Genomic DNA, 570,334 nt, shown 5'->3' on the forward strand with positions numbered 1-570,334 from the left:
AAAGTAAGCTGCCCCGCTTCTGGATGGCAGATTGCAGGAACAACTTGGTACTATCAAACCAGCCCGACTTGGCACTGGTGCCACCTCTGGTCTGGGAACCATCCTGCGTATCGTGGTTCTAAGGAGCCATCCGTCCACTCCCAGCCACAGGCCCCCAAACACAAACAACGGCGCTTTTCCCTGGAAAACAAAACTCGCCTGCCAACATTTTGATGGCAGATTGCAGGAGCCACTTGGTACTATCAAACCAGCCCAACTTGGCACTGGTGCCACCATGGATCTGGTCACCATCCTGCCTTTCGTAGCTTTTCAGGACCTAGCCGGTCACTCCAAGCCATAGGCGCCCAGACAAAAAGCTCGGCCCGTTTCCCTGGCAAACAAAGTAAGCTGCCCCGCTTCTGGATGGCAGATTGCAGGAACCACTTGGTACTATCAAACCAGCCCGACTTGGCACTGGTGCCACCTTGGGTCTGGGAACCATCCTGCGTATCGTGGATTCTAAGGAGCCAGCCGGTCACTCCCAGCCACAGGCCCCCAAACACAAACAACGGCGCTTTTCCCTGGAAAACAAAACTCGCCTGCCAATATTTTGATGGCAGATTGCAGGAGCCACTTGCTACTATCAAATCAGCCCAACTTGGCACTGGTGCCACCATGGGTCTGGTCACCATCCTGCCTATCGTAGCTTTTCAGGAGCCAGCCGGTCACTCACAGCCATAGGCCCCCAGAGAAAAACCTCGGCCCGTTTCCCTGGCAAACAAAAGTAAGCTACCCCGCTTCTGGATGGCAGATTGCAGGAGCCACTTTGCACCATCAAACTAGCCCGACTTGGCACTGGTGCCACCTCAGGTCTGGGAACCATCCTGCGTATCGTTCATTCTAAGGAGCCAGCCGGCCACTCCAGCCACAGGCCCCCAGACACAAACAACGGCGCTTTTCCCTGGAAAACAAAACTCGCCTGCCAACTTTTAGATGGCAGATTGCAGGAACCACTTGGTACTGTCAAATCAGCCCAACTTGGCACTGGTGCCACCATGGGTCTGGTCACCATCCTGCCTATCGTAGCTTTTCAGGACCTAGCAGGTCACTCCCAGCCATAGGCGCCCAGACACAAAGCTCGGCCCGTTTCCCTGGCAAACAAAAGTAAGCTCCCCCGCTTCTGGATGGCAGATTTCCGGAGCCACTTGGTACTATCAAACCAGCCCGACTTGGCACTGGTGCCACCTCTGGTCTGGGAACCATGCTGCGTATCGTGGATTCTAAGGAGCCATCCGTCCACTCCCAGCCACAGGCCCCCAAACACAAACAACGGCGCTTTTCCCTGGAAAACAAAACTCGCCTGCCAACATTTTGATGGCAGATTGCAGGAGCCGCTTGCTACTATCAAATCAGCCCATCTTGGCACTGGTGCCACCATGGGTCTGGTCACAATCCTGCCTATCGTAGGTGTTCAGGCGCCAGCCGGTCACTCCCAACCATAGGCCCCCAGAGAAAAACCTCGGCCCGTTTCCCTGGCAAACAAAAGTAAGCTGCCCCGCTTCTGGATGGCAGATTGCAGGAGCCACTTTGCACCATCAAACCAGCCCAACTTGGCACTGGTGCCACCTCTGGTCTGGGAACCATGCTGTGTATCGTGGATTCCAATTAGCAAGCCGGCCACTCCCAGCCACAGGCCTCCAAACACAAACAACGGCGCTTTTCCCTGGAAAACAAAACTCGCCTGCCAACTTTTTGATGGCAGATTGCAGGAGCCACTTGGTACTATCAAACCAGCCCAACTTGGCACTGGTGCCACCATGGGTCTGGTCACCATCCTGCCTATCGTAGCTTTTCAGGACCTAGACGGTCACTCCCTGCCATAGGCCCCGTGACACAAAGCTCGGCCCGTTTCCCTGGCAAACAAAAGTAAGCTGTCCCGCTTCTGGATGGCAGATTGCAGGATCCACTAGGTATTATCAAACCAGCCCGACTTGGCACTGGTGCCACCTCTGGTCTGGGAACCATCCTGCGTATCGTGGATTCTAAGCAGCCAGCCGGCCACTCCCAGCCACAGGCCCCCAAACACAAACAACGGCGCTTTTCCCTGGAAAACAAAACTCGCCTGCCAACATTTTGATGGCAGATTGCAGGAGCCACTTGGTACTATCAAACCAGCCCAACTTGGCACTGGTGCCACCATGGGTCTGGTCACCATCCTGCCTATCGTAGCTTTTCAGGAGCCAGCCGGTCACTCCCAGCCATAGGCCCCCAGACAAAAACCTCGGCCCGTTTCCCTGGCAAACAAAAGTAAGTTATCCCGCTTCTGGATGGCAGATTGCAGGAGCCACTTTTCACCATCAAACCAGCCCGACTTGGCACTGGTGCCACCTCTGGTCTGGGAACCATCCTGCGTATCGTGGATTCTAAGGAGCCATCCGTCCACTCCCAGCCACAGGCCCCCAAACACAAACAACGGCGCTTTTCCCTGGATAACAAACTCGCCTGCCAACTTTTTGATGGCAGATTGCAGGAGCCACTTGGTACTATCAAACCAGCCCAACTTGGCACTGGTGCCACCATGGGTCTGGTCACCATCCTGCCTATCGTAGCTTTTCAGGAGCCAGGCGGTCACTCCCAGCCATAGGCCCTGAGACACAAACCTCGGCCCGTATCCCTGGCAAACAAAAGTAAGCTGCCCCGCTTCTGGATGGCAGATTGCAGGACGCACTTGGTACTATCAAACCAGCCCAACTTGGCACTGGTGCCACCTCTGGTCTGGGAACCATGCCGCGTATCGTGGATTCTAAGGAGCCAGCCGGCCACTCCCAGCCACAGGCCCCCAAACAGAAACAACGGCGCTTTTCCCTGGAAAACAAAACTCGCCTGCCAACTTTTTCATGGCAGATTGCAGGAGCCACTTGGTACTATCAAATCAGCCCAACTTGGCACTGGTGCCACCATGGGTCTGGTCACCATCCTGCCTATCGTAGCTTTTCAGGAGCCAGCCGGTCACTCCCAGCCATAGGCCCCCAGACACAAACCTCGGCCCGTTTCCCTGGCAAACAAAAGTAAGCTACCCCGCTTCTGGATGGCAGATTGCAGGAGCCACTTTGCACCATCAAACTAGCCCGACTTGGCACTGGTGCCACCTCTGGTCTGGGAACCATGCTGCGTATCGTGGATTCTAAGGAGCCATCCGTCCACTCCCAGACACAGGCCCCCAAACACAAACAACGGCGCTTTTCCCTGGAAAGCAAAACTGGCCTACCAACTTTTGGATGGCAGATTGCAGGAGCCACTTGGTACTATCAAACCAGCCCAACTTGGCACTGGTGCCACCATGGGTCTGGTCACCATCCTGCCTATCGTAGCTTTTCAGGAGCCAGCCGGTCACTCGCAGCCATAGGCCCCCAGACACAAACCTCGCCCCGTTTCCCTGGCAAACAAAAGTAAGCTGCCCCGCTTCTGGATGGCAGATTGCAGGACGCACTTGGTAGTATCAAACCAGCCCGACTTGGCACTGGTGCCACCTCTGGTCTGGGAACCATCCTGCGTATCGTGGATTCTAAGGAGCCAGCCGGCCACTCCCAGCCACAGGCCCCCAAACACAAACAACGGCGCTTTTCCCTGGAAAACAAAACTCGCCTGCCAACATTTTGATGGCAGATTGCAGGAGCCCCTTGGTACTATCAAATCAGCCCAACTTGGCACTGGTGCCACCATGCGTTTGGTCACCATCATGCCTATCGTAGCTTTTCAGGAGCCAGACGGTCACTCCCAGCTATAGGCCCCCAGACAAAAACCTCGGCCCGTTTCCCTGGCATACAAAAGTAAGCTGCCCCGCTTCTGGATGGCAGATTGCAGGAACAACTTGGTACTATCAAACCAGCCCGACTTGGCACTGGTGCCACCTCTGGTCTGGGAACCATCCTGCGTATCGTGGTTCTAAGGAGCCATCCGTCCACTCCCAGCCACAGGCCCCCAAACACAAACAACGGCGCTTTTCCCTGGAAAACAAAACTCGCCTGCCAACATTTTGATGGCAGATTGCAGGAGCCACTTGGTACTATCAAACCAGCCCAACTTGGCACTGGTGCCACCATGGATCTGGTCACCATCCTGCCTTTCGTAGCTTTTCAGGACCTAGCCGGTCACTCCAAGCCATAGGCGCCCAGACAAAAAGCTCGGCCCGTTTCCCTGGCAAACAAAGTAAGCTGCCCCGCTTCTGGATGGCAGATTGCAGGAACCACTTGGTACTATCAAACCAGCCCGACTTGGCACTGGTGCCACCTTGGGTCTGGGAACCATCCTGCGTATCGTGGATTCTAAGGAGCCAGCCGGTCACTCCCAGCCACAGGCCCCCAAACACAAACAACGGCGCTTTTCCCTGGAAAACAAAACTCGCCTGCCAATATTTTGATGGCAGATTGCAGGAGCCACTTGCTACTATCAAATCAGCCCAACTTGGCACTGGTGCCACCATGGGTCTGGTCACCATCCTGCCTATCGTAGCTTTTCAGGAGCCAGCCGGTCACTCACAGCCATAGGCCCCCAGAGAAAAACCTCGGCCCGTTTCCCTGGCAAACAAAAGTAAGCTACCCCGCTTCTGGATGGCAGATTGCAGGAGCCACTTTGCACCATCAAACTAGCCCGACTTGGCACTGGTGCCACCTCAGGTCTGGGAACCATCCTGCGTATCGTTCATTCTAAGGAGCCAGCCGGCCACTCCAGCCACAGGCCCCCAGACACAAACAACGGCGCTTTTCCCTGGAAAACAAAACTCGCCTGCCAACTTTTAGATGGCAGATTGCAGGAACCACTTGGTACTGTCAAATCAGCCCAACTTGGCACTGGTGCCACCATGGGTCTGGTCACCATCCTGCCTATCGTAGCTTTTCAGGACCTAGCAGGTCACTCCCAGCCATAGGCGCCCAGACACAAAGCTCGGCCCGTTTCCCTGGCAAACAAAAGTAAGCTCCCCCGCTTCTGGATGGCAGATTTCCGGAGCCACTTGGTACTATCAAACCAGCCCGACTTGGCACTGGTGCCACCTCTGGTCTGGGAACCATGCTGCGTATCGTGGATTCTAAGGAGCCATCCGTCCACTCCCAGCCACAGGCCCCCAAACACAAACAACGGCGCTTTTCCCTGGAAAACAAAACTCGCCTGCCAACATTTTGATGGCAGATTGCAGGAGCCGCTTGCTACTATCAAATCAGCCCATCTTGGCACTGGTGCCACCATGGGTCTGGTCACAATCCTGCCTATCGTAGGTGTTCAGGCGCCAGCCGGTCACTCCCAACCATAGGCCCCCAGAGAAAAACCTCGGCCCGTTTCCCTGGCAAACAAAAGTAAGCTGCCCCGCTTCTGGATGGCAGATTGCAGGAGCCACTTTGCACCATCAAACCAGCCCAACTTGGCACTGGTGCCACCTCTGGTCTGGGAACCATGCTGTGTATCGTGGATTCCAATTAGCAAGCCGGCCACTCCCAGCCACAGGCCTCCAAACACAAACAACGGCGCTTTTCCCTGGAAAACAAAACTCGCCTGCCAACTTTTTGATGGCAGATTGCAGGAGCCACTTGGTACTATCAAACCAGCCCAACTTGGCACTGGTGCCACCATGGGTCTGGTCACCATCCTGCCTATCGTAGCTTTTCAGGACCTAGACGGTCACTCCCTGCCATAGGCCCCGTGACACAAAGCTCGGCCCGTTTCCCTGGCAAACAAAAGTAAGCTGTCCCGCTTCTGGATGGCAGATTGCAGGATCCACTAGGTATTATCAAACCAGCCCGACTTGGCACTGGTGCCACCTCTGGTCTGGGAACCATCCTGCGTATCGTGGATTCTAAGCAGCCAGCCGGCCACTCCCAGCCACAGGCCCCCAAACACAAACAACGGCGCTTTTCCCTGGAAAACAAAACTCGCCTGCCAACATTTTGATGGCAGATTGCAGGAGCCACTTGGTACTATCAAACCAGCCCAACTTGGCACTGGTGCCACCATGGGTCTGGTCACCATCCTGCCTATCGTAGCTTTTCAGGAGCCAGCCGGTCACTCCCAGCTATAGGCCCCCAGACAAAAACCTCGGCCCGTTTCCCTGGCAAAGAAAAATAAGCTACCCCGCTTCTGGATGGCACATTGCAGGAGCCACTTTGCACCATCAAACCAGCCCGACTTGGCACTGGTGCCACCTCTGGTCTGGGAACCATCCTGCGTATCGTGGATTCTAATTAGCCATCCGTCCACTCCCAGCCACAGGCCCCCAAACAAAATCAACGGCGCTTTTCCCTGGAAAACAAAACTCGCCTGCCAAATTTTGATGGCAGATTGCCGGAGCCACTGGGTACTATCAAACCAGCCCAACTTGACACTGGTGCCACCATGGGTCTGGTCACCATCCTGCCTATCGTAGCTTTTCAGGAGCCAGCCGGTCACTCCCAGCCATAGGCCCCCAGACAAAAAGCTCGGACCGTTTCCCTGGCAAACAAAAGTAAGTTATTCCGCTACTGGATGGCAGATTGCAGGAGCCACTTTTCACCATCAAACCAGCCCGACTTGGCACTGGTGCCACCTCTGGTCTGGGAACCATGCTGCGTATCGCGGATTCTAAGGAGCCAGCCGGCCACTCCCAGCCACAGGCCCCCAAACAGAAACAACGGCGCATTTCCCTGGATAATAAACTCGCCTGCCAACTTTTTGATGGCAGATTGCAGGAGCCACTTGGTACTATCAAACCAGCCCAACTTGGCACTGGTGCCACCATGGGTCTGGTCACCATCCTGCCTATCGTAGCTTTTCAGGAGCCAGCCGGTCACTCCCAGCCATAGGCCCCCAGACACAAAACTCGGCCCGTTTCCCTGGCAAACAAAAGTAAGCTACCCCGCTTCTGGATGGCAGATTGCAGGACGCACTTGGTACTATCAAACCAGCCCAACTTGGCACTGGTGCCACCTCTGGTCTGGGAACCATGCTGCGTATCGAGGATTCTAAGGAGCCAGCCGGCCACTCCCAGCCACAGGCCCCCAAACAAAAACAACGGCGCTTTTCCCTGGAAAACAAAACTCGCCTGCCAACTTTTTGATGGCAGATTGCAGGAGCCACTTGGTACTATCAAATCAGCCCAACTTGGCACTGGTGCCACCATGGGTCTGGTCACCATCCTGCCTATCTTAGCTTTTCAGGAGCCAGCCGGTCACTCCCAGCCATAGGCCCCCAGACACAAACCTCGGCCCGTTTCCCTGGCAAACAAAAGTAAGCTGCCCCGCTTCTGGATGGCAGATTGCAGGAGCCACTTGGTACTATCAAACCAGCCCAACTTGGCACTGGTGCCACCTTGGGTCTGGGAACCATCCTGCGTATCGTGGATTCTAAGGAGCCAGCCGGTCACTCCCAGCCACAGGCCCCCAAACACAAACCACAGCGCTTTTCCCTGGAAAACAAAACCCGCCTGCCGACATTTTGATGGCAGATTGCAGGAGCCAGTTGCTACTATCAAACCAGCCCAACTTGGCACTGGTGCCACCATGGATCTGGTCACCATCCTGCCTATCGTAGCTTTTCAGGACCTAGCCGGTCACTCCAAGCCATAGGCGCCCAGACAAAAAGCTCGGCCCTTTTCCCTGGCAAACAAAGTAAGCTGCCCCGCTTCTGGATGGCAGATTGCAGGAACCACTTGGTACTATCAAACCAGCCCGACTTGGCACTGGTGCCACCTTGGGTCTGGGAACCATCCTGCGTATCGTGGATTCTAAGGAGCCAGCCGGTCACTCCCAGCCACAGGCCCCCAAACACAAACAACGGCGCTTTTCCCTGGAAAACAAAACTCGCCTGCCAATATTTTGATGGCAGATTGCAGGAGCCACTTGCTACTATCAAATCAGCCCAACTTGGCACTGGTGCCACCATGGGTCTGGTCACCATCCTGCCTATCGTAGCTTTTCAGGAGCCAGCCGGTCACTCACAGCCATAGGCCCCCAGAGAAAAACCTCGGCCCGTTTCCCTGGCAAACAAAAGTAAGCTACCCCGCTTCTGGATGGCAGATTGCAGGAGCCACTTTGCACCATCAAACTAGCCCGACTTGGCACTGGTGCCACCTCAGGTCTGGGAACCATCCTGCGTATCGTTCATTCTAAGGAGCCAGCCGGCCACTCCAGCCACAGGCCCCCAGACACAAACAACGGCGCTTTTCCCTGGAAAACAAAACTCGCCTGTCAACTTTTAGATGGCAGATTGCAGGAGCCACTTGGTACTGTCAAATCAGCCCAACTTGGCACTGGTGCCACCATGGGTCTGGTCACCATCCTGCCTATCGTAGCTTTTCAGGACCTAGCAGGTCACTCCCAGCCATAGGCGCCCAGACACAAAGCTCGGCCCGTTTCCCTGGCAAACAAAAGTAAGCTGCCCCGCTTCTGGATGGCAGATTTCCGGAGCCACTTGGTACTATCAAACCAGCCCGACTTGGCACTGGTGCCACCTCTGGTCTGGGAACCATGCTGCGTATCGTGGATTCTAAGGAGCCATCCGTCCACTCCCAGCCACAGGCCCCCAAACACAAACAACGGCGCTTTTCCCTGGAAAACAAAACTCGCCTGCCAACATTTTGATGGCAGATTGCAGGAGCCGCTTGCTACTATCAAATCAGCCCATCTTGGCACTGGTGCCACCATGGGTCTGGTCACAATCCTGCCTATCGTAGGTGTTCAGGCGCCAGCCGGTCACTCCCAGCCATAGGCCCCCAGAGAAAAACCTCGGCCCGTTTCCCTGGCAAACAAAATAAGCTGCCCCGCTTCTGGATGGCAGATTGCAGGAGCCACTTTGCACCATCAAACCAGCCCAACTTGGCACTGGTGCCACCTCTGGTCTGGGAACCATGCTGTGTATCGTGGATTCCAATTAGCAAGCCGGCCACTCCCAGCCACAGGCCTCCAAACACAAACAACGGCGCTTTTCCCTGGAAAACAAAACTCGCCTGCCAACTTTTTGATGGCAGATTGCAGGAGCCACTTGGTACTATCAAACCAGCCCAACTTGGCACTGGTGCCACCATGGGTCTGGTCACCATCCTGCCTATCGTAGCTTTTCAGGACCTAGACGGTCACTCCCTGCCATAGGCCCCGTGACACAAAGCTCGGCCCGTTTCCCTGGCAAACAAAAGTAAGCTGTCCCGCTTCTGGATGGCAGATTGCAGGATCCACTAGGTATTATCAAACCAGCCCGACTTGGCACTGGTGCCACCTCTGGTCTGGGAACCATCCTGCGTATCGTGGATTCTAAGCAGCCAGCCGGCCACTCCCAGCCACAGGCCCCCAAACACAAACAACGGCGCTTTTCCCTGGAAAACAAAACTCGCCTGCCAACATTTTGATGGCAGATTGCAGGAGCCACTTGGTACTATCAAACCAGCCCAACTTGGCACTGGTGCCACCATGGGTCTGGTCACCATCCTGCCTATCGTAGCTTTTCAGGAGCCAGCCGGTCACTCCAAGCCATAGGCCCCCAGACAAAAACCTCGGCCCGTTTCCCTGGCAAAGAAAAATAAGCTACCCCGCTTCTGGATGGCACATTGCAGGAGCCACTTTGCACCATCAAACCAGCCCGACTTGGCACTGGTGCCACCTCTGGTCTGGGAACCATCCTGCGTATCGTGGATTCTAATTAGCCATCCGTCCACTCCCAGCCACAGGCCCCCAAACAAAATCAACGGCGCTTTTCCCTGGAAAACAAAACTCGCCTGCCAAATTTTGATGGCAGATTGCCGGAGCCACTGGGTACTATCAAACCAGCCCAACTTGACACTGGTGCCACCATGGGTCTGGTCACCATCCTGCCTATCGTAGCTTTTCAGGAGCCAGCCGGTCACTCCCAGCCATAGGCCCCCAGACAAAAAGCTCGGACCGTTTCCCTGGCAAACAAAAGTAAGTTATTCCGCTACTGGATGGCAGATTGCAGGAGCCACTTTTCACCATCAAACCAGCCCGACTTGGCACTGGTGCCACCTCTGGTCTGGGAACCATGCTGCGTATCGTGGATTCTAAGGAGCCAGCCGGCCACTCCCAGCCACAGGCCCCCAAACACAAACAACGGCGCATTTCCCTGGATAACAAACTCGCCTGCCAACTTTTTGATGGCAGATTGCAGGAGCCACTTGGTACTATCAAACCAGCCCAACTTGGCACTGGTGCCACCATGGGTCTGGTCACCATCCTGCCTATCGTAGCTTTTCAGGAGCCAGCCGGTCACTCCCAGCCATAGGCCCCCAGACACAAAACTCGGCCCGTTTCCCTGGCAAACAAAAGTAAGCTACCCCGCTTCTGGATGGCAGATTGCAGGACGCACTTGGTACTATCAAACCAGCCCAACTTGGCACTGGTGCCACCTCTGGTCTGGGAACCATGCTGCGTATCGAGGATTCTAAGGAGCCAGCCGGCCACTCCCAGCCACAGGCCCCCAAACAAAAACAACGGCGCTTTTCCCTGGAAAACAAAACTCGCCTGCCAAATTTTGATGGCAGATTGCAGGAGCCACTTGGTACTATCAAATCAGCCCAACTTGGCACTGGTGCCACCATGGGTCTGGTCACCATCCTGCCTATCTTAGCTTTTCAGGAGCCAGCCGGTCACTCCCAGCCATAGGCCCCCAGACACAAACCTCGGCCCGTTTCCCTGGCAAACAAAAGTAAGCTGCCCCGCTTCTGGATGGCAGATTGCAGGAGCCACTTGGTACTATCAAACCAGCCCAACTTGGCACTGGTGCCACCTTGGGTCTGGGAACCATCCTGCGTATCGTGGATTCTAAGGAGCCAGCCGGTCACTCCCAGCCACAGGCCCCCAAACACAAACCACAGCGCTTTTCCCTGGAAAACAAAACCCGCCTGCCGACATTTTGATGGCAGATTGCAGGAGCCACTTGCTACTATCAAATCAGCCCAACTTGGCACTGGTGCCACCATGGGTCTGGTCACCATCCTGCCTATCGTAGCTTTTCAGGAGCCAGCCGGTCACTCCCAGCCATAGGCCCCCAGACACAAAGCTCGGCCCGTTTCCCTGGCAAACAAAAGTAAGCTGCCCCGCTTCTGGATGGCAGATTGTAGGACCCACTTGGTACTATCAAACCAGCCCGACTTGGCACTGGTGCCACCTCTGGTCTGGGAACCATGGTGCGTATCGTGAATTCTAAGGAGCCAGCCGGCCACTCCCAGCCATAGGCACCCAAACACAAACAACGGCGCTTTTCCCTGGAAAACAAAACTCGCCTGCCAACTTTTTGATGGCAGATTGCAGGAGCCACTTGGTACTATCAAACCAGCTCAACTTGGCACTGGTGCCACCATGGGTCTGCTCACCATCCTGCCTATCGTAGCTTTTCAGGAGCCAGACGGTCACTCGCAGCCATAGGCCCCCAGACACAAACCTCGGCCCGTTTCCCTGGCAAACAAAAGTAAGCTGCCCCGCTTCTGCATGGCAGATTGCAGGAGCTATTTAGTACTATCAAACCAGCCCGACTTGGCACTGGTGCCACCTCTGGTCTGGGAACCATCCTGCGTATCGTGGATTCTAAGGAGCCAGCCGGCCACTCCCAGCCACAGGTGCCCAAACACAAACAACGGCACTTTTCCCTGGAAAACAAAACTCGCCTGCCAAAGTTTGACGGTAGATTGCAGGAGCCACTTGGTACTATCAAATCAGCCCAACTTGGGACTGGTGCCACCATGGGTCTGGTCACCATCCTGCCTATCGTAGCTTTTCAGGAGCCAGCCGGTCACTCCCAGCCATAGGCCCCCAGACAAAAACCTCGGCCCGTTTCCCTGGCATACAAAAGTAAGCTGCCCTGCTTCTGGATGGCAGATTGCAGGAACCACTTGGTACTATCAAACCAGCAAAACTTGGCACTGGTGCCACCTCTGGTCTGGGAACCATCCTGCCTATCGTGGATTCTAATTAGCCATCCGTCCACTCCTAGCCACAGGCCCCCAAACAAAAACAACGGCGCTTTTCCCTGGAAAACAAAACTCGTCTGCCAACTTTTTGATGGCAGATTGCCAGAGCCACTTGGTACTATCAAACCAGCCCAACTTGGCACTGGTGCCACCTTGGGTCTGGGAACCATGCTGCGTATCGTGGATTATAAGGAGCCAGCCGGCCACTCCCAGCCACAGGCCCCCAAACACAAACCACAGCGCTTTTCCCTGGAAAACAAAATTCGCCGGCCAACTTTTTGATGGCAGATTGAAGGAGCCACTTGGTACTATCAAATCAGCCCAACTTGGCACTAGTGCCACCATGGGTCTGGTCACCATCCTGCTTATCGTAGCTTTCAGGAGCCAGCCGGTCACTCCCAGCCATAGGCGCCCAGACACAATGCTCTGCCCTTTTCCCTGGCAAACCAAAGTAAGCTGCCCCGCTTCTGGATGGCAGATTGCAGGAACCACTTGGTACTATAAAACCAGCCCGACTTGGCACTGGTGCCACCTCTGGTCTGGGAACCATGCTGCGTATCGTGGATTCTAAGGAGCCAGCCGGCCACTCCCAGCCACAGGCCCCCAAACAAAAACAACGGCGCTTTTCCCTGGAAAACAAAACTCGCCTGCCAAATTTTTGATGGCAGATTGCAGGAGCCACTTGGTACTATCAAACCAGCCCAACTTGACACTGGTGCCACCATGGGTCTGGTCACCATCCTGCCTATCGTAGGTGTTCAGGCGCCAGCCGGTCACTCCCAGCCATAGGCCCCCAGACACAAAGCTCGGCCCGTTTCCTTGGCAAACAAAAGTAAGCTGCCCCGCTTCTGGATGGCAGATTGCAGGAGCCACTTGGTACTATCAAACCAGCCCAACTTGGCACTGGTGCCACCTTGGGTCTGGGAACCATCCTGCGTATCGTGGATTCTAAGGAGCCAGCCGGTCACTCCAAGCCACAGGCCCCCAAACAAAAACCACAGCGCTTTTCCCTGGAAAACAAACCCGCCTGCCGACATTTTGATGGCAGATTGCAGGAGCCACTTGCTGCTATCAAATCAGCCCAACTTGGCACTGGTGCCACCATGGGTCTGGTCACCATCCTGCCTATCGTAGCTTTTCAGGAGCCAGCCGTTCACTCCCAGTCATAGGCCCCCAGACACAAAGCTCGGCCCGTTTCCCTGGCAAACAAAAGTAAGCTGCCCCGCTTCTGGATGGCAGATTGTAGGACGCACTTGGTACTATCAAACCAGCCCGACTTGGCACTGGTGCCACCTCAGGTCTGGGAACCATCCTGCGTATCGTGGATTCTAAGGAGCCAGCCGGCCACTCCCAGCCACAGGCCCCCAAACACAAACAACGGCGCTTTTCCCTGGAAAACAAAACTCGCCTGCCAAATTTTGACGGCAGATTGCAGGAGCCACTTGGTACTATCAAATCAGCCCAACTTGGGACTGGTGCCACCATGGGTCTGGTCACCATCCTGCCTATCGTAGCTTTTCAGGAGCCAGCCGGTCACTCCCAGCCATAGGCCCCCAGACAAAAACCTCGTCCCGTTTCCCTGGCATACAAAAGTAAGCTGCCCTGCTTCTGGATGGCAGATTGCAGGAACCACTTGGTACTATCAAACCAGCAAAACTTGGCACTGGTGCCACCTTGGGTCTGGATACCATGCTGCGTATCGTGGATTCTAAGGAGCCAGCCGGCCACTCCCAGCCACAGGCCCCCAAACACAAACAACGGCGCTTTTCCCTGGGAAACAAAACTCTCCTGCCAACTTTTTGATGGGAGATTGCAGAAGCCACTTGATTTTATCAAATCAGACCAACTTGGCACTGGTGCCACCATGGGTCTGGTCACCATCCTGCCTATCGTGGATTCTAATTAGCCATCCGTCCACTCCCAGCCACAGGCCCCCAAAAAAAAACAACGGCGCTTTTCCCTGGAAAACAAAACTCGTCTGCCAACTTTTTGATGGCAGATTGCCAGAGCCACTTGGTACTATCAAACCAGCCCAACTTGGCACTGGTGCCACCTTGGGTCTGGGAACCATGCTGCGTATCGTGGATTATAAGGAGCCAGCCGGCCACTCCCAGCCACAGGCCCCCAAACACAAACCACAGCGCTTTTCCCTGGAAAACAAAATTCGCCGGCCAACTTTTTGATGGCAGATTGCAGGAGCCACTTGGTACTATCAAATCAGCCCAACTTGGCACTAGTGCCACCATGGGTCTGGTCACCATCCTGCTTATCGTAGCTTTTCAGGAGCCAGCCGGTCACTCCCAGCCATAGGCGCCCAGACACAATGCTCTGCCCTTTTCCCTGGCAAACCAAAGTAAGCTGCCCCGCTTCTGGATGGCAGATTGCAGGAACCACTTGGTACTATAAAACCAGCCCGACTTGGCACTGGTGCCACCTCTGGTCTGGGAACCATGCTGCGTATCGTGGATTCTAAGGAGCCAGCCGGTCACTCCCACCCAGAGGCCCCCAAACACAAACAACGGCACTTTTCCCTGGAAAACAAAACTCGCCTGCCAACATTTTGATGGCAGATTGCAGGAGCCACTTGGTACTATCAAACCAGCCCAACTTGGCACTGGTGCCACCATGGGTCTGGTCACCATCCTGCCTATCTTAGCTTTTCAGGAGCCAGCCGGTCACTCCCAGCCATAGGCCCCCAGACAAAAACCTCGGCCCGTTTCCCTGGCAAACAAAAGTAAGTTATCCCGCTTCTGGATGGCAGATTGCAGGAGCCACTTTTCACCATCAAACCAGCCCGACTTGGCACTGGTGCCACCTCTGGTCTGGGAACCATGCTGCGTATCGTGGATTCTAAGGAGCCAGCCGGCCACTCCCTGCCACAGGCCCCCAAACACAAACAACGGCGCTTTTCCCTGGATAACAAACTCGCCTGCCAACTTTTGATGGCAGATTGCAGGAGCCACTTGGTACTATCAAACCAGCCCAACTTGGCACTGGTGCCACCATGGGTCTGGTCACCATCCTGCCTATCGTAGCTTTTCAGGAGCCAGGCGGTCACTCCCAGCCATAGGCCCTGAGACACAAACCTCGGCCCGTATCCCTGGCAAACAAAAGTAAGCTGCCCCGCTTCTGGATGGCAGATTGCAGGACGCACTTGGTACTATCAAACCAGCCCAACTTGGCACTGGTGCCACCTCTGGTCTGGGAACCATGCCGCGTCTCGTGGATTCTAAGGAGCCCGCTGGCCACTCCCAGCCACAGGCCCCCAAACAGAAACAACGGCGCTTTTCCCTGGAAAACAAAACTCGCCTGCCAACTTTTTCATGGCAGATTGCAGGAGCCACTTGGTACTATCAAATCAGCCCAACTTGGCACTGGTGCCACCATGGGTCTGGTCACCATCCTGCCTATCGTAGCTTTTCAGGAGCCAGCCGGTCACTCCCAGCCATAGGCCCCCAGACACAAACCTCGGCCGGTTTCCCTGGCAAACAAAAGTAAGCTACCCCGCTTCTGGATGGCAGATTGCAGGAGCCACTTTGCACCATCAAACTAGCCCGACTTGGCACTGGTGCCACCTCTGGTCTGGGAACCATGCTGCGTATCGTGGATTCTAAGGAGCCATCCGTCCACTCCCAGACACAGGCCCCCAAACACAAACAACGGCGCTTTTCCCTGGAAAACAAAACTCGCCTGCCAACTTTTTGATGGCAGATTGCAGGAGCCACTTGGTACTATCAAACCAGCCCAACTTGGCACTGGTGCCACCATGGGTCTGGTCACCATCCTGCCTATCGTAGCTTTTCAGGAGCCAGCCGGTCACTCGCAGGCATAGGCCCCCAGACACAAACCTCGCCCCGTTTCCCTGGCAAAGAAAAGTAAGCTGCCCCGCTTCTGGATGGCAGATTGCAGGACGCACTTGGTAGTATCAAACCAGCCCGACTTGGCACTGGTGCCACCTCTGGTCTGGGAACCATCCTGCGTATCGTGGATTCTAAGGAGCCAGCCGGCCACTCCCAGCCACAGGCCCCCAAACACAAACAACGGCGCTTTTCCCGGGAAAACAAAACTCACCTGCCAACATTTTGATGGCAGATTGCAGGAGCCACTTGCTACTATCAAATCAGCCCAACTTGGCACTGGTGCCACCATGCGTTTGGTCACCATCCTGCCTATCGTAGCTTTTCAGGAGCCAGACGGTAACTCCCAGCTATAGGCCCCCAGACAAAAACCTCGGCCCGTTTCCCTGGCATACAAAAGTAAGCTGCCCCGCTTCTGGATGGCAGATTGCAGGAACAACTTGGTACTATCAAACCAGCCCGACTTGGCACTGGTGCCACCTCTGGTCTGGGAACCATCCTGCGTATCGTGGTTCTAAGGAGCCATCCGTCCACTCCCAGCCACAGGCCCCCAAACACAAACAACGGCGCTTTTCCCTGGAAAACAAAACTCGCCTGCCAACATTTTGATGGCAGATTGCAGGAGCCACTTGGTACTATCAAACCAGCCCAACTTGGCACTGGTGCCACCATGGATCTGGTCACCATCCTGCCTATCGTAGCTTTTCAGGAGCCAGCCGGTCCCTCCCTGCCATAGGCCCCCAGAGAAAAACCTCGTCCCGTTTCCCTGGCAAACAAAAGTAAGCTACCCCGCTTCTGGATGGCAGATTGCAGGAGCCACTTTGCACCATCAATCTAGCCCGACTTGGCACTGGTGCCACCTCAGGTCTGGGAACCATCCTGCGTATCGTTCATTCTAAGGAGCCAGCCGGCCACTCCAGCCACAGGCCCCCAGACACAAACAACGGCGCTTTTCCCTGGAAAACAAAACTCGCCTGCCAACTTTTAGATGGCAGATTGCAGGAGCCACTTGGTACTGTCAAATCAGCCCAACTTGGCACTGGTGCCACCATGGGTCTGGTCACCATCCTGCCTATCGTAGCTTTTCAGGACCTAGCAGGTCACTCCCAGCCATAGGCGCCCAGACACAAAGCTCGGCCCGTTTCCCTGGCAAACAAAAGTAAGCTGCCCCGCTTCTGGATGGCAGATTTCCGGAGCCACTTGGTACTATCAAACCAGCCCGACTTGGCACTGGTGCCACCTCTGGTCTGGGAACCATGCTGCGTATCGTGGATTCTAAGGAGCCATCCGTCCACTCCCAGCCACAGGCCCCCAAACACAAACAACGGCGCTTTTCCCTGGAAAACAAAACTCGCCTGCCAACATTTTGATGGCAGATTGCAGGAGCCGCTTGCTACTATCAAATCAGCCCATCTTGGCACTGGTGCCACCATGGGTCTGGTCACCATCCTGCCTATCGTAGGTGTTCAGGCGCCAGCCGGTCACTCCCAGCCATAGGCCCCCAGAGAAAAACCTCGGCCCGTTTCCCTGGCAAACAAAAGTAAGCTGCCCCGCTTCTGGATGGCAGATTGCAGGAGCCACTTTGCACCATCAAACCAGCCCAACTTGGCACTGGTGCCACCTCTGGTCTGGGAACCATGCTGTGTATCGTGGATTCCAATTAGCAAGCCGGCCACTCCCAGCCACAGGCCTCCAAACACAAACAACGGCGCTTTTCCCTGGAAAACAAAACTCGCCTGCCAACTTTTTGATGGCAGATTGCAGGAGCCACTTGCTACTATCAAACCAGCCCAACTTGGCACTGGTGCCACCATGGGTCTGGTCACCATCCTGCCTATCGTAGCTTTTCAGGACCTAGACGGTCACTCCCAGCCATAGGCCCCGTGACACAAAGCTCGGCCCGTTTCCCTGGCAAACAAAAGTAAGCTGTCCCGCTTCTGGATGGCAGATTGCAGGATCCACTAGGTATTATCAAACCAGCCCGACTTGGCACTGGTGCCACCTCTGGTCTGGGAACCATCCTGCGTATCGTGGATTCTAAGCAGCCAGCCGGCCACTCCCAGCCACAGGCCCCCAAACACAAACAACGGCGCTTTTCCCTGGAAAACAAAACTCGCCTGCCAACATTTTGATGGCAGATTGCAGGAGCCACTTGGTACTATCAAACCAGCCCAACTTGGCACTGGTGCCACCATGGGTCTGGTCACCATCCTGCCTATCGTAGCTTTTCAGGAGCCAGCCGGTCACTCCAAGCCATAGGCCCCCAGACAAAAACCTCGGCCCGTTTCCCTGGCAAAGAAAAATAAGCTACCCCGCTTCTGGATGGCACATTGCAGGAGCCACTTTGCACCATCAAACCAGCCCGACTTGGCACTGGTGCCACCTCTGGTCTGGGAACCATCCTGCGTATCGTGGATTCTAATTAGCCATCCGTCCACTCCCAGCCACAGGCCCCCAAACAAAATCAACGGCGCTTTTCCCTGGAAAACAAAACTCGCCTGCCAAATTTTGATGGCAGATTGCCGGAGCCACTGGGTACTATCAAACCAGCCCAACTTGACACTGGTGCCACCATGGGTCTGGTCACCATCCTGCCTATCGTAGCTTTTCAGGAGCCAGCCGGTCACTCCCAGCCATAGGCGCCCAGACACAAAGCTCGGCCCGTTTCCCTGGCAAACAAAAGTAAGCTGCCCCGCTTCTGGATGGCAGATTTCCGGAGCACTTGGTACTATCAAACCAGCCCGACTTGGCACTGGTGCCACCTCTGGTCTGGGAACCATGCTGCGTATCGTGGATTCTAAGGAGCCATCCGTCCACTCCCAGCCACAGGCCCCCAAACACAAACAACGGCGCTTTTCCCTGGAAAACAAAACTCGCCTGCCAACATTTTGATGGCAGATTGCAGGAGCCGCTTGCTACTATCAAATCAGCCCATCTTGGCACTGGTGCCACCATGGGTCTGGTCACCATCCTGCCTATCGTAGGTGTTCAGGCGCCAGCCGGTCACTCCCAGCCATAGGCCCCCAGAGAAAAACCTCGGCCCGTTTCCCTGGCAAACAAAAGTAAGCTGCCCCGCTTCTGGATGGCAGATTGCAGGAGCCACTTTGCACCATCAAACCAGCCCAACTTGGCACTGGTGCCACCTCTGGTCTGGGAACCATGCTGTGTATCGTGGATTCCAATTAGCAAGCCGGCCACTCCCAGCCACAGGCCTCCAAACACAAACAACGGCGCTTTTCCCTGGAAAACAAAACTCGCCTGCCAACTTTTTGATGGCAGATTGCAGGAGCCACTTGGTACTATCAAACCAGCCCAACTTGGCACTGGTGCCACCATGGGTCTGGTCACCATCCTGCCTATCGTAGCTTTTCAGGACCTAGACGGTCACTCCCAGCCATAGGCCCCGTGACACAAAGCTCGGCCCGTTTCCCTGGCAAACAAAAGTAAGCTGTCCCGCTTCTGGATGGCAGATTGCAGGATCCACTAGGTATTATCAAACCAGCCCGACTTGGCACTGGTGCCACCTCTGGTCTGGGAACCATCCTGCGTATCGTGGATTCTAAGGAGCCAGCCGGCCACTCCCAGCCACAGGCCCCCAAACACAAACAACGGCGCTTTTCCCTGGAAAACAAAACTCGCCTGCCAACATTTTGATGGCAGATTGCAGGAGCCACTTGGTACTATCAAACCAGCCCAACTTGGCACTGGTGCCACCATGGGTCTGGTCACCATCCTGCCTATCGTAGCTTTTCAGGAGCCAGCCGGTCACTCCCAGCCATAGGCCCCCAGACAAAAACCTCGGCCCGTTTCCCTGGCAAAGAAAAATAAGCTACCCCGCTTCTGGATGGCACATTGCAGGAGCCACTTTGCACCATCAAACCAGCCCGACTTGGCACTGGTGCCACCTCTGGTCTGGGAACCATCCTGCGTATCGTGGATTCTAATTAGCCATCCGTCCACTCCCAGCCACAGGCCCCCAAACAAAATCAACGGCGCTTTTCCCTGGAAAACAAAACTCGCCTGCCAAATTTTGATGGCAGATTGCCGGAGCCACTGGGTACTATCAAACCAGCCCAACTTGACACTGGTGCCACCATGGGTCTGGTCACCATCCTGCCTATCGTAGCTTTTCAGGAGCCAGCCGGTCACTCCCAGCCATAGGCCCCCAGACAAAAAGCTCGGCCCGTTTCCCTGGCAAACAAAAGTAAGTTATTCCGCTATTGGATGGCAGATTGCAGGAGCCACTTTTCACCATCAAACCAGCCCGACTTGGCACTGGTGCCACCTCTGGTCTGGGAACCATGCTGCGTATCGTGGATTCTAAGGAGCCAGCCGGCCACTCCCAGCCACAGGCCCCCAAACACAAACAACGGCGCATTTCCCTGGATAACAAACTCGCCTGCCAACTTTTTGATGGCAGATTGCAGGAGCCACTTGGTACTATCAAACCAGCCCAACTTGGCACTGGTGCCACCATGGGTCTGGTCACCATCCTGCCTATCGTAGCTTTTCAGGAGCCAGCCGGTCACTCCCAGCCATAGGCCCCCAGACACAAACCTCGGCCCGTTTCCCTGGCAAACAAAAGTAAGCTACCCCGCTTCTGGATGGCAGATTGCAGGACGCACTTGGTACTATCAAACCAGCCCAACTTGGCACTGGTGCCACCTCTGGTCTGGGAACCATGCTGCGTATCGTGGATTCTAAGGAGCCAGCCGGCCACTCCCAGCCACAGGCCCCCAAACAAAAACAACGGCGCTTTTCCCTGGAAAACAAAACTCGCCTGCCAACATTTTGATGGCAGATTGCAGGAGCCACTTGGTACTATCAAATCAGCCCAACTTGGCACTGGTGCCACCATGGGTCTGGTCACCATCCTGCCTATCTTAGCTTTTCCGGAGCCAGCCGGTCACTCCCAGCCATAGGCCCCCAGACACAAACCTCGGCCCGTTTCCCTGGCAAACAAAAGTAAGCTGCCCCGCTTCTGGATGGCAGATTGCAGGAGCCACTTGGTACTATCAAACCAGCCCAACTTGGCACTGGTGCCACCTTGGGTCTGGGAACCATCCTGCGTATCGTGGATTTTAAGGAGCCAGCCGGTCACTCCCAGCCACAGGCCCCCGAACACAAACCACAGCGCTTTTCCCTGGAAAACAAAACCCGCCTGCCGACATTTTGATGGCAGATTGCAGGAGCCACTTGCTACTATCAAATCAGCCCAACTTGGCACTGGTGCCACCATGGGTCTGGTCACCATCCTGCCTATCGTAGCTTTTCAGGAGCCAGCCGGTCACTCTCAGCCATAGGCCCCCAGACACAAAGCTCGGCCCGTTTCCCTGGCAAACAAAAGTAAGCTGCCCCGCATCTGGATGGCAGATTGTAGGACGCACTTGGTACTATCAAACCAGCCCAACTTGGCACTGGTGCCACCTCTGGTCTGGGAACCATGGTGCGTATCGTGAATTCTAAGGAGCCAGCCGGCCACTCCCAGCCATAGGCACCCAAACACAAACAACGGCGCTTTTCCCTGGAAAACAAAACTCGCCTGCCAACTTTTTGATGGCAGATTGCAGGAGCCACTTGGTACTATCAAACCAGCTCAACTTGGCACTGGTGCCACCATGGGTCTGCTCACCATCCTGCCTATCGTAGCTTTTCAGGAGCCAGACGGTCACTCGCAGCCATAGGCCCCCAGACACAAACCTCGGCCCGTTTCCCTGGCAAACAAAAGTAAGCTGCCCCGCTTCTGCATGGCAGATTGCAGGAGCTATTTAGTACTATCAAACCAGCCCGACTTGGCACTGGTGCCACCTCAGGTCTGGGAACCATCCTGCGTATCGTGGATTCTAAGGAGCCAGCCGGCCACTCCCAGCCACAGGCGCCCAAACACAAACAACGGCGCTTTTCCCTGGAAAACAAAACTCGCCTGCCAAATTTTGACGGCAGATTGCAGGAGCCACTTGGTACTATCAAATCAGACCAACTTGGGACTGGCGCCACCATGGGTCTGGTCACCATCCTGCCTATCGTAGCTTTTCAGGAGCCAGCCGGTCACTCCCAGCCATAGGCCCCCAGACAAAAACCTCGGCCCGTTTCCCTGGCATACAAAAGTAAGCTGCCCTGCTTCTGGATGGCAGATTGCAGGAACCACTTGGTACTATCAAACCAGCAAAACTTGGCACTGGTGCCACCTTGGGTCTGGATACCATGCTGCGTATCGTGGATTCTAAGGAGCCAGCCGGCCACTCCCAGCCACAGGCCCCCAAACACAAACAACGGCGCTTTTCCCTGGGAAACAAAACTCTCCTGCCAAATTTTTGATGGGAGATTGCAGGAGCCACTTGGTACTATCTAATCAGACCAACTTGGCACTGGTGCCACCATGGGTCTGGTCACCATCCTGCCTATCGTAGCTTTTCAGGAGCCAGCCGGTCACTCCCAGCCATAGGCCCCCAGACACAAACCTCGGCCCGTTTCCCTGACAAACAAAAGTAAGTTATCCCGCTTCTGGATGGCAGATTGCCGGAGCCACTTGGTACTATCAAACCAGCCCAACTTGGCACTGGTGCCACCATGGGTCTGGTCACCATCCTGCCTATCGTGGATTCTAATTAGCCATCCGTCCACTCCTAGCCACAGGCCCCCAAACAAAAACAACGGCGCTTTTCCCTGGAAAACAAAACTCGTCTGCCAACTTTTTGATGGCAGATTGCCAGAGCCACTGGGTACTATCAAACCAGCCCAACTTGGCACTGGTGCCACCTTGGGTCTGGGAACCATGCTGCGTATCGTGGATTATAAGGAGCCAGCCGGCCACTCCCAGCCACAGGCCCCCAAACACAAACCACAGCGCTTTTCCCTGGAAAACAAAATTCGCCGGCCAACTTTTTGATGGCAGATTGCAGGAGCCACTTGGTACTATCAAATCAGCCCAACTTGGCACTAGTGCCACCATGGGTCTGGTCACCATCCTGCTTATCGTAGCTTTTCAGGAGCCAGCCGGTCACTGCCAGCCATAGGCGCCCAGACACAATGCTCTGCCCTTTTCCCTGGCAAACCAAAGTAAGCTGCCCCGCTTCTGGATGGCAGATTGCAGGAACCACTTGGTACTATAAAACCAGCCCGACTTGGCACTGGTGCCACCTCTGGTCTGGGAACCATGCTGCGTATCGTGGATTCTAAGGAGCCAGCCGGCCACTCCCAGCCACAGGCCCCCAAGCAAAAACAACGGCGCTTTTCCCTGGAAAACAAAACTCGCCTGCCAAATATTTGATGGCAGATTGCAGGAGCCACTTGGTACTATCAAACCAGCCCAACTTGACACTGGTGCCACCATGGGTCTGGTCACCATCCTGCCTATCTTAGCTTTTCAGGAGCCAGCCGGTCACTCCCAGCCATAGGCCCCCAGACACAAAGCTCGGCCCGTTTCCCTGGCAAACAAAAGTAAGCTGCCCCGCTTCTGGATGGCAGATTGCAGGAGCCACTTGGTACTATCAAACCAGCCCAACTTGGCACTGGTGCCACCTTGGGTCTGGGAACCATCCTGCGTATCGTGGATTCTAAGGAGCCAGCCGGTCACTCCCAGCCACAGGCCCCCAAACACAAACCACAGCGCTTTTCCCTGGAAAACAAACCCGCCTGCCGACATTTTGATGGCAGATTGCAGGAGCCACTTGCTGCTATCAAATCAGCCCAACTTGGCACTGGTGCCACCATGGGTCTGGTCACCATCCTGCCTATCGTAGCTTTTCAGGAGCCAGCCGGTCACTCCCAGCCATAGGCCCCCAGACACAAACCTCGGCCCGTTTCCCTGGCAAACAAAAGTAAGCTACCCCGCTTCTGGATGGCAGATTGCAGGAGCCACTTTGCACCATCAAACTAGCCCGACTTGGCACTGGTGCCACCTCTGGTCTGGGAACCATGCTGCGTATCGTGGATTCTAAGGAGCCATCCGTCCACTCCCAGACACAGGCCCCCAAACACAAACAACGGCGCTTTTCCCTGGAAAACAAAACTCGCCTGCCAACTTTTTGATGGCAGATTGCAGGAGCCACTTGGTACTATCAAACCAGCCCAACTTGGCACTGGTGCCACCATGGGTCTGGTCACCATCCTGCCTATCGTAGCTTTTCAGGAGCCAGCCGGTCACTCGCAGGCATAGGCCCCCAGACACAAACCTCGCCCCGTTTCCCTGGCAAACAAAAGTAAGCTGCCCCGCTTCTGGATGGCAGATTGCAGGACGCACTTGGTAGTATCAAACCAGCCCGACTTGGCACTGGTGCCACCTCTGGTCTGGGAACCATCCTGCGTATCGTGGATTCTAAGGAGCCAGCCGGCCACTCCCAGCCACAGGCCCCCAAACACAAACAACGGCGCTTTTCCCTGGAAAACAAAACTCACCTGCCAACATTTTGATGGCAGATTGCAGGAGCCACTTGGTACTATCAAATCAGCCCAACTTGGCACTGGTGCCACCATGCGTTTGGTCACCATCCTGCCTATCGTAGCTTTTCAGGAGCCAGACGGTAACTCCCAGCTATAGGCCCCCAGACAAAAACCTCGGCCCGTTTCCCTGGCATACAAAAGTAAGCTGCCCCGCTTCTGGATGGCAGATTGCAGGAACAACTTGGTACTATCAAACCAGCCCGACTTGGCACTGGTGCCACCTCTGGTCTGGGAACCATCCTGCGTATCGTGGTTCTAAGGAGCCATCCGTCCACTCCCAGCCACAGGCCCCCAAACACAAACAACGGCGCTTTTCCCTGGAAAACAAAACTCGCCTGCCAACATTTTGATGGCAGATTGCAGGAGCCACTTGGTACTATCAAACCAGCCCAACTTGGCACTGGTGCCACCATGGATCTGGTCACCATCCTGCCTATCGTAGCTTTTCAGGAGCCAGCCGGTCCCTCCCTGCCATAGGCCCCCAGAGAAAAACCTCGGCCCGTTTCCCTGGCAAACAAAAGTAAGCTACCCCGCTTCTGGATGGCAGATTGCAGGAGCCACTTTGCACCATCAATCTAGCCCGACTTGGCACTGGTGCCACCTCAGGTCTGGGAACCATCCTGCGTATCGTTCATTCTAAGGAGCCAGCCGGCCACTCCAGCCACAGGCCCCCAGACACAAACAACGGCGCTTTTCCCTGGAAAACAAAACTCGCCTGCCAACTTTTAGATGGCAGATTGCAGGAGCCACTTGGTACTGTCAAATCAGCCCAACTTGGCACTGGTGCCACCATGGGTCTGGTCACCATCCTGCCTATCGTAGCTTTTCAGGACCTAGCAGGTCACTCCCAGCCATAGGCGCCCAGACACAAAGCTCGGCCCGTTTCCCTGGCAAACAAAAGTAAGCTGCCCCGCTTCTGGATGGCAGATTTCCGGAGCCACTTGGTACTATCAAACCAGCCCGACTTGGCACTGGTGCCACCTCTGGTCTGGGAACCATGCTGCGTATCGTGGATTCTAAGGAGCCATCCGTCCACTCCCAGCCACAGGCCCCCAAACACAAACAACGGCGCTTTTCCCTGGAAAACAAAACTCGCCTGCCAACATTTTGATGGCAGATTGCAGGAGCCGCTTGCTACTATCAAATCAGCCCATCTTGGCACTGGTGCCACCATGGGTCTGGTCACCATCCTGCCTATCGTAGGTGTTCAGGCGCCAGCCGGTCACTCCCAGCCATAGGCCCCCAGAGAAAAACCTCGGCCCGTTTCCCTGGCAAACAAAAGTAAGCTGCCCCGCTTCTGGATGGCAGATTGCAGGAGCCACTTTGCACCATCAAACCAGCCCAACTTGGCACTGGTGCCACCTCTGGTCTGGGAACCATGCTGTGTATCGTGGATTCCAATTAGCAAGCCGGCCACTCCCAGCCACAGGCCTCCAAACACAAACAACGGCGCTTTTCCCTGGAAAACAAAACTCGCCTGCCAACTTTTTGATGGCAGATTGCAGGAGCCACTTGGTACTATCAAACCAGCCCAACTTGGCACTGGTGCCACCATGGGTCTGGTCACCATCCTGCCTATCGTAGCTTTTCAGGACCTAGACGGTCACTCCCAGCCATAGGCCCCGTGACACAAAGCTCGGCCCGTTTCCCTGGCAAACAAAAGTAAGCTGTCCCGCTTCTGGATGGCAGATTGCAGGATCCACTAGGTATTATCAAACCAGCCCGACTTGGCACTGGTGCCACCTCTGGTCTGGGAACCATCCTGCGTATCGTGGATTCTAAGCAGCCAGCCGGCCACTCCCAGCCACAGGCCCCCAAACACAAACAACGGCGCTTTTCCCTGGAAAACAAAACTCGCCTGCCAACATTTTGATGGCAGATTGCAGGAGCCACTTGGTACTATCAAACCAGCCCAACTTGGCACTGGTGCCACCATGGGTCTGGTCACCATCCTGCCTATCGTAGCTTTTCAGGAGCCAGCCGGTCACTCCAAGCCATAGGCCCCCAGACAAAAACCTCGGCCCGTTTCCCTGGCAAAGAAAAATAAGCTACCCCGCTTCTGGATGGCACATTGCAGGAGCCACTTTGCACCATCAAACCAGCCCGACTTGGCACTGGTGCCACCTCTGGTCTGGGAACCATCCTGCGTATCGTGGATTCTAATTAGCCATCCGTCCACTCCCAGCCACAGGCCCCCAAACAAAATCAACGGCGCTTTTCCCTGGAAAACAAAACTCGCCTGCCAAATTTTGATGGCAGATTGCCGGAGCCACTGGGTACTATCAAACCAGCCCAACTTGACACTGGTGCCACCATGGGTCTGGTCACCATCCTGCCTATCGTAGCTTTTCAGGAGCCAGCCGGTCACTCCCAGCCATAGGCCACCAGACAAAAAGCTCGGACCGTTTCCCTGGCAAACAAAAGTAAGTTATTCCGCTACTGGATGGCAGATTGCAGGAGCCACTTTTCACCATCAAACCAGCCCGACTTGGCACTGGTGCCACCTCTGGTCTGGGAACCATCCTGCGTATCGTGGATTCTAAGGAGCCAGCCGGCCACTCCCAGCCACAGGCCCCCAAACACAAACAACGGCGCATTTCCCTGGATAACAAACTCGCCTGCCAACTTTTTGATGGCAGATTGCAGGAGCCACTTGGTACTATCAAACCAGCCCAACTTGGCACTGGTGCCACCATGGGTCTGGTCACCATCCTGCCTATCGTAGCTTTTCAGGAGCCAGCCGGTCACTCCCAGCCATAGGCCCCGAGACACAAACCTCGGCCCGTTTCCCTGGCAAACAAAAGTAAGCTACCCCGCTTCTGGATGGCAGATTGCAGGACGCACTTGGTACTATCAAACCAGCCCAACTTGGCACTGGTGCCACCTCTGGTCTGGGAACCATGCTGCATATCGTGGATTCTAAGGAGCCAGCCGGCCACTCCCAGCCACAGGCCCCCAAACAAAAACAACGGCGCTTTTCCCTGGAAAACAAAACTCGCCTGCCAACATTTTGATGGCAGATTGCAGGAGCCACTTGGTACTATCAAATCAGCCCAACTTGGCACTGGTGCCACCATGGGTCTGGTCACCATCCTGCCTATCTTAGCTTTTCCGGAGCCAGCCGGTCACTCCCAGCCATAGGCCCCCAGACACAAACCTCGGCCCGTTTCCCTGGCAAACAAAAGTAAGCTGCCCCGCTTCTGGATGGCAGATTGCAGGAGCCACTTGGTACTATCAAACCAGCCCAACTTGGCACTGGTGCCACCTTGGGTCTGGGAACCATCCTGCGTATCGTGGATTCTAAGGAGCCAGCCGGTCACTCCCAGCCACAGGCCCCCGAACACAAACCACAGCGCTTTTCCCTGGAAAACAAAACCCGCCTGCCGACATTTTGATGGCAGATTGCAGGAGCCACTTGCTACTATCAAATCAGCCCAACTTGGCACTGGTGCCACCATGGGTCTGGTCACCATCCTGCCTATCGTAGCTTTTCAGGAGCCAGCCGGTCACTCTCAGCCATAGGCAACCAGACACAAATCTCGGCCCGTTTCCCTGGCAAACAAAAGTAAGCTGCCCCGCTTCTGGATGGCAGATTGTAGGACGCACTTGGTACTATCAAACCAGCCCAACTTGGCACTGGTGCCACCTCTGGTCTGGGAACCATGGTGCGTATCGTGAATTCTAAGGAGCCAGCCGGCCACTCCCAGCCATAGGCACCCAAACACAAACAACGGCGCTTTTCCCTGGAAAACAAAACTCGCCTGCCAACTTTTTGATGGCAGATTGCAGGAGCCACTTGGTACTATCAAACCAGCTCAACTTGGCACTGGTGCCACCATGGGTCTGCTCACCATCCTGCCTATCGTAGCTTTTCAGGAGCCAGACGGTCACTCGCAGCCATAGGCCCCCAGACACAAACCTCGGCCCGTTTCCCTGGCAAACAAAAGTAAGCTGCCCCGCTTCTGCATGGCAGATTGCAGGAGCTATTTAGTACTATCAAACCAGCCCGACTTGGCACTGGTGCCACCTCAGGTCTGGGAACCATCCTGAGTATCGTGGATTCTAAGGAGCCAGCCGGCCACTCCCAGCCACAGGCGCCCAAACACAAACAACGGCGCTTTTCCCTGGAAAACAAAACTCGCCTGCCAAATTTTGACGGCAGATTGCAGGAGCCACTTGGTACTATCAAATCAGCCCAACTTGGGACTGGCGCCACCATGGGTCTGGTCACCATCCTGCCTATCGTAGCTTTTCAGGAGCCAGCCGGTCACTCCCAGCCATAGGCCCCCAGACAAAAACCTCGGCCCGTTTCCCTGGCATACAAAAGTAAGCTGCCCTGCTTCTGGATGGCAGATTGCAGGAACCACTTGGTACTATCAAACCAGCAAAACTTGGCACTGGTGCCACCTTGGGTCTGGATACCATGCTGCGTATCGTGGATTCTAAGGAGCCAGCCGGCCACTCCCAGCCACAGGCCCCCAAACACAAACAACGGCGCTTTTCCCTGGGAAACAAAACTCTCCTGCCAAATTTTTGATGGGAGATTGCAGGAGCCACTTGGTACTATCTAATCAGACCAACTTGGCACTGGTGCCACCATGGGTCTGGTCACCATCCTGCCTATCGTAGCTTTTCAGGAGCCAGCCGGTCACTCCCAGCCATAGGCCCCCAGACACAAACCTCGGCCCGTTTCCCTGACAAACAAAAGTAAGTTATCCCGCTTCTTGATGGCAGATTGCCGGAGCCACTTGGTACTATCAAACCAGCCCAACTTGGCACTGGTGCCACCATGGGTCTGGTCACCATCCTGCCTATCGTGGATTCTAATTAGCCATCCGTCCACTCCTAGCCACAGGCCCCCAAACAAAAACAACGGCGCTTTTCCCTGGAAAACAAAACTCGTCTGCCAACTTTTTGATGGCAGATTGCCAGAGCCACTGGGTACTATCAAACCAGCCCAACTTGGCACTGGTGCCACCTTGGGTCTGTGAACCATGCTGCGTATCGTGGATTATAAGGAGCCAGCCGGCCACTCCCAGCCACAGGCCCCCAAACACAAACCACAGCGCTTTTCCCTGGAAAACAAAATTCGCCGGCCAACTTTTTGATGGCAGATTGCAGGAGCCACTTGGTACTATCAAATCAGCCCAACTTGGCACTAGTGCCACCATGGGTCTGGTCACCATCCTGCTTATCGTAGCTTTTCAGGAGCCAGCCGGTCACTCCCAGCCATAGGCGCCCAGACACAATGCTCTGCCCTTTTCCCTGGCAAACCAAAGTAAGCTGCCCCGCTTCTGGATGGCAGATTGCAGGAACCACTTGGTACTATAAAACCAGCCCGACTTGGCACTGGTGCCACCTCTGGTCTGGGAACCATGCTGCGTATCGTGGATTCTAAGGAGCCAGCCGGCCACTCCCAGCCACAGGCCCCCAAACAAAAACAACGGCGCTTTTCCCTGGAAAACAAAACTCGCCTGCCAAATATTTGATGGCAGATTGCAGGAGCCACTTGGTACTATCAAACCAGCCCAACTTGACACTGGTGCCACCATGGGTCTGGTCACCATCCTGCCTATCTTAGCTTTTCAGGAGCCAGCCGGTCACTCCCAGCCATAGGCCCCCAGACACAAAGCTCGGCCCGTTTCCCTGGCAAACAAAAGTAAGCTGCCCCGCTTCTGGATGGCAGATTGCAGGAGCCACTTGGTACTATCAAACCAGCCCAACTTGGCACTGGTGCCACCTTGGGTCTGGGAACCATCCTGCGTATCGTGGATTCTAAGGAGCCAGCCGGTCACTCCCAGCCACAGGCCCCCAAACACAAACCACAGCGCTTTTCCCTGGAAAACAAACCCGCCTGCCGACATTTTGATGGCAGATTGCAGGAGCCACTTGCTGCTATCAAATCAGCCCAACTTGGCACTGGTGCCACCATGGGTCTGGTCACCATCCTGCCTATCGTATCTTTTCAGGAGCCAGCCGGTCACTCCCAGTCATAGGCCCCCAGACACAAACCTCGGCCCGTTTCCCTGACAAACAAAAGTAAGTTATCCCGCTTCTGGATGGCAGATTGCCGGAGCCACTTGGTACTATCAAACCAGCCCGACTTGGCACTGGTGCCACCATGGGTCTGGTCACCATCCTGCCTATCGTGGATTCTAATTAGCCATCCGTCCACTCCTAGCCACAGGCCCCCAAACAAAAACAACGGCGCTTTTCCCTGGAAAACAAAACTCGTCTGCCAACTTTTTGATGGCAGATTGCCAGAGCCACTGGGTACTATCAAACCAGCCCAACTTGGCACTGGTGCCACCTTGGGTCTGGGAACCATGCTGCGTATCGTGGATTATAAGGAGCCAGCCGGCCACTCCCAGCCACAGGCCCCCAAACACAAACCACAGCGCTTTTCCCTGGAAAACAAAATTCGCCGGCCAACTTTTTGATGGCAGATTGCAGGAGCCACTTGGTACTATCAAATCAGCCCAACTTGGCACTAGTGCCACCATGGGTCTGGTCACCATCCTGCTTATCGTAGCTTTTCAGGAGCCAGCCGGTCACTCCCAGCCATAGGCGCCCAGACACAATGCTCTGCCCTTTTCCCTGGCAAACCAAAGTAAGCTGCCCCGCTTCTGGATGGCAGATTGCAGGAACCACTTGGTACTATAAAACCAGCCCGACTTGGCACTGGTGCCACCTCTGGTCTGGGAACCATGCTGCGTATCGTGGATTCTAAGGAGCCAGCCGGCCACTCCCAGCCACAGGCCCCCAAACAAAAACAACGGCGCTTTTCCCTGGAAAACAAAACTCGCCTGCCAAATTTTTGATGGCAGATTGCAGGAGCCACTTGGTACTATCAAACCAGCCCAACTTGACACTGGTGCCACCATGGGTCTGGTCACCATCCTGCCTATCTTAGCTTTTCAGGAGCCAGCCGGTCACTCCCAGCCATAGGCCCCCAGACACAAAGCTCGGCCCGTTTCCCTGGCAAACAAAAGTAAGCTGCCCCGCTTCTGGATGGCAGATTGCAGGAGCCACTTGGTACTATCAAACCAGCCCAACTTGGCACTGGTGCCACCTTGGGTCTGGGAACCATCCTGCGTATCGTGGATTCTAAGGAGCCAGCCGGTCACTCCCAGCCACAGGCCCCCAAACACAAACCACAGCGCTTTTCCCTGGAAAACAAACCCGCCTGCCGACATTTTGATGGCAGATTGCAGGAGCCACTTGCTGCTATCAAATCAGCCCAACTTGGCACTGGTGCCACCATGGGTCTGGTCACCATCCTGCCTATCGTATCTTTTCAGGAGCCAGCCGGTCACTCCCAGTCATAGGCCCCCAGACACAAAGCTCGGCCCGTTTCCCTGGCAAACAAAAGTAAGCTGCCCCGCTTCTGGATGGCAGATTGTAGGACGCACTTGGTACTATCAAACCAGCCCGACTTGGCACTGGTGCCACCTCTGGTCTGGGAACTATGGTGCGTATCGTGGATTCTAAGGAGCCAGCCGGCCACTCCCAGCCATAGGCACCCAAACACAAACAACGGCGCTTTTCCCTGGAAAACAAAACTCGCCTGACAACTTTTTGATGGCAGATTGCAGGAGCCACTTGGTACTATCAAACCAGCTCAACTTGGCACTGGTGCCACCATGGGTCTGCTCACCATCCTGCCTATCGTAGCTTTTCAGGAGCCAGACGGTCACTGGCAGCCATAGGCCCCCAGACAAAAACCTCGGCCCGTTTCCCTGGCAAACAAAAGTAAGCTGCCCCGCTTCTGGATGGCAGATTGCAGGAGCTATTTAGTACTATCAAACCAGCCCGACTTGGCACTGGTGCCACCTCAGGTCTGGGAACCATCCTGCGTATCGTGGATTCTAAGGAGCCAGCCGGCCACTCCCAGCCACAGGCCCCCAAACACAAACAACGGCGCTTTTCCCTGGAAAACAAAACTCGCCTGCCAAATTTTGACGGCAGATTGCAGGAGCCACTTGGTACTATCAAATCAGCCCAACTTGGGACTGGTGCCACCATGGGTCTGGTCACCATCCTGCCTATCGTAACTTTTCAGGAGCCAGCCGGTCACTCCCAGCCATAGGCCCCCAGACAAAAACCTCGGCCCGTTTCCCTGGCATACAAAAGTAAGCTGCCCTGCTTCTGGATGGCAGATTGCAGGAACCACTTGGTACTATCAAACCAGCAAAACTTGGCACTGGTGCCACCTTGGGTCTGGATACCATGCTGCGTATCGTGGATTCTAAGGAGCCAGCCGGCCACTCCCAGCCACAGGCCCCCAAACACAAACAACGGCGCTTTTCCCTGGGAAACAAAACTCTCCTGCCAACTTTTTGATGGGAGATTGCAGGAGCCACTTGGTTTTATCAAATCAGACCAACTTGGCACTGGTGCCACCATGGGTCTGGTCACCATCCTGCCTATCGTGGATTCTAATTAGCCATCCGTCCACTCCCAGCCACAGGCCCCCAAAAAAGAACAACGGCGCTTTTCCCTGGAAAACAAAACTCGTCTGCCAACTTTTTGATGGCAGATTGCCAGAGCCACTTGGTACTATCAAACCAGCCCAACTTGGCACTGGTGCCACCTTGGGTCTGGGAACCATGCTGCGTATCGTGGACTATAAGGAGCCAGCCGGCCACTCCCAGCCACAGGCCCCCAAACACAAACCACAGCGCTTTTCCCTGGAAAACAAAATTCGCCGGCCAACTTTTTGATGGCAGATTGCAGGAGCCACTTGGTACTATCAAATCAGCCCAACTTGGCACTAGTGCCACCATGGGTCTGGTCACCATCCTGCTTATCGTAGCTTTTCAGGAGCCAGCCGGTCACTCCCAGCCATAGGCGCCCAGACACAATGCTCTGCCCTTTTCCCTGGCAAACCAAAGTAAGCTGCCCCGCTTCTGGATGGCAGATTGCAGGAACCACTTGGTACTATAAAACCAGCCCGACTTGGCACTGGTGCCACCTCTGGTCTGGGAACCATGCTGCGTATCGTGGATTCTAAGGAGCCAGCCGGCCACTCCCAGCCACAGGCCCCCAAACAAAAACAACGGCGCTTTTCCCTGGAAAACAAAACTCGCCTGCCAAATTTTTGATGGCAGATTGCAGGAGCCACTTGGTACTATCAAACCAGCCCAACTTGACACTGGTGCCACCATGGGTCTGGTCACCATCCTGCCTATCTTAGCTTTTCAGGAGCCAGCCGGTCACTCCCAGCCATAGGCCCCCAGACACAAAGCTCGGCCCGTTTCCCTGGCAAACAAAAGTAAGCTGCCCCGCTTCTGGATGGCAGATTGCAGGAGCCACTTGGTACTATCAAACCAGCCCAACTTGGCACTGGTGCCACCTTGGGTCTGGGAACCATCCTGCGTATCGTGGATTCTAAGGAGCCAGCCGGTCACTCCCAGCCACAGGCCCCCAAACACAAACCACAGCGCTTTTCCCTGGAAAACAAACCCGCCTGCCGATATTTTGATGGCAGATTGCAGGAGCCACTTGCTGCTATCAAATCAGCCCAACTTGGCACTGGTGCCACCATGGGTCTGGTCACCATCCTGCCTATCGTAGCTTTTCAGGAGCCAGCCGGTCACTCCCAGCCATAGGCCCCCAGACACAAAGCTCGGCCCGTTTCCCTGGCAAACAAAAGTAAGCTGCCCCGCTTCTGGATGGCAGATTGTAGGACGCACTTGGTACTATCAAACCAGCCCGACTTGGCACTGGTGCCACCTCTGGTCTGGGAACTATGGTGCGTATCGTGGATTCTAAGGAGCCAGCCGGCCACTCCCAGCCATAGGCACCCAAACACAAACAACGGCGCTTTTCCCTGGAAAACAAAACTCGCCTGCCAACTTTTTGATGGCAGATTGCAGGAGCCACTTGGTACTATCAAACCAGCTCAACTTGGCACTGGTGCCACCATGGGTCTGCTCACCATCCTGCCTATCGTAGCTTTTCAGGAGCCAGACGGTCACTCGCAGCCATAGGCCCCCAGACAAAAACCTCGGCCCGTTTCCCTGGCAAACAAAAGTAAGCTGCCCCGCTTCTGGATGGCAGATTGCAGGAGCTATTTAGTACTATCAAACCAGCCCGACTTGGCACTGGTGCCACCTCAGGTCTGGGAACCATCCTGCGTATCGTGGATTCTAAGGAGCCAGCCGGCCACTCCCAGCCACAGGCCCCCAAACACAAACAACGGCGCTTTTCCCTGGAAAACAAAACTCGCCTGCCAAATTTTGACGGCAGATTGCAGGAGCCACTTGGTACTATCAAATCAGCCCCACTTGGGACTGGTGCCACCATGGGTCTGGTCACCATCCTGCCTATCGTAGCTTTTCAGGAGCCAGCCGGTCCCTCCTTGCCGTAGGCCCCCAGAGAAAAACCTCAGACCGTTTCCCTGACAAAGAAAAGTAAGCTACCCCGCTTCTGGATGGCAGATTGCAGGAGCCACTTTGCACCATCAAACTAGCCCGACTTGGCACTGGTGCCACCTCAGGTCTGGGAACCATCCTGCGTATCGTTCATTGTAAGGATCCAGCCGGCCACTCCAGCCCCAGGCCCCCAGACACAAACAACGGCGCTTTTCCCTGGAAAACAAAACTCGCCTGCCAACTTTTTGATGGCAGATTGCAGGAGCCACTTGCTGCTATCAAATCAGCCCAACTTGGGACTGGTGCCACCATGGGTCTGGTCACCATCCTGCCTATCGTAGCTTTTCAGGAGCCAGCCGGTCACTCCCAGCCATAGGCCCCCAGACACAAAACTCGGCCCGTTTCCCTGGCAAACAAAAGTAAGCTACCCCGCTTCTGGATGGCAGATTGCAGGAGCCACTTTGCACCATCAAACTAGCCCGACTTGGCACTGGTGCCACCTCAGGTCTGGTCACCATCCTGCCTATCGTGGATTCTAATTAGCCATCCGTCCACTCCCAGCCACAGGCCCCCAAACAAAAACAACGGCGCTTTTCCCTGGAAAACAAAACTCGTCTGCCAACTTTTTGATGGCAGAATGCCAGAGCCACTTGGTACTATCAAACCAGCCCAACTTGGCACTGGTGCCACCTTGGGTCTGGGAACCATGCTGCGTATCGTGGATTATAAGGATCCAGCCGGCCACTCCCAGCCACAGGCCCCCAAACACAATCCACAGCGCTTTTCCCTGGAAAACAAAATTCGCCGGCCAACTTTTTGATGGCAGATTGCAGGAGCCACTTGGTACTATCAAATCAGCCCAACTTGGCACTGGTGCCACCATGGGTCTGGTCACCATCCTGCTTATCGTAGCTTTTCAGGAGCCAGCCGGTCACTCCCAGCCATAGGCGCCCAGACACAATGCTCTGCCCTTTTCCCTGGCAAACCAAAGTAAGCTGCCCCGCTTCTGGATGGCAGATTGCAGGAACCAATTTTCACCATCAAATAGCCCGACTTGGAACTGGAGCCATCTCTGGTCTGGGAACCATGCTGCGTATCGTGGATTCTAAGGAGCCAGCCGGCCACTCCCAGCCACAGGCCCCCAAACACAAACAACGGCGCTTTTCCCTGGAAAACAAAACTCGCCTGACAACTTTTTGATGGCAGATTGCAGGAGCCACTTGCTACTATCTAATCAGCCCAACTTGGCACTGGTGCCACCATGGGTCTGGTCACCATCCTGCCTATCGTAGCTTTTCAGGAGCCAGGCGGTCACTCCCAGCCATAGGCTCCCAGACAAAAACCTCGGCCCGTTTCACTGGCAAACAAAAGTAAGCTGCCCCGCTTCTGGATGGCAGATTGCAGGAACCACTTGGTACTATAAAACCAGCCCGACTTGGCACTGGTGCCACCTCTGGTCTGGGAACCATGCTGCGTATCGTGGATTCTAAGGAGCCAGCCGGCCACTCCCAGCCAAAGGCCCCCAAACACAAACAACGGCGCTTTTCCCTGGAAAACAAAACTCGCCTGCCAACTTTTTGATGGCAGATTGCAGGAGCCACTTGGTACTATCAAACCAGCCCAACTTGGCACTGGTGCCACCATGGGTCTGGTCACCATCCTGCCTACCTTAGCTTTTCAGGACCTAGCCGGTCACTCCCAGCCATAGGCCCCCAGACACAAATCTCGACCCGTTTCCCTGGCAAACAAAAGCAAGCTGTCCCGCTTCTGGATGGCAGATTGTAGGACGCACTCGGTACTATCAAACCAGCCCGACTTGGCACTGGTGCCACCTCTGGTCTGGGAACTATGGTGCGTATCGTGGATTCTAAGGAGCCAGCCGGCCACTCCCAGACATAGGCCCCCAAACAGAAACAACGGCGCTTTTCCCTGGAAAACAAAACTCGCCTGCCAACTTTTTGATGGCAGATTGCAGGAGCCACTTGGTGCTATCAAACCAGCCCAACTTGGCACTTGTGCCACCATGGGTCTGCTCACCATTCTGCCTATCGTAGCTTTTCAGGAGCCAGCCGCTCACTCCCAGCCATAGGCCCCCAGACAAAAAGCTCGGCCCGTTTCCCTGGCAAACAAAAGTAAGCTGCCCCGCTTCTGGATGGCAGATTGCAGGACGCACTTGGTACTATCAAACCAGCCCGACTTGGCACTGGTGCCACCTCAGGTCTGGGAACCATCCTGCGTATCGTGGATTCTAAGGAGCCAGCCGGCCACTCCCACCCACAGGCCCCCAAACACAAACAACGGCGCTTTTCCCTGGAAAACAAAACTCGCCTGCCAACATTTTGATGGCAGATTGCAGGAGCCACTTGGTACTATCAAACCAGCCCAACTTGGCACTGGTGCCACCATGGGTCTGGTCACCATCCTGCCTATCGTAGCTTTTCAGGAGCCAGCCGGTCACTCGCAGCCATAGGCCCCCAGACACAAAGCTCGGCCCTTTTCCCTGGCAAACAAAAGTAATCTGCCCCGCTTCTGGATGGCAGATTGCAGGAGCCACTTTGCACCATCATACTAGCCCGACTTGGCACTGGTGCCACCTTGGGTCTGGGAACCATCCTGCGTATTGTGGATTCTAAGGAGCCAGCCGGCCACTCCCAGCCACAGGCCCCCAAACACAAACAACGGCGCTTTTCCCTGGAAAACAAAACTCGCCTGCCAAATTTTGACGGCAGATTGCAGGAGCCACTTGGTACTATCAAATCAGCCCAACTTGGGAATGGTGCCAGCATGGGTCTGGTCACCATCCTGCCTATCGTAGCTTTTCAGGAGCCAGCCGGTCACTCCCAGCCATAGGCCACCAGACAAAACCTCGGACCGTTTCCCTGGCAAACAAAAGTAAGCTGCCCTGCTTCTGGATGGCAGATTGCAGGAACCACTTGGTACTATCAAACCAGCAAAACTTGGCACTGGTGCCACCTTGGGTCTGGATACCATGCTGCGTATCGTGGATTCTAAGGAGCCAGCCGGCCACTCCCAGCCACAGGCCCCCAAACACAAACAACGGCGCTTTTCCCTGGAAAACAAAACTCTCCTGCCAACTTTTTGATGGCAGATTGCAGGAGCCACTTGGTTTTATCAAATCAGCCCAACTTGGCATTGGTGCCACCATGGGTCTGGTCACCATCCTGCCTATCGTAGCTTTTCAGGAGCCAGCCGGTCACTCGCAGCCATAGGCCCCCAGACAAAAAGCTCGGCCCGTTTCCCTGGCAAACAAAAGTAAGCTACCCCGCTTCTGGATGGCAGATTGCAGGAGCCACTTTGCACCATCAAACTAGCCCGTCTTGGCACTGGTGCCACCTCTGGTCTGGGAACCATCCTGCGTATCGTGGATTTTAAGGAGCCAGTCGGCCACTCCCAGCCATACGCCTCCAAACACAAACAACGGTCCGTTTCCCTGGCAAAGAAAAGTAAGCTGCCCCGCTTCTGGATGTCAGATTGCAGGAACCACTTGTTGCCAAGTTGGGGTGGTTTGATAGTACCAAGTGGCTCCTGCAATCTTCCATCAAAAAGGTGGCAAGCGAGTTTTGTTTTCCAGGGAAAAGCGCCGTTGTTTGTGTTTGGGCGCCTGTGGCACGGAGTGGCCGGGTGGCTGCTTAGAATCCACGATACGCAGGATGGTTCCCAGACCCAAGGTGGCACCAGTGCCAAGTCGGGCTGTTTTGACACTACCAAGTGGCTCCTGCAATCTGCCATCCAGAATCGGGGCAGCTTAATTTTGTTTGCCAGGGAAACGGTCCGAGGTTTGTGATGGGGGCCTATGGCTGGGAGTGACCGGCTGGCTCCTGAAATGGTACAATTGGCAGGATGGTTCCCAGACCCATAGTGGCACCAGTGCCAAGTTGGGATGATTTGATAGTACCAAGTGGCTCCTGCAATCTGCCATCAAAAAGCTGGCAGGCGAGTTTTGTTTTCCAGGGAAAAGCGCCGTTGATTTTATTTGGGGGCCTGTGGCTGGGAGTGGCCGCCTGGCGCCTTAGAATCTACGTTACGCAGCATGGTTCCCAGACCCAAAGTGGCACCAGTGTCAAGTTGGGCTGGTTTGATAGTACCAAGTGGCTCCTGCAATCTGCCATCCAGAAGCGGGGTAGCTTAATTTTGTTTGCCAGGGAAACGGGCAGAGCTTTCTGTCTGGGGGCCTATGGTTGGGAGTAACCGGCTGGCTCCTGAAAAGCTACGATAGGCAGGATGGTTCCCAGATCCAAGATGGCACCAGTGCCAAGTCGGGGTGGTTTGATGGTGCAACGTGGCTCCTGCAATCTGCCATCCTGACGCGGGGCAGCGGATTTTTGTTTCCAAGAGAAATGGTCCGTGGTTTGTTTTTGGGGCTATATGGCTGGGCGTGGCCTGCTGGCTCCTTAAAAAGCTACGATAGGCAGGATGGTTCCCTGACCCGAGGTGGCACCAGTGCCAAGTCGGGCGGTTTTCGTAGTACAAAGTGCGTCCTAAAATTTGCCATCCAGAAGAGGGGCAGTTGAGTTTTGTTTGCCAGAGAAAAGGGCCGTGGTTTGTTTTTGGGGGCATATGGCTGAGAGTGGCCGGCTGGCGCCTGAAAATCCACGATAGGCAGGATGGTTCCCAGACCAGAGGTGGCACCAGTGCCAAGTCGGGCTGGTTTGATAGTACTAAATAGCACCTGCAATCTGCCATGCAGAAGCGGGGCAGCTTACTTTTGTTTGCCAGGGAAACGGGCCGAGGTTTGTGTCTGGGGGCCTATGGCTGAGAGTGACCGCCTGGCTCCTGAAAAGCTACGATAGGCAGGATGGTTACCAGACCCATGGTGGCACCAGTGCCAAGTTGGGCTGGTTTGATAGTACCAAGTGGCTCCTGCAATCTGCCATCAAAAAGTTGTCAGGCGAGTTTTGTTTTCCAGGGAAAAGCGCCGTTGTTTGTGTTTGGGGGACTGTTGGTGGGAGTGGCCGGCTGGCTCCTTAGAACACACGATACGCAGGATGGTTCCCAGACCCAAGGTGGCACCAGTGCCACGTCGGGCTGGTTTGATGGTGAAAAGTGGCTCCTGCAATCTGCCATCCTGAAGCGGGGTAGCTTACTTTTGTGTGCCAGGGAAACGGGCCGAGGTTTATGACTGGGGGCCTAGGGCTAGGAGTGACCGGCTGGCTCCTGAAAAGCAACAATAGGCAGGATGGTTCCCAGACCCAAGGTGGCACCAGTGCCAAGTTGGGCTGGTTTGATGGTACCAACTGGCTCCTGCAATCTGCCATCTAAAAGTTGTCAGGCGAGTTTTGTTTTCCAGGGAAAAGCGCCGTTGATTTTGTTTGGAGGCCTGTGGCTGGCAGTGGCTGCCTGTCGTCTTAGAATCCGGGTTACGCAGCATGGTTCCCAGAGCCAAGGTGGCACCAGTGCCAAGTTGGGCTGGTTTATGGTGCAAAGTGGCTCCTGCAATCTGCCATCCAGAAGTGCGGTAGCTTACTTTTGTGTGCCAGGGAAACAGGCTGAGCTTTGTGTCTGGGGGCCTATGGCTGGGAGTGACCGGCTGGCTCCTGAAAAGCTACGATAGGCAGGATGGTGACCAGACCCATGGTGGCACCAGTGCCAAGTTGGGCTGGTTTGATAGTACCAAGTGGCTCCTGCAATCTGCCATCAAAAAGTTGGCAGGCGAGTTTTGTTTTCCAGGGAAAAGCGCCGTTGTGTGTGTTTTGGGGCCTGTGGCTGGGAGTGGCCAGCTGGCTCCTTAGAATCCACGATACGCAGGATGGTTCCCAGACCCAAGGTGGCACCAGTGCCAAGTCGGGCTGGTTTGTTAGTACCAAGTGGTTCCTGCAATCTGCCATCCAGAAGCGGGGCAGCTGAATTTTGTTTGCCAGAGAAAAAGGCTGTTGTTTGTGTTTCGGGGCCTGTGGCTGGCAGTGGACGGCTGGCTCCTGAAAATCCATGATACGCAGGATGGTTCCCAGACCCAAGGTGGCACCAGTTCCAAGTAGGGCTGGTTTCATAGTACCCAGTGGCTCCTGCAATCTGCCATCCAGAAGAGGGGCAGTTGAGTTTTGTTTTCCAGAGAAAAGGGCCGTGGTTTGTGTTTGGGGCCTATGGCTGAGAGTGACCGGCTGGCTCCTGAAAAGCTACGATAGGCAGGATGGTGACCAGACCCATGGTGGCACCAGTGCCAAGTTGGGCTGGTTTGATAGCACCAAGTGGCTCCTGCAAACTGCCATCCAGAAGCGGGGTAGCTTACTTTTGTTTGCCAGGGAAACGGGCAGAGCTTTCTGTCTGGGGGCCTATGGTTGGGAGTAACCGGCTGGCTCCTGAAAAGCTACGATAGGCAGGATGGTTCCCAGATCCAAGATGGCACCAGTGCCAAGTCGGGGTGGTTTGATGGTGCAAAGTGGCTCCTGCAATCTGCCATCCTGACGCGGGGCAGCGGATTTTTGTTTCCAAGAGAAATGGTCCGTGGTTTGTTTTTGGGGCTATATGGCTGGGCGTGGCCTGCTGGCTCCTTAAAAAGCTACGATAGGCAGGATGGTTCCCTGACCCAAGGTGGCACCAGTGCCAAGTCGGGCGGTATTCGTAGTACAAAGTGCGTCCTAAAATTTGCCATCCAGAAGAGGGGCAGTTGAGTTTTGTTTACCAGAGAAAAGGTCCGTGGTTTGTTTTTGGGGGCATATGGCTGATAGTGGCCGTCTGGCCCCTGAAAATCCACGATAGGCAGGATGGTTCCCAGACCAGAGGTGGCACCAGTGCCAAGTCGGGCTGGTTTGATAGTACTAAATAGCACCTGCAATCTGCCATGCAGAAGCGGGGCAGCTTACTTTTGTTTGCCAGGGAAACGGGCCGAGGTTTGTGTCTGGGGGCCTATGGCTGGGAGTGACCGGCTGGCTCCTGAAAAGCTACGATAGGCAGGATGGTTACCAGACCCATGGTGGCACCAGTGCCAAGTTGGGCTGGTTTGATAGTACCAAGTGGCTCCTGCAATCTGCCATCAAAAAGTTGGCAGGCCAGTTTTGTTTTCCAGGGAAAAGCGCCGTTGTTTGTGTTTGGGGGACTGTGGGTGGGAGTGGCCGGCTGGCTCCTTAGAACACACGATACGCAGGATGGTTCCCAGACCCAAGGTGGCACCAGTGCCACGTCGGGCTGGTTTGATGGTGAAAAGTGGCTCCTGCAATCTGCCATCCTGAAGCGGGGTAGCTTACATTTGTGTGCCAGGGAAACGGGCCGAGGTTTATGACTGGGGGCCTAGGGCTAGAAGTGACCGGCTGGCTCCTGAAAAGCAACAATAGGCAGGATGGTTCCCAGACCCAAGGTGGCACCAGTGCCAAGTTGGGCTGGTTTGATGGTACCAACTGGCTCCTGCAATCTGCCATCTAAAAGTTGTCAGGCGAGTTTTGTTTTCCAGGGAAAAGCGCCGTTGACTTTGTTTGGAGGCCTGTGGCTGGCAGTGGCTGCCTGTCGTCTTAGAATCCGGGTTACGCAGCATGGTTCCCAGAGCCAAGGTGGCACCAGTGTCAAGTTGGGCTGGTTTGATAGTACCAAGTGGCTCCTGCAATCTGCCATCCAGAAGCGGGGCAGCTTACTTTTGTTTGCCAGGGAAACGGGCCGAGGTATTTGTCTGGGGACCTATGGCTGGGAGTGACCGGCTGGCTCCTGAAAAGCTACGATAGGCAGGATAGTTCCCTGACCCAAGGTGGCACCAGTGCCAAGTCGGGCGGTTTTCGTAGTACAAAGTGCGTCCTAAAATTTGCCATCCAGAAGAGGGGCAGTTGAGTTTTGTTTACCAGAGAAAAGGGCCGTGGTTTGTTTTTGGGGGCATATGGCTGATAGTGGCCGTCTGGCCCCTGAAAATCCACGATAGGCAGGATGGTTCCCAGACCAGAGGTGGCACCAGTGCCAGGTCGGGCTGGTTTGATAGTACTAAATAGCACCTGCAATCTGCCATGAAGAAGCGGGGCAGCTTACTTTTGTTTTCCAGGGAAACGGGCCGAGGTTTGTGTCTGGGGGCCTATGGCTGGGAGTGACCGCCTGGCTCCTGAAAAACTACGATAGGCAGGATGGTGACCAGACCCATGGTGGCACCAGTGCCAAGTTGGGCTGGTTTGATAGTACCAAGTGGCTCCTGCAATCTGCCATCAAAAAGTTGGCAGGCCAGTTTTGTTTTCCAGGGAAAAGCGCCGTTGTTTGTGTTTGGGGGACTGTGGCTGGGAGTGGCCGGCTGGCTCCTTAGAACACACGATACGCAGGATGGTTCCCAGACCCAAGGTGGCACCAGTGCCAAGTCCGGCTGGTTTGTTAGTACCAAGTGGTTCCTGCAATCTGCCATCCAGAAGCGGGGCAGCTGAATTTTGTTTGCCAGAGAAAGAGGCTGTTGTTTGTGTTTCGGGGCCTGTGGCTGGCAGTGGACGGCTGGCTCCTGAAAATCCATGATACGCAGCATGGTTCCCAGACCCAAGGTGGCACCAGTGCCAAGTAGGGCTAGTTTCATAGTACCCAGTGGCTCCTGCAATCTGCCATCCAGAAGAGGGGCAGTTGAGTTTTGTTTTCCAGAGAAAAGGGCCGTGGTTTGTGTTTGGGGCCTATGGCTGAGAGTGACTGGCTGGCCCCTGAAAATCCACGATAGGAAGGATGGTTCCCAGATCCAAGGTGGCAGCAGTGCCATGTTGTGCTGGTGTGATAGTCCCAAGTGGCTCCTGCAATCTGCCATCCAGAAGTGGGGCAGCTGAATTTTGTTTGCCAGAGAAAAAGGCTGTGGTTTTTGTTTGGGGGCCTATGGCTGGGAGTGGCCGGCTGGCTCCTGAAAATCCATGATACGCAGCATGGTTCCCAGACCCAAGGTGGCACCAGTGCCAAGTGGGGCTGGTTTCACAGTGTCAAGTGCCTCCTGCAATCTCCCATCCAGAAGCGGGGCAGCTGAGTTTTGTTTGCCTGTGAAACGGGCCGATGTTTTTGATTGGGGTCTGTGGCCGAGAATGTTCAGCTGGCTCCTGACAATCCACAATACGCAGGATGGTTCCCAGACCCAAGGTCGCACCAGTGCCAAGTCTTGCTGGTTTGATAGTACCAAGTGGCTCCTGCAATCTGCCATCCAGAAGCGGTGCAGCTGAGTTTTGTTTGCCAGAGGAAAGGGCCGTGGGTTGTGTTTGGGGGCATATGGCTGGGAGTGGCCGGCTGTCTCATTAAAAAATCGATACGCAGGATGGTTCCCAGACCCAAGGTGGCACCAGTGCCAAGTCGGGCTGTTTATATAGTACCAAGTGCGTCCTGAAATTTGCCATCCAGAAGAGGGGCAGTGGAGTTTTGTTTGCCAGAGAATAGCGCCGTTGTTTGTGTTTGGGGGCTTGTGGCTGGGAGTGGCCAACTGGCGCCTTAGAATCTGCGTTACGCAGCATGGTTCCCAGACCAGAGGTGGCACCAGTGCCATGTTGGCCTGGTTTGATAGTACCAAGTGGCTCCTGCAATCTGCCATCCAGAAGCGGGGCAGCTTACTTTTGTTTGCCAGGGAAACGGGCCGAGGTTTGTGTCTGGGGGCCTATGGCTGGGAGTGACCGGCTGGCTCCTGAAAAGCTACGATAGGCAGGATGGTTACCAGACCCATGGTGGCACCAGTGCCAAGTTGGGCTGGTTTGATAGTACCAAGTGGCTCCTGCAATCTGCCATCAAAAAGTTGGCAGGCCAGTTTTGTTTTCCAGGGAAAAGCGCCGTTGTTTGTGTTTGGGGGACTGTGGGTGGGAGTGGCCGGCTGGCTCCTTAGAACACACGATACGCAGGATGGTTCCCAGACCCAAGGTGGCACCAGTGCCACGTCGGGCTGGTTTGATGGTGAAAAGTGGCTCCTGCAATCTGCCATCCTGAAGCGGGGTAGCTTACATTTGTGTGCCAGGGAAACGGGCCGAGGTTTATGACTGGGGGCCTAGGGCTAGAAGTGACCGGCTGGCTCCTGAAAAGCAACAATAGGCAGGATGGTTCCCAGACCCAAGGTGGCACCAGTGCCAAGTTGGGCTGGTTTGATGGTACCAACTGGCTCCTGCAATCTGCCATCTAAAAGTTGTCAGGCGAGTTTTGTTTTCCAGGGAAAAGCGCCGTTGACTTTGTTTGGAGGCCTGTGGCTGGCAGTGGCTGCCTGTCGTCTTAGAATCCGGGTTACGCAGCATGGTTCCCAGAGCCAAGGTGGCACCAGTGTCAAGTTGGGCTGGTTTGATAGTACCAAGTGGCTCCTGCAATCTGCCATCCAGAAGCGGGGCAGCTTACTTTTGTTTGCCAGGGAAACGGGCCGAGGTATTTGTCTGGGGACCTATGGCTGGGAGTGACCGGCTGGCTCCTGAAAAGCTACGATAGGCAGGATAGTTCCCTGACCCAAGGTGGCACCAGTGCCAAGTCGGGCGGTTTTCGTAGTACAAAGTGCGTCCTAAAATTTGCCATCCAGAAGAGGGGCAGTTGAGTTTTGTTTACCAGAGAAAAGGGCCGTGGTTTGTTTTTGGGGGCATATGGCTGAGAGTGGCCGTCTGGCCCCTGAAAATCCACGATAGGCAGGATGGTTCCCAGACCAGAGGTGGCACCAGTGCCAAGTCGGGCTGGTTTGATAGTACTAAATAGCACCTGCAATCTGCCATGAAGAAGCGGGGCAGCTTACTTTTGTTTTCCAGGGAAACGGGCCGAGGTTTGTGTCTGGGGGCCTATGGCTGGGAGTGACCGCCTGGCTCCTGAAAAACTACGATAGGCAGGATGGTGACCAGACCCATGGTGGCACCAGTGCCAAGTTGGGCTGGTTTGATAGTACCAAGTGGCTCCTGCAATCTGCCATCAAAAAGTTGGCAGGCCAGTTTTCTTTTCCAGGGAAAAGCGCCGTTGTTTGTGTTTGGGGGACTGTGGCTGGGAGTGGCCGGCTGGCTCCTTAGAACACACGATACGCAGGATGGTTCCCAGACCCAAGGTGGCACCAGTGCCAAGTCCGTCTGGTTTGTTAGTACCAAGTGGTTCCTGCAATCTGCCATCCAGAAGCGGGGCAGCTGAATTTTGTTTGCCAGAGAAAGAGGCTGTTGTTTGTGTTTCGGGGCCTGTGGCTGGCAGTGGACGGCTGGCTCCTGAAAATCCATGATACGCAGCATGGTTCCCAGACCCAAGGTGGCACCAGTGCCAAGTAGGGCTAGTTTCATAGTACCCAGTGGCTCCTGCAATCTGCCATCCAGAAGAGGGGCAGTTGAGTTTTGTTTTCCAGAGAAAAGGGCCGTGGTTTGTGTTTGGGGCCTATGGCTGAGAGTGACTGGCTGGCCCCTGAAAATCCACGATAGGAAGGATGGTTCCCAGATCCAAGGTGGCAGCAGTGCCATGTTGTGCTGGTGTGATAGTCCCAAGTGGCTCCTGCAATCTGCCATCCAGAAGTGGGGCAGCTGAATTTTGTTTGCCAGAGAAAAAGGCTGTGGTTTTTGTTTGGGGGCCTATGGCTGGGAGTGGCCGGCTGGCTCCTGAAAATCCATGATACGCAGCATGGTTCCCAGACCCAAGGTGGCACCAGTGCCAAGTGGGGCTGGTTTCACAGTGTCAAGTGCCTCCTGCAATCTCCCATCCAGAAGCGGGGCAGCTGAGTTTTGTTTGCCTGTGAAACGGGCCGATGTTTTTGATTGGGGTCTGTGGCCGAGAATGTTCAGCTGGCTCCTGACAATCCACAATACGCAGGATGGTTCCCAGACCCAAGGTCGCACCAGTGCCAAGTCTTGCTGGTTTGATAGTACCAAGTGGCTCCTGCAATCTGCCATCCAGAAGCGGTGCAGCTGAGTTTTGTTTGCCAGAGGAAAGGGCCTTGGGTTGTGTTTGGGGGCATATGGCTGGGAGTGGCCGGCTGTCTCATTAAAAAATCGATACGCAGGATGGTTCCCAGACCCAAGGTGGCACCAGTGCCAAGTCGGGCTGTTTATATAGTACCAAGTGCGTCCTGAAATTTGCCATCCAGAAGAGGGGCAGTGGAGTTTTGTTTGCCAGAGAATAGCGCCGTTGTTTGTGTTTGGGGGCTTGTGGCTGGGAGTGGCCAACTGGCGCCTTAGAATCTGCGTTACGCAGCATGGTTCCCAGACCAGAGGTGGCACCAGTGCCATGTTGGCCTGGTTTGATAGTACCAAGTGGCTCCTGCAATCTGCCATCCAGAAGCGGGGCAGCTTACTTTTGTTTGCCAGGGAAACGGGCCGAGGTTTGTGTCTGGGGGCCTATGGCTGAGAGTGACCGCCTGGCTCCTGAAAAGCTACGATAGGCAGGATGGTTACCAGACCCATGGTGGCACCAGTGCCAAGTTGGGCTGGTTTGATAGTACCAAGTGGCTCCTGCAATCTGCCATCAAAAAGTTGTCAGGCGAGTTTTGTTTTCCAGGGAAAAGCGCCGTTGTTTGTGTTTGGGGGACTGTTGGTGGGAGTGGCCGGCTGGCTCCTTAGAACACACGATACGCAGGATGGTTCCCAGACCCAAGGTGGCACCAGTGCCACGTCGGGCTGGTTTGATGGTGAAAAGTGGCTCCTGCAATCTGCCATCCTGAAGCGGGGTAGCTTACTTTTGTGTGCCAGGGAAACGGGCCGAGGTTTATGACTGGGGGCCTAGGGCTAGGAGTGACCGGCTGGCTCCTGAAAAGCAACAATAGGCAGGATGGTTCCCAGACCCAAGGTGGCACCAGTGCCAAGTTGGGCTGGTTTGATGGTACCAACTGGCTCCTGCAATCTGCCATCTAAAAGTTGTCAGGCGAGTTTTGTTTTCCAGGGAAAAGCGCCGTTGATTTTGTTTGGAGGCCTGTGGCTGGCAGTGGCTGCCTGTCGTCTTAGAATCCGGGTTACGCAGCATGGTTCCCAGAGCCAAGGTGGCACCAGTGTCAAGTTGGGCTGGTTTGATAGTACCAAGTGGCTCCTGCAATCTGCCATCCAGAAGCGGGGCAGCTTACTTTTGTTTGCCAGGGAAACGGGCCGAGGTATTTGTCTGGGGACCTATGGCTGGGAGTGACCGGCTGGCTCCTGAAAAGCTACGATAGGCAGGATAGTTCCCTGACCCAAGGTGGCACCAGTGCCAAGTCGGGCGGTTTTCGTAGTACAAAGTGCGTCCTAAAATTTGCCATCCAGAAGAGGGGCAGTTGAGTTTTGTTTACCAGAGAAAAGGGCCGTGGTTTGTTTTTGGGGGCATATGGCTGAGAGTGGCCGTCTGGCCCCTGAAAATCCACGATAGGCAGGATGGTTCCCAGACCAGAGGTGGCACCAGTGCCAAGTCGGGCTGGTTTGATAGTACTAAATAGCACCTGCAATCTGCCATGAAGAAGCGGGGCAGCTTACTTTTGTTTTCCAGGGAAACGGGCCGAGGTTTGTGTCTGGGGGCCTATGGCTGGGAGTGACCGCCTGGCTCCTGAAAAACTACGATAGGCAGGATGGTGACCAGACCCATGGTGGCACCAGTGCCAAGTTGGGCTGGTTTGATAGTACCAAGTGGCTCCTGCAATCTGCCATCAAAAAGTTGGCAGGCCAGTTTTCTTTTCCAGGGAAAAGCGCCGTTGTTTGTGTTTGGGGGACTGTGGCTGGGAGTGGCCGGCTGGCTCCTTAGAACACACGATACGCAGGATGGTTCCCAGACCCAAGGTGGCACCAGTGCCAAGTCCGTCTGGTTTGTTAGTACCAAGTGGTTCCTGCAATCTGCCATCCAGAAGCGGGGCAGCTGAATTTTGTTTGCCAGAGAAAGAGGCTGTTGTTTGTGTTTCGGGGCCTGTGGCTGGCAGTGGACGGCTGGCTCCTGAAAATCCATGATACGCAGCATGGTTCCCAGACCCAAGGTGGCACCAGTGCCAAGTAGGGCTAGTTTCATAGTACCCAGTGGCTCCTGCAATCTGCCATCCAGAAGAGGGGCAGTTGAGTTTTGTTTTCCAGAGAAAAGGGCCGTGGTTTGTGTTTGGGGCCTATGGCTGAGAGTGACTGGCTGGCCCCTGAAAATCCACGATAGGAAGGATGGTTCCCAGATCCAAGGTGGCAGCAGTGCCATGTTGTGCTGGTGTGATAGTCCCAAGTGGCTCCTGCAATCTGCCATCCAGAAGTGGGGCAGCTGAATTTTGTTTGCCAGAGAAAAAGGCTGTGGTTTTTGTTTGGGGGCCTATGGCTGGGAGTGGCCGGCTGGCTCCTGAAAATCCATGATACGCAGCATGGTTCCCAGACCCAAGGTGGCACCAGTGCCAAGTGGGGCTGGTTTCACAGTGTCAAGTGCCTCCTGCAATCTCCCATCCAGAAGCGGGGCAGCTGAGTTTTGTTTGCCTGTGAAACGGGCCGATGTTTTTGATTGGGGTCTGTGGCCGAGAATGTTCAGCTGGCTCCTGACAATCCACAATACGCAGGATGGTTCCCAGACCCAAGGTCGCACCAGTGCCAAGTCTTGCTGGTTTGATAGTACCAAGTGGCTCCTGCAATCTGCCATCCAGAAGCGGTGCAGCTGAGTTTTGTTTGCCAGAGGAAAGGGCCTTGGGTTGTGTTTGGGGGCATATGGCTGGGAGTGGCCGGCTGTCTCATTAAAAAATCGATACGCAGGATGGTTCCCAGACCCAAGGTGGCACCAGTGCCAAGTCGGGCTGTTTATATAGTACCAAGTGCGTCCTGAAATTTGCCATCCAGAAGAGGGGCAGTGGAGTTTTGTTTGCCAGAGAATAGCGCCGTTGTTTGTGTTTGGGGGCTTGTGGCTGGGAGTGGCCAACTGGCGCCTTAGAATCTGCGTTACGCAGCATGGTTCCCAGACCAGAGGTGGCACCAGTGCCATGTTGGCCTGGTTTGATAGTACCAAGTGGCTCCTGCAATCTGCCATCCAGAAGCGGGGCAGCTTACTTTTGTTTGCCAGGGAAACGGGCCGAGGTTTGTGTCTGGGGGCCTATGGCTGAGAGTGACCGCCTGGCTCCTGAAAAGCTACGATAGGCAGGATGGTTACCAGACCCATGGTGGCACCAGTGCCAAGTTGGGCTGGTTTGATAGTACCAAGTGGCTCCTGCAATCTGCCATCAAAAAGTTGTCAGGCGAGTTTTGTTTTCCAGGGAAAAGCGCCGTTGTTTGTGTTTGGGGGACTGTTGGTGGGAGTGGCCGGCTGGCTCCTTAGAACACACGATACGCAGGATGGTTCCCAGACCCAAGGTGGCACCAGTGCCACGTCGGGCTGGTTTGATGGTGAAAAGTGGCTCCTGCAATCTGCCATCCTGAAGCGGGGTAGCTTACTTTTGTGTGCCAGGGAAACGGGCCGAGGTTTATGACTGGGGGCCTAGGGCTAGGAGTGACCGGCTGGCTCCTGAAAAGCAACAATAGGCAGGATGGTTCCCAGACCCAAGGTGGCACCAGTGCCAAGTTGGGCTGGTTTGATGGTACCAACTGGCTCCTGCAATCTGCCATCTAAAAGTTGTCAGGCGAGTTTTGTTTTCCAGGGAAAAGCGCCGTTGATTTTGTTTGGAGGCCTGTGGCTGGCAGTGGCTGCCTGTCGTCTTAGAATCCGGGTTACGCAGCATGGTTCCCAGAGCCAAGGTGGCACCAGTGCCAAGTTGGGCTGGTTTATGGTGCAAAGTGGCTCCTGCAATCTGCCATCCAGAAGTGCGGTAGCTTACTTTTGTGTGCCAGGGAAACAGGCTGAGCTTTGTGTCTGGGGGCCTATGGCTGGGAGTGACCGGCTGGCTCCTGAAAAGCTACGATAGGCAGGATGGTGACCAGACCCATGGTGGCACCAGTGCCAAGTTGGGCTGGTTTGATAGTACCAAGTGGCTCCTGCAATCTGCCATCAAAAAATTGGCAGGCGAGTTTTGTTTTCCAGGGAAAAGCGCCGTTGTGTGTGTTTTGGGGCCTGTGGCTGGGAGTGGCCAGCTGGCTCCTTAGAATCCACGATACGCAGGATGGTTCCCAGACCCAAGGTGGCACCAGTGCCAAGTCGGGCTGGTTTGTTAGTACCAAGTGGTTCCTGCAATCTGCCATCCAGAAGCGGGGCAGCTGAATTTTGTTTGCCAGAGAAAAAGGCTGTTGTTTGTGTTTCGGGGCCTGTGGCTGGCAGTGGACGGCTGGCTCCTGAAAATCCATGATACGCAGGATGGTTCCCAGACCCAAGGTGGCACCAGTTCCAAGTAGGGCTGGTTTCATAGTACCCAGTGGCTCCTGCAATCTGCCATCCAGAAGAGGGGCAGTTGAGTTTTGTTTTCCAGAGAAAAGGGCCGTGGTTTGTGTTTGTGGCCTATGGCTGAGAGTGACCGGCTGGCTCCTGAAAAGCTACGATAGGCAGGATGGTGACCAGACCCATGGTGGCACCAGTGCCAAGTCGGGCTGGTTTGATAATACTAAATAGCTCCTGCAATCTGCCATCCAGACGCGGGGCAGCGGATTTTTGCTTGCTGGAGAAAAGTTCCGTGGGTTTTTTTTGGGGGTATATGGCTGGACGTTGCCGGCTGACTCCTTAAAAACATCGATACGCAGGATGGTTCCCTGACCCAAGGTGGCATCACTGCCAAGTCGGGCTGTTTTCGTAGTACCAAGTGGCTCCTGCAATTTGCCATCCAGAAGAGGGGCAGTTGAGTTTTGTTTACCAGAGAATAGGGCCGTGGTTTGTGTTTGGGGGCATATGGCTGAGAGTGGCCGGCTGGCGCCTGAAAATCCACGATAGGCAGGATGGTTCCCAGAGCCAAGGTGGCACCAGTGCCATGTTGGCCTGGTTTGATAGTACCATGTGGCTCCTGCAATCTGCCATCCAGAAGCGGGGCAGCTTACATTTGTTTGCCAGGGAAACGGGCCGAGGTATTTGTCTGGGGGCCTATGGCTGGGAGTGACCGCCTGGCTCCTGAAAAGCTACGATAGGCAGGATGGTGACCAGACCCATGGTGGCACCAGTGCCAAGTTGGGCTGGTTTGATAGTACCAAGTGGCTCCTGCAAACTGCCATCCAGAAGCGGGGTAGCTTACTTTTGTTTGCCAGGGAAACGGGCAGAGCTTTCTGTCTGGGGGCCTATGGTTGGGAGTAACCGGCTGGCTCCTGAAAAGCTACGATACGCAGGATTGTTCCCAGACCCAAGGTGGCACCAGTGCCAAGTCGGGGTGGTTTGATGGTGCAAAGTGGCTCCTGCAATCTGCCATCCTGACGCGGGGCAGCGGATTTTTGTTTCCAAGAGAAATGGTCCGTGGTTTGTTTTTGGGGCTATATGGCTGGGCGTGGCCTGCTGGCTCCTTAAAAAGCTACGATAGGCAGGATGGTTCCCTGACCCAAGGTGGCACCAGTGCCAAGTCGGGCGGTATTCGTAGTACAAAGTGCGTCCTAAAATTTGCCATCCAGAAGAGGGGCAGTTGAGTTTTGTTTACCAGAGAAAAGGTCCGTGGTTTGTTTTTGGGGGCATATGGCTGATAGTGGCTGTCTGGCCCCTGAAAATCCACGATAGGCAGGATGGTTCCCAGACCAGAGGTGGCACCAGTGCCAAGTCGGGCTGGTTTGATAGTACTAAATAGCACCTGCAATCTGCCATGCAGAAGCGGGGCAGCTTACTTTTGTTTGCCAGGGAAACGGGCCGAGGTTTGTGTCTGGGGGCCTATGGCTGGGAGTGACCGGCTGGCTCCTGAAAAGCTACGATAGGCAGGATGGTTACCAGACCCATGGTGGCACCAGTGCCAAGTTGGGCTGGTTTGATAGTACCAAGTGGCTCCTGCAATCTGCCATCAAAAAGTTGGCAGGCCAGTTTTGTTTTCCAGGGAAAAGCGCCGTTGTTTGTGTTTGGGGGACTGTGGGTGGGAGTGGCCGGCTGGCTCCTTAGAACACACGATACGCAGGATGGTTCCCAGACCCAAGGTGGAACCAGTGCCACGTCGGGCTGGTTTGATGGTGAAAAGTGGCTCCTGCAATCTGCCATCCTGAAGCGGGGTAGCTTACATTTGTGTGCCAGGGAAACGGGCCGAGGTTTATGACTGGGGGCCTAGGGCTAGAAGTGACCGGCTGGCTCCTGAAAAGTAACAATAGGCAGGATGGTTCCCAGACCCAAGGTGGCACCAGTGCCAAGTTGGGCTGGTTTGATGGTACCAACTGGCTCCTGCAATCTGCCATCTAAATGTTGTCAGGCGAGTTTTGTTTTCCAGGGAAAAGCGCCGTTGATTTTGTTTGGAGGCCTGTGGCTGGCAGTGGCTGCCTGTCGTCTTAGAATCCGGGTTACGCAGCATGGTTCCCAGAGCCAAGGTGGCACCAGTGTCAAGTTGGGCTGGTTTGATAGTACCAAGTGGCTCCTGCAATCTGCCATCCAGAAGCGGGGCAGCTTACTTTTGTTTGCCAGGGAAACGGGCCGAGGTATTTGTCTGGGGACCTATGGCTGGGAGTGACCGGCTGGCTCCTGAAAAGCTACGATAGGCAGGATAGTTCCCTGACCCAAGGTGGCACCAGTGCCAAGTCGGGCGGTTTTCGTAGTACAAAGTGCGTCCTAAAATTTGCCATCCAGAAGAGGGGCAGTTGAGTTTTGTTTACCAGAGAAAAGGGCCGTGGTTTGTTTTTGGGGGCATATGGCTGATAGTGGCCGTCTGGCCCCTGAAAATCCACGATAGGCAGGATGGTTCCCAGACCAGAGGTGGCACCAGTGCCAAGTCGGGCTGGTTTGATAGTACTAAATAGCACCTGCAATCTGCCATGAAGAAGCGGGGCAGCTTACTTTTGTTTTCCAGGGAAACGGGCCGAGGTTTGTGTCTGGGGGCCTATGGCTGGGAGTGACCGCCTGGCTCCTGAAAAACTACGATAGGCAGGATGGTGACCAGACCCATGGTGGCACCAGTGCCAAGTTGGGCTGGTTTGATAGTACCAAGTGGCTCCTGCAATCTGCCATCAAAAAGTTGGCAGGCGAGTTTTGTTTTCCAGGGAAAAGCGCCGTTGTTTGTGTTTGGGGGACTGTGGCTGGGAGTGGCCGGCTGGCTCCTTAGAACACACGATACGCAGGATGGTTCCCAGACCCAAGGTGGCACCAGTGCCAAGTCCGGCTGGTTTGTTAGTACCAAGTGGTTCCTGCAATCTGCCATCCAGAAGCGGGGCAGCTGAATTTTGTTTGCCAGAGAAAGAGGCTGTTGTTTGTGTTTCGGGGCCTGTGGCTGGCAGTGGACGGCTGGCTCCTGAAAATCCATGATACGCAGCATGGTTCCCAGACCCAAGGTGGCACCAGTGCCAAGTAGGGCTAGTTTCATAGTACCCAGTGGCTCCTGCAATCTGCCATCAAAAAGTTGGCAGGCCAGTTTTGTTTTCCAGGGAAAAGCGCCGTTGTTTGTGTTTGGGGGACTGTGGCTGGGAGTGGCCGGCTGGCTCCTTAGAACACACGATACGCAGGATGGTTCCCAGACCCAAGGTGGCACCAGTGCCAAGTCCGGCTGGTTTGTTAGTACCAAGTGGTTCCTGCAATCTGCCATCCAGAAGCGGGGCAGCTGAATTTTGTTTGCCAGAGAAAGAGGCTGTTGTTTGTGTTTCGGGGCCTGTGGCTGGCAGTGGACGGCTGGCTCCTGAAAATCCATGATACGCAGCATGGTTCCCAGACCCAAGGTGGCACCAGTGCCAAGTAGGGCTAGTTTCATAGTACCCAGTGGCTCCTGCAATCTGCCATCCAGAAGAGGGGCAGTTGAGTTTTGTTTTCCAGAGAAAAGGGCCGTGGTTTGTGTTTGGGGCCTATGGCTGAGAGTGACCGGCTGGCCCCTGAAAATCCACGATAGGAAGGATGGTTCCCAGATCCAAGGTGGCAGCAGTGCCATGTTGTGCTGGTGTGATAGTCCCAAGTGGCTCCTGCAATCTGCCATCCAGAAGTGGGGCAGCTGAATTTTGTTTGCCAGAGAAAAAGGCTGTGGTTTTTGTTTGGGGGCCTATGGCTGGGAGTGGCCGGCTGGCTCCTGAAAATCCATGATACGCAGCATGGTTCCCAGACCCAAGGTGGCACCAGTGCCAAGTGGGGCTGGTTTCACAGTGTCAAGTGCCTCCTGCAATCTCCCATCCAGAAGCGGGGCAGCTGAGTTTTGTTTGCCTGTGAAACGGGCCGATGTTTTTGATTGGGGTCTGTGGCCGAGAATGTTCAGCTGGCTCCTGACAATCCACAATACGCAGGATGGTTCCCAGACCCAAGGTCGCACCAGTGCCAAGTCTTGCTGGTTTGATAGTACCAAGTGGCTCCTGCAATCTGCCATCCAGAAGCGGTGCAGCTGAGTTTTGTTTGCCAGAGGAAAGGGCCGTGGGTTGTGTTTGGGGGCATATGGCTGGGAGTGGCCGGCTGTCTCATTAAAAAGATCGATACGCAGGATGGTTCCCAGACCCAAGGTGGCACCAGTGCCAAGTCGGGCTGTTTATATAGTACCAAGTGCGTCCTGAAATTTGCCATCCAGAAGAGGGGCAGTGGAGTTTTGTTTGCCAGAGAATAGCGCCGTTGTTTGTGTTTGGGGGCTTGTGGCTGGGAGTGGCCGACTGGCGCCTTAGAATCTGCGTTACGCAGCATGGTTCCCAGACCAGAGGTGGCACCAGTGCCATGTTGGCCTGGTTTGATAGTACCAAGTGGCTCCTGCAATCTGCCATCCAGAAGCGGGGCAGCTTACTTTTGTTTGCCAGGGAAACGGGCCGAGGTTTGTGTCTGGGGGCCTATGGCTGGGAGTGACCGGCTGGCTCCTGAAAAGCTACGATAGGCAGGATGGTGACCAGACCCATGGTGGCACCAGTGCCAAGTTGGGCTGATTTGATAGTACCAAGTGGCTCCTGCAATCTGCCATGAAAAAGTTGGCAGGCGAGTTTTGTTTTCCAGGGAAAAGCGCCATTGTTTCTGTTTGGGGGCCTGTGGCTGGGAGTGGCCGGCTGGCTCCTTAGAATCCACGATACGCGGCATGGTTCCCAGACCAGAGGTGGCACCAGTGCCAAGTTGGGCTGGTTTGATAGTACCAAGTGCGTCCTGCAATCTGCCATCCAGAAGCGGGGCAGCTTACTTTTGTCTGCCAGGGAAACGGGCCGAGGTTTGTGTCTCAGGGCCTATGGCTGGGAGTGACCGCCTGGCTCCTGAAAAGCTACGATAGGCAGGATGGTGACCAGACCCATGGTGGCACCAGTGCCAAGTTGGGCTGGTTTGATAGTACCAAGTGGCTCCTGCAATCTGCCATCAAAAAGTTGGCAGGCGAGTTTGTTATCCAGGGAAAAGCGCCGTTGTTTGTGTTTGGGGGCCTGTGGGTGGGAGTGGCCGGCTGGCTCCTTAGAATCCACGATACGCAGGATGGTTCCCAGACCAGAGGTGGCACCAGTGCCAAGTCGGGCTGGTTTGATGGTGAAAAGTGGCTCCTGCAATCTGCCATCCAGAAGCGGGATAACTTACTTTTGTTTGCCAGGGAAACGGGCCGAGGTTTTTGTCTGGGGGCCTATGGCTGGGAGTGACCGGCTGGCTCCTGAAAAGCTAGGATAGGCAGGATGGTGACCAGACCCATGGTGGCACCAGTGCCAAGTTGGGCTGGTTTGATAGTACCAAGTGGCTCCTGCAATCTGCCATCAAAATGTTGGCAGGCGAGTTTTGTTTTCCAGGGAAAAGTGCCGTTGTTTGTGTTTGGGGGCCTGTGGCTGGGAGTGGCCGGCTGGCTCCTTAGAATCCACGATACGCAGGATGGTTCCCAGACCAGAGGTCGCACCAGTGCCAAGTCGGGCTAGTTTGATGGTGCAAAGTGGCTCCTGCAATCTGCCATCCAGAAGCGGGGTAGCTTACTTTTGTTTACCAGGGAAACGGGCCGAGTTTTGTGTCTGGGGGCATATGGCTGCGAGTGACCGGCTGGCTCCTGAAAAGCTACGATAGGCAGGATGGTGACCAGACCCATGGTGGTACCAGTGCCAAGTTGGGCTGGTTTGATAGTACCAAGTGGCTCCTGCAATCTGCCATCAAAAAGTTGGCAGGCGAGTTTTGTTTTCCAGGGAAAAGCGCCGTTGTTTGTGTCTGGGGGCCTGTGGCTGGGAGTGGCCGGCTGGCTCCTTACAAGGAACGATACGCAGGATGGTTCCCAGACCTGAGGTGGCACCAGTGCCAAGTCGGGCTAGTTTGATGGTGCAAAGTGGCTCCTGCAATCTGCCATCCAGAAGCGGGGCAGCTTACTTTTGTTTGCCAGGGAAACGGGCCGAGGTTTTTCTCTGGGGGCCTATGGCAGGGAGGGACCGGCTGGCTCCTGAAAAGCTACGATAGGCAGGATGGTGACCAGACCCATGGTGGCACCAGTGCCAAGTTGGGCTGATTTGATAGTAGCAAGTGGCTCCTGCAATCTGCCATCAAAATGTTGGCAGGCGAGTTTTGTTTTCCAGGGAAAAGCGCCGTTGTTTGTGTTTGGTGGCCTGTGGCTGGGAGTGACCGGCTGGCTCCTTAGAATCCACGATACGCAGGATGGTTCCCAGACCCAAGGTGGCACCAGTGCCAAGTTGGGCTGGTTTGATAGTACCAAGTGGTTCCTGCAATCTGCCATCCAGAAGCGGGGCAGCTTACTTTTGTTTGCCAGGGAAACGGGCCGAGGTTTTTCTCTGGGGGCCTATGGCTTGGAGTGACCGGCTAGGTCCTGAAAAGCTACGATAGGCAGGATGGTGACCAGATCCATGGTGGCACCAGTGCCAAGTTGGGCTGGTTTGATAGTACCAAGTGGCTCCTGCAATCTGCCATCAAAAAGTTGGCAGGCGAGTTTTGTTTTCCAGGGAAAAGCGCTGTGGTTTGTGTTTGGGGGCCTGTGGCTGGGAGTGGCCGGCTGGCTCCTTAGAATCCACGATACGCAGGATGGTTCCCAGACCAGAGGTGGCACCAGTGCCAAGTCGGGCTGGTTTGATGGTGAAAAGTGGCTCCTGCAATCTGCCATCCAGAAGCGGGATAACTTACCTTTGTTTGCCAGGGAAACGGGCCAAGGTTTTTGTCTGGGGGCCTATGGCTGGGAGTGACCGGCTGGCTCCTGAAAAGCTACGATAGGCAGGATGGTGACCAGACCCATGGTGGCACCAGTGTCAAGTTGGGCTGGTTTGATAGTACCAAGTGGCTCCGGCAATCTGCCATCAAAATTTGGCAGGCGAGGTTTGTTTTCCAGGGAAAAGCGCCGTTGTTTTTGTTTGGGGGCCTGTGGGTGGGAGTGGCCAGATGGCTAATTAGAATCCACGATACGCAGCATGGTTCCCAGACCTGAGGTGGCACCAGTGCCAAGTCGGGCTGGTTTGATACTATCAAGTGCGTCCTGCAATCTGCCATCCAGAAGCGGGGTAGCTTACTTTTGTTTGCCAGGGAAACGGGCCGAGGTTTGTGTCTGGGGGCCTATGGCTGCGAGTGACCGGCTGGCTCCTGAAAAGCTACGATAGGCAGGATGGTGACCAGACCCATGGTGGCACCAGTGCCAAGTTGGGCTGGTTTGATAGTACCAAGTGGCTCCTGCAATCTGCCATCAAAAAATTGGCAGGCGAGTTTTGTTTTCCAGGGAAAAGCGCCGTTGTTTTTGTTTGGAGGCCTGTGGGTGGGAGTGACCGGCTGGCTCCTTAGAATCCACGATACGCAGGATGGTTCCCAGACCAGAGGTGGCACCAGTGCCAAGTCGGGCTAGTTTGATGGTGCAAAGTGGCTCCTGCAATCTGCCATCCAGAAGCGGGGCAGCTTACTTTTGTTTGCCAGGGAAACGGGCCGAGTATTGTTTCTGGGGCCTATGGCTGCGAGTGACCGGCTGGCTCCTGAAAAGCTACGATAGGCAGGATGGTGACCAGACCCATGGTGGCACCAGTGCCAAGTTGGGCTGATTAGATAGTACCAAGTGGCTCCTGCAATCTGCCATCAAAAAGTTGGCAGGCGAGTTTTGTTTTCCAGGGAAAAGCGCCGTTGTTTGTGTTTGGGGGCCTGTGGCTGGGAGTGGACGGATGGCTCCTCAGAACCACGATACGCAGCATGGTTCCCAGACCAGAGGTGGCACCAGTGCCCAGTCGGGCTGGTTTGATAGTACCAAGTGGTTCCTGCAATCTGCCATCCAGAAGAGGGGCAGCTTACTTTTGTATGCCAGGGAAACGGGCCGAGGTTTTTGTCTGGGGGCCTATGGCTGGGAGTGACCGTCTGGCTCCTGAAAAGCTACGATAGGCAGGATGGTGACCAAACGCATCGTGGCACCAGTGCCAAGTTGGGCTGATTTGATAGTACCAAGTGGCTCCTGCAATCTGCCATCAAAATGTTGGCAGGCGAGTTTTGTTTTCCAGGGAAAAGCGCCGTTGATTGTGTTTGGGGGCCTGTGGCTGGGAGTGGCCGGCTGGCTGCTTAGAATCCACGATACGCAGGATGGTTCCCAGACCAGAGGTGGCACCAGTGCCAAGTCGGGCTGGTTTGATACTACCAAGTGCGTCCTGCAATCTGCCATCCAGAAGCGGGGCAGCTTACTTTTGTTTGCCAGGGAAACGGGCCGAGGTTTTTGTCTGGGGGCCTATGGCTGGGAGTGACCGGCTGGCTCCTGAAAAGCTACGATAGGCAGGATGGTGACCAGACCCATGGTGGCACCAGTGCCAAGTTGGGCTGGTTTGATAGTACCAAGTGGCTCCTGCAATCTGCCATCAAAAAGTTGGCAGGCGAGTTTTGTTTTCCAGGGAAAAGTGCTGTTGTTTTTGTTTGGGGGCCTGTGGGTGGGAGTGACCGGCTGGCTCCATAGAATCCACGATACGCAGGATGGTTCCCAGACCAGAGGTGGCACCAGTGCCAAGTCGGGCTAGTTTGATGGTGCAAAGTGGCTCCTGCAATCTGCCATCCAGAAGCGGGGTAGCTTACTTTTGTTTGCCAGGGAAACGGGCCGAGTTTTGTGTCTGGGGGCCTATGGCTGCGAGTGACCGGCTGGCTCCTGAAAAGCTACGATAGGCAGGATGGTGACCAGACCCATGGTGGCACCAGTGCCAAGTTGGGCTGATTTGATAGTAGCAAGTGGCTCCTGCAATCTGCCATCAAAAAGTTGGCAGGCGAGTTTTGTTTTCCAGGGAAAAGCGCCGTTGTTTGTGTCTGGGGGCCGGTGGCTGGGGTGGCCGGCTGGCTCCTTACAATGAACGATACGCAGGATGGTTCCCAGAGCTGAGGTGGCACCAGTGCCAAGTCGGGCTAGTTTGATGGTGCAAAGTGGCTCCTGCAATCTGCCATCCAGAAGCGGGGTAGCTTACTTTTGTTTGCCAGGGAAACGGGCCGAAATATTTGTCTAGGGGCCTCTGGCTGGGGGTGGCTGGCTGGCTCCTGAAAAGCTACGATAGGCAGGATGGTGACCAGACCCATGGTGGCACCAGTGCCAAGTCGGGCTGGTTTGATAGTACCAAGTGGCTCCTCCAATCTGCCATCAAAAAGTTGTCAGGCGAGTTTTGTTTTCCAGGGAAAAGCGCCGTTGTTTTTATTTGGGGGCCTGTGGCTGGGAGTGGCCGGCTGGCTCCTTTGAACCCACGATACGCAGGATGGTTCCCAGACCCAAGGTGGCACCAGTGCCAAGTCGGTCTGGTTTGATACTACCAAGTGCGTCCTGCAATCTGCCATCCAGAAGCGGGGCAGCTTAATTTTGTTTGCCAGGGAAACGGGCCATGGGTTTTGTTTGGGGGCCTATGGCTGAGAGTGGCCGGCTGGCTCCTGAAAATCCACGCTAGGCAGCATGGTTCCCAGATGCAAGGTGGCACCAGTGCCAAGTCGGGCTGGTTTGATGGTGCAAAGTGGCTCCTGCAATCTGCCATCCAGAAGCGGGGCAGCTGATTTTTGTTTGCCAGAGAAAAATTCCGTGGATTGTTTTTGGGGGCATATTGCTGGGAGTGGCCGGCTGGCTCCTTAAAATGCTCGATACGCATGATGGTTCCCAGGTCCAAGGTGTCACCACTACCAAGTCGGCCTGCGGTTTTAGTATCAAGTTCATCCTGCAATTTGCCATCCAGAAGAGGGGCGGTTGAGTTTTGTTTGCCAGAGAAACGGGCCGAGGTTTCTGTTTGGGGACATATGGCTGAGAGTGGCCGGCTGGCCCCTGAATATCCACGATACACAGCATGGTTCCCAGATCCAAGGTGGCACCAGTGCCAAGTTGGGCTGGTTTGATAGTACCAAGTGTCTCCTGCAATCTGCCATCCAGAAGCGGGGCAGCTTACTTTTGTTTGCCAGAGAAATAGGCCTAGGTTTTTGTCTGGGGGCCTGTGGCTAGGAGTGGCCGGCTGGCTCCTAAGAATCCACGATACGCAGGATGTTTCCCAGACCCAAGGTGGCACCAGTGCCAAGTCGGGCTGGTTTGATAGTACCAAGTGGCTCCTGCAAACTCCATCAAAAAGTTGGCAGGCGTGTTTTGTTTTCCAGGGAACAGCGCCGTTGATTTTGTTTGGGGGCCTGTGGCTGGGAGTGGCCGGCTGGCTCCTTAGAATCCACGATACGCAGGATGGTTCCCAGACCCAAGGTGGCACCAGTGCCAAGTTGGGCTGGTTTGATTACACCAAGTGGCTCCTGCAATCTGCCATCCAGAAGTGAGGCAGCTAAGTTTTGTTTGCCAGAAAAAAGGGCCGTGGTTTTTGTTGGGGGCCTGTGGCTGGGAGTGGCCGGCTGGCTCCTTAGAATCCACCATACGCAGGATGGTTCCCAGACCCAAGGTGGCACCAGTGCCAAGTCGGGCTGGTTTGATAGTACCAAGTGGCTCCTGCAATCTGCCATCCAGAAGCGGTGCAGTTGAGTTTTGTTTGCCAGAGAAAAGGGCCGTGGGTTGTGTTTGGGGGCATATGGCTGGGAGTGGCTGGCTGTCTCATTAAAAAGATCGATACGCAGCATGGTTCCCAGACCCAAGGTGGCACCAGTGCCAAGTAGGGCTGTTTTTATAGTACCAAGTGCGTCCTGCAATTTGCCATCCAGAAGAGGGGCAGTGGAGTTTTGTTTGCCAGAGAATAGCGCCGTTGTTTGTGTTTGGGGGCTTGTGGCTGGGAGTGGCCGACTGGCGCCTTAGAATCTGTGTTACGCAGCATGGTTCCCAGACCAGAGGTGGCACCAGTGCCAAGTTGGGCTGGTTTGATAGTACCAAGTGGCTCCTGCAATCTGCCATCAAAAAGTTGTCAGGCGAGTTTTGTTTTCCAGGGAAAAGCGCCGTTGTTTGTATTTGGGGGCCTGTGGCTGGGAGTGGCCGGCTGGCTCCTTTGAACCCACGATACGCAGGATGGTTCCCAGACCCAAGGTGGCACCAGTGCCAAGTCGGGCTGGTTTGATACTACCAAGTGTGTCCTGCAATCTGCCATCCAGAAGCGGGGCAGCTTAATTTTGTTTGCCAGGGAAACGGGCCGTGGGTTTTGTTTGGGGGCCTATGGCTGAGAGTGGCCGGCTGGCTCCTGAAAATCCACGCTAGGCAGCATGGTTCCCAGATGCAAGGTGGCACCAGTGCCAAGTCGGGCTGGTTTGATGGTGCAAAGTGGCTCCTGCAATCTGCCATCCAGAAGCGGGGCAGCTGATTTTTGTTTGCCAGAGAAAAATTCCGTGGATTGTTTTTGGGGGCATATTGCTGGGAGTGGCCGGCTGGCTCCTTAAAATGCTCGATACGCATGATGGTTCCCAGGTCCAAGGTGTCACCACTACCAAGTCGGCCTGCGGTTTTAGTATCAAGTTCATCCTGCAATTTGCCATCCAGAAGAGGGGCAGTTGAGTTTTGTTTGCCAGAGAAACGGGCCGAGGTTTCTGTTTGGGGACATATGGCTGAGAGTGGCCGGCTGGCCCCTGAATATCCACGATACACAGCATGGTTCCCAGATCCAAGGTGGCACCAGTGCCAAGTTGGGCTGGTTTGATAGTACCAAGTGTCTCCTGCAATCTGCCATCCAGAAGCGGGGCAGCTTACTTTTGTTTGCCAGAGAAATAGGCCTAGGTTTTTGTCTGGGGGCCTGTGGCTAGGAGTGGCCGGCTGGCTCCTAAGAATCCACGATACGCAGGATGTTTCCCAGACCCAAGGTGGCACCAGTGCCAAGTCAGGCTGGTTTGATAGTACCAAGTGGCTCCTGCAAACTCCATCAAAAAGTTGGCAGGCGTGTTTTGTTTTCCAGGGAACAGCGCCGTTGATTTTGTTTGGGGGCCTGTGGCTGGGAGTGGCCGGCTGGCTCCTTAGAATCCACGATACGCAGGATGGTTCCCAGACCCAAGGTGGCACCAGTGCCAAGTCGGTCTGGTTTGATTACACCAAGTGGCTCCTGCAATCTGCCATCCAGAAGTGAGGCAGCTAAGTTTTGTTTGCCAGAAAAAAGGGCCGTGGTTTTTGTTGGGGGCCTGTGGCTGGGAGTGGCCGGCTGGCTCCTTAGAATCCACCATACGCAGGATGGTTCCCAGACCCAAGGTGGCACCAGTGCCAAGTCGGGCTGGTTTGATAGTCCCAAGTGGCTCCTGCAAACTGCCATCCAGAAGCGGGGTAGCTGAGTTTTGTTTGCCAGGGAAATGGGCCGTTGTTTGTGTTTGGGGGCCTGTGGCTGGGAGTGTTCGGCTGGTTCCTGAATATGTACGATACGCAGGATTGTTCCCAGACCCAAGGTGGCACCAGTGCCAAGTCGGGCTGGTTTGATGGTGCAAAGTGGCTCCTGCAATCTGCCATCCAGACGCGGGGCAGCGGATTTTTGTTTCCATGAGAAATGGTCCGTGGTTTGTTTTTGGGGGTATATGGCTGGGCCTGGCCGGCTGGCTCCTTAAAAAGCTCGATATGCAGGATGGTTCCCTGACACAAGGTGGCACCAGTGCCACAACGGGCGGTTTTCGTAGTACAAAGTGCGTCCTAAAATTTGCCATCCAGAAGAGGGGCAGTTGAGTTTTGTTTGCCAGAGAAAAGGTCCGTGGTTTGTTTTTGGGGGCATATGGCTGAGAGTGGCTGGCTGGCCCCTGAAAATCCACGATACACAGGATGGTTCCCAGATCCAAGGTGGCACCTGTGCCAAGTCGGGCTGATTTGATAGTACTAAGTAGCTCCTGCAATCTGCCATCCAGAAGCGGGGCAGCTTACTTTTGTTTGCCAGGGAAACGGGCCGAGGTTTGTGTTTGGGGGCCTATGGCTGAGAGTGACCGGCTGGCTCCTGAAAAGCTACAATAGGCAGGATGGTGACCAGACCCATGGTGGCACCAGTGCCAAGTTGGGCTGGTTTGATAGTACCAAGTGGTTCCTGCAATCTGCCATCCAGAAGCAGGGCAGCTGAGTTTTGTTTGCCAGAGAAAAGGGCCTTGGTTTGTGTTTGGGGGCATATGGCTGGGTGTGGCCAGCTGGCTCCTTAAAATGCACGATATGCAACATGGCTCCCAGACCCAAGGTGGCACCAGTGCCAAGTTGGGCTGGTTTGATAGTACCAAGTGGCTCCTGCAATCTTCCATGATCACGTGGAGAAATACTTTCTGGTTTCAGCCTCATGCTCTTTCTTCTCTCCCTCAACTTCTCTATCACCTCTCATCTGGTTCACATGCGCTGTCTTCAAGGTCCACAGGCTACTTTTCACAGAATCTTCTGGCCTGATGAAGTAAGAATGATGAATAGAACAGAGCTGGGATCTATTTTCCAGTTTGGATAAAATGCATTCTGCACACAAATCCAAGGAGAACGTGCTGCCCCAATGCCCAGAAAATCTTTCACTCCTGCTAGTGTTCTACGTCAACCGCAACTTAGTCTGAAAGAAAAGCTTTTTCTCTGAGAGCATCTGAGAGGTTTGCATGAAGCACTGATATCTGACATATGCAATTTTGAATAGGAGAGGAAAAAGAAAATGGCAAGGAGTTTTTAATTTTAGTGGTTTCAATTTTAATTTCCGTGCACTTTTTCAAAACTTGTCAGCTCAAATGCCCATCAACATCTTTTAGTCATCTGTAAGTCAGTATTCATATAAAATGTGCTTCAAATCCAAAGAATTTCAAATTTGCACTCCAAGCTTCTATGCCTAGATTTATGATTTCCTACACATATTAGATGAAAGGAAGGCCTTTTTTACTGTGGGAGTGCTGGAACACTGGAACAGGTTGCCCAGAGAAGTTGTGGGTGTCCCATCCCTGAAAGTATTCAAGGTCACCTTGGACGGGGCTTGGAGCAGCAACAAAGGAGAAGCTTGATGGTAGAGAAACAAAGTTGGACTATAGAAGAAACTCGGATTGAAGTATAGGATCAAGTTTTCTCTCAGCTCTTGGGGTAAATTCAAAGTTGTACAAAATGACATTTATCTGTGCTATTCACTACTGTAACAGAAAGTTTCATGAAAACTGTACAGAAGATAGTAAATTTTAAAAGAGATAAGAATTACAGCATAAAATCCATGGGATAGGTTACAACATGAGACACTCTCTAAGAGAAAATCTCTTTGTTTCAGCACTTCATCGGGGTAAGATTTCATGAAGTGCCAAAGAAGGCGGCAAAATATCATTCGGGACATTATTTACTGGAATTCAGCCTGGCCATTAGTAGGAACTGCCTTTGAACATATCATGTAGATATACCACACACACTTTCCCTTCACTGAAAAATTACTGTTTACAACAAATAAGCAATTGACGATCAAAATTGATTGAAAGCATCTTAAACATGTCAAGTATTTCATTGTAGATGATCTGTGATCCAAATGCTTCTTCCACCTTCGAGAGGGACAGAAGAATTCTTCCATATCATGATGGTTTAAAATTGTATCAACCAATGTTTTCTGCTGAAAAGATATCATCTATTTTTTTCTATTTTTGGAAGAAAATATTCCTAGACATACAACAGGTGAGAACTAAGTAATTTTAAAGAAACAAATGAAATGAAAATATTCTGTAAATAGAATGAAATGAAAAGCTGTGTTTTAAATAGGAGCTAAATATTAAACAGAATTTTTGTACCAGGCATTTGAATTACTGCACCAGCTCTTTTGCCCATCAAGAGAGGCATTTAGCATTTCAGTCTTTTCCAAGGTGTTCATGATCTGCTATGCTGATCTCTGTGTGTGCCTAGGTGTGTGTGGAGGGGGGGGCATATGAAGGGGAGTGTGTATGTTTGCTTTACAATTGTTGTGGCAGATTCATGCCTCAGCTCCACATTTTGTTTTAAAAAGGTCACACCGAGTGGATATGAAGTTTACTATCAACAAGAGATCGATTCCCAAATCATCCATTTGACTCTCCCTTATAAATCATGTGCTTTGTTGCATATTTTATCAAATATACTTTCAAGCCAGATGGAGGAAGGAGGATGTGGGAATCCCTCCACCATCTTGCAACTTTTATGTAAGTAGGTTTTCAAGAAAATCATCATTTCTCTTTTAAATATGTCTGGAACAGGTATGATGGTAGTGTCAACCTGTTGGAGTTTTTGTTGCTGGAAGAAGTTGTACAAAAGGATTGGTTTTTACATTGACCAGTTACTGAATCAAGCGCAGGAATACATTGGAAATTTAGCTGGGGGTTCCTTTTCCCAGCAGACTACTTCTAGAACGAGCTTGTACACTGAAGCTGACTCTTTTGCTCTCTTTTTGTTTCTTTCCTATTTTCTTGGCTTCTTTGCCACTATCTAGACAATTTTGGAACTTTGTTCCCAACTAAAATGGTTTCAATAGTCTGATTGTGATCATACATTTTTACAAGGAATTTTTAAAATCTTTCCTCGAGTCCAGAAAGTCAAGGACTTCGATCTTTTTCTTCCCTTATCAATATTGCCATGAAATTGATAAATAAAGACCAACTCTTTATTTTTGTTTTTAACCCACGTAGATAATTCCCATCCATTAATCCATTTTGTGGACCAATAGCTGCCATTCTGATGGAAGCTGTCACTTCTTAACAATAGGCATTCTGTGACTATGTTGACTGCACTTTGGGTGAAGATCCTAACTGGTCTTAGATATACATAGGGAGAAATTTGCTCAGCCAGTGTCAGTCTTAAGCATGCGTATCAGAAGATCTTTCTAGAGCTGGGAATTTTCCCATGAAAGGGATTCAGTTAGGGAAGAGACACTTGTGCCAGAGTTTTACATTCTTCTTGAACACTGCTTAAGGAACTTAGATGCCATGTCCATTTGGATCTCTGTCTGCACAGAACTTTGTCATGCCAGCGCTTTGAAATGCATCTTGAAGAGAATTCACTAGCACAGAATGAAAGAGAGTGGAAGGGGTTGGTGGGGCTAACCAGGCCCAACCCCCCTGCCTAAACCAGGATACCTAGAGCCTCTTGCCCAGGATTCTATCTGGGTGTACTTTTAATGTCTTCAAAGATCCAGGCTCCACAATCTTTCTGGGCAGTCTGTGCCGTGGTTCAGTCACCCTGACAGTAAAGAAACATTTACTGATGTTCAAAGGCAATCTCCTGTATTTCAGTGTGTGCCCACTGCCTCTTGTCTTTTCCCTCAGCATCACTGAAAAGACACTGATTCCCTCCCCTTTGCACTATTGCTTCCATATGTATGTGTGATGCCATGTAGAGGTATGTCAAAAACCTCCCTGAAGCCCAGGCAGATAATATTCCCTTCATCTACCAGTCAAGTTGATTCATCAGAGGAGTTTAAAGTGATGTTCAGCATGAAATTCCCCTGAAAAATCATGCTAACTACATTATTTGGTCATCTGTCATGTGCCTGGCAAGGATTTCCAGGAAGAGCTGCTTCATCAACTTCCTGGGGATAAAAAAGAGGCTGGCTGGTTTGTACTATGGCGAGTCCTCTTAATTGCCTTTTTTGAAGATGGGTGTCATTTGCTAACATCCACTCTTTAGCTCCTCTTCTCATCTACACCTCGGCAAAAAGCTTTTCCACTATGTCTGGCTAGGAAAAACTGTGCCAGCACAGAAAACATCTCCCATCGTGTTCTAGAAGTTGCACGGATGTCTGCCAAGTGTTTGGCAGGAAGAAAAGAAAAGTTGTCCAAAACAGCTTCCAATCGAATGTTCCTGTGATTGGAAAAGTCAGGAGAGTGCAAAGGTACTGTTTTCTATCAGTTGGCAAGGTGCGCACACAATCCCAGTGTTGTACAGCTTGCTTCTTCACCTTCCCGAAGCTGCCGCTCTCGCCGGCTGCCGGAGCCCAAGAAGCGGCTTCGCGCAAAGACGATTGTGCCGCTCACAGTGCTCTCCTTAGCGCGGCTTCTGCCGAAAGACGCCCGGCAGCGGCTCTTACCTCCGGAGAGCATCCTACCTTCGTCTTTCGCGTCTTTTGTAGTCTACATCTTAGCAAAACGCTTTTCCACTATGTCTGGCTAGGAAAAACTGTGCCAGCACAGAAAACATCTCCCATCGTGTTCTAGAAGTTGCACGGATGTCTGCCAAGTGTTTGGCAGGAAGAAAAGAAAAGTTGTCCAAAACAGCTTCCAATCGAATGTTCCTGTGATTGGAAAAGTCAGGAGAGTGCAAAGGTACTGTTTTCTATCAGTTGGCAAGGTGCGCACACAATCCCAGTGTTGTACAGCTTGCTTCTTCACCTTCCCGAAGCTGCCGCTCTCGCCGGCTGCCGGAGCCCAAGAAGCGGCTTCTTCGCGCAAAGACGATTGTGCCGCTCACAGTGCTCTCCTTAGCGCGGCTTCTGCCGAAAGACGCCCGGCAGCGGCTCTTACCTCCGGAGAGCATCCTACCTTCGTCTTTCACGTCTTTTGTAGTCTACATCTTAGCAAAACGCTTTTCCACTATGTCTGGCTAGGAAAAACTGTGCCAGCACAGAAAACATCTCCCATCGTGTTCTAGAAGTTGCACGGATGTCTGCCAAGTGTTTGGCAGGAAGAAAAGAAAAGTTGTCCAAAACAGCTTCCAATCGAATGTTCCTGTGATTGGAAAAGTCAGGAGAGTGCAAAGGTACTGTTTTCTATCAGTTGGCAAGGTGCGCACACAATCCCAGTGTTGTACAGCTTGCTTCTTCACCTTCCCGAAGCTGCCGCTCTCGCCGGCTGCCGGAGCCCAAGAAGCGGCTTCTTCGCGCAAAGACGATTGTGCCGCTCACAGTGCTCTCCTTAGCGCGGCTTCTGCCGAAAGACGCCCGGCAGCGGCTCTTACCTCCGGAGAGCATCCTACCTTCGTCTTTCGCGTCTTATGTAGTCTACATCTTAGCAAACCGCTTTTCCACTATGTCTGGCTAGGAAAAACCGTGCCAGCCCAGAAAACATCTCCCATCGTTTTCTAGAAGTTGCAGATATGTCTGCCAAGTGTTTGGGAGGAAGAAAAGAAAAGTTGTCCAAAACAGCTTCCAATCGAATGTTCCTGTGATTGGAAAAGTCAGGAGAGTGCAAAGGTACTGTTTTCTATCAGTTGGCAAGGTGCGCACACAATCCCAGTGTTGTACAGCTTGTTTCTTCACCTTCCCGAAGCTGCCGCTCTCGCCGGCTGCCGGGGCCCAAGAAGCGGCTTCTTCGCGCAAAGACGATTGTGCCGCTCACAGTGCTCCCCTTAGCGCGGCTTCTGCCGAAAGACGCCCGGCAGCGGCTCTTACCTCCTGAGAGTGGCAGCTTCGGGAAGGTGAAGAAGCAAGCTGTACAACACTGGGATTGTGTGCGCACCTTGCCAACTGATAGAAAACAGTACCTTTGCACTCTCCTGACTTTTCCAATCACAGGAACATTCGATTGGAAGCTGTTTTGGACAACTTTTCTTTTCTTCCTGCCAAACACTTGGCAGACATCCGTGCAACTTCTAGAACACGATGGGAGATGTTTTCTGTGCTGGCACAGTTTTTCCTAGCCAGACATAGTGGAAAAGCGTTTTGCTAAGATGTAGACTACAAAAGACGCGAAAGACGAAGGTAGGATGCTCTCCGGAGGTAAGAGCCGCTGCCGGGCGTCTTTCGGCAGAAGCCGCGCTAAGGAGAGCACTGTGAGCGGCACAATCGTCTTTGCGCGAAGAAGCCGCTTCTTGGGCTCCGGCAGCCGGCGAGAGCGGCAGCTTCGGGAAGGTGAAGAAGCAAGCTGTACAACACTGGGATTGTGTGCGCACCTTGCCAACTGATAGAAAACAGTACCTTTGCACTCTCCTGACTTTTCCAATCACAGGAACATTCGATTGGAAGCTGTTTTGGACAACTTTTCTTTTCTTCCTGCCAAACACTTGGCAGACATCCGTGCAACTTCTAGAACACGATGGGAGATGTTTTCTGTGCTGGCACAGTTTTTCCTAGCCAGACATAGTGGAAAAGCGTTTTGCTAAGATGTAGACTACATAAGACGCGAAAGACGAAGGTAGGATGCTCTCCGGAGGTAAGAGCCGCTGCCGGGCGTCTTTCGGCAGAAGCCGCGCTAAGGAGAGCACTGTGAGCGGCACAATCGTCTTTGCGCGAAGAAGCCGCTTCTTGGGCTCCGGCAGCCGGCGAGAGCGGCAGCTTCGGGAAGGTGAAGAAGCAAGCTGTACAACACTGGGATTGTGTGCGCACCTTGCCAACTGATAGAAAACAGTACCTTTGCACTCTCCTGACTTTTCCAATCACAGGAACATTCGATTGGAAGCTGTTTTGGACAACTTTTCTTTTCTTCCTGCCAAACACTTGGCAGACATCCGTGCAACTTCTAGAACACGATGGGAGATGTTTTCTGTGCTGGCACAGTTTTTCCTAGCCAGACATAGTGGAAAAGCGTTTTGCTAAGATGTAGACGACAAGAGAGGCTAAAGAGTGGATGTTAGCAAATGACACCCATCTTCAAAAAAGGCAATTAAGAGGACTCGCCATAGTACAAACCAGCCAGCCTCTTTTTTATCCCCAGGAAGTTGATGAAGCAGCTCTTCCTGGAAATCCTTGCCAGGCACATGACAGATGACCAAATAATGTAGTTAGCATGATTTTTCAGGGGAATTTCATGCTGAACATCACTTTAAACTCCTCTGATGAATCAACTTGACTGGTAGATGAAGGGAATATTATCTGCCTGGGCTTCAGGGAGGTTTTTGACATACCTCTACATGGCATCACACATACATATGGAAGCAATAGTGCAAAGGGGAGGGAATCAGTGTCTTTTCAGTGATGCTGAGGGAAAAGACAAGAGGCAGTGGGCACACACTGAAATACAGGAGATTGCCTTTGAACATCAGTAAATGTTTCTTTACTGTCAGGGTGACTGAACCACGGCACAGACTGCCCAGAAAGATTGTGGAGCCTGGATCTTTGAAGACATTAAAAGTACACCCAGATAGAATCCTGGGCAAGAGGCTCTAGGTATCCTGGTTTAGGCAGGGGGGTTGGGCCTGGTTAGCCCCACCAACCCCTTCCACTCTCTTTCATTCTGTGCTAGTGAATTCTCTTCAAGATGCATTTCAAAGCGCTGGCATGACAAAGTTCTGTGCAGACAGAGATCCAAATGGACATGGCATCTAAGTTCCTTAAGCAGTGTTCAAGAAGAATGTAAAACTCTGGCACAAGTGTCTCTTCCCTAACTGAATCCCTTTCATGGGAAAATTCCCAGCTCTAGAAAGATCTTCTGATACGCATGCTTAAGACTGACACTGGCTGAGCAAATTTCTCCCTATGTATATCTAAGACCAGTTAGGATCTTCACCCAAAGTGCAGTCAACATAGTCACAGAATGCCTATTGTTAAGAAGTGACAGCTTCCATCAGAATGGCAGCTATTGGTCCACAAAATGGATTAATGGATGGGAATTATCTACATGGGTTAAAAACAAAAATAAAGAGTTGGTCTTTATTTATCAATTTCATGGCAATATTGATAAGGGAAGAAAAAGATCTAAGTCCTTGACTTTCTGGACTCGAGGAAAGATTTTAAAAATTCCTTGTAAAAATGTATGATCACAATCAGACTATTGAAACCATTTTAGTTGGGAACAAAGTTCCAAAATTGTCTAGATAGTGGCAAAGAAGCCAAGAAAATAGGAAAGAAACAAAAAGAGAGCAAAAGAGTCAGCTTCAGTGTACAAGCTCGTTCTAGAAGTAGTCTGCTGGGAAAAGGAACCCCCAGCTAAATTTCCAATGTATTCCTGCGCTTGATTCAGTAACTGGTCAATGTAAAAACCAATCCTTTTGTACAACTTCTTCCAGCAACAAAAACTCCAACAGGTTGACACTACCATCATGCCTGTTCCAGACATATTTAAAAGAGAAATGATGATTTTCTTGAAAACCTACTTACATAAAAGTTGCAAGATGGTGGAGGGATTCCCACATCCTCCTTCCTCCATCTGGCTTGAAAGTATATTTGATAAAATATGCAACAAAGCACATGATTTATAAGGGAGAGTCAAATGGATGATTTGGGAATCGATCTCTTGTTGATAGTAAACTTCATATCCACTCGGTGTGACCTTTTTAAAACAAAATGTGGAGCTGAGGCATGAATCTGCCACAACAATTGTAAAGCAAACATACACACTCCCCTTCATATGCCCCCCCCTCCACACACACCTAGGCACACACAGAGATCAGCATAGCAGATCATGAACACCTTGGAAAAGACTGAAATGCTAAATGCCTCTCTTGATGGGCAAAAGAGCTGGTGCAGTAATTCAAATGCCTGGTACAAAAATTCTGTTTAATATTTAGCTCCTATTTAAAACACAGCTTTTCATTTCATTCTATTTACAGAATATTTTCATTTCATTTGTTTCTTTAAAATTACTTAGTTCTCACCTGTTGTATGTCTAGGAATATTTTCTTCCAAAAATAGAAAAAAATAGATGATATCTTTTCAGCAGAAAACATTGGTTGATACAATTTTAAACCATCATGATATGGAAGAATTCTTCTGTCCCTCTCGAAGGTGGAAGAAGCATTTGGATCACAGATCATCTACAATGAAATACTTGACATGTTTAAGATGCTTTCAATCAATTTTGATCGTCAATTGCTTATTTGTTGTAAACAGTAATTTTTCAGTGAAGGGAAAGTGTGTGTGGTATATCTACATGATATGTTCAAAGGCAGTTCCTACTAATGGCCAGGCTGAATTCCAGTAAATAATGTCCCGAATGATATTTTGCCGCCTTCTTTGGCACTTCATGAAATCTTACCCCGATGAAGTGCTGAAACAAAGAGATTTTCTCTTAGAGAGTGTCTCATGTTGTAACCTATCCCATGGATTTTATGCTGTAATTCTTATCTCTTTTAAAATTTACTATCTTCTGTACAGTTTTCATGAAACTTTCTGTTACAGTAGTGAATAGCACAGATAAATGTCATTTTGTACAACTTTGAATTTACCCCAAGAGCTGAGAGAAAACTTGATCCTATACTTCAATCCGAGTTTCTTCTATAGTCCGACTTTGTTTCTCTACCATCAAGCTTCTCCTTTGTTGCTGCTCCAAGCCCCGTCCAAGGTGACCTTGAATACTTTCAGGGATGGGACACCCACAACTTCTCTGGGCAACCTGTTCCAGTGTTCCAGCACTCCCACAGTAAAAAAGGCCTTCCTTTCATCTAATATGTGTAGGAAATCATAAATCTAGGCATAGAAGCTTGGAGTGCAAATTTGAAATTCTTTGGATTTGAAGCACATTTTATATGAATACTGACTTACAGATGACTAAAAGATGTTGATGGGCATTTGAGCTGACAAGTTTTGAAAAAGTGCACGGAAATTAAAATTGAAACCACTAAAATTAAAAACTCCTTGCCATTTTCTTTTTCCTCTCCTATTCAAAATTGCATATGTCAGATATCAGTGCTTCATGCAAACCTCTCAGATGCTCTCAGAGAAAAAGCTTTTCTTTCAGACTAAGTTGCGGTTGACGTAGAACACTAGCAGGAGTGAAAGATTTTCTGGGCATCGGGGCAGCCCGTTCTCCTTGGATTTGTGTGCAGAATGCATTTTATCCAAACTGGAAAATAGATCCCAGCTCTGTTCTATTCATCATTCTTACTTCATCAGGCCAGAAGATTCTGTGAAAAGTAGCCTGTGGACCTTGAAGACAGCGCATGTGAACCAGATGAGAGGTGATAGAGAAGTTGAGGGAGAAAAGAAAGAGCATGAGGCTGAAACCAGAAAGTATTTCTCCACGTGATCATGGAAGATTGCAGGAGCCACTTGATACTATCAAACCAGCCCAACTTGGCACTGGTGCCACCTTGGGTCTGGGAGCCATGTTGCATATCGTGCATTTTAAGGAGCCAGCTGGCCACACCCAGCCATATGCCCCCAAACACAAACCAAGGCCCTTTTCTCTGGCAAACAAAACTCAGCTGCCCTGCTTCTGGATGGCAGATTGCAGGAACCACTTGGTACTATCAAACCAGCCCAACTTGGCACTGGTGCCACCATGGGTCTGGTCACCATCCTGCCTATTGTAGCTTTTCAGGAGCCAGCCGGTCACTCTCAGCCATAGGCCCCCAAACACAAACCTCGGCCCGTTTACCTGGCAAACAAAAGTAAGCTGCCCCGCTTCTGGATGGCAGATTGCAGGAGCTACTTAGTACTATCAAATCAGCCCGACTTGGCACAGGTGCCACCTTGGATCTGGGAACCATCCTGTGTATCGTGGATTTTCAGGGGCCAGCCAGCCACTCTCAGCCATATGCCCCCAAAAACAAACCACGGACCTTTTCTCTGGCAAACAAAACTCAACTGCCCCTCTTCTGGATGGCAAATTTTAGGACGCACTTTGTACTACGAAAACCGCCCGTTGTGGCACTGGTGCCACCTTGTGTCAGGGAACCATCCTGCATATCGAGCTTTTTAAGGAGCCAGCCGGCCAGGCCCAGCCATATACCCCCAAAAACAAACCACGGACCATTTCTCATGGAAACAAAAATCCGCTGCCCCGCGTCTGGATGGCAGATTGCAGGAGCCACTTTGCACCATCAAACCAGCCCGACTTGGCACTGGTGCCACCTTGGGTCTGGGAACAATCCTGCGTATCGTACATATTCAGGAACCAGCCGAACACTCCCAGCCACAGGCCCCCAAACACAAACAACGGCCCATTTCCCTGGCAAACAAAACTCAGCGGCCCCGCTTCTGGATGGCAGTTTGCAGGAGCCACTTGGGACTATCAAACCAGCCCGACTTGGCACTGGTGCCACCTTGGGTCTGGGAAACATCCTGCGTCTCGTGGATTCTTAGGAGCCAGCCGGCCACTCCTAGCCACAGGCCCCCAAACAAAAACCTAGGCCTATTTCTCTGGCAAACAAAAGTAAGCTGCCCCGCTTCTGGATGGCAGATTGCAGGAGACACTTGGGACTATCAAACCAGCCCAACTTGGCACTGGTGCCACCTTGGATCTGGGAACCATGCTGTGTATCGTGGATATTCAGGGGCCAGCCGGCCACTCTCAGCCATATATCCCCAAACAGAAACCTCGGCCCTGTTCTCTGGCAAACAAAACTCAACTGCCCCTCTTCTGGATGGCAAATTGCAGGATGAACTTGATACTAAAACCGCAGGCCGACTTGGTAGTGGTGACACCTTGGACCTGGGAACCATCATGCGTATCGAGCATTTTAAGGAGCCAGCCGGCCACTCCCAGCAATATGCCCCCAAAAACAATCCACGGAATTTTTCTCTGGCAAACAAAAATCAGCTGCCCCGCTTCTGGATGGCAGATTGCAGGAGCCACTTTGCACCATCAAACCAGCCCGACTTGGCACTGGTGCCACCTTGCATCTGGGAAGCATGCTGCCTAGCGTGGATTTTCAGGAGCCAGCCGGCCACTCTCAGCCATAGGCCCCCAAACAAAACCCACGGCCCGTTTCCCTGGCAAACAAAATTAAGCTGCCCCGCTTCTGGATGGCAGATTGCAGGACGCACTTGGTAGTATCAAACCAGCCCGACTTGGCACTGGTGCCACCTTGGGTCTGGGAACCATCCTGCGTATCGTGGGTTCAAAGGAGCCAGCCGGCCACTCCCAGCCACAGGCCCCCAAATACAAACAACGGCGCTTTTCCCTGGAAAACAAAACTCGCCTGCCAACTTTTTGATGGCAGATTGCAGGAGCCACTTGGTACTATCAAACCAGCCCAACTTGGCACTGGTGCCACCTCTGGTCTGGGAACCATGCTGCGTAACACAGATTCTAAGGCGCCAGTCGGCCACTCCCAGTCACAAGCCCCCAAACACAAACAACGGCGCTATTCTCTGGCAAACAAAACTCCACTGCCCCTCTTCTGGATGGCAAATTGCAGGACGCACTTGGTACTATAAAAACAGCCCTACTTGGCACTGGTGCCACCTTGGGTCTGGGAACCATCCTGCGTATCGGTCTTTTTAATGAGACAGCCGGCCACTCCCAGCCATATGCCCCCAAACACAACCCACGGCCCTTTTCTCTGGCAAACAAAACTCAACTGCACCGCTTCTGGATGGCAGATTGCAGGAGCCACTTGGTACTATCAAACCAGCCCGACTTGGCACTGGTGCCACCTTGGGTCTGGGAACCATCCAGCCTATCGTGGATTTTAAGGAGCCAGCCGGCTACTCCCAGCCACAGGCCCCCAACAAAAACCACGGCCCTTTTTTCTGGCAAACAAAACTTAGCTGCCTCACTTCTGGATGGCAGATTGCAGGAGCCATTTGGTGTAATCAAACCAGCCCGACTTGGCACTGGTGCCACCTTGGGTCTGGGAACCATCCTGCGTATCGTGGAGTCTAAGGAGCCAGCCGGCCACTCCCAGCCACAGGCCCCCAAACAAAATCAACGGCGCTGTTCCCTGGAAAACAAAACACGTCTGCCAACATTTTGATGGAGTTTGCAGGAGCCACTTGGTACTATCAAACCAGCCCGACTTGGCACTGGTGCCACCTTGGGTCTGGGAAACATCCTGCGTATCGTGGATTCTTAGGAGCCAGCCGGCCACTCCTAGCCACAGGCCCCCAGACAAAAACCTAGGCCTATTTCTCTGGCAAACAAAAGTAAGCTGCCCCGCTTCTGGATGGCAGATTGCAGGAGACACTTGGTACTATCAAACCAGCCCAACTTGGCACTGGTGCCACCTTGGATCTGGGAACCATGCTGTGTATCGTGGATATTCAGGGGCCACCCGGCCACTCTCAGCCATATGTCCCCAAACAGAAACCTCGGCCCGTTTCTCTGGCCAACAAAACTCAACTGCCCCTCTTCTGGATGGCAAATTGCAGGATGAACTTGATACTAAAACCGCAGGCCGACTTGGTAGTGGTGACACCTTGGGCCTGGGAACCATCATGCGTATCGAGCATTTTAAGGAGCCAGCCGGCCACTCCCAGCAATATGCCCCCAAAAACAATCCACGGAATTTTTCTCTGGCAAACAAAAATCAGCTGCCCCGCTTCTGGATGGCAGGAGCCACTTGGTACTATCAAATCAGCCCAACTTGGCACTGGTGCCAGCTTGCATCTGGGAACCATGCTGCCTAGCGTGGATTTTCAGGAGCCAGCCGGCCACTCTCAGCCATAGGCCCCCATACAAAACCCACGGCCCGATTCCCTGGCAAGCAAAATTAAGCTGCCCCGCTTCTGGATGGCAGATTGCAGGACGCACTTGGTAGTATCAAACCAGCCCGACTTGGCACTGGTGCCACCTTGGGTCTGGGAACCATCCTGCGTATCGTGGGTTCAAAGGAGCCAGACGGCCACTCCCAGCCATAGGTCCCAAGTCACAAACCTCGGCCCGTTTCACTGGCAAACAAAAGTAAGCTGCCCCGCTTCTGGATGGCAGATTGCAGGAGCCACATGGTACTATCAAACCAGCCCAACTTGGCACTGGTGCCACCTCTGGTCTGGGAACCATGCTGCGTAACACAGATTCTAAGGCGCCAGTCGGCCACTCCCAGCCACAAGCCCCCAAACACAAACAACGGCGCTATTCTCTGGCAAACAAAACTCAACTGCCCCTCTTCTGGATGGCAAATTGCAGGACGCACTTGGTACTATAAAAACAGCCCTACTTGGCACTGGTGCCACCTTGGGTCTGGGAACCATCCTGCGTATCGATCTTTATAATGAGACAGCCGGCCACTCCCAGCCATATGCCCCCAAACAAAACCCACGGCCCTTTTCTCTGACAAACAACACTCAACTGCACCGCTTCTGGATGGCAGATTGCAGGAGCCACTTGGTACTATCAAACCAGCCCGACTTGGCACTGGTGCCACCTTGGGTCTGGGAAACATCCTGCGTATTGTGGGTTGTCAGGAGCCAGCCGAACACTCTCGGCCACAGACCCCAATCAAAAACAACGGCCCGTTTCACAGGCAAACAAAACTCAGCTGCCCCGCTTCTGGATGGGAGATTGCAGGAGGCACTTGACACTGTGAAACCAGCCCCACTTGGCACTGGTGCCACCTTGGGTCTGGGAACCATGCTGCGTATCATGGATTTTCAGGAGCCAGCCGGCCACTCCCAGCCACAGGCCCCCAAACACAAACCACAGCATTTTTCTCTGGCAAACAAAATTCAGCTGCCCCGCTTCTGGATGGCAGATTGCAGGAGCCACTTGGGACTATCACACCAGCACAACATGGCACTGCTGCCACCTTGGATCTGGGAACCATCCTTCCTATCGTGGATTTTCAGGGGCCAGCCGGTCACTCTCAGCCATAGGCCCCAAACACAAACCACGGCCCTTTTCTCTGGAAAACAAAACTCAACTGCCCCTCTTCCTGATGGGAGATTGCAGGAGACACTGGGTACTATGAAACCAGCCCTACTTGGCACTGGTGCCACCTTGGGTCTGGGAACCATGCTGCGTATCATGGATTTTCAGGAGCCAGCCGGCCACTGCCAGCCACAGGCCCCGAAACACAAACAACAGCGTTTTTCTCTGGCAAACAAAATTCAGCTGCCCCGCTTCTGGATGGCAGATTGCAGGACGCACTTGGTACTATCAAACCAGCCCGACTTGGCACTGGTGCCACCTTGGGTCTGGGAACCATCCTGCGTATCGTGGATTCTAAGGAGCCAGCTGGCCACTCCAGCCACAGGCCCCAAAACACACACAACGGTGCTTTTCCCTGGAAAACAAAACTCGCCTGCCAAACATTTGATAGCAGATTGCAGGAGCCACTTGGTTTTATCAAATCAGCCGAACTTGGCACTGGTGCCACCATGGGTCTGGTCACCATCCTGCCTATCGTAGCTTTTCAGGTGCCACACAGTCACCACCAGCCAGAGGCCCCTAGACAAATATTTCGGCCCGTTTCCCTGGCAAACAAAAGTAAGCTACCCCGCTTCTGGATGGCAGATTGCAGGAGCCACTTTGCACCATCAAACCAGCCCAACTTGGCACTGGTGCCACCTCTGGTCTGGGAACCATCCTGCGTATCGTGGGTTCTAAGGAGCCAGTTAGCCACTCCCAGCCACAGGCCCCCAAACACAAACAACGGCGCTTTTCCCTGGAAAACAAAACTCGCCTGCCAACTTTTTGATGGCAGATTGCCGGAGCCACTTGGTACTATCAAACCAGCCCAACTTGGCACTGGTGCCACCATGGGTCTGGTCACCATCCTGCCTATCGTAGCTTTTCAGGAGCCAGCCGGTCACTCGCAGGCATAGGCCCCCAGACACAAACCTCGGCCCGTTTCCCTGGGAAACAAAAGTAAGCTGCCCCGCTTCTGCATGGCAGATTGCAGGAGCTATTTAGTACTATCAAACCACCCCGACTTGGCACTGGTGACACCTCTGGTGTGGGAACCATCCTGCTTATTGTGGATTTTCAGGGGCCAGCCGGCCACTATCAGCCATATGCCCCCAAAAACAAACCACGGCCCTTATCTCTGGCAAACAAAACTCAACTGCCCCTCTTCTGGATGGCAAATTTTAGGACGCACTTTGTACTACGAAAACCGCCCAACGTGGCACTGGTGCCACCTTGTGTCAGGGAACCATCCTGCATATCGAGCTTTTTAAGGAGCCAGCCGGCCAGGCCCAGCCATATACCCCCAAAAACAAACCACGGACCATTTCTCATGGAAACAAAAATCCGCTGCCCCGCGTCTGGATGGCAGATTGCAGGAGCCACTTTGCACCATCAAACCAGCCCGACTTGGCACTGGTGCCACCTTGGGTCTGGGAACAATCCTGCATATCGTGGATTCTAAGGAGCCAGCCGGCCACTCCCAGCCACAGGCCCCCAAACACAAACAACGGCGCTTTTCCCTGGAAAACAAAACTCGCCTGCCAGCTTTTTGATGGCAGATTGCAGGAGCCACTTGGTACTATCAAATCATCCCAACTTGGCACTGGTGCCACTATGGGTCTGGGAACCATCCTGCCTATTGTAGCATTTCAGGAGCCAGCCGGTCACTCCCAGCCATAGGCCCCCAGACACAAACCTCGGCCCGTTTCCCTGGCAAACAAAATTAAGCTGCCCCGATTCTGGATGGCAGATTGCAGGAGCCACGTGGTAGTGTCAAACCAGCCCGACTTGGCACTGGTGCCGACTTGGGTCTGGGAACCATCCGGCGTATCGTGGATTCTAAGCAGCCACCCGGCCACTCTGAGCCACAGGCGCCCAAACACAAACAACGGCGCTTTTCCCTGGAAAACAAAAATCGCCTGCCAACATTTTGATGGCAGATTGCAGGAGCCACTTGGTGCTATCAAACCAGCCCAACTTGGCACTGGTGCCACCATGGGTCTGGTCACCATCCTGCCTATCGTAGCTTTTCAGGAGCCAGCCGGTCACTCCCAGCCATAGACCCCCAGACACAAACCTCGGCCCGTTTCCCTGGAAAACAAAAGTAAGCTGCCCCGATTCTGGATGGCAGATTGCAGGAGCCACTTGGTACTATCAAATCAGCCCAACTTGGCACTGGTGCCACCATGGGTCTGGTAAACATCCTGCCTATCGTAGCTTTTCAGGAGCCAGACGGTCACTCCCTGCCATAGGCCCCCAGACAAAAACCTCGGCCCGTTTCCCTGGCAAACAAAAGTAAACTGCCCCGCTTTTGGATGGCAGATTGCAGGATGCATTTGGTACTATCAAACCTGCCCGACTTGGCCCTGGTGCCACCTTGGCTCTGGGAACCATGCTGCGTAACGTAGATTCTACGAGGACAGGCGGCCACTCCCAGCCACAGGCCTCTAAACAACGGCGCTTCTCCCTGGAAAACAAAACTCGCCTGCCAAATTTTTGATGGCAGATTGCAGGAGCCACTTGGTACTATCAAACCAGCCCAACTTGGTACTGGTTCCACTTTGGGTCTGGTCACCATCCTGCCTATCGTAGCTTTTCAGGAGCCAGCCGGTCACTCCCAGCCATAGGCCCCCAGACAAATATCTCGGCCCGTTTCCCTGGCAAACAAAAGTAAGCTGCCCCGCTTCTGGATGGCAGATTGCAGGAGCCACATGGTACTATCAAACCAGGCCAACATGGCACTGGTGCTACCTTGGCTCTGGGAACCATCCTGCCTATCGTGGATTTTCAGGGGCCAGCCGGCCACTCTCAGCCATATGCCCCCAAACACATACCACGGCCCTTTGCTCTGGCAAACAAAACTCAACTGCCCCTCTTCTGGATGGTAAATTGCAGGACGCACTTGGTACTACGAAAACAGCCCGACTTGGCAGTGATGCCACCTTGGGTCAGGGAACAATCCTGCGTATCGATCTTTTTAAGGAGCCAGCCGGCCACGTCCAGCCATATACCCCCAAAAAAAAACCACGGAACTTTTCTCCAGCAAAAAAAATCCGCTGCCCCGCGTCTGAATGGCAGATTTCAGGAGCTATTTAGTATTATCAAACCAGCCCGACTTGGCACTGGTGCCACCATGAGTCTGGTAACCATCCTGCCTATCGTGGCTTTTCAGTAGCCAACTGGTCACTCCCAGCCATAGGCCCCCAGACAAATACCTCGGCCCGTTTCCCTGGGAAACAAAGGTAAGCTGTCCCGCTTCTGGATGGCAGATTGCAGGAGCCACTTGGTACTATCAAACCAGCCCAACTTGGCACTGGTGCCACCTTGGGTCTGGGAACCATCCTGCGTATCCTGGGTTGAAAGGAGGCAGCCGGCCACTCCCAGCCACAGGCCTCTAAACAAGAACAACGGCGCTTTTCCCTGGAAAACAAAAGTCGCCTGACAACTTTTTGATGGCAGATTGCAGGAGCCACTTGGTACTATCAAACCAGCCCAACTTGGCACTGGTGCCACCATGGGTCTGGTCACCATCCTGCCTATCGTAGCTTTTCAGGAGCCAGCCGCTCACTCCCAGCCATAGGCCCCCAGACAAATATCTCGGCCCGTTTCCCTGGCAAACAAAAGTAAGCAGCCCCGCTTCTGGATGGCAGATTGCAGGAGCCACATGGTACTATCAAACCAGGCCAACATGGCACTGGTGCCACCTTGGTTCTGGGAACCATCCTGCCTATCGTGGATTTTCAGGGGCCAGCCGGCCACTCTCAACCATATGCCCCCAAACATATACCACGGCCCTTTTCTCTGGCAAACAAAATTCAACTGCCCCTCTTCTGGATGGCAAATTGCAGGACGCACTTGGTACTACGAAAACAGCCCGACTTGGCACTGATGCCACCTTGGGTCAGGGAACAATCCTGCGTATCGATCTTTTAAGGAGCCAGCCGGCCGCGTCCAGCCATATTCCCCCAAAAAAAAACCACGGAACTTTTCTGCAGCAAACAAAAATCCGCTGCCCCCCGTCTGGATGGCAGATTGCAGGAGCCACTTGGTACTATCAAATCAGCCCAACTTGGCACTGGTGCCACCATGGGTCTGGTCACCATCCTGCCGATCGTAGCTTTTCAGTAGCCAGCCAGTCACTCCCAGCCATAGGCCCCCAGACAAATACCTCGGCCCGTTTCCCTGGGAAACAAAAGTAAGCAGCCCCGCTTCTGGATGGCAGATTGCAGGAGCCGCTTGGTACTATCAAACCAGCCCAACTTGGCACTGGCGCCACCTTGGCTCTGGGAACCATCCTGCGTATCCTGGGTTCAAAGGAGGCAGCCGGCCACTCCCAGCCACAGGCCTCCAAACACAAACAACGGCGCTTTTCCCTGGAAAACAAAACTGGCCTGCCAACTTTTTGATGGCAGATTGCAGGAGCCACTTGGTACTATCAAACCAGCCCAACTTGACACTGGTGCCACCATGGGTCTGGTCACCATCCTGCCTATCGTAGCTTTTCAGGCGCCAGCCGGTCACTCCCAGCCATAGGCCCCCAGTCACAAACCTCGGCCCGTTTCCCTGGCAAACAAAAGTAAGCTACCCCGCTTCTGGATGGCAGATTGCAGGAGCCACTTTGTACCATCAAACCAGCCCGACTTGGCACTGGTGCCACCTCTGGTCTGGGAACCATCCTGCGTATCGTGGATTCTAAGGAGCCAGCTGGCCACTCCCAGCCACAGGCCCCCAAACACAAACAACGGCGCTTTTCCCTCGAAAACAAAACTCACCTGCGAACTTTTTGATGGCAGATTGCAGGAGCCACTTGGTACTATCAAACCAGCCCAACTTGGCACTGGTGCCACCATGGGTCTGGTCACCATCCTGCCTATCGTAGCTTTTCAGGAGGCAGCCGGTCACTCCCAGCCATAGGCCCCCAGACACAAAGCTCTGCCCGTTTCCCTGGCAAACAAAAGTAAGCTACCCCGCTTCTGGATGGCAGATTGCAGGAGTCACTTTGCACCATCAAACCAGCCCGACTTGGCACTGGTGCCACCTCTGGTCTGGGACCCATCCTGCGTATCGTGGATTCTAAGGAGACAGCTGGCCACTCCCAGCCACAGGCCCCCAAACACAAACAACGGCGCTTTTCCCTGGAAAACAAAACTCGCTTGCCAACTTTTTGATGGAAGATTGCAGGAGCCACTTGGTACTATCAAACCACCCCAACTTGGCAACAAGTGGTTCCTGCAATCTGACATCCAGAAGCGGGGCAGCTTACTTTTCTTTGCCAGGGAAACGGACCGTTGTTTGTGTTTGGAGGCGTATGGCTGGGAGTGGCCGACTGGCTCCTTAAAATCCACGATACGCAGGATGGTTCCCTGACCAGAGGTGGCACCACTGCCAAGACGGGCTAGTTTGATGGTGCAAAGTGGCTCCTGCAATCTGCCATCCAGAAGCGGGGTAGCTTACTTTTGTTTGCCAGGGAAACGGGCCGAGCTTTTTGTCTGGGGCCCTATGGCTGCGAGTGACCGTCTGGCTCCTGAAAAGCTACGATAGGCAGGATGGTGACCAGACCCATGGTGGCACCAGTGCCAAGTTGGGCTGATTTGATAAAACCAAGTGGCTCCTGCAATCTGCCATCAAAAAGTTGGCAGGAGAGTTTTGTTTTCCAGGGAAAAGCGCCGTTGTTTGTGTTTGGGGGCCTGTGGCTGGGAGTGGCCGGCTGGCTCCTTAGAATCCACGATACGCAGCATGGTATCCAGACCCAAGGTGGCACCAGTGCCAAGTTTTGCTGGTTTGATAGTACAAAGTGGTTCCTGCAATCTGCCATCCAGAGGCGGGGCAGCTTACTTTTGTTTGCCAGGGAAACGGGCCGAGGTTTGTGTCTGGGGGCCTATGGCTGGGAGTGACCGTCTAGGTCCTGAAAAGCTACGATAGGCAGGATGGTGACCAGACCCATGGTGGCACCAGTCCCAAGTTGGGCTGATTTGATAGTACCAAGTGGCTCCTGCAATCTGTCGTCAAAATTTGGCAGGCGAGTTTTGTTTTCCAGGGAAAAGCGCCGTTGTTTGTGTTTGGGGGCCTGTGGCTGGGAGTGGCCGGCTGGCTCCTTAGAATCCACGATACGCAGGATGGTTCCCAGACCCAAGGTGGCACCAGTGCCAAGTCGGGCTAGTATGATGGTGCAAAGTGGCTCCTGCAATCTGCCATCCAGAAGCGGGGCAGATTACTTTTGTTTGCCAGGGAAAAGGGCCGAGGCTTGTGTCTCGGGGCCTATGGCTGGGAGTGACCGGCTGGCTCCTGAAAAGCTACGATAGGCAGGATGGTGACCAGACCCATGGTGGCACCAGTGCCAAGTTGGGCTGGTTTGATAGTACCAAGTGGCTCCTGCAATCTGCCATCAAAATGTCGGCAGGCGAGTTTTGTTTTCCAGGGAAAAGCGCCGTTGTTTGTGTTTGGGGGCCTGTGGCTGGGAGTGGCCGGCTGGCTCCTTAGAATCCACGATACGCAGGATGGTTCCCAGACCTGAGGTGGCACCAGTGCCAAGTCGGGCTGGTTTGATAGTACCAAGTGCGTCCTGCAATCTGCCATCCAGAAGCGGGGCAGCTTACTTTTGTTTGCCAGGGAAACGGGCCGAGCTTTTTGTCTGGGGGCCTATGGCTGGGAGTGAGCGGCTGGCTCCTGAAAAGCTACGATAGGCAGAATGGTGAGCAGACCCATGGTGGCACAAGTGCCAAGTTGGGCTGGTTTGATAGCACCAAGTGGCTCCTGCAATCTGCCATCAAAATGTTGGCAGGCGAGTTTTGTTTTCCAGGGAAAAGCGCCGTTGTTTGTGTTTGGGTGCCTATGTCTGGGAGTGGCCGGCTGGCTCCTTAGAATCCACGATACGCAGGATGGTTCCCAGACCAGAGGTGGCACCAGTGCCAAGTCGGGCTGGTTTGATAGTACCGAGTGCGTCCTACAATCTGCCATCCAGAAGCGGGACAGCTTGCTTTTGTTTGCCAGGGAAACGGGTCGAGATTTGTGTCTGGGGGCCTATGGCTGGGAGTGACCGGCTAGGTCCTGAAAAGCTAAGGTAGGCAGGATGGTGACCAGACCCATGGTGGCACCAGTGCCAAGTTGGGCTGGTTTGATAGTACCAAGTGGCTCCTGCAATCTGCCATCAAAAAGTTGGCAGGCGAGTTTTGTTTTCCAGGGAAAAGCGCCGTTGTTTGTGTTTGGGGGCCTTTGGCTGGGAGTGGCCGGCTGGCTCCTTAGAATCCACGATACGCAGCATGGTTCCCAGACCAGAGGTGGCACCAGTGCCAAGTCGGTCTGGTTTGATAGTACCAAGTGGTTCCTGCAATCTGCCATCCAGAAGCGGGGCAGCTTACTTTTGTTTGCCAGGGAAACGGGCCGAGGTTTTTGTCTGGGAGCCTATGGCTGGGAGTGACCGGCTGGCTCCTGAAAAGCTACGATAGGCAGGATGGTGACCAGACCCATGGTGGCACCAGTGCCAAGTTGGGCTGATTTGATAGTAGCAAGTGGCTCCTGCAATCTGCCATCAAAAAGTTGTCAGGCGAGTTTTGTTTTCCAGGGAAAAGCGCCGTTGTTTGTGTTTGGGGGCCTGTGGCTGGGAGTGGCCGGCTGGCTCCTTAGAATCCACGATACGCGGCATGGTTCCCAGACCAGAGGTGGCTCCAGTTCCAAGTCGGGCTATTTGATGGTGAAAAGTGGTTCCTGCAATCTGCCATCCAGAAGCGGGGCAGCTTACTTTGGTTTGCCAGGGAAAAGGGCAGAGCATTGTGTCTGGGCGCCTATGGCTGGGAGTGACCGGCTGGCTCCTGAAAAGCTACGATAAGCAGGATGGTGACCAGACCCATGGTGGCACCAGTGCCAAGTTGGGCTGATTTGATAGTACCAAGTGGCTCCTGCAATCTGCCATCAAAAAGTTGGCCGGCGAATTTTGTTTTCCAGGGAAAAGCGCTGTGGTTTGTGTTTGGGGGCCTGTGGCTGGGAGTGGCCGGCTGGATCCTTATAATCCACGATACGCAGCATGGTTCCCAGACCCAAGGTGGCACCAGTGCCAAGTTGGGCTGGTTTGATAGTACCAAGTGGCTCTGGCAATCTGCCATCAAAAAGTTGGCAGACGAGTTTTGTTTTCCAGGGAAAAGCGCCGTTGTTTTTGTTTGGGGGCCTGTGGCTGGGAGTGGACGGATGGCTAATTAGAATCCACGATACGCAGGATGGTGACCAGACCCATGGTGGCACCAGTGCCAAGTCGGGCTGGTTTGATAGTCCCAAGTGGCTCCTGGAATCTGCCATCCAGAAGCGGGATAACTTACTTTTGTTTGTCAGGGAAACGGGCCGAGGTTTGTGTCTGGGGGCCTATGGCTGGGAGTGACCGGCTGGCTCCTGAAAAGCTACGATAGGCAGGATGGTGACCAGACCCATGGTGGCACCAGTGCCAAGTTGGTCTGATTTGATAAAACCAAGTGGCTCCTGCAATCTCCCATCAAAAATTGGCAGGAGAGTTTTGTTTTCCAGGGAAAAGCGCCGTTGTTTGTGTTTGGGGGCCTGTGGCTGGGAGTGGCCAGCTGGCTCCTTAGAATCCACGATACGCAGCATGGTATCCAGACCCAAGGTGGCACCAGTGCCAAGTTTTGCTGGTTTGATAGTACCAAGTGGTTCCTGCAATCTGCCATCCAGAAGCAGGGCAGCTTACTTTTGTTTGCCAGGGAAACGGGCCGAGGTTTTTGTCTGGGGGCCTATGGCTGGGAGTGACCGGCTGGCTCCTGAAAAGCTACGATAGGCAGGATGGTGACCAGACCCATGGTGGCACCAGTGCCAAGTTGGGCTGATTTGATAGTACCAAGTGGCTCCTGCAATCTGCCGTCAAAATTTGGCAGGCGAGTTTTGTTTTCCAGGGAAAAGCGCCGTTGTTTGTGTTTGGGGGCCTGTGGCTGGGAGTGGCCGGCTGGCTCCTTAGAATCCACGATACGCAGGATGGTTCCCAGACCTGAGGTGGCACCAGTGCCAAGTCGGGCTGGTTTGATAGTACTAAATAGCTCCTGCAATCTGCCATGCAGAAGCGGGGCAGCTTACTTTTGTTTGCCAGGGAAACGGGCCGAGGTTTTTGTCTGGGGGCCTACGGCTGCGAGTGACCGTCTGGCTCCTGAAAAGCTACGATAGGCAGGATGGTGAGCAGACCCATGGTGGCACCAGTGCCAAGTTGAGCTGGTTTGATAGTACCAAGTGGCTCCTGCAATCTGCCATCAAAAAGTTGGCAGGCGAGTTTTGTTTTCCAGGGAAAAGCGCCGTTGTTTGTGTTTGGGTGCCTATGGCTGGGAGTGGCCGGCTGGCTCCTTAGAATCCACGATACGCACCATAGTTCCCAGACCAGAGGTTGCACCAGTGCCAAGTCGGGCTGGTTTGATAGTACCAAGTGCGTCCTACAATCTGCCATCCAGAAGCGGGGCAGCTTACTTTTGTTTGCCAGGGAAACGGGCCGAGCTTTGTGTCTGGGGACCTATGGCTGGGAGTGACCGGCTGGCTCCTGAAAAGCTACGATAGGCAGGATGGTGACCAGACCCATGGTGGCACCAGTGCCAAGTTGGGCTGATTTGATAGCAGCAAGTGGCTCCTGCAATCTGCCATCAAAATGTCGGCAGGCGGGTTTGTTTTCCAGGGCAAAGCGCTGTGGTTTGTGTTTGGGGGCCTGTGGCTGGGAGTGACCGGCTGGCTCCTTAGAATCCACGATACGCAGGATGGTTCCCAGACCCAAGGTGGCACCAGTGCCAAGTTGGGCTGGTTTGATAGTACCAAGTGGCTCCTGCAATCTGCCATCCAGAAGCGGGGCAGCTTACTTTTGTTTGCCACGGAAACGGGCCGAGCTTTGTGTCTGGGGGCCTATGGCTGGGAGTGACCGGCTGGCTCCTGAAAAGCTAAGATAGGCAGGATGGTGACCAGACCCATGGTGGCACCAGTGTCAAGTTGGGCTGGTTTGATAGTACCAAGTGGCTCCTGCAATCTGCCATCAAAAATTTGGCAGGCGAGTTTTGTTTTCCAGGCAAAAGCGCCGTTGTTTTTGTTTGGGGGCCTGTGGCTGGGAGTGGCCGGCTGGCTCCTTAGAATCCACGATACGCAGCATGGTTCCCAGACCAGAGGTGGCACCAGTGCCAAGTCGGGCTGGTTTTATAGTACCAAGTGGTTCCTGCAATCTGCCATCCAGAAGCGGGGCAGCTTACTTTGGTTTGCCAGGGAAAAGGGCAGAGCATTGTGTATGGGCGCCTATGGCTGGGAGTGACCGGCTGGCTCCTGAAAAGCTACGATAAGCAGGATGGTGACAAGACCCATGGTGGCACCAGTGCCAAGTTGGGCTGATTTGATAGTAACAAGTGGCTCCTGCAATCTGCCATCAAAAAGTTGGCCGGCGAATTTTGTTTTCCAGGGAAAAGCGCTGTGGTTTTTGTTTGGGGGCCTGTGGCTGGGAGTGGCCGGCTGGCTCCTTATAATCCACGATATGCAGCATGGTTCCCAGACCCAAGGTGGCACCAGTGCCAAGTTGGGCTGGTTTGATAGTACCAAGTGGCTCTGGCAATCTGCCATCAAAAAGTTGGCAGACGAGTTTTGTTTTCCAGGGAAAAGCGCCGTTGTTTTTGTTTGGGGGCCTGTGGCTGGGAGTGGACGGATGGCTAATTAGAATCCACGATAGGCAGGATGGTGACCAGACCCATGGTGGCACCAGTGCCAAGTCGGGCTGGTTTGATAGTACCAAGTGGCTCCGGCAATCTGCCATCCAGAAGCGGGATAACTTACTTTTGTTTGTCAGGGAAACGGGCCGAGGTTTGTGTCTGGGGGCCTATGGCTGGGAGTGACCGGCTGGCTCCTGAAAAGCTACGATAGGCAGGATGGTGACCAGACCCATGGTGGCACCAGTGCCAAGTTGGTCTGATTTGATAAAACCAAGTGGCTCCTGCAATCTCCCATCAAAAAGTTGGCAGGAGAGTTTTGTTTCCCAGGGAAAAGCGCCGTTGTTTGTGTTTGGAGGCCTGTGGCTGGGAGTGGCCGGCTGGCTCCTTAGAATCCACGATACGCAGCATGGTATCCAGACCCAAGGTGGCACCAGTGCCAAGTTTTGCTGGTTTGATAGTACCAAGTGGTTCCTGCAATCTGCCATCCAGAAGCAGGGCAGCTTACTTTTGTATGCCAGGGAAACGGGCCGAGGTTTTTGTCTGGGGGCCTATGGCTGGGAGTGACCGGCTGGCTCCTGAAAAGCTACGATAGGCAGGATGGTGACCAGACCCATGGTGGCACCAGTCCCAAGTTGGGCTGATTTGATAGTACCAAGTGGCTCCTGCAATCTGCCGTCAAAATTTGGCAGGCGAGATTTGTTTTCCAGGGAAAAGCGCCGTTGTTTGTGTTTGGGGGCCTGTGGCTGGGAGTGGCCGGCTGGCTCCTTAGAATCCACGATACGCAGGATGGTTCCCAGACCTGAGGTGGCACCAGTGCCAAGTCGGGCTGGTTTGATAGTACTAAATAGCTCCTGCAATCTGCCATGCAGAAGCGGGGCAGCTTACTTTTGTTTGCCAGGGAAACGGGCCGAGGTTTTTGTCTGGGGGCCTATGGCTGCGAGTGACCGTCTGGCTCCTGAAAAGCTACGATAGGCAGGATGGTGAGCAGACCCATGGTGGCACCAGTGCCAAGTTGAGCTGGTTTAATAGTACCAAGTGGCTCCTGCAATCTGCCATCAAAAAGTTGGCAGGCGAGTTTTGTTTTCCAGGGAAAAGCGCCGTTGTTTGTGTTTGGGTGCCTATGGCTGGGAGTGGCCGGCTGGCTCCTTAGAATCCACGATACGCACCATAGTTCCCAGACCAGAGGTGGCACCAGTGCCAAGTCGGGCTGGTTTGATAGTACCAAGTGCGTCCTACAATCTGCCATCCAGAAGCGGGGCAGCTTACTTTTGTTTGCCAGGGAAACGGGCCGAGGTTTGTGTCTGGGGGCCTATGACTGGGAGTGAGCGGCTGGCTCCTGAAAAGCTACGATAGGCAGGATGGTGACCAGACCCATGGTGGCACCAGTGCCAAGTTGGGCTGATTTGATAGCAGCAAGTGGCTCCTGCAATCTGCCATCAAAATGTCGGCAGGCGGGTTTGTTTTCCAGGGAAAACCCTGTGGTTTGTGTTTGGGGGCCTGTGGCTGGGAGTGACCGGCTGGCTCCTTAGAATCCACGATACGCAGGATGGTTCCCAGACCCAAGGTGGCACCAGTGCCAAGTTGGGCTGGTTTGATAGTACCAAGTGGCTCCTGCAATCTGCCATCCAGAAGCGGGGCAGCTTACTTTTGTTTGCCAGGGAAACGGGCCGAGCTTTGTGTCTGGGCGCCTATGGCTGGGAGTGACCGGCTGGCTCCTGAAAAGCTAAGATAGGCAGGATGGTGACCAGACCCATGGTGGCACCAGTGTCAAGTTGGGCTGGTTTGATAGTACCAAGTGGCTCCTGCAATCTACCATCAAAAATTTGGCAGGCGAGTTTTGTTTTCCAGGGAAAAGCGCCGTTGTTTTTGTTTGGGGGCCTGTGGCTGGGAGTGGCCGGCTGGCTCCTTAGAATCCACGATACGCAGCATGGTTCCCAGACCAGAGGTGGCACCAGTGCCAAGTCGGGCTGGTTTTATAGTACCAAGTGGTTCCTGCAATCTGCCATCCAGAAGCGGGGCAGCTTACTTTTGTTTGCCAGGGAAAAGGGCAGAGCATTGTGTCTGGGCGCCTATGGCTGGGAGTGACCGTCTGGCTCCTGAAAAGCTACGATAAGCAGGATGGTGACCAGACCCATGGTGGCACCAGTGCCAAGTTGGGCTGATTTGATAGTACCAAGTGGCTCCTGCAATCTGCCATCAAAAAGTTGGCCGGCGAATTTTGTTTTCCAGGGAAAAGCGCTGTGGTTTGTGTTTGGGGGCCTGTGGCTGGGAGTGGCCGGCTGGCTCCTTATAATCCACGATACGCAGGATGGTTCCCAGACCCAAGGTGGCACCAGTGCCAAGTTGGGCTGGTTTGATAGTACCAAGTGGCTCTGGCAATCTGCCATCAAAAAGTTGGCAGACGAGTTTTGTTTTCCAGGGAAAAGCGCCGTTGTTTTTGTTTGGGGGCCTGTGGCTGGGAGGGGACGGATGGCTAATTAGAATCCACGAGAGGCAGGATGGTGACCAGACCCATGGTGGCACCAGTGCCAAGTCGGGCTGGTTTGATAGTACCAAGTGGCTCCGGCAATCTGCCATCCAGAAGCGGGATAACTTACTTTTGTTTGTCAGGGAAACGGGCCGAGGTTTGTGTCTGGGGGCCTATGGCTGGGAGTGACCGGCTGGCTCCTGAAAAGCTACGATAGGCAGGATGGTGACCAGACCCATGGTGGCACCAGTGCCAAGTTGGTCTGATTTGATAAAACCAAGTGGCTCCTGCAATCTCCCATCAAAAAGTTGGCAGGAGAGTTTTGTTTTCCAGGGAAAAGCGCCGTTGTTTGTGTTTGGGGGCCTGTGGCTGGGAGTGGCCGGCTGGCTCCTTAGAATCCACGATACGCAGCATGGTATCCAGACCCAAGGTGGCACCAGTGCCAAGTTTTGCTGGTTTGATAGTACCAAGTGGTTCCTGCAATCTGCCATCCAGAAGCAGGGCAGCTTACTTTTGTATGCCAGGGAAACGGGCCGAGGTTTTTGTCTGGGGGCCTATGGCTGGGAGTGACCGGCTGGCTCCTGAAAAGCTACGATAGGCAGGATGGTGACCAGACCCATGGTGGCACCAGTCCCAAGTTGGGCTGATTTGATAGTACCAAGTGGCTCCTGCAATCTGCCATCAAAATTTGGCAGGCGAGTTTTGTTTTCCAGGGAAAAGCGCCATGGTTTGTGTTTGGGCGCCTGTGGCTGGGAATGGCCGGCTGGCTCCTTAGAATCCACGATACGCAGGATGGTTCCCAGACCTGAGGTGGCACCAGTGCCAAGTCGGGCTCGTTTGATAGTACTAAATAGCTCCTATAATCTGCCATGCAGAAGCGGGGCAGCTTACTTTTGTTTGCCAGGGAAACGGGCCGAGGTTTGTGTCTCGGGGCCTATGGCTGGGAGTGACCGGCTGGCTCCTGAAAAGCTACGATAGGCAGGATGGTGACCAGACCCATGGTGGCACCAGTGCCAAGTTGGGCTGGTTTGATAGTACCAAGTGGCTCCTGCAATCTGCCATCAAAAAGTTGGCAGGCGAGTTTGTTATCCAGGGAAATGCGCCGTTGTTTTTGTTTGGGGGCCTGTGGCTGGGAGTGGCCGGCTGGCTCCTTAGAATCCACGATACGCAGCATGGTTCCCAGACCAGAGGTGGCACCAGTGCCAAGTTGGGCTGGTTTCATGGTGAAAAGTGGCTCCTGCAATCTGCCATCCAGTAGCGGAATAACTTACTTTTGTTTGCCAGGGAAACGTTCCGAGCTTTTTGTCTGGGGGCCTATGGCTGGGAGTGACCGGCTGGCTCCTGAAAAGCTACGATAGGCAGGATGGTGACCAGACCCATGGTGGCACCAGTGTCAAGTTGGGCTGGTTTGATAGTACCCAGGGGCTCCGGCAATCTGCCATCAAAATTTGGCAGGCGAGTTTTGTTTTCCAGGGAAAAGCGCCGTTGTTTTTGTTTGGGGGCCTGTGGCTGGGAGTGGACGGATGGCTAATTAGAATCCACGATACGCAGGATGGTTCCCAGACCAGAGGTGGCACCAGTGCCAAGTCGGGCTGGTTTGATAGTACCAAGTGGTTCCTGCAATCTGCCATCCAGAAGCGGGGCAGCTTACTTTGTTTGCCAGGGAAACGGGCCGAGCTTTTTGTCTGGGCGCCTATGGCTTGGAGTGACCGGCTAGGTTCTGAAAAGCTACGATAGGCAGGATGGTGACCAGATCCATGGTGGCACCAGTGCCAAGTTGGGCTGGTTTGATAGTACCAAGTGGCTCCTGCAATCTGCCATCAAAATGTTGGCAGGCGAGTTTTGTTTTCCAGGGAAAAGCGCCGTTGTTTGTGTTTGGGGGCCTGTGGCTGGGAGTGGACGGCTGGCTCCTTAGAACCACGATACGCAGGATGGTTCCCAGACCAGAGGTGGCACCAGTGCCAAGTCGGGCTGGTTTGATAGTACCAAGTTGTTCCTGCAATCTGCCATCCAGAAGCGGGGCAGCTTACTTTTGTATGCCAGGGAAACGGGCCGAGGTTTTTGTCTGGGGGCCTATAGCTGGGAGTGACCGTCTGGCTCCTGAAAAGCTACGATAGGCATGATGGTGACCAAACGCATGGTGGCACCAGTGCCAAGTTGGGCTGATTTGATAGTACCAAGTGGCTCCTGCAATCTGCCATCAAAATGTTGGCAGGCGAGTTTTGTTTTCCAGGGAAAAGCGCCGTTGTTTGTGTTTGGGGGCCTGTGGCTGGGAGTGGCCGGCTGGCTGCTAGGAATCCACGATACGCAGGATGGTTCCCAGACCAGAGGTGGCACCAGTGCCAAGTCGGGCTGGTTTGATACTACCAAGTGCGTCCTGCAATCTGCCATCCAGAAGCGGGGCAGCTTACTTTTGTTTGCCAGGGAAACGGGCCGAGGTTTGTGTCTGGGGGCCTATGGCTGCGAGTGACCGGCTGGCTCCTGAAAAGCTACGATAGGCAGGATGGTGACCAGACCCATGGTGGCACCAGTGCCAAGTTGGGCTGATTTGATAGTACCAAGTGGCTCCTGCAATCTGCCATGAAAAAGTTGGCAGGCGAGTTTTGTTTTCCAGGGAAAAGCGCCGTTGTTTCTGTTTGGGGGCCTTTGGCTGGGAGTGGCCGGCTGGCTCCTTAGAATCCACGATACGCGGCATGGTTCCCAGACCAGAGGTGGCACCAGTGCCAAGTTGGGCTGGTTTGATAGTACCAAGTGGCTCCTGCAATCTGCCATCCAGAAGCGGGGCAGCTTACTTTTGTTTGCCAGGGATACGGGCCGAGGTTTGTGTCTCAGGGCCTATGGCTGGGAGTGACCACCTGGCTCCTGAAAAGCTACGATAGGCAGGATGGTGACCAGACCCATGGTGGCACCAGTGCCAAGTTGGGCTGGTTTGATAGTACCAAGTGGCTCCTGCAATCTGCCATCAAAATGTTGGCAGGCGAGTTTGTTATCCAGGGAAAAGCGCCGTTGTTTGTGTTTGGGGGCCTGTGGCAGGGAGTGGCCGGCTGGCTCCTTAGAATCCACGATACGCAGGATGGTTCCCAGACCAGAGGTGGCACCAGTGCCAAGTTGGGCTGGTTTGATGGTGAAAAGTGGCTCCTGCAATCTGCCATCCAGAAGCGGGATAACTTACTTTTGTTTGCCAGGGAAACGGGCCGAGGTTTTTGTCTGGGGGCCTATGGCTGGGAGTGACCGGCTGGCTCCTGAAAAGCTACGATAGGCAGGATGGTGACCAGACCCATGGTGGCACCAGTGCCAAGTCGGGCTGGTTTGATAGTACCAAGTGGCTCCTGCAATCTGCCATGCTGAAGCGGGGCAGCTTACTTTTGTTTGCCAGGGAAACGGGCCGAGGTTTTTGTCTGGGGGCCTATGGCTTGGAGTGACCGGCTGGCTCCTGAAAAGCTACGATAGGCAGGATGGTGAGCAGACCCATGGTGGCACCAGTGCCAAGTTGAGCTGGTTTGATAGTACCAAGTGGCTCCTGCAATCTGCCATCAAAAAGTTGGCAAGCGAGTTTTGTTTTCCAGGGAAAAGCGCCGTTGTTTGTGTTTGGGTGCCTATGGCTGGGAGTGGCCGGCTGGCTCCTTAGAATCCACGATACGCACCATAGTTCCCAGACCAGAGGTGGCACCAGTGCCAAGTCGGGCTGGTTTGATAGTACCAAGTGCGTCCTACAATCTGCCATCCAGAAGCGGGGCAGCTTACTTTTGTTTGCCAGGGAAACGGGCCGAGCTTTGTGTCTGGGGGCCTATGACTGGGAGTGACCGGCTGGCTCCTGAAGAGCTACGATAGGCAGGATGGTGACCAGACCCATGGTGGCACCAGTGCCAAGTTGGGCTGATTTGATAGCAGCAAGTGGCTCCTGCAATCTGCCATCAAAATGTCGGCAGGCGGGTTTGTTTTCCAGGGAAACGCGCTGTGGTTTGTGTTTGGGGGCCTGTGGCTGGGAGTGACCGGCTGGCTCCTTAGAATCCACGATACGCAGGATGGTTCCCAGACCCAAGGTGGCACCAGTGCCAAGTTGGGCTGGTTTGATAGTACCAAGTGGCTCCTGCAATCTGCCATCCAGAAGCGGGGCAGCTTACTTTTGTTTGCCAGGGAAACGGGCCGAGCTTTGTGTCTGGGGGCCTACGGCTGCGAGTGACCGGCTGGCTCCTGAAAAGCTAAGATAGGCAGGATGGTGACCAGACCCATGGTGGCACCAGTGTCAAGTTGGGCTGGTTTGATAGTACCAAGTGTCTCCTGCAATCTGCCATCAAAATGTTGGCAGGCGAGTTTTGTTTTCCAGGGAAAAGCGCCGTTGATTTTGTTTGGGGGCCTGTGGCTGGGAGTGGCCGGCTGGCTCCTTAGAATCCACGATACGCAGCATGGTTCCCAGACCAGAGGTGGCACCAGTGCCAAGTCGGGCTGGTTTTATAGTACCAAGTGGCTCCTGCAATCTGCCATCCAGAAGCGGGGCAGCTTACTTTGGTTTGCCAGGGAAAAGGGCAGAGCATTGTGTCTGGGCGCCTATGGCTGGGAGTGACCGGCTGGCTCCTGAAAAGCTACGATAAGCAGGATGGTGACCAGACCCATGGTGGCACCAGTGCCAAGTTGGGCTGATTTGATAGTACCAAGTGGCTCCTGCAATCTGCCATCAAAAAGTTGGCCGGCGAATTTTGTTTTCCAGGGAAAAGCGCTGTGGTTTGTGTTTGGGGGCCTGTGGCTGGGAGTGGCCGGCTGGCTCCTTAGAATCCACGATACGCAGCATGGTTCCCAGACCCAAGGTGGCACCAGTGCCAAGTTGGGCTGGTTTGATAGTACCAAGTGGCTCCTGCAATCTGCCATCAAAAAGTTGGCAGACGAGTTTTGTTTTCCAGGGAACAGCGCCGTTGTTTTTGTTTGGGGGCCTGTGGCTGGGAGTGGACAGATGGCTAATTAGAATCCACGATAGGCAGGATGGTGACCAGACCCATGGTGGCACCAGTGCCAAGTCGGGCTGGTTTGATAGTACCAAGTGGCTCCTGCAATCTGCCATCAAAAAGTTGGCAGGCGAGTTTTGTTTTCCAGGGAAAAGCGCCGTTGTTTCTGTTTGGGGGCCTGTGGCTGGGAGTGGCCGGCTGGCTCCTTAGAATCCACGATACGCGGCATGGTTCCCAGACCAGAGGTGGCACCAGTGCCAAGTTGGGCTGGTTTGATAGTACCAAGTGGCTCCTGCAATCTGCCATCCAGAAGCGGGGCAGCTTACTTTTGTTTGCCAGGGATACGGGCCGAGGTTTGTGTCTCAGGGCCTATGGCTGGGAGTGACCGCCTGGCTCCTGAAAAGCTACGATAGGCAGGATGGTGACCAGACCCATGGTGGCACCAGTGCCAAGTTGGGCTGGTTTGATAGTACCAAGTGGCTCCTGCAATCTGCCATCAAAAAGTTGGCAGGCGAGTTTGTTATCCAGGGAAAAGCGCCGTTGTTTGTGTTTGGGGGCCTGTGGCAGGGAGTGGCCGGCTGGCTCCTTAGAATCCACGATACGCAGGATGGTTCCCAGACCAGAGGTGGCACCAGTGCCAAGTTGGGCTGGTTTGATGGTGAAAAGTGGCTCCTGCAATCTGCCATCCAGAAGCGGGATAACTTACTTTTGTTTGCCAGGGAAACGGACCGAGGTTTTTGTCTGGGGGCCTATGGCTGGGAGTGACCGGCTGGCTCCTGAAAAGCTACGATAGGCAGGATGGTGACCAGACCCATGGTGGCACCAGTGCCAAGTCGGGCTGGTTTGATAGTACTAAATAGCTCCTGCAATCTGCCATGCAGAAGCGGGGCAGCTTACTTTTGTTTGCCAGGGAAACGGGCCGAGGTTTTTGTCTGGGGGCCTATGGCTGCGAGTGACCGTCTGGCTCCTGAAAAGCTACGATAGGCAGGATGGTGAGCAGACCCATGGTGGCACCAGTGCCAAGTTGAGCTGGTTTGATAGTACCAAGTGGCTCCTGCAATCTGCCATCAAAAAGTTGGCAGGCGAGTTTTGTTTTCCAGGGAAAAGCGCCGTTGTTTGTGTTTGGGTGCCTATGGCTGGGAGTGGCCGGCTGGCTCCTTAGAATCCACGATACGCACCATAGTTCCCAGACCAGAGGTGGCACCAGTGCCAAGTTGGGATGGTTTGATAGTACCAAGTGCGTCCTACAATCTGCCATCCAGAAGCGGGGCAGCTTACTTTTGTTTGCCAGGGAAACGGGCAGAGGTTTGTGTCTGGGGGCCTATGACTGGGAGTGACCGGCTGGCTCCTGAAAAGCTACGATAGGCAGGATGGTGACCAGACCCATGGTGGCACCAGTGCCAAGTTGGGCTGATTTGATAGCAGCAAGTGGCTCCTGCAATCTGCCATCAAAATGTCGGCAGGCGGGTTTGTTTTCCAGAGAAAAGCGCTGTGGTTTGTGTTTGGGGGCCTGTGGCTGGGAGTGACCGGCTGGCTCCTTAGAATCCACGATACGCAGGATGGTTCCCAGACCCAAGGTGGCACCAGTGCCAAGTCGGGCTGGTTTGATAGTACCAAGTGGCTCCTGCAATCTGCCATCCAGAAGCGGGGCAGCTTACTTTTGTTTGCCAGGGAAACGGGCCGAGGTTTGTGTCTGGGGGCCTATGGCTGCGAGTGACCGGCTGGCTCCTGAAAAGCTAAGATAGGCAGGATGGTGACCAGACCCATGGTGGCACCAGTGTCAAGTTGGGCTGGTTTGATAGTACCAAGTGGCTCCTGCAATCTGCCATCAAAAATTTGGCAGGCGAGTTTTGTTTTCCAGGGAAAAGCGCCGTTGTCTTTGTTTGGGGGCCTGTGGCTGGGAGTGGCCGGCTGGCTCCTTAGAATCCACGATACGCAGCATGGTTCCCAGACCAGAGGTGGCACCAGTGCCAAGTCGGGCTGGTTTTATAGTACCAAGTGGTTCCTGCAATCTGCCATCCAGAAGCGGGGCAGCTTACTTTGGTTTGCCAGGGAAAAGGGCAGAGCATTGTGTCTGGGCGCCTATGGCTGGGAGTGACCGGCTGGCTCCTGAAAAGCTACGATAAGCAGGATGGTGACCAGACCCATGGTGGCACCAGTGCCAAGTTGGGCTGATTTGATAGTACCAAGTGGCTCCTGCAATCTGCCATCAAAAATTTGGCCGGCGAATTTTGTTTTCGAAGGAAAAGCGCTGTGGTTTGTGTTTGGGTGCCTATGGCTGGGAGTGGCCGGCTGGCTCCTTATAATCCACGATACGCAGCATGGTTCCCAGACCCAAGGTGGCACCAGTGCCAAGTTGGGCTGGTTTGATAGTACCAAGTGACTCTGGCAATCTGCCATCAAAAAGTTGGCAGACGAGTTTTGTTTTCCAGGGAAAAGCGCCGTTGTTTTTGTTTGAGGGCCTGTGGCTGGGAGTGGACAGAGGGCTAATTAGAATCCACGATAGGCAGGATGGTGACCAGACCCATGGTGGCACCAGTGCCAAGTCGGGCTGGTTTGATAGCACCAAGTGGCTCCGGCAATCTGCCATCCAGAAGCGGGATAACTTACTTTTGTTTGTCAGGGAAACGGGCCGAGGTTTGTGTCTGGGGGCCTATGGCTGGGAGTGACCGGCTGGCTCCTGAAAAGCTACGATAGGCAGGATGGTGACCAGACCCATGGTGGCACCAGTGCCAAGTTGGTCTGATTTGATAAAACCAAGTGGCTCCTGCAATCTCCCATCAAAAAGTTGGCAGGAGAGTTTTGTTTTCCAGGGAAAAGCGCCGTTGTTTGTGTTTGGGGGCCTGTGGCTGGGAGTGGCCGGCTGGCTCCTTAGAATCCACGATACGCAGCATGGTATCCAGACCCAAGGTGGCACCAGTGCCAAGTTTTGCTGGTTTGATAGTACCAAGTGGTTCCTGCAATCTGCCATCCAGAAGCAGGGCAGCTTACTTTTGTATGCCAGGGAAACGGGCCGAGGTTTTTGTCTGGGGGCCTATGGCTGGGAGTGACCGGCTGGCTCCTGAAAAGCTACGATAGGCAGGATGGTGACCAGACCCATGGTGGCACCAGTCCCAAGTTGGGCTGATTTGATAGTACCAAGTGGCTCCTGCAATCTGCCGTCAAAATTTGGCAGGCGAGATTTGTTTTCCAGGGAAAAGCGCCGTTGTTTGTGTTTGGGGGCCTGTGGCTGGGAGTGGCCGGCTGGCTCCTTAGAATCCACGATAGGCAGGATGGTTCCCAGACCTGAGGTGGCACCAGTGCCAAGTCGGGCTGGTTTGATAGTACTAAATAGCTCCTGCAATCTGCCATGCAGAAGCGGGGCAGCTTACTTTTGTTTGCCAGGGAAACGGGCCGAGGTTTGTGTCTGGGGGCCTATGGCTGTGAGTGACCGTCTGGCTCCTGAAAAGCTACGATAGGCAGGATGGTGAGCAGACCCATGGTGGCACCAGTGCCAAGTTGAGCTGGTTTGATAGTACCAAGTGGCTCCTGCAATCTGCCATCAAAAAGTTGGCAGGCGAGTTTTGTTTTCCAGGGAAAAGCGCCGTTGTTTGTGTTTGGGTGCCTATGGCTGGGAGTGGCCGGCTGGCTCCTTAGAATTCACGATACGCACCATGGTTCCCAGACCAGAGGTGGCACCAGTGCCAAGTCGGGCTGGTTTGATAGTACCAAGTGCGTCCTACAATCTGCCATCCAGAAGCGGGGCAGCTTACTTTTGTTTGCCAGGGAAACGGGCCGAGCTTTGTGTCTGGGGGCCTATGGCTGGGAGTGACCGGCTGGCTCCTGAAAAGCTACGATAGGCAGGATGGTGACCAGACCCATGGTGGCACCAGTGCCAAGTTGGGCTGATTTGATAGTAGCAAGTGGCTCCTGCAATCTGCCATCAAAATGTCGGCAGGCGGGTTTTGTTTTCCAGGGAAAAGCGCTGTGGTTTGTGTTTGGGGGCCTGTGGCTGGGAGTGACCGGCTGGCTCCTTAGAATCCACGATACGCAGGATGGTTCCCAGACCCAAGGTGGCACCAGTGCCAAGTTGGGCTGGTTTGATAGTACCAAGTGGCTCCTGCAATCTGCCATCCAGAAGCGGGGCAGCTTACTTTTGTTTGCCAGGGAAACGGGCCGAGGTTTGTGTCTGGGGGCCTATGGCTGGGAGTGACCGGCTGGCTCCTGAAAAGCTAAGATAGGCAGGATGGTGACCAGACCCATGGTGGCACCAGTGCCAAGTTGGGCTGGTTTGATAGTACCAAGTGGCTCCTGCAATCTGCCATCAAAATGTTGGCAGGCGAGTTTTGTTTTCCAGGGAAAAGCGCCGTTGTTTTTGTTTGGGGGCCTGTGGCTGGGAGTGGCCGGCTGGCTCCTTAGAATCCACGATACGCAGCATGGTTCCCAGACCAGAGGTGGCACCAGTGCCAAGTTGGGCTGGTTTGATAGTACCAAGTGCGTCCTGCAATCTGCCATCCAGAAGCGGGGTAGCTTACATTTGTTTGCCAGGGAAACGTGCCGAGGTTTGTGTCTCGGGGCCTATGGCTGGGAGTGACCGGCTGGCTCCTGAAAAGCTACGATAGGCAGGATGGTGACCAGACCCATGGTGGCACCAGTGCCAAGTTGGGCTGGTTTGATAGTACCAAGTGGCTCCTGCAATCTGCCATAAAAAAAGTTGGCAGGCGAGTTTGTTATCCAGGGAAATGCGCCGTTGTTTGTGTTTGGGGGCCTGTGGCTGGGAGTGGCCGGCTGGCTCCTTAGAATCCACGATACGCAGCATGGTTCCCAGACCAGAGGTGGCACCAGTGCCAAGTCGGGCTGGTTTGATGGTGAAAAGTGGCTCCTGCAATCTGCCATCCAGTAGCGGAATAACTTACTTTTGTTTGCCAGGGAAACGGTCCGAGCTTTTTGTCTGGGGGCCTATGGCTGGGAGTGACCGGCTGGCTCCTGAAAAGCTACGATAGGCAGGATGGTGACCAGACCCATGGTGGCACCAGTGTCAAGTTGGGCTGGTTTGATAGTACCAAGTGGCTCCGGCAATCTGCCATCAAAATTTGGCAGGCGAGTTTTGTTTTCCAGGGAAAAGCGCCGTTGTTTTTGTTTGGGGGCCTGTGGCTGGGAGTGGACGGATGGCTAATTAGAATCCACGATACGCAGGATGGTTCCCAGACCAGAGGTGGCACCAGTGCCAAGTCGGGCTGGTTTGATGGTGCAAAGTGGCTCCTGCAATGTGCCATCCAGAAGCGGGGTAGCTTATTTTTCTTTGCCAGGGAAACGGGCCGAGGTTTTTGTCTGGGGGCCTATGGCTTGGAGTGACCGGCTGGCTCCTGAAAAGCTACGATAGGCAGGATGGTGACCAGACCCATGGTGGCACCAGTGCCAAGTTGGGCTGGTTTGATAGTACCAAGTGGCTCCTGCAATCTGCCATCAAAATGTTGGCAGGCGAGTTTTGTTTTCCAGGGAAAAGCGCCGTTGTTTGTGTTTGGGGGCCTGTGGCTGGGAGTGGCCGGCTGGCTGCTTAGAATCCACGATACGCAGGATGGTTCCCAGACCAGAGGTGGCACCAGTGCCAAGTCGGGCTGGTTTGATAATACCTAGTGGATCCTGCAATCTGCCATCCAGAAGCGGGACAGCTTACTTTTGTTTGCCAGGGAAACGGGCCGAGCTTTGTGTCACGGGGCCTATGGCTGGGAGTGACCGTCTAGGTCCTGAAAAGCTACGATAGGCAGGATGGTGACCAGACCCATGGTGGCACCAGTGCCAAGTTGGGCTGGTTTGATAGTACCAAGTGGCTCCTGCAATCTGCCATCAAAAAGTTGGCAGGCGAGTTTTGTTTTCCAGGGAAAAGCGCCGTTGTTTGTGTTTGGAGGCCTGTGGCTGGGAGTGGCCGGCTTCCTAATTGGAATCCACGATACACAGCATGGTTCCCAGACCAGAGGTGGCACCAGTGCCAAGTTGGGCTGGTTTGATGGTGCAAAGTGGTTCCTGCAATCTGCCATCCAGAAGCGGGGCAGCTTACTTTTGTTTGCCAGGGAAACGGGCCGAGGTTTTTCTCTGGGGGCCTATGGCTGCGAGTGACCGGCTGGCGCCTTAACACCTACGATAGGCAGGATGGTGACCAGACCCATGGTGGCACCAGTGCCAAGATGGGCTGATTTGATAGTAGCAAGTGGCTCCTGCAATCTGCCATCAAAATGTTGGCAGGCGAGTTTTGTTTTCCAGGGAAAAGCGCCGTTGTTTGTGTTTGGGGGCCTGTGGTTGGGAGTGGACGGATGGCTCCTTAGAATCCACGATACGCAGCATGGTTCCCAGACCAGAGGTGGCACCAGTGCCAAGTCGGGCTGGTTTGATAGTACCAAGTGGCTCCGGAAATCTGCCATCCAGAAGCGGGGCAGCTTACTTTTGTTTGCCAGGGAAACGGGCCGAGCTTTGTGTCTGGGCGCCTATGGCGGGGAGTGACCTGCTAGGTCCTGAAAAGCTACGATAGGCAGGATGGTGACCAGACCCATGGTGGCACCAGTGCCAAGTTGGGCTGATTTGACAGTACCAAGTGGCTCCTGCAATCTGCCATCTAAAAGTTGGCAGGCGAGTTTTGTTTTCCAGGGAAAAGCGCCGTTGTTTGTGTCTGGGGGCCTGTGGCTGGAGTGGCCGGCTGGCTCCTTAGAATCCACGATACGCAGGATGGTTCCCAGACCTGAGGTGGCACCAGTGCCAAGTCGGGCTAGTTTGATGGTGCAAAGTGGCTCCTGCAATCTGCCATCCAGAAGCGGGGTAGCTTACTTTTGTTTGCCAGGGAAACGGGCCGAGGTTTTTCTCTGGGGGCCTATGGCAGGGAGGGACCGGCTGGCTCCTGAAAAGCTACGATAGGCAGGATGGTGACCAGACCCATGGTGGCACCAGTGCCAAGTTGGGCTGATTTGATAGTAGCAAGTGGCTCCTGCAATCTGCCATCAAAATATTGGCAGGCGAGTTTTGTTTTCCAGGGAAAAGCGCCATTGTTTGTGTTTGGGGGCCTGTGGCTGGGAGTGACCGGCTGGCTCCTTAGAATCCACGATACGCAGGATGGTTCCCAGACCCAAGGTGGCACCAGTGCCAAGTCGGGCTGGTTTGATAGTACCAAGTGGTTCCTGCAATCTGCCATCCAGAAGCGAGGCAGCTTACTTTGTTTGCCAGGGAAACGGGCCGAGCTTTTTGTCTGGGCGCCTATGGCTTGGAGTGACCGGCTAGGTCCTGAAAAGCTACGATAGGCAGGATGGTGACCAGATCCATGGTGGCACCAGTGCCAAGTTGGGCTGGTTTGATAGTACCAAGTGGCTCCTGCAATCTGCCATCAAAATGTTGGCAGGCGAGTTTTGTTTTCCAGGGAAAAGCGCCGTTGTTTGTGTTTGGGGGCCTGTGGCTGGGAGTGGCCGGCTGGCTCCTTAGAATCCACGATACGCAGGATGGTTCCCAGACCAGAGGTGGCACCAGTGCCAAGTCGGGCTGGTTTGATAGTACCAAGTTGTTCCTGCAATCTGCCATCCAGAAGCGGGGCAGCTTACTTTTGTATGCCAGGGAAACGGGCCGAGGTTTTTGTCTGGGGGCCTATAGCTGGGAGTGACCGTCTGGCTCCTGAAAAGCTACGATAGGCAGGATGGTGACCAAACGCATGGTGGCACCAGTGCCAAGTTGGGCTGATTTGATAGTACCAAGTGGCTCCTGCAATCTGCCATCAAAATGTTGGAAGGCGAGTTTTGTTTTCCAGGGAAAAGCGCCGTTGTTTGTGTTTGGGGGCCTGTGGCTGGGAGTGGCCGGCTGGCTGCTTAGAATCCACGATACGCAGGATGGTTCCCAGACCAGAGGTGGCACCAGTGCCAAGTCGGGCTGGTTTGATACTGCCAAATGCGTCCTGCAATCTGCCATCCAGAAGCGGGGCAGCTTACTTTTGTTTGCCAGGGAAACGGGCCGAGGTCTGTGTCTGGGGGCCTATGGCTGGGAGTGACCGGCTTGCTCCTGAAAAGCTACGATAGGCAGGATGGTGACCAGACCCATGGTGGCACCAGTGCCAAGTTGGGCTGGTTTGATAGTACCAAGTGGCTCCTGCAATCTGCCATCAAAAAGTTGGCAGGCGAGTTTTGTTTTCCAGGGAAAAGCGCCGTTGTTTGTGTTTGGGGGCCTGTGTCTGGGAGTGGCCGGATGGCTCCTTAGAATCCACGATACGCAGCATGGTTCCCAGACCAGAGGTGGCACCAGTGCCAAGTCGGGCTAGTTTGATGGTGCAAAGTGGTTCCTGCAATCTGCCATCCAGAAGCGGGGTAGCTTACTTTTGTTTGCCAGGGAAACGGGCCGAGGTTTGTGTCTGGGGGCCTATGGCTGGGAGTGACCGGCTGGCTCCTGAAAAGCTACGATAGGCAGGATGGTGACCAGACCCATGGTGGCACCAGTGCCAAGTTGGGCTGATTTGATAGTACCAAGTGGCTCCTGCAATCAGCCATGAAAAAGTTGGCAGGCGAGTTTTGTTTTCCAGGGAAAAGCGCCGTTGTTTCTGTTTGGGGGCCTGTGGCTGGGAGTGGCCGGCTGGCTCCTTAGAATCCACGATACGCGGCATGGTTCCCAGACCAGAGGTGGCACCAGTGCCAAGTTGGGCTGGTTTGATAGTACCAAGTGCGTCCTGCAATCTGCCATCCAGAAGCGGGGCAGCTTACTTTTGTTTGCCAGGGATACGGGCCGAGGTTTGTGTCTCAGGGCCTATGGCTGGGAGTGACCGCCTGGCTCCTGAAAAGCTACGATAGGCAGGATGGTGACCAGACCCATGGTGGCACCAGTGCCAAGTTGGGCTGGTTTGATAGTACCAAGTGGCTCCTGCAATCTGCCATCAAAAAGTTGGCAGGCGAGTTTGTTATCCAGGGAAAAGCGCCGTTGTTTGTGTTTGGGGGCCTGTGGCAGGGAGTGGCCGGCTGGCTCCTTAGAATCCACGATACGCAGGATGGTTCCCAGACCACAGGTGGCACCAGTGCCAAGTTGGGCTGGTTTGATGGTGAAAAGTGGCTCCTGCAATCTGCCATCCAGAAGCGGGATAACTTACTTTTGTTTGCCAGGGAAACGGGCCGAGGTTTTTGTCTGGGGGCCTATGGCTGGGAGTGGCCAGATGGCTAATTAGAATCCACGATACGCAGCATGGTTCCCAGACCTGAGGTGGCACCAGTGCCAAGTCGGGCTGGTTTGATACTATCAAGTGCGTCCTGCAATCTGCCATCCAGAAGCGGGGTAGCTTACTTTTGTTTGCCAGGGAAACGGGCCGAGTTTTGTGTCTGGGGGCCTATGGCTGGGAGTGACCGGCTGGCTCCTGAAAAGCTACGATAGGCAGGATGGTGACCAGACCCATGGTGGCACCAGTGCCAAGTTGGTCTGATTTGATAGTACCAAGTGGCTCCTGCAATCTGCCATCAAAAAGTTGGCAGGCGAGTTTTGTTTTCCAGGGAAAAGCGCCGTTGTTTGTGTCTGGGGGCCTGTGGCTGGGAGTGGCCGGCTGGCTCCTTACAATGAACGATACGCAGGATGGTTCCCAGACCTGAGGTGGCACCAGTGCCAAGTCGGGCTAGTTTGATGGTGCAAAGTGGCTCCTGCAATCTGCCATCCAGAAGCGGGGTAGCTTACTTTTGTTTGCCAGGGAAACGGGCCGAGGTTTTTCTCTGGGGGCCTATGGCAGGGAGGGACCGGCTGGCTCCTGAAAAGCTACGATAGGCAGGATGGTGACCAGACCCATGGTGGCACCAGTGCCAAGTTGGGCTGATTTGATAGTAGCAAGTGGCTCCTGCAATCTGCCATCAAAATGTTGGCAGGCGAGTTTTGTTTTCCAGGGAAAAGCGCCGTTGTTTGTGTTTGGGGGCCTGTGGCTGGGAGTGACCGGCTGGCTCCTTAGAATCCACGATACGCAGGATGGTTCCCAGACCCAAGGTGGCACCAGTGCCAAGTAGGGCTGGTTTGATAGTACCAAGTGGTTCCTGCAATCTGCCATCCAGAAGCGGGGCAGCTTACTTTTGTTTGCCAGGGAAACGGGCCGAGGTTTTTCTCTGGGGGCCTATGGCTGCGAGTGACCGGCTAGGTCCTGAAAAGCTACGATAGGCAGGATGGTGACCAGATCCATGGTGGCACCAGTGCCAAGTTGGGCTGGTTTGATAGTACCAAGTGGCTCCTGCAATCTGCCATCAAAAAGTTGGCAGGCGAGTTTTGTTTTCCAGGGAAAAGCGCTGTGGTTTGTGTTTGGGGGCCTGTGGCTGGGAGTGGCCGGCTGGCTCCTTAGAATCCACGATACGCAGGATGGTTCCCAGACCAGAGGTGGCACCAGTGCCAAGTCGGGCTGGTTTGATGGTGAAAAGTGGCTCCTGCAATCTGCCATCCAGAAGCGGGATAACTTACTTTTATTTGGCAGGGAAACGGGCCAAGGTTTTTGTCTGGGGGCCTATGGCTGGGAGTGACCGGCTGGCTCCTGAAAAGCTACGATAGGCAGGATGGTGACCAGACCCATGGTGGCACCAGTGTCAAGTTGGGCTGGTTTGATAGTACCAAGTGGCTCCGGAAATCTGCCATCAAAATTTGGCAGGCGAGTTTTGTTTTCCAGGGAAAAGCGCCGTTGTTTTTGTTTGGGGGCCTGTGGGTGGGAGTGGCCAGATGGCTAATTAGAATCCACGATACGCAGCATGGTTCCCAGACCAGAGGTGGCACCAGTGCCAAGTTGGGCTGGTTTGATAGTACCAAGTGCGTCCTGCAATCTGCCATCCAGAAGCGGGGTAGCTTACTTTTGTTTGCCAGGGAAACGGGCCGAGGTTTGTGTCTGGGGGCCTATGGCTGGGAGTGACCGGCTGGCTCCTGAAAAGCTACGATAGGCAGGATGGTGACCAGACCCATGGTGGCACCAGTCCCAAGTTGGGCTGGTTTGATAGTACCAAGTGGCTCCGGCAATCTGCCATCAAAAAGTTGGCAGGCGAGTTTGTTATCCAGGGAAATGCGCCGTTGTTTTTGTTTGAGGGCCTGTGGCTGGGAGTGGCCGGCTGGCTCCTTAGAATCCACGATACGCAGCATGGTTCCCAGACCAGAGGTGGCACCAGTGCCAAGTCAGGCTGGTTTGATGGTGAAAAGTGGCTCCTGCAATCTGCCATCCAGTAGCGGAATAACTTACTTTTGTTTGCCAGGGAAACGGTCCGAGCTTTTTGTCTGGGGGCCTATGGCTGGGAGTGACCGGCTGGCTCCTGAAAAGCTACGATAGGCAGGATGGTGACCAGACCCATGGTGGCACCAGTGTCAAGTTGGGCTGGTTTGATAGTACCCAGTGGCTCCGGCAATCTGCCATCAAAATTTGGCAGGCGAGTTTTGTTTTCCAGGGAAAAGCGCCGTTGTTTTTGTTTGGGGGCCTGTGGCTGGGAGTGGACGGATGGCTAATTAGAATCCACGATACGCAGGATGGTTCCCAGACCAGAGGTGGCACCAGTGCCAAGTCGGGCTGGTTTGATGGTGCAAAGTGGCTCCTGCAATGTGCCATCATGAAGCGGGGTAGGTTATTTTTCTTTGCCAGGGAAACGGGCCGAGGTTTTTGTCTGGGGGCCTATGGCTTGGAGTGACCGGCTGGCTCCTGAAAAGCTACGATAGGCAGGATGGTGACCAGACCCATGGTGGCACCAGTGCCAAGTTGGGCTGGTTTGATAGTACCAAGAGGCTCCTGCAATCTGCCATCAAAATGTTGGCAGGCGAGTTTTGTTTTCCAGGGAAAAGCGCCGTTGTTTGTGTTTGGGGGCCTGTGGCTGGGAGTGGCCGGCTGGCTGCTTAGAATCCACGATACGCAGGATGGTTCCCAGACCAGAGGTGGCACCAGTGCCAAGTCGGGCTGGTTTGATAATACCTAGTGGATCCTGCAATCTGCCATCCAGAAGCGGGACAGCTTACTTTTGTTTGCCAGGGAAACGGGCCGCGCTTTGTGTCAACGGGCCTATGGCTGGGAGTGACCGTCTAGGTCCTGAAAAGCTACGATAGGCAGGATGGTGACCAGACCCATGGTGGCACCAGTGCCAAGTTGGGCTGGTTTGATAGTACCAAGTGGCTCCTGCAATCTGCCATCAAAAAGTTGGAAGGCGAGTTTTGTTTTCCAGGGAAAAGCGCCGTTGTTTGTGTTTGGAGGCCTGTGGCTGGGAGTGGCCGGCTTGATAATTGGAATCCACGATACACAGCATGGTTCCCAGACCAGAGGTGGCACCAGTGCCAAGTTGGGCTGGTTTGATGGTGCAAAGTGGCTCCTGCAATCTGCCATCCAGAAGCGGGGCAGCTTACTTTTGTTTGCCAGGGAAACGGGCCGAGGTTTTTCTCTGGGGGCCTATGGCTGGGAGTGACCGGCAGGCGCCTGAACACCTACGATAGGCAGGATGGTGACCAGACCCATGGTGGCACCAGTGCCAAGATGGGCTGGTTTGATAGTAGCAAGTGGCTCCTGCAATCTGCCATCAAAATGTTGGCAGGCGAGTTTTGTTTTCCAGGGAAAAGCGCCGTTGTTTGTGTTTGGGGGCCTGTGGCTGGGAGTGACCGGCTGGCTCCTTTGAACCCACGATACGCAGCATGGTTCCCAGACCCAAGGTGGCACCAGTGCCAAGTCGGGCTGGTTTGATAGTACCAAGTGGTTCCTGCAATCTGCCATCCAGAAGCGGGGCAGCTTACTTTGTTTGCCAGGGAAACGGGCCGAGCTTTTTGTCTGGGCGCCTATGGCTTGGAGTGACCGGCTAGGTCCTGAAAAGCTACGATAGGCAGGATGGTGACCAGATCCATGGTGGCACCAGTGCCAAGTTGGGCTGGTTTGATAGTACCAAGTGGCTCCTGCAATCTGCCATCAAAATGTTGGCAGGCGAGTTTTGTTTTCCAGGGAAAAGCGCCGTTGTTTGTGTTTGGGGGCCTGTGGCTGGGAGTGGACGGATGGCTCCTTAGAATCCACGATACGCAGGATGGTTCCCAGACCAGAGGTGGCACCAGTGCCAAGTCGGGCTGGTTTGATAGTACCAAGTTGTTCCTGCAATCTGCCATCCAGAAGCGGGGCAGCTTACTTTTGTATGCCAGGGAAACGGGCCGAGGTTTTTGTCTGGGGGCCTATAGCTGGGAGTGACCGTCTGGCTCCTGAAAAGCTACGATAGGCAGGATGGTGACCAAACGCATGGTGGCACCAGTGCCAAGTTGGGCTGATTTGATAGTACCAAGTGGCTCCTGCAATCTGCCATCAAAATGTTGGCAGGCGAGTTTTGTTTTCCAGGGAAAAGCGCCGTTGTTTGTGTTTGGGGGCCTGTGGCTGGGAGTGGCCGGCTGGCTGCTTAGAATCCACGATACGCAGGATGGTTCCCAGACCAGAGGTGGCACCAGTGCCAAGTCGGGCTGGTTTGATACTACCAAGTGCGTCCTGCAATCTGCCATCCAGAAGCGGGGCAGCTTACTTTTGTTTGCCAGGGAAACGGGCCGAGGTTTGTGTCTCGGGGCCTATGACTGGGAGTGACCGGCTGGCTCCTGAAAAGCTACGATAGGCAGGATGGTGACCAGACCCATGGTGGCACCAGTGCCAAGTTGGGCTGGTTTGATAGTACCAAGTGGCTCCTGCAATCTGCCATCAAAAAGTTGGCAGGCGAGTTTTGTTTTCCAGGGAAAAGCGCCGTTGTTTGTGTTTGGGGGCCTGTGTCTGGGAGTGGACGGATGGCTCCTTAGAATCCACGATACGCAGCATGGTTCCCAGACCAGAGGTGGCACCAGTGCCAAGTCGGGCTAGTTTGATGGTGCAAAGTGGTTCCTGCAATCTGCCATCCAGAAGCGGGGTAGCTTACTTTTGTTTGCCAGGGAAACGGGCCGAGGTTTGTGTCTGGGGGCATATGGCTGGGAGTGACCGGCTGGCTCCTGAAAAGCTACGATAGGCAGGATGGTGACCAGACCCATGGTGGCACCAGTGCCAAGTTGGGCTGATTTGATAGTACCAAGTGGCTCCTGCAATCAGCCATGAAAAAGTTGGCAGGCGAGTTTTGTTTTCCAGGGAAAAGCGCCGTTGTTTCTGTTTGGGGGCCTGTGGCTGGGAGTGGCCTGCTGGCTCCTTAGAATCCACGATACGCGGCATGGTTCCCAGACCAGAGGTGGCACCAGTGCCAAGTCGGGCTGGTTTGATAGTACCAAGTGCGTCCTGCAATCTGCCATCCAGAAGCGGGGCAGCTTACTTTTGTTTGCCAGGGATACGGGCCGAGGTTTGTGTCTCAGGGCCTATGGCTGGGAGTGACCGGCTGGCTCCTGAAAAGCTACGATAGGCAGGCTGGTGACCAGACCCATGGTGGCACCAGTGCCAAGTTGGGCTGGTTTGATAGTACCAAGTGGCTCCTGCAATCTGCCATCAAAAAGTTGGCAGGCGAGTTTGTTATCCAGGGAAAAGCGCCGTTGTTTGTGTTTGGGGGCCTGTGGCAGGGAGTGGCCGGCTGGCTCCTTAGAATCCACGATACGCAGGATGGTTCCCAGACCAGAGGTGGCACCAGTGCCAAGTTGGGCTGGTTTGATGGTGAAAAGTGGCTCCTGCAATCTGCCATCCAGAAGCGGGATAACTTACTTTTGTTTGCCAGGGAAACGGGCCGAGGTTTTTGTCTGGGGGCCTATGGCTGGGAGTGGCCAGATGGCTAATTAGAATCCACGATACGCAGCATGGTTCCCAGACCTGAGGTGGCACCAGTGCCAAGTCGGGCTGGTTTGATACTATCAAGTGCGTCCTGCAATCTGCCATCCAGAAGCGGGGTAGCTTACTTTTGTTTGCCAGGGAAACGGGCCGAGTTTTGTGTCTGGGGGCCTATGGCTGCGAGTGACCGGCTGGCTCCTGAAAAGCTACGATAGGCAGGATGGTGACCAGACCCATGGTGGCACCAGTGCCAAGTTGGTCTGATTTGATAGTACCAAGTGGCTCCTGCAATCTGCCATCAAAAAGTTGGCAGGCGAGTTTTGTTTTCCAGGGAAAAGCGCCGTTGTTTGTGTCTGGGGGCCTGTGGCTGGGAGTGGCCGGCTGGCTCCTTACAATGAACGATACGCAGGATGGTTCCCAGACCTGAGGTGGCACCAGGGCCAAGTCGGGCTAGTTTGATGGTGCAAAGTGGCTCCTGCAATCTGCCATCCAGAAGCGGGGTAGCTTACTTTTGTTTGCCAGGGAAACGGGCCGAGGTTTTTCTCTGGGGGCCTATGGCAGGGAGGGACCGGCTGGCTCCTGAAAAGCTACGATAGGCAGGATGGTGACCAGACCCATGGTGGCACCAGTGCCAAGTTGGGCTGATTTGATAGTAGCAAGTGGCTCCTGCAATCTGCCATCAAAATGTTGGCAGGCGAGTTTTGTTTTCCAGGGAAAAGTGCCGTTGTTTGTGTCTGGGGGCCTGTGGCTGGGAGTGACCGGCTGGCTCCTTAGAATCCACGATACGCAGGATGGTTCCCAGACCAGAGGTGGCACCAGTGCCAAGTCGGGCTGGTTTGATGGTGAAAAGTGGCTCCTGCAATCTGCCATCCAGAAGCGGGATAACTTACTTTTGTTTGCCAGGGAAACGGGCCAAGGTTTTTGTCTGGGGGCCTATGGCTGGGAGTGACCGGCTGGCTCCTGAAAAGCTACGATAGGCAGGATGGTGACCAGACCCATGGTGGCACCAGTGTCAAGTTGGGCTGGTTTGATAGTACCAAGTGGCTCCGGCAATCTGCCATCAAAATTTGGCAGGCGAGGTTTGTTTTCCAGGGAAAAGCGCCGTTGTTTTTGTTTGGGGGCCTGTGGCTGGGAGTGGCCGGCTGGCTCCTTAGAATCCACGATACGCAGGATGGTTCCCAGACCAGAGGTGGCACCAGTGCCAAGTCGGGCTGGTTTGATGGTGAAAAGTGGCTCCTGCAATCTGCCATCCAGAAGCGGGATAACTTACTTTTGTTTGCCAGGGAAACGGGCCGAGCTTTTTGTCTGGGGGCCTATGGCTGGGAGTGACCGGCTGGCTCCTGAAAAGCTACGATAGGCAGGATGGTGACCAGACCCATGGTGGCACCAGTGCCAAGTTGGGCTGGTTTGATAGTACCAAGTGGCTCCTGCAATCTGCCATCAAAATGTTGGCAGGCGAGTTTTGTTTTCCAGGGAAAAGTGCCGTTGTTTTTGTCTGGGGGCCTGTGGGTGGGAGTGACCGGCTGGCTCCTTAGAATCCACGATACGCAGGATGGTTCCCAGACCAGAGGTCGCACCAGTGCCAAGTCGGGCCAGTTTGATGGTGCAAAGTGGCTCCTGCAATCTGCCATCCAGAAGCGGGGTAGCTTACTTTTGTTTGCCAGGGAAACGGGCCGAGGTTTTTCTCTGGGGGCCTATGGCAGGGAGGGACCGGCTGGCTCCTGAAAAGCTACGATAGGCAGGATGGTGACCAGACCCATGGTGGCACCAGTGCCAAGTTGGGCTGATTTGATAGTAGCAAGTGGCTCCTGCAATCTGCCATCGAAATGTTGGCAGGCGAGTTTTGTTTTCCAGGGAAAAGCGCCGTTGTTTGTGTTTGGTGGCCTGTGGCTGGGAGTGACCGTCTGGCTCCTTAGAATCCACGATACGCAGGATGGTTCCCAGACCCAAGGTGGCACCAGTGCCAAGTTGGGCTGGTTTGATAGTACCAAGTGGTTCCTGCAATCTGCCATCCAGAAGCGGGGCAGCTTACTTTTGTTTGCCAGGGAAACGGGCCGAGGTTTTTCTCTGGGGGCCTATGGCTTGGAGTGACCGGCTAGGTCCTGAAAAGCTACGATAGGCAGGATGGTGACCAGATCCATGGTGGCACCAGTGCCAAGTTGGGCTGGTTTGATAGTACCAAGTGGCTCCTGCAATCTGCCATCAAAAAGTTGGCAGGCGAGTTTTGTTTTCCAGGGAAAAGCGCTGTGGTTTGTGTTTGGGGGCCTGTGGCTGGGAGTGGCCGGCTGGCTCCTTAGAATCCACGATACGCAGGATGGTTCCCAGACCAGAGGTGGCACCAGTGCCAAGTCGGGCTGGTTTGATGGTGAAAAGTGGCTCCTGCAATCTGCCATCCAGAAGCGGGATAACTTACTTTTGTTTGCCAGGGAAACGGGCCAAGGTTTTTGTCTGGGGGCCTATGGCTGGGAGTGACCGGCTGGCTCCTGAAAAGCTACGATAGGCAGGATGGTGACCAGACCCATGGTGGCACCAGTGTCAAGTTGGGCTGGTTTGATAGTACCAAGTGGCTCCGGCAATCTGCCATCAAAATTTGGCAGGCGAGGTTTGTTTTCCAGGGAAAAGCGCCGTTGTTTTTGTTTGGGGGCCTGTGGGTGGGAGTGGCCAGATGGCTAATTAGAATCCATGATACGCAGCATGGTTCCCAGACCTGAGGTGGCACCAGTGCCAAGTCGGGCTGGTTTGATACTATCAAGTGCGTCCTGCAATCTGCCATCCAGAAGCGGGGTAGCTTACTTTTGTTTGCCAGGGAAACGGGCCGAGGTTTGTGTCTGGGGGCCTATGGCTGGGAGTGACCGGCTGGCTCCTGAAAAGCTACGATAGGCAGGATGGTGACCAGACCCATGGTGGCACCAGTCCCAAGTTGGGCTGGTTTGATAGTACCAAGTAGCTCCTGCAATCTGCCATCAAAAAATTGGCAGGCGAGTTTTGTTTTCCAGGGAAAAGCGCCGTTGTTTTTGTTTGGGGGCCTGTGGCTGGGAGTGGCCGGCTGGCTCCTTAGAATCCACGATACGCAGGATGGTTCCCAGACCAGAGGTGGCACCAGTGCCAAGTCGGGCTAGTTTGATGGTGCAAAGTGGCTCCTGCAATCTGCCATCCAGAAGCGGGGCAGCTTACTTTTGTTTGCCAGGGAAACGGGCCGAGTATTGTTTCTGGGGGCCTACAGCTGCGAGTGACCGGCTGGCTCCTGAAAAGCTACGATAGGCAGGATGGTGACCAGACCCATGGTGGCACCAGTGCCAAGTTGGGCTGATTTGATAGTACCAAGTGGCTCCTGCAATCTGCCATCAAAAAGTTGGCAGGCGAGTTTTGTTTTCCAGGGAAAAGCGCCGTTGTTTGTGTTTGGGGGCCTGTGGCTGGGAGTGGACGGATGGCTCCTTAGAACCACGATACGCAGGATGGTTCCCAGACCAGAGGTGGCACCAGTGCCAAGTCGGGCTGGTTTGATAGTACCAAGTGGTTCCTGCAATCTGCCATCCAGAAGCGGGGCAGCTTACTTTTGTATGCCAGGGAAACGGGCCGAGGTTTTTTTCTGGGGGCCTATAGCTGGGAGTGACCGGCTGGCTCCTGAAAAGCTACGATAGGCAGGATGGTGACCAGACCCATGGTGGCACCACTGCCAAGTTGGGCTGATTTGATAGTACCAAGTGGCTCCTTCAATCTGCCATCAAAATATTGGCAGGCGAGTTTTGTTTTCCAGGGAAAAGCGCCGTTGTTTGTGTTTGGGGGCCTGTGGCTGGGAGTGGCCGGCTGGCTCCTTAGAATCCACGATACGCAGGATGGTTCCCAGACCAGAGGTGGCACCAGTGCCAAGTCGGGCTGGTTTGATACTACCAAGTGCGTCCTGCAATCTGCCATCCAGAAGCGGGGCAGCTTACTTTTGTTTGCCAGGGAAACGGGCCGAGGTTTGTGTCTGGGGGCCTATGGCTGGGAGTGACCGGCTGGCTCCTGAAAAGCTACGATAGGCAGGATGGTGACCAGACCCATGGTGGCACCAGTGCCAAGTTGGGCTGGTTTGATAGTACCAAGTGGCTCCTGCAATCTGCCATCAAAATGTTGGCAGGCGAGTTTTGTTTTCCAGGGAAAAGCGCCGTTGTTTGTGTTTGGGGGCCTGTGGCTGGGAGTGGACGGATGGCTCCTTAGAATCCACGATACACAGCATGGTTCCCAGACCTGAGGTGGCACCAGTGCCAAGTCGGGCTGGTTTGATACTATCAAGTGCGTCCTGCAATCTGCCATCCAGAAGCGGGGTAGCTTACTTTTGTTTGCCAGGGAAACGGGCCGAGGTTTGTGTCTGGGGGCCTATGGCTGCGAGTGACCGGCTGGCTCCTGAAAAGCTACGATAGGCAGGATGGTGAGCAGACCCATGGTGGCACCAGTGCGAAGTTGGGCTGATTTGATAGTACCAAGTGGCTCCTGCAATCTGCCATCAAAAAGTTGTCAGGCGAGTTTTGTTTTCCAGGGAAAAGCGCCGTTGTTTGTGTTTGGGGGCCTGTGGCTGGGAGTGGACGGCTGGCTCCTTAGAATCCACGATACGCAGGATGGTTCCCAGACCAGAGGTGGCACCAGTGCCAAGTCGGGCTGGTTTGATACTACCAAGTGCGTCCTGCAATCTGCCATCCAGAAGCGGGGCAGCTTACTTTTGTTTGCCAGGGAAACGGGCCGAGGTTTGTGTCTCAGGGCCTATGGCTGGGAGTGACCGGCTGGCTCCTGAAAAGCTACGATAGGCAGGATGGTGACCAGACCCATGGTGGCACCAGTGCCAAGTTGGGCTGATTTGATAGTAGCAAGTGGCTCCTGCAATCTGCCATCTAAATGTTGGCAGGCGAGTTTTGTTTTCCAGGGAAAAGCGCCGTTGTTTGTGTTTGGTGGCCTGTGGCTGGGAGTGACCGGCTGGCTCCTAAGAATCCACGATACGCAGGATGGTTCCCAGACCCAAGGTGGCACCAGTGCCAAGTTGGGCTGGTTTGATACTACCAAGTGGTTCCTGCAATCTGCCATCCAGAAGCGGGGCAGCTTACTTTTGTTTGCCAGGGAAACGGGCCGAGGTTTTTCTCTGGGGGCCTATGGCTTGGAGTGACCGGCTAGGTCCTGAAAAGCTACGATAGGCAGGATGGTGACCAGATCCATGGTGGCACCAGTGCCAAGTTGGGCTGGTTTGATAGTACCAAGTGGCTCCTGCAATCTGCCATCAAAATGTTGGCAGGCGAGTTTTGTTTTCCAGGGAAAAGCGCCGTTGTTTGTGTTTGGGGGCCTGTGGCTGGGAGTGGCCGGCTGGCTCCTTAGAATCCACGATACGCAGGATGGTTCCCAGACCTGAGGTGGCACCAGTGCCAAGTCGGGCTGGTTTGATGGTGAAAAGTGGCTCCTGCAATCTGCCATCCAGAAGCGGGATAACTTACTTTTGTTTGCCAGGGAAACGGGCCAAGGTTTTTGTCTGGGGGCCTATGGCTGGGAGTGACCGCCTGGCTCCTGAAAAGCTACGATAGGCAGGATGGTGACCAGACCCATGGTGGCACCAGTGCCAAGTTGGGCTGGTTTGATAGTACCAAGTGGCTCCGGCAATCTGCCATCAAAATTTCGCAGGGGAGGTTTGTTTTCCAGGGAAAAGCGCCGTTGTTTTTGTTTGGGGGCCTGTGGGTGGGAGTGGCCAGATGGCTAATTAGAATCCACGATACGCAGCATGGTTCCCAGACCTGAGGTGGCACCAGTGCCAAGTCGGGCTGGTTTGATACTATCAAGTGCGTCCTGCAATCTGCCATCCAGAAGCGGGGTAGCTTACTTTTGTTTGCCAGGGAAACGGGCCGAGGTTTGTGTCTGGGGGCCTATGGCTGCGAGTGACCGGCTGGCTCCTGAAAAGCTACGATAGGCAGGATGGTGACCAGACCCATGGTGGCACCAGTGCCAAGTTGGGCTGGTTTGATAGTACCAAGTGGCTCCTGCAATCTGCCATCAAAAAATTGGCAGGCGAGTTTTGTTTTCCAGGGAAAAGCGCCGTTGTTTGTGTTTGGGGGCCTGTGGCTGGGAGTGGCCGGCTGGCTCCTTAGAATCCACGATACACAGCATGATTCCCAGACCAGAGGTGGCACCAGTGCCAAGTCGGGTTAGTTTGATGGTGCAAAGTGGCTCCTGCAATCTGCCATCCAGAAGCGGGGCAGCTTACTTTTGTTTGCCAGGGAAACGGGCCGAGTATTGTTTCTGGGGGCCTATGGCTGCGAGTGACCGGCTGGCTCCTGAAAAGCTACGATAGGCAGGATGGTGACCAGACCCATGGTGGCACCAGTGCCAAGTAGGGCTGGTTTGATAGTACCAAGTGGCTCCTGCAATCTGCCATCAAAAAGTTGGCAGGCGAGTTTTGTTATCCAGGGAAAAGCGCCGTTGTTTGTGTTTGGGGGCCTGTGGCTGGGAGTGGACGGATGGCTCCTTAGAACCACGATACGCAGGATGGTTCCCAGACCAGAGGTGGCACCAGTGCCAAGTTGGGCTGGTTTGATAGTACCAAGTGGTTCCTGCAATCTGCCATCCAGAAGCGGGGCAGCTTACTTTTGTATGCCAGGGAAACGGGCCGAGGTTTTTGTCTGGGGGCCTATAGCTGGGAGTGACCGGCTGGCTCCTGAAAAGCTACGATAGGCAGGATGGTGACCAAACGCATGGTGGCACCAGTGCCAAGTTGGGCTGATTTGATAGTACCAAGTGGCTCCTGCAATCTGCCATCAAAATGTTGGCAGGCGAGTTTTGTTTTCCAGGGAAAAGCGCCGTTGTTTGTGTTTGGGGGCCTGTGGCTGGGAGTGGCCGGCTGGCTGCTTAGAATCCACGATACGCAGGATGGTTCCCAGACCAGAGGTGGCACCAGTGCCAAGTCGGGCTAGTTTGATGGTGCAAAGTGGCTCCTGCAATCTGCCATCCAGAAGCGGGGTAGCTTACTTTTGTTTGCCAGGGAAACGGGCCGAGTTTTGTGTCTGGGGGCCTATGGCTGCGAGTGACCGGCTGGCTCCTGAAAAGCTACGATAGGCAGGATGGTGACCAGACCCATGGTGGCACCAGTGCCAAGTTGGGCTGATTTGATAGTACCAAGTGGCTCCTGCAATCTGCCATCAAAAAGTTGGCAGGCGAGTTTTGTTTTCCAGGGAAAAGCGCCGTTGTTTGTGTCTGGGGGCCTGTGGCTGGAGTGGCCGGCTGGCTCCTTACAATGAACGATACGCAGGATGGTTCCCAGAGCTGAGGTGGCACCAGTGCCAAGTCGGGCTAGTTTGATGGTGCAAAGTGGCTCCTGCAATCTGCCATCCAGAAGCGGGGTAGCTTACTTTTGTTTGCCAGGGAAACGGGCCGAAATATTTGTCTAGGGGCCTCTGGCTGGGGGTGGCTGGCTGGCTCCTGAAAAGCTACGATAGGCAGGATGGTGACCAGACCCATGGTGGCACCAGTGCCAAGTTGGGCTGGTTTGATAGTACCAAGTGGCTCCTGCAATCTGCCATCAAAAAGTTGTCAGGCGAGTTTTGTTTTCCAGGGAAAAGCGCCGTTGTTTGTATTTGGGGGCCTGTGGCTGGGAGTGGCCGGCTGGCTCCTTTGAACCCACGATACGCAGGATGGTTCCCAGACCCAAGGTGGCACCAGTGCCAAGTCGGGCTGGTTTGATACTACCAAGTGCGTCCTGCAATCTGCCATCCAGAAGCGGGGCAGCTTAATTTTGTTTGCCAGGGAAACGGGCCGTGGGTTTTGTTTGGGGGCCTATGGCTGAGAGTGGCCGGCTGGCTCCTGAAAATCCACGCTAGGCAGCATGGTTCCCAGATGCAAGGTGGCACCAGTGCCAAGTCGGGCTGGTTTGATGGTGCAAAGTGGCTCCTGCAATCTGCCATCCAGAAGCGGGGCAGCTGATTTTTGTTTGCCAGAGAAAAATTCCGTGGATTGTTTTTGGGGGCATATTGCTGGGAGTGGCCGGCTGGCTCCTTAAAATGCTCGATACGCATGATGGTTCCCAGGTCCAAGGTGTCACCACTACCAAGTCGGCCTGCGGTTTTAGTATCAAGTTCATCCTGCAATTTGCCATCCAGAAGAGGGGCAGTTGAGTTTTGTTTGCCAGAGAAACGGGCCGAGGTTTCTGTTTGGGGACATATGGCTGAGAGTGGCCGGCTGGCCCCTGAATATCCACGATACACAGCATGGTTCCCAGATCCAAGGTGGCACCAGTGCCAAGTTGGGCTGGTTTGATAGTACCAAGTGTCTCCTGCAATCTGCCATCCAGAAGCGGGGCAGCTTACTTTTGTTTGCCAGAGAAATAGGCCTAGGTTTTTGTTTGGGGGCCTGTGGCTAGGAGTGGCCGGCTGGCTCCTAAGAATCCACGATACGCAGGATGTTTCCCAGACCCAAGGTGGCACCAGTGCCAAGTCGGGCTGGTTTGATAGTACCAAGTGGCTCCTGCAAACTCCATCAAAAAGTTGGCAGGCGTGTTTTGTTTTCCAGGGAACAGCGCCGTTGATTTTGTTTGGGGGCCTGTGGCTGGGAGTGGCCGGCTGGCTCCTTAGAATCCACGATACGCAGGATGGTTCCCAGACCCAAGGTGGCACCAGTGCCAAGTCGGGCTGGTTTGATTACACCAAGTGGCTCCTGCAATCTGCCATCCAGAAGTGAGGCAGCTAAGTTTTGTTTGCCAGAAAAAAGGGCCGTGGTTTTTGTTGGGGGCCTGTGGCTGGGAGTGGCCGGCTGGCTCCTTAGAATCCACCATACGCAGGATGGTTCCCAGACCCAAGGTGGCACCAGTGCCAAGTCGGGCTGGTTTGATAGTACCAAGTGGCTCCTGCAATCTGCCATCCAGAAGCGGTGCAGTTGAGTTTTGTTTGCCAGAGAAAAGGGCCGTGGGTTGTGTTTGGGGGCATATGGCTGGGAGTGGCCGGCTGTCTCATTAAAAAGATCGATACGCAGGATGGTTCCCAGACCCAAGGTGGCACCAGTGCCAAGTCGGGCTGTTTTTATAGTACCAAGTGCGTCCTGCAATTTGCCATCCAGAAGAGGGGCAGTGGAGTTTTGTTTGCCAGAGAATAGCGCCGTTGTTTGTGTTTGGGGGCTTGTGGCTGGGAGTGGCCGACTGGCGCCTTAGAATCTGTGTTACGCAGCATGGTTCCCAGACCAGAGGTGGCACCAGTGCCAAGTTGGGCTGGTTTGATAGTACCAAGTGGCTCCTGCAATCTGCCATCCAGAAGCGGGGCAGCTTACTTTTGTTTGCCAGGGAAACGGGCCGAGGTTTGTGTCTGGGGGCCTATGGCTGGGAGTGACCGGCTGGCTCCTGAAAAGCTACGATAGGCAGGATGGTGACCAGACCCATGGTGGCACCAGTGCCAAGTTGGGCTGATTTGATAGTACCAAGTGGCTCCTGCAATCTGCCATCTAAAAGTTGGCAGGCGAGTTTTGTTTTCCAGGGAAAAGCGCCGTTGTTTGTATTTGGGGGCCTGTGGCTGGGAGTGGCCGGCTGGCTCCTTAGAATCCACGATACGCGGCATGGTTCCCAGACCAGAGGTGGCACCAGTGCCAAGTTGGGCTGGTTTGATAGTACCAAGTACGTCCTGCAATCTGCCATCCAGAAGCGGGGCAGCTTACTTTTGTTTGCCAGGGAAACGGGCCGAGGTTTGTGTCTCAGGGCCTATGGCTGGGAGTGACCGCCTGGCTCCTGAAAAGCTACGATAGGCAGGATGGTGACCAGACCCATGGTGGCACCAGTGCCAAGTTGGGCTGGTTTGATAGGACCAAGTGGCTCCTGCAATCTGCCATCAAAAAGTTGGCAGGCGAGTTTGTTATCCAGGGAAAAGCGCCGTTGTTTGTGTTTGGGGGCCTGTGGCTGGGAGTGGCCGGCTGGCTCCTTAGAATCCACGATACGCAGGATGGTTCCCAGACCAGAGGTGGCACCAGTGCCAAGTCGGGCTAGTTTGATGGTGAAAAGTGGCTCCTGCAATCTGCCATCCAGAAGCGGGATAACTTACTTTTGTTTGCCAGGGAAACGGGCCGAGGTTTTTGTCTGGGGGCCTATGGCTGGGAGTGACCGGCTGGCTCCTGAAAAGCTACGATAGGCAGGATGGTGACCAGACCCATGGTGGCACCAGTGCCAAGTTGGGCTGGTTTGATAGTACCAAGTGGCTCCTGCAATCTGCCATCAAAATGTTGGCAGGCGAGTTTTGTTTTCCAGGGAAAAGTGCCGTTGTTTGTGTTTGGGGGCCTGTGGGTGGGAGTGACCGGCTGGCTCCTTAGAATCCACGATACGCAGGATGGTTCCCAGACCAGAGGTCGCACCAGTGCCAAGTCGGGCCAGTTTGATGGTGCAAAGTGGCTCCTGCAATCTGCCATCCAGAAGCTTGGTAGCTTACATTTGTTTGCCAGGGAAACGGGCCGAGTTTTGTGTCTGGGGGCCTATGGCTGCGAGTGACCGGCTGGCTCCTGAAAAGCTACGATAGGCAGGATGGTGACCAGACCCATGGTGGTACCAGTGCCAAGTTGGGCTGATTTGATAGTACCAAGTGGCTCCTGCAATCTGCCATCAAAAAGTTGGCAGGCGAGTTTTGTTTTCCAGGGAAAAGCGCCGTTGTTTGTGTTTGGGGGCCTGTGGCTGGGAGTGGCCGGCTGGCTCCTTACAATGAACGATACGCAGGATGGTTCCCAGACCTGAGGTGGCACCAGTGCCAAGTCGGGCTAGTTTGATGGTGCAAAGTGGCTCCTGCAATCTGCCATCCAGAAGCGGGGTAGCTTACTTTTGTTTGCCAGGGAAAAGGGCCGAGGTTTTTCTCTGGGGGCCTATGGCAGGGAGGGACCGGCTGGCTCCTGAAAAGCTACGATAGGCAGGATGGTGACCAGACCCATGGTGGCACCAGTGCCAAGTTGGGCTGATTTGATAGTAGCAAGTGGCTCCTGCAATCTGCCATCGAAATGTTGGCAGGCGAGTTTTGTTTTCCAGGGAAAAGCGCCGTTGTTTGTGTTTGGTGGCCTGTGGCTGGGAGTGACCGGCTGGCTCCTTAGAATCCACGATACGCAGGATGGTTCCCAGACCAGAGGTGGCACCAGTGCCAAGTCGGGCTGGTTTGATGGTGAAAAGTGGCTCCTGCAATCTGTCATCAAAATTTGGCAGGCGAGGTTTGTTTTCCAGGGAAAAGCGCCGTTGTTTTTGTTTGGGGGCCTGTGGGTGGGAGTGGCCAGATGGCTAATTAGAATCCACGATACGCAGCATGGTTCCCAGACCTGAGGTGGCACCAGTGCCAAGTCGGGCTGGTTTGATACTATCAAGTGCGTCCTGCAATCTGCCATCCAGAAGCGGGGTAGCTTACTTTTGTTTGCCAGGGAAACGGGCCGAGGTTTGTGTCTGGAGGCCTATGGCTGGGAGTGACCGGCTGGCTCCTGAAAAGCTACGATAGGCAGGATGGTGACCAGACCCATGGTGGCACCAGTGCCAAGTTGGGCTGGTTTGATAGTACCAAGTGGCTCCTGCAATCTGCCATCAAAAAATTGGCAGGCGAGTTTTGTTTTCCAGGGAAAAGCGCCGTTGTTTTTGTTTGCGGGCCTGTGGGTGGGAGTGGCCGGCTGGCTCCTTAGAATCCACGATACGCAGGATGGTTCCCAGACCTGAGGTGGCACCAGTGCCAAGTCGGGCTAGTTTGATGGTGCAAAGTGGCTCCTGCAATCTGCCATCCAGAAGCGGGGCAGCTTACTTTTGTTTGCCAGGGAAACGGGCCGAGTTTTGTGTCTGGGGGCCTATGGCTGCGAGTGACCGGCTGGCTCCTGAAAAGCTACGATAGGCAGGATGGTGACCAGACCCATGGTGGCACCAGTGCCAAGTTGGGCTGATTTGATAGTACCAAGTGGCTCCTGCAATCTGCCATCAAAAAGTTGGCAGGCGAGTTTTGTTTTCATGGGAAAAGCGCCGTTGTTTGTGTTTGGGGGCCTGTGGCTGGGAGTGGACGGATGGCTCCTTAGAACCACGATACGCAGGATGGTTCCCAGACCAGAGGTGGCACCAGTGCCAAGTTGGGCTGGTTTGATGGTGAAAAGTGGCTCCTGCAATCTGCCATCCAGAAGCGGGATAACTTACTTTTGTTTGCCAGGGAAACGGGCCGAGCTTTTTGTCTGGGGGCCTATGGCTGGGAGTGACCGGCTGGCTCCTGAAAAGCTACGATAGGCAGGATGGTGACCAGACCCATGGTGGCACCAGTGCCAAGTTGGGCTGGTTTCATAGTACCAAGTGGCTCCTGCAATCTGCCATAAAAAGTTGGCAGGCGAGTTTGTTATCCAGGGAAAAGCGCCGTTGTTTGTGTTTGGGGGCCTGTGGCTGGGAGTGGCCGGCTGGCTCCTTAGAATCCACGATACGCAGCATGGTTCCCAGACCAGAGGTGGCACCAGTGCCAAGTCGGGCTGGTTTGATGGTGAAAAGTGGCTCCTGCAATCTGCCATCCAGAAGCGGGATAACTTACTTTTGTTTGCCAGGGAAACGGGCCGAGCTTTTTGTCTGGGGGCCTATGGCTGGGAGTGACCGGCTGGCTCCTGAAAAGCTACGATAGGCAGGATGGTTACCAGACCCATGGTGGCACCAGTGCCAAGTTGGGCTGATTTGATAGTACCAAGTGGCTCCTGCAATCTGCCATCCAGAATCGGGGGTGCTTACTTTTGTTTGCCAGGGAAACGGGCCGAGGTTTGTGTCTGGGGGCCTATGGCTGGGAGTGACCGGCTGGCTCCTGAAAAGCTACGATCGGCAGGATGGTGACCAGACCCATGGTGGCACCAGTGCCAAGTTGGGCTGATTTGATAGTACCAAGTGGCTCCTGCAATCTGCCATCAAAAAGTTGGCAGGCGAGTTTGGTTTTCCAGGGAAAAGCGCCGTTGTTTGTGTTTGGGGGCCTGTGGCTGGGAGTGGCCGGCTGGCTCCTTAGAATCCACCATACGCAGGATGGTTCCCAGACCAGAGGTGGCACCAGTGCCAAGTTGGGCTGGTTTGATAGTACCAAGTGCGTCCTGCAATCTACCATCCAGAAGCGGGGCAGCTTACTTTTGTTTGCCAGGGAAACGGGCCGAGGTTTGTGTCTCAGGGCCTATGGCTGGGAGTGACCGGCTGGCTCCTGAAAAGCTACGATAGGCAGGATGGTGACCAGATCCATGGTGGCACCAGTGCCAAGTTGGGCTGGTTTGATAGTACCAAGTGGCTCCTGCAATCTGCCATCAAAAAGTTGGCAGGCGAGTTTTTTATCCAGGGAAAAGCGCCGTTGTTTGTGTTTGGGGGCCTCTGGCTGGGAGTGGCCGGCTGGCTCCTTAGAATCCACGATACGCAGGATGGTTCCCAGACCAGAGGTGGCACCAGTGCCAAGTCGGGCTAGTTTGATGGTGCAAAGTGGCTCCTGCAATCTGCCATCCAGAAGCGGGGCAGCTTACTTTTGTTTGCCAGGGAAACGGGCCGAGGTTTGTGTCTGGGGGCATATGGCTGGGAGTGACCGGCTGGCTCCTGAAAAGCTACGATAGGCAGGATGGTGACCAGACCCATGGTGGCACCAGTGCCAAGTTGGGCTGATTTGATAGTAGCAAGTGGCTCCTGCAATCTGCCATCAAAAAGTTGGCAGGCGAGTTTTGTTTTCCAGGGAAAAGCGCCGTTGTTTGTGTCTGGGGGCCTGTGGCTGGAGTGGCCGGCTGGCTCCTTACAATGAACGATACGCAGGATGGTTCCCAGAGCTGAGGTGGCACCAGTGCCAAGTCGGGCTAGTTTGATGGTGCAAAGTGGCTCCTGCAATCTGCCATCCAGAAGCGGGGTAGCTTACTTTTGTTTGCCAGGGAAACGGGCCGAGTTTTGTGTCTGGGGGCATATGGCTGCGAGTGACCGGCTGGCTCCTGAAAAGCTACGATAGGCAGGATGGTGACCAGACCCATGGTGGCACCAGTGCCAAGTTGGGCTGATTTGATAGTAGCAAGTGGCTCCTGCAATCTGCCATCAAAAAGTTGGCAGGCGAGTTTTGTTTTCCAGGGAAAAGCGCCGTTGTTTGTGTCTGGGGGCCTGTGGCTGGAGTGGCCGGCTGGCTCCTTACAATGAACGATACGCAGGATGGTTCCCAGAGCTGAGGTGGCACCAGTGCCAAGTCGGGCTAGTTTGATGGTGCAAAGTGGCTCCTGCAATCTGCCATCCAGAAGCGGGGTAGCTTACTTTTGTTTGCCAGGGAAACGGGCCGAAATATTTGTCTAGGGGCCTCTGGCTGGGGGTGGCTGGCTGGCTCCTGAAAAGCTACGATCGGCAGGATGGTGACCAGACCCATGGTGGCACCAGTGGCAAGTTGGGCTGGTTTGATAGTACCAAGTGGCTCCTGCAATCTGCCATCAAAAAGTTGGCAGGCGAGTTTTGTTTTCCAGGGAAAAGCGCCGTTGTTTGTATTTGGGGGCCTGTGGCTGGGAGTGGCCGGCTGGCTCCTTTGAACCCACGATACGCAGGATGGTTCCCAGACCCAAGGTGGCACCAGTGCCAAGTCGGGCTGGTTTGATACTACCAAGTGCGTCCTGCAATCTGCCATCCAGAAGCGGGGCAGCTTAATTTTGTTTGCCAGGGAAACGGGCCGTGGGTTTTGTTTGGGGGCCTATGGCTGAGAGTGGCCGGCTGGCTCCTGAAAATCCACGCTAGGCAGCATGGTTCCCAGATGCAAGGTGGCACCAGTGCCAAGTCGGGCTGGTTTGATGGTGCAAAGTGGCTCCTGCAATCTGCCATCCAGAAGCGGGGCAGCTGATTTTTGTTTGCCAGAGAAAAATTCCGTGGATTGTTTTTGGGGGCATATTGCTGGGAGTGGCCGGCTTGCTCCTTAAAATGCTCGATACGCATGATGGTTCCCAGGTCCAAGGTGTCACCACTACCAAGTCGGACTGCGGTTTTAGTATCAAGTTCATCCTGCAATTTGCCATCCAGAAGAGGGGCAGTTGAGTTTTGTTTGCCAGGGAAACGGGCCGAGGTTTCTGTTTGGGGACATATGGCTGAGAGTGGCCGGCTGGCCCCTGAATATCCACGATACACAGCATGGTTCCCAGATCCAAGGTGGCACCAGTGCCAAGTTGGGCTGGTTTGATAGTACCAAGTGTCTCCTGCAATCTGCCATCCAGAAGCGGGGCAGCTTACTTTTGTTTGCCAGAGAAATAGGCCTAGGTTTTTGTCTGGGGGCCTGTGGCTAGGAGTGGCCGGCTGGCTCCTAAGAATCCACGATACGCAGGATGTTTCCCAGACCCAAGGTGGCACCAGTGCCAAGTCGGGCTGGTTTGATAGTACCAAGTGGCTCCTGCAAACTCCATCAAAAAGTTGGCAGGCGTGTTTTGTTTTCCGGGGAACAGCGCCGTTGATTTTGTTTGGGGGCCTGTGGCTGGGAGTGGCCGGCTGGCTCCTTAGAATCCACGATACGCAGGATGGTTCCCAGACCCAAGGTGGCACCAGTGCCAAGTCGGGCTGGTTTGATTACACCAAGTGGCTCCTGCAATCTGCCATCCAGAAGTGAGGCAGCTAAGTTTTGTTTGCCAGAAAAAAGGGCCGTGGTTTTTGTTGGGGGCCTGTGGCTGGGAGTGGCCGGCTGGCTCCTTAGAATCCACCATACGCAGGATGGTTCCCAGACCCAAGGTGGCACCAGTGCCAAGTCGGGCTGGTTTGATAGTACCAAGTGGCTCCTGCAATCTGCCATCCAGAAGCGGTGCAGTTGAGTTTTGTTTGCCAGAGAAAAGGGCCGTGGGTTGTGTTTGGGGGCATATGGCTGGGAGTGGCCGGCTGTCTCATTAAAAAGATCGATACGCAGGATGGTTCCCAGACCCAAGGTGGCACCAGTGCCAAGTCGGGCTGTTTTTATAGTACCAAGTGCGTCCTGCAATTTGCCATCCAGAAGAGGGGCAGTGGAGTTTTGTTTGCCAGAGAATAGCGCCGTTGTTTGTGTTTGGGGGCTTGTGGCTGGGAGTGGCCGACTGGCGCCTTAGAATCTGTGTTACGCAGCATGGTTCCCAGACCAGAGGTGGCACCAGTGCCAAGTTGGGCTGGTTTGATAGTACCAAGTGGCTCCTGCAATCTGCCATCCAGAAGCGGGGCAGCTTACTTTTGTTTGCCAGGGAAACGGGCCGAGGTTTTTCTCTGGGGGCCTATGGCTTGGAGTGACCGGCTAGGTCCTGAAAAGCTACGATAGGCAGGATGGTGACCAGATCCATGGTGGCACCAGTGCCAAGTTGGGCTGGTTTGATAGTACCAAGTGGCTCCTGCAATCTGCCATCAAAATGTTGGCAGGCGAGTTTTGTTTTCCAGGGAAAAGCGCCGTTGTTTGTGTTTGGGGGCCTGTGGCTGGGAGTGGCCGGCTGGCTCCTTAGAATCCACGATACGCAGGATGGTTCCCAGACCTGAGGTGGCACCAGTGCCAAGTCGGGCTGGTTTGATGGTGAAAAGTGGCTCCTGCAATCTGCCATCCAGAAGCGGGATAACTTACTTTTGTTTGCCAGGGAAACGGGCCAAGGTTTTTGTCTGGGGGCCTATGGCTGGGAGTGACCGCCTGGCTCCTGAAAAGCTACGATAGGCAGGATGGTGACCAGACCCATGGTGGCACCAGTGCCAAGTTGGGCTGGTTTGATAGTACCAAGTGGCTCCGGCAATCTGCCATCAAAATTTCGCAGGGGAGGTTTGTTTTCCAGGGAAAAGCGCCGTTGTTTTTGTTTGGGGGCCTGTGGGTGGGAGTGGCCAGATGGCTAATTAGAATCCACGATACGCAGCATGGTTCCCAGACCTGAGGTGGCACCAGTGCCAAGTCGGGCTGGTTTGATACTATCAAGTGCGTCCTGCAATCTGCCATCCAGAAGCGGGGTAGCTTACTTTTGTTTGCCAGGGAAACGGGCCGAGGTTTGTGTCTGGGGGCCTATGGCTGCGAGTGACCGGCTGGCTCCTGAAAAGCTACGATAGGCAGGATGGTGACCAGACCCATGGTGGCACCAGTGCCAAGTTGGGCTGGTTTGATAGTACCAAGTGGCTCCTGCAATCTGCCATCAAAAAATTGGCAGGCGAGTTTTGTTTTCCAGGGAAAAGCGCCGTTGTTTGTGTTTGGGGGCCTGTGGCTGGGAGTGGCCGGCTGGCTCCTTAGAATCCACGATACACAGCATGATTCCCAGACCAGAGGTGGCACCAGTGCCAAGTCGGGTTAGTTTGATGGTGCAAAGTGGCTCCTGCAATCTGCCATCCAGAAGCGGGGCAGCTTACTTTTGTTTGCCAGGGAAACGGGCCGAGTATTGTTTCTGGGGGCCTATGGCTGCGAGTGACCGGCTGGCTCCTGAAAAGCTACGATAGGCAGGATGGTGACCAGACCCATGGTGGCACCAGTGCCAAGTAGGGCTGGTTTGATAGTACCAAGTGGCTCCTGCAATCTGCCATCAAAAAGTTGGCAGGCGAGTTTTGTTATCCAGGGAAAAGCGCCGTTGTTTGTGTTTGGGGGCCTGTGGCTGGGAGTGGACGGATGGCTCCTTAGAACCACGATACGCAGGATGGTTCCCAGACCAGAGGTGGCACCAGTGCCAAGTTGGGCTGGTTTGATAGTACCAAGTGGTTCCTGCAATCTGCCATCCAGAAGCGGGGCAGCTTACTTTTGTATGCCAGGGAAACGGGCCGAGGTTTTTGTCTGGGGGCCTATAGCTGGGAGTGACCGGCTGGCTCCTGAAAAGCTACGATAGGCAGGATGGTGACCAAACGCATGGTGGCACCAGTGCCAAGTTGGGCTGATTTGATAGTACCAAGTGGCTCCTGCAATCTGCCATCAAAAAGTTGGCAGGCGAGTTTTGTTTTCCAGGGAAAAGCGCCGTTGTTTGTGTTTGGGGGCCTGTGGCTGGGAGTGGCCGGCTGGCTGCTTAGAATCCACGATACGCAGGATGGTTCCCAGACCAGAGGTGGCACCAGTGCCAAGTCGGGCTAGTTTGATGGTGCAAAGTGGCTCCTGCAATCTGCCATCCAGAAGCGGGGTAGCTTACTTTTGTTTGCCAGGGAAACGGGCCGAGTTTTGTGTCTGGGGGCCTATGGCTGCGAGTGACCGGCTGGCTCCTGAAAAGCTACGATAGGCAGGATGGTGACCAGACCCATGGTGGCACCAGTGCCAAGTTGGGCTGATTTGATAGTACCAAGTGGCTCCTGCAATCTGCCATCAAAAAGTTGGCAGGCGAGTTTTGTTTTCCAGGGAAAAGCGCCGTTGTTTGTGTCTGGGGGCCTGTGGCTGGAGTGGCCGGCTGGCTCCTTACAATGAACGATACGCAGGATGGTTCCCAGAGCTGAGGTGGCACCAGTGCCAAGTCGGGCTAGTTTGATGGTGCAAAGTGGCTCCTGCAATCTGCCATCCAGAAGCGGGGTAGCTTACTTTTGTTTGCCAGGGAAACGGGCCGAAATATTTGTCTAGGGGCCTCTGGCTGGGGGTGGCTGGCTGGCTCCTGAAAAGCTACGATAGGCAGGATGGTGACCAGACCCATGGTGGCACCAGTGCCAAGTTGGGCTGGTTTGATAGTACCAAGTGGCTCCTGCAATCTGCCATCAAAAAGTTGTCAGGCGAGTTTTGTTTTCCAGGGAAAAGCGCCGTTGTTTGTATTTGGGGGCCTGTGGCTGGGAGTGGCCGGCTGGCTCCTTTGAACCCACAATACGCAGGATGGTTCCCAGACCCAAGGTGGCACCAGTGCCAAGTCGGGCTGGTTTGATACTACCAAGTGCGTCCTGCAATCTGCCATCCAGAAGCGGGGCAGCTTAATTTTGTTTGCCAGGGAAACGGGCCGTGGGTTTTGTTTGGGGGCCTATGGCTGAGAGTGGCCGGCTGGCTCCTGAAAATCCACGCTAGGCAGCATGGTTCCCAGATGCAAGGTGGCACCAGTGCCAAGTCGGGCTGGTTTGATGGTGCAAAGTGGCTCCTGCAATCTGCCATCCAGAAGCGGGGCAGCTGATTTTTGTTTGCCAGAGAAAAATTCCGTGGATTGTTTTTGGGGGCATATTGCTGGGAGTGGCCGGCTGGCTCCTTAAAATGCTCGATACGCATGATGGTTCCCAGGTCCAAGGTGTCACCACTACCAAGTCGGCCTGCGGTTTTAGTATCAAGTTCATCCTGCAATTTGCCATCCAGAAGAGGGGCAGTTGAGTTTTGTTTGCCAGAGAAACGGGCCGAGGTTTCTGTTTGGGGACATATGGCTGAGAGTGGCCGGCTGGCCCCTGAATATCCACGATACACAGCATGGTTCCCAGATCCAAGGTGGCACCAGTGCCAAGTTGGGCTGGTTTGATAGTACCAAGTGTCTCCTGCAATCTGCCATCCAGAAGCGGGGCAGCTTACTTTTGTTTGCCAGAGAAATAGGCCTAGGTTTTTGTTTGGGGGCCTGTGGCTAGGAGTGGCCGGCTGGCTCCTAAGAATCCACGATACGCAGGATGTTTCCCAGACCCAAGGTGGCACCAGTGCCAAGTCGGGCTGGTTTGATAGTACCAAGTGGCTCCTGCAAACTCCATCAAAAAGTTGGCAGGCGTGTTTTGTTTTCCAGGGAACAGCGCCGTTGATTTTGTTTGGGGGCCTGTGGCTGGGAGTGGCCGGCTGGCTCCTTAGAATCCACGATACGCAGGATGGTTCCCAGACCCAAGGTGGCACCAGTGCCAAGTCGGGCTGGTTTGATTACACCAAGTGGCTCCTGCAATCTGCCATCCAGAAGTGAGGCAGCTAAGTTTTGTTTGCCAGAAAAAAGGGCCGTGGTTTTTGTTGGGGGCCTGTGGCTGGGAGTGGCCGGCTGGCTCCTTAGAATCCACCATACGCAGGATGGTTCCCAGACCCAAGGTGGCACCAGTGCCAAGTCGGGCTGGTTTGATAGTACCAAGTGGCTCCTGCAATCTGCCATCCAGAAGCGGTGCAGTTGAGTTTTGTTTGCCAGAGAAAAGGGCCGTGGGTTGTGTTTGGGGGCATATGGCTGGGAGTGGCCGGCTGTCTCATTAAAAAGATCGATACGCAGGATGGTTCCCAGACCCAAGGTGGCACCAGTGCCAAGTCGGGCTGTTTTTATAGTACCAAGTGCGTCCTGCAATTTGCCATCCAGAAGAGGGGCAGTGGAGTTTTGTTTGCCAGAGAATAGCGCCGTTGTTTGTGTTTGGGGGCTTGTGGCTGGGAGTGGCCGACTGGCGCCTTAGAATCTGTGTTACGCAGCATGGTTCCCAGACCAGAGGTGGCACCAGTGCCAAGTTGGGCTGGTTTGATAGTACCAAGTGGCTCCTGCAATCTGCCATCCAGAAGCGGGGCAGCTTACTTTTGTTTGCCAGGGAAACGGGCCGAGGTTTGTGTCTGGGGGCCTATGGCTGGGAGTGACCGGCTGGCTCCTGAAAAGCTACGATAGGCAGGATGGTGACCAGACCCATGGTGGCACCAGTGCCAAGTTGGGCTGATTTGATAGTACCAAGTGGCTCCTGCAATCTGCCATCTAAAAGTTGGCAGGCGAGTTTTGTTTTCCAGGGAAAAGCGCCGTTGTTTGTATTTGGGGGCCTGTGGCTGGGAGTGGCCGGCTGGCTCCTTAGAATCCACGATACGCGGCATGGTTCCCAGACCAGAGGTGGCACCAGTGCCAAGTTGGGCTGGTTTGATAGTACCAAGTACGTCCTGCAATCTGCCATCCAGAAGCGGGGCAGCTTACTTTTGTTTGCCAGGGAAACGGGCCGAGGTTTGTGTCTCAGGGCCTATGGCTGGGAGTGACCGCCTGGCTCCTGAAAAGCTACGATAGGCAGGATGGTGACCAGACCCATGGTGGCACCAGTGCCAAGTTGGGCTGGTTTGATAGGACCAAGTGGCTCCTGCAATCTGCCATCAAAAAGTTGGCAGGCGAGTTTGTTATCCAGGGAAAAGCGCCGTTGTTTGTGTTTGGGGGCCTGTGGCTGGGAGTGGCCGGCTGGCTCCTTAGAATCCACGATACGCAGGATGGTTCCCAGACCAGAGGTGGCACCAGTGCCAAGTCGGGCTGGTTTGATGGTGAAAAGTGGCTCCTGCAATCTGCCATCCAGAAGCGGGATAACTTACTTTTGTTTGCCAGGGAAACGGGCCGAGGTTTTTGTCTGGGGGCCTATGGCTGGGAGTGACCGGCTGGCTCCTGAAAAGCTACGATAGGCAGGATGGTGACCAGACCCATGGTGGCACCAGTGCCAAGTTGGGCTGGTTTGATAGTACCAAGTGGCTCCTGCAATCTGCCATCAAAATGTTGGCAGGCGAGTTTTGTTTTCCAGGGAAAAGTGCCGTTGTTTGTGTTTGGGGGCCTGTGGGTGGGAGTGACCGGCTGGCTCCTTAGAATCCACGATACGCAGGATGGTTCCCAGACCAGAGGTCGCACCAGTGCCAAGTCGGGCCAGTTTGATGGTGCAAAGTGGCTCCTGCAATCTGCCATCCAGAAGCTTGGTAGCTTACATTTGTTTGCCAGGGAAACGGGCCGAGTTTTGTGTCTGGGGGCCTATGGCTGCGAGTGACCGGCTGGCTCCTGAAAAGCTACGATAGGCAGGATGGTGACCAGACCCATGGTGGTACCAGTGCCAAGTTGGGCTGATTTGATAGTACCAAGTGGCTCCTGCAATCTGCCATCAAAAAGTTGGCAGGCGAGTTTTGTTTTCCAGGGAAAAGCGCCGTTGTTTGTGTTTGGGGGCCTGTGGCTGGGAGTGGCCGGCTGGCTCCTTACAATGAACGATACGCAGGATGGTTCCCAGACCTGAGGTGGCACCAGTGCCAAGTCGGGCTAGTTTGATGGTGCAAAGTGGCTCCTGCAATCTGCCATCCAGAAGCGGGGTAGCTTACTTTTGTTTGCCAGGGAAAAGGGCCGAGGTTTTTCTCTGGGGGCCTATGGCAGGGAGGGACCGGCTGGCTCCTGAAAAGCTACGATAGGCAGGATGGTGACCAGACCCATGGTGGCACCAGTGCCAAGTTGGGCTGATTTGATAGTAGCAAGTGGCTCCTGCAATCTGCCATCGAAATGTTGGCAGGCGAGTTTTGTTTTCCAGGGAAAAGCGCCGTTGTTTGTGTTTGGTGGCCTGTGGCTGGGAGTGACCGGCTGGCTCCTTAGAATCCACGATACGCAGGATGGTTCCCAGACCAGAGGTGGCACCAGTGCCAAGTCGGGCTGGTTTGATGGTGAAAAGTGGCTCCTGCAATCTGTCATCAAAATTTGGCAGGCGAGGTTTGTTTTCCAGGGAAAAGCGCCGTTGTTTTTGTTTGGGGGCCTGTGGGTGGGAGTGGCCAGATGGCTAATTAGAATCCACGATACGCAGCATGGTTCCCAGACCTGAGGTGGCACCAGTGCCAAGTCGGGCTGGTTTGATACTATCAAGTGCGTCCTGCAATCTGCCATCCAGAAGCGGGGTAGCTTACTTTTGTTTGCCAGGGAAACGGGCCGAGGTTTGTGTCTGGAGGCCTATGGCTGGGAGTGACCGGCTGGCTCCTGAAAAGCTACGATAGGCAGGATGGTGACCAGACCCATGGTGGCACCAGTGCCAAGTTGGGCTGGTTTGATAGTACCAAGTGGCTCCTGCAATCTGCCATCAAAAAATTGGCAGGCGAGTTTTGTTTTCCAGGGAAAAGCGCCGTTGTTTTTGTTTGCGGGCCTGTGGGTGGGAGTGGCCGGCTGGCTCCTTAGAATCCACGATACGCAGGATGGTTCCCAGACCTGAGGTGGCACCAGTGCCAAGTCGGGCTAGTTTGATGGTGCAAAGTGGCTCCTGCAATCTGCCATCCAGAAGCGGGGCAGCTTACTTTTGTTTGCCAGGGAAACGGGCCGAGTTTTGTGTCTGGGGGCCTATGGCTGCGAGTGACCGGCTGGCTCCTGAAAAGCTACGATAGGCAGGATGGTGACCAGACCCATGGTGGCACCAGTGCCAAGTTGGGCTGATTTGATAGTACCAAGTGGCTCCTGCAATCTGCCATCAAAAAGTTGGCAGGCGAGTTTTGTTTTCATGGGAAAAGCGCCGTTGTTTGTGTTTGGGGGCCTGTGGCTGGGAGTGGACGGATGGCTCCTTAGAACCACGATACGCAGGATGGTTCCCAGACCAGAGGTGGCACCAGTGCCAAGTTGGGCTGGTTTGATGGTGAAAAGTGGCTCCTGCAATCTGCCATCCAGAAGCGGGATAACTTACTTTTGTTTGCCAGGGAAACGGGCCGAGCTTTTTGTCTGGGGGCCTATGGCTGGGAGTGACCGGCTGGCTCCTGAAAAGCTACGATAGGCAGGATGGTGACCAGACCCATGGTGGCACCAGTGCCAAGTTGGGCTGGTTTCATAGTACCAAGTGGCTCCTGCAATCTGCCATGAAAAGTTGGCAGGCGAGTTTGTTATCCAGGGAAAAGCGCCGTTGTTTGTGTTTGGGGGCCTGTGGCTGGGAGTGGCCGGCTGGCTCCTTAGAATCCACGATACGCAGGATGGTTCCCAGACCAGAGGTGGCACCAGTGCCAAGTCGGGCTGGTTTGATGGTGAAAAGTGGCTCCTGCAATCTGCCATCCAGAAGCGGGATAACTTACTTTTGTTTGCCAGGGAAACGGGCCGAGCTTTTTGTCTGGGGGCCTATGGCTGGGAGTGACCGGCTGGCTCCTGAAAAGCTACGATAGGCAGGATGGTTACCAGACCCATGGTGGCACCAGTGCCAAGTTGGGCTGATTTGATAGTACCAAGTGGCTCCTGCAATCTGCCATCCAGAATCGGGGGTGCTTACTTTTGTTTGCCAGGGAAACGGGCCGAGGTTTGTGTCTGGGGGCCTATGGCTGGGAGTGACCGGCTGGCTCCTGAAAAGCTACGATCGGCAGGATGGTGACCAGACCCATGGTGGCACCAGTGCCAAGTTGGGCTGATTTGATAGTACCAAGTGGCTCCTGCAATCTGCCATCAAAAAGTTGGCAGGCGAGTTTGGTTTTCCAGGGAAAAGCGCCGTTGTTTGTGTTTGGGGGCCTGTGGCTGGGAGTGGCCGGCTGGCTCCTTAGAATCCACCATACGCAGGATGGTTCCCAGACCAGAGGTGGCACCAGTGCCAAGTTGGGCTGGTTTGATAGTACCAAGTGCGTCCTGCAATCTACCATCCAGAAGCGGGGCAGCTTACTTTTGTTTGCCAGGGAAACGGGCCGAGGTTTGTGTCTCAGGGCCTATGGCTGGGAGTGACCGGCTGGCTCCTGAAAAGCTACGATAGGCAGGATGGTGACCAGATCCATGGTGGCACCAGTGCCAAGTTGGGCTGGTTTGATAGTACCAAGTGGCTCCTGCAATCTGCCATCAAAAAGTTGGCAGGCGAGTTTTTTATCCAGGGAAAAGCGCCGTTGTTTGTGTTTGGGGGCCTCTGGCTGGGAGTGGCCGGCTGGCTCCTTAGAATCCACGATACGCAGGATGGTTCCCAGACCAGAGGTGGCACCAGTGCCAAGTCGGGCTAGTTTGATGGTGCAAAGTGGCTCCTGCAATCTGCCATCCAGAAGCGGGGCAGCTTACTTTTGTTTGCCAGGGAAACGGGCCGAGGTTTGTGTCTGGGGGCATATGGCTGGGAGTGACCGGCTGGCTCCTGAAAAGCTACGATAGGCAGGATGGTGACCAGACCCATGGTGGCACCAGTGCCAAGTTGGGCTGATTTGATAGTAGCAAGTGGCTCCTGCAATCTGCCATCAAAAAGTTGGCAGGCGAGTTTTGTTTTCCAGGGAAAAGCGCCGTTGTTTGTGTCTGGGGGCCTGTGGCTGGAGTGGCCGGCTGGCTCCTTACAATGAACGATACGCAGGATGGTTCCCAGAGCTGAGGTGGCACCAGTGCCAAGTCGGGCTAGTTTGATGGTGCAAAGTGGCTCCTGCAATCTGCCATCCAGAAGCGGGGTAGCTTACTTTTGTTTGCCAGGGAAACGGGCCGAGTTTTGTGTCTGGGGGCATATGGCTGCGAGTGACCGGCTGGCTCCTGAAAAGCTACGATAGGCAGGATGGTGACCAGACCCATGGTGGCACCAGTGCCAAGTTGGGCTGATTTGATAGTAGCAAGTGGCTCCTGCAATCTGCCATCAAAAAGTTGGCAGGCGAGTTTTGTTTTCCAGGGAAAAGCGCCGTTGTTTGTGTCTGGGGGCCTGTGGCTGGAGTGGCCGGCTGGCTCCTTACAATGAACGATACGCAGGATGGTTCCCAGAGCTGAGGTGGCACCAGTGCCAAGTCGGGCTAGTTTGATGGTGCAAAGTGGCTCCTGCAATCTGCCATCCAGAAGCGGGGTAGCTTACTTTTGTTTGCCAGGGAAACGGGCCGAAATATTTGTCTAGGGGCCTCTGGCTGGGGGTGGCTGGCTGGCTCCTGAAAAGCTACGATCGGCAGGATGGTGACCAGACCCATGGTGGCACCAGTGGCAAGTTGGGCTGGTTTGATAGTACCAAGTGGCTCCTGCAATCTGCCATCAAAAAGTTGGCAGGCGAGTTTTGTTTTCCAGGGAAAAGCGCCGTTGTTTGTATTTGGGGGCCTGTGGCTGGGAGTGGCCGGCTGGCTCCTTTGAACCCACGATACGCAGGATGGTTCCCAGACCCAAGGTGGCACCAGTGCCAAGTCGGGCTGGTTTGATACTACCAAGTGCGTCCTGCAATCTGCCATCCAGAAGCGGGGCAGCTTAATTTTGTTTGCCAGGGAAACGGGCCGTGGGTTTTGTTTGGGGGCCTATGGCTGAGAGTGGCCGGCTGGCTCCTGAAAATCCACGCTAGGCAGCATGGTTCCCAGATGCAAGGTGGCACCAGTGCCAAGTCGGGCTGGTTTGATGGTGCAAAGTGGCTCCTGCAATCTGCCATCCAGAAGCGGGGCAGCTGATTTTTGTTTGCCAGAGAAAAATTCCGTGGATTGTTTTTGGGGGCATATTGCTGGGAGTGGCCGGCTTGCTCCTTAAAATGCTCGATACGCATGATGGTTCCCAGGTCCAAGGTGTCACCACTACCAAGTCGGACTGCGGTTTTAGTATCAAGTTCATCCTGCAATTTGCCATCCAGAAGAGGGGCAGTTGAGTTTTGTTTGCCAGGGAAACGGGCCGAGGTTTCTGTTTGGGGACATATGGCTGAGAGTGGCCGGCTGGCCCCTGAATATCCACGATACACAGCATGGTTCCCAGATCCAAGGTGGCACCAGTGCCAAGTTGGGCTGGTTTGATAGTACCAAGTGTCTCCTGCAATCTGCCATCCAGAAGCGGGGCAGCTTACTTTTGTTTGCCAGAGAAATAGGCCTAGGTTTTTGTCTGGGGGCCTGTGGCTAGGAGTGGCCGGCTGGCTCCTAAGAATCCACGATACGCAGGATGTTTCCCAGACCCAAGGTGGCACCAGTGCCAAGTCGGGCTGGTTTGATAGTACCAAGTGGCTCCTGCAAACTCCATCAAAAAGTTGGCAGGCGTGTTTTGTTTTCCGGGGAACAGCGCCGTTGATTTTGTTTGGGGGCCTGTGGCTGGGAGTGGCCGGCTGGCTCCTTAGAATCCACGATACGCAGGATGGTTCCCAGACCCAAGGTGGCACCAGTGCCAAGTCGGGCTGGTTTGATTACACCAAGTGGCTCCTGCAATCTGCCATCCAGAAGTGAGGCAGCTAAGTTTTGTTTGCCAGAAAAAAGGGCCGTGGTTTTTGTTGGGGGCCTGTGGCTGGGAGTGGCCGGCTGGCTCCTTAGAATCCACCATACGCAGGATGGTTCCCAGACCCAAGGTGGCACCAGTGCCAAGTCGGGCTGGTTTGATAGTACCAAGTGGCTCCTGCAATCTGCCATCCAGAAGCGGTGCAGTTGAGTTTTGTTTGCCAGAGAAAAGGGCCGTGGGTTGTGTTTGGGGGCATATGGCTGGGAGTGGCCGGCTGTCTCATTAAAAAGATCGATACGCAGGATGGTTCCCAGACCCAAGGTGGCACCAGTGCCAAGTCGGGCTGTTTTTATAGTACCAAGTGCGTCCTGCAATTTGCCATCCAGAAGAGGGGCAGTGGAGTTTTGTTTGCCAGAGAATAGCGCCGTTGTTTGTGTTTGGGGGCTTGTGGCTGGGAGTGGCCGACTGGCGCCTTAGAATCTGTGTTACGCAGCATGGTTCCCAGACCAGAGGTGGCACCAGTGCCAAGTTGGGCTGGTTTGATAGTACCAAGTGGCTCCTGCAATCTGCCATCCAGAAGCGGGGCAGCTTACTTTTGTTTGCCAGGGAAACGGGCCGAGGTTTGTGACTGGGGACCTATGGCTGGGAGTGACCGGCTGGCTCCTGAAAAGCTACGATAGGCAGGATGGTGACCAGACCCATGGTGGCACCAGTGCCAAGTTGGGCTGGTTTGATAGTACCAAGTGGCTCCTGCAATCTGCCATCAAAAAGTTGTCAGGCGAGTTTTGTTTTCCAGGGAAAAGCGCCGTTGTTTGTATTTGGGGGCCTGTGGCTGGGAGTGGCCGGCTGGCTCCTTTGAACCCACAATACGCAGGATGGTTCCCAGACCCAAGGTGGCACCAGTGCCAAGTCGGGCTGGTTTGATACTACCAAGTGCGTCCTGCAATCTGCCATCCAGAAGCGGGGCAGCTTAATTTTGTTTGCCAGGGAAACGGGCCGTGGGTTTTGTTTGGGGGCCTATGGCTGAGAGTGGCCGGCTGGCTCCTGAAAATCCACGCTAGGCAGCATGGTTCCCAGATGCAAGGTGGCACCAGTGCCAAGTCGGGCTGGTTTGATGGTGCAAAGTGGCTCCTGCAATCTGCCATCCAGAAGCGGGGCAGCTGATTTTTGTTTGCCAGAGAAAAATTCCGTGGATTGTTTTTGGGGGCATATTGCTGGGAGTGGCCGGCTGGCTCCTTAAAATGCTCGATACGCATGATGGTTCCCAGGTCCAAGGTGTCACCACTACCAAGTCGGCCTGCGGTTTTAGTATCAAGTTCATCCTGCAATTTGCCATCCAGAAGAGGGGCAGTTGAGTTTTGTTTGCCAGAGAAACGGGCCGAGGTTTCTGTTTGGGGACATATGGCTGAGAGTGGCCGGCTGGCCCCTGAATATCCACGATACACAGCATGGTTCCCAGATCCAAGGTGGCACCAGTGCCAAGTTGGGCTGGTTTGATAGTACCAAGTGTCTCCTGCAATCTGCCATCCAGAAGCGGGGCAGCTTACTTTTGTTTGCCAGAGAAATAGGCCTAGGTTTTTGTCTGGGGGCCTGTGGCTAGGAGTGGCCGGCTGGCTCCTAAGAATCCACGATACGCAGGATGTTTCCCAGACCCAAGGTGGCACCAGTGCCAAGTCGGGCTGGTTTGATAGTACCAAGTGGCTCCTGCAAACTCCATCAAAAAGTTGGCAGGCGTGTTTTGTTTTCCAGGGAACAGCGCCGTTGATTTTGTTTGGGGGCCTGTGGCTGGGAGTGGCCGGCTGGCTCCTTAGAATCCACGATACGCAGGATGGTTCCCAGACCCAAGGTGGCACCAGTGCCAAGTCGGGCTGGTTTGATTACACCAAGTGGCTCCTGCAATCTGCCATCCAGAAGTGAGGCAGCTAAGTTTTGTTTGCCAGAAAAAAGGGCCGTGGTTTTTGTTGGGGGCCTGTGGCTGGGAGTGGCCGGCTGGCTCCTTAGAATCCACCATACGCAGGATGGTTCCCAGACCCAAGGTGGCACCAGTGCCAAGTCGGGCTGGTTTGATAGTCCCAAGTGGCTCCTGCAAACTGCCATCCGGAAGCGGGGCAGCTGAGTTTTGTTTGCCAGGGAAATGGGCCGTTGTTTGTGTTTGGGGGCCTGTGGCTGGGAGTGTTCGGCTGGTTCCTGAATATGTACGATACGCAGGATTGTTCCCAGACCCAAGGTGGCACCAGTGCCAAGTCGGGCTGGTTTGATGGTGCAAAGTGGCTCCTGCAATCTGCCATCCAGACGCGGGGCAGCGGATTTTTGTTTCCATGAGAAATGGTCCGTGGTTTGTTTTTGGGGGTATATGGCTGGGCCTGGCCGGCTGGCTCCTTAAAAAGCTCGATATGCAGGATGGTTCCCTGACACAAGGTGGCACCAGTGCCACGTCGGGCGGTTTTCGTAGTACAAAGTGCGTCCTGCAATTTTCCATCCAGAAGAGGGGCAGTTGAGTTTTCTTTGCCAGAGAAAAGGTCCGTGGTTTGTTTTTGGGGGCATATGGCTGAGAGTGGCCGGCTGGCTCCTGAAAATCCACGCTAGGCAGCATGGTTCCCAGATGCAAGGTGGCACCAGTGCCAAGTCGGGCTGGTTTGATGGTGCAAAGTGGCTCCTGCAATCTGCCATCCAGAAGCGGGGCAGCTGATTTTTGTTTGCCAGAGAAAAATTCCGTGGATTGTTTTTGGGGGCATATTGCTGGGAGTGGCCGGCTGGCTCCTTAAAATGCTCGATACGCATGATGGTTCCCAGGTCCAAGGTGTCACCACTACCAAGTCGGCCTGCGGTTTTAGTATCAAGTTCATCCTGCAATTTGCCATCCAGAAGAGGGGCAGTTGAGTTTTGTTTGCCAGAGAAACGGGCCGAGGTTTCTGTTTGGGGACATATGGCTGAGAGTGGCCGGCTGGCCCCTGAATATCCACGATACACAGCATGGTTCCCAGATCCAAGGTGGCACCAGTGCCAAGTTGGGCTGGTTTGATAGTACCAAGTGTCTCCTGCAATCTGCCATCCAGAAGCGGGGCAGCTTACTTTTGTTTGCCAGAGAAATAGGCCTAGGTTTTTGTCTGGGGGCCTGTGGCTAGGAGTGGCCGGCTGGCTCCTAAGAATCCACGATACGCAGGATGTTTCCCAGACCCAAGGTGGCACCAGTGCCAAGTCGGGCTGGTTTGATAGTACCAAGTGGCTCCTGCAAACTCCATCAAAAAGTTGGCAGGCGTGTTTTGTTTTCCAGGGAACAGCGCCGTTGATTTTGTTTGGGGGCCTGTGGCTGGGAGTGGCCGGCTGGCTCCTTAGAATCCACGATACGCAGGATGGTTCCCAGACCCAAGGTGGCACCAGTGCCAAGTCGGGCTGGTTTGATTACACCAAGTGGCTCCTGCAATCTGCCATCCAGAAGTGAGGCAGCTAAGTTTTGTTTGCCAGAAAAAAGGGCCGTGGTTTTTGTTGGGGGCCTGTGGCTGGGAGTGGCCGGCTGGCTCCTTAGAATCCACCATACGCAGGATGGTTCCCAGACCCAAGGTGGCACCAGTGCCAAGTCGGGCTGGTTTGATAGTACCAAGTGGCTCCTGCAATCTGCCATCCAGAAGCGGTGCAGTTGAGTTTTGTTTGCCAGAGAAAAGGGCCGTGGGTTGTGTTTGGGGGCATATGGCTGGGAGTGGCCGGCTGTCTCATTAAAAAGATCGATACGCAGGATGGTTCCCAGACCCAAGGTGGCACCAGTGCCAAGTCGGGCTGTTTTTATAGTACCAAGTGCGTCCTGCAATTTGCCATCCAGAAGAGGGGCAGTGGAGTTTTGTTTGCCAGAGAATAGCGCCGTTGTTTGTGTTTGGGGGCTTGTGGCTGGGAGTGGCCGACTGGCGCCTTAGAATCTGTGTTACGCAGCATGGTTCCCAGACCAGAGGTGGCACCAGTGCCAAGTTGGGCTGGTTTGATAGTACCAAGTGGCTCCTGCAATCTGCCATCCAGAAGCGGGGCAGCTTACTTTTGTTTGCCAGGGAAACGGGCCGAGGTTTGTGACTGGGGACCTATGGCTGGGAGTGACCGGCTGGCTCCTGAAAAGCTACGATAGGCAGGATGGTGACCAGACCCATGGTGGCACCAGTGCCAAGTTGGGCTGGTTTGATAGTACCAAGTGGCTCCTGCAATCTGCCATCAAAAAGTTGTCAGGCGAGTTTTGTTTTCCAGGGAAAAGCGCCGTTGTTTGTATTTGGGGGCCTGTGGCTGGGAGTGGCCGGCTGGCTCCTTTGAACCCACAATACGCAGGATGGTTCCCAGACCCAAGGTGGCACCAGTGCCAAGTCGGGCTGGTTTGATACTACCAAGTGCGTCCTGCAATCTGCCATCCAGAAGCGGGGCAGCTTAATTTTGTTTGCCAGGGAAACGGGCCGTGGGTTTTGTTTGGGGGCCTATGGCTGAGAGTGGCCGGCTGGCTCCTGAAAATCCACGCTAGGCAGCATGGTTCCCAGATGCAAGGTGGCACCAGTGCCAAGTCGGGCTGGTTTGATGGTGCAAAGTGGCTCCTGCAATCTGCCATCCAGAAGCGGGGCAGCTGATTTTTGTTTGCCAGAGAAAAATTCCGTGGATTGTTTTTGGGGGCATATTGCTGGGAGTGGCCGGCTGGCTCCTTAAAATGCTCGATACGCATGATGGTTCCCAGGTCCAAGGTGTCACCACTACCAAGTCGGCCTGCGGTTTTAGTATCAAGTTCATCCTGCAATTTGCCATCCAGAAGAGGGGCAGTTGAGTTTTGTTTGCCAGAGAAACGGGCCGAGGTTTCTGTTTGGGGACATATGGCTGAGAGTGGCCGGCTGGCCCCTGAATATCCACGATACACAGCATGGTTCCCAGATCCAAGGTGGCACCAGTGCCAAGTTGGGCTGGTTTGATAGTACCAAGTGTCTCCTGCAATCTGCCATCCAGAAGCGGGGCAGCTTACTTTTGTTTGCCAGAGAAATAGGCCTAGGTTTTTGTCTGGGGGCCTGTGGCTAGGAGTGGCCGGCTGGCTCCTAAGAATCCACGATACGCAGGATGTTTCCCAGACCCAAGGTGGCACCAGTGCCAAGTCGGGCTGGTTTGATAGTACCAAGTGGCTCCTGCAAACTCCATCAAAAAGTTGGCAGGCGTGTTTTGTTTTCCAGGGAACAGCGCCGTTGATTTTGTTTGGGGGCCTGTGGCTGGGAGTGGCCGGCTGGCTCCTTAGAATCCACGATACGCAGGATGGTTCCCAGACCCAAGGTGGCACCAGTGCCAAGTCGGGCTGGTTTGATTACACCAAGTGGCTCCTGCAATCTGCCATCCAGAAGTGAGGCAGCTAAGTTTTGTTTGCCAGAAAAAAGGGCCGTGGTTTTTGTTGGGGGCCTGTGGCTGGGAGTGGCCGGCTGGCTCCTTAGAATCCACCATACGCAGGATGGTTCCCAGACCCAAGGTGGCACCAGTGCCAAGTCGGGCTGGTTTGATAGTCCCAAGTGGCTCCTGCAAACTGCCATCCGGAAGCGGGGCAGCTGAGTTTTGTTTGCCAGGGAAATGGGCCGTTGTTTGTGTTTGGGGGCCTGTGGCTGGGAGTGTTCGGCTGGTTCCTGAATATGTACGATACGCAGGATTGTTCCCAGACCCAAGGTGGCACCAGTGCCAAGTCGGGCTGGTTTGATGGTGCAAAGTGGCTCCTGCAATCTGCCATCCAGACGCGGGGCAGCGGATTTTTGTTTCCATGAGAAATGGTCCGTGGTTTGTTTTTGGGGGTATATGGCTGGGCCTGGCCGGCTGGCTCCTTAAAAAGCTCGATATGCAGGATGGTTCCCTGACACAAGGTGGCACCAGTGCCACGTCGGGCGGTTTTCGTAGTACAAAGTGCGTCCTAAAATTTGCCATCCAGAAGAGGGGCAGTTGAGTTTTGTTTGCCAGAGAAAAGGTCCGTGGTTTGTTTTTGGGGGCATATGGCTGAGAGTGGCTGGCTGGCCCCTGAAAATCCACGATACACAGGATGGTTCCCAGATCCAAGGTGGCACCTGTGCCAAGTCGGGCTGATTTGATAGTACTAAGTAGCTCCTGCAATCTGCCATCCAGAAGCGGGGCAGCTTACTTTTGTTTGCCAGGGAAACGGGCCGAGGTTTGTGTTTGGGGGCCTATGGCTGAGAGTGACCGGCTGGCTCCTGAAAAGCTACAATAGGCAGGATGGTGACCAGACCCATGGTGGCACCAGTGCCAAGTTGGGCTGGTTTGATAGTACCAAGTGGTTCCTGCAATCTGCCATCCAGAAGCAGGGCAGCTGAGTTTTGTTTGCCAGAGAAAAGGGCCTTGGTTTGTGTTTGGGGGCATATGGCTGGGTGTGGCCAGCTGGCTCCTTAAAATGCACGATATGCAACATGGCTCCCAGACCAGAGGTGGCACCAGTGCCAAGTTGGGCTGGTTTGATAGTACCAAGTGGCTCCTGCAATCTTCCATGATCACGTGGAGAAATACTTTCTGGTTTCAGCCTCATGCTCTTTCTTCTCTCCCTCAACTTCTCTATCACCTCTCATCTGGTTCACATGCGCTGTCTTCAAGGTCCACAGGCTACTTTTCACAGAATCTTCTGGCCTGATGAAGTAAGAATGATGAATAGAACAGAGCTGGGATCTATTTTCCAGTTTGGATAAAATGCATTCTGCACACAAATCCAAGGAGAACGTGCTGCCCCAATGCCCAGAAAATCTTTCACTCCTGCTAGTGTTCTACGTCAACCGCAACTTAGTCTGAAAGAAAAGCTTTTTCTCTGAGAGCATCTGAGAGGTTTGCATGAAGCACTGATATCTGACATATGCAATTTTGAATAGGAGAGGAAAAAGAAAATGGCAAGGAGTTTTTAATTTTAGTGGTTTCAATTTTAATTTCCGTGCACTTTTTCAAAACTTGTCAGCTCAAATGCCCATCAACATCTTTTAGTCATCTGTAAGTCAGTATTCATATAAAATGTGCTTCAAATCCAAAGAATTTCAAATTTGCACTCCAAGCTTCTATGCCTAGATTTATGATTTCCTACACATATTAGATGAAAGGAAGGCCTTTTTTACTGTGGGAGTGCTGGAACACTGGAACAGGTTGCCCAGAGAAGTTGTGGGTGTCCCATCCCTGAAAGTATTCAAGGTCACCTTGGACGGGGCTTGGAGCAGCAACAAAGGAGAAGCTTGATGGTAGAGAAACAAAGTCGGACTATAGAAGAAACTCGGATTGAAGTATAGGATCAAGTTTTCTCTCAGCTCTTGGGGTAAATTCAAAGTTGTACAAAATGACATTTATCTGTGCTATTCACTACTGTAACAGAAAGTTTCATGAAAACTGTACAGAAGATAGTAAATTTTAAAAGAGATAAGAATTACAGCATAAAATCCATGGGATAGGTTACAACATGAGACACTCTCTAAGAGAAAATCTCTTTGTTTCAGCACTTCATCGGGGTAAGATTTCATGAAGTGCCAAAGAAGGCGGCAAAATATCATTCGGGACATTATTTACTGGAATTCAGCCTGGCCATTAGTAGGAACTGCCTTTGAACATATCATGTAGATATACCACACACACTTTCCCTTCACTGAAAAATTACTGTTTACAACAAATAAGCAATTGACGATCAAAATTGATTGAAAGCATCTTAAACATGTCAAGTATTTCATTGTAGATGATCTGTGATCCAAATGCTTCTTCCACCTTCGAGAGGGACAGAAGAATTCTTCCATATCATGATGGTTTAAAATTGTATCAACCAATGTTTTCTGCTGAAAAGATATCATCTATTTTTTTCTATTTTTGGAAGAAAATATTCCTAGACATACAACAGGTGAGAACTAAGTAATTTTAAAGAAACAAATGAAATGAAAATATTCTGTAAATAGAATGAAATGAAAAGCTGTGTTTTAAATAGGAGCTAAATATTAAACAGAATTTTTGTACCAGGCATTTGAATTACTGCACCAGCTCTTTTGCCCATCAAGAGAGGCATTTAGCATTTCAGTCTTTTCCAAGGTGTTCATGATCTGCTATGCTGATCTCTGTGTGTGCCTAGGTGTGTGTGGAGGGGGGGGCATATGAAGGGGAGTGTGTATGTTTGCTTTACAATTGTTGTGGCAGATTCATGCCTCAGCTCCACATTTTGTTTTAAAAAGGTCACACCGAGTGGATATGAAGTTTACTATCAACAAGAGATCGATTCCCAAATCATCCATTTGACTCTCCCTTATAAATCATGTGCTTTGTTGCATATTTTATCAAATATACTTTCAAGCCAGATGGAGGAAGGAGGATGTGGGAATCCCTCCACCATCTTGCAACTTTTATGTAAGTAGGTTTTCAAGAAAATCATCATTTCTCTTTTAAATATGTCTGGAACAGGCATGATGGTAGTGTCAACCTGTTGGAGTTTTTGTTGCTGGAAGAAGTTGTACAAAAGGATTGGTTTTTACATTGACCAGTTACTGAATCAAGCGCAGGAATACATTGGAAATTTAGCTGGGGGTTCCTTTTCCCAGCAGACTACTTCTAGAACGAGCTTGTACACTGAAGCTGACTCTTTTGCTCTCTTTTTGTTTCTTTCCTATTTTCTTGGCTTCTTTGCCACTATCTAGACAATTTTGGAACTTTGTTCCCAACTAAAATGGTTTCAATAGTCTGATTGTGATCATACATTTTTACAAGGAATTTTTAAAATCTTTCCTCGAGTCCAGAAAGTCAAGGACTTAGATCTTTTTCTTCCCTTATCAATATTGCCATGAAATTGATAAATAAAGACCAACTCTTTATTTTTGTTTTTAACCCACGTAGATAATTCCCATCCATTAATCCATTTTGTGGACCAATAGCTGCCATTCTGATGGAAGCTGTCACTTCTTAACAATAGGCATTCTGTGACTATGTTGACTGCACTTTGGGTGAAGATCCTAACTGGTCTTAGATATACATAGGGAGAAATTTGCTCAGCCAGTGTCAGTCTTAAGCATGCGTATCAGAAGATCTTTCTAGAGCTGGGAATTTTCCCATGAAAGGGATTCAGTTAGGGAAGAGACACTTGTGCCAGAGTTTTACATTCTTCTTGAACACTGCTTAAGGAACTTAGATGCCATGTCCATTTGGATGTCTGTCTGCACAGAACTTTGTCATGCCAGCGCTTTGAAATGCATCTTGAAGAGAATTCACTAGCACAGAATGAAAGAGAGTGGAAGGGGTTGGTGGGGCTAACCAGGCCCAACCCCCCTGCCTAAACCAGGATACCTAGAGCCTCTTGCCCAGGATTCTATCTGGGTGTACTTTTAATGTCTTCAAAGATCCAGGCTCCACAATCTTTCTGGGCAGTCTGTGCCGTGGTTCAGTCACCCTGACAGTAAAGAAACATTTACTGATGTTCAAAGGCAATCTCCTGTATTTCAGTGTGTGCCCACTGCCTCTTGTCTTTTCCCTCAGCATCACTGAAAAGACACTGATTCCCTCCCCTTTGCACTATTGCTTCCATATGTATGTGTGATGCCATGTAGAGGTATGTCAAAAACCTCCCTGAAGCCCAGGCAGATAATATTCCCTTCATCTACCAGTCAAGTTGATTCATCAGAGGAGTTTAAAGTGATGTTCAGCATGAAATTCCCCTGAAAAATCATGCTAACTACATTATTTGGTCATCTGTCATGTGCCTGGCAAGGATTTCCAGGAAGAGCTGCTTCATCAACTTCCTGGGGATAAAAAAGAGGCTGGCTGGTTTGTACTATGGCGAGTCCTCTTAATTGCCTTTTTTGAAGATGGGTGTCATTTGCTAACATCCACCCTTTAGCTCCTCTTCTCATCTACACCTCGGCAAAAAGCTTTTCCACTATGTCTGGCTAGGAAAAACTGTGCCAGCACAGAAAACATCTCCCATCGTGTTCTAGAAGTTGCACGGATGTCTGCCAAGTGTTTGGCAGGAAGAAAAGAAAAGTTGTCCAAAACAGCTTCCAATCGAATGTTCCTGTGATTGGAAAAGTCAGGAGAGTGCAAAGGTACTGTTTTCTATCAGTTGGCAAGGTGCGCACACAATCCCAGTGTTGTACAGCTTGCTTCTTCACCTTCCCGAAGCTGCCGCTCTCGCCGGCTGCCGGAGCCCAAGAAGCGGCTTCTTCGCGCAAAGACGATTGTGCCGCTCACAGTGCTCTCCTTAGCGCAGCTTCTGCCGAAAGACGCCCGGCAGCGGCTCTTACCTCCGGAGAGCATCCTACCTTCGTCTTTCGCGTCTTTTGTAGTCTACATCTTAGCAAAACGCTTTTCCACTATGTCTGGCTAGGAAAAACTGTGCCAGCACAGAAAACATCTCCCATCGTGTTCTAGAAGTTGCACGGATGTCTGCCAAGTGTTTGGCAGGAAGAAAAGTTGTCCAGAACAGCTTCCAATCGAATGTTCCTGTGATTGGAAAAGTCAGGAGAGTGCAAAGGTACTGTTTTCTATCAGTTGGCAAGGTGCGCACACAATCCCAGTGTTGTACAGCTTGCTTCTTCACCTTCCCGAAGCTGCCGCTCTCGCCGGCTGCCGGAGCCCAAGAAGCGGCTTCTTCGCGCAAAGACGATTGTGCCGCTCACAGTGCTCTCCTTAGCGCGGCTTCTGCCGAAAGACGCCCGGCAGCGGCTCTTACCTCCGGAGAGCATCCTACCTTCGTCTTTCGCGTCTTTTGTAGTCTACATCTTAGCAAAACGCTTTTCCACTATGTCTGGCTAGGAAAAACTGTGCCAGCACAGAAAACATCTCCCATCGTGTTCTAGAAGTTGCACGGATGTCTGCCAAGTGTTTGGCAGGAAGAAAAGAAAAGTTGTCCAAAACAGCTTCCAATCGAATGTTCCTGTGATTGGAAAAGTCAGGAGAGTGCAAAGGTACTGTTTTCTATCAGTTGGCAAGGTGCGCACACAATCCCAGTGTTGTACAGCTTGCTTCTTCACCTTCCCGAAGCTGCCGCTCTCGCCGGCTGCCGGAGCCCAAGAAGCGGCTTCTTCGCGCAAAGACGATTGTGCCGCTCACAGTGCTCTCCTTAGCGCGGCTTCTGCCGAAAGACGCCCGGCAGCGGCTCTTACCTCCGGAGAGCATCCTACCCTCGTCTTTCGCGTCTTTTGTAGTCTACATCTTAGCAAAACGCTTTTCCACTATGTCTGGCTAGGAAAAACTGTGCCAGCACAGAAAACATCTCCCATCGTGTTCTAGAAGTTGCACGGATGTCTGCCAAGTGTTTGGCAGGAAGAAAAGAAAAGTTGTCCAAAACAGCTTCCAATCGAATGTTCCTGTGATTGGAAAAGTCAGGAGAGTGCAAAGGTACTGTTTTCTATCAGTTGGCAAGGTGCGCACACAATCCCAGTGTTGTACAGCTTGCTTCTTCACCTTCCCGAAGCTGCCGCTCTCGCCGGCTGCCGGAGCCCAAGAAGCGGCTTCTTCGCGCAAAGACGATTGTGCCGCTCACAGGGCTCTCCTTAGCGCGGCTTCTGCCGAAAGACGCCCGGCAGCGGCTCTTACCTCCGGAGAGCATCCTACCTTCGTCTTTCGCGTCTTTTGTAGTCTACATCTTAGCAAAACGCTTTTCCACTATGTCTGGCTAGGAAAAACTGTGCCAGCACAGAAAACATCTCCCATCGTGTTCTAGAAGTTGCACGGATGTCTGCCAAGTGTTTGGCAGGAAGAAAAGAAAAGTTGTTCAAAACAGCTTCCAATCGAATGTTCCTGTGATTGGAAAAGTCAGGAGAGTGCAAAGGTACTGTTTTCTATCAGTTGGCAAGGTGCGCACACAATCCCAGTGTTGTACAGCTTGCTTCTTCACCTTCCCGAAGCTGCCGCTCTCGCCGGCTGCCGGAGCCCAAGAAGCGGCTTCTTCGCGCAAAGACGATTGTGCCGCTCACAGTGCTCTCCTTAGCGCGGCTTCTGCCGAAAGACGCCCGGCAGCGGCTCTTACCTCCGGAGAGCATCCTACCTTCGTCTTTCGCGTCTTTTGTAGTCTACATCTTAGCAAAACGCTTTTCCACTATGTCTGGCTAGGAAAAACTGTGCCAGCACAGAAAACATCTCCCATCGTGTTCTAGAAGTTGCACGGATGTCTGCCAAGTGTTTGGCAGGAAGAAAAGAAAAGTTGTCCAAAACAGCTTCCAATCGAATGTTCCTGTGATTGGAAAAGTCAGGAGAGTGCAAAGGTACTGTTTTCTATCAGTTGGCAAGGTGCGCACACAATCCCAGTGTTGTACAGCTTGCTTCTTCACCTTCCCGAAGCTGCCACTCTCAGGAGGTAAGAGCCGCTGCCGGGCGTCTTTCGGCAGAAGCCGCGCTAAGGGGAGCACTGTGAGCGGCACAATCGTCTTTGCGCGAAGAAGCCGATTCTTCGGTTCCGGGAGCCGGCGAGAGCGGCAGCTTCGGGAAGGTGAAGAAGCAAGCTGTACAACACTGGGATTGTGTGCGCACCTTGCCAACTGATAGAAAACAGTACCTTTGCACTCTCCTGACTTTTCCAATCACAGGAACATTCGATTGGAAGCTGTTTTGGACAACTTTTCTTTTCTTCCTGCCAAACACTTGGCAGACATCCGTGCAACTTCTAGAACACGATGGGAGATGTTTTCTGTGCTGGCACAGTTTTTCCTAGCCAGACATAGTGGAAAAGCGTTTTGCTAAGATGTAGACTACAAAAGACGCGAAAGACGAAGGTAGGATGCTCTCCGGAGGTAAGAGCCGCTGCCGGGCGTCTTTCGGCAGAAGCCGCGCTAAGGAGAGCACTGTGAGCGGCACAATCGTCTTTGCGCGAAGCCGCTTCTTCGGTTCCGGGAGCCGGCGAGAGCGGCAGCTTCGGGAAGGTGAAGAAGCAAGCTGTACAACACTGGGATTGTGTGCGCACCTTGCCAACTGATAGAAAACAGTACCTTTGCACTCTCCTGACTTTTCCAATCACAGGAACATTCGATTGGAAGCTGTTTTGGACAACTTTTCTTTTCTTCCTGCCAAACACTTGGCAGACATCCGTGCAACTTCTAGAACACGATGGGAGATGTTTTCTGTGCTGGCACAGTTTTTCCTAGCCAGACATAGTGGAAAAGCGTTTTGCTAAGATGTAGACTACAAAAGACGCGAAAGACGAAGGTAGGATGCTCTCCGGAGGTAAGAGCCGCTGCCGGGCGTCTTTCGGCAGAAGCCGCGCTAAGGAGAGCCCTGTGAGCGGCACAATCGTCTTTGCGCGAAGAAGCCGCTTCTTCGGTTCCGGGAGCCGGCGAGAGCGGCAGCTTCGGGAAGGTGAAGAAGCAAGCTGTACAACACTGGGATTGTGTGCGCACCTTGCCAACTGATAGAAAACAGTACCTTTGCACTCTCCTGACTTTTCCAATCACAGGAACATTCGATTGGAAGCTGTTTTGGACAACTTTTCTTTTCTTCCTGCCAAACACTTGGCAGACATCCGTGCAACTTCTAGAACACGATGGGAGATGTTTTCTGTGCTGGCACAGTTTTTCCTAGCCAGACATAGTGGAGAAGCGTTTTGCTAAGATGTAGACTACAAAAGACGCGAAAGACGAAGGTAGGATGCTCTCCGGAGGTAAGAGCCGCTGCCGGGCGTCTTTCGGCAGAAGCCGCGCTAAGGAGAGCCCTGTGAGCGGCACAATCGTCTTTGCGCGAAGAAGCCGCTTCTTGGGCTCCGGCAGCCGGCGAGAGCGGCAGCTTCGGGAAGGTGAAGAAGCAAGCTGTACAACACTGGGATTGTGTGCGCACCTTGCCAACTGATAGAAAACAGTACCTTTGCACTCTCCTGACTTTTCCAATCACAGGAACATTCGATTGGAAGCTGTTTTGGACAACTTTTCTTTTCTTCCTGCCAAACACTTGGCAGACATCCGTGCAACTTCTAGAACACGATGGGAGATGTTTTCTGTGCTGGCACAGTTTTTCCTAGCCAGACATAGTGGAAAAGCGTTTTGCCGAGGTGTAGATGAGAAGAGGAGCTAAAGACGAAGGTAGGATGCTCTCCGGAGGTAAGAGCCGCTGCCGGGCGTCTTTCGGCAGAAGCCGCGCTAAGGAGAGCACTGTGAGCGGCACAATCGTCTTTGCGCGAAGAAGCCGCTTCTTGGGCTCCGGCAGCCGGCGAGAGCGGCAGCTTCGGGAAGGTGAAGAAGCAAGCTGTACAACACTGGGATTGTGTGCGCACCTTGCCAACTGATAGAAAACAGTACCTTTGCACTCTCCTGACTTTTCCAATCACAGGAACATTCGATTGGAAGCTGTTTTGGACAACTTTTCTTTTCTTCCTGCCAAACACTTGGCAGACATCCGTGCAACTTCTAGAACACGATGGGAGATGTTTTCTGTGCTGGCACAGTTTTTCCTAGCCAGACATAGTGGAAAAGCTTTTTGCCGAGGTGTAGATGAGAAGAGGAGCTAAAGAGTGGATGTTAGCAAATGACACCCATCTTCAAAAAAGGCAATTAAGAGGACTCGCCATAGTACAAACCAGCCAGCCTCTTTTTTATCCCCAGGAAGTTGATGAAGCAGCTCTTCCTGGAAATCCTTGCCAGGCACATGACAGATGACCAAATAATGTAGTTAGCATGATTTTTCAGGGGAATTTCATGCTGAACATCACTTTAAACTCCTCTGATGAATCAACTTGACTGGTAGATGAAGGGAATATTATCTGCCTGGGCTTCAGGGAGGTTTTTGACATACCTCTACATGGCATCACACATACATATGGAAGCAATAGTGCAAAGGGGAGGGAATCAGTGTCTTTTCAGTGATGCTGAGGGAAAAGACAAGAGGCAGTGGGCACACACTGAAATACAGGAGATTGCCTTTGAACATCAGTAAATGTTTCTTTACTGTCAGGGTGACTGAACCACGGCACAGACTGCCCAGAAAGATTGTGGAGCCTGGATCTTTGAAGACATTAAAAGTACACCCAGATAGAATCCTGGGCAAGAGGCTCTAGGTATCCTGGTTTAGGCAGGGGGGTTGGGCCTGGTTAGCCCCACCAACCCCTTCCACTCTCTTTCATTCTGTGCTAGTGAATTCTCTTCAAGATGCATTTCAAAGCGCTGGCATGACAAAGTTCTGTGCAGACAGACATCCAAATGGACATGGCATCTAAGTTCCTTAAGCAGTGTTCAAGAAGAATGTAAAACTCTGGCACAAGTGTCTCTTCCCTAACTGAATCCCTTTCATGGGAAAATTCCCAGCTCTAGAAAGATCTTCTGATACGCATGCTTAAGACTGACACTGGCTGAGCAAATTTCTCCCTATGTATATCTAAGACCAGTTAGGATCTTCACCCAAAGTGCAGTCAACATAGTCACAGAATGCCTATTGTTAAGAAGTGACAGCTTCCATCAGAATGGCAGCTATTGGTCCACAAAATGGATTAATGGATGGGAATTATCTACGTGGGTTAAAAACAAAAATAAAGAGTTGGTCTTTATTTATCAATTTCATGGCAATATTGATAAGGGAAGAAAAAGATCTAAGTCCTTGACTTTCTGGACTCGAGGAAAGATTTTAAAAATTCCTTGTAAAAATGTATGATCACAATCAGACTATTGAAACCATTTTAGTTGGGAACAAAGTTCCAAAATTGTCTAGATAGTGGCAAAGAAGCCAAGAAAATAGGAAAGAAACAAAAAGAGAGCAAAAGAGTCAGCTTCAGTGTACAAGCTCGTTCTAGAAGTAGTCTGCTGGGAAAAGGAACCCCCAGCTAAATTTCCAATGTATTCCTGCGCTTGATTCAGTAACTGGTCAATGTAAAAACCAATCCTTTTGTACAACTTCTTCCAGCAACAAAAACTCCAACAGGTTGACACTACCATCATGCCTGTTCCAGACATATTTAAAAGAGAAATGATGATTTTCTTGAAAACCTACTTACATAAAAGTTGCAAGATGGTGGAGGGATTCCCACATCCTCCTTCCTCCATCTGGCTTGAAAGTATATTTGATAAAATATGCAACAAAGCACATGATTTATAAGGGAGAGTCAAATGGATGATTTGGGAATCGATCTCTTGTTGATAGTAAACTTCATATCCACTCGGTGTGACCTTTTTAAAACAAAATGTGGAGCTGAGGCATGAATCTGCCACAACAATTGTAAAGCAAACATACACACTCCCCTTCATATGCCCCCCCCTCCACACACACCTAGGCACACACAGAGATCAGCATAGCAGATCATGAACACCTTGGAAAAGACTGAAATGCTAAATGCCTCTCTTGATGGGCAAAAGAGCTGGTGCAGTAATTCAAATGCCTGGTACAAAAATTCTGTTTAATATTTAGCTCCTATTTAAAACACAGCTTTTCATTTCATTCTATTTACAGAATATTTTCATTTCATTTGTTTCTTTAAAATTACTTAGTTCTCACCTGTTGTATGTCTAGGAATATTTTCTTCCAAAAATAGAAAAAAATAGATGATATCTTTTCAGCAGAAAACATTGGTTGATACAATTTTAAACCATCATGATATGGAAGAATTCTTCTGTCCCTCTCGAAGGTGGAAGAAGCATTTGGATCACAGATCATCTACAATGAAATACTTGACATGTTTAAGATGCTTTCAATCAATTTTGATCGTCAATTGCTTATTTGTTGTAAACAGTAATTTTTCAGTGAAGGGAAAGTGTGTGTGGTATATCTACATGATATGTTCAAAGGCAGTTCCTACTAATGGCCAGGCTGAATTCCAGTAAATAATGTCCCGAATGATATTTTGCCGCCTTCTTTGGCACTTCATGAAATCTTACCCCGATGAAGTGCTGAAACAAAGAGATTTTCTCTTAGAGAGTGTCTCATGTTGTAACCTATCCCATGGATTTTATGCTGTAATTCTTATCTCTTTTAAAATTTACTATCTTCTGTACAGTTTTCATGAAACTTTCTGTTACAGTAGTGAATAGCACAGATAAATGTCATTTTGTACAACTTTGAATTTACCCCAAGAGCTGAGAGAAAACTTGATCCTATACTTCAATCCGAGTTTCTTCTATAGTCCGACTTTGTTTCTCTACCATCAAGCTTCTCCTTTGTTGCTGCTCCAAGCCCCGTCCAAGGTGACCTTGAATACTTTCAGGGATGGGACACCCACAACTTCTCTGGGCAACCTGTTCCAGTGTTCCAGCACTCCCACAGTAAAAAAGGCCTTCCTTTCATCTAATATGTGTAGGAAATCATAAATCTAGGCATAGAAGCTTGGAGTGCAAATTTGAAATTCTTTGGATTTGAAGCACATTTTATATGAATACTGACTTACAGATGACTAAAAGATGTTGATGGGCATTTGAGCTGACAAGTTTTGAAAAAGTGCACGGAAATTAAAATTGAAACCACTAAAATTAAAAACTCCTTGCCATTTTCTTTTTCCTCTCCTATTCAAAATTGCATATGTCAGATATCAGTGCTTCATGCAAACCTCTCAGATGCTCTCAGAGAAAAAGCTTTTCTTTCAGACTAAGTTGCGGTTGACGTAGAACACTAGCAGGAGTGAAAGATTTTCTGGGCATCGGGGCAGCCCGTTCTCCTTGGATTTGTGTGCAGAATGCATTTTATCCAAACTGGAAAATAGATCCCAGCTCTGTTCTATTCATCATTCTTACTTCATCAGGCCAGAAGATTCTGTGAAAAGTAGCCTGTGGACCTTGAAGACAGCGCATGTGAACCAGATGAGAGGTGATAGAGAAGTTGAGGGAGAGAAGAAAGAGCATGAGGCTGAAACCAGAAAGTATTTCTCCACGTGATCATGGAAGATTGCAGGAGCCACTTGGTACTATCAAACCAGCCCAACTTGGCACTGGTGCCACCTTGGGTCTGGGAGCCATGTTGCATATCGTGCATTTTAAGGAGCCAGCTGGCCACACCCAGCCATATGCCCCCAAACACAAACCAAGGCCCTTTTCTCTGGCAAACAAAACTCAGCTGCCCTGCTTCTGGATGGCAGATTGCAGGAACCACTTGGTACTATCAAACCAGCCCAACTTGGCACTGGTGCCACCATGGGTCTGGTCACCATCCTGCCTATTGTAGCTTTTCAGGAGCCAGCCGGTCACTCTCAGCCATAGGCCCCCAAACACAAACCTCGGCCCGTTTCCCTGGCAAACAAAAGTAAGCTGCCCCGCTTCTGGATGGCAGATTGCAGGAGCTACTTAGTACTATCAAATCAGCCCGACTTGGCACAGGTGCCACCTTGGATCTGGGAACCATCCTGTGTATCGTGGATTTTCAGGGGCCAGCCAGCCACTCTCAGCCATATGCCCCCAAAAACAAACCACGGACCTTTTCTCTGGCAAACAAAACTCAACTGCCCCTCTTCTGGATGGCAAATTTTAGGACGCACTTTGTACTACGAAAACCGCCCGTTGTGGCACTGGTGCCACCTTGTGTCAGGGAACCATCCTGCATATCGAGCTTTTTAAGGAGCCAGCCGGCCAGGCCCAGCCATATACCCCCAAAAACAAACCACGGACCATTTCTCATGGAAAAAAAAATCCGCTGCCCCGCGTCTGGATGGCAGATTGCAGGAGCCACTTTGCACCATCAAACCAGCCCGACTTGGCACTGGTGCCACCTTGGGTCTGGGAACAATCCTGCGTATCGTACATATTCAGGAACCAGCCGAACACTCCCAGCCACAGGCCCCCAAACACAAACAACGGCCCATTTCCCTGGCAAACAAAACTCAGCTGCCCCGCTTCTGGATGGCAGTTTGCAGGAGCCACTTGGGACTATCAAACCAGCCCGACTTGGCACTGGTGCCACCTTGGGTCTGGGAACCATCCTGCGTATGGTGGATTCTAAGGAGCCAGCCGGCCACTCCCAGCCACAGGCCCCCAACAAAAACCACGGCCCTTTTTTCTGGCAAACAAAACTTAGCTGCCTCACTTCTGGATGGCAGATTGCAGGAGCCACTTGGTGTAATCAAACCAGCCCAACTTGGCACTGGTGCCACCTTGGGTCTGGGAACCATCCTGCGTATCGTGGATTCTAAGGAGCCAGCCGGCCACTCCCAGCCACAGGCCCCCAAACACAAACAACGGCGCTGTTCCCTGGAAAACAAAACACGCCTGCCAACTTTTTGATGGAGTTTGCAGGAGCCACTTGGTACTATCAAACCAGCCCGACTTGGCACTGGTGCCACCTTGGGTCTGGGAAACATCCTGCGTATCGTGGATTCTTAGGAGCCAGCCGGCCACTCCTAGCCACAGGCCCCCAGACAAAAACCTAGGCCTATTTCTCTGGCAAACAAAAGTAAGCTGCCCCGCTTCTGGATGCCAGATTGCAGGAGACACTTGGGACTATCAAACCAGCCCAACTTGGCACTGGTGCCACCTTGGATCTGGGAACCATGCTGTGTATCGTGGATATTCAGGGGCCACCCGGCCACTCTCAGCCATATGTCCCCAAACAGAAACCTCGGCCCGTTTCTCTGGCAAACAAAACTCAACTGCCCCTCTTCTGGATGGCAAATTGCAGGATGAACTTGATACTAAAACCGCAGGCCGACTTGGTAGTGGTGACACCTTGGACCTGGGAACCATCATGCGTATCGAGCATTTTAAGGAGCCAGCCGGCCACTCCCAGCAATATGCCCCCAAAAACAATCCACGGAATTTTTCTCTGGCAAACAAAAATCAGCTGCCCCGCTTCTGGATGGCAGATTGCAGGAGCCACTTTGCACCATCAAACCAGCCCGACTTGGCACTGGTGCCACCTTGCATCTGGGAACCATGCTGCCTAGCGTGGATTTTCAGGAGCCAGCCGGCCACTCTCAGCCATAGGCCCCCAAACAAAACCCACGGCCCGTTTCCCTGGCAAACAAAATTAAGCTGCCCCGCTTCTGGATGGCAGATTGCAGGACGCACTTGGTAGTATCAAACCAGCCCGACTTGGCACTGGTGCCACCTTGGGTCTGGGAACCATCCTGCGTATTGTGGGTTCAAAGGAGCCAGCCGGCCACTCCCAGCCACAGGCCCCCAAATACAAACAACGGCGCTTTTCCCTGGAAAACAAAACTCGCCTGACAACTTTTTGATGGCAGATTGCAGGAGCCACTTGGTACTATCAAACCAGCCCAACTTGGCACTGGTGCCACCATGGGTCTGGTCACCATCCTGCCTATCGTAGCTTTTCAGGAGCCAGCCGGTCACTCCCAGCCATAGGTCCCCAGTCACAAACCTCGGCCCGTTTCCCTGGCAAACAAAAGTAAGCTGCCCCGCTTCTGGATGGCAGATTGCAGGAGCCACTTGGTACTATCAAACCAGCCCAACTTGGCACTGGTGCCACCTCTGGTCTGGGAACCATGCTGCGTAACACAGATTCTAAGGCGCCAGTCGGCCACTCCCAGCCACAAGCTCCCAAACACAAACAACGGCGCTATTCTCTGGCAAACAAAACTCCACTGCCCCTCTTCTGGATGGCAAATTGCAGGACGCACTTGGTACTATAAAAACAGCCCGACTTGGCACTGGTGCCACCTTGGGTCTGGGAACCATCCTGCGTATCGATCTTTTTAATGAGACAGCCGGCCACTCCCAGCCATATGCCCCCAAACACAACCCACGGCCCTTTTCTCTGGCAAACAAAACTCAACTGCATCGCTTCTGGATGGCAGATTGCAGGAGCCACTTGGTACTATCAAACCAGCCCGACTTGGCACTGGTGCCACCTTGGGTCTGGGAACCATCCTGCGTATGGTGGATTCTAAGGAGCCAGCCGGCTACTCCCAGCCACAGGCCCCCAACAAAAACCACGGCCCTTTTTTCTGGCAAACAAAACTTAGCTGCCTCACTTCTGGATGGCAGATTGCAGGAGCCACTTGGTGTAATCAAACCAGCCCGACTTGGCACTGGTGCCACCTTGGGTCTGGGAACCATCCTGCGTATCGTGGATTCTAAGGAGCCAGCCGGCCACTCCCAGCCACAGGCCCCCAAACAAAATCAACGGCGCTGTTCCCTGGAAAACAAAACACGCCTGCCAACTTTTTGATGGAGTTTGCAGGAGCCACTTGGTACTATCAAACCAGCCCGACTTGGCACTGGTGCCACCTTGGGTCTGGGAAACATCCTGCGTATCGTGGATTCTTAGGAGCCAGCCGGCCACTCCTAGCCACAGGCCCCCAGACAAAAACCTAGGCCTATTTCTCTGGCAAACAAAAGTAAGCTGCCCCGCTTCTGGATGGCAGATTGCAGGAGACACTTGGTACTATCAAACCAGCCCAACTTGGCACTGGTGCCACCTTGGATCTGGGAACCATGCTGTGTATCGTGGATATTCAGGGGCCAGCCGGCCACTCTCAGCCATATGTCCCCAAACAGAAACCTCGGCCCGTTTCTCTGGCAAACAAAACTCAACTGCCCCTCTTCTGGATGGCAAATTGCAGGATGAACTTGATACTAAAACCGCAGGCCGACTTGGTAGTGGTGACACCTTGGACCTGGGAACCATCATGCGTATCGAGCATTTTAAGGAGCCAGCCGGCCACTCCCAGCAATATGCCCCCAAAAACAATCCACGGAATTTTTCTCTGGCAAACAAAAATCAGCTGCCCCGCTTCTGGATGGCAGATTGCAGGAGCCACTTTGCACCATCAAACCAGCCCGACTTGGCACTGGTGCCACCTTGCATCTGGGAACCATGCTGCCTAGCGTGGATTTTCAGGAGCCAGCCGGCCACTCTCAGCCATAGGCCCCCAAACAAAACCCACGGCCCGTTTCCCTGGCAAACAAAATTAAGCTGCCCCGCTTCTGGATGGCAGATTGCAGGACGCACTTGGTAGTATCAAACCAGCCCGACTTGGCACTGGTGCCACCTTGGGTCTGGGAACCATCCTGCGTATTGTGGGTTCAAAGGAGCCAGCCGGCCACTCCCAGCCACAGGCCCCCAAATACAAACAACGGCGCTTTTCCCTGGAAAACAAAACTCGCCTGACAACTTTTTGATGGCAGATTGCAGGAGCCACTTGGTACTATCAAACCAGCCCAACTTGGCACTGGTGCCACCATGGGTCTGGTCACCATCCTGCCTATCGTAGCTTTTCAGGAGCCAGCCGGTCACTCCCAGCCATAGGTCCCCAGTCACAAACCTCGGCCCGTTTCCCTGGCAAACAAAAGTAAGCTGCCCCACTTCTGGATGGCAGATTGCAGGAGCCACTTGGTACTATCAAACCAGCCCAACTTGGCACTGGTGCCACCTCTGGTCTGGGAACCATGCTGCGTAACACAGATTCTAAGGCGCCAGTCGGCCACTCCCAGCCACAAGCCCCCAAACACAAACAACGGCGCTATTCTCTGGTAAACAAAACTCCACTGCCCCTCTTCTGGATGGCAAATTGCAGGACGCACTTGGTACTATAAAAACAGCCCGACTTGGCACTGGTGCCACCTTGGGTCTGGGAACCATCCTGCGTATCGATCTTTTTAATGAGACAGCCGGCCACTCCCAGCCATATGCCCCCAAACACAACCCACGGCCCTTTTCTCTGGCAAACAAAACTCAACTGCACCGCTTCTGGATGGCAGATTGCAGGAGCCACTTGGTACTATCAAACCAGCCCGACTTGGCACTGGTGCGACCTTGGGTCTGGGAACCATCCAGCCTATCGTTGATTTTAAGGAGCCAGCCGGCTACTCCCAGCCACAGGCCCCCAACAAAAACCACGGCCCTTTTTTCTGGCAAACAAAACTTAGCTGCCTCACTTCTGGATGGCAGATTGCAGGAGCCACTTGGTGTAATCAAACCAGCCCGACTTGGCACTGGTGCCACCTTGGGTCTGGGAACCATCCTGCGTATCGTGGATTCTAAGGAGCCAGCCGGCCACTCCCAGCCACAGGTCCCCAAACAAAATCAACGGCGCTGTTCCCTGGAAAACAAAACACGTCTGCCAACATTTTGATGGAGTTTGCAGGAGCCACTTGGTACTATCAAACCAGCCCGACTTGGCACTGGTGCCACCTTGGGTCTGGGAAACATCCTGCGTATCGTGGATTCTAAGGAGCCAGCCGGCCACTCCTAGCCACAGGCCCCCAGACAAAAACCTAGGCCTATTTCTCTGGCAAACAAAAGTAAGCTGCCCCGCTTCTGGATGCCAGATTGCAGGAGACACTTGGGACTATCAAACCAGCCCAACTTGGCACTGGTGCCACCTTGGATCTGGGAACCATGCTGTGTATCGTGGATATTCAGGGGCCACCCGGCCACTCTCAGCCATATGTCCCCAAACAGAAACCTCGGCCCGTTTCTCTGGCAAACAAAACTCAACTGCCCCTCTTCTGGATGGCAAATTGCAGGATGAACTTGATACTAAAACCGCAGGCCGACTTGGTAGTGGTGACACCTTGGACCTGGGAACCATCATGCGTATCGAGCATTTTAAGGAGCCAGCCGGCCACTCCCAGCAATATGCCCCCAAAAACAATCCACGGAATTTTTCTCTGGCAAACAAAAATCAGCTGCCCCGCTTCTGGATGGCAGATTGCAGGAGCCACTTTGCACCATCAAACCAGCCCGACTTGGCACTGGTGCCACCTTGCATCTGGGAACCATGCTGCCTAGCGTGGATTTTCAGGAGCCAGCCGGCCACTCTCAGCCATAGGCCCCCATACAAAACCCACGGCCCGTTTCCCTGGCAAACAAAATTAAGCTGCCCCGCTTCTGGATGGCAGATTGCAGGACGCACTTGGTAGTATCAAACCAGCCCGACTTGGCACTGGTGCCACCTTGGGTCTGGGAACCATGCTGCGTATCATGGATTTTCAGGAGCCAGCCGTCCACTGCCAGCCACAGGCCCCGAAACACAAACAACAGCCTTTTTCTCTGGCAAACAAAATTCAGCTGCCCCGCTTCTGGATGGCAGATTGCAGGAACCACTTGGTACTAACAAACCAGCCTGACTTGGCACTGGTGCCACCTTGGGTCTGGGAACCATCCTGCGTATCGTGGATTCTAAGGAGCCAGCTGGCCACTCCCAGCCACAGGCCCCAAAACACACACAACGGTGCTTTTCCCTGGAAAACAAAACTCGCCTGCCTAACATTTGATGGCAGATTGCAGGAGCCACTTGGTACTATCAAACCAGCCCAACTTGGCACTGGTGCCACCATGGGTCTGGTCACCATCCTGCCTATCGTAGCTTTTCAGGTGCCAGCCAGCCACCCCCAGCCAGAGGCCCCTAGACAAATATTTCGGCCCGTTTCCCTGGCAAACAAAAGTAAGCTACCCCGCTTCTGGATGGCAGATTGCAGGAGCCACTTTGCACCATCAAACCAGCCCAACTTGGCACTGGTGCCACCTCTGGTCTGGGAACCATCCTGCGTATCGTGGGTTCTAAGGAGCCAGCTGGCCACTCCCAGCCACAGGCCCCCAAACACAAACAACGGTGCTTTTCCCTGGAAAACAAAACTCGCCTGCCAACTTTTTGATGGCAGATTGCCGGAGCCACTTGGTACTATCAAACCAGCCCAACTTGGCACTGGTGCCACCATGGGTCTGGTCACCATCCTGCCTATCGTAGCTTTTCAGGAGCCAGCCGGTCACTCCCAGCCATAGGCCCCCAAACACAAACCTCGGCCAGTTTCCCTGGCACACAAATGTAAGCTGCCCCGCTTCTGCATGGCAGATTGCAGGAGCTATTTAGTACTATCAAACCAGCCCGACTTGGCACTGGTGACACCTCTGGTCTGGGAACCATCCTGCCTATCGTGGATTTTAAGGGGCCAGCCGGCCACTCTCAGCCATATGCCCCCAAAAACAAACCACGGCCCTTTTCTCTGGCAAACAAAACTCAACTGCCCCTCTTCTGGATGGCAAATTTTAGGACGCACTTTGTACTACGAAAACCGCCCGACGTGGCACTGGTGCCACCTTGTGTCAGGGAACCATCCTGCATATCGAGCTTTTTAAGGAGCCAGCCGGCCACGCCCAGCCATATACCCCCAAAAACAAACCACGGACCATTTCTCATGGAAACAAAAATCCGCTGCCCCGCGTCTGGATGGCAGATTGAAGGAGCCACTTTGCACCATCAAACCAGCCCGACTTGGCACTGGTGCCACCTTGGGTCTGGGAACAATCCTGCATATCGTGGATTCTAAGGAGCCAGCCGGCCACTCCCAGCCACAGGCCCCCAAACACAAACAACGGCACTTTTCCCTGGAAAACAAAACTCGCCTGCCAGCTTTTTGATGGCAGATTGCAGGAGCCACTTGGTACTATCAAATCATCCCAACTTGGCACTGGTGCCACTATGGGTCTGGGAACCATCCTGCCTATTGTAGCATTTCAGGAGCCAGCCGGTCACTCCCAGCCATAGTCCCCCAGACACAAACCTCGGACCGTTTCCCTGGCAAACAAAATTAAGCTGCCCCGATTCTGGATGGCAGATTGCAGGAGCCACTTGGTAGTGTCAAACCAGCCCGACTTGGCACTGGTGCCACCTTGGGTCTGGGAACCATCCTGCGTATCGTGGATTCTAAGCAGCCACCCGGCCACTCTGAGCCACAGGCGCCCAAACACAAACAACGGCGCTTTTCCCTGGAAAACAAAACTCGCCTGCCAACATTTTGATGGCAGATTGCAGGAGCCACTTGGTGCTATCAAACCAGCCCAACTTGGCACTGGTGCCACCATGGGTCTGGTCACCATCCTGCCTATCGTAGCTTTTCAGGAGCCAGCCGGTCACTCCCAGCCATAGGCCCCCAGACACAAACCTCGGCCCGTTTCCCTGGCAAACAAAAGTAAGCTGCCCCGCTTCTGGATGGCAGATTGCAGGAGCTACTTAGTACTATCAAATCAGCCCGACTTGGCACAGGTGACACCTCTGGTCTGGGAACCATCCTGCCTATGATGGATTTTCAGGGGCCAGCCGGCCATTCTCAGCCATATGCCCCCAAAAACAAACCTCGGCCGTTTTCTCTGGCCAACAAAACTCAACTGCCCCTCTTCTGGATGGCAAATTTTAGGACGCACTTTGTACTACGAAAACCGCCCGACGTGGCACTGGTGCCACCTTGTGTCAGGGAACCATCCTGCATATCGAGCTTTTTAAGGAGCCAGCCGGCCACGCCCAGCCATATACCCCCAAAAACAAACCACGGACCATTTCTCATGGAAACAAAAATCCGCTGCCCCGCGTCTGGATGGCAGATTGCAGGAGCCACTTTGCACCATCAAACCAGCCCGACTTGGCACTGGTGCCACCTTGGGTCTGGGAACAATCCTGCATATCGTGGATTCTAAGGAGCCAGCCGGCCACTCCCAGCCACAGGCCCCCAAACACAAACAACGGCGCTTTTCCCTGGAAAACAAAACTCGCCTGCCAGCTTTTTGATGGCAGATTGCAGGAGCCACTTGGTACTATCAAATCATCCCAACTTGGCACTGGTGCCACTATGGGTCTGGGAACCATCCTGCCTATTGTAGCATTTCAGGAGCCAGCCGGTCTCTCCCAGCCATAGTCCCCCAGACACAAACCTCGGACCGTTTCCCTGGCAAACAAAATTAAGCTGCCCCGATTCTGGATGGCAGATTGCAGGAGCCACTTGGTAGTGTCAAACCAGCCCGACTTGGCACTGGTGCCACCTTGGGTCTGGGAACCATCCTGCGTATCGTGGATTCTAAGCAGCCACCCGGCCACTCTGAGCCACAGGCGCCCAAACACAAACAACGGCGCTTTTCCCTGGAAAACAAAACTCGCCTGCCAACATTTTGATGGCAGATTGCAGGAGCCACTTGGTGCTATCAAACCAGCCCAACTTGGCACTGGTGCCACCATGGGTCTGGTCACCATCCTGCCTATCGTAGCTTTTCAGGAGCCAGCCGGTCACTCCCAGCCATAGACCCCCAGACACAAACCTCGGCCCGTTTCCCTGGAAAACAAAAGTAAGCTGCCCCGATTCTGGATGGCAGATTGCAGGAGCCACTTGGTACTATCAAATCAGCCCAACTTGGCACTGGTGCCACCATGGGTCTGGTCACCATCCTGCCTATCGTAGCTCTTCAGGAGCCAGCCGGTCACTCCCTGCCATAGGCCCCCAGACACAAACCTCGGCCCGTTTCCCTGGCAAACAAAAGTAAACTGCCCCGCTTTTGGATGGCAGATTGCAGGATGCATTTGGTACTATCAAACCTGCCCGACTTGGCCCTCGTGCCACCTTGGATCTGGGAACCATGCTGCGTAACGTAGATTCTACGAGGACAGGCGGCCACTCCCAGCCACAGGCCTCTAAACAAAAACAACGGCGCTTTTCCCTGGAAAACAAAACTCGCCTGCCAAATTTTTGATGGCAGATTGCAGGAGCCACTTGGTACTATCAAACCAGCCCAACTTGGTACTGGTGCCACCATGGGTCTGGTCACCATCCTGCCTATCGTAGCTTTTCAGGAGCCAGCCGGTCACTCCCAGCCATAGGCCCCCAGACAAATATCTCGGCCCGTTTCCCTGGCAAACAAAAGTAAGCTGCCCCGCTTCTGGATGGCAGATTACAGCAGCCACATGGTACTATCAAACCAGGCCAACATGGCACTGGTGCCACCTTGGCTCTGGGAACCATCCTGCCTATCGTGGATTTTCAGGCGCCAGCCGGCCACTCTCAGCCATATGCCCCCAAACACAAACCACGGCCCTTTTCTCTGGTAAACAAAACTCAACTGCCCCTCTTCTGGATGGCAAATTGCAGGACGCACTTGGTACTACGAAAACAGCCCGACTTGGCAGTGATGCCACCTTGGGTCAGGGAACAATCCTGCGTATCGATCTTTTTAAGGAGCCAGCCGGCCACGTCCAGCCATATACCCCCCAAAAAAAACCACGGAACTTTTCTCCAGCAAACAAAAATCCGCTGCCCCGCGTCTGAATGGCAGATTTCAGGAGCTATTTAGTATTATCAAACCAGCCCGACTTGGCACTGGTGCCACCATGAGTCTGGTAACCATCCTGCCTATCGTAGCTTTTCAGTAGCCAGCCGGTCACTCCCAGCCATAGGCCCCCAGACACAAACCTCGGCCCGTTTCCCTGGGAAACAAAAGTAAGCTGACCCGCTTCTGGATGGCAGATTGCAGGAGCCACTTGGTACTATCAAACCAGCCCAACTTGGCACTGGTGCCACCTTGGCTCTGGGAACCATCCTGCGTATCCTGGGTTCAAAGGAGGCAGCCGGCCACTCCCAGCCACAGGCCTCTAAACAAGAACAACGGCGCTTTTCCCTGGCAAACAAAAGTCGCCTGACAACTTTTTGATGGCAGATTGCAGGAGCCACTTGGTACTATCAAACCAGCCCAACTTGGCACTGGTGCCACCATGGGTCTGGTCACCATCCTGCCTATCGTAGCTTTTCAGGAGCCAGCCGCTCACTCCCAGCCATAGGCCCCAAAACAAATATCTCGGCCCGTTTCCCTGGCAAACAAAAGTAAGCAGCCCCGCTTCTGGATGGCAGATTGCAGGAGCCACATGGTACTATCAAACCAGGCCAACATGGCACTGGTGCCACCTCTGGTCTGGGAACCATCCTGCGTATGGTGGATTCTAAGGAGCCAGCTGGCCACTCCCAGCCACAGGCCCCCAAACACAAACAACGGTGCTTTTCCCTGGAAAACAAAACTCACCTGCCAACATTTTGATGGCAGATTGCAGGAGCCACTTGGTACTATCAAACCAGCCCAACTTGGCACTGGTGCCACCATGGGTCTGGTCACCATCCTGCCTATCGTAGCTTTTCAGGAGCCAGCCGGTCACTCCCAGCCATAGGCCCCCAGACACAAACCTCGGCCCGTTTCCCTGGCAAACAAAAGTAAGCTACCCCGCTTCTAGATGGCAGATTGCAGGAGTCACTTTGCACCATCAAACCAGCCCGACTTGGCACTGGTGCCACCTCTGGTCTGGGACCCATCCTGCGTATCGTGGATTCTAAGGAGACAGCTGGCCACTCCCAGCCACAGGCCCCCAAACACAAACAACGGCGCTTTTCCCTGGAAAACAAAACTCGCTTGCCAACTTTTTGATGGCAGATTGCAGGAGCCACTTGGTACTATCAAACCACCCCAACTTGGCAACAAGTGGTTCCTGCAATCTGACATCCAGAAGCGGGGCAGCTTACTTTTGTTTGCCAGGGAAATGGACCGTTGTTTGTGTTTGGAGGCGTATGGCTGGGAGTGGCCGACTGGCTCCTTAAAATCCACGATAGGCAGGATGGTTCCCAGACCCAAGGTGGCACCAGTGCCAAGTCGGGCTGGTTTGATAGTACAAAGTGGCTCCTGCAATCTGCCATCCAGAAGTGAGGCAGCTAAGTTTTGTTTGCCAGAAAAAAGGGCCGTGGTTTTTGTTGGGGGCCTGTGGCTGGGAGTGGCCGGCTGGCTCCTGAAAATCTACGATAGGCAGGATGGTGACCAGACCCATGGTGGCACCAGTGCCAAGTTGGGCTGGTTTGATAGTACCAAGTGGCTCCTGCAATCTGCCATCAAAAAGTTGGCAGGCGAGTTTTGTTTTCCAGGGAAAAGCGCCATTGTGTGTGTTTGGGGACCTGTGGTTGGGAGTGCCCGGCTGGCTCCTTAGAAACCACGATACGCAGCATGGTTACCAGACAAGAGGTGCCACCAGTGCCAAGTTGTGCTGGTTTGATACTACCAAGTGGTTCCTGCAATCTGCCATCCAGAAGCGGGGCAGCTTACTTTTGTTTGCCACGGAAACGGGCCGTTGTTTGTGTTTGGGGGCCTGTGGCTGGGAGTGGCCGACTGGCTCCTTAGAATCCACGATACGCAGGATGGGTCCCAGACCAGAGGTGGCACCAGTGCCAAGTCGGGCTGGTTTGATAGTACCAAGTGGCTCCTGCAATCTGCCATCCAGAAGCGGGGCAGCTTACTTTTGTTTGCCAGGGAAACGGGCCGAGGTTTGTGACTGGGGACCTATGGCTGGGAGTGACCGGCTGGCTCCTGAAAATTTACGATAGGCAGGATTGTGACCAGACCCATGGTGGCACCAGTGCCAAGTTGGGCTGGTTTGATAGTACCAAGTGGCTCCTGTAATCTGCCATCAAATAGTTGGCAGGCGAGTTTTGTTTTCCAGGGAAAAGCGCAGATGTTTGTGTTTGGGGGCCTGTGGTAGGGAGTGGCCGGCTGGCTAATTAGAATCCACGATACGCAGGATGGTTCCCAGACCAGAGGTGGCACCAGTGCCAAGACGGGCTAGTTTGATGGTACAAAGTGGCTCCTGCAATCTGCCATCCAGAAGCGGGGTAGCTTACTTTTGTTTGCCAGGGAAACGGGCCGAGCTTTTTGTCTGGGGGCCTATGGCGGGGAGTGACCGGCTGGCTCCTGAAAAGATAAGATAGGCAGGATGGTGACCAGACCCATGGTGGCACCAGTGCCAAGTTGGGCTGATTTGATAAAACCAAGTGGCTCCTGCAATCTGCCATCAAAAAGTTGGCAGGAGAGTTTTGTTTTCCAGGGAAAAGCGCCGTTGTTTGTGTTTGGGGGCCTGTGGCTGGGAGTGGCCGGCTGGCTCCTTAGAATCCACGATACGCAGGATGGTATCCAGACCCAAGGTGGCACCAGTGCCAAGTTTTGCTGGTTTGATAGTACCAAGTGGTTCCTGCAATCTGCCATCCAGAAGCAGGGCAGCTTACTTTTGTTTGCCAGGGAAACGGGCCGAGGTTTGTGTCTGGGGGCCTATGGCTGGGAGTGACCGGCTGGCTCCTGAAAAGCTACGATAGGCAGGATGGTGACCAGACCCATGGTGGCACCATTCCCAAGTTGGGCTGATTTGATAGTACCAAGTGGCTCCTGCAATCTGCCGTCAAAATTTGGCAGGCGAGTTTTTATTTTCCAGGGAAAAGCGCCGTTGTTTGTGTTTGGGGGCCTGTGGCTGGGAGTGGCCGGCTGGCTGCTTAGAATCCACGATACGCAGGATGGTTCCCAGACCCAAGGTGGCACCAGTGCCAAGTTTTGCTGGTTTGATAGTACCAAGTGGTTCCTGCAATCTGCCATCCAGAAGCAGGGCAGCTTACTTTTGTTTGCCAGGGAAACGGGCCGAGGTTTTTGTCTGGGGGCCTATGGCTGGGAGTGACCGGCTGGCTCCTGAAAAGCTACGATAGGCAGGATGGTGACCAGACCGATGGTGGCACCAGTGCCAAGTCGGGCTGGTTTGATAATACTAAATAGCTCCTGCAATCTGCCATCCAGACGCGGGGCAGCGGATTTTTGCTTGCTGGAGAAAAGTTCCGTGGGTTTATTTTGGGGGTATATGGCTGGACGTTGCCGGCTGACTCCTTAAAAACATCGATACGCAGGATGGTTCCCTGACCCAAGGTGGCATCACTGCCAAGTCGGGCTGTTTTCGTAGTACCAAGTGGCTCCTGCAATTTGCCATCCAGAAGAGGGGCAGTTGAGTTTTGTTTACCAGAGAAAAGGGCCGTGGTTTGTGTTTTGGGGCATATGGCTGAGAGTGGCCGGCTGGCCCCTGAAAATCCACGATAGGCAGGATGGTTCCCAGAGCCAAGGTGGCACCAGTGCCATGTTGGCCTGGTTTGATAGTACCATGTGTCTCCTACAATCTGCCATCCAGAAGCGGGGCAGCTTACTTTTGTTTGCCAGGGAAACGGGCCGAGGTATTTGTCTGGGGGCCTATGGCTGGGAGTGACCGGCTGGCTCCTGAAAAGCTACGATAGGCAGGATGGTTCCCAGACCCATGGTGGCACCAGTGCCAAGTTGGGCTGGTTTGATAGTACCAAGTGGCTCCTGCAATCTGCCATCAAAAAGTTGGCAGGCGAGTTTTGTTTTCCAGGGTAACGCGCCGTTGTTTTTCTTTAGAGGCCTGTGGCTGGGAGTGTCCGCCTGTCCTCTTAGAATCTACGTTACGCAGCATGGTTCCCAGAGCCAAGGTGGCACCAGTGCCAAGTTGGGCTGGTTTGATAGTAGCAAGTGGTTCCTGCAATCTGCCATCCAGAAGAGGGGCAGCTTACTTTTGTTTGCCAGGGAAACGGGCCGAGGTATTTCTCTGGGGGCCTATGGCAGGGAGTGACCGGCCGGCTCCTGAAAAGCTAAGATAGGCAGGATGTTTACCAGACCCATGATGGCACCAGTGCCAAGTTGGGCTAATTTGATACTAACAAGTGGCTCCTGCAATCTGCCATCCAGAATCGGGGGTGCTTACTTTTGTTTTCCAGGGAAACGGGCCGACGTTTGTGTCTGGGGGTTTATGGCTGGGAGTGACCGGCTGGCTCCTGAAAAGCTACGATAGGCAGGATGGTGACCAGACCCATGGTGGCACCAGTGCCAAGTTGGGCTGGTTTGATAGTACCAAGTGGCTCCTGCAATCTGCCATCAAAATGTTGGCAGGCGAGTTTTGTTTTCCAGGGAAAAGCGCCGTTGTTTGTGTTTGGGCGCCTGTGGCACGGAGTGGCCGGGTGGCTGCTTAGAATCCACGATACGCAGGATGGTTCCCAGACCCAAGGTGGCACCAGTGCCAAGTCGTGCTGTTTTGACACTACCAAGTGGCTCCTGCAATCTGCCATCCAGAATCGGGGCAGCTTAATTTTGTTTGCCAGGGAAACGGTCCGAGGTTTGTGATGGGGGCCTATGGCTGGGAGTGACCGGCTGGCTCCTGAAATGGTACAATTGGCAGGATGGTTCCCAGACCCATAGTGGCACCAGTGCCAAGTTGGGATGATTTGATAGTACCAAGTGGCTCCTGCAATCTGCCATCAAAAAGCTGGCAGGCGAGTTTTGTTTTCCAGGGAAAAGCGCCGTTGTTTGTATTTGGGGGCCTGTGGCTGGGAGTGGCCGCCTGGCGCCTTAGAATCTACGTTACGCAGCATGGTTCCCAGACACAAAGTTGCACCAGTGTCAAGTTGGGCTGGTTTGATAGTACCAAGTGGCTCCTGCAATCTGCCATCCAGAAGCGGGGTAGCTTAATTTTGTTTGCCAGGGAAACGGGCAGAGCTTTCTGTCTGGGGGCCTATGGTTGGGAGTAACCGGCTGGCTCCTGAAAAGCTACGATAGGCAGGATGTTTTCCAGATCCAAGATGGCACCAGTGCCAAGTCGGGGTGGTTTGATGGTGCAACGTGGCTCCTGCAATCTGCCATCCTGACGCGGGGCAGCGGATTTTTTTTTCCAAGAGAAATGGTCCGTGGTGTGTTTTTGGGGCTATATGGCTGGGCGTGGCCTGCTGGCTCCTTAAAAAGCTACGATAGGCAGGATGGTTCCCTGACCCAAGGTGGCACCAGTGCCAAGTCGGGCGGTTTTCGTAGTACAAAGTGCGTCCTAAAATTTGCCATCCAGAAGAGGGGCAGTTGAGTTTTGTTTGCCAGAGAAAAGGGCCGTGGTTTGTTTTTGGGGGCATATGGCTGAGAGTGGCCGGCTGGCGCCTGAAAATCCACGATAGGCAGGATGGTTCCCAGACCAGAGGTGGCACCAGTGCCAAGTCGGGCTGGTTTGATAGTACTAAATAGCACCTGCAATCTGCCATGCAGAAGCGGGGCAGCTTACTTTTGTTTGCCAGGGAAACGGGCCGAGGTTTGTGTCTGGGGGCCTATGGCTGAGAGTGACCGCCTGGCTCCTGAAAAGCTACGATAGGCAGGATGGTTACCAGACCCATGGTGGCACCAGTGCCAAGTTGGGCTGGTTTGATAGTACCAAGTGGCTCCTGCAATCTGCCATCAAAAAGTTGTCAGGCGAGTTTTGTTTTCCAGGGAAAAGCGCCGTTGTTTGTGTTTGGGGGACTGTTGGTGGGAGTGGCCGGCTGGCTCCTTAGAACACACGATACGCAGGATGGTTCCCAGACCCAAGGTGGCACCAGTGCCACGTCGGGCTGGTTTGATGGTGAAAAGTGGCTCCTGCAATCTGCCATCCTGAAGCGGGGTAGCTTACTTTTGTGTGCCAGGGAAACGGGCCGAGGTTTATGACTGGGGGCCTAGGGCTAGGAGTGACCGGCTGGCTCCTGAAAAGCAACAATAGGCAGGATGGTTCCCAGACCCAAGGTGGCACCAGTGCCAAGTTGGGCTGGTTTGATGGTACCAACTGGCTCCTGCAATCTGCCATCTAAAAGTTGTCAGGCGAGTTTTGTTTTCCAGGGAAAAGCGCCGTTGATTTTGTTTGGAGGCCTGTGGCTGGCAGTGGCTGCCTGTCGTCTTAGAATCCGGGTTACGCAGCATGGTTCCCAGAGCCAAGGTGGCACCAGTGCCAAGTTGGGCTGGTTTTTGGTGCAAAGTGGCTCCTGCAATCTGCCATCCAGAAGTGCGGTAGCTTACTTTTGTGTGCCAGGGAAACAGGCTGAGCTTTGTGTCTGGGGGCCTATGGCTGGGAGTGACCGGCTGGCTCCTGAAAAGCTACGATAGGCAGGATGGTGACCAGACCCATGGTGGCACCAGTGCCAAGTTGGGCTGGTTTGATAGTACCAAGTGGCTCCTGCAATCTGCCATCAAAAAGTTGGCAGGCGAGTTTTGTTTTCCAGGGAAAAGCGCCGTTGTGTGTGTTTTGGGGCCTGTGGCTGGGAGTGGCCAGCTGGCTCCTTAGAATCCACGATACGCAGGATGGTTCCCAGACCTAAGGTGGCACCAGTGCCAAGTCGGGCTGGTTTGTTAGTACCAAGTGGTTCCTGCAATCTGCCATCCAGAAGCGGGGCAGCTGAATTTTGTTTGCCAGAGAAAAAGGCTGTTGTTTGTGTTTCGGGGCCTGTGGCTGGCAGTGGACGGCTGGCTCCTGAAAATCCATGATACGCAGGATGGTTCCCAGACCCAAGGTGGCACCAGTGCCAAGTAGGGCTGGTTTCATAGTACCCAGTGGCTCCTGCAATCTGCCATCCAGAAGAGGGGCAGTTGAGTTTTGTTTTCCAGAGAAAAGGGCCGTGGTTTGTGTTTGGGGCCTATGGCTGAGAGTGACCGGCTGGCTCCTGAAAAGCTACGATAGGCAGGATGGTGACCAGACCCATGGTGGCACCAGTGCCAAGTCGGGCTGGTTTGATAATACTAAATAGCTCCTGCAATCTGCCATCCAGACGCGGGGCAGCGGATTTTTGCTTGCTGGAGAAAAGTTCCGTGGGTTTTTTTTGGGGGTATATGGCTGGACGTTGCCGGCTGACTCCTTAAAAACATCGATACGCAGGATGGTTCCCTGACCCAAGGTGGCATCACTGCCAAGTCGGGCTGTTTTCGTAGTACCAAGTGCGTCCTGCAATTTGCCATCCAGAAGAGGGGCAGTTGAGTTTTGTTTACCAGAGAAAAGGGCCGTGGTTTGTGTTTGGGGGCATATGGCTGAGAGTGGCCGGCTGGCGCCTGAAAATCCACGATAGGCAGGATGGTTCCCAGAGCCAAGGTGGCACCAGTGCCATGTTGGCCTGGTTTGATAGTACCATGTGGCTCCTGCAATCTGCCATCCAGAAGCGGGGCAGCTTACATTTGTTTGCCAGGGAAACGGGCCGAGGTATTTGTCTGGGGGCCTATGGCTGGGAGTGACCGCCTGGCTCCTGAAAAGCTACGATAGGCAGGATGGTGACCAGACCCATGGTGGCACCAGTGCCAAGTTGGGCTGGTTTGATAGTACCAAGTGGCTCCTGCAATCTGCCATCCAGAAGCGGGGTAGCTTACTTTTGTTTGCCAGGGAAACGGGCAGAGCTTTCTGTCTGGGGGCCTATGGTTGGGAGTAACCGGCTGGCTCCTGAAAAGCTACGATAGGCAGGATGGTTCCCAGATCCAAGATGGCACCAGTGCCAAGTCGGGGTGGTTTGATGGTGCAAAGTGGCTCCTGCAATCTGCCATCCTGACGCGGGGCAGCGGATTTTTGTTTCCAAGAGAAATGGTCCGTGGTTTGTTTTTGGGGCTATATGGCTGGGCGTGGCCTGCTGGCTCCTTAAAAAGCTACGATAGGCAGGATGGTTCCCTGACCCAAGGTGGCACCAGTGCCAAGTCGGGCGGTATTCGTAGTACAAAGTGCGTCCTAAAATTTGCCATCCAGAAGAGGGGCAGTTGAGTTTTGTTTGCCAGAGAAAAGGTCCGTGGTTTGTTTTTGGGGGCATATGGCTGATAGTGGCCGTCTGGCCCCTGAAAATCCACGATAGGCAGGATGGTTCCCAGACCAGAGGTGGCACCAGTGCCAAGTCGGGCTGGTTTGATAGTACTAAATAGCACCTGCAATCTGCCATGCAGAAGCGGGGCAGCTTACTTTTGTTTGCCAGGGAAACGGGCCGAGGTTTGTGTCTGGGGGCCTATGGCTGGGAGTGACCGGCTGGCTCCTGAAAAGGTACGATAGGCAGGATGGTTACCAGACCCATGGTGGCACCAGTGCCAAGTTGGGCTGGTTTGATAGTACCAAGTGGCTCCTGCAATCTGCCATCAAAAAGTTGGCAGGCCAGTTTTGTTTTCCAGGGAAAAGCGCCGTTGTTTGTGTTTGGGGGACTGTGGGTGGGAGTGGCCGGCTGGCTCCTTAGAACACACGATACGCAGGATGGTTCCCAGACCCAAGGTGGAACCAGTGCCACGTCGGGCTGGTTTGATGGTGAAAAGTGGCTCCTGCAATCTGCCATCCTGAAGCGGGGTAGCTTACATTTGTGTGCCAGGGAAACGGGCCGAGGTATTTGTCTGGGGACCTATGGCTGGGAGTGACCGGCTGGCTCCTGAAAAGCTACGATAGGCAGGATAGTTCCCTGACCCAAGGTGGCACCAGTGCCAAGTCGGGCGGTTTTCGTAGTACAAAGTGCGTCCTAAAATTTGCCATCCAGAAGAGGGGCAGTTGAGTTTTGTTTACCAGAGAAAAGGGCCGTGGTTTGTTTTTGGGGGCATATGGCTGATAGTGGCCGTCTGGCCCCTGAAAATCCACGATAGGCAGGATGGTTCCCAGACCAGAGGTGGCACCAGTGCCAAGTCGGGCTGGTTTGATAGTACTAAATAGCACCTGCAATCTGCCATGAAGAAGCGGGGCAGCTTACTTTTGTTTTCCAGGGAAACGGGCCGAGGTTTGTGTCTGGGGGCCTATGGCTGGGAGTGACCGCCTGGCTCCTGAAAAACTACGATAGGCAGGATGGTGACCAGACCCATGGTGGCACCAGTGCCAAGTTGGGCTGGTTTGATAGTACCAAGTGGCTCCTGCAATCTGCCATCAAAAAGTTGGCAGGCCAGTTTTGTTTTCCAGGGAAAAGCGCCGTTGTTTGTGTTTGGGGGACTGTGGCTGGGAGTGGCCGGCTGGCTCCTTAGAACACACGATACGCAGGATGGTTCCCAGACCCAAGGTGGCACCAGTGCCAAGTCCGGCTGGTTTGTTAGTACCAAGTGGTTCCTGCAATCTGCCATCCAGAAGCGGGGCAGCTGAATTTTGTTTGCCAGAGAAAGAGGCTGTTGTTTGTGTTTCGGGGCCTGTGGCAGGCAGTGGACGGCTGGCTCCTGAAAATCCATGATACGCAGCATGGTTCCCAGACCCAAGGTGGCACCAGTGCCAAGTAGGGCTAGTTTCATAGTACCCAGTGGCTCCTGCAATCTGCCATCCAGAAGAGGGGCAGTTGAGTTTTGTTTTCCAGAGAAAAGGGCCGTGGTTTGTGTTTGGGGCCTATGGCTGAGAGTGACCGGCTGGCCCCTGAAAATCCACGATAGGAAGGATGGTTCCCAGATCCAAGGTGGCAGCAGTGCCATGTTGTGCTGGTGTGATAGTCCCAAGTGGCTCCTGCAATCTGCCATCCAGAAGTGGGGCAGCTGAATTTTGTTTGCCAGAGAAAAAGGCTGTGGTTTTTGTTTGGGGGCCTATGGCTGGGAGTGGCCGGCTGGCTCCTGAAAATCCATGATACGCAGCATGGTTCCCAGACCCAAGGTGGCACCAGTGCCAAGTGGGGCTGGTTTCACAGTGTCAAGTGCCTCCTGCAATCTCCCATCCAGAAGCGGGGCAGCTGAGTTTTGTTTGCCTGTGAAACGGGCCGTTGTTTTTGATTGGGGTCTGTGGCCGAGAATGTTCAGCTGGCTCCTTACAATCCACAATACGCAGGATGGTTCCCAGACCCAAGGTCGCACCAGTGCCAAGTCTTGCTGGTTTGATAGTACCAAGTGGCTCCTGCAATCTGCCATCCAGAAGCGGTGCAGCTGAGTTTTGTTTGCCAGAGGAAAGGGCCGTGGGTTGTGTTTGGGGGCATATGGCTGGGAGTGGCCGGCTGTCTCATTAAAAAGATCGATACGCAGGATGGTTCCCAGACCCAAGGTGGCACCAGTGCCAAGTCGGGCTGTTTATATAGTACCAAGTGCGTCCTGAAATTTGCCATCCAGAAGAGGGGCAGTGGAGTTTTGTTTGCCAGAGAATAGCGCCGTTGTTTGTGTTTGGGGGCTTGTGGCTGGGAGTGGCCGACTGGCACCTTAGAATCTGCGTTACGCAGCATGGTTCCCAGACCAGAGGTGGCACCAGTGCCATGTTGGCCTGGTTTGATAGTACCAAGTGGCTCCTGCAATCTGCCATCCAGAAGCGGGGCAGCTTACTTTTGTTTGCCAGGGAAACGGGCCGAGGTTTGTGTCTGGGGGCCTATGGCTGGGAGTGACCGGCTGGCTCCTGAAAAGCTACGATAGGCAGGATGGTGACCAGACCCATGGTGGCACCAGTGCCAAGTTGGGCTGATTTGATAGTACCAAGTGGCTCCTGCAATCTGCCATGAAAAAGTTGGCAGGCGAGTTTTGTTTTCCAGGGAAAAGCGCCGTTGTTTCTGTTTGGGGGCCTGTGGCTGGGAGTGGCCGGCTGGCTCCTTAGAATCCACGATACGCGGCATGGTTCCCAGACCAGAGGTGGCACCAGTGCCAAGTTGGGCTGGTTTGATAGTACCAAGTGCGTCCTGCAATCTGCCATCCAGAAGCGGGGCAGCTTACTTTTGTCTGCCAGGGAAACGGGCCGAGGTTTGTGTCTGGGGGCCTATGGCTGGGAGTGACCGGCTGGCTCCTGAAAAGCTACGATAGGCAGGATGGTGACCAGACCCATGGTGGCACCAGTGCCAAGTTGGGCTGGTTTGATAGTACCAAGTGGCTCCTGCAATCTGCCATCAAAAAGTTGGCAGGCGAGTTTGTTATCCAGGGAAAAGCGCCGTTGTTTGTGTTTGGGGGCCTGTGGGTGGGAGTGGCCGGCTGGCTCCTTAGAACACACGATACGCAGGATGGTTCCCAGACCAGAGGTGGCACCAGTGCCAAGTCGGGCTGGTTTGATGGTGAAAAGTGGCTCCTGCAATCTGCCATCCAGAAGCGGGACAACTTACTTTTGTTTGCCAGGGAAACAGGCGGAGGTTTTTGTCTGGGGGCCTATGGCTGGGAGTGACCGGCTGGCTCCTGAAAAGCTACGATAGGCAGGATGGTGACCAGACCCATGGTGGCACCAGTGCCAAGTTGGGCTGGTTTGATAGTACCAAGTGGCTCCTGCAATCTGCCATCAAAATGTTGGCAGGCGAGTTTTGTTTTCCAGGGAAAAGTGCCGTTGTTTGTGTCTGGGGGCCTGTGGCTGGAGTGGCCGGCTGGCTCCTTACAATGAACGATACGCAGGATGGTTCCCAGAGCTGAGGTGGCACCAGTGCCAAGTCGGGCTAGTTTGATGGTGCAAAGTGGCTCCTGCAATCTGCCATCCAGAAGCGGGGTAGCTTACTTTTGTTTGCCAGGGAAACGGGCCGAGGTTTTTCTCTGGGGGCCTATGGCAGGGAGGGACCGGCTGGCTCCTGAAAAGCTACGATAGGCAGGATGGTGACCAGACCCATGGTGGCACCAGTGCCAAGTTGGGCTGATTTGATAGTAGCAAGTGGCTCCTGCAATCTGCCATCAAAATGTTGGCAGGCGAGTTTTGTTTTCCAGGGAAAAGCGCCGTTGTTTGTGTTTGGTGGCCTGTGGCTGGGAGTGACCGGCTGGCTCCTTAGAATCCACGATACGCAGGATGGTTCCCAGACCCAAGGTGGCACCAGTGCCAAGTTGGGCTGGTTTGATAGTACCAAGTGGTTCCTGCAATCTGCCATCCAGAAGCGGGGCAGCTTACTTTTGTTTGCCAGGGAAACGGGCCGAGGTTTGTGTCTGGGGGTCTATGGCTGGGAGTGCCCGGCTAGGTCCTGAAAAGCTACGATAGGCAGGATGGTGACCAGATCCATGGTGGCACCAGTGCCAAGTTGGGCTGGTTTGATAGTACCAAGTGGCTCCTGCAATCTGCCATCAAAAAGTTGGCAGGCGAGTTTTGTTTTCCAGGGAAAAGCGCTGTGGTTTGTGTTTGGGGGCCTGTGGCTGGGAGTGGCCGGCTGGCTCCTTAGAATCCACGATACGCAGGATGGTTCCCAGACCAGAGGTGGCACCAGTGCCAAGTCGGGCTGGTTTGATGGTGAAAAGTGGCTCCTGCAATCTGCCATCCAGAAGCGGGATAACTTACTTTTGTTTGCCAGGGAAACGGGCCAAGGTTTTTGTCTGGGGGCCTATGGCTGGGAGTGACCGGCTGGCTCCTGAAAAGCTACGATAGGCAGGATGGTGACCAGACCCATGGTGGCACCAGTGTCAAGTTGGGCTGGTTTGATAGTACCAAGTGGCTCCGGCAATCTGCCATCAAAATTTGGCAGGCGAGGTTTGTTTTCCAGGGAAAAGCGCCGTTGTTTTTGTTTGGGGGCCTGTGGGTGGGAGTGGCCAGATGGCTAATTAGAATCCACGATACGCAGCATGGTTCCCAGACCTGAGGTGGCACCAGTGCCAAGTCGGGCTGGTTTGATACTATCAAGTGCGTCCTGCAATCTGCCATCCAGAAGCGGGGTAGCTTACTTTTGTTTGCCAGGGAAACGGGCCGAGGTTTGTGTCTGGGGGCCTATGGCTGCGAGTGACCGGCTGGCTCCTGAAAAGCTACGATAGGCAGGATGGTGACCAGACCCATGGTGGCACCAGTGCCAAGTTGGGCTGGTTTGATAGTACCAAGTGGCTCCTGCAATCTGCCATCAAAAAATTGGCAGGCGAGTTTTGTTTTCCAGGGAAAAGCGCCGTTGTTTTTGTTTGGAGGCCTGTGGGTGGGAGTGGCCGGCTGGCTCCTTAGAATCCACGATACGCAGGATGGTTCCCAGACCAGAGGTGGCACCAGTGCCAAGTCGGGCTAGTTTGATGGTGCAAAGTGGCTCCTGCAATCTGCCATCCAGAAGCGGGGCAGCTTACTTTTGTTTGCCAGGGAAACGGGCCGAGTATTGTTTCTGGGGGCCTATGGCTGCGAGTGACCGGCTGGCTCCTGAAAAGCTACGATAGGCAGGATGGTGACCAGACCCATGGTGGCACCAGTGCCAAGTTGGGCTGATTTGATAGTACCAAGTGGCTCCTGCAATCTGCCATCAAAAAGTTGGCAGGCGAGTTTTGTTTTCCAGGGAAAAGCGCCGTTGTTTGTGTTTGGGGGCCTGTGGCTGGGAGTGGACGGATGGCTCCTTAGAACCACGATACGCAGCATGGTTCCCAGACCAGAGGTGGCACCAGTGCCAAGTCGGGCTGGTTTGATAGTACTAAGTGGTTCCTGCAATCTGCCATCCAGAAGCGGGGCAGCTTACTTTTGTATGCCAGGGAAACGGGCCGAGGTTTTTGTCTGGGGGCCTATAGCTGGGAGTGACCGTCTGGCTCCTGAAAAGCTACGATAGGCAGGATGGTGACCAAACGCATCGTGGCACCAGTGCCAAGTTGGGCTGATTTGATAGTACCAAGTGGCTCCTGCAATCTGCCATCAAAATGTTGGCAGGCGAGTTTTGTTTTCCAGGGAAAAGCGCCGTTGATTGTGTTTGGGGGCCTGTGGCTGGGAGTGGCCGGCTGGCTGCTTAGAATCCACGATACGCAGGATGGTTCCCAGACCAGAGGTGGCACCAGTGCCAAGTCGGGCTGGTTTGATACTACCAAGTGCGTCCTGCAATCTGCCATCCAGAAGTGGGGCAGCTTACTTTTGTTTGCCAGGGAAACGGGCCGAGGTTTGTGTCTCAGGGCCTATGGCTGGGAGTGACCGGCTGGCTCCTGAAAAGCTACGATAGGCAGGATGGTGACCAGACCCATGGTGGCACCAGTGCCAAGTTGGGCTGGTTTGATAGTACCAAGTGGCTCCTGCAATCTGCCATCAAAAAGTTGGCAGGCGAGTTTTGTTTTCCAGGGAAAAGTGCCGTTGTTTTTGTTTGGGGGCCTGTGGGTGGGAGTGACCGGCTGGCTCCTTAGAATCCACGATACGCAGGATGGTTCCCAGACCAGAGGTGGCACCAGTGCCAAGTCGGGCTAGTTTGATGGTGCAAAGTGGCTCCTGCAATCTGCCATCCAGAAGCGGGGTAGCTTACTTTTGTTTGCCAGGGAAACGGGCCGAGGTTTGTGACTGGGGACCTATGGCTGCGAGTGACCGGCTGGCTCCTGAAAAGCTACGATAGGCAGGATGGTGACCAGACCCATGGTGGCACCAGTGCCAAGTTGGGCTGGTTTGATAGTACCAAGTGGCTCCTGCAATCTGCCATCAAAAAGTTGGCAGGCGAGTTTTGTTTTCCAGGGAAAAGCGCCGTTGTTTGTGTCTGGGGGCCTGTGGCTGGGAGTGGCCGGCTGGCTCCTTTGAACCCACGATACGCAGGATGGTTCCCAGACCCAAGGTGGCACCAGTGCCAAGTCGGGCTGGTTTGATACTACCAAGTGCGTCCTGCAATCTGCCATCCAGAAGCGGGGCAGCTTAATTTTGTTTGCCAGGGAAACGGGCCGTGGGTTTTGTTTGGGGGCCTATGGCTGAGAGTGGCCGGCTGGCTCCTGAAAATCCACGCTAGGCAGCATGGTTCCCAGATGCAAGGTGGCACCAGTGCCAAGTCGGGCTGGTTTGATGGTGCAAAGTGGCTCCTGCAATCTGCCATCCAGAAGCGGGGCAGCTGATTTTTGTTTGCCAGAGAAAAATTCCGTGGATTGTGTTTGGGGGCATATTGCTGGGAGTGGCCGGCTGGCTCCTTAAAATGCTCGATACGCATGATGGTTCCCAGGTCCAAGGTGTCACCACTACCAAGTCGGCCTGCGGTTTTAGTATCAAGTTCATCCTGCAATTTGCCATCCAGAAGAGGGGCGGTTGAGTTTTGTTTGCCAGAGAAACGGGCCGAGGTTTCTGTTTGGGGACATATTGCTGAGAGTGGCCGGCTGGCCCCTGAATATCCACGATACACAGCATGGTTCCCAGATCCAAGGTGGCACCAGTGCCAAGTTGGGCTGGTTTGATAGTACCAAGTGTCTCCTGCAATCTGCCATCCAGAAGCGGGGCAGCTTACTTTTGTTTGCCAGAGAAATAGGCCTAGGTTTTTGTCTGGGGGCCTGTGGCTAGGAGTGGCCGGCTGGCTCCTAAGAATCCACGATACGCAGGATGTTTCCCAGACCCAAGGTGGCACCAGTGCCAAGTCGGGCTGGTTTGATAGTACCAAGTGGCTCCTGCAAACTCCATCAAAAAGTTGGCAGGCGTGTTTTGTTTTCCAGGGAACAGCGCCGTTGATTTTGTTTGGGGGCCTGTGGCTGGGAGTGGCCGGCTGGCTCCTTAGAATCCACGATACGCAGGATGGTTCCCAGACCCAAGGTGGCACCAGTGCCAAGTTGGGCTGGTTTGATTACACCAAGTGGCTCCTGCAATCTGCCATCCAGAAGTGAGGCAGCTAAGTTTTGTTTGCCAGAAAAAAGGGCCGTGGTTTTTGTTGGGGGCCTGTGGCTGGGAGTGGCCGGCTGGCTCCTTAGAATCCACCATACGCAGGATGGTTCCCAGACCCAAGGTGGCACCAGTGCCAAGTCGGGCTGGTTTGATAGTACCAAGTGGCTCCTGCAATCTGCCATCCAGAAGCGGTGCAGTTGAGTTTTGTTTGCCAGAGAAAAGGGCCGTGGGTTGTGTTTGGGGGCATATGGCTGGGAGTGGCTGGCTGTCTCATTAAAAAGATCGATACGCAGCATGGTTCCCAGACCCAAGGTGGCACCAGTGCCAAGTCGGGCTGTTTTTATAGTACCAAGTGCGTCCTGCAATTTGCCATCCAGAAGAGGGGCAGTGGAGTTTTGTTTGCCAGAGAATAGCGCCGTTGTTTGTGTTTGGGGGCTTGTGGCTGGGAGTGGCCGACTGGCGCCTTAGAATCTGTGTTACGCAGCATGGTTCCCAGACCAGAGGTGGCACCAGTGCCAAGTTGGGCTGGTTTGATAGTACCAAGTGGCTCCTGCAATCTGCCATCCAGAAGCGGGGCAGCTTACTTTTGTTTGCCAGGGAAACGGGCCGAGGTTTGTGACTGGGGACCTATGGCTGGGAGTGACCGGCTGGCTCCTGAAAAGCTACGATAGGCAGGATGGTGACCAGACCCATGGTGGCACCAGTGCCAAGTTGGGCTGGTTTGATAGTACCAAGTGGCTCCTGCAATCTGCCATCAAAAAGTTGTCAGGCGAGTTTTGTTTTCCAGGGAAAAGCGCCGTTGTTTGTATTTGGGGGCCTGTGGCTGGGAGTGGCCGGCTGGCTCCTTTGAACCCACGATACGCAGGATGGTTCCCAGACCCAAGGTGGCACCAGTGCCAAGTCGGGCTGGTTTGATACTACCAAGTGCGTCCTGCAATCTGCCATCCAGAAGCGGGGCAGCTTAATTTTGTTTGCCAGGGAAACGGGCCGTGGGTTTTGTTTGGGGGCCTATGGCTGAGAGTGGCCGGCTGGCTCCTGAAAATCCACGCTAGGCAGCATGGTTCCCAGATGCAAGGTGGCACCAGTGCCAAGTCGGGCTGGTTTGATGGTGCAAAGTGGCTCCTGCAATCTGCCATCCAGAAGCGGGGCAGCTGATTTTTGTTTGCCAGAGAAAAATTCCGTGGATTGTTTTTGGGGGCATATTGCTGGGAGTGGCCGGCTGGCTCCTTAAAATGCTCGATACGCATGATGGTTCCCAGGTCCAAGGTGTCACCACTACCAAGTCGGCCTGCGGTTTTAGTATCAAGTTCATCCTGCAATTTGCCATCCAGAAGAGGGGCAGTTGAGTTTTGTTTGCCAGAGAAACGGGCCGAGGTTTCTGTTTGGGGACATATGGCTGAGAGTGGCCGGCTGGCCCCTGAATATCCACGATACACAGCATGGTTCCCAGATCCAAGGTGGCACCAGTGCCAAGTTGGGCTGGTTTGATAGTACCAAGTGTCTCCTGCAATCTGCCATCCAGAAGCGGGGCAGCTTACTTTTGTTTGCCAGAGAAATAGGCCTAGGTTTTTGTCTGGGGGCCTGTGGCTAGGAGTGGCCGGCTGGCTCCTAAGAATCCACGATACGCAGGATGTTTCCCAGACCCAAGGTGGCACCAGTGCCAAGTCGGGCTGGTTTGATAGTACCAAGTGGCTCCTGCAATCTGCCATCAAAAAGTTGGCAGGCGTGTTTTGTTTTCCAGGGAACAGCGCCGTTGATTTTGTTTGGGGGCCTGTGGCTGGGAGTGGCCGGCTGGCTCCTTAGAATCCACGATACGCAGGATGGTTCCCAGACCCAAGGTGGCACCAGTGCCAAGTCGGGCTGGTTTGATTACACCAAGTGGCTCCTGCAATCTGCCATCCAGAAGTGAGGCAGCTAAGTTTTGTTTGCCAGAAAAAAGGGCCGTGGTTTTTGTTGGGGGCCTGTGGCTGGGAGTGGCCGGCTGGCTCCTTAGAATCCACCATACGCAGGATGGTTCCCAGACCCAAGGTGGCACCAGTGCCAAGTCGGGCTGGTTTGATAGTCCCAAGTGGCTCCTGCAAACTGCCATCCAGAAGCGGGGTAGCTGAGTTTTGTTTGCCAGGGAAATGGGCCGTTGTTTGTGTTTGGGGGCCTGTGGCTGGGAGTGTTCGGCTGGTTCCTGAATATGTACGATACGCAGGATTGTTCCCAGACCCAAGGTGGCACCAGTGCCAAGTCGGGCTGGTTTGATGGTGCAAAGTGGCTCCTGCAATCTGCCATCCAGACGCGGGGCAGCGGATTTTTGTTTCCATGAGAAATGGTCCGTGGTTTGTTTTTGGGGGTATATGGCTGGGCCTGGCCGGCTGGCTCCTTAAAAAGCTCGATATGCAGGATGGTTCCCTGACACAAGGTGGCACCAGTGCCACGTCGGGCGGTTTTCGTAGTACAAAGTGCGTCCTAAAATTTGCCATCCAGAAGAGGGGCAGTTGAGTTTTGTTTGCCAGAGAAAAGGTCCGTGGTTTGTTTTTGGGGGCATATGGCTGAGAGTGGCTGGCTGGCCCCTGAAAATCCACGATACACAGGATGGTTCCCAGATCCAAGGTGGCACCTGTGCCAAGTCGGGCTGATTTGATAGTACTAAGTAGCTCCTGCAATCTGCCATCCAGAAGCGGGACAGCTTACTTTTGTTTGCCAGGGAAACGGGCCGAGGTTTGTGTTTGGGGGCCTATGGCTGAGAGTGACCGGCTGGCTCCTGAAAAGCTACAATAGGCAGGATGGTGACCAGACCCATGGTGGCACCAGTGCCAAGTTGGGCTGGTTTGATAGTACCAAGTGGTTCCTGCAATCTGCCATCCAGAAGCAGGGCAGCTGAGTTTTGTTTGCCAGAGAAAAGGGCCTTGGTTTGTGTTTGGGGGCATATGGCTGGGTGTGGCCAGCTGGCTCCTTAAAATGCACGATATGCAACATGGCTCCCAGACCCAAGGTGGCACCAGTGCCAAGTTGGGCTGGTTTGATAGTACCAAGTGGCTCCTGCAATCTTCCATGATCACGTGGAGAAATACTTTCTGGTTTCAGCCTCATGCTCTTTCTTCTCTCCCTCAACTTCTCTATCACCTCTCATCTGGTTCACATGCGCTGTCTTCAAGGTCCACAGGCTACTTTTCACAGAATCTTCTGGCCTGATGAAGTAAGAATGATGAATAGAACAGAGCTGGGATCTATTTTCCAGTTTGGATAAAATGCATTCTGCACACAAATCCAAGGAGAACGTGCTGCCCCAATGCCCAGAAAGTCTTTCACTCCTGCTAGTGTTCTACGTCAACCGCAACTTAGTCTGAAAGAAAAGCTTTTTCTCTGAGAGCATCTGAGAGGTTTGCATGAAGCACTGATATCTGACATATGCAATTTTGAATAGGAGAGGAAAAAGAAAATGGCAAGGAGTTTTTAATTTTAGTGGTTTCAATTTTAATTTCCGTGCACTTTTTCAAAACTTGTCAGCTCAAATGCCCATCAACATCTTTTAGTCATCTGTAAGTCAGTATCCATATAAAATGTGCTTCAAATCCAAAGAATTTCAAATTTGCACTCCAAGCTTCTATGCCTAGATTTATGATTTCCTACACATATTAGATGAAAGGAAGGCCTTTTTTACTGTGGGAGTGCTGGAACACTGGAACAGGTTGCCCAGAGAAGTTGTGGGTGTCCCATCCCTGAAAGTATTCAAGGTCACCTTGGACGGGGCTTGGAGCAGCAACAAAGGAGAAGCTTGATGGTAGAGAAACAAAGTTGGACTATAGAAGAAACTCGGATTGAAGTATAGGATCAAGTTTTCTCTCAGCTCTTGGGGTAAATTCAAAGTTGTACAAAATGACATTTATCTGTGCTATTCACTACTGTAACAGAAAGTTTCATGAAAACTGTACAGAAGATAGTAAATTTTAAAAGAGATAAGAATTACAGCATAAAATCCATGGGATAGGTTACAACATGAGACACTCTCTAAGAGAAAATCTCTTTGTTTCAGCACTTCATCGGGGTAAGATTTCATGAAGTGCCAAAGAAGGCGGCAAAATATCATTCGGGACATTATTTACTGGAATTCAGCCTGGCCATTAGTAGGAACTGCCTTTGAACATATCATGTAGATATACCACACACACTTTCCCTTCACTGAAAAATTACTGTTTACAACAAATAAGCAATTGACGATCAAAATTGATTGAAAGCATCTTAAACATGTCAAGTATTTCATTGTAGATGATCTGTGATCCAAATGCTTCTTCCACCTTCGAGAGGGACAGAAGAATTCTTCCATATCATGATGGTTTAAAATTGTATCAACCAATGTTTTCTGCTGAAAAGATATCATCTATTTTTTTCTATTTTTGGAAGAAAATATTCCTAGACATACAACAGGTGAGAACTAAGTAATTTTAAAGAAACAAATGAAATGAAAATATTCTGTAAATAGAATGAAATGAAAAGCTGTGTTTTAAATAGGAGCTAAATATTAAACAGAATTTTTGTACCAGGCATTTGAATTACTGCACCAGCTCTTTTGCCCATCAAGAGAGGCATTTAGCATTTCAGTCTTTTCCAAGGTGTTCATGATCTGCTATGCTGATCTCTGTGTGTGCCTAGGTGTGTGTAGAGGGGGGGGCATATGAAGGGGAGTGTGTATGTTTGCTTTACAATTGTTGTGGCAGATTCATGCCTCAGCTCCACATTTTGTTTTAAAAAGGTCACACCGAGTGGATATGAAGTTTACTATCAACAAGAGATCGATTTCCAAATCATCCATTTGACTCTCCCTTATAAATCATGTGCTTTGTTGCATATTTTATCAAATATACTTTCAAGCCAGATGGAGGAAGGAGGATGTGGGAATCCCTCCACCATCTTGCAACTTTTATGTAAGTAGGTTTTCAAGAAAATCATCATTTCTCTTTTAAATATGTCTGGAACAGGTATGATGGTAGTGTCAACCTGTTGGAGTTTTTGTTGCTGGAAGAAGTTGTACAAAAGGATTGGTTTTTACATTGACCAGTTACTGAATCAAGCGCAGGAATACATTGGAAATTTAGCTGGGGGTTCCTTTTCCCAGCAGACTACTTCTAGAACGAGCTTGTACACTGAAGCTGACTCTTTTGCTCTCTTTTTGTTTCTTTCCTATTTTCTTGGCTTCTTTGCCACTATCTAGACAATTTTGGAACTTTGTTCCCAACTAAAATGGTTTCAATAGTCTGATTGTGATCATACATTTTTACAAGGAATTTTTAAAATCTTTCCTCGAGTCCAGAAAGTCAAGGACTTAGATCTTTTTCTTCCCTTATCAATATTGCCATGAAATTGATAAATAAAGACCAACTCTTTATTTTTGTTTTTAACCCACGTAGATAATTCCCATCCATTAATCCATTTTGTGGACCAATAGCTGCCATTCTGATGGAAGCTGTCACTTCTTAACAATAGGCATTCTGTGACTATGTTGACTGCACTTTGGGTGAAGATCCTAACTGGTCTTAGATATACATAGGGAGAAATTTGCTCAGCCAGTGTCAGTCTTAAGCATGCGTATCAGAAGATCTTTCTAGAGCTGGGAATTTTCCCATGAAAGGGATTCAGTTAGGGAAGAGACACTTGTGCCAGAGTTTTACATTCTTCTTGAACACTGCTTAAGGAACTTAGATGCCATGTCCATTTGGATCTCTGTCTGCACAGAACTTTGTCATGCCAGCGCTTTGAAATGCATCTTGAAGAGAATTCACTAGCACAGAATGAAAGAGAGTGGAAGGGGTTGGTGGGGCTAACCAGGCCCAACCCCCCTGCCTAAACCAGGATACCTAGAGCCTCTTGCCCAGGATTCTATCTGGGTGTACTTTTAATGTCTTCAAAGATCCAGGCTCCACAATCTTTCTGGGCAGTCTGTGCCGTGGTTCAGTCACCCTGACAGTAAAGAAACATTTACTGATGTTCAAAGGCAATCTCCTGTATTTCAGTGTGTGCCCACTGCCTCTTGTCTTTTCCCTCAGCATCACTGAAAAGACACTGATTCCCTCCCCTTTGCACTATTGCTTCCATATGTATGTGTGATGCCATGTAGAGGTATGTCAAAAACCTCCCTGAAGCCCAGGCAGATAATATTCCCTTCATCTACCAGTCAAGTTGATTCATCAGAGGAGTTTAAAGTGATGTTCAGCATGAAATTCCCCTGAAAAATCATGCTAACTACATTATTTGGTCATCTGTCATGTGCCTGGCAAGGATTTCCAGGAAGAGCTGCTTCATCAACTTCCTGGGGATAAAAAAGAGGCTGGCTGGTTTGTACTATGGCGAGTCCTCTTAATTGCCTTTTTTGAAGATGGGTGTCATTTGCTAACATCCACTCTTTAGCTCCTCTTCTCATCTACACCTCGGCAAAAAGCTTTTCCACTATGTCTGGCTAGGAAAAACTGTGCCAGCACAGAAAACATCTCCCATCGTGTTCTAGAAGTTGCACGGATGTCTGCCAAGTGTTTGGCAGGAAGAAAAGAAAAGTTGTCCAAAACAGCTTCCAATCGAATGTTCCTGTGATTGGAAAAGTCAGGAGAGTGCAAAGGTACTGTTTTCTATCAGTTGGCAAGGTGCGCACACAATCCCAGTGTTGTACAGCTTGCTTCTTCACCTTCCCGAAGCTGCCGCTCTCGCCGGCTGCCGGAGCCCAAGAAGCGGCTTCTTCGCGCAAAGACGATTGTGCCGCTCACAGTGCTCTCCTTAGCGCGGCTTCTGCCGAAAGACGCCCGGCAGCGGCTCTTACCTCCGGAGAGCATCCTACCTTCGTCTTTCGCGTCTTTTGTAGTCTACATCTTAGCAAAACGCTTTTCCACTATGTCTGGCTAGGAAAAACTGTGCCAGCACAGAAAACATCTCCCATCGTGTTCTAGAAGTTGCACGGATGTCTGCCAAGTGTTTGGCAGGAAGAAAAGAAAAGTTGTCCAAAACAGCTTCCAATCGAATGTTCCTGTGATTGGAAAAGTCAGGAGAGTGCAAAGGTACTGTTTTCTATCAGTTGGCAAGGTGCGCACACAATCCCAGTGTTGTACAGCTTGCTTCTTCACCTTCCCGAAGCTGCCGCTCTCGCCGGCTGCCGGAGCCCAAGAAGCGGCTTCTTCGCGCAAAGACGATTGTGCCGCTCACAGTGCTCTCCTTAGCGCGGCTTCTGCCGAAAGACGCCCGGCAGCGGCTCTTACCTCCGGAGAGCATCCTACCTTCGTCTTTCGCGTCTTTTGTAGTCTACATCTTAGCAAAACGCTTTTCCACTATGTCTGGCTAGGAAAAACTGTGCCAGCACAGAAAACATCTCCCATCGTGTTCTAGAAGTTGCACGGATGTCTGCCAAGTGTTTGGCAGGAAGAAAAGAAAAGTTGTCCAAAACAGCTTCCAATCGAATGTTCCTGTGATTGGAAAAGTCAGGAGAGTGCAAAGGTACTGTTTTCTATCAGTTGGCAAGGTGCGCACACAATCCCAGTGTTGTACAGCTTGTTTCTTCACCTTCCCGAAGCTGCCGCTCTCGCCGGCTGCCGGGGCCCAAGAAGCGGCTTCTTCGCGCAAAGACGATTGTGCCGCTCACAGTGCTCCCCTTAGCGCGGCTTCTGCCGAAAGACGCCCGGCAGCGGCTCTTACCTCCTGAGAGTGGCAGCTTCGGGAAGGTGAAGAAGCAAGCTGTACAACACTGGGATTGTGTGCGCACCTTGCCAACTGATAGAAAACAGTACCTTTGCACTCTCCTGACTTTTCCAATCACAGGAACATTCGATTGGAAGCTGTTTTGGACAACTTTTCTTTTCTTCCTGCCAAACACTTGGCAGACATCCGTGCAACTTCTAGAACACGATGGGAGATGTTTTCTGTGCTGGCACAGTTTTTCCTAGCCAGACATAGTGGAAAAGCGTTTTGCTAAGATGTAGACTACAAAAGACGCGAAAGACGAAGGTAGGATGCTCTCCGGAGGTAAGAGCCGCTGCCGGGCGTCTTTCGGCAGAAGCCGCGCTAAGGAGAGCCCTGTGAGCGGCACAATCGTCTTTGCGCGAACAAGCCGCTTCTTGGGCTCCGGCAGCCGGCGAGAGCGGCAGCTTCGGGAAGGTGAAGAAGCAAGCTGTACAACACTGGGATTGTGTGCGCACCTTGCCAACTGATAGAAAACAGTACCTTTGCACTCTCCTGACTTTTCCAATCACAGGAACATTCGATTGGAAGCTGTTTTGGACAACTTTTCTTTTCTTCCTGCCAAACACTTGGCAGACATCCGTGCAACTTCTAGAACACGATGGGAGATGTTTTCTGTGCTGGCACAGTTTTTCCTAGCCAGACATAGTGGAAAAGCGTTTTGCTAAGATGTAGACTACAAAAGACGCGAAAGACGAAGGTAGGATGCTCTCCGGAGGTAAGAGCCGCTGCCGGGCGTCTTTCGGCAGAAGCCGCGCTAAGGAGAGCACTGTGAGCGGCACAATCGTCTTTGCGCGAAGAAGCCGCTTCTTGGGCTCCGGCAGCCGGCGAGAGCGGCAGCTTCGGGAAGGTGAAGAAGCAAGCTGTACAACACTGGGATTGTGTGCGCACCTTGCCAACTGATAGAAAACAGTACGTTTGCACTCTCCTGACTTTTCCAATCACAGGAACATTCGATTGGAAGCTGTTTTGGACAACTTTTCTTTTCTTCCTGCCAAACACTTGGCAGACATCCGTGCAACTTCTAGAACACGATGGGAGATGTTTTCTGTGCTGGCACAGTTTTTCCTAGCCAGACATAGTGGAAAAGCGTTTTGCTAAGATGTAGACTACAAAAGACGCGAAAGACGAAGGTAGGATGCTCTCCGGAGGTAAGAGCCGCTGCCGGGCGTCTTTCGGCAGAAGCCGCGCTAAGGAGAGCCCTGTGAGCGGCACAATCGTCTTTGCGCGAAGAAGCCGCTTCTTGGGCTCCGGCAGCCGGCGAGAGCGGCAGCTTCGGGAAGGTGAAGAAGCAAGCTGTACAACACTGGGATTGTGTGCGCACCTTGCCAACTGATAGAAAACAGTACCTTTGCACTCTCCTGACTTTTCCAATCACAGGAACATTCGATTGGAAGCTGTTTTGGACAACTTTTCTTTTCTTCCTGCCAAACACTTGGCAGACATCCGTGCAACTTCTAGAACACGATGGGAGATGTTTTCTGTGCTGGCACAGTTTTTCCTAGCCAGACATAGTGGAAAAGCGTTTTGCTAAGATGTAGACTACAAAAGACGCGAAAGACGAAGGTAGGATGCTCTCCGGAGGTAAGAGCCGCTGCCGGGCGTCTTTCGGCAGAAGCCGCGCTAAGGAGAGCACTGTGAGCGGCACAATCGTCTTTGCGCGAAGAAGCCGCTTCTTGGGCTCCGGCAGCCGGCGAGAGCGGCAGCTTCGGGAAGGTGAAGAAGCAAGCTGTACAACACTGGGATTGTGTGCGCACCTTGCCAACTGATAGAAAACAGTACCTTTGCACTCTCCTGACTTTTCCAATCACAGGAACATTCGATTGGAAGCTGTTTTGGACAACTTTTCTTTTCTTCCTGCCAAACACTTGGCAGACATCCGTGCAACTTCTAGAACACGATGGGAGATGTTTTCTGTGCTGGCACAGTTTTTCCTAGCCAGACATAGTGGAAAAGCGTTTTGCTAAGATGTAGACTACAAAAGACGCGAAAGACGAAGGTAGGATGCTCTCCGGAGGTAAGAGCCGCTGCCGGGCGTCTTTCGGCAGAAGCCGCGCTAAGGAGAGCCCTGTGAGCGGCACAATCGTCTTTGCGCGAAGAAGCCGCTTCTTGGGCTCCGGCAGCCGGCGAGAGCGGCAGCTTCGGGAAGGTGAAGAAGCAAGCTGTACAACACTGGGATTGTGTGCGCACCTTGCCAACTGATAGAAAACAGTACCTTTGCACTCTCCTGACTTTTCCAATCACAGGAACATTCGATTGGAAGCTGTTCTGGACAACTTTTCTTTTCTTCCTGCCAAACACTTGGCAGACATCCGTGCAACTTCTAGAACACGATGGGAGATGTTTTCTGTGCTGGCACAGTTTTTCCTAGCCAGACATAGTGGAAAAGCGTTTTGCTAAGATGTAGACTACAAAAGACGCGAAAGACGAAGGTAGGATGCTCTCCGGAGGTAAGAGCCGCTGCCGGGCGTCTTTCGGCAGAAGCCGCGCTAAGGAGAGCACTGTGAGCGGCACAATCGTCTTTGCGCGAAGAAGCCGCTTCTTGGGCTCCGGCAGCCGGCGAGAGCGGCAGCTTCGGGAAGGTGAAGAAGCAAGCTGTACAACACTGGGATTGTGTGCGCACCTTGCCAACTGATAGAAAACAGTACGTTTGCACTCTCCTGACTTTTCCAATCACAGGAACATTCGATTGGAAGCTGTTTTGGACAACTTTTCTTTTCTTCCTGCCAAACACTTGGCAGACATCCGTGCAACTTCTAGAACACGATGGGAGATGTTTTCTGTGCTGGCACAGTTTTTCCTAGCCAGACATAGTGGAAAAGCGTTTTGCTAAGATGTAGACTACAAAAGACGCGAAAGACGAAGGTAGGATGCTCTCCGGAGGTAAGAGCCGCTGCCGGGCGTCTTTCGGCAGAAGCCGCGCTAAGGAGAGCACTGTGAGCGGCACAATCGTCTTTGCGCGAAGAAGCCGCTTCTTGGGCTCCGGCAGCCGGCGAGAGCGGCAGCTTCGGGAAGGTGAAGAAGCAAGCTGTACAACACTGGGATTGTGTGCGCACCTTGCCAACTGATAGAAAACAGTACCTTTGCACTCTCCTGACTTTTCCAATCACAGGAACATTCGATTGGAAGCTGTTTTGGACAACTTTTCTTTTCTTCCTGCCAAACACTTGGCAGACATCCGTGCAACTTCTAGAACACGATGGGAGATGTTTTCTGTGCTGGCACAGTTTTTCCTAGCCAGACATAGTGGAAAAGCTTTTTGCCGAGGTGTAGATGAGAAGAGGAGCTAAAGACGAAGGTAGGATGCTCTCCGGAGGTAAGAGCCGCTGCCGGGCGTCTTTCGGCAGAAGCCGCGCTAAGGAGAGCCCTGTGAGCGGCACAATCGTCTTTGCGCGAAGAAGCCGCTTCTTGGGCTCCGGCAGCCGGCGAGAGCGGCAGCTTCGGGAAGGTGAAGAAGCAAGCTGTACAACACTGGGATTGTGTGCGCACCTTGCCAACTGATAGAAAACAGTACCTTTGCACTCTCCTGACTTTTCCAATCACAGGAACATTCGATTGGAAGCTGTTTTGGACAACTTTTCTTTTCTTCCTGCCAAACACTTGGCAGACATCCGTGCAACTTCTAGAACACGATGGGAGATGTTTTCTGTGCTGGCACAGTTTTTCCTAGCCAGACATAGTGGAAAAGCTTTTTGCCGAGGTGTAGATGAGAAGAGGAGCTAAAGACGAAGGTAGGATGCTCTCCGGAGGTAAGAGCCGCTGCCGGGCGTCTTTCGGCAGAAGCCGCGCTAAGGAGAGCCCTGTGAGCGGCACAATCGTCTTTGCGCGAAGAAGCCGCTTCTTGGGCTCCGGCAGCCGGCGAGAGCGGCAGCTTCGGGAAGGTGAAGAAGCAAGCTGTACAACACTGGGATTGTGTGCGCACCTTGCCAACTGATAGAAAACAGTACCTTTGCACTCTCCTGACTTTTCCAATCACAGGAACATTCGATTGGAAGCTGTTTTGGACAACTTTTCTTTTCTTCCTGCCAAACACTTGGCAGACATCCGTGCAACTTCTAGAACACGATGGGAGATGTTTTCTGTGCTGGCACAGTTTTTCCTAGCCAGACATAGTGGAAAAGCGTTTTGCTAAGATGTAGACGACAACAGAGGCTAAAGAGTGGATGTTAGCAAATGACACCCATCTTCAAAAAAGGCAATTAAGAGGACTCGCCATAGTACAAACCAGCCAGCCTCTTTTTTATCCCCAGGAAGTTGATGAAGCAGCTCTTCCTGGAAATCCTTGCCAGGCACATGACAGATGACCAAATAATGTAGTTAGCATGATTTTTCAGGGGAATTTCATGCTGAACATCACTTTAAACTCCTCTGATGAATCAACTTGACTGGTAGATGAAGGGAATATTATCTGCCTGGGCTTCAGGGAGGTTTTTGACATACCTCTACATGGCATCACACATACATATGGAAGCAATAGTGCAAAGGGGAGGGAATCAGTGTCTTTTCAGTGATGCTGAGGGAAAAGACAAGAGGCAGTGGGCACACACTGAAATACAGGAGATTGCCTTTGAACATCAGTAAATGTTTCTTTACTGTCAGGGTGACTGAACCACGGCACAGACTGCCCAGAAAGATTGTGGAGCCTGGATCTTTGAAGACATTAAAAGTACACCCAGATAGAATCCTGGGCAAGAGGCTCTAGGTATCCTGGTTTAGGCAGGGGGGTTGGGCCTGGTTAGCCCCACCAACCCCTTCCACTCTCTTTCATTCTGTGCTAGTGAATTCTCTTCAAGATGCATTTCAAAGCGCTGGCATGACAAAGTTCTGTGCAGACAGAGATCCAAATGGACATGGCATCTAAGTTCCTTAAGCAGTGTTCAAGAAGAATGTAAAACTCTGGCACAAGTGTCTCTTCCCTAACTGAATCCCTTTCATGGGAAAATTCCCAGCTCTAGAAAGATCTTCTGATACGCATGCTTAAGACTGACACTGGCTGAGCAAATTTCTCCCTATGTATATCTAAGACCAGTTAGGATCTTCACCCAAAGTGCAGTCAACATAGTCACAGAATGCCTATTGTTAAGAAGTGACAGCTTCCATCAGAATGGCAGCTATTGGTCCACAAAATGGATTAATGGATGGGAATTATCTACGTGGGTTAAAAACAAAAATAAAGAGTTGGTCTTTATTTATCAATTTCATGGCAATATTGATAAGGGAAGAAAAAGATCTAAGTCCTTGACTTTCTGGACTCGAGGAAAGATTTTAAAAATTCCTTGTAAAAATGTATGATCACAATCAGACTATTGAAACCATTTTAGTTGGGAACAAAGTTCCAAAATTGTCTAGATAGTGGCAAAGAAGCCAAGAAAATAGGAAAGAAACAAAAAGAGAGCAAAAGAGTCAGCTTCAGTGTACAAGCTCGTTCTAGAAGTAGTCTGCTGGGAAAAGGAACCCCCAGCTAAATTTCCAATGTATTCCTGCGCTTGATTCAGTAACTGGTCAATGTAAAAACCAATCCTTTTGTACAACTTCTTCCAGCAACAAAAACTCCAACAGGTTGACACTACCATCATGCCTGTTCCAGACATATTTAAAAGAGAAATGATGATTTTCTTGAAAACCTACTTACATAAAAGTTGCAAGATGGTGGAGGGATTCCCACATCCTCCTTCCTCCATCTGGCTTGAAAGTATATTTGATAAAATATGCAACAAAGCACATGATTTATAAGGGAGAGTCAAATGGATGATTTGGGAATCGATCTCTTGTTGATAGTAAACTTCATATCCACTCGGTGTGACCTTTTTAAAACAAAATGTGGAGCTGAGGCATGAATCTGCCACAACAATTGTAAAGCAAACATACACACTCCCCTTCATATGCCCCCCCCTCTACACACACCTAGGCACACACAGAGATCAGCATAGCAGATCATGAACACCTTGGAAAAGACTGAAATGCTAAATGCCTCTCTTGATGGGCAAAAGAGCTGGTGCAGTAATTCAAATGCCTGGTACAAAAATTCTGTTTAATATTTAGCTCCTATTTAAAACACAGCTTTTCATTTCATTCTATTTACAGAATATTTTCATTTCATTTGTTTCTTTAAAATTACTTAGTTCTCACCTGTTGTATGTCTAGGAATATTTTCTTCCAAAAATAGAAAAAAATAGATGATATCTTTTCAGCAGAAAACATTGGTTGATACAATTTTAAACCATCATGATATGGAAGAATTCTTCTGTCCCTCTCGAAGGTGGAAGAAGCATTTGGATCACAGATCATCTACAATGAAATACTTGACATGTTTAAGATGCTTTCAATCAATTTTGATCGTCAATTGCTTATTTGTTGTAAACAGTAATTTTTCAGTGAAGGGAAAGTGTGTGTGGTATATCTACATGATATGTTCAAAGGCAGTTCCTACTAATGGCCAGGCTGAATTCCAGTAAATAATGTCCCGAATGATATTTTGCCGCCTTCTTTGGCACTTCATGAAATCTTACCCCGATGAAGTGCTGAAACAAAGAGATTTTCTCTTAGAGAGTGTCTCATGTTGTAACCTATCCCATGGATTTTATGCTGTAATTCTTATCTCTTTTAAAATTTACTATCTTCTGTACAGTTTTCATGAAACTTTCTGTTACAGTAGTGAATAGCACAGATAAATGTCATTTTGTACAACTTTGAATTTACCCCAAGAGCTGAGAGAAAACTTGATCCTATACTTCAATCCGAGTTTCTTCTATAGTCCAACTTTGTTTCTCTACCATCAAGCTTCTCCTTTGTTGCTGCTCCAAGCCCCGTCCAAGGTGACCTTGAATACTTTCAGGGATGGGACACCCACAACTTCTCTGGGCAACCTGTTCCAGTGTTCCAGCACTCCCACAGTAAAAAAGGCCTTCCTTTCATCTAATATGTGTAGGAAATCATAAATCTAGGCATAGAAGCTTGGAGTGCAAATTTGAAATTCTTTGGATTTGAAGCACATTTTATATGAATACTGACTTACAGATGACTAAAAGATGTTGATGGGCATTTGAGCTGACAAGTTTTGAAAAAGTGCACGGAAATTAAAATTGAAACCACTAAAATTAAAAACTCCTTGCCATTTTCTTTTTCCTCTCCTATTCAAAATTGCATATGTCAGATATCAGTGCTTCATGCAAACCTCTCAGATGCTCTCAGAGAAAAAGCTTTTCTTTCAGACTAAGTTGCGGTTGACGTAGAACACTAGCAGGAGTGAAAGATTTTCTGGGCATTGGGGCAGCACGTTCTCCTTGGATTTGTGTGCAGAATGCATTTTATCCAAACTGGAAAATAGATCCCAGCTCTGTTCTATTCATCATTCTTACTTCATCAGGCCAGAAGATTCTGTGAAAAGTAGCCTGTGGACCTTGAAGACAGCGCATGTGAACCAGATGAGAGGTGATAGAGAAGTTGAGGGAGAGAAGAAAGAGCATGAGGCTGAAACCAGAAAGTATTTCTCCACGTGATCATGGAAGATTGCAGGAGCCACTTGGTACTATCAAACCAGCCCAACTTGGCACTGGTGCCACCTTGGGTCTGGGAGCCATGTTGCATATCGTGCATTTTAAGGAGCCAGCTGGCCACACCCAGCCATATGCCCCCAAACACAAACCAAGGCCCTTTTCTCTGGCAAACAAAACTCAGCTGCCCTGCTTCTGGATGGCAGATTGCAGGAACCACTTGGTACTATCAAACCAGCCCAACTTGGCACTGGTGCCACCATGGGTCTGGTCACCATCCTGCCTATTGTAGCTTTTCAGGAGCCAGCCGGTCACTCTCAGCCATAGGCCCCCAAACACAAACCTCGGCCCGTTTCCCTGGCAAACAAAAGTAAGCTGTCCCGCTTCTGGATGGCAGATTGCAGGAGCTACTTAGTACTATCAAATCAGCCCGACTTGGCACAGGTGCCACCTTGGATCTGGGAACCATCCTGTGTATCGTGGATTTTCAGGGGCCAGCCAGCCACTCTCAGCCATATGCCCCCAAAAACAAACCACGGACCTTTTCTCTGGCAAACAAAACTCAACTGCCCCTCTTCTGGATGGCAAATTTTAGGACGCACTTTGTACTACGAAAACCGCCCGACGTGGCACTGGTGCCACCTTGTGTCAGGGAACCATCCTGCATATCGAGCTTTTTAAGGAGCCAGCCGGCCAGGCCCAGCCATATACCCCCAAAAACAAACCACGGACCATTTCTCATGGAAACAAAAATCCGCTGCCCCGCGTCTGGATGGCAGATTGCAGGAGCCACTTTGCACCATCAAACCAGCCCGACTTGGCACTGGTGCCACCTTGGGTCTGGGAACAATCCTGCGTATCGTACATATTCAGGAACCAGCCGAACACTCCCAGCCACAGGCCCCCAAACACAAACAACGGCCCATTTCCCTGGCAAACAAAACTCAGCTACCCCGCTTCTGGATGGCAGTTTGCAGGAGCCACTTGGGACTATCAAACCAGCCCGACTTGGCACTGGTGCCACCTTGGGTCTGGGAACCATCCTGCGTATGGTGGATTCTAAGGAGCCAGCCGGCCACTCCCAGCCACAGGCCCCCAACAAAAACCACGGCCCTTTTTTCTGGCAAACAAAACTTAGCTGCCTCACTTCTGGATGGCAGATTGCAGGAGCCACTTGGTGTAATCAAACCAGACCGACTTGGCACTGGTGCCACCTTGGGTCTGGGAACCATCCTGCGTATCGTGGATTCTAAGGAGCCAGCCGGCCACTCCCAGCCACAGGCCCCCAAACAAAATCAACGGCGCTGTTCCCTGGAAAACAAAACACGCCTGCCAACTTTTTGATGGAGTTTGCAGGAGCCACTTGGTACTATCAAACCAGCCCGACTTGGCACTGGTGCCACCTTGGGTCTGGGAAACATCCTGCGTATCGTGGATTCTTAGGAGCCAGCCGGCCACTCCTAGCCACAGGCCCCCAGACAAAAACCTAGGCCTATTTCTCTGGCAAACAAAAGTAAGCTGCCCCGCTTCTGGATGGCAGATTGCAGGAGACACTTGGTACTATCAAACCAGCCCAACTTGGCACTGGTGCCACCTTGGATCTGGGAACCATGCTGTGTATCGTGGATATTCAGGGGCCAGCCGGCCACTCTCAGCCATATGTCCCCAAACAGAAACCTCGGCCCGTTTCTCTGGCAAACAAAACTCAACTGCCCCTCTTCTGGATGGCAAATTGCAGGATGAACTTGATACTAAAACCGCAGGCCGACTTGGTAGTGGTGACACCTTGGACCTGGGAACCATCATGCGTATCGAGCATTTTAAGGAGCCAGCCGGCCACTCCCAGCAATATGCCCCCAAAAACAATCCACGGAATTTTTCTCTGGCAAACAAAAATCAGCTGCCCCGCTTCTGGATGGCAGATTGCAGGAGCCACTTTGCACCATCAAACCAGCCCGACTTGGCACCGGTGCCACCTTGCATCTGGGAACCATGCTGCCTAGCGTGGATTTTCAGGAGCCAGCCGGCCACTCTCAGCCATAGGCCCCCAAACAAACCCCACGGCCCGTTTCCCTGGCAAACAAAATTAAGCTGCCCCGCTTCTGGATGGCAGATTGCAGGACGCACTTGGTAGTATCAAACCAGCCCGACTTGGCACTGGTGCCACCTTGGGTCTGGGAACCATCCTGCGTATCGTGGGTTCAAAGGAGCCAGCCGGCCACTCCCAGCCACAGGCCCCCAAATACAAACAACGGCGCTTTTCCCTGGAAAACAAAACTCGCCTGACAACTTTTTGATGGCAGATTGCAGGAGCCACTTGGTACTATCAAACCAGCCCAACTTGGCACTGGTGCCACCATGGGTCTGGTCACCATCCTGCCTATCGTAGCTTTTCAGGAGCCAGCCGGTCACTCCCAGCCATAGGTCCCCAGTCACAAACCTCGGCCCGTTTCCCTGGCAAACAAAAGTAAGCTGCCCCGCTTCTGGATGGCAGATTGCAGGAGCCACTTGGTACTATCAAACCAGCCCAACTTGGCACTGGTGCCACCTCTGGTCTGGGAACCATGCTGCGTAACACAGATTCTAAGGCGCCAGTCGGCCACTCCCAGCCACAAGCCCCCAAACACAAACAACGGCGCTATTCTCTGGCAAACAAAACTCCACTGCCCCTCTTCTGGATGGCAAATTGCAGGACGCACTTGGTACTATAAAAACAGCCCGACTTGGCACTGGTGCCACCTTGGGTCTGGGAACCATGCTGCGTATCTATCTTTTTAATGAGACAGCCAGCCACTCCCAGCCATATGCCCCCAAACACAACCCACGGCCCTTTTCTCTGGCAAACAAAACTCAACTGCACCGCTTCTGGATGGCAGATTGCAGGAGCCACTTGGTACTATCAAACCAGCCCGACTTGGCACTGGTGCCACCTTGGGTCTGGGAACCATCCTGCGTATGGTGGATTCTAAGGAGCCAGCCGGCCACTCCCAGCCACAGGCCCCCAACAAAAACCACGGCCCTTTTTTCTGGCAAACAAAACTTAGCTGCCTCACTTCTGGATGGCAGATTGCAGGAGCCACTTGGTGTAATCAAACCAGCCCAACTTGGCACTGGTGCCACCTTGGGTCTGGGAACCATCCTGCGTATCGTGGATTCTAAGGAGCCAGCCGGCCACTCCCAGCCACAGGCCCCCAAACAAAATCAACGGCGCTGTTCCCTGGAAAACAAAACACGCCTGCCAACTTTTTGATGGAGTTTGCAGGAGCCACTTGGTACTATCAAACCAGCCCGACTTGGCACTGGTGCCACCTTGGGTCTGGGAAACATCCTGCGTATCGTGGATTCTTAGGAGCCAGCCGGCCACTCCTAGCCACAGGCCCCCAGACAAAAACCTAGGCCTATTTCTCTGGCAAACAAAAGTAAGCTGCCCCGCTTCTGGATGGCAGATTGCAGGAGACACTTGGTACTATCAAACCAGCCCAACTTGGCACTGGTGCCACCTTGGATCTGGGAACCATGCTGTGTATCGTGGATATTCAGGGGCCAGCCGGCCACTCTCAGCCATATGTCCCCAAACAGAAACCTCGGCCCGTTTCTCTGGCAAACAAAACTCAACCGCCCCTCTTCTGGATGGCAAATTGCAGGATGAACTTGATACTAAAACCGCAGGCCGACTTGGTAGTGGTGACACCTTGGACCTGGGAACCATCATGCATATCGAGCATTTTAAGGAGCCAGCCGGCCACTCCCAGCAATATGCCCCCAAAAACAATCCACGGAATTTTTCTCTGGCAAACAAAAATCAGCTGCCCCGCTTCTGGATGGCAGATTGCAGGAGCCACTTTGCACCATCAAACCAGCCCGACTTGGCACTGGTGCCACCTTGCATCTGGGAACCATGCTGCCTAGCGTGGATTTTCAGGAGCCAGCCGGCCACTCTCAGCCATAGGCCCCCAAACAAAACCCACGGCCCGTTTCCCTGGCAAACAAAATTAAGCTGCCCCGCTTCTGGATGGCAGATTGCAGGACGCACTTGGTAGTATCAAACCAGCCCGACTTGGCACTGGTGCCACCTTGGGTCTGGGAACCATCCTGCGTATCGTGGGTTCAAAGGAGCCAGCCGGCCACTCCCAGCCACAGGCCCCCAAATAAAAACAACGGCGCTTTTCCCTGGAAAACAAAACTCGCCTGACAACTTTTTGATGGCAGATTGCAGGAGCCACTTGGTACTATCAAACCAGCCCGACTTGGCACTGGTGCCACCATGGGTCTGGTCACCATCCTGCCTATCGTAGCTTTTCAGGAGCCAGCCAGCCACCCCCAGCCTGAGGCCCCTAGACAAATATTTCGGCCCGTTTCCCTGGCAAACAAAAGTAAGCTGCCCCGCTTCTGGATGGCAGATTGCAGGAGCCACTTTGCACCATCAAACTAGCCCGACTTGGCACTGGTGCCACCTCTGGTCTGGGAACCATCCTGCGTATCGTGGATTCTAAGGAGCCAGCCGGTCACTCCCACCCACAGGCCCCCAAACAAAAACAACGGCACTTTTCCCTGGAAAACAAAACTCGCCTGCCAACTTTTTGATGGCAGATTGCAGGAGCCACTTGGTACTATCAAACCAGCCCAACTTGGCACTGGTGCCACCATGGGTCTGGTCACCATCCTGCCTATCGTAGCTTTTCAGGAGCCAGCCGGTCACTCCCAGCCATAGGACCCCAGACAAAAACCTCGGCCCGTTTCCCTGGCAAACAAAAGTAAGCTGCCCCGCTTCTGGATGGCAGATTGCAGGACGCACTTGGTAGTATCAAACCAGCCCGACTTGGCACTGGTGCCACCTCTGGTCTGGGAACCATCCTGCGTATCGTGGATTCTAAGCAGCCAGCCGGCCACTCCCAGCCACAGGCCCCCAAACACAATCAACGGCGCTTTTCCCTGGAAAACAAAACTCGCCTGCCAACATTTTGATGGCAGATTGCAGGAGCCACTTGGTACTATCAAATCAGCCCAACTTGGCACTGGTGCCACGATGCGTTTGGTCACCATCCTGCCTATCGTAGCTTTTCAGGAGCCAGACGGTCACTCCCAGCTATAGGCCCCCAGACAAAAACCTCGGCCCGTTTCCCTGGCATACAAAAGTAAGCTGCCCCGCTTCTGGATGGCAGATTGCAGGAACCACTTGGTACTATCAAACCAGCCCGACTTGGCACTGGTGCCACCTCTGGTCTGGGAACCATGCTGCGTATCGTGGTTCTAAGGAGCCATCCGTCCACTCCCAGCCACAGGCCCCCAAACACAAACAACGGCGCTTTTCCCTGGAAAACAAAACTCGCCTGCCAACTTTTTGATGGCAGATTGCAGGAGCCACTTGGTACTATCAAATCAGCCCAACTTGGCACTGGTGCCACCATGGGTCTGGTCACCATCCTGCCTATCGTAGCTTTTCAGGAGCCAGCCGGTCACTCGCAGCCATAGGCCCCCAGAAACAATACTCGGCCAGTTTCCCTGGCAAACAAAAGTAAGCTGCCCCGCTTCTGGATGGCAGATTGCAGGAGCCACTTTGCACCATCAAACTAGCCCGACTTGTCACTGGTGCCACCTCTGGTCTGGGAACCATCCTGCGTATCGTGGATTCTAAGGAGCCAGCCGGCCACTCCTACCCACAGGCCTCCAAACAAAAACAACGGCGCTTTTCCCTGGAAAACAAAACTCGCCTGCCAACTATTTGATGGCAGATTGCAGGAGCCACTTGGTACTATCAAACCAGCCCAACTTGGCACTGGTGCCACCATGGGTCTGGTCACCATCCTGCCTATCGTAGCTTTTCAGGAGCCAGCCGGTCACTCGCAGCCATAGGCCCCCAGACACAAACCTCGGCCCGTTTCCCTGGCAAACAAAAGTAAGCTACCCCGCTTCTGGATGGCAGATTGCAGGACGCACTTGATAGTATCAAACCAGCCCGACTTGGCACTGGTGCCACCTCAGGTCTGGGAACCATGCTGCGTATCGTGGATTCTAATTAGCCATCTGGCCACTCCCACCCACAGGCCCCCAAACAAAAACCACGGCGCTTTTCCCTGGAAAACAAACCTCGCCTGCCAAATTTTGATGGCAGATTGCCGGAGCCACTTGGTACTATCAAACCAGCCCAACTTGACACTGGTGCCACCATGGGTCTGGTCACCATCCTGCCTATCGTAGCTTTTCAGGAGCCAGCCGGTCACTCCCAGCCATAGGCCCCCAGACAAAAACCTTGGCCCGTTTCCCTGGCAAACAAAAGTAAGCTACCCCGCTTCTGGATGGCAGATTGCAGGACGCACTTGATAGTATCAAACCAGCCCGACTTGGCACTGGTGCCACCTCTGGTCTGGGAACCATCCTGCGTATCGTGGATTCTAAGGAGCCAGCCGGCCACTCCCAGCCACAGGCCCCCAAACACAAACCACAGCGCTTTTCCTTCGAAAACAAAACTCGCCTGCCAACTTTTTGATGGCAGATTGCAGGAGCCACTTGGTACTATCAAACCAGCCCAACTTGGCACTGGTGCCACCATGGATCTGGTCACCATCCTGCCTATCGTAGCTTTTCAGGACCTAGCCGGTCACTCCAAGCCATAGGCCCCCAGAGAAAAACCTCGGCCCGTTTCCCTGGCAAACAAAAGTAAGCTGCCCCGCTTCTGGATGGCAGATTGCAGGAGCCACTTGGTACTATCAAACCAGCCCAACTTGGCACTGGTGCCACCTTGGGTCTGGGAACCATCCTGCGTATCGTGGATTCTAAGGAGCCAGCCGGTCACTCCCAGCCACAGGCCACCAAACACAAACAACGGCGCTTTTCCCTGGAAAACAAAACTCGCCTGCCAACATTTTGATGGCAGATTGCAGGAGCCACTTGCTACTATCAAATCAGCCCAACTTGGCACTGGTGCCACCATGGGTCTGGTCACCATCCTGCCTATCGTAGCTTTTCAGGAGCCAGCCGGTCCCTCCCTGCCATAGGCCCCCAGAGAAAAACCTCGGCCCGTTTCCCTGGCAAACAAAAGTAAGCTACCCCGCTTCTGGATGGCAGATTGCAGGAGCCACTTTGCACCATCAAACCAGCCCGACTTGGCACTGGTGCCACCTCAGGTCTGGGAACCATCCTGCGTATCGTTCCTTGTAATGAGCCAGCCGGCCACTCCCAGCCACAGGCCCCCAGACACAAACAACGGCGCTTTTCCCTGGAAAACAAAACTCGCCTGCCAACTTTTTGATGGCAGATTGCAGGAGCCACTTGGTACTATCAAACCAGCCCAACTTGGCACTGGTGCCACCATGGGTCTGGTCACCATCCTGCCTATCGTAGCTTTTCAGGAGCCAGCCGGTCACTCGCAGCCATATGCCCCCAGACACAAAACTCGGCCCGTTTCCCTGGTAAACAAAAGTAAGCTACCCCGCTTCTGGATGGCAGATTGCAGGAGCCACTTTGCACCATCAAACTGGCCCGACTTGGCACTGGTGCGACCTCTGGTCTGGGAACCATCCTGCGTATCGTGGATTCTAAGGAGCCAGCCGGCCACTCCCAGCCACAGGCCCCCAAACACAAACAACGGCACTTTTCCCTGGAAAACAAAACTCGCCTGCCAACATTTTGATGGCAGATTGCAGGAGCCACTTGGTACTATCAAACCAGCCCAACTTGGCACTGGTGCCACCATGGGTCTGGTCACCATCCTGCCTATCGTAGCTTTTCAGGAGCCAGCCGGTCACTCCCAGCCATAGGCCCCCAGACAAAAACCTCGGCCCGTTTCCCTGGCAAACAAAAGTAAGTTATCCCGCTTCTGGATGGCAGATTGCAGGAGCCACTTTTCACCATCAAACCAGCCCGACTTGGCACTGGTGCCACCTCTGGTCTGGGAACCATCCTGCGTATCGTGGATTCTAAGGAGCCAGCCGGCCACTCCCACCCACAGGCCCCCAAACACAAACAACGGCGCTTTTCCCTGGATAACAAACTCGCCTGCCAACTTTTTGATGGCAGATTGCAGGAGCCACTTGGTACTATCAAACCAGCCCAACTTGGCACTGGTGCCACCATGGGTCTGGTCACCATCCTGCCTATCGTAGCTTTTCAGGAGCCAGGCGGTCACTCCCAGCCATAGGCCCTGAGACACAAACCTCGGCCCGTTTCCCTGCCAGACAAAAGTAAGCTGCCCCGCTTCTGGATGGCAGATTGCAGGACGCACTTGGTACTATCAAACCAGCCCAACTTGGCACTGGTGCCACCTCTGGTCTGGGAACCATGCCGCGTATCGTGGATTCTAAGGAGCCAGCCGGCCACTCCCAGCCACAGGCCCCCAAACAGAAACAACGGCGCTTTTCCCTGGAAAACAAAACTCCCCTGCCAAATTTTCATGGCAGATTGCAGGAGCCACTTGGTACTATCAAATCAGCCCAACTTGGCACTGGTGCCACCATGGGTCTGGTCACCATCCTGCCTATCGTAGCTTTTCAGGAGCCACCCGGTCACTCCCAGCCATAGGCCCCCAGACACAAACCTCGGCCCGTTTCCCTGGCAAACAAAAGTAAGCTGCCCCGCTTCTGGATGGCAGATTGCAGGAGCCACTTGGTACTATCAAACCAGGCCAACATGGCACTGGTGCCACCTCTGGTCTGGGAACCATGCTGCGTAACGCAGATTCTAAGGCGCCAGTCGGCCACTCCCAGCCACAAGCCCCCAAACACAAACAACGGCGCTATTCTCTGGCAAACAAAACTCCACTGCCCCTCTTCTGGATGGCAAATTTCAGGACGCACTTGGTACTATATAAACAGCCCGACTTGGCACTGGTGCCACCTTGGGTCTGGGAACCATCCTGCGTATCGATCTTTTTAATGAGACAGCCGGCCACTCCCAGCCATATGCCCCCAAACACAACCCACGGCCCTTTCCTCTGGCAAACAAAACTCAGCTGCACCGCTTCTGGATGGCAGATTGCAGGAGCCACTTGGTACTATCAAACCAGCAAGACTTGGCACTGGTGCGACCTTGGGTCTGGGAACCATCCTGCGTATTGTGGATTGTCAGGAGCCAGCTGAACATTCTCGGCCACAGACCCCAATCAAAAACAACGGCCCGTTTCACAGGCAAACAAAACTCAGCTGCCCCGCTTCTGGATGGGAGATTGCAGGAGGCACTTGACACTGTGAAACCAGCCCCACTTGGCACTGGTGCCACCTTGGGTCTGGGAACCATGCTGCGTATCATGGATTTTCAGGAGCCAGACGGCCACTCCCAGCCATAGGCCCCCAAACAAAAACCACAGCCTTTTTCTCTGGCAAACAAAATTCAGCGGCCCCACTTCTGGATGGCAGATTGCAGGAGCCACTTGGGACTATCACACCAGCACAACATGGCACTGCTGCCACCTTGGATCTGGGAACCATCCTTCCTATCGTGGATTTTCAGGGGCCAGCCGGTCACTCTCAGCCATAGGCCCCAAACACAAACCACGGCCCTTTTCTCTGGAAAACAAAACTCAACTGCCCCTCTTCTGGATGGCAGATTGCAGGAGCCACTGGGTACTATGGAACTAGCCCTACTTGGCACTGGTGCCACCTTGGGTCTGGGAACCATGCTGCGTATCATGGATTTTCAGGAGCCAGCCGTCCACTGCCAGCCACAGGCCCCGAAACACAAACAACAGCCTCTTTCTCTGGCAAACAAAATTCAGCTGCCCCGCTTCTGGATGGCAGATTGCAGGAACCACTTGGTACTAACAAACCAGCCGGACTTGGCACTGGTGCCACCTTGGGTCTGGGAACCATCCTGCGTATCGTGTGTTCCAAGGAGCCAGCCGGCCACTCCCTGCCACAGTCCCCCAAACAGAAACAACGGCGCTTTTCCCTGGAAAACAAAACTGGCCTGCCAACTTTTTGATGGCAGATTGCAGGAGCCACTTGGTACTATCAAACCAGCCCAACTTGGCACTGGTGCCACCATGGGTCTGGTCACCATCCTGCCTATCGTAGTTTTTCAGGAGCCAGGCGGTCACTCCCAGCCATAGGCCCCCAGACACAAACCTCGGCCCGTTTCCCTGGAAAACAAAAGTAAGCTGCCCCGCTTCTTCATGGCAGATTGCAGGTGCTATTTAGTACTATCAAACCAGCCCGACTTGGCACTGGTGCCACCTCTGGTCTGGGAACCATCCTGCCTATCGTGGATTTTCAGGGGCCAGACGGCCACTATCAGCCATATGCCCCCAAAAACAAACCACGGCCCTTTTCTCTGGTAAACAAAACTCAACTGCCCCTCTTCTGGATGGCAAATTTTAGGACGCACTTTGTACTACGAAAACCGCCCGACTTGGCACTGGTGCCACCTTGGGTCAGGGAACTATCCTGCCTATCGTAGCTTTTCAGGAGCCAGCCGGTCACTCCCAGCCATAGGTCCCCAGACAAATACCTCGGCCCGTTTCCCTGGCAAACAAAAGTAAGCTGCCCCGCTTCTGGATGGCAGATTGCAGGAGCCACTTGGTACTATCAAACCAGCCCAACTTGACACTGGTGCCACCTTGGCTCTGGGAACCATGCTGCGTAACCCGGATTCTAAGACGACAGGCAGCCACTGCCAGCCACAGGCCTCCAAACAAAATCAACGGCGCTTTTCCCTGGAAAACAAAACTCGCCTGACAACTTTTAGATGGCAGATTGCAGGAGCCAGTTGGTGCCATCAAACCAGCCCAACTTGGCACTGGTGCCACCTTGGGTCTGGGAACCATCCTGCCTATTGTTGCTTTTCAGGAGCCAGCCGGTCACTTCTAGCCCTAGGCCCCCAGTCATAAACCTCGGCCCGTTTCCCTGGCACACAAATGTAAGCTACCCCGCTTCAGGATGGCAGATTGCAGGAGCCACTTTTCACCATCAAACCAGCCCGACGTGGCACTGGTTCCACCTTGGGTCTGGGAACCATCCTGCGTATCGTGTGTTCTAAGGAGCCAGCCGGCCACTCCCACCCACAGTCCCCCAAACACAAACAACGGCGCTTTTCCCTGGAAAACAAAACTCGCCTGACAACTTTTTGATGGCAGATTGCAGGAGCCACTTGGTACTATCAAACCAGCCCAACTTGGCACTGGTGCCACCATGGGTCTGGTAACCATCCTGCCTATCGTAGCTTTTCAGGAGCCAGGCGGTCACTCCCAGCCATAGGCCCCCAGACACAAACCTCGGCCCGTTTCCCTGGAAAACAAAAGTAAGCTGCCCCGCTTCTGCATGGCAGATTGCAGGTGCTATTTAGTACTATCAAACCAGCCCGACTTGGCACTGGTGCCACCTCTGGTCTGGGAACCATCCTGCCTATCGTGGATTTTCAGGGGCCAGACGGCCACTATCAGCCATATGCCCCCAAACACAAACCACGGCCCTTTTCTCTGGTAAACAAAACTCAACTGCCCCTCTTCTGGATGGCAAATTGCAGGACGCACTTGGTACTACGAAAACAGCCCGACTTGGCAGTGATGCCACCTTGGGTCAGGGAACCATCCTGCGTATCGATGTTTTTAAGGAGTCAGCCGGCAATGTCCAGCCATATACCCCCAAAAAAAACCCACGGAACTTTTCTCCAGCAAGCAAAAATCCGCTGCCCCGCGTCTGGATGGCAGATTGCAGGAGCTATTTAGTATTATCAAACCAGCCCGACTTGGCACTGGTGCCACCATGGGTCTGGTCACCATCCTGCCTATCGTAGCTTTTCAGGAGCCAGCCGGTCACTCTCAGCCATAGGCCCCAAACACAAACCACGGCCCTTTTCTCTGGAAAACAAAACTCAACTGCCCCTCTTCTGGATGGCAGATTGCAGGAGCCACTGGGTACTATGAAACCAGCCCTACTTGGCACTGGTGCCACCTTGGGTCTGGGAACCATCCTGCGTATCATGGATTTTCAGGAGCCAGCTGTCCACTGCCAGCCACAGGCCCCGAAACACAAACAACAGCCTTTTTCTCTGGCAAACAAAATTCAGCTGCCCCGCTTCTGGATGGCAGATTGCAGGAACCACTTGGTACTAACAAACCAGCCCGACTTGGCACTGGTGCCACCTTGGGTCTGGGAACCATCCTGCGTATCGTGGATTCTAAGGAGCCAGCTGGCCACTCCCAGCCACAGGCCCCAAAACACACACAACGGCGCTTTTCCCTGGAAAACAAAACTCGCCTGCCAACATTTTGATGGCAGATTGCAGGAGCCACTTGGTACTATCAAACCAGCCCAACTTGGCACTGGTGCCACCATGGGTCTGGTCACCATCCTGCCTATCGTAGCTTTTCAGGAGCCAGCCGGTCACTCCCAGCCATAGGCCCCCAGACACAAAGCTCAGCCTGTTTCCCTGGCACACAAAAGTAATCTACCGCACTTCTGGATGGCAGATTGCAGGAGCCACTTTGCACCATAAACCAGCCCAACTAGGCACTGGTGCCACCTTGGCTCTGGGAACCATGCTGCGTAACCCGGATTCTAAGACGACAGGCAGCCACTGCCAGCCACAGGCCTCCAAACAAAATCAACGGCGCTTTTCCCTGGAAAACAAAACTCGCCTGACAACTTTTAGATGGCAGATTGCAGGAGCCAGTTGGTACCATCAAACCAGCCCAACTTGGCACTGGTGCCACCTTGGGTCTGGGAACCATCCTGCCTATTGTTGCTTTTCAGGAGCCAGCCGGTCACTCCTAGCCCTAGGCCCCCAGTCATAAACCTCGGCCCGTTTCCCTGGCACACAAAAGTAAGCTACCCCGCTTCAGGATGGCAGATTGCAGGAGCCACTTTTCACCATCAAACCAGCCCGACGTGGCACTGGTGCCACCTTTGGTCTGGGAACCATCCTGCGTATCGTGTGTTCTAAGGAGCCAGCCGGCCACTCCCACCAACAGTCCCCCAAACACAAACAACGGCGCTTTTCCCTGGAAAACAAAACTCGCCTGACAACTTTTTGATGGCAGATTGCAGGAGCCACTTGGTACTATCAAACCAGCCCAACTTGGCACTGGTGCCACCATGGGTCTGGTCACCATCCTGCCTATCTTAGCTTTTCAGGAGCCAGGCGGTCACTCTCAGCCATAGGCCCCCAGACACAAACCTCGACCCGTTTCCCTGGCAAACAAAAGTAAGCTGCCCCGCTTCTGCATGGCAGATTGCAGGTGCTATTTAGTACTATCAAACCAGCCCGACTTGGCACTGGTGCCACCTCTGGTCTGGGAACCATCCTGCCTATCGTGGATTTTCAGGCGCCAGCCGGCCACTCTCAGCCATATGCCCCCAAAAACAAACCACGGCCCTTTTCTCTGGCAAACAAAACTCAACTGCCCCTCTTCTGGATGGCAAATTTTAGGACGCACTTTGTACTACGAAAACCGCCCGACTTGGCACTGGTGCCACCTTGGGTCAGGGAACCATCCTGCCTATCGTAGCTTTTTAAGGAGCCAGCAGGCCACGCCCAGCCATATAGCCCCAAAAACAAACCACGGACCATTTCTCTTGGAAACAAAAATCCGCTGCCCCGCGTCAGGATGGCAGATTGCAGGAGCCACGTTGCACCATCAAACCACCCCGACTTGGCACTGGTGCCATCTTGGATCTGGGAACCATCCTGCCTATCGTAGCTTTTCAGGAGCCAGCCGGTTACTCCCAACCATAGGCCCCCAGACAGAAAGCTCTGCCCGTTTCCCTGGCAAACAAAATTAAGCTACCCCGCTTCTGGATGGCAGATTGCAGGAGCCACTTGGTACTATCAAACCAGCCCAACTTGACACTGGTGCCACTTTGGGTCTGGGAACCATGCTGCGTAACGTAGATTCTAAGGCGCCAGGCGGCCACTCCCAGCCACAGGCCCCCAAATACAAACAACGGCGCTTTTCCCTGGAAAACAAAACTCGCCTGCCAGCTTTTTGATGGCAGATTGCAGGAGCCACTTGGTACTATCAAATCATCCCAACTTGGCACTGGTGCCACTATGGGTCTGGGAACCATCCTGCCAATTGTACCATTTCAGGAGCCAGCCGGTCACTCCCAGCCATAGGCCCCCATCACAAACCTCGGACCGTTTCCCTGGCAAACAAAATTAAGCTGCCCCGATTCTGGATGGCAGATTGCAGGAGCCACTTGGTAGTGTCAAAACAGCCCGACTTGGCACTGGTGCCACCTTGGGTCTGGGAACCATCCTGCGTATCGTGGATTCTAAGCAGCCACCCGGCCACTCCGTGCCACAGGCGCCCAAACACAAACAACGGCGCTTTTCCCTGGAAAACAAAACTCGCCTGCCAACAATTTGATGGCAGATTGCAGGAGCCACTTGGTACTATCAAACCAGCCCAACTTGGCACTGGTGCCACCATGGGTCTGGTCACCATCCTGCCTATCGTAGCTTTTCAGGAGCCAGCCGGTCACTCCCAGCCATAAACCCCCAGACACAAACGTCGGCCCGTTTCCCTGGAAAACAAAAGTAAGCACCCCCGATTCTGGATGGCAGATTGCAGGAGCCACTTGTTAGTATCAAATTAGCCCAACTTGGCACTGGTGCCACCATGAGTCTGGTAAACATCCTGCCTATCTTAGCTTTTCAGGAGCCGGCCGGTCACTCCCTGCCATAGGGCCCCAGAGAAATACCTCGGCCCGTTTCCCTGGCATACAAAAGTAAGCTGCCCCTCTTCTGGATGGCAGATTGCAGGAACCACTTGCTACTATCAAACCAGCCCAACTTGGCACTGGTGCCACGTTGGCTCTGGGAACCATGCTGCGTAACGTAGATTCTAAGAGGACAGGCGGACACTCCCAGCCACAGGCCTCTAAACAAAAACAACGGCGCGTTACCCTGGAAAACAAAACTCGCCTGCCAACTTTTTGATGGCAGACTGCAGGAGCTATTTAGTATTATCAAACCAGCCCGACTTGGCACTGGTGCCACCATCGGTCTGGTCACCATCCTGCCTATCGTAGCTTTTCAGGAGTGAGCCGGTCACTCCCAGCCATAGGCCCCCAGACAAAAACCTCGGCCTGTTTCCCTGGCAAACAAAAGTAAGCTGCCCTGCTTCTGGATGGTAGATTGCAGGAACCACTTGGTACTATCAAACCAGCAAAACATGGCACTGGTGCCACCTTGGGTCTGGGAACCATCCTGCGTATCGTGGATTCTAAGCAGCCAGCCGGCCACTCCCAGCCACAGGCCCCCAAACACAAACAACGGCCCTTTTCCCTGGAAAATAAAAACTCGCCTGCCAAATTTTGACGGCAGATTGCAGGAGCCACTTGGTACTATCAAATCAGCCCAACTTGGGAATGGTGCCACCATGGGTCTGGTCACCATCCTGCCTATCGTAGCTTTTCAGGAGCCAGCCGGTCACTCCCAGCCATAGGCCCCCAGACAAAAACCTCGGCCCGTTTCCCTGGCAAACAAAAGTAAGCTGCCCTGCTTCTGGATGGCAGATTGCAGGAACCACTTGGTACTATCAAACCAGCAAAACTTCGCACTGGTGCCACCTTGGGTCTGGATACCATGCTGCGTATCGTGGATTCTAAGGAGCCAGCCGGCCACTCCCAGCCACAGGCCCCCAAACACAAACAACGGCGCTTTTCCCTGGAAAACAAAACTCTCCTGCCAACTTTTTGATGGCAGATTGCAGGAGCCACTTGGTTTTATCAAATCAGCCCAACTTGGCACTGGTGCCACCATGGGTCTGGTCACCATCCTGCCTATCTTATCTTTTCAGGAGCCAGCCGGTCACTCCCCGCCATAGGCCCCCAGACAAAAAGCTCGGCCCGTTTCCCTGGCACACAAAAGTAAGCTACCCCGCTTCTGGATGGCAGATTGCAGGAGCCACTTTGCACCATCAAACTAGCCCGTCTTGGCACTGGTGCCACCTCTGGTCTGGGAACCATCCTGCGTATCGTGGATTCTAATTAGCCAGCCGGCCACTCCCTACCACAGGCCCCCAAACACAAACATCTGCGCTTTTCCCTGGAAAACAAAACTCGCCTACCAACTATTTGATGGCAGATTACAGGAGCCACTTGGTACTATCAAACCAGCCCAACTTGGCACTGGTGCCACCATGGGTCTGGTCACAATCCTGCCTATCGTAACTTTTCAGGAGCCAGCCGGTCACTCCCAGCCATAGGTCCCCAGTCACAAACCTCGGCCCGTTTCCCTGGCAAACAAAAGTAAGCTGCCCCGCTTCTGGATGGCAGATTGCAGGAGCCACTTGGTACTATCAAACCAGCCCGACTTGGCACTGGTGCCACCTCTGGTCTGGGACCCATCCTGCGTATCGTGGATTCTAAGGAGCCAGTCGGCCACTCCCAGCCACAGGCCCCCAAACACAAACAACGGCCCGTTTCCGTGGCAAACAAAACTTAGCTGCCCCGCTTCTGGATGGCAGATTGCAGGAACCACTTGGTAGTATCAAACCAGCACAACTTGGCACTGGTGGCACCTCTTGTCTGGTAACCATGCTGCGTATCGTGGTTTCTAAGGAGCCAGCCGGGCACTCCCAACCACAGGTCCCCAAACACACACAATGGCGCTTTTCCCTGGAAAACAAAACTCGCCTGCCAACTTTTTGATGGCAGATTGCAGGAGCCACTTGGTACTATCAAACCAGCCCAACTTGGCACTGGTGCCACCATGGGTCTGGTCACCATCCTGCCTATCGTAGCTTTTCAGGAGCCAGGCGGTCACTCCCTGCCATAGGCCCCGAGACAGAAAGCCCGGCCCGTTTCCCTGGCAAACAAAAGTAAGCTGCCCCGCTTCTGGATGGCAGATTGCAGGAGCCACTTTGTACTATCAAACCAGCCCGACTTGGCACTGGTGCCACCTTGGGTCTGGGAACCATCCTGCCTATCGTGGATTTTAAGGAGCCAGTCGGCCACTCCCAGCCATACGCCTCCAAACACAAACAACGGTCCATTTCCCTGGCAAACAAAAGTAAGCTGCCCCGCTTCTGGATGTCAGATTGCAGGAACCACTTGTTGCCAAGTTGGGGTGGTTTGATAGTACCAAGTGGCTCCTGCAATCTGCCATCAAAAAGTTGGCAAGCGAGTTTTGTTTTCCAGGGAAAAGCGCCGTTGTTTGTGTTTGGGGGCCTGTGGCTGGGAGTGGCCAGCTGTCTCCTTAGAATCCACGATACGCAGGATGGGTCCCAGACCAGAGGTGGCACCAGTGCCAAGTCGGGCTGGTTTGATGGTGCAAAGTGACTCCTGCAATCTGCCATCTAGAAGCGGGGTAGCTTACTTTTGTTTGCCAGGGAAACGGGCCGAGGTTTGTGTCTGGGGGCCTATGGCTGGGAGTGACCGGCTGGCTCCTGAAAAGCTACGATAGGCAGGATGGTGACCAGACCCATGGTGGCACCAGTGCCAAGTTGGGCTGGTTTGATAGTACCAAGTGGCTCCTGCAATCTGCCATCAAAATGTTGGCAGGTGAGTTTTGTTTTCCAGGGAAAAGCACCGTTGTTTGTGTTTGGGGGCCTGTGGCTGGGAGTGGCCAGCTGGCTCCTTAGAATCCACCATACGCAGGATGGTTCCCAGACCAGAGGTGGCACCAGTGCCATGTTGGCCTGGTTTGATAGTACCATGTGGCTCCTGCAATCTGCCATCCAGAAGCGGGGCTGCTTACTTTTGTTTGCCAGGGAAACGGGCCGAGATATTTGTCTGGGGGCCTATGGCTGGGAGTGAGCGGCTGGCTCCTGAAAAGCTACGATAGGCAGGATGGTGACCAGACCCATGGTGGCACCAGTGCCAAGTTGGGCTGGTTTGATTACACCAAGTGGCTCCTGCAATCTGCCATCAAAAAGTTGTCAGGCGACTTTTGTTTTCCAGGGAAAAGCGCCGTTGTTCTTGTTTAGAGGCCTGTGGCTGGGAGTGGCCGGCTGCCTCCTTTGAACCCAGGATACGCAGGATGGTTCCCAGACCCAAGGTGGCACCAGTGCCAAGTTGGGCTGGTTTGATAGTACCAAGTGGCTCCTGCAATCTGCCATCCAGAAGCGGGTCAGCTTACTTTTGTTTCCCAGGGAAACGGGCCGAGGTTTGTGTCTGGGGGCCTAAGGCTGGGAGTGACCGGCTGGCTACTGAAAAGCTACGATAGGCAGGATGGTTACCAGACTCATGGTGGCACCAGTGCCAAGTCGGGCTGGTTTGATAATACTAAATAGCTCCTGAAATCTGCCATTCAGACGCGGGGCAGCGGATTTTTGTTTGGTGGAGAAAAGTTCCGTGGTTTTTTTTGGGGGGTATATGGCTGGACGTGGCCGGCTGGCTCCTTAAAAAGATCGATACGCAGGATTGTTCCCTGACCCAAGGTGGCATCACTGCCAAGTCGGGCTGTTTTCGTAGTACCAAGTGGCTCCTGCAATTTGCCATCCAGAAGAGGGGCAGTTGAGTTTTGTTTACCAGAGAAAAGGGCCGTGGTTTGTGTTTGGGGGCATATGGCTGAGAGTGGCCGGCTGGCGCCTGAAAATCCACGATAGGCAGGATGGTTCCCAGAGCCAAGGTGGCACCAGTGCCATGTTGGCCTGGTTTGATAGTACCATGTGGCTGCTGTAATCTGCCATCCAGAAGCGGGGCAGCTTACTTTTGTTTGCCAGGGAAACGGGCCGAGATATTTGTCTGGGGGCCTATGGCTGGGAGTGACCGGCTGGCTCCTGAAAAGCTACGATAGGCAGGATGGTGACCAGACCCATGGTGGCACCAGTACCAAGTTGGGCTGGTTTGATAGTACCAAGTGGCTCCTGCAATCTGCCATCAAAAATTTGGCAGGCGAGTTTTGTTTTCCAGGGAAAAGCGCCGTTGTTTTGTTTAGAGGCCTGTGGCTGGGAGTGGCCGCCTGTCCTCGTAGAATCTACGTTACGCAGCATGGTTCCCAGATCCAAGGTGGCACGAGGGCCAAGTCGGGCAGGTTTGATAGTACCAAATGCATCCTGCAATCTGCCATCCAAAAGCGGGGCAGTTTACTTTTGTTTGCCAGGGAAACGGGCCGAGGTTTGTGTCTGGGGGCCTATGGCAGGGAGTGACCGGCTGGCTCCTGAAGAGCTACGATAGGCAGGATGTTTACCAGACCCATGGTGGCACCAGTGCCAAGTTGGGATGATTTGATAGTACCAAGTGGCTCCTGCAATCTGCCATCCAGAATCGGGGGTGCTTACTTTTGTTTTCCAGGGAAACGGGCCGTGGTTTGTGTCTGGGGGTCTATGGCTGGGAGTGACCGGCTGGCTCCTGAAAAGCTACGATAGGCAGGATGGTGACCAGACCCATGGTGGCACCAGTGCCAAGTTGGGCTGGTTTGATAGCACCAAGTGGCTCCTGCAATCTGCCATCAAAATGTTGGCAGGCGAGTTTTGTTTTCCAGGGAAAAGCGCCGTTGTTTGTGTTTGGGCGCCTGTGGCTCAGAGTGGCCGGGTGGCTGCTTAGAATCCACGATACGCAGGATGGTTCCCAGACCCAAGGTGGCACCAGTGCCAAGTCGGGCTGGTTTGACACTACCAAGTGGCTCCTGCAATCTGCCATCCAGAATCGGGGCAGCTTAATTTTGTTTGCCAGGGAAACGGTCCGAGGTTTGTGTCTGGGGGACTATGGCTGGGAGTGACCGGCTGGCTCCTGAAATGCTACAATAGGCAGGATGGTTCCCAGACCCATAGTGGCACCAGTGCCAAGTTGGGATGATTTGATAGTACCAAGTGGCTCCTGCAATCTGCCATCAAAAAGCTGGCAGGCGAGTTTTGTTTTCCAGGGAAAAGCGCCGTTGTTTGTGTTTGGGGGCCTGTGGCTGGGAGTGGCCGGCTGGCTCCTTAGAATCCACGATATGCAGGATTGTTCCCAGACCCAAGGTGGCACCAGTGCCAAGTCGGGCTGGTTTGATGGTGCAAAGTGGCTCCTGCAATCTGCCATCCAGACGCGGGGCAGCGGATTTTTGTTTCCATGAGAAATGGTCCGTGGTTTGTTTTTGGGGGTATATGGCTGGGCGTGGCCGGCTGGCTCCTTAAAAAGCTCGATATGCAGGATGGTTCCCTGACACAAGGTGGCACCAGTGCCACGTCGGGCGGTTTTCGTAGTACAAAGTGCGTCCTAAAATTTGCCATCCAGAAGAGGGGCAGTTGAGTTTTGTTTGCCAGAGAAAAGGGCCGTGGTTTGTTTTTGGGGGCATATGGCTGAGAGTGGCCAGCTGGCCCCTGAAAATCCATCATAGGCAGGATGGTTCCCAGACCAGAGGTGTCACCAGTGCCAAGTCGGGCTGGTTTGATAGTACTAAATAGCTCCTGCAATCTGCCATGCAGAAGCGGGGCAGCTTACTTTTGTTTGCCAGGGAAACGGGCCGAGGTTTGTGTTTGGGGGCCTATGGCTGGGAGTGACTGGCTGGCTCCTGAAAAGCTACGATAGGCAGGATAGTGACCAGACCCATGGTGGCACCAGTGCCAAGTTGGGCTGGTTTGATAGTACCAAGTGGCTCCGGCAATCTGCCATCAAAAAGTTGGCAGGCGAGTTTTGTTTTCCAGGGAAAAGCGCCGTTGTTTGTGTTTGGGGGCCTGTGGCTGGGAGTGGCCAGCTGGCTCCTTAGAACCCACGATACGCAGGATGGTTACCAGACCAGAGGTGGCACCAGTGCCAAGTTGGGCTGGTTTGATGGTGCAAAGTGGCTCCTGCAATCTGCCATCCAGAAGCGGGGTAGCTTACTTTTGTTTGCCAGGGAAACGGGCCGAAATATTTGTCTAGGGGCCTCTGGCTGGGGGTGGCTGGCTGGCACCTGAAAAGCTACGATAGGCATTATGGTGACCAGACCCATGGTGGCACCAGTGCCAAGTTGGGCTGGTTTGATTGTACCAAGTGGCTCCTGCAATCTGCCATCAAATGTTTGGCAGGCGAGTTTTGTTTTCCAGGGAAAAGCACCGTTGTGTGTGTTTTGGGGCCTGTGGCTGGGAGTGGCCAGCTGGCTCCTTAGAATCCACGATACGCCGGATGGTTCCCAGACCCAAGGTGGCACCAGTGCCAAGTCGGGCTGGTTTGTTAGTACCAAGTGGTTCCTGCAATCTGCCATCCAGAAGCGGGGCAGCTGAATTTTGTTTGCCAGAGAAAAAGGCTGTTGTTTGTGTTTCGGGGCCTGTGGCTGGCAGTGGACGGCTGGCTCCTGAAAATCCATGATACGCAGCATGGTTCCCAGACCCAAGGTGGCACCAGTGCCAAGTCGGGCTGGTTTGATACTACCAAGTGCGTCCTGCAATCTGCCATCCAGAAGCGGGGCAGCTTAATTTTGTTTGCCAGGGAAACGGGCCGTGGGTTTTGTATGGGGGCCTATGGCTGAGAGTGGCCGGCTGGCTCCTGAAAATCCACGCTAGGCAGCATGGTTCCCAGATGCAAGGTGGCACCAGTGCCAAGTCGGGCTGGTTTGATGGTGCAAAGTGGCTCCTGCAATCTGCCATCCAGAAGCGGGGCAGCTGATTTTTGTTTGCCAGAGAAAAATTCCGTGGATTGTTTTTGGGGGCATATTGCTGGGAGTGGCCGGCTGGCTCCTTAAAATGCTCGATACGCATGATGGTTCCCAGGTCCAAGGTGTCACCAGTGCCAAGTCGGCCTGCGGTTTTAGTATCAAGTTCATCCTGCAATTTGCCATCCAGAAGAGGGGCAGTTGAGTTTTGTTTGCCAGAGAAACGGGCCGAGGTTTCTGTTTGGGGACATATGGCTGAGAGTGGCCGGCTGGCCCCTGAATATCCACGATACACAGCATGGTTCCCAGATCCAAGGTGGCACCAGTGCCAAGTTGGGCTGGTTTGATAGTCCCAAGTGTCTCCTGCAATCTGCCATCCAGAAGCGGGGCAGCTTACTTTTGTTTGCCAGAGAAATAGGCCTAGGTTTTTGTCTGGGGGCCTGTGGCTAGGAGTGGCCGGCTGGCTCCTTAGAATCCACGATACGCAGGATGTTTCCCAGACCCAAGGTGGCACCAGTGCCAAGTCGGGCTGGTTTGATAGTACCAAGTGGCTCCTGCAAACTCCATCAAAATGTTGGCAGACGTGTTTTGTTTTCCAGGGAACAGCGCCGTTGATTTTGTTTGGGGACCTGTGGCTGGGAGTGGCCGGCTGGCTCCTTAGAATCCACGATACGCAGGATGGTTCCCAGACCCAAGGTGGCACCAGTGCCAAGTAGGGCTGGTTTGATTACACCAAGTGGCTCCTGCAATCTGCCATCCAGAAGTGAGGCAGCTAAGTTTTGTTTGCCAGAAAAAAGGGCCGTGGTTTTTGTTGGGGGCCTGTGGCTGGGAGTAGCCGGCTGGCTCCTTAAAATCCACGATAGGCTGGATGGTTCCCAGACCCAAGGTGGCACCAGTGCCAAGTCGGGCTGGTTTGATAGTACCAAGTGGCTCCTGCAATCTGCCATCCAGAAGCGGTGCAGTTGAGTTTTGTTTGCCAGAGAAAAGGGCCGTGGGTTGTGTTTGGGGGCATATGGCTGGGAGTGGCCGGCTGTCTCATTAAAAAGATCGATACGCAGGATGGTTCCCAGACCCAAGGTGGCACCAGTGCCAAGTCGGGCTGTTTTTATAGTACCAAGTGCGTCCTGCAATTTGCCATCCAGAAGAGGGGCAGTGGAGTTTTGTTTGCCAGAGAATAGCGCCGCTGTTTGTGTTTGGGAGCTTGTGGCTGGGAGTGGCCGACTGGCGCCGTAGAATCTGTGTTACGCAGCATGGTTCCCAGACCAGAGGTGGCACCAGTGCCAAGTTGGGCTGGTTTGATAGTACCAAGTGGCTCCTGCAATCTGCCATCCAGAAGCGGGGCAGCTTACTTTTGTTTGCCAGGGAAACGGGCCGAGGTTTGTGACTGGGGACCTATGGCTGGGAGTGACCGGCTGGCTCCTGAAAAGCTATGATAGACATGATGGTGACCAGACCCATGGTGGCACCAGTGCCAAGTTGGGCTGGTTTGATAGTACCAAGTGGCTCCTGCAATCTGCCATCAAAAAGTTGTCAGGCGAGTTTTGTTTTCCAGGGAAAAGCGCCGTTGTTTGTATTTGGGGGCCTGTGGCTGGGAGTGGCCGGCTGGCTCCTTTGAACCCACAATACGCAGGATGGTTCCCAGACCCAAGGTGGCACCAGTGCCAAGTCGGGCTGGTTTGATACTACCAAGTGCGTCCTGCAATCTGCCATCCAGAAGCGGGGCAGCTTAATTTTGTTTGCCAGGGAAACGGGCCGTGGGTTTTGTTTGGGGGCCTATGGCTGAGAGTGGCCGGCTGGCTCCTGAAAATCCACGCTAGGCAGCATGGTTCCCAGATGCAAGGTGGCACCAGTGCCAAGTCGGGCTGGTTTGATGGTGCAAAGTGGCTCCTGCAATCTGCCATCCAGAAGCGGGGCAGCTGATTTTTGTTTGCCAGAGAAAAATTCCGTGGATTGTTTTTGGGGGCATATTGCTGGGAGTGGCCGGCTGGCTCCTTAAAATGCTCGATACGCATGATGGTTCCCAGGTCCAAGGTGTCACCACTACCAAGTCGGCCTGCGGTTTTAGTATCAAGTTCATCCTGCAATTTGCCATCCAGAAGAGGGGCAGTTGAGTTTTGTTTGCCAGAGAAACGGGCCGAGGTTTCTGTTTGGGGACATATGGCTGAGAGTGGCCGGCTGGCCCCTGAATATCCACGATACACAGCATGGTTCCCAGATCCAAGGTGGCACCAGTGCCAAGTTGGGCTGGTTTGATAGTACCAAGTGTCTCCTGCAATCTGCCATCCAGAAGCGGGGCAGCTTACTTTTGTTTGCCAGAGAAATAGGCCTAGGTTTTTGTCTGGGGGCCTGTGGCTAGGAGTGGCCGGCTGGCTCCTAAGAATCCACGATACGCAGGATGTTTCCCAGACCCAAGGTGGCACCAGTGCCAAGTTGGGCTGGTTTGATAGTACCAAGTGGCTCCTGCAAACTCCATCAAAAAGTTGGCAGGCGTGTTTTGTTTTCCAGGGAACAGCGCCGTTGTTTGTGTTTGGGGGCCTGTGGCTGGGAGTGGCCGGCTGGCTCCTTAGAATCCACGATACGCAGGATGGTTCCCAGACCCAAGGTGGCACCAGTGCCAAGTTGGGCTGGTTTGATTACACCAAGTGGCTCCTGCAATCTGCCATCCAGAAGTGAGGCAGCTAAGTTTTGTTTGCCAGAAAAAAGGGCCGTGGTTTTTGTTGGGGGCCTGTGGCTGGGAGTGGCCGGCTGGCTCCTTAGAATCCACCATACGCAGGATGGTTCCCAGACCCAAGGTGGCACCAGTGCCAAGTCGGGCTGGTTTGATAGTCCCAAGTGGCTCCTGCAAACTGCCATCCAGAAGCGGGGCAGCTGAGTTTTGTTTGCCAGGGAAATGGGCCGTTGTTTGTGTTTGGGGGCCTGTGGCTGGGAGTGTTCGGCTGGTTCCTGAATATGTACGATACGTAGGATTGTTCCCAGACCCAAGGTGGCACCAGTGCCAAGTCGGGCTGGTTTGATGGTGCAAAGTGGCTCCTGCAATCTGCCATCCAGACGCGGGGCAGCGGATTTTTGTTTCCATGAGAAATGGTCCGTGGTTTGTTTTTGGGGGTATATGGCTGGGCCTGGCCGGCTGGCTCCTTAAAAAGCTCGATATGCAGGATGGTTCCCTGACACAAGGTGGCACCAGTGCCACGTCGGGCGGTTTTCGTAGTACAAAGTGCGTCCTAAAATTTGCCATCCAGAAGAGGGGCAGTTGAGTTTTGTTTGCCAGAGAAAAGGTCCGTGGTTTGTTTTTGGGGGCATATGGCTGAGAGTGGCTGGCTGGCCCCTGAAAATCCACGATACACAGGATGGTTCCCAGATCCAAGGTGGCACCTGAGCCAAGTCGGGCTGATTTGATAGTACTAAGTAGCTCCTGCAATCTGCCATCCAGAAGCGGGGCAGCTTACTTTTGTTTGCCAGGGAAACGGGCCGAGGTTTGTGTCTGGGGGTCTATGGCTGGGAGTGACCGGCTGGCTCCTGAAAAGCTACGATAGGCAGGATGCTGACCAGACCCATGGTGGCACCAGTGCCAAGTTGGGCTGGTTTGATAGCACCAAGTGGCTCCTGCAATCTGCCATCAAAATGTTGGCAGGCGAGTTTTGTTTTCCAGGGAAAAGCGCCGTTGTTTGTGTTTGGGCGCCTGTGGCTCAGAGTGGCCGGGTGGCTGCTTAGAATCCACGATACGCAGGATGGTTCCCAGACCCAAGGTGGCACCAGTGCCAAGTCGGGCTGGTTTGACACTACCAAGTGGCTCCTGCAATCTGCCATCCAGAATCGGGGCAGCTTAATTTTGTTTGCCAGGGAAACGGTCCGAGGTTTGTGTCTGGGGGACTATGGCTGGGAGTGACCGGCTGGCTCCTGAAATGCTACAATAGGCAGGATGGTTCCCAGACCCATAGTGGCACCAGTGCCAAGTTGGGATGATTTGATAGTACCAAGTGGCTCCTGCAATCTGCCATCAAAAAGCTGGCAGGCGAGTTTTGTTTTCCAGGGAAAAGTGCCGTTGTTTGTGTTTGGGAGCCTGTGGCTGGGAGTGGCCGGCTGGCTCCTTAGAATCCACGATATGCAGGATTGTTCCCAGACCCAAGGTGGCACCAGTGCCAAGTCGGGCTGGTTTGATGGTGCAAAGTGGCTCCTGCAATCTGCCATCCAGACGCGGGGCAGCGGATTTTTGTTTCCATGAGAAATGGTCCGTGGTTTGTTTTTGGGGGTATATGGCTGGGCGTGGCCGGCTGGCTCCTTAAAAAGCTCGATATGCAGGATGGTTCCCTGACACAAGGTGGCACCAGTGCCACGTCGGGCGGTTTTCGTAGTACAAAGTGCGTCCTAAAATTTGCCAACCAGAAGAGGGGCAGTTGAGTTTTGTTTGCCAGAGAAAAGGGCCGTGGTTTGTTTTTGGGGGCATATGGCTGAGAGTGGCCGGCTGGCCCCTTAAAATCCACGATAGGCAGGATGGTTCCCAGACCAGAGGTGTCACCAGTGCCAAGTCGGGCTGGTTTGATAGTACTAAATAGCTCCTGCAATCTGCCATGCAGAAGCGGGGCAGCTTACTTTTGTTTGCCAGGGAAACGGGCCGAGGTTTGTGTTTGGGGGCCTATGGCTGGGAGTGACCGGCTGGCTCCTGAAAAGCTACGATAGGCAGGATGGTGACCAGACCCATGGTGGCACCAGTGCCAAGTTGGGCTGGTTTGATAGTACCAAGTGGCTCCGGCAATCTGCCATCAAAAAGTTGGCAGGCGAGTTTTGTTTTCCAGGGAAAGGCGCCGTTGTTTGTGTTTGGGGGCCTGTGGCTGGGAGTGGCCGGCTGGCTCCTTAGAACCCACGATACGCAGGATGGTTCCCAGACCAGAGGTGGCACCAGTGCCAAGTTGGGCTGGTTTGATGGTGCAAAGTGGCTCCTGCAATCTGCCATCCAGAAGCGGGGTAGCTTACTTTTGTTTGCCAGGGAAACGAGCCGAAATATTTGTCTAGGGGCCTCTGGCTGGGGGTGGCTGGCTGGCACCTGAAAAGCTACGATAGGCAGGATGGTGACCAGACCCATGGTGGCACCAGTGCCAAGTTGGGCTGGTTTGATAGTACCAAGTGGCTCCTGCAATCTGCCATCAAATGTTTGGCAGGCGAGTTTTGTTTTCCAGGGAAAAGCACCGTTGTGTGTGTTTTGGGGCCTGTGGCTGGGAGTGGCCAGCTGGCTCCTTAGAATCCACGATACGCAGGATGGTTCCCAGACCCAAGGTGGCACCAGTGCCAAGTCAGGCTGGTTTGTTAGTACCAAGTGGTTCCTGCAATCTGCCATCCAGAAGCGGGGCAGCTGAATTTTGTTTGCCAGAGAAAAAGGCTGTTGTTTGTGTTTCGGGGCCTGTGGCTGGCAGTGGCCGGCTGGCTCCTGAAAATCCATGATACGCAGCATGGTTCCCAGACCCAAGGTGGCACCAGTGCCAAGTCGGGCTGGTTTGATACTACCAAGTGCGTCCTGCAATCTGCCATCCAGAAGCGGGGCAGCTTAATTTTGTTTGCCAGGGAAACGGGCCGTGGGTTTTGTATGGGGGCCTATGGCTGAGAGTGGCCGGCTGGCTCCTGAAAATCCACGCTAGGCAGCATGGTTCCCAGATGCAAGGTGGCACCAGTGCCAAGTCGGGCTGGTTTGATGGTGCAAAGTGGCTCCTGCAATCTGCCATCCAGAAGCGGGGCAGCTGATTTTTGTTTGCCAGAGAAAAATTCCGTGGATTGTTTTTGGGGGCATATTGCTGGGAGTGGCCGGCTGGCTCCTTAAAATGCTCGATACGCATGATGGTTCCCAGGCCCAAGGTGTCACCACTACCAAGTCGGCCTGCGGTTTTAGTATCAAGTTCATCCTGCAATTTGCCATCCAGAAGAGGGGCAGTTGAGTTTTGTTTGCCAGAGAAACGGGCCGAGGTTTCTGTTTGGGGACATATGGCTGAGAGTGGCCGGCTGGCCCCTGAATATCCACGATACACAGCATGGTTCCCAGATCCAAGGTGGCACCAGTGCCAAGTTGGGCTGGTTTGATAGTCCCAAGTGTCTCCTGCAATCTGCCATCCAGAAGCGGGGCAGCTTACTTTTGTTTGCCAGAGAAATAGGCCTAGGTTTTTGTCTGGGGGCCTGTGGCTAGGAGTGGCCGGCTGGCTCCTTAGAATCCACGATACGCAGGATGTTTCCCAGACCCAAGGTGGCACCAGTGCCAAGTCGGGCTGGTTTGATTACACCAAGTGGCTCCTGCAAACTCCATCAAAATGTTGGCAGACGTGTTTTGTTTTCCAGGGAACAGCGCCGTTGATTTTGTTTGGGGACCTGTGGCTGGGAGTGGCCGGCTGGCTCCTTAGAATCCACGATACGCAGGATGGTTCCCAGACCCAAGGTGGCACCAGTGCCAAGTCGGGCTGGTTTGATTACACCAAGTGGCTCCTGCAATCTGCCATCCAGAAGTGAGGCAGCTAAGTTTTGTTTGCCAGAAAAAAGGGCCGTGGTTTTTGTTGGGGGCCTGTGGCTGGGAGTAGCCGGCTGGCTCCTTAAAATCCACGATAGGCTGGATGGTTCCCAGACCCAAGGTCGCACCAGTGCCAAGTCGGGCTGGTTTGATAGTACCAAGTGGCTCCTGCAATCTGCCATCCAGAAGCGGTGCAGTTGAGTTTTGTTTGCCAGAGAAAAGGGCCGTGGGTTGTGTTTGGGGGCATATGGCTGGGAGTGGCCGGCTGTCTCATTAAAAAGATCGATACGCAGGATGGTTCCCAGACCCAAGGTGGCACCAGTGCCAAGTCGGGCTGTTTTTATAGTACCAAGTGCGTCCTGCAATTTGCCATCCAGAAGAGGGGCAGTGGAGTTTTGTTTGCCAGAGAATAGCGCCGTTGTTTGTGTTTGGGGGCTTGTGGCTGGGAGTGGCCGACTGGCGCCTTAGAATCTGTGTTACGCAGCATGGTTCCCAGACCAGAGGTGGCACCAGTGCCAAGTTGGGCTGGTTTGATAGTACCAAGTGGCTCCTGCAATCTGCCATCCAGAAGTGGGGCAGCTTACTTTTGTTTGCCAGGGAAACGGGCCGAGGTTTGTGACTGGGGACCTATGGCTGGGAGTGACCGGCTGGCTCCTGGAAAGCTACGATAGGCAGGATGGTGACCAGACCCATGGTGGCACCAGTGCCAAGTTGGGCTGGTTTGATAGTACCAAGTGGCTCCTGCAATCTGCCATCAAAAAGTTGTCAGGCGAGTTTTGTTTTCCAGGGAAAAGCGCCGTTGTTTGTATTTGGGGGCCTGTGGCTGGGAGTGGCCGGCTGGCTCCTTTGAACCCACAATACGCAGGATGGTTCCCAGACCCAAGGTGGCACCAGTGCCAAGTCGGGCTGGTTTGATACTACCAAGTGCGTCCTGCAATCTGCCATCCAGAAGCGGGGCAGCTTAATTTTGTTTGCCAGGGAAACGGGCCGTGGGTTTTGTTTGGGGGCCTATGGCTGAGAGTGGCCGGCTGGCTCCTGAAAATCCACGCTAGGCAGCATGGTTCCCAGATGCAAGGTGGCACCAGTGCCAAGTCGGGCTGGTTTGATGGTGCAAAGTGGCTCCTGCAATCTGCCATCCAGAAGCGGGGCAGCTGATTTTTGTTTGCCAGAGAAAAATTCCGTGGATTGTTTTTGGGGGCATATTGCTGGGAGTGGCCGGCTGGCTCCTTAAAATGCTCGATACGCATGATGGTTCCCAGGTCCAAGGTGTCACCACTACCAAGTCGGCCTGCGGTTTTAGTATCAAGTTCATCCTGCAATTTGCCATCCAGAAGAGGGGCAGTTGAGTTTTGTTTGCCAGAGAAACGGGCCGAGGTTTCTGTTTGGGGACATATGGCTGAGAGTGGCCGGCTGGCCCCTGAATATCCACGATACACAGCATGGTTCCCAGATCCAAGGTGGCACCAGTGCCAAGTTGGGCTGGTTTGATAGTACCAAGTGTCTCCTGCAATCTGCCATCCAGAAGCGGGGCAGCTTACTTTTGTTTGCCAGAGAAATAGGCCTAGGTTTTTGTCTGGGGGCCTGTGGCTGGGAGTGGCCGGCTGGCTCCTAAGAATCCACGATACGCAGGATGTTTCCCAGACCCAAGGTGGCACCAGGGCCAAGTCGGGCTGGTTTGATAGTACCAAGTGGCTCCTGCAAACTCCATCAAAAAGTTGGCAGGCGTGTTTTGTTTTCCAGGGAACAGCGCCGTTGATTTTGTTTGGGGGCCTGTGGCTGGGAGTGGCCGGCTGGCTCCTAAGAATCCACGATACGCAGGATGGTTCCCAGACCCAAGGTGGCACCAGTGCCAAGTCGGGCTGGTTTGATTACACCAAGTGGCTCCTGCAATCTGCCATCCAGAAGTGAGGCAGCTAAGTTTTGTTTGCCAGAAAAAAGGGCCGTGGTTTTTGTTGGGGGCCTGTGGCTGGGAGTGGCCGGCTGGCTCCTTAGAATCCACCATACGCAGGATGGTTCCCAGACCCAAGGTGGCACCAGTGCCAAGTCGGGCTGGTTTGATAGTACCAAGTGGCTCCTGCAATCTGCCATCCAGAAGCGGTGCAGTTGAGTTTTGTTTGCCAGAGAAAAGGGCCGTGGGTTGTGTTTGGGGGCATATGGCTGGGAGTGGCCGGCTGTCTCATTAAAAAGATCGATACGCAGGATGGTTCCCAGACCCAAGGTGGCACCAGTGCCAAGTCGGGCTGTTTTTATAGTACCAAGTGCGTCCTGCAATTTGCCATCCAGAAGAGGGGCAGTGGAGTTTTGTTTGCCAGAGAATAGCGCCGTTGTTTGTGTTTGGGAGCTTGTGGCTGGGAGTGGCCGACTGGCGCCTTAGAATCTGTGTTACGCAGCATGGTTCCCAGACCAGAGGTGGCACCAGTGCCAAGTTGGGCTGGTTTGATAGTACCAAGTGGCTCCTGCAATCTGCCATCCAGAAGCGGGGCAGCTTACTTTTGTTTGCCAGGGAAACGGGCCGAGGTTTGTGACTGGGGACCTATGGCTGGGAGTGACCGGCTGGCTCCTGAAAAGCTATGATAGGCAGGATGGTGACCAGACCCATGGTGGCACCAGTGCCAAGTTGGGCTGGTTTGATAGTACCAAGTGGCTCCTGCAATCTGCCATCAAAAAGTTGTCAGGCGAGTTTTGTTTTCCAGGGAAAAGCGCCGTTGTTTGTATTTGGGGGCCTGTGGCTGGGAGTGGCCGGCTGGCTCCTTTGAACCCACAATACGCAGGATGGTTCCCAGACCCAAGGTGGCACCAGTGCCAAGTCGGGCTGGTTTGATACTACCAAGTGCGTCCTGCAATCTGCCATCCAGAAGCGGGGCAGCTTAATTTTGTTTGCCAGGGAAACGGGCCGTGGGTTTTGTTTGGGGGCCTATGGCTGAGAGTGGCCGGCTGGCTCCTGAAAATCCACGCTAGGCAGCATGGTTCCCAGATGCAAGGTGGCACCAGTGCCAAGTCGGGCTGGTTTGATGGTGCAAAGTGGCTCCTGCAATCTGCCATCCAGAAGCGGGGCAGCTGATTTTTGTTTGCCAGAGAAAAATTCCGTGGATTGTTTTTGGGGGCATATTGCTGGGAGTGGCCGGCTGGCTCCTTAAAATGCTCGATACGCATGATGGTTCCCAGGTCCAAGGTGTCACCACTACCAAGTCGGCCTGCGGTTTTAGTATCAAGTTCATCCTGCAATTTGCCATCCAGAAGAGGGGCAGTTGAGTTTTGTTTGCCAGAGAAACGGGCCGAGGTTTCTGTTTGGGGACATATGGCTGAGAGTGGCCGGCTGGCCCCTGAATATCCACGATACACAGCATGGTTCCCAGATCCAAGGTGGCACCAGTGCCAAGTTGGGCTGGTTTGATAGTCCCAAGTGTCTCCTGCAATCTGGCATCCAGAAGCGGGGCAGCTTACTTTTGTTTGCCAGAGAAATAGGCCTAGGTTTTTGTCTGGGGGCCTGTGGCTAGGAGTGGCCGGCTGGCTCCTAAGAATCCACGATACGCAGGATGTTTCCCAGACCCAAGGTGGCACCAGTGCCAAGTCGGGCTGGTTTGGTAGTACCAAGTGGCTCCTGCAAACTCCATCAAAAAGTTGGCAGGCGTGTTTTGTTTTCCAGGGAACAGCGCCGTTGTTTGTGTTTGGGGGCCTGTGGCTGGGAGTGGCCGGCTGGCTCCTTAGAATCCACGATACGCAGGATGGTTCCCAGACCCAAGGTGGCACCAGTGCCAAGTCGGGCTGGTTTGATTACACCAAGTGGCTCCTGCAATCTGCCATCCAGAAGTGAGGCAGCTAAGTTTTGTTTGCCAGAAAAAAGGGCCGTGGTTTTTGTTGGGGGCCTGTGGCTGGGAGTGGCCGGCTGGCTCCTTAGAATCCACCATACGCAGGATGGTTCCCAGACCCAAGGTGGCACCAGTGCCAAGTCGGGCTGGTTTGATAGTCCCAAGTGGCTCCTGCAAACTGCCATCCAGAAGCGGGGCAGCTGAGTTTTGTTTGCCAGGGAAATGGGCCGTTGTTTGTGTTTGGGGGCCTGTGGCTGGGAGTGTTCGGCTGGTTCCTGAATATGTACGATACGCAGGATTGTTCCCAGACCCAAGGTGGCACCAGTGCCAAGTCGGGCTGGTTTGATGGTGCAAAGTGGCTCCTGCAATCTGCCATCCAGACGCGGGGCAGCGGATTTTTGTTTCCATGAGAAATGGTCCGTGGTTTGTTTTTGGGGGTATATGGCTGGGCCTGGCCGGCTGGCTCCTTAAAAAGCTCGATATGCAGGATGGTTCCCTGACACAAGGTGGCACCAGTGCCACGTCGGGCGGTTTTCGTAGTACAAAGTGCGTCCTAAAATTTGCCATCCAGAAGAGGGGCAGTTGAGTTTTGTTTGCCAGAGAAAAGGTCCGTGGTTTGTTTTTGGGGGCATATGGCTGAGAGTGGCTGGCTGGCCCCTGAAAATCCACGATACACAGGATGGTTCCCAGATCCAAGGTGGCACCTGTGCCAAGTCGGGCTGATTTGATAGTACTAAGTAGCTCCTGCAATCTGCCATCCAGAAGCGGGGCAGCTTACTTTTGTTTGCCAGGTAAACGGGCCGAGGTTTGTGTTTGGGGGCCTATGGCTGAGAGTGACCGGCTGGCTCCTGAAAAGCTACAATAGGCAGGATGGTGACCAGACCCATGGTGGCACCAGTGCCAAGTTGGGCTGGTTTGATAGTACCAAGTGGTTCCTGCAATCTGCCATCCAGAAGCAGGGCAGCTGAGTTTTGTTTGCCAGAGAAAAGGGCCTTGGTTTGTGTTTGGGGGCATATGGCTGGGTGTGGCCAGCTGGCTCCTTAAAATGCACGATATGCAACATGGCTCCCAGACCCAAGGTGGCACCAGTGCCAAGTTGGGCTGGTTTGATAGTACCAAGTGGCTCCTGCAATCTTCCATGATCACGTGGAGAAATACTTTCTGGTTTCAGCCTCATGCTCTTTCTTCTCTCCCTCAACTTCTCTATCACCTCTCATCTGGTTCACATGCGCTGTCTTCAAGGTCCACAGGCTACTTTTCACAGAATCTTCTGGCCTGATGAAGTAAGAATGATGAATAGAACAGAGCTGGGATCTATTTTCCAGTTTGGATAAAATGCATTCTGCACACAAATCCAAGGAGAACGTGCTGCCCCAATGCCCAGAAAATCTTTCACTCCTGCTAGTGTTCTACGTCAACCGCAACTTAGTCTGAAAGAAAAGCTTTTTCTCTGAGAGCATCTGAGAGGTTTGCATGAAGCACTGATATCTGACATATGCAATTTTGAATAGGAGAGGAAAAAGAAAATGGCAAGGAGTTTTTAATTTTAGTGGTTTCAATTTTAATTTCCGTGCACTTTTTCAAAACTTGTCAGCTCAAATGCCCATCAACATCTTTTAGTCATCTGTAAGTCAGTATTCATATAAAATGTGCTTCAAATCCAAAGAATTTCAAATTTGCACTCCAAGCTTCTATGCCTAGATTTATGATTTCCTACACATATTAGATGAAAGGAAGGCCTTTTTTACTGTGGGAGTGCTGGAACACTGGAACAGGTTGCCCAGAGAAGTTGTGGGTGTCCCATCCCTGAAAGTATTCAAGGTCACCTTGGACGGGGCTTGGAGCAGCAACAAAGGAGAAGCTTGATGGTAGAGAAACAAAGTCGGACTATAGAAGAAACTCGGATTGAAGTATAGGATCAAGTTTTCTCTCAGCTCTTGGGGTAAATTCAAAGTTGTACAAAATGACATTTATCTGTGCTATTCACTACTGTAACAGAAAGTTTCATGAAAACTGTACAGAAGATAGTAAATTTTAAAAGAGATAAGAATTACAGCATAAAATCCATGGGATAGGTTACAACATGAGACACTCTCTAAGAGAAAATCTCTTTGTTTCAGCACTTCATCGGGGTAAGATTTCATGAAGTGCCAAAGAAGGCGGCAAAATATCATTCGGGACATTATTTACTGGAATTCAGCCTGGCCATTAGTAGGAACTGCCTTTGAACATATCATGTAGATATACCACACACACTTTCCCTTCACTGAAAAATTACTGTTTACAACAAATAAGCAATTGACGATCAAAATTGATTGAAAGCATCTTAAACATGTCAAGTATTTCATTGTAGATGATCTGTGATCCAAATGCTTCTTCCACCTTCGAGAGGGACAGAAGAATTCTTCCATATCATGATGGTTTAAAATTGTATCAACCAATGTTTTCTGCTGAAAAGATATCATCTATTTTTTTCTATTTTTGGAAGAAAATATTCCTAGACATACAACAGGTGAGAACTAAGTAATTTTAAAGAAACAAATGAAATGAAAATATTCTGTAAATAGAATGAAATGAAAAGCTGTGTTTTAAATAGGAGCTAAATATTAAACAGAATTTTTGTACCAGGCATTTGAATTACTGCACCAGCTCTTTTGCCCATCAAGAGAGGCATTTAGCATTTCAGTCTTTTCCAAGGTGTTCATGATCTGCTATGCTGATCTCTGTGTGTGCCTAGGTGTGTGTGGAGGGGGGGGCATATGAAGGGGAGTGTGTATGTTTGCTTTACAATTGTTGTGGCAGATTCATGCCTCAGCTCCACATTTTGTTTTAAAAAGGTCACACCGAGTGGATATGAAGTTTACTATCAACAAGAGATCGATTCCCAAATCATCCATTTGACTCTCCCTTATAAATCATGTGCTTTGTTGCATATTTTATCAAATATACTTTCAAGCCAGATGGAGGAAGGAGGATGTGGGAATCCCTCCACCATCTTGCAACTTTTATGTAAGTAGGTTTTCAAGAAAATCATCATTTCTCTTTTAAATATGTCTGGAACAGGCATGATGGTAGTGTCAACCTGTTGGAGTTTTTGTTGCTGGAAGAAGTTGTACAAAAGGATTGGTTTTTACATTGACCAGTTACTGAATCAAGCGCAGGAATACATTGGAAATTTAGCTGGGGGTTCCTTTTCCCAGCAGACTACTTCTAGAACGAGCTTGTACACTGAAGCTGACTCTTTTGCTCTCTTTTTGTTTCTTTCCTATTTTCTTGGCTTCTTTGCCACTATCTAGACAATTTTGGAACTTTGTTCCCAACTAAAATGGTTTCAATAGTCTGATTGTGATCATACATTTTTACAAGGAATTTTTAAAATCTTTCCTCGAGTCCAGAAAGTCAAGGACTTAGATCTTTTTCTTCCCTTATCAATATTGCCATGAAATTGATAAATAAAGACCAACTCTTTATTTTTGTTTTTAACCCACGTAGATAATTCCCATCCATTAATCCATTTTGTGGACCAATAGCTGCCATTCTGATGGAAGCTGTCACTTCTTAACAATAGGCATTCTGTGACTATGTTGACTGCACTTTGGGTGAAGATCCTAACTGGTCTTAGATATACATAGGGAGAAATTTGCTCAGCCAGTGTCAGTCTTAAGCATGCGTATCAGAAGATCTTTCTAGAGCTGGGAATTTTCCCATGAAAGGGATTCAGTTAGGGAAGAGACACTTGTGCCAGAGTTTTACATTCTTCTTGAACACTGCTTAAGGAACTTAGATGCCATGTCCATTTGGATCTCTGTCTGCACAGAACTTTGTCATGCCAGCGCTTTGAAATGCATCTTGAAGAGAATTCACTAGCACAGAATGAAAGAGAGTGGAAGGGGTTGGTGGGGCTAACCAGGCCCAACCCCCCTGCCTAAACCAGGATACCTAGAGCCTCTTGCCCAGGATTCTATCTGGGTGTACTTTTAATGTCTTCAAAGATCCAGGCTCCACAATCTTTCTGGGCAGTCTGTGCCGTGGTTCAGTCACCCTGACAGTAAAGAAACATTTACTGATGTTCAAAGGCAATCTCCTGTATTTCAGTGTGTGCCCACTGCCTCTTGTCTTTTCCCTCAGCATCACTGAAAAGACACTGATTCCCTCCCCTTTGCACTATTGCTTCCATATGTATGTGTGATGCCATGTAGAGGTATGTCAAAAACCTCCCTGAAGCCCAGGCAGATAATATTCCCTTCATCTACCAGTCAAGTTGATTCATCAGAGGAGTTTAAAGTGATGTTCAGCATGAAATTCCCCTGAAAAATCATGCTAACTACATTATTTGGTCATCTGTCATGTGCCTGGCAAGGATTTCCAGGAAGAGCTGCTTCATCAACTTCCTGGGGATAAAAAAGAGGCTGGCTGGTTTGTACTATGGCGAGTCCTCTTAATTGCCTTTTTTGAAGATGGGTGTCATTTGCTAACATCCACTCTTTAGCTCCTCTTCTCATCTACACCTCGGCAAAAAGCTTTTCCACTATGTCTGGCTAGGAAAAACTGTGCCAGCACAGAAAACATCTCCCATCGTGTTCTAGAAGTTGCACGGATGTCTGCCAAGTGTTTGGCAGGAAGAAAAGAAAAGTTGTCCAAAACAGCTTCCAATCGAATGTTCCTGTGATTGGAAAAGTCAGGAGAGTGCAAAGGTACTGTTTTCTATCAGTTGGCAAGGTGCGCACACAATCCCAGTGTTGTACAGCTTGCTTCTTCACCTTCCCGAAGCTGCCGCTCTCGCCGGCTGCCGGAGCCCAAGAAGCGGCTTCTTCGCGCAAAGACGATTGTGCCGCTCACAGTGCTCTCCTTAGCGCGGCTTCTGCCGAAAGACGCCCGGCAGCGGCTCTTACCTCCGGAGAGCATCCTACCTTCGTCTTTAGCTCCTCTTTTCATCTACACCTCGGCAAAACGCTTTTCCACTATGTCTGGCTAGGAAAAACTGTGCCAGCACAGAAAACATCTCCCATCGTGTTCTAGAAGTTGCACGGATGTCTGCCAAGTGTTTGGCAGGAAGAAAAGAAAAGTTGTCCAAAACAGCTTCCAATCGAATGTTCCTGTGATTGGAAAAGTCAGGAGAGTGCAAAGGTACTGTTTTCTATCAGTTGGCAAGGTGCGCACACAATCCCAGTGTTGTACAGCTTGCTTCTTCACCTTCCCGAAGCTGCCGCTCTCGCCGGCTGCCGGAGCCCAAGAAGCGGCTTCTTCGCGCAAAGACGATTGTGCCGCTCACAGTGCTCTCCTTAGCGCGGCTTCTGCCGAAAGACGCCCGGCAGCGGCTCTTACCTCCGGAGAGCATCCTACCTTCGTCTTTCGCGTCTTATGTAGTCTACACCTCGGCAAAAAGCTTTTCCACTATGTCTGGCTAGGAAAAACTGTGCCAGCACAGAAAACATCTCCCATCGTGTTCTAGAAGTTGCACGGATGTCTGCCAAGTGTTTGGCAGGAAGAAAAGAAAAGTTGTCCAAAACAGCTTCCAATCGAATGTTCATGTGATTGGAAAAGTCAGGAGAGTGCAAAGGTACTGTTTTCTATCAGTTGGCAAGGTGCGCACACAATCCCAGTGTTGTACAGCTTGCTTCTTCACCTTCCCGAAGCTGCCGCTCTCGCCGGCTGCCGGAGCCCAAGAAGCGGCTTCTTCGCGCAAAGACGATTGTGCCGCTCACAGTGCTCTCCTTAGCGCGGCTTCTGCTGAAAGACGCCCGGCAGCGGCTCTTACCTCCGGAGAGCATCCTACCTTCGTCTTTCGCGTCTTATGTAGTCTACACCTCGGCAAAAAGCTTTTCCACTATGTCTGGCTAGGAAAAACTGTGCCAGCACAGAAAACATCTCCCATCGTGTTCTAGAAGTTGCACGGATGTCTGCCAAGTGTTTGGCAGGAAGAAAAGAAAAGTTGTCCAAAACAGCTTCCAATCGAATGTTCCTGTGATTGGAAAAGTCAGGAGAGTGCAAAGGTACTGTTTTCTATCAGTTGGCAAGGTGCGCACACAATCCCAGTGTTGTACAGCTTGCTTCTTCACCTTCCCGAAGCTGCCGCTCTCGCCGGCTCCCGGAACCGAAGAAGCGGCTTCTTCGCGCAAAGACGATTGTGCCGCTCACAGTGCTCTCCTTAGCGCGGCTTCTGCCGAAAGACGCCCGGCAGCGGCTCTTACCTCCGGAGAGCATCCTACCTTCGTCTTTCGCGTCTTTTGTAGTCTACATCTTAGCAAAACGCTTTTCCACTATGTCTGGCTAGGAAAAACTGTGCCAGCACAGAAAACATCTCCCATCGTGTTCTAGAAGTTGCACGGATGTCTGCCAAGTGTTTGGCAGGAAGAAAAGAAAAGTTGTCCAAAACAGCTTCCAATCGAATGTTCCTGTGATTGGAAAAGTCAGGAGAGTGCAAAGGTACTGTTTTCTATCAGTTGGCAAGGTGCGCACACAATCCCAGTGTTGTACAGCTTGCTTCTTCACCTTCCCGAAGCTGCCGCTCTCGCCGGCTGCCGGAGCCCAAGAAGCGGCTTCTTCGCGCAAAGACGATTGTGCCGCTCACAGTGCTCTCCTTAGCGCGGCTTCTGCCGAAAGACGCCCGGCAGCGGCTCTTACCTCCGGAGAGCATCCTACCTTCGTCTTTCGCGTCTTTTGTAGTCTACATCTTAGCAAAACGCTTTTCCACTATGTCTGGCTAGGAAAAACTGTGCCAGCACAGAAAACATCTCCCATCGTGTTCTAGAAGTTGCACGGATGTCTGCCAAGTGTTTGGCAGGAAGAAAAGAAAAGTTGTCCAAAACAGCTTCCAATCGAATGTTCCTGTGATTGGAAAAGTCAGGAGAGTGCAAAGGTACTGTTTTCTATCAGTTGGCAAGGTGCGCACACAATCCCAGTGTTGTACAGCTTGCTTCTTCACCTTCCCGAAGCTGCCGCTCTCGCCGGCTGCCGGAGCCCAAGAAGCGGCTTCTTCGCGCAAAGACGATTGTGCCGCTCACAGTGCTCTCCTTAGCGCGGCTTCTGCTGAAAGACGCCCGGCAGCGGCTCTTACCTCCGGAGAGCATCCTACCTTCGTCTTTCGCGTCTTATGTAGTCTACACCTCGGCAAAAAGCTTTTCCACTATGTCTGGCTAGGAAAAACTGTGCCAGCACAGAAAACATCTCCCATCGTGTTCTAGAAGTTGCACGGATGTCTGCCAAGTGTTTGGCAGGAAGAAAAGAAAAGTTGTCCAAAACAGCTTCCAATCGAATGTTCCTGTGATTGGAAAAGTCAGGAGAGTGCAAAGGTACTGTTTTCTATCAGTTGGCAAGGTGCGCACACAATCCCAGTGTTGTACAGCTTGCTTCTTCACCTTCCCGAAGCTGCCGCTCTCGCCGGCTCCCGGAACCGAAGAAGCGGCTTCTTCGCGCAAAGACGATTGTGCCGCTCACAGTGCTCTCCTTAGCGCGGCTTCTGCCGAAAGACGCCCGGCAGCGGCTCTTACCTCCGGAGAGCATCCTACCTTCGTCTTTCGCGTCTTTTGTAGTCTACATCTTAGCAAAACGCTTTTCCACTATGTCTGGCTAGGAAAAACTGTGCCAGCACAGAAAACATCTCCCATCGTGTTCTAGAAGTTGCACGGATGTCTGCCAAGTGTTTGGCAGGAAGAAAAGAAAAGTTGTCCAAAACAGCTTCCAATCGAATGTTCCTGTGATTGGAAAAGTCAGGAGAGTGCAAAGGTACTGTTTTCTATCAGTTGGCAAGGTGCGCACACAATCCCAGTGTTGTACAGCTTGCTTCTTCACCTTCCCGAAGCTGCCGCTCTCGCCGGCTGCCGGAGCCCAAGAAGCGGCTTCTTCGCGCAAAGACGATTGTGCCGCTCACAGTGCTCTCCTTAGCGCGGCTTCTGCCGAAAGACGCCCGGCAGCGGCTCTTACCTCCGGAGAGCATCCTACCTTCGTCTTTCGCGTCTTTTGTAGTCTACATCTTAGCAAAACGCTTTTCCACTATGTCTGGCTAGGAAAAACTGTGCCAGCACAGAAAACATCTCCCATCGTGTTCTAGAAGTTGCACGGATGTCTGCCAAGTGTTTGGCAGGAAGAAAAGAAAAGTTGTCCAAAACAGCTTCCAATCGAATGTTCCTGTGATTGGAAAAGTCAGGAGAGTGCAAAGGTACTGTTTTCTATCAGTTGGCAAGGTGCGCACACAATCCCAGTGTTGTACAGCTTGCTTCTTCACCTTCCCGAAGCTGCCGCTCTCGCCGGCTGCCGGAGCCCAAGAAGCGGCTTCTTCGCGCAAAGACGATTGTGCCGCTCACAGTGCTCTCCTTAGCGCGGCTTCTGCTGAAAGACGCCCGGCAGCGGCTCTTACCTCCGGAGAGCATCCTACCTTCGTCTTTCGCGTCTTATGTAGTCTACACCTCGGCAAAAAGCTTTTCCACTATGTCTGGCTAGGAAAAACTGTGCCAGCACAGAAAACATCTCCCATCGTGTTCTAGAAGTTGCACGGATGTCTGCCAAGTGTTTGGCAGGAAGAAAAGAAAAGTTGTCCAAAACAGCTTCCAATCGAATGTTCCTGTGATTGGAAAAGTCAGGAGAGTGCAAAGGTACTGTTTTCTATCAGTTGGCAAGGTGCGCACACAATCCCAGTGTTGTACAGCTTGCTTCTTCACCTTCCCGAAGCTGCCGCTCTCGCCGGCTGCCGGAGCCCAAGAAGCGGCTTCTTCGCGCAAAGACGATTGTGCCGCTCACAGGGCTCTCCTTAGCGCGGCTTCTGCCGAAAGACGCCCGGCAGCGGCTCTTACCTCCTGAGAGTGGCAGCTTCGGGAAGGTGAAAAAGCAAGCTGTACAACACTGGGATTGTGTGCGCACCTTGCCAACTGATAGAAAACAGTACCTTTGCACTCTCCTGACTTTTCCAATCACAGGAACATTCGATTGGAAGCTGTTTTGGACAACTTTTCTTTTCTTCCTGCCAAACACTTGGCAGACATCCGTGCAACTTCTAGAACACGATGGGAGATGTTTTCTGTGCTGGCACAGTTTTTCCTAGCCAGACATAGTGGAAAAGCGTTTTGCTAAGATGTAGACTACAAAAGACGCGAAAGACGAAGGTAGGATGCTCTCCGGAGGTAAGAGCCGCTGCCGGGCGTCTTTCGGCAGAAGCCGCGCTAAGGAGAGCACTGTGAGCGGCACAATCGTCTTTGCGCGAACAAGCCGCTTCTTGGGCTCCGGCAGCCGGCGAGAGCGGCAGCTTCGGGAAGGTGAAGAAGCAAGCTGTACAACACTGGGATTGTGTGCGCACCTTGCCAACTGATAGAAAACAGTACCTTTGCACTCTCCTGACTTTTCCAATCACAGGAACATTCGATTGGAAGCTGTTCTGGACAACTTTTCTTTTCTTCCTGCCAAACACTTGGCAGACATCCGTGCAACTTCTAGAACACGATGGGAGATGTTTTCTGTGCTGGCACAGTTTTTCCTAGCCAGACATAGTGGAAAAGCGTTTTGCTAAGATGTAGACTACAAAAGACGCGAAAGACGAAGGTAGGATGCTCTCCGGAGGTAAGAGCCGCTGCCGGGCGTCTTTCGGCAGAAGCCGCGCTAAGGAGAGCACTGTGAGCGGCACAATCGTCTTTGCGCGAAGAAGCCGCTTCTTGGGCTCCGGCAGCCGGCGAGAGCGGCAGCTTCGGGAAGGTGAAGAAGCAAGCTGTACAACACTGGGATTGTGTGCGCACCTTGCCAACTGATAGAAAACAGTACCTTTGCACTCTCCTGACTTTTCCAATCACAGGAACATTCGATTGGAAGCTGTTCTGGACAACTTTTCTTTTCTTCCTGCCAAACACTTGGCAGACATCCGTGCAACTTCTAGAACACGATGGGAGATGTTTTCTGTGCTGGCACAGTTTTTCCTAGCCAGACATAGTGGAAAAGCGTTTTGCTAAGATGTAGACTACAAAAGACGCGAAAGACGAGGGTAGGATGCTCTCCGGAGGTAAGAGCCGCTGCCGGGCGTCTTTCGGCAGAAGCCGCGCTAAGGAGAGCACTGTGAGCGGCACAATCGTCTTTGCGCGAAGAAGCCGCTTCTTGGGCTCCGGCAGCCGGCGAGAGCGGCAGCTTCGGGAAGGTGAAGAAGCAAGCTGTACAACACTGGGATTGTGTGCGCACCTTGCCAACTGATAGAAAACAGTACCTTTGCACTCTCCTGACTTTTCCAATCACAGGAACATTCGATTGGAAGCTGTTTTGGACAACTTTTCTTTTCTTCCTGCCAAACACTTGGCAGACATCCGTGCAACTTCTAGAACACGATGGGAGATGTTTTCTGTGCTGGCACAGTTTTTCCTAGCCAGACATAGTGGAAAAGCGTTTTGCTAAGATGTAGACTACAAAAGACGCGAAAGACGAAGGTAGGATGCTCTCCGGAGGTAAGAGCCGCTGCCGGGCGTCTTTCGGCAGAAGCCGCGCTAAGGAGAGCACTGTGAGCGGCACAATCGTCTTTGCGCGAACAAGCCGCTTCTTGGGCTCCGGCAGCCGGCGAGAGCGGCAGCTTCGGGAAGGTGAAGAAGCAAGCTGTACAACACTGGGATTGTGTGCGCACCTTGCCAACTGATAGAAAACAGTACCTTTGCACTCTCCTGACTTTTCCAATCACAGGAACATTCGATTGGAAGCTGTTCTGGACAACTTTTCTTTTCTTCCTGCCAAACACTTGGCAGACATCCGTGCAACTTCTAGAACACGATGGGAGATGTTTTCTGTGCTGGCACAGTTTTTCCTAGCCAGACATAGTGGAAAAGCGTTTTGCTAAGATGTAGACTACAAAAGACGCGAAAGACGAAGGTAGGATGCTCTCCGGAGGTAAGAGCCGCTGCCGGGCGTCTTTCGGCAGAAGCCGCGCTAAGGAGAGCCCTGTGAGCGGCACAATCGTCTTTGCGCGAAGAAGCCGCTTCTTGGGCTCCGGCAGCCGGCGAGAGCGGCAGCTTCGGGAAGGTGAAGAAGCAAGCTGTACAACACTGGGATTGTGTGCGCACCTTGCCAACTGATAGAAAACAGTACCTTTGCACTCTCCTGACTTTTCCAATCACAGGAACATTCGATTGGAAGCTGTTTTGGACAACTTTTCTTTTCTTCCTGCCAAACACTTGGCAGACATCCGTGCAACTTCTAGAACACGATGGGAGATGTTTTCTGTGCTGGCACAGTTTTTCCTAGCCAGACATAGTGGAAAAGCTTTTTGCCGAGGTGTAGATGAGAAGAGGAGCTAAAGGGTGGATGTTAGCAAATGACACCCATCTTCAAAAAGGCAATTAAGAGGACTCGCCATAGTACAAACCAGCCAGCCTCTTTTTTATCCCCAGGAAGTTGATGAAGCAGCTCTTCCTGGAAATCCTTGCCAGGCACATGACAGATGACCAAATAATGTAGTTAGCATGATTTTTCAGGGGAATTTCATGCTGAACATCACTTTAAACTCCTCTGATGAATCAACTTGACTGGTAGATGAAGGGAATATTATCTGCCTGGGCTTCAGGGAGGTTTTTGACATACCTCTACATGGCATCACACATACATATGGAAGCAATAGTGCAAAGGGGAGGGAATCAGTGTCTTTTCAGTGATGCTGAGGGAAAAGACAAGAGGCAGTGGGCACACACTGAAATACAGGAGATTGCCTTTGAACATCAGTAAATGTTTCTTTACTGTCAGGGTGACTGAACCACGGCACAGACTGCCCAGAAAGATTGTGGAGCCTGGATCTTTGAAGACATTAAAAGTACACCCAGATAGAATCCTGGGCAAGAGGCTCTAGGTATCCTGGTTTAGGCAGGGGGGTTGGGCCTGGTTAGCCCCACCAACCCCTTCCACTCTCTTTCATTCTGTGCTAGTGAATTCTCTTCAAGATGCATTTCAAAGCACTGGCATGACAAAGTTCTGTGCAGACAGAGATCCAAATGGACATGGCATCTAAGTTCCTTAAGCAGTGTTCAAGAAGAATGTAAAACTCTGGCACAAGTGTCTCTTCCCTAACTGAATCCCTTTCATGGGAAAATTCCCAGCTCTAGAAAGATCTTCTGATACGCATGCTTAAGACTGACACTGGCTGAGCAAATTTCTCCCTATGTATATCTAAGACCAGTTAGGATCTTCACCCAAAGTGCAGTCAACATAGTCACAGAATGCCTATTGTTAAGAAGTGACAGCTTCCATCAGAATGGCAGCTATTGGTCCACAAAATGGATTAATGGATGGGAATTATCTACGTGGGTTAAAAACAAAAATAAAGAGTTGGTCTTTATTTATCAATTTCATGGCAATATTGATAAGGGAAGAAAAAGATCTAAGTCCTTGACTTTCTGGACTCGAGGAAAGATTTTAAAAATTCCTTGTAAAAATGTATGATCACAATCAGACTATTGAAACCATTTTAGTTGGGAACAAAGTTCCAAAATTGTCTAGATAGTGGCAAAGAAGCCAAGAAAATAGGAAAGAAACAAAAAGAGAGCAAAAGAGTCAGCTTCAGTGTACAAGCTCGTTCTAGAAGTAGTCTGCTGGGAAAAGGAACCCCCAGCTAAATTTCCAATGTATTCCTGCGCTTGATTCAGTAACTGGTCAATGTAAAAACCAATCCTTTTGTACAACTTCTTCCAGCAACAAAAACTCCAACAGGTTGACACTACCATCATGCCTGTTCCAGACATATTTAAAAGAGAAATGATGATTTTCTTGAAAACCTACTTACATAAAAGTTGCAAGATGGTGGAGGGATTCCCACATCCTCCTTCCTCCATCTGGCTTGAAAGTATATTTGATAAAATATGCAACAAAGCACATGATTTATAAGGGAGAGTCAAATGGATGATTTGGGAATCGATCTCTTGTTGATAGTAAACTTCATATCCACTCGGTGTGACCTTTTTAAAACAAAATGTGGAGCTGAGGCATGAATCTGCCACAACAATTGTAAAGCAAACATACACACTCCCCTTCATATGCCCCCCCCTCCACACACACCTAGGCACACACAGAGATCAGCATAGCAGATCATGAACACCTTGGAAAAGACTGAAATGCTAAATGCCTCTCTTGATGGGCAAAAGAGCTGGTGCAGTAATTCAAATGCCTGGTACAAAAATTCTGTTTAATATTTAGCTCCTATTTAAAACACAGCTTTTCATTTCATTCTATTTACAGAATATTTTCATTTCATTTGTTTCTTTAAAATTACTTAGTTCTCACCTGTTGTATGTCTAGGAATATTTTCTTCCAAAAATAGAAAAAAATAGATGATATCTTTTCAGCAGAAAACATTGGTTGATACAATTTTAAACCATCATGATATGGAAGAATTCTTCTGTCCCTCTCGAAGGTGGAAGAAGCATTTGGATCACAGATCATCTACAATGAAATACTTGACATGTTTAAGATGCTTTCAATCAATTTTGATCGTCAATTGCTTATTTGTTGTAAACAGTAATTTTTCAGTGAAGGGAAAGTGTGTGTGGTATATCTACATGATATGTTCAAAGGCAGTTCCTACTAATGGCCAGGCTGAATTCCAGTAAATAATGTCCCGAATGATATTTTGCCGCCTTCTTTGGCACTTCATGAAATCTTACCCCGATGAAGTGCTGAAACAAAGAGATTTTCTCTTAGAGAGTGTCTCATGTTGTAACCTATCCCATGGATTTTATGCTGTAATTCTTATCTCTTTTAAAATTTACTATCTTCTGTACAATTTTCATGAAACTTTCTGTTACAGTAGTGAATAGCACAGATAAATGTCATTTTGTACAACTTTGAATTTACCCCAAGAGCTGAGAGAAAACTTGATCCTATACTTCAATCCGAGTTTCTTCTATAGTCCGACTTTGTTTCTCTACCATCAAGCTTCTCCTTTGTTGCTGCTCCAAGCCCCGTCCAAGGTGACCTTGAATACTTTCAGGGATGGGACACCCACAACTTCTCTGGGCAACCTGTTCCAGTGTTCCAGCACTCCCACAGTAAAAAAGGCCTTCCTTTCATCTAATATGTGTAGGAAATCATAAATCTAGGCATAGAAGCTTGGAGTGCAAATTTGAAATTCTTTGGATTTGAAGCACATTTTATATGAATACTGACTTACAGATGACTAAAAGATGTTGATGGGCATTTGAGCTGACAAGTTTTGAAAAAGTGCACGGAAATTAAAATTGAAACCACTAAAATTAAAAACTCCTTGCCATTTTCTTTTTCCTCTCCTATTCAAAATTGCATATGTCAGATATCAGTGCTTCATGCAAACCTCTCAGATGCTCTCAGAGAAAAAGCTTTTCTTTCAGACTAAGTTGCGGTTGACGTAGAACACTAGCAGGAGTGAAAGATTTTCTGGGCATCGGGGCAGCCCGTTCTCCTTGGATTTGTGTGCAGAATGCATTTTATCCAAACTGGAAAATAGATCCCAGCTCTGTTCTATTCATCATTCTTACTTCATCAGGCCAGAAGATTCTGTGAAAAGTAGCCTGTGGACCTTGAAGACAGCGCATGTGAACCAGATGAGAGGTGATAGAGAAGTTGAGGGAGAGAAGAAAGAGCATGAGGCTGAAACCAGAAAGTATTTCTCCACGTGATCATGGAAGATTGCAGGAGCCACTTGGTACTATCAAACCAGCCCAACTTGGCACTGGTGCCACCTTGGGTCTGGGAGCCATGTTGCATATCGTGCATTTTAAGGAGCCAGCTGGCCACACCCAGCCATATGCCCCCAAACACAAACCAAGGCCCTTTTCTCTGGCAAACAAAACTCAGCTGCCCTGCTTCTGGATGGCAGATTGCAGGAACCACTTGGTACTATCAAACCAGCCCAACTTGGCACTGGTGCCACCATGGGTCTGGTCACCATCCTGCCTATTGTAGCTTTTCAGGAGCCAGCCGGTCACTCTCAGCCATAGGCCCCCAAACACAAACCTCGGCCCGTTTCCCTGGCAAACAAAAGTAAGCTGCCCCGCTTCTGGATGGCAGATTGCAGGAGCTACTTAGTACTATCAAATCAGCCCGACTTGGCACAGGTGCCACCTTGGATCTGGGAACCATCCTGTGTATCGTGGATTTTCAGGGGCCAGCCAGCCACTCTCAGCCATATGCCCCCAAAAACAAACCACGGACCTTTTCTCTGGCAAACAAAACTCAACTGCCCCTCTTCTGGATGGCAAATTTTAGGACGCACTTTGTACTACGAAAACCGCCCGTTGTGGCACTGGTGCCACCTTGTGTCAGGGAACCATCCTGCATATCGAGCTTTTTAAGGAGCCAGCCGGCCAGGCCCAGCCATATACCCCCAAAAACAAACCACGGACCATTTCTCATGGAAAAAAAAATCCGCTGCCCCGCGTCTGGATGGCAGATTGCAGGAGCCACTTTGCACCATCAAACCAGCCCGACTTGGCACTGGTGCCACCTTGGGTCTGGGAACAATCCTGCGTATCGTACATATTCAGGAACCAGCCGAACACTCCCAGCCACAGGCCCCCAAACACAAACAACGGCCCATTTCCCTGGCAAACAAAACTCAGCGGCCCCGCTTCTGGATGGCAGTTTGCAGGAGCCACTTGGGACTATCAAACCAGCCCGACTTGGCACTGGTGCCACCTTGGGTCTGGGAAACATCCTGCGTATCGTGGATTCTTAGGAGCCAGCCGGCCACTCCTAGCCACAGGCCCCCAAACAAAAACCTAGGCCTATTTCTCTGGCAAACAAAAGTAAGCTGCCCCGCTTCTGGATGGCAGATTGCAGGAGACACTTGGGACTATCAAACCAGCCCAACTTGGCACTGGTGCCACCTTGGATCTGGGAACCATGCTGTGTATCGTGGATATTCAGGGGCCAGCCGGCCACTCTCAGCCATATATCCCCAAACAGAAACCTCGGCCCTGTTCTCTGGCAAACAAAACTCAACTGCCCCTCTTCTGGATGGCAAATTGCAGGATGAACTTGATACTAAAACCGCAGGCCGACTTGGTAGTGGTGACACCTTGGACCTGGGAACCATCATGCGTATCGAGCATTTTAAGGAGCCAGCCGGCCACTCCCAGCAATATGCCCCCAAAAACAATCCACGGAATTTTTCTCTGGCAAACAAAAATCAGCTGCCCCGCTTCTGGATGGCAGATTGCAGGAGCCACTTTGCACCATCAAACCAGCCCGACTTGGAACTGGTGCCACCTTGCATCTGGGAAGCATGCTGCCTAGCGTGGATTTTCAGGAGCCAGCCGGCCACTCTCAGCCATAGGCCCCCAAACAAAACCCACGGCCCGTTTCCCTGGCAAACAAAATTAAGCTGCCCCGCTTCTGGATGGCAGATTGCAGGACGCACTTGGTAGTATCAAACCAGCCCGACTTGGCACTGGTGCCACCTTGGGTCTGGGAACCATCCTGCGTATCGTGGGTTCAAAGGAGCCAGCCGGCCACTCCCAGCCACAGGCCCCCAAATACAAACAACGGCGCTTTTCCCTGGAAAACAAAACTCGCTTGCCAACTTTTTGATGGCAGATTGCAGGAGCCACTTGGTACTATCAAACCAGCCCAACTTGGCACTGGTGCCACCTCTGGTCTGGGAACCATGCTGCGTAACACAGATTCTAAGGCGCCAGTCGGCCACTCCCAGTCACAAGCCCCCAAACACAAACAACGGCGCTATTCTCTGGCAAACAAAACTCCACTGCCCCTCTTCTGGATGGCAAATTGCAGGACGCACTTGGTACTATAAAAACAGCCCGACTTGGCACTGGTGCCACCTTGGGTCTGGGAACCATCCTGCGTATCGGTCTTTTTAATGAGACAGCCGGCCACTCCCAGCCATATGCCCCCAAACACAACCCACGGCCCTTTTCTCTGGCAAACAAAACTCAACTGCCCCGCTTCTGGATGGCAGATTGCAGGAGCCACTTGGTACTATCAAACCAGCCCGACTTGGCACTGGTGCCACCTTGGGTCTGGGAACCATCCAGCCTATCGTGGATTTTAAGGAGCCAGCCGGCTACTCCCAGCCACAGGCCCCCAACAAAAACCACGGCCCTTTTTTCTGGCAAACAAAACTTAGCTGCCTCACTTCTGGATGGCAGATTGCAGGAGCCATTTGGTGTAATCAAACCAGCCCGACTTGGCACTGGTGCCACCTTGGGTCTGGGAACCATCCTGCGTATCGTGGATTCTAAGGAGCCAGCCGGCCACTCCCAGCCACAGGCCCCCAAACAAAATCAACGGCGCTGTTCCCTGGAAAAAAAAACACGTCTGCCAACATTTTGATGGAGTTTGCAGGAGCCACTTGGTACTATCAAACCAGCCCGACTTGGCACTGGTGCCACCTTGGGTCTGGGAAACATCCTGCGTATCGTGGATTCTTAGGAGCCAGCCGGCCACTCCTAGCCACAGGCCCCCAGACAAAAACCTAGGCCTATTTCTCTGGCAAACAAAAGTAAGCTGCCCCGCTTCTGGATGGCAGATTGCAGGAGACACTTGGTACTATCAAACCAGCCCAACTTGGCACTGGTGCCACCTTGGATCTGGGAACCATGCTGTGTATCGTGGATATTCAGGGGCCAGCCGGCCACTCTCAGCCATATGTCCCCAAACAGAAACCTCGGCCCGTTTCTCTGGCCAACAAAACTCAACTGCCCCTCTTCTGGATGGCAAATTGCAGGATGAACTTGATACTAAAACCGCAGGCCGACTTGGTAGTGGTGACACCTTGGGCCTGGGAACCATCATGCGTATCGAGCATTTTAAGGAGCCAGCCGGCCACTCCCAGCAATATGCCCCCAAAAACAATCCACGGAATTTTTCTCTGGCAAACAAAAATCAGCTGCCCCGCTTCTGGATGGCAGATTGCAGGAGCCACTTTGCACCATCAAACCAGCCCGACTTGGCACTGGTGCCAGCTTGCATCTGGGAACCATGCTGCCTAGCGTGGATTTTCAGGAGCCAGCCGGCCACTCTCAGCCATAGGCCCCCAAACAAAACCCACGGCCCGATTCCCTGGCAAGCAAAATTAAGCTGCCCCGCTTCTGGATGGCAGATTGCAGGACGCACTTGGTAGTATCAAACCAGCCCGACTTGGCACTGGTGCCACCTTGGGTCTGGGAACCATCCTGCGTATCGTGGGTTCAAAGGATCCAGACGGCCACTCCCAGCCATAGGTCCCAAGTCACAAACCTCGGCCCGTTTCACTGGCAAACAAAAGTAAGCTGCCCCGCTTCTGGATGGCAGATTGCAGGAGCCACATGGTACTATCAAACCAGCCCAACTTGGCACTGGTGCCACCTCTGGTCTGGGAACCATGCTGCGTAACACAGATTCTAAGGCGCCAGTCGGCCACTCCCAGCCACAAGCCCCCAAACACAAACAACGGCGCTATTCTCTGGCAAACAAAACTCAACTGCCCCTCTTCTGGATGGCAAATTGCAGGACGCACTTGGTACTATAAAAACAGCCCTACTTGGCACTGGTGCCACCTTGGGTCTGGGAACCATCCTGCGTATCGATCTTTATAATGAGACAGCCGGCCACTCCCAGCCATATGCCCCCAAACAAAACCCACGGCCCTTTTCTCTGGCAAACAACACTCAACTGCACCGCTTCTGGATGGCAGATTGCAGGAGCCACTTGGTACTATCAAACCAGCCCGACTTGGCACTGGTGCCACCTTGGGTCTGGGAAACATCCTGCGTATTGTGGGTTGTCAGGAGCCAGCCGAACACTCTCGGCCACAGACCCCAATCAAAAACAACGGCCCGTTTCACAGGCAAACAAAACTCAGCTGCCCCGCTTCTGGATGGGAGATTGCAGGAGGCACTTGACACAGTGAAACCAGCCCCACTTGGCACTGGTGCCACCTTGGGTCTGGGAACCATGCTGCGTATCATGGATTTTCAGGAGCCAGCCGGCCACTCCCAGCCACAGGCCCCCAAACACAAACCACAGCATTTTTCTCTGGCAAACAAAATTCAGCTGCCCCGCTTCTGGATGGCAGATTGCAGGAGCCACTTGGGACTATCACACCAGCACAACATGGCACTGCTGCCACCTTGGATCTGGGAACCATCCTTCCTATCGTGGATTTTCAGGGGCCAGCCGGTCACTCTCAGCCATAGGCCCCAAACACAAACCACGGCCCTTTTCTCTGGAAAACAAAACTCAACTGCCCCTCTTCCTGATGGGAGATTGCAGGAGCCACTGGGTACTATGAAACCAGCCCTACTTGGCACTGGTGCCACCTTGGGTCTGGGAACCATGCTGCGTATCATGGATTTTCAGGAGCCAGCCGGCCACTGCCAGCCACAGGCCCCGAAACACAAACAACAGCCTTTTTCTCTGGCAAACAAAATTCAGCTGCCCCCTTCTGGATGGCAGATTGCAGGAACCACTTGGTACTATCAAACCAGCCCGACTTGGCACTGGTGCCACCTTGGGTCTGGGAACCATCCTGCGTATCGTGGATTCTAAGGAGCCAGCTGGCCACTCCCAGCCACAGGCCCCAAAACACACACAACGGTGCTTTTCCCTGGAAAACAAAACTCGCCTGCCAAACATTTGATGGCAGATTGCAGGAGCCACTTCGTTTTATCAAATCAGCCGAACTTGGCACTGGTGCCACCATGGGTCTGGTCACCATCCTGCCTATCGTAGCTTTTCAGGTGCCACCCAGTCACCCCCAGCCGGAGGCCCCTAGACAAATATTTCGGCCCGTTTCCCTGGCAAACAAAAGTAAGCTACCCCGCTTCTGGATGGCAGATTGCAGGAGCCACTTTGCACCATCAAACTAGCCCAACTTGGCACTGGTGCCACCTCTGGTCTGGGAACCATCCTGCGTATCGTGGGTTCTAAGGAGCCAGCTAGCCACTCCCAGCCACAGGCCCCCAAACACAAACAACGGCGCTTTTCCCTGGAAAACAAAACTCGCCTGCCAACTTTTTGATGGCAGATTGCCGGAGCCACTTGGTACTATCAAACCAGCCCAACTTGGCACTGGTGCCACCATGGGTCTGGTCACCATCCTGCCTATCGTAGCTTTTCAGGAGCCAGCCGGTCACTCGCAGCCATAGGCCCCCAGACACAAACCTCGGCCCGTTTCCCTGGGAAACAAAAGTAAGCTGCCCCGCTTCTGCATGGCAGATTGCAGGAGCTATTTAGTACTATCAAACCACCCCGACTTGGCACTGGTGACACCTCTGGTGTGGGAACCATCCTGCTTATTGTGGATTTTCAGGGGCCAGCCGGCCACTATCAGCCATATGCCCCCAAAAACAAACCACGGCCCTTTTCTCTGGCAAACAAAACTCAACTGCCCCTCTTCTGGATGGCAAATTTTAGGACGCACTTTGTACTACGAAAACCGCCCAACGTGGCACTGGTGCCACCTTGTGTCAGGGAACCATCCTGCATATCGAGCTTTTTAAGGAGCCAGCCGGCCAGGCCCAGCCATATACCCCCAAAAACAAACCACGGACCATGTCTCATGGAAACAAAAATCCGCTGCCCCGCGTCTGGATGGCAGATTGCAGGAGCCACTTTGCACCATCAAACCAGCCCGACTTGGCACTGGTGCCACCTTGGGTCTGGGAACAATCCTGCATATCGTGGATTCTAAGGAGCCAGCCGGCCACTCCCAGCCACAGGCCCCCAAACACAAACAACGGCGCTTTTCCCTGGAAAACAAAACTCGCCTGCCAGCTTTTTGATGGCAGATTGCAGGAGCCACTTGGTACTATCAAATCATCCCAACTTGGCACTGGTGCCACTATGGGTCTGGGAACCATCCTGCCTATTGTAGCATTTCTGGAGCCAGCCGGTCACTCCCAGCCATAGGCCCCCAGACACAAACCTCGGACCGTTTCCCTGGCAAACAAAATTAAGCTGCCCCGATTCTGGATGGCAGATTGCAGGAGCCACGTGGTAGTGTCAAACCAGCCCGACTTGGCACTGGTGCCGCCTTGGGTCTGGGAACCATCCGGCGTATCGTGGATTCTAAGCAGCCACCCGGCCACGCTGAGCCACAGGCGCCCAAACACAAACAACGGCGCTTTTCCCTGGAAAACAAAAATCGCCTGCCAACATTTTGATGGCAGATTGCAGGAGCCACTTGGTGCTATCAAACCAGCCCAACTTGGCACTGGTGCCACCATGGGTCTGGTCACCATCCTGCCTATCGTAGCTTTTCAGGAGCCAGCCGGTCACTCCCAGCCATAGACCCCCAGACACAAACCTCGGCCCGTTTCCCTGGAAAACAAAAGTAAGCTGCCCCGATTCTGGATGGCAGATTGCAGGAGCCACTTGGTACTATCAAATCAGCCCAACTTGGCACTGGTGCCACCATGGGTCTGGTAAACATCCTGCCTATTGTAGCTTTTCAGGAGCCAGACGGTCACTCCCTGCCATAGGCCCCCAGACAAAAACCTCGGCCCGTTTCCCTGGCAAACAAAAGTAAACTGCCCCGCTTTTGGATGGCAGATTGCAGGATGCATTTGGTACTATCAAACCTGCCCGACTTGGCCCTGGTGCCACCTTGGCTCTGGGAACCATGCTGCGTAACGTAGATTCTACGAGGACAGGCGGCCACTCCCAGCCACAGGCCTCTAAACAACGGCGCTTTTCCCTGGAAAACAAAACTCGCCTGCCAACTTTTAGATGGCAGATTGCAGGAGCCACTTGGTACTATCAAACCAGCCCAACTTGGTACTGGTTCCACTTTGGGTCTGGTCACCATCCTGCCTATCGTAGCTTTTCAGGAGCCAGCCGGTCACTCCCAGCCATAGGCCCCCAGACAAATATCTCGGCCCGTTTCCCTGGCAAACAAAAGTAAGCTGCCCCGCTTCTGGATGGCAGATTGCAGGAGCCACATGGTACTATCAAACCAGGCCAACATGGCACTGGTGCTACCTTGGCTCTGGGAACCATCCTGCCTATCGTGGATTTTCAGGGGCCAGCCGGCCACTCTCAGCCATATGCCCCCAAACACATACCACGGCCCTTTGCTCTGGCAAACAAAACTCAACTGCCCCTCTTCTGGATGGCAAATTGCAGGACGCACTTGGTACTACGAAAACAGCCCGACTTGGCACTGATGCCACCTTGGGTCAGGGAACAATCCTGCGTATCGATCTTTTTAAGGAGCCAGCCGGCCACGTCCAGCCATATACCCCCAAAAAAAAACCACGGAACTTTTCTCCAGCAAACAAAAATCCGCTGCCCCGCGTCTGAATGGCAGATTTCAGGAGCTATTTAGTATTATCAAACCAGCCCGACTTGGCACTGGTGCCAACATGAGTCTGGTAACCATCCTGCCTATCGTAGCTTTTCAGTAGCCAACTGGTCACTCCCAGCCATAGGCCCCCAGACAAATACCTCGGCCCGTTTCCCTGGGAAACAAAGGTAAGCTGTCCCGCTTCTGGATGGCAGATTGCAGGAGCCACTTGGTACTATCAAACCAGCCCAACTTGGCACTGGTGCCACCTTGGGTCTGGGAACCATCCTGCGTATCCTGGGTTCAAAGGAGGCAGCCGGCCACTCCCAGCCACAGGCCTCTAAACAAGAACAACGGCGCTTTTCCCTGGAAAACAAAACTCGCCTGCCAACTTTTTGATGGCAGATTGCAGGAGCCACTTGGTACTATCAAACCAGCCCAACTTGGCACTGGTGCCACCATGGGTCTGGTCACCATCCTGCCTATCGTAGCTTTTCAGGAGCCAGCCGGTCACTCCCAGCCATAGGCCCCCAGACAAATATCTCGGCCCGTTTCCCTGGCAAACAAAAGTAAGCAGCCCCGCTTCTGGATGGCAGATTGCAGGAGCCACATGGTACTATCAAACCAGGCCAACATGGCACTGGTGCCACCTTGGTTCTGGGAACCATCCTGCCTATCGTGGATTTTCAGGGGCCAGCCGGCCACTCTCAACCATATGCCCCCAAACATATACCACGGCCCTTTTCTCTGGCAAACAAAACTCAACTGCCCCTCTTCTGGATGACAAATTGCAGGACGCACTTGGTACTACGAAAACAGCCCGACTTGGCACTGATGCCACCTTGGGTCAGGGAACAATCCTGCGTATCGATCTTTTAAGGAGCCAGCCGGCCACGTCCAGCCATATACCCCCAAAAAAAAACCGCGGAACTTTTCTGCAGCAAACAAAAATCCGCTGCCCCCCGTCTGGATGGCAGATTGCAGGAGCTATTTAGTATTATCAAACCAGCCCAACTTGGCACTGGTGCCACCATGAGTTTGGTAACCATCCTGCCTATCGTAGCTTTTCAGTAGCCAGCCAGTCACTCCCAGCCATAGGCCCCCAGACAAATACCTCGGCCCGTTTCCCTGGGAAACAAAATTAAGCTGTCCCGCTTCTGGATGGCAGATTGCAGGAGCCGCTTGGTACTATCAAACCAGCCCAACTTGGCACTGGCGCCACCTTGGCTCTGGGAACCATCCTGCGTATCCTGGGTTCAAAGGAGGCAGCCGGCCACTCCCAGCCACAGGCCTCCAAACACAAACAACGGCGCTTTTCCCTGGAAAACAAAACTGGCCTGCCAACTTTTTGATGGCAGATTGCAGGAGCCACTTGGTACTATCAAACCAGCACAACTTGGCACTGGTGCCACCATGGGTCTGGTCACCATCCTGCCTATCGTAGCTTTTCAGGCGCCAGCCGGTCACTCCCAGCCATAGGCCCCCAGTCACAAACCTCGGCCCGTTTCCCTGGCAAACAAAAGTAAGCTACCCCGCTTCTGGATGGCAGATTGCAGGAGCCACTTTGTACCATCAAACCAGCCCGACTTGGCACTGGTGCCACCTCTGATCTGGGAACCATCCTGCGTATCGTGGATTCTAAGGAGCCAGCTGGCCACTCCCAGCCACAGGCCCCCAAACACAAACAACGGCGCTTTTCCCTGGAAAACAAAACTCACCTGCCAACTTTTTAATGGCAGATTGCAGGAGCCACTTGGTACTATCAAACCAGCCCAACTTGACACTGGTGCCACCATGGGTCTGGTCACCATCCTGCCTATCTTAGCTTTTCAGGAGCCAGCCGGTCACTCCCAGCCATAGGCCCCCAGACACAAACCTCGGCCCGTTTCCCTGGCAAACAAAAGTAAGCTGCCCCGCTTCTGGATGGCAGATTGCAGGAGTCACTTTGCACCATCAATCCAGCCCGACTTGGCACTGGTGCCACCTCTGGTCTGGGACCCATCCTGCGTATCGTGGATTCTAAGGAGACAGCTGGCCACTCCCAGCCACAGGCCCCCAAACACAAACAACGGCGCTTTTCCCTGGAAAACAAAACTCGCTTGCCAACTTTTTGATGGAAGATTGCAGGAGCCACTTGGTACTATCAAACCACCCCAACTTGGCAACAAGTGGTTCCTGCAATCTGACATCCAGAAGCGGGGCAGCTTACTTTTCTTTGCCAGGGAAACGGACCGTTGTTTGTGATTGGAGGCGTATGGCTGGGAGTGGCCGACTGGCTCCTTAAAATCCACGATACGCAGGATGGTTCCCAGACCAGAGGTCGCACCACTGCCAAGACGGGCTAGTTTGATGGTGCAAAGTGGCTCCTGCAATCTGCCATCCAGAAGCGGGGTAGCTTACTTTTGTTTGCCAGGGAAACGGGCCGAGCTTTTTGTCTGGGGCCCTATGGCTGCGAGTGACCGGCTGGCTCCTGAAAAGCTACGATAGGCAGGATGGTGACCAGACCCATGGTGGCACCAGTGGCAAGTTGGGCTGATTTGATAAAACCAAGTGGCTCCTGCAATCTGCCATCAAAAAGTTGGCAGGAGAGTTTTGTTTTCCAGGGAAAAGCGCCGTTGTTTGTGTTTGGGGGCCTGTGGCTGGGAGTGGCCGGCTGGCTCCTTAGAATCCACGATACGCAGCATGGTATCCAGACCCAAGGTGGCACCAGCGCCAAGTTTTGCTGGTTTGATAGTACCAAGTGGTTCCTGCAATCTGCCATCCAGAAGCGGGGCAGCTTACTTTTGTTTGCCAGGGAAACGGGCCGAGGTTTTTGTCTGGGGGCCTATGGCTGGGAGTGACCGGCTGGCTCCTGAAAAGCTACGATAGGCAGGATGGTGACCAGACCCATGCTGGCACCAGTCCCAAGTTGGGCTGATTTGATAGTACCAAGTGGCTCCTGCAATCTGTCGTCAAAATTTGGCAGGCGAGTTTTGTTTTCCAGGGAAAAGCGCCGTTGTTTGTGTTTGGGGGCCTGTGGCTGGGAGTGGCCGGCTGGCTCCTTAGAATCCACGATACGCAGGATGGTTCCCAGACCCAAGGTGGCACCAGTGCCAAGTCGGGCTAGTATGATGGTGCAAAGTGGCTCCTGCAATCTGCCATCCAGAAGCGGGGCAGATTACTTTTGTTTGCCAGGGAAAAGGGCCGAGGTTTGTGTCTCGGGGCCTATGGCTGGGAGTGACCGGCTGGCTCCTGAAAAGCTACGATAGGCAGGATGGTGACCAGACCCATGGTGGCACCAGTGCCAAGTTGGGCTGGTTTGATAGTACCAAGTGGCTCCTGCAATCTGCCATCAAAATGTCGGAAGGCGAGTTTTGTTTTCCAGGGAAAAGCGCCGTTGTTTGTGTTTGGGGGCCTGTGGCTGGGAGTGGCCGGCTGGCTCCTTAGAATCCACGATACGCAGGATGGTTCCCAGACCTGAGGTGGCACCAGTGCCAAGTCGGGCTGGTTTGATAGTACCAAGTGCGTCCTGCAATCTGCCATCCAGAAGCGGGGCAGCTTACTTTTGTTTGCCAGGGAAACGGGCCGAGCTTTTTGTCTGGGGGCCTATGGCTGGGAGTGAGCGGCTGGCTCCTGAAAAGCTACGATAGGCAGAATGGTGAGCAGACCCATGGTGGCACAAGTGCCAAGTTGGGCTGGTTTGATAGCACCAAGTGGCTCCTGCAATCTGCCATCAAAATGTTGGCAGACGAGTTTTGTTTTCCAGGGAAAAGCGCCGTTGTTTGTGTTTGGGTGCCTATGTCTGGGAGTGGCCGGCTGGCTCCTTAGAATCCACGATACGCAGGATGGTTCCCAGACCAGAGGTGGCACCAGTGCCAAGTCGGGCTGGTTTGATAGTACCGAGTGCGTCCTACAATCTGCCATCCAGAAGCGGGACAGCTTGCTTTTGTTTGCCAGGGAAACGGGTCGAGATTTGTGTCTGGGGGCCTATGGCTGGGAGTGACCGGCTAGGTCCTGAAAAGCTAAGGTAGGCAGGATGGTGACCAGACCCATGGTGGCACCAGTGCCAAGTTGTGCTGGTTTGATAGTACCAAGTGGCTCCTGCAATCTGCCATCAAAAAGTTGGCAGGCGAGTTTTGTTTTCCAGGGAAAAGCGCCGTTGTTTGTGTTTGGGGGCCTTTGGCTGGGAGTGGCCGGCTGGCTCCTTAGAATCCACGATACGCAGCATGGTTCCCAGACCAGAGGTGGCACCAGTGCCAAGTCGGGCTGGTTTTACAGTACCAAGTGGTTCCTGCAATCTGCCATCCAGAAGCGGGGCAGCTTACTTTTGTTTGCCAGGGAAACGGGCCGAGGTTTTTGTCTGGGAGCCTATGGCTGGGAGTGACCGGCTGGCTCCTGAAAAGCTACGATAGGCAGGATGGTGACCAGACCCATGGTGGCACCAGTGCCAAGTTGGGCTGATTTGATAGTAGCAAGTGGCTCCTGCAATCTGCCATCAAAAAGTTGTCAGGCGAGTTTTGTTTTCCAGGGAAAAGCGCCGTTGTTTGTGTTTGGGGGCCTGTGGCTGGGAGTGGCCGGCTGGCTCCTTAGAATCCACGATACGCAGCATGGTTCCCAGACCAGAGGTGGCTCCAGTTCCAAGTCGGGCTATTTGATGGTGAAAAGTGGTTCCTGCAATCTGCCATCCAGAAGCGGGGCAGCTTACTTTGGTTTGCCAGGGAAAAGTGCAGAGCATTGTGTCTGGGCGCCTATGGCTGGGAGTGACCGGCTGGCTCCTGAAAAGCTACGATAAGCAGGATGGTGACCAGACCCATGGTGGCACCAGTGCCAAGTTGGGCTGATTTGATAGTACCAAGTGGCTCCTGCAATCTGCCATCAAAAAGTTGGCCGGCGAATTTTGTTTTCCAGGGAAAAGCGCTGTGGTTTGTGTTTGGGGGCCTGTGGCTGGGAGTGGCCGGCTGGATCCTTATAATCCACGATATGCAGCATGGTTCCCAGACCCAAGGTGGCACCAGTGCCAAGTTGGGCTGGTTTGATAGTACCAAGTGGCTCTGGCAATCTGCCATCAAAAAGTTGGCAGACGAGTTTTGTTTTCCAGGGAAAAGCGCCGTTGTTTTTGTTTGGGGGCCTGTGGCTGGGAGTGGACGGATGGCTTATTAGAATCCACGATACGCAGGATGGTGACCAGACCCATGGTGGCACCAGTGCCAAGTCGGGCTGGTTTGATAGTACCAAGTGGCTCCTGGAATCTGCCATCCAGAAGCGGGATAACTTACTTTTGTTTGTCAGGGAAACGGGCCGAGGTTTGTGTCTGGGGGCCTATGGCTGGGAGTGACCGGCTGGCTCCTGAAAAGCTACGATAGGCAGGATGGTGACCAGACCCATGGTGGCACCAGTGCCAAGTTGGTCTGATTTGATAAAACCAAGTGGCTCCTGCAATCTGCCATCAAAAATTGGCAGGAGAGTTTTGTTTTCCAGGGAAAAGCGCCGTTGTTTGTGTTTGGGGGCCTGTGGCTGGGAGTGGCCGGCTGGCTCCTTAGAATCCACGATACGCAGCATGGTATCCAGACCCAAGGTGGCACCAGTGCCAAGTTTTGCTGGTTTGATAGTACCAAGTGGTTCCTGCAATCTGCCATCCAGAAGCAGGGCAGCTTACTTTTGTTTGCCAGGGAAACGGGCCGAGGTTTTTGTCTGGGGGCCTATGGCTGGGAGTGACCGGCTGGCTCCTGAAAAGCTACGATAGGCAGGATGGTGACCAGACCCATGGTGGCACCAGTCCCAAGTTGGGCTGATTTGATAGTACCAAGTGGCTCCTGCAATCTGCCGTCAAAATTTGGCAGGCGAGTTTTGTTTTCCAGGGAAAAGCGCCGTTGTTTGTGTTTGGGGGCCTGTGGCTGGGAGTGGCCGGCTGGCTCCTTAGAATCCACGATACGCAGGATGGTTCCCAGACCTGAGGTGGCACCAGTGCCAAGTCGGGCTGGTTTGATAGTACTAAATAGCTCCTGCAATCTGCCATGCAGAAGCGGGGCAGCTTACTTTTGTTTGCCAGGGAAACGGGCCGAGCTTTTTGTCTGGGGGCCTATGGCTGCGAGTGACCGTCTGGCTCCTGAAAAGCTACGATAGGCAGGATGGTGAGCAGACCCATGGTGGCACCAGTGCCAAGTTGAGGTGGTTTGATAGTACCAAGTGGCTCCTGCAATCTGCCATCAAAAAGTTGGCAGGCGAGTTTTGTTTTCCAGGGAAAAGCGCCGTTGTTTGTGTTTGGGTGCCTATGGCTGGGAGTGGCCGGCTGGCTCCTTAGAATCCACGATACGCACCATAGTTCCCAGACCAGAGGTGGCACCAGTGCCAAGTCGGGCTGGTTTGATAGTACCAAGTGCGTCCTACAATCTGCCATCCAGAAGCGGGGCAGCTTACTTTTGTTTGCCAGGGAAACGGGCCGAGCTTTGTGTCTGGGGGCCTATGGCTGGGAGTGACCGGCTGGCTCCTGAAAAGCTCCGATAGGCAGGATGGTGACCAGACCCATGGTGGCACCAGTGCCAAGTTGGGCTGATTTGATAGCAGCAAGTGGCTCCTGCAATCTGCCATCAAAATGTCGGCAGGCGGGTTTGTTTTCCAGGGAAAAGCGCTGTGGTTTGTGTTTGGGGGCCTGTGGCTGGGAGTGACCGGCTGGCTCCTTAGAATCCACGATACGCAGGATGGTTCCCAGACCCAAGGTGGCACCAGTGCCAAGTTGGGCTGGTTTGATAGTACCAAGTGGCTCCTGCAATCTGCCATCCAGAAGCGGGGCAGCTTACTTTTGTTTGCCAGGGAAACGGGCCGAGCTTTGTGTCTGGGGGCCTATGGCTGGGAGTGACCGGCTGGCTCCTGAAAAGCTAAGATAGGCAGGATGGTGACCAGACCCATGGTGGCACCAGTGTCAAGTTGGGCTGGTTTGATAGTACCAAGTGGCTCCTGCAATCTGCCATCAAAAATTTGGCAGGCGAGTTTTGTTTTCCAGGCAAAAGCGCCGTTGTTTTTGTTTGGGGGCCTGTGGCTGGGAGTGGCCGGCTGGCTCCTTAGAATCCACGATACGCAGCATGGTTCCCAGACCAGAGGTGGCACCAGTGCCAAGTCAGGCTGGTTTTATAGTACCAAGTGGTTCCTGCAATCTGCCATCCAGAAGCGGGGCAGCTTACTTTGGTTTGCCAGGGAAAAGGGCAGAGCATTGTGTCTGGGCGCCTATGGCTGGGAGTGACCGGCTGGCTCCTGAAAAGCTACGATAAGCAGGATGGTGACCAGACCCATGGTGGCACCAGTGCCAAGTTGGTCTTATTTGATAGTACCAAGTGGCTCCTGCAATCTGCCATCAAAAAGTTGGCCGGCGAATTTTGTTTCCAGGGAAAAGCGCTGTGGTTTTTGTTTGGGGGCCTGTGGCTGGGAGTGGCCGGCTGGCTCCTTATAATCCACGATACGCAGCATGGTTCCCAGACCCAAGGTGGCACCAGTGCCAAGTTGGGCTGGTTTGATAGTACCAAGTGGCTCTGGCAATCTGCCATCAAAAAGTTGGCAGACGAGTTTTGTTTTCCAGGGAAAAGCGCCGTTGTTTTTGTTTGGGGGCCTGTGGCTGGGAGTGGACGGATGGCTAATTAGAATCCACGATAGGCAGGATGGTGACCAGACCCATGGTGGCACCAGTGCCAAGTCGGTCTGGTTTGATAGTACCAAGTGGCTCCGGCAATCTGCCATCCAGAAGCGGGATAACTTACTTTTGTTTGTCAGGGAAACGGGCCGAGGTTTGTGTCTGGGGGCCTATGGCTGGGAGTGACCGGCTGGCTCCTGAAAAGCTACGATAGGCAGGATGGTGACCAGACCCATGGTGGCACCAGTGCCAAGTTGGTCTGATTTGATAAAACCAAGTGGCTCCTGCAATCTCCCATCAAAAAGTTGGCAGGAGAGTTTGGTTTCCCAGGGAAAAGCGCCGTTGTTTGTGTTTGGGGGCCTGTGGCTGGGAGTGGCCGGCTGGCTCCTTAGAATCCACGATACGCAGCATGGTATCCAGACCCAAGGTGGCACCAGTGCCAAGTTTTGCTGGTTTGATAGTACCAAGTGGTTCCTGCAATCTGCCATCCAGAAGCAGGGCAGCTTACTTTTGTATGCCAGGGAAACGGGCCGAGGTTTTTGTCTGGGGGCCTATGGCTGGGAGTGACCGGCTGGCTCCTGAAAAGCTACGATAGGCAGGATGGTGACCAGACCCATGGTGGCACCAGTCCCAAGTTGGGCTGATTTGATAGTACCAAGTGGCTCCTGCAATCTGCCGTCAAAATTTGGCAGGCGAGTTTTGTTTTCCAGGGAAAAGCGCCGTTGTTTGTGTTTGGGGGCCTGTGGCTGGGAGTGGCCGGCTGGCTCCTTAGAATCCACGATACGCAGGATGGTTCCCAGACCTGAGGTGGCACCAGTGCCAAGTCGGGCTGGTTTGATAGTACTAAATAGCTCCTGCAATCTGCCATGCAGAAGCGGGGCAGCTTACTTTTGTTTGCCAGGGAAACGGGCCGAGGTTTTTGTCTGGGGGCCTATGGCTGCGAGTGACCGTCTGGCTCCTGAAAAGCTACGATAGGCAGGATGGTGAGCAGACCCATGGTGGCACCAGTGCCAAGTTGAGCTGGTTTAATAGTACCAAGTGGCTCCTGCAATCTGCCATCAAAAAGTTGGCGGGCGAGTTTTGTTTTCCAGGGAAAAGCGCCGTTGTTTGTGTTTGGGTGCCTATGGCTGGGAGTGGCCGGCTGGCTCCTTAGAATCCACGATACGCACCATAGTTCCCAGACCAGAGGTGGCACCAGTGCCAAGTCGGGCTGGTTTGATAGTACCAAGTGCGTCCTACAATCTGCCATCCAGAAGCGGGGCAGCTTACTTTTGTTTGCCAGGGAAACGGGCCGAGCTTTGTGTCTGGGGGCCTATGACTGGGAGTGACCGGCTGGCTCCTGAAAAGCTACGATAGGCAGGATGGTGACCAGACCCATGGTGGCACCAGTGCCAAGTTGGGCTGATTTGATAGCAGCAAGTGGCTCCTGCAATCTGCCATCAAAATGTCGGCAGGCGGGTTTGCTTTCCAGGGAAAAGCACTGTGGTTTGTGTTTGGGGGCCTGTGGCTGGGAGTGACCGGCTGGCTCCTTAGAATCCACGATACGCAGGATGGTTCCCAGACCCAAGGTGGCACCAGTGCCAAGTTGGGCTGGTTTGATAGTACCAAGTGGCTCCTGCAATCTGCCATCCAGAAGCGGGGCAGCTTACTTTTGTTTGCCAGGGAAACGGGCCGAGCTTTGTGTCTGGGGGCCTATGGCTGGGAGTGACCGGCTGGCTCCTGAAAAGCTAAGATAGGCAGGATGGTGACCAGACCCATGGTGGCACCAGTGCCAAGTTGGGCTGGTTTGATAGTACCAAGTGGCTCCTGCAATCTGCCATCAAAAATTTGGCAGGCGAGTTTTGTTTTCCAGGGAAAAGCGCCGTTGATTTTGTTTGGGGGCCTGTGGCTGGGAGTGGCCGGCTGGCTCCTTAGAATCCACGATACGCAGCATGGTTCCCAGACCAGAGGTGGCACCAGTGCCAAGTCGGGCTGGTTTTATAGTACCAAGTGGTTCCTGCAATCTGCCATCCAGAAGCGGGGCAGCTTACTTTGGTTTGCCAGGGAAAAGGGCAGAGCATTGTGTCTGGGCGCCTATGGCTGGGAGTGACCGGCTGGCTCCTGAAAAGCTACGATAAGCAGGATGGTGACCAGACCCATGGTGGCACCAGTGCCAAGTTGGGCTGATTTGATAGTACCAAGTGGCTCCTGCAATCTGCCATCAAAAAGTTGGCCGGCGAATTTTGTTTTCCAGGGAAAAGCGCTGTGGTTTGTGTTTGGGGGCCTGTGGCTGGGAGTGGCCGGCTGGCTCCTTATAATCCACGATACGCAGGATGGTTCCCAGACCCAAGGTGGCACCAGTGCCAAGTTGGGCTGGTTTGATAGTACCAAGTGGCTCTGGCAATCTGCCATCAAAAAGTTGGCAGACGAGTTTTGTTTTCCAGGGAAAAGCGCCGTTGTTTTTGTTTGGGGGCCTGTGGCTGGGAGTGGACGGATGGCTAATTAGAATCCACGAGAGGCAGGATGGTGACCAGACCAGAGGTGGCACCAGTGCCAAGTCGGGCTGGTTTGATAGTACCAAGTGGCTCCGGCAATCTGCCATCCAGAAGCGGGATAACTTACTTTTGTTTGTCAGGGAAACGGGCCGAGGTTTGTGTCTGGGGGCCTATGGCTGGGAGTGACCGGCTGGCTCCTGAAAAGCTACGATAGGCAGGATGGTGACCAGACCCATGGTGGCACCAGTGCCAAGTTGGTCTGATTTGATAAAACCAAGTGGCTCCTGCAATCTCCCATCAAAAAGTTGGCAGGAGAGTTTTGTTTTCCAGGGAAAAGCGCCGTTGTTTGTGTTTGGGGGCCTGTGGCTGGAAGTGGCCGGCTGGCTCCTTAGAATCCACGATACGCAGGATGGTTCCCAGACCTGAGGTGGCACCAGTGCCAAGTCGGGCTCGTTTGATAGTACTAAATAGCTCCTATAATCTGCCATGCAGAAGCGGGGCAGCTTACTTTTGTTTGCCAGGGAAACGGGCCGAGGTTTGTGTCTGGGGGCCTATGGCTGCGAGTGACCGTCTGGCTCCTGAAAAGCTACGATAGGCAGGATGGTGAGCAGACCCATGGTGGCACCAGTGCCAAGTTGAGCTGGTTTGATAGTACCAAGTGGCTCCTGCAATCTGCCATCAAAATGTTGGCAGGCGAGTTTTGTTTTCCAGGGAAAAGCGCCGTTGTTTGTGTTTGGGTGCCTATGGCTGGGAGTGGCCGGCTGGCTCCTTAGAATTCACGATACGCACCATGGTTCCCAGACCAGAGGTGGCACCAGTGCCAAGTCGGGCTGGTTTGATAGTACCAAGTGAATCCTACAATCTGCCATCCAGAAGCGGGGCAGCTTACTTTTGTTTGCCAGGGAAACGGGCCGAGCTTTGTGTCTGGGGGCGTATGGCTGGGAGTGACCGGCTGGCTCCTGAAAAGCTACGATAGGCAGGATGGTGACCAGACCCATGGTGGCACCAGTGCCAAGTTGGGCTGATTTGATAGTAGCAAGTGGCTCCTGCAATCTGCCATCAAAATGTCGGCAGGCGGGTTTTGTTTTCCAGGGAAAAGCGCTGGTGTTTGTGTTTGGGGGCCTGTGGCTGGGAGTGACCGGCTGGCTCCTTAGAATCCACGATACGCAGGATGGTTCCCAGACCCAAGGTGGCACCAGTGCCAAGTTGGGCTGGTTTGATAGTACCAAGTGCGTCCTGCAATCTGCCATCCAGAAGCGGGGTAGCTTACTTTTGTTTGCCAGGGAAACGGGCCGAGGTTTGTGTCCCGGGGCCTATGGCTGGGAGTGACCGGCTGGCTCCTGAAAAGCTACGATAGGCAGGATGGTGACCAGACCCATGGTGGCACCAGTGCCAAGTTGGGCTGGTTTGATAGTACCAAGTGGCTCCTGCAATCTGCCATCAAAAAGTTGGCAGGCGAGTTTGTGATCCAGGGAAATGCGCCGTTGTTTTTGTTTGGGGGCCTGTGGCTGGGAGTGGCCGGCTGGCTCCTTAGAATCCACGATACGCAGCATGGTTCCCAGACCAGAGGTGGCACCAGTGCCAAGTCGGGCTGGTTTGATGGTGAAAAGTGGCTCCTGCAATCTGCCATCCAGTAGCGGAATAACTTACTTTTGTTTGCCAGGGAAACTGTCCGAGCTTTTTGTCTGGGGGCCTATGGCTGGGAGTGACCGGCTGGCTCCTGAAAAGCTACGATAGGCAGGATGGTGACCAGACCCATGGTGGCACCAGTGTCAAGTTGGGCTGGTTTGATAGTACCCAGTGGCTCCGGCAATCTGCCATCAAAATTTGGCAGGCGAGTTTTGTTTTCCAGGGAAAAGCGCCGTTGATTTTGTTTGGGGGCCTGTGGCTGGGAGTGGACGGATGGCTAATTAGAATCCACGATACGCAGGATGGTTCCCAGACCAGAGGTGGCACCAGTGCCAAGTCGGGCTGGTTTGATGGTGCAAAGTGGCTCCTGCAATGTGCCATCCAGAAGCGGGGTAGCTTATTTTTCTTTGCCAGGGAAACGGGCCGAGGTTTTTGTCTGGGGGCCTATGGCTTGGAGTGACCGGCTGGCTCCTGAAAAGCTACGATAGGCAGGATGGTGACCAGACCCATGGTGGCACCAGTGCCAAGTTGGGCTGGTTTGATAGTACCAAGTGGCTCCTGCAATCTGCCATCAAAATGTTGGCAGGCGAGTTTTGTTTTCCAGGGAAAAGCGCCGTTGTTTGTGTTTGGGGGCCTGTGGCTGGGAGTGGCCGGCTGGCTGCTTAGAATCCACGATACGCAGGATGGTTCCCAGACCAGAGGTGGCACCAGTGCCAAGTCGGGCTGGTTTGATAATACCTAGTGGATCCTGCAATCTGCCATCCAGAAGCGGGACAGCTTACTTTTGTTTGCCAGGGAAACGGGCCGAGCTTTGTGTCACGGGGCCTATGGCTGGGAGTGACCGTCTAGGTCCTGAAAAGCTACGATAGGCAGGATGGTGACCAGACCCATGGTGGCACCAGTGCCAAGTTGGGCTGGTTTGATAGTACCAAGTGGCTCCTGCAATCTGCCATCAAAAAGTTGGCAGGCGAGTTTTGTTTTCCAGGGAAAAGCGCCGTTGTTTGTGTTTGGAGGCCTGTGGCTGGGAGTGGCCGGCTTGCTAATTGGAATCCACGATACACAGCATGGTTCCCAGACCAGAGGTGGCACCAGTGCCAAGTTGGGCTGGTTTGATGGTGCAAAGTGGCTCCTGCAATCTGCCATCCAGAAGCGGGGCAGCTTACTTTTGTTTGCCAGGGAAACGGGCCGAGGTTTTTCTCTGGGGGCCTATTGCTGGGAGTGACCGGCTGGCGCCTGAACACCTACGATAGGCAGGATGGTGACCAGACCCATGGTGGCACCAGTGCCAAGATGGGCTGATTTGATAGTACCAAGTGGCTCCTGCAATCTGCCATCAAAATGTTGGCAGGCGAGTTTTGTTTTCCAGGGAAAAGCGCCGTTGTTTGTGTTTGGGGGCCTGTGGCTGGGAGTGGACGGATGGCTCCTTAGAATCCACGATACGCAGCATGGTTCCCAGACCAGAGGTGGCACCAGTGCCAAGTCGGGATGGTTTGATAGTACCAAGTGGCTCCGGAAATCTGCCATCCAGAAGCGGGGCAGCTTACTTTTGTTTGCCAGGGAAAAGGGCCGAGCTTTGTGTCTGGGCGCCTATGGCTGGGAGTGACCTGCTAGGTCCTGAAAAGCTACGATAGGCAGGATGGTGACCAGACCCATGGTGGCACCAGTGCCAAGTTGGGCTGATTTGACAGTACCAAGTGGCTCCTGCAATCTGCCATCTAAAAGTTGGCAGGCGAGTTTTGTTTTCCAGGGAAAAGCGCCGTTGTTTGTGTCTGGGGGCTTGTGGCTGGAGTGGCCGGCTGGCTCCTTACAATGAACGATACGCAGGATGGTTCCCAGACCTGAGGTGGCACCAGTGCCAAGTCGGGCTAGTTTGATGGTGCAAAGTGGCTCCTGCAATCTGCCATCCAGAAGCGGGGTAGCTTACTTTTATTTGCCAGGGAAACGGGCCATAGTTTTTCTCTGGGGGCCTATGGCAGGGAGGGACCGGCTGGCTCCTGAAAAGCTACGATAGGCAGGATGGTGACCAGACCCATGGTGGCACCAGTGCCAAGTTGGGCTGATTTGATAGTACCAAGTGGCTCCTGCAATCTGCCATCAAAATATTGGCAGGCGAGTTTTGTTTTCCAGGGAAAAGCGCCGTTGTTTTTGTTTGGGGGCCTGTGGCTGGGAGTGGCCGGCTGGCTCCTTAGAATCCACGATACGCAGGATGGTTCCCAGACCCAAGGTGGCACCAGTGCCAAGTCGGGCTGGTTTGATAGTACCAAGTGCGTCCTGCAATCTGCCATCCAGAAGCGGGGCAGCTTACTTTGTTTGCCAGGGAAACGGGCCGAGCTTTTTGTCTGGGCACCTATGGCTTGGAGTGACCGGCTAGGTCCTGAAAAGCTACGATAGGCAGGATGGTGACCAGATCCATGGTGGCACCAGTGCCAAGTTGGGCTGGTTTGATAGTACCAAGTGGCTCCTGCAATCTGCCATCAAAAAGTTGGCAGGCGAGTTTTGTTTTCCAGGGAAAAGCGCCGTTGTTTGTGTTTGGGGGCCTGTTTCTGGGAGTGGACGGATGGCTCCTTAGAATCCACGATACGCAGCATGGTTCCCAGACCAGAGGTGGCACCAGTGCCAAGTCGGGCTAGTTTGATGGTGCAAAGTGGTTCCTGCAATCTGCCATCCAGAAGCGGGGTAGCTTACTTTTGTTTGCCAGAAAAACGGGCCGAGGTTTTTGTCTGGGGGCCTATGGCTGGGAGTGACCGGCTGGCTCCTGAAAAGCTACGATAGGCAGGATGGTGACCAGACCCATGGTGGCACCAGTGCCAAGTTGGGCTGATTTGATAGTACCAAGTGGCTCCTGCAATCTGCCATGAAAAAGTAGGCAGGCGAGTTTTGTTTTCCAGGGAAAAGCGCCGTTGTTTCTGTTTGGGGGCCTGTGGCTGGGAGTGGCCGGCTGGCTCCTTAGAATGCACGATACGCGGCATGGTTCCCAGACCAGAGGTGGCACCAGTGCCAAGTTGGGCTGGTTTGATAGTACCAAGTGGCTCCTGCAATCTGCCATCCAGAAGCGGGGCAGCTTACTTTTGTTTGCCAGGGATACGGGCCGAGGTTTGTGTCTCAGGGCCTATGGCTGGGAGTGACCACCTGGCTCCTGAAAAGCTACGATAGGCAGGATGGTGACCAGACCCATGGTGGCACCAGTGCCAAGTTGGGCTGGTTTGATAGTACCAAGTGGCTCCTGCAATCTGCCATCAAAAAGTTGGCAGGCGAGTTTGTTATCCAGGGAAAAGCGCCGTTGTTTGTGTTTGGGGGCCTGTGGCAGGGAGTGGCCGGCTGGCTCCTTAGAATCCACGATACGCAGGATGGTTCCCAGACCAGAGGTGGCACCAGTGCCAAGTTGGGCTGGTTTGATGGTGAAAAGTGGCTCCTGCAATCGGCCATCCAGAAGCGGGATAACTTACTTTTGTTTGCCAGGGAAACGGGCCGAGGTTTTTGTCTGGGGGCCTATGGCTGGGAGTGACCGGCTGGCTCCTGAAAAGCTACGATAGGCAGGATGGTGACCAGACCCATGGTGGCACCAGTGCCAAGTCGGGCTGGTTTGATAGTACTAAATAGCTCCTGCAATCTGCCATGCAGAAGCGGGGCAGCTTACTTTTGTTTGCCAGGGAAACGGGCCGAGGTTTTGGTCTGGGGGCCTATGGCTTGGAGTGACCGGCTGGCTCCTGAAAAGCTACGATAGGCAGGATGGTGAGCAGACCCATGGTGGCACCAGTGCCAAGTTGAGCTGGTTTGATAGTACCAAGTGGCTCCTGCAATCTGCCATCAAAATGTTGGCAGGCGAGTTTTGTTTTCCAGGGAAAAGCGCCGTTGTTTTTGTTTGGGTGCCTATGGCTGGGAGTGGCCGGCTGGCTCCTTAGAATCCACGATACGCACCATAGTTCCCAGACCAGAGGTGGCACCAGTGCCAAGTCGGGCTGGTTTGATAGTACCAAGTGCGTCCTACAATCTGCCATCCAGAAGCGGGGCAGCTTACTTTTGTTTGACAGGGAAACGGGCAGAGCTTTGTGTCTGGGGGCCTATGACTGGGAGTGACCGGCTGGCTCCTGAAGAGGTACGATAGGCAGGATGGTGACCAGACCCATGGTGGCACCAGTGCCAAGTTGGGCTGATTTGATAGCAGCAAGTGGCTCCTGCAATCTGCCATCAAAATGTCGGCAGGCGGGTTTGTTTTCCAGGGAAAAGCGCTGTGGTTTGTGTTTGGGGGCCTGTGGCTGGGAGTGACCGGCTGGCTCCTTAGAATCCACGATACGCAGGATGGTTCCCAGACCCAAGGTGGCACCAGTGCCAAGTTGGGCTGGTTTGATAGTACCAAGTGGCTCCTGCAATCTGCCATCCAGAAGCGGGGCAGCTTACTTTTGTTTGCCAGGGAAACGGGCCGAGCTTTGTGTCTGGGGGCCTATGGCTGGGAGTGACCGGCTGGCTCCTGAAAAGCTAAGATAGGCAGGATGGTGACCAGACCCATGGTGGCACCAGTGTCAAGTTGGGCTGGTTTGATAGTACCAAGTGTCTCCTGCAATCTGCCATCAAAATGTTGGCAGGCGAGTTTTGTTTTCCAGGGAAAAGCGCCGTTGATTTTGTTTGGGGGCCTGTGGCTGGGAGTGGCCGGCTGGCTCCTTAGAATCCACGATACGCAGCATGGTTCCCAGACCAGAGGTGGCACCAGTGCCAAGTGGGGCTGGTTTTATAGTACCAAGTGGTTCCTGCAATCTGCCATCCAGAAGCGGGGCAGCTTACTTTGGTTTGCCAGGGAAAAGGGCAGAGCATTGTGTCTGGGCGCCTATGGCTGGGAGTGACCGGCTGGCTCCTGAAAAGCTACGATAAGCAGGATGGTGACCAGACCCATGGTGGCACCAGTGCCAAGTTGGGCTGATTTGATAGTACCAAGTGGCTCCTGCAATCTGCCATCAAAAAGTTGGCCGGCGAATTTTGTTTTCCAGGGAAAAGCGCTGTGGTTTGTGTTTGGGGGCCTGTGGCTGGGAGTGGCCGGCTGGCTCCTTATAATCCACGATACGCAGCATGGTTCCCAGACCCAAGGTGGCACCAGTGCCAAGTTGGGCTGGTTTGATAGTACCAAGTGGCTCTGGCAATCTGCCATCAAAAAGTTGGCAGACGAGTTTTGTTTTCCAGGGAAAAGCGCCGTTGTTTTTGTTTGGGGGCCTGTGGCTGGGAGTGGACAGATGGCTAATTAGAATCCACGATAGGCAGGATGGTGACCAGACCCATGGTGGCACCAGTGCCAAGTCGGGCTGGTTTGATAGTACCAAGTGGCTCCTGCAATCTGCCATCAAAAAGTTGGCAGGCGAGTTTTGTTTTCCAGGGAAAAGCGCCGTTGTTTCTGTTTGGGGGCCTGTGGCTGGGAGTGGCCGGCTGGCTCCTTAGAATCCACGATACGCGGCATGGTTCCCAGACCAGAGGTGGCACCAGTGCCAAGTTGGGCTGGTTTGATAGTACCAAGTGGCTCCTGCAATCTGCCATCCAGAAGCGGGGCAGCTTACTTTTGTTTGCCAAGGATACGGGCCGAGGTTTGTGTCTCAGGGCCTATGGCTGGGAGTGACCGCCTGGCTCCTGAAAAGCTACGATAGGCAGGATGGTGACCAGACCCATGGTGGCACCAGTGCCAAGTTGGGCTGGTTTGATAGTACCAAGTGGCTCCTGCAATCTGCCATCAAAAAGTTGGCAGGCGAGTTTGTTATCCAGGGAAAAGCGCCGTTGTTTGTGTTTGGGGGCCTGTGGCAGGGAGTGGCCGGCTGGCTCCTTAGAATCCACGATACGCAGGATGGTTCCCAGACCAGAGGTGGCACCAGTGCCAAGTTGGGCTGGTTTGATGGTGAAAAGTGGCTCCTGCAATCTGCCATCCAGAAGCGGGATAACTTACTTTTGTTTGCCAGGGAAACGGGCCGAGGTTTTTGTCTGGGGGCCTATGGCTGGGAGTGACCGGCTGGCTCCTGAAAAGCTACGATAGGCAGGATGGTGACCAGACCCATGGTGGCACCAGTGCCAAGTCGGGCTGGTTTGATAGTACTAAATAGCTCCTGCAATCTGCCATGCAGAAGCGGGGCAGCTTACTTTTGTTTGCCAGGGAAACGGGCCGAGGTTTTTGTCTGGGGGCCTATGGCTTGGAGTGACCGTCTGGCTCCTGAAAAGCTACGATAGGCAGGATGGTGAGCAGACCCATGGTGGCACCAGTGCCAAGTTGAGCTGGTTTGATAGTACCAAGTGGCTCCTGCAATCTGCCATCAAAAAGTTGGCAGGCGAGATTTGTTTTCCAGGGAAAAGCGCCGTTGTTTGTGTTTGGGTGCCTATGGCTGGGAGTGGCCGGCTGGCTCCTTAGAATCCACGATACGCACCATAGTTCCCAGACCAGAGGTGGCACCAGTGCCAAGTCGGGCTGGTTTGATAGTACCAAGTGCGTCCTACAATCTGCCATCCAGAAGCGGGGCAGCTTACTTTTGTTTGCCAGGGAAACGGGCAGAGGTTTGTGTCTGGGGGCCTATGACTGGGAGTGACCGGCTGGCTCCTGAAAAGCTACGATAGGCAGGATGGTGACCAGACCCATGGTGGCACCAGTGCCAAGTTGGGCTGATTTGATAGCAGCAAGTGGCTCCTGCAATCTGCCATCAAAATGTCGGCAGGCGGGTTTGTTTTCCAGAGAAAAGCGCTGTGGTTTGTGTTTGGGGGCCTGTGGCTGGGAGTGACCGGCTGGCTCCTTAGAATCCACGATACGCAGGATGGTTCCCAGACCCAAGGTGGCACCAGTGCCAAGTTGGGCTGGTTTGATGGTGCAAAGTGGCTCCTGCAATCTGCCATCCAGAAGCGGGGCAGCTTACTTTTGTTTGCCAGGGAAACGGGCCGAGGTTTGTGTCTGGGGGCCTATGGCTGGGAGTGACCGGCTGGCTCCTGAAAAGCTAAGATAGGCAGGATGGTGACCAGACCCATGGTGGCACCAGTGTCAAGTTGGGCTGGTTTGATAGTACCAAGTGGCTCCTGCAATCTGCCATCAAAAATTTGGCAGGCGAGTTTTGTTTTCCAGGGAAAAGCGCCGTTGTTTTTGTTTGGGGGCCTGTGGCTGGGAGTGGCCGGCTGGCTCCTTAGAATCCACGATACGCAGCATGGTTCCCAGACCAGAGGTGGCACCAGTGCCAAGTCGGGCTGGTTTTATAGTACCAAGTGGTTCCTGCAATCTGCCATCCAGAAGCGGGGCAGCTTACTTTGGTTTGCCAGGGAAAAGGGCAGAGCATTGTGTCTGGGCGCCTATGGCTGGGAGTGACCGGCTGGCTCCTGAAAAGCTACGATAAGCAGGATGGTGACCAGACCCATGGTGGCACCAGTGCCAAGTTGGGCTGATTTGATAGTACCAAGTGGCTCCTGCAATCTGCCATCAAATATTTGGCCGGCGAATTTTGTTTTCGAAGGAAAAGCGCTGTGGTTTGTGTTTGGGGGCCTGTGGCTGGGAGTGGCCGGCTGGCTCCTTATAATCCACGATACGCAGCATGGTTCCCAGACCCAAGGTGGCACCAGTGCCAAGTTGGGCTGGTTTGATAGTACCAAGTGGCTCTGGCAATCTGCCATCAAAAAGTTGGCAGACGAGTTTTGTTTTCCAGGGAAAAGCGCCGTTGTTTTTGTTTGGGGGCCTGTGGCTGGGAGTGGACAGAGGGCTAATTAGAATCCACGATAGGCAGGATGGTGACCAGACCCATGGTGGCACCAGTGCCAAGTCGGGCTGGTTTGATAGTACCAAGTGGCTCCGGCAATCTGCCATCCAGAAGCGGGATAACTTACTTTTGTTTGTCAGGGAAACGGGCCGAGGTTTGTGTCTGGGGGCCTATGGCTGGGAGTGACCGGCTGGCTCCTGAAAAGCTACGATAGGCAGGATGGTGACCAGACCCATGGTGGCACCAGTGCCAAGTTGGTCTGATTTGATAAAACCAAGTGGCTCCTGCAATCTCCCATCAAAAAGTTGGCAGGAGAGTTTTGTTTTCCAGGGAAAAGCGCCGTTGTTTGTGTTTGGGGGCCTGTGGCTGGAAGTGGCCGGCTGGCTCCTTAGAATCCACGATACGCAGCATGGTATCCAGACCCAAGGTGGCACCAGTGCCAAGTTTTGCTGGTTTGATAGTACCAAGTGGTTCCTGCAATCTGCCATCCAGAAGCAGGGCAGCTTACTTTTGTATGCCAGGGAAACGGGCCGAGGTTTTTGTCTGGGGGCCTATGGCTGGGAGTGACCGGCTGGCTCCTGAAAAGCTACGATAGGCAGGATGGTGACCAGACCCATGGTGGCACCAGTGCCAAGTTGGGCTGATTTGATAGTAGCAAGTGGCTCCTGCAATCTGCCGTCAAAATGTCGGCAGGCGAGTTTTGTTTTCCAGGGAAAAGCGCCGTTGTTTGTGTTTGGGGGCCTGTGGCTGGGAGTGGCCGGCTGGCTCCTTAGAATCCACGATAGGCAGGATGGTTCCCAGACCTGAGGTGGCACCAGTGCCAAGTCGGGCTGGTTTGATAGTACTAAATAGCTCCTGCAATCTGCCATGCAGAAGCGGGGCAGCTTACTTTTGTTTGCCAGGGAAACGGGCCGAGGTTTGTGTCTGGGGGCCTATGGCTGCGAGTGACCGTCTGGCTCCTGAAAAGCTACGATAGGCAGGATGGTGAGCAGACCCATGGTGGCACCAGTGCCAAGTTGAGCTGGTTTGATAGTACCAAGTGGCTCCTGCAATCTGCCATCAAAAAGTTGGCAGGCGAGTTTTGTTTTCCAGGGAAAAGCGCCGTTGTTTGTGTTTGGGTGCCTATGGCTGGGAGTGGCCGGCTGGCTCCTTAGAATTCACGATACGCACCATGGTTCCCAGACCAGAGGTGGCACCAGTGCCAAGTCGGGCTGGTTTGATAGTACCAAGTGCGTCCTACAATCTGCCATCCAGAAGCCGGGCAGCTTACTTTTGTTTGCCAGGGAAACGGGCCGAGCTTTGTGTCTGGGGGCCTATGGCTGGGAGTGACCGGCTGGCTCCTGAAAAGCTACGATAGGCAGGATGGTGACCAGACCCATGGTGGCACCAGTGCCAAGTTGGGCTGATTTGATAGTAGCAAGTGGCTCCTGCAATCTGCCATCAAAATGTCGGCAGGCGGGTTTTGTTTTCCAGGGAAAAGCGCTGTGGTTTGTGTTTGGGGGCCTGTGGCTGGGAGTGGCCGGCTGGCTCCTTAGAATCCACGATACGCAGGATGGTTCCCAGACCCAAGGTGGCACCAGTGCCAAGTTGGGCTGGTTTGATAGTACCAAGTGGCTCCTGCAATCTGCCATCCAGAAGCGGGGCAGCTTACTTTTGTTTGCCAGGGAAACGGGCCGAGGTTTGTGTCTGGGCGCCTATGGCTGGGGGTGACCGCCTGGCTCCTGAAAAGCTAAGATAGGCAGGATGGTGACCAGACCCATGGTGGCACCAGTGCCAAGTTGGGCTGGTTTGATAGTACCAAGTGGCTCCTGCAATCTGCCATCAAAATGTTGGCAGGCGAGTTTTGTTTTCCAGGGAAAAGCGCCGTTGTTTTTGTTTGGGGGCCTGTGGCTGGGAGTGGCCGGCTGGCTCCTTAGAATCCACGATACGCAGCATGGTTCCCAGACCAGAGGTGGCACCAGTGCCAAGTTGGGCTGGTTTGATAGTACCAAGTGCGTCCTGCAATCTGCCATCCAGAAGCGGGGTAGCTTACTTTTGTTTGCCAGGGAAACGGGCCGAGGTTTGTGTCTCGGGGCCTATGGCTGGGAGTGACCGGCTGGCTCCTGAAAAGCTACGATAGGCAGGATGGTGACCAGACCCATGGTGGCACCAGTGCCAAGTTGGGCTGGTTTGATAGTACCAAGTGGCTCCTGCAATCTGCCATAAAAAAAGTTGGCAGGCGAGTTTGTTATCCAGGGAAATGCGCCGTTGTTTGTGTTTGGGGGCCTGTGGCTGGGAGTGGACGGATGGCTAATTAGAATCCACGATACGCAGGATGGTTCCCAGACCAGAGGTGGCACCAGTGCCAAGTCGGGCTGGTTTGATGGTGCAAAGTGGCTCCTGCAATGTGCCATCCAGAAGCGGGGTAGCTTATTTTTCTTTGCCAGGGAAACGGGCCGAGGTTTTTGTCTGGGGGCCTATGGCTTGGAGTGACCGGCTGGCTCCTGAAAAGCTACGATAGGCAGGATGGTGACCAGACCCATGGTGGCACCAGTGCCAAGTTGGGCTGGTTTGATAGTACCAAGTGGCTCCTGCAATCTGCCATCAAAATGTTGGCAGGCGAGTTTTGTTTTCCAGGGAAAAGCGCCGTTGTTTGTGTTTGGGGGCCTGTGGCTGGGAGTGGCCGGCTGGCTGCTTAGAATCCACGATACGCAGGATGGTTCCCAGACCAGAGGTGGCACCAGTGCCAAGTCGGGCTGGTTTGATAATACCTAGTGGATCCTGCAATCTGCCATCCAGAAGCGGGACAGCTTACTTTTGTTTGCCAGGGAAACGGGCCGAGCTTTGTGTCACGGGGCCTATGGCTGGGAGTGACCGTCTAGGTCCTGAAAAGCTACGATAGGCAGGATGGTGACCAGACCCATGGTGGCACCAGTGCCAAGTTGGGCTGGTTTGATAGTACCAAGTGGCTCCTGCAATCTGCCATCAAAATGTTGGCAGGCGAGTTTTGTTTTCCAGGGAAAAGCGCCGTTGTTTGTGTTTGGAGGCCTGTGGCTGGGAGTGGCCGGCTTGCTAATTGGAATCCACGATACACAGCATGGTTCCCAGACCAGAGGTGGCACCAGTGCCAAGTTGGGCTGGTTTGATGGTGAAAAGTGGCTCCTGCAATCTGCCATCCAGAAGCGGGGCAGCTTACTTTTGTTTGCCAGGGAAACGGGCCGAGGTTTTTCTCTGGGGGCCTATGGCTGGGAGTGACCAGCTGGCGCCTTAACACCTACGATAGGCAGGATGGTGACCAGACCCATGGTGGCACCAGTGCCAAGATGGGCTGATTTGATAGTAGCAAGTGGCTCCTGCAATCTGCCATCAAAATGTTGGCAGGCGAGTTTTGTTTTCCAGGGAAAAGCGCCGTTGTTTGTGTTTGGGGGCCTGTGGCTGGGAGTGGACGGCTGGCTCCTTAGAATCCACGATACGCAGCATGGTTCCCAGACCAGAGGTGGCACCAGTGCCAAGTCGGGCTGGTTTGATAGTACCAAGTGGCTCCGGAAATCTGCCATCCAGAAGCGGGGCAGCTTACTTTTGTTTGCCAGGGAAACGGGCCGAGCTTTGTGTCTGGGCGCCTATGGCTGGGAGTGACCTGCTAGGTCCTGAAAAGCTACGATAGGCAGGATGGTGACCAGACCCATGGTGGCACCAGTGCCAAGTTGGGCTGATTTGACAGTACCAAGTGGCTCCTGCAATCTGCCATCTAAAAGTTGGCAGGCGAGTTTTGTTTTCCAGGGAAAAGCGCCGTTGTTTGTGTCTGGGGGCCTGTGGCTGGAGTGGCCGGCTGGCTCCTTAGAATCCACGATACGCAGGATGGTTCCCAGACCTGAGGTGGCACCAGTGCCAAGTCGGGCTAGTTTGATGGTGCAAAGTGGTTCCTGCAATCTGCCATCCAGAAGCGGGGCAGCTTACTTTGTTTGCCAGGGAAACGGGCCGAGCTTTTTGTCTGGGCGCCTATGGCTTGGAGTGACCGGCTAGGTCCTGAAAAGCTACGATAGGCAGGATGGTGACCAGATCCATGGTGGCACCAGTGCCAAGTTGGGCTGGTTTGATAGTACCAAGTGGCTCCGGCAATCTGCCATCAAAATGTTGGCAGGCGAGTTTTGTTTTCCAGGGAAAAGCGCCGTTGTTTGTGTTTGGGGGCCTGTGGCTGGGAGTGGCCGGCTGGCTCCTTAGAATCCACGATACGCAGGATGGTTCCCAGACCAGAGGTGGCACCAGTGCCAAGTCGGGCTGGTTTGATAGTACCAAGTTGTTCCTGCAATCTGCCATCCAGAAGCGGGGCAGCTTACTTTTGTATGCCAGGGAAACGGGCCGAGGTTTTTGTCTGGGGGCCTATAGCTGGGAGTGACCGTCTGGCTCCTGAAAAGCTACGATAGGCAGGATGGTGACCAAACGCATGGTGGCACCAGTGCCAAGTTGGGCTGATTTGATAGTACCAAGTGGCTCCTGCAATCTGCCATCAAAATGTTGGCAGGCGAGTTTTGTTTTCCAGGGAAAAGCGCCGTTGTTTGTGTTTGGGGGCCTGTGGCTGGGAGTGGCCGGCTGGCTCCTTAGAATCCACGATACGCAGGATGGTTCCCAGACCAGAGGTGGCACCAGTGCCAAGTCGGGCTGGTTTGATACTACCAAGTGCGTCCTGCAATCTGCCATCCAGAAGCGGGGCAGCTTACTTTTGTTTGCCAGGGAAACGGGCCGAGGTTTGTGTCTGGGGGCCTATGGCTGGGAGTGACCAGCTTGCTCCTGAAAAGCTACGATAGGCAGGATGGTGACCAGACCCATGGTGGCACCAGTGCCAAGTTGGGCTGGTTTGATAGTACCAAGTGGCTCCTGCAATCTGCCATCAAAAAGTTGGCAGGCGAGTTTTGTTTTCCAGGGAAAAGCGCCGTTGTTTGTGTTTGGGGGCCTGTGTCTGGGAGTGGACGGATGGCTCCTTAGAATCCACGATACGCAGCATGGTTCCCAGACCAGAGGTGGCACCAGTGCCAAGTCGGGCTAGTTTGATGGTGCAAAGTGGTTCCTGCAATCTGCCATCCAGAAGCGGGGTAGCTTACTTTTGTTTGCCAGGGAAACGGGCCGAGGTTTGTGTCTGGGGGCCTATGGCTGGGAGTGACCGGCTGGCTCCTGAAAAGCTACGATAGGCAGGATGGTGACCAGACCCATGGTGGCACCAGTGCCAAGTTGGGCTGATTTGATAGTACCAAGTGGCTCCTGCAATCTGCCATCAAAAAGTTGGCAGGCGAGTTTTGTTTTCCAGGGAAAAGCGCCGTTGTTTCTGTTTGGGGGCCTGTGGCTGGGAGTGGCCGGCTGGCTCCTTAGAATCCACGATACGCGGCATGGTTCCCAGACCAGAGGTGGCACCAGTGCCAAGTTGGGCTGGTTTGATAGTACCAAGTGCGTCCTGCAATCTGCCATCCAGAAGCGGGGTAGCTTACTTTTGTTTGCCAGGGATACGGGCCGAGGTTTGTGTCTCAGGGCCTATGGCTGGGAGTGACCGCCTGGCTCCTGAAAAGCTACGATAGGCAGGATGGTGACCAGACCCATGGTGGCACCAGTGCCAAGTTGGGCTGGTTTGATAGTACCAAGTGGCTCCTGCAATCTGCCATCAAAAAGTTGGCAGGCGAGTTTGTTATCCAGGGAAAAGCGCCGTTGTTTGTGTTTGGGGGCCTGTGGCAGGGAGTGGCCGGCTGGCTCCTTAGAATCCACGATACGCAGGATGGTTCCCAGACCACAGGTGGCACCAGTGCCAAGTTGGGCTGGTTTGATGGTGAAAAGTGGCTCCTGCAATCTGCCATCCAGAAGCGGGATAACTTACTTTTGTTTGCCAGGGAAACGGGCCGAGGTTTTTGTCTGGGGGCCTATGGCTGGGAGTGGCCAGATGGCTAATTAGAATCCACGATACGCAGCATGGTTCCCAGACCTGAGGTGGCACCAGTGCCAAGTCGGGCTGGTTTGATACTATCAAGTGCGTCCTGCAATCTGCCATCCAGAAGCGGGGTAGCTTACTTTTGTTTGCCAGGGAAACGGGCCGAGTTTTGTGTTTGGGGGCCTATGGCTGAGAGTGACCGGCTGGCTCCTGAAAAGCTACAATAGGCAGGATGGTGACCAGACCCATGGTGGCACCAGTGCCAAGTTGGTCTGATTTGATAGTACCAAGTGGCTCCTGCAATCTGCCATCAAAAAGTTGGCAGGCGAGTTTTGTTTTCCAGGGAAAAGCGCCGTTGTTTTTGTCTGGGGGCCTGTGGCTGGGAGTGGCCGGCTGGCTCCTTACAATGAACGATACGCAGGATAGTTCCCAGACCTGAGGTGGCACCAGTGCCAAGTCGGGCTAGTTTGATGGTGCAAAGTGGCTCCTGCAATCTGCCATCCAGAAGCGGGGTAGCTTACTTTTGTTTGCCAGGGAAACGGGCCGAGGTTTTTCTCTGGGGGCCTATGGCAGGGAGGGACCGGCTGGCTCCTGAAAAGCTACGATAGGCAGGATGGTGACCAGACCCATGGTGGCACCAGTGCCAAGTTGGGCTGATTTGATAGTAGCAAGTGGCTCCTGCAATCTGCCATCAAAATGTTGGCAGGCGAGTTTTGTTTTCCAGGGAAAAGCGCCGTTGTTTGTGTTTGGGGGCCTGTGGCTGGGAGTGACCGGCTGGCTCCTTAGAATCCACGATACGCAGGATGGTTCCCAGACCCAAGGTGGCACCAGTGCCAAGTTGGGCTGGTTTGATAGTACCAAGTGGTTCCTGCAATCTGCCATCCAGAAGCGGGGCAGCTTACTTTTGTTTGCCAGGGAAACGGGCCGAGGTTTGTGTCTGGGGGCCTATGGCTTGGAGTGACCGGCTATGTCCTGAAAAGCTACGATAGGCAGGATGGTGACCAGACCCATGGTGGCACCAGTGCCAAGTTGGGCTGGTTTGATAGTACCAAGTGGCTCCTGCAATCTGCCATCAAAAAGTTGGCAGGCGAGTTTTGTTTTCCAGGGAAAAGCGCTGTGGTTTGTGTTTGGGGGCCTGTGGCTGGGAGTGGCCGGCTGGCTCCTTAGAATCCACGATACGCAGGATGGTTCCCAGACCAGAGGTGGCACCAGTGCCAAGTCGGGCTGGTTTGATGGTGAAAAGTGGCTCCTGCAATCTGCCATCCAGAAGCGGGGCAGCTTACTTTTGTTTGGCAGGGAAACGGGCCAAGGTTTTTGTCTGGGGGCCTATGACTGGGAGTGACCGGCTGGCTCCTGAAAAGCTACGATAGGCAGGATGGTGACCAGACCCATGGTGGCACCAGTGTCAAGTTGGGCTGGTTTGATAGTACCAAGTGGCTCCGGCAATCTGCCATCAAAATTTGGCAGGCGAGGTTTGTTTTCCAGGGAAAAGCGCCGTTGTTTTTGTTTGGGGGCCTGTGGGTGGGAGTGGCCAGATGGCTAATTAGAATCCACGATACGCAGCATGGTTCCCAGACCAGAGGTGGCACCAGTGCCAAGTTGGGCTGGTTTGATAGTACCAAGTGCGTCCTGCAATCTGCCATCCAGAAGCGGGGTAGCTTACTTTTGTTTGCCAGGGAAACGGGCCGAGGTTTTTCTCTGGGGGCCTATGGCTGGGAGTGACCGGCTGGCTCCTGAAAAGCTACGATAGGCAGGATGGTGACCAGACCCATGGTGGCACCAGTGCCAAGTTGGGCTGGTTTGATAGTACCAAGTGGCTCCTGCAATCTGCCATCAAAATGTTGGCAGGCGAGTTTTGTTTTCCAGGGAAAAGCGCCGTTGTTTGTGTTTGGGGGCCTGTGGCTGGGAGTGGCCGGCTGGCTGCTTAGAATCCACGATACGCAGGATGGTTCCCAGACCAGATGTGGCACCAGTGCCAAGTCGGGCTGGTTTGATAATACCTAGTGGATCCTGCAATCTGCCATCCAGAAGCGGGACAGCTTACTTTTGTTTGCCAGGGAAACGGGCCGCGATTTGTGTCACGGGGCCTATGGCTGGGAGTGACCGTCTAGGTCCTGAAAAGCTACGATAGGCAGGATGGTGACCAGACCCATGGTGGCACCAGTGCCAAGTTGGGCTGGTTTGATAGTACCAAGTGGCTCCTGCAATCTGCCATCAAAAAGTTGGCAGGCGAGTTTTGTTTTCCAGGGAAAAGCGCCGTTGTTTGTGTTTGGAGGCCTGTGGCTGGGAGTGGCCGGCTTGCTAATTGGAATCCACGATACACAGCATGGTTCCCAGACCAGAGGTGGCACCAGTGCCAAGTTGGGCTGGTTTGATGGTGCAAAGTGGCTCCTGCAATCTGCCATCCAGAAGCGGGGCAGCTTACTTTTGTTTGCCAGGGAAACGGGCCGAGGTTTTTCTCTGGGGGCCTATGGCTGGGAGTGACCGGCTGGCGCCTGAACACCTACGATAGGCAGGATGGTGACCAGACCCATGGTGGCACCAGTGCCAAGATGGGCTGATTTTATAGTAGCAAGTGGCTCCTGCAATCTGCCATCAAAATGTTGGCAGGCGAGTTTTGTTTTCCAGGGAAAAGCGCCGTTGTTTGTGTTTGGGGGCCTGTGGCTGGGAGTGGACGGATGGCTCCTTAGAATCCACGATACGCAGGATGGTTCCCAGACCAGAGGTGGCACCAGTGCCAAGTCGGGCTGGTTTGATACTACCAAGTGGCTCCGGAAATCTGCCATCCAGAAGCGGGGCAGCTTACTTTTGTTTGCCAGGGAAACGGGCCGAGCTTTGTGTCTGGGCGCCTATGGCTGGGAGTGACCTGCTAGGTCCTGAAAAGCTACGATAGGCAGGATGGTGACCAGACCCATGGTGGTACCAGTGCCAAGTTGGGCTGATTTGACAGTACCAAGTGGCTCCTGCAATCTGCCATCTAAAAGTTGGCAGGCGAGTTTTGTTTTCCAGGGAAAAGCGCCGTTGTTTGTGTCTGGGGGCCTGTGGCTGGAGTGGCCGGCTGGCTCCTTAGAATGAACGATACGCAGGATGGTTCCCAGACCTGAGGTGGCACCAGTGCCAAGTCGGGCTAGTTTGATGGTGCAAAGTGGCTCCTGCAATCTGCCATCCAGAAGCGGGGTAGCTTACTTTTGTTTGCCAGGGAAACGGGCCGAGGTTTTTCTCTGGGGGCCTACGGCTGCGAGTGACCGGCTGGCTCCTGAAAAGCTACGATAGGCAGGATGGTGACCAGACCCATGGTGGCACCAGTGCCAAGTTGGGCTGATTTGATAGTACCAAGTGGCTCCTGCAATCTGCCATCAAAATGTTGGCAGGCGAGTTTTGTTTTCCAGGGAAAAGCGCCGTTGTTTGTGTTTGGGGGCCTGTGGCTGGGAGTGGCCGGCTGGCTCCTTAGAATCCACGATACGCAGCATGGTATCCAGACCCAAGGTGGCACCAGTGCCAAGTTTTGCTGGTTTGATAGTACCAAGTGGTTCCTGCAATCTGCCATCCAGAAGCAGGGCAGCTTACTTTTGTATGCCAGGGAAACGGGCCGAGGTTTTTGTCTGGGGGCCTATGGCTGGGAGTGACCGGCTGGCTCCTGAAAAGCTACGATAGGCAGGATGGTGACCAGACCCATGGTGGCACCAGTCCCAAGTTGGGCTGATTTGATAGTACCAAGTGTCTCCTGCAATCTGCCATCAAAATATTGGCAGGCGATTTTTGTTTTCCAGGGAAAAGCGCCGTTGTTTGTGTTTGGGCGCCTGTGGCTGGGAGTGGCCGGCTGGCTCCTTAGAATCCACGATACGCAGGATGGTTCCCAGACCTGAGGTGGCACCAGTGCCAAGTCGGGCTCGTTTGATAGTAGTAAATAGCTCCTATAATCTGCCATGCAGAAGCGGGGCAGCTTACTTTTGTTTGCCAGGGAAACGGGCCGAGGTTTTTGTCTGGGGGCCTATGGCTGCGAGTGACCGTCTGGCTCCTGAAAAGCTACGATAGGCAGGATGGTGAGCAGACCCATGGTGGCACCAGTGCGAAGTTGAGCTGGTTTAATAGTACCAAGTGGCTCCTGCAATCTGCCATCAAAAAGTTGGCAGGCGAGTTTTGTTTTCCAGGGAAAAGCGCCGTTGTTTGTGTTTGGGTGCCTATGGCTGGGAGTGGCCGGCTGGCTCCTTAGAATCCACGATACGCACCATAGTTCCCAGACCAGAGGTGGCACCAGTGCCAAGTCGGGCTGGTTTGATAGTACCAAGTGCGTCCTACAATCTGCCATCCAGAAGCGGGGCAGCTTACTTTTGTTTGCCAGGGAAACGGGCCGAGCTTTGTGTCTGGGGGCCTATGGCTGGGAGTGACCGGCTGGCTCCTGAAAAGCTACGATAGGCAGGATGGTGACCAGACCCATGGTGGCACCAGTGCCAAGTTGGGCTGATTTGATAGCAGCAAGTGGCTCCTGCAATCTGCCATCAAAATGTCGGCAGGCGGGTTTGTTTTCCAGGGAAAAGCGCTGTGGTTTGTGTTTGGGGGCCTGTGGCTGGGAGTGACCGGCTGGCTCCTTAGAATCCACGATACGCAGGATGGTTCCCAGACCCAAGGTGGCACCAGTGCCAAGTTGGGCTGGTTTGATAGTACCAAGTGGCTCCTGCAATCTGCCATCCAGAAGCGGGGCAGCTTACTTTTGTTTGCCAGGGAAACGGGCCGAGCTTTGTGTCTGGGGGCCTATGGCTGGGAGTGACCGGCTGGCTCCTGAAAAGCTAAGATAGGCAGGATGGTGACCAGACCCATGGTGGCACCAGTGTCAAGTTGGGCTGGTTTGATAGTACCAAGTGGCTCCTGCAATCTGCCATCAAAAATTTGGCAGGCGAGTTTTGTTTTCCAGGGAAAAGCGCCGTTGTTTTTGTTTGGGGGCCTGTGGCTGGGAGTGGCCGGCTGGCTCCTTAGAATCCACGATACGCAGCATGGTTCCCAGACCAGAGGTGGCACCAGTGCCAAGTCGGGCTGGTTTTATAGTACCAAGTGGTTCCTGCAATCTGCCATCCAGAAGCGGGGCAGCTTACTTTGGTTTGCCAGGGAAAAGGGCAGAGCATTGTGTCTGGGCGCCTATGGCTGGGAGTGACCGGCTGGCTCCTGAAAAGCTACGATAAGCAGGATGGTGACCAGACCCATGGTGGCACCAGTGCCAAGTTGGGCTGATTTGATAGTACCAAGTGGCTCCTGCAATCTGCCATCAAAAAGTTGGCCGGCGAATTTTGTTTTCCAGGGAAAAGCGCTGTGGTTTGTGTTTGGGGGCCTGTGGCTGGGAGTGGCCGGCTGGCTCCTTATAATCCACGATACGCAGGATGGTTCCCAGACCCAAGGTGGCACCAGTGCCAAGTTGGGCTGGTTTGATAGTACCAAGTGGCTCTGGCAATCTGCCATCAAAAAGTTGGCAGACGAGTTTTGTTTTCCAGGGAAAAGCGCCGTTGTTTTTGTTTGGGGGCCTGTGGCTGGGAGTGGACGGATGGCTAATTAGAATCCACGAGAGGCAGGATGGTGACCAGACCCATGGTGGCACCAGTGCCAAGTCGGGCTGGTTTGATAGTACCAAGTGGCTCCGGCAATCTGCCATCCAGAAGCGGGATAACTTACTTTTGTTTGTCAGGGAAACGGGCCGAGGTTTGTGTCTGGGGGCCTATGGCTGGGAGTGACCGGCTGGCTCCTGAAAAGCTCCGATAGGCAGGATGGTGACCAGACCCATGGTGGCACCAGTGCCAAGTTGGTCTGATTTGATAAAACCAAGTGGCTCCTGCAATCTCCCATCAAAAAGTTGGCAGGAGAGTTTTGTTTTCCAGGGAAAAGCGCCGTTGTTTGTGTTTGGGGGCCTGTGGCTGGGAGTGGCCGGCTGGCTCCTTAGAATCCACGATACGCAGCATGGTATCCAGACCCAAGGTGGCACCAGTGCCAAGTTTTGCTGGTTTGATAGTACCAAGTGGTTCCTGCAATCTGCCATCCAGAAGCAGGGCAGCTTACTTTTGTATGCCAGGGAAACGGGCCGAGGTTTTTGTCTGGGGGCCTATGGCTGGGAGTGACCGGCTGGCTCCTGAAAAGCTACGATAGGCAGGATGGTGACCAGACCCATGGTGGCACCAGTCCCAAGTTGGGCTGATTTGATAGTACCAAGTGTCTCCTGCAATCTGCCATCAAAATATTGGCAGGCGATTTTTGTTTTCCAGGGAAAAGCGCCGTTGTTTGTGTTTGGGCGCCTGTGGCTGGGAGTGGCCGGCTGGCTCCTTAGAATCCACGATACGCAGGATGGTTCCCAGACCTGAGGTGGCACCAGTGCCAAGTCGGGCTCGTTTGATAGTAGTAAATAGCTCCTATAATCTGCCATGCAGAAGCGGGGCAGCTTACTTTTGTTTGCCAGGGAAACGGGCCGAGGTTTGTGTCTGGGGGCCTATGGCTGCGAGTGACCGTCTGGCTCCTGAAAAGCTACGATAGGCAGGATGGTGACCAGACCCATGGTGGCACCAGTGCCATGTTGAGCTGGTTTGATAGTACCAAGTGGCTCCTGCAATCTGCCATCAAAAAGTTGGCAGGCGAGTTTTGTTTTCCAGGGAAAAGCGCCGTTGTTTGTGTTTGGGTGCCTATGGCTGGGAGTGGCCGGCTGGCTCCTTAGAATTCACGATACGCACCATGGTTCCCAGACCAGAGGTGGCACCAGTGCCAAGTCGGGCTGGTTTGATAGTACCAAGTGCGTCCTACAATCTGCCATCCAGAAGCGGGGCAGCTTACTTTTGTTTGCCAGGGAAAAGGGCCGAGTTTTGTGTCTGGGCGCCTATGGCTGGGAGTGACCGGCTGGCTCCTGAAAAGCTACGATAGGCAGGATGGTGACCAGACCCATGGTGGCACCAGTGCCAAGTTGGGCTGATTTGATAGTAGCAAGTGGCTCCTGCAATCTGCCATCAAAATGTCGGCAGGCGGGTTTTGTTTTCCAGGGAAAAGCGCTGTGGTTTGTGTTTGGGGGCCTGTGGCTGGGAGTGACCGGCTGGCTCCTTAGAATCCACGATACGCAGGATGGTTCCCAGACCCAAGGCGGCACCAGTGCCAAGTTGGGCTGGTTTGATAGTACCAAGTGGCTCTGGCAATCTGCCATCAAAAAGTTGGCAGACGAGTTTTGTTTTCCAGGGAAAAGCGCCGTTGTTTTTGTTTGGGGGCCTGTGGCTGGGAGTGGACGGATGGCTAATTAGAATCCACGATAGGCAGGATGGTGACCAGACCCATGGTGGCACCAGTGCCAAGTCGGGCTGGTTTGATAGTACCAAGTGGCTCCGGCAATCTGCCATCCAGAAGCGGGATAACTTACTTTTGTTTGTCAGGGAAACGGGCCGAGGTTTGTGTCTGGGGGCCTATGGCTGGGAGTGACCGGCTGGCTCCTGAAAAGCTACGATAGGCAGGATGGTGACCAGACCCATGGTGGCACCAGTGCCAAGTTGGTCTGATTTGATAAAACCAAGTGGCTCCTGCAATCTCCCATCAAAAAGTTGGCAGGAGAGTTTTGTTTCCCAGGGAAAAGCGCCGTTGTTTGTGTTTGGGGGCCTGTGGCTGGGAGTGGCCGGCTGGCTCCTTAGAATCCACGATACGCAGCATGGTATCCAGACCCAAGGTGGCACCAGTGCCAAGTTTTGCTGGTTTGATAGTACCAAGTGGTTCCTGCAATCTGCCATCCAGAAGCAGGGCAGCTTACTTTTGTATGCCAGGGAAACGGGCCGAGGTTTTTGTCTGGGGGCCTATGGCTGGGAGTGACCGGCTGGCTCCTGAAAAGCTACGATAGGCAGGATGGTGACCAGACCCATGGTGGCACCAGTCCCAAGTTGGGCTGATTTGATAGTACCAAGTGGCTCCTGCAATCTGCCGTCAAAATTTGGCAGGCGAGATTTGTTTTCCAGGGAAAAGCGCCGTTGTTTGTGTTTGGGGGCCTGTGGCTGGGAGTGGCCGGCTGGCTCCTTAGAATCCACGATACGCAGGATGGTTCCCAGACCTGAGGTGGCACCAGTGCCAAGTCGGGCTGCTTTGATAGTACTAAATAGCTCCTGCAATCTGCCATGCAGAAGCGGGGCAGCTTACTTTTGTTTGCCAGGGAAACGGGCCGAGGTTTTTGTCTGGGGGCCTATGGCTGCGAGTGACCGTCTGGCTCCTGAAAAGCTACGATAGGCAGGATGGTGAGCAGACCCATGGTGGCACCAGTGCGAAGTTGAGCTGGTTTAATAGTACCAAGTGGCTCCTGCAATCTGCCATCAAAAAGTTGGCAGGCGAGTTTTGTTTTCCAGGGAAAAGCGCCGTTGTTTGTGTTTGGGTGCCTATGGCTGGGAGTGGCCGGCTGGCTCCTTAGAATCCACGATACGCACCATAGTTCCCAGACCAGAGGTGGCACCAGTGCCAAGTCGGGCTGGTTTGATAGTACCAAGTGCGTCCTACAATCTGCCATCCAGAAGCGGGGCAGCTTACTTTTGTTTGCCAGGGAAACGGGCCGAGCTTTGTGTCTGGGGGCCTATGGCTGGGAGTGACCGGCTGGCTCCTGAAAAGCTACGATAGGCAGGATGGTGACCAGACCCATGGTGGCACCAGTGCCAAGTTGGGCTGATTTGATAGCAGCAAGTGGCTCCTGCAATCTGCCATCAAAATGTCGGCAGGCGGGTTTGTTTTCCAGGGAAAAGCGCTGTGGTTTGTGTTTGGGGGCCTGTGGCTGGGAGTGACCGGCTGGCTCCTTAGAATCCACGATACGCAGGATGGTTCCCAGACCCAAGGTGGCACCAGTGCCAAGTTGGGCTGGTTTGATAGTACCAAGTGGCTCCTGCAATCTGCCATCCAGAAGCGGGGCAGCTTACTTTTGTTTGCCAGGGAAACGGGCCGAGCTTTGTGTCTGGGGGCCTATGGCTGGGAGTGACCGGCTGGCTCCTGAAAAGCTAAGATAGGCAGGATGGTGACCAGACCCATGGTGGCACCAGTGTCAAGTTGGGATGGTTTGATAGTACCAAGTGGCTCCTGCAATCTGCCATCAAAAATTTGGGAGGCGAGTTTTGTTTTCCAGGGAAAAGCGCCGTTGTTTTTGTTTGGGGGCCTGTGGCTGGGAGTGGCCGGCTGGCTCCTTAGAATCCACGATACGCAGCATGGTTCCCAGACCAGAGGTGGCACCAGTGCCAAGTCGGGCTGGTTTTATAGTACCAAGTGGTTCCTGCAATCTGCCATCCAGAAGCGGGGCAGCTTACTTTGGTTTGCCAGGGAAAAGGGCAGAGCATTGTGTCTGGGCGCCTATGGCTGGGAGTGACCGCCTGGCTCCTGAAAAGCTACGATAAGCAGGATGGTGACCAGACCCATGGTGGCACCAGTGCCAAGTTGGGCTGATTTGATAGTACCAAGTGGCTACTGCAATCTGCCATCAAAAAGTTGGCCGGCGAATTTTGTTTTCCAGGGAAAAGCGCTGTGGTTTGTGTTTGGGGGCCTGTGGCTGGGAGTGGCCGGCTGGCTCCTTATAATCCACGATACGCAGCATGGTTCCCAGACCCAAGGTGGCACCAGTGCCAAGTTGGGCTGGTTTGATAGTACCAAGTGGCTCTGGCAATCTGCCATCAAAAAGTTGGCAGACGAGTTTTGTTTTCCAGGGAAAAGCGCCGTTGTTTTTGTTTGGGGGCCTGTGGCTGGGAGTGGACGGATGGCTAATTAGAATCCACGAGAGGCAGGATGGTGACCAGACCCATGGTGGCACCAGTGCCAAGTCGGGCTGGTTTGATAGTACCAAGTGGCTCCGGCAATCTGCCATCCAGAAGCGGGATAACTTACTTTTGTTTGTCAGGGAAACGGGCCGAGGTTTGTGTCTGGGGGCCTATGGCTGGGAGTGACCGGCTGGCTCCTGAAAAGCTACGATAGGCAGGATGGTGACCAGACCCATGGTGGCACCAGTGCCAAGTTGGTCTGATTTGATAAAACCAAGTGGCTCCTGCAATCTCCCATCAAAAAGTTGGCAGGAGAGTTTTGTTTCCCAGGGAAAAGCGCCGTTGTTTGTGTTTGGGGGCCTGTGGCTGGGAGTGGCCGGCTGGCTCCTTAGAATCCACGATACGCAGCATGGTATCCAGACCCAAGGTGGCACCAGTGCCAAGTTTTGCTGGTTTGATAGTACCAAGTGGTTCCTGCAATCTGCCATCCAGAAGCAGGGCAGCTTACTTTTGTATGCCAGGGAAACGGGCCGAGGTTTTTGTCTGGGGGCCTATGGCTGGGAGTGACCGGCTGGCTCCTGAAAAGCTACGATAGGCAGGATGGTGACCAGACCCATGGTGGCACCAGTCCCAAGTTGGGCTGATTTGATAGTACCAAGTGTCTCCTGCAATCTGCCATCAAAATGTTGGCAGGCGATTTTTGTTTTCCAGGGAAAAGCGCCGTTGTTTGTGTTTGGGCGCCTGTGGCTGGGAGTGGCCGGCTGGCTCCTTAGAATCCACGATACGCAGGATGGTTCCCAGACCTGAGGTGGCACCAGTGCCAAGTCGGGCTCGTTTGATAGTACTAAATAGCTCCTATAATCTGCCATGCAGAAGCGGGGCAGCTTACTTTTGTTTGCCAGGGAAACGGGCCGAGGTTTGTGTCTGGGGGCCTATGGCTGCGAGTGACCGTCTGGCTCCTGAAAAGCTCCGATAGGCAGGATGGTGACCAGACCCATGGTGGCACCAGTGCCAAGTTGGGCTGATTTGATAGTAGCAAGTGGCTCCTGCAATCTGCCATCAAAATGTCGGCAGGCGGGTTTTGTTTTCCAGGGAAAAGCGCTGTGGTTTTTGTTTGGGGGCCTGTGGCTGGGAGTGGCCGGCTGGCTCCTTAGAATCCACGATACGCAGGATGGTTCCCAGACCCAAGGTGGCACCAGTGCCAAGTTGGGCTGGTTTGATAGTACCAAGTGCGTCCTGCAATCTGCCATCCAGAAGCGGGGTAGCTTACTTTTGTTTGCCAGGGAAACGGGCCGAGGTTTGTGTCTCGGGGCCTATGGCTGGGAGTGACCGGCTGGCTCCTGAAAAGCTACGATAGGCAGGATGGTGACCAGACCCATTGTGGCACCAGTGCCAAGTTGGGCTGGTTTGATAGTACCAAGTGGCTCCTGCAATCTGCCATCAAAAAGTTGGCAGGCGAGTTTGTTATCCAGGGAAATGCGCCGTTGTTTTTGTTTGGGGGCCTGTGGCTGGGAGTGGACGGATGGCTAATTAGAATCCACGATACGCAGCATGGTTCCCAGACCAGAGGTGGCACCAGTGCCAAGTCGGGCTGGTTTGATGGTGCAAAGTGGCTCCTGCAATGTGCCATCCAGAAGCGGGGTAGCTTATTTTTCTTTGCCAGGGAAACGGGCCGAGGTTTTTGTCTGGGGGCCTATGGCTTGGAGTGACCGGCTGGCTCCTGAAAAGCTACGATAGGCAGGATGGTGACCAGACCCATGGTGGCACCAGTGCCAAGTTGGGCTGGTTTGATAGTACCAAGTGGCTCCTGCAATCTGCCATCAAAATGTTGGCAGGCGAGTTTTGTTTTCCAGGGAAAAGCGCCGTTGTTTGTGTTTGGGGGCCTGTGGCTGGGAGTGGCCGGCTGGCTCCTTAGAATCCACGATACGCAGGATGGTTCCCAGACCAGAGGTGGCACCAGTGCCAAGTCGGGCTGGTTTGATAATACCTAGTGGATCCTGCAATCTGCCATCCAGAAGCGGGACAGCTTACTTTTGTTTGCCAGGGAAACGGGCCGAGCTTTGTGTCACGGGGCCTATGGCTGGGAGTGACCGTCTAGGTCCTGAAAAGCTACGATAGGCAGGATGGTGACCAGACCCATGGTGGCACCAGTCCCAAGTTGGGCTGGTTTGATAGTACCAAGTGGCTCCTGCAATCTGCCATCAAAAAGTTGGCAGGCGAGTTTTGTTTTCCAGGGAAAAGCGCCGTTGTTTGTGTTTGGAGGCCTGTGGCTGGGAGTGGCCGGCTTGCTAATTGGAATCCACGATACACAGCATGGTTCCCAGACCAGAGGTGGCACCAGTGCCAAGTTGGGCTGGTTTGATGGTGCAAAGTGGCTCCTGCAATCTGCCATCCAGAAGCGGGGCAGCTTACTTTTGTTTGCCAGGGAAACGGGCCGAGGTTTTTCTCTGGGGGCCTATGGCTGGGAGTGACCGGCTGGCGCCTGAACACCTACGATAGGCAGGATGGTGACCAGACCCATGGTGGCACCAGTGCCAATATGGGCTGATTTGATAGTAGCAAGTGGCTCCTGCAATCTGCCATCAAAATGTTGGCAGGCGAGTTTTGTTTTCCAGGGAAAAGCGCCGTTGTTTGTGTTTGGGGGCCTGTGGCTGGGAGTGGACGGATGGCTCCTTAGAATCCACGATACGCAGCATGGTTCCCAGACCAGAGGTGGCACCAGTGCCATGTCGGGATGGTTTGATAGTACCAAGTGGCTCCGGAAATCTGCCATCCAGAAGCGGGGCAGCTTACTTTTGTTTGCCAGGGAAACGGGCCGAGGTTTGTGTCTGGGCGCCTATGGCTGGGAGTGACCTGCTAGGTCCTGAAAAGCTACGATAGGCAGGATGGTGACCAGACCCATGGTGGCACCAGTGCCAAGTTGGGCTGATTTGACAGTACCAAGTGGCTCCTGCAATCTGCCATCTAAAAGTTGGCAGGCGAGTTTTGTTTTCCAGGGAAAAGCGCCGTTGTTTGTGTCTGGGGGCCTGTGGCTGGAGTGGCCGGCTGGCTCCTTAGAATGAACGATACGCAGGATGGTTCCCAGACCTGAGGTGGCACCAGTGCCAAGTCGGGCTCGTTTGATGGTGCAAAGTGGCTCCTGCAATCTGCCATCCAGAAGCGGGGTAGCTTACTTTTGTTTGCCAGGGAAACGGGCCAAAGTTTTTCTCTGGGGGCCTATGGCAGGGAGGGACCGGCTGGCTCCTGAAAAGCTACGATAGGCAGGATGGTGACCAGACCCATGGTGGCACCAGTGCCAAGTTGGGCTGATTTGATAGTACCAAGTGGCTCCTGCAATCTGCCATCAAAAAGTTGGCAGGCGAGTTTTGTTTTCCAGGGAAAAGCGCTGTGGTTTGTGTTTGGGGGCCTGTGGCTGGGAGTGACCGGCTGCCTCCTTAGAATCCACGATACGCAGGATGGTTCCCAGACCCAAGGCGGCACCAGTGCCAAGTCGGGCTGGTTTGATAGTACCAAGTGCGTCCTGCAATCTGCCATCCAGAAGCGGGGCAGCTTACTTTGTTTGCCAGGGAAACGGGCCGAGCTTTTTGTCTGGGCGCCTATGGCTTGGAGTGACCGGCTAGGTCCTGAAAAGCTACGATAGGCAGGATGGTGACCAGATCCATGGTGGCACCAGTGCCAAGTTGGGCTGGTTTGATAGTACCAAGTGGCTCCTGCAATCTGCCATCAAAAAGTTGGCAGGCGAGTTTTGTTTTCCAGGGAAAAGCGCCGTTGTTTGTGTTTGGGGGCCTGTGGCTGGGAGTGGACGGATGGCTCCTTAGAACCACGATACGCAGGATGGTTCCCAGACCAGAGGTGGCACCAGTGCCAAGTCGGGCTGGTTTGATAGTACCAAGTTGTTCCTGCAATCTGCCATCCAGAAGCGGGGCAGCTTACTTTTGTATGCCAGGGAAACGGGCCGAGGTTTTTGTCTGGGGGCCTATAGCTGGGAGTGACCGTCTGGCTCCTGAAAAGCTACGATAGGCAGGATGGTGACCTAACGCATTGTGGCACCAGTGCCAAGTTGGGCTGATTTGATAGTACCAAGTGGCTCCTGCAATCTGCCATCAAAATGTTGGCAGGCGAGTTTTGTTTTCCAGGGAAAAGCGCCGTTGTTTGTGTTTGGGGGCCTGTGGCTGGGAGTGGCCGGCTGGCTGCTAGAAATCCACGATACGCAGGATGGTTCCCAGACCTGAGGTGGCACCAGTGCCAAGTCGGGCTGGTTTGATACTACCAAGTGCGTCCTGCAATCTGCCATCCAGAAGCGCGGCAGCTTACTTTTGTTTGCCAGGGAAACGGGCCGAGGTTTGTGTCTGGGGGCCTATGGCTGCGAGTGACCGGCTGGCTCCTGAAAAGCTACGATAGGCAGGATGGTGACCAGACCCATGGTGGCACCAGTGCCAAGTTGGGCTGGTTTGATAGTACCAAGTGGCTCCTGCAATCTGCCATCAAAAAGTTGGCAGGCGAGTTTTGTTTTCCAGGGAAAAGCGCCGTTGTTTGTGTTTGGGGGCCTGTGTCTGGGAGTGGACGGATGGCTCCTTAGAATCCACGATACGCAGCATGGTTCCCAGACCAGAGGTGGCACCAGTGCCAAGTCGGGCTAGTTTGATGGTGCAAAGTGGTTCCTGCAATCTGCCATCCAGAAGCGGGGTAGCTTACTTTTGTTTGCCAGGGAAACGGGCCGAGGTTTGTGTCTGGGGGCCTATGGCTGGGAGTGACCGGCTGGCTCCTGAAAAGCTACGATAGGCAGGATGGTGACCAGACCCATGGTGGCACCAGTGCCAAGTTGGGCTGATTTGATAGTACCAAGTGGCTCCTGCAATCTGCCATGAAAAAGTTGGCAGGCGAGTTTTGTTTTCCAGGGAAAAGCGCCGTTGTTTCTGTTTGGGGGCCTGTGGCTGGGAGTGGCCGGCTGGCTCCTTAGAATCCACGATACGCGGCATGGTTCCCAGACCAGAGGTGGCACCAGTGCCAAGTTGGGCTGGTTTGATAGTACCAAGTGGCTCCTGCAATCTGCCATCCAGAAGCGGGGCAGCTTACTTTTGTTTGCCAGGGAAACGGGCCGAGCTTTGTGTCTGGGGGCCTATGGCTGGGAGTGACCGGCTGGCTCCTGAAAAGCTAAGATAGGCAGGATGGTGACCAGACCCATGGTGGCACCAGTGTCAAGTTGGGCTGGTTTGATAGTACCAAGTGTCTCCTGCAATCTGCCATCAAAATGTTGGCAGGCGAGTTTTGTTTTCCAGGGAAAAGCGCCGTTGATTTTGTTTGGGGGCCTGTGGCTGGGAGTGGCCGGCTGGCTCCTTAGAATCCACGATACGCAGCATGGTTCCCAGACCCAAGGTGGCACCAGTGCCAAGTTGGGCTGGTTTGATAGTACCAAGTGGCTCCTGCAACCTGCCATCAAAAAGTTGGCAGACGAGTTTTGTTTTCCAGGGAAAAGCGCCGTTGTTTTTGTTTGGGGGCCTGTGGCTGGGAGTGGACAGATGGCTAATTAGAATCCACCATAGGCAGGATGGTGACCAGACCCATGGTGGCACCAGTGCCAAGTCGGGCTGGTTTGATAGTACCAAGTGGCTCCTGTAATCTGCCATCAAAAAGTTGGCAGGCGAGTTTTGTTTTCCAGGGAAATGCGCCGTTGTTTCTGTTTGGGGGCCTGTGGCTGGGAGTGGCCGGCTGGCTCCTTAGAATCCACGATACGCGGCATGTTTCCCAGACCAGAGGTGGCACCAGTGCCAAGTTGGGCTGGTTTGATAGTACCAAGTGGCTCCTGCAATCTGCCATCCAGAAGCGGGGCAGCTTACTTTTGTTTGCCAGGGATACGGGCCGAGGTTTGTGTCTCAGGGCCTATGGCTGGGAGTGACCGCCTGGCTCCTGAAAAGCTACGATAGGCAGGATGGTGACCAGACCCATGGTGGCACCAGTGCCAAGTTGGGCTGGTTTGATAGTACCAAGTGGCTCCTGCAATCTGCCATCAAAAAGTTGGCAGGCGAGTTTGTTATCCAGGGAAAAGCGCCGTTGTTTGTGTTTGGGGGCCTCTGGCTGGGAGTGGCCGGCTGGCTCCTTAGAATCCACGATACGCAGGATGGTTCCCAGACCAGAGGTGGCACCAGTGCCAAGTTGGGCTGGTTTGATGGTGAAAAGTGGCTCCTGCAATCTGCCATCCAGAAGCGGGATAACTTACTTTTGTTTGCCAGGGAAACGGGCCGAGGTTTTTGTCTGGGGGCCTATGGCTGGGAGTGACCGGCTGGCTCCTGAAAAGCTACGATAGGCAGGATGGTGACCAGACCCATGGTGGCACCAGTGCCAAGTCGGGCTGGTTTGATAGTACTAAATAGCTCCTGCAATCTGCCATGCAGAAGCGGGGCAGCTTACTTTTGTTTGCCAGGGAAACGGGCCGAGGTTTTTGTCTGGGGGCCTATGGCTGCGAGTGACCGTCTGGCTCCTGAAAAGCTACGATAGGCAGGATGGTGAGCAGACCCATGGTGGCACCAGTGCCAAGTTGAGCTGGTTTGATAGTACCAAGTGGCTCCTGCAATCTGCCATCAAATGTTGGCAGGCGAGTTTTGTTTTCCAGGGAAACGGGCCGTTGTTTGTGTTTGGGTGGCTATGGCTGGGAGTGGCCGGCTGGCTCCTTAGAATCCACGATACGCACCATAGTTCCCAGACCAGAGGTGGCACCAGTGCCAAGTCGGGCTGGTTTGATAGTACCAAGTGCGTCCTACAATCTGCCATCCAGAAGCGGGGCAGCTTACTTTTGTTTGCCAGGGAAACGGGCAGAGGTTTGTGTCTGGGGGCCTATGACTGGGAGTGACCGGCTGGCTCCTGAAAAGCTACGATAGGCAGGATGGTGACCAGACCCATGGTGGCACCAGTGCCAAGTTGGGCTGATTTGATAGCAGCAAGTGGCTCCTGCAATCTGCCATCAAAATGTCGGCAGGCGGGTTTGTTTTCCAGAGAAAAGCGCTGTGGTTTGTGTTTGGGGGCCTGTGGCTGGGAGTGACCGGCTGGCTCCTTAGAATCCACGATACGCAGGATGGTTCCCAGACCCAAGGTGGCACCAGTGCCAAGTTGGGCTGGTTTGATAGTACCAAGTGGCTCCTGCAATCTGCCATCCAGAAGCGGGGCAGCTTACATTTGTTTGCCAGGGAAACGGGCCGAGGTTTGTGTCTGGGGGCCTATGGCTGGGAGTGACCGGCTGGCTCCTGAAAAGCTAAGATAGGCAGGATGGTGACCAGACCCATGGTGGCACCAGTGTCAAGTTGGGCTGGTTTGATAGTACCAAGTGGCTCCTGCAATCTGCCATCAAAAATTTGGCAGGCGAGTTTTGTTTTCCAGGGAAAAGCGCCGTTGTTTTTGTTTGGGGGCCTGTGGCTGGGAGTGGCCGGCTGGCTCCTTAGAATCCACGATACGCAGCATGGTTCCCAGACCAGAGGTGGCACCAGTGCCAAGTCGGGCTGGTTTTATAGTACCAAGTGGTTCCTGCAATCTGCCATCCAGAAGCGGGGCAGCTTACTTTGGTTTGCCAGGGAAAAGGGCAGAGCATTGTGTCTGGGCGCCTATGGCTGGGAGTGACCGGCTGGCTCCTTAAAAGCTACGATAAGCAGGATGGTGACCAGACCCATGGTGGCACCAGTGCCAAGTTGGTCTGATTTGATAGTACCAAGTGGCTCCTGCAATCTGCCATCAAAAATTTGGCCGGCGAATTTTGTTTTCGAAGGAAAAGCGCCGTTGTTTTTGTTTGGGGGCCTGTGGCTGGGAGTGGACAGAGGGCTAATTAGAATCCACGATAGGCAGGATGGTGACCAGACCCATGGTGGCACCAGTGCCAAGTCGGGCTGGTTTGATAGTACCAAGTGGCTCCGGCAATCTGCCATCCAGAAGCGGGATAACTTACTTTTGTTTGTCAGGGAAACGGGCCGAGGTTTTTCTCTGGGGGCCTATGGCTGGGAGTGACCGGCTGGCTCCTGAAAAGCTATGATAGGCAGGATGGTGACCAGACCCATGGTGGCACCAGTGCCAAGTTGGGCTGATTTGATAGTAGCAAGTGGCTCCTGCAATCTGCCATCAAAATGTCGGCAGGCGGGTTTTGTTTTCCAGGGAAAAGCGCTGTGGTTTGTGTTTGGGGGCCTGTGGCTGGGAGTGACCGGCTGGCTCCTTAGAATCCACGATACGCAGGATGGTTCCCAGACCCAAGGTGGCACCAGTGCCAAGTTGGGCTGGTTTGATAGTACCAAGTGGCTCCTGCAATCTGCCATCCAGAAGCGGGGCAGCTTACTTTTGTTTGCCAGGGAAACGGGCCGAGGTTTGTGTCTGGGGGCCTATGGCTGGGAGTGACCGGCTGGCTCCTGAAAAGCTACGATAGGCAGGATGGTGACCAGACCCATGGTGGCACCAGTGCCAAGTTGGGCTGATTTGATAGTACCAAGTGGCTCCTGCAATCTGCCATCAAAATGTTGGCAGGCGAGTTTTGTTTTCCAGGGAAAAGCGCCGTTGTTTTTGTTTGGGGGCCTGCGGCTGGGAGTGGCCGGCTGGCTCCTTAGAATCCACGATACGCAGCATGGTTCCCAGACCAGAGGTGGCACCAGTGCCAAGTTGGGCTGGTTTGATAGTACCAAGTGCGTCCTGCAATCTGCCATCCAGAAGCGGGGTAGCTTACTTTTGTTTGCCAGGGAAACGGGCCGAGGTTTGTGTCTCGGGGCCTATGGCTGGGAGTGACCGGCTGGCTCCTGAAAAGCTACGATAGGCAGGATGGTGACCAGACCCATGGTGGCACCAGTGCCAAGTTGGGCTGGTTTGATTGTACCAAGTGGCTCCTGCAATCTGCCATAAAAAAAGTTGGCAGGCGAGTTTGTTTTCCAGGGAAAAGCGCCGTTGTTTGTGTTTGGGGGCCTGTGGCTGGGAGTGGCCGGCTGGCTCCTTAGAATCCACGATACGCAGCATGGTTCCCAGACCAGAGGTGGCACCAGTGCCAAGTCGGGCTGGTTTGATGGTGAAAAGTGGCTCCTGCAATCTGCCATCCAGTAGCGGAATAACTTACTTTTGTTTGCCAGGGAAACGGTCCGAGCTTTTTGTCTGGGGGCCTATGGCTGGGAGTGACCGGCTGGCTCCTGAAAAGCTACGATAGGCAGGATGGTGACCAGACCCATGGTGGCACCAGTGTCAAGTTGGGCTGGTTTGATAGTACCCAGTGGCTCCGGCAATCTGCCATCAAAATTTGGCAGGCGAGTTTTGTTTTCCAGTGAAAAGCGCCGTTGTTTTTGTTTGGGGGCCTGTGGCTGGGAGTGGCCGGCTGGCTCCTTAGAATCCACGATACGCAGGATGGTTCCCAGACCAGAGGTGGCACCAGTGCCAAGTCGGGCTGGTTTGATGGTGCAAAGTGGCTCCTGCAATGTGCCATCCAGAAGCGGGGTAGCTTATTTTTCTTTGCCAGGGAAACGGGCCGAGGTTTTTGTCTGGGGGCCTATGGCTTGGAGTGACCGGCTGGCTCCTGAAAAGCTACGATAGGCAGGATGGTGACCAGACCCATGGTGGCACCAGTGCCAAGTTGGGCTGGTTTGATAGTAGCAAGTGGCTCCTGCAATCTGCCATCAAAATGTTGGCAGGCGAGTTTTGTTTTCCAGGGAAAAGCGCCGTTGTTTGTGTTTGGGGGCCTGTGGCTGGGAGTGGCCGGCTGGCTGCTTAGAATCCACGATACGCAGGATGGTTCCCAGACCAGAGGTGGCACCAGTGCCAAGTCGGGCTGGTTTGATAATACCTAGTGGATCCTGCAATCTGCCATCCAGAAGCGGGACAGCTTACTTTTGTTTGCCAGGGAAACGGGCCGAGCTTTGTGTCACGGGGCCTATGGCTGGGAGTGACCGTCTAGGTCCTCAAAAGCTACGATAGGCAGGATGGTGACCAGACCCATGGTGGCACCAGTGCCAAGTTGGGCTGATTTGATAGTACCAAGTGGCTCCTGCAATCTGCCATCAAAAAGTTGGCAGGCGAGTTTTGTTTTCCAGGGGAAAGCGCCGTTGTTTGTGTTTGGAGGCCTGTGGCTGGGAGTGGCCGGCTTGCTAATTGGAATCCATGATACACAGCATGGTTCCCAGACCAGAGGTGGCACCAGTGCCAAGTTGGGCTGGTTTGATGGTGCAAAGTGGCTCCTGCAATCTGCCATCCAGAAGCGGGGCAGCTTACTTTTGTTTGCCAGGGAAACGGGCCGAGGTTTTTCTCTGGGGGCCTATGGCTGGGAGTGACCGGCTGGCGCCTTAACACCTACGATAGGCAGGATGGTGACCAGACCCATGGTGGCACCAGTGCCAAGATGGGCTGATTTGATAGTAGCAAGTGGCTCCTGCAATCTGCCATCAAAATGTTGGCAGGCGAGTTTTGTTTTCCAGGGAAAAGCGCCGTTGTTTGTGTTTGGGGGCCTGTGGCTGGGAGTGGACGGATGGCTCCTTAGAATCCACGATACGCAGCATGGTTCCCAGACCAGAGGTGGCACCAGTGCCAAGTCGGGCTGGTTTGATAGTACCAAGTGGCTCCGGAAATCTGCCATCCAGAAGCGGGGCAGCTTACTTTTGTTTGCCAGGGAAACGGGCCGAGCTTTGTGTCTGGGCGCCTATGGCTGGGAGTGACCTGCTAGGTCCTGAAAAGCTACGATAGGCAGGATGGTGACCAGACCCATGGTGGCACCAGTGCCAAGTTGGGCTGATTTGACAGTACCAAGTGGCTCCTGCAATCTGCCATCTAAAAGTTGGCAGGCGAGTTTTGTTTTCCAGGGAAAAGCGCCGTTGTTTGTGTCTGGGGGCCTGTGGCTGGAGTGGCCGGCTGGCTCCTTAGAATCCACGATACGCAGGATGGTTCCCAGAGCTGAGGTGGCACCAGTGCCAAGTCGGGCTAGTTTGATGGTGCAAAGTGGCTCCTGCAATCTGCCATCCAGAAGCGGGGTAGCTTACTTTTGTTTGCCAGGGAAACAGGCCGAGGTTTTTCTCTGGGGGCCTATGGCAGGGAGGGACCGGCTGGCTCCTGAAAAGCTACGATAGGCAGGATGGTGACCAGACCCATGGTGGCACCAGTGCCAAGTTGGGCTGATTTGATAGTAGCAAGTGGCTCCTGCAATCTGCCATCAAAATATTGGCAGGCGAGTTTTGTTTTCCAGGGAAAAGCGCCGTTGTTTGTGTTTGGGGGCCTGTGGCTGGGAGTGACCGGCTGGCTCCTTAGAATCCACGATACGCAGGATGGTTCCCAGACCCAAGGTGGCACCAGTGCCAAGTCGGGCTGGTTTGATAGTACCAAGTGCGTCCTGCAATCTGCCATCCAGAAGCGGGGTAGCTTACTTTTGTTTGCCAGGGAAACGGGCCGAGGTTTGTGTCTGGGGGCCTATGGCTGGGAGTGACCGGCTGGCTCCTGAAAAGCTACGATAGGCAGGATGGTGACCAGACCCATGGTGGCACCAGTCCCAAGTTGGGCTGGTTTGATAGTACCAAGTGGCTCCTGCAATCTGCCATAAAAAAAGTTGGCAGGCGAGTTTGTTATCCAGGGAAAAGCGCCGTTGTTTGTGTTTGGGGGCCTGTGGCTGGGAGTGGCCGGCTGGCTCCTTAGAATCCACGATACGCAGCATGGCTCCCAGACCAGAGGTGGCACCAGTGCCAAGTCGGGCTGGTTTGATGGTGAAAAGTGGCTCCTGCAATCTGCCATCCAGTAGCGGAATAACTTACTTTTGTTTGCCAGGGAAACGGTCCGAGCTTTTTGTCTGGGGGCCTATGGCTGGGAGTGACCGGCTGGCTCCTGAAAAGCTACGATAGGCAGGATGGTGACCAGACCCATGGTGGCACCAGTGTCAAGTTGGGCTGGTTTGATAGTACCCAGTGGCTCCGGCAATCTGCCATCAAAATTTGGCAGGCGAGTTTTGTTTTCCTGGGAAAAGCGCCGTTGTTTTTGTTTGGGGGCCTGTGGCTGGGAGTGGACGGATGGCTAATTAGAATCCACGATACGCAGGATGGTTCCCAGACCAGAGGTGGCACCAGTGCCAAGTCGGGCTGGTTTGATGGTGCAAAGTGGCTCCTGCAATGTGCCATCCAGAAGCGGGGTAGCTTATTTTTCTTTGCCAGGGAAACGGGCCGAGGTTTTTGTCTGGGGGCCTATGGCTTGGAGTGACCGGCTGGCTCCTGAAAAGCTACGATAGGCAGGATGGTGACCAGACCCATGGTGGCACCAGTGCCAAGTTGGGCTGGTTTGATAGTACCAAGTGGCTCCTGCAATCTGCCATCAAAATGTTGGCAGGCGAGTTTTGTTTTCCAGGGAAAAGCGCCGTTGTTTGTGTTTGGGGGCCTGTGGCTGGGAGTGGCCGGCTGGCTGCTTAGAATCCACGATACGCAGGATGGTTCCCAGACCAGAGGTGGCACCAGTGCCAAGTCGGGCTGGTTTGATAATACCTAGGGGATCCTGCAATCTGCCATCCAGAAGCGGGACAGCTTACTTTTGTTTGCCAGGGAAACGGGCCGAGCTTTGTGTCACGGGGCCTATGGCTGGGAGTGACCGTCTAGGTCCTGAAAAGCTACGATAGGCAGGATGGTGACCAGACCCATGGTGGCACCAGTGCCAAGTTGGGCTGGTTTGATAGTACCAAGTGGCTCCTGCAATCTGCCATCAAAATGTTGGCAGGCGAGTTTTGTTTTCCAGGGAAAAGCGCCGTTGTTTGTGTTTGGGGGCCTGTGGCTGGGAGTGGACGGATGGCTCCTTAGAATCCACGATACGCAGGATGGTTCCCAGACCAGAGGTGGCACCAGTGCCAAGTCGGGCTGGTTTGATAGTACCAAGTTGTTCCTGCAATCTGCCATCCAGAAGCGGGGCAGCTTACTTTTGTATGCCAGGGAAACGGGCCGAGGTTTTTGTCTGGGGGCCTATAGCTGGGAGTGACCGTCTGGCTCCTGAAAAGCTACGATAGGCAGGATGGTGACCAAACGCATGGTGGCACCAGTGCCAAGTTGGGCTGATTTGATAGTACCAAGTGGCTCCTGCAATCTGCCATCAAAATATTGGAAGGCGAGTTTTGTTTTCCAGGGAAAAGCGCCGTTGTTTGTGTTTGGGGGCCTGTGGCTGGGAGTGGCCGGCTGGCTGCTTAAAATCCACGATACGCAGGATGGTTCCCAGACCAGAGGTGGCACCAGTGCCAAGTCGGGCTGGTTTGATACTACCAAGTGCGTCCTGCAATCTGCCATCCAGAAGCGGGGCAGCTTACTTTTGTTTGCCAGGGAAACGGGCCGAGCTTTGTGTCTGGGCGCCTATGGCTGGGAGTGACCGGCTTGCTCCTGAAAAGCTACGATAGGCAGGATGGTGACCAGACCCATGGTGGCACCAGTGCCAAGTTGGGCTGGTTTGATAGTACCAAGTGGCTCCTGCAATCTGCCATCAAAAAGTTGGCAGGCGAGTTTTGTTTTCCAGGGAAAAGCGCCGTTGTTTGTGTTTGGGGGCCTGTGTCTGGGAGTGGCCGGCTGGCTCCTTAGAATCCACGATACGCAGCATGGTTCCCAGACCAGAGGTGGCACCAGTGCCAAGTCGGGCTAGTTTGATGGTGCAAAGTGGTTCCTGCAATCTGCCATCCAGAAGCGGGGTAGCTTACTTTTGTTTGCCAGGGAAACGGGCCGAGGTTTGTGTCTGGGGGCCTATGGCTGGGAGTGACCGGCTGGCTCCTGAAAAGCTACGATAGGCAGGATGGTGACCAGACCCATGGTGGCACCAGTGCCAAGTTGGGCTGATTTGATAGTAGCAAGTGGCTCCTGCAATCAGCCATGAAAAAGTTGGCAGGCGAGTTTTGTTTTCCAGGGAAAAGCGCCGTTGTTTCTGTTTGGGGGCCTGTGGCTGGGAGTGGCCGGCTGGCTCCTTAGAATCCACGATACGCGGCATGGTTCCCAGACCAGAGGTGGCACCAGTGCCAAGTTGGGCTGGTTTGATAGTACCAAGTGCGTCCTGCAATCTGCCATCCAGAAGCGGGGCAGCTTACTTTTGTTTGCCAGGGATACGGGCCGAGGTTTGTGTCTCAGGGCCTATGGCTGGGAGTGACCGCCTGGCTCCTGAAAAGCTACGATAGGCAGGATGGTGACCAGACCCATGGTGGCACCAGTGCCAAGTTGGGCTGGTTTGATAGTACCAAGTGGCTCCTGCAATCTGCCATCAAAAAGTTGGCAGGCGAGTTTGTTATCCAGGGAAAAGCGCCGTTGTTTTTGTTTGGGGGCCTGTGGCAGGGAGTGGCCGGCTGGCTCCTTAGAATCCACGATACGCAGGATGGTTCCCAGACCAGAGGTGGCACCAGTGCCAAGTCGGGCTGGTTTGATGGTGAAAAGTGGCTCCTGCAATCTGCCATCCAGAAGCGGGATAACTTACTTTTGTTTGCCAGGGAAACGGGCCGAGGTTTTTGTCTGGGGGCCTATGGCTGGGAGTGGCCAGATGGCTAATTAGAATCCACGATACGCAGCATGGTTCCCAGACCTGAGGTGGCACCAGTGCCAAGTCGGGCTGGTTTGATACTATCAAGTGCGTCCTGCAATCTGCCATCCAGAAGCGGGGTAGCTTACTTTTGTTTGCCAGGGAAACGGGCCGAGTTTTGTGTCTGGGGGCCTATGGCTGCGAGTGACCGGCTGGCTCCTGAAAAGCTACGATAGGCAGGATGGTGACCAGACCCATGGTGGCACCAGTGCCAAGTTGGTCTGATTTGATAGTACCAAGTGGCTCTTGCAATCTGCCATCAAAAAGTTGGCAGGCGAGTTTTGTTTTCCAGGGAAAAGCGCCGTTGTTTGTGTCTGGGGGCCTGTGGCTGGGAGTGGCCGGCTGGCTCCTTACAATGAACGATACGCAGGATGGTTCCCAGACCTGAGGTGGCACCAGTGCCAAGTCGGGCTAGTTTGATGGTGCAAAGTGGCTCCTGCAATCTGCCATCCAGAAGCGGGGTAGCTTACTTTTGTTTGCCAGGGAAACGGGCCGAGGTTTTTCTCTGGGGACCTATGGCAGGGAGGGACCGGCTGGCTCCTGAAAAGCTAGGATAGGCAGGATGGTGACCAGACCCATGGTGGCACCAGTGCCAAGTTGGGCTGATTTGATAGTAGCAAGTGGCTCCTGCAATCTGCCATCAAAATGTTGGCAGGCGAGTTTTGTTTTCCAGGGAAAAGCGCCGTTGTTTGTGTTTGGGGGCCTGTGGCTGGGAGTGACCGGCTGGCTCCTTAGAATCCACGATACGCAGGATGGTTCCCAGACCCAAGGTGGCACCAGTGCCAAGTTGGGCTGGTTTGATAGTACCAAGTGGTTCCTGCAATCTGCCATCCAGAAGCGGGGCAGCTTACTTTTGTTTGCCAGGGATACGGGCCGAGGTTTTTCTCTGGGGGCCTATGGCTTGGAGTGACCGGCTAGGTCCTGAAAAGCTACGATAGGCAGGATGGTGACCAGATCCATGGTGGCACCAGTGCCAAGTTGGGCTGGTTTGATAGTACCAAGTGGCTCCTGCAATCTGCCATCAAAAAGTTGGCAGGCGAGTTTTGTTTTCCAGGGAAAAGCGCTGTGGTTTGTGTTTGGGGGCCTGTGGCTGGGAGTGGCCGGCTGGCTCCTTAGAATCCACGATACGCAGGATGGTTCCCAGACCAGAGGTGGCACCAGTGCCAAGTCGGGCTGGTTTGATGGTGAAAAGTGGCTCCTGCAATCTGCCATCCAGAAGCGGGATAACTTACTTTTGTTTGGCAGGGAAACGGGCCAAGGTTTTTGTCTGGGGGCCTATGGCTGGGAGTGACCGGCTGGCTCCTGAAAAGCTACAATAGGCAGGATGGTGACCAGACCCATGGTGGCACCAGTGTCAAGTTGGGCTGGTTTGATAGTACCAAGTGGCTCCGGCAATCTGCCATCAAAATTTGGCAGGCGAGGTTTGTTTTCCAGGGAAAAGCGCCGTTGTTTTTGTTTGGGGGCCTGTGGGTGGGAGTGGCCAGATGGCTAATTAGAATCCACGATACGCAGCATGGTTCCCAGACCAGAGGTGGCACCAGTGCCAAGTTGGGCTGGTTTGATACTACCAAGTGCGTCCTGCAATCTGCCATCCAGAAGCGGGGTAGCTTACTTTTGTTTGCCAGGGAAACGGGCCGAGGTTTGTGTCTGGGGGCCTATGGCTGGGAGTGACCGGCTGGCTCCTGAAAAGCTACGATAGGCAGGATGGTGACCAGACCCATGGTGGCACCAGTGCCAAGTTGGGCTGGTTTGATAGTACCAAGTGGCTCCTGCAATCTGCCATCAAAAAGTTGGCAGGCGAGTTTGTTATCCAGGGAAATGCGCCGTTGTTTTTGTTTGAGGGCCTGTGGCTGGGAGTGGCCGGCTGGCTCCTTAGAATCCACGATACGCAGCATGGTTCCCAGACCAGAGGTGGCACCAGTGCCAAGTCAGGTTGGTTTGATGGTGAAAAGTGGCTCCTGCAATCTGCCATCCAGTAGCGGAATAACTTACTTTTGTTTGCCAGGGAAACGGTCCGAGCTTTTTGTCTGGGGGCCTATGGCTGGGAGTGACCGGCTGGCCCCTGAAAAGCTACGATAGGCAGGATGGTGACCAGATCCATGGTGGCACCAGTGTCAAGTTGGGCTGGTTTGATAGTACCCAGTGGCTCCGGCAATCTGCCATCAAAATTTGGCAGGCGAGTTTTGTTTTCCAGGGAAAAGCGCCGTTGTTTTTGTTTGGGGGCCTGTGGCTGGGAGTGGACGGATGGCTAATTAGAATCCACGATACGCAGGATGGTTCCCAGACCAGAGGTGGCACCAGTGCCAAGTCGGGCTGGTTTGATGGTGCAAAGTGGCTCCTGCAATGTGCCATCCAGAAGCAGGGTAGCTTATTTTTCTTTGCCAGGGAAACGGGCCGAGGTTTTTGTCTGGGGGCCTATGGCTTGGAGTGACCGGCTGGCTCCTGAAAAGCTACGATAGGCAGGATGGTGACCAGACCCATGGTGGCACCAGTGCCAAGTTGGGCTGGTTTGATAGTACCAAGTGGCTCCTGCAATCTGCCATCAAAATGTTGGCAGGCGAGTTTTGTTTTCCAGGGAAAAGCGCCGTTGTTTTTGTTTGGGGGCCTGTGGCTGGGAGTGGCCGGCTGGCTGCTTAGAATCCACGATACGCAGGATGGTTCCCAGACCAGAGGTGGCACCAGTGCCAAGTCGGGCTGGTTTGATAATACCTAGTGGATCCTGCAATCTGCCATCCAGAAGCGGGACAGCTTACTTTTGTTTGCCAGGGAAACGGGCCGCGCTTTGTGTCACGGGGCCTATGGCTGGGAGTGACCGTCTAGGTCCTGAAAAGCTACGATAGGCAGGATGGTGACCAGACCCATGGTGGCACCAGTGCCAAGTTGGGCTGGTTTGATAGTACCAAGTGGCTCCTGCAATCTGCCATCAAAAAGTTGGCAGGCGAGTTTTGTTTTCCAGGGAAAAGCGCCGTTGTTTGTGTTTGGAGGCCTGTGGCTGGGAGTGGCCGGCTTGCTAATTGGAATCCACGATACACAGCATGGTTCCCAGACCAGAGGTGGCACCAGTGCCAAGTTGGGCTGGTTTGATGGTGCAAAGTGGCTCCTGCAATCTGCCATCCAGAAGCGGGGCAGCTTACTTTTGTTTGCCAGGGAAACGGGCCGAGGTTTTTCTCTGGGGGCCTATGGCTGGGAGTGACCGGCTGGCGCCTGAACACCTACGATAGGCAGGATGGTGACCAGACCCATGGTGGCACCAGTGCCAAGATGGGCTGATTTGATAGTAGCAAGTGGCTCCTGCAATCTGCCATCAAAATGTTGGCAGGCGAGTTTTGTTTTCCAGGGAAAAGCGCCGTTGTTTGTGTTTGGGGGCCTGTGGCTGGGAGTGGACGGATGGCTCCTTAGAATCCACGATACGCAGCATGGTTCCCAGACCAGAGGTGGCACCAGTGCCAAGTCGGGCTGGTTTGATAGTACCAAGTGGCTCCGGAAATCTGCCATCCAGAAGCGGGGCAGCTTACTTTTGTTTGCCAGGGAAACGGGCCGAGCTTTGTGTCTGGGCGCCTATGGCTGGGAGTGACCTGCTAGGTCCTGAAAAGCTACGATAGGCAGGATGGTGACCAGACCCATGGTGGCACCAGTGCCAAGTTGGGCTGATTTGACAGTACCAAGTGGCTCCTGCAATCTGCCATCTAAAAGTTGGCAGGCGAGTTTTGTTTTCCAGGGAAAAGCACCGTTGTTTGTGTCTGGGGGCCTGTGGCTGGAGTGGCCGGCTGGCTCCTTAGAATGAACGATACGCAGGATGGTTCCCAGACCTGAGGTGGCACCAGTGCCAAGTCGGGCTAGTTTGATGGTGCAAAGTGGCTCCTGCAATCTGCCATCCAGAAGCGGGGTAGCTTACTTTTGTTTGCCAGGGAAACGGGCCGAGGTTTTTCTCTGGGGGCCAATGGCAGGGAGGGACCGGCTGGCTCCTGAAAAGCTACGATAGGCAGGATGGTGACCAGACCCATGGTGGCATCAGTGCCAAGTTGGGCTGATTTGATAGTAGCAAGTGGCTCCTGCAATCTGCCATCAAAATATTGGCAGGCGAGTTTTGTTTTCCAGGGAAAAGCGCCGTTGTTTGTGTTTGGGGGCCTGTGGCTGGGAGTGACCGGCTGGCTCCTTAGAATCCACGATACGCAGGATGGTTCCCAGACCCAAGGTGGCACCAGTGCCAAGTCGGGCTGGTTTGATAGTACCAAGTGGCTCCGGAAATCTGCCATCCAGAAGCGGGGCAGCTTACTTTGTTTGCCAGGGAAACGGGCCGAGCTTTTTGTCTGGGCGCCTATGGCTTGGAGTGACCGGCTAGGTCCTGAAAAGCTACGATAGGCAGGATGGTGACCAGATCCATGGTGGCACCAGTGCCAAGTTGGGCTGGTTTGATAGTACCAAGTGGCTCCTGCAATCTGCCATCAAAATGTTGGCAGGCGAGTTTTGTTTTCCAGGGAAAAGCGCCGTTGTTTGTGTTTGGGGGCCTGTGGCTGGGAGTGGACGGATGGCTCCTTAGAATCCACGATACGCAGGATGGTTCCCAGACCAGAGGTGGCACCAGTGCCAAGTCGGGCTGGTTTGATAGTACCAAGTTGTTCCTGCAATCTGCCATCCAGAAGCGGGGCAGCTTACTTTTGTATGCCAGGGAAACGGGCCGAGGTTTTTGTCTGGGGGCCTATAGCTGGGAGTGACCGTCTGGCTCCTGAAAAGCTACGATAGGCAGGATGGTGACCAAACGCATGGTGGCACCAGTGCCAAGTTGGGCTGATTTGATAGTACCAAGTGGCTCCTGCAATCTGCCATCAAAATGTTGGCAGGCGAGTTTTGTTTTCCAGGGAAAAGCGCCGTTGTTTGTGTTTGGGGGCCTGTGGCTGGGAGTGGCCGGCTGGCTGCTTAGAATCCACGATACGCAGGATGGTTCCCAGACCAGAGGTGGCACCAGTGCCAAGTCGGGCTGGTTTGATACTACCAAGTGCGTCCTGCAATCTGCCATCCAGAAGCGGGGCAGCTTACTTTTGTTTGCCAGGGAAACGGGCCGAGGTTTGTGTCTGGGGGCCTATGGCTGGGAGTGACCGGCTGGCTCCTGAAAAGCTACGATAGGCAGGATGGTGACCAGACCCATGGTGGCACCAGTGCCAAGTTGGGCTGATTTGATAGTACCAAGTGGCTCCTGCAATCTGCCATCAAAATGTTGGCAGGCGAGTTTTGTTTTCCAGGGAAAAGTGCCGTTGTTTGTGTTTGGGGGCCTGTGTCTGGGAGTGGACGGATGGCTCCTTAGAATCCACGATACGCAGCATGGTTCCCAGACCAGAGGTGGCACCAGTGCCAAGTCGGGCTAGTTTGATGGTGCAAAGTGGTTCCTGCAATCTGCCATCCAGAAGCGGGGTAGCTTACTTTTGTTTGCCAGGGAAACGGGCCGAGGTTTGTGTCTGGGGGCCTATGGCTGGGAGTGACCGGCTGGCTCCTGAAAAGCTACGATAGGCAGGATGGTGACCAGACCCATGGTGGCACCAGTGCCAAGTTGGGCTGATTTGATAGTACCAAGTGGCTCCTGCAATCAGCCATGAAAAAGTTGGCAGGCGAGTTTTGTTTTCCAGGGAAAAGCGCCGTTGTTTCTGTTTGGGGGCCTGTGGCTGGGAGTGGCCGGCTGGCTCCTTAGAATCCACGATACGCGGCATGGTTCCCAGACCAGAGGTGGCACCAGTGCCAAGTTGGGCTGGTTTGATAGTACCAAGTGCGTCCTGCAATCTGCCATCCAGAAGCGGGGCAGCTTACTTTTGTTTGCCAGGGATACGGGCCGAGGTTTGTGTCTCAGGGCCTATGGCTGGGAGTGACCGCCTGGCTCCTGAAAAGCTACGATAGGCAGGATGGTGACCAGACCCATGGTGGCACCAGTGCCAAGTTGGGCTGGTTTGATAGTACCAAGTGGCTCCTGCAATCTGCCATCAAAAAGTTGGCAGGCGAGTTTGTTATCCAGGGAAAAGCGCCGTTTTTTGTGTTTGGGGGCCTGTGGCAGGGCGTGGCCGGCTGGCTCCTTAGAATCCACGATACGCAGGATGGTTCCCAGACCAGAGGTGGCACCAGTGCCAAGTTGGGCTGGTTTGATGGTGAAAAGTGGCTCCTGCAATCTGCCCTCCAGAAGCGGGATAACTTACTTTTGTTTGCCAGGGAAACGGGCCGAGGTTTTTGTCTGGGGGCCTATGGCTGGGAGTGGCCAGATGGCTAATTAGAATCCACGATACGCAGCATGGTTCCCAGACCTGAGGTGGCACCAGTGCCAAGTCGGGCTGGTTTGATACTATCAAGTGCGTCCTGCAATCTGCCATCCAGAAGCGGGGTAGCTTACTTTTGTTTGCCAGGGAAACGGGCCGAGGTTTGTGTCTGGGGGCCTATGGCTGCGAGTGACCGGCTGGCTCCTGAAAAGCTACGATAGGCAGGATGGTGACCAGACCCATGGTGGCACCAGTGCCAAGTTGGTCTGATTTGATAGTACCAAGTGGCTCCTGCAATCTGCCATCAAAAAGTTGGCAGGCGAGTTTTGTTTTCCAGGGAAAAGCGCCGTTGTTTGTGTCTGGGGGCCTGTGGCTGGGAGTGGCCGGCTGGCTCCTTACAATGAACGATACGCAGGATGGTTCCCAGACCTGAGGTGGCACCAGGGCCAAGTCGGGCTAGTTTGATGGTGCAAAGTGGCTCCTGCAATCTGCCATCCAGAAGCGGGGTAGCTTAATTTTGTTTGCCAGGGAAACGGGCCGAGGTTTTTCTCTGGGGGCCTATGGCAGGGAGGGACCGGCTGGCTCCTGAAAAGCTACGATAGGCAGGATGGTGACCAGACCCATGGTGGCACCAGTGCCAAGTTGGGCTGATTTGATAGTAGCAAGTGGCTCCTGCAATCTGCCATCAAAATGTTGGCAGGCGAGTTTTGTTTTCCAGGGAAAAGCGCCGTTGTTTGTGTCTGGGGGCCTGTGGCTGGGAGTGACCGGCTGGCTCCTTAGAATCCACGATACGCAGGATGGTTCCCAGACCAGAGGTGGCACCAGTGCCAAGTCGGGCTGGTTTGATGGTGAAAAGTGGCTCCTGCAATCTGCCATCCAGAAGCGGGATAACTTACTTTTGTTTGCCAGGGAAACGGGCCAAGGTTTTTGTCTGGGGGCCTATGGCTGGGAGTGACCGGCTGGCTCCTGAAAAGCTACGATAGGCAGGATGGTGACCAGACCCATGGTGGCACCAGTGTCAAGTTGGGCTGGTTTGATAGTACCAAGTGGCTCCGGCAATCTGCCATCAAAATTTGGCAGGCGAGGTTTGTTTTCCAGGGAAAAGCGCCGTTGTTTTTGTTTGGGGGCCTGTGGCTGGGAGTGGCCAGATGGCTAATTAGAATCCACGATACGCAGCATGGTTCCCAGACCTGAGGTGGCACCAGTGCCAAGTCGGGCTGGTTTGATACTATCAAGTGGTTCCTGCAATCTGCCATCCAGAAGCGGGGTAGCTTACTTTTGTTTGCCAGGGAAACGGGCCGAGGTTTGTGTCTGGGGGCCTATGGCTGGGAGTGACCGGCTGGCTCCTGAAAAGCTACGATAGGCAGGATGGTGACCAGACCCATGGTGGCACCAGTGCCAAGTTGGGCTGGTTTGATAGTACCAAGTGGCTCCTGCAATCTGCCATCAAAAAATTGGCAGGCGAGTTTTGTTTTCCAGGGAAAAGCGCCGTTGTTTTTGTTTGGGGGCCTGTGGCTGGGAGTGGCCGGCTGGCTCCTTAGAATCCACGATACGCAGGATGGTTCCCAGACCAGAGGTGGCACCAGTGCCAAGTCGGGCTAGTTTGATGGTGCAAAGTGGCTCCTGCAATCTGCCATCCAGAAGCGGGGCAGCTTACTTTTGTTTGCCAGGGAAACGGGCCGAGTATTGTTTCTGGGGGCCTACGGCTGCGAGTGACCGGCTGGCTCCTGAAAAGCTACGATAGGCAGGATGGTGACCAGACCCATGGTGGCACCAGTGCCAAGTTGGGCTGATTTGATAGTACCAAGTGGCTCCTGCAATCTGCCATCAAAAAGTTGGCAGGCGAGTTTTGTTTTCCAGGGAAAAGCGCCGTTGTTTGTGTTTGGGGGCCTGTGGCTGGGAGTGGACGGATGGCTCCTTAGAACCACGATACACAGGATGGTTCCCAGACCAGAGGTGGCACCAGTGCCAAGTCGGGCTGGTTTGATAGTACCAAGTGGTTCCTGCAATCTGCCATCCAGAAGCGGGGCAGCTTACTTTTGTATGCCAGGGAAACGGGCCGAGGTTTTTTTCTGGGGGCCTATAGCTGGGAGTGACCGGCTGGCTCCTGAAAAGCTACGATAGGCAGGATGGTGACCAAACGCATGGTGGCACCAGTGCCAAGTTGGGCTGATTTGATAGTACCAAGTGGCTCCTGCAATCTGCCATCAAAATGTTGGCAGGCGAGTTTTGTTTTCCAGGGAAAAGCGCCGTTGTTTGTGTTTGGGGGCCTGTGGCTGGGAGTGGCCGGCTGGCTGCTTAGAATCCACGATACGCAGGATGGTTCCCAGACCAGAGGTGGCACCAGTGCCAAGTCGGGCTGGTTTGATACTACCAAGTGCGTCCTGCAATCTGCCATCCAGAAGCGGGGCAGCTTACTTTTGTTTGCCAGGGAAACGGGCCGAGGTTTGTGTCTGGGGGCCTATGGCTGGGAGTGACCGGCTGGCTCCTGAAAAGCTACGATAGGCAGGATGGTGACCAGACCCATGGTGGCACCAGTGCCAAGTTGGGCTGGTTTGATAGTACCAAGTGGCTCCTGCAATCTGCCATCAAAATGTTGGCAGGCGAGTTTTGTTTTCCAGGGAAAAGCGCCGTTGTTTGTGTTTGGGGGCCTGTGGCTGGGAGTGGACGGATGGCTCCTTAGAATCCACGATACACAGCATGGTTCCCAGACCAGAGGTGGCACCAGTGCCAAGTCGGGCTAGTTTGATGGTGCAAAGTGGTTCCTGCAATCTGCCATCCAGAAGCGGGGCAGCTTACTTTTGTATGCCAGGGAAACGGGCCGAGGTTTGTGTCTGGGGGCCTATGGCTGGGAGTGACCGGCTGGCTCCTGAAAAGCTACGATAGGCAGGATGGTGACCAGACCCATGGTGGCACCAGTGCCAAGTTGGGCTGATTTGATAGTACCAAGTGGCTCCTGCAATCTGCCATCAAAAAGTTGGCAGGCGAGTTTTGTTTTCCAGGGAAAAGCGCCGTTGTTTGTGTTTGGGGGCCTGTGGCTGGGAGTGGACGGCTGGCTCCTTAGAATCCACGATACGCAGGATGGTTCCCAGACCAGAGGTGGCACCAGTGCCAAGTTGGGCTGGTTTGATAGTACCAAGTGCGTCCTGCAATCTGCCATCCAGATGCGGGGCAGCTTACTTTTGTTTGCCAGGGAAACGGGCCGAGGTTTGTGTCTCAGGGCCTATGGCTGGGAGTGACCGGCTGGCTCCTGAAAAGCTACGATAGGCAGGATGGTGACCAGACCCATGGTGGCACCAGTGCCAAGTTGGGCTGGTTTGATAGTACCAAGTGGCTCCTGCAATCTGCCATCAAAAAGTTGGCAGGCGAGTTTGTTATCCAGGGAAAAGCGCCGTTGTTTGTGTTTGGGGGCCTCTGGCTGGGAGTGGCCGGCTGGCTCCTTAGAATCCATGATACGCAGGATGGTTCCCAGACCAGAGGTGGCACCAGTGCCAAGTCGGGCTGGTTTGATGGTGAAAAGTGGCTCCTGCAATCTGCCATCCAGAAGCGGGATAACTTACTTTTGTTTGCCAGGGAAACGGGCCGAGGTTTTTGTCTGGGGGCCTATGGCTGGGAGTGACCGGCTGGCTCCTGAAAAGCTACGATAGGCAGGATGCTGACCAGACCCATGGTGGCACCAGTGCCAAGTTGGGCTGGTTTGATAGTACCAAGTGGCTCCTGCAATCTGCCATCAAAATGTTGGCAGGCGAGTTTTGTTTTCCAGGGAAAAGTGCCGTTGTTTGTGTTTGGGGGCCTGTGGGTGGGAGTGACCGGCTGGCTCCTTAGAATCCACGATACGCAGGATGGTTCCCAGACCAGAGGTCGCACCAGTGCCAAGTCGGGCCAGTTTGATGGTGCAAAGTGGCTCCTGCAATCTGCCATCCAGAAGCGGGGTAGCTTACTTTTGTTTGCCAGGGAAACGGGCCGAGTTTTGTGTCTGGGGGCCTATGGCTGCGAGTGACCGGCTGGCTCCTGAAAAGCTACGATAGGCAGGATGGTGACCAGACCCATGGTGGCACCAGTGCCAAGTTGGGCTGGTTTGATAGTACCAAGTGGCTCCTGCAATCTGCCATCAAAAAGTTGGCAGGCGAGTTTTGTTTTCCAGGGAAAAGCGCCGTTGTTTGTGTTTGGGGGCCTGTGGCTGGGAGTGGCCGGCTGGCTCCTTACAATGAACGATACGCAGGATGGTTCCCAGACCTGAGGTGGCACCTGTGCCAAGTCGGGCTAGTTTGATGGTGCAAAGTGGCTCCTGCAATCTGCCATCCAGAAGCGGGGTAGCTTACTTTTGTTTGCCAGGGAAACGGGCCGAGGTTTTTCTCTGGGGGCCTATGGCAGGGAGTGACCGGCTGGCTCCTGAAAAGCTACGATAGGCAGGATGGTGACCAGACCCATGGTGGCACCAGTGCCAAGTTGGGCTGATTTGATAGTAGCAAGTGGCTCCTGCAATCTGCCATCTAAATGTTGGCAGGCGAGTTTTGTTTTCCAGGGAAAAGCGCCGTTGTTTGTGTTTGGTGGCCTGTGGCTGGGAGTGACCGGCTGGCTCCTAAGAATCCACGATACGCAGGATGGTTCCCAGACCCAAGGTGGCACCAGTGCCAAGTTGGGCTGGTTTGATACTACCAAGTGGTTCCTGCAATCTGCCATCCAGAAGCGGGGCAGCTTACTTTTGTTTGCCAGGGAAACGGGCCGAGGTTTTTCTCTGGGGGCCTATGGCTTGGAGTGACCGGCTAGGTCCTGAAAAGCTACGATAGGCAGGATGGTGACCAGATCCATGGTGGCACCAGTGCCAAGTTGGGCTGGTTTGATAGTACCAAGTGGCTCCTGCAATCTGCCATCAAAATGTTGGCAGGCGAGTTTTGTTTTCCAGGGAAAAGCGCCGTTGTTTGTGTTTGGGGGCCTGTGGCTGGGAGTGGCCGGCTGGCTCCTTAGAATCCACGATACGCAGGATGGTTCCCAGACCTGAGGTGGCACCAGTGCCAAGTCGGGCTGGTTTGATGGTGAAAAGTGGCTCCTGCAATCTGCCATCCAGAAGCGGGATAACTTACTTTTGTTTGCCAGGGAAACGGGCCAAGGTTTTTGTCTGGGGGCCTATGGCTGGGAGTGACCGGCTGGCTCCTGAAAAGCTACGATAGGCAGGATGGTGACCAGACCCATGGTGGCACCAGTGTCAAGTTGGGCTGGTTTGATAGTACCAAGTGGCTCCGGCAATCTGCCATCAAAATTTGGCAGGCGAGGTTTGTTTTCCAGGGAAAAGCGCCGTTGTTTTTGTTTGGGGGCCTGTGGGTGGGAGTGGCCAGATGGCTAATTAGAATCCACGATACGCAGCATGGTTCCCAGACCTGAGGTGGCACCAGTGCCAAGTCGGGCTGGTTTGATACTATCAAGTGCGTCCTGCAATCTGCCATCCAGAAGCGGGGTAGCTTACTTTTGTTTGCCAGGGAAACGGGCCGAGGTTTGTGTCTGGGGGCCTATGGCTGCGAGTGACCGGCTGGCTCCTGAAAAGCTACGATAGGCAGGATGGTGACCAGACCCATGGTGGCACCAGTGCCAAGTTGGGCTGGTTTGATAGTACCAAGTGGCTCCTGCAATCTGCCATCAAATGTTTGGCAGGCGAGTTTTGTTTTCCAGGGAAAAGCGCCGTTGTTTATGTTTGGGGGCCTGTGGGTGGGAGTGGCCGGCTGGCTCCTTAGAATCCACGATACACAGCATGGTTCCCAGACCAGAGGTGGCACCAGTGCCAAGTCGGGCTAGTTTGATGGTGCAAAGTGGCTCCTGCAATCTGCCATCCAGAAGCGGGGCAGCTTACTTTTGTTTGCCAGGGAAACGGGCCGAGTATTGTTTCTGGGGGCCTATGGCTGCGAGTGACCGGCTGGCTCCTGAAAAGCTACGATAGGCAGGATGGTGACCAGACCCATGGTGGCACCAGTGCCAAGTAGGGCTGGTTTGATAGTACCAAGTGGCTCCTGCAATCTGCCATCAAAAAGTTGGCAGGCGAGTTTTGTTATCCAGGGAAAAGCGCCGTTGTTTGTGTTTGGGGGCCTGTGGCTGGGAGTGGACGGATGGCTCCTTAGAACCACGATACGCAGGATGGTTCCCAGACCCAAGGTGGCACCAGTGCCAAGTCCGGCTGGTTTGATAGTACCAAGTGGTTCCTGCAATCTGCCATCCAGAAGCGGGGCAGCTTACTTTTGTATGCCAGGGAAACGGGCCGAGGTTTTTGTCTGGGGGCCTATAGCTGGGAGTGACCGGCTGGCTCCTGAAAAGCTACGATAGGCAGGATGGTGACCAGACCCATGGTGGCACCAGTGCCAAGTTGGGCTGATTTGATAGTACCAAGTGGCTCCTGCAATCTGCCATCAAAATGTTGGCAGGCGAGTTTTGTTTTCCAGGGAAAAGCGCCGTTGTTTGTGTCTGGGGGCCTGTGGCTGGGAGTGGCCGGCTGGCTCCTTACAATGAACGATACGCAGGATGGTTCCCAGAACTGAGGTGGCACCAGTGCCAAGTCGGGCTAGTTTGATGGTGCAAAGTGGCTCCTGCAATCTGCCATCCAGAAGCGGGGTAGCTTACTTTTTTTTGCCAGGGAAACGGGCCGAGGTTTTTCTCTGGGGGCCTATGGCAGGGAGTGACCGGCTGGCTCCTGAAAAGCTACGATAGGCAGGATGGTGACCAGACCCATGGTGGCACCAGTGCCAAGTTGGGCTGATTTGATAGTAGCAAGTGGCTCCTGCAATCTGCCATCTAAATGTTGGCAGGCGAGTTTTGTTTTCCAGGGAAAAGCGCCGTTGTTTGTGTTTGGTGGCCTGTGGCTGGGAGTGACCGGCTGGCTCCTAAGAATCCACGATACGCAGGATGGTTCCCAGACCCAAGGTGGCACCAGTGCCAAGTTGGGCTGGTTTGATACTACCAAGTGGTTCCTGCAATCTGCCATCCAGAAGCGGGGCAGCTTACTTTTGTTTGCCAGGGAAACGGGCCGAGGTTTTTCTCTGGGGGCCTATGGCTTGGAGTGACCGGCTAGGTCCTGAAAAGCTACGATAGGCAGGATGGTGACCAGATCCATGGTGGCACCAGTGCCAAGTTGGGCTGGTTTGATAGTACCAAGTGGCTCCTGCAATCTGCCATCAAAATGTTGGCAGGCGAGTTTTGTTTTCCAGGGAAAAGCGCCGTTGTTTGTGTTTGGGGGCCTGTGGCTGGGAGTGGCCGGCTGGCTCCTTAGAATCCACGATACGCAGGATGGTTCCCAGACCTGAGGTGGCACCAGTGCCAAGTCGGGCTGGTTTGATGGTGAAAAGTGGCTCCTGCAATCTGCCATCCAGAAGCGGGATAACTTACTTTTGTTTGCCAGGGAAACGGGCCAAGGTTTTTGTCTGGGGGCCTATGGCTGGGAGTGACCGGCTGGCTCCTGAAAAGCTACGATAGGCAGGATGGTGACCAGACCCATGGTGGCACCAGTGTCAAGTTGGGCTGGTTTGATAGTACCAAGTGGCTCCGGCAATCTGCCATCAAAATTTGGCAGGCGAGGTTTGTTTTCCAGGGAAAAGCGCCGTTGTTTTTGTTTGGGGGCCTGTGGGTGGGAGTGGCCAGATGGCTAATTAGAATCCACGATACGCAGCATGGTTCCCAGACCTGAGGTGGCACCAGTGCCAAGTCGGGCTGGTTTGATACTATCAAGTGGTTCCTGCAATCTGCCATCCAGAAGCGGGGTAGCTTACTTTTGTTTGCCAGGGAAACGGGCCGAGGTTTGTGTCTGGGGGCCTATGGCTGGGAGTGACCGGCTGGCTCCTGAAAAGCTACGATAGGCAGGATGGTGACCAGACCCATGGTGGCACCAGTGCCAAGTTGGGCTGGTTTGATAGTACCAAGTGGCTCCTGCAATCTGCCATCAAAAAATTGGCAGGCGAGTTTTGTTTTCCAGGGAAAAGCGCCGTTGTTTTTGTTTGGGGGCCTGTGGCTGGGAGTGGCCGGCTGGCTCCTTAGAATCCACGATACGCAGGATGGTTCCCAGACCAGAGGTGGCACCAGTGCCAAGTCGGGCTAGTTTGATGGTGCAAAGTGGCTCCTGCAATCTGCCATCCAGAAGCGGGGCAGCTTACTTTTGTTTGCCAGGGAAACGGGCCGAGTATTGTTTCTGGGGGCCTACGGCTGCGAGTGACCGGCTGGCTCCTGAAAAGCTACGATAGGCAGGATGGTGACCAGACCCATGGTGGCACCAGTGCCAAGTTGGGCTGATTTGATAGTACCAAGTGGCTCCTGCAATCTGCCATCAAAAAGTTGGCAGGCGAGTTTTGTTTTCCAGGGAAAAGCGCCGTTGTTTGTGTTTGGGGGCCTGTGGCTGGGAGTGGACGGATGGCTCCTTAGAACCACGATACACAGGATGGTTCCCAGACCAGAGGTGGCACCAGTGCCAAGTCGGGCTGGTTTGATAGTACCAAGTGGTTCCTGCAATCTGCCATCCAGAAGCGGGGCAGCTTACTTTTGTATGCCAGGGAAACGGGCCGAGGTTTTTTTCTGGGGGCCTATAGCTGGGAGTGACCGGCTGGCTCCTGAAAAGCTACGATAGGCAGGATGGTGACCAAACGCATGGTGGCACCAGTGCCAAGTTGGGCTGATTTGATAGTACCAAGTGGCTCCTGCAATCTGCCATCAAAATGTTGGCAGGCGAGTTTTGTTTTCCAGGGAAAAGCGCCGTTGTTTGTGTTTGGGGGCCTGTGGCTGGGAGTGGCCGGCTGGCTGCTTAGAATCCACGATACGCAGGATGGTTCCCAGACCAGAGGTGGCACCAGTGCCAAGTCGGGCTGGTTTGATACTACCAAGTGCGTCCTGCAATCTGCCATCCAGAAGCGGGGCAGCTTACTTTTGTTTGCCAGGGAAACGGGCCGAGGTTTGTGTCTGGGGGCCTATGGCTGGGAGTGACCGGCTGGCTCCTGAAAAGCTACGATAGGCAGGATGGTGACCAGACCCATGGTGGCACCAGTGCCAAGTTGGGCTGGTTTGATAGTACCAAGTGGCTCCTGCAATCTGCCATCAAAAAGTTGGCAGGCGAGTTTGTTATCCAGGGAAAAGCGCCGTTGTTTGTGTTTGGGGGCCTCTGGCTGGGAGTGGCCGGCTGGCTCCTTAGAATCCATGATACGCAGGATGGTTCCCAGACCAGAGGTGGCACCAGTGCCAAGTCGGGCTGGTTTGATGGTGAAAAGTGGCTCCTGCAATCTGCCATCCAGAAGCGGGATAACTTACTTTTGTTTGCCAGGGAAACGGGCCGAGGTTTTTGTCTGGGGGCCTATGGCTGGGAGTGACCGGCTGGCTCCTGAAAAGCTACGATAGGCAGGATGCTGACCAGACCCATGGTGGCACCAGTGCCAAGTTGGGCTGGTTTGATAGTACCAAGTGGCTCCTGCAATCTGCCATCAAAATGTTGGCAGGCGAGTTTTGTTTTCCAGGGAAAAGTGCCGTTGTTTGTGTTTGGGGGCCTGTGGGTGGGAGTGACCGGCTGGCTCCTTAGAATCCACGATACGCAGGATGGTTCCCAGACCAGAGGTCGCACCAGTGCCAAGTCGGGCCAGTTTGATGGTGCAAAGTGGCTCCTGCAATCTGCCATCCAGAAGCGGGGTAGCTTACTTTTGTTTGCCAGGGAAACGGGCCGAGTTTTGTGTCTGGGGGCCTATGGCTGCGAGTGACCGGCTGGCTCCTGAAAAGCTACGATAGGCAGGATGGTGACCAGACCCATGGTGGCACCAGTGCCAAGTTGGGCTGGTTTGATAGTACCAAGTGGCTCCTGCAATCTGCCATCAAAAAGTTGGCAGGCGAGTTTTGTTTTCCAGGGAAAAGCGCCGTTGTTTGTGTCTGGGGGCCTGTGGCTGGGAGTGGCCGGCTGGCTCCTTACAATGAACGATACGCAGGATGGTTCCCAGACCTGAGGTGGCACCTGTGCCAAGTCGGGCTAGTTTGATGGTGCAAAGTGGCTCCTGCAATCTGCCATCCAGAAGCGGGGTAGCTTACTTTTGTTTGCCAGGGAAACGGGCCGAGGTTTTTCTCTGGGGGCCTATGGCAGGGAGTGACCGGCTGGCTCCTGAAAAGCTACGATAGGCAGGATGGTGACCAGACCCATGGTGGCACCAGTGCCAAGTTGGGCTGATTTGATAGTAGCAAGTGGCTCCTGCAATCTGCCATCTAAATGTTGGCAGGCGAGTTTTGTTTTCCAGGGAAAAGCGCCGTTGTTTGTGTTTGGTGGCCTGTGGCTGGGAGTGACCGGCTGGCTCCTAAGAATCCACGATACGCAGGATGGTTCCCAGACCCAAGGTGGCACCAGTGCCAAGTTGGGCTGGTTTGATACTACCAAGTGGTTCCTGCAATCTGCCATCCAGAAGCGGGGCAGCTTACTTTTGTTTGCCAGGGAAACGGGCCGAGGTTTTTCTCTGGGGGCCTATGGCTTGGAGTGACCGGCTAGGTCCTGAAAAGCTACGATAGGCAGGATGGTGACCAGATCCATGGTGGCACCAGTGCCAAGTTGGGCTGGTTTGATAGTACCAAGTGGCTCCTGCAATCTGCCATCAAAATGTTGGCAGGCGAGTTTTGTTTTCCAGGGAAAAGCGCCGTTGTTTGTGTTTGGGGGCCTGTGGCTGGGAGTGGCCGGCTGGCTCCTTAGAATCCACGATACGCAGGATGGTTCCCAGACCTGAGGTGGCACCAGTGCCAAGTCGGGCTGGTTTGATGGTGAAAAGTGGCTCCTGCAATCTGCCATCCAGAAGCGGGATAACTTACTTTTGTTTGCCAGGGAAACGGGCCAAGGTTTTTGTCTGGGGGCCTATGGCTGGGAGTGACCGGCTGGCTCCTGAAAAGCTACGATAGGCAGGATGGTGACCAGACCCATGGTGGCACCAGTGTCAAGTTGGGCTGGTTTGATAGTACCAAGTGGCTCCGGCAATCTGCCATCAAAATTTGGCAGGCGAGGTTTGTTTTCCAGGGAAAAGCGCCGTTGTTTTTGTTTGGGGGCCTGTGGGTGGGAGTGGCCAGATGGCTAATTAGAATCCACGATACGCAGCATGGTTCCCAGACCTGAGGTGGCACCAGTGCCAAGTCGGGCTGGTTTGATACTATCAAGTGCGTCCTGCAATCTGCCATCCAGAAGCGGGGTAGCTTACTTTTGTTTGCCAGGGAAACGGGCCGAGGTTTGTGTCTGGGGGCCTATGGCTGCGAGTGACCGGCTGGCTCCTGAAAAGCTACGATAGGCAGGATGGTGACCAGACCCATGGTGGCACCAGTGCCAAGTAGGGCTGGTTTGATAGTACCAAGTGGCTCCTGCAATCTGCCATCAAAAAGTTGGCAGGCGAGTTTTGTTATCCAGGGAAAAGCGCCGTTGTTTGTGTTTGGGGGCCTGTGGCTGGGAGTGGACGGATGGCTCCTTAGAACCACGATACGCAGGATGGTTCCCAGACCCAAGGTGGCACCAGTGCCAAGTCCGGCTGGTTTGATAGTACCAAGTGGTTCCTGCAATCTGCCATCCAGAAGCGGGGCAGCTTACTTTTGTATGCCAGGGAAACGGGCCGAGGTTTTTGTCTGGGGGCCTATAGCTGGGAGTGACCGGCTGGCTCCTGAAAAGCTACGATAGGCAGGATGGTGACCAGACCCATGGTGGCACCAGTGCCAAGTTGGGCTGATTTGATAGTACCAAGTGGCTCCTGCAATCTGCCATCAAAATGTTGGCAGGCGAGTTTTGTTTTCCAGGGAAAAGCGCCGTTGTTTGTGTCTGGGGGCCTGTGGCTGGGAGTGGCCGGCTGGCTCCTTACAATGAACGATACGCAGGATGGTTCCCAGAACTGAGGTGGCACCAGTGCCAAGTCGGGCTAGTTTGATGGTGCAAAGTGGCTCCTGCAATCTGCCATCCAGAAGCGGGGTAGCTTACTTTTTTTTGCCAGGGAAACGGGCCGAGGTTTTTCTCTGGGGGCCTATGGCAGGGAGTGACCGGCTGGCTCCTGAAAAGCTACGATAGGCAGGATGGTGACCAGACCCATGGTGGCACCAGTGCCAAGTTGGGCTGATTTGATAGTAGCAAGTGGCTCCTGCAATCTGCCATCTAAATGTTGGCAGGCGAGTTTTGTTTTCCAGGGAAAAGCGCCGTTGTTTGTGTTTGGTGGCCTGTGGCTGGGAGTGACCGGCTGGCTCCTAAGAATCCACGATACGCAGGATGGTTCCCAGACCCAAGGTGGCACCAGTGCCAAGTTGGGCTGGTTTGATACTACCAAGTGGTTCCTGCAATCTGCCATCCAGAAGCGGGGCAGCTTACTTTTGTTTGCCAGGGAAACGGGCCGAGGTTTTTCTCTGGGGGCCTATGGCTTGGAGTGACCGGCTAGGTCCTGAAAAGCTACGATAGGCAGGATGGTGACCAGATCCATGGTGGCACCAGTGCCAAGTTGGGCTGGTTTGATAGTACCAAGTGGCTCCTGCAATCTGCCATCAAAATGTTGGCAGGCGAGTTTTGTTTTCCAGGGAAAAGCGCCGTTGTTTGTGTTTGGGGGCCTGTGGCTGGGAGTGGCCGGCTGGCTCCTTAGAATCCACGATACGCAGGATGGTTCCCAGACCTGAGGTGGCACCAGTGCCAAGTCGGGCTGGTTTGATGGTGAAAAGTGGCTCCTGCAATCTGCCATCCAGAAGCGGGATAACTTACTTTTGTTTGCCAGGGAAACGGGCCAAGGTTTTTGTCTGGGGGCCTATGGCTGGGAGTGACCGGCTGGCTCCTGAAAAGCTACGATAGGCAGGATGGTGACCAGACCCATGGTGGCACCAGTGTCAAGTTGGGCTGGTTTGATAGTACCAAGTGGCTCCGGCAATCTGCCATCAAAATTTGGCAGGCGAGGTTTGTTTTCCAGGGAAAAGCGCCGTTGTTTTTGTTTGGGGGCCTGTGGGTGGGAGTGGCCAGATGGCTAATTAGAATCCACGATACGCAGCATGGTTCCCAGACCTGAGGTGGCACCAGTGCCAAGTCGGGCTGGTTTGATACTATCAAGTGGTTCCTGCAATCTGCCATCCAGAAGCGGGGTAGCTTACTTTTGTTTGCCAGGGAAACGGGCCGAGGTTTGTGTCTGGGGGCCTATGGCTGGGAGTGACCGGCTGGCTCCTGAAAAGCTACGATAGGCAGGATGGTGACCAGACCCATGGTGGCACCAGTGCCAAGTTGGGCTGGTTTGATAGTACCAAGTGGCTCCTGCAATCTGCCATCAAAAAATTGGCAGGCGAGTTTTGTTTTCCAGGGAAAAGCGCCGTTGTTTTTGTTTGGGGGCCTGTGGCTGGGAGTGGCCGGCTGGCTCCTTAGAATCCACGATACGCAGGATGGTTCCCAGACCAGAGGTGGCACCAGTGCCAAGTCGGGCTAGTTTGATGGTGCAAAGTGGCTCCTGCAATCTGCCATCCAGAAGCGGGGCAGCTTACTTTTGTTTGCCAGGGAAACGGGCCGAGTATTGTTTCTGGGGGCCTACGGCTGCGAGTGACCGGCTGGCTCCTGAAAAGCTACGATAGGCAGGATGGTGACCAGACCCATGGTGGCACCAGTGCCAAGTTGGGCTGATTTGATAGTACCAAGTGGCTCCTGCAATCTGCCATCAAAAAGTTGGCAGGCGAGTTTTGTTTTCCAGGGAAAAGCGCCGTTGTTTGTGTTTGGGGGCCTGTGGCTGGGAGTGGACGGATGGCTCCTTAGAACCACGATACACAGGATGGTTCCCAGACCAGAGGTGGCACCAGTGCCAAGTCGGGCTGGTTTGATAGTACCAAGTGGTTCCTGCAATCTGCCATCCAGAAGCGGGGCAGCTTACTTTTGTATGCCAGGGAAACGGGCCGAGGTTTTTTTCTGGGGGCCTATAGCTGGGAGTGACCGGCTGGCTCCTGAAAAGCTACGATAGGCAGGATGGTGACCAAACGCATGGTGGCACCAGTGCCAAGTTGGGCTGATTTGATAGTACCAAGTGGCTCCTGCAATCTGCCATCAAAATGTTGGCAGGCGAGTTTTGTTTTCCAGGGAAAAGCGCCGTTGTTTGTGTTTGGGGGCCTGTGGCTGGGAGTGGCCGGCTGGCTGCTTAGAATCCACGATACGCAGGATGGTTCCCAGACCAGAGGTGGCACCAGTGCCAAGTCGGGCTGGTTTGATACTATCAAGTGCGTCCTGCAATCTGCCATCCAGAAGCGGGGCAGCTTACTTTTGTTTGCCAGGGAAACGGGCCGAGGTTTGTGTCTGGGGGCCTATGGCTGGGAGTGACCGGCTGGCTCCTGAAAAGCTACGATAGGCAGGATGGTGACCAGACCCATGGTGGCACCAGTGCCAAGTTGGGCTGGTTTGATAGTACCAAGTGGCTCCTGCAATCTGCCATCAAAAAGTTGGCAGGCGAGTTTGTTATCCAGGGAAAAGCGCCGTTGTTTGTGTTTGGGGGCCTCTGGCTGGGAGTGGCCGGCTGGCTCCTTAGAATCCATGATACGCAGGATGGTTCCCAGACCAGAGGTGGCACCAGTGCCAAGTCGGGCTGGTTTGATGGTGAAAAGTGGCTCCTGCAATCTGCCATCCAGAAGCGGGATAACTTACTTTTGTTTGCCAGGGAAACGGGCCGAGGTTTTTGTCTGGGGGCCTATGGCTGGGAGTGACCGGCTGGCTCCTGAAAAGCTACGATAGGCAGGATGCTGACCAGACCCATGGTGGCACCAGTGCCAAGTTGGGCTGGTTTGATAGTACCAAGTGGCTCCTGCAATCTGCCATCAAAATGTTGGCAGGCGAGTTTTGTTTTCCAGGGAAAAGTGCCGTTGTTTGTGTTTGGGGGCCTGTGGGTGGGAGTGACCGGCTGGCTCCTTAGAATCCACGATACGCAGGATGGTTCCCAGACCAGAGGTCGCACCAGTGCCAAGTCGGGCCAGTTTGATGGTGCAAAGTGGCTCCTGCAATCTGCCATCCAGAAGCGGGGTAGCTTACTTTTGTTTGCCAGGGAAACGGGCCGAGTTTTGTGTCTGGGGGCCTATGGCTGCGAGTGACCGGCTGGCTCCTGAAAAGCTACGATAGGCAGGATGGTGACCAGACCCATGGTGGCACCAGTGCCAAGTTGGGCTGGTTTGATAGTACCAAGTGGCTCCTGCAATCTGCCATCAAAAAGTTGGCAGGCGAGTTTTGTTTTCCAGGGAAAAGCGCCGTTGTTTGTGTCTGGGGGCCTGTGGCTGGGAGTGGCCGGCTGGCTCCTTACAATGAACGATACGCAGGATGGTTCCCAGACCTGAGGTGGCACCTGTGCCAAGTCGGGCTAGTTTGATGGTGCAAAGTGGCTCCTGCAATCTGCCATCCAGAAGCGGGGTAGCTTACTTTTGTTTGCCAGGGAAACGGGCCGAGGTTTTTCTCTGGGGGCCTATGGCAGGGAGTGACCGGCTGGCTCCTGAAAAGCTACGATAGGCAGGATGGTGACCAGACCCATGGTGGCACCAGTGCCAAGTTGGGCTGATTTGATAGTAGCAAGTGGCTCCTGCAATCTGCCATCTAAATGTTGGCAGGCGAGTTTTGTTTTCCAGGGAAAAGCGCCGTTGTTTGTGTTTGGTGGCCTGTGGCTGGGAGTGACCGGCTGGCTCCTAAGAATCCACGATACGCAGGATGGTTCCCAGACCCAAGGTGGCACCAGTGCCAAGTTGGGCTGGTTTGATACTACCAAGTGGTTCCTGCAATCTGCCATCCAGAAGCGGGGCAGCTTACTTTTGTTTGCCAGGGAAACGGGCCGAGGTTTTTCTCTGGGGGCCTATGGCTTGGAGTGACCGGCTAGGTCCTGAAAAGCTACGATAGGCAGGATGGTGACCAGATCCATGGTGGCACCAGTGCCAAGTTGGGCTGGTTTGATAGTACCAAGTGGCTCCTGCAATCTGCCATCAAAATGTTGGCAGGCGAGTTTTGTTTTCCAGGGAAAAGCGCCGTTGTTTGTGTTTGGGGGCCTGTGGCTGGGAGTGGCCGGCTGGCTCCTTAGAATCCACGATACGCAGGATGGTTCCCAGACCTGAGGTGGCACCAGTGCCAAGTCGGGCTGGTTTGATGGTGAAAAGTGGCTCCTGCAATCTGCCATCCAGAAGCGGGATAACTTACTTTTGTTTGCCAGGGAAACGGGCCAAGGTTTTTGTCTGGGGGCCTATGGCTGGGAGTGACCGGCTGGCTCCTGAAAAGCTACGATAGGCAGGATGGTGACCAGACCCATGGTGGCACCAGTGTCAAGTTGGGCTGGTTTGATAGTACCAAGTGGCTCCGGCAATCTGCCATCAAAATTTGGCAGGCGAGGTTTGTTTTCCAGGGAAAAGCGCCGTTGTTTTTGTTTGGGGGCCTGTGGGTGGGAGTGGCCAGATGGCTAATTAGAATCCACGATACGCAGCATGGTTCCCAGACCTGAGGTGGCACCAGTGCCAAGTCGGGCTGGTTTGATACTATCAAGTGCGTCCTGCAATCTGCCATCCAGAAGCGGGGTAGCTTACTTTTGTTTGCCAGGGAAACGGGCCGAGGTTTGTGTCTGGGGGCCTATGGCTGCGAGTGACCGGCTGGCTCCTGAAAAGCTACGATAGGCAGGATGGTGACCAGACCCATGGTGGCACCAGTGCCAAGTTGGGCTGGTTTGATAGTACCAAGTGGCTCCTGCAATCTGCCATCAAAAAATTGGCAGGCGAGTTTTGTTTTCCAGGGAAAAGCGCCGTTGTTTATGTTTGGGGGCCTGTGGGTGGGAGTGGCCGGCTGGCTCCTTAGAATCCACGATACACAGCATGGTTCCCAGACCAGAGGTGGCACCAGTGCCAAGTCGGGCTAGTTTGATGGTGCAAAGTGGCTCCTGCAATCTGCCATCCAGAAGCGGGGCAGCTTACTTTTGTTTGCCAGGGAAACGGGCCGAGTATTGTTTCTGGGGGCCTATGGCTGCGAGTGACCGGCTGGCTCCTGAAAAGCTACGATAGGCAGGATGGTGACCAGACCCATGGTGGCACCAGTGCCAAGTAGGGCTGGTTTGATAGTACCAAGTGGCTCCTGCAATCTGCCATCAAAAAGTTGGCAGGCGAGTTTTGTTATCCAGGGAAAAGCGCCGTTGTTTGTGTTTGGGGGCCTGTGGCTGGGAGTGGACGGATGGCTCCTTAGAACCACGATACGCAGGATGGTTCCCAGACCCAAGGTGGCACCAGTGCCAAGTCCGGCTGGTTTGATAGTACCAAGTGGTTCCTGCAATCTGCCATCCAGAAGCGGGGCAGCTTACTTTTGTATGCCAGGGAAACGGGCCGAGGTTTTTGTCTGGGGGCCTATAGCTGGGAGTGACCGGCTGGCTCCTGAAAAGCTACGATAGGCAGGATGGTGACCAGACCCATGGTGGCACCAGTGCCAAGTTGGGCTGATTTGATAGTACCAAGTGGCTCCTGCAATCTGCCATCAAAATGTTGGCAGGCGAGTTTTGTTTTCCAGGGAAAAGCGCCGTTGTTTGTGTCTGGGGGCCTGTGGCTGGGAGTGGCCGGCTGGCTCCTTACAATGAACGATACGCAGGATGGTTCCCAGAACTGAGGTGGCACCAGTGCCAAGTCGGGCTAGTTTGATGGTGCAAAGTGGCTCCTGCAATCTGCCATCCAGAAGCGGGGTAGCTTACTTTTTTTTGCCAGGGAAACGGGCCGAGGTTTTTCTCTGGGGGCCTATGGCAGGGAGTGACCGGCTGGCTCCTGAAAAGCTACGATAGGCAGGATGGTGACCAGACCCATGGTGGCACCAGTGCCAAGTTGGGCTGATTTGATAGTAGCAAGTGGCTCCTGCAATCTGCCATCTAAATGTTGGCAGGCGAGTTTTGTTTTCCAGGGAAAAGCGCCGTTGTTTGTGTTTGGTGGCCTGTGGCTGGGAGTGACCGGCTGGCTCCTAAGAATCCACGATACGCAGGATGGTTCCCAGACCCAAGGTGGCACCAGTGCCAAGTTGGGCTGGTTTGATACTACCAAGTGGTTCCTGCAATCTGCCATCCAGAAGCGGGGCAGCTTACTTTTGTTTGCCAGGGAAACGGGCCGAGGTTTTTCTCTGGGGGCCTATGGCTTGGAGTGACCGGCTAGGTCCTGAAAAGCTACGATAGGCAGGATGGTGACCAGATCCATGGTGGCACCAGTGCCAAGTTGGGCTGGTTTGATAGTACCAAGTGGCTCCTGCAATCTGCCATCAAAATGTTGGCAGGCGAGTTTTGTTTTCCAGGGAAAAGCGCCGTTGTTTGTGTTTGGGGGCCTGTGGCTGGGAGTGGCCGGCTGGCTCCTTAGAATCCACGATACGCAGGATGGTTCCCAGACCTGAGGTGGCACCAGTGCCAAGTCGGGCTGGTTTGATGGTGAAAAGTGGCTCCTGCAATCTGCCATCCAGAAGCGGGATAACTTACTTTTGTTTGCCAGGGAAACGGGCCAAGGTTTTTGTCTGGGGGCCTATGGCTGGGAGTGACCGGCTGGCTCCTGAAAAGCTACGATAGGCAGGATGGTGACCAGACCCATGGTGGCACCAGTGTCAAGTTGGGCTGGTTTGATAGTACCAAGTGGCTCCTGCAATCTGCCATCAAAATTTGGCAGGCGAGGTTTGTTTTCCAGGGAAAAGCGCCGTTGTTTTTGTTTGGGGGCCTGTGGGTGGGAGTGGCCAGATGGCTAATTAGAATCCACGATACGCAGCATGGTTCCCAGACCAGAGGTGGCACCAGTGCCAAGTCGGGCTGGTTTGATACTATCAAGTGCGTCCTGCAATCTGCCATCCAGAAGCGGGATAGCTTACTTTTGTTTGCCAGGGAAACGGGCCGAGGTTTGTGTCTGGGGGCCTATGGCTGCGAGTGACCGGCTGGCTCCTGAAAAGCTACGATAGGCAGGATGGTGACCAGACCCATGGTGGCACCAGTGCCAAGTTGGGCTGGTTTGATAGTACCAAGTGGCTCCTGCAATCTGCCATCAAAAAATTGGCAGGCGAGTTTTGTTTTCCAGGGAAAAGCGCCGTTGTTTATGTTTGGGGGCCTGTGGGTGGGAGTGGCCGGCTGGCTCCTTAGAATCCACGATACACAGCATGGTTCCCAGACCAGAGGTGGCACCAGTGCCAAGTCGGGCTAGTTTGATGGTGCAAAGTGGCTCCTGCAATCTGCCATCCAGAAGCGGGGCAGCTTACTTTTGTATGCCAGGGAAACGGGCCGAGGTTTTTGTCTGGGGCCTATGGCTGGGAGTGACCGGCTGGCTCCTGAAAAGCTACGATAGGCAGGATGGTGACCAAACGCATGGTGGCACCAGTGCCAAGTTGGGCTGATTTGATAGTACCAAGTGGCTCCTGCAATCTGCCATCAAAATGTTGGCAGGCGAGTTTTGTTTTCCAGGGAAAAGCGCCGTTGTTTGTGTTTGGGGGCCTGTGGCTGGGAGTGGCCGGCTGGCTGCTTAGAATCCACGATACGCAGGATGGTTCCCAGACCAGAGGTGGCACCAGTGCCAAGTCGGGCTAGTTTGATGGTGCAAAGTGGCTCCTGCAATCTGCCATCCAGAAGCGGGGTAGCTTACTTTTGTTTGCCAGGGAAACGGGCCGAGTTTTGTGTCTGGGGGCCTATGGCTGCGAGTGACCGGCTGGCTCCTGAAAAGCTACGATAGGCAGGATGGTGACCAGACCCATGGTGGCACCAGTCCCAAGTTGGGCTGATTTGATAGTAGCAAGTGGCTCCTGCAATCTGCCATCAAAAAGTTGGCAGGCGAGTTTTGTTTTCCAGGGAAAAGCGCCGTTGTTTGTGTCTGGGGGCCTGTGGCTGGAGTGGCCGGCTGGCTCCTTACAATGAACGATACGCAGGATGGTTCCCAGAGCTGAAGTGGCACCAGTGCCAAGTCGGGCTAGTTTGATGGTGCAAAGTGGCTCCTGCAATCTGCCATCCAGAAGCGGGGTAGCTTACTTTTGTTTGCCAGGGAAACGGGCCGAAATATTTGTCTAGGGGCCTCTGGCTGGGGGTGGCTGGCTGGCTCCTGAAAAGCTACGATAGGCAGGATGGTGACCAGACCCATGGTGGCACCAGTGCCAAGTTGGGCTGGTTTGATAGTACCAAGTGGCTCCTGCAATCTGCCATCAAAAAGTTGTCAGGCGAGTTTTGTTTTCCAGGGAAAAGCGCCGTTGTTTGTATTTGGGGGCCTGTGGCTGGGAGTGGCCGGCTGGCTCCTTTGAACCCACGATACGCAGGATGGTTCCCAGACCCAAGGTGGCACCAGTGCCAAGTCGGGCTGGTTTGATACTACCAAGTGCGTCCTGCAATCTGCCATCCAGAAGCGGGGCAGCTTAATTTTGTTTGCCAGGGAAACGGGCCGTGGGTTTTGTTTGGGGGCCTATGGCTGAGAGTGGCCGGCTGGCTCCTGAAAATCCACGCTAGGCAGCATGGTTCCCAGATGCAAGGTGGCACCAGTGCCAAGTCGGGCTGGTTTGATGGTGCAAAGTGGCTCCTGCAATCTGCCATCCAGAAGCGGGGCAGCTGATTTTTGTTTGCCAGAGAAAAATTCCGTGGATTGTTTTTGGGGGCATATTGCTGGGAGTGGCCGGCTGGCTCCTTAAAATGCTCGATACGCATGATGGTTCCCAGGTCCAAGGTGTCACCACTACCAAGTCGGCCTGCGGTTTTAGTATCAAGTTCATCCTGCAATTTGCCATCCAGAAGAGGGGCAGTTGAGTTTTGTTTGCCAGAGAAACGGGCCGAGGTTTCTGTTTGGGGACATATGGCTGAGAGTGGCCGGCTGGCCCCTGAATATCCACGATACACAGCATGGTTCCCAGATCCAAGGTGGCACCAGTGCCAAGTTGGGCTGGTTTGATAGTACCAAGTGTCTCCTGCAATCTGCCATCCAGAAGCGGGGCAGCTTACTTTTGTTTGCCAGAGAAATAGGCCTAGGTTTTTGTCTGGGGGCCTGTGGCTAGGAGTGGCCGGCTGGCTCCTAAGAATCCACGATACGCAGGATGTTTCCCAGACCCAAGGTGGCACCAGTGCCAAGTCGGGCTGGTTTGATAGTACCAAGTGGCTCCTGCAAACTCCATCAAAAAGTTGGCAGGCGTGTTTTGTTTTCCAGGGAACAGCGCCGTTGATTTTGTTTGGGGGCCTGTGGCTGGGAGTGGCCGGCTGGCTCCTTAGAATCCACGATACGCAGGATGGTTCCCAGACCCAAGGTGGCACCAGTGCCAAGTCGGGCTGGTTTGATTACACCAAGTGGCTCCTGCAATCTGCCATCCAGAAGTGAGGCAGCTAAGTTTTGTTTGCCAGAAAAAAGGGCCGTGGTTTTTGTTGGGGGCCTGTGGCTGGGAGTGGCCGGCTGGCTCCTTAGAATCCACCATACGCAGGATGGTTCCCAGACCCAAGGTGGCACCAGTGCCAAGTCGGGCTGGTTTGATAGTACCAAGTGGCTCCTGCAATCTGCCATCCAGAAGCGGTGCAGTTGAGTTTTGTTTGCCAGAGAAAAGGGCCGTGGGTTGTGTTTGGGGGCATATGGCTGGGAGTGGCCGGCTGTCTCATTAAAAAGATCGATACGCAGGATGGTTCCCAGACCCAAGGTGGCACCAGTGCCAAGTCGGGCTGTTTTTATAGTACCAAGTGCGTCCTGCAATTTGCCATCCAGAAGAGGGGCAGTGGAGTTTTGTTTGCCAGAGAATAGCGCCGTTGTTTGTGTTTAGGGGCTTGTGGCTGGGAGTGGCCGACTGGCGCCTTAGAATCTGTGTTACGCAGCATGGTTCCCAGACCAGAGGTGGCACCAGTGCCAAGTTGGGCTGGTTTGATAGTACCAAGTGGCTCCTGCAATCTGCCATCCAGAAGCGGGGCAGCTTACTTTTGTTTGCCAGGGAAACGGGCCGAGGTTTGTGTCTGGGGGCCTATGGCTGGGAGTGACCGGCTGGCTCCTGAAAAGCTACGATAGGCAGGATGGTGACCAGACCCATGGTGGCACCAGTGCCAAGTTGGGCTGATTTGATAGTACCAAGTGGCTCCTGCAATCTGCCATGAAAAATTTGGCAGGCGAGTTTTGTTTTCCAGGGAAAAGCGCCGTTGTTTGTATTTGGGGGCCTGTGGCTGGGAGTGGCCGGCTGGCTCCTTAGAATCCACGATACGCGGCATGGTTCCCAGACCAGAGGTGGCACCAGTGCCAAGTTGGGCTGGTTTGATAGTACCAAGTGCGTCCTGCAATCTGCCATCCAGAAGCGGGGCAGCTTACTTTTGTTTGCCAGGGAATCGGGCCGAGGTTTGTGTCTCAGGGCCTATGGCTGGGAGTGACCGCCTGGCTCCTGAAAAGCTACGATAGGCAGGATGGTGACCAGACCCATGGTGGCACCAGTGCCAAGTTGGGCTGGTTTGATAGTACCAAGTGGCTCCTGCAATCTGCCATCAAAAAGTTGGCAGGCGAGTTTGTTATCCGGGGAAAAGCGCCGTTGTTTGTGTTTGGGGGCCTGTGGCTGGGAGTGGCCGGCTGGCTCCTTAGAATCCACGATACGCAGGATGGTTCCCAGACCAGAGGTGGCACCAGTGCCAAGTCGGGCTAGTTTGATGGTGAAAAGTGGCTCCTGCAATCTGCCATCCAGAAGCGGGATAACTTACTTTTGTTTGCCAGGGAAACGGGCCGAGGTTTTTGTCTGGGGGCCTATGGCTGGGAGTGACCGGCTGGCTCCTGAAAAGCTACGATAGGCAGGATGGTGACCAGACCCATGGTGGCACCAGTGCCAAGTTGGGCTGGTTTGATAGTACCAAGTGGCTCCTGCAATCTGCCATCAAAATATTGGCAGGCGAGTTTTGTTTTCCAGGGAAAAGTGCCGTTGTTTGTGTTTGGGGGCCTGTGGGTGGGAGTGACCGGCTGGCTCCTTAGAATCCACGATACGCAGGATGGTTCCCAGACCAGAGGTCGCACCAGTGCCAAGTCGGGCCAGTTTGATGGTGCAAAGTGGCTCCTGCAATCTGCCATCCAGAAGCGGGGTAGCTTACTTTTGTTTGCCAGGGAAACGGGCCGAGTTTTGTGTCTGAGGGGCCTATGGCTGCGAGTGACCGGCTGGCTCCTGAAAAGCTACGATAGGCAGGATGGTGACCAGACCCATGGTGGTACCAGTGCCAAGTTGGGCTGATTTGATAGTACCAAGTGGCTCCTGCAATCTGCCATCAAAAAGTTGGCAGGCGAGTTTTGTTTTCCAGGGAAAAGCGCCGTTGTTTGTGTTTGGGGGCCTGTGGCTGGGAGTGGCCGGCTGGCTCCTTACAATGAACGATACGCAGGATGGTTCCCAGACCTGAGGTGGCACCAGTGCCAAGTCGGGCTAGTTTGATGGTGCAAAGTGGCTCCTGCAATCTGCCATCCAGAAGCGGGGTAGCTTACTTTTGTTTGCCAGGGAAACGGGCCGAGGTTTTTCTCTGGGGGCCTATGGCAGGGAGGGACCGGCTGGCTCCTGAAAAGCTACGATAGGCAGGATGGTGACCAGACCCATGGTGGCACCAGTGCCAAGTTGGGCTGATTTGATAGTACCAAGTGGCTCCTGCAATCTGCCATCAAAATGTTGGCAGGCGAGTTTTGTTTTCCAGGGAAAAGCGCCGTTGTTTGTGTTTGGTGGCCTGTGGCTGGGAGTGACCGGCTGGCTCCTTAGAATCCACGATACGCAGGATGGTTCCCAGAACAGAGGTGGCACCAGTGCCAAGTCGGGCTGGTTTGATGGTGAAAAGTGGCTCCTGCAATCTGCCATCAAAATTTGGCAGGCGAGGTTTGTTTTCCAGGGAAAAGCGCCGTTGTTTTTGTTTGGGGGCCTGTGGGTGGGAGTGGCCAGATGGCTAATTAGAATCCACGATACGCAGCATGGTTCCCAGACCTGAGGTGGCACCAGTGCCAAGTCGGGCTGGTTTGATACTATCAAGTGCGTCCTGCAATCTGCCATCCAGAAGCGGGGTAGCTTACTTTTGTTTGCCAGGGAAACGGGCCGAGGTTTTTCTCTGGGGGCCTATGGCAGGGAGGGACCGGCTGGCTCCTGAAAAGCTACGATAGGCAGGATGGTGACCAGACCCATGGTGGCACCAGTGCCAAGTTGGGCTGATTTGATAGTAGCAAGTGGCTCCTGCAATCTGCCATGAAAAATTTGGCAGGCGAGTTTTGTTTTCCAGGGAAAAGCGCCGTTGTTTGTATTTGGGGGCCTGTGGCTGGGAGTGGCCGGCTGGCTCCTTAGAATCCACGATACGCGGCATGGTTCCCAGACCAGAGGTGGCACCACTGCCAAGTTGGGCTGGTTTGATAGTACCAAGTGGCTCCTGCAATCTGCCATCCAGAAGCGGGGCAGCTTACTTTTGTTTGCCAGGGAAACGGGCCGAGTATTGTTTCTGGGGGCCTATGGCTGCGAGTGACCGGCTGGCTCCTGAAAAGCTACGATAGGCAGGATGGTTCCCAGACCCATGGTGGCACCAGTGCCAAGTTGGGCTGATTTGATAGTACCAAGTGGCTCCTGCAATCTGCCATCAAAAAGTTGGCAGGCGAGTTTTGTTTTCATGGGAAAAGCGCCGTTGTTTGTGTTTGGGGGCCTGTGGCTGGGAGTGGACGGATGGCTCCTTAGAACCACGATACGCAGGATGGTTCCCAGACCAGAGGTGGCACCAGTGCCAAGTCGGGCTGGTTTGATAATACCAAGTGGTTCCTGCAATCTGCCATCCAGAAGCGGGGCAGCTTACTTTTGTTTGCCAGGGAAACGGGCCGAGGTTTGTGTCTGGGGGCCTATGGCTGGGAGTGACCGCCTGGCTCCTGAAAAGCTACGATAGGCAGGATGGTGACCAGACCCATGGTGGCACCAGTGCCAAGTTGGGCTGATTTGATAGTACCAAGTGGCTCCTGCAATCTGCCATCAAAATGTTGGCAGGCGAGTTTTGTTTTCCAGGGAAAAGCGCCGTTGTTTGTGTTTGGGGGCCAGTGGCTGGGAGTGGCCGGCTGGCTCCTTAGAATCCACGATACGCAGGATGGTTCCCAGACCAGAGGTGGCACCAGTGCCAAGTCGGGCTGGTTTGATGGTGAAAAGTGGCTCCTGCAATCTGCCATCCAGAAGCGGGATAACTTACTTTTGTTTGCCAGGGAAACGGGCCGAGCTTTTTGTCTGGGGGCCTATGGCTGCGAGTGACCGGCTGGCTCCTGAAAAGCTACGATAGGCAGGATGGTGACCAGACCCATGGTGGCACCAGTGCCAAGTTGGGCTGGTTTGATAGTACCAAGTGGCTCCTGCAATCTGCCATCAAAATTTGGCAGGCGAGTTTGTTATCCAGGGAAAAGCGCCGTTGTTTGTGTTTGGGGGCCAGTGGCTGGGAGTGGCCGGCTGGCTCCTTAGAATCCACGATACGCAGGATGGTTCCCAGACCAGAGGTGGCACCAGTGCCAAGTCGGGCTGGTTTGATGGTGCAAAGTGGCTCCTGCAATCTGCCATCCAGAAGCGGGATAACTTACTTTTGTTTGCCAGGGAAACGGGCCGAGCTTTTTGTCTGGGGGCCTATGGCTGGGAGTGACCGGCTGGCTCCTGAAAAGCTACGATAGGCAGGATGGTGACCAGACCCATGGTGGCACCAGTGCCAAGTTGGGCTGATTTGATAGTACCAAGTGGCTCCTGCAATCTGCCATCCAGAATCGGGGGTGCTTACTTTTGTTTGCCAGGGAAACGGGCCGAGGTTTGTGTCTGGGGGCCTATGGCTGGGAGTGACCGGCTGGCTCCTGAAAAGCTACGATCGGCAGGATGGTGACCAGACCCATGGTGGCACCAGTGCCAAGTTGGGCTGATTTGATAGTACCAAGTGGCTCCTGCAATCTGCCATCCAAAAGTTGGCAGGCGAGTTTTGTTTTCCAGGGAAAAGCGCCGTTGTTTGTGTTTGGGGGCCTGTGGCTGGGAGTGGCCGGCTGGCTGCTTAGAATCCACGATACGCAGGATGGTTCCCAGACCAGAGGTGGCACCAGTGCCAAGTTGGGCTGGTTTGATAGTAACAAGTGCGTCCTGCAATATACCATCCAGAAGCGGGGCAGCTTACTTTTGTTTGCCAGGGAAACGGGCCGAGGTTTGTGTCTCAGGGCCTATGGCTGGGAGTGACCGGCTGGCTCCTGAAAAGCTACGATAGGCAGGATGGTGACCAGATCCATGGTGGCACCAGTGCCAAGTTGGGCTGGTTTGATAGTACCAAGTGGCTCCTGCAATCTGCCATCAAAAAGTTGGCAGGCGAGTTTGTTTTCCAGGGAAAAGCGCCGTTGTTTGTGTTTGGGGGCCTCTGGCTGGGAGTGGCCGGCTGGCTCCTTAGAATCCACGATACGCAGGATGGTTCCCAGACCAGAGGTGGCACCAGTGCCAAGTCGGGCTAGTTTGATGGTGCAAAGTGGCTCCTGCAATCTGCCATCCAGAAGCGGGGCAGCTTACTTTTGTTTGCCAGGGAAACGGGCCAAGTTTTGTGTCTGGGGGCATATGGCTGCGAGTGACCGGCTGGCTCCTGAAAAGCTACGATAGGCAGGATGGTGACCAGACCCATGGTGGCACCAGTGCCAAGTTGGGCTGATTTGATAGTAGCAAGTGGCTCCTGCAATCTGCCATCAAAAAGTTGGCAGGCGAGTTTTGTTTTCCAGGGAAAAGCGCCGTTGTTTGTGTCTGGGGGCCTGTGGCTGGAGTGGCCGGCTGGCTCCTTACAATGAACGATACGCAGGATGGTTCCCAGAGCTGAGGTGGCACCAGTGCCAAGTCGGGCTAGTTTGATGGTGCAAAGTGGCTCCTGCAATCTGCCATCCAGAAGCGGGGTAGCTTACTTTTGTTTGCCAGGGAAACGGGCCGAGTTTTGTGTCTGGGGGCATATGGCTGCGAGTGACCGGCTGGCTCCTGAAAAGCTACGATAGGCAGGATGGTGACCAGACCCATGGTGGCACCAGTGCCAAGTTGGGCTGATTTGATAGTAGCAAGTGGCTCCTGCAATCTGCCATCAAAAAGTTGGCAGGCGAGTTTTGTTTTCCAGGGAAAAGCGCCGTTGTTTGTGTCTGGGGGCCTGTGGCTGGAGTGGCCGGCTGGCTCCTTACAATGAACGATACGCAGGATGGTTCCCAGAGCTGAGGTGGCACCAGAGCCAAGTCGGGCTAGTTTGATGGTGCAAAGTGGCTCCTGCAATCTGCCATCCAGAAGCGGGGTAGCTTACTTTTGTTTGCCAGGGAAACGGGCCGAAATATTTGTCTAGGGGCCTCTGGCTGGGGGTGGCTGGCTGGCTCCTGAAAAGCTACGATCGGCAGGATGGTGACCAGACCCATGGTGGCACCAGTGCCAAGTTGGGCTGGTTTGATAGTACCAAGTGGCTCCTGCAATCTGCCATCAAAAAGTTGTCAGGCGAGTTTTGTTTTCCAGGGAAAAGCGCCGTTGTTTGTATTTGGGGGCCTGTGGCTGGGAGTGGCCGGCTGGCTCCTTTGAACCCACGATACGCAGGATGGTTCCCAGACCCAAGGTGGCACCAGTGCCAAGTCGGGCTGGTTTGATACTACCAAGTGCGTCCTGCAATCTGCCATCCAGAAGCGGGGCAGCTTAATTTTGTTTGCCAGGGAAACGGGCCGTGGGTTTTGTTTGGGGGCCTATGGCTGAGAGTGGCCGGCTGGCTCCTGAAAATCCACGCTAGGCAGCATGGTTCCCAGATGCAAGGTGGCACCAGTGCCAAGTCGGGCTGGTTTGATGGTGCAAAGTGGCTCCTGCAATCTGCCATCCAGAAGCGGGGCAGCTGATTTTTGTTTGCCAGAGAAAAATTCCGTGGATTGTTTTTGGGGGCATATTGCTGGGAGTGGCCGGCTGGCTCCTTAAAATGCTCGATACGCATGATGGTTCCCAGGTCCAAGGTGTCACCACTACCAAGTCGGCCTGCGGTTTTAGTATCAAGTTCATCCTGCAATTTGCCATCCAGAAGAGGGGCAGTTGAGTTTTGTTTGCCAGGGAAACGGGCCGAGGTTTCTGTTTGGGGACATATGGCTGAGAGTGGCCGGCTGGCCCCTGAATATCCACGATACACAGCATGGTTCCCAGATCCAAGGTGGCACCAGTGCCAAGTTGGGCTGGTTTGATAGTCCCAAGTGTCTCCTGCAATCTGCCATCCAGAAGCGGGGCAGCTTACTTTTGTTTGCCAGAGAAATAGGCCTAGGTTTTTGTCTGGGGGCCTGTGGCTAGGAGTGGCCGGCTGGCTCCTAAGAATCCACGATACGCAGGATGTTTCCCAGACCCAAGGTGGCACCAGTGCCAAGTCGGGCTGGTTTGATAGTACCAAGTGGCTCCTGCAAACTCCATCAAAAAGTTGGCAGGCGTGTTTTGTTTTCCAGGGAACAGCGCCGTTGATTTTGTTTTGGGGGCCTGTGGCTGGGAGTGGCCGGCTGGCTCCTTAGAATCCACGATACGCAGGATGGTTCCCAGACCCAAGGTGGCACCAGTGCCAAGTCGGGCTGGTTTGATTACACCAAGTGGCTCCTGCAATCTGCCATCCAGAAGTGAGGCAGCTAAGTTTTGTTTGCCAGAAAAAAGGGCCGTGGTTTTTGTTGGGGGCCTGTGGCTGGGAGTGGCCGGCTGGCTCCTTAGAATCCACCATACGCAGGATGGTTCCCAGACCCAAGGTGGCACCAGTGCCAAGTCGGGCTGGTTTGATAGTACCAAGTGGCTCCTGCAATCTGCCATCCAGAAGCGGTGCAGTTGAGTTTTGTTTGCCAGAGAAAAGGGCCGTGGGTTGTGTTTGGGGGCATATGGCTGGGAGTGGCCGGCTGTCTCATTAAAAAGATCGATACGCAGGATGGTTCCCAGACCCAAGGTGGCACCAGTGCCAAGTCGGGCTGTTTTTATAGTACCAAGTGCGTCCTGCAATTTGCCATCCAGAAGAGGGGCAGTGGAGTTTTGTTTGCCAGAGAATAGCGCCGTTGTTTGTGTTTGGGGTCTTGTGGCTGGGAGTGGCCGACTGGCGCCGTAGAATCTGTGTTACGCAGCATGGTTCCCAGACCAGAGGTGGCACCAGTGCCAAGTTGGGCTGGTTTGATAGTACCAAGTGGCTCCTGCAATCTGCCATCCAGAAGCGGGGCAGCTTACTTTTGTTTGCCAGGGAAACGGGCCGAGGTTTGTGACTGGGGACCTATGGCTGGGAGTGACCGGCTGGCTCCTGAAAAGCTACGATAGGCAGGATGGTGACCAGACCCATGGTGGCACCAGTGCCAAGTTGGGCTGGTTTGATAGTACCAAGTGGCTCCTGCAATCTGCCATCAAAAAGTTGTCAGGCGAGTTTTGTTTTCCAGGGAAAAGCGCCGTTGTTTGTATTTGGGGGCCTGTGGCTGGGAGTGGCCGGCTGGCTCCTTTGAACCCACAATACGCAGGATGGTTCCCAGACCCAAGGTGGCACCAGTGCCAAGTCGGGCTGGTTTGATACTACCAAGTGCGTCCTGCAATCTGCCATCCAGAAGCGGGGCAGCTTAATTTTGTTTGCCAGGGAAACGGGCCGTGGGTTTTGTTTGGGGGCCTATGGCTGAGAGTGGCCGGCTGGCTCCTGAAAATCCACGCTAGGCAGCATGGTTCCCAGATGCAAGGTGGCACCAGTGCCAAGTCGGGCTGGTTTGATGGTGCAAAGTGGCTCCTGCAATCTGCCATGCAGAAGCGGGGCAGCTGATTTTTGTTTGCCAGAGAAAAATTCCGTGGATTGTTTTTGGGGGCATATTGCTGGGAGTGGCCGGCTGGCTCCTTAAAATGCTCGATACGCATGATGGTTCCCAGGTCCAAGGTGTCACCACTACCAAGTCGGCCTGCGGTTTTAGTATCAAGTTCATCCTGCAATTTGCCATCCAGAAGAGGGGCAGTTGAGTTTTGTTTGCCAGAGAAACGGGCCGAGGTTTCTGTTTGGGGACATATGGCTGAGAGTGGCCGGCTGGCCCCTGAATATCCACGATACACAGCATGGTTCCCAGATCCAAGGTGGCACCAGTGCCAAGTTGGGCTGGTTTGATAGTACCAAGTGTCTCCTGCAATCTGCCATCCAGAAGCGGGGCAGCTTACTTTTGTTTGCCAGAGAAATAGGCCTAGGTTTTTGTCTGGGGGCCTGTGGCTAGGAGTGGCCGGCTGGCTCCTAAGAATCCACGATACGCAGGATGTTTCCCAGACCCAAGGTGGCACCAGTGCCAAGTCGGGCTGGTTTGATAGTACCAAGTGGCTCCTGCAAACTCCATCAAAAAGTTGGCAGGCGTGTTTTGTTTTCCAGGGAACAGCGCCGTTGATTTTGTTTGGGGGCCTGTGGCTGGGAGTGGCCGGCTGGCTCCTTAGAATCCACGATACGCAGGATGGTTCCCAGACCCAAGGTGGCACCAGTGCCAAGTCGGGCTGGTTTGATTACACCAAGTGGCTCCTGCAATCTGCCATCCAGAAGTGAGGCAGCTAAGTTTTGTTTGCCAGAAAAAAGGGCCGTGGTTTTTGTTGGGGGCCTGTGGCTGGGAGTGGCCGGCTGGCTCCTTAGAATCCACCATACGCAGGATGGTTCCCAGACCCAAGGTGGCACCAGTGCCAAGTCGGGCTGGTTTGATAGTCCCAAGTGGCTCCTGCAAACTGCCATCCGGAAGCGGGGCAGCTGAGTTTTGTTTGCCAGGGAAATGGGCCGTTGTTTGTGTTTGGGGGCCTGTGGCTGGGAGTGTTCGGCTGGTTCCTGAATATGTACGATACGCAGGATTGTTCCCAGACCCAAGGTGGCACCAGTGCCAAGTCGGGCTGGTTTGATGGTGCAAAGTGGCTCCTGCAATCTGCCATCCAGACGCGGGGCAGCGGATTTTTGTTTCCATGAGAAATGGTCCGTGGTTTGTTTTTGGGGGTATATGGCTGGGCCTGGCCGGCTGGCTCCTTAAAAAGCTCGATATGCAGGATGGTTCCCTGACACAAGGTGGCACCAGTGCCACGTCGGGCGGTTTTCGTAGTACAAAGTGCGTCCTGCAATTTTCCATCCAGAAGAGGGGCAGTTGAGTATTGTTTGCCAGAGAAAAGGTCCGTGGTTTGTTTTTGGGGGCATATGGCTGAGAGTGGCCGGCTGGCTCCTGAAAATCCACGCTAGGCAGCATGGTTCCCAGATGCAAGGTGGCACCAGTGCCAAGTCGGGCTGGTTTGATGGTGCAAAGTGGCTCCTGCAATCTGCCATCCAGAAGCGGGGCAGCTGATTTTTGTTTGCCAGAGAAAAATTCCGTGGATTGTTTTTGGGGGCATATTGCTGGGAGTGGCCGGCTGGCTCCTTAAAATGCTCGATACGCATGATGGTTCCCAGGTCCAAGGTGTCACCACTACCAAGTCGGCCTGCGGTTTTAGTATCAAGTTCATCCTGCAATTTGCCATCCAGAAGAGGGGCAGTTGAGTTTTGTTTGCCAGAGAAACGGGCCGAGGTTTCTGTTTGGGGACATATGGCTGAGAGTGGCCGGCTGGCCCCTGAATATCCACGATACACAGCATGGTTCCCAGATCCAAGGTGGCACCAGTGCCAAGTTGGGCTGGTTTGATAGTACCAAGTGTCTCCTGCAATCTGCCATCCAGAAGCGGGGCAGCTTACTTTTGTTTGCCAGAGAAATAGGCCTAGGTTTTTGTCTGGGGGCCTGTGGCTAGGAGTGGCCGGCTGGCTCCTAAGAATCCACGATACGCAGGATGTTTCCCAGACCCAAGGTGGCACCAGTGCCAAGTCGGGCTGGTTTGATAGTACCAAGTGGCTCCTGCAAACTCCATCAAAAAGTTGGCAGGCGTGTTTTGTTTTCCAGGGAACAGCGCCGTTGATTTTGTTTGGGGGCCTGTGGCTGGGAGTGGCCGGCTGGCTCCTTAGAATCCACGATACGCAGGATGGTTCCCAGACCCAAGGTGGCACCAGTGCCAAGTCGGGCTGGTTTGATTACACCAAGTGGCTCCTGCAATCTGCCATCCAGAAGTGAGGCAGCTAAGTTTTGTTTGCCAGAAAAAAGGGCCGTGGTTTTTGTTGGGGGCCTGTGGCTGGGAGTGGCCGGCTGGCTCCTTAGAATCCACCATACGCAGGATGGTTCCCAGACCCAAGGTGGCACCAGTGCCAAGTCGGGCTGGTTTGATAGTACCAAGTGGCTCCTGCAATCTGCCATCCAGAAGCGGTGCAGTTGAGTTTTGTTTGCCAGAGAAAAGGGCCGTGGGTTGTGTTTGGGGGCATATGGCTGGGAGTGGCCGGCTGTCTCATTAAAAAGATCGATACGCAGGATGGTTCCCAGACCCAAGGTGGCACCAGTGCCAAGTCGGGCTGTTTTTATAGTACCAAGTGCGTCCTGCAATTTGCCATCCAGAAGAGGGGCAGTGGAGTTTTGTTTGCCAGAGAATAGCGCCGTTGTTTGTGTTTGGGGGCTTGTGGCTGGGAGTGGCCGACTGGCGCCTTAGAATCTGTGTTACGCAGCATGGTTCCCAGACCAGAGGTGGCACCAGTGCCAAGTTGGGCTGGTTTGATAGTACCAAGTGGCTCCTGCAATCTGCCATCCAGAAGCGGGGCAGCTTACTTTTGTTTGCCAGGGAAACGGGCCGAGGTTTGTGACTGGGGACCTATGGCTGGGAGTGACCGGCTGGCTCCTGAAAAGCTACGATAGGCAGGATGGTGACCAGACCCATGGTGGCACCAGTGCCAAGTTGGGCTGGTTTGATAGTACCAAGTGGCTCCTGCAATCTGCCATCAAAAAGTTGTCAGGCGAGTTTTGTTTTCCAGGGAAAAGCGCCGTTGTTTGTATTTGGGGGCCTGTGGCTGGGAGTGGCCGGCTGGCTCCTTTGAACCCACAATACGCAGGATGGTTCCCAGACCCAAGGTGGCACCAGTGCCAAGTCGGGCTGGTTTGATACTACCAAGTGCGTCCTGCAATCTGCCATCCAGAAGCGGGGCAGCTTAATTTTGTTTGCCAGGGAAACGGGCCGTGGGTTTTGTTTGGGGGCCTATGGCTGAGAGTGGCCGGCTGGCTCCTGAAAATCCACGCTAGGCAGCATGGTTCCCAGATGCAAGGTGGCACCAGTGCCAAGTCGGGCTGGTTTGATGGTGCAAAGTGGCTCCTGCAATCTGCCATCCAGAAGCGGGGCAGCTGATTTTTGTTTGCCAGAGAAAAATTCCGTGGATTGTTTTTGGGGGCATATTGCTGGGAGTGGCCGGCTGGCTCCTTAAAATGCTCGATACGCATGATGGTTCCCAGGTCCAAGGTGTCACCACTACCAAGTCGGCCTGCGGTTTTAGTATCAAGTTCATCCTGCAATTTGCCATCCAGAAGAGGGGCAGTTGAGTTTTGTTTGCCAGAGAAACGGGCCGAGGTTTCTGTTTGGGGACATATGGCTGAGAGTGGCCGGGTGGCCCCTGAATATCCACGATACACAGCATGGTTCCCAGATCCAAGGTGGCACCAGTGCCAAGTTGGGCTGGTTTGATAGTACCAAGTGTCTCCTGCAATCTGCCATCCAGAAGCGGGGCAGCTTACTTTTGTTTGCCAGAGAAATAGGCCTAGGTTTTTGTCTGGGGGCCTGTGGCTAGGAGTGGCCGGCTGGCTCCTAAGAATCCACGATACGCAGGATGTTTCCCAGACCCAAGGTGGCACCAGTGCCAAGTCGGGCTGGTTTGATAGTACCAAGTGGCTCCTGCAAACTCCAGCAAAAAGTTGGCAGGCGTGTTTTGTTTTCCAGGGAACAGCGCCGTTGATTTTGTTTGGGGGCCTGTGGCTGGGAGTGGCCGGCTGGCTCCTTAGAATCCACGATACGCAGGATGGTTCCCAGACCCAAGGTGGCACCAGTGCCAAGTCGGGCTGGTTTGATTACACCAAGTGGCTCCTGCAATCTGCCATCCAGAAGTGAGGCAGCTAAGTTTTGTTTGCCAGAAAAAAGGGCCGTGGTTTTTGTTGGGGGCCTGTGGCTGGGAGTGGCCGGCTGGCTCCTTAGAATCCACCATACGCAGGATGGTTCCCAGACCCAAGGTGGCACCAGTGCCAAGTCGGGCTGGTTTGATAGTCCCAAGTGGCTCCTGCAAACTGCCATCCGGAAGCGGGGCAGCTGAGTTTTGTTTGCCAGGGAAATGGGCCGTTGTTTGTGTTTGGGGGCCTGTGGCTGGGAGTGTTCGGCTGGTTCCTGAATATGTACGATACGCAGGATTGTTCCCAGACCCAAGGTGGCACCAGTGCCAAGTCGGGCTGGTTTGATGGTGCAAAGTGGCTCCTGCAATCTGCCATCCAGACGCGGGGCAGCGGATTTTTGTTTCCATGAGAAATGGTCCGTGGTTTGTTTTTGGGGGTATATGGCTGGGCCTGGCCGGCTGGCTCCTTAAAAAGCTCGATATGCAGGATGGTTCCCTGACACAAGGTGGCACCAGTGCCACGTCGGGCGGTTTTCGTAGTACAAAGTGCGTCCTGCAATTTTCCATCCAGAAGAGGGGCAGTTGAGTTTTGTTTGCCAGAGAAAAGGTCCGTGGTTTGTTTTTGGGGGCATATGGCTGAGAGTGGCCGGCTGGCTCCTGAAAATCCACGCTAGGCAGCATGGTTCCCAGATGCAAGGTGGCACCAGTGCCAAGTCGGGCTGGTTTGATGGTGCAAAGTGGCTCCTGCAATCTGCCATCCAGAAGCGGGGCAGCTGATTTTTGTTTGCCAGAGAAAAATTCCGTGGATTGTTTTTGGGGGCATATTGCTGGGAGTGGCCGGCTGGCTCCTTAAAATGCTCGATACGCATGATGGTTCCCAGGTCCAAGGTGTCACCACTACCAAGTCGGCCTGCGGTTTTAGTATCAAGTTCATCCTGCAATTTGCCATCCAGAAGAGGGGCAGTTGAGTTTTGTTTGCCAGAGAAACGGGCCGAGGTTTCTGTTTGGGGACATATGGCTGAGAGTGGCCGGCTGGCCCCTGAATATCCACGATACACAGCATGGTTCCCAGATCCAAGGTGGCACCAGTGCCAAGTTGGGCTGGTTTGATAGTACCAAGTGTCTCCTGCAATCTGCCATCCAGAAGCGGGGCAGCTTACTTTTGTTTGCCAGAGAAATAGGCCTAGGTTTTTGTCTGGGGGCCTGTGGCTAGGAGTGGCCGGCTGGCTCCTAAGAATCCACGATACGCAGGATGTTTCCCAGACCCAAGGTGGCACCAGTGCCAAGTCGGGCTGGTTTGATAGTACCAAGTGGCTCCTGCAAACTCCATCAAAAAGTTGGCAGGCGTGTTTTGTTTTCCAGGGAACAGCGCCGTTGATTTTGTTTGGGGGCCTGTGGCTGGGAGTGGCCGGCTGGCTGCTTAGAATCCACGATACGCAGGATGGTTCCCAGACCCAAGGTGGCACCAGTGCCAAGTCGGGCTGGTTTGATTACACCAAGTGGCTCCTGCAATCTGCCATCCAGAAGTGAGGCAGCTAAGTTTTGTTTGCCAGAAAAAAGGGCCGTGGTTTTTGTTGGGGGCCTGTGGCTGGGAGTGGCCGGCTGGCTCCTTAGAATCCACCATACGCAGGATGGTTCCCAGACCCAAGGTGGCACCAGTGCCAAGTCGGGCTGGTTTGATAGTACCAAGTGGCTCCTGCAATCTGCCTTCCAGAAGCGGTGCAGTTGAGTTTTGTTTGCCAGAGAAAAGGGCCGTGGGTTGTGTTTGGGGGCATATGGCTGGGAGTGGCCGGCTGTCTCATTAAAAAGATCGATACGCAGGATGGTTCCCAGACCCAAGGTGGCACCAGTGCCAAGTCGGGCTGTTTTTATAGTACCAAGTGCGTCCTGCAATTTGCCATCCAGAAGAGGGGCAGTGGAGTTTTGTTTGCCAGAGAATAGCGCCGTTGTTTGTGTTTGGGGGCTTGTGGCTGGGAGTGGCCGACTGGCGCCTTAGAATCTGTGTTACGCAGCATGGTTCCCAGACCAGAGGTGGCACCAGTGCCAAGTTGGGCTGGTTTGATAGTACCAAGTGGCTCCTGCAATCTGCCATCCAGAAGCGGGGCAGCTTACTTTTGTTTGCCAGGGAAACGGGCCGAGGTTTGTGACTGGGGACCTATGGCTGGGAGTGACCGGCTGGCTCCTGAAAAGCTACGATAGGCAGGATGGTGACCAGACCCATGGTGGCACCAGTGCCAAGTTGGGCTGGTTTGATAGTACCAAGTGGCTCCTGCAATCTGCCATCAAAAAGTTGTCAGGCGAGTTTTGTTTTCCAGGGAAAAGCGCCGTTGTTTGTATTTGGGGGCCTGTGGCTGGGAGTGGCCGGCTGGCTCCTTTGAACCCACAATACGCAGGATGGTTCCCAGACCCAAGGTGGCACCAGTGCCAAGTCGGGCTGGTTTGATACTACCAAGTGCGTCCTGCAATCTGCCATCCAGAAGCGGGGCAGCTTAATTTTGTTTGCCAGGGAAACGGGCCGTGGGTTTTGTTTGGGGGCCTATGGCTGGGAGTGGCCGGCTGGCTCCTTAAAATGCTCGATACGCATGATGGTTCCCAGGTCCAAGGTGTCACCACTACCAAGTCGGCCTGCGGTTTTAGTATCAAGTTCATCCTGCAATTTGCCATCCAGAAGAGGGGCAGTTGAGTTTTGTTTGCCAGAGAAACGGGCCGAGGTTTCTGTTTGGGGACATATGGCTGAGAGTGGCCGGGTGGCCCCTGAATATCCACGATACACAGCATGGTTCCCAGATCCAAGGTGGCACCAGTGCCAAGTTGGGCTGGTTTGATAGTACCAAGTGTCTCCTGCAATCTGCCATCCAGAAGCGGGGCAGCTTACTTTTGTTTGCCAGAGAAATAGGCCTAGGTTTTTGTCTGGGGGCCTGTGGCTAGGAGTGGCCGGCTGGCTCCTAAGAATCCACGATACGCAGGATGTTTCCCAGACCCAAGGTGGCACCAGTGCCAAGTCGGGCTGGTTTGATAGTACCAAGTGGCTCCTGCAAACTCCATCAAAAAGTTGGCAGGCGTGTTTTGTTTTCCAGGGAACAGCGCCGTTGATTTTGTTTGGGGGCCTGTGGCTGGGAGTGGCCGGCTGGCTCCTTAGAATCCACGATACGCAGGATGGTTCCCAGACCCAAGGTGGCACCAGTGCCAAGTCGGGCTGGTTTGATTACACCAAGTGGCTCCTGCAATCTGCCATCCAGAAGTGAGGCAGCTAAGTTTTGTTTGCCAGAAAAAAGGGCCGTGGTTTTTGTTGGGGGCCTGTGGCTGGGAGTGGCCGGCTGGCTCCTTAGAATCCACCATACGCAGGATGGTTCCCAGACCCAAGGTGGCACCAGTGCCAAGTCGGGCTGGTTTGATAGTCCCAAGTGGCTCCTGCAAACTGCCATCCAGAAGCGGGGCAGCTGAGTTTTGTTTGCCAGGGAAATGGGCCGTTGTTTGTGTTTGGGGGCCTGTGGCTGGGAGTGTTCGGCTGGTTCCTGAATATGTACGATACGCAGGATTGTTCCCAGACCCAAGGTGGCACCAGTGCCAAGTCGGGCTGGTTTGATGGTGCAAAGTGGCTCCTGCAATCTGCCATCCAGACGCGGGGCAGCGGATTTTTGTTTCCATGAGAAATGGTCCGTGGTTTGTTTTTGGGGGTATATGGCTGGGCCTGGCCGGCTGGCTCCTTAAAAAGCTCGATATGCAGGATGGTTCCCTGACACAAGGTGGCACCAGTGCCACGTCGGGCGGTTTTCGTAGTACAAATTGCGTCCTAAAATTTGCCATCCAGAAGAGGGGCAGTTGAGTTTTGTTTGCCAGAGAAAAGGTCCGTGGTTTGTTTTTGGGGGCATATGGCTGAGAGTGGCTGGCTGGCCCCTGAAAATCCACGATACACAGGATGGTTCCCAGATCCAAGGTGGCACCTGTGCCAAGTCGGGCTGATTTGATAGTACTAAGTAGCTCCTGCAATCTGCCATCCAGAAGCGGGACAGCTTACTTTTGTTTGCCAGGGAAACGGGCCGAGGTTTGTGTTTGGGGGCCTATGGCTGAGAGTGACCGGCTGGCTCCTGAAAAGCTACGATAGGCAGGATGGTGACCAGACCCATGGTGGCACCAGTGCCAAGTTGGGCTGGTTTGATAGTACCAAGTGGTTCCTGCAATCTGCCATCCAGAAGCAGGGCAGCTGAGTTTTGTTTGCCAGAGAAAAGGGCCTTGGTTTGTGTTTGGGGGCATATGGCTGGGTGTGGCCAGCTGGCTCCTTAAAATGCACGATATGCAACATGGCTCCCAGACCCAAGGTGGCACCAGTGCCAAGTTGGGCTGGTTTGATAGTACCAAGTGGCTCCTGCAATCTTCCATGATCACGTGGAGAAATACTTTCTGGTTTCAGCCTCATGCTCTTTCTTCTCTCCCTCAACTTCTCTATCACCTCTCATCTGGTTCACATGCGCTGTCTTCAAGGTCCACAGGCTACTTTTCACAGAATCTTCTGGCCTGATGAAGTAAGAATGATGAATAGAACAGAGCTGGGATCTATTTTCCAGTTTGGATAAAATGCATTCTGCACACAAATCCAAGGAGAACGTGCTGCCCCAATGCCCAGAAAATCTTTCACTCCTGCTAGTGTTCTACGTCAACCGCAACTTAGTCTGAAAGAAAAGCTTTTTCTCTGAGAGCATCTGAGAGGTTTGCATGAAGCACTGATATCTGACATATGCAATTTTGAATAGGAGAGGAAAAAGAAAATGGCAAGGAGTTTTTAATTTTAGTGGTTTCAATTTTAATTTCCGTGCACTTTTTCAAAACTTGTCAGCTCAAATGCCCATCAACATCTTTTAGTCATCTGTAAGTCAGTATTCATATAAAATGTGCTTCAAATCCAAAGAATTTCAAATTTGCACTCCAAGCTTCTATGCCTAGATTTATGATTTCCTACACATATTAGATGAAAGGAAGGCCTTTTTTACTGTGGGAGTGCTGGAACACTGGAACAGGTTGCCCAGAGAAGTTGTGGGTGTCCCATCCCTGAAAGTATTCAAGGTCACCTTGGACGGGGCTTGGAGCAGCAACAAAGGAGAAGCTTGATGGTAGAGAAACAAAGTCGGACTATAGAAGAAACTCGGATTGAAGTATAGGATCAAGTTTTCTCTCAGCTCTTGGGGTAAATTCAAAGTTGTACAAAATGACATTTATCTGTGCTATTCACTACTGTAACAGAAAGTTTCATGAAAACTGTACAGAAGATAGTAAATTTTAAAAGAGATAAGAATTACAGCATAAAATCCATGGGATAGGTTACAACATGAGACACTCTCTAAGAGAAAATCTCTTTGTTTCAGCACTTCATCGGGGTAAGATTTCATGAAGTGCCAAAGAAGGCGGCAAAATATCATTCGGGACATTATTTACTGGAATTCAGCCTGGCCATTAGTAGGAACTGCCTTTGAACATATCATGTAGATATACCACACACACTTTCCCTTCACTGAAAAATTACTGTTTACAACAAATAAGCAATTGACGATCAAAATTGATTGAAAGCATCTTAAACATGTCAAGTATTTCATTGTAGATGATCTGTGATCCAAATGCTTCTTCCACCTTCGAGAGGGACAGAAGAATTCTTCCATATCATGATGGTTTAAAATTGTATCAACCAATGTTTTCTGCTGAAAAGATATCATCTATTTTTTTCTATTTTTGGAAGAAAATATTCCTAGACATACAACAGGTGAGAACTAAGTAATTTTAAAGAAACAAATGAAATGAAAATATTCTGTAAATAGAATGAAATGAAAAGCTGTGTTTTAAATAGGAGCTAAATATTAAACAGAATTTTTGTACCAGGCATTTGAATTACTGCACCAGCTCTTTTGCCCATCAAGAGAGGCATTTAGCATTTCAGTCTTTTCCAAGGTGTTCATGATCTGCTATGCTGATCTCTGTGTGTGCCTAGGTGTGTGTGGAGGGGGGGGCATATGAAGGGGAGTGTGTATGTTTGCTTTACAATTGTTGTGGCAGATTCATGCCTCAGCTCCACATTTTGTTTTAAAAAGGTCACACCGAGTGGATATGAAGTTTACTATCAACAAGAGATCGATTCCCAAATCATCCATTTGACTCTCCCTTATAAATCATGTGCTTTGTTGCATATTTTATCAAATATACTTTCAAGCCAGATGGAGGAAGGAGGATGTGGGAATCCCTCCACCATCTTGCAACTTTTATGTAAGTAGGTTTTCAAGAAAATCATCATTTCTCTTTTAAATATGTCTGGAACAGGCATGATGGTAGTGTCAACCTGTTGGAGTTTTTGTTGCTGGAAGAAGTTGTACAAAAGGATTGGTTTTTACATTGACCAGTTACTGAATCAAGCGCAGGAATACATTGGAAATTTAGCTGGGGGTTCCTTTTCCCAGCAGACTACTTCTAGAACGAGCTTGTACACTGAAGCTGACTCTTTTGCTCTCTTTTTGTTTCTTTCCTATTTTCTTGGCTTCTTTGCCACTATCTAGACAATTTTGGAACTTTGTTCCCAACTAAAATGGTTTCAATAGTCTGATTGTGATCATACATTTTTACAAGGAATTTTTAAAATCTTTCCTCGAGTCCAGAAAGTCAAGGACTTAGATCTTTTTCTTCCCTTATCAATATTGCCATGAAATTGATAAATAAAGACCAACTCTTTATTTTTGTTTTTAACCCACGTAGATAATTCCCATCCATTAATCCATTTTGTGGACCAATAGCTGCCATTCTGATGGAAGCTGTCACTTCTTAACAATAGGCATTCTGTGACTATGTTGACTGCACTTTGGGTGAAGATCCTAACTGGTCTTAGATATACATAGGGAGAAATTTGCTCAGCCAGTGTCAGTCTTAAGCATGCGTATCAGAAGATCTTTCTAGAGCTGGGAATTTTCCCATGAAAGGGATTCAGTTAGGGAAGAGACACTTGTGCCAGAGTTTTACATTCTTCTTGAACACTGCTTAAGGAACTTAGATGCCATGTCCATTTGGATCTCTGTCTGCACAGAACTTTGTCATGCCAGTGCTTTGAAATGCATCTTGAAGAGAATTCACTAGCACAGAATGAAAGAGAGTGGAAGGGGTTGGTGGGGCTAACCAGGCCCAACCCCCCTGCCTAAACCAGGATACCTAGAGCCTCTTGCCCAGGATTCTATCTGGGTGTACTTTTAATGTCTTCAAAGATCCAGGCTCCACAATCTTTCTGGGCAGTCTGTGCCGTGGTTCAGTCACCCTGACAGTAAAGAAACATTTACTGATGTTCAAAGGCAATCTCCTGTATTTCAGTGTGTGCCCACTGCCTCTTGTCTTTTCCCTCAGCATCACTGAAAAGACACTGATTCCCTCCCCTTTGCACTATTGCTTCCATATGTATGTGTGATGCCATGTAGAGGTATGTCAAAAACCTCCCTGAAGCCCAGGCAGATAATATTCCCTTCATCTACCAGTCAAGTTGATTCATCAGAGGAGTTTAAAGTGATGTTCAGCATGAAATTCCCCTGAAAAATCATGCTAACTACATTATTTGGTCATCTGTCATGTGCCTGGCAAGGATTTCCAGGAAGAGCTGCTTCATCAACTTCCTGGGGATAAAAAAGAGGCTGGCTGGTTTGTACTATGGCGAGTCCTCTTAATTGCCTTTTTTGAAGATGGGTGTCATTTGCTAACATCCACTCTTTAGCTCCTCTTCTCATCTACACCTCGGCAAAAAGCTTTTCCACTATGTCTGGCTAGGAAAAACTGTGCCAGCACAGAAAACATCTCCCATCGTGTTCTAGAAGTTGCACGGATGTCTGCCAAGTGTTTGGCAGGAAGAAAAGAAAAGTTGTCCAAAACAGCTTCCAATCGAATGTTCCTGTGATTGGAAAAGTCAGGAGAGTGCAAAGGTACTGTTTTCTATCAGTTGGCAAGGTGCGCACACAATCCCAGTGTTGTACAGCTTGCTTCTTCACCTTCCCGAAGCTGCCGCTCTCGCCGGCTGCCGGAGCCCAAGAAGCGGCTTCTTCGCGCAAAGACGATTGTGCCGCTCACAGTGCTCTCCTTAGCGCGGCTTCTGCCGAAAGACGCCCGGCAGCGGCTCTTACCTCCGGAGAGCATCCTACCTTCGTCTTTAGCTCCTCTTCTCATCGACACCTCGGCAAAAAGCTTTTCCACTATGTCTGGCTAGGAAAAACTGTGCCAGCACAGAAAACATCTCCCATCGTGTTCTAGAAGTTGCACGGATGTCTGCCAAGTGTTTGGCAGGAAGAAAAGAAAAGTTGTCCAAAACAGCTTCCAATCGAATGTTCCTGTGATTGGAAAAGTCAGGAGAGTGCAAAGGTACTGTTTTCTATCAGTTGGCAAGGTGCGCACACAATCCCAGTGTTGTACAGCTTGCTTCTTCACCTTCCCGAAGCTGCCGCTCTCGCCGGCTGCCGGAGCCCAAGAAGCGGCTTCTTCGCGCAAAGACGATTGTGCCGCTCACAGTGCTCTCCTTAGCGCGGCTTCTGCTGAAAGACGCCCGGCAGCGGCTCTTACCTCCGGAGAGCATCCTACCTTCGTCTTTCGCGTCTTTTGTAGTCTACATCTTAGCAAAACGCTTTTCCACTATGTCTGGCTAGGAAAAACTGTGCCAGCACAGAAAACATCTCCCATCGTGTTCTAGAAGTTGCACGGATGTCTGCCAAGTGTTTGGCAGGAAGAAAAGAAAAGTTGTCCAAAACAGCTTCCAATCGAATGTTCCTGTGATTGGAAAAGTCAGGAGAGTGCAAAGGTACTGTTTTCTATCAGTTGGCAAGGTGCGCACACAATCCCAGTGTTGTACAGCTTGCTTCTTCACCTTCCCGAAGCTGCCGCTCTCGCCGGCTCCCGGAACCGAAGAAGCGGCTTCTTCGCGCAAAGACGATTGTGCCGCTCACAGTGCTCTCCTTAGCGCGGCTTCTGCCGAAAGACGCCCGGCAGCGGCTCTTACCTCCGGAGAGCATCCTACCTTCGTCTTTCGCGTCTTTTGTAGTCTACATCTTAGCAAAAAGCTTTTCCACTATGTCTGGCTAGGAAAAACTGTGCCAGCACAGAAAACATCTCCCATCGTGTTCTAGAAGTTGCACGGATGTCTGCCAAGTGTTTGGCAGGAAGAAAAGAAAAGTTGTCCAAAACAGCTTCCAATCGAATGTTCCTGTGATTGGAAAAGTCAGGAGAGTGCAAAGGTACTGTTTTCTATCAGTTGGCAAGGTGCGCACACAATCCCAGTGTTGTACAGCTTGCTTCTTCACCTTCCCGAAGCTGCCGCTCTCGCCGGCTCCCGGAACCGAAGAAGCGGCTTCTTCGCGCAAAGACGATTGTGCCGCTCACAGTGCTCTCCTTAGCGCGGCTTCTGCCGAAAGACGCCCGGCAGCGGCTCTTACCTCCGGAGAGCATCCTACCTTCGTCTTTCGCGTCTTTTGTAGTCTACATCTTAGCAAAACGCTTTTCCACTATGTCTGGCTAGGAAAAACTGTGCCAGCACAGAAAACATCTCCCATCGTGTTCTAGAAGTTGCACGGATGTCTGCCAAGTGTTTGGCAGGAAGAAAAGAAAAGTTGTCCAAAACAGCTTCCAATCGAATGTTCCTGTGATTGGAAAAGTCAGGAGAGTGCAAAGGTACTGTTTTCTATCAGTTGGCAAGGTGCGCACACAATCCCAGTGTTGTACAGCTTGCTTCTTCACCTTCCCGAAGCTGCCGCTCTCGCCGGCTGCCGGAGCCCAAGAAGCGGCTTCTTCGCGCAAAGACGATTGTGCCGCTCACAGTGCTCTCCTTAGCGCGGCTCCTGCCGAAAGACGCCCGGCAGCGGCTCTTACCTCCGGAGAGCATCCTACCTTCGTCTTTCGCGTCTTTTGTAGTCTACATCTTAGCAAAACGCTTTTCCACTATGTCTGGCTAGGAAAAACTGTGCCAGCACAGAAAACATCTCCCATCGTGTTCTAGAAGTTGCACGGATGTCTGCCAAGTGTTTGGCAGGAAGAAAAGAAAAGTTGTCCAAAACAGCTTCCAATCGAATGTTCCTGTGATTGGAAAAGTCAGGAGAGTGCAAAGGTACTGTTTTCTATCAGTTGGCAAGGTGCGCACACAATCCCAGTGTTGTACAGCTTGCTTCTTCACCTTCCCGAAGCTGCCGCTCTCGCCGGCTGCCGGAGCCCAAGAAGCGGCTTCTTCGCGCAAAGACGATTGTGCCGCTCACAGTGCTCTCCTTAGCGCGGCTTCTGCCGAAAGACGCCCGGCAGCGGCTCTTACCTCCGGAGAGCATCCTACCTTCGTCTTTCGCGTCTTATGTAGTCTACACCTCGGCAAAAAGCTTTTCCACTATGTCTGGCTAGGAAAAACTGTGCCAGCACAGAAAACATCTCCCATCGTGTTCTAGAAGTTGCACGGATGTCTGCCAAGTGTTTGGCAGGAAGAAAAGAAAAGTTGTCCAAAACAGCTTCCAATCGAATGTTCCTGTGATTGGAAAAGTCAGGAGAGTGCAAAGGTACTGTTTTCTATCAGTTGGCAAGGTGCGCACACAATCCCAGTGTTGTACAGCTTGCTTCTTCACCTTCCCGAAGCTGCCGCTCTCGCCGGCTGCCGGAGCCCAAGAAGCGGCTTCTTCGCGCAAAGACGATTGTGCCGCTCACAGTGCTCTCCTTAGCGCGGCTTCTGCCGAAAGACGCCCGGCAGCGGCTCTTACCTCCGGAGAGCATCCTACCTTCGTCTTTCGCGTCTTATGTAGTCTACACCTCGGCAAAAAGCTTTTCCACTATGTCTGGCTAGGAAAAACTGTGCCAGCACAGAAAACATCTCCCATCGTGTTCTAGAAGTTGCACGGATGTCTGCCAAGTGTTTGGCAGGAAGAAAAGAAAAGTTGTCCAAAACAGCTTCCAATCGAATGTTCCTGTGATTGGAAAAGTCAGGAGAGTGCAAAGGTACTGTTTTCTATCAGTTGGCAAGGTGCGCACACAATCCCAGTGTTGTACAGCTTGCTTCTTCACCTTCCCGAAGCTGCCGCTCTCGCCGGCTGCCGGAGCCCAAGAAGCGGCTTCTTCGCGCAAAGACGATTGTGCCGCTCACAGGGCTCCCCTTAGCGCTGCTTCTGCCGAAAGACGCCCGGCAGCGGCTCTTACCTCCTGAGAGTGGCAGCTTCGGGAAGGTGAAGAAGCAAGCTGTACAACACTGGGATTGTGTGCGCACCTTGCCAACTGATAGAAAACAGTACCTTTGCACTCTCCTGACTTTTCCAATCACAGGAACATTCGATTGGAAGCTGTTTTGGACAACTTTTCTTTTCTTCCTGCCAAACACTTGGCAGACATCCGTGCAACTTCTAGAACACGATGGGAGATGTTTTCTGTGCTGGCACAGTTTTTCCTAGCCAGACATAGTGGAAAAGCGTTTTGCTAAGATGTAGACTACAAAAGACGCGAAAGACGAAGGTAGGATGCTCTCCGGAGGTAAGAGCCGCTGCCGGGCGTCTTTCGGCAGAAGCCGCGCTAAGGAGAGCACTGTGAGCGGCACAATCGTCTTTGCGCGAAGAAGCCGCTTCTTGGGCTCCGGCAGCCGGCGAGAGCGGCAGCTTCGGGAAGGTGAAGAAGCAAGCTGTACAACACTGGGATTGTGTGCGCACCTTGCCAACTGATAGAAAACAGTACCTTTGCACTCTCCTGACTTTTCCAATCACAGGAACATTCGATTGGAAGCTGTTTTGGACAACTTTTCTTTTCTTCCTGCCAAACACTTGGCAGACATCCGTGCAACTTCTAGAACACGATGGGAGATGTTTTCTGTGCTGGCACAGTTTTTCCTAGCCAGACATAGTGGAAAAGCTTTTTGCCGAGGTGTAGACTACATAAGACGCGAAAGACGAAGGTAGGATGCTCTCCGGAGGTAAGAGCCGCTGCCGGGCGTCTTTCGGCAGAAGCCGCGCTAAGGAGAGCACTGTGAGCGGCACAATCGTCTTTGCGCGAAGAAGCCGCTTCTTGGGCTCCGGCAGCCGGCGAGAGCGGCAGCTTCGGGAAGGTGAAGAAGCAAGCTGTACAACACTGGGATTGTGTGCGCACCTTGCCAACTGATAGAAAACAGTACCTTTGCACTCTCCTGACTTTTCCAATCACAGGAACATTCGATTGGAAGCTGTTTTGGACAACTTTTCTTTTCTTCCTGCCAAACACTTGGCAGACATCCGTGCAACTTCTAGAACACGATGGGAGATGTTTTCTGTGCTGGCACAGTTTTTCCTAGCCAGACATAGTGGAAAAGCGTTTTGCTAAGATGTAGACTACAAAAGACGCGAAAGACGAAGGTAGGATGCTCTCCGGAGGTAAGAGCCGCTGCCGGGCGTCTTTCGGCAGAAGCCGCGCTAAGGAGAGCACTGTGAGCGGCACAATCGTCTTTGCGCGAAGAAGCCGCTTCTTGGGCTCCGGCAGCCGGCGAGAGCGGCAGCTTCGGGAAGGTGAAGAAGCAAGCTGTACAACACTGGGATTGTGTGCGCACCTTGCCAACTGATAGAAAACAGTACCTTTGCACTCTCCTGACTTTTCCAATCACAGGAACATTCGATTGGAAGCTGTTTTGGACAACTTTTCTTTTCTTCCTGCCAAACACTTGGCAGACATCCGTGCAACTTCTAGAACACGATGGGAGATGTTTTCTGTGCTGGCACAGTTTTTCCTAGCCAGACATAGTGGAAAAGCGTTTTGCTAAGATGTAGACTACATAAGACGCGAAAGACGAAGGTAGGATGCTCTCCGGAGGTAAGAGCCGCTGCCGGGCGTCTTTCGGCAGAAGCCGCGCTAAGGAGAGCACTGTGAGCGGCACAATCGTCTTTGCGCGAAGAAGCCGCTTCTTGGGCTCCGGCAGCCGGCGAGAGCGGCAGCTTCGGGAAGGTGAAGAAGCAAGCTGTACAACACTGGGATTGTGTGCGCACCTTGCCAACTGATAGAAAACAGTACCTTTGCACTCTCCTGACTTTTCCAATCACAGGAACATTCGATTGGAAGCTGTTTTGGACAACTTTTCTTTTCTTCCTGCCAAACACTTGGCAGACATCCGTGCAACTTCTAGAACACGATGGGAGATGTTTTCTGTGCTGGCACAGTTTTTCCTAGCCAGACATAGTGGAAAAGCGTTTTGCTAAGATGTAGACTACAAAAGACGCGAAAGACGAAGGTAGGATGCTCTCCGGAGGTAAGAGCCGCTGCCGGGCGTCTTTCGGCAGAAGCCGCGCTAAGGAGAGCACTGTGAGCGGCACAATCGTCTTTGCGCGAAGAAGCCGCTTCTTGGGCTCCGGCAGCCGGCGAGAGCGGCAGCTTCGGGAAGGTGAAGAAGCAAGCTGTACAACACTGGGATTGTGTGCGCACCTTGCCAACTGATAGAAAACAGTACCTTTGCACTCTCCTGACTTTTCCAATCACAGGAACATTCGATTGGAAGCTGTTTTGGACAACTTTTCTTTTCTTCCTGCCAAACACTTGGCAGACATCCGTGCAACTTCTAGAACACGATGGGAGATGTTTTCTGTGCTGGCACAGTTTTTCCTAGCCAGACATAGTGGAAAAGCTTTTTGCCGAGGTGTAGATGAGAAGAGGAGCTAAAGAGTGGATGTTAGCAAATGACACCCATCTTCAAAAAAGGCAATTAAGAGGACTCGCCATAGTACAAACCAGCCAGCCTCTTTTTTATCCCCAGGAAGTTGATGAAGCAGCTCTTCCTGGAAATCCTTGCCAGGCACATGACAGATGACCAAATAATGTAGTTAGCATGATTTTTCAGGGGAATTTCATGCTGAACATCACTTTAAACTCCTCTGATGAATCAACTTGACTGGTAGATGAAGGGAATATTATCTGCCTGGGCTTCAGGGAGGTTTTTGACATACCTCTACATGGCATCACACATACATATGGAAGCAATAGTGCAAAGGGGAGGGAATCAGTGTCTTTTCAGTGATGCTGAGGGAAAAGACAAGAGGCAGTGGGCACACACTGAAATACAGGAGATTGCCTTTGAACATCAGTAAATGTTTCTTTACTGTCAGGGTGACTGAACCACGGCACAGACTGCCCAGAAAGATTGTGGAGCCTGGATCTTTGAAGACATTAAAAGTACACCCAGATAGAATCCTGGGCAAGAGGCTCTAGGTATCCTGGTTTAGGCAGGGGGGTTGGGCCTGGTTAGCCCCACCAACCCCTTCCACTCTCTTTCATTCTGTGCTAGTGAATTCTCTTCAAGATGCATTTCAAAGCGCTGGCATGACAAAGTTCTGTGCAGACAGAGATCCAAATGGACATGGCATCTAAGTTCCTTAAGCAGTGTTCAAGAAGAATGTAAAACTCTGGCACAAGTGTCTCTTCCCTAACTGAATCCCTTTCATGGGAAAATTCCCAGCTCTAGAAAGATCTTCTGATACGCATGCTTAAGACTGACACTGGCTGAGCAAATTTCTCCCTATGTATATCTAAGACCAGTTAGGATCTTCACCCAAAGTGCAGTCAACATAGTCACAGAATGCCTATTGTTAAGAAGTGACAGCTTCCATCAGAATGGCAGCTATTGGTCCACAAAATGGATTAATGGATGGGAATTATCTACGTGGGTTAAAAACAAAAATAAAGAGTTGGTCTTTATTTATCAATTTCATGGCAATATTGATAAGGGAAGAAAAAGATCTAAGTCCTTGACTTTCTGGACTCGAGGAAAGATTTTAAAAATTCCTTGTAAAAATGTATGATCACAATCAGACTATTGAAACCATTTTAGTTGGGAACAAAGTTCCAAAATTGTCTAGATAGTGGCAAAGAAGCCAAGAAAATAGGAAAGAAACAAAAAGAGAGCAAAAGAGTCAGCTTCAGTGTACAAGCTCGTTCTAGAAGTAGTCTGCTGGGAAAAGGAACCCCCAGCTAAATTTCCAATGTATTCCTGCGCTTGATTCAGTAACTGGTCAATGTAAAAACCAATCCTTTTGTACAACTTCTTCCAGCAACAAAAACTCCAACAGGTTGACACTACCATCATGCCTGTTCCAGACATATTTAAAAGAGAAATGATGATTTTCTTGAAAACCTACTTACATAAAAGTTGCAAGATGGTGGAGGGATTCCCACATCCTCCTTCCTCCATCTGGCTTGAAAGTATATTTGATAAAATATGCAACAAAGCACATGATTTATAAGGGAGAGTCAAATGGATGATTTGGGAATCGATCTCTTGTTGATAGTAAACTTCATATCCACTCGGTGTGACCTTTTTAAAACAAAATGTGGAGCTGAGGCATGAATCTGCCACAACAATTGTAAAGCAAACATACACACTCCCCTTCATATGCCCCCCCCTCCACACACACCTAGGCACACACAGAGATCAGCATAGCAGATCATGAACACCTTGGAAAAGACTGAAATGCTAAATGCCTCTCTTGATGGGCAAAAGAGCTGGTGCAGTAATTCAAATGCCTGGTACAAAAATTCTGTTTAATATTTAGCTCCTATTTAAAACACAGCTTTTCATTTCATTCTATTTACAGAATATTTTCATTTCATTTGTTTCTTTAAAATTACTTAGTTCTCACCTGTTGTATGTCTAGGAATATTTTCTTCCAAAAATAGAAAAAAATAGATGATATCTTTTCAGCAGAAAACATTGGTTGATACAATTTTAAACCATCATGATATGGAAGAATTCTTCTGTCCCTCTCGAAGGTGGAAGAAGCATTTGGATCACAGATCATCTACAATGAAATACTTGACATGTTTAAGATGCTTTCAATCAATTTTGATCGTCAATTGCTTATTTGTTGTAAACAGTAATTTTTCAGTGAAGGGAAAGCGTGTGTGGTATATCTACATGATATGTTCAAAGGCAGTTCCTACTAATGGCCAGGCTGAATTCCAGTAAATAATGTCCCGAATGATATTTTGCCGCCTTCTTTGGCACTTCATGAAATCTTACCCCGATGAAGTGCTGAAACAAAGAGATTTTCTCTTAGAGAGTGTCTCATGTTGTAACCTATCCCATGGATTTTATGCTGTAATTCTTATCTCTTTTAAAATTTACTATCTTCTGTACAGTTTTCATGAAACTTTCTGTTACAGTAGTGAATAGCACAGATAAATGTCATTTTGTACAACTTTGAATTTACCCCAAGAGCTGAGAGAAAACTTGATCCTATACTTCAATCCGAGTTTCTTCTATAGTCCGACTTTGTTTCTCTACCATCAAGCTTCTCCTTTGTTGCTGCTCCAAGCCCCGTCCAAGGTGACCTTGAATACTTTCAGGGATGGGACACCCACAACTTCTCTGGGCAACCTGTTCCAGTGTTCCAGCACTCCCACAGTAAAAAAGGCCTTCCTTTCATCTAATATGTGTAGGAAATCATAAATCTAGGCATAGAAGCTTGGAGTGCAAATTTGAAATTCTTTGGATTTGAAGCACATTTTATATGAATACTGACTTACAGATGACTAAAAGATGTTGATGGGCATTTGAGCTGACAAGTTTTGAAAAAGTGCACGGAAATTAAAATTGAAACCACTAAAATTAAAAACTCCTTGCCATTTTCTTTTTCCTCTCCTATTCAAAATTGCATATGTCAGATATCAGTGCTTCATGCAAACCTCTCAGATGCTCTCAGAGAAAAAGCTTTTCTTTCAGACTAAGTTGCGGTTGACGTAGAACACTAGCAGGAGTGAAAGATTTTCTGGGCATCGGGGCAGCCCGTTCTCCTTGGATTTGTGTGCAGAATGCATTTTATCCAAACTGGAAAATAGATCCCAGCTCTGTTCTATTCATCATTCTTACTTCATCAGGCCAGAAGATTCTGTGAAAAGTAGCCTGTGGACCTTGAAGACAGCGCATGTGAACCAGATGAGAGGTGATAGAGAAGTTGAGGGAGAGAAGAAAGAGCATGAGGCTGAAACCAGAAAGTATTTCTCCACGTGATCATGGAAGATTGCAGGAGCCACTTGGTACTATCAAACCAGCCCAACTTGGCACTGGTGCCACCTTGGGTCTGGGAGCCATGTTGCATATCGTGCATTTTAAGGAGCCAGCTGGCCACACCCAGCCATATGCCCCCAAACACAAACCAAGGCCCTTTTCTCTGGCAAACAAAACTCAGCTGCCCTGCTTCTGGATGGCAGATTGCAGGAACCACTTGGTACTATCAAACCAGCCCAACTTGGCACTGGTGCCACCATGGGTCTGGTCACCATCCTGCCTATTGTAGCTTTTCAGGAGCCAGCCGGTCACTCTCAGCCATAGGCCCCCAAACACAAACCTCGGCCCGTTTCCCTGGCAAACAAAAGTAAGCTGCCCCGCTTCTGGATGGCAGATTGCAGGAGCTACTTAGTACTATCAAATCAGCCCGACTTGGCACAGGTGCCACCTTGGATCTGGGAACCATCCTGTGTATCGTGGATTTTCAGGGGCCAGCCAGCCACTCTCAGCCATATGCCCCCAAAAACAAACCACGGACCTTTTCTCTGGCAAACAAAACTCAACTGCCCCTCTTCTGGATGGCAAATTTTAGGACGCACTTTGTACTACGAAAACCGCCCGACGTGGCACTGGTGCCACCTTGTGTCAGGGAACCATCCTGCATATCGAGCTTTTTAAGGAGCCAGCCGGCCAGGCCCAGCCATATACCCCCAAAAACAAACCACGGACCATTTCTCATGGAAACAAAAATCCGCTGCCCCGCGTCTGGATGGCAGATTGCAGGAGCCACTTTGCACCATCAAACCAGCCCGACTTGGCACTGGTGCCACCTTGGGTCTGGGAACAATCCTGCGTATCGTACATATTCAGGAACCAGCCGAACACTCCCAGCCACAGGCCCCCAAACACAAACAACGGCCCATTTCCCTGGCAAACAAAACTCAGCTGCCCCGCTTCTGGATGGCAGTTTGCAGGAGCCACTTGGGACTATCAAACCAGCCCGACTTGGCACTGGTGCCACCTTGGGTCTGGGAACCATCCTGCGTATGGTGGATTCTAAGGAGCCAGCCGGCCACTCCCAGCCACAGGCCCCCAACAAAAACCACGGCCCTTTTTTCTGGCAAACAAAACTTAGCTGCCTCACTTCTGGATGGCAGATTGCAGGAGCCACTTGGTGTAATCAAACCAGCCCGACTTGGCACTGGTGCCACCTTGGGTCTGGGAACCATCCTGCGTATCGTGGATTCTAAGGAGCCAGCCGGCCACTCCCAGCCACAGGCCCCCAAACAAAATCAACGGCGCTGTTCCCTGGAAAACAAAACACGCCTGCCAACTTTTTGATGGAGTTTGCAGGAGCCACTTGGTACTATCAAACCAGCCCGACTTGGCACTGGTGCCACCTTGGGTCTGGGAAACATCCTGCGTATCGTGGATTCTTAGGAGCCAGCCGGCCACTCCTAGCCACAGGCCCCCAGACAAAAACCTAGGCCTATTTCTCTGGCAAACAAAAGTAAGCTGCCCCGCTTCTGGATGGCAGATTGCAGGAGACACTTGGTACTATCAAACCAGCCCAACTTGGCACTGGTGCCACCTTGGATCTGGGAACCATGCTGTGTATCGTGGATATTCAGGGGCCAGCCGGCCACTCTCAGCCATATGTCCCCAAACAGAAACCTCGGCCCGTTTCTCTGGCAAACAAAACTCAATTGCCCCTCTTCTGGATGGCAAATTGCAGGATGAACTTGATACTAAAACCGCAGGCCGACTTGGTAGTGGTGACACCTTGGACCTGGGAACCATCATGCGTATCGAGCATTTTAAGGAGCCAGCCGGCCACTCCCAGCAATATGCCCCCAAAAACAATCCACGGAATTTTTCTCTGGCAAACAAAAATCAGCTGCCCCGCTCCTGGATGGCAGATTGCAGGAGCCACTTTGCACCATCAAACCAGCCCGACTTGGCACTGGTGCCACCTTGCATCTGGGAACCATGCTGCCTAGCGTGGATTTTCAGGAGCCAGCCGGCCACTCTCAGCCATAGGCCCCCAAACAAAACCCACGGCCCGTTTCCCTGGCAAACAAAATTAAGCTGCCCCGCTTCTGGATGGCAGATTGCAGGACGCACTTGGTAGTATCAAACCAGCCCGACTTGGCACTGGTGCCACCTTGGGTCTGGGAACCATCCTGCGTATTGTGGGTTCAAAGGAGCCAGCCGGCCACTCCCAGCCACAGGCCCCCAAATACAAACAACGGCGCTTTTCCCTGGAAAACAAAACTCGCCTGCCAACTTTTTGATGGCAGATTGCAGGAGCCACTTGGTACTATCAAACCAGCCCAACTTGGCACTGGTGCCAGCATGGGTCTGGTCACCATCCTGCCTATCGTAGCTTTTCAGGAGCCAGCCGGTCACTCCCAGCCATAGGTCCCCAGTCACAAACCTCGGCCCGTTTCCCTGGCAAACAAAAGTAAGCTGCCCCGCTTCTGGATGGCAGATTGCAGGAGCCACTTGGTACTATCAAACCAGCCCAACTTGGCACTGGTGCCACCTCTGGTCTGGGAACCATGCTGAGTAACACAGATTCTACGGCGCCAGTCGGCCACTCCCAGCCACAAGCCCCCAAACACAAACAACGGCGCTATTCTCTGGCAAACAAAACTCCACTGCCCCTCTTCTGGATGGCAAATTGCAGGACGCACTTGGTACTATAAAAACAGCCCGACTTGGCACTGGTGCCACCTTGGGTCTGGGAACCATCCTGCGTATCGATCTTTTTAATGAGACAGCCGGCCACTCCCAGCCATAGGCACCCAAACACAACCCACGGCCCTTTTCTCTGGCAAACAAAACTCAACTGCACCGCTTCTGGATGGCAGATTGCAGGAGCCACTTGGTACTATGAAACCAGCCCTACTTGGCACTGGTGCCACCTTGGGTCTGGGAACCATGCTGCCTAGCGTGGATTTTAAGGAGCCAGCCGGCTACTCCCAGCCACAGGCCCCCAACAAAAACCACGGCCCTTTTTTCTGGCAAACAAAACTTAGCTGCCTCACTTCTGGATGGCAGATTGCAGGAGCCACTTGGTGTAATCAAACCAGCCCGACTTGGCACTGGTGCCACCTTGGGTCTGGGAACCATCCTGCGTATCGTGGATTCTAAGGAGCCAGCCGGCCACTCCCAGCCACAGGTCCCCAAACAAAATCAACGGCGCTGTTCCCTGGAAAACAAAACACGTCTGCCAACATTTTGATGGAGTTTGCAGGAGCCACTTGGTACTATCAAACCAGCCCGACTTGGCACTGGTGCCACCTTGGGTCTGGGAAACATCCTGCGTATCGTGGATTCTAAGGAGCCAGCCGGCCACTCCTAGCCACAGGCCCCCAGACAAAAACCTAGGCCTATTTCTCTGGCAAACAAAAGTAAGCTGCCCCGCTTCTGGATGGCTGATTGCAGGAGACACTTGGTACTATCAAACCAGCCCAACTTGGCACTGGTGCCACCTTGGATCTGGGAACCATGCTGTGTATCGTGGATATTCAGGGGCCACCCGGCCACTCTCAGCCATATGTCCCCAAACAGAAACCTCGGCCCGTTTCTCTGGCCAACAAAACTCAACTGCCCCTCTTCTGGATGGCAAATTGCAGGATGAACTTGATACTAAAACCGCAGGCCGACTTGGTAGTGGTGACACCTTGGGCCTGGGAACCATCATGCGTATCGAGCATTTTAAGGAGCCAGCCGGCCACTCCCAGCAATATGCCCCCAAAAACAATCCACGGAATTTTTCTCTGGCAAACAAAAATCAGCTGCCCCGCTTCTGGATGGCAGATTGCAGGAGCCACTTTGCACCATCAAACCAGCCCGACTTGGCACTGGTGCCACCTTGCATCTGGGAACCATGCTGCCTAGCGTGGATTTTCAGGAGCCAGCCGGCCACTCTCAGCCATAGGCCCCCATACAAAACCCACGGCCCGTTTCCCTGGCAAACAAAATTAAGCTGCCCCGCTTCTGGATGGCAGATTGCAGGACGCACTTGGTAGTATCAAACCAGCCCGACTTGGCACTGGTGCCACCTTGGGTCTGGGAACCATCCTGCGTATCATGGATTTTCAGGAGCCAGCCGTCCACTGCCAGCCACAGGCCCCGAAACACAAACAACAGCCTTTTTCTCTGGCAAACAAAATTCAGCTGCCCCGCTTCTGGATGGCAGATTGCAGGAACCACTTGGTACTAACAAACCAGCCCGACTTGGCACTGGTGCCACCTTGGGTCTGGGAACCATCCTGCGTATCGTGGATTCTAAGGAGCCAGCTGGCCACTCCCAGCCACAGGCGCCCAAAACACACACAACGGTGCTTTTCCCTGGAAAACAAAACTCGCCTGCCAAACATTTGATGGCAGATTGCAGGAGCCACTTGGTACTATCAAACCAGCCCAACTTGGCACTGGTGCCACCATGGGTCTGGTCACCATCCTGCCTATCGTAGCTTTTCAGGTGCCAGCCAGCCACCCCCAGCCAGAGCCCCCTAGACAAATATTTCGGCCCGTTTCCCTGGCAAACAAAAGTAAGCTACCCCGCTTCTGGATGGCAGATTGCAGGAGCCACTTTGCACCATCAAACCAGCCAAACTTGGCACTGGTGCCACCTCTGGTCTGGGAACCATCCTGCGTATCGTGGGTTCTAAGGAGCCAGCTGGCCACTCCCAGCCCAAGGCCCCCAAACACAAACAACGGCGCTTTTCCCTGGAAAACAAAACTCGCCTGCCAACTTTTTGATGGCAGATTGCCGGAGCCACTTGGTACTATCAAACCAGCCCAACTTGGCACTGGTGCCACCATGGGTCTGGTCACCATCCTGCCTATCGTAGCTTTTCAGGAGCCAGCCGGTCATACCCAGCCATAGGCCCCCAGACACAAACCTCGGCCCGTTTCCCTGGCAAACAAAAGTAAGCTGCCCCGCTTCTGCATGGCAGATTGCAGGAGCTATTTAGTACTATCAAACCAGCCCGACTTGGCACTGGTGACACCTCTGGTCTGGGAACCATCCTGCCTATCGTGGATTTTCAGGGGCCAGCCGGCCACTCTCAGCCATATGCCCCCAAAAACAAACCACGGCCCTTTTCTCTGGCAAACAAAACTCAACTGCCCCTCTTCTGGATGGCAAATTTTAGGACGCACTTTGTACTACGAAAACCGCCCGACGTGGCACTGGTGCCACCTTGTGTCAGGGAACCATCCTGCATATCGAGCTTTTTAAGGAGCCAGCCGGCCAGGCCCAGCCATATACCCCCAAAAACAAACCACGGACCATTTCTCATGGAAACAAAAATCCGCTGCCCCGCGTCTGGATGGCAGATTGCAGGAGCCACTTTGCACCATCAAACCAGCCCGACTTGGCACTGGTGCCACCTTGGGTCTGGGAACAATCCTGCATATCGTGGATTCTAAGGAGCCAGCCGGCCACTCCCAGCCACAGGCCCCCAAACACAAACAACGGCGCTTTTCCCTGGAAAACAAAACTCGCCTGCCAGCTTTTTGATGGCAGATTGCAGGAGCCACTTGGTACTATCAAATCATCCCAACTTGGCACTGGTGCCACTATGGTTCTGGGAACCATCCTGCCTATTGTAGCTTTTCAGGAGCCAGCCGGTCACTCCCAGCCATAGGCCCCCAGACACAAACCTCGGACCGTTTCCCTGGCAAACAAAATTAAGCTGCCCCGATTCTGGATGGCAGATTGCAGGAGCCACTTGGTAGTGTCAAACCAGCCCGACTTGGCACTGGTGCCACCTTGGGTCTGGGAACCATCCTGCGTATCGTGGATTCTAAGCAGCCACCCGGCCACTCTGAGCCACAGGCGCCCAAACACAAACAACAGCGCTTTTCCCTGGAAAACAAAACTCGCCTGCCAACATTTTGATGGCAGATTGCAGGAGCCACTTGGTGCTATCAAACCAGCCCAACTTGGCACTGGTGCCACCATGGGTCTGGTCACCATCCTGCCTATCGTAGCTTTTCAGGAGCCAGCCGGTCACTCCCAGCCATAGACCCCCAGACACAAACCTCGGCCCGTTTCCCTGGAAAACAAAAGTAAGCTGCCCCGATTCTGGATGGCAGATTGCAGGAGCCACTTGGTACTATCAAATCAGCCCAACTTGGCACTGGTGCCACCATGGGTCTGGTAAACATCCTGCCTATCATAGCTTTTCAGGAGCCAGCCGGTCACTCCCTGCCATAGGCCCCCAGACACAAACCTCGGCCCGTTTCCCTGGCAAACAAAAGTAAACTGCCCCGCTTTTGGATGGCAGATTGCAGGATGCATTTGGTACTATCAAACCTGCCCGACTTGGCCCTCGTGCCACCTTGGCTCTGGGAACCATGCTGCGTAACGTAGATTCTACGAGGACAGGCGGCCACTCCCAGCCACAGGCCTCTAAACAAAAACAACGGCGCTTTTCCCTGGAAAACAAAACTCGCCTGCCAAATTTTTGATGGCAGATTGCAGGAGCCACTTGGTACTATCAAACCAGCCCAACTTGGCACTGGTGCCACCATGGGTCTGGTCACCATCTTGCCTATCGTAGCTTTTCAGGAGCCAGCCGGTCACTCCCAGCCATAGGCCCCCAGACAAATATCTCGGCCCGTTTCCCTGGCAAACAAAAGTAAGCTGCCCCGCTTCTGGATGGCAGATTACAGCAGCCACATGGTACTATCAAACCAGGCCAACATGGCACTGGTGCCACCTCTGGTCTGGGAACCATCCTGCCTATCGTGGATTTTCAGGGGCCAGCCGGCCACTCTCAGCCATATGCCCCCAAACACATACCACGGCCCTTTGCTCTGGCAAACAAAACTCAACTGCCCCTCTTCTGGATGGCAAATTGCAAGACGCACTTGGTACTACGAAAACAGCCCAACTTGGCAGTGATGCCACCTTGGGTCAGGGAACAATCCTGCGTATCGATCTTTTTAAGGAGCCAGCCGGCCACGTCCAGCCATATACCCCCAAAAAAAAACCACGGAACTTTTCTCCAGCAAACAAAAATCCGCTGCCCCGCGTCTGAATGGCAGATTTCAGGAGCTATTTAGTATTATCAAACCAGCCCGACTTGGCACTGGTGCCACCATGAGTCTGGTAACCATCCTGCCTATCGTAGCTTTTCAGTAGCCAGCCGGTCACTCCCAGCCATAGGCCCCCAGACACAAACCTCGGCCCGTTTCCCTGGCAAACAAAAGTAAGCTGCCCCGCTTCTGGATGGCAGATTGCAGGAGCCACTTGGTACTATCAAACCAGCCCAACTTGGCACTGGTGCCACCTTGGCTCTGGGAACCATCCTGCGTATCCTGGGTTCAAAGGAGGCAGCCGGCCACTCCCAGCCACAGGCCTCTAAACAAGAACAACGGCGCTTTTCCCTGGAAAACAAAAGTCGCCTGACAACATTTTGATGGCAGATTGCAGGAGCCACTTGGTACTATCAAACCAGCCCAACTTGGCACTGGTGCCACCATGGGTCTGGTCACCATCCTGCCTATCGTAGCTTTTCAGGAGCCAGCCGCTCACTCCCAGCCATAGGCCCCCAGAAAAATATCTCGGCCCGTTTCCCTGGCAAACAAAAGTAAGCTGCCCCGCTTCTGGATGGCAGATTGCAGGAGCCACATGGTACTATCAAACCAGGCCAACATGGCACTGGTGCCACCTCTGGTCTGGGAACCATCCTGCGTATCGTGGATTCTAAGGAGCCAGCTGGCCACTCCCAGCCACAGGCCCCCAAACACAAACAACGGTGGTTTTCCCTGGAAAACAAAACTCACCTGCCAACTTTTTGATGGCAGATTGCAGGAGCCACTTGGTACTATCAAAGCAGCCCAACTTGGCACTGGTGCCACCATGGGTCTGGTCACCATCCTGCCTATCGTAGCTTTTCAGGAGCCAGCCGGTCACTCCCAGCCATAGGCCCCCAGACACAAAGCTCTACCCGTTTCCCTGGCAAACAAAAGTAAGCTACCCCGCTTCTGGATGGCAGATTGCAGGAGTCACTTTGCACCATCAAACCAGCCCGACTTGGCACTGGTGCCACCTCTGGTCTGGGACCCATCCTGCGTATCGTGGATTCTAAGGAGACAGCTGGCCACTCCCAGCCACAGGCCCCCAAACAAAAACAACGGCGCTTTTCCCTGGAAAACAAAACTCGCTTGCCAACTTTTTGATGGCAGATTGCAGGAGCCACTTGGTACTATCAAACCACCCCAACTTGGCAACAAGTGGTTCCTGCAATCTGACATCCAGAAGCGGGGCAGCTTACTTTTTATTGCCAGGGAAATGGACCGTTGTTTGTGTTTGGAGGCATATGGCTGGGAGTGGCCGACTGGCTCCTTAAAATCCACGATACGCAGCATGGTTCCCAGACCAGAAGTGGCACCAGTGCCAAGTCGGGCTGGTTTGATAGTACAAAGTGGCTCCTGCAATCTGCCATCCAGAAGCGGGGCAGCTTACTTTTGTTTGCCAGGGAAACGGGCCGGGCTTTCTGTCTCGGGGCCTATGGCAGGGAGAGACCGGCTGGCTCCTGAAAAGCTACGATAGGCAGGATGGTGACCAGACCCATGGTGGCACCAGTGCCAAGTTGGGCTGGTTTGATAGTACCAAGTGGCTCCTGCAATCTGCCATCAAAAAGTTGGCAGGCGAGTTTTGTTTTCCAGGGAAAAACGCCATTGTTTGTGTTTGGGGACCTGTGGTTGGGAGTGCCCGGCTGGCTCCTTAGCAACCACGATACGCAGCATGGTTACCAGACAAGAGGTGCCACCAGTGCCAAGTTGTGCTGGTTTGATACTACCAAGTGGTTCCTGCAATCTGCCATCCAGAAGCGGGGCAGCTTACTTTTGTTTGCCACGGAAACGGGCCGTTGTTTGTGTTTGGGGGCCTGTGGCTGGGAGTGGCCGACTGGCTCCTTAGAATCCACGATACGCAGGATGGGTCCCAGACCAGAGGTGGCACCAGTGCCAAGTCGGACTGGTTTGATAGTACCAAGTGGCTCCTGCAATCTGCCATCCAGAAGCGGGGCAGCTTACTTTTGTTTGCCAGGGAAACGGGCCGAGGTTTGTGACTGGGGACCTATGGCTGGGAGTGACCGGCTGGCTCCTGAAAAGTTACGATAGGCAGGATTGTGACCAGACCCATGGTGGCACCAGTGCCAAGTTGGGCTGGTTTGATAGTACCAAGTGGCTCCTGTAATCTGCCATCAAATAGTTGGTAGGCGAGTTTTGTTTTCCAGGGAAAAGCGCCGTTGTTTTTGTTTGGGGGCCTGTGGTAGGGAGTGGCCGGCTGGCTAATTAGAATCCACGATACGCAGGATGGTTCCCAGACCAGAGGTGGCACCAGTGCCAAGACGGGCTAGTTTGATGGTGCAAAGTGGCTCCTGAAATCTGCCATCCTGAAGCGGGGTAGCTTACTTTTGTTTGCCAGGGAAACGGGCCGAGCTTTTTGTCTGGGGGCCTGTGGCGGGGAGTGACCGGCTGGCTCCTGAAAAGCTAAGATAGGCAGGATGGTGACCAGACCCATGGTGGCACCAGTGCCAAGTTGGGCTGATTTGATAAAACCAAGTGGCTCCTGCAATCTGCCATCAAAAAGTTGGCAGGAGAGTTTTGTTTTCCAGGGAAAAGCGCCGTTGTTTGTGTTTGGGGGCCTGTGGCTGGGAGTGGCCGGCTGGCTCCTTAGAATCCACGATACGCAGCATGGTATCCAGACCCAAGGTGGCACCAGTGCCAAGTTTTGCTGGTTTGATAGTACCAAGTGGTTCCTGCAATCTGCCATCCAGAAGCAGGGCAGCTTACTTTTGTTTGCCAGGGAAACGGGCCGTGGTTTTTGTCTGGGGGCCTATGGCTGAGAGTGACCGGCTGGCTCCTGAAAAGCTACGATAGGCAGGATGGTGACCAGACCCATGGTGGCACCAGTCCCAAGTTGGGCTGATTTGATAGTACCAAGTGGCTCCTGCAATCTGCCGTCAAAATTTGGCAGGCGAGTTTTTATTTTCCAGGGAAAAGCGCCGTTGTTTGTGTTTGGGGGCCTGTGGCTGGGAGTGGCCGGCTGGCTGCTTAGAATCCACGATACGCAGGATGGTTCCCAGACCCAAGGTGGCACCAGTGCCAAGTCGGGCTAGGATGATGGTGCAAAGTGGCTCCTGCAATCTGCCATCCAGAAGCGGGGCAGCTTACTTTTGTTTGCCAGGGAAACGGTCCGAGCTTTTTGTCTCGGGGCCTATGGCTGGGAGTGACCGGCTGGCTCCTGAAAAGCTACGATAGGCAGGATGGTGACCAGACCCATGGTGGCACCAGTGCCAAGTTGGGCTGGTTTGATAGTACCAAGTGGCTCCTGCAATCTGCCATCAAAATGTCGGCAGGCGAGTTTTGTTTTCCAGGGAAAAGCGCCGTTGTTTGTGTTTGGGGGCCTGTGGCTGGGAGTGGCCGGCTGGCTCCTTAGAATCCACGATACGCAGGATGGTTCCCAGACCTGAGGTGGCACCAGTGCCAAGTCGGGCTGGTTTTATAGTACCAAGTGCATCCTGCAATCTGCCATCCAGAAGCAGGGCAGCTTACTTTTGTTTGCCAGGGAAACGGGCCGTGGTTTTTGTCTGGGGGCCTATGGCTGAGAGTGACCGGCTGGCTCCTGAAAAGCTACGATAGGCAGGATGGTGACCAGACCCATGGTGGCACCAGTCCCAAGTTGGGCTGATTTGATAGTACCAAGTGGCTCCTGCAATCTGCCGTTAAAATTTGGCAGGCGAGTTTTTATTTTCCAGGGAAAAGCGCCGTTGTTTGTGTTTGGGGGCCTGTGGCTGGGAGTGGCCGGCTGGCTGCTTAGAATCCACGATACGCAGGATGGTTCCCAGACCCAAGGTGGCACCAGTGCCAAGTCGGGCTAGTATGATGGTGCAAAGTGGCTCCTGCAATCTGCCATCCAGAAGCGGGGCAGCTTACTTTTGTTTGCCAGGGAAACGGTCCGAGCTTTTTGTCTCGGGGCCTATGGCTGGGAGTGACCGGCTGGCTCCTGAAAAGCTACGATAGGCAGGATGGTGACCAGACCCATGGTGGCACCAGTGCCAAGTTGGGCTGGTTTGATAGTACCAAGTGGCTCCTGCAATCTGCCATCAAAATGTCGGCAGGCGAGTTTTGTTTTCCAGGGAAAAGCGCCGTTGTTTGTGTTTGGGGGCCTGTGGCTGGGAGTGGCCGGCTGGCTCCTTAGAATCCACGATACGCAGGATGGTTCCCAGACCTGAGGTGGCACCAGTGCCAAGTCGGGCTGGTTTTATAGTACCAAGTGCATCCTGCAATCTGCCATCCAGAAGCGGGGCAGCTTACTTTTGTTTGCCAGGGAAACGGGCCGAGCTTTGTGTCAGGGGGCCTATGGCTGGGAGTGACCGGCTGGCTACTGAAAAGCTACGATAGGCAGGATGATGACCAGACCCATGGTGGCACCAGTGCCATGTTCGGCTGATTTCATAGTACCAAGTGGCTCCTGCAATCTGCCATCAAAAAGTCGGCAGGCGAGTTTTGTTTTCCAGGGAAAAGCGCTGTTGTTTGTGTCTGCGGGCCTGTGGCTGGAGTGGCCGGCTGGCTCCTTAGAATCCACGATACGCAGCATGGTTCCCAGACCCAAGGTGGCACCAGTGCCAAGTTGGGCTGGTTTGATAGTACCAAGTGGTTCCTGCAATCTGCCATCAAAAAGATGGCAGGCGAGTTTTGTTTTCCAGGGAAAAGCGTCGTTGTTTGTGTTTGGGGGCCTGTGGCTGGGAGTGGCCGGCTGGCTCCTTAGAATCCACGATACACAGCATGGTTCCCAGACCCAAGGTGGCACCAGTCCCAAGTTGCGCTGGTTTGATAGTACCAAGTGGTTCCTGCAATCTGCCATCCAGAAGCGGGGCAGCTTACTTTTGTTTGCCAGGGAAACGGGCCGAGGTTTGTGTCTGGGGGCCTATGGCTGCGAGTGACCGGCTGGCTCCTGAAAGGCTACGATAGGCAGGATGGTGACCAGACCCATGGTGGCACCAGTGCCAAGTTGGGCTGGTTTGATAGTACCAAGTGGCTCCTGCAATCTGCCATCAAAAACTTGGCAGGCGAGTTTTGTTTCCCAGGGAAAAGCGCCGTTGTTTGTGTTTGGGGGCCTGTGGCTGGGAGTGGCCGGCTGGCTAATTAGAATCCACGACAGGCAGGATGGTTCCCAGACCAGAGGTGACACCAGTGCCAAGTCGGGCTAGTTTGATGGTGAAAAGAGGCTCCTGCAATCTGCCATCCAGAAGCGGGTTAACTTACTTTTGTTTGCCAGGGAAAAGGGCCGAGGTTTTTGTCTGGGGGCCTATGGCTGGGAGTGACCGGCTGTCTCCTGAAAAGCTACGATAGGCAGGATGGTGACCAGACCCATGGTGGCACCAGTGCCAAGTTGGGCTGGTTTGATAGTACCAAGTGGCTCCTGCAATCTGCCATCAAAAAGTTGGCAGGCGAGTTTGTTATCCAGGGAAAAGCGCCGTTGTTTTTGTTTGGGGGCCTGTGGCTGGGAGTGCCCGGATGGCTAATTAGAATCCACGATACGCAGCATGGTTCCCAGACCTGAGGTGGCACCAGTGCCAAGTTGGGCTGGTTTGATACTACCAAGTGCGTCCTGCAATCTGCCATCCAGAAGCGGGGCAGCTTACTTTTGTTTGCCAGGGAAACGGGCCGAGGTTTTGTCTGGGGGCCTATGGCAGGGAGTGACCGGCTGGCTCCTGAAAAACTACGATAGGCAGGATGGTGACCAGACCCATGGTGGCACCAGTGGCAAGTTGGGCTGGTTTGATAGTACCAAGTGGCTCCTGCAATCTGCCATCAAAATGTTGGCAGGCAAGTTTTGTTTTCCAGGGAAAAGCGCCGTTGTTTGTGTTTGGGGGCCTGTGGCTGGGAGTGGCCGGCTGGCTCCTTAGAATCCAAAATACGCAGGATGGTTCCCAGACCTGAGGTGGCACCAGTGCCAAGTTGGGCTGGTTTGATTGTAGCAAATGGTTCCTGAAATCTACCATCCAGAAGCGGGGCAGCTTACTTTTGTTTGCCAGGGAAACGGGCCGAGGTTTGTGTCTGGGGGCCTATGGCTGGGAGTGACCGGCTGGCTCCTGAAAAGCTACGATAGGCAGGATGGTGACCAGACCCATGGTGGCACCAGTGCCATGTTCGGCTGACTTCATAGTACCAAGTGGCTCCTGCAATCTGCCATCCAGACGCGGGGCAGCGGATTTTTGCTTGCTGGAGAAAAGTTCCGTGGGTTTTTTTTGGGGGTATATGGCTGGACGTTGCCGGCTGACTCCTTAAAAACATCGATACGCAGGATGGTTCCCTGACCCAAGGTGGCATCACTGCCAAGTCGGGCTGTTTTCGTAGTACCAAGTGGCTCCTGCAATTTGCCATCCAGAAGAGGGGCAGTTGAGTTTTGTTTACCAGAGAAAAGGGCCGTGGTTTGTGTTTTGGGGCATATGGCTGAGAGTGGCCGGCTGGCGCCTGAAAATCCACGATAGGCAGGATGGTTCCCAGAGCCAAGGTGGCACCAGTGCCATGTTGGCCTGGTTTGATAGTACCATGTGGCTGCTGTAATCTGCCATCCAGAAGCGGGGCAGCTTACTTTTGTTTGCCAGGGAAACGGGCCGAGGTATTTGTCTGGGGGCCTATGGCTGGGAGTGACCGGCTGGCTCCTGAAAAGCTACGATAGGCAGGATGGTGACCAGACCCATGGTGCCACCAGTGCCAAGTTGGGCTGGTTTGATAGTACCAAGTGGCTCCTGCAATCTGCCATCAAAATGTTGGCAGGCGAGTATTGTTTTCCAGGGTAACGCGCCGTTGTTTTTGTTTAGAGGCCTGTGGCTGGGAGTGTCCGCCTGTCCTCTTAGAATCTACGTTACGCAGCATGGTTCCCAGAGCCAAGGTGGCACCAGTGCCAAGTTGGGCTGGTTTGATAGTAGCAAGTGGTTCCTGCAATCTGCCATCCAGAAGAGGGGCAGCTTACTTTTGTTTGCCAGGGAAACGGGCCGAGGTATTTCTCTGGGGGCCTATGGCTGGGAGTGACCGGCCGGCTCCTGAAAAGCTAAGATAGGCAGGATGTTTACCAGACCCATGATGGCACCAGTGCCAAGTTGGGCTAATTTGATACTACCAAGTGGCTCCTGCAATCTGCCATCCAGAAGCGGGGGTGCTTACTTTTGTTTTCCAGGGAAACGGGCCGACGTTTGCGTCTGGGGGTTTATGGCTGGGAGTGACCGGCTGGCTCCTGAAAAGCTACGATAGGCAGGATGGTGACCAGACCCATGGTGGCACCAGTGCCAAGTTGGGCTGGTTTGATAGTACCAAGTGGCTCCTGCAATCTGCCATCAAAATGTTGGCAGGCGAGTTTTGTTTTCCAGGGAAAAGCGCCGTTGTTTGTGTTTGGGCGCCTGTGGCACGGAGTGGCCGCGTGGCTGCTTAGAATCCACGATACGCAGGATGGTTCCCAGACCCAAGGTGGCACCAGTGCCAAGTCGGGCTGTTTTGACACTACCAAGTGGCTCCTGCAATCTGCCATCCAGAATCGGGGCAGCTTAATTTTGTTTGCCAGGGAAACGGTCCGAGGTTTGTGATGGGGGCCTATGGCTGGGAGTGACCGGCTGGCTCCTGAAATGGTACAATTGGCAGGATGGTTCCCAGACCCATAGTGGCACCAGTGCCAAGTTGGGATGATTTGATAGTACCAAGTGGCTCCTGCAATCTGCCATCAAAAAGCTGGCAGGCGAGTTTTGTTTTCCAGGGAAAAGCGCCGTTGTTTGTGTTTGGGGGCCTGTGGCTGGGAGTGGCCGGCTGGCGCCTTAGAATCTACGTTACGCAGCATGGTTCCCAGACCCAAAGTGGCACCAGTGTCAAGTGGGGCTGGTTTGATAGTACCAAGTGGCTCCTGCAATCTGCCATCCAGAAGCGGGGTAGCTTACTTTTGTTTGCCAGGGAAACGGGCAGAGCTTTCTGTCTGGGGGCCTATGGTTGGGAGTAACCGGCTGGCTCCTGAAAAGCTAAGATAGGCAGGATGGTTCCCAGATCCAAGATGGCACCAGTGCCAAGTCGGGATGGTTTGATGGTGCAACGTGGCTCCTGCAATCTGCCATCCTGACGCGGGGCAGCGGATTTTTGTTTCCAAGAGAAATGGTCCGTGGTTTGTTTTTGGGGCTATATGGCTGGGCGTGGCCTGCTGGCTCCCTAAAAAGCTACGATAGGCAGGATGGTTCCCTGACCCAAGGTGGCACCAGTGCCAAGTCGGGCGGTTTTCGTAGTACAAAGTGCGTCCTAAAATTTGCCATCCAGAAGAGGGGCAGTTGAGTTTTGTTTACCAGAGAAAAGGGCCGTGGTTTGTTTTTGGGGGCATATGGCTGATAGTGGCCGTCTGGCCCCTGAAAATCCAGGATAGGCAGGATGGTTCCCAGACCAGAGGTGGCACCAGTGCCAAGTCGGGCTGGTTTGATAGTACTAAATAGCACCTGCAATCTGCCATGCAGAAGCGGGGCAGCTTACTTTTGTTTGCCAGGGAAACGGGCCGAGGTTTGTGTCTGGGGGCCTATGGCTGGGAGTGACCGGCTGGCTCCTGAAAAGCTACGATAGGCAGGATGGTGACCAGACCCATGGTGGCACCAGTGCCAAGTTGGGCTGGTTTGATAGTACCAAGTGGCTCCTGCAATCTGCCATCAAAAAGTTGTCAGGCCAGTTTTGTTTTCCAGGGAAAAGCGCCGTTGTTTGTGTTTGGGGGACTGTTGGTGGGAGTGGCCGGCTGGCTCCTTAGAACACACGATACGCAGGATGGTTCCCAGACCCAAGGTGGCACCAGTGCCACGTTGGGCTGGTTTGATGGTGAAAAGTGGCTCCTGCAATCTGCCATCCTGAAGCGGGGTAGCTTACTTTTGTGTGCCAGGGAAACGGGCCGAGGTTTATGACTGGGGTCCTAGGGCTAGGAGTGACCGGCTGGCTCCTGAAAAGCAACAATAGGCAGGATGGTTCCCAGACCCAAGGTGGCACCAGTGCCAAGTTGGGCTGGTTTGATGGTACCAACTGGCTCCTGCAATCTGCCATCTAAAAGTTGTCAGGCGAGTTTTGTTTTCCAGGGAAAAGCGCCGTTGATTTTGTTTGGAGGCCTGTCCTGGCAGTGGCTGCCTGTCTTCTTAGAATCCGGGTTACACAGCATGGTTCCCAGAGCCAAGGTGGCACCAGTGCCAAGTTGGGCTGGTTTGATGGTGCAAAGTGGCTCCTGCAATCTGCCATCCAGAAGTGCGGTAGCTTACTTTTGTGTGCCAGGGAAACAGGCCGAGGTTTGTGTCTGGGGGCCTATGGCTGGGAGTGACCGGCTGGCTCCTGAAAAGCTACGATAGGCAGGATGGTGACCAGACCCATGGTGGCACCAGTGCCAAGTTGGGCTGGTTTGATAGTACCAAGTGGCTCCTGCAATCTGCAATCAAAAAGTTGGCAGGCGAGTTTTGTTTTCCAGGGAAAAGCGCCGTTGTGTGTGTTTTGGGGCCTGTGGCTGGGAGTGGCCAGCTGGCTCCTTAGAATCCACGATACGCAGGATGGTTCCCAGACCCAAGGTGGCACCAGTGCCAAGTCGGGCTGGTTTGTTAGTACCAAGTGGTTCCTGCAATCTGCCATCCAGAAGCGGGGTAGCTGAATTTTGTTTGCCAGAGAAAAAGGCTGTTGTTTGTGTTTCGGGGCCTGTGGATGGGAGTGGACGGCTGGCTCCTGAAAATCCATGATACGCAGCATGGTTCCCAGACCCAAGGTGGCACCAGTGCCAAGTAGGGCTGGTTTCATAGTACCCAGTGGCTCCTGCAATCTGCCATCCAGAAGAGGGGCAGTTGAGTTTTGTTTTCCAGAGAAAAGGGCCGTGGTTTGTGTTTGGGGCCTATGGCTGAGAGTGACCCGCTGGCTCCTGAAAAGCTACGATAGGCAGGATGGTGACCAGACCCATGGTGGCACCAGTGCCAAGTCGGGCTGGTTTGATAATACTAAATAGCTCCTGCAATCTGCCATCCAGACGCGGGGCAGCGGATTTTTGCTTGCTGGAGAAAAGTTCCGTGGGTTTTTTTTGGGGGTATATGGCTGGACGTTGCCGGCTGACTCCTTAAAAACATCGATACGCAGGATGGTTCCCTGACCCAAGGTGGCATCACTGCCAAGTCGGGCTGTTTTCGTAGTACCAAGTGCGTCCTGCAATTTGCCATCCAGAAGAGGGGCAGTTGAGTTTTGTTTACCAGAGAAAAGGGCCGTGGTTTGTGTTTGGGGGCATATGGCTGAGAGTGGCCGGCTGGCGCCTGAAAATCCACGATAGGCAGGATGGTTCCCAGAGCCAAGGTGGCACCAGTGCCATGTTGGCCTGGTTTGATAGTACCAAGTGGCTCCTGTTATCTGCCATCCAGAAGCGGGGCAGCTTACATTTGTTTGCCAGGGAAACGGGCCGAGGTATTTGTCTGGGGGCCTATGGCTGGGAGTGACTGCCTGGCTCCTGAAAAGCTACGATAGGCAGGATGGTTCCCAGATCCAAGATGGCACCAGTGCCAAGTCGGGGTGGTTTGATGGTGCAAAGTGGCTCCTGCAATCTGCCATCCTGACGCGGGGCAGCGGATTTTTGTTTCCAAGAGAAATGGTCCGTGGTTTGTTTTTGGGGCTATATGGCTGGGCGTGGCCTGCTGGCTCCTTAAAAAGCTACGATAGGCAGGATGGTTCCCTGACCCAAGGTGGCACTAGTGCCAAGTCGGGCGGTATTCGTAGTACAAAGTGCGTCCTAAAATTTGCCATCCAGAAGAGGGGCAATTGAGTTTTGTTTACCAGAGAAAAGGGCCGTGGTTTGTTTTTGGGGGCATATGGCTGATAGTGGCCGTCTGGCCCCTGAAAATCCACGATAGGCAGGATGGTTCCCAGACCAGAGGTGGCACCAGTGCCAAGTCGGGCTGGTTTGATAGTACTAAATAGCACCTGCAATCTGCCATGCAGAAGCGGGGCAGCTTACTTTTGTTTGCCAGGGAAACGGGCCGAGGTTTGTGTCTGGGGGCCTATGGCTGGGAGTGACCGGCTGGCTCCTGAAAAGCTACGATAGGCAGGATGGTTACCAGACCCATGGTGGCACCAGTGCCAAGTTGGGCTGGTTTGATAGTACCAAGTGGCTCCGGCAATCTGCCATCAAAAAGTTGGCAGGCCAGTTTTGTTTTCCAGGGAAAAGCGCCGTTGTTTGTGTTTGGGGGACTGTGGGTGGGAGTGGCCGGCTGGCTCCTTAGAACACACGATACGCAGGATGGTTCCCAGACCCAAGGTGGCACCAGTGCCACGTCGGGCTGGTTTGATGGTGAAAAGTGGCTCCTGCAATCTGCCATCCTGAAGCGGGGTAGCTTACATTTGTGTGCCAGGGAAACGGGCCGAGGTTTATGACTGGGGGCCTAGGGCTAGAAGTGACCGGCTGGCTCCTGAATAGCAACAATAGGCAGGATGGTTCCCAGACCCAAGGTGGCACCAGTGCCAAGTTGGGCTGGTTTGATGGTACCAACTGGCTCCTGCAATCTGCCATCTAAAAGTTGTCAGGCGAGTTTTGTTTTCCAGGGAAAAGCGCCGTTGATTTTGTTTGGAGGCCTGTGGCTGGCAGTGGCTGCCTGTCGTCTTAGAATCCGGGTTACGCAGCATGGTTCCCAGAGCCAAGGTGGCACCAGTGTCAAGTTGGGCTGGTTTGATAGTACCAAGTGGCTCCTGCAATCTGCCATCCAGAAGCGGGGCAGCTTACTTTTGTTTGCCAGGGAAACGGGCCGAGGTATTTGTCTGGGGACCTATGGCTGGGAGTGACCGGCTGGCTCCTGAAAAGCTACGATAGGCAGGATGGTTCCCTGACCCAAGGTGGCACCAGTGCCAAGTCGGGCGGTTTTCGTAGTACAAAGTGCGTCCTAAAATTTGCCATCCAGAAGAGGGGCAGTTGAGTTTTGTTTACCAGAGAAAAGGGCCGTGGTTTGTTTTTGGGGGCATATGGCTGATAGTGGCCGTCTGGCCCCTGAAAATCCACGATAGGCAGGATGGTTCCCAGACCAGAGGTGGCACCAGTGCCAAGTCGGGCTGGTTTGATAGTACTAAATAGCACCTGCAATCTGCCATGCAGAAGCGGGGCAGCTTACTTTTGTTTGCCAGGGAAACGGGCCGAGGTTTGTGTCTGGGGGCCTATGGCTGGGAGTGACCGCCTGGCTCCTGAAAAGCTACGATAGGCAGGATGGTGACCAGACCCATGGTGGCACCAGTGCCAAGTTGGGCTGGTTTGATAGTACCAAGTGGCTCCTGCAATCTGCCATCAAAAAGTTGGCAGGCCAGTTTTGTTTTCCAGGGAAAAGCGCCGTTGTTTGTGTTTGGGGGACTGTGGCTGGGAGTGGCCGGCTGGCTCCTTAGAACACACGATACGCAGGATGGTTCCCAGACCCAAGGTGGCACCAGTGCCACGTCGGGCTGGTTTGATGGTGAAAAGTGGCTCCTGCAATCTGCCATCCTGAAGCGGGGTAGCTTACATTTGTGTGCCAGGGAAACGGGCCGAGGTTTATGACTGGGGGCCTAGGGCTAGAAGTGACCGGCTGGCTCCTGAATAGCAACAATAGGCAGGATGGTTCCCAGACCCAAGGTGGCACCAGTGCCAAGTTGGGCTGGTTTGATGGTACCAACTGGCTCCTGCAATCTGCCATCTAAAAGTTGTCAGGCGAGTTTTGTTTTCCAGGGAAAAGCGCCGTTGATTTTGTTTGGAGGCCTGTGGCTGGCAGTGGCTGCCTGTCGTCTTAGAATCCGGGTTACGCAGCATGGTTCCCAGAGCCAAGGTGGCACCAGTGTCAAGTTGGGCTGGTTTGATAGTACCAAGTGGCTCCTGCAATCTGCCATCCAGAAGCGGGGCAGCTTACTTTTGTTTGCCAGGGAAACGGGCCGAGGTATTTGTCTGGGGACCTATGGCTGGGAGTGACCGGCTGGCTCCTGAAAAGCTACGATAGGCAGGATGGTTCCCTGACCCAAGGTGGCACCAGTGCCAAGTCGGGCGGTTTTTGTAGTACAAAGTGCGTCCTAAAATTTGCCATCCAGAAGAGGGGCAGGTGAGTTTTGTTTACCAGAGAAAAGGGCCGTGGTTTGTTTTTGGGGGCATATGGCTGATAGTGGCCGTCTGGCGCCTGAAAATCCACGATAGGCAGGATGGTTCGCAGACCAGAGGTGGCACCAGTGCCAAGTCGGGCTGGTTTGATAGTACTAAATAGCACCTGCAATCTGCCATGCAGAAGCGGGGCAGCTTACTTTTGTTTGCCAGGGAAACGGGCCGAGGTTTGTGTCTGGGGGCCTATGGCTGGGAGTGACCGCCTGGCTCCTGAAAAGCTACGATAGGCAGGATGGTGACCAGACCCATGGTGGCACCAGTGCCAAGTTGGGCTGGTTTGATAGTACCAAGTGGCTCCTGCAATCTGCCATCAAAAAGTTGGCAGGCCAGTTTTGTTTTCCAGGGAAAAGCGCCGTTGTTTGTGTTTGGGGGACTGTGGCTGGGAGTGGCCGGCTGGCTCCTTAGAACACACGATACGCAGGATGGTTCCCAGACCCAAGGTGGCACCAGTGCCACGTCGGGCTGGTTTGATGGTGAAAAGTGGCTCCTGCAATCTGCCATCCTGAAGCGGGGTAGCTTACATTTGTGTGCCAGGGAAACGGGCCGAGGTTTATGACTGGGGGCTAGGGCTAGAAGTGACCGGCTGGCTCCTGAAAAGCAACAATAGGCAGGATGATTCCCAGACCCAAGGTGGCACCAGTGCCAAGTTGGGCTGGTTTGATGGTACCAACTGGCTCCTGCAATCTGCCATCTAAAAGTTGTCAGGCGAGTTTTGTTTTCCAGGGAAAAGCGCCGTTGATTTTGTTTGGAGGCCTGTGGCTGGCAGTGGCTGCCTGTCGTCTTAGAATCCGGGTTACGCAGCATGGTTCCCAGAGCCAAGGTGGCACCAGTGCCAAGTTGGGCTGGTTTGATAGTACCAAGTGGCTCCTGCAATCTGCCATCAAAAAGTTGGCAGGCGAGTTTTGTTTTCCAGGGAAAAGCGCCGTTGTGTGTATTTTGGGGCCTGTGGCTGGGAGTGGCCAGCTGGCTCCTTAGAATCCACGATACGCAGGATGGTTCCCAGACCCAAGGTGGCACCAGTGCCAAGTCGGGCTGGTTTGTTAGTACCAAGTGGTTCCTGCAATCTGCCATCCAGAAGCGGGGCAGCTGAATTTTGTTTGCCAGAGAAAAAGGCTGTTGTTTGTGTTTCGGGGCCTGTGGCTGGCAGTGGACGGCTGGCTCCCGAAAATCCATGATACGCAGCATGGTTCCCAGACCCAAGGTGGCACCAGTGCCAAGTAGGACTAGTTTCATAGTACCCAGTGGCTCCTGCAATCTGCCATCCAGAAGAGGGGCAGTTGAGTTTTGTTTTCCAGAGAAAAGGGCCGTGGTTTGTGTTTGGGGCCTATGGCTGAGAGTGACCGGCTGGCCCCTGAAAATCCACGATAGGAAGGATGGTTCCCAGATCCAAGGTGGCAGCAGTGCCATGTTGTGCTGGTGTGATAGTCCCAAGTGGCTCCTGCAATCTGCCATCCAGAAGTGGGGCAGCTGAATTGTGTTTGCCAGAGAAAAAGGCTGTGGTTTTTGTTTGGGGGCCTATGGCTGGGAGTGGCCGGCTGGCTCCTGAAAATCCATGATACGCAGCATGGTTCCCAGACCCAAGGTGGCACCAGTGCCAAGTGGGGCTGGTTTCACAGTGTCAAGTGCCTCCTGCAATCTCCCATCCAGAAGCGGGGCAGCTGAGTTTTGTTTGCCTGTGAAACGGGCCGTTGTTTTTGATTGGGGTCTGTGGCCGAGAATGTTCAGCTGGCTCCTGACAATCCACAATATGCAGGATGGTTCCCAGACCCAAGGTGGCACCAGTGCCAAGTCTTGCTGGTTTGATAGTACCAAGTGGCTCCTGCAATCTGCCATCCAGAAGCGGTGCAGCTGAGTTTTGTTTGCCAGAGGAAAGGGCCGTGGGTTGTGTTTGGGGGCATATGGCTGGGAGTGGCCGGCTGTCTCATTAAAAAGATCGATACGCAGGATGGTTCCCAGACCCAAGGTGGCACCAGTGCCAAGTCGGGCTGTTTTTATAGTACCAAGTGCGTCCTGCAATTTGCCATCCAGAAGAGGGGCAGTTGAGTTTTGTTTGCCAGAGAAAAGCGCCGTTGTTTGTGTTTGGGGGCTTGTGGCTGGGAGTGGCCGACTGGCGCCTTAGAATCTGCGATACGCAGCATGGTTCCCAGACCCAAGGTGGAACCAGTTCCAAGTTGGGCTGGTTTGATAGTACCAAGTGGCTCCTGCAATCTGCCATCCAGAAGCGGGGCAGCTTACTTTTGTTTGCCAGGGAAACGGGCCGAGGTTTGTGTTTGGGGGCCTATGGCTGGGAGTGACCGGCTGGCTCCTGGAAAGCTACAATAGGCAGGATGGTGACCAGACCCATGGTGGCACCAGTGCCAAGTTGGGCTGGTTTGATAGTACCAAGTTGCTCCTGCAATCTGCCATCAAAAAGTTGGCAGGCGAGTTTTGTTTTCCAGGGAAAAGCGCCGTTGTTTGTGTTTGGGGGCCTGTGGCTGGGAGTGGCCGGCTGGCTCCTTAGAATCCACGATACGCAGGATGGTTCCCAGACCCAAGGTGGCACCAGTGCCAAGTCGGGCTGGTTTGATACTACCAAGTGGTTCCTGCAATCTGCCATCCAGAAGCAGGGCAGCTTACTTTTGTTTGCCAGGGAAACGGGCCGTGGGTTTTGTTTGGGGGCATATAGCTGAGAGTGGCCCGCTGGCCCCTGAAAATCCACGCTAGGCAGCATGGTTCCCAGATGCAAGGTGGCACCAGTGCCAAGTCGGGCTGGTTTGATGGTGCAAAGTGGCTCCTGCAATCTGCCATCCAGAAGCGGGGCAGCTGATTTTTGTTTGCCAGAGAAAAATTCCGTGGATTGTTTTTGGGGGCATATTGATGGGAGTGGCCGGCTGGCTCCTTAAAATGCTCGATACGCATGATGGTTCCCAGGCCCAAGGTGTCACCACTACCAAGTCGGCCTGCGGTTTTAGTATCAAGTTCACCCTGCAATTTGCCATCCAGAAGAGGGGCAGTTGAGTTTTGTTTGCCAGAGAAACGGGCCGAGGTTTCTGTTTGGGGAAATATGGCTGAGAGTGGCCGGGTGGCCCCTGAAAATCCACGATACACAACATGGTTCCCAGATCCAAGGTGGCACCAGTGCCAAGTTGGGCTGGTTTGATAGTCCCAAGTGTCTCCTGCAATCTGCCATCCAGAAGCGGGGCAGCTTACTTTTGTTTGCCAGAGAAATAGGCCTAGGTTTTTGTTTGGGGGCCTGTGGCTAGGAGTGGCCTGCTGGCTCCTAAGAATCCACGATACGCAGGATGTTTACCAGACCCATGGTGGCACCAGTGCCAAGTTGGGCTGGTTTGATAGTACCAAGTGGCTCCTGCAAACTCCATCAAAAAGTTGGCAGGCGTGTTTTGTTTTCCAGGGAACAGCGCCGTTGATTTTGTTTGGGGGCCTGTGGCTGGGAGTGGCCGGCTGGCTCCTTAGAATCCACGATACGCAGGATGGTTCCCAGACCCAAGGTGACACCAGTGCCAAGTCGGGCTGGTTTGATTACACCAAGTGGCTCCTGCAATCTGCCATCCATAAGTGAGGCAGCTAAGTTTTGTTTGCCAGAAAAAAGGGCCGTGGTTTTTGTTGGGGGCCTGTGGCTTGGAGTAGCCGGCTGGCTCCTTAAAATCCACGATTGGCAGGATGGTTCCCAGACCCAAGGTGGTACCAGTGCCAAGTCGGGCTGGTTTGATAGCACCAAGTGGCTCCTGCAATCTGCCATCCAGAAGCGGGGCAGCTTACTTTTGTTTGCCAGGGAAACGGGCCGAGGTATTTGTCTGGGGACCTATGGCTGGGAGTGACCGGCTGGCTCCTGAAAAGCTACGATAGGCAGGATGGTGACCAGACCCATGGTGGCACCAGTGCCAAGTTGGGCTGGTTTGATAGTACCAAGTTGCTCCGGCAATCTGCCATCAAAAAGTTGGCAGGTCAGTTTTGTTTTCCAGGGAAAAGCGCCGTTGTTTGTGTTTGGGGGACTGTGGCTGGGAGTGGCCGGCTGGCTCCTTAGAACACAGGATACGCAGGATGGTTCCCAGACCCAAGGTGGCACCAGTGCCAAGTCGGGCTGGTTTGATAGCACCAAGTGGCTCCTGCAATCTGCCATCCAGAAGCGGGGCAGCTTACTTTTGTTTTCCAGGGAAACGGACCGAGGTTTTTTTCTGGGGGCCTATGGCTGGGAGTGACCGGCTGGCTCCTGAAAAGCTACGATAGGCAGGATGGTGACCAGACCCATGGTGGCACCAGTGCCAAGTTGGGCTGGTTTGATAGTACCAAGTGGCTCCTGCAATCTGCCATCAAAAAGTTGGCAGGCGAGTTTTGTTTTCCAGGGAAAAGCGCCGTTGTGTGTATTTTGGGGCCTGTGGCTGGGAGTGGCCAGCTGGCTCCTTAGAATCCACGATACGCAGGATGGTTCCCAGACCCAAGGTGGCACCAGTGCCAAGTCGGGCTGGTTTGTTAGTACCAAGTGGTTCCTGCAATCTGCCATCCAGAAGCGGGGCAGCTGAATTTTGTTTGCCAGAGAAAAAGGCTGTTGTTTGTGTTTCGGGGCCTGTGGCTGGCAGTGGACGGCTGGCTCCTGAAAATCCATGATACGCAGCATGGTTCCCAGACCCAAGGTGGCACCAGTGCCAAGTAGGACTAGTTTCATAGTACCCAGTGGCTCCTGCAATCTGCCATCCAGAAGAGGGGCAGTTGAGTTTTGTTTTCCAGAGAAAAGGGCCGTGGTTTGTGTTTGGGGCCTATGGCTGAGAGTGACCGGCTGGCCCCTGAAAATCCACGATAGGAAGGATGGTTCCCATATCCAAGGTGGCACCAGTGCCATGTTGTGCTGGTGTGATAGTCCCAAGTGGCTCCTGCAATCTGCCATCCAGAAGTGGGGCAGCTGAATTGTGTTTGCCAGAGAAAAAGGCTGTGGTTTTTGTTTGGGGGCCTATGGCTGGGAGTGGCCGGCTGGCTCCTGAAAATCCATGATACGCAGCATGGTTCCCAGACCCAAGGTGGCACCAGTGCCAAGTGGGGCTGGTTTCACAGTGTCAAGTGCCTCCTGCAATCTCCCATCCAGAAGCGGGGCAGCTGAGTTTTGTTTGCCTGTGAAACGGGCCGTTGTTTTTGATTGGGGTCTGTGGCCGAGAATGTTCAGCTGGCTCCTGACAATCCACAATATGCAGGATGGTTCCCAGACCCAAGGTGGCACCAGTTCCAAGTTGGGCTGGTTTGATAGTACCAAGTGGCTCCTGCAATCTGCCATCCAGAAGCGGGGCAGCTTACTTTTGTTTGCCAGGGAAACGGGCCGAGGTTTGTGTTTGGGGCCTATTGCTGAGCGTGACCTGCCGGCCCCTGAAAATCCACGATAGGAAGGATGATTCCCAGATCCAAGGTGGCACCAGTGCCATGTTGTGCTGGTGTGATAGTCCCAAGTGGCTCCTGCAATCTGCCATCCAGAAGCGGGGCAGCTGAATTTTGTTTGCCAGAGAAAAAGGCTGTGGTTTTTGTTTGGGGGCCTATGGCTGGGAGTGGCCGGCTGGCTCCTGAAAATCCATGATACGCAGCATGGTTCCCAGACCCAAGGTGGCACCAGTGCCAAGTGGGGCTGGTTTCACAGTGTCAAGTGCCTCCTGCAATCTCCCATCCAGAAGCGGGGCAGCTGAGTTTTGTTTGCCCGTGAAACGGGCCGTTGTTTTTGATTGGGGTCTGTGGCCGAGAGTGTCCAGCTGGCTCCTGACAATCCACAATACGCAGGATGGTTCCCAGACCCAAGGTGGCACCAGTGCCAAGTCGTGCTGGTTTGATAGTACCAAGTGCGTCCTGCAATTTGCCATCCAGAAGAGGGGCAGTTGAGTTTTGTTTGCCAGAGAAAAGCGCCGTTGTTTGTGTTTGGGGTCTTGTGGCTGGGAGTGGCCGACTGGCGCCTTAGAATCTGCGATACGCAGCATGGTTCCCAGACCCAAGGTGGCACCAGTGCCAAGTCGGGCTGGTTTGATAGCACCAAGTGGCTCCTCCAATCTGCCATCCAGAAGCGGGGCAGCTTACTTTTGTTTGCCAGGGAAACGGGCCGAGGTTTGTGTCTCAGGGCCTATGGCTGGGAGTGACCGGCTGGCTCCGGGAAAGCTACAATAGGCAGGATGGTTACCAGACCCATGGTGGCACCAGTGCCAAGTTGGGCTGGTTTGATAGTACCAAGTTGCTCCTGCAATCTGCCATCAAAAAGTTGGCAGGCGAGTTTTGTTTTCCAGGGAAAAGCGCCGTTGTTTGTATTTGGGGGCCTGTGGCTGGGAGTGGCCGGCTGGCTCCTAAGAATCCACGATACGCAGGATGGTTCCCAGACCCAAGGTGGCACCAGTGCCAAGTCGGGCTGGTTTGATACTACCAAGTGCGTCCTGCAATCTGCCATGCAGAAGCGGGGCAGCTTACTTTTGTTTGCCAGGGAAACGGGCCGTGGGTTTTGTTTGGGGGCATATAGCTGAGAGTGGCCGGCTGGCCCCTGAAAATCCACGCTAGGCAGCATTGTTCCAGGATGCAAGGTGGCACCAGTGCCAAGTCGGGCTGGTTTGATGGGTCAAAGTGGCTCCTGCAATCTGCCATCCAGAAGCGGGGCAGCTGATTTTTGTTTGCCAGAGAAAAATTCCGTGGATTGTTTTTGGGGGCATATTGCTGGGAGTGGCCGGCTGGCTCCTTAAAATGCTCGATACGCATGATGGTTCCCAGGCCCAAGGTGTCACCACTACCAAGTCGGCCTGCGGTTTTAGTATCAAGTTCATCTTGCAATTTGCCATCCAGAAGAGGGGAAGTTGAGTTTTGTTTGCCAGAGAAACGGGCCGAGGTTTCTGTTTGGGGGCATATGGCTGAGAGTGGCCGGCTGGCCCCTGAAAATCCACGATACACAACATGGTTCCCAGATCCAAGGTGGCACCAGTGCCAAGTTGGGCTGGTTTGATAGTCCCAAGTGTCTCCTGCAATCTGCCATCCAGAAGCGGGGCAGCTTACTTTTGTTTGCCAGAGAAATAGGCCTAGGTTTTTGTTTGGGGGCCTGTGGCTAGGAGTGGCCGGCTGGCTCCTAAGAATCCACGATACGCAGGATGTTTACCAGACCCATGGTGGCACCAGTGCCAAGTTGGGCTGGTTTGATAGTACCAAGTGGCTCCTGCAAACTCCATCAAAAAGTTGGCAGGCGTGTTTTGTTTTCCAGGGAACAGCGCCGTTGATTTTGTTTGGGGGCCTGTGGCTGGGAGTGGCCGGCTGGCTCCTTAGAATCCACGATACGCAGGATGGTTCCCAGACCCAAGGTGGCACCAGTGCCAAGTCGGGCTGGTTTGATTACACCAAGTGACTCCTGCAATCTGCCATCCAGAAGTGAGGCAGCTAAGTTTTGTTTGCGAGAAAAAAGGGCCGTGGTTTTTGTTGGGGGCCTGTGGCTGGGAGTAGCCGGCTGGCTCCTTAAAATCCACAATAGGCAGGATGGTTCCCAGACCAGAGGTGGCACCACTGCCAAGTCGGGCTGGTTTGATAGTACCAAGTGGCTCCTGCAATCTGCCATCCAGAAGCGGGGCAGCTGAGTTTTGTTTGCCAGAGAAAAAGGCTGTGGTTTTTGTTTGGGGGCCTGTGGCTGGCAGTGGCCGGCTGGCTCCTGAAAATCCACGATACGCAGCATGGTTCCCAGACCCAAGGTGGCACCAGTACAAAGTGGGGCTCGTTTGACAGTGTCAAGTGCCTCCTGCAATCTCCCATCCAGAAGCGGGGCAGCTGAGTTTTTTTTGCCAGGGAAACGGACCTTTGTTTTTGATTGGGGTCTGTGGCCGAGAGTGGTCGGCTGTCTCCTGACAATCCACAATACGCAGGGTGGTTCCCAGACCAAAGGTGGCACCAGTGCCAAGTCGGGCTGGTTTGATAGTACCAAGTGTCTCCTGCACTCTGCCATCCAGAAGCGGGGCAGCTGAGTTTTGTTTGCCAGAGAAAAGGGCCGTGGGTTGTGTTTGGGGGCATATGGCTGGGAGTGGCCACCTGGCTCCTTAAAATGCACGATACTCCGCATGGTAACCAGACGCAAGGTGGCACCAGTGCCAAGTCGGGCTGTTTTTGTAGTACCCAGTGGCTCCTGCAATTTGCCATCCAGAAGCGGGGCAGCTAAATTTTGTTTGCTAGAGAAAAGGGCTGTGGTTTGTGTTTGGGGGCCTATGGCCGAGAGTGGTAGGCTGGCCCCTGAAAATCAACGATAGGCAGGATGGTTCCCAGATCCAAGGTGGCACCAGTGCCAAGTAAAGCTGCTTGTATGGTTCAAAGTGACTCCTGCAATCTGCCATCCAGAAGCGGGACAGCTGAGTTTTTTTTGCCAGAGAAAAGGTCCGTGGTTTCTTTTTGGGGCATACGGCTGGGAATTGCCGGCTGGCTCCTTAAAATGCTCGATACGCAGGATGGTTCCCAGAGCCAAGGTGGCACCACTGCCAAGTCGGGCTCTTTTTGTAGTACCAAGTGCGTCCTGCAATTTGCCATCCAGAAGAGGGGCAGTTGAGTTTTGTTTGCCAGAGAAAAGGGCCGAGGTTTGTGTTTGGGAGCATATGGCTGGGAATGACCGGCTGGCCCCTGAAAATCCACGATACGCCGGATGGTTCCCAGATCCAAGATGGTACCATTACCAAGTCGGGCTGCTTTGATAGTCCCAAGTGGCTCCTGCAAACTGCCACACCAGAAGCGGGGCAGCTGAGTTTTGTTTGCCAGGGAAATGGGCCGTTGTTTGTGTTTGGGGGCCTGTGGCTGGGAGTGTTCGGCTGGTTCCTGAATATGTACGATACGCAGGATTGTTCCCAGATCCAAGGTGGCAGCAGTGCCATGTTGTGCTGGTGTGATAGTCCCAAGTGGCTCCTGCAATCTGCCATCCAGAAGTGGGGCAGCTGATTTTTGTTTGCCAGAGAAAAGGTCCGTGGTTTGTGTTTGGGGGCATATGGCTGAGAGTGGCCGGCTGGCCCCTGAAAATCCACGATACACAGGATGGTTCCCAGATCCAAGGTGGCACCTGTGCCAAGTCGGGCTGATTTGATAGTACTAAGTAGCTCCTGCAATCTGCCATCCAGAAGCGGGGCAGCTTACTTTCGTTTGCCAGGGAAACGGGCCGAGGTTTCTGTTTGGGGGCCTATGGCTGGGAGTGACCGGCTGGCTCCTGAAAAGCTACAATAGGCAGGATGGTTCCCAGAGCCAAGGTGGCACCAGTGCCAAGTTGGGCTGGTTTGATAGTACCAAGTGGCTCCTGCAATCTGCCATCCAGAAGCAGGGCAGCTGAGTTTTGTTTGCCAGAGAAAAGGGCTTGGTTTGTGTTTGGGGGCATATGGCTGTGTGTGGCCAGCTGGCTCCTTAAAATGCACGATATGCAACATGGCTCCCAGACCCATAGTGGCACCAGTGCCAAGTCGGGCTGGTTTGATAGTACCAAGTGGCTCCTGCAATCTTCCATGATCACGTGGAGAAATACTTTCTGGTTTCAGCCATATGCTCTTTCTTCTCTCCCTCAACTTCTCTATCACCTCTCATCTGGTTCACATGCGCTGTCTTCAAGGTCCACAGGCTACTTTTCACAGAATCTTCTGGCCTGATGAAGTAAGAATGATGAATAGAACAGAGCTAGGATCTATTTTCCAGTTTGGATAAAATGCATTCTGCACACAAATCCAAGGAGAACGTGCTGCCCCAATGCCCAGAAAATCTTTCACTCCTGCTAGTGTTCTACGTCAACCGCAACTTAGTCTGAAAGAAAAGCTTTTTCTCTGAGAGCATCTGAGAGGTTTGCATGAAGCACTGATATCTGACATATGCAATTTTGAATAGGAGAGGAAAAAGAAAATGGCAAGGAGTTTTTAATTTTAGTGGTTTCAATTTTAATTTCCGTGCACTTTTTCAAAACTTGTCAGCTCAAATGCCCATCAACATCTTTTAGTCATCTGTAAGTCAGTATTCATATAAAATGTGCTTCAAATCCAAAGAATTTCAAATTTGCACTCCAAGCTTCTATGCCTAGATTTATGATTTCCTACACATATTAGATGAAAGGAAGGCCTTTTTTACTGTGGGAGTGCTGGAACACTGGAACAGGTTGCCCAGAGAAGTTGTGGGTGTCCCATCCCTGAAAGTATTCAAGGTCACCTTGGACGGGGCTTGGAGCAGCAACAAAGGAGAAGCTTGATGGTAGAGAAACAAAGTTGGACTATAGAAGAAACTCGGATTGAAGTATAGGATCAAGTTTTCTCTCAGCTCTTGGGGTAAATTCAAAGTTGTACAAAATGACATTTATCTGTGCTATTCACTACTGTAACAGAAAGTTTCATGAAAACTGTACAGAAGATAGTAAATTTTAAAAGAGATAAGAATTACAGCATAAAATCCATGGGATAGGTTACAACATGAGACACTCTCTAAGAGAAAATCTCTGTGTTTCAGCACTTCATCGGGGTAAGATTTCATGAAGTGCCAAAGAAGGCGGCAAAATATCATTCGGGACATTATTTACTGGAATTCAGCCTGGCCATTAGTAGGAACTGCCTTTGAACATATCATGTAGATATACCACACACGCTTTCCCTTCACTGAAAAATTACTGTTTACAACAAATAAGCAATTGACGATCAAAATTGATTGAAAGCATCTTAAACATGTCAAGTATTTCATTGTAGATGATCTGTGATCCAAATGCTTCTTCCACCTTCGAGAGGGACAGAAGAATTCTTCCATATCATGATGGTTTAAAATTGTATCAACCAATGTTTTCTGCTGAAAAGATATCATCTATTTTTTTCTATTTTTGGAAGAAAATATTCCTAGACATACAACAGGTGAGAACTAAGTAATTTTAAAGAAACAAATGAAATGAAAATATTCTGTAAATAGAATGAAATGAAAAGCTGTGTTTTAAATAGGAGCTAAATATTAAACAGAATTTTTGTACCAGGCATTTGAATTACTGCACCAGCTCTTTTGCCCATCAAGAGAGGCATTTAGCATTTCAGTCTTTTCCAAGGTGTTCATGATCTGCTATGCTGATCTCTGTGTGTGCCTAGGTGTGTGTGGAGGGGGGGGCATATGAAGGGGAGTGTGTATGTTTGCTTTACAATTGTAGTGGCAGATTCATGCCTCAGCTCCACATTTTGTTTTAAAAAGGTCACACCGAGTGGATATGAAGTTTACTATCAACAAGAGATCGATTCCCAAATCATCCATTTGACTCTCCCTTATAAATCATGTGCTTTGTTGCATATTTTATCAAATATACTTTCAAGCCAGATGGAGGAAGGAGGATGTGGGAATCCCTCCACCATCTTGCAACTTTTATGTAAGTAGGTTTTCAAGAAAATCATCATTTCTCTTTTAAATATGTCTGGAACAGGCATGATGGTAGTGTCAACCTGTTGGAGTTTTTGTTGCTGGAAGAAGTTGTACAAAAGGATTGGTTTTTACATTGACCAGTTACTGAATCAAGCGCAGGAATACATTGGAAATTTAGCTGGGGGTTCCTTTTCCCAGCAGACTACTTCTAGAACGAGCTTGTACACTGAAGCTGACTCTTTTGCTCTCTTTTTGTTTCTTTCCTATTTTCTTGGCTTCTTTGCCACTATCTAGACAATTTTGGAACTTTGTTCCCAACTAAAATGGTTTCAATAGTCTGATTGTGATCATACATTTTTACAAGGAATTTTTAAAATCTTTCCTCGAGTCCAGAAAGTCAAGGACTTAGATCTTTTTCTTCCCTTATCAATATTGCCATGAAATTGATAAATAAAGACCAACTCTTTATTTTTGTTTTTAACCCACGTAGATAATTCCCATCCATTAATCCATTTTGTGGACCAATAGCTGCCATTCTGATGGAAGCTGTCACTTCTTAACAATAGGCATTCTGTGACTATGTTGACTGCACTTTGGGTGAAGATCCTAACTGGTCTTAGATATACATAGGGAGAAATTTGCTCAGCCAGTGTCAGTCTTAAGCATGCGTATCAGAAGATCTTTCTAGAGCTGGGAATTTTCCCATGAAAGGGATTCAGTTAGGGAAGAGACACTTGTGCCAGAGTTTTACATTCTTCTTGAACACTGCTTAAGGAACTTAGATGCCATGTCCATTTGGATCTCTGTCTGCACAGAACTTTGTCATGCCAGCGCTTTGAAATGCATCTTGAAGAGAATTCACTAGCACAGAATGAAAGAGAGTGGAAGGGGTTGGTGGGGCTAACCAGGCCCAACCCCCCTGCCTAAACCAGGATACCTAGAGCCTCTTGCCCAGGATTCTATCTGGGTGTACTTTTAATGTCTTCAAAGATCCAGGCTCCACAATCTTTCTGGGCAGTCTGTGCCGTGGTTCAGTCACCCTGACAGTAAAGAAACATTTACTGATGTTCAAAGGCAATCTCCTGTATTTCAGTGTGTGCCCACTGCCTCTTGTCTTTTCCCTCAGCATCACTGAAAAGACACTGATTCCCTCCCCTTTGCACTATTGCTTCCATATGTATGTGTGATGCCATGTAGAGGTATGTCAAAAACCTCCCTGAAGCCCAGGCAGATAATATTCCCTTCATCTACCAGTCAAGTTGATTCATCAGAGGAGTTTAAAGTGATGTTCAGCATGAAATTCCCCTGAAAAATCATGCTAACTACATTATTTGGTCATCTGTCATGTGCCTGGCAAGGATTTCCAGGAAGAGCTGCTTCATCAACTTCCTGGGGATAAAAAAGAGGCTGGCTGGTTTGTACTATGGCGAGTCCTCTTAATTGCCTTTTTTGAAGATGGGTGTCATTTGCTAACATCCACTCTTTAGCTCCTCTTCTCATCTACACCTCGGCAAAAAGCTTTTCCACTATGTCTGGCTAGGAAAAACTGTGCCAGCACAGAAAACATCTCCCATCGTGTTCTAGAAGTTGCACGGATGTCTGCCAAGTGTTTGGCAGGAAGAAAAGAAAAGTTGTCCAAAACAGCTTCCAATCGAATGTTCCTGTGATTGGAAAAGTCAGGAGAGTGCAAAGGTACTGTTTTCTATCAGTTGGCAAGGTGCGCACACAATCCCAGTGTTGTACAGCTTGCTTCTTCACCTTCCCGAAGCTGCCGCTCTCGCCGGCTGCCGGAGCCCAAGAAGCGGCTTCTTCGCGCAAAGACGATTGTGCCGCTCACAGGGCTCTCCTTAGCGCGGCTTCTGCCGAAAGACGCCCGGCAGCGGCTCTTACCTCCGGAGAGCATCCTACCTTCGTCTTTAGCTCCTCTTCTCATCTACACCTCGGCAAAAAGCTTTTCCACTATGTCTGGCTAGGAAAAACTGTGCCAGCACAGAAAACATCTCCCATCGTGTTCTAGAAGTTGCACGGATGTCTGCCAAGTGTTTGGCAGGAAGAAAAGAAAAGTTGTCCAAAACAGCTTCCAATCGAATGTTCCTGTGATTGGAAAAGTCAGGAGAGTGCAAAGGTACTGTTTTCTATCAGTTGGCAAGGTGCGCACACAATCCCAGTGTTGTACAGCTTGCTTCTTCACCTTCCCGAAGCTGCCGCTCTCGCCGGCTGCCGGAGCCCAAGAAGCGGCTTCTTCGCGCAAAGACGATTGTGCCGCTTACAGTGCTCTCCTTAGCGCGGCTTCTGCCGAAAGACGCCCGGCAGCGGCTCTTACCTCCGGAGAGCATCCTACCTTCGTCTTTCGCGTCTTTTGTAGTCTACATCTTAGCAAAACGCTTTTCCACTATGTCTGGCTAGGAAAAACTGTGCCAGCACAGAAAACATCTCCCATCGTGTTCTAGAAGTTGCACGGATGTCTGCCAAGTGTTTGGCAGGAAGAAAAGAAAAGTTGTCCAAAACAGCTTCCAATCGAATGTTCCTGTGATTGGAAAAGTCAGGAGAGTGCAAAGGTACTGTTTTCTATCAGTTGGCAAGGTGCGCACACAATCCCAGTGTTGTACAGCTTGCTTCTTCACCTTCCCGAAGCTGCCGCTCTCGCCGGCTGCCGGAGCCCAAGAAGCGGCTTCTTCGCGCAAAGACGATTGTGCCGCTCACAGTGCTCTCCTTAGCGCGGCTTCTGCCGAAAGACGCCCGGCAGCGGCTCTTACCTCCGGAGAGCATCCTACCTTCGTCTTTCGCGTCTTTTGTAGTCTACATCTTAGCAAAACGCTTTTCCACTATGTCTGGCTAGGAAAAACTGTGCCAGCACAGAAAACATCTCCCATCGTGTTCTAGAAGTTGCACGGATGTCTGCCAAGTGTTTGGCAGGAAGAAAAGAAAAGTTGTCCAAAACAGCTTCCAATCGAATGTTCCTGTGATTGGAAAAGTCAGGAGAGTGCAAAGGTACTGTTTTCTATCAGTTGGCAAGGTGCGCACACAATCCCAGTGTTGTACAGCTTGCTTCTTCACCTTCCCGAAGCTGCCGCTCTCGCCGGCTGCCGGAGCCCAAGAAGCGGCTTCTTCGCGCAAAGACGATTGTGCCGCTCACAGGGCTCTCCTTAGCGCGGCTTCTGCCGAAAGACGCCCGGCAGCGGCTCTTACCTCCGGAGAGCATCCTACCTTCGTCTTTCGCGTCTTTTGTAGTCTACACCTCGGCAAAACGCTTTTCCACTATGTCTGGCTAGGAAAAACTGTGCCAGCACAGAAAACATCTCCCATCGTGTTCTAGAAGTTGCACGGATGTCTGCCAAGTGTTTGGCAGGAAGAAAAGAAAAGTTGTTCAAAACAGCTTCCAATCGAATGTTCCTGTGATTGGAAAAGTCAGGAGAGTGCAAAGGTACTGTTTTCTATCAGTTGGCAAGGTGCGCACACAATCCCAGTGTTGTACAGCTTGCTTCTTCACCTTCCCGAAGCTGCCGCTCTCGCCGGCTGCCGGAGCCCAAGAAGCGGCTTCTTCGCGCAAAGACGATTGTGCCGCTCACAGTGCTCTCCTTAGCGCGGCTTCTGCCGAAAGACGCCCGGCAGCGGCTCTTACCTCCGGAGAGCATCCTACCTTCGTCTTTCGCGTCTTTTGTAGTCTACATCTTAGCAAAACGCTTTTCCACTATGTCTGGCTAGGAAAAACTGTGCCAGCACAGAAAACATCTCCCATCGTGTTCTAGAAGTTGCACGGATGTCTGCCAAGTGTTTGGCAGGAAGAAAAGAAAAGTTGTCCAAAACAGCTTCCAATCGAATGTTCCTGTGATTGGAAAAGTCAGGAGAGTGCAAAGGTACTGTTTTCTATCAGTTGGCAAGGTGCGCACACAATCCCAGTGTTGTACAGCTTGCTTCTTCACCTTCCCGAAGCTGCCGCTCTCGCCGGCTGCCGGAGCCCAAGAAGCGGCTTCTTCGCGCAAAGACGATTGTGCCGCTTACAGTGCTCTCCTTAGCGCGGCTTCTGCCGAAAGACGCCCGGCAGCGGCTCTTACCTCCGGAGAGCATCCTACCTTCGTCTTTCGCGTCTTATGTAGTCTACATCTTGGCAAAACGCTTTTCCACTATGTCTGGCTAGGAAAAACCGTGCCAGCCCAGAAAACATCTCCCATCGTTTTCTAGAAGTTGCAGATATGTCTGCCAAGTGTTTGGGAGGAAGAAAAGAAAAGTTGTCCATAACAGCTTCCAATCGAATGTTCCTGTGATTGGAAAAGTCAGGAGAGTGCAAAGGTACTGTTTTCTATCAGTTGGCAAGGTGCGCACACAATCCCAGTGTTGTACAGCTTGCTTCTTCACCTTCCCGAAGCTGCCACTCTCAGGAGGTAAGAGCCGCTGCCGGGCGTCTTTCGGCAGAAGCCGCGCTAAGGAGAGCACTGTGAGCGGCACAATCGTCTTTGCGCGAAGAAGCCGCTTCTTGGGCTCCGGCAGCCGGCGAGAGCGGCAGCTTCGGGAAGGTGAAGAAGCAAGCTGTACAACACTGGGATTGTGTGCGCACCTTGCCAACTGATAGAAAACAGTACCTTTGCACTCTCCTGACTTTTCCAATCACAGGAACATTCGATTGGAAGCTGTTTTGGACAACTTTTCTTTTCTTCCTGCCAAACACTTGGCAGACATCCGTGCAACTTCTAGAACACGATGGGAGATGTTTTCTGTGCTGGCACAGTTTTTCCTAGCCAGACATAGTGGAAAAGCGTTTTGCCGAGGTGTCGATGAGAAGAGGAGCTAAAGACGAAGGTAGGATGCTCTCCGGAGGTAAGAGCCGCTGCCGGGCGTCTTTCGGCAGAAGCCGCGCTAAGGAGAGCACTGTGAGCGGCACAATCGTCTTTGCGCGAAGCCGCTTCTTGGGCTCCGGCAGCCGGCGAGAGCGGCAGCTTCGGGAAGGTGAAGAAGCAAGCTGTACAACACTGGGATTGTGTGCGCACCTTGCCAACTGATAGAAAACAGTACCTTTGCACTCTCCTGACTTTTCCAATCACAGGAACATTCGATTGGAAGCTGTTTTGGACAACTTTTCTTTTCTTCCTGCCAAACACTTGGCAGACATCCGTGCAACTTCTAGAACACGATGGGAGATGTTTTCTGTGCTGGCACAGTTTTTCCTAGCCAGACATAGTGGAAAAGCTTTTTGCCGAGGTGTAGATGAGAAGAGGAGCTAAAGAGTGGATGTTAGCAAATGACACCCATCTTCAAAAAAGGCAATTAAGAGGACTCGCCATAGTACAAACCAGCCAGCCTCTTTTTTATCCCCAGGAAGTTGATGAAGCAGCTCTTCCTGGAAATCCTTGCCAGGCACATGACAGATGACCAAATAATGTAGTTAGCATGATTTTTCAGGGGAATTTCATGCTGAACATCACTTTAAACTCCTCTGATGAATCAACTTGACTGGTAGATGAAGGGAATATTATCTGCCTGGGCTTCAGGGAGGTTTTTGACATACCTCTACATGGCATCACACATACATATGGAAGCAATAGTGCAAAGGGGAGGGAATCAGTGTCTTTTCAGTGATGCTGAGGGAAAAGACAAGAGGCAGTGGGCACACACTGAAATACAGGAGATTGCCTTTGAACATCAGTAAATGTTTCTTTACTGTCAGGGTGACTGAACCACGGCACAGACTGCCCAGAAAGATTGTGGAGCCTGGATCTTTGAAGACATTAAAAGTACACCCAGATAGAATCCTGGGCAAGAGGCTCTAGGTATCCTGGTTTAGGCAGGGGGGTTGGGCCTGGTTAGCCCCACCAACCCCTTCCACTCTCTTTCATTCTGTGCTAGTGAATTCTCTTCAAGATGCATTTCAAAGCGCTGGCATGACAAAGTTCTGTGCAGACAGAGATCCAAATGGACATGGCATCTAAGTTCCTTAAGCAGTGTTCAAGAAGAATGTAAAACTCTGGCACAAGTGTCTCTTCCCTAACTGAATCCCTTTCATGGGAAAATTCCCAGCTCTAGAAAGATCTTCTGATACGCATGCTTAAGACTGACACTGGCTGAGCAAATTTCTCCCTATGTATATCTAAGACCAGTTAGGATCTTCACCCAAAGTGCAGTCAACATAGTCACAGAATGCCTATTGTTAAGAAGTGACAGCTTCCATCAGAATGGCAGCTATTGGTCCACAAAATGGATTAATGGATGGGAATTATCTACGTGGGTTAAAAACAAAAATAAAGAGTTGGTCTTTATTTATCAATTTCATGGCAATATTGATAAGGGAAGAAAAAGATCTAAGTCCTTGACTTTCTGGACTCGAGGAAAGATTTTAAAAATTCCTTGTAAAAATGTATGATCACAATCAGACTATTGAAACCATTTTAGTTGGGAACAAAGTTCCAAAATTGTCTAGATAGTGGCAAAGAAGCCAAGAAAATAGGAAAGAAACAAAAAGAGAGCAAAAGAGTCAGCTTCAGTGTACAAGCTCGTTCTAGAAGTAGTCTGCTGGGAAAAGGAACCCCCAGCTAAATTTCCAATGTATTCCTGCGCTTGATTCAGTAACTGGTCAATGTAAAAACCAATCCTTTTGTACAACTTCTTCCAGCAACAAAAACTCCAACAGGTTGACACTACCATCATGCCTGTTCCAGACATATTTAAAAGAGAAATGATGATTTTCTTGAAAACCTACTTACATAAAAGTTGCAAGATGGTGGAGGGATTCCCACATCCTCCTTCCTCCATCTGGCTTGAAAGTATATTTGATAAAATATGCAACAAAGCACATGATTTATAAGGGAGAGTCAAATGGATGATTTGGGAATCGATCTCTTGTTGATAGTAAACTTCATATCCACTCGGTGTGACCTTTTTAAAACAAAATGTGGAGCTGAGGCATGAATCTGCCACTACAATTGTAAAGCAAACATACACACTCCCCTTCATATGCCCCCCCCTCCACACACACCTAGGCACACACAGAGATCAGCATAGCAGATCATGAACACCTTGGAAAAGACTGAAATGCTAAATGCCTCTCTTGATGGGCAAAAGAGCTGGTGCAGTAATTCAAATGCCTGGTACAAAAATTCTGTTTAATATTTAGCTCCTATTTAAAACACAGCTTTTCATTTCATTCTATTTACAGAATATTTTCATTTCATTTGTTTCTTTAAAATTACTTAGTTCTCACCTGTTGTATGTCTAGGAATATTTTCTTCCAAAAATAGAAAAAAATAGATGATATCTTTTCAGCAGAAAACATTGGTTGATACAATTTTAAACCATCATGATATGGAAGAATTCTTCTGTCCCTCTCGAAGGTGGAAGAAGCATTTGGATCACAGATCATCTACAATGAAATACTTGACATGTTTAAGATGCTTTCAATCAATTTTGATCGTCAATTGCTTATTTGTTGTAAACAGTAATTTTTCAGTGAAGGGAAAGTGTGTGTGGTATATCTACATGATATGTTCAAAGGCAGTTCCTACTAATGGCCAGGCTGAATTCCAGTAAATAATGTCCCGAATGATATTTTGCCGCCTTCTTTGGCACTTCATGAAATCTTACCCCGATGAAGTGCTGAAACAAAGAGATTTTCTCTTAGAGAGTGTCTCATGTTGTAACCTATCCCATGGATTTTATGCTGTAATTCTTATCTCTTTTAAAATTTACTATCTTCTGTACAGTTTTCATGAAACTTTCTGTTACAGTAGTGAATAGCACAGATAAATGTCATTTTGTACAACTTTGAATTTACCCCAAGAGCTGAGAGAAAACTTGATCCTATACTTCAATCCGAGTTTCTTCTATAGTCCGACTTTGTTTCTCTACCATCAAGCTTCTCCTTTGTTGCTGCTCCAAGCCCCGTCCAAGGTGACCTTGAATACTTTCAGGGATGGGACACCCACAACTTCTCTGGGCAACCTGTTCCAGTGTTCCAGCACTCCCACAGTAAAAAAGGCCTTCCTTTCATCTAATATGTGTAGGAAATCATAAATCTAGGCATAGAAGCTTGGAGTGCAAATTTGAAATTCTTTGGATTTGAAGCACATTTTATATGAATACTGACTTACAGATGACTAAAAGATGTTGATGGGCATTTGAGCTGACAAGTTTTGAAAAAGTGCACGGAAATTAAAATTGAAACCACTAAAATTAAAAACTCCTTGCCATTTTCTTTTTCCTCTCCTATTCAAAATTGCATATGTCAGATATCAGTGCTTCATGCAAACCTCTCAGATGCTCTCAGAGAAAAAGCTTTTCTTTCAGACTAAGTTGCGGTTGACGTAGAACACTAGCAGGAGTGAAAGATTTTCTGGGCATTGGGGCAGCACGTTCTCCTTGGATTTGTGTGCAGAATGCATTTTATCCAAACTGGAAAATAGATCCCAGCTCTGTTCTATTCATCATTCTTACTTCATCAGGCCAGAAGATTCTGTGAAAAGTAGCCTGTGGACCTTGAAGACAGCGCATGTGAACCAGATGAGAGGTGATAGAGAAGTTGAGGGAGAGAAGAAAGAGCATGAGGCTGAAACCAGAAAGTATTTCTCCACGTGATCATGGAAGATTGCAGGAGCCACTTGGTACTATCAAACCAGCCCAACTTGGCACTGGTGCCACCTTGGGTCTGGGAGCCATGTTGCATATCGTGCATTTTAAGGAGCCAGCTGGCCACACCCAGCCATATGCCCCCAAACACAAACCAAGGCCCTTTTCTCTGGCAAACAAAACTCAGCTGCCCTGCTTCTGGATGGCAGATTGCAGGAACCACTTGGTACTATCAAACCAGCCCAACTTGGCACTGGTGCCACCATGGGTCTGGTCACCATCCTGCCTATTGTAGCTTTTCAGGAGCCAGCCGGTCACTCTCAGCCATAGGCCCCCAAACACAAACCTCGGCCCGTTTCCCTGGCAAACAAAAGTAAGCTGTCCCGCTTCTGGATGGCAGATTGCAGGAGCTACTTAGTACTATCAAATCAGCCCGACTTGGCACAGGTGCCACCTTGGATCTGGGAACCATCCTGTGTATCGTGGATTTTCAGGGGCCAGCCAGCCACTCTCAGCCATATGCCCCCAAAAGCAAACCACGGACCTTTTCTCTGGCAAACAAAACTCAACTGCCCCTCTTCTGGATGGCAAATTTTAGGACGCACTTTGTACTACGAAAACCGCCCGACGTGGCACTGGTGCCACCTTGTGTCAGGGAACCATCCTGCATATCGAGCTTTTTAAGGAGCCAGCCGGCCAGGCCCAGCCATATACCCCCAAAAACAAACCACGGACCATTTCTCATGGAAACAAAAATCCGCTGCCCCGCGTCTGGATGGCAGATTGCAGGAGCCACTTTGCACCATCAAACCAGCCCGACTTGGCACTGGTGCCACCTTGGGTCTGGGAACAATCCTGCGTATCGTACATATTCAGGAACCAGCCGAACACTCCCAGCCACAGGCCCCCAAACACAAACAACGGCCCATTTCCCTGGCAAACAAAACTCAGCTGCCCCGCTTCTGGATGGCAGTTTGCAGGAGCCACTTGGGACTATCAAACCAGCCCGACTTGGCACTGGTGCCACCTTGGGTCTGGGAACCATCCTGCGTATGGTGGATTCTAAGGAGCCAGCCGGCCACTCCCAGCCACAGGCCCCCAACAAAAACCACGGCCCTTTTTTCTGGCAAACAAAACTTAGCTGCCTCACTTCTGGATGGCAGATTGCAGGAGCCACTTGGTGTAATCAAACCAGCCCAACTTGGCACTGGTGCCACCTTGGGTCTGGGAACCATCCTGCGTATCGTGGATTCTAAGGAGCCAGCCGGCCACTCCCAGCCACAGGCCCCCAAACAAAATCAACGGCGCTGTTCCCTGGAAAACAAAACACGCCTGCCAACTTTTTGCTGGAGTTTGCAGGAGCCACTTGGTACTATCAAACCAGCCCGACTTGGCACTGGTGCCACCTTGGGTCTGGGAAACATCCTGCGTATCGTGGATTCTTAGGAGCCAGCCGGCCACTCCTAGCCACAGGCCCCCAGACAAAAACCTAGGCCTATTTCTCTGGCAAACAAAAGTAAGCTGCCCCGCTTCTGGATGGCAGATTGCAGGAGACACTTGGTACTATCAAACCAGCCCAACTTGGCACTGGTGCCACCTTGGATCTGGGAACCATGCTGTGTATCGTGGATATTCAGGGGCCAGCCGGCCACTCTCAGCCATATGTCCCCAAACAGAAACCTCGGCCCGTTTCTCTGGCAAACAAAACTCAACTGCCCCTCTTCTGGATGGCAAATTGCAGGATGAACTTGACACTAAAACCGCAGGCCGACTTGGTAGTGGTGACACCTTGGACCTGGGAACCATCATGCGTATCGAGCATTTTAAGGAGCCAGCCGGCCACTCCCAGCAATATGCCCCCAAAAACAATCCACGGAATTTTTCTCTGGCAAACAAAAATCAGCTGCCCCGCTTCTGGATGGTAGATTGCAGGAGCCACTTTGCACCATCAAACCAGCCCGACTTGGCACTGGTGCCACCTTGCATCTGGGAACCATGCTGCCTAGCGTGGATTTTCAGGAGCCAGCCGGCCACTCTCAGCCATAGGCCCCCAAACAAAACCCACGGCCCGTTTCCCTGGCAAACAAAATTAAGCTGCCCCGCTTCTGGATGGCAGATTGCAGGACGCACTTGGTAGTATCAAACCAGCCCGACTTGGCACTGGTGCCACCTTGGGTCTGGGAACCATCCTGCGTGTTGTGGGTTCAAAGGAGCCAGCCGGCCACTCCCAGCCACAGGCCCCCAAATACAAACAACGGCGCTTTTCCCTGGAAAACAAAACTCGCCTGACAACTTTTTGATGGCAGATTGCAGGAGCAACTTGGTACTATCAAACCAGCCCAACTTGGCACTGGTGCCACCATGGGTCTGGTCACCATCCTGCCTATCGTAGCTTTTCAGGAGCCAGCCAGCCACCCCCAGCCAGAGGCCCCTAGACAAATATTTCGGCCCGTTTCCCTGGCAAACAAAAGTAAGCTACCCCGCTTCTGGATGGCAGATTGCAGGAGCCACTTTGCACCATCAAACTAGCCCAACTTGGCACTGGTGCCACCTCAGCTCTGGGAACCATCCTGCGTATCGTTCAGTGTAAGGAGCCAGCCGGCCACTCCAGCCACAGGCCCCCAGACACAAACAACGGCGCTTTTCCCTGGAAAACAAAACTCGCCTGCCAACATTTTGATGGCAGATTGCAGGAGCCACTTGGTACTATCAAACCAGCCCAACTTGGCACTGGTGCCACCATGGGTCTGCTCACCATCCTGCCTATCGTAGCTTTTCAGGAGCCATCCGGTCACTCCCAGCCATAGGCCCCCAGACAAAAACCTCGGCCCGTTTCCCTGGCAAACAAAAGTAAGTCATCCCGCTTCTGGATGGCAGATTGCAGGAGCCACTTTTCACCATCAAACCAGCCCTACTTGGCACTGGTGCAACCTCTGGTCTGGGAACCATCCTGCGTATCATGGATTCTAAGGAGCCAGCCGGCCACTCCCAGCCACAGGCCCCCAAACACAAACAACGGCGCTTTTCCCTGGATAACAAACTCGCCTGCCAACTTTTTGATGGCAGATTGCAGGAGCCACTTGGTACTATCAAACCAGCCCAACTTGGCACTGGTGCCACCATGGGTCTGGTCACCATCCTGCCTATCGTAGCTTTTCAGGAGCCAGCCGGTCACTCCCAGCCATAGGCCCTGAGACACAAACCTCGGCCCGTTTCCCTGGCAAACAAAAGTAAGCTGCCCCGCTTCTGGATGGTAGATTGCAGGACGCACTTGGTACTATCAAACCAGCCCAACTTGGCACTGGTGCCACCTCTGGTCTGGGAACCATCCTGCGTATCGTGGATTCTAAGGAGCCAGCCGGCCACTCCCAGCCACAGGCCCCCAAACACAAACAACGGCGCTTTTCCCTGGAAAACAAAACTCGCCTGCCAACATTTTGATGGCAGATTGCAGGAGCCACTTGGTACTATCAAATCAGCCCAACTTGGCACTGGTGCCACCATGGGTCTGGTCACCATCCTGCCTATCGTAGCTTTTCAGGAGCCAGCCGGTCACTCCCAGCCATAGGCCCCCAGACACAAACCTCGGCCCGTTTCCCTGGCAAACAAAAGTAAGCTGCCCCGCTTCTGGATGGCAGATTGCAGGAACCACTTTGCACCATCAAACTAGCCCGACTTGGCACTGGTGCCACCTCTGGTCTGGGAACCATGCTGTGTATCGTGGATTCTAAGGAGCCATCCGTCCACTCCCAGCCACAGGCCCCCAAACACAAACAACGGCGCTTTTCCCTGGATAACAAAACTCGCCTGCCAACTTTTTGATGGCTGATTGCAGGAGCCACTTGGTACTATCAAACCAGCCCAACTTGGCACTGGTGCCACCATGGGTCTGGTCACCATCCTGCCTATCGTAGCTTTTCAGGAGCCAGCCGGTCACTCCCAGCCATAGGCCCCCAGACACAAACCTCGGCCCGTTTCCCTGGCAAGCAAAAGTAAGCTGCCCCGCTTCTGGATGGCAGATTGCAGGACGCACTTGGTAGTATCAAACCAGCCCGACGTGGCACTGGTGCCACCTCTGGTCTGGGAACCATCCTGCGTATCGTGGATTCTAAGCAGCCAGCCGGCCACTCCCAGCCACAGGCCCCCAAACACAAACAACGGCGCTTTTCCCTGGAAAATAACACTCGCCTGCCAACATTTTGATGGCAGATTGCAGGAGCCACTTGGTACTATCAAATCAGCCCAACTTGGCACTGGTGCCACCATGCGTTTGGTCACCATCCTGCCTATCGTAGCTTTTCAGGAGCCAGACGGTCACTCCCAGCTATAGGCCCCCAGACAAAAACCTCGGCCCGTTTCCCTGGCATACAAAAGTAAGCTGCCCCGCTTCTGGATGGCAGATTGCAGGAACCACTTGGTACTATCAAACCAGCCCGACTTGGCACTGGTGCCACCTCTGGTCTGGGAACCATCCTGCGTATCGTGGTTCTAAGGAGCCATCCGTCCACTCCCAGCCACAGGCCCCCTAACACAAACAACGGCGCTTTTCCCTGGAAAACAAAACTCGCCTGCCAACTTTTTGATGGCAGATTGCAGGAGCCACTTGGTACTATCAAATCAGCCCAACTTGGCACTGGTGCCACCATGGGTCTGGTCACCATCCTGCCTATCGTAGCTTTTCAGGAGCCAGCCGGTCACTCCCAGCCATAGGCCCCCAGAAACAATACTCGGCCCGTTTCCCTGGCAAACAAAAGTAAGCTACCCCGCTTCTGGATGGCAGATTGCAGGAGCCACTTTGCACCATCAAACTAGCCCGACTTGGCACTGGTGCCACCTCTGGTCTGGGAACCATCCTGCGTATCGTGGATTCTAAGGAGCCAGCCGGCCACTCCCACCCACAGGCCTCCAAACAAAAACAACGGCGCTTTTCCCTGGAAAACAAAACTCGCCTGCCAATTTTATGATGGCAGATTGCAGGAGCCACTTGGTACTATCAAACCAGCCCAACTTGGCACTGGTGCCACCATGGGTCTGGTCACCATCCTGCCTATCGTAGCTTTTCAGGAGCCAGCCGGTCACTCGCAGCCATAGGCCCCCAGACACAAACCTCGGCCCGTTTCCCTGGCAAACAAAAGTAAGCTACCCCGCTTCTGGATGGCAGATTGCAGGATGCACTTGATAGTATCAAACCAGCCCGACTTGGCACTGGTGCCACCTCAGGTCTGGGAACCATGCTGCGTATCGTGGATTCTAAGGAGCCAGCCGGCCACTCCCAGCCACAGGCCCCCAAACACAAACAACGGCGCTTTTCCCTGGAAAACAAAACTCGCCTGCCAACATTTTGATGGCAGATTGCAGGAGCCACTTGGTACTATCAAATCAGCCCAACTTGGCACTGGTGCCACCATGGGTCTGGTCACCATCCTGCCTATCGTAGCTTTTCAGGAGCCAGCCGGTCACTCCCAGCCATAGGCCCCCAGACACAAACCTCGGCCCGTTTCCCTGGCAAACAAAAGTAAGCTGCCCCGCTTCTGGATGGCAGATTGCAGGAACCACTTTGCACCATCAAACTAGCCCGACTTGGCACTGGTGCCACCTCTGGTCTGGGAACCATGCTGTGTATCGTGGATTCTAAGGAGCCATCCGTCCACTCCCAGCCACAGGCCCCCAAACACAAACAACGGCGCTTTTCCCTGGATAACAAAACTCGCCTGCCAACTTTTTGATGGCTGATTGCAGGAGCCACTTGGTACTATCAAACCAGCCCAACTTGGCACTGGTGCCACCATGGGTCTGGTCACCATCCTGCCTATCGTAGCTTTTCAGGAGCCAGCCGGTCACTCCCAGCCATAGGCCCCCAGACACAAACCTCGGCCCGTTTCCCTGGCAAGCAAAAGTAAGCTGCCCCGCTTCTGGATGGCAGATTGCAGGACGCACTTGGTAGTATCAAACCAGCCCGACGTGGCACTGGTGCCACCTCTGGTCTGGGAACCATCCTGCGTATCGTGGATTCTAAGCAGCCAGCCGGCCACTCCCAGCCACAGGCCCCCAAACACAAACAACGGCGCTTTTCCCTGGAAAATAACACTCGCCTGCCAACATTTTGATGGCAGATTGCAGGAGCCACTTGGTACTATCAAATCAGCCCAACTTGGCACTGGTGCCACCATGCGTTTGGTCACCATCCTGCCTATCGTAGCTTTTCAGGAGCCAGACGGTCACTCCCAGCTATAGGCCCCCAGACAAAAACCTCGGCCCGTTTCCCTGGCATACAAAAGTAAGCTGCCCCGCTTCTGGATGGCAGATTGCAGGAACCACTTGGTACTATCAAACCAGCCCGACTTGGCACTGGTGCCACCTCTGGTCTGGGAACCATCCTGCGTATCGTGGTTCTAAGGAGCCATCCGTCCACTCCCAGCCACAGGCCCCCTAACACAAACAACGGCGCTTTTCCCTGGAAAACAAAACTCGCCTGCCAACTTTTTGATGGCAGATTGCAGGAGCCACTTGGTACTATCAAATCAGCCCAACTTGGCACTGGTGCCACCATGGGTCTGGTCACCATCCTGCCTATCGTAGCTTTTCAGGAGCCAGCCGGTCACTCGCAGCCATAGGCCCCCAGAAACAATACTCGGCCCGTTTCCCTGGCAAACAAAAGTAAGCTGCCCCGCTTCTGGATGGCAGATTGCAGGAGCCACTTTGCACCATCAAACTAGCCCGACTTGGCACTGGTGCCACCTCTGGTCTGGGAACCATCCTGCGTATCGTGGATTCTAAGGAGCCAGCCGGCCACTCCCACCCACAGGCCTCCAAACAAAAACAACGGCGCTTTTCCCTGGAAAACAAAACTCGCCTGCCAATTTTATGATGGCAGATTGCAGGAGCCACTTGGTACTATCAAACCAGCCCAACTTGGCACTGGTGCCACCATGGGTCTGGTCACCATCCTGCCTATCGTAGCTTTTCAGGAGCCAGCCGGTCACTCGCAGCCATAGGCCCCCAGACACAAACCTCGGCCCGTTTCCCTGGCAAACAAAAGTAAGCTACCCCGCTTCTGGATGGCAGATTGCAGGATGCACTTGATAGTATCAAACCAGCCCGACTTGGCACTGGTGCCACCTCAGGTCTGGGAACCATGCTGCGTATCGTGGATTCTAATTAGCCATCTGGCCACTCCCACCCACAGGCCCCCAAACAAAAACAACGGCGCTTTTCCCTGGAAAACAAACCTCGCCTGCCAACATTTTGATGGCAGATTGCAGGAGCCACTTGGTACTATCAAACCAGCCCAACTTGACACTGGTGCCACCATGGGTCTGGTCACCATCCTGCCTATCGTAGCTTTTCAGGAGCCAGCCGGTCACTCCCAGCCATAGGCCCCCAGACAAAAACCTTGGCCCGTTTCCCTGGCAAACAAAAGTAAGTTATCCCGCTTCTGGATGGCAGATTGCAGGAGCCACTTTTCACCATCAAACCAGCCCGACTTGGCACTGGTGCCACCTCTGGTCTGGGAACCATCCTGCGTATCGTGGATTCTAAGGAGCCAGCCGGCCACTCCCAGCCACAGGCCCCCAAACAAAAACCACAGCGCTTTTCCCTGGAAAACAAAACTCGCCTGCCAACTTTTTGATGGCAGATTGCAGGAGCCACTTGGTACTATCAAACCAGCCCAACTTGGCACTGGTGCCACCATGGATCTGGTCACCATCCTGCCTATCGTAGCTTTTCAGGACCTAGCCGGTCACTCCAAGCCATAGGCCCCCAGAGAAAAACCTCGGCCCGTTTCCCTGGCAAACAAAAGTAAGCTGCCCCGCTTCTGGATGGCAGATTGCAGGAACCACTTGGTACTATCAAACCAGCCCAACTTGGCATTGGTGCCACCTTGGGTCTGGGAACCATCCTGCGTATCGTGGATTCTAAGGAGCCAGCCGGTCACTCCCAGCCACAGGCCACCAAACACAAACAACGGCGCTTTTCCCTGGAAAACAAAACTCGCCTGCCAACATTTTGATGGCAGATTGCAGGAGCCACTTGCTACTATCAAATCAGCCCAACTTGGCACTGGTGCCACCATGGGTCTGGTCACCATCCTGCCTATCGTAGCTTTTCAGGAGCCAGGCGGTCACTCCCAGCCGTAGGCCCTGAGACACAAACCTCGGCCCGTTTCCCTGGCAAACAAAAGTAAGCTGCCCCGCTTCTGGATGGCAGATTGCAGGACGCACTTGGTACTATCAAACCAGCCCAACTTGGCACTGGTGCCACCTCTGGTCTGGGAACCATGCCGCGTATCGTGGATTCTAAGGAGCCAGCCGGCCACTCCCAGCCACAGGCCCCCAAACAGAAACAACGGCGCTTTTCCCTGGAAAACAAAACTCGCCTGCCAACTTTTTCATGGCAGATTGCAGGAGCCACTTGGTACTATCAAATCAGCCCAACTTGGCACTGGTGCCACCATGGGTCTGGTCACCATCCTGCCTATCGTAGCTTTTCAGGAGCCAGGCGGTCACTCCCAGCCATAGGCCCCCAGACACAAACCTCGGCCCGTTTCCCTCGCAAACAAAAGTAAGCTGCCCCGCTTCTGGATGGCAGATTTCAGGAGCCACTTGGTACTATCAAACCAGCCCAACTTGGCACTGGTGCCACCTCTGGTCTGGGAACCATGCTGCGTAACACAGATTCTAAGGCGCCAGTCGGCCACTCCCAGCCACAAGCCCCCAAACACAAACAACGGCGCTATACTCTGGCAAACAAAACTCCACTGCCCCTCTTCTGGATGGCAAATTTCAGGACGCACTTGGTAGTATATAAACAGCCCGACTTGGCACTGGTGCCACCTTGGGTCTGGGAACCATCCTGCGTATCGATCTTTTTAATGAGACAGCCGGCCACTCCCAGCCATATGCCCCCAAACACAACCCACGGCCCTTTCCTCTGGCAAACAAAACTCAGCTGCACCGCTTCTGGATGGCAGATTGCAGGAGCCACTTGGTACTATCAAACCAGCCCGACTTGGCACTGGTGCCACCTTGGGTCTGGGAACCATCCTGCGTATTGTGGATTGTCAGGAGCCAGCTGAACATTCTCGGCCACAGACCCCAATCAAAAACAACGGCCCGTTTCACAGGCAAACAAAACTCAGCTGCCCCGCTTCTGGATGGGAGATTGCAGGAGGCACTTGACACTGTGAAACCAGCCCCACTTGGCACTGGTGCCACCTTGGGTCTGGGAACCATGCTGCGTATCATGGATTTTCAGGAGCCAGCCGGCCACTCCCACCCATAGGCCCCCAAACAAAAACCACAGCCTTTTTCTCTGGCAAACAAAATTCAGCTGCCCCACTTCTGGATGGCAGATTGCAGGAGCCACTTGGGAATATCACACCAGCACAACATGGCACTGCTGCCACCTTGGATCTGGGAACCATCCTTCCTATCGTGGATTTTCAGGGGCCAGCCGGTCACTCTCAGCCATAGGCCCCAAACACAAACCACGGCCCTTTTCTCTGGAAAACAAAACTCAACTGCCCCTCTTCTGGATGGCAGATTGCAGGAGCCACTGGGTACTATGAAACTAGCCCTACTTGGCACTGGTGCCACCTTGGGTCTGGGAACCATGCTGCGTATCATGGATTTTCAGGAGCCAGCCGTCCACTGCCAGCCACAGGCCCCGAAACACAAACAACAGCCTTTTTCTCTGGCAAACAAAATTCAGCTGCCCCGCTTCTGGATGGCAGATTGCAGGAACCACTTGGTACTAACAAACCAGCCCGACTTGGCACTGGTGCCACCTTGGGTCTGGGAACCATCCTGCGTATCGTGGATTCTAAGGAGCCAGCTGGCCACTCCCAGCCACAGGCCCCAAAATACACACAACGGCGCTTTTCCCTGGAAAACAAAACTCGCCTGCCAACATTTTGATGGCAGATTGCAGGAGCCACTTGGTACTATCAAACCAGCCCGACTTGGCACTGGTGCCACCATGGGTCTGGTCACCATCCTGCCTATCGTAGCTTTTCAGGAGCCAGGCGGTCACTCCCAGCCATAGGCCCACAGAAAAAAACCTCGGTCCGTTTCCCTGGAAAACAAAAGTAAGCTGCCCCGCTTCTGGATGGCAGATTGCAGGAGCCACTTGGTGCTATCAAACCAGCCCGACGTGGCACTGGTGCCACCTTGGGTCTGGGAACCATCCTGCGTATCGTGTGTTCTAAGGAGCCAGCCGGCCACTCCCAGCCACAGTCCCCCAAACACAAACAACGGCGCTTTTCCCTGGAAAACAAAACTCGCCTGCCAACTTTTTGATGGCAGATTGCAGGAGCCACTTGGTACTATCAAACCAGCCCAACTTGGCACTGGTGCCACCATGGGTCTGGTCACCATCCTGCCTATCGTAGTTTTTCAGGAGCCAGGCGGTCACTCCCAGCCATAGGCCCCCAGACACAAACCTCGGCCCGTTTCCCTGGCAAACAAAAGTAAGCTGCCCCGCTTCTGCATGGCAGATTGCAGGTGCTATTTAGTACTATCAAACCAGCCCGACTTGGCACTGGTGCCACCTCTGGTCTGGGAACCATCCTGCCTATCGTGGATTTTCAGGGGCCAGACGGCCACTATCAGCCATATGCCCCCAAAAACAAACCACGGCCCTTTTCTCTGGTAAACAAAACTCAACTGCCCCTCTTCTGGATGGCAAATTTTAGGACGCACTTTGTACTACGAAAACCGCCCGACTTGGCACTGGTGCCACCTTGGGTCTGGGAACCATCCTGCCTATCGTAGCTTTTCAGGAGCCAGCCGGTCACTCCCAGCCATAGGTCCCCAGACAAATACCTCGGCCCGTTTCCCTGGCAAACAAAAGTAAGCTGCCCCGCTTCTGGATGGCAGATTGCAGGAGCCACTTGGTACTATCAAACCAGCCCAACTTGACACTGGTGCCACCTTGGCTCTGGGAACCATGCTGCGTAACCCGGATTCTAAGACGACAGGCAGCCACTGCCAGCCACAGGCCTCCAAACAAAATCAACGGCGCTTTTCCCTGGAAAACAAAACTCGCCTGACAACTTTTAGATGGCAGATTGCAGGAGCCAGTTGGTACCATCAAACCAGCCCAACTTGGCACTGGTGCCACCTTGGGTCTGGGAACCATCCTGCCTATTGTTGCTTTTCAGGAGCCAGCCGGTCACTTCTAGCCCTAGGCCCCCAGTCATAAACCTCGGCCCGTTTCCCTGGCACACAAATGTAAGCTACCCCGCTTCAGGATGGCAGATTGCAGGAGCCACTTGGTACTATCAAACCAGCCCAACTTGGCACTGGTGCCACCTTGGGTCAGGGAACCATCCTGCCTATCGTAGCTTTTTAAGGAGCCAGCAGGCCACGCCCAGCCATATAGCCCCAAAAACAAACCACGGACCATTTCTCTTGGAAACAAAAATCCGCTGCCCCGCGTCAGGATGGCAGATTGCAGGAGCCACTTTGCACCATCAAACCACCCCGACTTGGCACTGGTGCCATCTTGGATCTGGGAACCATCCTGCCTATCGTAGCTTTTCAGGAGCCAGCCGGGTACTCCCAACCATAGGCCCCCAGACAGAAAGCTCTGCCCGTTTCCCTGGCAAACAAAAGTAAGCTACCCCGCTTCTGGATGGCAGATTGCAGGAGCCACTTGGTACTATCAAACCAGCCCAACTTGGCACTGGTGCCACCATGGGTCTGGTCACCATCCTGCCTATCGTAGCTTTTCAGGAGCCAGGCGGTCACTCCCAGCCATAGGCCCCCAGACAAATACCTCGGCCCGTTTCCCTGGCAAACAAATGTAAGCTGCCCCGCTTCTGGATGGCAGATTGCAGGAGCCACATGGTACTATCAAACCAGGCCAACATGGCACTGGTGCCACCTTGGCTCTGGGAACCATCCTGCCTTTCGTGGATTTTCAGGCGCCAGCCGGCCACTCTCAGCCATATGCCCCCAAACACAAACCACGGCCCTTTTCTCTGGTAAACAAAACTCAACTGCCCCTCTTCTGGATGGCAAATTGCAGGACGCACTTGGTACTACGAAAACAGCCCGACTTGGCAGTGATGCCACCTTGGGTCAGGGAACCATCCTGCGTATCGATGTTTTTAAGGAGTCAGCCGGCAACGTCCAGCCATATACCCCCAAAAAAAACCCACGGAACTTTTCTCCAGCAAGCAAAAATCCGCTGCCCCGCGTCTGGATGGCAGATTGCAGGAGCTATTTAGTATTATCAAACCAGCCCGACTTGGCACTGGTGCCACCATGGGTCTGGTCACCATCCTGCCTATCGTAGCTTTTCAGGAGCCAGCCGGTCACTCTCAGCCATAGGCCCCAAACACAAACCACGGCCCTTTTCTCTGGAAAACAAAACTCAACTGCCCCTCTTCTGGATGGCAGATTGCAGGAGCCACTGGGTACTATGAAACCAGCCCAACTTGGCACTGGTGCCACCTTGGGTCTGGGAACCATGCTGCGTATCATGGATTTTCAGGAGCCAGCCGTCCACTGCCAGCCACAGGCCCCGAAACACAAACAACAGCCTTTTTCTCTGGCAAACAAAATTCAGCTGCCCCGCTTCTGGATGGCAGATTGCAGGAACCACTTGGTACTAACAAACCAGCCCGACTTGGCACTGGTGCCACCTTGGGTCTGGGAACCATCCTGCGTATCGTGGATTCTAAGGAGCCAGCTGGCCACTCCCAGCCACAGGCCCCAAAACACACACAACGGCGCTTTTCCCTGGAAAACATAACTCGTCTGCCAACTTTTTGATGGCAGATTGCAGGAGCCACTTGGTACTATCAAACCAGCCCAACTTGGCACTGGTGCCACCATGGGTCTGGTCACCATCCTGCCTATCGTAGCTTTTCAGGAGCCAGCCGGTCACTCCCAGCCATAGGCCCCCAGACACAAAGCTCGGCCTGTTTCCCTGGCACACAAAAGTAAGCTACCGCACTTCTGGATGGCAGATTGCAGGAGCCACTTTGCACCATCAAACCAGCCCAACTTGGCACTGGTGCCACCTTGGCTCTGGGAACCATGCTGCGTAACCCGGATTCTAAGACGACAGGCAGCCACTGCCAGCCACAGGCCTCCAAACAAAATCAACGGCGCTTTTCCCTGGAAAACAAAACTCGCCTGACAACTTTTAGATGGCAGATTGCAGGAGCCAGTTGGTACCATCAAACCAGCCCAACTTGGCACTGGTGCCACCTTGGGTCTGGGAACCATCCTGCCTATTGTTGCTTTTCAGGAGCCAGCCGGTCACTCCTAGCCCTAGGCCCCCAGTCATAAACCTCGGCCCGTTTCCCTGGCACACAAAAGTAAGCTACCCCGCTTCAGGATGGCAGATTGCAGGAGCCACTTTTCACCATCAAACCAGCCCGACGTGGCACTGGTGCCACCTTGGGTCTGGGAACCATCCTGCGTATCGTGTGTTCTAAGGAGCCAGCCGGCCACTCCCAACAACAGTCCCCCAAACACAAACAACGGCGCTTTTCCCTGGAAAACAAAACTCGCCTGACAACTTTTTGATGGCAGATTGCAGGAGCCACTTGGTACTATCAAACCAGCCCAACTTGGCACTGGTGCCACCATGGGTCTGGTAACCATCCTGCCTATCGTAGCTTTTCAGGAGCCAGGCGGTCACTCTCAGCCATAGGCCCCCAGACACAAACCTCGGCCCGTTTCCCTGGGAAACAAAAGTAAGCTGCCCCGCTTCTGCATGGCAGATTGCAGGTGCTATTTAGTACTATCAAACCAGCCCGACTTGGCACTGGTGCCACCTCTGGTCTGGGAACCATCCTGCCTATCGTGGATTTTCAGGCGCCAGACGGCCACTATCAGCCATATGCCCCCAAAAACAAACCACGGCCCTTTTCTCTGGTAAACAAAACTCAACTGCCCCTCTTCTGGATGGCAAATTTTAGGACGCACTTTGTACTACGAAAACCGCCCGACTTGGCACTGGTGCCACCTTGGGTCAGGGAACCATCCTGCCTATCGAGCTTTTTAAGGAGCCAGCAGGCCACGCCCAGCCATATAGCCCCAAAAACAAACCACGGACCATTTCTCTTGGAAAAAAAAATCCGCTGCCCCGCGTCAGGATGGCAGATTGCAGGAGCCACGTTGCACCATCAAACCACCCCGACTTGGCACTGGTGCCATCTTGGATCTGGGAACCATCCTGCCTATCGTAGCTTTTCAGGAGCCAGCCGGTTACTCCCAACCATAGGCCCCCAGACAGAAAGCTCTGCCCGTTTCCCTGGCAAACAAAAGTAAGCTACCCCGCTTCTGGATGGCAGATTGCAGGAGCCACTTGGTACTATCAAACCAGCCCAACTTGACACTGGTGCCACTTTGGGTCTGGGAACCATCCTGCGTAACGTAGATTCTAAGGCGCCAGGCGGCCACTCCCAGCCACAGGCCCCCAAATACAAACAACGGCGCTTTTCCCTGGAAAACAAAACTCGCCTGCCAGCTTTTTCATGGCAGATTGCAGGAGCCACTTGGTACTATCAAATCATCCCAACTTGGCACTGGTGCCACTATGGGTCTGGGAACCATCCTGCCAATTGTACCATTTCAGGAGCCAGCCGGTCACTCCCAGCCATAGGCCCCCATCACAAACCTCGGACCGTTTCCCTGGCAAACAAAATTAAGCTGCCCCGATTCTGGATGGCAGATTGCAGGAGCCACTTGGTAGTGTCAAAACAGCCCGACTTGGCACTGGTGCCACCTTGGGTCTGGGAACCATCCTGCGTATCGTGGATTCTAAGCAGCCACCCGGCCACTCCGTGCCACAGGCGCCCAAACACAAACAACGGCGCTTTTCCCTGGAAAACAAAACTCGCCTGCCAACTTTTTGATGGCAGATTGCAGGAGCCACTTGGTACTATCAAACCAGCCCAACTTGGCACTGGTGCCACCATGGGTCTGGTCACCATCCTGCCTATCGTAGCTTTTCAGGAGCCAGCCGGTCACTCCCAGCCATAAACCCCCAGACACAAACGTCGGCCCGTTTCCCTGGAAAACAAAAGTAAGCACCCCCGATTCTGGATGGCAGATTGCAGGAGCCACTTGGTAGTATCAAATTAGCCCAACTTGGCACTGGTGCCATCATGGGTCTGGTAAACATCCTGCCTATCTTAGCTTTTGAGGAGCCGGCCGGTCACTCCCTGCCATAGGCCCCCAGAGAAATACCTCGGCCCGTTTCCCTGGCAAACAAAAGTAAGCTGCCCCTCTTCTGGATGGCAGATTGCAGGAACCACTTGCTACTATCAAACCAGCCCAACTTGGCACTGGTGCCACCTTGGCTCTGGGAACCATGCTGCGTAACGTAGATTCTAAGAGGACAGGCGGACACTCCCAGCCACAGGCCTCTAAACAAAAACAACGGCGCGTTACCCTGGAAAACAAAACTCGCCTGCCAACTTTTTGATGGCAGATTGCAGGAGCCACTTGGTACTATCAAACCAGCCCAACTTGGCACTGGTGCCACCATGGGTCTGGTCACCATCCTGCCTATCGTAGCTTTTCAGGAGCCAGCCGGTCACTCCCAGCCATAGGCCCCCAGACAAATACCTCGGCCCGTTTCCCTGGCAAACAAAAGTAAGCTGCCCCGCTTCTGGATGGCAGATTGCAGGAGCCACATGGTACTATCAAACCAGGCCAACATGGCACTGGTGCCACCTTGGCTCTGGGAACCATCCTGCCTATCGTGGATTTTCAGGCGCCAGCCGGCCACTCTCAGCCATATGCCCCAAAACACAAACCACGGCCCTTTTCTCTGGTAAACAAAACTCAACTGCCCCTCTTCTGGATGGCAAATTGCAGGAGCCACTTGGTACTACGAAAACAGCCCGACTTGGCAGTGATGCCACCTTGGGTCAGGGAACCATCCTGCGTATCGATGTTTTTAAGGAGTCAGCCGGCAACGTCCAGCCATATACCCCCAAAAAAAACCCACGGAACTTTTCTCCAGCAAGCAAAAATCCGCTGCCCCGCGTCTGGATGGCAGATTGCAGGAGCTATTTAGTATTATCAAACCAGCCCGACTTGGCACTGGTGCCACCATTGGTCTGGTCACCATCCTGCCTATCGTAGCTTTTCAGCAGCCAGCCGGTCACTCCCAGCCATAGGCCCCCAGACAAAAACCTCGGCCCGTTTCCCTGGCAAACAAAAGTAAGCTGCCCTGCTTCTGGATGGCAGATTGCAGGAACCACTTGGTACTATCAAACCAGCACAACTTGGCACTGGTGCCACCTTGGGTCTGGGAACCATCCTGCGTATCGTGGATTCTAAGCAGCCAGGCGGCCACTCCCAGCCACAGGACCCCAAACACAAACAACGGCGCTTTTCCCTGGAAAATAAAAACTCGCCTGCCAAATTTTGACGGCAGATTGCAGGAGCCACTTGGTACTATCAAATCAGCCCAACTTGGGACTGGTGCCACCATGGGTCTGGCCACCATCCTGCCTATCGTAGCTTTTCAGGAGCCAGCCGGTCACTCCCAGCCATAGGCCCCCAGACAAAAACCTCGGCCCGTTTCCCTGGCAAACAAAAGTAAGCTGCCCTGCTTCTGGATGGCAGATTGCAGGAACCACTTGGTACTATCAAACCAGAAAAACTTGGCACTGGTGCCACCTTGGGTCTGGATACCATGCTGCGTATCGTGGATTCTAAGGAGCCAGCCGGCCACTCCCAGCCACAGGCCCCCAAACACAAACAACGGCGCTTTTCCCTGGAAAACAAAACTCTCCTGCCAACTTTTTGATGGCAGATTGCAGGAGCCACTTGGTTTTATCAAATCAGCCCAACTTGGCACTGGTGCCACCATGGGTCTGGTCACCATCCTGCCTATCTTATCTTTTCAGGAGCCAGCCGGTCATTCCCCGCCATAGGCCCCCAGACAAAAAGCTCGGCCCATTTCCCTGGCAAACAAAAGTAAGCTACCCCGCTTCTGGATGGCAGATTGCAGGAGCCACTTTGCACCATCAAACTAGCCCGTCTTGGCACTGGTGCCACCTCTGGTCTGGGAACCATCCTGCGTATCGTGGATTCTAATTAGCCAGCCGGCCACTCCCTACCACAGGCCCCCAAACACAAACATCTGCGCTTTTCCCTGGAAAACAAAACTCGCCTACCAACTATTTGATGGCAGATTACAGGAGCCACTTGGTACTATCAAACCAGCCCAACTTGGCACTGGTGCCACCATGGGTCTGGTCACAATCCTGCCTATCGTAACTTTTCAGGAGCCAGCCGGTCACTCCCAGCCATAGGTCCCCAGTCACAAACCTCGGCCCGTTTCCCTGGCAAACAAAAGTAAGCTGCCCCGCTTCTGGATGGCAGATTGCAGGAGCCACTTGGTACTATCAAACCAGCCCGACTTGGCACTGGTGCCACCTCTGGTCTGGGACCCATCCTGCGTATCGTGGATTCTAAGGAGCCAGTCGGCCACTCCCAGCCACAGGCCCCCAAACACAAACAACGGCCCGTTTCCGTGGCAAACAAAAGTAAGCTGCCCCGCTTCTGGATGGCAGATTGCAGGAACCACTTGGTAGTATCAAACCAGCACAACTTGGCACTGGTGGCACCTCTTGTCTGGTAACCATGCTGCGTATCGTGGTTTCTAAGGAGCCAGCCGGGCACTCCCAACCACAGGTCCCCAAACACACACAATGGCGCTTTTCCCTGGAAAACAAAACTCGCCTGCCAACTTTTTGATGGCAGATTGCAGGAGCCACTTGGTACTATCAAACCAGCCCAACATGGCACTGGTGCCACCATGGGTCTGGTAACCATCCTGCCTATCGTAGCTTTTCAGGAGCCAGGCGATCACTCCCTGCAATAGGCCCCGAGACAGAAAGCCCGGCCCGTTTCCCTGGCAAACAAAAGTAAGCTGCCCCGCTTCTGGATGGCAGATTGCAGGAGCCACTTTGTACTATCAAACCAGCCCGACTTGGCACTGGTGCCACCTTGGGTCTGGGAACCATCCTGCCTATCTTGGATTTTAAGGAGCCAGTCGGCCACTCCCAGCCATACGCCTCCAAACACAAACAACGGTCCATTTCCCTGGCAAACAAAAGTAAGCTGCCCCGCTTCTGGATGTCAGATTGCAGGAACCACTTGTTGCCAAGTTGGGGTGGTTTGATAGTACCAAGTGGCTCCTGCAATCTGCCATCAAAAAGTTGGCAAGCGAGTTTTGTTTTCCAGGGAAAAGCGCCGTTGTTTGTGTTTGGGGGCCTGTGGCTGGGAGTGGCCAGCTGTCTCCTTAGAATCCACGATACGCAGGATGGGTCCCAGACCAGAGGTGGCACCAGTGCCAAGTCGGGCTGGTTTGATGGTGCAAAGTGACTCCTGCAATCTGCCATCCAGAAGCGGGGTAGCTTACTTTTGTTTGCCAGGGAAACGGGTAGAGCTTTGTGTCTGGGGGCCTATGGCTGGGAGTGACCGGCTGGCTCCTGAAAAGCTACGATAGGCAGGATGGTGACCAGACCCATGGTGGCACCAGTGCCAAGTTGGGCTGGTTTGATAGTACCAAGTGGCTCCTGCAATCTGCCATCAAAAAGTTGGCAGGTGAGTTTTGTTTTCCAGGGAAAAGCACCGTTGTTTGTGTTTGGGGGCCTGTGGCTGGGATTGGCCAGCTGGCTCCTTAGAATCCACGATACGCAGGATGGTTCCCAGACCAGAGGTGGCACCAGTGCCAAGTTGGGCTGGTTTGATGGTGCAAAGTGGCTCCTGCAATCTGCCATCCAGAAGCGGGGTAGCTTACTTTTGTTTGCCAGGGAAACGGGCCGAAATATTTGTCTAGGGGCCTCTGGCTGGGGGTGGCTGGCTGGCACCTGAAAGGCTACGATAGGCAGGATGGTGACCAGACCCATGGTGGCACCAGTGCCAAGTTGGGCTGGTTTGATAGTACCAAGTGGCTCCTGCAATCTGCCATCAAAAAGTTGTCAGGCGACTTTTGTTTTCCAGGGAAAAGCGCCGTTGTTCTTGTTTAGAGGCCTGTGGCTGGGAGTGGCCGGCTGCCTCCTTTGAACCCAGGATACGCAGGATGGTTCCCAGAGCCAAGGTGGCACCAGAGCCAAGTTGGGCTGGTTTGATAGTACCAAGTGGCTCCTGCAATCTGCCATCCAGAAGCGGGTCAGCTTACTTTTGTTTCCCAGGGAAACGGGCCGAGGTTTGTGTCTGGGGGCCTATGGCTGGGAGTGACCGGCTGGCTACTGAAAAGCTACGATAGGCAGGATGGTTACCAGACTCATGGTGGCACCAGTGCCAAGTCGGGCTGGTTTGATAATACTAAATAGCTCCTGAAATCTGCCATTCAGACGCGGGGCAGCGGATTTTTGTTTGCTGGAGAAAAGTTCCGTGGTTTTTTTTGGGGGGTATATGGCTGGACGTGGCCGGCTGGCTCCTTAAAAAGATCGATACGCAGGATTGTTCCCTGACCCAAGGTGGCATCACTGCCAAGTCGGGCTTTTTTCGTAGTACCAAGTGCGTCCTGCAATTTGCCATCCAGAAGAGGGGCAGTTGAGTTTTGTTTACCAGAGAAAAGGGCCGTGGTTTGTGTTTGGGGACATATGGCTGAGAGTGGCCGGCTGGCGCCTGAAAATCCACGATAGGCAGGATGGTTCCCAGAGCCAAGGTGGCACCAGTGCCATGTTTGCCTGGTGTGATAGTACCATGTGGCTGCTGTAATCTGCCATCCAGAAGCGGGGCAGCTTACTTTTGTTTGCCAGGGAAACGGGCCGAGATATTTGTCTGGGGGCCTATGGCTGGGAGTGACCGGCTGGCTCCTGAAAAGCTACGATAGGCAGGATGGTGACCAGACCCATGGTGGCACCAGTACCAAGTTGGGCTGGTTTGATAGTACCAAGTGGCTCCTGCAATCTGCCATCAAAAATTTGGCAGGCGAGTTTTGTTTTCCAGGGAAAAGCGCCGTTGTTTTTGTTTAGAGGCCTGTGGCTGGGAGTGGCCGCCTGTCCTCGTAGAATCTACGTTACGCAGCATGGTTCCCAGAGCCAAGGTGGCACGAGGGCCAAGTCGGGCAGGTTTGATAGTACCAAATGCATCCTGCAATCTGCCATCCAAAAGCGGGGCAGTTTACTTTTGTTTGCCAGGGAAACGGGCCGAGGTTTGTGTCTGGGGGCCTATGGCTGGGAGTGACCGTCTGGCTCCTGAAAAGCTACGATAGGCAGGATGTTTACCAGACCCATGGTGGCACCAGTGCCAAGTTGGGCTGGTTTGATAGTACCAAGTGGCTCCTGCAATCTGCCATCCAGAATCGGGGGTGCTTACTTTTGTTTTCCAGGGAAACGGGCCGAGGTTTGTGTCTGGGGGTCTAATGCTGGGAGTGACCGGCTGGCTCCTGAAAAGCTACGATAGGCAGGATGGTGACCAGACCCATGGTGGCACCAGTGCCAAGTTGGGCTGGTTTGATAGCACCAAGTGGCTCCTGCAATCTGCCATCAAAATGTTGGCAGGCGAGTTTTGTTTTCCAGGGAAAAGCGCCGTTGTTTGTGTTTGGGCGCCTGTGGCTCGGAGTGGCCGGGTGGCTGCTTAGAATCCACGATACGCAGGATGGTTCCCAGACCCAAGGTGGCACCAGTGCCAAGTCGGGCTGGTTTGACACTACCAAGTGGCTCCTGCAATCTGCCATCCAGAATCGGGGCAGCTTAATTTTGTTTGCCAGGGAAACGGTCCGAGGTTTGTGTCTGGGGGACTATGGCTGGGAGTGACCGGCTGGCTCCTGAAATTCTACAATAGGCAGGATGGTTCCCAGACCCATAGTGGCACCAGTGCCAAGTTGGGATGATTTGATAGTACCAAGTGGCTCCTGCAATCTGCCATCAAAAAGCTGGCAGGCGAGTTTTGTTTTCCAGGGAAAAGCGCCGTTGTTTGTGTTTGGGGGCCTGTGGCTGGGAGTGGCCGGCTGGCTCCTTAGAATCCACGATATGCAGGATTGTTCCCAGACCCAAGGTGGCACCAGTGCCAAGTCGGGCTGGTTTGATGGTGCAAAGTGGCTCCTGCAATCTGCCATCCAGACGCGGGGCAGCGGATTTTTGTTTCCATGAGAAATGGTCCGTGGTTTGTTTTTGGGGGTATGTGGCTGGGCGTGGCCGGCTGGCTCCTTAAAAAGCTCAATATGCAGGATGGTTCCCTGACACAAGGTGGCACCAGTGCCACGTCGGGCGGTTTTCGTAGTACAAAGTGCGTCCTAAAATTTGCCATCCAGAAGAGGGGCAGTTGAGTTTTGTTTGCCAGAGAAAAGGGCCGTGGTTTGTTTTTGGGGGCATATGGCTGAGAGTGGCCGGCTGGCCCCTGAAAATCCACGATAGGCAGGATGGTTCCCAGACCAGAGGTGTCACCAGTGCCAAGTCGGGCTGGTTTGATAGTACTAAATAGCTCCTGCAATCTGCCATGCAGAAGCGGGGCAGCTTACTTTTGTTTGCCAGGGAAACGGGCCGAGGTTTGTGTTTGGGGGCCTATGGCTGGGAGTGACCGGCTGGCTCCTGAAAAGCTACGATAGGCAGGATAGTGACCAGACCCATGGTGGCACCAGTGCCAAGTTGGGCTGGTTTGATAGTACCAAGTGGCTCCGGCAATCTGCCATCAAAAAGTTGGCAGGCGAGTTTTGTTTTCCAGGGAAAAGCGCCGTTGTTTGTGTTTGGGGGCCTGTGGCTGGGAGTGGCCAGCTGGCTCCTTAGAACCCACGATACGCAGGATGGTTCCCAGACCAGAGGTGGCACCAGTGCCAAGTTGGGCTGGTTTGATGGTGCAAAGTGGCTCCTGCAATCTGCCATCCAGAAGCGGGGTAGCTTACTTTTGTTTGCCAGGGAAACGGGCCGAAATATTTGTCTAGGGGCCTCTGGCTGGGGGTGGCTGGCTGGCACCTGAAAGGCTACGATAGGCAGGATGGTGACCAGACCCATGGTGGCACCAGTGCCAAGTTGGGCTGGTTTGATAGTACCAAGTGGTTCCTGCAATCTGCCATCCAGAAGCGGGGCAGCTGAATTTTGTTTGCCAGAGAAAAAGGCTGTTGTTTGTGTTTCGGGGCCTGTGGCTGGCAGTGGACGGCTGGCTCCTGAAAATCCATGATACGCAGCATGGTTCCCAGACCCAAGGTGGCACCAGTGCCAAGTCGGGCTGGTTTGATACTACCAAGTGCGTCCTGCAATCTGCCATCCAGAAGCGGGGCAGCTTAATTTTGTTTGCCAGGGAAACGGGCCGTGGGTTTTGTATGGGGGCCTATGGCTGAGAGTGGCCGGCTGGCTCCTGAAAATCCACGCTAGGCAGCATGGTTCCCAGATGCAAGGTGGCACCAGTGCCAAGTCGGGCTGGTTTGATGGTGCAAAGTGGCTCCTGCAATCTGCCATCCAGAAGCGGGGCAGCTGATTTTTGTTTGCCAGAGAAAAATTCCGTGGATTGTTTTTGGGGGCATATTGCTGGGAGTGGCCGGCTGGCTCCTTAAAATGCTCGATACGCATGATGGTTCCCAGGCCCAAGGTGTCACCACTACCAAGTCGGCCTGCGGTTTTAGTATCAAGTTCATCCTGCAATTTGCCATCCAGAAGAGGGGCAGTTGAGTTTTGTTTGCCAGAGAAACGGGCCGAGGTTTCTGTTTGGGGACATATGGCTGAGAGTGGCCGGCTGGCCCCTGAATATCCACGATACACAGCATGGTTCCCAGATCCAAGGTGGCACCAGTGCCAAGTTGGGCTGGTTTGATAGTCCCAAGTGTCTCCTGCAATCTGGCATCCAGAAGCGGGGCAGCTTACTTTTGTTTGCCAGAGAAATAGGCCTAGGTTTTTGTCTGGGGGCCTGTGGCTAGGAGTGGCCGGCTGGCTCCTTAGAATCCACGATACGCAGGATGTTTCCCAGACCCAAGGTGGCACCAGTGCCAAGTCGGGCTGGTTTGATAGTACCAAGTGGCTCCTGCAAACTCCATCAAAATGTTGGCAGACGTGTTTTGTTTTCCAGGGAACAGCGCCGTTGATTTTGTTTGGGGACCTGTGGCTGGGAGTGGCCGGCTGGCTCCTTAGAATCCACGATACGCAGGATGGTTCCCAGACCCAAGGTGGCACCAGTGCCAAGTCGGGCTGGTTTGATTACACCAAGTGGCTCCTGCAATCTGCCATCCAGAAGTGAGGCAGCTAAGTTTTGTTTGCCAGAAAAAAGGGCCGTGGTTTTTGTTGGGGGCCTGTGGCTGGGAGTAGCCGGCTGGCTCCTTAAAATCCACGATAGGCTGGATGGTTCCCAGACCCAAGGTGGCACCAGTGCCAAGTCGGGCTGGTTTGATAGTACCAAGTGGCTCCTGCAATCTGCCATCCAGAAGCGGTGCAGTTGAGTTTTGTTTGCCAGAGAAAAGGGCCGTGGGTTGTGTTTGGGGGCATATGGCTGGGAGTGGCCGGCTGTCTCATTAAAAAGATCGATACGCAGGATGGTTCCCAGACCCAAGGTGGCACCAGTGCCAAGTCGGGCTGTTTTTATAGTACCAAGTGCGTCCTGCAATTTGCCATCCAGAAGAGGGGCAGTGGAGTTTTTTTTGCCAGAGAATAGCGCCGTTGTTTGTGTTTGGGGGCTTGTGGCTGGGAGTGGCCGACTGGCGCCTTAGAATCTGTGTTACGCAGCATGGTTCCCAGACCAGAGGTGGCACCAGTGCCAAGTTGGGCTGGTTTGATAGTACCAAGTGGCTCCTGCAATCTCCCATCCACAAGTGGGGCAGCTTACTTTTGTTTGCCAGGGAAACGGGCCGAGGTTTGTGACTGGGGACCTATGGCTGGGAGTGACCGGCTGGCTCCTGAAAAGCTACGATAGGCAGGATGGTGACCAGACCCATGGTGGCACCAGTGCCAAGTTGGGCTGGTTTGATAGTACCAAGTGGCTCCTGCAATCTGCCATCAAAAAGTTGTCAGGCGAGTTTTGTTTTCCAGGGAAAAGCGCCGTTGTTTGTATTTGGGGGCCTGTGGCTGGGAGTGGCCGGCTGGCTCCTTTGAACCCACAATACGCAGGATGGTTCCCAGACCCAAGGTGGCACCAGTGCCAAGTCGGGCTGGTTTGATACTACCAAGTGCGTCCTGCAATCTGCCATCCAGAAGCGGGGCAGCTTAATTTTGTTTGCCAGGGAAACGGGCCGTGGGTTTTGTTTGGGGGCCTATGGCTGAGAGTGGCCGGCTGGCTCCTGAAAATCCACGCTAGGCAGCATGGTTCCCAGATGCAAGGTGGCACCAGAGCCAAGTCGGGCTGGTTTGATGGTGCAAAGTGGCTCCTGCAATCTGCCATCCAGAAGCGGGGCAGCTGATTTTTGTTTGCCAGAGAAAAATTCCGTGGATTGTTTTTGGGGGCATATTGCTGGGAGTGGCCGGCTGGCTCCTTAAAATGCTCGATACGCATGATGGTTCCCAGGTCCAAGGTGTCACCACTACCAAGTCGGCCTGCGGTTTTAGTATCAAGTTCATCCTGCAATTTGCCATCCAGAAGAGGGGCAGTTGAGTTTTGTTTGCCAGAGAAACGGGCCGAGGTTTCTGTTTGGGGACATATGGCTGAGAGTGGCCGGGTGGCCCCTGAATATCCACGATACACAGCATGGTTCCCAGATCCAAGGTGGCACCAGTGCCAAGTTGGGCTGGTTTGATAGTACCAAGTGTCTCCTGCAATCTGCCATCCAGAAGCGGGGCAGCTTACTTTTGTTTGCCAGAGAAATAGGCCTAGGTTTTTGTCTGGGGGCCTGTGGCTAGGAGTGGCCGGCTGGCTCCTAAGAATCCACGATACGCAGGATGTTTCCCAGACCCAAGGTGGCACCAGTGCCAAGTCGGGCTGGTTTGATAGTACCAAGTGGCTCCTGCAAACTCCATCAAAATGTTGGCAGGCGTGTTTTGTTTTCCAGGGAACAACGCCGTTGATTTTGTTTGGGGGCCTGTGGCTGGGAGTGGCCGGCTGGCTCCTTAGAATCCACGATACGCAGGATGGTTCCCAGACCCAAGGTGGCACCAGTGCCAAGTCGGGCTGGTTTGATTACACCAAGTGGCTCCTGCAATCTGCCATCCAGAAGTGAGGCAGCTAAGTTTTGTTTGCCAGAAAAAAGGGCCGTGGTTTTTGTTGGGGGCCTGTGGCTGGGAGTGGCCGGCTGGCTCCTTAGAATCCACCATACGCAGGATGGTTCCCAGACCCAAGGTGGCACCAGTGCCAAGTCGGGCTGGTTTGATAGTACCAAGTGGCTCCTGCAATCTGCCATCCAGAAGCGGTGCAGTTGAGTTTTGTTTGCCAGAGAAAAGGGCCGTGGGTTGTGTTTGGGGGCATATGGCTGGGAGTGGCCGGCTGTCTCATTAAAAAGATTGATACGCAGGATGGTTCCCAGACCCAAGGTGGCACCAGTGCCAAGTCGGGCTGTTTTTATAGTACCAAGTGCGTCCTGCAATTTGCCATCCAGAAGAGGGGCAGTGGAGTTTTGTTTGCCAGAGAATAGCGCCGTTGTTTGTGTTTGGGAGCTTGTGGCTGGGAGTGGCCGACTGGCGCCGTAGAATCTGTGTTACGCAGCATGGTTCCCAGACCAGAGGTGGCACCAGTGCCAAGTTGGGCTGGTTTGATAGTACCAAGTGGCTCCTGCAATCTGCCATCCAGAAGCGGGGCAGCTTACTTTTGTTTGCCAGGGAAACGGGCCGAGGTTTGTGACTGGGGACCTAAGGCTGGGAGTGACCGGCTGGCTCCTGAAAAGCTATGATAGGCAGGATGGTGACCAGACCCATGGTGGCACCAGTGCCAAGTTGGGCTGGTTTGATAGTACCAAGTGGCTCCTGCAATCTGCCATCAAAATGTTGTCAGGCGAGTTTTGTTTTCCAGGGAAAAGCGCCGTTGTTTGTATTTGGGGGCCTGTGGCTGGGAGTGGCCGGCTGGCTCCTTTGAACCCACAATACGCAGGATGGTTCCCAGACCCAAGGTGGCACCAGTGCCAAGTCGGGCTGGTTTGATACTACCAAGTGCGTCCTGCAATCTGCCATCCAGAAGCGGGGCAGCTTAATTTTGTTTGCCAGGGAAACGGGCCGTGGGTTTTGTTTGGGGGCCTATGGCTGAGAGTGGCCGGCTGGCTCCTGAAAATCCACGCTAGGCAGCATGGTTCCCAGATGCAAGGTGGCACCAGTGCCAAGTCGGGCTGGTTTGATGGTGCAAAGTGGCTCCTGCAATCTGCCATCCAGAAGCGGGGCAGCTGATTTTTGTTTGCCAGAGAAAAATTCCGTGGATTGTTTTTGGGGGCATATTGCTGGGAGTGGCCGGCTGGCTCCTTAAAATGCTCGATACGCATGATGCTTCCCAGGTCCAAGGTGTCACCACTACCAAGTCGGCCTGCGGTTTTAGTATCAAGTTCATCCTGCAATTTGCCATCCAGAAGAGGGGCAGTTGAGTTTTGTTTGCCAGAGAAACGGGCCGAGGTTTCTGTTTGGGGACATATGGCTGAGAGTGGCCGGCTGGCCCCTGAATATCCACGATACACAGCATGGTTCCCAGATCCAAGGTGGCACCAGTGCCAAGTTGGGCTGGTTTGATAGTACCAAGTGTCTCCTGCAATCTGCCATCCAGAAGCGGGGCAGCTTACTTTTGTTTGCCAGAGAAATAGGCCTAGGTTTTTGTCTGGGGGCCTGTGGCTAGGAGTGGCCGGCTGGCTCCTAAGAATCCACGATACGCAGGATGTTTCCCAGACCCAAGGTGGCACCAGTGCCAAGTCGGGCTGGTTTGATAGTACCAAGTGGCTCCTGCAAACTCCATCAAAAAGTTGGCAGGCGTGTTTTGTTTTCCAGGGAACAGCGCCGTTGTTTGTGTTTGGGGGCCTGTGGCTGGGAGTGGCCGGCTGGCTCCTTAGAATCCACGATACGCAGGATGGTTCCCAGACCCAAGGTGGCACCAGTGCCAAGTTGGGCTGGTTTGATTACACCAAGTGGCTCCTGCAATCTGCCATCCAGAAGTGAGGCAGCTAAGTTTTGTTTGCCAGAAAAAAGGGCCGTGGTTTTTGTTGGGGGCCTGTGGCTGGGAGTGGCCGGCTGGCTCCTTAGAATCCACCATACGCAGGATGGTTCCCAGACCCAAGGTGGCACCAGTGCCAAGTCGGGCTGGTTTGATAGTCCCAAGTGGCTCCTGCAAACTGCCATCCAGAAGCGGGGCAGCTGAGTTTTGTTTGCCAGGGAAATGGGCCGTTGTTTGTGTTTGGGGGCCTGTGGCTGGGAGTGTTCGGCTGGTTCCTGAATATGTACGATACGCAGGATTGTTCCCAGACCCAAGGTGGCACCAGTGCCAAGTCGGGCTGGTTTGATGGTGCAAAGTGGCTCCTGCAATCTGCCATCCAGACGCGGGGCAGCGGATTTTTGTTTCCATGAGAAATGGTCCGTGGTTTGTTTTTGGGGGTATATGGCTGGGCCTGGCCGGCTGGCTCCTTAAAAAGCTCGATATGCAGGATGGTTCCCTGACACAAGGTGGCACCAGTGCCACGTCGGGCGGTTTTCGTACTACAAAGTGCGTCCTAAAATTTGCCATCCAGAAGAGGGGCAGTTGAGTTTTGTTTGCCAGAGAAAAGGGCCGTGGTTTGTTTTTGGGGGCATATGGCTGAGAGTGGCTGGCTGGCCCCTGAAAATCCACGATACACAGGATGGTTCCCAGATCCAAGGTGGCACCTGTGCCAAGTCGGGCTGATTTGATAGTACTAAGTAGCTCCTGCAATCTGCCATCCAGAAGCGGGGCAGCTTACTTTTGTTTGCCAGGGAAACGGGCCGAGGTTTGTGTTTGGGGGCCTATGGCTGAGAGTGACCGGCTGGCTCCTGAAAAGCTACAATAGGCAGGATGGTGACCAGACCCATGGTGGCACCAGTGCCAAGTTGGGCTGGTTTGATAGTACCAAGTGGTTCCTGCAATCTGCCATCCAGAAGCAGGGCAGCTGAGTTTTGTTTGCCAGAGAAAAGGGCCTTGGTTTGTGTTTGGGGGCATATGGCTGGGTGTGGCCAGCTGGCTCCTTAAAATGCACGATATGCAACATGGCTCCCAGACCCAAGGTGGCACCAGTGCCAAGTTGGGCTGGTTTGATAGTACCAAGTGGCTCCTGCAATCTTCCATGATCACGTGGAGAAATACTTTCTGGTTTCAGCCTCATGCTCTTTCTTCTCTCCCTCAACTTCTCTATCACCTCTCATCTGGTTCACATGCGCTGTCTTCAAGGTCCACAGGCTACTTTTCACAGAATCTTCTGGCCTGATGAAGTAAGAATGATGAATAGAACAGAGCTGGGATCTATTTTCCAGTTTGGATAAAATGCATTCTGCACACAAATCCAAGGAGAACGGGCTGCCCCGATGCCCAGAAAATCTTTCACTCCTGCTAGTGTTCTACGTCAACTGCAACTTAGTCTGAAAGAAAAGCTTTTTCTCTGAGAGCATCTGAGAGGTTTGCATGAAGCACTGATATCTGACATATGCAATTTTGAATAGGAGAGGAAAAAGAAAATGGCAAGGAGTTTTTAATTTTAGTGGTTTCAATTTTAATTTCCGTGCACTTTTTCAAAACTTGTCAGCTCAAATGCCCATCAACATCTTTTAGTCATCTGTAAGTCAGTATTCATATAAAATGTGCTTCAAATCCAAAGAATTTCAAATTTGCACTCCAAGCTTCTATGCCTAGATTTATGATTTCCTACACATATTAGATGAAAGGAAGGCCTTTTTTACTGTGGGAGTGCTGGAACACTGGAACAGGTTGCCCAGAGAAGTTGTGGGTGTCCCATCCCTGAAAGTATTCAAGGTCACCTTGGACGGGGCTTGGAGCAGCAACAAAGGAGAAGCTTGATGGTAGAGAAACAAAGTCGGACTATAGAAGAAACTCGGATTGAAGTATAGGATCAAGTTTTCTCTCAGCTCTTGGGGTAAATTCAAAGTTGTACAAAATGACATTTATCTGTGCTATTCACTACTGTAACAGAAAGTTTCATGAAAACTGTACAGAAGATAGTAAATTTTAAAAGAGATAAGAATTACAGCATAAAATCCATGGGATAGGTTACAACATGAGACACTCTCTAAGAGAAAATCTCTTTGTTTCAGCACTTCATCGGGGTAAGATTTCATGAAGTGCCAAAGAAGGCGGCAAAATATCATTCGGGACATTATTTACTGGAATTCAGCCTGGCCATTAGTAGGAACTGCCTTTGAACATATCATGTAGATATACCACACACACTTTCCCTTCACTGAAAAATTACTGTTTACAACAAATAAGCAATTGACGATCAAAATTGATTGAAAGCATCTTAAACATGTCAAGTATTTCATTGTAGATGATCTGTGATCCAAATGCTTCTTCCACCTTCGAGAGGGACAGAAGAATTCTTCCATATCATGATGGTTTAAAATTGTATCAACCAATGTTTTCTGCTGAAAAGATATCATCTATTTTTTTCTATTTTTGGAAGAAAATATTCCTAGACATACAACAGGTGAGAACTAAGTAATTTTAAAGAAACAAATGAAATGAAAATATTCTGTAAATAGAATGAAATGAAAAGCTGTGTTTTAAATAGGAGCTAAATATTAAACAGAATTTTTGTACCAGGCATTTGAATTACTGCACCAGCTCTTTTGCCCATCAAGAGAGGCATTTAGCATTTCAGTCTTTTCCAAGGTGTTCATGATCTGCTATGCTGATCTCTGTGTGTGCCTAGGTGTGTGTGGAGGGGGGGGCATATGAAGGGGAGTGTGTATGTTTGCTTTACAATTGTTGTGGCAGATTCATGCCTCAGCTCCACATTTTGTTTTAAAAAGGTCACACCGAGTGGATATGAAGTTTACTATCAACAAGAGATCGATTCCCAAATCATCCATTTGACTCTCCCTTATAAATCATGTGCTTTGTTGCATATTTTATCAAATATACTTTCAAGCCAGATGGAGGAAGGAGGATGTGGGAATCCCTCCACCATCTTGCAACTTTTATGTAAGTAGGTTTTCAAGAAAATCATCATTTCTCTTTTAAATATGTCTGGAACAGGCATGATGGTAGTGTCAACCTGTTGGAGTTTTTGTTGCTGGAAGAAGTTGTACAAAAGGATTGGTTTTTACATTGACCAGTTACTGAATCAAGCGCAGGAATACATTGGAAATTTAGCTGGGGGTTCCTTTTCCCAGCAGACTACTTCTAGAACGAGCTTGTACACTGAAGCTGACTCTTTTGCTCTCTTTTTGTTTCTTTCCTATTTTCTTGGCTTCTTTGCCACTATCTAGACAATTTTGGAACTTTGTTCCCAACTAAAATGGTTTCAATAGTCTGATTGTGATCATACATTTTTACAAGGAATTTTTAAAATCTTTCCTCGAGTCCAGAAAGTCAAGGACTTAGATCTTTTTCTTCCCTTATCAATATTGCCATGAAATTGATAAATAAAGACCAACTCTTTATTTTTGTTTTTAACCCACGTAGATAATTCCCATCCATTAATCCATTTTGTGGACCAATAGCTGCCATTCTGATGGAAGCTGTCACTTCTTAACAATAGGCATTCTGTGACTATGTTGACTGCACTTTGGGTGAAGATCCTAACTGGTCTTAGATATACATAGGGAGAAATTTGCTCAGCCAGTGTCAGTCTTAAGCATGCGTATCAGAAGATCTTTCTAGAGCTGGGAATTTTCCCATGAAAGGGATTCAGTTAGGGAAGAGACACTTGTGCCAGAGTTTTACATTCTTCTTGAACACTGCTTAAGGAACTTAGATGCCATGTCCATTTGGATCTCTGTCTGCACAGAACTTTGTCATGCCAGCGCTTTGAAATGCATCTTGAAGAGAATTCACTAGCACAGAATGAAAGAGAGTGGAAGGGGTTGGTGGGGCTAACCAGGCCCAACCCCCCTGCCTAAACCAGGATACCTAGAGCCTCTTGCCCAGGATTCTATCTGGGTGTACTTTTAATGTCTTCAAAGATCCAGGCTCCACAATCTTTCTGGGCAGTCTGTGCCGTGGTTCAGTCACCCTGACAGTAAAGAAACATTTACTGATGTTCAAAGGCAATCTCCTGTATTTCAGTGTGTGCCCACTGCCTCTTGTCTTTTCCCTCAGCATCACTGAAAAGACACTGATTCCCTCCCCTTTGCACTATTGCTTCCATATGTATGTGTGATGCCATGTAGAGGTATGTCAAAAACCTCCCTGAAGCCCAGGCAGATAATATTCCCTTCATCTACCAGTCAAGTTGATTCATCAGAGGAGTTTAAAGTGATGTTCAGCATGAAATTCCCCTGAAAAATCATGCTAACTACATTATTTGGTCATCTGTCATGTGCCTGGCAAGGATTTCCAGGAAGAGCTGCTTCATCAACTTCCTGGGGATAAAAAAGAGGCTGGCTGGTTTGTACTATGGCGAGTCCTCTTAATTGCCTTTTTTGAAGATGGGTGTCATTTGCTAACATCCACTCTTTAGCTCCTCTTCTCATCTACACCTCGGCAAAAAGCTTTTCCACTATGTCTGGCTAGGAAAAACTGTGCCAGCACAGAAAACATCTCCCATCGTGTTCTAGAAGTTGCACGGATGTCTGCCAAGTGTTTGGCAGGAAGAAAAGAAAAGTTGTCCAAAACAGCTTCCAATCGAATGTTCCTGTGATTGGAAAAGTCAGGAGAGTGCAAAGGTACTGTTTTCTATCAGTTGGCAAGGTGCGCACACAATCCCAGTGTTGTACAGCTTGCTTCTTCACCTTCCCGAAGCTGCCGCTCTCGCCGGCTCCCGGAACCGAAGAAGCGGCTTCTTCGCGCAAAGACGATTGTGCCGCTCACAGTGCTCTCCTTAGCGCGGCTTCTGCCGAAAGACGCCCGGCAGCGGCTCTTACCTCCGGAGAGCATCCTACCTTCGTCTTTCGCGTCTTATGTAGTCTACACCTCGGCAAAAAGCTTTTCCACTATGTCTGGCTAGGAAAAACTGTGCCAGCACAGAAAACATCTCCCATCGTGTTCTAGAAGTTGCACGGATGTCTGCCAAGTGTTTGGCAGAAAGAAAAGAAAAGTTGTCCAAAACAGCTTCCAATCGAATGTTCATGTGATTGGAAAAGTCAGGAGAGTGCAAAGGTACTGTTTTCTATCAGTTGGCAAGGTGCGCACACAATCCCAGTGTTGTACAGCTTGCTTCTTCACATTCCCGAAGCTGCCGCTCTCGCCGGCTGCCGGAGCCCAAGAAGCGGCTTCTTCGCGCAAAGACGATTGTGCCGCTCACAGTGCTCTCCTTAGCGTGGCTTCTGCTGAAAGACGCCCGGCAGCGGCTCTTACCTCCGGAGAGCATCCTACCTTCGTCTTTCGCGTCTTATGTAGTCTACACCTCGGCAAAAAGCTTTTCCACTATGTCTGGCTAGGAAAAACTGTGCCAGCACAGAAAACATCTCCCATCGTGTTCTAGAAGTTGCACGGATGTCTGCCAAGTGTTTGGCAGGAAGAAAAGAAAAGTTGTCCAAAACAGCTTCCAATCGAATGTTCCTGTGATTGGAAAAGTCAGGAGAGTGCAAAGGTACTGTTTTCTATCAGTTGGCAAGGTGCGCACACAATCCCAGTGTTGTACAGCTTGCTTCTTCACCTTCCCGAAGCTGCCGCTCTCGCCGGCTCCCGGAACCGAAGAATCGGCTTCTTCGCGCAAAGACGATTGTGCCGCTCACAGTGCTCCCCTTAGCGCGGCTTCTGCCGAAAGACGCCCGGCAGCGGCTCTTACCTCCTGAGAGTGGCAGCTTCGGGAAGGTGAAGAAGCAAGCTGTACAACACTGGGATTGTGTGCGCACCTTGCCAACTGATAGAAAACAGTACCTTTGCACTCTCCTGACTCTTCCAATCACAGGAACATTTGATTGGAAGCTGTTTTGGACAACTTTTCTTTTCTTCCTGCCAAACACTTGGCAGACATATCTGCAACTTCTAGAAAACGATGGGAGATGTTTTCTGGGCTGGCACGGTTTTTCCTAGCCAGACATAGTGGAAAAGCGTTTTGCTAAGATGTAGACTACATAAGACGCGAAAGACGAAGGTAGGATGCTCTCCGGAGTTAAGAGCCGCTGCCGGGCGTCTTTCAGCAGAAGCCGCGCTAAGGAGAGCCCTGTGAGCGGCACAATCGTCTTTGCGCGAAGAAGCCGATTCTTCGGTTCCGGGAGCCGGCGAGAGCGGCAGCTTCGGGAAGGTGAAGAAGCAAGCTGTACAACACTGGGATTGTGTGCGCACCTTGCCAACTGATAGAAAACAGTACCTTTGCACTCTCCTGACTTTTCCAATCACAGGAACATTCGATTGGAAGCTGTTTTGGACAACTTTTCTTTTCTTCCTGCCAAACACTTGGCAGACATCCGTGCAACTTCTAGAACACGATGGGAGATGTTTTCTGTGCTGGCACAGTTTTTCCTAGCCAGACATAGTGGAAAAGCTTTTTGCCGAGGTGTAGACTACATAAGACGCGAAAGACGAAGGTAGGATGCTCTCCGGAGGTAAGAGCCGCTGCCGGGCGTCTTTCGGCAGAAGCCGCGCTAAGGAGAGCACTGTGAGCGGCACAATCGTCTTTGCGCGAAGAAGCCGCTTCTTGGGCTCCGGCAGCCGGCGAGAGCGGCAGCTTCGGGAAGGTGAAGAAGCAAGCTGTACAACACTGGGATTGTGTGCGCACCTTGCCAACTGATAGAAAACAGTACCTTTGCACTCTCCTGACTCTTCCAATCACAGGAACATTCGATTGGAAGCTGTTTTGGACAACTTTTCTTTTCTTCCTGCCAAACACTTGGCAGACATATCTGCAACTTCTAGAAAACGATGGGAGATGTTTTCTGGGCTGGCACGGTTTTTCCTAGCCAGACATAGTGGAAAAGCGTTTTGCTAAGATGTAGACTACATAAGACGCGAAAGACGAAGGTAGGATGCTCTCCGGAGTTAAGAGCCGCTGCCGGGCGTCTTTCAGCAGAAGCCGCGCTAAGGAGAGCCCTGTGAGCGGCACAATCGTCTTTGCGCGAAGAAGCCGATTCTTCGGTTCCGGGAGCCGGCGAGAGCGGCAGCTTCGGGAAGGTGAAGAAGCAAGCTGTACAACACTGGGATTGTGTGCGCACCTTGCCAACTGATAGAAAACAGTACCTTTGCACTCTCCTGACTTTTCCAATCACAGGAACATTCGATTGGAAGCTGTTTTGGACAACTTTTCTTTTCTTCCTGCCAAACACTTGGCAGACATCCGTGCAACTTCTAGAACACGATGGGAGATGTTTTCTGTGCTGGCACAGTTTTTCCTAGCCAGACATAGTGGAAAAGCTTTTTGCCGAGGTGTAGACTACATAAGACGCGAAAGACGAAGGTAGGATGCTCTCCGGAGGTAAGAGCCGCTGCCGGGCGTCTTTCGGCAGAAGCCGCGCTAAGGAGAGCACTGTGAGCGGCACAATCGTCTTTGCGCGAAGAAGCCGCTTCTTGGGCTCCGGCAGCCGGCGAGAGCGGCAGCTTCGGGAAGGTGAAGAAGCAAGCTGTACAACACTGGGATTGTGTGCGCACCTTGCCAACTGATAGAAAACAGTACCTTTGCACTCTCCTGACTTTTCCAATCACAGGAACATTCGATTGGAAGCTGTTTTGGACAACTTTTCTTTTCTTCCTGCCAAACACTTGGCAGACATCCGTGCAACTTCTAGAACACGATGGGAGATGTTTTCTGTGCTGGCACAGTTTTTCCTAGCCAGACATAGTGGAAAAGCGTTTTGCTAAGATGTAGACTACAAAAGACGCGAAAGACGAGGGTAGGATGCTCTCCGGAGGTAAGAGCCGCTGCCGGGCGTCTTTCGGCAGAAGCCGCGCTAAGGAGAGCACTGTGAGCGGCACAATCGTCTTTGCGCGAAGAAGCCGCTTCTTGGGCTCCGGCAGCCGGCGAGAGCGGCAGCTTCGGGAAGGTGAAGAAGCAAGCTGTACAACACTGGGATTGTGTGCGCACCTTGCCAACTGATAGAAAACAGTACCTTTGCACTCTCCTGACTTTTCCAATCACAGGAACATTCGATTGGAAGCTGTTTTGGACAACTTTTCTTTTCTTCCTGCCAAACACTTGGCAGACATCCGTGCAACTTCTAGAACACGATGGGAGATGTTTTCTGTGCTGGCACAGTTTTTCCTAGCCAGACATAGTGGAAAAGCGTTTTGCTAAGATGTAGACTACAAAAGACGCGAAAGACGAAGGTAGGATGCTCTCCGGAGGTAAGAGCCGCTGCCGGGCGTCTTTCGGCAGAAGCCGCGCTAAGGAGAGCACTGTGAGCGGCACAATCGTCTTTGCGCGAAGAAGCCGCTTCTTGGGCTCCGGCAGCCGGCGAGAGCGGCAGCTTCAGGAAGGTGAAGAAGCAAGCTGTACAACACTGGGATTGTGTGCGCACCTTGCCAACTGATAGAAAACAGTACCTTTGCACTCTCCTGACTTTTCCAATCACAGGAACATTCGATTGGAAGCTGTTTTGGACAACTTTTCTTTTCTTCCTGCCAAACACTTGGCAGACATCCGTGCAACTTCTAGAACACGATGGGAGATGTTTTCTGTGCTGGCACAGTTTTTCCTAGCCAGACATAGTGGAAAAGCGTTTTGCTAAGATGTAGACTACAAAAGACGCGAAAGACGAGGGTAGGATGCTCTCCGGAGGTAAGAGCCGCTGCCGGGCGTCTTTCGGCAGAAGCCGCGCTAAGGAGAGCACTGTGAGCGGCACAATCGTCTTTGCGCGAAGAAGCCGCTTCTTGGGCTCCGGCAGCCGGCGAGAGCGGCAGCTTCGGGAAGGTGAAGAAGCAAGCTGTACAACACTGGGATTGTGTGCGCACCTTGCCAACTGATAGAAAACAGTACCTTTGCACTCTCCTGACTTTTCCAATCACAGGAACATTCGATTGGAAGCTGTTTTGGACAACTTTTCTTTTCTTCCTGCCAAACACTTGGCAGACATCCGTGCAACTTCTAGAACACGATGGGAGATGTTTTCTGTGCTGGCACAGTTTTTCCTAGCCAGACATAGTGGAAAAGCGTTTTGCTAAGATGTAGACTACAAAAGACGCGAAAGACGAAGGTAGGATGCTCTCCGGAGGTAAGAGCCGCTGCCGGGCGTCTTTCGGCAGAAGCCGCGCTAAGGAGAGCACTGTGAGCGGCACAATCGTCTTTGCGCGAAGAAGCCGCTTCTTGGGCTCCGGCAGCCGGCGAGAGCGGCAGCTTCAGGAAGGTGAAGAAGCAAGCTGTACAACACTGGGATTGTGTGCGCACCTTGCCAACTGATAGAAAACAGTACCTTTGCACTCTCCTGACTTTTCCAATCACAGGAACATTCGATTGGAAGCTGTTTTGGACAACTTTTCTTTTCTTCCTGCCAAACACTTGGCAGACATCCGTGCAACTTCTAGAACACGATGGGAGATGTTTTCTGTGCTGGCACAGTTTTTCCTAGCCAGACATAGTGGAAAAGCTTTTTGCCGAGGTGTAGATGAGAAGAGGAGCTAAAGAGTGGATGTTAGCAAATGACACCCATCTTCAAAAAAGGCAATTAAGAGGACTCGCCATAGTACAAACCAGCCAGCCTCTTTTTTATCCCCAGGAAGTTGATGAAGCAGCTCTTCCTGGAAATCCTTGCCAGGCACATGACAGATGACCAAATAATGTAGTTAGCATGATTTTTCAGGGGAATTTCATGCTGAACATCACTTTAAACTCCTCTGATGAATCAACTTGACTGGTAGATGAAGGGAATATTATCTGCCTGGGCTTCAGGGAGGTTTTTGACATACCTCTACATGGCATCACACATACATATGGAAGCAATAGTGCAAAGGGGAGGGAATCAGTGTCTTTTCAGTGATGCTGAGGGAAAAGACAAGAGGCAGTGGGCACACACTGAAATACAGGAGATTGCCTTTGAACATCAGTAAATGTTTCTTTACTGTCAGGGTGACTGAACCACGGCACAGACTGCCCAGAAAGATTGTGGAGCCTGGATCTTTGAAGACATTAAAAGTACACCCAGATAGAATCCTGGGCAAGAGGCTCTAGGTATCCTGGTTTAGGCAGGGGGGTTGGGCCTGGTTAGCCCCACCAACCCCTTCCACTCTCTTTCATTCTGTGCTAGTGAATTCTCTTCAAGATGCATTTCAAAGCACTGGCATGACAAAGTTCTGTGCAGACAGAGATCCAAATGGACATGGCATCTAAGTTCCTTAAGCAGTGTTCAAGAAGAATGTAAAACTCTGGCACAAGTGTCTCTTCCCTAACTGAATCCCTTTCATGGGAAAATTCCCAGCTCTAGAAAGATCTTCTGATACGCATGCTTAAGACTGACACTGGCTGAGCAAATTTCTCCCTATGTATATCTAAGACCAGTTAGGATCTTCACCCAAAGTGCAGTCAACATAGTCACAGAATGCCTATTGTTAAGAAGTGACAGCTTCCATCAGAATGGCAGCTATTGGTCCACAAAATGGATTAATGGATGGGAATTATCTACGTGGGTTAAAAACAAAAATAAAGAGTTGGTCTTTATTTATCAATTTCATGGCAATATTGATAAGGGAAGAAAAAGATCTAAGTCCTTGACTTTCTGGACTCGAGGAAAGATTTTAAAAATTCCTTGTAAAAATGTATGATCACAATCAGACTATTGAAACCATTTTAGTTGGGAACAAAGTTCCAAAATTGTCTAGATAGTGGCAAAGAAGCCAAGAAAATAGGAAAGAAACAAAAAGAGAGCAAAAGAGTCAGCTTCAGTGTACAAGCTCGTTCTAGAAGTAGTCTGCTGGGAAAAGGAACCCCCAGCTAAATTTCCAATGTATTCCTGCGCTTGATTCAGTAACTGGTCAATGTAAAAACCAATCCTTTTGTACAACTTCTTCCAGCAACAAAAACTCCAACAGGTTGACACTACCATCATGCCTGTTCCAGACATATTTAAAAGAGAAATGATGATTTTCTTGAAAACCTACTTACATAAAAGTTGCAAGATGGTGGAGGGATTCCCACATCCTCCTTCCTCCATCTGGCTTGAAAGTATATTTGATAAAATATGCAACAAAGCACATGATTTATAAGGGAGAGTCAAATGGATGATTTGGGAATCGATCTCTTGTTGATAGTAAACTTCATATCCACTCGGTGTGACCTTTTTAAAACAAAATGTGGAGCTGAGGCATGAATCTGCCACAACAATTGTAAAGCAAACATACACACTCCCCTTCATATGCCCCCCCCTCCACACACACCTAGGCACACACAGAGATCAGCATAGCAGATCATGAACACCTTGGAAAAGACTGAAATGCTAAATGCCTCTCTTGATGGGCAAAAGAGCTGGTGCAGTAATTCAAATGCCTGGTACAAAAATTCTGTTTAATATTTAGCTCCTATTTAAAACACAGCTTTTCATTTCATTCTATTTACAGAATATTTTCATTTCATTTGTTTCTTTAAAATTACTTAGTTCTCACCTGTTGTATGTCTAGGAATATTTTCTTCCAAAAATAGAAAAAAATAGATGATATCTTTTCAGCAGAAAACATTGGTTGATACAATTTTAAACCATCATGATATGGAAGAATTCTTCTGTCCCTCTCGAAGGTGGAAGAAGCATTTGGATCACAGATCATCTACAATGAAATACTTGACATGTTTAAGATGCTTTCAATCAATTTTGATCGTCAATTGCTTATTTGTTGTAAACAGTAATTTTTCAGTGAAGGGAAAGCGTGTGTGGTATATCTACATGATATGTTCAAAGGCAGTTCCTACTAATGGCCAGGCTGAATTCCAGTAAATAATGTCCCGAATGATATTTTGCCGCCTTCTTTGGCACTTCATGAAATCTTACCCCGATGAAGTGCTGAAACAAAGAGATTTTCTCTTAGAGAGTGTCTCATGTTGTAACCTATCCCATGGATTTTATGCTGTAATTCTTATCTCTTTTAAAATTTACTATCTTCTGTACAGTTTTCATGAAACTTTCTGTTACAGTAGTGAATAGCACAGATAAATGTCATTTTGTACAACTTTGAATTTACCCCAAGAGCTGAGAGAAAACTTGATCCTATACTTCAATCCGAGTTTCTTCTATAGTCCGACTTTGTTTCTCTACCATCAAGCTTCTCCTTTGTTGCTGCTCCAAGCCCCGTCCAAGGTGACCTTGAATACTTTCAGGGATGGGACACCCACAACTTCTCTGGGCAACCTGTTCCAGTGTTCCAGCACTCCCACAGTAAAAAAGGCCTTCCTTTCATCTAATATGTGTAGGAAATCATAAATCTAGGCATAGAAGCTTGGAGTGCAAATTTGAAATTCTTTGGATTTGAAGCACATTTTATATGAATACTGACTTACAGATGACTAAAAGATGTTGATGGGCATTTGAGCTGACAAGTTTTGAAAAAGTGCACGGAAATTAAAATTGAAACCACTAAAATTAAAAACTCCTTGCCATTTTCTTTTTCCTCTCCTATTCAAAATTGCATATGTCAGATATCAGTGCTTCATGCAAACCTCTCAGATGCTCTCAGAGAAAAAGCTTTTCTTTCAGACTAAGTTGCGGTTGACGTAGAACACTAGCAGGAGTGAAAGATTTTCTGGGCATTGGGGCAGCACGTTCTCCTTGGATTTGTGTGCAGAATGCATTTTATCCAAACTGGAAAATAGATCCCAGCTCTGTTCTATTCATCATTCTTACTTCATCAGGCCAGAAGATTCTGTGAAAAGTAGCCTGTGGACCTTGAAGACAGCGCATGTGAACCAGATGAGAGGTGATAGAGAAGTTGAGGGAGAGAAGAAAGAGCATGAGGCTGAAACCAGAAAGTATTTCTCCACGTGATCATGGAAGATTGCAGGAGCCACTTGGTACTATCAAACCAGCCCAACTTGGCACTGGTGCCACCTTGGGTCTGGGAGCCATGTTGCATATCGTGCATTTTAAGGAGCCAGCTGGCCACACCCAGCCATATGCCCCCAAACACAAACCAAGGCCCTTTTCTCTGGCAAACAAAACTCAGCTGCCCTGCTTCTGGATGGCAGATTGCAGGAACCACTTGGTACTATCAAACCAGCCCAACTTGGCACTGGTGCCACCATGGGTCTGGTCACCATCCTGCCTATTGTAGCTTTTCAGGAGCCAGCCGGTCACTCTCAGCCATAGGCCCCCAAACACAAACCTCGGCCCGTTTCCCTGGCAAACAAAAGTAAGCTGTCCCGCTTCTGGATGGCAGATTGCAGGAGCCACTTGGTACTATCAAACCAGCCCGACTTGGCACAGGTGCCACCTTGGATCTGGGAAACATCCTGCGTATCGTGGATTCTTAGGAGCCAGCCGGCCACTCCTAGCCACAGGCCCCCAGACAAAAACCTAGGCCTATTTCTCTGGCAAACAAAAGTAAGCTGCCCCGCTTCTGGATGGCAGATTGCAGGAGACACTTGGTACTATCAAACCAGCCCAACTTGGCACTGGTGCCACCTTGGATCTGGGAACCATGCTGTGTATCGTGGATATTCAGGGGCCAGCCGGCCACTCTCAGCCATATGTCCCCAAACAGAAACCTCGGCCCTGTTCTCTGGCAAACAAAACTCAACTGCCCCTCTTCTGGATGGCAAATTGCAGGATGAACTTGATACTAAAACCGCAGGCCGACTTGGTAGTGGTGACACCTTGGACCTGGGAACCATCATGCGTATCGAGCATTTTAAGGAGCCAGCCGGCCACTCCCAGCAATATGCCCCCAAAAACAATCCACGGAATTTTTCTCTGGCAAACAAAAATCAGCTGCCCCGCTTCTGGATGGCAGATTGCAGGAGCCACTTTGCACCATCAAACCAGCCCGACTTGGCACTGGTGCCACCTTGCATCTGGGAACCATGCTGCCTAGCGTGGATTTTCAGGAGCCAGCCGGCCACTCTCAGCCATAGGCCCCCAAACAAAACCCACGGCCCGTTACCCTGGCAAACAAAATTAAGCTGCCCCGCTTCTGGATGGCAGATTGCAGGACGCACTTGGTAGTATCAAACCAGCCCGACTTGGCACTGGTGCCACCTTGGGTCTGGGAACCATCCTGCGTATCGTGGGTTCAAAGGAGCCAGCCGGCCACTCCCAGCCATAGGTCCCAAGTCACAAACCTCGGCCCGTTTCACTGGCAAACAAAAGTAAGCTTCCCCGCTTCTGGATGGCAGATTGCAGGAGCCACTTGGTACTATCAAACCAGCCCAACTTGGCACTGGTGCCACCTCTGGTCTGGGAACCATGCTGCGTAAGACAGATTCTAAGGCGCCAGTCGGCCACTCCCAGTCACAAGCCCCCAAACACAAACAACGGCGCTATTCTCTGGCAAACAAAACTCCACTGCCCCTCTTCTGGATGGCAAATTGCAGGACGCACTTGGTACTATAAAAACAGCCCGACTTGGCACTGGTGCCACCTTGGATCTGGGAACCATCCTGCGTATCGATCTTTTTAATGAGACAGCCGGCCACTCCCAGCCATATGCCCCCAAACACAACCCACGGCCCTTTTCTCTGGCAAACAAAACTCAACTGCACCGCTTCTGGATGGCAAATTGCAGGAGCCACTTGGTACTATCAAACCAGCCCGACTTGGCACTGGTGCCACCTTGGGTCTGGGAAACATCCTGCGTATTGTGGGTTGTCAGGAGCCAGCCGAACACTCTCGGCCACAGACCCCAATCAAAAACAACGGCCCGTTTCACAGGCAAACAAAACTCAGCTGCCCCGCTTCTGGATGGGAGATTGCAGGAGGCACTTGACACTGTGAAACCAGCCCCACTTGGCACTGGTGCCACCTTGGGTCTGGGAACCATGCTGCGTATCATGGATTTTCAGGAGCCAGCCGGCCACTCCCAGCCACAGGCCCCCAAACACAAACCACAGCATTTTTCTCTGGCAAACAAAATTCAGCTGCCCCGCTTCTGGATGGCAGATTGCAGGAGCCACTTGGGACTATCACACCAGCACAACATGGCACTGCTGCCACCTTGGATCTGGGAACCATCCTTCCTATCGTGGATTTTCAGGGGCCAGCCGGTCACTCTCAGCCATAGGCCCCAAACACAAACCACGGCCCTTTTCTCTGGAAAACAAAACTCAACTGCCCCTCTTCCTGATGGGAGATTGCAGGAGCCACTGGGTACTATGAAACCAGCCCTACTTGGCACTGGTGCCACCTTGGGTCTGGGAACCATCCTGCGTATCATGGATTTTCAGGAGCCAGCCGGCCACTGCCAGCCACAGGCCCCGAAACACAAACAACAGCCTTTTTCTCTGGCAAACAAAATTCAGCTGCCCCGCTTCTGGATGGCAGATATCAGGAACCACTTGGTACTATCAAACCAGCCCGACTTGGCACTGGTGCCACCTTGGGTCTGGGAAGCATCCTGCGTATCGTGGATTCTAAGGAGCCAGCTGGCCACTCCCAGCCACAGGCCCCAAAACACACACAACGGTGCTTTTCCCTGGAAAACAAAACTCGCCTGCCAAACATTTGATGGCAGATTGCAGGAGCCACTTGGTTTTATCAAATCAGCCCAACTTGGCACTGGTGCCACCATGGGTCTGGTCACCATCCTGCCTATCGTAGCTTTTCAGGTGCCACCCAGTCACCCCCAGCCAGAGGCCCCTAGACAAATATTTCGGCCCGTTTCCCTGGCAAACAAAAGTAAGCTACCCCGCTTCTGGATGGCAGATTGCAGGAGCCACTTTGCACCATCAAACCAGCCCAACTTGGCACTGGTGCCACCTCTGGTCTGGGAACCATCCTGCGTATTGTGGGTTCTAAGGAGCCAGCTAGCCACTCCCAGCCACAGGTCCCCAAACACAAACAACGGCGCTTTTCCCTGGAAAACAAAACTCGCCTGCCAACTTTTTGATGGCAGATTGCCGGAGCAACTTGGTACTATCAAACCAGCCCAACTTGGCACTGGTGCCACCATGGGTCTGGTCACCATCCTGCCTATCGTAGCTTTTCAGGAGCCAGCCGGTCACTCGCAGCCATAGGCCCCCAGACACAAACCTCGGCCCGTTTCCCTGGGAAACAAAAGTAAGCTGCCCCGCTTCTGCATGGCAGATTGCAGGAGCTATTTAATACTATCAAACCACCCCGACTTGGCACTGGTGACACCTCTGGTGTGGGAACCATCCTGCTTATTGTGGATTTTCAGGGGCCAGCCGGCCACTATCAGCCATATGCCCCCAAAAACAAACCACGGCCCTTTTCTCTGGCAAACAAAACTCAACTGCCCCTCTTCTGGATGGCAAATTTTAGGACGCACTTTGTACTACGAAAACCGCCCGACGTGGCACTGGTGCCACCTTGTGTTAGGGAACCATCCTGCATATCGAGCTTTTTAAGGAGCCAGCCGGCCAGGCCCAGCCATATACCCCCAAAAACAAACCACGGACCATTTCTCATGGAAACAAAAATCCGCTGCCCCGCGTCTGGATGGCAGATTGCAGGAGCCACTTGGTACCATCAAACCAGCCCGACTTGGCACTGGTGCCACCTTGGGTCTGGGAACAATCCTGCATATCGTGGATTCTAAGGAGCCAGCCGGCCACTCCCAGCCACAGGCCCCCAAACACAAACAACGGCGCTTTTCCCTGGAAAACAAAACTCGCCTGCCAACTTTTTGATGGCAGATTGCAGGAGCCACTTGGTACTATCAAATCATCCCAACTTGGCACTGGTGCCACTATGGGTCTGGGAACCATCCTGCCTATTGTAGCATTTCAGGAGCCAGCCGGTCACTCCCAGCCATAGGCCCCCAGACACAAACCTCGGACCGTTTCCCTGGCAAACACAATTAAGCTGCCCCGATTCTGGATGGCAGATTGCAGGAGCCACTTGGTAGTGTCAAACCAGCCCGACTTGGCACTGGTGCCACCTTGGGTCTGGGAACCATCCGGCGTATCGTGGATTCTAAGCAGCCACCCGGCCACTCTGAGCCACAGGCGCCCAAACACAAACAACGGCGCTTTTCCCTGGAAAACAAAAATCGCCTGCCAACATTTTGATGGCAGATTGCAGGAGCCACTTGGTGCTATCAAACCAGCCCAACTTGGCACTGGTGCCACCATGGGTCTGGTCACCATCCTGCCTATCGTAGCTTTTCAGGAGCCAGCCGGTCACTCCCAGCCATAGACCCCCAGACACAAACCTCGGCCCGTTTCCCTGGAAAACAAAAGTAAGCTGCCCCGATTCTGGATGGCAGATTGCAGGAGCCACTTGGTACTATCAAATCAGCCCAACTTGGCACTGGTGCCACCATGGGTCTGGTAAACATCCTGCCTATCGTAGCTTTTCAGGAGCCAGACGGTCACTCCCTGCCATAGGCCCCCAGACACAAACCTCGGCCCGTTTCCCTGGCAAACAAAAGTAAACTGCCCCGCTTTTGGATGGCAGATTGCAGGATGCATTTGGTACTATCAAACCTGCCCGACTTGGCCCTGGTGCCACCTTGGCTCTGGGAACCATGCTGCGTAACGTAGATTCTACGAGGACAGGCGGCCACTCCCAGCCACAGGCCTCTAAACAACGGCGCTTTTCCCTGGAAAACAAAACTCGCCTGCCAACTTTTTGATGGCAGATTGCAGAAGCCACTTGGTACTATCAAACCAGCCCAACTTGGTACTGGTTCCACTTTGGGTCTGGTCACCATCCTGCCTATCGTAGCTTTTCAGGAGCCAGCCGGTCACTCGCAGCCATAGGCCCCCAGACACAAAGCTCGGCCCTTTTCCCTGGCAAACAAAAGTAATCTGCCCCGCTTCTGGATGGCAGATTACAGCAGCCACATGGTACTATCAAACCAGGCCAACATGGCACTGGTGCTACCTTGGCTCTGGGAACCATCCTGCCTATCGTGGATTTTCAGGGGCCAGCCGGCCACTCTCAGCCATATGCCCCCAAACACATACCACGGACCTTTGCTCTGGCAAACAAAACTCAACTGCCCCTCTTCTGGATGGCAAATTGCAGGACGCACTTGGTACTACGAAAACAGCCCGACTTGGCAGTGATGCCACCTTGGGTCAGGGAACAATCCTGCGTATCGATCTTTTTAAGGAGCCAGCCGGCCACGTCCAGCCATATACCCCCAAAAAAAAACCACGGAACTTTTCTCCAGCAAACAAAAATCCGCTGCCCCGCGTCTGAATGGCAGATTTCAGGAGCTATTTAGTATTATCAAACCAGCCCGACTTGGCACTGGTGCCACCATGAGTCTGGTAACCATCCTGCCTATCGTAGCTTTTCAGTAGCCAGCTGGTCACTCCCAGCCATAGGCCCCCAGACAAATACCTCGGCCCGTTTCCCTGGGAAACAAAGGTAAGCTGTCCCGCTTCTGGATGGCAGATTGCAGGATCCACTTGGTACTATCAAACCAGCCCAACTTGGCACTGGTGCCACCTTGGGTCTGGGAACCATCCTGCGTATCCTGGGTTCAAAGGAGGCAGCCGGCCACTCCCAGCCACAGGCCTCTAAACAAGAACAACGGCGCTTTTCCCTGGAAAACAAAACTCGCCTGACAACTTTTTGATGGCAGATTGCAGGAGCCACTTGGTACTATCAAACCAGCCCAACTTGGCACTGGTGCCACCATGGGTCTGGTCACCATCCTGCCTATCGTAGCTTTTCAGGAGCCAGCCGCTCACTCCCAGCCATAGGCCCCCAGACAAATATCTCGGCCCGTTTCCCTGGCAAACAAAAGTAAGCAGCCCCGCTTCTGGATGGCAGATTGCAGGAGCCACATGGTAGTATCAAACCAGGCCAACATGGCACTGGTGCCACCTTAGTTCTGGGAACCATCCTGCCTATCGTGGATTTTCAGGGGCCAGCCGGCCACTCTCAACCATATGCCCCCAAACATATACCACGGCCCTTTTCTCTGGCAAACAAAACTCAACTGCCCCTCTTCTGGATGGCAAATTGCAGGACGCACTTGGTACTACGAAAACAGCCCGACTTGGCACTGATGCCACCTTGGGTCAGGGAACAATCCTGCGTATCGATCTTTTAAGGAGCCAGCCGGCCACGTCCAGCCATATACCCCCAAAAAAAAACCACGGAACTTTTCTGCAGCAAACAAAAATCCGCTGCCCCCCGTCTGGATGGCAGATTGCAGGAGCTATTTAGTATTATCAAACCAGCCCGACTTGGCACTGGTGCCACCATGAGTTTGGTAACCATCCTGCCTATCGTAGCTTTTCAGTAGCCAGCCAGTCACTTCCAGCCATAGGCCCCCAGACAAATACCTCGGCCCGTTGCCCTGGGAAACAAAATTAAGCTGTCCCGCTTCTGGATGGCAGATTGCAGGAGCCGCTTGGTACTATCAAACCAGCCCAACTTGGCACTGGCGCCACCTCAGGTCTGGGAACCATCCTGCGTATCCTGGGTTCAAAGGAGGCAGCCGGCCACTCCCAGCCACAGGCCTCCAAACACAAACAACGGCGCTTTTCCCTGGAAAACAAAACTGGCCTGCCAACTTTTTGATGGCAGATTGCAGGAGCCACTTGGTACTATCAAACCAGCCCAACTTGACACTGGTGCCACCATGGGTCTGGTCACCATCCTGCCTATCGTAGCTTTTCAGGCGCCAGCCGGTCACTCCCAGCCATAGGCCCCCAGTCACAAACCTCGGCCCGTTTCCCTGGCAAACAAAAGTAAGCTACCCCGCTTCTGGATGGCAGATTGCAGGAGCCACTTTGTACCATCAAACCAGCCCGACTTGGCACTGGTGCCACCTCTGGTCTGGGAACCATCCTGCGTATCGTGGATTCTAAGGAGCCAGCTGGCCACTCCCAGCCACAGGCCCCCAAACAAAAACAACGGCGCTTTTCCCTGGAAAACAAAACTCACCTGCCAACTTTTTGATGGCAGATTGCAGGAGCCACTTGGTACTATCAAACCAGCCCAACTTGGCACTGGTGCCACCATGGGTCTGGTCACCATCCTGCCTATCGTAGCTTTTCAGGAGGCAGCCGGTCACTCCCAGCCATAGGCCCCCAGACACAAAGCTCTGCCCGTTTCCCTGGCAAACAAAAGTAAGCTACCCTGCTTCTGGATGGCAGATTGCAGGAGTCACTTTGCACCATCAAAACAGCCCGACTTGGCACTGGTGCCACCTCTGGTCTGGGACCCATCCTGCGTATCGTGGATTCTAATTAGCCATCCGTCCACTCCCAGCCACAGGCCCCCAAACACAAACAACGGCGCTTTTCCCTGGAAAACAAAACTCGCTTGCCACCTTTTTGATGGAAGATTGCAGGAGCCACTTGGTACTATCAAACCACCCCAACTTGGCAACAAGTGGTTCCTGCAATCTGACATCCAGAAGCGGGGCAGCTTACTTTTCTTTGCCAGGGAAACGGACCGTTGTTTGTGTTTGGAGGCGTATGGCTGGGAGTGGCCGACTGGCTCCTTAAAATCCACGATACGCAGGATGGTTCCCAGACCAGAGGTGGCACCAGTGCCAAGACGGGCTAGTTTGATGGTGCAAAGTGGCTCCTGCAATCTGCCATCCAGAAGCGGGGTAGCTTACTTTTGTTTGCCAGGGAAACGGGCCGAGCTTTTTGTCTGGGGGCCTATGGCTGCGAGTGACCGGCTGGCTCCTGAAAAGCTACGATAGGCAGGATGGTGACCAGACCCATGGTGGCACCAGTGCCAAGTTGGGATGATTTGATAAAACCAAGTGGCTCCTGCAATCTGCCATCAAAAAGTTGGCAGGAGAGTTTTGTTTTCCAGGGAAAAGCGCCGTTGTTTGTGTTTGGGGGCCTGTGGCTGGGAGTGGCCGGCTGGCTCCTTAGAATCCACGATACGCAGCATGGTATCCAGACCCAAGGTGGCACCAGTGCCAAGTTTTGCTGGTTTGATAGTACCAAGTGGTTCCTGCAATCTGCCATCCAGAAGCAGGGCAGCTTACTTTTGTTTGCCAGGGAAACGGTCCGAGGTTTTTGTCTGGTGGCCTATGGCTGGGAGTGACCGGCTGGCTCCTGAAAAGCTACGATAGGCAGGATGGTGACCAGACCCATGCTGGCACCATTCCCAAGTTGGGCTGATTTGATAGTACCAAGTGGCTCCTGCAATCTGCCGTCAAAATTTGGCAGGCGAGTTTTGTTTTCCAGGGAAAAGCGCCGTTGTTTGTGTTTGGGGGCCTGTGGCTGGGAGTGGCCGGCTGGCTCCTTAGAATCCACGATACGCGGCATGGTTCCCAGACCCAAGGTGGCACCAGTGCCAAGTCGGGCTAGTATGATGGTGCAAAGTGGCTCCTGCAATCTGCCATCCAGAAGCAGGGCAGATTTCTTTTGTTTGCCAGGGAAAAGGGCCGAGCTTTGTGTCTGGGGGCCTATGGCTGCGAGTGACCGGCTGGCTCCTGAAAAGCTACGATAGGCAGGATGGTGACCAGACCCATGGTGGCACCAGTGCCAAGTTGGGCTGGTTTGATAGTACCAAGTGGCTCCTGCAATCTGCCATCAAAATGTCGGCAGGCGAGTTTTGTTTTCCAGGGAAAAGCGCCGTTGTTTGTGTTTGGGGGCCTGTGGGTGGGAGTGGCCGGCTGGCTCCTTAGAATCCACGATACGCAGGATGGTTCCCAGACCTGAGGTGGCACCAGTGCCAAGTCGGGCTGGTTTGATAGTACCAAGTGCGTCCTGCAATCTGCCATCCAGAAGCGGGGCAGCTTACTTTTGTTTGCCAGGGAAACGGGCCGAGCTTTTTGTCTGGGGGCCTATGGCTGGGAGTGAGCGGCTGGCTCCTGAAAAGCTACGATAGGCAGAATGGTGAGCAGACCCATGGTGGCACAAGTGCCAAGTTGGGCTGGTTTGATAGCACCAAGTGGCTCCTGCAATCTGCCATCAAAAAGTTGGCAGGCGAGTTTTGTTTTCCAGGGAAAAGCGCTGTTGTTTGTGTTTGGGTGCCTATGTCTGGGAGTGGCCGGCTGGCTCCTTAGAATCCACGATACGCAGGATGGTTCCCAGACCAGAGGTGGCACCAGTGCCAAGTCGGGCTGGTTTGATAGTACCGAGTGCGTCCTACAATCTGCCATCCAGAAGCGGGACAGCTTGCTTTTGTTTGCCAGGGAAACGGGTCGAGATTTGTGTCTGGGGGCCTATGGCTGGGAGTGACCGGCTAGGTCCTGAAAAGCTAAGGTAGGCAGGATGGTGACCAGACCCATGGTGGCACCAGTGCCAAGTTGGGCTGGTTTGATAGTACCAAGTGGCTCCTGCAATCTGCCATCAAAAAGTTGGCAGGCGAGTTTTGTTTTCCAGGGAAAAGCGCCGTTGTTTGTGTTTGGGGGCCTTTGGCTGGGAGTGGCCGGCTGGCTCCTTAGAATCCACGATACGCAGCATGGTTCCCAGACCAGAGGTGGCACCAGTGCCAAGTCGGGCTGGTTTTATAGTACCAAGTGGTTCCTGCAATCTGCCATCCAGAAGCGGGGCAGCTTACTTTTGTTTGCCAGTGAAACGGGCCGAGGTTTTTGTCTGGGAGCCTATGGCTGGGAGTGACCGGCTGGCTCCTGAAAAGCTACGATAGGCAGGATGGTGACCAGACCCATGGTGGCACCAGTGCCAAGTTGGGCTGATTTGATAGTAGCAAGTGGCTCCTGCAATCTGCCATCAAAAAGTTGTCAGGCGAGTTTTGTTTTCCAGGGAAAAGCGCCGTTGTTTGTGTTTGGGGGCCTGTGGCTGGGAGTGGCCGGCTGGCTCCTTAGAATCCACGATACGCAGCATGGTTCCCAGACCAGAGATGGCTCCAGTTCCAAGTCGGGCTATTTGATGGTGAAAAGTGGTTCCTGCAATCTGCCATCCAGAAGCGGGGCAGCTTACTTTGGTTTGCCAGGGAAAAGGGCAGAGCATTGTGTCTGGGCGCCTATGGCTGGGAGTGACCGGCTGGCTCCTGAAAGGCTACGATAAGCAGGATGGTGACCAGACCCATGGTGGCACCAGTGCCAAGTTGGGCTGATTTGATAGTACCAAGTGGCTCCTGCAATCTGCCATCAAAAAGTTGGCCGGCGAATTTTGTTTTCCAGGGAAAAGCGCTGTGGTTTGTGTTTGGGGGCCTGTGGCTGGGAGTGGCCGGCTGGATCCTTATAATCCACGATACGCAGCATGGTTCCCAGACCAAAGGTGGCACCAGTGCCAAGTTGGGCTGGTTTGATAGTACCAAGTGGCTCTGGCATTCTGCCATCAAAAATTTGGCAGACGAGTTTTGTTTTCCAGGGAAAAGCGCCGTTGTTTTTGTTTGGGGGCCTGTGGCTGGGAGTGGACGGATGGCTAATTAGAATCCACGATAGGCAGGATGGTTCCCAGACCTGAGGTGGCACCAGTGCCAAGTCGGGCTAGTTTGATGGTGCAAAGTGGCTCCTGCAATCTGCCATCCAGAAGCGGGGTAGATTACTTTTGTTTGCCAGGGAAACGGGCCGAGTTTTGTGTCTGGGGGCCTATGGCTGGGAGTGACCGGCTGGCTCCTGAAAAGCTACGATAGGCAGGATGGTGACCAGACCCATGGTGGCACCAGTGCCAAGTTGGGCTTATTTGATAGTACCAAGTGGCTCCTGCAATCTGCCATCAAAAAGTTGGCAGGCGAGTTTTGTTTTCCAGGGAAAAGCGCCGTTGTTTGTGTCTGGGGGCCTGGGGCTGGAGTGGCCGGCTGGATCCTTACAATGAACGATACGCAGGATGGTTCCCAGACCTGAGGTGGCACCAGTGCCAAGTCGGGCTAGTTTGATGGTGCAAAGTGGCTCCTGCAATCTGCCATCCAGAAGCGGGGTAGCTTACTTTTCTTTGTCAGGGAAACGGGCTGAGGTTTTTCTCTGGGGGCCTACGGCAGGGAGGGACCGGCTGGCTCCTGAAAAGCTACGATAGGCAGGATGGTGACCAGACCCATGGTGGCACCAGTCCCAAGTTGGGCTGATTTGATAGTAGCAAGTGGCTCCTGCAATCTGCCGTCAAAATTTGGCAGGCGAGTTTTGTTTTCCAGGGAAAAGCGCCGTTGTTTGTGTTTGGGGGCCTGTGGCTGGGAGTGGCCGGCTGGCTCCTTAGAATCCACGATACGCAGGATGGTTCCCAGACCTGAGGTGGCACCAGTGCCAAGTCGGGCTGGTTTGATAGTACTAAATAGCTCCTGCAATCTGCCATCCAGAAGCGGGGCAGCTTACTTTTGTTTGCCAGGGAAACGGGCCGAGGTTTTTGTCTGGGGGCCTATGGCTGCGAGTGACCGTCTGGCTCCTGAAAAGCTACGATAGGCAGGATGGTGAGCAGACCCATGGTGGCACCAGTGCCAAGTTGAGCTGGTTTGATAGTACCAAGTGGCTCCTGCAATCTGCCATCAAAAAGTTGGCAGGCGAGTTTTGTTTTCCAGGGAAAAGCGCCGTTGTTTGTGTTTGGGTGCCTATGGCTGGGAGTGGCCGGCTGGCTCCTTAGAATCCACGATACGCACCATAGTTCCCAGACCAGAGGTGGCACCAGTGCCAAGTCGGGCTGGTTTGATAGTACCAAGTGCGTCCTACAATCTGCCATCCAGAAGCGGGGCAGCTTACTTTTGTTTGCCAGGGAAACGGGCCGAGCTTTGTGTCTGGGGGCCTATGGCTGGGAGTGACCGGCTGGCTCCTGAAAAGCTACGATAGGCAGCATGGTGACCAGACCCATGGTGGCACCAGTGCCAAGTTGGGCTGATTTGATAGCAGCAAGTGGCTCCTGCAATCTGCCATCAAAATATCGGCAGGCGGGTTTGTTTTCCAGGGAAAAGCGCTGTGGTTTGTGTTTGGGGGCCTGTGGCTGGGAGTGACCGGCTGGCTCCTTAGAATCCACGATACGCAGCATGGTTCCCAGACCAGAGGTGGCACCAGTGCCAAGTTGGGCTGGTTTGATAGTACCAAGTGGCTCCTGCAATCTGCCATCCAGAAGCGGGGCAGCTTACTTTTGTTTGCCAGGGAAACGGGCCGAGCTTTGTGTCTGGGGGCCTATGGCTGGGAGTGACCGGCTGGCTCCTGAAAAGCTAAGATAGGCAGGATGGTGACCAGACCCATGGTGGCACCAGAGTCAAGTTGGGCTGGTTTGATAGTACCAAGTGGCTCCTGCAATCTGCCATCAAAAATTTGGCAGGCGAGTTTTGTTTTCCAGGGAAAAGCGCCGTTGTTTTTGTTTGGGGGCCTGTGGCTGGGAGTGGCCGGCTGGCTCCTTAGAATCCACGATACGCAGCATGGTTCCCAGACCAGAGGTGGCACCAGTGCCAAGTCGGGCTGGTTTTATAGTACCAAGTGGTTCCTGCAATCTGCCATCCAGAAGCGGGGCAGCTTACTTTGGTTTGCCAGGGAAAAGGGCAGAGCATTGTGTCTGGGCGCCTATGGCTGGGAGTGACCGGCTGGCTCCTGAAAAGCTACGATAAGCAGGATGGTGACCAGACCCATGGTGGCACTAGTGCCAAGTTGGGCTGATTTGATAGTACCAAGTGGCTCCTGCAATCTGCCATCAAAAAGTTGGCCGGCGAATTTTGTTTTCCAGGGAAAAGCGCTGTGGTTTTTGTTTGGGGGCCTGTGGCTGGGAGTGGCCGGCTGGCTCCTTATAATCCACGATACTCAGCATGGTTCCCAGACCCAAGGTGGCACCAGTGCCACGTTGGGCTGGTTTGATAGTACCAAGTGGCTCTGGCAATCTGCCATCAAAAAGTTGGCAGACGAGTTTTGTTTTCCAGGGAAAAGCGCCGTTGTTTTTTTTTGGGGGCCTGTGGCTGGGAGTGGACGGATGGCTAATTAGAATCCACGATAGGCAGGATGGTGACCAGACCCATGGTGGCACCAGTGCCAAGTTGGGCTGATTTGATAAAACCAAGTGGCTCCTGCAATCTCCCATCAAAAAGTTGGCAGGAGAGTTTTGTTTCCCAGGGAAAAGCGCCGTTGTTTGTGTTTGGGGGCCTGTGGCTGGGAGTGGCCGGCTGGCTCCTTAGAATCCACGATACGCAGGATGGTTCCCAGACCTGAGGTGGCACCAGTGCCAAGTCGGGCTGGTTTGATAGTACTAAATAGCTCCTGCAATCTGCCATCCAGAAGCGGGGCAGCTTACTTTTGTTTGCCAGGGAAACGGGCCGAGCTTTGTGTCTGGGGGCCTATGACTGGGAGTGAACGGCTGGCTCCTGAAAAGCTACGATAGGCAGGATGGTGACCAGACCCATGGTGGCACCAGTGCCAAGTTGGGCTGATTTGATAGCAGCAAGTGGCTCCTGCAATCTGCCATCAAAATGTCGGCAGGCGGGTTTGTTTTCCAGGGAAAAGCGCTGTGGTTTTTGTTTGGGGGCCTGTGGCTGGGAGTGACCGGCTGGCTCCTTAGAATCCACGATACGCAGGATGGTTCCCAGACCCAAGGTGGCACCAGTGCCAAGTTGGGCTGGTTTGATAGTACCAAGTGGCTCCTGCAATCTGCCATCCAGAAGCGGGGCAGCTTACTTTTGTTTGCCAAGGAAACGGGCCGAGCTTTGTGTCTGGGGGCCTATGGCTGGGAGTGACCGGCTGGCGCCTGAACACCTACGATAGGCAGGATGGTGACCAGACCCATGGTGGCACCAGTGTCAAGTTGGGCTGGTTTGATAGTACCAAGTGGCTCCTGCAATCTGCCATCAAAAATTTGGCAGGCGAGTTTTGTTTTCCAGGGAAAAGCGCCGTTGTTTTTGTTTGGGGGCCTGTGGCTGGGAGTGGCCGGCTGGCTCCTTAGAATCCACGATACGCAGCATGGTTCCCAGACCAGAGGTGGCACCAGTGCCAAGTCGGGCTGGTTTTATAGTACCAAGTGGTTCCTGCAATCTGCCATCCAGAAGCGGGGCAGTTTACTTTGGTTTGCCAGGGAAAAGGGCAGAGCATTGTGTCTGGGCGCCTATGGCTGGGAGTGACCGGCTGGCTCCTGAAAAGCTACGATAAGCAGGATGGTGACCAGACCCATGGTGGCACTAGTGCCAAGTTGGGCTGATTTGATAGTACCAAGTGGCTCCTGCAATCTGCCATCAAAAAGTTGGCCGGCGAATTTTGTTTTCCAGGGAAAAGCGCTGTGGTTTGTGTTTGGGGGCCTGTGGCTGGGAGTGGCCGGCTGGCTCCTTATAATCCACGATACGCAGCATGGTTCCCAGACCCAAGGTGGCACCAGTGCCAAGTTGGGCTGGTTTGATAGTACCAAGTGGCTCTGGCAATCTGCCATCAAAAAGTTGGCAGACGAGTTTTGTTTTCCAGGGAAAAGCGCCGTTGTTTTTGTTTGGGGGCCTGTGGCTGGGAGTGGCCGGCTGGCTCCTTATAATCCACGATACGCAGCATGGTTCCCAGACCCAAGGTGGCACCAGTGCCAAGTCGGGCTGGTTTGATAGTACCAAGTGGCTCCGGCAATCTGCCATCCAGAAGCGGGATAACTTACTTTTGTTTGTCAGCGAAACGGGCCGAGGTTTGTGTCTGGGGGCCTATGGCTGGGAGTGACCGGCTGGCTCCTGAAAAGCTACGATAGGCAGGATGGTGACCAGACCCATGGTGGCACCAGTGCCAAGTTGGTCTGATTTGATAGTACCAAGTGGCTCCTGCAATCTCCCATCAAAAAGTTGGCAGGAGAGTTTTGTTTCCCAGGGAAAAGCGCCGTTGTTTGTGTTTGGGGGCCTGTGGCTGGGAGTGGCCGGCTGGCTCCTTAGAATCCACGATACGCAGCATGGTATCCAGACCCAAGGTGGCACCAGTGCCAAGTTTTGCTGGTTTGATAGTACCAAGTGGTTCCTGCAATCTGCCATCCAGAAGCAGGGCAGCTTACTTTTGTATGCCAGGGAAACGGGCCGAGGTTTTTGTCTGGGGGCCTATGGCTGGGAGTGACCGGCTGGCTCCTGAAAAGCTACGATAGGCAGGATGGTGACCAGACCCATGGTGGCACCAGTCCCAAGTTGGGCTGATTTGATAGTACCAAGTGGCTCCTGCAATCTGCCGTCAAAATTTGGCAGGCGAGTTTTGTTTTCCAGGGAAAAGTGCCGTTGTTTGTGTTTGGGGGCCTGTGGCTGGGAGTGGCCGGCTGGCTCCTTAGAATCCACGATACGCAGGATGGTTCCCAGACCTGAGGTGGCACCAGTGCCAAGTCGGGCTGGTTTGATAGTACTAAATAGCTCCTGCAATCTGCCATCCAGAAGCGGGGTAGCTTACTTTTGTTTGCCAGGGAAACGGGCCGAGGTTTGTGTCTGGGGGCCTATGGCTGCGAGTGAACGGCTGGCTCCTGAAAAGCTACGATAGGCAGGATGGTGACCAGACCCATGGTGGCACCAGTGCCAAGTTGGGCTGATTTGATAGCAGCAAGTGGCTCCTGCAATCTGCCATCAAAATGTCGGCAGGCGGGTTTGTTTTCCAGGGAAAAGCGCTGTGGTTTTTGTTTGGGGGCCTGTGGCTGGGAGTGACCGGCTGGCTCCATAGAATCCACGATACGCAGGATGGTTCCCAGACCCAAGGTGGCACCAGTGCCAAGTTGGGCTGGTTTGTTAGTACCAAGTGGCTCCTGCAATCTGCCATCCAGAAGCGGGGCAGCTTACTTTTGTTTGCCAGGGAAACGGGCCGAGCTTTGTGTCTGGGGGCCTATGGCTGGGAGTGACCGGCTGGCGCCTGAACACCTACGATAGGCAGGATGGTGACCAGACCCATGGTGGCACCAGTGTCAAGTTGGGCTGGTTTGATAGTACCAAGTGGCTCCTGCAATCTGCCATCAAAAATTTGGCAGGCGAGTTTTGTTTTCCAGGGAAAAGCGCCGTTGTTTTTGTTTGGGGGCCTGTGGCTGGGAGTGGCCGGCTGGCTCCTTAGAATCCACGATACGCAGCATGGTTCCCAGACCAGAGGTGGCACCAGTGCCAAGTCGGGCTGGTTTTATAGTACCAAGTGGTTCCTGCAATCTGCCATCCAGAAGCAGGGCAGCTTACTTTGGTTTGCCAGGGAAAAGGGCAGAGCATTGTGTCTGGGCGCCTATGGCTGGGAGTGACCGGCTGGCTCCTGAAAAGCTACGATAAGCAGGATGGTGACCAGACCCATGGTGGCACTAGTGCCAAGTTGGGCTGATTTGATAGTACCAAGTGGCTCCTGCAATCTGCCATCAAAAAGTTGGCCGGCGAATTTTGTTTTCCAGGGAAAAGCGCTGTGGTTTGTGTTTGGGGGCCTGTGGCTGGGAGTGGCCGGCTGGCTCCTTATAATCCACGATACGCAGCATGGTTCCCAGACCCAAGGTGGCACCAGTGCCAAGTTGGGCTGGTTTGATAGTACCAAGTGGCTCTGGCAATCTGCCATCAAAAAGTTGGCAGACGAGTTTTGTTTTCCAGGGAAAAGCGCCGTTGTTTTTGTTTGGGGGCCTGTGGCTGGGAGTGGCCGGCTGGCTCCTTAGAATCCACGATACGCAGCATGGTTCCCAGACCAGAGGTGGCACCAGTGCCAAGTTGGGCTGGTTTGATAGTACCAAGTGCGTCCTGCAATCTGCCATCCAGAAGCGGGGTAGCTTACTTTTGTTTGCCAGGGAAACGGGCCGAGTTTTGTGTCTGGGGGCCTATGGCTGGGAGTGACCGGCTGGCTCCTGAAAAGCTACGATAGGCAGGATGGTGACCAGACCCATGGTGGCACCAGTGCCAAGTTGGGCTGGTTTGATAGTACCAAGTGGCTCCTGCAATCTGCCATCAAAAAGTTGGCAGGCGAGTTTGTTATCCAGGGAAATGCGCCGTTGTTTGTGTTTGGGGGCCTGTGGCTGGGAGTGGCCGGCTGGCTCCTTAGAATCCACAATACGCAGCATGGTTCCCAGACCAGAGGTGGCACCAGTGCCAAGTCGGGCTGGTTTGATGGTGAAAAGTGGCTCCTGCAATCTGCCATCCAGTAGCGGAATAACTTACTTTTGTTTGCCAGGGAAACGGTCCGAGCTTTTTGTCTGGGGGCCTATGGCTGGGAGTGACCGGCTGGCTCCTGAAAAGCTACGATAGGCAGGATGGTGACCAGACCCATGGTGGCACCAGTGTCAAGTTGGGCTGGTTTGATAGTACCCAGTGGCTCCGGCAATCTGCCATCAAAATTTGGCAGGCGAGTTTTGTTTTCCAGGGAAAAGCGCCGTTGATTTTGTTTGGGGGCCTGTGGCTGGGAGTGGACGGATGGCTAATTAGAATCCACGATACGCAGGATGGTTCCCAGACCAGAGGTGGCACCAGTGCCAAGTCGGGCTGGTTTGATGGTGCAAAGTGGCTCCTGCAATGTGCCATCCAGAAGCGGGGTAGCTTATTTTTCTTTGCCAGGGAAACGGGCCGAGGTTTTTCTCTGGGGGCCTATGGCTTGGAGTGACCGGCTGGCTCCTGAAAAGCTACGATAGGCAGGATGGTGACCAGACCCATGGTGGCACCAGTGCCAAGTTGGGCTGGTTTGATAGTACCAAGTGGCTCCTGCAATCTGCCATCAAAATGTTGGCAGGCGAGTTTTGTTTTCCAGGGAAAAGCGCCGTTGTTTGTGTTTGGGGGCCTGTGGCTGGGAGTGGCCGGCTGGCTCCTTAGAATCCACGATACGCAGGATGGTTCCCAGACCAGAGGTGGCACCAGTGCCAAGTCGGGCTGGTTTGATAATACCTAGTGGATCCTGCAATCTGCCATCCAGAAGCGGGACAGCTTACTTTTGTTTGCCAGGGAAACGGGCCGAGCTTTGTGTCACGGGGCCTGTGGCTGGGAGTGACCGTCTAGGTCCTGAAAAGCTACGATAGGCAGGATGGTGACCAGACCCATGGTGGCACCAGTGCCAAGTTGGGCTGGTTTGATAGTACCAAGTGGCTCCTGCAATCTGCCATCAAAAAGTTGGCAGGCGAGTTTTGTTTTCCAGGGAAAAGCGCCGTTGTTTGTGTTTGGAGGCCTGTGGCTGGGAGTGGCCGGCTTGCTAATTGGAATCCACGATACACAGCATGGTTCCCAGACCAGAGGTGGCACCAGTGCCAAGTTGGGCTGGTTTGATGGTGCAAAGTGGCTCCTGCAATCTGCCATCCAGAAGCGGGGCAGCTTACTTTTGTTTGCCAGGGAAACGGGCCGAGGTTTTTCTCTGGGGGCCTATGGCTGGGAGTGACCGGCTGGCGCCTGAACACCTACGATAGGCAGGATTGTGACCAGACCCATGGTGGCACCAGTGCCAAGATGGGCTGATTTGATAGTAGCAAGCGGCTCCTGCAATCTGCCATCAAAATCTTGGCAGGCGAGTTTTGTTTTCCAGGGAAAAGCGCCGTTGTTTGTGTTTGGGGGCCTGTGGCTGGGAGTGGACGGATGGCTCCTTAGAATCCACGATACGCAGCATGGTTCCCAGACCAGAGGTGGCACCAGTGCCAAGTCGGGCTGGTTTGATAGTACCAAGTGGCTCCGGAAATCTGCCATCCAGAAGCGGGGCAGCTTACTTTTGTTTGCCAGGGAAACGGGCCGAGGTTTGTGTCTGGGCGCCTATGGCTGGGAGTGACCTGCTAGGTCCTGAAAAGCTACGATAGGCAGGATGGTGACCAGACCCATGGTGGCACCAGTGCCAAGTTGGGCTGATTTGACAGTACCAAGTGGCTCCTGCAATCTGCCATCTAAAAGTTGGCAGGCGAGTTTTGTTTTCCAGGGAAAAGCGCCGTTGTTTGTGTCTGGGGGCCTGTGGCTGGAGTGGCCGGCTGGCTCCTTAGAATGAACGATACGCAGGATGGTTCCCAGACCTGAGGTGGCACCAGTGCCAAGTCGGGCTAGTTTGATGGTGCAAAGTGGCTCCTGCAATCTGCCATCCAGAAGCGGGGTAGCTTACTTTTGTTTGCCAGGGAAACGGGCCGAGGTTTTTCTCTGGGGGCCTATGGCTGTGAGTGACCGGCTGGCTCCTGAAAAGCTACGATAGGCAGGATGGTGACCAGACCCATGGTGGCACCAGTGCCAAGTTGGGCTGATTTGATAGTAGCAAGTGGCTCCTGCAATCTGCCATCAAAATATTGGCAGGCGAGTTTTGTTTTCCAGGGAAAAGCGCCGTTGTTTGTGTTTGGGGGCCTGTGGCTGGGAGTGACCGGCTGGCTCCTTAGAATCCACGATACGCAGGATGGTTCCCAGACCCAAGGTGGCACCAGTGCCAAGTCGGGCTGGTTTGATAGTACCAAGTGGTTCCTGCAATCTGCCATCCAGAAGCGGGGCAGCTTACTTTGTTTGCCAGGGAAACGGGCCGAGCTGTTTGTCTGGGCGCCTATGGCTTGGAGTGACCGGCTAGGTCCTGAAAAGCTACGATAGGCAGGATGGTGACCAGATCCATGGTGGCACCAGTGCCAAGTTGGGCTGGTTTGATAGTACCAAGTGGCTCCTGCAATCTGCCATCAAAATGTTGGCAGGCGAGTTTTGTTTTCCAGGGAAAAGCGCCGTTGTTTGTGTTTGGGGGCCTGTGGCTGGGAGTGGACGGATGGCTCCTTAGAACCACGATACGCAGGATGGTTCCCAGACCAGAGGTGGCACCAGTGCCAAGTCGGGCTGGTTTGATAGTACCAAGTTGTTCCTGCAATCTGCCATCCAGAAGCGGGGCAGCTTACTTTTGTATGCCAGGGAAACGGGCCGAGGTTTTTGTCTGGGGGCCTATAGCTGGGAGTGACCGTCTGGCTCCTGAAAAGCTACGATAGGCAGGATGGTGACCAAACGCATGGTGGCACCAGTGCCAAGTTGGGCTGATTTGATAGTACCAAGTGGCTCCTGCAATCTGCCATCAAAATGTTGGCAGGCGAGTTTTGTTTTCCAGGGAAAAGCGCCGTTGTTTGTGTTTGGGGGCCTGTGGCTGGGAGTGGCCGGCTGGCTCCTTAGAATCCACGATACGCAGGATGGTTCCCAGACCAGGGGTGGCACCAGTGCCAAGTCGGGCTGGTTTGATACTACCAAGTGCGTCCTGCAATCTGCCATCCAGAACCGGGGCAGCTTACTTTTGTTTGCCAGGGAAACGGGCCGAGCTTTGTGTCTGGGGGCCTATGGCTGCGAGTGACCGGCTGGCTCCTGAAAAGCTACGATAGGCAGGATGGTGACCAGACCCATGGTGGCACCAGTGCCAAGTTGGGCTGGTTTGATAGTACCAAGTGGCTCCTGCAATCTGCCATCCAAAAGTTGGCAGGCCAGTTTTGCTTTCCAGGGAAAAGCGCCGTTGTTTGTGTTTGGGGGCCTGTGTCTGGGAGTGGACGGATGGCTCCTTAGAATCCACGATACGCAGCATGGTTCCCAGACCAGAGGTGGCACCAGTGCCAAGTCGGGCTAGTTTGATGGTGCAAAGTGGCTCCTGCAATCTGCCATCCAGAAGCGGGGTAGCTTACTTTTGTTTGCCAGGGAAACGGGCCGAGGTTTGTGTCTGGGGGCCTATGGCTGCGAGTGACCGGCTGGCTCCTGAAAAGCTACGATAGGCAGGATGGTGACCAGACCCATGGTGGCACCAGTGCCAAGTTGAGCTGGTTTGATAGTATCAAGTGGCTCCTGCAATCTGCCATCAAAAAGTTGGCAGGCGAGTTTTGTTTTCCAGGGAAAAGCGCCGTTGTTTGTGTTTGGGTGCCTATGGCTGGGAGTGGCCGGCTGGCTCCTTAGAATCCACGATAAGCACCATAGTTCCCAGACCAGAGGTGGCACCAGTGCCAAGTCGGGCTGGTTTGATAGTACCAAGTGCGTCCTACAATCTGCCATCCAGAAGCGGGGCAGCTTACTTTTGTTTGCCAGGGAAACGGGCCGAGCTTTGTGTCTGGGGGCCTATGACTGGGAGTGAACGGCTGGCTCCTGAAAAGCTACGATAGGCAGGATGGTGACCAGACCCATGGTGGCACCAGTGCCAAGTTGGGCTTATTTGATAGCAGCAAGTGGCTCCTGCAATCTGCCATCAAAATGTCGGCAGGCGGGTTTGTTTTCCAGGGAAAAGCGCTGTGGTTTGTGTTTGGGGGCCTGTGGCTGGGAGTGACCGGCTGGCTCCTTAGAATCCACGATACGCAGGATGGTTCCCAGACCCAAGGTGGCACCAGTGCCAAGTTGGGCTGGTTTGATAGTACCAAGTGGCTCCTGCAATCTGCCATCCAGAAGCGGGGCAGCTTACTTTTTTTTGCCAGGGATACGGGCCGAGCTTTGTGTCTGGGGGCCTATGGCTGGGAGTGACCGGCTGGCTCCTGAAAAGCTAAGATAGGCAGGATGGTGACCAGACCCATGGTGGCACCAGTGTCAAGTTGGGCTGGTTTGATAGTACCAAGTGGTTCCTGCAATCTGCCATCCAGAAGCGGGGCAGCTTACTTTGGTTTGCCAGGGAAAAGGGCAGAGCATTGTGTCTGGGGGCCTATGGCTGGGAGTGACCGGCTGGCTCCTGAAAAGCTAAGATAAGCAGGATGGTGACCAGACCCATGGTGGCACTAGTGCCAAGTTGGGCTGATTTGATAGTACCAAGTGGCTCCTGCAATCTGCCATCAAAAAGTTGGCCGGCGAATTTTGTTTTCCAGGGAAAAGCGCTGTGGTTTGTGTTTGGGGGCCTGTGGCTGGGAGTGGCCGGCTGGCTCCTTATAATCCACGATACGCAGCATGGTTCCCAGACCCAAGGTGGCACCAGTGCCAAGTTGGGCTGGTTTGATAGTACCAAGTGGCTCTGGCAATCTGCCATCAAAAAGTTGGCAGACGAGTTTTGTTTTCCAGGGAAAAGCGCCGTTGTTTTTGTTTTGGGGCCTGTGGCTAGGAGTGGACGGATGGCTAATTAGAATCCACGATAGGCAGGATGGTGACCAGACCCATGGTGGCACCAGTGCCAAGTCGGGCTGGTTTGATAGTACCAAGTGGCTCCGGCAATCTGCCATCCAGAAGCGGGATAACTTACTTTTGTTTGTCAGGGAAACGGGCCGAGGTTTGTGTCTGGGGGCCTATGGCTGGGAGTGACCGGCTGGCTCCTGAAAAGCTACGATAGGCAGGATGGTGACCAGACCCATGGTGGCACCAGTGCCAAGTTGGTCTGATTTGATAGTACCAAGTGGCTCCTGCAATCTCCCATCAAAAAGTTGGCAGGAGAGTTTTGTTTCCCAGGGAAAAGCGCCGTTGTTTGTGTTTGGGGGCCTGTGGCTGGGAGTGGCCAGCTGGCTCCTTAGAATCCACGATACGCAGCATGGTATCCAGACCCAAGGTGGCACCAGTGCCAAGTTTTGCTGGTTTGATAGTACCAAGTGGTTCCTGCAATCTGCCATCCAGAAGCAGGGCAGCTTACTTTTGTATGCCAGGGAAACGGGCCGAGGTTTTTGTCTGGGGGCCTATGGCTGGGAGTGACCGGCTGGCTCCTGAAAAGCTACGATAGGCAGGATGGTGACCAGACCCATGGTGGCACCAGTCCCAAGTTGGGCTGATTTGATAGTACCAAGTGGCTCCTGCAATCTGCCGTCAAAATTTGGCAGGCGAGTTTTGTTTTCCAGGGAAAAGCGCCGTTGTTTGTGTTTGGGCGCCTGTGGCTGGGAGTGGCCGGCTGGCTCCTTAGAATCCACGATACGCAGGATGGTTCCCAGACCTGAGGTGGCACCAGTGCCAAGTCGGGCTGGTTTGATAGTACTAAATAGCTCCTGCAATCTGCCATGCAGAAGCGGGGCAGCTTACTTTTGTTTGCCAGGGAAACGGGCCGAGGTTTGTGTCTGGGGGCCTATGGCTGCGAGTGACCGTCTGGCTCCTGAAAAGCTACGATAGGCAGGATGGTGAGCAGACCCATGGTGGCACCAGTGCCAAGTTGAGCTGGTTTGATAGTACCAAGTGGCTCCTGCAATCTGCCATCAAAAAGTTGGCAGGCGAGTTTTGTTTTCCAGGGAAAAGCGCCGTTGTTTGTGTTTGGGTGCCTATGGCTGGGAGTGGCCGGCTGGCTCCTTAGAATTCACGATACGCACCATGGTTCCCAGACCAGAGGTGGCACCAGTGCCAAGTCGGGCTGGTTTGATAGTACCAAGTGCGTCCTACAATCTGCCATCCAGAAGCGGGGCAGCTTACTTTTGTTTGCCAGGGAAACGGGCCGAGCTTTGTGTCTGGGGGCCTATGGCTGGGAGTGACCGGCTGGCTCCTGAAAAGCTACGATAGGCAGGATGGTGACCAGACCCATGGTGGCACCAGTGCCAAGTTGGGCTGATTTGATAGTAGCAAGTGGCTCCTGCAATCTGCCATCAAAATGTCGGCAGGCGGGTTTTGTTTTCCAGGGAAAAGCGCTGTGGTTTGTGTTTGGGGGCCTGTGGCTGGGAGTGACCGGCTGGCTCCTTAGAATCCACGATACGCAGGATGGTTCCCAGACCCAAGGTGGCACCAGTGCCAAGTCGGGCTGGTTTGATGGTGAAAAGTGGCTCCTGCAATCTGCCATCCAGAAGCGGGATAACTTACTTTTGTTTGCCAGGGAAACGGGCCGAGGTTTGTGTCTGGGGGCCTATGGCTGGGAGTGACCGGCTGGCTCCTGAAAAGCTACGATAGGCAGGATGGTGACCAGACCCATGGTGGCACCAGTGCCAAGTTGGGCTGGTTTGATAGTACCAAGTGGCTCCTGCAATCTGCCATCAAACAATTGGCAGGCGAGTTTTGTTTTCCAGGGAAAAGCGCCGTTGTTTTTGTTTGGGGGCCTGTGGGGGGGAGTGGCCGGCTGGCTCCTTAGAATCCACGATACGCAGGATGGTTCCCAGAGCTGAGGTGGCACCAGTGCCAAGTCGGGCTAGTTTGATGGTGCAAAGTGGCTCCTGCAATCTGCCATCCAGAAGCGGGGCAGCTTACTTTTGTTTGCCAGGGAAACGGGCCGAGTATTGTTTCTGGGGGCCTATGGCTGTGAGTGACCGGCTGGCTCCTGAAAAGCTACGATAGGCAGGATGGTGACCAGACCCATGGTGGCACCAGTGCCAAGTTGGGCTGATTTGATAGTACCAAGTGGCTCCTGCAATCTGCCATCAAAAAGTTGGCAGGCCAGTTTTGTTTTCCAGGGAAAAGCGCCGTTGTTTGTGTTTGGGGGCCTGTGGCTGGGAGTGGACGGATGGCTCCTTAGAACCACGATACGCAGCATGGTTCCCAGACCAGAGGTGGCACCAGTGCCAAGTCGGGCTGGTTTGATACTACGAAGTGGTTCCTGCAATCTGCCATCCAGAAGCGGGGCAGCTTACTTTTGTTTGCCAGGGAAACGGGCCGAGGTTTGTGTCTGGGGGCCTATGGCTGGGAGTGACCGCCTGGCTCCTGAAAAGCTACGATAGGCAGGATGGTAACCAGACCCATGGTGGCACCAGTGCCAAGTTGGGCTGGTTTGATAGTACCAAGTGGCTCCTCCAATCTGCCATCAAAAAGTTGGCAGGCGAGTTTGTTATCCAGGGAAAAGCGCCGTTGTTTGTGTTTGGGGGCCTGTGGCTGGGAGTGGCCGGCTGGCTCCTTAGAATCCACGATACGCAGGATGGTTCCCAGACCAGAGGTGGCACCAGTGCCAAGTCGGGCTGGTTTGATGGTGAAAAGTGGCTCCTGCAATCTGCCATCCAGAAGCGGGATAACTTACTTTTGTTTGCCAGGGAAACGGGCCAAGGTTTTTGTCTGGGGGCCAATGGCTGGGACTGACCGGCTGGCTCCTGAAAAGCTATGATAGGCAGGATGGTGACCAGACCCATGGTGGCACCAGTGCCAAGTTGGGCTGATTTGATAATACCAAGTGGCTCCTGCAATCTGCCATCAAAAAGTTGGCAGGCGAGTATTGTTTTCCAGGGAAAAGCGCCGTTGTTTGTGTCTGGGGGCCGGTGGCTGGGAGTGGCCGGCTGGCTCCTTACAATGAACGATACGCAGGATGGTTCCCAGACCTGAGGTGGCACCAGTGCCAAGTCGGGCTAGTTTGATGGTGCAAAGTGGCTCCTGCAATCTGCCATCCAGAAGCGGGGTAGCTTACTTTTGTTTGCCAGGGAAACGGGCCGAGGTTTTTCTCTGGGGGCCTATGGCAGGGAGGGACCGGCTGGCTCCTGAAAAGCTACGATAGGCAGGATGGTGACCAGACCCATGGTGGCACCAGTGCCAAGTTGGGCTGATTTGATAGTAGCAAGTGGCTCCTGCAATCTGCCATCAAAATGTTGGCAGGCGAGTTTTGTTTTCCAGGGAAAAGCGCCGTTGTTTGTGTTTGGTGGCCTGTGGCTGGGAGTGACCGGCTGGCTCCTTAGAATCCACGATACGCAGGATGGTTCCCAGACCAGAGGTGGCACCAGTGCCAAGTTGGGCTGGTTTGATACTACCAAGTGGCTCCTGCAATCTGCCATCCAGAAGCGGGGCAGCTTACTTTTGTTTGCCAGGGAAACGGGCCGAGGTTTTTCTCTGGGGGCCTATGGCTTGGAGTGACCGGCTAGGTCCTGAAAAGCTACGATAGGCAGGATGGTGACCAGATCCATGGTGGCACCAGTGCCAAGTTGGGCTGGTTTGATAGTACCAAGTGGCTCCTGCAATCTGCCATCAAAATGTTGGCAGGCGAGTTTTGTTTTCCAGGGAAAAGTGCCGTTGTTTGTGTTTGGGGGCCTGTGGCTGGGAGTGGCCGGCTGGCTCCTTAGAATCCACGATACGCAGGATGGTTCCCAGACCAGAGGTGGCACCAGTGCCAAGTCGGGCTGGTTTGATGGTGAAAAGTGGCTCCTGCAATCTGCCATCCAGAAGCGGGATAACTTACTTTTGTTTGCCAGGGAAACGGGCCAGGGTTTTTGTCTGGGGGCCTATGGCTGGGAGTGACCGGCTGGCTCCTGAAAAGCTACGATAGGCAGGATGGTGACCAGACCCATGGTGGCACCAGTGTCAAGTTGGGCTGGTTTGATAGTACCAAGTGGCTCCGGCAATCTGCCATCAAAATTTGGCAGGCGAGGTTTGTTTTCCAGGGAAAAGCGCCGTTGTTTTTGTTTGGGGGCCTGTGGGTGGGAGTGGCCAGATGGCTAATTAGAATCCACGATACGCAGCATGGTTCCCAGACCTGAGGTGGCACCAATGCCAAGTCGGGCTGGTTTGATACTATCAAGTGCGTCCTGCAATCTGCCATCCAGAAGCGGGGTAGCTTACTTTTGTTTGCCAGGGAAACGGGCCGAGGTTTGTGTCTGGGGGCCTATGGCTGGGAGTGACCGGCTGGCTCCTGAAAAGCTACGATAGGCAGGATGGTGACCAGACCCATGGTGGCACCAGTGCCAAGTTGGGCTGGTTTGATAGTACCAAGTGGCTCCTGCAATCTGCCATCAAAAAGTTGGCAGGCGAGTTTTGTTTTCCAGGGAAAAGCGCCGTTGTTTTTGTTTGGGGGCCTGTGGGTGGGAGTGGCCGGCTGGCTCCTTAGAATCCACGATACGCAGGATGGTTCCCAGACCAGAGGTGGCACCAGTGCCAAGTCGGGCTAGTTTGATGGTGCAAAGTGGCTCCTGCAATCTGCCATCCAGAAGCGGGGCAGCTTACTTTTGTTTGCCAGGGAAACGGGCCGAGTATTGTTTCTGGGGGCCTACGGCTGCGAGTGACCGGCTGGCTCCTGAAAAGCTACGATAGGCAGGATGGTGACCAGACCCATGGTGGCACCAGTGCCAAGTTGGGCTGATTTGATAGTACCAAGTGGCTCCTGCAATCTGCCATCAAAAATTTTGGCAGGCGAGTTTTGTTTTCCAGGGAAAAGCGCCGTTGTTTGTGTTTGGGGGCCTGTGGCTGGGAGTGGACGGATGGCTCCTTAGAACCACGATACGCAGGATGGTTCCCAGACCAGAGGTGGCACCAGTGCCAAGTCGGGCTGGTTTGATAGTACCAAGTGGTTCCTGCAATCTGCCATCCAGAAGCGGGGCAGCTTACTTTTGTATGCCAGGGAAACGGGCCGAGGTTTTTGTCTGGGGGCCTATAGCTGGGAGTGACCGGCTGGCTCCTGAAAAGCTACGATAGGCAGGATGGTGACCAAACGCATGGTGGCACCAGTGCCAAGTTGGGCTGATTTGATAGTACCAAGTGGCTCCTGCAATCTGCCATCAAAATGTTGGCAGGCGAGTTTTGTTTTCCAGGGAAAAGCGCCGTTGTTTGTGTTTGGGGGCCTGTGGCTGGGAGTGGCCGGCTGGCTGCTTAGAATCCACGATATGCAGGATGGTTCCCAGACCAGAGGTGGCACCAGTGCCAAGTCGGGCTGGTTTGATACTACCAAGTGCGTCCTGCAATCTGCCATCCAGAAGCGGGGCAGCTTACTTTTGTTTGCCAGGGAAACGGGCCGAGGTTTGTGTCTGGGGGCCTATGGCTGGGAGTGACCGGCTGGCTCCTGAAAAGCTACGATAGGCAGGATGGTGACCAGACCCATGGTGGCACCAGTGCCAAGTTGGGCTGGTTTGATAGTACCAAGTGGCTCCTGCAATCTGCCATCAAAATGTTGGCAGGCGAGTTTTGTTTTCCAGGGAAAAGCGCCGTTGTTTGTGTTTGGGGGCCTGTGGCTGGGAGTGGACGGATGGCTCCTTAGAATCCACGATACACAGCATGGTTCCCAGACCAGAGGTGGCACCAGTGACAAGTCGGGCTAGTTTGATGGTGCAAAGTGCTTCCTGCAATCTGCCATCCAGAAGCGGGGCAGCTTACTTTTGTTTGCCAGGGAAACGGGCCGAGGTTTGTGTCTGGGGGCCTATGGCTGGGAGTGACCGGCTGGCTCCTGAAAAGCTACGATAGGCAGGATGGTGACCAGACCCATGGTGGCACCAGTGCCAAGTTGGGCTGGTTTGATAGTACCAAGTGGCTCCTGCAATCTGCCATCAAAAAGTTGGCAGGCGAGTTTGTTATCCAGGGAAAAGCGCTGTTGTTTGTGTTTACGGGCCTGTGGCTGGGAGTGGCCGGCTGGCTCCTTAGAATCCATGATACGCAGGATGGTTCCCAGACCAGAGGTGGCACCAGTGCCAAGTCGGGCTGGTTTGATGGTGAAAAGTGGCTCCTGCAATCTGCCATCCAGAAGCGGGATGACTTACTTTTGTTTGCCAGGGAAACGGGCCGAGGTTTGTGTCTGGGGGCCTATGGCTGGGAGTGACCGGCTGGCTCCTGAAAAGCTACGATAGGCAGGATGGTGACCAGACCCATGGTGGCACCAGTGCCAAGTTGGGCTGGTTTGATAGTACCAAGTGGCTCCTGCAATCTGCCATCAAAATGTTGGCAGGCGAGTTTTGTTTTCCAGGGAAAAGTGCCGTTGTTTGTGTTTGGGGGCCTGTGGGTGGGAGTGACCGGCTGGCTCCTTAGAATCCACGATACGCAGGATGGTTCCCAGACCAGAGGTCGCACCAGTGCCAAGTCGGGCCAGTTTGATGGTGCAAAGTGGCTCCTGCAATCTGCCATCCAGAAGCGGGGTAGCTTACTTTTGTTTGCCAGGGAAACGGGCCGAGGTTTTTCTCAGGGGGCCTATGGCAGGGAGTGACCGGCTGGCTCCTGAAAAGCTACGATAGGCAGGATGGTGACCAGACCCATGGTGGCACCAGTGCCAAGTTGGGCTGATTTGATAGTAGCAAGTGGCTCCTGCAATCTGCCATCTAAATGTTGGCAGGCGAGTTTTGTTTTCCAGGGAAAAGCGCCGTTGTTTGTGTTTGGTGGCCTGTGGCTGGGAGTGACCGGCTGGCTCCTTAGAATCCACGATACGCAGGATGGTTCCCAGACCCAAGGTGGCACCAGTGCCAAGTTGGGCTGGTTTGATAGTACGAAGTGGTTCCTGCAATCTGCCATCCAGAAGCGGGGCAGCTTACTTTTGTTTGCCAGGGAAACGGGCCGAGGTTTTTCTCTGGGGGCCTATGGCTTGCAGTGACCGGCTAGGTCCTGAAAAGCTACGATAGGCAGGATGGTGACCAGATCCATGGTGGCACCAGTGCCAAGTTGGGCTGGTTTGATAGTACCAAGTGGCTCCTGCAATCTGCCATCAAAATGTTGGCAGGCGAGTTTTGTTTTCCAGGGAAAAGCGCTGTGGTTTGTGTCTGGGGGCCTGTGGCTGGGAGTGGCCGGCTGGCTCCTTAGAATCCACGATACGCAGGATGGTTCCCAGACCAGAGGTGGCACCAGTGCCAAGTCGGGCTGGTTTGATGGTGAAAAGTGGCTCCTGCAATCTGCCATCCAGAAGCGGGATAACTTACTTTTGTTTGCCAGGGAAACGGGCCAAGGTTTTTGTCTGGGGGCCTATGGCTGGGAGTGACCGGCTGGCTCCAGAAAAGCTACGATAGGCAGGATGGTGACCAGACCCATGGTGGCACCAGTGCCAAGTTGGGCTGATTTGATAGTACCAAGTGGCTCCTGCAATCTGCCATCAAAAAGTTGGCAGGCGAGTTTTGTTTTCCAGGGAAAAGCGCCGTTGTTTGTGTTTGGGGGCCTGTGGCTGGGAGTGGACGGATGGCTCCTTAGAACCACGATACGCAGGATGGTTCCCAGACCAGAGGTGGCACCAGTGCCAAGTCGGGTGGTTTGATAGTACCAAGTGTCTCCTGCAATCTGCCATCCAGAAGCGGGGCAGCTTACTTTTGTATGCCAGGGAAACGGGCCGAGGTTTTTGTCTGGGGGCCTATAGCTGGGAGTGACCGGCTGGCTCCTGAAAAGCTACGATAGGCAGGATGGTGACCAAACGCATGGTGGCACCAGTGCCAAGTTGGGCTGATTTGATAGTACCAAGTGGCTCCTGCAATCTGCCATCAAAAAGTTGGCAGGCGAGTTTTGTTTTCCAGGGAAAAGCGCTGTGGTTTGTGTTTGGGGGCCTGTGGCTGGGAGTGGCCGGCTGGCTCCTTAGAATCCACGATACGCAGGATGGTTCCCAGACCAGAGGTGGCACCAGTGCCAAGTCGGGCTGGTTTGATGGTGAAAAGTGGCTCCTGCAATCTGCCATCCTGAAGCGGGATAACTTACTTTTGTTTGCCAGGGAAACGGGCCGAGGTTTGTGTCTGGGGGCCTATGGCTGGGAGTGACCGGCTGGCTCCTGAAAAGCTACGATAGGCAGGATGGTGACCAGACCCATGGTGGCACCAGTGCCAAGTTGGGCTGGTTTGATAGTACCAAGTGGCTCCTGCAATCTGCCATCAAACAATTGGCAGGCGAGTTTTGTTTTCCAGGGAAAAGCGCCGTTGTTTTTGTTTGGGGGCCTGTGGGGGGGAGTGGCCGGCTGGCTCCTTAGAATCCACGATACGCAGGATGGTTCCCAGAGCTGAGGTGGCACCAGTGCCAAGTCGGGCTAGTTTGATGGTGCAAAGTGGCTCCTGCAATCTGCCATCCAGAAGCGGGGCAGCTTACTTTTGTTTGCCAGGGAAACGGGCCGAGTATTGTTTCTGGGGGCCTATGGCTGTGAGTGACCGGCTGGCTCCTGAAAAGCTACGATAGGCAGGATGGTGACCAGACCCATGGTGGCACCAGTGCCAAGTTGGGCTGATTTGATAGTACCAAGTGGCTCCTGCAATCTGCCATCAAAAAGTTGGCAGGCGAGTTTTGTTTTCCAGGGAAAAGCGCCGTTGTTTGTGTTTGGGGGCCTGTGGCTGGGAGTGGACGGATGGCTCCTTAGAACCACGATACGCAGGATGGTTCCCAGACCAGAGGTGGCACCAGTGCCAAGTCGGGCTGGTTTGATACTACGAAGTGGTTCCTGCAATCTGCCATCCAGAAGCGGGGCAGCTTACTTTTGTTTGCCAGGGAAACGGGCCCAGGTTTGTGTCTGGGGGCCTATGGCTGGGAGTGACCGCCTGGCTCCTGAAAAGCTACGATAGGCAGGATGGTAACCAGACCCATGGTGGCACCAGTGCCAAGTTGGGCTGGTTTGATAGTACCAAGTGGCTCCTCCAATCTGCCATCAAAAAGTTGGCAGGCGAGTTTGTTATCCAGGGAAAAGCGCCGTTGTTTGTGTTTGGGGGCCTGTGGCTGGGAGTGGCCGGCTGGCTCCTTAGAATCCACGATACGCAGGATGGTTCCCAGACCAGAGGTGGCACCAGTGCCAAGTCGGGCTGGTTTGATGGTGCAAAGTGGCTCCTGCAATCTGCCATCCAGAAGCGGGATAACTTACTTTTGTTTGCCAGGGAAACGGGCCGAGCTTTTTGTCTGGGGGCCTATGGCTGGGAGTGACCGGCTGGCTCCTGAAAAGCTATGATAGGCAGGATGGTGACCAGACCCATGGTGGCACCAGTGCCAAGTTGGGCTGATTTGATAGTACCAAGTGGCTCCTGCAATCTGCCATCAAAAAGTTGGCAGGCGAGTTTTGTTTTCCAGGGAAAAGCGCCGTTGTTTGTGTCTGGGGGCCGGTGGCTGGGAGTGGCCGGCTGGCTCCTTACAATGAATGATACGCAGGATGGTTCCCAGACCTGAGGTGGCACCAGTGCCAAGTCGGGCTAGTTTGATGGTGCAAAGTGGCTCCTGCAATCTGCCATCCAGAAGCGGGGTAGCTTACTTTTGTTTGCCAGGGAAACGGGCCGAGGTTTTTCTCTGGGGGCCTATGGCAGGGAGGGACCGGCTGGCTCCTGAAAAGCTACGATAGGCAGGATGGTGACCAGACCCATGGTGGCACCAGTGCCAAGTTGGGCTGATTTGATAGTAGCAAGTGGCTCCTGCAATCTGCCATCAAAATGTTGGCAGGCGAGTTTTGTTTTCCAGGGAAAAGCGCTGTTGTTTGTGTTTGGGGGCTTGTGGCTGGGAGTGACCGGCTGGCTCCTTAGAATCCACGATACGCAGGATGGTTCCCAGACCTGAGGTGGCACCAGTGCCAAGTTGGGCTGGTTTGATAGTACCAAGTGGCTCCTGCAATCTGCCATCCAGAAGCGGGGCAGCTTACTTTTGTTTGCCAGGGAAACGGGCCGAGGTTTTTCTCTGGGGGCCTATGGCTTGGAGTGACCGGCTAGGTCCTGAAAAGCTACGATAGGCAGGATGGTGACCAGATCCATGGTGGCACCAGTGCCAAGTTGGGCTGGTTTGATAGTACCAAGTGGCTCCTGCAATCTGCCATCAAAAAGTTGGCAGGCGAGTTTTGTTTTCCAGGGAAAAGCGCTGTGGTTTGTGTTTGGGGGCCTGTGGCTGGGAGTGGCCGGCTGGCTCCTTAGAATCCACGATACGCAGGATGGTTCCCAGACCAGAGGTGGCACCAGTGCCAAGTCGGGCTGGTTTGATGGTGAGAAGTGGCTCCTGCAATCTGCCATCCAGAAGCGGGATAACTTACTTTTGTTTGCCAGGGAAACGGGCCAGGGTTTTTGTCTGGGGGCCTATGGCTGGGAGTGACCGGCTGGCTCCTGAAAAGCTACGATAGGCAGGATGGTGACCAGACCCATGGTGGCACCAGTGTCAAGTTGGGCTGGTTTGATAGTACCAAGTGGCTCCGGCAATCTGCCATCAAAATTTGGCAGGCGAGGTTTGTTTTCCAGGGAAAAGCGCCGTTGTTTTTGTTTGGGGGCCTGTGGGTGGGAGTGGCCAGATGGCTAATTAGAATCCACGATACGCAGCATGGTTCCCAGACCTGAGGTGGCACCAATGCCAAGTCGGGCTGGTTTGATACTATCAAGTGCGTCCTGCAATCTGCCATCCAGAAGCGGGGTAGCTTACTTTTGTTTGCCAGGGAAACGGGCCGAGGTTTGTGTCTGGGGGCCTATGGCTGGGAGTGACCGGCTGGCTCCTGAAAAGCTACGATAGGCAGGATGGTGACCAGACCCATGGTGGCACCAGTGCCAAGTTGGGCTGGTTTGATAGTACCAAGTGGCTCCTGCAATCTGCCATCAAAAAATTGGCAGGCGAGTTTTGTTTTCCAGGGAAAAGCGCCGTTGTTTTTGTTTGGGGGCCTGTGGGTGGGAGTGGCCGGCTGGCTCCTTAGAATCCACGATACGCAGGATGGTTCCCAGACCAGAGGTGGCACCAGTGCCAAGTCGGGCTAGTTTGATGGTGCAAAGTGGCTCCTGCAATCTGCCATCCAGAAGCGGGGCAGCTTACTTTTGTTTGCCAGGGAAACGGGCCGAGTATTGTTTCTGGGGGCCTACGGCTGCGAGTGACCGGCTGGCTCCTGAAAAGCTACGATAGGCAGGATGGTGACCAGACCCATGGTGGCACCAGTGCCAAGTTGGGCTGATTTGATAGTACCAAGTGGCTCCTGCAATCTGCCATCAAAAAGTTGGCAGGCGAGTTTTGTTTTCCAGGGAAAAGCGCCGTTGTTTGTGTTTGGGGGCCTGTGGCTGGGAGTGGACGGATGGCTCCTTAGAACCACGATACGCAGGATGGTTCCCAGACCAGAGGTGGCACCAGTGCCAAGTCGGGCTGGTTTGATAGTACCAAGTGGTTCCTGCAATCTGCCATCCAGAAGCGGGGCAGCTTACTTTTGTATGCCAGGGAAACGGGCCGAGGTTTTTGTCTGGGGGCCTATGGCTGGGAGTGACCGGCTGGCTCCTGAAAAGCTACGATAGGCAGGATGGTGACCAGACCCATGGTGGCACCAGTGCCAAGTTGGGCTGATTTGATAGTAGCAAGTGGCTCCTGCAATCTGCCATCAAAATGTCGGCAGGCGGGTTTTGTTTTCCAGGGAAAAGCGCTGTGGTTTGTGTTTGGGGGCCTGTGGCTGGGAGTGACCGGCTGGCTCCTTAGAATCCACGATACGCAGGATGGTTCCCAGACCAGAGGTGGCACCAGTGCCAAGTCGGGCTGGTTTGATACTACCAAGTGCGTCCTGCAATCTGCCATCCAGAAGCGGGGCAGCTTACTTTTGTTTGCCAGGGAAACGGGCCGAGGTTTGTGTCTGGGGGCCTATGGCTGCGAGTGACCGGCTGGCTCCTGAAAAGCTACGATAGGCAGGATGGTGACCAGACCCATGGTGGCACCAGTGCCAAGTTGGGCTGGTTTGATAGTACCAAGTGGCTCCTGCAATCTGCCATCAAAATGTTGGCAGGCGAGTTTTGTTATCCAGGGAAAAGCGCCGTTGTTTGTGTTTGGGGGCCTGTGGCTGGGAGTGGACGGATGGCTCCTTAGAATCCACGATACACAGCATGGTTCCCAGACCAGAGGTGGCACCAGTGACAAGTCGGGCTAGTTTGATGGTGCAAAGTGCTTCCTGCAATCTGCCATCCAGAAGCGGGGCAGCTTACTTTTGTTTACCAGGGAAACGGGCCGAGGTTTGTGTCTGGGGGCCTATGGCTGGGAGTGACCGGCTGGCTCCTGAAAAGCTACGATAGGCAGGATGGTGACCAGACCCATGGTGGCACCAGTGCCAAGTTGGGCTGATTTGATAGTACCAAGTGGCTCCTGCAATCTGCCATCAAAAAGTTGTCAGGCGAGTTTTGTTTTCCAGGGAAAAGCGCCGTTGTTTGTGTTTGGGGGCCTGTGGCTGGGAGTGGACGGCTGGCTCCTTAGAATCCACGATACGCAGGATGGTTCCCAGACCAGAGGTGGCACCAGTGCCAAGTTGGGCTGGTTTGATAGTACCAAGTGCGTCCTGCAATCTACCATCCAGAAGCGGGGCAGCTTACTTTTGTTTGCCAGGGAAACGGGCCAAGGTTTGTGTCTCAGGGCCTATGGCTGGGAGTGACCGGCTGGCTCCTGAAAAGCTACGATAGGCAGGATGGTGACCAGACCCATGGTGGCACCAGTGCCAAGTTGGGCTGGTTTGATAGTACCAAGTGGCTCCTGCAATCTGCCATCAAAAAGTTGGCAGGCGAGTTTGTTATCCAGGGAAAAGCGCTGTTGTTTGTGTTTGGGGGCCTCTGGCTGGGAGTGGCCGGCTGGCTCCTTAGAATCCATGATACGCAGGATGGTTCCCAGACCAGAGGTGGCACCAGTGCCAAGTCGGGCTGGTTTGATGGTGAAAAGTGGCTCCTGAAATCTGCCATCCAGAAGCGGGATGACTTACTTTTGTTTGCCAGGGAAACGGGCCGAGGTTTGTGTCTGGGGGCCTATGGCTGGGAGTGACCGGCTGGCTCCTGAAAAGCTACGATAGGCAGGATGGTGACCAGACCCATGGTGGCACCAGTGCCAAGTTGGGCTGGTTTGATAGTACCAAGTGGCTCCTGCAATCTGCCATCAAAATGTTGGCAGGCGAGTTTTGTTTTCCAGGGAAAAGTGCCGTTGTTTGTGTTTGGGGGCCTGTGGGTGGGAGTGACCGGCTGGCTCCTTAGAATCCACGATACGCAGGATGGTTCCCAGACCAGAGGTCGCACCAGTGCCAAGTCGGGCCAGTTTGATGGTGCAAAGTGGCTCCTGCAATCTGCCATCCAGAAGCGGGGTAGCTTACTTTTGTTTGCCAGGGAAACGGGCCGAGTTTTGTGTCTGGGGGCCTATGGCTGCGAGTGACCGGCTGGCTCCTGAAAAGCTACGATAGGCAGGATGGTGACCAGACCCATGGTGGCACCAGTGCCAAGTTGGGCTGATTTGATAGTACCAAGTGGCTCCTGCAATCTGCCATCAAAATGTTGGCAGGCGAGTTTTGTTTTCCAGGGAAAAGCGCCGTTGTTTGTGTTTGGGGGCCTGTGGCTGGGAGTGGCCGGCTGGCTCCTTACAATGAACGATACGCAGGATGGTTCCCAGACCAGAGGTGGCACCAGTGCCAAGTCGGGCTGGTTTGATGGTGAAAAGTGGCTCCTGCAATCTGCCATCCAGAAGCGGGATAACTTACTTTTGTTTGCCAGGGAAACGGGCCAAGGTTTTTGTCTGGGGGCCTATGGCTGGGAGTGACCGGCTGGCTCCTGAAAAGCTACGATAGGCAGGATGGTGACCAGACCCATGGTGGCACCAGTGCCAAGTTGGGCTGATTTGATAGTACCAAGTGGCTCCTGCAATCTGCCATCAAAAAGTTGGCAGGCGAGTTTTGTTTTCCAGGGAAAAGCGCCGTTGTTTGTGTTTGGGGGCCTGTGGCTGGGAGTGGACGGATGGCTCCTTAGAACCACGATACGCAGGATGGTTCCCAGACCAGAGGTGGCACCAGTGCCAAGTCGGGCTGGTTTGATAGTACCAAGTGTCTCCTGCAATCTGCCATCCAGAAGCGGGGCAGCTTACTTTTGTATGCCAGGGAAACGGGCCGAGGTTTTTGTCTGGGGGCCTATAGCTGGGAGTGACCGGCTGGCTCCTGAAAAGCTACGATAGGCAGGATGGTGACCAAACGCATGGTGGCACCAGTGCCAAGTTGGGCTGATTTGATAGTACCAAGTGGCTCCTGCAATCTGCCATCAAAATGTTGGCAGGCGAGTTTTGTTTTCCAGGGAAAAGCGCCGTTGTTTGTGTTTGGGGGCCTGTGGCTGGGAGTGGCCGGCTGGCTGCTTAGAATCCACGATACGCAGGATGGTTCCCAGACCAGAGGTGGCACCAGTGCCAAGTCGGGCTGGTTTGATACTACCAAGTGCGTCCTGCAATCTGCCATCCAGAAGCGGGGCAGCTTACTTTTGTTTGCCAGGGAAACGGGCCGAGGTTTGTGTCTGGGGGCCTATGGCTGGGAGTGACCGGCTGGCTCCTGAAAAGCTACGATAGGCAGGATGGTGACCAGACCCATGGTGGCACCAGTGCCAAGTTGGGCTGGTTTGATAGTACCAAGTGGCTCCTGCAATCTGCCATCAAAAAGTTGGCAGGCGAGTTTTGTTTTCCAGGGAAAAGCGCCGTTGTTTGTGTTTGGGGGCCTGTGGCTGGGAGTGGACGGATGGCTCCTTAGAATCCACAATACACAGCATGGTTCCCAGACCAGAGGTGGCACCAGTGCCAAGTCGGGCTAGTTTGATGGTGCAAAGTGGTTCCTGCAATCTGCCATCCAGAAGCGGGGCAGCTGATTTTTGTTTGCCAGAGAAAAATTCCGTGGATTGTTTTTGGGGGCATATTGCTGGGAGTGGCCGGCTGGCTCCTTAAAATGCTCGATACGCATGATGGTTCCCAGGTCCAAGGTGTCACCACTACCAAGTCGGCCTGCGGTTTTAGTATCAAGTTCATCCTGCAATTTGCCATCCAGAAGAGGGGCAGTTGAGTTTTGTTTGCCAGAGAAACGGGCCGAGGTTTCTGTTTGGGGACATATGGCTGAGAGTGGCCGGCTGGTCCCTGAATATCCACGATACACAGCATGGTTCCCAGATCCAAGGTGGCACCAGTGCCAAGTTGGGCTGGTTTGATAGTACCAAGTGTCTCCTGCAATCTGCCATCCAGAAGCGGGGCAGCTTACTTTTGTTTGCCAGAGAAATAGGCCTAGGTTTTTGTCTGGGGGCCTGTGGCTAGGAGTGGCCGGCTGGCTCCTAAGAATCCACGATACGCAGGATGTTTCCCAGACCCAAGGTGGCACCAGTGCCAAGTCGGGCTGGTTTGATAGTACCAAGTGGCTCCTGCAAACTCCATCAAAAAGTTGGCAGGCGTGTTTTGTTTTCCAGGGAACAGCGCCGTTGATTTTGTTTGGGGGCCTGTGGCTGGGAGTGGCCGGCTGGCTCCTTAGAATCCACGATACGCAGGATGGTTCCCAGACCCAAGGTGGCACCAGTGCCAAGTCGAGCTGGTTTGATTACACCAAGTGGCTCCTGCAATCTGCCATCCAGAAGTGAGGCAGCTTACTTTTGTTTGCCAGGGAAAGGGCCGTGGTTTTTGTTGGGGGCCTGTGGCTGGGAGTGGCCGGCTGGCTCCTTAGAATCCACCATACGCAGGATGGTTCCCAGACCCAAGGTGGCACCAGTGCCAAGTCGGGCTGGTTTGATAGTACCAAGTGGCTCCTGCAATCTGCCATCCAGAAGCGGTGCAGTTGAGTTTTGTTTGCCAGAGAAAAGGGCCGTGGGTTGTGTTTGGGGGCATATGGCTGGGAGTGGCCGGCTGTCTCATTAAAAAGATCGATACGCAGGATGGTTCCCAGACCCAAGGTGGCACCAGTGCCAAGTCGGGCTGTTTTTATAGTACCAAGTGCGTCCTGCAATTTACCATACAGAAGAGGGGCAGTGGAGTTTTGTTTGCCAGAGAATAGCGCCGTTGTTTGTGTTTGGGGGCTTGTGGCTGGGAGTGGCCGACTGGCGCCTTAGAATCTGTGTTACGCAGGATGGTTCCCAGACCAGAGGTGGCACCAGTTCCAAGTTGGGCTGGTTTGATAGTACCAAGTGGCTCCTGCAATCTGCCATCCAGAAGCGGGGCAGCTTACTTTTGTTTGCCAGGGAAACGGGCCGAGGTTTGTGTCTGGGGGCCTATGGCTGGGAGTGACCGGCTGGCTCCTGAAAAGCTACGATAGGCAGGATGGTGACCAGACCCATGGTGGCACCAGTGCCAAGTTGGGCTGATTTGATAGTACCAAGTGGCTCCTGCAATCTGCCATGAAAAAGTTGGCAGGCGAGTTTTGTTTTCCAGGGAAAAGCGCCGTTGTTTGTGTTTGGGGGCCTGTGGCTGGGAGTGGACGGCTGGCTCCTTAGAACCACGATACGCGGCATGGTTCCCAGACCAGAGGTGGCACCAGTGCCAAGTTGGGCTGGTTTGATAGTACCAAGTGCGTCCTGCAATCTGCCATCCAGAAGCGGGGCAGCTTACTTTTGTTTGCCAGGGAAACGGGCCGAGGTTTGTGTCTGGGGGCCTATGGCTGGGAGTGACCGCCTGGCTCCTGAAAAGCTACGATAGGCAGGATGGTGACCAGACCCATGGTGGCACCAGTGCCAAGTTGGGCTGATTTGATAGTACCAAGTGGCTCCTGCAATCTGCCATCAAAAAGTTGGCAGGCGAGTTTGTTATCCAGGGAAAAGCGCCGTTGTTTGTGTTTGGGGGCCTGTGGCTGGGAGTGGCCGGCTGGCTCCTTAGAATCCACGATACGCAGGATGGTTCCCAGACCAGAGGTGGCACCAGTGCCAAGTCGGGCTGGTTTGATGGTGAGAAGTGGCTCCTGCAATCTGCCATCCAGAAGCGGGATAACTTACTTTTGTTTGCCAGGGAAACGGGCCGAGGTTTTTGTCTGGGGGCCTATGGCTGGGAGTGACCGGCTGGCTCCTGAAAAGCTACGATAGGCAGGATGGTGACCAGACCCATGGTGGCACCAGTGCCAAGTTGGGCTGGTTTGATAGTACCAAGTGGCTCCTGCAATCTGCCATCAAAATGTTGGCAGGCGAGTTTTGTTTTCCAGGGAAAAGTGCCGTTGTTTGTGTTTGGGGGCCTGTGGGTGGGAGTGACCGGCTGGCTCCTTAGAATCCACGATACGCAGGATGGTTCCCAGACCAGAGGTCGCACCAGTGCCAAGTCGGGCCAGTTTGATGGTGCAAAGTGGCTCCTGCAATCTGCCATCCAGAAGCGGGGTAGCTTACTTTTGTTTGCCAGGGAAACGGGCCGAGGTTTGTGTCTGGGGGCCTATGGCTGCGAGTGACCGGCTGGCTCCTGAAAAGCTACGATAGGCAGGATGGTGACCAGACCCATGGTGGTACCAGTGCCAAGTTGGGCTGATTTGATAGTACCAAGTGGCTCCTGCAATCTGCCATCAAAAAGTTGGCAGGCGAGTTTTGTTTTCCAGGGAAAAGCGCCGTTGTTTGTGTCTGGGGGCCTGTGGCTGGGAGTGGCCGGCTGGCTCCTTACAATGAACGATACGCAGGATGGTTCCCAGACCTGAGGTGGCACCAGTGCCAAGTCGGGCTAGTTTGATGGTGCACAGTGGCTCCTGCAATCTGCCATCCAGAAGCGGGGTAGCTTACTTTTGTTTGCCAGGGAAACGGGCCGAGGTTTTTCTCTGGGGGCCTATGGCAGGGAGGGACCGGCTGGCTCCTGAAAAGCTACGATAGGCAGGATGGTGACCAGACCCATGGTGGCACCAGTGCCAAGTTGGGCTGGTTTGATAGTACCAGGTGGTTCCTGCAATCTGCCATCCAGAAGCGGGGCAGCTTACTTTTGTTTGCCAGGGAAACGGGCCGAGGTTTTTCTCTGGGGGCCTATGGCTTGGAGTGACCGGCTAGGTCCTGAAAAGCTACGATAGGCAGGATGGTGACCAGACCCATGGTGGCACCAGTGCCAAGTTGGGCTGGTTTGATAGTACCAAGTGGCTCCTGCAATCTGCCATCAAAAAGTTGGCAGGCGAGTTTTGTTTTCCAGGGAAAAGCGCTGTGGATTGTGTTTGGGGGCCTGTGGCTGGGAGTGGCCGGCTGGCTCCTTAGAATCCACGATACGCAGGATGGTTCCCAGACCAGAGGTGGCACCAGTGCCAAGTCGGGCTGGTTTGATGGTGAAAAGTGGCTCCTGCAATCTGCCATCCAGAAGCGGGATAACTTACTTTTGTTTGCCAGGGAAACGGGCCAAGGTTTTTGTCTGGGGGCCTATGGCTGGGAGTGACCTGCTGGCTCCTGAAAAGCTACGATAGGCAGGATGGTGACCAGACCCATGGTGGCACCAGTGTCAAGTTGGGCTGGTTTGATAGTACCAAGTGGCTCCGGCAATCTGCCATCAAAATTTGGCAGGCGAGGTTTGTTTTCCAGGGAAAAGCGCCGTTGATTTTGTTTGGGGGCCTGTGGGTGGGAGTGGCCAGATGGCTAATTAGAATCCACGATACGCAGCATGGTTCCCAGACCTGAGGTGGCACCAGTGCCAAGTCGGGCTGGTTTGATACTATCAAGTGCGTCCTGCAATCTGCCATCCAGAAGCGGGGTAGCTTACTTTTGTTTGCCAGGGAAACGGGCCGAGGTTTGTGTCTGGGGGCCTATGGCTGGGAGTGACCGGCTGGCTCCTGAAAAGCTACGATAGGCAGGATGGTGACCAGACCCATGGTGGCACCAGTGCCAAGTTGGGCTGGTTTGATAGTACCAAGTGGCTCCTGCAATCTGCCATCAAAAAATTGGCAGGCGAGTTTTGTTTTCCAGGGAAAAGCGCCGTTGTTTTTGTTTGGGGGCCTGTGGGTGGGAGTGACCGGCTGGCTCCTTAGAATCCACGATACGCAGGATGGTTCCCAGACCAGAGGTGGCACCAGTGCCAAGTCGGGCTAGTTTGATGGTGCAAATTGGCTCCTGCAATCTGCCATCCAGAAGCGGGGCAGCTTACTTTTGTTTGCCAGGGAAACGGGCCGAGTATTGTTTCTGGGGGCCTATGGCTGCGAGTGACCGGCTGGCTCCTGAAAAGCTACGATAGGCAGGATGGTGACCAGACCCATGGTGGCACCAGTGCCAAGTTGGGCTGATTTGATAGTACCAAGTGGCTCCTGCAATCTGCCATCAAAAAGTTGGCAGGCGAGTTTTGTTTTCCAGGGAAAAGCGCCGTTGTTTTTGTTTGGGGGCCTGTGGCTGGGAGTGGACGGATGGCTCCTTAGAACCACGATACGCAGGATGGTTCCCAGACCAGAGGTGGCACCAGTGCCAAGTCGGGCTGGTTTGATACTACCAAGTGGTTCCTGCAATCTGCCATCCAGAAGCGGGGCAGCTTACTTTTGTTTGCCAGGGAAACGGGCCGAGGTTTGTGTCTGGGGGCCTATGGCTGGGAGTGACCGCCTGGCTCCTGAAAAGCTACGATAGGCAGGATGGTGACCAGACCCATGGTGGCACCAGTGCCAAGTTGGGCTGGTTTGATAGTACCAAGTGGCTCCTGCAATCTGCCATCAAAAAGTTGGCAGGCGAGTTTGTTATCCAGGGAAAAGCGCCGTTGTTTGTGTTTGGGGGCCAGTGGCTGGGAGTGGCCGGCTGGCTCCTTAGAATCCACGATACGCAGGATGGTTCCCAGACCAGAGGTGGCACCAGTGCCAAGTCGGGCTGGTTTGATGGTGAAAAGTGGCTCCTGCAATCTGCCATCCAGAAGCGGGGCAGCTTACTTTTGTTTGCCAGGGAAACGGGCCGAGTATTGTTTCTGGGGGCCTACGGCTGCGAGTGACCGGCTGGCTCCTGAAAAGCTACGATAGGCAGGATGGTGACCAGACCCATGGTGGCACCAGTGCCAAGTTGGGCTGATTTGATAGTACCAAGTGGCTCCTGCAATCTGCCATCAAAATGTTGGCAGGCGAGTTTTGTTTTCCAGGGAAAAGTGCCGTTGTTTGTGTTTGGGGGCCTGTGGCTGGGAGTGACCGGCTGGCTCCTTAGAATCCACGATACGCAGGATGGTTCCCAGACCAGAGGTCGCAACAGTGCCAAGTCGGGCCAGTTTGATGGTGCAAAGTGGCTCCTGCAATCTGCCATCCAGAAGCGGGGTAGCTTACTTTTGTTTGCCAGGGAAACGGGCCGAGTTTTGTGTCTGGGGGCCTATGGCTGCGAGTGACCGGCTGGCTCCTGAAAAGCTACGATAGGCAGGATGGTGACCAGACCCATGGTGGCACCAGTGCCAAGTTGGGCTGATTTGATAGTACCAAGTGGCTCCTGCAATCTGCCATCAAAAAGTTGGCAGGCGAGTTTTGTTTTCCAGGGAAAAGCGCCGTTGTTTTTGTTTGGGGGCCTGTGGCTGGGAGTGGACGGATGGCTCCTTAGAACCACGATACGCAGGATGGTTCCCAGACCAGAGGTGGCACCAGTGCCAAGTCGGGCTGGTTTGATACTACCAAGTGGTTCCTGCAATCTGCCATCCAGAAGCGGGGCAGCTTACTTTTGTTTGCCAGGGAAACGGGCCGAGGTTTGTGTCTGGGGGCCTATGGCTGGGAGTGACCGCCTGGCTCCTGAAAAGCTACGATAGGCAGGATGGTGACCAGACCCATGGTGGCACCAGTGCCAAGTTGGGCTGGTTTGATAGTACCAAGTGGCTCCTGCAATCTGCCATCAAAAAGTTGGCAGGCGAGTTTGTTATCCATGGAAAAGCGCCGTTGTTTGTGTTTGGGGGCCAGTGGCTGGGAGTGGCCGGCTGGCTCCTTAGAATCCACGATACGCAGGATGGTTCCCAGACCAGAGGTGGCACCAGTGCCAAGTCGGGCTGGTTTGATGGTGAAAAGTGGCTCCTGCAATCTGCCATCCAGAAGCGGGGCAGCTTACTCTTGTTTGCCAGGGAAACGGGCCGAGTATTGTTTCTGGGGGCCTACGGCTGCGAGTGACCGGCTGGCTCCTGAAAAGCTACGATAGGCAGGATGGTGACCAGACCCATGGTGGCACCAGTGCCAAGTTGGGCTGATTTGATAGTACCAAGTGGCTCCTGCAATCTGCCATCAAAATGTTGGCAGGCGAGTTTTGTTTTCCAGGGAAAAGTGCCGTTGTTTGTGTTTGGGGGCCTGTGGGTGGGAGTGACCGGCTGGCTCCTTAGAATCCACGATACGCAGGATGGTTCCCAGACCAGAGGTCGCAACAGTGCCAAGTCGGGCCAGTTTGATGGTGCAAAGTGGCTCCTGCAATCTGCCATCCAGAAGCGGGGTAGCTTACTTTTGTTTGCCAGGGAAACGGGCCGAGTTTTGTGTCTGGGGGCCTATGGCTGCGAGTGACCGGCTGGCTCCTGAAAAGCTACGATAGGCAGGATGGTGACCAGACCCATGGTGGCACCAGTGCCAAGTTGGGCTGATTTGATAGTACCAAGTGGCTCCTGCAATCTGCCATCAAAATGTTGGCAGGCGAGTTTTGTTTTCCAGGGAAAAGCGCCGTTGATTTTGTTTGGGGGCCTGTGGCTGGGAGTGGACGGATGGCTCCTTAGAACCACGATACGCAGGATGGTTCCCAGACCAGAGGTGGCACCAGTGCCAAGTCGGGCTGGTTTGATACTACCAAGTGGTTCCTGCAATCTGCCATCCAGAAGCGGGGCAGCTTACTTTTGTTTGCCAGGGAAACGGGCCGAGGTTTGTGTCTGGGGGCCTATGGCTGGGAGTGACCGCCTGGCTCCTGAAAAGCTACGATAGGCAGGATGGTGACCAGACCCATGGTGGCACCAGTGCCAAGTTGGGCTGGTTTGATAGTACCAAGTGGCTCCTGCAATCTGCCATCAAAAAGTTGGCAGGCGAGTTTGTTATCCAGGGAAAAGCGCAGTTGTTTGTGTTTGGGGGCCTGTGGCTGGGAGTGGACGGATGGCTCCTTAGAACCACGATACGCAGGATGGTTCCCAGACCAGAGGTGGCACCAGTGCCAAGTCGGGCTGGTTTGATACTACCAAGTGGTTCCTGCAATCTGCCATGCAGAAGCGGGGCAGCTTACTTTTGTTTGCCAGGGAAACGGGCCGAGGTTTGTGTCTGGGGGCCTATGGCTGGGAGTGACCGGCTGGCTCCTGAAAAGCTACGATAGGCAGGATGGTGACCAGACCCATGGTGGCACCAGTGCCAAGTTGGGCTGGTTTGATAGTACCAAGTGGCTCCTGCAATCTGCCATCAAAATGTTGGCAGGCGAGTTTTGTTTTCCAGGGAAAAGTGCCGTTGTTTGTGTTTGGGGGCCTGTGGGTGGGAGTGACCGGCTGGCTCCTTAGAATCCACGATACGCAGGATGGTTCCCAGACCAGAGGTCGCAACTGTGCCAAGTCGGGCTGGTTTGATGGTGAAAAGTGGCTCCTGCAATCTGCCATCCAGAAGCGGGGTAGCTTACTTTTGTTTGCCAGGGAAACGGGCCGAGTTTTGTGTCTGGGGGCCTATGGCTGCGAGTGACCGGCTGGCTCCTGAAAAGCTACGATAGGCAGGATGGTGACCAGACCCATGGTGGCACCAGTGCCAAGTTGGGCTGGTTTGATAGTACCAAGTGGCTCCTGCAATCTGCCATCAAAATGTTGGCAGGCGAGTTTTGTTTTCCAGGGAAAAGTGCCGTTGTTTGTGTTTGGGGGCCTGTGGGTGGGAGTGACCGGCTGGCTCCTTAGAATCCACGATACGCAGGATGGTTCCCAGACCAGAGGTCGCACCAGTGCCAAGTCGGGCCAGTTTGATGGTGCAAAGTGGCTCCTGCAATCTGCCATCCAGAAGCGGGGTAGCTTACTTTTGTTTGCCAGGGAAACGGGCCGAGGTTTGTGTCTGGGGGCCTATGGCTGCGAGTGACCGGCTGGCTCCTGAAAAGCTACGATAGGCAGGATGGTGACCAGACCCATGGTGGTACCAGTGCCAAGTTGGGCTGATTTGATAGTACCAAGTGGCTCCTGCAATCTGCCATCAAAAAGTTGGCAGGCGAGTTTTGTTTTCCAGGGAAAAGCGCCGTTGTTTGTGTCTGGGGGCCTGTGGCTGGGAGTGGCCGGCTGGCTCCTTACAATGAACGATACGCAGGATGGTTCCCAGACCTGAGGTGGCACCAGTGCCAAGTCGGGCTAGTTTGATGGTGCAAAGTGGCTCCTGCAATCTGCCATCCAGAAGCGGGGTAGCTTACTTTTGTTTGCCAGGGAAACGGGCCGAGGTTTTTCTCTGGGGGCCTATGGCAGGGAGGGACCGGCTGGCTCCTGAAAAGCTACGATAGGCAGGATGGTGACCAGACCCATGGTGGCACCAGTGCCAAGTTGGGCTGGTTTGATAGTACCAGGTGGTTCCTGCAATCTGCCATCCAGAAGCGGGGCAGCTTACTTTTGTTTGCCAGGGAAACGGGCCGAGGTTTTTCTCTGGGGGCCTATGGCTTGGAGTGACCGGCTAGGTCCTGAAAAGCTACGATAGGCAGGATAGTGACCAGACCCATGGTGGCACCAGTGCCAAGTTGGGCTGGTTTGATAGTACCAAGTGGCTCCTGCAATCTGCCATCAAAAAGTTGGCAGGCGAGTTTTGTTTTCCAGGGAAAAGCGCTGTGGATTGTGTTTGGGGGCCTGTGGCTGGGAGTGGCCGGCTGGCTCCTTAGAATCCACGATACGCAGGATGGTTCCCAGACCAGAGGTGGCACCAGTGCCAAGTCGGGCTGGTTTGATGGTGAAAAGTGGCTCCTGCAATCTGCCATCCAGAAGCGGGATAACTTACTTTTGTTTGCCAGGGAAACGGGCCAAGGTTTTTGTCTGGGGGCCTAAGGCTGGGAGTGACCTGCTGGCTCCTGAAAAGCTACGATAGGCAGGATGGTGACCAGACCCATGGTGGCACCAGTGCCAAGTTGGGCTGGTTTGATAGTACCAAGTGGCTCCGGCAATCTGCCATCAAAATTTGGCAGGCGAGGTTTGTTTTCCAGGGAAAAGCGCCGTTGATTTTGTTTGGGGGCCTGTGGGTGGGAGTGGCCAGATGGCTAATTAGAATCCACGATACGCAGCATGGTTCCCAGACCTGAGGTGGCACCAGTGCCAAGTCGGGCTGGTTTGATACTATCAAGTGCGTCCTGCAATCTGCCATCCAGAAGCGGGGTAGCTTACTTTTGTTTGCCAGGGAAACGGGCCGAGGTTTGTGTCTGGGGGCCTATGGCTGGGAGTGACCGGCTGGCTCCTGAAAAGCTACGATAGGCAGGATGGTGACCAGACCCATGGTGGCACCAGTGCCAAGTTGGGCTGGTTTGATAGTACCAAGTTGCTCCTGCAATCTGCCATCAAAAAATTGGCAGGCGAGTTTTGTTTTCCAGGGAAAAGCGCCGTTGTTTTTGTTTGGGGGCCTGTGGGTGGGAGTGACCGGCTGGCTCCTTAGAATCCACGATACGCAGGATGGTTCCCAGACCAGAGGTGGCACCAGTGCCAAGTCGGGCTAGTTTGATGGTGCAAAGTGGCTCCTGCAATCTGCCATCCAGAAGCGGGGCAGCTTACTTTTGTTTGCCAGGGAAACGGGCCGAGTATTGTTTCTGGGGGCCTATGGCTGCGAGTGACCGGCTGGCTCCTGAAAAGCTACGATAGGCAGGATGGTGACCAGACCCATGGTGGCACCAGTGCCAAGTTGGGCTGATTTGATAGTACCAAGTGGCTCCTGCAATCTGCCATCAAAAAGTTGGCAGGCGAGTTTTGTTTTCCAGGGAAAAGCGCCGTTGTTTTTGTTTGGGGGCCTGTGGCTGGGAGTGGACGGATGGCTCCTTAGAACCACGATACGCAGGATGGTTCCCAGACCAGAGGTGGCACCAGTGCCAAGTCGGGCTGGTTTGATACTACCAAGTGGTTCCTGCAATCTGCCATCCAGAAGCGGGGCAGCTTACTTTTGTTTGCCAGGGAAACGGGCCGAGGTTTGTGTCTGGGGGCCTATGGCTGGGAGTGACCGCCTGGCTCCTGAAAAGCTACGATAGGCAGGATGGTGACCAGACCCATGGTGGCACCAGTGCCAAGTTGGGCTGGTTTGATAGTACCAAGTGGCTCCTGCAATCTGCCATCAAAAAGTTGGCAGGCGAGTTTGTTATCCAGGGAAAAGCGCCGTTGTTTGTGTTTGGGGGCCAGTGGCTGGGAGTGGCCGGCTGGCTCCTTAGAATCCACGATACGCAGGATGGTTCCCAGACCAGAGGTGGCACCAGTGCCAAGTCGGGCTGGTTTGATGGTGAAAAGTGGCTCCTGCAATCTGCCATCCAGAAGCGGGGCAGCTTACTTTTGTTTGCCAGGGAAACGGGCCGAGTATTGTTTCTGGGGGCCTACGGCTGCGAGTGACCGGCTGGCTCCTGAAAAGCTACGATAGGCAGGATGGTGACCAGACCCATGGTGGCACCAGTGCCAAGTTGGGCTGATTTGATAGTACCAAGTGGCTCCTGCAATCTGCCATCAAAATGTTGGCAGGCGAGTTTTGTTTTCCAGGGAAAAGTGCCGTTGTTTGTGTTTGGGGGCCTGTGGCTGGGAGTGACCGGCTGGCTCCTTAGAATCCACGATACGCAGGATGGTTCCCAGACCAGAGGTCGCAACAGTGCCAAGTCGGGCCAGTTTGATGGTGCAAAGTGGCTCCTGCAATCTGCCATCCAGAAGCGGGGTAGCTTACTTTTGTTTGCCAGGGAAACGGGCCGAGTTTTGTGTCTGGGGGCCTATGGCTGCGAGTGACCGGCTGGCTCCTGAAAAGCTACGATAGGCAGGATGGTGACCAGACCCATGGTGGCACCAGTGCCAAGTTGGGCTGATTTGATAGTACCAAGTGGCTCCTGCAATCTGCCATCAAAAAGTTGGCAGGCGAGTTTTGTTTTCCAGGGAAAAGCGCCGTTGTTTTTGTTTGGGGGCCTGTGGCTGGGAGTGGACGGATGGCTCCTTAGAACCACGATACGCAGGATGGTTCCCAGACCAGAGGTGGCACCAGTGCCAAGTCGGGCTGGTTTGATACTACCAAGTGGTTCCTGCAATCTGCCATCCAGAAGCGGGGCAGCTTACTTTTGTTTGCCAGGGAAACGGGCCGAGGTTTGTGTCTGGGGGCCTATGGCTGGGAGTGACCGCCTGGCTCCTGAAAAGCTACGATAGGCAGGATGGTGACCAGACCCATGGTGGCACCAGTGCCAAGTTGGGCTGGTTTGATAGTACCAAGTGGCTCCTGCAATCTGCCATCAAAAAGTTGGCAGGCGAGTTTGTTATCCATGGAAAAGCGCCGTTGTTTGTGTTTGGGGGCCAGTGGCTGGGAGTGGCCGGCTGGCTCCTTAGAATCCACGATACGCAGGATGGTTCCCAGACCAGAGGTGGCACCAGTGCCAAGTCGGGCTGGTTTGATGGTGAAAAGTGGCTCCTGCAATCTGCCATCCAGAAGCGGGGCAGCTTACTCTTGTTTGCCAGGGAAACGGGCCGAGTATTGTTTCTGGGGGCCTACGGCTGCGAGTGACCGGCTGGCTCCTGAAAAGCTACGATAGGCAGGATGGTGACCAGACCCATGGTGGCACCAGTGCCAAGTTGGGCTGATTTGATAGTACCAAGTGGCTCCTGCAATCTGCCATCAAAATGTTGGCAGGCGAGTTTTGTTTTCCAGGGAAAAGTGCCGTTGTTTGTGTTTGGGGGCCTGTGGGTGGGAGTGACCGGCTGGCTCCTTAGAATCCACGATACGCAGGATGGTTCCCAGACCAGAGGTCGCAACAGTGCCAAGTCGGGCCAGTTTGATGGTGCAAAGTGGCTCCTGCAATCTGCCATCCAGAAGCGGGGTAGCTTACTTTTGTTTGCCAGGGAAACGGGCCGAGTTTTGTGTCTGGGGGCCTATGGCTGCGAGTGACCGGCTGGCTCCTGAAAAGCTACGATAGGCAGGATGGTGACCAGACCCATGGTGGCACCAGTGCCAAGTTGGGCTGATTTGATAGTACCAAGTGGCTCCTGCAATCTGCCATCAAAATGTTGGCAGGCGAGTTTTGTTTTCCAGGGAAAAGCGCCGTTGTTTTTGTTTGGGGGCCTGTGGCTGGGAGTGGACGGATGGCTCCTTAGAACCACGATACGCAGGATGGTTCCCAGACCAGAGGTGGCACCAGTGCCAAGTCGGGCTGGTTTGATACTACCAAGTGGTTCCTGCAATCTGCCATCCAGAAGCGGGGCAGCTTACTTTTGTTTGCCAGGGAAACGGGCCGAGGTTTGTGTCTGGGGGCCTATGGCTGGGAGTGACCGCCTGGCTCCTGAAAAGCTACGATAGGCAGGATGGTGACCAGACCCATGGTGGCACCAGTGCCAAGTTGGGCTGGTTTGATAGTACCAAGTGGCTCCTGCAATCTGCCATCAAAAAGTTGGCAGGCGAGTTTGTTATCCAGGGAAAAGCGCAGTTGTTTGTGTTTGGGGGCCTGTGGCTGGGAGTGGACGGATGGCTCCGTAGAACCACGATACGCAGGATGGTTCCCAGACCAGAGGTGGCACCAGTGCCAAGTCGGGCTGGTTTGATACTACCAAGTGGTTCCTGCAATCTGCCATCCAGAAGCGGGGCAGCTTACTTTTGTTTGCCAGGGAAACGGGCCGAGGTTTGTGTCTGGGGGCCTATGGCTGGGAGTGACCGGCTGGCTCCTGAAAAGCTACGATAGGCAGGATGGTGACCAGACCCATGGTGGCACCAGTGCCAAGTTGGGCTGGTTTGATAGTACCAAGTGGCTCCTGCAATCTGCCATCAAAATGTTGGCAGGCGAGTTTTGTTTTCCAGGGAAAAGTGCCGTTGTTTGTGTTTGGGGGCCTGTGGGTGGGAGTGACCGGCTGGCTCCTTAGAATCCACGATACGCAGGATGGTTCCCAGACCAGAGGTCGCAACTGTGCCAAGTCGGGCCAGTTTGATGGTGCAAAGTGGCTCCTGCAATCTGCCATCCAGAAGCGGGGTAGCTTACTTTTGTTTGCCAGGGAAACGGGCCGAGTTTTGTGTCTGGGGGCCTATGGCTGCGAGTGACCGGCTGGCTCCTGAAAAGCTACGATAGGCAGGATGGTGACCAGACCCATGGTGGCACCAGTGCCAAGTTGGGCTGATTTGATAGTACCAAGTGGCTCCTGCAATCTGCCATCAAAAAGTTGGCAGGCGAGTTTTGTTTTCCAGGGAAAAGCGCCGTTGTTTTTGTTTGGGGGCCTGTGGCTGGGAGTGGACGGATGGCTCCTTAGAACCACGATACGCAGGATGGTTCCCAGACCAGAGGTGGCACCAGTGCCAAGTCGGGCTGGTTTGATACTACCAAGTGGTTCCTGCAATCTGCCATCCAGAAGCGGGGCAGCTTACTTTTGTTTGCCAGGGAAACGGGCCGAGGTTTGTGTCTGGGGGCCTATGGCTGGGAGTGACCGGCTGGCTCCTGAAAAGCTACGATAGGCAGGATGGTGACCAGACCCATGGTGGCACCAGTGCCAAGTTGGGCTGGTTTGATAGTACCAAGTGGCTCCTGCAATCTGCCATCAAAATGTTGGCAGGCGAGTTTTGTTTTCCAGGGAAAAGTGCCGTTGTTTGTGTTTGGGGGCCTGTGGGTGGGAGTGACCGGCTGGCTCCTTAGAATCCACGATACGCAGGATGGTTCCCAGACCAGAGGTCGCAACTGTGCCAAGTCGGGCCAGTTTGATGGTGCAAAGTGGCTCCTGCAATCTGCCATCCAGAAGCGGGGTAGCTTACTTTTGTTTGCCAGGGAAACGGGCCGAGTTTTGTGTCTGGGGGCCTATGGCTGCGAGTGACCGGCTGGCTCCTGAAAAGCTACGATAGGCAGGATGGTGACCAGACCCATGGTGGCACCAGTGCCAAGTTGGGCTGATTTGATAGTACCAAGTGGCTCCTGCAATCTGCCATCAAAAAGTTGGCAGGCGAGTTTTGTTTTCCAGGGAAAAGCGCCGTTGTTTTTGTTTGGGGGCCTGTGGCTGGGAGTGGACGGATGGCTCCTTAGAACCACGATACGCAGGATGGTTCCCAGACCAGAGGTGGCACCAGTGCCAAGTCGGGCTGGTTTGATACTACCAAGTGGTTCCTGCAATCTGCCATCCAGAAGCGGGGCAGCTTACTTTTGTTTGCCAGGGAAACGGGCCGAGGTTTGTGTCTGGGGGCCTATGGCTGGGAGTGACCGCCTGGCTCCTGAAAAGCTACGATAGGCAGGATGGTGACCAGACCCATGGTGGCACCAGTGCCAAGTTGGGCTGGTTTGATAGTACCAAGTGGCTCCTGCAATCTGCCATCAAAAAGTTGGCAGGCGAGTTTGTTATCCATGGAAAAGCGCCGTTGTTTGTGTTTGGGGGCCAGTGGCTGGGAGTGGCCGGCTGGCTCCTTAGAATCCACGATACGCAGGATGGTTCCCAGACCAGAGGTGGCACCAGTGCCAAGTCGGGCTGGTTTGATGGTGAAAAGTGGCTCCTGCAATCTGCCATCCAGAAGCGGGGCAGCTTACTTTTGTTTGCCAGGGAAACGGGCCGAGTATTGTTTCTGGGGGCCTACGGCTGCGAGTGACCGGCTGGCTCCTGAAAAGCTACGATAGGCAGGATGGTGACCAGACCCATGGTGGCACCAGTGCCAAGTTGGGCTGATTTGATAGTACCAAGTGGCTCCTGCAATCTGCCATCAAAATGTTGGCAGGCGAGTTTTGTTTTCCAGGGAAAAGTGCCGTTGTTTGTGTTTGGGGGCCTGTGGGTGGGAGTGACCGGCTGGCTCCTTAGAATCCACGATACGCAGGATGGTTCCCAGACCAGAGGTCGCAACAGTGCCAAGTCGGGCCAGTTTGATGGTGCAAAGTGGCTCCTGCAATCTGCCATCCAGAAGCGGGGTAGCTTACTTTTGTTTGCCAGGGAAACGGGCCGAGTTTTGTGTCTGGGGGCCTATGGCTGCGAGTGACCGGCTGGCTCCTGAAAAGCTACGATAGGCAGGATGGTGACCAGACCCATGGTGGCACCAGTGCCAAGTTGGGCTGATTTGATAGTACCAAGTGGCTCCTGCAATCTGCCATCAAAAAGTTGGCAGGCGAGTTTTGTTTTCCAGGGAAAAGCGCCGTTGTTTTTGTTTGGGGGCCTGTGGCTGGGAGTGGACGGATGGCTCCTTAGAACCACGATACGCAGGATGGTTCCCAGACCAGAGGTGGCACCAGTGCCAAGTCGGGCTGGTTTGATACTACCAAGTGGTTCCTGCAATCTGCCATCCAGAAGCGGGGCAGCTTACTTTTGTTTGCCAGGGAAACGGGCCGAGGTTTGTGTCTGGGGGCCTATGGCTGGGAGTGACCGCCTGGCTCCTGAAAAGCTACGATAGGCCGGATGGTGACCAGACCCATGGTGGCACCAGTGCCAAGTTGGGCTGGTTTGATAGTACCAAGTGGCTCCTGCAATCTGCCATCAAAAAGTTGGCAGGCGAGTTTGTTATCCAGGGAAAAGCGCAGTTGTTTGTGTTTGCGGGCCAGTGGCTGGGAGTGGCCGGCTGGCTCCTTAGAATCCACGATACGCAGGATGGTTCCCAGACCAGAGGTGGCACCAGTGCCAAGTCGGGCTGGTTTGATGGTGAAAAGTGGCTCCTGCAATCTGCCATCCAGAAGCGGGATAACTTACTTTTGTTTGCCAGGGAAACGGGCCGAGCTTTTTGTCTGGGGGCCTATGGCTGGGAGTGACCGGCTGGCTCCTGAAAAGCTACGATAGGCAGGATGGTGACCAGACCCATGGTGGCACCAGTGCCAAGTTGGGCTGGTTTGATAGTACCAAGTGGCTCCTGCAATCTGCCATCAAAGAGTTGGCAGGCGAGTTTTGTTTTCCAGGGAAAAGTGCCGTTGTTTGTGTTTGGGGGCCTGTGGGTGGGAGTGACCGGCTGGCTCCTTAGAATCCACGATACGCAGGATGGTTCCCAGACCAGAGGTCGCACCAGTGCCAAGTCGGGCCAGTTTGATGGTGCAAAGTGGCTCCTGCAATCTGCCATCCAGAAGCGGGGTAGCTTACTTTTGTTTGCCAGGGAAACGGGCCGAGTTTTGTGTCTGGGGGCCTATGGCTGCGAGTGACCGGCTGGCTCCTGAAAAGCTACGATAGGCAGGATGGTGACCAGACCCATGGTGGCACCAGTGCCAAGTTGGGCTGGTTTGATAGTACCAAGTGGCTCCTGCAATCTGCCATCAAAAAGTTGGCAGGCGAGTTTTGTTTTCCAGGGAAAAGCGCCGTTGTTTGTGTTTGGGGGCCTGTGGCTGGGAGTGGACGGATGGCTCCTTAGAACCACGATACGCAGGATGGTTCCCAGACCAGAGGTGGCACCAGTGCCAAGTCGGGCTGGTTTGATAGTACCAAGTGGTTCCTGCAATCTGCCATCCAGAAGCGGGGCAGCTTACTTTTGTATGCCAGGGAAACGGGCCGAGGTTTTTGTCTGGGGGCCTATAGCTGGGAGTGACCGTCTGGCTCCTGAAAAGCTACGATAGGCAGGATGGTGACCAAACGCATGGTGGCACCAGTGCCAAGTTGGGCTGATTTGATAGTACCAAGTGGCTCCTGCAATCTGCCATCAAAATGTTGGCAGGCGAGTTTTGTTTTCCAGGGAAAAGTTCCGTTGTTTGTGTTTGGGGGCCTGTGGCTGGGAGTGGCCGGCTGGCTCCTTAGAATCCACGATACGCAGGATGGTTCCCAGACCAGAGGTGGCACCAGTGCCAAATCGGGCTGGTTTGATACTACCAAGTGCGTCCTGCAATCTGCCATCCAGAAGCGGGGCAGCTTACTTTTGTTTGCCAGGGAAACGGGCCGAGGTTTGTGTCTGGGGGCCTATGGCTGGGAGTGACCGGCTGGCTCCTGAAAAGCTACGATAGGCAGGATGGTGACCAGACCCATGGTGGCACCAGTGCCAAGTTGGGCTGGTTTGATAGTACCAAGTGGCTCCTGCAATCTGCCATCAAAAAGTTGGCAGGCGAGTTTTGTTTTCCAGGGAAAAGCGCCGTTGTTTGTGTTTGGGGGCCTGTGGCTGGGAGTGGCCGGCTGGCTCCTTAGAATCCACGTTACGCAGGATGGTTCCCAGACCAGAGGTGGCACCAGTGCCATGTTGGGCTGGTTTGATAGTACCAAGTGCGTCCTGCAATCTACCATCCAGAAGCGGGGCAGCTTACTTTTGTTTGCCAGGGAAACGGGCCGAGGTTTGTGTCTCAGGGCCTATGGCTGGGAGTTACCGGCTGGCTCCTGAAAAGCTACGATAGGCAGGGTGGTGACCAGACCCATGGTGGCACCAGTGCCAAGTTGGGCTGATTTGATAGTACCAAGTGGCTCCTGCAATCTGCCATCAAAAAGTTGGCAGGCGAGTTTGTTATCCAGGGAAAAGCGCCGTTGTTTGTGTTTGGGGGCCTGTGGCTGGGAGTGGCCGGCTGGCTCCTTTGAACCCACGATACGCAGGATGGTTCCCAGACCAGAGGTGGCACCAGTGCCAAGTCGGGCTGGTTTGATGGTGAAAAGTGGCTCCTGCACTCTGCCATCCAGAAGCGGGATGACTTACTTTTGTTTGCCAGGGAAACGGGCCGAGGTTTTTGTCTGGGGGCCTATGGCTGAGAGTGGCCGGCTGGCTCCTGAAAATCCACGCTAGGCAGCATGGTTCCCAGATGCAAGGTGGCACCAGTGCCAAGTCGGGCTGGTTTGATGGTGCAAAGTGGCTCCTGCAATCTGCCATCCAGAAGCGGGGCAGCTGATTTTTGTTTGCCAGAGAAAAATTCCGTGGATTGTTTTTGGGGGCATATTGCTGGGAGTGGCCGGCTGGCTCCTTAAAATGCTCGATACGCATGATGGTTCCCAGGTCCAAGGTGTCACCACTACCAAGTCGGCCTGCGGTTTTAGTATCAAGTTCATCCTGCAATTTGCCATCCAGAAGAGGGGCAGTTGAGTTTTGTTTGCCAGAGAAACGGGCCGAGGTTTCTGTTTGGGGACATATGGCTGAGAGTGGCCGGCTGGCCCCTGAATATCCACGATACACAGCATGGTTCCCAGATCCAAGGTGGCACCAGTGCCAAGTTGGGCTGGTTTGATAGTACCAAGTGTCTCCTGCAATCTGCCATCCAGAAGCGGGGCAGCTTACTTTTGTTTGCCAGAGAAATAGGCCTAGGTTTTTGTCTGGGGGCCTGTGGCTAGGAGTGGCCGGCTGGCTCCTAAGAATCCACGATACGCAGGATGTTTCCCAGACCCAAGGTGGCACCAGTGCCAAGTCGGGCTGGTTTGATAGTACCAAGTGGCTCCTGCAAACTCCATCAAAAAGTTGGCAGGCGTGTTTTGTTTTCCGGGGAACAGCGCCGTTGATTTTGTTTGGGGGCCTGTGGCTGGGAGTGGCCGGCTGGCTCCTTAGAATCCACGATACGCAGGATGGTTCCCAGACCAGAGGTGGCACCAGTGCCAAGTCGGGCTGGTTTGATTACACCAAGTGGCTCCTGCAATCTGCCATCCAGAAGTGAGGCAGCTAAGTTTTGTTTGCCAGAAAAAAGGGCCGTGGTTTTTGTTGGGGGCCTGTGGCTGGGAGTGGCCGGCTGGCTCCTTAGAATCCACCATACGCAGGATGGTTCCCAGACCCAAGGTGGCACCATTGCCAAGTCGGGCTGGTTTGATAGTACCAAGTGGCTCCTGCAATCTGCCATCCAGAAGCGGTGCAGTTGAGTTTTGTTTGCCAGAGAAAAGGGCCGTGGGTTGTGTTTGGGGGCATATGGCTGGGAGTGGCCGGCTGTCTCATTAAAAAGTTCGATACGCAGGATGGTTCCCAGACCCAAGGTGGCACCAGTGCCAAGTCGGGCTGTTTTTATAGTACCAAGTGCGTCCTGCAATTTGCCATCCAGAAGAGGGGCAGTGGAGTTTTGTTTGCCAGAGAATAGCGCCGTTGTTTGTGTTTGGGGGCTTGTGGCTGGGAGTGGCCGACTGGCGCCTTAGAATCTGTGTTACGCAGCATGGTTCCCAGACCAGAGGTGGCACCAGTGCCAAGTTGGGCTGGTTTGATAGTACCAAGTGGCTCCTGCAATCTGCCATCCAGAAGCGGGGCAGCTTACTTTTGTTTGCCAGGGAAACGGGCCGGGGTTTGTGACTGGGGACCTATGGCTGGGAGTGACCGGCTGGCTCCTGAAAAGCTACGATAGGCAGGATGGTGACCAGACCCATGGTGGCACCAGTGCCAAGTTGGGCTGGTTTGATAGTACCAAGTGGCTCCTGCAATCTGCCATCAAAAAGTTGTCAGGCGAGTTTTGTTTTCCAGGGAAAAGCGCCGTTGTTTGTATTTGGGGGCCTGTGGCTGGGAGTGGCCGGCTGGCTCCTTTGAACCCACGATACGCAGGATGGTTCCCAGACCCAAGGTGGCACCAGTGCCAAGTCGGGCTGGTTTGATACTACCAAGTGCGTCCTGCAATCTGCCATCCAGAAGCGGGGCAGCTTAATTTTGTTTGCCAGGGAAACGGGCCGTGGGTTTTGTTTGGGGGCCTATGGCTGAGAGTGGCCGGCTGGCTCCTGAAAATCCACGCTAGGCAGCATGGTTCCCAGATGCAAGGTGGCACCAGTGCCAAGTCGGGCTGGTTTGATGGTGCAAAGTGGCTCCTGCAATCTGCCATCCAGAAGCGGGGCAGCTGATTTTTTTTTGCCAGAGAAAAATTCCGTGGATTGTTTTTGGGGGCATATTGCTGGGAGTGGCCGGCTGGCTCCTTAAAATGCTCGATACGCATGATGGTTCCCAGGCCCAAGGTGTCACCACTACCAAGTCGGCCTGCGGTTTTAGTATCAAGTTCATCCTGCAATTTGCCATCCAGAAGAGGGGCAGTTGAGTTTTGTTTGCCAGAGAAACGGGCCGAGGTTTCTGTTTGGGGACATATGGCTGAGAGTGGCCGGCTGGCCCCTGAATATCCACGATACACAGCATGGTTCCCAGATCCAAGGTGGCACCAGTGCCAAGTTGGGCTGGTTTGATAGTACCAAGTGTCTCCTGCAATCTGCCATCCAGAAGCGGGGCAGCTTACTTTTGTTTGCCAGAGAAATAGGCCTAGGTTTTTGTCTGGGGGCCTGTGGCTAGGAGTGGCCGGCTGGCTCCTAAGAATCCACGATACGCAGGATGTTTCCCAGACCCAAGGTGGCACCAGTGCCAAGTCGGGCTGGTTTGATAGTACCAAGTGGCTCCTGCAAACTCCATCAAAAAGTTGGCAGGCGTGTTTTGTTTTCCAGGGAACAGCGCCGTTGATTTTGTTTGGGGGCCTATGGCTGGGAGTGGCCGGCTGGCTCCTTAGAATCCACGATACGCAGGATGGTTCCCAGACCCAAGGTGGCACCAGTGCCAAGTTGGGCTGGTTTGATTACACCAAGTGGCTCCTGCAATCTGCCATCCAGAAGTGAGGCAGCTAAGTTTTGTTTGCCAGAAAAAAGGGCCGTGGTTTTTGTTGGGGGCCTGTGGCTGGGAGTGGCCGGCTGGCTCCTTAGAATCCACCATACGCAGGATGGTTCCCAGACCCAAGGTGGCACCAGTGCCAAGTCGGGCTGGTTTGATAGTCCCAAGTGGCTCCTGCAAACTGCCATCCAGAAGCGGGGCAGCTGAGTTTTGTTTGCCAGGGAAATGGGCCGTTGTTTGTGTTTGGGGGCCTGTGGCTGGGAGTGTTCGGCTGGTTCCTGAATATGTACGATACGCAGGATTGTTCCCAGACCCAAGGTGGCACCAGTGCCAAGTCGGGCTGGTTTGATGGTGCAAAGTGGCTCCTGCAATCTGCCATCCAGACGCGGGGCAGCGGATTTTTGTTTCCATGAGAAATGGTCCGTGGTTTGTTTTTGGGGGTATATGGCTGGGCCTGGCCGGCTGGCTCCTTAAAAAGCTCGATATGCAGGATGGTTCCCTGACACAAGGTGGCACCAGTGCCACGTCGGGCGGTTTTCGTAGTACAAAGTGCGTCCTAAAATTTGCCATCCAGAAGAGGGGCAGTTGAGTTTTGTTTACCAGAGAAAAGGGCCGTGGTTTGTTTTTGGGGGCATATGGCTGAGAGTGGCTGGCTGGCCCCTGAAAATCCACGATACACAGGATGGTTCCCAGATCCAAGGTGGCACCTGTGCCAAGTCGGGCTGATTTGATAGTACTAAGTAGCTCCTGCAATCTGCCATCCAGAAGCGGGGCAGCTGATTTTTGTTTGCCAGAGAAAAATTCCGTGGATTGTTTTTGGGGGCATATTGCTGGGAGTGGCCGGCTGGCTCCTTAAAATGCTCGATACGCATGATGGTTCCCAGGTCCAAGGTGTCACCACTACCAAGTCGGCCTGCGGTTTTAGTATCAAGTTCATCCTGCAATTTGCCATCCAGAAGAGGGGCAGTTGAGTTTTGTTTGCCAGAGAAACGGGCCGAGGTTTCTGTTTGGGGACATATGGCTGAGAGTGGCCGGCTGGCCCCTGAATATCCACGATACACAGCATGGTTCCCAGATCCAAGGTGGCACCAGTGCCAAGTTGGGCTGGTTTGATAGTACCAAGTGTCTCCTGCAATCTGCCATCCAGAAGCGGGGCAGCTTACTTTTGTTTGCCAGAGAAATAGGCCTAGGTTTTTGTCTGGGGGCCTGTGGCTAGGAGTGGCCGGCTGGCTCCTAAGAATCCACGATACGCAGGATGTTTCCCAGACCCAAGGTGGCACCAGTGCCAAGTCGGGCTGGTTTGATAGTACCAAGTGGCTCCTGCAAACTCCATCAAAAAGTTGGCAGGCGTGTTTTGTTTTCCAGGGAACAGCGCCGTTGATTTTGTTTGGGGGCCTATGGCTGGGAGTGGCCGGCTGGCTCCTTAGAATCCACGATACGCAGGATGGTTCCCAGACCCAAGGTGGCACCAGTGCCAAGTTGGGCTGGTTTGATTACACCAAGTGGCTCCTGCAATCTGCCATCCAGAAGTGAGGCAGCTAAGTTTTGTTTGCCAGAAAAAAGGGCCGTGGTTTTTGTTGGGGGCCTGTGGCTGGGAGTGGCCGGCTGGCTCCTTAGAATCCACCATACGCAGGATGGTTCCCAGACCCAAGGTGGCACCAGTGCCAAGTCGGGCTGGTTTGATAGTCCCAAGTGGCTCCTGCAAACTGCCATCCAGAAGCGGGGCAGCTGAGTTTTGTTTGCCAGGGAAATGGGCCGTTGTTTGTGTTTGGGGGCCTGTGGCTGGGAGTGTTCGGCTGGTTCCTGAATATGTACGATACGCAGGATTGTTCCCAGACCCAAGGTGGCACCAGTGCCAAGTCGGGCTGGTTTGATGGTGCAAAGTGGCTCCTGCAATCTGCCATCCAGACGCGGGGCAGCGGATTTTTGTTTCCATGAGAAATGGTCCGTGGTTTGTTTTTGGGGGTATATGGCTGGGCCTGGCCGGCTGGCTCCTTAAAAAGCTCGATATGCAGGATGGTTCCCTGACACAAGGTGGCACCAGTGCCACGTCGGGCGGTTTTCGTAGTACAAAGTGCGTCCTAAAATTTGCCATCCAGAAGAGGGGCAGTTGAGTTTTGTTTACCAGAGAAAAGGGCCGTGGTTTGTTTTTGGGGGCATATGGCTGAGAGTGGCTGGCTGGCCCCTGAAAATCCACGATACACAGGATGGTTCCCAGATCCAAGGTGGCACCTGTGCCAAGTCGGGCTGATTTGATAGTACTAAGTAGCTCCTGCAATCTGCCATCCAGAAGCGGGACAGCTTACTTTTGTTTGCCAGGGAAACGGGCCGAGGTTTGTGTTTGGGGGCCTATGGCTGAGAGTGACCGGCTGGCTCCTGAAAAGCTACAATAGGCAGGATGGTGACCAGACCCATGGTGGCACCAGTGCCAAGTTGGGCTGGTTTGATAGTACCAAGTGGTTCCTGCAATCTGCCATCCAGAAGCAGGGCAGCTGAGTTTTGTTTGCCAGAGAAAAGGGCCTTGGTTTGTGTTTGGGGGCATATGGCTGGGTGTGGCCAGCTGGCTCCTTAAAATGCACGATATGCAACATGGCTCCCAGACCCAAGGTGGCACCAGTGCCAAGTTGGGCTGGTTTGATAGTACCAAGTGGCTCCTGCAATCTTCCATGATCACGTGGAGAAATACTTTCTGGTTTCAGCCTCATGCTCTTTCTTCTCTCCCTCAACTTCTCTATCACCTCTCATCTGGTTCACATGCGCTGTCTTCAAGGTCCACAGGCTACTTTTCACAGAATCTTCTGGCCTGATGAAGTAAGAATGATGAATAGAACAGAGCTGGGATATATTTTCCAGTTTGGATAAAATGCATTCTGCACACAAATCCAAGGAGAACGTGCTGCCCCAATGCCCAGAAAATCTTTCACTCCTGCTAGTGTTCTACATCAACCGCAACTTAGTCTGAAAGAAAAGCTTTTTCTCTGAGAGCATCTGAGAGGTTTGCATGAAGCACTGATATCTGACATATGCAATTTTGAATAGGAGAGGAAAAAGAAAATGGCAAGGAGTTTTTAATTTTAGTGGTTTCAATTTTAATTTCCGTGCACTTTTTCAAAACTTGTCAGCTCAAATGCCCATCAACATCTTTTAGTCATCTGTAAGTCAGTATTCATATAAAATGTGCTTCAAATCCAAAGAATTTCAAATTTGCACTCCAAGCTTCTATGCCTAGATTTATGATTTCCTACACATATTAGATGAAAGGAAGGCCTTTTTTACTGTGGGAGTGCTGGAACACTGGAACAGGTTGCCCAGAGAAGTTGTGGGTGTCCCATCCCTGAAAGTATTCAAGGTCACCTTGGACGGGGCTTGGAGCAGCAACAAAGGAGAAGCTTGATGGTAGAGAAACAAAGTTGGACTATAGAAGAAACTCGGATTGAAGTATAGGATCAAGTTTTCTCTCAGCTCTTGGGGTAAATTCAAAGTTGTACAAAATGACATTTATCTGTGCTATTCACTACTGTAACAGAAAGTTTCATGAAAACTGTACAGAAGATAGTAAATTTTAAAAGAGATAAGAATTACAGCATAAAATCCATGGGATAGGTTACAACATGAGACACTCTCTAAGAGAAAATCTCTTTGTTTCAGCACTTCATCGGGGTAAGATTTCATGAAGTGCCAAAGAAGGCGGCAAAATATCATTCGGGACATTATTTACTGGAATTCAGCCTGGCCATTAGTAGGAACTGCCTTTGAACATATCATGTAGATATACCACACACGCTTTCCCTTCACTGAAAAATTACTGTTTACAACAAATAAGCAATTGACGATCAAAATTGATTGAAAGCATCTTAAACATGTCAAGTATTTCATTGTAGATGATCTGTGATCCAAATGCTTCTTCCACCTTCGAGAGGGACAGAAGAATTCTTCCATATCATGATGGTTTAAAATTGTATCAACCAATGTTTTCTGCTGAAAAGATATCATCTATTTTTTTCTATTTTTGGAAGAAAATATTCCTAGACATACAACAGGTGAGAACTAAGTAATTTTAAAGAAACAAATGAAATGAAAATATTCTGTAAATAGAATGAAATGAAAAGCTGTGTTTTAAATAGGAGCTAAATATTAAACAGAATTTTTGTACCAGGCATTTGAATTACTGCACCAGCTCTTTTGCCCATCAAGAGAGGCATTTAGCATTTCAGTCTTTTCCAAGGTGTTCATGATCTGCTATGCTGATCTCTGTGTGTGCCTAGGTGTGTGTGGAGGGGGGGGCATATGAAGGGGAGTGTGTATGTTTGCTTTACAATTGTTGTGGCAGATTCATGCCTCAGCTCCACATTTTGTTTTAAAAAGGTCACACCGAGTGGATATGAAGTTTACTATCAACAAGAGATCGATTCCCAAATCATCCATTTGACTCTCCCTTATAAATCATGTGCTTTGTTGCATATTTTATCAAATATACTTTCAAGCCAGATGGAGGAAGGAGGATGTGGGAATCCCTCCACCATCTTGCAACTTTTATGTAAGTAGGTTTTCAAGAAAATCATCATTTCTCTTTTAAATATGTCTGGAACAGGCATGATGGTAGTGTCAACCTGTTGGAGTTTTTGTTGCTGGAAGAAGTTGTACAAAAGGATTGGTTTTTACATTGACCAGTTACTGAATCAAGCGCAGGAATACATTGGAAATTTAGCTGGGGGTTCCTTTTCCCAGCAGACTACTTCTAGAACGAGCTTGTACACTGAAGCTGACTCTTTTGCTCTCTTTTTGTTTCTTTCCTATTTTCTTGGCTTCTTTGCCACTATCTAGACAATTTTGGAACTTTGTTCCCAACTAAAATGGTTTCAATAGTCTGATTGTGATCATACATTTTTACAAGGAATTTTTAAAATCTTTCCTCGAGTCCAGAAAGTCAAGGACTTAGATCTTTTTCTTCCCTTATCAATATTGCCATGAAATTGATAAATAAAGACCAACTCTTTATTTTTGTTTTTAACCCACGTAGATAATTCCCATCCATTAATCCATTTTGTGGACCAATAGCTGCCATTCTGATGGAAGCTGTCACTTCTTAACAATAGGCATTCTGTGACTATGTTGACTGCACTTTGGGTGAAGATCCTAACTGGTCTTAGATATACATAGGGAGAAATTTGCTCAGCCAGTGTCAGTCTTAAGCATGCGTATCAGAAGATCTTTCTAGAGCTGGGAATTTTCCCATGAAAGGGATTCAGTTAGGGAAGAGACACTTGTGCCAGAGTTTTACATTCTTCTTGAACACTGCTTAAGGAACTTAGATGCCATGTCCATTTGGATCTCTGTCTGCACAGAACTTTGTCATGCCAGCGCTTTGAAATGCATCTTGAAGAGAATTCACTAGCACAGAATGAAAGAGAGTGGAAGGGGTTGGTGGGGCTAACCAGGCCCAACCCCCCTGCCTAAACCAGGATACCTAGAGCCTCTTGCCCAGGATTCTATCTGGGTGTACTTTTAATGTCTTCAAAGATCCAGGCTCCACAATCTTTCTGGGCAGTCTGTGCCGTGGTTCAGTCACCCTGACAGTAAAGAAACATTTACTGATGTTCAAAGGCAATCTCCTGTATTTCAGTGTGTGCCCACTGCCTCTTGTCTTTTCCCTCAGCATCACTGAAAAGACACTGATTCCCTCCCCTTTGCACTATTGCTTCCATATGTATGTGTGATGCCATGTAGAGGTATGTCAAAAACCTCCCTGAAGCCCAGGCAGATAATATTCCCTTCATCTACCAGTCAAGTTGATTCATCAGAGGAGTTTAAAGTGATGTTCAGCATGAAATTCCCCTGAAAAATCATGCTAACTACATTATTTGGTCATCTGTCATGTGCCTGGCAAGGATTTCCAGGAAGAGCTGCTTCATCAACTTCCTGGGGATAAAAAAGAGGCTGGCTGGTTTGTACTATGGCGAGTCCTCTTAATTGCCTTTTTTGAAGATGGGTGTCATTTGCTAACATCCACTCTTTAGCTCCTCTTCTCATCTACACCTCGGCAAAAAGCTTTTCCACTATGTCTGGCTAGGAAAAACTGTGCCAGCACAGAAAACATCTCCCATCGTGTTCTAGAAGTTGCACGGATGTCTGCCAAGTGTTTGGCAGGAAGAAAAGTTGTCCAAAACAGCTTCCAATCGAATGTTCCTGTGATTGGAAAAGTCAGGAGAGTGCAAAGGTACTGTTTTCTATCAGTTGGCAAGGTGCGCACACAATCCCAGTGTTGTACAGCTTGCTTCTTCACCTTCCCGAAGCTGCCGCTCTCGCCGGCTGCCGGAGCCCAAGAAGCGGCTTCTTCGCGCAAAGACGATTGTGCCGCTCACAGTGCTCTCCTTAGCGCGGCTTCTGCCGAAAGACGCCCGGCAGCGGCTCTTACCTCCGGAGAGCATCCTACCTTCGTCTTTCGCGTCTTATGTAGTCCACACCTCGGCAAAAAGCTTTTCCACTATGTCTGGCTAGGAAAAACTGTGCCAGCACAGAAAACATCTCCCATCGTGTTCTAGAAGTTGCACGGATGTCTGCCAAGTGTTTGGCAGGAAGAAAAGAAAAGTTGTCCAAAACAGCTTCCAATCGAATGTTCCTGTGATTGGAAAAGTCAGGAGAGTGCAAAGGTACTGTTTTCTATCAGTTGGCAAGGTGCGCACACAATCCCAGTGTTGTACAGCTTGCTTCTTCACCTTCCCGAAGCTGCCGCTCTCGCCGGCTGCCGGAGCCCAAGAAGCGGCTTCTTCGCGCAAAGACGATTGTGCCGCTCACAGTGCTCTCCTTAGCGCGGCTTCTGCCGAAAGACGCCCGGCAGCGGCTCTTACCTCCGGAGAGCATCCTACCTTCGTCTTTCGCGTCTTTTGTAGTCTACACCTCGGCAAAACGCTTTTCCACTATGTCTGGCTAGGAAAAACTGTGCCAGCACAGAAAACATCTCCCATCGTGTTCTAGAAGTTGCACGGATGTCTGCCAAGTGTTTGGCAGGAAGAAAAGAAAAGTTGTCCAAAACAGCTTCCAATCGAATGTTCCTGTGATTGGAAAAGTCAGGAGAGTGCAAAGGTACTGTTTTCTATCAGTTGGCAAGGTGCGCACACAATCCCAGTGTTGTACAGCTTGCTTCTTCACCTTCCCGAAGCTGCCGCTCTCGCCGGCTGCCGGAGCCCAAGAAGCGGCTTCTTCGCGCAAAGACGATTGTGCCGCTCACAGTGCTCTCCTTAGCGCGGCTTCTGCCGAAAGACGCCCGGCAGCGGCTCTTACCTCCGGAGAGCATCCTACCTTCGTCTTTCGCGTCTTTTGTAGTCTACATCTTAGCAAAACGCTTTTCCACTATGTCTGGCTAGGAAAAACTGTGCCAGCACAGAAAACATCTCCCATCGTGTTCTAGAAGTTGCACGGATGTCTGCCAAGTGTTTGGCAGGAAGAAAAGAAAAGTTGTCCAAAACAGCTTCCAATCGAATGTTCCTGTGATTGGAAAAGTCAGGAGAGTGCAAAGGTACTGTTTTCTATCAGTTGGCAAGGTGCGCACACAATCCCAGTGTTGTACAGCTTGCTTCTTCACCTTCCCGAAGCTGCCGCTCTCGCCGGCTGCCGGAGCCCAAGAAGCGGCTTCTTCGCGCAAAGACGATTGTACCGCTCACAGTGCTCTCCTTAGCGCGGCTTCTGCCGAAAGACGCCCGGCAGCGGCTCTTACCTCCGGAGAGCATCCTACCTTCGTCTTTCGCGTCTTATGTAGTCTACACCTCGGCAAAAAGCTTTTCCACTATGTCTGGCTAGGAAAAACTGTGCCAGCACAGAAAACATCTCCCATCGTGTTCTAGAAGTTGCACGGATGTCTGCCAAGTGTTTGGCAGGAAGAAAAGAAAAGTTGTCCAAAACAGCTTCCAATCGAATGTTCCTGTGATTGGAAAAGTCAGGAGAGTGCAAAGGTACTGTTTTCTATCAGTTGGCAAGGTGCGCACACAATCCCAGTGTTGTACAGCTTGCTTCTTCACCTTCCCGAAGCTGCCGCTCTCGCCGGCTGCCGGAGCCCAAGAAGCGGCTTCTTCGCGCAAAGACGATTGTGCCGCTCACAGTGCTCCCCTTAGCGCGGCTTCTGCCGAAAGACGCCCGGCAGCGGCTCTTACCTCCTGAGAGTGGCAGCTTCTGGAAGGTGAAGAAGCAAGCTGTACAACACTGGGATTGTGTGCGCACCTTGCCAACTGATAGAAAACAGTACCTTTGCACTCTCCTGACTTTTCCAATCACAGGAACATTCGATTGGAAGCTGTTTTGGACAACTTTTCTTTTCTTCCTCCCAAATACATGGCAGACATATCTGCAACTTCTAGAAAACGATGGGAGATGTTTTCTGTGCTGGCACGGTTTTTCCTAGCCAGACATAGTGGAAAAGCTTTTTGCCGAGGTGTAGACTACATAAGACGCGAAAGACGAAGGTAGGATGCTCTCCGGAGGTAAGAGCCGCTGCCGGGCGTCTTTCGGCAGAAGCCGCGCTAAGGAGAGCCCTGTGAGCGGCACAATCGTCTTTGCGCGAAGAAGCCGCTTCTTGGGCTCCGGCAGCCGGCGAGAGCGGCAGCTTCGGGAAGGTGAAGAAGCAAGCTGTACAACACTGGGATTGTGTGCGCACCTTGCCAACTGATAGAAAACAGTACCTTTGCACTCTCCTGACTTTTCCAATCACAGGAACATTCGATTGGAAGCTGTTTTGGACAACTTTTCTTTTCTTCCTGCCAAACACTTGGCAGACATCCGTGCAACTTCTAGAACACGATGGGAGATGTTTTCTGTGCTGGCACAGTTTTTCCTAGCCAGACATAGTGGAAAAGCGTTTTGCTAAGATGTAGACTACAAAAGACGCGAAAGACGAAGGTAGGATGCTCTCCGGAGGTAAGAGCCGCTGCCGGGCGTCTTTCGGCAGAAGCCGCGCTAAGGAGAGCCCTGTGAGCGGCACAATCGTCTTTGCGCGAAGAAGCCGCTTCTTCGGTTCCGGGAGCCGGCGAGAGCGGCAGCTTCGGGAAGGTGAAGAAGCAAGCTGTACAACACTGGGATTGTGTGCGCACCTTGCCAACTGATAGAAAACAGTACCTTTGCACTCTCCTGACTTTTCCAATCACAGGAACATTCGATTGGAAGCTGTTTTGAACAACTTTTCTTTTCTTCCTGCCAAACACTTGGCAGACATCCGTGCAACTTCTAGAACACGATGGGAGATGTTTTCTGTGCTGGCACAGTTTTTCCTAGCCAGACATAGTGGAAAAGCGTTTTGCCGAGGTGTAGACTACAAAAGACGCGAAAGACGAAGGTAGGATGCTCTCCGGAGGTAAGAGCCGCTGCCGGGCGTCTTTCGGCAGAAGCCGCGCTAAGGAGAGCACTGTGAGCGGCACAATCGTCTTTGCGCGAAGAAGCCGCTTCTTGGGCTCCGGCAGCCGGCGAGAGCGGCAGCTTCGGGAAGGTGAAGAAGCAAGCTGTACAACACTGGGATTGTGTGCGCACCTTGCCAACTGATAGAAAACAGTACCTTTGCACTCTCCTGACTTTTCCAATCACAGGAACATTCGATTGGAAGCTGTTTTGGACAACTTTTCTTTTCTTCCTGCCAAACACTTGGCAGACATCCGTGCAACTTCTAGAACACGATGGGAGATGTTTTCTGTGCTGGCACAGTTTTTCCTAGCCAGACATAGTGGAAAAGCGTTTTGCCGAGGTGTAGACTACAAAAGACGCGAAAGACGAAGGTAGGATGCTCTCCGGAGGTAAGAGCCGCTGCCGGGCGTCTTTCGGCAGAAGCCGCGCTAAGGAGAGCACTGTGAGCGGCACAATCGTCTTTGCGCGAAGAAGCCGCTTCTTGGGCTCCGGCAGCCGGCGAGAGCGGCAGCTTCGGGAAGGTGAAGAAGCAAGCTGTACAACACTGGGATTGTGTGCGCACCTTGCCAACTGATAGAAAACAGTATCTTTGCACTCTCCTGACTTTTCCAATCACATGAACATTCGATTGGAAGCTGTTTTGGACAACTTTTCTTTTCTTCCTGCCAAACACTTGGCAGACATCCGTGCAACTTCTAGAACACGATGGGAGATGTTTTCTGTGCTGGCACAGTTTTTCCTAGCCAGACATAGTGGAAAAGCGTTTTGCCGAGGTGTAGACTACAAAAGACGCGAAAGACGAAGGTAGGATGCTCTCCGGAGGTAAGAGCCGCTGCCGGGCGTCTTTCGGCAGAAGCCGCGCTAAGGAGAGCACTGTGAGCGGCACAATCGTCTTTGCGCGAAGAAGCCGCTTCTTGGGCTCCGGCAGCCGGCGAGAGCGGCAGCTTCGGGAAGGTGAAGAAGCAAGCTGTACAACACTGGGATTGTGTGCGCACCTTGCCAACTGATAGAAAACAGTACCTTTGCACTCTCCTGACTTTTCCAATCACAGGAACATTCGATTGGAAGCTGTTTTGGACAACTTTTCTTTTCTTCCTGCCAAACACTTGGCAGACATCCGTGCAACTTCTAGAACACGATGGGAGATGTTTTCTGTGCTGGCACAGTTTTTCCTAGCCAGACATAGTGGAAAAGCTTTTTGCCGAGGTGTAGACTACATAAGACGCGAAAGACGAAGGTAGGATGCTCTCCGGAGGTAAGAGCCGCTGCCGGGCGTCTTTCGGCAGAAGCCGCGCTAAGGAGAGCCCTGTGAGCGGCACAATCGTCTTTGCGCGAAGAAGCCGCTTCTTGGGCTCCGGCAGCCGGCGAGAGCGGCAGCTTCGGGAAGGTGAAGAAGCAAGCTGTACAACACTGGGATTGTGTGCGCACCTTGCCAACTGATAGAAAACAGTACCTTTGCACTCTCCTGACTTTTCCAATCACAGGAACATTCGATTGGAAGCTGTTTTGGACAACTTTTCTTTTCTTCCTGCCAAACACTTGGCAGACATCCGTGCAACTTCTAGAACACGATGGGAGATGTTTTCTGTGCTGGCACAGTTTTTCCTAGCCAGACATAGTGGAAAAGCTTTTTGCCGAGGTGTAGACTACAAAAGACGCGAAAGACGAAGGTAGGATGCTCTCCGGAGGTAAGAGCCGCTGCCGGGCGTCTTTCGGCAGAAGCCGCGCTAAGGAGAGCACTGTGAGCGGCACAATCGTCTTTGCGCGAAGAAGCCGCTTCTTGGGCTCCGGCAGCCGGCGAGAGCGGCAGCTTCGGGAAGGTGAAGAAGCAAGCTGTACAACACTGGGATTGTGTGCGCACCTTGCCAACTGATAGAAAACAGTACCTTTGCACTCTCCTGACTTTTCCAATCACAGGAACATTCGATTGGAAGCTGTTTTGGACAACTTTTCTTTTCTTCCTGCCAAACACTTGGCAGACATCCGTGCAACTTCTAGAACACGATGGGAGATGTTTTCTGTGCTGGCACAGTTTTTCCTAGCCAGACATAGTGGAAAAGCTTTTTGCCGAGGTGTAGACTACATAAGACGCGAAAGACGAAGGTAGGATGCTCTCCGGAGGTAAGAGCCGCTGCCGGGCGTCTTTCGGCAGAAGCCGCGCTAAGGAGAGCACTGTGAGCGGCACAATCGTCTTTGCGCGAAGAAGCCGCTTCTTGGGCTCCGGCAGCCGGCGAGAGCGGCAGCTTCGGGAAGGTGAAGAAGCAAGCTGTACAACACTGGGATTGTGTGCGCACCTTGCCAACTGATAGAAAACAGTACCTTTGCACTCTCCTGACTTTTCCAATCACAGGAACATTCGATTGGAAGCTGTTTTGGACAACTTTTCTTTTCTTCCTGCCAAACACTTGGCAGACATCCGTGCAACTTCTAGAACACGATGGGAGATGTTTTCTGTGCTGGCACAGTTTTTCCTAGCCAGACATAGTGGAAAAGCGTTTTGCTAAGATGTAGACTACAAAAGACGCGAAAGACGAAGGTAGGATGCTCTCCGGAGGTAAGAGCCGCTGCCGGGCGTCTTTCGGCAGAAGCCGCGCTAAGGAGAGCCCTGTGAGCGGCACAATCGTCTTTGCGCGAAGAAGCCGCTTCTTGGGCTCCGGCAGCCGGCGAGAGCGGCAGCTTCGGGAAGGTGAAGAAGCAAGCTGTACAACACTGGGATTGTGTGCGCACCTTGCCAACTGATAGAAAACAGTACCTTTGCACTCTCCTGACTTTTCCAATCACAGGAACATTCGATTGGAAGCTGTTTTGGACAACTTTTCTTTTCTTCCTGCCAAACACTTGGCAGACATCCGTGCAACTTCTAGAACACGATGGGAGATGTTTTCTGTGCTGGCACAGTTTTTCCTAGCCAGACATAGTGGAAAAGCTTTTTGCCGAGGTGTAGATGAGAAGAGGAGCTAAAGACGAAGGTAGGATGCTCTCCGGAGGTAAGAGCCGCTGCCGGGCGTCTTTCGGCAGAAGCCGCGCTAAGGAGAGCACTGTGAGCGGCACAATCGTCTTTGCGAGAAGAAGCCGCTTCTTGGGCTCCGGCAGCCGGCGAGAGCGGCAGCTTCGGGAAGGTGAAGAAGCAAGCTGTACAACACTGGGATTGTGTGCGCACCTTGCCAACTGATAGAAAACAGTACCTTTGCACTCTCCTGACTTTTCCAATCACAGGAACATTCGATTGGAAGCTGTTTTGGACAACTTTTCTTTTCTTCCTGCCAAACACTTGGCAGACATCCGTGCAACTTCTAGAACACGATGGGAGATGTTTTCTGTGCTGGCACAGTTTTTCCTAGCCAGACATAGTGGAAAAGCTTTTTGCCGAGGTGTAGATGAGAAGAGGAGCTAAAGAGTGGATGTTAGCAAATGACACCCATCTTCAAAAAAGGCAATTAAGAGGACTCGCCATAGTACAAACCAGCCAGCCTCTTTTTTATCCCCAGGAAGTTGATGAAGCAGCTCTTCCTGGAAATCCTTGCCAGGCACATGACAGATGACCAAATAATGTAGTTAGCATGATTTTTCAGGGGAATTTCATGCTGAACATCACTTTAAACTCCTCTGATGAATCAACTTGACTGGTAGATGAAGGGAATATTATCTGCCTGGGCTTCAGGGAGGTTTTTGACATACCTCTACATGGCATCACACATACATATGGAAGCAATAGTGCAAAGGGGAGGGAATCAGTGTCTTTTCAGTGATGCTGAGGGAAAAGACAAGAGGCAGTGGGCACACACTGAAATACAGGAGATTGCCTTTGAACATCAGTAAATGTTTCTTTACTGTCAGGGTGACTGAACCACGGCACAGACTGCCCAGAAAGATTGTGGAGCCTGGATCTTTGAAGACATTAAAAGTACACCCAGATAGAATCCTGGGCAAGAGGCTCTAGGTATCCTGGTTTAGGCAGGGGGGTTGGGCCTGGTTAGCCCCACCAACCCCTTCCACTCTCTTTCATTCTGTGCTAGTGAATTCTCTTCAAGATGCATTTCAAAGCGCTGGCATGACAAAGTTCTGTGCAGACAGAGATCCAAATGGACATGGCATCTAAGTTCCTTAAGCAGTGTTCAAGAAGAATGTAAAACTCTGGCACAAGTGTCTCTTCCCTAACTGAATCCCTTTCATGGGAAAATTCCCAGCTCTAGAAAGATCTTCTGATACGCATGCTTAAGACTGACACTGGCTGAGCAAATTTCTCCCTATGTATATCTAAGACCAGTTAGGATCTTCACCCAAAGTGCAGTCAACATAGTCACAGAATGCCTATTGTTAAGAAGTGACAGCTTCCATCAGAATGGCAGCTATTGGTCCACAAAATGGATTAATGGATGGGAATTATCTACGTGGGTTAAAAACAAAAATAAAGAGTTGGTCTTTATTTATCAATTTCATGGCAATATTGATAAGGGAAGAAAAAGATCTAAGTCCTTGACTTTCTGGACTCGAGGAAAGATTTTAAAAATTCCTTGTAAAAATGTATGATCACAATCAGACTATTGAAACCATTTTAGTTGGGAACAAAGTTCCAAAATTGTCTAGATAGTGGCAAAGAAGCCAAGAAAATAGGAAAGAAACAAAAAGAGAGCAAAAGAGTCAGCTTCAGTGTACAAGCTCGTTCTAGAAGTAGTCTGCTGGGAAAAGGAACCCCCAGCTAAATTTCCAATGTATTCCTGCGCTTGATTCAGTAACTGGTCAATGTAAAAACCAATCCTTTTGTACAACTTCTTCCAGCAACAAAAACTCCAACAGGTTGACACTACCATCATGCCTGTTCCAGACATATTTAAAAGAGAAATGATGATTTTCTTGAAAACCTACTTACATAAAAGTTGCAAGATGGTGGAGGGATTCCCACATCCTCCTTCCTCCATCTGGCTTGAAAGTATATTTGATAAAATATGCAACAAAGCACATGATTTATAAGGGAGAGTCAAATGGATGATTTGGGAATCGATCTCTTGTTGATAGTAAACTTCATATCCACTCGGTGTGACCTTTTTAAAACAAAATGTGGAGCTGAGGCATGAATCTGCCACAACAATTGTAAAGCAAACATACACACTCCCCTTCATATGCCCCCCCCTCCACACACACCTAGGCACACACAGAGATCAGCATAGCAGATCATGAACACCTTGGAAAAGACTGAAATGCTAAATGCCTCTCTTGATGGGCAAAAGAGCTGGTGCAGTAATTCAAATGCCTGGTACAAAAATTCTGTTTAATATTTAGCTCCTATTTAAAACACAGCTTTTCATTTCATTCTATTTACAGAATATTTTCATTTCATTTGTTTCTTTAAAATTACTTAGTTCTCACCTGTTGTATGTCTAGGAATATTTTCTTCCAAAAATAGAAAAAAATAGATGATATCTTTTCAGCAGAAAACATTGGTTGATACAATTTTAAACCATCATGATATGGAAGAATTCTTCTGTCCCTCTCGAAGGTGGAAGAAGCATTTGGATCACAGATCATCTACAATGAAATACTTGACATGTTTAAGATGCTTTCAATCAATTTTGATCGTCAATTGCTTATTTGTTGTAAACAGTAATTTTTCAGTGAAGGGAAAGCGTGTGTGGTATATCTACATGATATGTTCAAAGGCAGTTCCTACTAATGGCCAGGCTGAATTCCAGTAAATAATGTCCCGAATGATATTTTGCCGCCTTCTTTGGCACTTCATGAAATCTTACCCCGATGAAGTGCTGAAACACAGAGATTTTCTCTTAGAGAGTGTCTCATGTTGTAACCTATCCCATGGATTTTATGCTGTAATTCTTATCTCTTTTAAAATTTACTATCTTCTGTACAGTTTTCATGAAACTTTCTGTTACAGTAGTGAATAGCACAGATAAATGTCATTTTGTACAACTTTGAATTTACCCCAAGAGCTGAGAGAAAACTTGATCCTATACATCAATCCGAGTTTCTTCTATAGTCCGACTTTGTTTCTCTACCATCAAGCTTCTCCTTTGTTGCTGCTCCAAGCCCCGTCCAAGGTGACCTTGAATACTTTCAGGGATGGGACACCCACAACTTCTCTGGGCAACCTGTTCCAGTGTTCCAGCACTCCCACAGTAAAAAAGGCCTTCCTTTCATCTAATATGTGTAGGAAATCATAAATCTAGGCATAGAAGCTTGGAGTGCAAATTTGAAATTCTTTGGATTTGAAGCACATTTTATATGAATACTGACTTACAGATGACTAAAAGATGTTGATGGGCATTTGAGCTGACAAGTTTTGAAAAAGTGCACGGAAATTAAAATTGAAACCACTAAAATTAAAAACTCCTTGCCATTTTCTTTTTCCTCTCCTATTCAAAATTGCATATGTCAGATATCAGTGCTTCATGCAAACCTCTCAGATGCTCTCAGAGAAAAAGCTTTTCTTTCAGACTAAGTTGCGGTTGACGTAGAACACTAGCAGGAGTGAAAGATTTTCTGGGCATCGGGGCAGCCCGTTCTCCTTGGATTTGTGTGCAGAATGCATTTTATCCAAACTGGAAAATAGATCCCAGCTCTGTTCTATTCATCATTCTTACTTCATCAGGCCAGAAGATTCTGTGAAAAGTAGCCTGTGGACCTTGAAGACAGCGCATGTGAACCAGATGAGAGGTGATAGAGAAGTTGAGGGAGAGAAGAAAGAGCATGAGGCTGAAACCAGAAAGTATTTCTCCACGTGATCATGGAAGATTGCAGGAGCCACTTGGTACTATCAAACCAGCCCGACTTGGCACTGGTGCCACCTTGGGTCTGGGAGCCATGTTGCATATCGTGCATTTTAAGGAGCCAGCTGGCCACACCCAGCCATATGCCCCCAAACACAAACCAAGGCCCTTTTCTCTGGCAAACAAAACTCAGCTGCCCTGCTTCTGGATGGCAGATTGCAGGAACCACTTGGTACTATCAAACCAGCCCAACTTGGCACTGGTGCCACCATGGGTCTGGTCACCATCCTGCCTATTGTAGCTTTTCAGGAGCCAGCCGGTCACTCTCAGCCATAGGCCCCCAAACACAAACCTCGGCCGTTTCCCTGGCAAACAAAAGTAAGCTGCCCCGCTTCTGGATGGCAGATTGCAGGAGCTACTTAGTACTATCAAATCAGCCCGACTTGGCACAGGTGCCACCTTGGATCTGGGAACCATCCTGTGTATCGTGGATTTTCAGGGGCCAGCCAGCCACTCTCAGCCATATGCCCCCAAAAACAAACCACGGACCTTTTCTCTGGCAAACAAAACTCAACTGCCCCTCTTCTGGATGGCAAATTTTAGGACGCACTTTGTACTACGAAAACCGCCCGACGTGGCACTGGTGCCACCTTGTGTCAGGGAACCATCCTGCATATCGAGCTTTTTAAGGAGCCAGCCGGCCAGGCCCAGCCATATACCCCCAAAAACAAACCACGGACCATTTCTCATGGAAACAAAAATCCGCTGCCCCGCGTCTGGATGGCAGATTGCAGGAGCCACTTTGCACCATCAAACCAGCCCGACTTGGCACTGGTGCCACCTTGGGTCTGGGAACAATCCTGCGTATCGTACATATTCAGGAACCAGCCGAACACTCCCAGCCACAGGCCCCCAAACACAAACAACGGCCCATTTCCCTGGCAAACAAAACTCAGCTGCCCCGCTTCTGGATGGCAGTTTGCAGGAGCCACTTGGGACTATCAAACCAGCCCGACTTGGCACTGGTGCCACCTTGGGTCTGGGAACCATCCTGCGTATGGTGGATTCTAAGGAGCCAGCCGGCCACTCCCAGCCACAGGCCCCCAACAAAAACCACGGCCCTTTTTTCTGGCAAACAAAACTTAGCTGCCTCACTTCTGGATGGCAGATTGCAGGAGCCACTTGGTGTAATCAAACCAGCCCGACTTGGCACTGGTGCCACCTTGGGTCTGGGAACCATCCTGCGTATCGTGGATTCTAAGGAGCCAGCCGGCCACTCCCAGCCACAGGCCCCCAAACAAAATCAACGGCGCTGTTCCCTGGAAAACAAAACACGCCTGCCAACTTTTTGATGGAGTTTGCAGGAGCCACTTGGTACTATCAAACCAGCCCGACTTGGCACTGGTGCCACCTTGGGTCTGGGAAACATCCTGCGTATCGTGGATTCTTAGGAGCCAGCCGGCCACTCCTAGCCACAGGCCCCCAGACAAAAACCTAGGCCTATTTCTCTGGCAAACAAAAGTAAGCTGCCCCGCTTCTTGATGGCAGATTGCAGGAGACAGTTGGTATTATCAAACCAGCCCAACTTGGCACTGGTGCCACCTTGGATCTGGGAACCATGCTGTGTATCGTGGATATTCAGGGGCCAGCCGGCCACTCTCAGCCATATGTCCCCAAACAGAAACCTCGGCCCGTTTCTCTGGCAAACAAAACTCAACTGCCCCTCTTCTGGATGGCAAATTGCAGGATGAACTTGATACTAAAACCGCAGGCCGACTTGGTAGTGGTGACACCTTGGACCTGGGAACCATCATGCGTATCGAGCATTTTAAGGAGCCAGCCGGCCACTCCCAGCAATATGCCCCCAAAAACAATCCACGGAATTTTTCTCTGGCAAACAAAAATCAGCTGCCCCGCTTCTGGATGGCAGATTGCAGGAGCCACTTTGCACCATCAAACCAGCCCGATTTGGCACTGGTGCCACCTTGCATCTGGGAACCATGCTGCCTAGCGTGGATTTTCAGGAGCCAGCCGGCCACTCTCAGCCATAGGCCCCCAAACAAAACCCATGGCCCGTTTCCCTGGCAAACAAAATTAGGCTGCCCCGCTTCTGGATGGCAGATTGCAGGACGCACTTGGTAGTATCAAACCAGCCCGACTTGGCACTGGTGCCACCTTGGGTCTGGGAACCATCCTGCGTATTGTGGGTTCAAAGGAGCCAGCCGGCCACTCCCAGCCACAGGCCCCCAAATACAAACAACGGCGCTTTTCCCTGGAAAACAAAACTCGCCTGACAACATTTTGATGGCAGATTGCAGGAGCCACTTGGTACTATCAAACCAGCCCAACTTGGCACTGGTGCCACCATGGGTCTGGTCACCATCCTGCCTATCGTAGCTTTTCAGGAGCCAGCCGGTCACTCCCAGCCATAGGTCCCCAGTCACAAACCTCGGCCCGTTTCCCTGGCAAACAAAAGTAAGCTGCCCCGCTTCTGGATGGCAGATTGCAGGAGCCACTTGGTACTATCAAACCAGCCCAACTTGGCACTGGTGCCACCTCTGGTCTGGGAACCATGCTGCGTAACACAGATTCTACGGCGCCAGTCGGCCCCTCCCAGCCACAAGCTCCCAAACACAAACAACGGCGCTATTCTCTGGCAAACAAAACTCCACTGCCCCTCTTCTGGATGGCAAATTGCAGGACGCACTTGGTACTATAAAAACAGCCCGACTTGGCACTGGTGCCACCTTGGGTCTGGGAACCATCCTGCGTATCGATCTTTTTAATGAGACAGCCGGCCACTCCCAGCCATATGCCCCCAAACACAACCCACGGCCCTTTTCTCTGGCAAACAAAACTCAACTGCACCGCTTCTGGATGGCAGATTGCAGGAGCCACTTGGTACTATCAAACCAGCCCGACTTGGCACTGGTGCCACCTTGGGTCTGGGAACCATCCTGCGTATGGTGGATTCTAAGGAGCCAGCCGGCCACTCCCAGCCACAGGCCCCCAACAAAAACCACGGCCCTTTTTTCTGGCAAACAAAACTTAGCTGCCTCACTTCTGGATGGCAGATTGCAGGACGCACTTGGTGTAATCAAACCAGCCCGACTTGGCACTGGTGCCACCTTGGGTCTGGGAACCATCCTGCGTATCGTGGATTCTAAGGAGCCAGCCGGCCACTCCCAGCCACAGGCCCCCAAACAAAATCAACGGCGCTGTTCCCCGGAAAACAAAACACGCCTGCCAACTTTTTGATGGAGTTTGCAGGAGCCACTTGGTACTATCAAACCAGCCCGACTTGGCACTGGTGCCACCTTGGGTCTGGGAAACATCCTGCGTATCGTGGATTCTTAGGAGCCAGCCGGCCACTCCTAGCCACAGGCCCCCAGACAAAAACCTAGGCCTATTTCTCTGGCAAACAAAAGTAAGCTGCCCCGCTTCTGGATGGCAGATTGCAGGAGACACTTGGTACTATCAAACCAGCCCAACTTGGCACTGGTGCCACCTTGGATCTGGGAACCATGCTGTGTATCGTGGATATTCAGGGGCCAGCCGGCCACTCTCAGCCATATGTCCCCAAACAGAAACCTCGGCCCGTTTCTCTGGCAAACAAAACTCAACTGCCCCTCTTCTGGATGGCAAATTGCAGGATGAACTTGATACTAAAACCGCAGGCCGACTTGGTAGTGGTGACACCTTGGACCTGGGAACCATCATGCGTATCGAGCATTTTAAGGAGCCAGCCGGCCACTCCCAGCAATATGCCCCCAAAAACAATCCACGGAATTTTTCTCTGGCAAACAAAAATCAGCTGCCCCGCTTCTGGATGGCAGATTGCAGGAGCCACTTTGCACCATCAAACCAGCCCGACTTGGCACTGGTGCCATCTTGGGTCTGGGAACCATGCTGCCTAGCGTGGATTTTCAGGAGCCAGCCGGCCACTCTCAGCCATAGGCCCCCAAACAAAACCCACGGCCCGTTTCCCTGGCAAACAAAATTAAGCTGCCCCGCTTCTGGATGGCAGATTGCAGGAACCACTTGGTAGTATCAAACCAGCCCGACTTGGCACTGGTGCCACCTTGGGTCTGGGAACCATCCTGCGTATCATGGATTTTCAGGAGCCAGCCGTCCACTGCCAGCCACAGGCCCCGAAACACAAACAACAGCCTTTTTCTCTGGCAAACAAAATTCAGCTGCCCCGCTTCTGGATGGCAGATTGCAGGAACCACTTGGTACTAACAAACCAGCCCGACTTGGCACTGGTGCCACCTTGGGTCTGGGAACCATCCTGCGTATCGTGGATTCTAAGGAGCCAGCTGGCCACTCCCTGCCACAGGCGCCCAAAACACACACAACGGTGCTTTTCCCTGGAAAACAAAACTCGCCTGCTAAACATTTGATGGCAGATTGCAGGAGCCACTTGGTACTATCAAACCAGCCCAACTTGGCACTGGTGCCACCATGGGTCTGGTCACCATCCTGCCTATCGTAGCTTTTCAGGAGCCAGCCAGCCACCCCCAGCCAGAGGCCCCTAGACAAATATTTCGGCCCGTTTCCCTGGCAAACAAAAGTAAGCTACCCCGCTTCTGGATGGCAGATTGCAGGAGCCACTTTGCACCATCAAACCAGCCCAACTTGGCACTGGTGCCACCTCTGGTCTGGGAACCATCCTGCGTATCGTGGGTTCTAAGGAGCCAGCTGGCCACTCCCAGCCACAGGCCCCCAGACACAAACAACGGCGCTTTTCCCTGGAAAACAAAACTCGCCTGCCAACTTTTTGATGGCAGATTGCAGGAGCCACTTGGTACTATCAAACCAGCCCAACTTGGCACTGGTGCCACCATGGGTCTGGTCACCATCCTGCCTATCGTAGCTTTTCAGGAGCCAGCCGGTCACTCCCAGCCATAGGCCCCCAGACACAAACCTCGGCCCGTTTCCCTGGCAAACAAAAGTAAGCTGCCCCGCTTCTGCATGGCAGATTGCAGGAGCTATTTAGTACTATCAAACCAGCCCGACTTGGCACTGGTGACACCTCTGGTCTGGGAACCATCCTGCCTATCGTGGATTTTCAGGGGCCAGCCGGCCACTCTCAGCCATATGCCCCCAAAAACAAACCACGGCCCTTTTCTCTGGCAAACAAAACTCAACTGCCCCTCTTCTGGATGGCAAATTTTAGGACGCACTTTGTACTACGAAAACCGCCCGACGTGGCACTGGTGCCACCTTGTGTCAGGGAACCATCCTGCATATCGAGCTTTTTAAGGAGCCAGCCGGCCACGCCCAGCCATATACCCCCAAAAACAAACCACGGACCATTTCTCATGGAAACAAAAATCCGCTGCCCCGCGTCTGGATGGCAGATTGCAGGAGCCACTTTGCACCATCAAACCAGCCCGACTTGGCACTGGTGCCACCTTGGGTCTGGGAACAATCCTGCATATCGTGGATTCTAAGGAGCCAGCCGGCCACTCCCAGCCACAGGCCCCCAAACACAAACAACGGCGCTTTTCCCTGGAAAACAAAACTCGCCTGCCAGCTTTTTGATGGCAGATTGCCGGAGCCACTTGGTACTATCAAATCATCCCAACTTGGCACTGGTGCCGCTATGGGTCTGGGAAACATCCTGCCTATTGTAGCTTTTCAGGAGCCAGCCGGTCACTCCCAGCCATAGGCCCCCAGACACAAACCTCGGACCGTTTCCCTGGCAAACAAAATTAAGCTGCCCCGCTTCTGGATGGCAGATTGCAGGACGCACTTGGTAGTATCAAACCAGCCCGACTTGGCACTGGTGCCACCTTGGGTCTGGGAACCATCCTGCGTATTGTGGGTTCAAAGGAGCCAGCCGGCCACTCCCAGCCACAGGCCCCCAAATACAAACAACGGCGCTTTTCCCTGGAAAACAAAACTCGCCAGCCAACTTTTTGATGGCAGATTACAGGAGCAACTTGGTACTATCAAACCAGCCCAACTTGGCACTGGTGCCACCATGGGTCTGGTAACCATCCTGCCTATTGTAGCTTTTCAGGACCTAGCCGGTCACTCCCAGCCATAGGCCCCCAGTCACAAACCTCGGCCCGTTTCCCTGGCAAACAAAAGTAAGCTGCCCCGCTTCTGGATGGCAGATTGCAGGAGCCACTTGGTACTATCAAACCAGCCCGATTTGGCACTGGTGCCACCTTGGGTATGGGAACCATGCTGCGTATCGCAGATTCTAAGGCGCCAGTCGGCCACTCCCAGCCACAAGACCCCAAACACAAACAACGGCGCTTTTCTCTGGCAAACAAAACTCAACTGCCCCTCTTCTGGATGGCAAATTGCAGGACGCACTTGGTACTATCAAACCAGCACGACTTGGCACTGGTGCCACCTTGGGTCTGGGAACCATCCTGCCTATCGTGGATATTAAGGAGCCAGCTGGACACTCTCGGCCACAGACCCCAATCAAAAACAACGGCCCGTTTCACAGGCAAACAAAACTCAGCTGCCCCGCTTCTGGATGGGAGATTGCAGGAGGCACTTGACACTGTGAAACCAGCCCCACTTGGCACTGGTGCCACCTTGGGTCTGGGAACCATGCTGCGTATCATGGATTTTCAGGAGCCAGCCGGCCCCTCCCAGCCATAGGCCCCCAAACAAAAACCACAGCCTTTTTCTCTGGCAAACAAAATTCAGCTGCCCCGCTTCTGGATGGCAGATTGCAGGAGCCACTTGGGACTATCACACCAGCACAACATGGCACTGGTGCCACCTTGGATCTGGGAATCATCCTTCCTATCGTGGATTTTCAGGGGCCAGCCGGTCACTCTCAGCCATAGGCCCCAAACACAAACCACGGCCCTTTTCTCTGGAAAACAAAACTCAACTGCCCCTCTTCTGGATGGCAGATTGCAGGAGCCACTGGGTACTATGAAACCAGCCCTACTTGGCACTGGTGCCACCTTGGGTCTGGGAACCATGCTGCGTATCATGGATTTTCAGGAGCCAGCCGTCCACTGCCAGCCACAGGCCCCGAAACACAAACAACAGCCTTTTTCTCTGGCAAACAAAATTCAGCTGCCCCGCTTCTGGATGGCAAATTGCAGGACGCACTTGGTACTATCAAACCAGCACGACTTGGCACTGGTGCCACCTTGGGTCTGGGAACCATCCTGCCTATCGTGGATTTTAAGGAGCCAGCTGGACACTCTCGGCCACAGACCCCAATCAAAAACAACGGCCCGTTTCACAGGCAAACAAAACTCAGCTGCCCCGCTTCTGGATGGGAGATTGCAGGAGGCACTTGACACTGTGAAACCAGCCCCACTTGGCACTGGTGCCACCTTGGGTCTGGGAACCATGCTGCGTATCATGGATTTTCAGGAGCCAGCCGGCCACTCCCAGCCATAGGCCCCCAAACAAAAACCACAGCCTTTTTCTCTGGCAAACAAAATTCAGCTGCCCCGCTTCTGGATGGCAGATTGCAGGAGCCACTTGGGACTATCACACCAGCACAACATGGCACTGGTGCCACCTTGGATCTGGGAATCATCCTTCCTATCGTGGATTTTCAGGGGCCAGACGGTCACTCTCAACCATAGGCCCCAAACACAAACCACGGCCCTTTTCTCTGGAAAACAAAACTCAACTGCCCCTCTTCTGGATGGCAGATTGCAGGAGCCACTGGGTACTATGAAACCAGCCCTACTTGGCACTGGTGCCACCTTGGGTCTGGGAACCATGCTGCGTATCATGGATTTTCAGGAGCCAGCCGTCCACTGCCAGCCACAGGCCCCGAAACACAAACAACAGCCTTTTTCTCTGGCAAACAAAATTCAGCTGCCCCGCTTCTGGATGGCAGATTGCAGGAGCCACTTTGCACCATCAAACCAGCCCGACTTGGCACTGGTGCCACCTTGGGTCTGGGAACCATCCTGCATATCGTGGATTCTAAGGAGCCAGCTGGCCACTCCCAGCCACAGGCCCCAAAACACACACAACGGCGCTTTTCCCTGGAAAACAAAACTCGCCTGCCAACTTTTTGATGGCAGATTGCAGGAGCCACTTGGTACTATCAAACCAGCCCAACTTGCCACTGGTGCCACCATGGGTCTGGTCATCATCCTGCCTATCGTAGCTTTTCAGAGGCCAGCCGGTCACTCCCTGCCATAGGCCCCGAGACACAAAGCTCGGCCCGTTTCCCTGGCAAACAAAAGTAAGCTGCCCCGCTTCTGGATGGCAGATTGCAGGAGCCACTTGGTACTATCAAACCAGCCCGACTTGGCACTGGTACCACCTTGGGTCTGGGAACCATCCTGCCTATCGTGGATTTTAAGGAGCCAGCCGGCTACTCCCAGCCACAGGCCCCCAACAAAAACCACGGCCCTTTTTTCTGGCAAACAAAACTTAGCTGCCTCACTTATGGATGGCAGATTGCAGGAGCCACTTGGTAGTATCAAACCAGCCCGACTTGGCACTGGTGTCACCTTGGGTCTGGGAACCATCCTGCGTATCGTGGATTCTAAGGAGCCAGCCGGCCACTCCCAGCCACAGGCCTCCAAACAAAATCAACGGCGCTGTTCCCTGGAAAGCAAAACACGCCTGCCAACTTTTTGATGGAGTTTGCAGGAGCCACTTGGTACTATCAAACCAGCCCAACTTGGCACTGGTGCCACCATGGGTCTGGTAAACATCCTGCGTATCGTGGATTCTTAGGAGCCAGCAGGCCACTCCTAGCCACAGGCCCCCAAACAAAAACCTAGGCCTATTTCTCTGGCAAACAAAAGTAAGCTGCCCCGCTTCTGGATGGCAGATTGCAGGAGACACTTGGTACTATCAAACCAGCCCAACTTGGCACTGGTGCCACCTTGGATCTGGGAACCATGTTGTGTATCGTGAATTTTCAGGGGCCAGCCGGCCACTCTCAGCCATATGTCCCCAAACAGAAACCTCGGCCCGTTTCTCTGGCAAACAAAACTCAACTGCCCCTCTTCTGGATGGCAAATTGCAGGATGAACTTGATACTAAAACCGCAGGCCGACTTGGTAGTGGTGACACCTTGGACCTGGGAACCATCATGCGTATCGAGAATTTTAAGGAGCCAGCCGGCCACTCCCAGCAATATGCCCCCAAAAACAATCCACGGAATTTTTCTCTGGCAAACAAAAATCAGCTGCCCCGCTTCTGGATGGCAGATTGCAGGAGCCACTTTGCACCATCAAACCAGCCCGACTGGGCACTGGTGCCACCTTGCATCTGGGAACCATGCTGCCTAGCGTGGATTTTCAGGGGCCAGCGGGCCACTCTCAGCTATATGCCCCCAAACAAAACCCACGGCCCGTTTCCCTGGCAAACAAAAGTAAGCTGCCCTGCTTCTGGATGGCAGATTGCAGGAACCACTTGGTAGTATCAAACCAGCCCGACTTGGCACTGGTGCCACCTTGGGTCTGGGAACCATCCTGCGTATCGTGGATTCTAAGGAGCCAGCCGGCCACTCCCAGCCACAGGCCCCCAAACACAAACCACAGCGCTTTTCCCTGGAAAACAAAACTCGCCTGCCAACTTTTTGATGGCAGATTGCAGGAGCAACTTGGTACTATCAAACCAGCCCAACTTGGCACTGGTGCCACCATAGGTCTGGTCATCATCCTGCCTATTGTAGCTTTCCAGGAGCCAGCCGGTCACTCCCAGCCATAGGCCCCCAAACACAAACCTCGGCCCGTTTCCCTGGCAAACAAAAGTAAGCTGCCCCGCTTCTGGATGGCAGATTGCAGGAGCCACTTGGTACTATCAAACCAGCCCAACTTGGAACTGGTGCCACCTTGGGTCTGGGAACCATGCTGCGTATCGCAGATTCTAAGGAGCCAGCCGGCCACTCCCACCCACAGTCCCCCAAACACAAACAACGGCGCTTTTCTCTGGCAAACAAAACTCAACTGCCCCTCTTCTGGATGGCAAATTGGAGGACGCACTTGGTACTATAAAAACAGCCCGACTTGGCACTGGTGCCACCTTGGGTCTGGGAACCATCCTGCGTATCGATCTTTTTAATGAGACAGCCGGCCACTCCCAGCCATATGCCCCCAAACACAAACCACGGCCCTTTCCTCTGGCAAACAAAACTCAACTGCCCCTCTTCTGGATGGCAGATTGCAGGAGCCACTTGGTACTATCAAACCAGCAAGACTTGGCACTGGTGCCACCTTGGGTCTGGGAACCATCCTGCGTATTGTGGATTGTCAGGAGCCAGCTGAACATTCTCGGCCACAGACCCAAATCAAAAACAACGGCCTGTTTCACAGGCAAACAAAACTCAGCTGCCCCGCTTCTGGATGGGAGATTGCAGGAGGCACTTGACTCTGTGAAACCAGCCCCACTTGGCACTGGTGCCACCTTGGGTCTGGGAACCATGCTGCGTATCATGGATTTTCAGGAGCCAGCCGGTCACTCTCAGCCATAGGCCCCAAACACAAACCACGGCCCTTTTCTCTGGAAAACAAAACTCAACTGCCCCTCTTCTGGATGGCAGATTGCAGGAGCCACTGGGTACTATGAAACTAGCCCTACTTGGCACTGGTGCCACCTTGGGTCTGGGAACCATGCTGCGTATCATGGATTTTCAGGAGCCAGCCGTCCACTGTCAGCCACAGGCCCCGAAACACAAACAAAAGCCTTTTTCTCTGGCAAACAAAATTCAGCTGCCCCGCTTCTGGATGGCAGATTGCAGGAACCACTTGGTACTAACAAACCAGCCCGACTTGGCACTGGTGCCACCTTGGGTCTGGGAACCATCCTGCGTATCGTGGATTCTAAGGAGCCAGCTGGCCACTCCCAGCCACAGGCCCCAAAATACACACAACGGCGCTTTTCCCTGGAAAACAAAACTCGCCTGCCAACTTTTTGATGGCAGATTGCAGGAGCCACTTGGTACTATCAAACCAGCCCGACTTGGCACTGGTGCCACCATGGGTCTGGTCACCATCCTGCCTATCGTAGCTTTTCAGGAGCCAGCCGGTCACTCCCAGCCATAGGCCCCCAGAAAAAAACCTCGGTCCGTTTCCCTGGAAAACAAAAGTAAGCTGCCCCGCTTCTGGATGGCAGATTGCAGGAGCCACTTGGTGCTATCAAACCAGCCCGACTTGGCACTGGTGCCACCTTGGGTCTGGGAACCATCCTGCGTATCCTGTGTTCTAAGGAGCCAGCCGGCCACTCCCAGCCACAGTCCCCCAAACACAAACAACGGCGCTTTTCCCTGGAAAACAAAACTGACCTGCCAACATTTTGATGGCAGATTGCAGGAGCCACTTGATACTATCAAACCAGCCCAACTTGGCACTGGTGCCACCATGGGTCTGGTCACCATCCTGCCTATCGTAGCTTTTCAGGAGCCAGCCGGTCACTCCCAGCCATAGGTCCCCAGACAAATACCTCGGCCCGTTTCCCTGGCAAACAAAAGTAAGCTGCCCCGCTTCTGGATGGCAGATTGCAGGAGCCACCTGGTACAATCAAACCAGCCCAACTTGACACTGGTGCCACCTTGGCTCTGGGAACCATGCTGCGTAACCCGGATTCTAAGAGGAAAGGCAGGCACTGCCAGCCACAGGCCTCCAAACAAAATCAACGGCGCTTTTCCCTGGAAAACAAAACTCGCCTGACAACTTTTAGATGGCAGATTGCAGGAGCCAGTTGGTACCATCAAACCAGCCCAACTTGGCACTGGTGCCACCTTGGGTCTGGGAAACATCCTGCCTATTGTTGCTTTTCAGGAGCCAGCCGGTCACTTCTAGCCCTAGGCCCCCAGTCATAAACCTCGGCCCGTTTCCCTGGCACACAAATGTAAGCTACCCCGCTTCAGGATGGCAGATTGCAGGAGCCACTTTTCACCATCAAACCAGCCCAACGTGGCACTGGTGCCACCTTGGGTCTGGGAACCATCCTGCGTATCGTGCGTTCTAAGGAGCCAGCCGGCCACTCCCAGCCACAGGCCCCCAAACACAAACAACGGCGCTTTTCCCTGGAAAACAAAACTGGCCTGCCAACTTTTTGATGGCAGATTGCAGGAGCCACTTGGTACTATCAAACCAGCCCAACTTGGCACTGGTGCCACCATGGGTCTGGTCACCATCCTGCCTATCGTAGCTTTTCAGGAGCCAGCCGGTCACTCCCAGCCATAGGCCCCCAGACACAAAGCTCGGCCCGTTTCCCTGGCAAACAAAAGTAAGCTGCCCCGCTTCTGCATGGCAGATTGCAGGTGCTATTTAGTACTATCAAACCAGCCCGACTTGGCACTGGTGCCACCTCTGGTCTGGGAACCATCCTGCCTATCGTGGATTTTCAGGCGCCAGACGGCCACTATCAGCCATATGCCCCCAAAAACAAACCACGGCCCTTTTCTCTGGTAAACAAAACTCAACTGCCCCTCTTCTGGATGGCAAATTTTAGGACGCACTTTGTACTACGAAAACCGCCCGACTTGGCACTGGTGCCACCTTGGGTCAGGGAACCATCCTGCCTATCGTAGCTTTTCAGGAGCCAGCCGGTCACTCCCAGCCATAGGTCCCCAGACAAATACCTCGGCCCGTTTCCCTGGCAAACAAAAGTAAGCTGCCCCGCTTCTGGATGGCAGATTGCAGGAGCCACTTGGTACTATCAAACCAGCCCAACTTGACACTGGTGCCACCTTGGCTCTGGGAACCATGCTGCGTAACCCGGATTCTAAGACGACTGGCAGCCACTGCCAGCCACAGGCCTCCAAACAAAATCAACGGCGCTTTTCCCTGGAAAACAAAACTCGCCTGACAACTTTTAGATGGCAGATTGCAGGAGCCAGTTGGTACCATCAAACCAGCCCAACTTGGCACTGGTGCCACCTTGGGTCTGGGAACCATCCTGCCTATTGTTGCTTTTCAGGAGCCAGCCGGTCACTTCTAGCCCTAGGCCCCCAGTCATAAACCTCGGCCCGTTTCCCTGGCACACAAAAGTAAGCTACCCCGCTTCAGGATGGCAGATTGCAGGAGCCACTTTTCACCATCAAACCAGCCCAACGCGGCACTGGTGCCACCTTGGGTCTGGGAACCATCCTGCGTATCGTGTGTTCTAAGGAGCCAGCCGGCCACTCCCACCCACAGTCCCCCAAACACAAACAACGGCGCTTTTCCCTGGAAAACAAAACTGGCCTGCCAACTTTTTGATGGCAGATTGCAGGAGCCACTTGGTACTATCAAACCAGCCCAACTTGGCACTGGTGCCACCATGGGTCTGGTAACCATCCTGCCTATCGTAGCTTTTCAGGAGCCAGGCGGTCACTCCCAGCCATAGGCCCCCAGACACAAACCTCGGCCCGTTTCCCTGGCAAACAAAAGTAAGCTGCCCCGCTTCTGCATGGCAGATTGCAGGTGCTATTTAGTACTATCAAACCAGCCCGACTTGGCACTGGTGCCACCTCTGGTCTGGGAACCATCCTGCCTATCGTGGATTTTCAGGCGCCAGACGGCCACTATCAGCCATATGCCCCCAAAAACAAACCACGGCCCTTTTCTCTGGTAAACAAAACTCAACTGCCCCTCTTCTGGATGGCAAATTTTAGGACGCACTTTGTACTACGAAAACCGCCCGACTTGGCACTGGTGCCACCTTGGGTCAGGGAACCATCCTGCCTATCGTAGCTTTTTAAGGAGCCAGCAGGCCACGCCCAGCCATATAGCCCCAAAAACAAACCATGGACCATTTCTCTTGGAAACAAAAATCTGCTGCCCCGCGTCAGGATGGCAGATTGCAGGAGCCACTTTGCACCATCAAACCACCCCGACTTGGCACTGGTGCCATCTTGGATCTGGGAACCATCCTGCCTATCGTAGCTTTTCAGGAGCCAGCCGGTTACTCCCAACCATAGGCCCCCAGACAGAAAGCTCTGCCAGTTTCCCTGGCAAACAAAAGTAAGCTACCCCGCTTCTGGATGGCAGATTGCAGGAGCCACATGGTACTATCAAACCAGGCCAACATGGCACTGGTGCCACCTTGGCTCTGGGAACCATCCTGCCTATCGTGGATTTTCAGGCGCCAGCCGGCCACTCTCGGCTATATGCCCCCAACAAAAACCACGGCCCTTTTCTCTGGTAAACAAAACTCAACTGCCCCTCTTCTGGATGGCAAATTGCAGGACGCACTTTGTACTACGAAAACAGCCCGACTTGGCAGTGATGCCACCTTGGGTCAGGGAACCATCCTGCGTATCGATGTTTTTAAGGCGTCAGCCGGCAACGTCCAGCCATATACCCCCAAAAAAAACCCACGGAACTTTTCTCCAGCAAGCAAAAATCCGCTGCCCCGCGTCTGGATGGCAGATTGCAGGAGCTATTTAGTATTATCAAACTAGCCCGACTTGGCACTTGTGCCACCATGGGTCTGGTCACCATCCTGCCTATCGTAGCTTTTCAGGAGCCAGCCGGTCACTCTCAGCCATAGGCCCCAAACACAAACCACGGCCCTTTTCTCTGGAAAACAAAACTCAACTGCCCCTCTTCTGGATGGCAGATTGCAGGAGCCACTGGGTACTATGAAACCAGCCCTACTTGGCACTGGTGCCACCTTGGGTCTGGGAACCATGCTGCGTATCATGGATTTTCAGGAGCCAGCCGTCCACTGCCAGCCACAGGCCCCGAAACACAAACAACAGCCTTTTTCTCTGGCAAACAAAATTCAGCTGCCCCGCTTCTGGATGGCAGATTGCAGGAACCACTTGGTACTAACAAACCAGCCCGACTTGGCACTGGTGCCACCTTCGGTCTGGGAACCATCCTGCGTATCGTGGATTCTAAGGAGCCAGCTGGCCACTCCCAGCCACAGGCCCCAAAACACACACAACGGCGCTTTTCCCTGGAAAACAAAACTCGCCTGCCAACTTTTTGATGGCAGATTGCAGGAGCCACTTGGTACTATCAAACCAGCCCAACTTGGCACTGGTGCCACCATGGGTCTGGTCACCATCCTGCCTATCGTAGCTTTTCAGGAGCCAGCCGGTCACTCGCAGCCATAGGCCCCCAGACACAAACCTCGGCCTGTTTCCCTGGCACACAAAAGTAAGCTACCGCACTTCTGGATGGCAGATTGCAGGAGCCACTTTGCACCATCAAACCAGCCCAACTTGGCACTGGTGCCACCTTGGCTCTGGGAACCATGCTGCGTAACCCGGATTCTAAGACGACAGGCAGCCACTGCCAGCCACAGGCCTCCAAACAAAATCAACGGCGCTTTTCCCTGGAAAACAAAACTCGCCTGACAACTTTTAGATGGCAGATTGCAGGAGCCAGTTGGTACCATCAAACCAGCCCAACTTGGCACTGGTGCCACCTTGGGTCTGGGAACCATCCTGCCTATTGTTGCTTTTCAGGAGCCAGCCGGTCACTCCTAGCCCTAGGCCCCCAGTCATAAACCTCGGCCCGTTTCCCTGGCACACAAAAGTAAGCTACCCCGCTTCAGGATGGCAGATTGCAGGAGCCACTTTTCACCATCAAACCAGCCCGACGTGGCACTGGTGCCACCTTGGGTCTGGGAACCATCCTGCGTATCGTGTGTTCTAAGGAGCCAGCCGGCCACTCCCACCAACAGTCCCCCAAACACAAACAACGGCGCTTTTCCCTGGAAAACAAAACTCGCCTGACAACTTTTTGATGGCAGATTGCAGGAGCCACTTGGTACTATCAAACCAGCCCAACTTGGCACTGGTGCCACCATGGGTCTGGTAACCATCCTGCCTATTGTAGCTTTTCAGGAGCCAGCCGGTCACTCCCAGCCATAGGCCCCCAGACAAAAACCTCGGCCCGTTTCCCTGGCAAACAAAAGTAAGCTGCCCCGCTTCTGCATGGCAGATTGCAGGTGCTATTTAGTACTATCAAACCAGCCCGACTTGGCACTGGTGCCACCTCTGGTCTGGGAACCATCCTGCCTATCGTGGATTTTCAGGCGCCAGACGGCCACTATCAGCCATATGCCCCCAAAAACAAACCACGGCCCTTTTCTCTGGTAAACAAAACTCAACTGCCCCTCTTCTGGATGGCAAATTTTAGGACGCACTTTGTACTACGAAAACCGCCCGACTTGGCACTGGTGCCACCTTGGGTCAGGGAACCATCCTGCCTATCGTAGCTTTTTAAGGAGCCAGCAGGCTACGCCCAGCCATATAGCCCCAAAAACAAACCACGGACCATTTCTCTTGGAAACAAAAATCCGCTGCCCCGCGTCAGGATGGCAGATTGCAGGAGCCACGTTGCACCATCAAACCACCCCGACTTGGCACTGGTGCCATCTTGGATCTGGGAACCATCCTGCCTATCGTAGCTTTTCAGGAGCCAGCCGGTTACTCCCAACCATAGGCCCCCAGACAGAAAGCTCTGCCAGTTTCCCTGGCAAACAAAAGTAAGCTACCCCGCTTCTGGATGGCAGATTGCAGGAGCCACTTGGTACTATCAAACCAGCCCAACTTGACACTGGTGCCACTTTGGGTCTGGGAACCATGCTGCGTAACGTAGATTCTAAGGCGCCAGGCGGCCACTCCCAGCCACAGGCCCCCAAATACAAACAACGGCGCTTTTCCCTGGAAAACAAAACTCGCCTGCCAGCTTTTTGATGGCAGATTGCAGGAGCCACTTGGTACTATCAATTCATCCCAACTTGGCACTGGTGCCACTATGTGTCTGGGAACCATCCTGCCAATTGTACCATTTCAGGAGCCAGCCGGTCACTCCCAGCCATAGGCCCCCATCACAAACCTCGGACCGTTTCCCTGGCAAACAAAATTAAGCTGCCCCGATTCTGGATGGCAGATTGCAGGAGCCACTTTGTAGTGTCAAAACAGCCCGACTTGGCACTGGTGCCACCTTGGGTCTGGGAACCATCCTGCGTATCGTGGATTCTAAGCAGCCACCCGGCCACTCCGTGCCACAGGCGCCCAAACACAAACAACGGCGCTTTTCCCTGGAAAACAAAACTCGCCTGCCAACTTTTTGATGGCAGATTGCAGGAGCCACTTGGTACTATCAAACCAGCCCAACTTGGCACTGGTGCCACCATGGGTCTGGTCACCATCCTGCCTATCGAAGCTTTTCAGGAGCCAGCCGGTCACTCCCAGCCATAGGCCCCCAGACACAAACCTCGGCCCGTTTCCCTGGCAAACAAAAGTAAGCAGCCCCGCTTCTGGATGGCAGATTGTAGGACGCACTTGGTACTATCAAACCAGCCCGACTTGGCACTGGTGCCACCTCTGGTCTGGGAACCATGGTGCGTATCGTGGATTCTAAGGAGCCAGCCGGCCACTTCCAGCCATAGGCACCCAAACACAAACAACGGCGCTTTTCCCTGGAAAACAAAACTCGCCTGCCAACTTTTTGATGGCAGATTGCAGGAGCCACTTGGTACTATCAAACCAGCTCAACTTGGCACTGGTGCCACCATGGGTCTGCTCACCATCCTGCCTATCATAGCTTTTCAGGAGCCAGACGGTCACTCCAAGCCATAGGTCCCCAGACAAAAAGCTCGGCCCGTTTCCCTGGCAAACAAAAGTAAGCTGCCCCGCTTCTGGATGGCAGATTGCAGGAGCCACTTTGCACCATCAAACTAGCCCGACTTGGCACTGGTGCCACCTCAGGTCTGGGAACCATCCTGCGTATCGTGGATTCTAAGGAGCCAGCCGGCCACTCCAGCCACAGGCCCCCAAACACAAACAACGGCGCTTTTCCCTGGAAAACAAAACTCGCCTGCCAAATTTTGACGGCAGATTGCAGGAGCCACTTGGTACTATCAAATCAGCCCAACTTGGCACTGGTGCCACCATGGGTCTGGTCACCATCCTGCCTATCGTAGCTTTTCAGGAGGCAGCCGGTCACTCCCAGCCATAGGCCCCCAGACAAAAACCTCGGCCCGTTTCCCTGGCAAACAAAAGTAAGCTGCCCCGCTTCTGGATGGCAGATTGCAGGAACCACATGGTACTATCAAACCAGCAAAACTTGGCACTGGTGCCACCTTGGGTCTGAATACCATGCTGCGTATCGTGGATTCTAAGGAGCCAGCCGGCCACTCCCAGCCACAGGCCCCCAAACACAAACAACGGCGTTTTCCCTGGGAAACAAAACTCTCCTGCCAACTTTTTGATGGGAGATTGCAGGAGCCACTTGGTTTTATCAAATCAGACCAACTTGGCACTGGTGCCACCATGGGTCTGGTCACCATCCTGCCTATCGTAGCTTTTCAGGAGCCAGCCGGTCACTCCCAGCCATAGGCCCCCAGACAAAAACCTCGGCCCGTTTCCCTGACAAACAAAAGTAAGTTATCCCGCTTCTAGATGGCAGATTGCAGGAACCACTTGGTACTATCAAACCAGCCCGACTTGGCACTGGTGCCACCTCTGGTCTGGGAACCATCCTGCGTATCGTGGATTCTAATTAGCCATCCGTCCACTCCCAGCCACAGGCCCCCAAACGCAAACAACGGCGCTTTTCCCTCGAAAACAAAACTCGTCTGCCAACTTTTTGATGGCAGATTGCCAGAGCCACTTGGTACTATCAAACCAGCCCAACTTGGCACTGGTGCCACCTTGGGTCTGGGAACCATGCTGCGTATCGTGGATTATAAGGAGGCAGCCGGCCACTCCCAGCCACAGGCCCCCAAACACAAACCACAGCGCTTTTCCCTGGAAAACAAAATTCGCCGGCCAACTTTTTGATGGCAGATTGCAGGAGCCACTTGGTACTATCAAATCAGCCCAACTTGGCACTGGTGCCACCATGGGTCTGGTCACCATCCTGCCTATCGTAGCTTTTCAGGAGCCAGCCGGTCACTCCCAGCCATAGGCCCCCAGACACAAACCTCGGCCCTTTTCCCTGGCAAACCAAAGTAAGCTGCCCCGCTTCTGGATGGCAGATTGCAGGAACCACTTTTCACCATCAAATAGCCCGACTTGGAACTGGTGCCACCTCTGGTCTGGGAACCATGCTGCGTATCGTGGATTCTAAGGAGCCAGCCGGCCACTCCCAGCCAAAGGACCCCAAACACAAACAACGGCGCTTTTCCCTGGAAAACAAAACTCGCCTGCCGACATTTTGATGGCAGATTGCAGGAGCCACTTGGTACTATCAAACCAGCCCAACTTGGCACTTGTGCCACCATGGGTCTGGTCACCATCCTGCCTATCTTAGCTTTTCAGGACCTAGCCGGTCACTCCCTGCCATAGGCCCCCTGACAAAAAGCTCGGCCCGTTTCCCTGGCAAACAAAAGTAAGCTGCCCCGCTTCTGGATGGCAGATTGCAGGACGCACTTGTTAGTATCAAACCAGCCCAACTTGGCACTGGTGCCACCTCAGGTCTGGGAACCATCCTGCGTATCGTGGATTCTAAGGAGCCAGCCGGCCACTCCCAGCCACAGGCCCCCAAACACAAACAACGGCGCTTTTCCCTGGAAAACAAAACTCGCCTGCCAACTTTTTGATGGCAGATTGCAGGAGCCACTTGGTACTATCAAACCAGCCCAACTTGGCACTGGTGCCACCATGGGTCTGGTCACCATCCTGCCTATCGTAGCTTTTCAGGAGCCAGCCGGTCACTCCCAGCCATAGGCCCCGAGACACAAAGCTCGGCCCTTTTCCCTGGCAAACAAAAGTAAGCTGCCCCGCTTCTGGATGGCAGATTGCAGGAGCCACTTTGCACGATCATACTAGCCCGACTTGGCACTGGTGCCACCTTGGTCTGGGAACCATCCTGCGTATCGTGGATTCTAAGGAGCCAGCCGGCCACTCCCAGCCACAGGCCCCCAAACACAAACAACGGCGCTTTTCCCTGGAAAACAAAACTCGCCTGCCAGCTTTTTGATGGCAGATTGCAGGAGCCACTTGGTACTATCAAACCAGCCCGACTTGGCACTGGTGCCACCTCTGGTCTGGGAACCATCCTGCGTATCGTGGATTCTAATTAGTCATCCGTCCACTCCCAGCCACAGGCCCCCAAACAAAAACAACGGCGCTTTTCCCTGTAAAACAAAACTCGTCTGCCAACTTTTTGATGGCAGATTGCCAGAGCCACTTGGTACTATCAAACCAGCCCAACTTGGCACTGGTGCCACCTTGGGTCTGGGAACCATCCTGCGTATCGTGGATTATAAGGAGGCAGCCGGCCACTCCCAGCCACAGGCCCCCAAACACAAACCACAGCGCTTTTCCCTGGAAAACAAAATTCGCCGGCCAACTTTTTGATGGCAGATTGCAGGAGCCACTTGGTACTATCAAACCAGCCCAACTTGGCACTGGTGCCACCATGGGTCTGGTCACCATCCTGCCTATCGTAGCTTTTCAGGAGCCAGCCGGTCACTCCCAGCCATAGGCGCCCAGAAAAAAGCTCTGCCCTTTTCCCTGGCAAACCAAAGTAAGCTGCCCCGCTTCTGGATGGCAGATTGCAGGAACCACTTTTCACCATCAAATAGCCCGACTTGGAACTGGTGCCACCTCTGGTCTGGGAACCATGCTGCGTATCGTGGATTCTAAGGAGCCAGCCGGCCACACCCAGCCACAGGCCCCCAAACACAAACAACGGCGCTTTTCCCTGGAAAACAAAACTCGCCTGACAACTTTTTGATGGCAGATTGCAGGAGCCACTTGCTACTATCAAATCAGCCCAACTTGGCACTGGTGCCACCATGGGTCTGGTCACCATCCTGCCTATCGTAGCTTTTCAGGAGCCAGCCGGTCACTCCCAGCCATAGGCTCCCAGACAAAAACCTCGGCCCGTTTCCCTGGCAAACAAAAGTAAGCTGCCCCGCTTCTGGATGGCAGATTGCAGGAACCACTTGGTACTATAAAACCAGCCCGACTTGGCACTGGTGCCACCTCTGGTCTGGGAACCATGCTGCGTATCGTGGATTCTAAGGAGCCAGCCGGCCACTCCCAGCCAAAGGACCCCAAACAAAAACAACGGCGCTTTTCCCTGGAAAACAAAACTCGCCTGCCAACTTTTTGATGGCAGATTGCAGGAGCCACTTGGTACTATCAAACCAGCCCAACTTGGCACTTGTGCCACCATGGGTCTGGTCACCATCCTGCCTATCTTAGCTTTTCAGGGCCTAGCCGGTCACTCCCTGCCATAGGCCCCCAGACAAAAAGCTCGGCCCGTTTCCCTGGCAAACAAAAGTAAGCTGCCCCACTTCTGGATGGCAGATTGCAGGACGCACTTGGTGTTATCAAACCAGCCCGACTTGGCACTGGTGCCACCTTGGGTCTGGGAACCATCCTGCGTATCGTGGATTCTAAGGAGCCAGCCGGTCACTCCCAGCCACAGGCCCCCAAACACAAACAACGGCGCTTTTCCCTGGAAAACAAAACTCGCCTGCCAGCTTTTTGATGGCAGATTGCAGGAGCCACTTGGTACTATCAAACCAGCCCGACTTGGCACTGGTGCCACCTCTGGTCTGGGAACCATCCTGCGTATCGTGGATTCTAATTAGTCATCCGTCCACTCCCAGCCACAGGCCCCCAAACAAAACAACGGCGCTTTTCCCTGGAAAACAAAACTCGTCTGCCAACTTTTTGATGGCAGATTGCCAGAGCCACTTGGTACTATCAAACCAGCCCAACTTGGCACAGGTGCCACCTTGGGTCTGGGAACCATGCTGCGTATCGTGGATTATAAGGAGGCAGCCGGCCACTCCCAGCCACAGGCCCCCAAACACAAACCACAGCGCTTTTCCCTGGAAAACAAAATTCGCCGGCCAACATTTTAATGGCAGATTGCAGGAGCCACTTGGTACTATCAAATCAGCCCAACTTGGCACTGGTGCCACCATGGGTCTGGTCACCATCCTGCCTATCGTAGCTTTTCAGGAGCCAGCCGGTCACTCCCAGCCATAGGCGCCCAGACACAAAGCTCTGCCCTTTTCCCTGGCAAACCAAAATAAGCTGCCCCGCTTCTGGATGGCAGATTGCAGGAACCACTTTTCACCATCAAATAGCCCGACTTGGAACTGCTGCCACCTCTGGTCTGGGAACCATGCTGCGTATCGTGGATTCTAAGGAGCCAGCCGGCCACTCCCAGCCACAGGCCCCCAAACACAAACAACGGTGCTTTTCCCTGGAAAACAAAACTCGCCTGACAACTTTTTGATGGCAGATTGCAGGAGCCACTTGCTACTATCAAATCAGCCCAACTTGGCACTTGTGCCACCATGGGTCTGGTCACCATCCTGACTATCTTAGCTTTTCAGGACCTAGCCGGTCACTCCCTGCCATAGGCCCCCAGACAAAAAGCTCGGCCCGTTTCCCTGGCAAACAAAAGTAAGCTGCCCCGCTTCTGGATGGCAGATTGCAGGACGCACTTGGTAGTATCAAACCAGCCCGACTTGGCACTGGTGCCACCTCAGGTCTGGGAACCATCCTGCGTATCGTGGATTCTAAGGAGCCAGCCGGCCACTCCCAGCCACAGGCCCCCAAACACAAACAACGGCGCTTTTCCCTGGAAAACAAAACTCGCCTGCCAACTTTTTGATGGCAGATTGCAGGAGCCACTTGGTACTATCAAACCAGCCCAACTTGGCACTGGTGCCACCATGGGTCTGGTCACCATCCTGCCTATCGTAGCTTTTCAGGAGCCAGCCGGTCACTCCCAGCCATAGGCCCCGAGACACAAAGCTCGGCCCTTTTCCCTGGCAAACAAAAGTAAGCTGCCCCGCTTCTGGATGGCAGATTGCAGGAGCCACTTTGCACCATCATACTAGCCCGACTTGGCACTGGTGCCACCTTGGGTCTGGGAACCATCCTGCGTATCGTGGATTCTAAGGAGCCAGCCGGCCACTCCCAGCCACAGGCCCCCAAACACAAACAACGGCGCTTTTCCCTGGAAAACAAAACTCGCCTGCCAGCTTTTTGATGGCAGATTGCAGGAGCCACTTGGTACTATCAAACCAGCCCGACTTGGCACTGGTGCCACCTCTGGTCTGGGAACCATCCTGCGTATCGTGGATTCTAATTAGTCATCCGTCCACTCCCAGCCACAGGCCCCCAAACAAAAACAACGGGGCTTTTCCCTGGAAAACAAAACTCGTCTGCCAACTTTTTGATGGCAGATTGCCAGAGCCACTTGGTACTATCAAACCAGCCCAACTTGGCACTGGTGCCACCTTGGGTCTGGGAACCATGCTGCGTATCGTGGATTATAAGGAGGCAGCCGGCCACTCCCAGCCACAGGCCCCCAAACACAAACCACAGCGCTTTTCCCTGGAAAACAAAATTCGCCGGCCAACTTTTTAATGGCAGATTGCAGGAGCCACTTGGTACTATCAAATCAGCCCAACTTGGCACTGGTGCCACCATGGGTCTGGTCACCATCCTGCCTATCGTAGCTTTTCAGGAGCCAGCCGGTCACTCCCAGCCATAGGCGCCCAGACACAAAGCTCTGCCCTTTTCCCTGGCAAACCAAAGTAAGCTGCCCCGCTTCTGGATGGCAGATTGCAGGAACCACTTTTCACCATCAAATAGCCCGACTTGGAACTGCTGCCACCTCTGGTCTGGGAACCATGCTGCGTATCGTGGATTCTAAGGAGCCAGCCGGCCACTCCCAGCCACAGGCCCCCAAACACAAACAACGGTGCTTTTCCCTGGAAAACAAAACTCGCCTGACAACTTTTTGATGGCAGATTGCAGGAGCCACTTGCTACTATCAAATCAGCCCAACTTGGCACTGGTGCCACCTTGGGTCTGGTCACCATCCTGCCTATCGTAGCTTTTCAGGAGCCAGCCGGTCACTCCCAGCCATAGGCTCCCAGACAAAAACCTCGGCCCGTTTCCCTGGCAAACAAAAGTAAGCTGCCCCGCTTCTGGATGGCAGATTGCAGGAACCACTTGGTACTATAAAACCAGCCCGACTTGGCACTGGTGCCACCTCTGGTCTGGGAACCATGCTGCGTATCGTGGATTCTAAGGAGCCAGCCGGCCACTCCCAGCCAAAGGACCCCAAACACAAACAACGGCGCTTTTCCCTGGAAAACAAAACTCGCCTGCCGACATTTTGATGGCAGATTGCAGGAGCCACTTGGTACTATCAAACCAGCCCAACTTGGCACTTGTGCCACCATGGGTCTGGTCACCATCCTGCCTATCTTAGCTTTTCAGGACCTAGCCGGTCACTCCCTGCCATAGGCCCCCAGACACAAAGCTCGACCCGTTTCCCTGGCAAACAAAAGTAAGCTGCCCCGCTTCTGCATGGCAGATTGTAGGACGCACTTGGTACTATCAAACCAGCCCGACTTGGCACTGGTGCCACCTCTGGTCTGGGAACCATCCTGCGTATCGTGGATTCTAAGGAGCCAGCCGGCCACTCCCAGCCATAGGCACCCAAACACAAACAACGGCGCTTATCCCTGGAAAACAAAACTCGCCTGCCAACTTTTTGATGGCAGATTGCAGGAGCCACCTGGTACTATGAAACCAGCCCAACTTGGCACTGGTGCCACCATGGGTCTGGTCACCATCCTGCCTATCGTAGCTTTTCAGGAGCCAGCCGGTCACTCCCAGCCATAGGCCCCGAGACACAAATCTCGGCCCATTTCCCTGGCAAACAAAAGTAAGCTACCCCGCTTCTGGATGGCAGATTGCAGGAGCCACTTTGCACGATCATACTAGCCCGACTTGGCACTGGTGCCACCTTGGGTCTGGGAACCATCCTGCGTATCGTGGATTCTAAGGAGCCAGCCGGCCACTCCCAGCCACAGGCCCCCAAACACAAACAACGGCGCTTTGCCCTGGAAAACAAAACTCGCCTGCCAAATTTTGACGGCAGATTGCAGGAGCCACTTGGTACTATCAAACCAGCCCAACTTGGCACTGGTGCCACCATGGGTCTGGTCACCATCCTGCCTATTGTAGCTTTCCAGGAGCCAGCCGGTCACTCCCAGCCATAGGCCCCCAGACAAAAACCTCGGCCCGTTTCCCTGGCAAACAAAAGTAAGCTGCCCTGCTTCTGGATGGCAGATTGCAGGAACCACTTGGTACTATCAAACCAGCAAAACTTGGCACTGGTGCCACCTTGGGTCTGGATACCATGCTGCGTATCGTGGATTCTAAGGAGCCAGCCGGCCACTCCCAGCCACAGTCCCCCAAACACAAACAACGGCGCTTTTCCCTGGAAAACAAAACTCTCCTGCCAACATTTTGATGGCAGATTGCAGGAGCCCCTTGGTTTTATCAAATCAGCCCAACTTGGCACTGGTGCCACCATGGGTCTGGTCACCATCCTGCCTATCGTAACTTTTCAGGAGCCAGCCGGTCACTCCCAGCCATAGGTCCCCAGTCACAAACCTCGGCCCGTTTCCCTGGCAAACAAAAGCAACCTACCCCGCTTCTGGATGGCAGATTGCAGGAGCCACTTTGCACCATCAAACTAGCCCGACTCGGCACTGGTGCCACCTCAGGTCTGGGAACCATGCTGCGTATCGTGGATTCTAAGGAGCCAGCCGGCCACTCCCAGCCACAGACGCCCAAACAAAAACAACGGCGCTTTTCCCTGGAAAACAAAACTCGCCTGCCAACTTTTTGATGGCAGATTGCAGGAGCCACTTGGTACTATCAAACCAGCCCAACTTGACACTGGTGCCACCATGGGTCTGGTCACCATCCTGCCTATCGTAGCTTTTCAGGAGCCAGCCGGTCACTCCCAGCCATAGGCCCCCAGACACAAAGCTCGGCCCGTTTCCCTGACAAACAAAAGTAAGCTGCCCCGCTTCTGGATGGCAGATTCCAGGAGCCACTTGGTACTATCAAATCAGCCCAACTTGGCACTGGTGCCACCTCTGGTCTGGGAACCATCCTGCATATCGTGGATTCTAATTAGCCATCCGTCCACTCCCAGCCACAGGCCCCCAAACGCAAACAACGGCGCTTTACCCTGGAAAACAAAACTCGTCTGCCAACTTTTTGATGGCAGATTGCCGGAGCCACTTGGTACTATCAAACCGGCCCAACTTGGCACTGGTGCCACCTTGGGTCTGGGAACCATGCTGCGTATCGCGGATTATAAGGAGCCAGCCGGCCACTCCCTGCCACAGGCCCCCAAACAGAATCAACGGCGCTTTTCCCTGGAAAACATAATTCGCCGGCCAACTTTTTGATGGCAGATTGCAGGAGCCACTTGGTACTATCAAATCAGCCCAACTTGGCACTGGTGCCACCTCAGGTCTGGGAACCATCCTGCCTATCGTAGCTTTTCAGGAGCCAGCCGGTCACTCCCAGCCATAGGCGCCCAGACACAAAGCTCTGCCCGTTTCCCTGGCAAACCAAAGTAAGCTGCCCCGCTTCTTGATGGCAGATTGCAGGAACCACTTTTCACTATCAAAGTAGCCCGACTTGGAACTGGTGCCACCTCTGGTCTGGGAACCATCTTGCGTATCGTGGATTCTAAGGAGCCAGCTGGCCACTCCCAGCCACAGGCCCCCAAACACAAACAACGGCGCTTTTCCCTGGAAAACAAAACTCGCCTGCCAACTTTTTGATGGCAGATTGCAGGAGCCACTTGCTACTATCAAATCAGCCCAACTTGGCACTTGTGCCACCATGCGTCTGGTAACCATCCTGCCTATCGTAGCTTTTCAGGAGCCAGCCGGTCACTCCCAGCCATAGGCCCCCAGACAAAAACCTCGGCCCGTTTCCCTGGCAAAGAAAAGTCAGCTGCCCCGCTTCTGGATGGCAGATTGCAGGAGCCACTTGGTACTATCAAACCAGCCCAACTTGGCACTGGTGCCACCATGGGTCTGGTAAACATCCTGCGTATCGTGGATTCTTAGGAGCCAGCAGGCCACTCCTAGCCATAGGCCCCCAAACAAAAACCTAGGCCTATTTCTCTGGCAAACAAAAGTAAGCTGCCCCGCTTCTGGATGGCAGATTGCAGGAGACACTTGGGACTATCAAACCAGCCCAACTTGGCACTGGTGCCACCTTGGATCTGGGAACCATGCTGTGTATCGTGGATTTTCAGGGGCCAGCCGGCCACTCTCAGCCATATGCCCCCAAACAGAAACCTCCGCCCGTTTCTCTGGCAAACAAAACTCAACTGCCCCTCTTCTGGATGGCAAATTGCAGGATGAACTTGATACTAAAACCGCAGGCCGACTTGGTAGTGGTGACACCTTGGGCCTGGGAACCATCATGCGTATCGAGCATTTTAAGGAGCCAGCCGGCCACTCCCAGCAATATGCCCCCAAAAACAATCCACGGAATTTTTCTCTGGCAAACAAAAATCAGCTGCCCCGCTTCTGGATGGCAGATTGCAGGAGCCACTTTGCACCATCAAACCAGCCCGACTTGGCACTGGTGCCACCTTGCATCTGGGAACCATGCTGCCTAGCGTGGATTTTCAGGGGCCAGCCGGCCACTCTCAGCTATATGCCCCCAAACAAAACCCACGGCCCGTTTCCCTGGCAAACAAAAGTAAGCTGCCCTGCGTCTGGATGGCAGATTGCAGGAACCACTTGGTAGTATCAAACCAGCCCGACTTGGCACTGGTGCCACCTTGGGTCTGGGAACCATCCTGCGTATCGTGGATTCTAAGGAGCCAGCCGGCCACTCCCTGCCACAGGCCCCCAAACACAAACAACGGCGCTTTTCCCTGGAAAACAAAACTCGCCTGCCAACATTTTGATGGCAGATTGCAGGAGCAACTTGGTACTATCAAACCAGCCCAACTTGGCACTGGTGCCACCATGGGTCTGGTCACCATCCTGCCTATTGTAGCTTTCCAGGAGCCAGCCGGTCACTCCCAGCCATAGGCCCCCAAACATAAAACCTCGGCCCGTTTCCCTGGCAAACAAAAGTAAGCTGCCCCGCTTCTGGATGGCAGATTGCAGGAGCCACTTGGTACTATCAAACCAGCCCGACTTGGAACTGGTGCCACCTTGGGTCTGGGAACCATGCTGCGTATCGCAGATTCTAAGGCGCCAGTCGGCCACTCCCAGCCACAAGCACCCAAACACAAACAACGGCGCTTTTCTCTGGCAAACAAAACTCAACTGCCCCTCTTTTGGATGGCAAATTGCAGGACGCACTTGGTACTATAAAAACAGCCCGACTTGGCACTGGTGCCACCTTGGGTCTGGGAACCATCGTGCGTATCGGTCTTTTTAATGAGACAGCCGACCACTCCCAGCCATATGCCCCCGAACACAACCCACGGCCCTTTCCTCTGGCAAACAAAACTCAGCTGCACCGCTTCTGGATGGCAGATTGCAGGAGCCACTTGGTACTATCAAACCAGCACGACATGGCACTGGTGCCACCTTGGGTCTGGGAACCATCCTGCGTATTGTGGATTGTCAGGAGCCAGCTGAACACTCTCGGCCACAGACCCCAATCAAAAACAACGGCCCGTTTCACAGGCAAACAAAACTCAGCTGCCCCGCTTCTGGATGGGAGATTGCAGGAGGCACTTGACACTGTGAAACCAGCCCCACTTGGCACTGGTGCCACCTTGGGTCTGGGAACCATGCTGCGTATCATGGATTTTCAGGAGCCAGCCGGCCACTCCCAGCCATAGGCCCCCAAACACAAACCACAGCCTTTTTCTCTGGCAAACAAAATTCAGCTGCCCCACTTCTGGATGGCAGAGTGCAGGAGCCACTTGGTACTATCACACCAGCACAACATGGCACTGGTGCCACCTTGGATCTGGGAACCATCCTTCCTATCGTGGATTTTCAGGGGCCAGCCGGTCACTCTCAGCCATAGGCCCCAAACACAAACCACGGCCCTTTTCTCTGGAAAACAAAACTCAACTGCCCCTCTTCTGGATGGCAGATTGCAGGAGCCACTGGGTACTATGAAACCAGCCCTACTTGGCACTGGTGCCACCTTGGGTCTTGGAACCATGCTGCGTATCATGAATTTTCAGGAGCCAGCCGTCCACTGCCAGCCACAGGCCCCGAAACACAAACAACAGTCTTTTTCTCTGGCAAAAAAAATTCAGCTGCCCCGCTTCTGGATGGCAGATTGCAGGAACCACTTGGTACTATCAAACCAGCCCAACTTGACAGTGGTGCCACCATGGGTCTGGTCACCATCCTGCCTATCGTAGCTTTTCAGGCGCCAGCCGGTCACTCCCAGCCATAGGCCCCCAGACACAAACCTCGGCCTGTTTCCCTGGCACACAAAAGTAAGCTACCGCACTTCTGGATTGCAGATTGCAGTACCCACTTTGCACCATCAAACCAGCCCGACTTGGCACTGGTGCCACCTCTGGTCTGGGAACCATCCTGCGTATCGTGGATTCTAAGGAGCCAGCCGGCCACTCCCAGCCACAGGCCCCCAAACACAAACAACGGCGCTTTTCCCTGGAAAACAAAACTCGCCTGCCAACATTTTGATGGCAGAGTGCAGGAGCCACTTGGTACTATCAAACCAGCCCAACTTGGCACTGGTGCCACCATGGGTCTGGTCACCATCCTGCCTATCGTAGCTTTTCAGGAGCCAGCCGGTCACTCCCAGCCATAGGCCCCCAGAAAAAATCTCGGTCCGTTTCCCTGGAAAACAAAAGTAAGCTGCCCTGCTTCTGGATGGCAGATTGCAGGAGCCACTTGGTGTTATCAAACCAGCCCGACTTGGCACTGGTGCCACCCTTGGTCTGGGAACCATCCTGCGTATCGTGTGTTCTAAGGAGCAAGCCGGCCACTCCCAGCCACAGTCCCCCAAACACAAACAACGGCGCTTTTCCCTGGAAAACAAAACTGGCCTGCCAACTTTTTGATGGCAGATTGCAGGAGCCACTTGGTACTATCAAACCAGCCCAACTTGGCACTGGTGCCACCATGGGTCTGGTCACCATCCTGCCTATCGTAGCTTTTCAGGAGCCAGCCGGTCACTCCCAGCCATATGTCCCCAGACAAATACCTCGGCCCGTTTCCCTGGCAAACAAAAGTAAGCTGCCCCGCTTCTGGATGGCAGATTGCAGGAGCCACTTGGTACTATCAAACCAGCCCAACTTGACACTGGTGCCACCTTGGCTCTGGGAACCATGCTGCGTAACCCGGATTCTAAGACGACAGGCAGCCACTGCCAGCCACAGGCCTCCAAACAAAATCAACGGCGCTTTTCCCTGGAAAACAAAACTCGCCTGCCAACTTTTTGATGGCAGATTGCAGGAGCCACTTGGTACTATCAAACCAGCCCAACTTGGCACTGGTGCCACCATGGGTCTGGTCACCATCCTGCCTATCGTAGCTTTTCAGGAGCCAGCTGGTCACTCCCAGCCATAGGCCCCCAGACAAATACCTCGGCCCGTTTCCCTGGCAAACAAAAGTAAGCTACCCTGCTTCTGGATGGCAGATTGCAGGAGCCACTTGGTACTATCAAACCAGGCCAACATGGCACTGGTGCCACCTTGGCTCTGGGAACCATCCTGCCTATCGTGGATTTTCAGGCGCCAGCCGGCCACTCCCAGCCACAGGCCCCCAAACACAAACCACGGCCCTTTTCTCTGGTAAACAAAACTCAACTGCCCCTCTTCTGGATGGCAAATTGCAGGACGCACTTGGTACTACGAAAACAGCCCGACTTGGCAGTGATGCCACCTTGGGTCAGGGAACCATCCTGCGTATCGATGTTTTTAAGGAGTCAGCCGGCAACGTCCAGCCATATACCCCCAAAAAAAACCCACGGATCTTTTCTCCAGCAAGCAAAAATCCGCTGCCCCGCGTCTGGATGGCAGATTGCAGGAGCTATTTAGTATTGTCAAACCAGCCCGACTTGGCACTGGTGCCACCATGGGTCTGGTCACCATCCTGCCTATCGTAGCTTTTCAGGAGCCAGCCGGTCACTCTCAGCCATAGGCCCCAAACACAAACCACGGCCCTTTTCTCTGGGAAACAAAACTCAACTGCCCCTCTTCTGGATGGCAGATTGCAGGAACCACTTTGCACCATCAAACCAGCCCGACTTGGCACTGGTGCCACCTCTGGTCTGGGAACCATGCTGCGTATCGTGGATTCTAAGGAGCCATCCGTCCACTCCCAGACACAGGCCCCCAAACACAAACAAGGGCGCTTTTCCCTGGAAAACAAAACTCGCCTGCCAACTTTTTGATGGCAGATTGCCGGAGCCACTTGGTACTATCAAACCAGCCCAACTTGGCACTGGTGCCACCATGGGTCTGGTCACCATCCTGCCTATCGTAGCTTTTCAGGAGCCAGCCGGTCACTCCCAGCCATAGGCCCCCAGACACAAACCTCGGCCCGTTTCCCTGGCAAACACAAGTAAGCTGCCCTGCTTCTGGATGGCAGATTGCAGGACGCACTTGGTAGTATCAAACCAGCCCGACTTGGCATTGGTGCCACCTCTGGTCTGGGAACCATCCTGCGTATCGTGGATTCTAAGCAGCCAGCCGGCCACTCCCAGCCACAGGCCCCCAAACACAAACAACGGCGCTTTTCCCTGGAAAACAAAACTCGCCTGCCAACATTTTGATGGCAGATTGCAGGAGCCACTTGGTACTATCTAATCAGCCCAACTTGGCACTGGTGCCACCATGCGTTTGGTCACCATCCTGCCTATCGTAGCTTTTCAGGAGCCAGACGGTCACTCCCAGCTATAGGCCCCCAGACAAAAACCTCGGCCCGTTTCCCTGGCATACAAAAGTAAGCTGCCCCGCTTCTGGATGGCAGATTGCAGGAACAACTTTGTACTATCAAACCAGCCCGACTTGGCACTGGTGCCACCTCTGGTCTGGGAACCATCCTGCGTATCGTGATTCTAAGGAGCCATCCGTCCACTCCCAGCCACAGGCCCCCAAACACAAACAACGGCGCTTTTCCCTGGAAAACAAAACTCGCCTGCCAACATTTTGATGGCAGATTGCAGGAGCCACTTGGTACTATCAAACCAGCCCAACTTGGCACTGGTGCCACCATGGGTCTGGTCACCATCCTGCCTATCGTAGCTTTTCAGGAGCCAGCCGGTCCCTCCCTGCCATAGGCCCCCAGAGAAAAACCTCGGCCCGTTTCCCTGGCAAACAAAAGTAAGCTGCCCCGCTTCTGGATGGCAGATTGCAGGAGCCACTTTGCACCATCAAACTAGCCCGACTTGGCACTGGTGCCACCTCAGGTCTGGGAACCATCCTGCGTATCGTTCATTCTAAGGAGCCAGCCGGCCACTCCAGCCACAGGCCCCCAAACACAAACAACGGCGCTTTTCCCTGGAAAACAAAACTCGCCTGCCAACTTTTAGATGGCAGATTGCAGGAGCCACTTGGTACTATCAAATCAGCCCAACTTGGCACTGGTGCCACCATGGGTCTGGTCACCATCCTGCCTATCGTAGCTTTTCAGGACCTAGCAGGTCACTCCCAGCCATAGGCCCCCAGACACAAAGCTCGGCCCGTTTCCCTGGCAAACAAAAGTAAGCTGCCCCGCTTCTGGATGGCAGATTTCCGGAGCCACTAGGTATTATCAAACCAGCCCGACTTGGCACTGGTGCCACCTCTGGTCTGGGAACCATCCTGCGTATCGTGGATTCTAAGGAGCCAGCCGGCCACTCCCAGCCACAGGCCCCCAAACAAAAACCACAGCGCTTTTCCCTGGAAAACAAAACCCGCCTGCCGACATTTTGATGGCAGATTGCAGGAGCCACTTGCTACTATCAAATCAGCCCAACTTGGCACTTGTGCCACCATGGGTCTGGTCACCATCCTGCCTATCGTAGCTTTTCAGGAGCCAGCCGGTCACTCCCAGCCATAGGCCCCCAGACAAATACCTCGGCCCGTTTCCCTGGCAAACAAAAGTAAGCTGCCCCGCTTCTGGATGGCAGATTGTAGGACGCACTTGGTACTATCAAACCAGCCCGACTTGGCACTGGTGCCACCTCTGGTCTGGGAACCATGGTGCGTATCGTGGATTCTAAGGAGCCAGCCGGGCACTCCCAGCCATAGGCACCCAAACACAAACAACGGCGCTTTTCCCTGGAAAACAAAACTCGCCTGCCAACTTTTTGATGGCAGATTGCAGGAGCCACTTGGTACTATCAAACCAGCTCAACTTGGCACTGGTGCCACCATGGGTCTGCTCACCATCCTGCCTATCGTAGCTTTTCAGGAGCCAGCCGGTCACTCGCAGCCATAGGCCCCCAGACACAAACCTCGGCCCGTTTCCCTGGCAAACAAAAGTAAGCTGCCCTGCTTCTGCATGGCAGATTGCAGGAGCTATTTAGTACTATCAAACCAGCCCGACTTGGCACTGGTGCCACCTCAGGTCTGGGAACCATCCTGCGTATCGTGGATTCTAAGGAGCCAGCCGGCCACTCCCAGCCACAGGCCCCCAAACACAAACAACGGCGCTTTTCCCTGGAAAACAAAACTCGCCTGCCAAATTTTGACGGCAGATTGCAGGAGCCACTTGGTACTATCAAATCAGCCCAACTTGGGACTGGTGCCACCATGGGTCTGGTCACCATCCTGCCTATCGTAGCTTTTCAGGAGCCAGCCGGTCACTCCCAGCCATAGGCCCCCAGACAAAAACCTCGGCCCGTTTCCCTGGCAAACAAAAGTAAGCTGCCCTGCTTCTGGATGGCAGATTGCAGGAACCACTTGGTACTATCAAACCAGCAAAACTTGGCACTGGTGCCACCTTGGGTCTGGATACCATGCTGCGTATCGTGGATTCTAAGGAGCCAGCCGGCCACTCCCAGCCACAGGCCCCCAAACACAAACAACGGCGCTTTTCCCTGGGAAACAAAACTCTCCTGCCAACTTTTTGATGGGAGATTGCAGGAGCCACTTGGTTTTATCAAATCAGACCAACTTGGCACTGGTGCCACCATGGGTCTGGTCACCATCCTGCCTATCGTAGATTTTCTGGAGCCAGCCGGTCACTCGCAGCCATAGGCCCCCAGACAAAAATCTCGGCCCGTTTCCCTGGCAAACAAAAGTAAGCTACCCCGCTTCTGGATGGCAGATTGCAGGAGCCACTTTGCACCATCAAACTAGCCCGTCTTGGCACTGGTGCCACCTCTGGTCTGGGAACCATCCTGCGTATCGTGGATTTTAAGGAGCCAGTCGGCCACTCCCAGCCATACGCCTCCAAACACAAACACTGGTCCGTTTCCCTGGCAAAGAAAAGTAAGATGCCCCGCTTCTGGATGTCAGATTGCAGGAACCACTTGTTGCCAAGTTGGGGTGGTTTGATAGTACCAAGTGGCTCCTGCAATCTTCCATCAAAAAGTTGGCAAGCGAGTTTTGTTTGCCAGGGAAAAGCGCCGTTGTTTGTGTTTGGGGGCCTGTGGCTGGGAGTGGCCGTCTGGCTCCTTAGAATCCACGATACGCAGGATGGTTCCCAGACCCAAGGTGGCACCAGTGCCAAGTCGTGCTGGTTTGATTACACCAAGTGGCTCCTGCAATCTGCCATCCAGAAGTGAGGCAGCTAAGTTTTGTTTGCCAGGGAAACGGGCAGAGCTTTGTGTCTGGGGGCCTATGGCTGGGAGTGACCGGCTGCCTCCTGAAAAGCTACGATAGGCAGGATGGTGACCAGACCCATGGTGGCACCAGTGCCAAGTTGGGCTGGTTTGATAGTACCAAGTGGCTCCTGCAATCTGCCATCAAAAAGTTGGCAGGTGAGTTTTGTTTTCCAGGGAAAAGCGCCGTTGTTTGTGTTTGGGGGCCTGTGGCTGGGAGTGGCTAGCTGGGTCCTTAGAATCCACGATACGCAGGATGGTTCCCAGACCAGAGGTGGCACCAGTGCCAAGTTGGGCTGGTTTGATGGTACAAAGTGGCTCCTGCAATCTGCCATCCAGAAGCGGGACAGCTTAATTTTGTTTCCCAGGGAAACGGGCCGAGGTATTTGTCTGGGGGCCTATGGCTGGGAGTGACAGGCTGGCTCCTGAAAAGCTACGATAGGCAGGATGGTTACCAAACTCATGGTGGCACCAGTGCCAAGTCGGGCTGGTTTGATAATACTAAATAGCTCCTGCAATCTGCCATCCAGACGGGGGGCAGCGGATTTTTGTTTGCTGGAGAAAAGTTCCGTGGTTTTTTTTTGGGGGTATATGGCTGGACGTGGCCGGCTGGCTCCTTAAAAGATCGATACGCAGGATTGTTCCCTGACCCAAGGTGGCATCAGTGCCAAGTCGGGCTGTTTTCGTAGTACCAAGTGCGTCCTGCAATTTGCCATCCAGAAGAGGGGCAGTTGAGTTTTGTTTGCCAGAGAAAAGGGCCGTGGTATATGTTTGGGGGCATATGGTTGAGAGTGGCCGGCTGGCCCCTGAAAATCCACTATAGGCAGGATGGTTCCCAGAACCAACGTGGCACCAGTGCCATGTTGGCCTGGTTTGATAGTACCATGTGGCTCCTGCAATCTGCCATCCAGAAGCGGGGCTGCTTACTTTTGTTTGCCAGGGAAACGGGCCGAGATATTTGTCTGGGGGCCTATGGCTGGGAGTGAGCGGCTGGCTCCTGAAAAGCTACGATAGGCAGGATGGTGACCAGACCCATGGTGGCACCAGTGCCAAGTTGGGCTGGTTTGATAGTACCAAGTGGCTCCTGCAATCTGCCATCAAAAATTTGGCAGGCGAGTTTTGTTTTCCAGGGAAAAGCGCCGTTGTTCTTGTTTAGAGGCCTGTGGCTGGGAGTGGCCGGCTGCCTCCTTTGAACCCAGGATACGCAGGATGGTTCCCAGACCCAAGGTGGCACCAGTGCCAAGTTGGGGTGGTTTGATAGTACCAAGTGGCTCCTGCAATCTGCCATCCAGAAGCGGGACAGCTTACCTTTGTTTCCCAGGGAAACGGGCCGAGGTATTTGTCTGGGTGCCTATGGCTGGGAGTGACCGGCTGGCTACTGAAAAGCTACGATAGGCAGGATGGTTACCAGACTCATGGTGGCACCAGTGCCAAGTCGGGCTGGTTTGATAATACTAAATAGCTCCTGAAATCTGCCATTCAGACGCGGGGCAGCGGATTTTTGTTTGCTGGAGAAAAGTTCCATGGTTTTTTTTTGGGGGTATATGGCTGGACGTGGCCGGCTGGCTCCTTAAAAAGATCGATACGCAGGATTGTTCCCTGACCCAAGGTGGCATCACTGCCAAGTTGGGCTGTTTTCGTAGTACCAAGTGCGTCCTGCAATTTGCCATCCAGAAGAGGGGCAGTTGAGTTTTGTTTGCCAGAGCAAAGGGCCGTGGTATGTGTTTGGGGGCATATGGCTGAGAGTGGCCGGCTGGCCCCTGAAAATCCACGATAGGCAGGATGGTTCCCAGAGCCAAGGTAGCACCAGTGCCATGTTGGCCTGGTTTGATAGTACCATGTGGCTCCTGCAATCTGCCATCCAGAAGCGGGGCAGCTTACTTTTGTTTGCCAGGGAAACGGGCCGAGGTATTTGTCTGGGGGCCTATGGCTGGGAGTGACCGGCTGGCTCCTGAAAAGCTACGATAGGCAGGATGGTGACCAGACCCAAAGTGGAACCAGTACCAAGTTGGGCTGGTTTGATAGTACCAAGTGGCTCCTGCAATCTGCCATCAAAAATTTGGCAGGCGAGTTTTGTTTTCCAGGGAAAAGCGCCTTTGTTTAGAGGCCTGTGGCTGGGAGTGGCCGCCTGTCCTCGTAGAATCTACGTTACGCAGCATGGTTCCCAGAGCCAAGGTGGCACCAGGGCCAAGTCGGGCAGGTTTGATAGTACCAAATGCATCCTGCAATCTGCCATCCAAAAGCGGGGCAGTTTACTTTTGTTTGCCAGGGAAACGGGCCGAGGTTTGTGTCTGGGGGCCTATGGCAGGGAGTGACCGGCTGGCTCCTGAAAAGCTACGATAGGCAGGATGTTTACCAGACCCATGGTGGCACCAGTGCCAAGTTGGGCTGATTTGATAGTACCAAGTGGCTCCTGCAATCTGCCATCCAGAATCGGGGCAGCTTACTTTTGTTTTCCAGGGAAACGGGCCGAGGTTTGTGTCTGGGGGTCTATGGCTGGGAGTGACCGGCTGGCTCCTGAAAAGCTACGATAGGCAGGATGGTGACCAGACCCATGGTGGCACCAGTGCCAAGTTGGGCTGGTTTGATAGCACCAAGTGGCTCCTGCAATCTGCCATCAAAATGTTGGCAGGCGATTTTTGTTTTCCAGGGAAAAGCGCCGTTGTTTGTGTTTGGGGGCCTGTGGCTCAGAGTGGCCGGCTGGCTCCTTAGAATCCACGATACGCGGCATGGTTCCCAGACCCAAGGTGGCACCAGTGCCAAGTCGGGCTGGTTTGACACTACCAAGTGGCTCCTGCAATCTGCCATCCAGAATCGGGGCAGCTTAATTTTGTTTGCAAGGGAAACGGTCCGAGGTTTGTGTCTGGGGGCCTATGGCTGGGAGTGACCGGCTGGCTCCTGAAATGCTACAATAGGCAGGATGGTTCCCAGACCCATAGTGGCACCAGTGCCAAGTTGGGATGATTTGATAGTACCAAGTGGCTCCTGCAATCTGCCATCAAAAAGCTGGCAGGCGAGTTTTGTTTTCCAGGGAAAAGCGCCGTTGTTTGTGTTTGGGGGCCTGTGGCTGGGAGTGGCTAGCTGGCTCCTTAGAACCCACGATACGCAGGATGGTTCCCAGACCAGAGGTGGCACCAGTGCCAAGTTGGGCTGGTTTGATGGTGCAAAGTGGCTCCTGCAATCTGCCATCCAGAAGCGGGGTAGCTTACTTTTGTTTGCCAGGGAAACGGGCCGAAATATTTGTCTAGGGGCCTCTGGCTGGGGGTGACTGGGTGGCACCTGAAAAGCTACGATAGGCAGGATGGTGACCAGACCCATGGTGGCACCAGTGCCAAGTTGGGCTGATTTGATAAAACCAAGTGGCTCCTGCAATCTTCCATCAAATGTTTGGCAGGCGAGTTTTGTTTTCCAGGGAAAAGCACCGTTGTTTGTGTTTTGGGGCCTGTGGCTGGGAGTGGCCAGCTGGCTCCTTAGAATCCACGATACGCAGGATGGTTCCCAGACCCAAGGTGGCACCAGTGCCAAGTCGGGCTGGTTTGATAGTACCAAGTGGTTCCTGCAATCTGCCATCCAGAAGCGGGGCAGCTGAATTTTGTTTGCCAGAGAAAAAGGCTGTTGTTTGTGTTTCGGGGCCTGTGGCTGGCAGTGGCCGGCTGGCTCCTGAAAATCCATGATACGCAGCATGGTTCCCAGACCCAAGGTGGCACCAGTGCCAAGTGGGGCTGGTTTCACAGTGTCAAGTGCCTCCTGCAATCTCCGATCCAGAAGCGGGGCAGCTGAGTTTTGTTTGCCTGTGAAACGGGCCGTTGTTTTTGATTGGGGTCTGTGGCCGAGAGTGTTCGGCTGGCTCCTGACAACCCACAATACGCAGGATGTTTCCCAGACCCAAGGTGGCACCAGTGCCAAGTCGGGCTGGTTTGATAGTACCAAGTGGCTCCTGCAATCTGCCATCCAGAAGCGGTGCAGTTGAGTTTTGTTTGCCAGAGAAAAGGGCCGTGGGTTGTGTTTGGGGGCATATGGCTGGGAGTGGCCGGCTGTCTCATTAAAAAGATCGATACGCAGGATGGTTCCCAGACCCAAGGTGGCACCAGTGCCAAGTAGGGCTGTTTTTATAGAACCAAGTGCGTCCTGCAATTTGCCATCCAGAAGAGGGGCAGTTGAGTTTTGTTTGCCAGAGAATAGCGCCGTTGTTTGTGTTTGGGGGCTTGTGGCTGGGAGTGGCCGACTGGCGCCTTAGAATCTGTGTTACGCAGCATGGTTCCCAGACCAGAGGTGGCACCAGTGCCAAGTTGGGCTGGTTTGATAGTACCAAGTGGCTCCTGCAATCTGCCATCCAGAAGCGGGGCAGCTTACTTTTGTTTGCCAGGGAAACGGGCCGAGGTTTGTGACTGGGGACCTATGGCTGGGAGTGACCGGCTGGCTCCTGGAAAGCTACAATAGGCAGGATGGTGACCAGACCCATGGTGGCACCAGTGTCAAGTTGGGCTGGTTTGATAGTACCAAGTGGCTCCTGCAATCTGCCATCAAAAAGTTGGCAGGCGAGTTTTGTTTTCCAGGGAAAAGCGCCGTTGTTTGTATTTGGGGGCCTGTGGCTGGGAGTGGCCGGCTGGCTCCTTTGAACCCACGATACGCAGGATGGTTCCCAGACCCAAGGTGGCACCAGTGCCAAGTCGGGCTGGTTTGATACTACCAAGTGCATCCTGCAATCTGCCATCCAGAAGCGGGGCAGCTTAATTTTGTTTGCCAGGGAAACGGGCCGTGGGTTTTGTTTGGGGGCCTATGGCTGAGAGTGGCTGGCTGGCTCGGGAAAATCCACGCTAGGCAGCATGGTTCCCAGATGCAAGGTGGCACCAGTGCCAAGTCGGGCTGGTTTGATGGTGCAAAGTGGCTCCTGCAATCTGCCATCCAGAAGCGGGGCAGCTGATTTTTGTTTGCCAGAGAAAAATTCCGTGGATTGTTTTTGGGGGCATATTGCTGGGAGTGGCCGGCTGGCTCCTTAAAATGCTCGATACGCATGATGGTTCCCAGGTCCAAGGTGTCACCACTACCACGTCGGCCTGCGGTTTTAGTATCAAGTTCATCCTGCAATTTGCCATCCAGAAGAGGGGCAGTTGAGTTTTGTTTGCCAGAGAAACGGGCCGAGGTTTCTGTTTGGGGACATATGGCTGAGAGTGGCCGGCTGGCCCCTGAATATCCACAATACACAGCATGGTTCCCAGATCCAAGGTGGCACCAGTGCCAAGTTGGGCTGGTTTGATAGTACCAAGTGTCTCCTGCAATCTGCCATCCAGAAGCGGGGCAGCTTACTTTTGTTTGCCAGAGAAATAGGCCTAGGTTTTTGTTTGGGGGCCTGTGGCTAGGAGTGGCCGGCTGGCTCCTAAGAATCCACGATACGCAGGATGTTTCCCAGACCCAAGGTGGCACCAGTGCCAAGTCGGGCTGGTTTGATAGTACCAAGTGGCTCCTGCAAACTCCATCAAAAAGTTGGCAGGCGTGTTTTGTTTTCCAGGGAACAGCGCCGTTGATTTTGTTTGGGGGCCTGTGGCTGGGAGTGGCCGGCTGGCTCCTTAGAATCCACCATACGCAGGATGGTTCCCAGACCCAAGGTGGCACCAGTGCCAAGTCGGGCTGGTTTGATAGTCCCAAGTGGCTCCTGCAAACTGCCATCCAGAAGCGGGGCCGCTGAGTTTTGTTTGCCAGGGAAATGGGCCGTTGTTTGTGTTTGGGGGCCTGTGGCTGGGAGTGTTCGGCTGGTTCCTGAATATGTACGATACGCAGGATTGTTCCCAGACCCAAGGTGGCACCAGTGCCAAGTCGGGCTGGTTTGATGGTGCAAAGTGGCTCCTGCAATCTGCCATCCAGACGCGGGGCAGCGGATTTTTGTTTCCATGAGAAATGGTCCGTGGTTTGTTTTTGGGGGTATATGGCTGGGCCTGGCCGGCTGGCTCCTTAAAAAGCTCGATATGCAGGATGGTTCCCTGACACAAGGTGGCACCAGTGCCACGTCGGGCGGTTTTCGTAGTACAAAGTGCGTCCTAAAATTTGCCATCCAGAAGAGGGGCAGCTGAGTTTTGTTTACCAGAGAAAAGGGCCGTGGTTTGTTTTTGGGGGCATATGGCTGAGAGTGGCTGGCTGGCCCCTGAAAATCCACGATACACAGGATGGTTCCCAGATCCAAGGTGGCACCTGTGCCAAGTCGGGCTGATTTGATAGTACTAAGTAGCTCCTGCAATCTGCCATCCAGAAGCGGGGCAGCTTACTTTTGTTTGCCAGGGAAACGGGCCGAGGTTTGTGTTTGGGGGCCTATGGCTGAGAGTGACCGGCTGGCTCCTGAAAAGCTACAATAGGCAGGATGGTGACCAGACCCATGGTGGCACCAGTGCCAAGTTGGGCTGGTTTGATAGTACCAAGTGGTTCCTGCAATCTGCCATCCAGAAGCAGGGCAGCTGAGTTTTATTTGCCAGAGAAAAGGGCCTTGGTTTGTGTTTGGGGGCATATGGCTGGGTGTGGCCAGCTGGCTCCTTAAAATGCACGATATGCAACATGGCTCCCAGACCCAAGGTGGCACCAGTGCCAAGTTGGGCTGGTTTGATAGTACCAAGTGGCTCCTGCAATCTTCCATGATCACGTGGAGAAATACTTTCTGGTTTCAGCCTCATGCTCTTTCTTCTCTCCCTCAACTTCTCTATCACCTCTCATCTGGTTCACATGCGCTGTCTTCAAGGTCCACAGGCTACTTTTCACAGAATCTTCTGGCCTGATGAAGTAAGAATGATGAATAGAACAGAGCTGGGATCTATTTTCCAGTTTGGATAAAATGCATTCTGCACACAAATCCAAGGAGAACGGGCTGCCCCGATGCCCAGAAAATCTTTCACTCCTGCTAGTGTTCTACGTCAACCGCAACTTAGTCTGAAAGAAAAGCTTTTTCTCTGAGAACATCTGAGAGGTTTGCATGAAGCACTGATATCTGACATATGCAATTTTGAATAGGAGAGGAAAAAGAAAATGGCAAGGAGTTTTTAATTTTAGTGGTTTCAATTTTAATTTCCGTGCACTTTTTCAAAACTTGTCAGCTCAAATGCCCATCAACATCTTTTAGTCATCTGTAAGTCAGTATTCATATAAAATGTGCTTCAAATCCAAAGAATTTCAAATTTGCACTCCAAGCTTCTATGCCTAGATTTATGATTTCCTACACATATTAGATGAAAGGAAGGCCTTTTTTACTGTGGGAGTGCTGGAACACTGGAACAGGTTGCCCAGAGAAGTTGTGGGTGTCCCATCCCTGAAAGTATTCAAGGTCACCTTGGACGGGGCTTGGAGCAGCAACAAAGGAGAAGCTTGATGGTAGAGAAACAAAGTTGGACTATAGAAGAAACTCGGATTGAAGTATAGGATCAAGTTTTCTCTCAGCTCTTGGGGTAAATTCAAAGTTGTACAAAATGACATTTATCTGTGCTATTCACTACTGTAACAGAAAGTTTCATGAAAACTGTACAGAAGATAGTAAATTTTAAAAGAGATAAGAATTACAGCATAAAATCCATGGGATAGGTTACAACATGAGACACTCTCTAAGAGAAAATCTCTTTGTTTCAGCACTTCATCGGGGTAAGATTTCATGAAGTGCCAAAGAAGGCGGCAAAATATCATTCGGGACATTATTTACTGGAATTCAGCCTGGCCATTAGTAGGAACTGCCTTTGAACATATCATGTAGATATACCACACACACTTTCCCTTCACTGAAAAATTACTGTTTACAACAAATAAGCAATTGACGATCAAAATTGATTGAAAGCATCTTAAACATGTCAAGTATTTCATTGTAGATGATCTGTGATCCAAATGCTTCTTCCACCTTCGAGAGGGACAGAAGAATTCTTCCATATCATGATGGTTTAAAATTGTATCAACCAATGTTTTCTGCTGAAAAGATATCATCTATTTTTTTCTATTTTTGGAAGAAAATATTCCTAGACATACAACAGGTGAGAACTAAGTAATTTTAAAGAAACAAATGAAATGAAAATATTCTGTAAATAGAATGAAATGAAAAGCTGTGTTTTAAATAGGAGCTAAATATTAAACAGAATTTTTGTACCAGGCATTTGAATTACTGCACCAGCTCTTTTGCCCATCAAGAGAGGCATTTAGCATTTCAGTCTTTTCCAAGGTGTTCATGATCTGCTATGCTGATCTCTGTGTGTGCCTAGGTGTGTGTGGAGGGGGGGGCATATGAAGGGGAGTGTGTATGTTTGCTTTACAATTGTTGTGGCAGATTCATGCCTCAGCTCCACATTTTGTTTTAAAAAGGTCACACCGAGTGGATATGAAGTTTACTATCAACAAGAGATCGATTCCCAAATCATCCATTTGACTCTCCCTTATAAATCATGTGCTTTGTTGCATATTTTATCAAATATACTTTCAAGCCAGATGGAGGAAGGAGGATGTGGGAATCCCTCCACCATCTTGCAACTTTTATGTAAGTAGGTTTTCAAGAAAATCATCATTTCTCTTTTAAATATGTCTGGAACAGGCATGATGGTAGTGTCAACCTGTTGGAGTTTTTGTTGCTGGAAGAAGTTGTACAAAAGGATTGGTTTTTACATTGACCAGTTACTGAATCAAGCGCAGGAATACATTGGAAATTTAGCTGGGGGTTCCTTTTCCCAGCAGACTACTTCTAGAACGAGCTTGTACACTGAAGCTGACTCTTTTGCTCTCTTTTTGTTTCTTTCCTATTTTCTTGGCTTCTTTGCCACTATCTAGACAATTTTGGAACTTTGTTCCCAACTAAAATGGTTTCAATAGTCTGATTGTGATCATACATTTTTACAAGGAATTTTTAAAATCTTTCCTCGAGTCCAGAAAGTCAAGGACTTAGATCTTTTTCTTCCCTTATCAATATTGCCATGAAATTGATAAATAAAGACCAACTCTTTATTTTTGTTTTTAACCCACGTAGATAATTCCCATCCATTAATCCATTTTGTGGACCAATAGCTGCCATTCTGATGGAAGCTGTCACTTCTTAACAATAGGCATTCTGTGACTATGTTGACTGCACTTTGGGTGAAGATCCTAACTGGTCTTAGATATACATAGGGAGAAATTTGCTCAGCCAGTGTCAGTCTTAAGCATGCGTATCAGAAGATCTTTCTAGAGCTGGGAATTTTCCCATGAAAGGGATTCAGTTAGGGAAGAGACACTTGTGCCAGAGTTTTACATTCTTCTTGAACACTGCTTAAGGAACTTAGATGCCATGTCCATTTGGATCTCTGTCTGCACAGAACTTTGTCATGCCAGCGCTTTGAAATGCATCTTGAAGAGAATTCACTAGCACAGAATGAAAGAGAGTGGAAGGGGTTGGTGGGGCTAACCAGGCCCAACCCCCCTGCCTAAACCAGGATACCTAGAGCCTCTTGCCCAGGATTCTATCTGGGTGTACTTTTAATGTCTTCAAAGATCCAGGCTCCACAATCTTTCTGGGCAGTCTGTGCCGTGGTTCAGTCACCCTGACAGTAAAGAAACATTTACTGATGTTCAAAGGCAATCTCCTGTATTTCAGTGTGTGCCCACTGCCTCTTGTCTTTTCCCTCAGCATCACTGAAAAGACACTGATTCCCTCCCCTTTGCACTATTGCTTCCATATGTATGTGTGATGCCATGTAGAGGTATGTCAAAAACCTCCCTGAAGCCCAGGCAGATAATATTCCCTTCATCTACCAGTCAAGTTGATTCATCAGAGGAGTTTAAAGTGATGTTCAGCATGAAATTCCCCTGAAAAATCATGCTAACTACATTATTTGGTCATCTGTCATGTGCCTGGCAAGGATTTCCAGGAAGAGCTGCTTCATCAACTTCCTGGGGATAAAAAAGAGGCTGGCTGGTTTGTACTATGGCGAGTCCTCTTAATTGCCTTTTTTGAAGATGGGTGTCATTTGCTAACATCCACTCTTTAGCTCCTCTTCTCATCTACACCTCGGCAAAAAGCTTTTCCACTATGTCTGGCTAGGAAAAACTGTGCCAGCACAGAAAACATCTCCCATCGTGTTCTAGAAGTTGCACGGATGTCTGCCAAGTGTTTGGCAGGAAGAAAAGAAAAGTTGTCCAAAACAGCTTCCAATCGAATGTTCCTGTGATTGGAAAAGTCAGGAGAGTGCAAAGGTACTGTTTTCTATCAGTTGGCAAGGTGCGCACACAATCCCAGTGTTGTACAGCTTGCTTCTTCACCTTCCCGAAGCTGCCGCTCTCGCCGGCTGCCGGAGCCCAAGAAGCGGCTTCTTCGCGCAAAGACGATTGTGCCGCTCACAGTGCTCTCCTTAGCGCGGCTTCTGCCGAAAGACGCCCGGCAGCGGCTCTTACCTCCGGAGAGCATCCTACCTTCGTCTTTCGCGTCTTATGTAGTCCACACCTCGGCAAAAAGCTTTTCCACTATGTCTGGCTAGGAAAAACTGTGCCAGCACAGAAAACATCTCCCATCGTGTTCTAGAAGTTGCACGGATGTCTGCCAAGTGTTTGGCAGGAAGAAAAGAAAAGTTGTCCAAAACAGCTTCCAATCGAATGTTCCTGTGATTGGAAAAGTCAGGAGAGTGCAAAGGTACTGTTTTCTATCAGTTGGCAAGGTGCGCACACAATCCCAGTGTTGTACAGCTTGCTTCTTCACCTTCCCGAAGCTGCCGCTCTCGCCGGCTGCCGGAGCCCAAGAAGCGGCTTCTTCGCGCAAAGACGATTGTGCCGCTCACAGTGCTCTCCTTAGCGCGGCTTCTGCCGAAAGACGCCCGGCAGCGGCTCTTACCTCCGGAGAGCATCCTACCTTCGTCTTTCGCGTCTTTTGTAGTCTACACCTCGGCAAAACGCTTTTCCACTATGTCTGGCTAGGAAAAACTGTGCCAGCACAGAAAACATCTCCCATCGTGTTCTAGAAGTTGCACGGATGTCTGCCAAGTGTTTGGCAGGAAGAAAAGAAAAGTTGTCCAGAACAGCTTCCAATCGAATGTTCCTGTGATTGGAAAAGTCAGGAGAGTGCAAAGGTACTGTTTTCTATCAGTTGGCAAGGTGCGCACACAATCCCAGTGTTGTACAGCTTGCTTCTTCACCTTCCCGAAGCTGCCGCTCTCGCCGGCTGCCGGAGCCCAAGAAGCGGCTTCTTCGCGCAAAGACGATTGTGCCGCTCACAGTGCTCTCCTTAGCGCGGCTTCTGCCGAAAGACGCCCGGCAGCGGCTCTTACCTCCGGAGAGCATCCTACCTTCGTCTTTCGCGTCTTATGTAGTCTACACCTCGGCAAAAAGCTTTTCCACTATGTCTGGCTAGGAAAAACTGTGCCAGCACAGAAAACATCTCCCATCGTGTTCTAGAAGTTGCACGGATGTCTGCCAAGTGTTTGGCAGGAAGAAAAGAAAAGTTGTCCAAAACAGCTTCCAATCGAATGTTCCTGTGATTGGAAAAGTCGGGAGAGTGCAAAGGTACTGTTTTCTATCAGTTGGCAAGGTGCGCACACAATCCCAGTGTTGTACAGCTTGCTTCTTCACCTTCCCGAAGCTGCCGCTCTCGCCGGCTGCCGGAGCCCAAGAAGCGGCTTCTTCGCGCAAAGACGATTGTGCCGCTCACAGTGCTCTCCTTAGCGCGGCTTCTGCCGAAAGACGCCCGGCAGCGGCTCTTACCTCCGGAGAGCATCCTACCTTCGTCTTTCGCGTCTTTTGTAGTCTACACCTCGGCAAAACGCTTTTCCACTATGTCTGGCTAGGAAAAACTGTGCCAGCACAGAAAACATCTCCCATCGTGTTCTAGAAGTTGCACGGATGTCTGCCAAGTGTTTGGCAGGAAGAAAAGAAAAGTTGTTCAAAACAGCTTCCAATCGAATGTTCCTGTGATTGGAAAAGTCAGGAGAGTGCAAAGGTACTGTTTTCTATCAGTTGGCAAGGTGCGCACACAATCCCAGTGTTGTACAGCTTGCTTCTTCACCTTCCCGAAGCTGCCGCTCTCGCCGGCTGCCGGAGCCCAAGAAGCGGCTTCTTCGCGCAAAGACGATTGTGCCGCTCACAGTGCTCTCCTTAGCGCGGCTTCTGCCGAAAGACGCCCGGCAGCGGCTCTTACCTCCGGAGAGCATCCTACCTTCGTCTTTCGCGTCTTTTGTAGTCTACATCTTAGCAAAACGCTTTTCCACTATGTCTGGCTAGGAAAAACTGTGCCAGCACAGAAAACATCTCCCATCGTGTTCTAGAAGTTGCACGGATGTCTGCCAAGTGTTTGGCAGGAAGAAAAGAAAAGTTGTCCAAAACAGCTTCCAATCGAATGTTCCTGTGATTGGAAAAGTCAGGAGAGTGCAAAGGTACTGTTTTCTATCAGTTGGCAAGGTGCGCACACAATCCCAGTGTTGTACAGCTTGCTTCTTCACCTTCCCGAAGCTGCCGCTCTGGCCGGCTGCCGGAGCCCAAGAAGCGGCTTCTTCGCGCAAAGACGATTGTGCCGCTCACAGTGCTCTCCTTAGCGCGGCTTCTGCCGAAAGACGCCCGGCAGCGGCTCTTACCTCCGGAGAGCATCCTACCTTCGTCTTTCGCGTCTTATGTAGTCTACACCTCGGCAAAAAGCTTTTCCACTATGTCTGGCTAGGAAAAACTGTGCCAGCACAGAAAACATCTCCCATCGTGTTCTAGAAGTTGCACGGATGTCTGCCAAGTGTTTGGCAGGAAGAAAAGAAAAGTTGTCCAAAACAGCTTCCAATCGAATGTTCCTGTGATTGGAAAAGTCAGGAGAGTGCAAAGGTACTGTTTTCTATCAGTTGGCAAGGTGCGCACACAATCCCAGTGTTGTACAGCTTGCTTCTTCACCTTCCCGAAGCTGCCGCTCTCGCCGGCTGCCGGAGCCCAAGAAGCGGCTTCTTCGCGCAAAGACGATTGTGCCGCTCACAGTGCTCTCCTTAGCGCGGCTTCTGCCGAAAGACGCCCGGCAGCGGCTCTTACCTCCGGAGAGCATCCTACCTTCGTCTTTCGCGTCTTTTGTAGTCTACACCTCGGCAAAACGCTTTTCCACTATGTCTGGCTAGGAAAAACTGTGCCAGCACAGAAAACATCTCCCATCGTGTTCTAGAAGTTGCACGGATGTCTGCCAAGTGTTTGGCAGGAAGAAAAGAAAAGTTGTCCAAAACAGCTTCCAATCGAATGTTCCTGTGATTGGAAAAGTCAGGAGAGTGCAAAGGTACTGTTTTCTATCAGTTGGCAAGGTGCGCACACAATCCCAGTGTTGTACAGCTTGCTTCTTCACCTTCCCGAAGCTGCCACTCTCAGGAGGTAAGAGCCGCTGCCGGGCGTCTTTCGGCAGAAGCCGCGCTAAGGAGAGCCCTGTGAGCGGCACAATCGTCTTTGCGCGAAGAAGCCGCTTCTTCGGTTCCGGGAGCCGGCGAGAGCGGCAGCTTCGGGAAGGTGAAGAAGCAAGCTGTACAACACTGGGATTGTGTGCGCACCTTGCCAACTGATAGAAAACAGTACCTTTGCACTCTCCTGACTTTTCCAATCACAGGAACATTCGATTGGAAGCTGTTTTGGACAACTTTTCTTTTCTTCCTGCCAAACACTTGGCAGACATCCGTGCAACTTCTAGAACACGATGGGAGATGTTTTCTGTGCTGGCACAGTTTTTCCTAGCCAGACATAGTGGAAAAGCTTTTTGCCGAGGTGTAGACTACATAAGACGCGAAAGACGAAGGTAGGATGCTCTCCGGAGGTAAGAGCCGCTGCCGGGCGTCTTTCGGCAGAAGCCGCGCTAAGGAGAGCACTGTGAGCGGCACAATCGTCTTTGCGCGAAGAAGCCGCTTCTTGGGCTCCGGCAGCCGGCGAGAGCGGCAGCTTCGGGAAGGTGAAGAAGCAAGCTGTACAACACTGGGATTGTGTGCGCACCTTGCCAACTGATAGAAAACAGTACCTTTGCACTCTCCTGACTTTTCCAATCACAGGAACATTCGATTGGAAGCTGTTTTGGACAACTTTTCTTTTCTTCCTGCCAAACACTTGGCAGACATCCGTGCAACTTCTAGAACACGATGGGAGATGTTTTCTGTGCTGGCACAGTTTTTCCTAGCCAGACATAGTGGAAAAGCTTTTTGCCGAGGTGTAGACTACATAAGACGCGAAAGACGAAGGTAGGATGCTCTCCGGAGGTAAGAGCCGCTGCCGGGCGTCTTTCGGCAGAAGCCGCGCTAAGGAGAGCACTGTGAGCGGCACAATCGTCTTTGCGCGAAGAAGCCGCTTCTTGGGCTCCGGCAGCCGGCGAGAGCGGCAGCTTCGGGAAGGTGAAGAAGCAAGCTGTACAACACTGGGATTGTGTGCGCACCTTGCCAACTGATAGAAAACAGTACCTTTGCACTCTCCTGACTTTTCCAATCACATGAACATTCGATTGGAAGCTGTTTTGGACAACTTTTCTTTTCTTCCTGCCAAACACTTGGCAGACATCCGTGCAACTTCTAGAACACGATGGGAGATGTTTTCTGTGCTGGCACAGTTTTTCCTAGCCAGACATAGTGGAAAAGCGTTTTGCTAAGATGTAGACTACAAAAGACGCGAAAGACGAAGGTAGGATGCTCTCCGGAGGTAAGAGCCGCTGCCGGGCGTCTTTCGGCAGAAGCCGCGCTAAGGAGAGCCCTGTGAGCGGCACAATCGTCTTTGCGCGAAGAAGCCGCTTCTTGGGCTCCGGCAGCCGGCGAGAGCGGCAGCTTCGGGAAGGTGAAGAAGCAAGCTGTACAACACTGGGATTGTGTGCGCACCTTGCCAACTGATAGAAAACAGTACCTTTGCACTCTCCTGACTTTTCCAATCACAGGAACATTCGATTGGAAGCTGTTTTGGACAACTTTTCTTTTCTTCCTGCCAAACACTTGGCAGACATCCGTGCAACTTCTAGAACACGATGGGAGATGTTTTCTGTGCTGGCACAGTTTTTCCTAGCCAGACATAGTGGAAAAGCTTTTTGCCGAGGTGTAGATGAGAAGAGGAGCTAAAGACGAAGGTAGGATGCTCTCCGGAGGTAAGAGCCGCTGCCGGGCGTCTTTCGGCAGAAGCCGCGCTAAGGAGAGCACTGTGAGCGGCACAATCGTCTTTGCGCGAAGAAGCCGCTTCTTGGGCTCCGGCAGCCGGCGAGAGCGGCAGCTTCGGGAAGGTGAAGAAGCAAGCTGTACAACACTGGGATTGTGTGCGCACCTTGCCAACTGATAGAAAACAGTACCTTTGCACTCTCCTGACTTTTCCAATCACAGGAACATTCGATTGGAAGCTGTTTTGGACAACTTTTCTTTTCTTCCTGCCAAACACTTGGCAGACATCCGTGCAACTTCTAGAACACGATGGGAGATGTTTTCTGTGCTGGCACAGTTTTTCCTAGCCAGACATAGTGGAAAAGCTTTTTGCCGAGGTGTAGATGAGAAGAGGAGCTAAAGAGTGGATGTTAGCAAATGACACCCATCTTCAAAAAAGGCAATTAAGAGGACTCGCCATAGTACAAACCAGCCAGCCTCTTTTTTATCCCCAGGAAGTTGATGAAGCAGCTCTTCCTGGAAATCCTTGCCAGGCACATGACAGATGACCAAATAATGTAGTTAGCATGATTTTTCAGGGGAATTTCATGCTGAACATCACTTTAAACTCCTCTGATGAATCAACTTGACTGGTAGATGAAGGGAATATTATCTGCCTGGGCTTCAGGGAGGTTTTTGACATACCTCTACATGGCATCACACATACATATGGAAGCAATAGTGCAAAGGGGAGGGAATCAGTGTCTTTTCAGTGATGCTGAGGGAAAAGACAAGAGGCAGTGGGCACACACTGAAATACAGGAGATTGCCTTTGAACATCAGTAAATGTTTCTTTACTGTCAGGGTGACTGAACCACGGCACAGACTGCCCAGAAAGATTGTGGAGCCTGGATCTTTGAAGACATTAAAAGTACACCCAGATAGAATCCTGGGCAAGAGGCTCTAGGTATCCTGGTTTAGGCAGGGGGGTTGGGCCTGGTTAGCCCCACCAACCCCTTCCACTCTCTTTCATTCTGTGCTAGTGAATTCTCTTCAAGATGCATTTCAAAGCGCTGGCATGACAAAGTTCTGTGCAGACAGAGATCCAAATGGACATGGCATCTAAGTTCCTTAAGCAGTGTTCAAGAAGAATGTAAAACTCTGGCACAAGTGTCTCTTCCCTAACTGAATCCCTTTCATGGGAAAATTCCCAGCTCTAGAAAGATCTTCTGATACGCATGCTTAAGACTGACACTGGCTGAGCAAATTTCTCCCTATGTATATCTAAGACCAGTTAGGATCTTCACCCAAAGTGCAGTCAACATAGTCACAGAATGCCTATTGTTAAGAAGTGACAGCTTCCATCAGAATGGCAGCTATTGGTCCACAAAATGGATTAATGGATGGGAATTATCTACGTGGGTTAAAAACAAAAATAAAGAGTTGGTCTTTATTTATCAATTTCATGGCAATATTGATAAGGGAAGAAAAAGATCTAAGTCCTTGACTTTCTGGACTCGAGGAAAGATTTTAAAAATTCCTTGTAAAAATGTATGATCACAATCAGACTATTGAAACCATTTTAGTTGGGAACAAAGTTCCAAAATTGTCTAGATAGTGGCAAAGAAGCCAAGAAAATAGGAAAGAAACAAAAAGAGAGCAAAAGAGTCAGCTTCAGTGTACAAGCTCGTTCTAGAAGTAGTCTGCTGGGAAAAGGAACCCCCAGCTAAATTTCCAATGTATTCCTGCGCTTGATTCAGTAACTGGTCAATGTAAAAACCAATCCTTTTGTACAACTTCTTCCAGCAACAAAAACTCCAACAGGTTGACACTACCATCATGCCTGTTCCAGACATATTTAAAAGAGAAATGATGATTTTCTTGAAAACCTACTTACATAAAAGTTGCAAGATGGTGGAGGGATTCCCACATCCTCCTTCCTCCATCTGGCTTGAAAGTATATTTGATAAAATATGCAACAAAGCACATGATTTATAAGGGAGAGTCAAATGGATGATTTGGGAATCGATCTCTTGTTGATAGTAAACTTCATATCCACTCGGTGTGACCTTTTTAAAACAAAATGTGGAGCTGAGGCATGAATCTGCCACAACAATTGTAAAGCAAACATACACACTCCCCTTCATATGCCCCCCCCTCCACACACACCTAGGCACACACAGAGATCAGCATAGCAGATCATGAACACCTTGGAAAAGACTGAAATGCTAAATGCCTCTCTTGATGGGCAAAAGAGCTGGTGCAGTAATTCAAATGCCTGGTACAAAAATTCTGTTTAATATTTAGCTCCTATTTAAAACACAGCTTTTCATTTCATTCTATTTACAGAATATTTTCATTTCATTTGTTTCTTTAAAATTACTTAGTTCTCACCTGTTGTATGTCTAGGAATATTTTCTTCCAAAAATAGAAAAAAATAGATGATATCTTTTCAGCAGAAAACATTGGTTGATACAATTTTAAACCATCATGATATGGAAGAATTCTTCTGTCCCTCTCGAAGGTGGAAGAAGCATTTGGATCACAGATCATCTACAATGAAATACTTGACATGTTTAAGATGCTTTCAATCAATTTTGATCGTCAATTGCTTATTTGTTGTAAACAGTAATTTTTCAGTGAAGGGAAAGTGTGTGTGGTATAACTACATGATATGTTCAAAGGCAGTTCCTACTAATGGCCAGGCTGAATTCCAGTAAATAATGTCCCGAATGATATTTTGCCGCCTTCTTTGGCACTTCATGAAATCTTACCCCGATGAAGTGCTGAAACAAAGAGATTTTCTCTTAGAGAGTGTCTCATGTTGTAACCTATCCCATGGATTTTATGCTGTAATTCTTATCTCTTTTAAAATTTACTATCTTCTGTACAGTTTTCATGAAACTTTCTGTTACAGTAGTGAATAGCACAGATAAATGTCATTTTGTACAACTTTGAATTTACCCCAAGAGCTGAGAGAAAACTTGATCCTATACTTCAATCCGAGTTTCTTCTATAGTCCAACTTTGTTTCTCTACCATCAAGCTTCTCCTTTGTTGCTGCTCCAAGCCCCGTCCAAGGTGACCTTGAATACTTTCAGGGATGGGACACCCACAACTTCTCTGGGCAACCTGTTCCAGTGTTCCAGCACTCCCACAGTAAAAAAGGCCTTCCTTTCATCTAATATGTGTAGGAAATCATAAATCTAGGCATAGAAGCTTGGAGTGCAAATTTGAAATTCTTTGGATTTGAAGCACATTTTATATGAATACTGACTTACAGATGACTAAAAGATGTTGATGGGCATTTGAGCTGACAAGTTTTGAAAAAGTGCACGGAAATTAAAATTGAAACCACTAAAATTAAAAACTCCTTGCCATTTTCTTTTTCCTCTCCTATTCAAAATTGCATATGTCAGATATCAGTGCTTCATGCAAACCTCTCAGATGTTCTCAGAGAAAAAGCTTTTCTTTCAGACTAAGTTGCGGTTGACGTAGAACACTAGCAGGAGTGAAAGATTTTCTGGGCATCGGGGCAGCCCGTTCTCCTTGGATTTGTGTGCAGAATGCATTTTATCCAAACTGGAAAATAGATCCCAGCTCTGTTCTATTCATCATTCTTACTTCATCAGGCCAGAAGATTCTGTGAAAAGTAGCCTGTGGACCTTGAAGACAGCGCATGTGAACCAGATGAGAGGTGATAGAGAAGTTGAGGGAGAGAAGAAAGAGCATGAGGCTGAAACCAGAAAGTATTTCTCCACGTGATCATGGAAGATTGCAGGAGCCACTTGGTACTATCAAACCAGCCCAACTTGGCACTGGTGCCACCTTGGGTCTGGGAGCCATGTTGCATATCGTGCATTTTAAGGAGCCAGCTGGCCACACCCAGCCATATGCCCCCAAACACAAACCAAGGCCCTTTTCTCTGGCAAACAAAACTCAGCTGCCCTGCTTCTGGATGGCAGATTGCAGGAACCACTTGGTACTATCAAACCAGCCCAACTTGGCACTGGTGCCACCATGGGTCTGGTCACCATCCTGCCTATTGTAGCTTTTCAGGAGCCAGCCGGTCACTCTCAGCCATAGGCCCCCAAACACAAACCTCGGCCCGTTTCCCTGGCAAACAAAAGTAAGCTGCCCCGCTTCTGGATGGCAGATTGCAGGAGCTACTTAGTACTATCAAATCAGCCCGACTTGGCACAGGTGCCACCTTGGATCTGGGAACCATCCTGTGTATCGTGGATTTTCAGGGGCCAGCCAGCCACTCTCAGCCATATGCCCCCAAAAACAAACCACGGACCTTTTCTCTGGCAAACAAAACTCAACTGCCCCTCTTCTGGATGGCAAATTTTAGGACGCACTTTGTACTACGAAAACCGCCCGACGTGGCACTGGTGCCACCTTGTGTCAGGGAACCATCCTGCATATCGAGCTTTTTAAGGAGCCAGCCGGCCAGGCCCAGCCATATACCCCCAAAAACAAACCACGGACCATTTCTCATGGAAACAAAAATCCGCTGCCCCGCGTCTGGATGGCAGATTGCAGGAGCCACTTTGCACCATCAAACCAGCCCGACTTGGCACTGGTGCCACCTTGGGTCTGGGAACAATCCTGCGTATCGTACATATTCAGGAACCAGCCGAACACTCCCAGCCACAGGCCCCCAAACACAAACAACGGCCCATTTCCCTGGCAAACAAAACTCAGCTGCCCCGCTTCTGGATGGCAGTTTGCAGGAGCCACTTGGGACTATCAAACCAGCCCGACTTGGCACTGGTGCCACCTTGGGTCTGGGAACCATCCTGCGTATGGTTGATTCTAAGGAGCCAGCCGGCCACTCCCAGCCACAGGCCCCCAACAAAAACCACGGCCCTTTTTTCTGGCAAACAAAACTTAGCTGCCTCACTTCTGGATGGCAGATTGCAGGAGCCACTTGGTGTAATCAAACCAGCCCGACTTGGCACTGGTGCCACCTTGGGTCTGGGAACCATCCTGCGTATCGTGGATTCTAAGGAGCCAGCCGGCCACTCCCAGCCACAGGCCCCCAAACAAAATCAACGGCGCTGTTCCCTGGAAAACAAAACACGCCTGCCAACTTTTTGATGGAGTTTGCAGGAGCCACTTGGTACTATCAAACCAGCCCGAGTTGGCACTGGTGCCACCTTGGGTCTGGGAAACATCCTGCGTATCGTGGATTCTTAGGAGCCAGCCGGCCACTCCTAGCCACAGGCCCCCAGACAAAAACCTAGGCCTATTTCTCTGGCAAACAAAAGTAAGCTGCCCCGCTTCTGGATGGCAGATTGCAGGAGACACTTGGTACTATCAAACCAGCCCAACTTGGCACTGGTGCCACCTTGGATCTGGGAACCATGCTGTGTATCGTGGATATTCAGGGGCCAGCCGGCCACTCTCAGCCATATGTCCCCAAACAGAAACCTCGGCCCGTTTCTCTGGCAAACAAAACTCAACTGCCCCTCTTCTGGATGGCAAATTGCAGGATGAACTTGATACTAAAACCGCAGGCCGACTTGGTAGTGGTGACACCTTGGACCTGGGAACCATCATGCGTATCGAGCATTTTAAGGAGCCAGCCGGCCACTCCCAGCAATATGCCCCCAAAAACAATCCACGGAATTTTTCTCTGGCAAACAAAAATCAGCTGCCCCGCTTCTGGATGGCAGATTGCAGGAGCCACTTTGCACCATCAAACCAGCCCGACTTGGCACTGGTGCCACCTTGCATCTGGGAACCATGCTGCCTAGCGTGGATTTTCAGGAGCCAGCCGGCCACTCTCAGCCATAGGCCCCCAAACAAAACCCACGGCCCGTTTCCCTGGCAAACAAAATTAAGCTGCCCCGCTTCTGGATGGCAGATTGCAGGACGCACTTGGTAGTATCAAACCAGCCCGACTTGGCACTGGTGCCACCTTGGGTCTGGGAACCATCCTGCGTATTGTGGGTTCAAAGGAGCCAGCCGGCCACTCCCAGCCACAGGCCCCCAAATACAAACAACGGCGCTTTTCCCTGGAAAACAAAACTCGCCTGACAACTTTTTGATGGCAGATTGCAGGAGCCACTTGGTACTATCAAACCAGCCCAACTTGGCACTGGTGCCACCTTGGGTCTGGGAGCCATGTTGCATATCGTGCATTTTAAGGAGCCAGCTGGCCACACCCAGCCATATGCCCCCAAACACAAACCAAGGCCCTTTTCTCTGGCAAACAAAACTCAGATGCCCTGCTTCTGGATGGCAGATTGCAGGAACCATTTGGTACTATCAAACCAGCCCAACTTGGCACTGGTGCCACCATGGGTCTGGTCACCATCCTGCCTATTGTAGCTTTTCAGGAGCCAGCCAGTCACTCTCAGCCATAGGCCCCCAAACACAAACCTCGGCCCGTTTCCCTGGCAAACAAAAGTAAGCTGTCCCGCTTCTGGATGGCAGATTGCAGGAGCTACTTAGTACTATCAAATCAGCCCGACTTGGCACAGGTGCCACCTTGGATCTGGGAACCATCCTGTGTATCGTGGATTTTCAGGGGCCAGCCAGCCACTCTCAGCCATATGCCCCCAAAAACAAACCACGGACCTTTTCTCTGGCAAACAAAACTCAACTGCCCCTCTTCTGGATGGCAAATTTTAGGACGCACTTTGTACTACGAAAACCGCCCGACGTGGCACTGGTGCCACCTTGTGTCAGGGAACCATCCTGCATATCGAGCTTTTTAAGGAGCCAGCCGGCCACGCCCAGCCATATACCCCCAAAAACAAACCACGGACCATTTCTCATGGAAACAAAAATCCGCTGCCCCGCGTCTGGATGGCAGATTGCAGGAGCCACTTTGCACCATCAAACCAGCCCGACTTGGCACTGGTGCCACCTTGGGTCTGGGAACAATCCTGCGTATCGTACATATTCAGGAACCAGCCGAACACTCCCAGCCACAGGCCCCCAAACACAAACAACGGCCCATTTCCCTGGCAAACAAAACTCAGCTGCCCCGCTTCTGGATGGCAGTTTGCAGGAGCCACTTGGTAGTATCAAACCAGCCCGACTTGGCACTGGTGCCACCTTGGGTCTGGGAACCATCCTGCGTATGGTTGATTCTAAGGAGCCAGCCGGCCACTCCCAGCCACAGGCCCCCAACAAAAACCACGGCCCTTTTTTCTGGCAAACAAAACTTAGCTGCCTCACTTCTGGATGGCAGATTGCAGGAGCCACTTGGTGTAATCAAACCAGCCCGACTTGGCACTGGTGCCACCATGGGTCTGGTCACCATCCTGCCTATCGTAGCTTTTCAGGAGCCAGCCGGTCACTCCCAGCCATAGGTCCCCAGTCACAAACCTCGGCCCGTTTCCCTGGCAAACAAAAGTAAGCTGCCCCGCTTCTGGATGGCAGATTGCAGGAGCCACTTGGTACTATCAAACCAGCCCAACTTGGCACTGGTGCCACCTTGGGTCTGGGAACCATGCTGCGTAACACAGATTCTACGGCGCCAGTCGGCCACTCCCAGCCACAAGCTGCCAAACACAAACAACGGCGCTATTCTCTGGCAAACAAAACTCCACTGCCCCTCTTCTGGATGGCAAATTGCAGGACGCACTTGGTACTATAAAAACAGCCCGACTTGGCACTGGTGCCACCTTGGGTCTGGGAACCATCCTGCGTATCGGTCTTTTTAATGAGACAGCCGGCCACTCCCAGCCATATGCCCCCAAACACAACCCACGGCCCTTTTCTCTGGCAAACAAAACTCAACTGCACCGCTTCTGGATGGCAGATTGCAGGAGCCACTTGGTACTATCAAACCAGCCCGACTTGGCACTGGTGCCACCTTGGGTCTGGGAACCATCCTGCGTATGGTGGATTCTAAGGAGCCAGCCGGCCACTCCCAGCCACAGGCCCCCAACAAAAACCACGGCCCTTTTTTCTGGCAAACAAAACTTAGCTGCCTCACTTCTGGATGGCAGATTGCAGGAGCCACTTGGTGTAATCAAACCAGCCCGACTTGGCACTGGTGCCACCTTGGGTCTGGGAACCATCCTGCGTATCGTGGATTCTAAGGAGCCAGCCGGCCACTCCCAGCCACAGGCCCCCAAACAAAATCAACGGCGCTGTTCCCTGGAAAACAAAACTCGCCTGCCAACTTTTTGATGGAGTTTGCAGGAGCCACTTGGTACTATCAAACCAGCCCGAGTTGGCACTGGTGCCACCTTGGGTCTGGGAAACATCCTGCGTATCGTGGATTCTTAGGAGCCAGCCGGCCACTCCTAGCCACAGGCCCCCAGACAAAAACCTAGGCCTATTTCTCTGGCAAACAAAAGTAAGCTGCCCCGCTTCTGGATGGCAGATTGCAGGAGACACTTGGTACTATCAAACCAGCCCAACTTGGCACTGGTGCCACCTTGGATCTGGGAACCATGCTGTGTATCGTGGATATTCAGGGGCCAGCCGGCCACTCTCAGCCATATGTCCCCAAACAGAAACCTCGGCCCGTTTCTCTGGCAAACAAAATTAAGCTGCCCCGCTTCTGGATGGCAGATTGCAGGACGCACTTGGTAGTATCAAACCAGCCCGACTTGGCACTGGTGCCACCTTGGGTCTGGGAACCATCCTGCGTATTGTGGGTTCAAAGGAGCCAGCCGGCCACTCCCAGCCACAGGCCCCCAAATACAAACAACGGCGCTTTTCCCTGGAAAACAAAACTCGCCTGACAACTTTTTGATGGCAGATTGCAGGAGCCACTTGGTACTATCAAACCAGCCCAACTTGGCACTGGTGCCACCATGGGTCTGGTCACCATCCTGCCTATCGTAGCTTTTCAGGAGCCAGCCGGTCACTCCCAGCCATAGGTCCCCAGTCACAAACCTCGGCCCGTTTCCCTGGCAAACAAAAGTAAGCTGCCCCACTTCTGGATGGCAGATTGCAGGAGCCACTTGGTACTATCAAACCAGCCCAACTTGGCACTGGTGCCACCTCTGGTCTGGGAACCATGCTGCGTAACACAGATTCTAAGGCGCCAGTCGGCCACTCCCAGCCAAAAGCCCCCAAACACAAACAACGGCGCTATTCTCTGGCAAACAAAACTCCACTGCCCCTCTTCTGGATGGCAAATTGCAGGACGCACTTGGTACTATAAAAACAGCCCGACTTGGCACTGGTGCCACCTTGGGTCTGGGAACCATCCTGCGTATCGATCTTTTTAATGAGACAGCCGGCCACTCCCAGCCATATGCCCCCAAACACAACCCACGGCCCTTTTCTCTGGCAAACAAAACTCAACTGCACCGCTTCTGGATGGCAGATTGCAGGAGCCACTTGGTACTATCAAACCAGCCCGACTTGGCACTGGTGCCACCTTGGGTCTGGGAACCATCCAGCCTATCGTGGATTTTAAGGAGCCAGCCGGCTACTCCCAGCCACAGGCCCCCAACAAAATCCACGGCCCTTTTTTCTGGCAAACAAAACTTAGCTGCCTCACTTCTGGATGGCAGATTGCAGGAGCCACTTGGTGTAATCAAACCAGCCCGACTTGGCACTGGTGCAACCTTGGGTCTGGGAACCATCCTGCGTATCGTGGATTCTAAGGAGCCAGCCGGCCACTCCCAGCCACAGGTCCCCAAACAAAATCAACGGCGCTGTTCCCTGGAAAACAAAACACGTCTGCCAACATTTTGATGGAGTTTGCAGGAGCCACTTGGTACTATCAAACCAGCCCGACTTGGCACTGGTGCCACCTTGGGTCTGGGAAACATCCTGCGTATCGTGGATTCTAAGGAGCCAGCCGGCCACTCCTAGCCACAGGCCCCCAGACAAAAACCTAGGCCTATTTCTCTGGCAAACAAAAGTAAGCTGCCCCGCTTCTGGATGGCAGATTGCAGGAGACACTTGGGACTATCAAACCAGCCCAACTTGGCACTGGTGCCACCTTGGATCTGGGAACCATGCTGTGTATCGTGGATATTCAGGGGCCACCCGGCCACTCTCAGCCATATGTCCCCAAACAGAAACCTCGGCCCGTTTCTCTGGCAAACAAAACTCAACTGCCCCTCTTCTGGATGGCAAATTGCAGGATGAACTTGATACTAAAACCGCAGGCCGACTTGGTAGTGGTGACACCTTGGGCCTGGGAACCATCATGCGTATCGAGCATTTTAAGGAGCCAGCCGGCCACTCCCAGCAATATGCCCCCAAAAACAATCCACGGAATTTTTCTCTGGCAAACAAAAATCAGCTGCCCCGCTTCTGGATGGCAGATTGCAGGAGCCACTTTGACCCATCAAACCAGCCCGACTTGGCACTGGTGCCACCTTGCATCTGGGAACCATGCTGCCTAGCGTGGATTTTCAGGAGCCAGCCGGCCACTCTCAGCCATAGGCCCCCATACAAAACCCACGGCCCGTTTCCCTGGCAAACAAAATTAAGCTGCCCCGCTTCTGGATGGCAGATTGCAGGACGCACTTGGTAGTATCAAACCAGCCCGACTTGGCACTGGTGCCACCTTGGGTCTGGGAACCATCCTGCGTATCATGGATTTTCAGGAGCCAGCGGTCCACTGCCAGCCACAGGCCCCGAAACACAAACAACAGCCTTTTTCTCTGGCAAACAAAAGTAAGCTGCCCCGCTTCTGGATGGCAGATTGCAGGAACCACTTGGTACTAACAAACCAGCCCGACTTGGCACTGGTGCCACCTTGGGTCTGGGAACCATCCTGCGTATGGTGGATTCTAAGGAGCCAGCTGGCCACTCCCAGCCACAGGCCCCAAAACACACACAACGGTGCTTTTCCCTGGAAAACAAAACTCGCCTGCCAAACATTTGATGGCAGATTGCAGGAGCCACTTGGTACTATCAAACCAGCCCAACTTGGCACTGGTGCCACCATGGGTCTGGTCACCATCCTGCCTATCGTAGCTTTTCAGGTGCCAGCCAGCCACCCCCAGCCATAGGCCCCTAGACAAATATTTCGGCCCGTTTCCCTGGCAAACAAAAGTAAGCTGCCCCGCTTCTGGATGGCA

This window comes from Melospiza melodia, chromosome 2 (assembly GCF_035770615.1).
Source record: "Melospiza melodia melodia isolate bMelMel2 chromosome 2, bMelMel2.pri, whole genome shotgun sequence".
In the NCBI taxonomy this organism is placed as follows: domain Eukaryota; kingdom Metazoa; phylum Chordata; class Aves; order Passeriformes; family Passerellidae; genus Melospiza; species Melospiza melodia.